At 38.4% G+C, this 521,878-nt stretch overlaps 1 protein-coding gene across 2 annotated transcripts; it reads left to right on the plus strand.

The window, feature by feature from the left end:
• Window positions 1-151,347: 151,347 nt before the first annotated feature.
• SLIT2 (slit guidance ligand 2) lies at window positions 151,348-487,184 on the plus strand. Of its 2 annotated transcripts, XM_051967476.1 has the most exons (37): window positions 151,348-151,629; window positions 154,611-154,682; window positions 155,893-155,964; window positions 168,536-168,607; window positions 336,554-336,625; window positions 351,914-351,985; window positions 358,903-358,974; window positions 362,110-362,273; window positions 364,400-364,538; window positions 379,481-379,552; window positions 380,102-380,173; window positions 384,581-384,652; window positions 389,741-389,884; window positions 390,032-390,195; window positions 391,803-391,826; window positions 395,812-395,962; window positions 397,586-397,660; window positions 400,738-400,881; window positions 403,663-403,806; window positions 405,612-405,778; window positions 407,877-408,009; window positions 414,257-414,325; window positions 417,133-417,204; window positions 417,420-417,491; window positions 417,773-417,844; window positions 420,258-420,421; window positions 432,604-432,728; window positions 432,968-433,065; window positions 434,338-434,477; window positions 455,115-455,208; window positions 464,333-464,470; window positions 464,570-464,810; window positions 467,516-467,646; window positions 478,936-479,090; window positions 483,792-484,080; window positions 484,171-484,382; window positions 485,429-487,184. In XM_051967476.1, the coding sequence occupies exons 1-37, from the start codon at window positions 151,463-151,465 to the stop codon at window positions 485,668-485,670; spliced, it is 4,578 nt and encodes a 1,525-aa protein (XP_051823436.1). In that variant the 5' UTR covers window positions 151,348-151,462; the 3' UTR covers window positions 485,671-487,184. The 2 variants fall into 2 exon arrangements, with proteins under 2 accessions (XP_051823436.1, XP_051823437.1); XM_051967477.1 differs by lacking the exon at window positions 391,803-391,826 and having other exon boundaries at window positions 151,349-151,629.
• The last annotated feature ends 34,694 nt before the right edge of the window (window positions 487,185-521,878 follow it).

The following is a 521,878-nucleotide window of genomic DNA, read 5'->3' on the forward strand; positions in this document are numbered from 1 at the left end:
GAAAAATGGGAAATTCCAGTTACCTCTCTAGTCATTATGTCATGAATTCAGAAAATTATCAATTTGATTAGTTTTGTATGAATTGCCCTTTTGCTTTTGATATTCTGCAGATACCATTTTGGGACATTAATCAGAATGTTATGTCTCATTAAATAAATATTATCTATAAAATCATTTACATGACATACGCTAATAATTCTCAAAAAATAGGTCTACATTACTTAATTATTCTGCCCCCCCCCCCGAAATCTAACACATTTCACTAGATTATAAAAAAGCTGGTGTCTCAACTACTTTTCTCCATGGCAATTCAAATTCTCTTATTTCAATAATTCAAATCATGTTTCACATTCATTGAAAAGAGATTTGTGATAGAGTTATTTCATTTCCATGAATCTCCATGAAATCCACTTATTTATTAATAACAACGTATATTTATGTAGGACTTTGCATGAACAAATAGCTTTCATATGTTAATGAGGGATATGAGGAATATACCACCATACCCATTTTGAAACTGAGGCTAAAAGATGTTAAATGATTTGTCTGAGTTCACATAGGTAGTAAATTAACATATTGAGAACTTATACACTAGTCTCCTAACACAAAATCGGGCTTTCTTTCCATTATAATCAAGATTGGTGAATGCATGTGCTTTTTAATCCAGGCAATATTTCTTCACCGAACCTCCTGAGAAATTCAAGAAGTCAAGTTAGAAAGTATGATTCATTAATGTTGTGCCTTTACTTTCATGCTTAAACTTCATGTCCTTGATGCTGAATACTATTTGGGGAAAATATTTGAAAATACTAAATCTCTAAGTCTCACATTATAAATGGCTTTATTTTTGCATTACTGAATTCTTCATAAATAAAAAGATGAATGATGATTACATTTAAAAGTTTAGGCAAACATGGAAAGACCTGAACTTATGAGGGAAGATGCTATCTACCTTCAGAGAAGTAGATGATAAGTGGAAATAAGCATTGTATGGTCTTCTATACATGTGTAGATATCTATGTCTTTGTGTGTACATATATGTGGCTATGTGTATACGTGTGGGTATATGTTTGTATCTATAGATAACTATTCATGCTTAATTTTAGCCTTCTTGCAAGGGAAGGAGAGAGGAAAATAAAGCAAAAACTTCAAAGCCAAAAACAAAAAACCTACAAGAAAGCAAAGCTGAACAGCTTTGAAAACAATATATAGTATTTACCATATAGGTTTTTGTGAAATGGAAATTTATTGTTTTTATTGAATCCTTTCTTATGTTCTTCTATGTACATGACAATATTTTCTCGCTTATTATCTATTTCTTATTTTAAAATAAATTTTAAAATTTACCACATTGCTGCAAATCAAAATATACAATACTTCAGTGGTAGGCCAATAGTAGCAGAAATCAAGGATCACTTCCTAGTTTTCTATGGCATTGTCCCACTAGCACTTTAAATTAATTTAATTTTAAATTAATTTTATATTTAAAATATTTAAATTAAATTAAATATCCAGAGTGTTTATTGTAATAATCTTTTCACTGGACCCCATCCCCCACATATAAACACACAAGCCATTTCTCTTGAGTCCGTATTCTGCTAATGGCAATGCCATTTTCTTCCTCACGCAGTCACCTTTGACTCATTCTCTTCCTAAGTCTCCAGATGTAATCAGTTGCTGAGTCCTATTAATGGCGCTTCTCTCATACTCCTTGTCTGAACCTATCTCACATGTACCTTACTAGTTAGCTGGACTCTTGTAATAACAAATAGCTTGTTCTCCTCACCCGTTTCCCCCTCTGCAAAAACTTCTTGCACAAAACAGATCAACTAGAAGATAAATCCCATTATGTCACTGACTGGATCAAAAACTTCAGTGCCTCCTTATTACTAGAGAACAAAGCTCAAAATTTGGTGAGAGGATACTGACTTCTCCCCCGTGACCTTCCTTTGCAGTAGGGACAGGAGCTGGAAATGTCCCTCCAGTGACAAAAGAATGGACCATAGATTTGTTTCCTCAGATCCTCAGGATCTGAAGCACTGAGATGACTGAGCTGCTCATTTCTAGGTTCTAGCGACAAATGACCCAGAGTGTCCACTCCAGAAAAGCCCTTTCCTATAAAGTAGGGAAGGGATAATGGCTGGCAGGATCCCCATCTTTACGATGACAGACTTGAAGCACCTGAAGAACAGTCTGTGGAAAATGAATTAGGCTTGTTCTGTATTGGTTTAGAAAGCAGAACTAGAACCTTGGGGAAAAGTTATAAAGACACAGATTTATGACTGGAATAAATAAGGGGAAAAAGCCTCCTCACAGTTAGAGTTGTCTCAAAGTAGAAGCTTCTGCCATTAACGAGTTCTTTACTAGAGGTCTTCAGAAAAGGTTGATTTCTCCCATTCTAGAGATGTTTTCACCAAGATTCATCTCCAAGTATGAGATAGGTGATTTGGCCTTCGAAGTCGCATCACTAAGATTCTGTAATCCTTATCTCCATATGTAACGAGGTTCTTCCCTTTCTCGAAACCCCTTACCACTACATTCTCATATTCCACATTTATCATGTTTGCATGTTTCCTTTATCTTTATATAACTCTGCCCAAAATGCAACTTTTAGGGACTGAGACCAAATGGACTACAAGAATGACATGTTATTCTGCTTAAGAGACAATTAATATACACACTTGGGTTAAGAAAAATGTCTCTGAGTTTTGTGAAAATGATCTGGAGGTTTTAGTGGACTCCAAACCAACTATATATATATATATATATATATATATATATATATATATATATATATATATATATATATATTATATATATATAAAAAATACTGTATGTTGTTGTTGAGTCATTTCAATCATGTCAAATTCTTTGTGACCCCACTTAAAATTTTCTTGGCAAAAACCTGGAGTGTTTTTTCTCTTTATTTCTCTAGCTCATTTTACAGAGGAGGAAACTGAGGCAAATGGGATCAAGTTACCTGCCCAAGGTCACGCAGCTAGTACTGTCTGAAATTCAATTTGATCTCAGGAAAAGGAGTCTTTCCAATTCCAGGCTCTCTATCCTCTTCATCCCCTAGCTGCCCAGTGCTAATTCTGTACTAGGCTAATTTAAAAGCAGCAATATATATTAAAAGCGGTTAGAGAATCATTCAGATTCGAATAGATGTGAGATTGTCGGCCATGGTCAACACAGCATTCGAAATACAATTTATTTATTTCTGAGCCCTGCATTTTGAAAGACGCAGTGGGTGTTTCTGCAGAAGAAGCAAGAGAACTATAGAACATAACATACAGGAATCAATTAAAAGAATCAAGCATGTTTAAATTGGAAAAGACAAAACACGGGGATTGTGACATTTCTTTGCTTCTTCCCCTTGCATAATACCTTGCAGAATGTAAGTGCTTAATTATACGTGTGTTAAATTAAATTCCTTAGTGATTTTTCTTCTCTAGTACCCTTAATTCATTCTTATATACATCAAGTGAACACAGGCCAAGGAAATCTTTTCTCTGTGTATCTACCAAGGTTTTTTTCCTGGGTGTTTAGATTATCTAGTTCTGAGAATCTCATACAGCCTTGATCCAGTTAGCTACTCTCTTTCTAAAAGCTTCATAGTGAAATCTACCATAAATATCAGCAGGTTTATCGACAAACACATTTATTGGAAAGAGATAAATTCAGCAAATATTGTGATGGATCCCTTTGAAGTGTAAATTCATTTGACAGGCTGTTCCTAAATGTACACAGAGGAGCCATCTTGAATATTTCAATGAGCAACCTACATTGAGGAAAAGCAGGTTTAATATACTCTAGTAAACTCTGATAAGTATTTGGGGTTTGTAAATCAGAAATATAGCCTTTTCTTTATTATTTGGATTTGATCTGGCAATGAAATGTTTATATTACTACAGATTCTTGAAGGTGGTAGATGATGGCCCACTGACCAAATCCAGCTTGTGTTTGTATATCTTTTAATCTAAGAATATTTTTTAACTTTAAAATAAAGTTTTATTGTACTTAAAAATTCAAAAACTACTCTTAATTATCTCAGGTCATATATCTGGAATTTGGTCTTTGGGCAATGTTTGGTGACCTCTGCACTGTATTAACCATTAGTGGAAGAGTTTATGTATCAATTACAATAAACTTTACAAAGTCCTTTCTTCATAATAATCCGTGGAATGAGTTGCACAACGACTATCTCCATTTTATAAATAAAGAAACTGAGGTTAATAAAAATGAATGATTTGCCTAAGATCACAAAGGGCTAGAATCGGATCTCTAATCCAGGCCACTTTTCATCAAACTATACCATCTTCCACATATACTAGTATATCAAAATAGCGGTGCACAAAATTCTATGATAATTATATGTAAATATATTCCCTGATTTAGATTAGGACTATTAATATAGAGTAAATCTATTCAACCAACTGTTGTAGAGTGATTTCATTGCAGTTAATCATCCATGTGTGAAAATTTGCATTAATCATTAAAATAAACAAAATAAGGATATTATCAATATATCACTCTAATCCTTTCCATTAGGTACAACCAATATCTGTGAATTTCCTCAATAAACAGAATACTTTTACCCGAACTGAAATTTAGCATAATAGCTACCATTCATGTATGTAAACATACATACAAGTTCATGTGAGTCATTGACAGGTGAGCTATTATTTCTTGCTATCCATTGTCAGTATGCCCACATCCAGCAGCTACAGTCCACCCTTCCAATTTGTTAGTTCTGGAAAGCAATGGATTTTGAAAATCAGAAAGTCAAGTCTGTTATTACTGGAGTTAAGAGTAAATAAGCTTTGTGTGAAGCTTGAATAGTCTAATATTCTAAGTTTTAGTGCAAGTCTCTTTGGCCTAAGGTGCTGATCTTTCTTTTTTTTTTAATTTTAAATTTTTATTTAATAATTACTTTATATTGACAGAATCCATGCCAGGGTAATTTTTTTTACAACATTATCCCTTGCACTCATTTCTGTTCCGATTTTTCCCCTCCCTCCCTCCACCCCAACCCCTAGATGGCAAGCAGTCCTATATATGTTGGATATGTTGCAGTATATCCTAGATACAATATATGTTTGCAGAACCGAATGGTTCTCTTGTTGCACAGGGAGAATTGGATTCAGAAGGTATAAATAACCCGGGAAGAAAAACAAAAATGCAGATAGTTCACATTCGTTTCCCAGTGTTCTTTCTTTGGGTGTAGCTGCTTCTGTCCGTCATTTATCAATTGAAACTCAGGTCTCTTTGTCAAAGAAATCCACTTCCATCAAAATATGTGCTCATACAATATCGTTGTCGAAGTGTATAATGATCTCCTAGTTCTGCTCATTTCACTTAGCATCAGTTCATGTAAGTCTCGCCAGTCCTCTTTGTATTCCTCCTGCTGGTCATTTCTTACAGAACAATAATATTCCATAACATTCATATACCACAATTTACCCAGCCATTCTCCAATTGATGGTGCTGATCTTTCGATCAAGGAGCCCTAGCAAACCAGAAATAGACCTTTTATAGAGGCCAAATCTCTCTTTTGAAGACCACCATCCCTCCTCATGTAAAGAATAGAAACCTTAAGCCCAGTGTTTGAAAGCCCAGTCAATTTTTTTTCTTTTTTAAAAACGTTAAATAGTACTTTATTTTTCTAAATACATGTAAAGATAGTTTTCAACATTCATTTTTGTAAAATTTGTATTCCAATTTTTCTCCCTTCCTCTCTTACCTCCTCTTTCCCCAAGATAGCAATCTGATATAGATTAAGTGTGTGCAATTTTTAAAAAGACATTTCCACATTTGTCATGTTGTACAAGAAAAATCAGATCAAAAGAGAAAAAAAAAAGCATGAGAAAGAAGAAAAACCAAACAAGCAACAAAGGTGAGAATGATATGCTTCAATCCATATTCAGTCTCCATGATTCTCTCTCTGGATGCAGATGGTATTTTCCATCCCAAATCTCTTGGAATTGTGAAGATCCACTCATTTATGGGACTTCAGATCGTCTGGAATGGACACATCATAGAGACAAAACACTTTAAAGTGTTTAGCACTTTAGTTCATTGTCAGAAACAGATAAAGTTTTGCCAATTGGAAATGACACTACAGGAGAAGCATTGTGATGTGCCTTCATAATGCATCCCAAGGATCAAGGGACCTTTCTATCAGAGAGTAGCTGAACTCTCCTATTAGATTATCTCTTTCCTGTCTAAATGTTTAATAAGGGCATTTTGGTTCATTCGTTCAAAATTGCAAAGTTCCCCTTAAAGTGCTATCAATGCAAAAAAATAAAATAAAATAAAAAAGGCACTATTTGTTCAAAGATTTCAATATGTATAATTGCATAATTACATATGAATACATAATTGAAAAAGGCAGAGTCAGGTAACTAAGGGTCCCAAAATAAGTGTATGGTTAAATAAATTGTGGTATATTAACATAATAGAATCCTAGGATTCCACTACATCCAACAAGTATGAATAGTATTGAGATAATTAGGAGACCTTTACGAAATATTGCAAAGTGAAAAAGCTGAATCACAATAAATACCATTACCACAGAAGGAAAAATTAAAATGACTGAGAATAACTAATAGAAATAATTGTATTAAAAGAGTCCTTCTAGAGACTTGATGAAAAGTTAAAATATTTAATGCATTGAATTAAATATAAATAGTTGCTAAGAAGGTTCATATTTAATATGAATTTCCTGTATTAATTTTTTAGTAAAATTTAATTTTGAAAATCAAGGGTTCATACTTTACTTTTTTTTGGAGAGCATTATCTGGGTAAATACACACTGAATAAGCTCTAAAAAAAAGAACAAAAGCACACTGCTTATTCCAATAAGCCTCTTCAGATATGGCTGTTCGGGCTCTGTACTTTAGATGGAACTGTTGTGCCCAGATCTGTTCTCCAAATTTACGTCTGCCCTGTCCCATTCAAACCAATTTTATTAAATGGTTAATCCAGTCCACCAGGTGTTTTGAACTCTCCATTGTTTTCCACAAATTGACTCACATAATCAATTCATATTTCTTTAACTTCTACATTTTCATAGAAACCTGTCTCATTTTTATTCTATATCCCATTCATCCCTCTTTATAGGAGTTCATCCTTTTCTGATTTCCCTTGAATTCCAGAACCAAAAAGAGGAGTGCATATATTCATTGTTCCTCACTTCTGCTTGCTGCCATTTTTCTACTCATCCTCAATGACCTCTCATTTGAGGTTCATTCATTCTGACTTTTGGCCATGTCATCCTTCTTGACATTATATCATTTCCCACAGGGATGATTCTTGTAATCTCCAATCCATCCTGGACCCTGTTAATTTTATAGGATATAACATAACCCCTTACCTTACTGAGGACATTGAGGTGCCTTAACATCAATTTCTCCTTAATTTCCAACCCAGATTCCTCATACATTTTCATCTCACCCTTCTTCTCGTTGTCCCTGCTGCTGACTAAAGCTGATGTCGCCACCTGAATGTTTGTCCCCACTCTTTCACACATCATCTAGCTCCTTGTTCCAACAGTTGTCCCCTTCCTGACAAATCTCCAACCTCATCTTGCTTACGATCTCATTTCCTCATCAGGTGTCCCTAATCCTGCCCAGATACCTTCTCCTCTCTCTTTCCTTGTGTAGTTAAACATCTCCATTTCATTATTTTACTTCCTCACTCTCTTCACCCCACTACTATCTTGTTTCTTTCCTACCCCAGGACTGGACCAGCTCTCCAAGGCTGTCTCCGATCTTGGAGTCAGCAAATCCTGCATCATTTTTGGTGTTCTCTCCTCCTGGAGCTCGACAACTGTACACTATGGACGATCTTTTCTCATCTCTTTGCTTTAGACATCACTTTCTCTAGATCTCCTTTTGCAAGGCTGTTTAGTTCTATTTTCTTATCATCACCCTCCTTGTAAATATATCCATTCTTGATCTTTTCAACTTTCACTTTCCTTAAAATAATTCTCCAGTGGAAACTTCCAACTCAGATGTGTTCTCAGTATCTCCTACTTGCAGGCTTGCACCTTCAGCTGCCTACAAGAGGATGCTCCCACTTAAATGATTCTCAGATAACTCAAATTAAGTATTTCCATAAAATAGCTCTTCATCTTTCCTTCTAAACCTAAGAATAAAGGATAGTCATCATAAAGATGCAGATTTAGGTCTCTATAAGGAGAAACTTCCTAATAATCAGTTATAAAAAGGAAAAATCTGCATTGAGTGGGCAATGAGACATAGGGAGTGTTTCTCATGCCCCAGTATGTCAAACGACAGGGGAGAAGTATCAGCTAAAATGGTCAGGGAGGCAGTATCATTAAGGAAAGGCTGGATGGCCATTTTTTCAAGGTTATTGTAGAGAATATTACTATTCAGAATCAGGTTAGATGAGATGGCCTTTGCTATTCCTTTTCAATATGAGATTCTGTAATTCTATAAAAGCTTGGTCAGCCTTCAGACTTCACTATTTCTAGCTATAATTCTACCATTTATCTGGTGTTTCATATTTGTAACCTTGGGGTTATCTTTACTTTCTCTTCTTTTTCATCTTTCATACCCCAAAATGTATGAGACTTTGTTTATTTCTCTGCACTACCAAATGCCGGGTAATTATTGTCTTCATCTTCCTGAAAATTTTTTATGGAAGCAGAAAGGCTGAGGACTGGGGAGAAGTCCACCCAACAAGCTTCCCTTTCTTATCCTATTGATAGCTTCCTAATCTTATTGTGGTTGTTATTGTTTTTCTATCATCGACCCTTTTGGGAGTCTGATAAAGGGGTAGGCCCTTCTCAGAATAATGCTGATAAATGAATTAAATAAAATATATAGGAATCCCAAGAAAATCAGCCATTTTGGAAGGCAAGGGGTTTTTTTGTTTGTTTGTTTTTGTTGTGTTTTTTTTTTAATGCATGGCTACTAGATTTAAAAAAAAATCTGTATTGAGCATCTCTTTCATAGAATTTCTCTAAATAAATCCATACTCACTCATAATCCAGTGCAGTATAGACCCACAGAAATAGTGGATGAAGAATGCCTATTTTCCATACTGTGATAACTACAGTGTAAGGACATCCTATTGTGCTAAACCATCGGTGTATATCATTTGAACAGGTGTGGTGGAATGGAACAGAAACAACAAACTGGTCTAGAAATTGTACAGCACTTTAAATATAACCCCAAGCTTCTTCTGGAAACAAAAGTCCACTGCAGTCAAGTGCTGTGACTTTACATGACAATTTTTTAAAGCTAATTTCTTAAACATCTCAATCAGAAAACACGCTGGCGTCAATGTAATCGAGATTCCCTAAAGATGTACAAATAGAGTTTGTCCGCATTATTTTCAGTTCATAGTCTCTTACACACAACCATCTCTCTAGGGTCTCCTTCAGGGCAGCGTACGATCGCAAAATGGCTAAGCTGGAAGAGACTCTAGAACCTAACCAGAGGTTCTTAACCTTCTGGGGAGCGAGCCATGTCACCCTTTGGCAGTCTGATGAAAGTTACTTCTTGAAATAATACTTTTAGATGCACAAAATTAAATAGAGGAGGTTTTTTAAGCAAATCAGGTATACTGGAATGCAGTTAACCAAATATTTTAAAATGAAAAAAATAAAAGTTCACAGATCTCAGATTGAGAAACTTCAAACTCACCCAAATCCTACATTTTGCAGCTAAAAAGGCCAAGATCCAGAAAGGTAAAATGCCAATTATGTGATTACATAACTAGCTAATGTTCAAATTCAGTCTCATGAGTTCCTGTTCATTGTTCTTTCCACCATAGTCCTGCCATTCTCTACTTGCAATCTAGAAAGGCCATTTGAATCCTAGAATGTTGATGGCCATCAACTAATGTTAGAACAGAAAAAGATGGGATCCAACCCAAGTCTCTGTGTATAGAAAACCAGTCTACAATAAGCCCCACAGTCGGTAAATGGCTTTTCCTTGAATACCTCCAAGAAGGAATAATGGTAATTTCATGATATTGTTGGGGCCCTTTCCCTGAGGAGACTGACACCTCTTCCCAGATTATCTGGAGGTTTTATATAGTTTCCTTGTAATCGGCCTGTGTCGATCTAGATATATGACATGGAATAGCTAGCATTTATACACAAATCACAAATATCATCTCATTTAATCCTCCCGACACTGGGAGGGATTGTGATTTCCATTTATGAATAAGGGAACCAAGGAGACGAAGGGCCTTGCACAGACTGCCACAGCCAAGATCCTTCTGCAGCTAAAATTGAATTCATGTCTTTCTTCCTCCAGATCCATCACTAACCACTGGGCCAGCTTGCTCCCCCCGACACCTTGATCTTATTTTCTTGGGCTAAGCCATATTTGGAAAACTCACTCTCCCTGCCCTATTCTTTGAGGGCCAGAGATTTGTTAAATTAATCTTTTAAAAGTATTTATTAGTTGGATTGTGATCGCTAAGTGCATTCAATTATCCAAGAGTGACCAAGTGATCAGAGAACATGTCATAGGAAGGGCAGTGCCCTCTGATAATTAGTACCCCTTTCCCATCAATGTGAGCAAAGGACCCACCGGGGGAATGGCTAAGCTAAATGATGGAGGAGAAATCATCCACATATTTACTGAGTCCATCCCTCACTTCTAGTTCTACCCAGATGTCCTGCCCAGTGCTCAGGGCCCCCTGCTACAATGGGGACATGTCCAGTGCCCTGGACTGTAGCCGGGCCTGCGATCTGACAGACCAGCCGGAGGGGAGACCAGGGGCTCAAAGGTGACATTTTGATACGGGGATACGTCATCATCATTGCTTACAGGAGCAATCTCTAGTCCAGTTCTCTCCTGGAGATTCTACCAACGGAACTTCCAAAGGAAAATAATCCAAGTGCAAAAGGGAGAACCCACCTCGGGATCAGAATTCCCAGCCCTGACTAGAAGGAAAGACCCGTGGCTTTCCTTCTCATCCTTAAGTCAGTTCTGCAGGGGCAAAAGGACCATGTTCTTAGCAGGACAGGGAGAAGAGAACCTGCTGGTCTGGTGAGAATTACTGGCCAAAGCTGATGCTTCCCCGACCCATGGATGAGGAGTCCTGGAGGTCTTCAAAATCAGGGAGTTATGTGTTCAAGCATGGGGACCCTTTCCAGTGGCTCCCGTGTCACAAAACTTTGTCTTTGAAGTAGCTAAGGCCTGGAGTAATGATGTTATGCTTGGGATGTCATGGACCTAAATGATTTGTTGATGTTTTTATATCTGCAATATTTTATTTTTTTTCTATTTCATTCCCTTAAAATCTTCTCTAAATTTTCAGTGTGAATAATGGTGGTGCTCATGATTAGATAATTATTACCTTCAATACATTACTCTTTAGTCAGCAGCATGAAAGAGTTTACAGCCTTGCTCATGGGGATAGTTAAGATAATTGGAAAATGGTCAGAGGTACAGAACATCGATGAACCTCAGGTGGGTGATGCTCATGAAAAAGCTAGAAAATGCGCACGAACATCCGAGGAAATGGCCTTGAACTTCCTTCATATTTTTAGTCTACATGTGTTTTGTGTGGTAATAATAATTTTAAAAAAACTTCATCTTTACATGGTCCTTTAAGATTATAAATTATTTTGTGCACATTATCTAATTTGATGTTTTTAGTGAATATCACTATTTTACACACACACACACACACACACACACACACACATACACACACATCCTGAGGCTTAGAATATTATACCATTAAAGAATGTAACTTTTGACTTGGAAAGAACTGAATAAAAATGGCAGCTAATGAGGAAATAGCCCAGAGAAGTTTCCACAGTTAATAGAGTGCTGGCCTTGGGACCAGAAATCAAAGAGGACCAAGCCTGGGCCATGAACAAGTAGAGAAGTCTTTTCGGGGCTCTCAGTGCTCTGGGTCACTCTCTAGGAGAACATTCCCCAAACTGTCAATATGAAGTGATACTGGGAGCTTCTATGCGACTATTTTTTCCATATAATTATAATCAATGATCGGGGCCAATACTTTATTTTAATTTTCACACTGTGTCACAATTTTAGAATTAGGAGGGACCTTAGAGTCAAGCCATCTAATCCAAGAGTTCCTAAAATAATAAAATAATAATCACAAAAATAAAAGCTAACATTATTATAATGATTCAAGTTTTTAAAAATGCTTTACAAAGGGGCAGCTAGGTGGTACAGTGGATAGAGCACCAGCCCTGAAGTCAGGAGGACCTGAGTTCAAATTTGACCTCAGACACTTAACGCTACCTACCTGTGTGACCCTAGGCAAGTTACTTAACCCCAACTGCCTCAGCAAAAAAAGAAAAGTGCTTCATACACATTATTGTAGGCAGGTACCACAGTAGAGTCTGGAATACCTGAGTCTAAATCTGTTCTTACACACTTTCTAGCTGTGTGACCAGTAACTATGTCATTTAACCTCCATGTGCCTTAGTTTCCTTCTCCGTAATATAGGAATAGTAACAGCAACTCACTCCCAGGATTGTTGTTTTAAATGTTATTTGTAAAAAAAAAAAAATAGTAAACATGCTATATAGATGTATTATTGTCTTTTTTCTCCCTCATAACAGACTGGTGGAGTAGGTACTATTTTTATACCCATTTTATAGATGAGGAAAATAAAGGTGAGAATAGTTAAGTGATTTGCCTGGGGGTGGTACAGCAATTAAGCATCTAAGGCAGAATTCAAATTCAAATCTTCCCAACTGCAAGACCAACTTCCATTCATCATATTACACCTAAAATCTCTCTATACTAATTTCCCATTAAGTACTAAATATGAAGTTCATTTCAATTAACAAGATTTAAACACATTTGTGTGATGACTACAGCAATTAATATCATAAATATGCTTATTCCAGCCAAATAACTTTATGAAGTCCTCACGACTACATAACACCCATAAAGCACAATTTGCTCCATTGACTAATGGCCCTAGGACTGTTAATTGGCAACAGTTTCCTGATGCTTCAATTTGATAATAGAGGGAGCTTATGGGAAAAGGGCTTTTGATAAATTTAATCCAGGAATGAAGAAAACTATCTTCAAAATCTGTTTCTAGAATTCATTCTATCCATAAAAACAAATAAACAAGACAATAAACATTAATTAAGCACCTATTATATGCAAGGCTTTTGGGTCTAGGGGCTCAAAGACTAATAGGGATGCAAATAACTATGTCCTATCACAGGAGATTACATAGGGGCAGCTAGGTGGTGCCGTAGTGCACAAAGCAATGGCCGTAGAGTCATGAGTTCAAATCCAGCTTCAGACACTTATTAAGTGTGTGAACCAGGGAAGTCACTTAATTTTATTTGTCTCAGTTTTCTCACCTGTAAAATGAGCTGGAAAAGTTAATGGCAAAACACTGGAATATTTCTGCCACGATAATTTCCAATGGAGTCAAGAACACTCAGACACAATGAACAGTAGCATAGACAGGTGCATACCAGCGTTTATAAGATAAATACAAATTATTTGGGGGCAAAGGCACCAGGAGGCAGGGGAAAGGTCACGGGGGGCTCTTGCCAAGCTTTGAAGGAAAGGAAGATCCCGAGCAGGCTTCTGAATAGGACTGTCACGCTGCAGCCAGGGGAGAGGGTGACAATAGTGACAGCCTGTGACAAGAGACTGATGAGACCGTGTGGAAGCCGACAGAGTCTAAGGCGCCGGGAATATTTGCAGTTGTGCCCCGGCTCGGATTTTCCACGATGGCCTTAAGAGCCTCTGTTGTGCCTTCCAATTCAGAAATACCATGAATGTTCATCAGGGTTAATAGGTTAGAAAAAAATAAATAAATCTATCTGAAGGATGCTCTATACTAATACTGTTTCTATAGGAACCACTTCTCGACAACTGAAATGAAATCACCTTGAAACAAATGAAGAATGCTTTCGGTGTGCAGCCAGGAGAGAAGCTGACAAGTGTACTATTTTATCATTAAATAAGACCAGAAAAAGAAAGACTTTTTTTTTTTTAGGTCACTTGGTGACCAAGGCTGTGGGTTGCTATAAAGAATCTTTATCTGTGTGTGTATACATTTATATACATACATATGCATATATACACATAATACATAGCTACATGGAGGATATATGTATACATAATACATGTTTTATACATATTTGTCTATTAAATTTTATTGTCTATTATACTCATCCATACGCAAACATAGAGACAGGTTATGTATGAGAAAGAACCAAAGGCTTCAGATGAATGGAATCCAGAGCAGGAAGTGATTCTCAGAATTCATTACCAGACCCCATTCTTCCAATAACAAAAACAACATGCAATAATAAATTTTAATTAAGCACCTACTATACACGAGATGTTTTGCTCTGGGAATACAAACAGGAAATAGCCCCTAACCTTAAAGAACTTACATTTTAGCAGAAAAGACAGTATCTATCTGAAAATAAACAGATGCAGATATTAGTCATTTGTGACTTCTGCCATTATGAATACATATATACATGTGTGTATGTATTATGTGTGTATGATCCTTATCATTATTCTCTCCAAGCACCTATTAATATAGGCCTTGTCCAATAAGAACTACACAAATTCAATTCTTTTGTTTTCTGCATTCTGGTGAACTGTGGGCACACGAGCAAGAATCTATAGACATCCAAATTAAATTAACGCAAAGAAGGAATCTTGTTATATGGAAGTCATTATAGGCCGGTGTTTTAAATGATGAGCTACCATTTATCTAGTAAAGTGTTCTGCATACATTCTCTCACTTGAGTCGCACACCAGTCCTCTGAGATAAGTCTTTGTCATCCTGATTTTCCAGCTAGGTAAACTGAGACAGAAAGAGAAGCAAAGTGACCTGGCCCAGATCATACAATCAGTAAGTTTCCAAATCTGGACTTATACTCCAGGACTTCCTAATTCCAAGTCTAAATCCTTGTGCTTTATAGCATTCTTCTTTCAAAAAAGTGAATGTTTTCCCCTCTTTCCAAACTCAGAAGATTCAAAATACATATTTTGACTTCTGTATATAAAAGCAAAAGATGTATAAAAGAAACAAAGGATGGCTTCCTCCATCGTTAGTGTTCCTACTTATGTATTTTCCCCATCATACTTGTGGGAGGCAAGCAGTGTTATCACTCCTGTTTTACAGATTATTAAACTAAAGAACACAATTTAAGTAACTTGCCCGAGGGCACCTTGTTAAACTTGAACCTAATGTTCTCAACAAAATCCCACTGGGCTTCTGTAAAACCCCTTTTCTGTTTCTATATCTGTGATCTACTAATTTTTTCATGGAGGGATTTGAAAACCACCCATTCACAATTCTCCCAGGGTGATGAGCCATGGCCGAGCTGCAGTATCACTGGGGCAAGAGAATCAAAGATTCTCTTTGCATCTCACCTGACAGATTGCCATTGAAAGTACTTCAATTGAAAGCCTCTGAAACTAATGACAAAAAAGTCAAAGTGGACTTGTTGCATTTTGTTTTAAATGTTTACGTACTTCTTTCATCAGCGTTATATTATTTATTAGCTGTTCCTGCCATTCTGGGGAAAACAGCAAATACACCCTTTAGATCGATAGTTATCCCTTCTGCATCGTGACTTTCCCCATTGCAGTTTTGATAAATCACGATCACTATAAGAAATTAAGTGGGAATTTGGGAAAAGTTTTGCAGAAACCTCAGATTACATGTGAAGACCAGCAGATAACACAGAAAAAAAGAAAGAAAGAAAGAAAATGGGAAGTGGGTTAAATATGGCATTGTATAATATTGATATATTTTATTTTTCAGTGCCATAATAATTCAGACTTCTTCTCCATTATGGTGGAAGGGCCAAATTTTACATGGATTTTCAGATCCCAGGGGTGCTATATCCCAAACCCCAAGAAGTAGAAGGGATAACTGGGTATCTGTTTGATGAGTCTCTCGGATTCTAAGTGTGTATTCTATATGTTTCACAGTATTTCTCAGAGCCTCCTTTTTAAAATGAGGATGGAAAAGTCAGAGATGTTGACCTCACAGGACTGGTGGAGATTCAAAGAAGATAACCGATCTCACACTTATACACAAAAAGATGCGTTTGAGACACGATCTTTCTTCATCCCCTCACCCTGAACTCCAGCAGTCAGTCAATAAACATCTATTGAGCACTTACAATGAATCAAGCATTGTGTTAAATGATGGAGGAACAAAGATAACAGTCTCTCAAGGAGCTCATGATCTAATGGGGATACTGTATAGAAAGAATGCTGCATAAAATCTATTAGAATAAATTGGAAATAATAAACAGAGGAAGGATGCGAGAATTCGAGAAAGAAGGAAAGAGGGGTAGAAAGAATAGGGAGAAAACAACCTTCTTATAGAAATAGGATTTTAGCAGGAACTTAGAGGAAGCCAAAAGAGTGAGATGAGGAAAGAAAGTTTCCAGGTTTGGGGAACAACTGGGGGAAAGGATCAGAAATCAAGAGGTGGAAGAAGAGCAGGAGAGTATTTGGGCAGCGGGAGGTTTAACAGCCCAGGCATGTCCAAGAGCTGACTCCTGGATTCTGAGACCAGGAAGGAACAGAGGGAAAGGGCCTTTGGCTCAGAAACCCTGGATTCTCACCCAAGTTCTATGTGGGATCTCAGGGCACAAGGAAGAGAACTGAGTTTGGAATGGCATCCGTCCCTGGTGTTCCTAGGAACGTGAGCCCAAGCAGGTCCGGTATCTCAGCCCTGTTCCCTCACATGTAAATTGTGGAGGCCTTTCTTGTCCTGAATCCATGCAGAAGCCACTTCTCCATTAAATTCAACTTGAATTCAGTACCTTTCATGGCCAAGAGCTGTTCTTGAGTTCTAGAGACTAAGCCCAGAAACACCAAAAGAAATCAGATCCTGCCCTGAGGGAGCTTGTAGTCTACTCAGGAGCTCATAGTCTACACAGGAAATTCAGGGTAATCTGGTGGTGAGGGTAAAAGAGAGCCCTGAACCCTGGAGGAAAATAATGATTTCTGATGGTGAAGTAATGTATTCCAGAGGTCATTTTGGTGCATCCACAGATGTCAAAGATGGCTGAAACATGACCTGAGTTACGGGGGAGGGCTGTGAAATCAAGCTGGAAAGGTAAGCTGAAGCCATGTTTAATAAAGCCAATATTCAGAGAAGACAGGCTGGGGTCTGCCAAATCTCACCCTGTTTTTGTGCTATGTTCCCACTACAAATCCATAGAAAAATCTATCGTGTTACTCTCACTCATTCTCTATTTTGCTTTTCTCCCATCCACATATATGTCCCAATTAAATAGGTTGTTATACATAATATACAAACATATATTCATATTATATATAGTATGACACAGCATATATATACACATATATATTTGTGTAATTGAATATATAATATTGACTACTATATAGAATATTTTCTATATAAATACATGCCTAGATATGTATGTCTGTGATATATTATACATACTATATGTATATGTATGTACATGTATGTATTAACATGTCAGAATGGGAAGTTTGTAGTTTTTTCCTAAAAGAAACAGAGAGCCATTGAAGATTTTTGAGCAAAAGAGTGATATTATCAGGACTGTTGTATGGAAAATATTTTGTCAGCTGAGAGGAAGATGGCTTAAAAAAGAGAAAGTAGAATCAAGAAGACCAGTTAGAAGGCTATGAAAAAGTTGGGTGAGAGTCTCAGTTTCCTTCTCTGTAAAATAAGGGGATGAGACTAGATGATCTGCAAAACACAGTATGACAGCAACGGTCTCCAAGCCTGGCAGGGATACCATTCACCTGGAAATGCAACTCAAAGTCCTGTCATTCTGGACTTTCTTTCTTCATGCTCTCATGGCCACCTTGGTTTGCTTGCTATCTTTGTAGCTTTACTCTCTGAAATCTTAACTCACCTGAAGCTTTTTCCATGTTCTCTCATGTTCACTTTCTGTGTCTCTGTGTCTGTCTCTCTTTGTCTCTCTGTCTCTATGTGTGTAGGTATAAGTACACAATTTGGCTAAACCTAAATGTGGTTCACAGGTTGATTTGTCTGTGATTCCTGCTGTACCCAACAGTTTCTCACAGCCCAATTTTCACTAGCAGCCCTCTTGGTATCCAGAAGTCTGTGAACTAAAACAAGCATTACTTCTCTCCACCCAAGAAGTCATTTCTTTTGTGCAATGTGATACTCCAAAATCTGACGCTCTGATATCTTATACTCCAATATCTGATGCTCCAATATCTGACGCTCCAATATCTTATACTCCAATATCTGACACTCCAAAATAGAAATGTATCTGTAATCTCCCTGATGTGCATATTCCCTCTTCCAACAATGTAAATCACCATCCATTCAGGCTGACCCATTTAACCAGAATTTTCCTAAATTGACAAGGAGAAATTGCCCCATGAGGTGGCTAGCTTTCTTTCATTCATCTGTATCATTGTGGAGGGCTCCAAATTGTTCCCATGGTTTTTTTTCCCTTCCCTAAGCCCCTTCACAATTTTTAAAAATCAGAACTGTGATTTCAGTGCTATAGGGAACTCTTGGGAAGGAAATTCTCTTTATCACTGTCAACTGAGACTTACTCTACAACTTTGAGACTTGAAGATTTTTGTTGTGGTTGTTATTGTTTTTTCTCATTGCCGAGTAATATTATGAGGATGCTCATGGTGGATGAATCCAAATGGACCATAGTGATCTCTAAGATCCCTTGGGCCTCTAAAAGTGTAGAATAGTGAGGAGAGCACGAGGTGGGAATCTGGGGACTTGAAATCTTGCCTCCATTCTGCCTCGCACTAGCTGTGTGGTCCTGGGATGTGCCTCAGTTTCCTTATCATAGAAATAACAGTCCTTAACCTCACAGCAAAGAAAAGGTATCGCCTCTATTTCATGACATTTAATAATGTTGACAGTCATTAGTTCACACGTAGTGGGAAATTACAGCATTCTACAGCAGATATGCTCTACCACAAGTGACTCCTATATTCCTTGAAGCCATATTTTGGTATCGTTTCTCCTACGACTTAATGCATTTCTATTTCTAACTGATGCATAATTCTACATTGTCCCTCTCGTGAACACCCACACACACACAACTCACACCCACATCACATCACTCACCAAAAGGAATCGATTCAGTCACATTTGATTGAAAGGTCCTGGTTCTGAAGATGTCCGTCACCTTTGGCTTTATACCTACAGATGCTTTTAAAATGCCTTTCTCTTCCAGTTACCATGACTACTGAACAAGGTTAGCCCTACTTAGAGACAAATGTGGACAACTGCCTGCTAGGAAATGTGTAGGGTCTCACAAAACCCCTTCTTGTGTATGGAAGTTTCTCTCCTTTGAAAACAGAAACAGTCTCGGTTACACTTGATAGAAGTGGTTCTACATCCAACTAGGCTGCACTTAGTAGGAGCCTCTTGAAGGACTGATATTTTTTTCAATTTCCTACTGCGTATTTCCATGGACTAGATCTAATGATCACATCTTATATAATTATAGCTTCAAATAGTGAGAATTCAAATGTGCATCTGAGTTTTTTTCAGAAAGCCATGTCAATTATAAAGCTCAAATTCTCCTTATTTGCCAACCACTGGCCCGGATAACCATTTAATTCTCAAGTACATTTCCAATAGCATTGAACAATCAATCTACAAATTTCAAATCAATCAATAAGTATATGAAGTTCTTAGTATGTGCCGGACATTCTGCCAAGTGCTAGAGGCTATAAAAAGAGACCCACTGCCTTCAAAAAGCTTACATTCTCTTAGGAGCTTAGAATTTATATATGGAGAATAATAATAATAAAGTTAATTTTGTCCAATTTTTCCTTTATAGTGTCTGGAAACTGAGACCCAGAAATGTTGTGACTTGTCCTGTGTCACAGAGCAAGTAAATAGGAGGGATTAAATTCAAACCCGATCCTCTGACTTCAAAGCCTGTGCTTGAAATGCCGCATTTCAATTTTCCAATATCACATAATAGGAGTCCATAGAAAGTCTGGGTAACTGCTAGAGCATACAAATTGCTTTTCAAATCTCTGAAGTGTTTTCATCTCTTGGAGAAAAAAAATAAAGATTAGTGGGTTCTTCACAGTTTCATATCTAAGGTCTACATAGAAGTTCAAATTTGGCTGCAGACACAAGCTCTGTGGGACCCTGGGCAAGTCACTTTAACCTGCTTGCCTCAGTTTCCTCATTTATAAAATGATCTGGAGAAGGAAATGGCAGACCACTCCGCTATCTCTGCTAAGAAAATCCCAAAAGCTATCATGAAGAATCAGACAAATGAGCAACAAAAGTACATTACATCTGTGGTATCTTAATAACTTCCATTTCCCTTTCGGAAAAACATACGTTCTTTTTACACACCCCATGGATGAGGACAATATGAACTCCCCTTTATAGTTTACCAAGAATTTTTCTAACAAAAACCCCAAAAGAGAGGTAATAGTATCGGCATGATGACATTTCAGAAATGGACAAACAGAAGCCCAGGGAGGTGAGATGACTCAAAGATTCGCCCAAAGATCAAGACCAATCAATGGAAAGCTGGGACTCACACACAGATTATCCCATGATCATTCTATAATTCTCCAGTTTCCCAAACCTGGGAATATTTACGTTATTTCATTTTTCCTTATTTATTTTTTGATTTGCTCCTATGAACCTGTTATTTCTTCATCTTCATTTTCAATGACTCATTTTGCCTGAGTTCTATGTGAGATTTTTTGGAGAACTATCTCCTTCCACTGTTTTTTTTTTTTTTTCTTTTCTTTTCCGGGCATTAGTGCTCCCTTTTCCTTTTCTTTTTAGTAACATTTTCTTATGTTAATTTCTCTAGGATTCGCCATTGCATAAGCTTCTCTTCTCTACACTCCTACTAGTTCCCTGATTTTGTTAAAAATTGATTTCCTTTATTTTGATGATGTCTCCATCCTTTCACAAATCCTCTTCATAATGAATTCATGTTTACTAGTGTTCCATTCATGCTTTAAATCCTTCTCTCAACCTCCTTACTTCCAAGTCAAGAAGGCTTCCAATAAAATAAACAAATAAGCCAAAGTTACAGATCAATGATTTCTGGTTTATGATATAAAAAGTTCTTGACTTTTTTTTCAACTGATGTTTAATATCTATTTTCTATAGTAAGACTTCTATTTTGGATATTTTGGTGTTTAAAGAACTTCTAACTTCTCTGTTTAAAGGTCAAGCATTATTTCTTATTCATCAATAATTCAATCATCATTAAACACCATTAATTGTAAAAATAAGTTTGTATTAAAAGTTATGTCTGACACATATTGAGATACAATATAAAATAGGGCTTTTAAAATTTTTCCCACTTACTAACTCTTTTTAGCCAATGAATATTTGAGACCCCAGGTATATGGGTATAGGAATCAAACATTTACTGATAATAAATCATAATTTCATGACTTCCATAAGTGATCCACATGGAGTCACAATTCACAGCTTAAGAAAACGAGGTATACAAGACATCATGGAAGACTCAGTTCCAGAAAAGGTGATAAGCTGGTCTTGCAGTGAGTGGATGGACAACAGATAGATAGTTTGATTGCTGCACTAATATTCATGAAATTCAAATAACAATATTATTAGCAAAAAGAAAATAAATCCTCCAGCTCATTGGGTGGACCCATCATTGAGAATTTGTGGGAAGATATGGGGAAAAATCATATTTATGGAGATATAAAGATAAAGAATCATTCTTCAGGATAAAAAAGATGGATAAAAACACAAGTTTCACATCATTTCTTGCTTTATCTTTTCTAATTTCATTTAACAGATAAACATGTATTTCAATGTATCCCTGCTCTCATCATTGTAGGCAGCCCAGAAAAAGAGGCAAGAGGAAGCATCTCCATAGATTCCACCCTAAGTAATATCACCGGTTGTTTCATTATTGTCTTTTATTTCCTTAGTATTTAGCAGAGCATCTGGCCCATATTGTTGTTACCGAGTCACTCTTTGTGATCCCATTGGAGGTTTCCAATGGCAAAGATACCACAGTGATTTGCCATTTTCTTCTCAGATCGTTTTATAGATGAGGAAACTGAGGGTAAAGTGACTTGTCCAGGGCCATGCAGCTCTTAGGATATGAGGCTGGATTTGTATCTTTTTGCCACCTGGCTACCACTATCTAGCACATGGTAAGCACTTTAAAATGCTCAGTGAATAAATGAATCAAGAACTGGTAAATGAGTAATGGCCGGATAAATGAAATGGTGAAGATTCAAAAAGAAATAAACACAGATTCTAATATCAGTTCACAGATGAACAAAGAAAAAACATTTCTACAAATAATTATGATACAAATAAGAGTATAAGGCAAATAAAGGAGAAGCTTAAGCAAGATAATTCAAAACACTTGGGGATGGCACAGACTTCTTTTAGTTGGAGGGCTTCTGCTTCCTTCGGTGTTCAGTATTCAAATTAATGTTTCCCTGGTACCCTTGAGGAATCCCAAAGAGAAAATGTGATATAAGGAACGAATGCTGGATTTTAAGTCAGAAAACATGGCTTCTTTGCCATTCACTACCAGTATAATCCTGGGCAAATCACTCAACCTTTTTGTGCCTCAGTTGCCTCATTAGTAAAATGCTGAGATTAGAATTGATGGCTTCTGGAGTCTCTTCCAGCTCTAAATTTATTATCTTTTAACCCTTAATATAATAGACATTCCCACTTCTTCTACTTCAGTCACAGTCCACTCCCAAAATGATCAATCTATGACTTAATATCATCACCCAAAGTTTCTATCACGCAAGTGTCACGTTAAGCTGTAACTGGATTTGTTAACCCAAACACCAAGTTAATGTTATTTATTCCTTCCATTTGTCTCCATGTTTCTCTTTGTGTCATCTTGATGTTTTCTCTATTTTTGGCCCCTTCTTTTCTGCCTTCTTGAAATGTATGATTGATGATTTGAAAATAACTTTTAGTTTTAAAATACTTGTTTGTGTTTTAACTGAGTGGAAGGTGAGTTTGGGGATGATCAGAGCTTCTGGAAAATGTCAAGGTTTATTTTTTTAGTAGAATTGCCACTACAAAATTCCTATTATATCTCTGGACCATAAAAAGGCACTTTCCAAGCCACTGCATGCCATGGTTTTATAGGGCAAAGATTTCCCTTTGCTGCATCCTTTGGATAATCACATTAGGTTTAATTCACAAAGGGGTTCTTTGATGCAACGAGTGTGGGAATGTGTTGATAACTTTAATGGACAGCTATGAAATTGAGCATAGACTTAAACAGTGATCTGTCCTGACTGTAAGCCCAATATGTAGTATGTTCCCCCCCCCTCAAAGAAAGGGACTCATTTCAAAAAGTGTGAGATTTTGTCATTGAGCAGAGATTCACTGACACAGCCCCCTCCCACACGACACCCAAGTCCAGGCTGTTTGACTTTATACACTAAGGGGTACAAGCCAAAAGAGCCCTGGGACTATGTTCCTACAGCAGGTGAGCCGGCCCGCAGGGCAGAAATCTTCTCAGAGGGACAGGGGAGAAGAGTCCAGCCCCAGGCCAACCTTGACCAGCTGTGCTGCCAGACATATCCCAGCTCTGGGGCCTGCTTGTATGTGAAGTGGCAAGATCAGCGCCTGCAACATCACAGAGTCCGGCCTGCTGGGATGGAGTCCCTCCTGTCAATGAGAGAGCGACACTATGGCAGCCCCCAGAATGGCAAGGGGACACAGCGGAGCTAAAAGGCAACTGGACAGATTGAGGTACAATTTGAGATCAGATTGATAGTTGGGAAAAGCAGCTAATTTCGAGCTGAAATTAGCCTTAGAGGTCATCCTTCCAGATGATTTTTATAGGTGAGGGAAGTGAGAAGGAATCATGGAGGGTTAAAGTCTCTTTCTCCGAGATCCCCGGGAGCACGTGGCAGGGATGGCCCTCTGACTCTAAATGCATCTTCTCTTTCCACTGGGCCACACTGCCTCCTTTTTTAAATAATTTATTGCAATCAAATAGGCAAATTCTCACAAGAGACGTTTTCAGCTACTTGGGCTAGCACTCGTGTCATTGAAGAGTCAGATATGAGTATGGTGTCGAGTCCAGCTCCACTTGGGAATCTCCATAGTGACCCCCTGAGATAGGTGGAAAGAACGTGCACATTTTACAGATGGGAAAATCAAGAGGCGGGAATATCAGCTCAAGGTCACACAAGGCTAAAAAGGAAAAACACCAGCATTGACAATCCAACCGGAGTGATTTTTGGTGAATTATGACTTGCCTCTAGTTGCCTCAGCTCAGTTCTCTTCCCAGTCATAAGAGGGTTTTTGCTGCCAAATGGCATTTCTAGCAGAAATAAAGGCTTATAAATCCATTTCCATTGAAACTTGAATTCAGTAAAGTCAATCTTATTTTAGAACATTTGTGCTCTCTCTACTCTTAAAAATCATTTAAAGTTCCACTTATCAAGATCATATTTCTTTTTTACTGCCACAAATGCCTACAAGGCAGAAAACTTCCTGTTGAACAAGGGAGATTAGCCGAGCCTTTCAAAAAAAGATTAATTCATCTATAGAAATACAGTTGGTATTGCTTAAGATGATGGTTTTCCTAGTGACCATGGCAATGAAAGCAAGATGACTTTTAATGAGGGAGCATTTCCATACTAGCAAATATGTTGGCCCCTTCTCCCCCAGTTGGATTTGACCAACTGCAATCACTTTCAAGTGACAAGGGAGAAGAATGACGATCGATAAAATAATATCACAAAAGAGGCAGACATGAAGAATTTAGAGTCTGCCGGATACATCTAAAGAAAAGCCCAGTTCTGAAGGGAAATCATTTGTAGGCATCTCGAAATGGCCGATAAGGATTGGGAATGTAATGTTATTTACAAAAGGGCAGTTAACCAAAACCACATGAAGAGAGAATCATTTGTCGTCAATTAGGAGGATACACAAACCCACAGAGTATTTTCTGGTAATAACCTTCAAACTTCTTTCCTTCACTTCAGCATATAGACCCCAAAATAAATGCTGACCATATAGGAGGAAATGTCCATTCTGACCCTGAAGAACAACTTTGAAAATTCGCAAAAGTGAAATTTTTGACATTTAGCACATCTATAGCTCTCTAAGGTACTGGCCTGAAATTCTCAGAGAATTTAATTGAAGGAGAAATTAATTGTAATTTATTTCAATTCTTTAAATGACTCAGTATCAGGGCAAGAGTGTAGGGGATGGGGTAAAGGTGGAAAAGCAACTCCAGATCCAGTAAACAACTATCTGTGTTAGTAATCCAAAACAATCGTTTACCACCAAATTAGGGAGACATCAAGCTGAGCCGTACCGGGGAAACATGCTGCTTTTAATAATTTCAAACCCTATATTTCTTTTTAATTTCAGGATAACTCCAAATTGTGAGATGGAATCACAGAATGGCTAAATGAATGGATGGTGGAATAATTGAATTCTAAAAAAATAAATCATTTATTAACCACTAATGATGTGCCAGGAACTTTGGGAAGTAGCGGGGATACAAACACAGGGAAGTATGACAGTTTTTGACCTCAAAGGGGGCATCCGAATGGGGGTAATCCATACAGGAAGGTGGAGTAGAGTGGAGAGAGGGGTGATGTAGTTGACTGATTCCAGGCAAGATAGCTCAAAGTTTCTCGATCATAGTCCAGAGTCCCACGGTCTTCTAGGATTCAGTGAGAGTAGAATGAGAAAAGCGAAGACGGCTCCAGTGTAGACATCATGATTTAGAAATGTCTAAAAAGCAGAATGGGGTCTTAGTTTATGGCAAGTTGGGATCAAATAGAGAGTTAATAGGACATCACAGAAGCTGGCCTACCAGGACTGAATCACACTGGCTGCCGTGTCCCTTTGCTGGGTTTTACATTAGTAAGCAAGAGAGAAGAGTATGGGAGCTATAGATCTCAATAGAAGGGTACACCGTACAACTGAAAGGAACCTAGAGAGATCTAGGTACAATCTGAAAGGATGTACTGCAGCTGTTGAATGTTGGGAAATGGGAGAAGAACAGACATTTTTGCATATGGCAAACAGAAATTGGGTGAACTCAGCGACCACCCAAGATCCAGCCCATTGTGCAGCTAAGAGGTCGTCCTACGCCTGTCCTTGAGGCATCCCGTTCCACTTTTCATTATTATTAGAAGTGGGGCATCTGGGAGGCACAGGGAATGGAATGCCTGGTCTAGAATCAAGAGTTCTGACTATAAATCTGACCTGACACTGACTGTGCGACCCTAGGCAAGTCCCTGAACTCCATTTGCCTCAGTTTCCCTTTCTCTAAAATGAATCTAAGAAGGAAAAAGTATCTTTACCAAGAAAACTTCCAATGGGGTCATGAAGAGTTAGATGTGACAAACAACTGAACAGCGATGAGAATTGTTAGAAAACTTTTTCTTGAAAGGAAACCCAAATTCATATCTTCATATCTTTACTTCTGAGAACAATACAATCTTGGAAAAATAAAAATTAGAAAGACCCAAAGGACCATGGAAAGCAGTACTGACAATGAAATCTGCATAAGAAGTGGTATCAAATATATACTCATGTTTGAACAAAATGGAAGATACTGTGGTCACGCAGCAAGAATTAAACCAAAGAAAGAGCCCAGCAGCACTTGTTACTCGTAAGATTTTGAAAGAAAAAGAGGAAGACCTCTTGTGTACCTAATAGTCTCTACACAGGATTTATAGGAAAACTTGGGCAAAAGTCACACATAAAGACAAGGCATGGAGGAATTTCTGGGAAGTAGTATCTCACACATAGATAAAAATCTCAGATTCCCTAAATATATAAAATGTGTACATACTTATGATAACAATGAAAAATGCTGACCCAGCAATAGAAATCAGATAAATCCACAAAATTAAGTGTATAAAGCTTCTCTGATTTATACAGAATATTTCAAGTGGGCTCTGCTAATTATCAAGGGGAGTAAGCAAAAACATCCCTTAGGAGATAAAAGATGTCCTTGGAGAGTCCAGGGTGCTGTTAGGACTGCTCCCTGAACATGATTTTAATAAATGATCAGGGAGGAGAAAAGGTGGATCTGCCAGGCTTTTATATACATATATATGTGTGTGTGTATTAAATTTTACAATATGTATGTTATATTATGTAATATAATATGTATTGTAATATATTATCAATATGTATTATAATTATTATATTATATTTGTTATATTGTATATCATTAATATATTTATTATATATGGTATAATTTAATCCATGTTATATGTTATAATTAAAATATAATTGTGATATATATGTGTAATCACATGATATATTATTATAGAGCATATTTATATACAATACATGTATGTATTATATGTGTGTAATGTGTATATCAATTACCCAGAAATCGTCTCTCATCATACCACCAGGAACTGCTACTTTCTCCCTTTGCTTCTATAGCACCTTTCTTCCCATGGGATCTTCCCCGAATTTTCATTTGAGGAAGAGCTCCAGTCAGCCATCTTTTATTCTCTAGACTTTACTTCTGTGCCCTCTCCAGGGTACCTTCCAGCTCAGCTTCACTTTTCAACTTTCATTTATCTGTAACCTTCCCCTCCTAGAATTTGCACTCTCCATAGGCAGACATTGTCTTTCTCTTTTATTGTATTAACCACCACCCCCCCACACACCAGATTATAGCATAATGTTTGGCATGGGTTTAAGTGCTTACTCAATGCCTGTTGACTTGACTCCACTTGAGTTTCATCGGCACTGAAGAATAGGACATTTATCCCTCCCCACTTCTGCCCTCCATCCCCAGGCTGTTGGCCATGCGGGGCTTTTTTCCTTTTCACATCCTCCTGGAATAAACATTTGAATTTTCCCCTGTATTGAAATGTGTTGTTTCTTAGGGGAGGGGTTTGAGGAGGAGGGAAAGGGGCACGACATGAAAAGCAGAGGAAGAATAACAAAAACTATGATTTTCCTTTTCCTTGGTGGAGATCTTGCACAAGTTTTTTTTGTTTTTTTTTTTTTCTTTTCTAAGAAACTAATGAGATACAAAAACACAAGAGCCAAAAATACATCCAGAGGGAAAAAAACTGATAAACAGAAGTATGGATGGAATAATTTTAAATATATATACTTATGTGTGTCTAGTGGTAGCATCTCTAGGGTGTGGATAATTGGGGGGGAAGAGATACAAGGTAGAGAAAAAAAGAAAAAAGAAATGTACATGATTTATTATATATTTAAAAGGAATAACAAATCGTAAATAATAAATTTGCAGTTTCATGCGCAATTATCTTTTTATGTCGTGGAAATGTTTAGTTTATTCCATAAATTAGAAAAAATGAGTTTTTATTTAAAAAAGCATTGTTAAATAATTGCAAATAGAAGTAGAATTAAGCAAAAGAGAGTTGTGAATCGGAGTTACTTAGAAGCATGGTGATAATTTCAGAGAAATAAGGATGTCAGGGATAGGGGGAGGTTTCAGGGAGAAAGCTAATGAGTTCTGTTTTGGACATGTTGAGTTTATAAAGTTCCTACGGAACATTTAATTAGAAAGGCCCACTATGCAATGAACAATACTAGAGCTCAGAATGTAGACTGGGATGAAAAGTGGAAATGGAAGGATCATGTGCATAAAGATGATCATTTAACGTCCCAGAGCTGCTAAGATCACCAAGGGAGCCGTCCAGGGTTTTTCCGTGTTTTCCATGAAGAAGAGGAGAAATGGTTTAATAATAACGTTGCTTTGATCTGGAAGTATGCTGGAGGCCAGCTCGCACTGGCTCCCCAGAGCCAGTTGTTAAATTTTCTGTGTGAGCATTTACATTTTGGAAATGGCAAACATTAACAAGCAGGGTTTGATTTATTGATTTGCCGAGACTTAGTGTGGTGATGGAGAAAATGTTCCTAATGCAAAATAAACTTTCAAGTATTTTTTAGAGAGCTGGTTAGTAAACATTTACTAATGCGCTTCAGACAATTGGAGGTGTTGGGGTTTTGTTTGTTTTTAGCACTATATGAGGCTTCAGGCAAAGACACATAAAGAAGAACAGGACCTTAAACTGGGAATCTGGAAACCTTTTTTCCGACCCTAACTCTCCCACTAATGAAGGGGATTGCCTCAGGCAAGTCAATCAATCTCCCTCCCAGTGTCAATCCCTCCCCCCCTAAAATGAATAGTACGATCTGGATGTTCAGCTCAGACGCTGCCCTCAAGATACTTGGAAGAGGTCATGTTCCCAGGGGCTTCCAGAACTGGAAAGAGCCTCCGACGTGCAGAGGAAAGACCGCTGCTGAGTGCCGGTGGATGCTTGAGCTGAACGAAAGGAAAGACAGACATTGCACAGCAGAGAGAAATGACAGTGCAGAGAGCAATTGAACTCGGGGGCTTACTGTCTCTCTGTGTGTGTCTCTGTCTCTCTGCTGTCTATCTCCTTCTGTCTCTGTCTCGCTGCTGTCTGTCTCTGTCTGTCTCTGTCTCTGTCTCTGTCTCTTGTCTGTCTCTGTCTCTGTCTGTCACTGTCTGTCTCTGTCTGTCTCTGTCTCTCTGCGATCTCTTTCTGTCTCTGTCTCGCTGCTGTCTGTCTCTGTCTCTGTCACTGTCTGTCTCTGTCTGTCTCTGTCTCTCTGCTCACTGTCTCTGTCTCTGTCTCTCCTTTGGATTTTTTCATTTTTTTAGAAAAAAGAAAGCTGTACTAGCGAACAGATTAAAACAATAAACGAGAGGGGAGAATTTACCATGTAACAAATTAGATTCTTCTCTTCCCCATGAGCAGGGTAAGTTCTTTCCAGTTGCTCACCTTCTATTCTTTGAATTTCCCCTTAGCACTGGATCCCGCTCAGGGGAAGCCCTTAATAGATGCTGTTGATTAATTGATTGATTGATCAGTTGTTTGTTTTGAGGGGATTGTTGATTCCCTCTTCCACATTATAGCCCTGAGGCTACTTGAAGAGACTTCCATATTCCCTAGAATCTGCCCTTGGCTGTATGTGCACCAGGACAGTATTTTCCCCTTTGAGCTTATCATGGCTCCGGTTTCCCCTGATTCAGTAATACATCACTGATGGCGGTTCAGCAGTAACATTTGTCAGTTCTAGCTCATCTGAACCAGAGGACTAGCACTGATCCGGGGCAGCAAGGTACCCTTAGATTACCCATCAGCCCTAGCTACAAAATCCCAGGTCTATGGAAAGTGCTCCTTTTTCTTTCCTTTCTTTCTTTTGTAATAGAAGCAGCTGATGAGTCAAATGGGAGATCGCAGAGAAAAGAATTTCTTTTTCTAGAAAGCTGTGGAACAAGGACAAATCTATAGTGGATGGTGATTGCAGCCTCGATGCCCACAATTCTCTGGGAAAAAAGACTCTTTCCTCTGTGATCTTCCCTGATTTTTCTGCTGGGCTGTTGGCAGCTAGGGGTTCTGCTGATTTTCACTTTGTCACTATATTGCCCCAGTAGGTACTGAGCTGGAGGCAGAAAGACCAGCCTCGGATGCCTCCTCAGGCAATTGCTTAACCTGTTTACTCAGTTTTTTTGAAGCATAAAGTAGGAATGATACCTTCCTCACAGAGCTATTATGGAGATCAAATTAGATAATATTTGTTTAAAATATATATATGTGTGTGTGTATATATATATGTATATATCTGGCACATAGTGCGTTGGGGATGCTTCTACCACTTCTTCCCTGGGTTATCTGCTCCTGGGCCAAAGGCTCTCTCCTGGGTCTACCCTCCCTGTCCCAATTAGTCATGCTAAACAAATTATAATGCTTTTCTAATAGCGTCTCTACTGGCTCCTCTTCGGAAACTCAAAGCCTGGACCATGAGGTTAAATCTTCATAGTCCCCTTCCTTAAGGACCAGGGACTTCCTTCTCTGCCCCTGGTTCTCCTGGTAGATTTGCTATTTCTCCTGCCTCATTGACAGAACTAAAGTGACCCAAAATGGCCCGGGGATCTCCAACCAGCCCCTTGCAAAAGGAAGTGCTCTGCTCAAATTCAAGTTCACCAGTGCCAAAGGCATCCATACACAATCCAATGAGCCCCATCACCAATAAGGGCCAGCCATATTGGGCACTTATGCCCATCTTTTACACTTGATTCCATAGCTAAAGAGCAGTTGCTTAAGGTAATTGAAGAAGATAAATGTGGGCTTGCTTTCTAAGGCAGCACTCATGATTACTTCTTTAAGTTTTTTTTTTTTTTCCTACTTGTTGCACCACTCAGAGAAACTCCTGTTCCCACAGACAGCTAATCTAAAGACTCCATGTCACTTTGTTTTCTTTCCCACGATCTCCAGAGCCGACCACTGCACTCCATCTTCAACCTTCTCCTATTTCGGTTCCTTTTTTGTCATTTCTTCCCTCTATCTGCCTTAACTGTCTTTCCTGCTGCCATCTGAACTATCTTATCACTGGGTAGTCTTGGTCTCTCTTTAGAGTAACAATTTTCACAGGAAGTATTCTGCTTCCCCCTCATCTTCTCAATGATAGTATTAGCCAAAAAAAAAAAAAAAAAAGTTAGCAGAGGGGGAAAAGAGAGAGTATTAGAATTTACATTTCTTATTTTTAAAATCTCATTAAAATATACAAAAATCACAAAAGTGTTAGTTATTAAGAGATAAATACTACAGGAAAAATCCCTCTTTTAGATCAGGAAACCCCAAACATACAGGCTCATTCTGCTCTAGTGTTATAGAATGTAGATTTCCTCCCCCTTATCTCAAATCTTTGACAGTCTTTCATTGTTATTTTTCCCAGGATTGAGTGAACTAGGATACCTTTTTCCCCCAGAAGAGTTACTTTAAAGGAGATATTCACACTTGAACCTAAATTTCAAGTTCTGCAATGAACAACATTCATTTTAAAATTCTTGAATTGATTTATTATAAATTTAAATGCAATTAAACCTGGTTCGGTGACTAGATGAATTTAAATAAATAAATAAAATGTCACTGCATAAAATCTCAGAGTGGAGAGAGTACCCAAACCTGGAGTCGGGAAGACCCAGATTCAAATCTCGCTTCCAACAGGACATCATGGACAATTCACTTAATATGTGAGTTCCTGTTTAATTACCTATAATATTTTGATATGACTAAAAAAGTGATATAGGTAACTTTATACCAAAACTACTACTACTGCTGCTGCTGCTGTTGCAGCTGCTGCCGTTACTGCTATTACTACTACTACCACCACTACTACTACAAACTTCTACTAATATGACTACTAATTACTACTACTACTAACTATTACTACTACTATTACTGGGGAAAGAAGAAGAGAAGAAAGAGGAGAAGGAGGGAAGAAGAAAAGGACAAAAAGGAGGAGGAGAGCAAGTAGGAAGAGAGGGGGTGGGGATTATTTCTTGTTTTATTTTTTAATTTCTTGATCAGTGTGTTGGAAAATAAGGTATAATGCGGTGAAGAAATTACAATTAACTTAGAGCCACTTCCTTCAATGAGACCTGGATTTCAGTCCCAGCTCTGCCACTTCCTAGTTATGTCAAATAATGCAATTCATGTAACTTTTCTAATTATTGATATTAAAAAGGAAAAATAACCTATTAAAAAAACTGATAGAGTTGTGAAGAAAATTTCTTCCCCTTAAATTCTACATAATTATTATAATCTATTCATTATCTATAATAGTCTTAAATAAAATAGACTATAAGCTCCTTGAAGTCGAGCCATGTCATGATCAACTTTGTTTTCTCCAGTACCTAGAATAGAACTTCACATGTAGAAGATATCTCTAAATTATTCCTATCTATATGTTTATATAACACAAATATATGTTTTAGATATAATACATATATGATATATATGTAAACACAAATACTGTTTACATGTGTCTGTGTATACCTATATATACATACATACACACACATATATTCCCTTGAGATGAATTGAACTGACATCAATTAGTATTCGTTTTTCAATTTCTAGATCCCTATTTTGCAAATGGAAAATATGACCTGGATTCAACTTCATCAGTACAAGGAGGGAGACAGCAGTTTGTCTGAAAAAGATGGGATGGGGGGAAGAGAGAAGATAGTGGTAGGTAGGGGTAATCGAATGCAAGCACAATATTAATTAATAATGATATGCTAACGCACATATGATTTGGGACTACTTAAGCAAAACATAGTTTCCAGAAATGGGAAAATGAGTGTATCACTGGACTCCGACCGCAGAATATTTACATTCAGTTCTGTTTGTAGTTATCTGTAAAATAAAGCGAACTAGATTGTCCTTGAATGTACTTCTAGTTCTAAATTCTCTGCTTCCCCAGTCCTGTGCTGTCTAAAGTCCCTTTTGATTTTACCCTTTCATGTTTATAAGGATTTTGGAATTTAACAAAATATTTTCCTTATATAACTCTCTCAGTTGATACAACACTGAGGGGCAAAGAAATTTAACCTTGTAGAATTGAAAAGACCAGACTAAAACCTAGTAAATGTCCCAATCTCAAACCTTGTCTCCTGACTCAAATGCAAGTGGTCTCTTCCCTGGGGTTCTTGAAATAGATAACTAAGAGTCCATAAAATGGGAACATTGCAACAGGCGTGTTCAGGCAAGGGGATTAGCATGAGGACAGGCTGAGGAAGAAAGGTCTTGGAGCAATCTGGCCTTCCACTCATTAAACAGACTCTGCTTGTCCCTACTCTGAGACAATATGCTGATGGTCAGCGGATGATCAGGGATGCCAGACTTAAACAGTTGGAGCCTATGCTGTGCAGACAACTGTGTGGGACGGTTTTGCTGAAGCATCAAGTGAAGAGAGAAAGAAAGCTCTGAACAGTACTAGGGAGGAAATGGTTCCCACAGAGCCTTAGCAATGGGTCTGAGCAGAGAGCAGAGAGCCGAGAGTCGCTTCCTTCAACGAGAGAATGCATGTGGGGCAAGAAGAAGCCCAGGACTCCAAGAGACCAGTCAGACTAGTAGCCCGAGTGCTCAAGGCTCTGGAAGGGAGATCCTGGACATCACGAGCTTATTCTGGAATATCCACCACCAGGGAAGGGACCGAGGTAAGGTCACTGGACTTCCCCAGTGTCCATCTGAGGAAGGAGCCAGAGGAGCTATTTTAACTATTCTTTCCCAAATGGGCTATGAAACCAATTGTTTCCACTTGATGAGAGATCACAAGCAGTATCATCAACCTCTAAATGTCAGCATCTTGGGACAACGCTCAAGCTGTTTCACCCTAGTTAAAACTCTGACATCTCAAGTTAGTCTTATTAAGGAAAAAAGATTCTGGGAGTGCTGATAAGAAAAAGGCTTCTGTAAAATTTTGCACACGATAGCATAGTTAAAGAGACAGATTAATATTAAATATTATACATAGTACTTCTATTGAAAACTACATTATAATGATGTGCTCTCTTTCTAAATCCTCTGTTCTATCCTCCTCCAGCACGCTGAGTAATGATTTTTCTTTCTTTTCTCCCTGGGGTATAGAGTTGGTGAGCTAACCTATAGCTACAAATCTCCATTATTAAAAGTCATTGCATGGTATTTGATTATAAATACAGAAGATAGAATATATCTTTGTAGCTAGGATCAGAATATGGAATTAGAATTCATATAGTCTATAAGTTATTGCCACATGGATTAAATTCCCCCATTTTTTCTTTCTTCTGGCATTATTTATGGGATTCAACTGTTATAAATATGTTCTTGCTTTATTATTCCTACACATATTAACTTATAAGAAGGACATTTTATATTCAAACCCTATTAGTGCATAATGTAAATTGGAAACAGAATCCAAATGACTAGTTACTAAAACATTTAAGAACCTGATAGGCCCATTGGAAGCAGACAGCTGCCGCAACTTTCCTTCCCTGAACAAAGAAAAAAAAAACTCCTCAGAAAAATGGATTGACTACCGGTTTGGTGTTCATACATAGCCAGATTTATTGACCTGCAAGAGAAGTCAGTGACTGCTTTGACCCAGTCAATATTAATTTCTGGGGTCAATAAATCTTGGTAATGACTGGAGAATATGAGTCAATATATGCTCATTAGATGTGTTCTCAAAATGTGCCACGTACAAAATAGGAAAAATATAATCAATCAGCTTTATCAATGTTTAAATATTATTTCTGACATCTTTTCAAAAGATTTTTTTTTCCTTCCTGAGATTCCTACAGACAGAAAAAAAAGCTTGGAAAATTAAAGCTGCCCAGGTGCCCCTCTCCTAAATGGTCACATCCATCTTCCCAGAGCTCTTTCTTCAACTTCAGCCCAGAAAGTCACCTCCCACCCTCCAGAATGGCTCGCTGTACCCCCACCCCCAGGGCAAGGGCTGGAAGCCATATGCGGAAACTACAGAAAACTGCTTCAAAAGGACTGCTCCATTTATCCTTTATTCCTTCCTTTATTCCGAGGGAGAAATCCTGATACAGGGAAGAAAAGGAAAATGTGCAAAATGGAGCCAGATGGGTAGTGAGCTAGGTAGGCAGGAGAGATGGAGATGGCGGTTTGGAGACGGCAATGGCACACTCATAACTGTACAAAACCCTTGGCTTCCTCGCCCCAAAGCGAAGACAATGTCCGCCGGATCCTCTTGACCACAACCATCCTAATGCACAAGCGTTCATCAAGTGTCCACCAGAGTTTTCTGCTGAAAGCTGAAGAATCAGACAAAGGCCTAATGCCCGTCCCTGTGCCCAGGATGCCTCCATTCTAACACAGGAGGTGGACAGACAAGTGGGAGATAAGTGCAGAGGGCTTGAAGGGAGCAGGGAAGTCAGTACTAAGACATTGGAAGTGGACACAGAGGGACCTGCGAGAATAAAGTCAGCAAGTGGGCGTTGTGGCAATAAAACTCCCAGTTCAACTTCATCCACTTGTTCTGGGGCTGAGAATCTAGAGTAACCGGGGACAGTTGTAGTATGAGGGTTAAAGCGATAGCCTAGACGATGGGCGTCCCAGTCGTCCCTCCCGCACATCCAGAGCCAAGTCTGCGCTAAATGGGCACAGGGGAGGCCGACCAGCTTTGATAAAGAAGCCACTCATTTGGCACCTTCCTTTATTAGTAAATCACATATCCAGTTTCCATCCTCCCTTTCCCTATTGCTATAGAATGTGTGCATATGTGCATCACGGATGCATGCTTATCTACACATACAAACACACATGTAGAAACACCAGAGCAAGTTGTCAGGACCTAAATGTTTTTGTTTTGTTTCAAATGACCTAAAACAGCACCGAATTTCCTAAAGGCTACCGAAAGTCTTGAAAAGTAATTGAAAGATATGGTTTGATTTTATACTGAGGTAAAATCCCTCTTCCAAGAGACAAGGAAGCTAACAATTCCCCCTAAATAATTAAATATGCTGGTGATAACTGAACCATTTCATGAGGTCTATTATTTTCTGAAAAATTCACCATTGCTGTCCCTGGGGAAATTTTCCTTTTGCCAGGGGGGAGGGAGAGTAGAAAACAGATCTGTGAATGACAGTCTTATTAAGGCCGACAAAAGAAAGCATTTTAAAATCTCGTGGATGTTTTCGGACTACATATGGTCATTTTGAATAGATCCAACAGAGGTTTGGGTTACATTTTCAAAATTGTTTTCAATAAGTACTCTGAAAGATGAGAACTTCTATTTCCCCAAAAAAGCTTTTACCCCAAAATAAAACATTTTTGTTGTATGTGTCTTGTTTAAAATGCACTCGTGTTCACTAATAAGCTTGGACACGTGAAATAATCCCCCAAAAAGAGGCCATCGTTGCAGGTGAAGGTGAATTGTCAAATCATCTCACTCCTGTGCTCTGCAAACCAGCTCAGATCACCCCTGTCCTATAAATTCTACCCAGTGTTCTCCAAACCTTCTTCATGAATTTTGTCACGTGACTCTCAATGAAGAGAAATGTGTTTGTGCTCTTCTGCAGTTGGGTAGCCCACCATTAGTCCTCCATTATCTTCTGAGCAAGTGATTTCCTTAAAAAACTGGGCACAAATCATGTGATAATAGATGTTGAGGAGAAAGATCATCGTCTAAGACCGTTATTTTATAAAGAAGAAAAACAAGTCACAGATAAATTAGATTTATGGAGATAAATTGGGAAATTATGAAGAAGAAAAACAAGTCACAGATAAACTGTCTGAGTGAACCAGAGAAAATAAGTGGCGGAGGCAGCGTCTGAACCCCAAAAGGCCCCACACCAAATCCACCCTTCCTTCTTCCCGCTGCCACTGCCCCGCCGGTATCCAAACAATGTCACTAAAATGGAAATGTTGGGAGAGATAACAAGGATGCTTCTTTCTGAAAGATCCCCAGAGTCCCGTACATCCTGCCAGCTCTGGCCCCAAAGGGAGTTCTGTGCAGGATGCTTCCCAACCTCCAACTGCTCAGGGAAATAAGCAGGGAGCCCCAGCGGGCCACGGGAGGACCCGTCCAGGTGTGACACATTTGCCTGTTGCGTTGGGAAAACTGTTTTCTCCATCAGCAGAACCTCCTGGGTGGCCTTCGGGGTATCTCTGACCGGATCACGTGGCTGGAATTCGGTCTCTTACTGTTTCTACTCTGGACCCAGTCCTGCTCCCCACCCCCAGCCCTTGTTTTTAAAGATAGTGGTGAGAAAACGCCAGCAACTCGTGGGCATGAATGGTCCGAAGCGAGGCGGCGAGGGCTTTTGATCCGCGTTGGTTTAGCAGCCTCTCATTCATATTCAGTTAGCTTTTCTGGATGCATTTATCTATAAATCTAAGTAACAAAGTACAAGCAGCCCCAGCACACACATGCAGAGGGTTAGTCATTGATCTGGATATTTACGGATACAGAAATGCACACTGATTAGGATCGGGATGCCAGAAAGGGCCGACATGTGCACACAATTACCCAACTCCCCTTCTCTGATTGCTGTAAGGAATAGTGTTCCCTTTGGCCCCTTCATCAGCCAAGTCAGCTGCGGCGGCCATTCCCGGGCAAGCCCCGCAGCTGCTGGGAGCTGGCCTTTCATCTCCGGCCTTGCCGTAGAGCGTCTCTCTTCCAGTCACCGAACGGTGGAGCCGGGAAGGACCTTCAAGAACAGCGGAGCGTCTCCTCCCTCTCCCTTCCTCCCAACATTTAACGAACGGGGAAACTGAGGCCGGCGGCGGAGACTGGACGCGCTGGGACCCCTCCCTTCTCTCTGCCCACCCGTGCTTCCTTGGTGCTGAACGCGGAGAGCCAGCTCCGTCCCCTTCCCAGAAGGCGCCCACAGGCCATTTCCCAGGGGGCCCTGGGGATGGAGTCGGCTCCTCGGCAGTCGCGTGTCCTGGATCCCTTTAGCAGTCCGGCGAAGTCCGCGCATCCCTTACCAAAGCCTCGGGTGGTCATTCTTAAAATAAAGTCCCGGTGATAAATTCAATTGCACCGAAACGCCGTCTTCAAACAAGCCAATGAATCTGGGTTTTCAGAGCAAGCCCATGGCCCCTCAGTTCAGAATCGCACTGACTACTCTGGGTCTTCTCCCTCTCCGGGCCTGGCTTTGACTCCCGTGGCCCCCAACGTGAAGGGGAGGACCGAGCATGAATCCTCCTCCCTGCCTTCTTCCTCAGGGCCGGCTTGTTGGGCCAGGGACTGAGGAGCAGCGGCAGGAGCCGCGGTTTGTCCTTGACCTTCTAGCACCCTGACCTGGAAACTCAGGGCGGGTGTTTAAAACTCAGAGACTGAAGACAAAGGCATCTGTGTTCCCATTTATCACTAGCTGAAAGCGACTGAAAATCAGAGGGTTGGACCAGTTGACCCGGGAATTTCCAGAAAATCCACCTATCGCTCCTTTCCCTATTTTCCAGATTTTACTTTCTCTTGAGCAAAAACCAAAGAAAGAACATTTTACATTAAACAACACCCCAGAGTGTTCTATGAGTAATGGCAATATTCGTTTAATATTCCAGAGTGCGTATTCAAATTAGCCTTCCGATAGGGGATGGCTCCTCGTGCCAGAAGTGGTTTTTCACACGTACAGGGAAGGGAAAGGGCTCCCGGGAGCAGCCTTCCGGGGCATAATCTGGGGGAGCCGAAGGCATCCACGTGGGGGCTGTGAGGACTCTGTCTGCAGGAATGGGGGGACCACTGTCCCTCGGATGGTGTCCTGCTGCACCCCGCAGACAAAACTGCACCGACTCAAGAGGTGAAAGGTAAGGGGGGGTGTGTGTGTGTGTGCGTGAGAGAGACAGAGACAGAGAGGAACACACAGAGACAGAGACAGAAAACACACACAAAGAGAAAGAGACAGAGAGACAGAAACGGAGACAGAGAGACACAGAGAGAGAGAGAGAAAGAGAAACACAGAGACAGAAATAGACACAGGGAGGGGAAGAGAGTCAGAGAGAGGAAGGGAGGAGGGAGACGAAGAGAGAGGAAAAAAGGGAGGGCGGTTCATAGGTTTGTCGGTCTGACTTTTGAAAGATAGACAATTTGTTTTTCTTGAAAGGTTAAGTGAATGTTTTGAAGTCGCATATAATCACTGTGACTCAGACATATTTTTTTCCTAATCACTCAAGTCAGGATCTGTACTAATGAATATTTTTCAGTCACTTCGCATAGCTGTCACTCCGCACTGCCTCAATCCTCCTAGGAAAGGTCTTACTATGTTGCATCTCCTAACCTGAGGCAAAAAGGAAGTAAGGAGGGAAAATCCCTCAAAATTCTTGTAGCCAAATAATGTTCAGTCTTCCTCTTCCTCTCCCTCTCTGTCCTCCAGCCCTCAGTTAATGTAATGCTCTAGTCTCCTTATCTTACATATTAAAAACTAAAAGCTTGGGTGATTTAGCTAAAAACTAGCCGGTGGTTCAGTTGAAGCAATACATAATTTTCCATCAATGGTTCACAAAAGACATGGCCTCTCAAACCCTAAAGGAAGACGAAGCCAGCCTAGCTCCAAAACCCGATTCATCAGAGAGAGTGAGGGTTGGAATGAGGGATCCTCAACATTTCTAGGATACATACATACACATACACACACACACATACATACCTACCTACACACACACACACACACACATAATATGGGCATATCATGAAGTCAGCTTGAAGAAAAAACTGATGGACAACTTACCAACCCTACTTGGGGTTTCTAGAGTAACTTAGATGGATTTCTTGAGTTGGATGAATAGAAGATTTGGGCAAGATTTGGACAGGATGGTAGGCAGAGGTAAGTTGTAACCCATGTTCCTGAGGAGTTCCCACATAAATGAGGTCATATCATTTGAAAGCTCAGAACAAGAAAGAAAAAAAAAAAAGCTTCCTCCATTTTATTGGGAATTCTGATCTAGCTTAGACTTTCTAGTGAACTCTAGTGAGTTCATCTTAAAACTATGGAAATCCAAGATCAGACCTGTTAACAACCACTATATAATTTTTGCCTTCCCTTGTCCCAATTCTCTATATCCTCGGGGTCCCAGCTAAAGCTCCATGATGCTTCTGCACAGACTGAAAACTCCCTCACCTCAGTAACTTTTTCTCCCCCAAAACAGCTTTTTTTGGAAGTTCTATTCAGGCTGGATCCATGTTTCTGAATTACCTCTAGTGAAGATTGCAGCCCTTGCCAGAGCAGGTGCTTGAATAGATAGGATTGGTGGACTCTGCTCTTTGAGAAGTCGATACAAAATTGTCTTGCCTGATCTCTCCTGATGCTGTTTCTGTTGATGGGCGCTTTCTATTTTAGGGCAAAAATTATAAATGTCACTTTCTGATGGTCCATATTATTTTTGTTCTCATATTTATCACACTTAAGAGTCTACTCTTCACCTTCCTACGTACTGTATTTCTGCTCATTTTTCTCATTATTTTTATTTTTTTGTCCTTTCCTTTATATTTAAAAAAGAAACTGTTGTGAGCCTCCAGATCCCAGTGTATGCATTCAATAGCAGACATTTAAATTTATTTCCTCCGAGTTATGTACTCGCCTACCTCAAGGTCATAGAACAAACCTAAGGTAGGAGGAAAACCTTTGAAAGGTAATGCATTTTCATATGTTTGCTTAATGCTGTGACAGGCTTGTCTTCGCAGGATTAAGAGATGAGGGTATTTATTTCACTCTCATGTCTGTAAATATTATAACCAACTACTCTGTATATATTACAGCTTGTATGCAGAAACATGATCATCCAAAAAGCCATACTTAGCTACAAACGGCTAGATCAGCTCTCCATCGTTTTCCATCCCTCAAAATCATTAAACCGTTAGCTTTGACATGAGATAAACAGAATGAACAAAGTCCTGCCTTTAAAAAAAGGCCCCAGAGCTGAAGTCTTTCAAATCTTGTCTCACAGATGCTTTCTCTGCTGCTTCTTATTCACAAAACAAGTCAGAAAGGTTGTGCATGAAAGGTGACTTACTCCTGAAGACCACTCCTCTACATGCATTTATTCTTTTTTTATTTGGGGGGGGTGTTTTCCACCTTTGGACAGTGTTCACTTGATTCTTTTCCTTCTTTTTAGGGGGTAGAGGGTAAGATGGGGGACGGGGATCTAATTCCGCTGGTAATGAACACAAAACTTTCACTTTCTCTATTTCTTACTTGGGTGGGTTAAAACCCACCTTCAGCTTCTCCGGATTCACTGTATTTGATGCCAGATTTATGGTGAACACTGACCTCTTGAGCTCTCCTACTGCCCAGAACTCCCATCTCCAACGTATCCTCCACCTCAAACTGCCTAGTAGCCTCAATCACGCTTGTCATTTGCCTACTAGGAAATAAAATTCCATTCTATAAGAGAATCAATTAAAGACAATGAAAAGATTTAGACTAAAGAATAAGAGTCTCAGGAGGGACATAATATCTGTCTTCAAGTATCTGAAGAACTGTCACAGGCGAGAAAGATTAACCTTGTTTTGTTTCACCCCAGAAGTCAGAACTAGGAGCAATGGCCAAACAGAAGTGGCGGAGGGATATTTTATGTTGGCTCTCAAGGAAAAATTGCCTAACAATTAGAACAGTTCCAAAGTACACTACCCTTACTAGAGTAACGATTAATGTCCAATAACTGGCTCTCCAAAAAAGGTACCACAGGACAGGCCTTTAAAAATAATCTCCATATGAACATTTTCTCATCAGCAAAAAAATAACAAATCCAGATCTCACCTGTAGGATCTGTTATTCTGTAGGTATTAACGTTTTAATTTTTAATTTTATTTATTTATATTAATATTATGTTAACATTTATATATTATTATTTATATTATATTATGGTATGGTATATTACATTATATTAATATAAATGTCATGTTTTATATAATTATAATATGTTGTGATTATTAATATAATTAATATTAATATATTATAATTATTTATAATTAATTTAACCTATGGGAATTAAACTGATTTCAGCACAAGCCTAACATGGGTAGTAGTGGGTTTCTCCTCCATAAAGATCTTCAAAAAGAGCTTAGAGGATCTCTTGTTGGCTGTATTGTATGGAGAATCCCTCTGGGCATAGTTTATACTAGATGGCCATTGAAGTTGCCTCCAATCTCAATTCTATGGCTCTATGACTTTGTGGCAAAACTTGAATCAATTCAAGTAAAGTAAATTTCAAAGTGAAAATATTACCCAAATAACTTAAGTACAAAAGTGGACTCTTGTCCACTTTTAGCTGATAAGAGACTTGACAGAAAAAGGAATTCACATATGGCTCTTCTCCTTTTTAATAAAAGTGTGTGAGAGACTATCATGTCACATCCAATCTATCGATCAGAGATATTGGACACTTGAGTACCTCAGTTTGGTTTTTGCATGAATGGGTTTTGGTTGCATACAGATTTGAAAGAAGAAACTTTTGAGTGGTTGTGTTAAAAATATATTGTGAACCAGGAAAATAATATATCTACTATGCTATAGAGAGAGTATATACAATATTGTATATAGTATAATTACACTGACTACATTAATGAAAACGAAAACAAAACTAAAATTACAATATAATGACCAATTGTGAAATATTGCAAACACTCTGAGATGATGTTTGGCTGACTGGTTTTTCTCTTTTATAAGGTGGTATAATTGGAGATAGAGTATCCTGGAAAATTATTGTGGTAGAAAAAAGGCAGCAATAAAAACTTTTGAAAATATTGGATCTTATCCCAAAGAGATTAAAAAAGAGGGGGGGAAATGTGCAAAAACGTTTGTGGCAGCCTTGTTTGTAATGGCAAGGAACTGGAAACTGAGTGAATGCCCATCAGTTGGGGAATGGCTGAATAACTTATGGCATATAAACGTTATAGGATATTATTGTTCAGTAAGAAATTATGAGCAGGGTGATTTCAGAAAAGCCTAAAAAGACTTAAATGAACTGATGCAGAGTGATGTGAACAGAACTGAGAGAATATTGAACATGGAAACAAGATTATATGATGATCAACTGTAATGAACTTGGTGCTTCTCAACAACATACTTAGAATGGAAAATATGATCTGCATCCAGAAGGGGAGCCGGGTTCTTAATGTGGATTAAAACAGAGTATTTTGCTGTTCACTTTTTTCTATCATGGTTTTTTTTTTTTTTCCCTTTTGGTCTGATTTTTTCTGCACAACATGACAAATATTTTCAAATTTTCTTTTAAAGGATTGCATATATTTAACCTAAAATAAAGTATTGTGATACACAATATAAAATCCATATCTAATGTTTCCAGAAAGACTCTTGCTAAGAACTAAACTACAAATCTGTACAGGCAGTAAAACTTATAATATGCTATTGTTTCATTATCTTTTACGTGGATCTCTATCAAGGCAGAATTTGTTCAGTAGAACAGATAAAGAAGAGCTGTGATACAAATCCAAATACTAATACAAAATTATTACTATTACTAATACTAAAAGTATGGGTATATACTAGGGTACAAATAGAACAGAGTGTCAGACCTGGAGTCAGAAAAACCCGAGTTCGAATCTGACCTCAGACACTTAGTCTGAGTGTTACCTTGGGGGTACCCTGTCCATTTGACTCAGATTTCTCATCTGTAAAATGAGCCAGAGAAGAAAATGACAAATCACTCCAATATCTTTGCCAAAAGCCTCTCTCCCAAAAAGGGGGTCACAAAGGGTGAGACATGATCACAAAAACAACCATGGCACCCGCATACGCTAGAATTTTCAGGAAAGCTCAGGTGCTCATTCTAAACTTTTATTTCATGGCACTATATAGTCCAGTTCCTAAAAAGTAAAGTTTGGTCCCAAAAGCTCATACAGAAAAATGTAACCCAGACTTGGATATTTTTCTGGGCCGAGGGGCTGTATCCATAGGACTGGATGAATTCTCAGTCACAGGAAATCCAGAGCTCTATCCCGCGGCTTCATTTTGGGTTTTGGAGGTACCTGCTGAGGGAAATGAAGGAAAGAGTGGAAGTGGAAATGGTTAACTTCCAAAAGGCAAAAGCAACGGAGGAAAGACCATCTGTCTCCCTTCAGGTTCTGGAAGCTCGGCCATGGTGACCTTTGGGTTCAGGATAGTAGAATAAAACTAATTGGGTTATTTTACATGAAATCCATAATCTGATCCTGATGATTTGTTACCTCATTACGGCAGCTAATTAACAGCCGGAGCTTTCTGACCAGGGCACCTCTACGCAATATCCTGCAAACTCAGGTGACAACGCTGATGATTTCATCTATTCGTTTCATTTTTCAGTTCATTGAAAAGAGCAAAAGGCAGATGTGAATTGCATATTCTGATGAGGGCCGACCCTTCACACACACTGAGCTTTTACTCTTTTATGGGCAGCCTCAAAACATGATAAAATAGAAACTGAGTGTGGGGCACTTAAAGGGAAATACAGGCTGGGGGTGAGATTATGTGGAAAATACCATTATATTCTACACGGCCCTGGCAGAGATGTGCAGAAACAGAACCAGCACAGAAGACTATACCAAGATTTCATGCATTTTGAATTATCCTTTTAGTGTTTCCTGAGAAACAACCCAAACTCACTATCACTTTGCACCTAATTTTCCTCACAACATTCTTCTGAGTTAAGCAGCACAAATAGTTTTTTCTCCATTTAATAGCTAGAAAAACCAAGGCTCAGAGAGGTAAAATGACCTCACCAAGAACATGCAGCTAATAAGTCATAGGATGAGAGACAATGGAGTGTAGTAAATAGGGGACTAGACTCGAAGACCAGAGAGTCTGGATTCAAATCTCAACTCATTTGCTTTCTAGCCATGTGACTTCACTTTCACTAGGGCTCAATTTCCTTACTTGGGAAATGGGAAATGTTAGATTCAATGACCTCCAAGGTTCCTCCCACACCTGCAGTTTTATAATCCTAGGAAGGAAATCTTGGAATGCTGGAGCCAGAATGGACCGAAAGGCAGAGCAAGGACTCCCCGGAGGACAAAGCACAAAAACAATTCCAAACCCAGTTAGCTTTGCCCTGTTAGAGCCCCCTTCTTGGTACTGAGTGTCTGAGCTACATTCAGAAGCACTTGCATCGAAATACTAGAAAATCCTTCGACAGCATGACCATTTAAAAAAATTCCCCCAATCCAGTAATGTGGGGAATTCTCATTCCAGAAACCTCTGTCCACTAGGTTAAACGTATCTCTAAATCAATCAATCACCTGAGAGAATGGCAGGTGGCAGGCCCTGGCCAATGTCCACAGCTAGGATTGGTCAGAAGCAGAGCTTGAATTCAGGTCCCTAACTCCAAGGAGAACTAAAACGTAAACTACCGCCTCTCACGGTAGCAGTCATGAGAACCAATGGATGACAATATTTTATTACCACAGATTGCAGTGTTCCTTAATACTAGGAATATTTGTCTGTGTAAAATAATAAAGCCTCGGAGATAATGGGTGACATTTATTCAAAAGGACATAGAAGAAGGAAAGGGATTAAAAACATCCAAGGCTACATACTTGGATTTTTTTTTAATATTTAATTTGCCTATATGCAGTGCCAATAAGATTCGATATTTCATTTTCAATCAAGAAAGGCCTAGCCCTTCTCCTCAGTTTAAAATCCACACAATATTTTTGTACTGTCAACAAGTTGATTTCTTGAAATTGTTTATATACGGTGCTAAGTGATGTGAGAGGTATACGAATGCTTACGTGATTGGATGTGACTGCTGAGCGAAGTCTTGAGGGATTATTCTTAGTTATTAAATAGCCAAGGAATTCATCTATCAATATTTTTGCATAGCTACGTTGGTCACATAATTTAAAGTTGTCCTTGGGCAGACTTAAATTATGCATCCATTTCTTATTATTTATTATATTTTTAGATCGGGCAAGCTAGAAATATGAGGTTTATTTCTTGAATCGAATCCTTTCTGCTCTGGCCCTGCTCTGAGACCCCGTTGTCACAGATTTTCACAAGTTGGATTTTAACCATGTGACGGCCAGCTTTACCTAAAAATCACTAATGCATTTACCACTCAAAGAATTGTCAGCATCCAAGCAATTGCTTGTTAATTATCCCCCTGCCATTAAAGGAACATGACTGCTTTTATGCCAGAGGCCTGACTCCACACCCAAGGGATGAGGAAGAGAAGAAAAAAGGAAATTCTGGAAAATAGATTTAGAGAAGTAAAGACCGCTTCAGCTTGGAAAGCAACAGAGCAAAGGAGAAGGAGCAGAGACCCCATCTTGGCTAAGACCTTCATAAACTCTGTGGCTTTGATTATAGGTAATGTGCTGACCCAGACAATAATCATCACCAAGCAGATCCTACGGGCCAGGAACTGTGCTAAGTGCCTCACAAACAGGAGCCCATTTAATCCTCACAATAAGGGGATCCTCACCCACCAAGGGGGAGATGCTGTTATCAGCCCCATTTCTGAAGTGGACAGATTAAGGGGCTTGCCCAGCCTGTGTCGAATCTGAACTCAAGGCCCAAGACTCTACCCACTGGGCTACCTCTAAGGCTCTTTAAGATTCTAAAAGTCTGTATACATGTACATAAACAGACCCATAAATGAATGATAAAAGTGATTTTTAAATGGGGGTAAGACATAATAAGCCCAATTCTTCATGTACCAAAGGCACCCCCAAACATGCAACTATGTAAGACTGGCTTTTATGGTCATTATTTGTGTCACATCCCTGAGTTAGAACATAAGCTCTCTGAAGATGAGAACTGAACATCTTGACAGGTTCCTGGAAAAGAGCTCGGAATACAATAGGTGCTTAATAAGTGTTGAATTGAAATAAATTTAATTGAGCTCTGCTTGAGGTTCTTTCAGCCATTTCCCTCCCACATCCCTATTCTGCCAACGACTCTTTTTCTATGAAAATCTTTATATTGAGATAGGAGGATTATTGCCCAGGCTCCGGCTGTGTTTGGAACACGAGCCCCCAGCTTCAAATCATGTATTTTCACCCAGAAGCTGTGTCTAAAGCACCTCACACATTCAGAAGCAGGTGAGAGGTTTCCCGGGGGGACATAGGGGCCCTCGCGGTCTGACTGGCTTCTCACTTCTGCTAACACTTTGTAGAAGGCTGCCTGAAAGTCAGAAAACTCCAGATTTGATTTTGAAGGTGGCAGTCTACCCCAAAGAAACTGCCTGTCTTGAGCATACACAGCTCAACTGGAGAAAGGCTAAGGAAAAAAAAAAAAAATCACGTTTCCCAGACAACCGCATACTACTTACAAACCACATGATTAATAATCCATTCTAGAATTTTGCCAGGGATCAAATTCAAGGTCGTCAGCATCAACCCTGATCCACTTTTGGAAAACAATGTATTGGATTTTGTACTATTATACAAGTAAGGAATCTACAAGTCACTTAATCTCAATGCTTCAGTTTCCTTGTTGGTAAAGTGCATAGAAAAAGTGCATTGTGGTAAGAATCAGATGAAGTAACATATATAAAGCCTTTGGAAAACTCCAAAATGGTTTATAAATATTACCTTTCTTTTTTGCCATTATTATTCACGGATTTCTTCTTAGTCTCTTTATCTTTAATTTGAAGTTGTTGAACATTTTCTTTTATCTAACATTTTGTAATTACATATTATTATTATTATAATATATGTAATATTAATGTTGTATATGTATCAATTATAAATATATTATATATAATTATAACATTCAAAAATGGGAAATGAAATATGGCTTCAGTTTTGAGGGAAAATCCTATTTTGTGAAAATGCTCATGGTGGCATAGATTTATATCTGTTTGGCATGGCATCCGTGAGTCATTTAGAATAAAACTTTAATTTCTGTCTTACCTTGATATAAAACTAGACTGTCCAAAAAGGACCAAACAAAAATCAGATGCTTCGAAAGATAATTCTTTTGTACTCCAGTGTTCTATATTGTCTTTACAGACAAGCTGGTTCTTTAATGGACCAGAATGCAAATATGTGTGTATACATTCATACACACGCATATGTACATATATCACCTTGAAATGTTTTGCAATAGAGAAATCTGTTTATTTTAATATTTATACTTTTTTTTAAATTTGTGAGTCTTTTTCATCTGGTCCTCTGAAAATAACCATGCAGGGACATTGAGAGGAAAAGAGTAAGGCAATGAATTTCTATGTGCTTTACTTGCTGCTTTTTCTTTGTTTCCAAATAAGCCACCATCTGCTGATTAAACATAAAACAGACTAGCGGTCATTAAAAATTCCAAAGGCCTTTGTGCATGTGTAATAGTAATGCGAACCCGCGTGTTCTAACTATGGTTCCGTTTGGATAATTACATTCCATTTCCTAAATTACTTTGTCATGAATCGTTTTTATGGCCGTTAAACAAGTCCTCCTTATTTCTCAAGGTGGGGAGGGTTTCAATGTCTATAGAATTACTGCTTTATAGGTAGTTTATAGGATTAATAAGAAGTATAAAATTCTTTCAATCCATTGGAATGAACTAAACCATAATAGCTAACATGTGAATATTTCTGAAGAGTGCGAATCTTTAGGATGTTAACTTCTGAATACGTTTTAGAAACTAACTTGTGACGTTCGCCCTGCTCTTCGGAGACAGAAAGCTGGACACTGATAAACAATGAGTCATTTCTGTTTCCATATGTGTGTGTGTATACATATATACACATATACACAGCACATATATGCACATGTATATATGCACATACACATGTTACGTGTGTCTATGCGTATAGGTATATTGTATGTATATCAATTATATATACTTATGTTTTTATATTTAAATTAATTTAAAATGTCACACTTTATTATATTGAATTATTCAAATATTTACATATATACATCAACTCAATATATACAATATACATATATATGCACATATATGTATATTTATTATATATTTTATATTATATATATAATTGATACATACACAATAAATATAGCTCTCTCATTTTCACTACATAGTTTGTAATCCCAAGTAATTGTACAAATATCCACCAGACCACTTTTTCCATCAGAAGTAAGGAAACCTAAGATACAATCCCACTTTACAGACTTGCTATCCATGTGACTTTGGCTTAGTCACTTGGGTTCTGTGAACTGCAGCTTTTCAGTTTACCTGGAGAAAGACTTCCTAGCTGTGTGATCCTGGGTAAGTCACTTAACCCCAATTACCTCAGGGGGAAAAAAAAAAGAATCGACACATTTTACCTGGAGATTAAGAAGAAAATAATACTTTATAGGGTTGTTGGGATAATCAAATAGGGATAAGGTATGCAAAGCATTTCCCATACATTAAGGAACCACATGAATGGGTATTATTATTATTGTCATTGCCTCCATTGGGAATTTATATTTATATATTAGAAACCGTTACTTGTTTATTCAGTTCGATTCAATTCTATAAACGTTCTTTAAGTACCTACAAAGCGCTGACCTAGGCACTGGGAACACAAAGACAAAATAAAATAAAATAAAATAAAAGTACCTACCAAAAGGGAGCCAGATCCGTGCCTGGCCCCGTCTCCCCACGAGTTTATGACAGGAGGCAAGAGCCAGAATTACGTTCGCCATTTCTATAAAAATCATGACCATGACTGATGGATAAGCCTGTGGACGAGATAAAGCCCCCAAACCTTCTCACACACCCCCAGTCACAGCCATGGGGACAAGAAACAGAGCTCTGAATGAGAGGCAGCTCAGCGTACGGCAAGAGAGCCGAACCAGGAGCAGCTCTGGCAGAAGCAAACCTAATGGGGAGACGTTTAGTAAAAGAAATAAAAATAGAATGGAGATAAGGCAATATGTGGTTCTCTTATGCATCCAGAAGGGATTGTCATGTGTGTTCAGTGACCCTGTTTGTGAATCTGAGGTCTCTGATATAAGGGATAAAGAACTGGAGAAAATCAGAAATAGACTCAAATTTCACTTCATAAACCTAGTAGCTGCGTGACCCTGGACAAGTCAGTTAACCCCTTGTGCTTTTTTCATTATCCCATAAAAAGGACAAGGTTGGACTCCAGGGCCTCCGAGGTCTCGTCCAGCTCTAAATCTATGATTCTATGATCCTTCTCGCGGTGACCTTGCCTCAGCTCATCCATCTTTCTAACCTCCATTGGGTAAATGGAATATGCTGTAATAAAGGCCTATTGTTTTATGCATTACTGACCTGCCTGTGTCTTTGCAAAAATCCCCGAGTACCTGAGCAAACTGGGGAATAACATGTAAGCCATATTTTATATTAAACCTGCTTTAGTCTCATATAATGGCTATAGAGACCAGTTCCCGAAAGGAGTATCAGATTCAGAAACTAAATTTATCCTCCAAATGTTCCCTAGGGCTTTTTAAAAGTTCTGCCCTTTGTTTTTTATTTCAAAACAGTTTTATTTTGTAGGGAATTTACATGTTGTCAGACATCATAATGAGTTACCAAGGACAGTTGGCCAAGTTTTTCCAAAGGATGGAGACGTAGTCTCTCTAAAAGCCCAAGAGTGAATGTGATGGCTTCCATTGGAGCTGTTATATTTATCAAAGTATGGCTGCTTCTCAGTTACATGTCCTCTCTTTGGGGATTTTGCTTGACTTTCTCACAATGACCTCGCTAAGATAATTTTCCAAGGGATTGCCAAGTGAACAGCGGGGGAAGAGAAGAGGGAGTTGGGGAGGCAGGGGAGATGAATACAAAGATGAACACACAGAAACATATCTGATGTTTTCTAGATCAAGGGCACGGAGGTAGAGGAGAGTGATGTGGGCGATGGTTCTATCGCCAGAGACCCCCGGCTCCGTATACTGGCTCTGACACTAGGAGCTTGGAATTGGGCAAGCCTTGTTACCTCCTCTGGTCTCATTTCTTTATCTGTAGAAAGAAGGGATTGGGCTAGAGCGTGGCTTCTCAAATTTTTTCCATTTGCCACCCCTTTTTACCCCCAAAACTTTCACGTAACCCTGGTATAGGGGTATAAAAAATAAGGACACAAACCAAACATTTACTGATGATCAATCATGATTTCCCAATCCCCACATTCAGTTACATGACCCCATATGAGCTCAAGAAGCTTTAAGTTAGGTGATTTCTGAAGCCCGCTTTGGTACCTGATCTCTGATCCCTATTAAAAGACTTTGTAGTTAGAAAGAGAAAAGATGAGAGTCCAGTACACCTTAACTTCCAATCAATTCAGAGAATATAGAAAAAAAAAGTCTACTATTAGCCCTTCTGGAAAACTCAGCCCACATATAAATTAATTGTATTTGTGTGTATGTGGGCGGCAGTAGGGGGGAGAGGGGGAGCAGCTCTCTCTCCTGAATTTTGAGAAATGATCAAATAATGAAAATTGAGAATGGAAATGCACAAGGAAAAGTTGCACCTGTTTTCAACTAATTTGGTTTTTCATGTAGTATTGCATATTTCATGTATTTAAATATTGGTCCTTCAGCTGTAGCCAAAAGGAGCCCCTCTGGAAATGACATAGTGCATCTCTATGGGATAGATTTCCTGCATTTAAAAATGCACAATAAAAAGTCATTCCATGATGTCTGTGTTACATCAATGAGAGCCCATGTTCTAATTACAAGACAACACAACCTCCTTCCCCTACCCCCACTGCACTTTTAGGTCGATTCTTTCTCTTTAAGTACCTTCCCATCGTTATTTTTACAATTTTTACCTAGTTCTTACTTTTTCTTTCAAATATGAAATGAGTACCTGTCATTTTCCTGAGCCATTGCGAAGCTTACAATGACCTATGAAAACAGGGTCTTTTTTAAGCTTATTTTTAACTGCAAAACATCCTTTTTTTCTTTTTTTTCCCCCAAAACTCAGGTTCACCGGGAAGACAAAACAGCTTATTTTTATCTTAAGTGTTCAAACTCCATTGCTCTGCATAGTATTTTCCATGGCGGGGCCGGGGTGGGGGGGAACCCAAGATGTATCATTGGTAATAATAAGTTAACTAAGCAAGCATGTTAAATTATTAAATTTGGAGAATACATTGTGCTTATTATGTTACTTACCCTTGCAGTGAACTAGAAAATGAATGTGGTCATTCCAGACTGGTTAAATTGGAAATATATTTTATACAGATGTGTCTAATGTAGTTTCCTGGCAGAGGAGAAGTGCACACAACTTATATTTATAAGTATACAAATCTGGTTTTATATTACAATGCAGTTCTATAAAATCAGGTTTCCCACTCTGCTTTTTGGTTTTCACTTTCAGAATACATTTACCTCCTTTTGTCATGTAAAGTATTTTTTATTAAAACATTGTTTCTCCCCCCAAATCCTGCAAGATTCATTTTATGTCGAGGATGGGGGGAAGGGGAAGTAAGGCTGGATGGAGCAGACAAAGTAAGACCCATTAAAAACCTGGAGACCCACCCTTTCTAATTGGCACTCGACTGATTATTACAAATTCTTATGTTGGCTTCCAGCTCATTTGAAATGACTCCTTCATTTTTTCCCCCTCAAAGCGTTAGCTAATTGAGCTTCCATCTGTTATGATAGCTTCACAACATTTCAGTATCCTTTCTGTTCCTTTGGCAATTTAAATAAGATCTAGTGACCGAAAAGGACAAGGGGGGAAATTTGTCTAGATTAGGAGGGATGGGGATGACGAACTCCACAAATGTTTAGGGCTTCAAAATATCCCATCTATTTCTCCTTCATGAAAACTCCTGGGTTTTTACAGCCCTTTCCTGAACTGGGTGTATCCTCCTGGCTTCAGTACAAGGCGCTCGGGTTCCTTTAGAGTGGCTGCTCCTTCTCCAATTGAAGATCAAAACGCCTCCATTCAAGGGATTCCTATTAAATCCTCATTGCGTACAAAGGCCCACGCTGGGTGTTGGAGCCATCAGGACAAAAACGAAAAGAGCCCCGCTCCTCAAAAGAGCATATATTTTCCAAGGAAGAAAAAAAAAAAGATGTATAGAGTTAAGTAAATATAGAATGTAAGAAAGTAAAGAGACTGTAATTTCCCTGGAGGAATCAAAAAATCTTTCAGGAGGAAGTGGTCCTCGGATCAAGCCTTGAATAGAGTTAAGAAATCCAAGAGGTTGAATCTATGACTTAGTAAGTGGTCTTTGAGGAGTTTTTGTGGCAACATATACATACCTACATATGTTTATATAAATATATATCTGGGGAGGAATTTCTCAAATCTTAACTGTTGAAAACAGAGATGGTTTCTCATCAGGCAGTTGGGCAGCAGAGTGAATAGAGGGCCAGATTTGGAATCAAGAAGTCCTGAATTCAAATTTGACCTCTGATACTTACTAGGTGAATAATCTTCGGCAAGTTGCTTAATTTTTCTTTGCCTCAATTTCCTCACCTTTAAAATGAGGAGGGAGTAGAACCCACCTTCCATGATCATCTTAAGGAACAATGGGATCTTTGTAAGGCATTTAGTACAGTGCCTGGAACATAGTAAGCACTATATAAATGTTAATTATTATTTACATCATCATCATCATCCTCCTCCTCCCCAAGCCTCTATACAAAGCCTTTTTTATTTTATTAAAGCTTTTTATTTACAAAACATATGCATGGGTAATTCTTCAACATTGACCCTTGCCAAACCTTCTGTTCCAAATTTTCCCCTCCTTCCCCCCTCCCCTGGATGGCAGGTAGTCCAATACATGTTAAAATATATTCTACAAAGCCTTTTAAATTGTTAAGTATCTCAGTATTTTTGCTCCACTACCATTTCCTTTGAGAATTGTGGGTCATCTCTCCACTACGGCAAAGCCCTTAGCAAACACGGGTACTTGTTGGGTGAGAATAAATAAACGAATACATAAATAGTAATATGAATATTATAAAAAATGTCTATCCGTGCCTTCCTAATCTTTTCACATTTTATTTTGAATGTATTAATACATTAATAAATTTATAAACATTATATTTCATTTAATGTTAATTAGTTGGATTTTGTGTTATGATGTTAGCTGTAGAAGAACGTCTCTGTCATCCTATCCAAATTAATTTAATTGCTTTATGTTTCTAAGCTGTTTTTCTGTTAAGAAAGACACAGCCTAGGTGTGAACAACTCTTAGATACATCTATTGAATTTCTGGCTCAAGAAAGAGTAACCAGTCACAATGTTCAGGAAATCCCTCTGATCTGGATGGAAGACCAGACAGGGATTATTCATGAAGCAACTTTCAAGGCTGGCGCAGATCAATAAGTGCCCTTTCATGTAGACCAGGAAATGTCACCATCTCTAAAAATTAAGAGTATAGGAAGGTCCCTTCGGCATGGTCCCATTACTTGCTACAAGTAGAAGCAATGGGCAGAACCACACGGAGGTAGATTTGGCAATGACATAAAAAGAAGAAAATAATTGAGATAGAATGAACAGCCTTAAGGGAAGGGGGGCTGAAATAATGGGGTTCCTATTTGATTCTTCAGTCTGTCAGAGCACTTGGCCAGCTCTCTCAGACTGCACGAATTCTCCCTGCCCTTAACAAGCATGGCATTTCAAGGGAGGCTATCTTACTATTTATTGTGATCTATCTGGAAGTGTAATTACTTATATTTAAGTCTTATTTTCCCAACGAGGCTATAAGGTCCGGTCTCATTATGTCCTTCACTCACCTAGTTTCAATGAACTGGTATGGAAACCAATTATGAACTTCTTACTAGGTGGCAGATACAGTTTGTAGTGTCAGGAACACACAGACATGTAAACAAGGCAGACTCTGACTTCAAGCAGTTTATATTCTAATAAAGATAAGCTAGACTTGGAAAAACTCTGAATTGGGGCCAGGGGAAAGCCTGCAGGATCATTTGGAGATGGCTCAACAGTGTTCTGAGAGCCCGAGTCCAGGCAAGAGAAGGTTAAACTTGCTTAGGAGAGTCGAGTCCCAGAAATGGAGTCCAAGTTAGAGGGGGTATGTTTTGGAAATGGTAATGAAGGGCGTGTACTGAATCAAGAAAAATGGGACTGAGTCTCACCTCTGGTATTCTACTAGCTATGAAACCTTTGTCCCTGGGCTTCAGAGTTATCACTTGTAAAATGGGGATAATAATACCTAGACTTGTTATTGTTGAGACATTTAAGTCATCTTTGGCCCTTCGTATCCCATTTGGGAATTTTCTTGGCAAATACTGGAATGATTTATCACTTCCTTCTACAATTCATTTTACATATAAAGAACGTGAGCCAAAGGGTCAAGGGACTTGACCAGGGTCCTAAAACTGGTCCGTGTCCGAGGCCTTCCTGACTCCCACCTAGCTTCCTTATGACACTGATAGTACGACTTCTTAAGGTTATTCTAAGACTAAGTATGATCACATGTGGAAAATACTTTGTAAACTTTAGAACACAATACCCATGTCACTGTTATTACTAGGTGGGTGCTAAGTCTTTGTTGAGTGAGCCATTTAGCTGATTTATGGAAGTGAGTCTCAATTACTGCTAACACAAGTGAATATTTTCTGCTCCAGATCAAAGGCAAAGGAAAGGGACTGGAAGACAAAATCTAGATTTGCAAAGTGACCTATTGCTTAAACTGGTCTCTGATAATAGGATTTGGATTTCTGGACCATGGTTTTTAATATAAAAATGCCTGGATATTGGACAGGGGTGATGAGAATATAATCATAAATAGTCTAGAAAGAGTCAATTTGTAACACCCCCTGACTATTTCTAAGCCCTGAAAGATTAGGGCAGATCCAGATCTACTCCTTTATGTATTTCCTTTACAAAATACCCAGTGATTTCAATCAATCAATCAGCATTTACTAAGCACCTACTATGTACTTGGTACTATCTAAGCAGAACATTCAAAATCCATCCAAAATTAAACAGTTATTCTGCTTTTTTATACACATGCATAAGAAGTGTGTATGCTGAATAAACATGTACCTGCAAATGTAATCCCAAGCAGCCAGAAAATACAGAAATTACTACATGTTCATTGAACATGAAGAATATTATCTGGCCAGGAATTATGTAATTCATAATTCTGGAATCAGGAAAAACTGAGTTCAAATCCACTCAGACACTTACTAGCTTGTGACCTTGAGCAAGTCATTTAACCCCATTTGCCTCAGTTTCTTCATCTGTAAAACGAATTGGCAAAGGAAATAACAAACTACTCCAATGTCTTTGCTAAGAAAATCCTAAATGGAATCACAAAGAAACACAAATGAACAAAATTACAACAAAACTGGGAACAGAGAATTATGTGACCATGAAGTTGCTTAACCTTTCAGTCATTGGCAGTTCTCTAAAGTGGCAAGGGTACTGGGAGAATCACAAAATCTAGGTTCAAAGTCTATCCCTCACTGAAATATGCTATGCTTTATGCTCCATCCATTAAGAGATAATATTTGGAAAATACTTAGCCCGGTTCCCGGTGTACAGTAGACTGGCCATAAATGCTTATTCTTTTCTCTTTCCTCTTCCTATCTATGATCCTTTAAGTTGCCAAGTTCCATAGGTTGATGGGCTTTCCACACTCATATTTCCTTGCTCTAAGGAAATCACAGATCTAAACCTAAATTAAAAATAACATTTAAAATAAAAATCAATCTATTTATAGAACTAGGAGACTATTGGACCATTCTTATTCCTGATGAGTCACATTTCAATCAGTTAATCAATAAGTAATATGTGCCAGATACTGGGAATACAAAGAATAAAATAATTCCCACTCTCACTGATTTTTTAAGATTAATTCCAAAATATTAACTTTTTCAGTTTCTGGCAAAAATATTTATTCCATCAGAAAAGGTTTGAATGATTGTTCCTGTCAAAATCATCATAATAATTGTCTATTTGTCCTTCATTCTCAAAGAGGGACATAACCTCATGGAGGTGAGATCATGGCACGCAAGTGAATTGCTTTTAAGTGAGGAGGGCTGTACAAAAGTACCAGCTTCATTTTCCCCCTCAGAGTCATCTGAGTCTAGCAGCCAGATGTAATCATGAGATTTTATTTATATATATATATATATATATATATATATATATATATATATATATATATATATATATATATTACACATATATGTGTATGTATACCTATATTACACACATATATGTGTATGTATACCTATATTACACACATATATGTGTATATGTACCTATATTACACACATATATGTGTGTGTGTTTATACATACATGTATGTGTGTGTGTATATCTACACACATATATGTGTATGTATATATGCAGGGGGGATGGTCCTGGTTGAGATCTTGGGGAACCAAGGGAGACTTTGCCCTGTTTTAGGCTAAGATCTGTAACAGGTTTTAGTTTAACAGAGTCATGCCCAATTAGTATTTAAGGCTAAATAAGAAATGAGACAGAGAATGTCCCTTTTACCTAGTGGGGAAAAAATAGAGCAACCAATCTGGTGGCTAGGAAGCTCCATGGATAGAGCAGTGAGCCTGGAGTCCTGAAGACTTGAATTCCCTCAGATACTTAGCTATATGACCCTAGGCGAGTCACTCAACCCTATTTGTATCAAATTGCTCATTTGTAAAATGAGCTGGAGATAGAAATGGCCAAACACTGCAGAAAAACCAGTGAATCTGATAATAAAGTAAAATAATAACTGAGTTTTGCTATTCACTTCCTCAATATAACTAATAATGAAGTACAGAACATATTTGTGAACTGTAATTGATATCCATTAGTGAAATTTTCTTCAGTTTATAAAGGAAGGGGTTAGGCAAGATCAAACAGATGTTTGTCATGGACCTTCCCAAAGTAAGATCTTTGTTTTCTAGAATTATTGAGTTTGGAGATAGTCTTAACATTTCAAGCATCTTCCTCTGGATTGTGGCAACTAAGTGACGTGGATAGAATCCTGAAACTGGACTCAGAAACTCATCTTCCGAAGTGTAAATCTGGCTTTAGATTTTTACTAGAGGTATGACTTTGGGCAAGTCATTTAACCCAGTTTCCTCATTTGTGAAAATGAACTAAAGAAGGAAATGACAAAAAACATTTCAGTATCCTTGCCAAGAAAAGCCCAAATGGCATCATGGCTAAATCAACACAATTGAATAATACTCTGGACTACAGAAATAAAAACAATTTACAATGCTTACAGAAGGTAAAGCGCAGAATAAGACATAAATGAAGATTGAATTAAATAGGTTTAGTTAGTTGAATTTAGGAATAGATATTAGAAGTTCACTGCTCTCAGTTTGGAATAAAAAAATAACAAGAATGAAATCATATTTTGCAATAAATTCATCTAAAGGGACCTAATCAGTTTTTGGAGTTTTCTTTCAAAAAATATATATAATTTTCTACATGATATTATCAGTGGGAGGAGGAACCATAAGGTACTGACTATAGAGAGAAGTAGGTTTTGCTCTATACATTTTTCTTTTTTAAAAAAGAAAAATATCTTTAAAAGTATTGAGCAATGTTAAAAATCCCTCCACTGACACTTAGCTTAGTTGATCTTTGCAAGTTATTGAACATCTTTTGGCATCCATTTTCTCACTATAAAACGGGGTCAGATTCAATCAGTGGTATGCTGGTAAATGCTGAACAATCATCTCTCTGAGGTGAGGGAAGGAAGGATACACAGGATACATTTTTAAGCTTATTCTTCATCATTAACATATTCCTCATCAAGCTGTTAAGTTTCAACAATCAACAGCACCAGAAATCAAGCCCTGATTTGTAACATTTCCAAATTGTAAATGATCATGCTGAAATCTGAACAATCAATTCTCCTGAGCACATTCTAGCTGGCTCTGGCACACTGCTGTTTCTCTAAAGGTCCATCGAGTCTTTAACGCTTTAATCTGATGAGCACAGGTAAATCATTTAAAATCTGTACTCCTCGGCATCTCTCTCAAGCTGTCAAGTCATAGAGGTAGCCCAAGCGCCCAGGGAATCCCAGAAGCCCCTCTCCTGGCCACAGCCCATGCCAGGACCAGCACTAGGACCTCAGCTCCACACTAGGAAGCTACCGGGTCCCTATTGCCTCCAGCAATGACAGCCACCCCCAGACCCCAGGACCCCCCAGGATCCTCAGGGCAACATCTGAGTAAAACCAGATAAGCAGGCAGGATCTGCAGCCACTAACAGAACCCTGGACAGTATTCCTCCCACCCTAAGAGCAGAGCTCAAATTTAAAATGGGAAAAAAAGGACCAAAACTGAGCAAAAAAGTAAGAGAAAAGAAATCTGACCCCAGAACATGTTTGTGGTGACTGGGAAAACCAAGACCCAAACTCAGAAGAGAACAATAATGTCCAAAAAATACCCAAGGGCAACACCCCCCAAAAAATGGGAAGTGGTCTCAAACCCAGAAAAAACTCAATGAAAGAACTCAAAAAGAATCTTATAAGAGATGTAGGGGAAAATTGCAGGAAAGAATGAGAGTGATACAAGAGAATTATGAAACAAAGAGTCAGCAATTTGGAAAATTGCTTAAAAATTGAATTGGACAAATGGAAAAAAGATATGAAAATCCACTGAAGAAAACCACCCTTTAAAGAATACAATTTACCAAATGGAACAGAAAATACAAGAGTTACTTGAGGAAAACAACTTCTTAAAAGTTAGAATTGGGCAAGTAATGACTCTATGAAATATCAAGAGTCAATTAAACAAATTCAAACGAATGAAAAAAATGGAAGAAAATGTAAAATGTCTCAGGGGAAAAACAAGTGAACTGGAAAATAGGTCTAAGACAGACAATGTCAAAATCATTAGGCTATCTGAAAGTCATAGTCCAAAAAAGCACATGAATAGCATCTTTCAAGAAATTTTCAAGAAAATGTTTTTGATGTCCTGAAGCCAGAGAGCAAAATAGGCATTAAAAGAACCTATCTATCACCTCAAGAAAGAGATCCCAAAATGGAAACTCCAAAAAACATTTTAAGCAAATTTCAGAATATAAGGTCAAGGAAAAATACTACAAAGTGGCCAAAAAGAAACAATTCACATATTAAGGAGTCATCATCAAGATTACATGGGACTTGAGTAGAGAAAATGGCATGTAAAAATAAGGGATGAGGAAAAGGAGTACACTAGGTACAGAAGGGAAGGAGAAGTAGAATGTTATAAATTATTTTACATGAAAAGGCATGAAAGACCTATTAGAGTGGAGAGTAAAATGGGAAGGTGGATGAAAAGCATCTTTGCTTGAACCTTACTCTCATAAGCACTGGTTCAAAGAAGGAATAATATACACAATCAGTTGAAGATAGAAATATATCTTACTCAACAGGAAACTATCAGGATGGGAGATTAAGTAAAGGGGGGCAGAAGGGGAAAGACTGACAGAAAGAAGGGCAGATCAGGGGAGATGGTAGACAAAAGCAAAACACTGGTGAGGAGGGAAAGGGTGAAAGGAGGGAAAGAAGAAACAGGAGGAAGAATAGGATGGAGGTACATACACAAATAAAAATATTAAACGTGAATGTGGACGTGATGATTCTCTCATAAAAAAGAAGCAGAGTGAATGGATCAAACACCAGAATCCCACATTATGATGTTTACAAGAAACATACCTGAAGCACACACACACAAACATTCACACTCACATGCACAGCCTAAAGTTTAAAAGAATTAGATCACAAAGTAAAAGCAAAAATAAATCTAAATAAAAGAGATAAGGAAGGAAACTATATCTTGCTAAAAGGTATCAGACAATGAAGCAACATTAGTGTGTGTGTGTATATATATATATAGATAGATAGATATAGATATATACGTATATATATACTGATATATATATACGTATATATATATGTATGTGTATATATATGTATATATATATGTATGTATGTATATATATATATACACACATATATATATACATATGTGTGTATGTATATATATATACATATATATATATACATATATATATATACACCAAGTGGTATGGCATCCAAATTCTTATAAGAAAAGTAAGGTACAGGAAGAAATAACAAAGTTATACAAATGGAAGAACTCAATTCCCTTCTTGTAACTTGATCAATCCAAGCAAAAAAAGAAAAAAGAAACTAAAGAGCTAAATAGGATGTCATAAGCAGATTGGAAGAGTACAGAATAATCAATCTGACAGATATATAAGGAGAAAATTTATGACCAAACAAGAGATAGTGAGCCTTACAAAATGTGAAATAGATCATTTTGATTATATTAAATTAAAAAGGTTTTGAATAAACAAAAACAATGTGACCAAGATTGGAAGGAAAGCAGAGAGCCCGGAAATTATTTTTTTTTTACTGCAAGGATCTCATTTCTCAAATATATAAAGAAATGAGTTAAATCTATTAGAATGCAAGCCATTTTTCAATTGATAACTGGTCAAATGATTTGAACAGGCAGCTTTCAGATGAAGAAATCAAAGCCATCTATAGGTATAATGAAAAAGTGCTTTAAATCACCACTGATTAGAGAAATGCAAATTAGAACAACTCTAAGGTACCACCTCACACCTGTTGACCAACATGATTTTTTAAAAAAGGGAGTGAAAACATTAAAGAGATTGTGGGAAAATTGGAACACTAATGCACTTTGCATAGAGTTGTGAACTGATCCAATTATTCTTGAGAGCCATTGGAAACTGCACCCCAAGGGCACTCAACCTCTGAATACCCTTTATATCCCAAAGAAACCATTGAAAAGGGAAAAGGACCTACTTGTACCAAAGCATTTATAGCAGCCCTTGTCATGGAGGCAAAATATTGAAAACTAGGGGATGCCTATCAATTGGGGAATGGCTAAATAAGCAGTGGTATATGAATGTAATGGAATACTATTCTGCGATAAGAAATGAACAGGCAGATTTCAGAAAAAACATGGATGAACTGATGCAAAGCAAAATGAACAGAACCAGGAAAACACTGTAGAAAGTATCAGCAGCATGTTTGACTCAGTTCTTCTCACCTGCACAAAGATCTCCAAGATCACAAAGGACTCGAAGGAAAGAATGCTCTCCATAACCAGATAAATAACTAATGGATTCAATGCAGATTCTTCACTTTATTCTTTCTTGTGTTTTTTTTTCTTTTGATCTGTTTCTTCTTTCACAATTGTGATTAATATAGAAATATGTTTTACATGATAACACACGTATGAACCATACCAAAATGCCAACCATCTTTGGAAGAGGGGAGGAGGAGTGAGGGAGAAAAATTTGGAACACAAAATCTTGTAAAAACAAATGCTAAAAATTTTCTTGACATATAACTGGGAAAAAAATAAAATACTATTAAAAATAAAAAAGTAACAAGTCAAAGAACTTAGAATTTTATGAATTTCAAAATGTGCAAAAGTAAGTGGCTTAGTAAAAATAAAATTATAAAATAAAAGATAATAACCAGAGAATTCATTTACTGCTGAGGACAAAAGTGACAAACTATATTAAGATTTTAATTTCTACATTACATCCTCACAAAAGTACCTTTTGGAGGGATCACTACAGCATGAAAGTTACTGTAGTTCTTGAAAATTTTGCCAATGGAGCTCACCCTTGGCAAATACAACAAGTTGGATGTTAATGCTAGTTAATGAACTTAATGGTTTTTTGGCCAAGGACAGCAAATTCAGACGGAGTCATCACCAGACCACTAGCCACTGGGGAGCTATTCTTGGACACACCGAATCATGAAGTCATCTACTAAACTTTATAGCAATCAGTCTGCATCAACAAGGAGCAAGTCCTCACATCCATGGAATCACAGACTCTCTGAGTGCTTTAACATGGTGATGCTTATTTTCGACTATGACTTATCTTGTGATTTTGAGTAGAAAATTACTTCCTACTTTATAAATAAATAGCTGGGCCATTTAAATGATTGATTTCCTTCATAAAATGCTTCAGCTAAGTTAAAGTTGTCAACGTTATCTGTCATCATAAAATTCAACAGAAAAGAACAAGCACTTGAGTTGACAAAGTTGAGTCCTGACAAATTTGAGGGCAATGTCATCAGAGTCAACAATGACTCTTTGTAATCACTCTTTTTTTCTTAGCTAAATATAATTTTTTTTCATGTAGTCTGTAAAAAATTGTGGGGCAAAAAAGTGAGGAAATAAATATAATCTTCTCTTTAGGGAACCTTTTGCATTTACAATAAACATTACCTTTGTTGTTGTTCAGATGCTTTAGTGGAATCTGATTCTTTCATATTTGGGGTTTCCTTTACAAAGATACTGGAACGATTTGCCATTTCCTTCTGCAGCTCATTTTACAGATAAAGAAACTGTGGCAAAAGGATTACATGGGTCAAATACCTAGTAATGTCTGTGAGAATAAATTTGATTCAGAAAAATGAGTCTTTCTGATTCCAGATCCTGCATTCTCCCCACTGTGCTACCTAGCTGCCCTAACATTAGGTAAGAACCTATTTATGTAACACAGGCAGTGGGTACCATGGGTAGACAAGGAAGACTTTTGACACATTCTGACCATGACTCTGGACAAGTCACCAAATCTTGTGGCTGTAGCCAATTTTAAGAATATGAAATTTCAGAGCAAATCGCACTTTGCCCTCAAGAGTTCATTAAAAATGGCTATAGAAGAAGTATCCAAAAGAGCTCAAAAACCTTGGTCAGTGGCCAACTAACTAATAAGTAAGTGGAGATTCAGACCTGGTCCTCCCAGGGGGACCACCACTCTGATTAAGATTGTGTAAGGACAACTAGGTGGTACGATGGATAGAGTCTGGATCTCAAGTCAATCTGGAGTCAAGAGGACCCGAGGATAAATTCCGTCTCAAACACCAGCTGTATGACACTAGGCAAGTCACTTAAGCCCTATTATTGCAAAAATAAATAACTGATTCTTAAGGGAAATGAGAAGACTTTTGTGGGATCATGGATCCTATTTACAGCTAGAAGGTACCTTGGAGTCTATCAAGTTATCACTTATTCATTTTTCCAGTGAAGATACTGAGAACCTGAGAGGCTAAATGACCATTCATCAAACTTTTAAAGTTGATATCAGGACAATTATTCCAGCCTTCCCAAAACATGCTTCCTGGGATCATTTTCAGAAATGCAAAAGTGGATGTCCCAGATCTCTGGCTCAGACCCAACCGTAGAAATTCTAATGTTCTTATGGGCTGTTTTCTTTCCATCTCTCCTGCCCCTTCCTTCTGGTAGGCATGGAAATAAGATGCTGGTTCCATGAACCAGCAAGATGAAATTTGCATTCTCCTTTTCTGGATTTAATTACCAACTTCTCCCACCAGCAGCAACTTTCAGCAGTGAGCTAATGCAAATCAGTAGAGACAGATATATTATACATTTGAAATTCAATTTTTTGCCTTCTACTCCATCTTGCAGAGTCCATCTTCATGTCAAGGATCTATAATTTCATGAATGCCAGTACTCAGTCCACATGTTCAGAGAATAAATCCCTCACGTTTGCTCTTTGGGGCAGTCTTTGAGAGTTGCTTTGGTCAAAGTAGCTATTACCTTTGTGATCAAATTGTTAATCTCTCCCCATGAAACTGTTCCAGACTAGTAGGTCTACCATAACCTGTGATCTTTTGGCATGGCCTTTGAGAATATTTGGTCATTTCCTTGCCAAAGGAGGCTAATGAAGGGGAGCCTTTTAACGAATGATTAGGGACCATAAAACAACACACTCTATCTTCATAATTTTCATTTTCTGCAGTAATTTAAAGTAAATCATTTTGGGAATTCCACAACTTCCTGCTGATTTTTTCATTAGAACACCAGAAAACATGGTTTTAGAAAATGTGTTGCTCTTAAATGTATTTTAAAGAACATTTTAAAATGTAGAAGTCTTTATAGAGCTTGCTTTTTTAAACGTTCAATGAGATTACAAAATCATGAGTGAGATTTTGTAAGGAAATGTAATGTCAGGGGAGGAAAAAGATCTGGGAGTTGGCAGCTGGGCAAGGATATATGCTGGGAAACTTGTGGGTGAGGGGGCAGAGTGTTCTGGAGAAAAAAATGGGGTAGCAAGAGATTAGTGATGAAGGGATATGAGAGGCCAAAATAGAGATGAAAGCAAAGGAGACAGAGATAATGGGACAAACATAGGATTGTTAAACCAAAATGCAGAACTCATGGGAACAATCTCATAGGGAAAGAATGAGAGAAGGCATGAAACAACCTAGATTTTTGTTAAAAGAGATATGGAGAAGAGTTTGTGGAATCGATTATAGAAGAGATATTGGGAAGAAAAGATTTCCTAATGGCAATACCAAGCCACAGAGGAGCAATGGATAGTTGCAGGGCTATCTTTTAAACTTCTGATCACAAATGTTTTACATAACCTCATACATATCACTGGCATTTTGTTTCTTATCACCAAATATGAAGAGGGATGAAGGGAGAAGAAAATTCAAAACTGAAAATAAAAATTAAAAATTTTACTTGCCCTAAAATTAACTTATTTTACCCAGGAAGAAATCAGTTCTCCATCACTGGAAGTTTTTTGAGCAAACAATTTTTCATTGGTACGTACTCTAAGAGGATTTCTGTTCAAATCCCAATTAAACTTGCTCACCTTTGGGTCAAGGCAGGTAGCCACAAAGTGACATCATCATATGCCCATTTCACTATGTGCATCCACGATTAAAGAGCTTCAATCACTCAGTCCTGATCCCTATTGTAGGGTGTACATACTAGGTCATTAAAAAGTACCACAGTGGCAAGATAAGAACTGTCTCTCTTGTTCACATATCCTGATGTCCTAGATATAAACCCTGTGCTATGGGGGAGAATGAAACTTACCTAATTATTAGCACTATGGAGATAGTGCTCTATCTCTACATATATGTGTATGTGTATATATTCTCTATCACTCATATGTTGTAGGCTGTGATATATGTGTGTATGTATGTATGTATATATATATATATATATATATAATATATATATATATATATATATTCTTTATCAGTCTATATGTTGTAGGCTGTGAGAATGGGTTGGAGCAACTACTACCCATGACCATGAATAAACCATTTATTAGCACATGCAAAGCACTGAGGACACTAGTAGAAAAGAAAGTCTCTGATATCTCAAGGAACTCTCCTTTTAATGGAGGAGTCTGTTGGAAAAGCCCAGTGGTCTTTGGCCTGAAAATCCCCAATTTACACAGTTGCAGTCTCCGACACAGAACCAAGCAGCAGGGCCAAAGAGCCTTCTCCCGGCTCTCGGTGGCTGTGGCTGGAACTGAAGAAGCCGCCATCGGCTGCATGTCCAGGGGACTCACTTTCCGGGATGGTGGCTGAGGCACTGGGCTGAAGGGTCACTCTCCCCAAGGCTCTCAAGCTCAAGGCTGCTTCCTCCCTCAGGACTTGGGGGAGATAGTGGTTAGTGTCCGGCACATCCCGTCTCCCTCGGCATGCTTGGGCCCAGCCTGTCCTGCGCACCAGGATGGGCTGGCCGTTGCCAGGGACACTGCTCCCAGAGATGATGGCACCGGGAACGGGGTCCAAAGGCAATGTTCACTCGAGGACCCCGTGTCCTACTGTTGGTCCAGTTGTCACTGGTGGTGAACAGTCAGTTCTCTCTTCCCATGATTTCTCCCTTCAATAACAGCTGAGGCTTGGACAGGAAACAGTACTTTTGGGGGGATATTACTACTTCCAGCTCTTAGACTCAAGGACCTCGCTAGTCCTATCAGGATCTGAGGGAAAGGGTGGCCAAGTCTTGCTATAACTAGCTGGGGGTGAAGCATACAAACATTTGTATGTTTAATTTAACAACTCCCTGATTTGGAACCCATTTCTTATGGGGATCATTGGGTCTGGATTCCGATTAGGAAATGCTTTATATCAGGGAAGCCTGCTTTCCGCCAAGAGGCACACGGTTATTTCCAACATCATTCGTGGTCCACACACAATTAACAACTTAGAGAGCACCAGAATGGAGGCTGTCGCACCTGATTTTCAGTCCATCATGGTCTGCCTCTGATCCCCCCCACCCCGAGCTGATCCCCTCTCCTCCCGTCATCCCTCCTCTGCCTCGTCCTTTCCCTATCCGAGGGCTTACCGCACACATAAGTCATCTGCATTGTACAGCATGACATGTTCAGACTGCCACATAGATCAGAGTTACCTGGAGAAGTTTGTCCATTTATCTTGTTTATTGCTCAAAATGGGCTTCAACAGACCTAGGTACTATGGCAACAGGCTTAAATAAATATCCAGATAAGAAATGTACTCTGCCTAAGCTTTTGTGATTAGACCTAAAAAAATGTTAAGAACAAGTATCTGTGTAACTAGGCAGCGCTTTTAAATAGATATTCCATATATTAAATCATGCTACTGCTGTTTGTAATGTCTTGTTGTGTATATAAAGAGCAGTTTTTGAGTTTCTTCATTTCTTGTAAGGAATTTCACAGAGTCATGAAAATTGAGCTAGAAGGAACTTCAGAGGTCAATCTGCAAAATGGGAATAATGACAGAACCTACCTCAGTTATAAGGACAAAAAAAGATACAATTCATGAAGCTACTTGCAAACTTTAGAGTCTTATATAAAAGCTAGTTATCAGATCATCCAATTATCACATTTTATGGTTAAGGAAATGATGTCTCAAGGGATCGAGTGATTTTCCCAAGATCACTCAGTAAGTTTCAAAAGTGTCCCTGAAATCATGTCCAAGGGAAGACAAATATTGTGTTGTGTCTTGAAACCATGACATGTGAGAAAACGACTGGAACTAGTAACATTTACCTGACTAAGAAGAGTACGTCCAGGCAAAACAGGAATGACAATTGTCTCAGGTTCGGAAGGGCTCTTGGGTAGAATGAGGAATAGACTATGTATGGTTATAGATAGAAAACAACACAAAATTAAAACCAACAGATAAACACTAGAGGGACGAAAGGTATTCTCTAAATATGAGAAAGGATTTTCCAATAATTTAAAATGAAATGGGCTGCCCAAGGAGATCGCCTATTTCTTATCAATGGAGAAATCAAATGGAGACAACTTGTAGGAGTACTGTAGAAGGAATTCCTACATCATGAAGCAAGTTGAACCATGAGGTCCCTTAGAACTTTATGATTATGTTAGAAGAGCAGACTACACAGTTGTGCTACCCCTCCCAAACCCCAATTAAACCTGTAGAAAGTTTCTCCACATGTATATGTGAGAAGGATTGTCAAACTCTAATATTTTTTGGATTATTTTAGTTTTTATTTCTTTGAATGATGTTCTCTCCATTAGCATAACGATGGACCATTTTTCGCCTTAGTCATTAATCATTCACAAGAATACATCGTAATTCCCAAAGTAGTCAATTGACTAGGTGACTCTTTTCAACTGACTCTTAAATAGTTCTTTTTGAGATTCAATCCACATTAATATCCTCTATCTTCAGAAGAAACTCTTTATTAGTGACATTTAAGATGAAATTGGCTATGTAATTTCTTGGGATGGTACCAATTGTGAGGTTATAATTATTTGGAAATGAATCAGAATTGTTAAATGACCAGAAAGCTTTTTCCCCTTCCAAGGAATGAAGGAAAGGGAAATTAAAATCACTTCCTGGGCAAGATTTTCATCCTGGGTAACACAATGGGCAAGTTACCAGAAAGTTATACATGATTTAAAAATAAAGTCTTATAAGATAAGAATCTCTTTCCTTATTTCCCAGGGGAATGGTTCGATATTAATATTTTAATCATCTCCTAAGCCTCCTTTTAATTTGAAGGAGTTCTTGACAAAAGGGAAAAGAAATATATAAGTAAAGTCCAAGTTTAGGGAAGGAAAAAACAGGTATATCCACTCTGCCACTTCAGATGGTTCCACATACAAAACTCCTATTGACTTTATGTGAGTACACACTGAAAGACTGGTTCTAGTAAATCCCCACCACCTACGATGTAAGAAGTGACAAAATATTTATTAAAGGGAAAAGGCATAAGTAGTTAGTTTGGCTGGCACATAACTTCTCAGTATTGAGTGGACCATTGATTCCAGGGGGAGACCCATGCTTGGAAAAGGAAATACTTACTGGGAGAATTGAGCTTTATACAAATCATATTACTCTGAGGTTCCTTTACATGAAAGTTTCCTTGGTTATAGGGAATGTTAACTGAACTTTGTATTTCAAAGAAATTCTGCTTACCCCAGAGAATGAGAAGGGCTAATGTCTCTTCTCTGAGACCATGAAAATAATCTACATTCAAACATATTAAGAACAGATGGAAAGAATTGTGAAATCAATTGACAAACACTCCAATACTTTCAGAGACTGGAAAGGTCAGCCAGGACTCTATCTCTCCTATGTGCTAGTACATCAGAGGGAATGATTGCATCAATTCTTTCTCCCTCCTCAACTTACTAACCCTAGAAGAGCCCCAGTTCAACTTATTTTTTCATGATTTCTCTTCAGGAGGCCATCAACATTTTTTGAAATTAAGGCAATAGAACTATTTCTTTCTGCCAACATTTTGCCCTTAGGAAATTAAAGTATATTGAAGATACCAGCTCTTCAGCCTTCTAAGCTTTTTGTTTCCTTTGGTTTCTTTTTTCTTCAGTCAGGAAATAGTCTAATAAGGCTACACATTCATATTTACAAATTCCAATTTTCTGTGTATGTTTCTCTTAAGCCCGAGTCTAAATCATGGGATAAAGGTACACAACGGGGAGTTTTCTAACACCCTTTGTTCAGCAACCTCATGATATTAGATAACAATTATCTGTATTTAGAAATGAGAAAACCAAAGTTCTACGTCAAAAACAAACCTTTTTTGGTTGCAGATACTTTTGGCAATGTGTTACCTATGGCCCCCATCTCAGAATAATGTTTTTGAATGCATACAACTAAAAAGAAAACCCTAGATTAGAAAAGAGACAGATATATTGAAAAGAGTTAAGCTAATGTCTTCAAAACACAAGTTCACAGATCCCATATTAAGAACCCTTGTTTTGATCAGTTAAGTGATTTGTCCAATAGCACTTAGCTAATAAGAATTATGACAGATGCCAATCTATATTTTTGACCCTGAAATCCACTGTTTTTCCTACTAAAGCACAGTAAAGATGTAAATCCATATCTAACCTGTTTCAGACATGTGAGGAACCCATTATTCTTTAGGAGACTTTCTTATTTTTGTTTTCTGTTTGACCCTCAGCAGAAAACCCAGGTGGATAGTGCTAAATGACATTGAGGTTGACTCTTCACTTGCAAGCATATGATTTATAATATTGCTCCAAAAAGTTTTATTAAAGAAAGAAAAAAAACGAGTTGAGTATCCCAAAATGAGTAGCCAGGCTTATAACTATCGCTCTCCAATGAAAGTCTCACAAATGAGTGTCCGTCTGAGAACGTCTCCTTCCCGAGCTCCTTCTTTGCCCAATGATTACAAGATGCTTGGATGAGGCAGTGATGCATTGTATGGCAGCTTCTACGCTCTCCCTCTCTACATCCCTCACTAACTGTCAGCCATTCCACATGGCTTTCCCCGTCCCAACCTACTCAACTCATAGATTTCTTATTCAAGAGGACAACTCTCAAAAATCAAAACAAATTATGAAAAAAGCTCTGGATTCTTATCCTGAGCTGCCATTACTCTCCTTCTCCCATGTTCTGACCCGGGGACTCCTAGGTACCTGAACGTCCCTGAGGACTGTTCTATTCCACAATTAACTACATTTTTTAGTGAATCAATATACATAATTTTGTGTTTCTCTTTCCATGGCAAAAATGACTAAATTAAAAGATGAGAGAATAAATCCTATGCACCTAAGTTCTCCATTAATTTTCCCTAAAGGTTATCATTTGAAATGACTGAGGTCTAACAATGCTGGCTTAGAAGTCAAATATTTACCTGTCAAATTCTAGCCCTTTAATCACATAGCTTACAAACTGCTATTGTTTCTCAGTTGCAATGTTATCTCACTTTTTTGGCAAAGGTTATGATTTTTGCCACTATCTCGAACATTCTCATCATCTGATCTCACTGATTTTCCACTTCGTTTTTTGCATTTTCACATTCGGCTCCATAAATATTTCTGTTGTTGTTCAGTCATCTCCAACTTTTCCTGATCCCATGACCCAGCATAGCCTGTCTACCCTCCACTCTCTCTCAAAGTCTGCCCAAGTTCAGGTTCGTTGTTTCCATGATGATATCCATGCTTCTCATCCTCTGCCTTCCCCTTTTCCTCTCTCCGTCAATCTTTCCCAACATCAGGATATTTTCCAATGGATCCTGTCTTCTCATTATGCGGCCAAAATAGTTAAGCTTCAGTACTTGACTTTTCAGAGAACAGCCTAAATTAATTTCATCAAGTATTAACTAATCTGATCTCTTTGATGTCCAGGGACCTCTCAAAAGCCTTCTCTAGCACCATATTCAAAATTGTTGATTATTGTAGAACATCAAAGAAGCTTTTATGAAAATCATATACAGTGAATGTGTTCAATATATGTTTAAATTCATTTTATTCCTAGTTTCTTGATTGTTTAATAATCCAAAATGAAAATTAGATGAAACTAAGCTTTTTATTTAATAGTGGGGTTTTTAGGAAAATAAATTCCTTTTTTTCAAGCAAGATATTCAGTAAGTACTTTTAAAACTCTATAAAATATTCCTGTATGATGTTATTTGTAGTATTCATCATCCCAAATCTGTAAAGGGGATGTGTGAGAGAATAGAGAAAGTCTTCTGAGAAGGGGATTATGGGAAACAGTATCACATCACCCAATCATGGTCCACTGCTTCCAAAGCCTCCTTCAACATGTAACTCAGTGAAATACTCTACAAGATATTGTGAGAGATGAATGCCGACACAGGGACAAAGGGGAAGATACCAAAAAGCCACTCAGCAACATCTCTGAGCAGCAGCCCAAGCCCAGTTTGGGATGGACCCGCCTCCTGTGAAGTTTCAAGGGGTCAGGGACAGAATCACTCATTGGGTCAAAATATGACATTTAAGGCTAATTGAGGAGGAAAGAGCATCCCAGCCTCCTGGATCCCATCAAAGGTTCACACCTTAACAAATGCTTTACAAGGCACCCCTTTATGACAAGTTGACTAGAAAATTAGATTAAAAAGTAAACAGAAAGTTTACGTAAACGGAAGGAAGTTTGTGGAAAATGAGGCTTTGGACAATCACTAAGTCAGTTAAGGAGACGATGCTTCCCTTTTCAGAAAGGGAGATTTCTCACCTGGCTCTGCCCCTTGCTTCCCCTTCCTTTTCATGTATTCAGCTCCCTTGCTAGGGGAGAAGAGCCAGCATCCTGCATCCTCCCCGACTTTATGAGCTATCTATGCTACCTAAGAGCCCAAGGGAGCCAAGTGCCCTCGTTAGGTCCATTGGCTGCAGCTGCTGCTCTTTTACAGCCCTGACTTTCAGACTGTGACAACACACATTTCTAAGCATTTCTAATCATTTACAATAGAATGTCATCATTTACAATTTTTGAAAAGTCCCATTTCAAATCTTGAATGCCAGTAAAAGAAATTTGGTCAATTTTTGCCTCCTGGTAGGTCTTTTAAATTATGTAAAATAATTAACAATAACAATAATAGCTATTTTCACATCTATTAGCCAGTTTTGTTACATTAACATGCTGTGTCCCTTTTTATATATTAGTATTTACTTCTGTACACATGTTGCCCCACCACCCCAGTGGGAGCTGCTTGAAGGCAAGAGCTGCTCATTTATCTGTATATCCTCCAATCCCAGGCACATGGGAAGTAAATCCCTAATAAATGGTTGTTGAATTTAATAAATTGAAGTCAATGCCAGCAGAGTATAAACTCTGGCAGCAACTACCAACCTAACAAGTCTTCGATCGAGGGCCCAGCGACAGATTGCATGTGAATCATCTGAGAAAAGACCAGTCTCATTAAGAGGGCGTAATCTAGCAAAAGGACGACCACCAGTTGTTGTGGACTTCTTGTTCTTGTTTTTTTAGTTTGGACTAAATTGTGGCCATTTGCCATTTGTGGCATTGAACAGAGTTCTCATGTAGGTAAAATCACTGATAAATGCTTCTTTTATCTCCATGAGAGCAGCTCTAGAGGTGATACAACTGAGAGCTGCTTTTTCACAAATGAGGGCAGGGAGCTTCTAGATAGTTAAATGATTTATAAAATAGCACACAATAGGCAGTAGCAGAGCCAGGCTCTAATCCCTAATTCTTAGCTTCCCATTTTGTGTTTTTTTTTTCTAACATAATTCTGATTCCTCTCCTGACTTTTCAAAATTCTCCACAATTTCATCCAAGAAAATGTCTCTTCCCAGTGGACATGAAAGATCCCTCCATCTTAGAGGAGAACCACCATCCTGCTCCCATGAGAGAGTTCTTCCCAGAACATCCATTGTGAGGAGTAGCAGGCCAGATGCTCCCTCTTTCACTCCTCTCCCATCTCTTCTGATGCAATGAAATTCTCCACCCCCTTCCCATGCAGTCCCTCTCACTTTTCACCACTCTTTTATGTGTTGTCTTTCTGGTTATTTTCTGATTAAAGACCTCAAACAATATAAATCATATACCTCATTAAATTTTTTCATTAAGGAAAATATATTTTCCTTTATATAAACAACTATTAGCTCCCCAAAAGGAAAAATTCAGTGAAAACTATCAAAACATACAAATTTGTTTAATTTAAAGCTGAATATAAGTGAATGAATGCATGATGAAAGGGAGGAAAGAAGGAAGGAAGGAAGGAAAGAAGGAAGGACGGAAGGAAGGAAGGAAGGATGGCTTTTTATTATAATCCAAAGTCCATATCCATTTTTATTAACATTTTATTGCATGTACAGATTTTTGTAGAGAGGAGACTTATTGGTGGCAGATTCACATGGAAGAAAGAATGTTTTTGGTAAAATTTTTTTTTACAAGAGTGACCAGGAAGCCATGTTTGGTTTTCATGTCATTGCCAGTCACTGTGAACATCCATTCTATTTAAGCTCCATGACTAAGAGACTCAAGGAAGGGAATGGTATTACTTCTGTTCAATGCACTCATTTCAAGTACATGTTATATAATTTTATATATGTATATATATATATTATATTAGTTATATATGTATATATATTAGTTATAAATAATTCAGTGAATTTTCAAAATTCTCCACAATTTCATCCAAGAAAATGTCTCTTCCCAGTGGACGTGGAAGATCCCTCCATCTTAGAGGAGAACCACCATCCTGCTCCCATGAGAGAGTTCTTCCCAGAACATCCCAGAACAATTTCTATTATATACAGTCTATTAAGTATACATTATAATTATATAATATATGGCCATCAAAAATGTGCAGTGCAATTCCAAATATTACTTCTTATGACCAATTCTTCACACCAATTGAGAGCTAACTATATAATACTTAGATGATCTCTCCATTTTCCTCTTGTTTTTGTTTCCTTCCCCTCATTCTTTCTTTCTCCTTTCATTCTCAATTTTCTCCTTCCCCATATTCTTTTTTCCTGTCTGATCCTCTTTCCTTTTTCTCTTTCATTCTTTCTATCTTTCCCCCTCCATGTTATTTTCTCTGTGGGTGCAGCTCCTGCATTTTATCTGTTTCTCTCTGTGTCTCTCTCCCTTCACTTCTACTTCTAACCTTTTCTCTAAGATTCTAGGAATCACGCACTGTCAATCAGCAAGCATTTATCAAGTTATCACTATGAGCCCATTGCCGAGTACTTATTTCCTTATTTGTTTCATTAAATGTTTCCCCATTCCCATCCTTGGTGAGCAAAGCCTAGAGACCAATTATTCCCATTTCATGTCTTTTCATCAAAGGCTGTTATCTCACCAAAGATCTGTAACATATCACAAATTTGAAGAAGTGGATAAACAAAAACAATGAGAATTAATATTTTCATTTAAGTAAATGTGGAAGATGTTTCATTCTTAAAGCTTTTTATAATCACCCTCTCTCCTTTTTTTCTGATATAAATGATATTTTCCTCCATCTAAAAAAGCACAATGATGCTAGTAGGAGAAATGAATGGACTTAAGTTCTCTTTCTCAGGCTACTCTGACTCAACTTTAATGTTTTAGGTGCACATATGCCCTTTGATCCAATTTGCTACATGGATATTAACTCTATGATTCAGTTTGCTGCATTTATGAGTAGAAACGAAGAATTTCTGAAAAAATGAATAAAAACATCTTACATTTATTGAACACAGCCAAGAAATGTATTTTTAATAACTATACTACAGATGGGATACCATCTGCCAGCATATGCCATTGGCTCCTAAAGTAGTGTTTACATCTGGGGGAATATGACTCTTTATTTGAGAGAACAAGAGGAATTATTGGATTAAAAATGAAGATGAGTGATGTTAAATTCATGAACATTATAAGTCTTTTAAGGATAGAATCAGCATGTTTATATTCAGACAGTTTTCATACATTTGAGTAGATAAAAAGAAAGAAAATCTGTGCATTGAAATTCTGCGATAATAGAAAATAATTAAGATTAAGAAATTAGTTTTTCTATAAAAAGCAAAAAATATTTATATTAAGCTTTCAGATAAACAGATTTGTATGTTTCAATAGTTTGCATTGAATTTTCCTTTTCAATAACTAGTGATTGTTTATATCAAGAGAAATATTGGCTGAGGTGAGTGCTGTAGATAGCTTGGGGCCTTTAACCAGAAAATAACAACCTCATATCCTTTTAGAATAAAAATAAAAGAAACCATACATTCATGTTTCAATCTTCAATATTCTTTAATTATTTTAATTTATCCTCATTTTTGATAATTCCTTTTGGAAATGGCTTCCTCCCAATATAAAAACAAAAGCCAAAGCCACTTAAATGTTATGGAATCAGGAGGTTAAAACTAAATAGTATTAAAATATATTGCAATAAATGAGTATATCTGTGATCACATTGCCATAAAAATTTCTTCCACCAGAATGGATCCTATATCTTTTTAAGTTATTTGGTCTGGATATTTTTGTCTTATACCTGCAATATATATAAAGGTGTGTCATTAAATCAAAATATTTCATTTTTAAACTACCGTATCTAATGCCTTTTAGGGTTATTGTTTGATAAATCCTTTTTAATTTAAAAAATCAAATAACTAAAATGAGCATTATTCAGAGTTTGGGAAATATACACAATGAAAAAGTAGATAGATTGAAATCTGTAATAGCAGAGGGAATTCCTACATTAATGAGATGAGGGTTCCATGGAAGTATTGAATTAAATGAAAGCAGATGAGTGCCAGCTAGTTCCTTCAGGTTCTACATCTTGGAAACCGACAAATGCTACAAATTGGGACATTGTTTATTGTTTTGTTGATTGTCTAGAGTTTTATAATACAAATGAAAATGTTTATAATACAAATGAAACTCAAAAGTGTGTCATATATTTGGGGGGAGTTGGTGATTAACATTTAACAGAACACTACTGAATGAATGTGAATGCTAAAGGAGACTCTATTTTAACTCTCTCATCCCATAGTATTTCTCTGATTTCTTTATTTGAAGAAAACCTTTTTTCCTTTTATTATTTACAGATTTCCAAACTATGAGTCTGTTTCAGTTGAGGGAACTCACCTTCAGAAGAATGCCAAAAAACCATTTTGAAGCCATTGACTGATACAATAGGATACGTGGGCTAGTTCACACTGATTTCATACTTCTGATTTATTCAGATTTATTATTATTATTGTTATTCAGATTAAGATGTGATCTCACTTAAACTAGTTCTTCATCAGCTTAGATGTCCTTGAAAGCCATTGTTTAAGGGAAAGGACATCGCAGAAGTAGTTTGTTGAGATTGCTTGAACGACTTAGATATATCATATGGTGCTTGTATAAAACTGCCAAGATAGTGTGGGATGGAGGATTCAAGTAGCCAGCAATAGAACTGGGAGAAACCTTTCCATCCAGTCTCTCAGTCCATGGGAGAAGACATGAGCCTCATCTCTGCTCTGAATGTCATTCCGCTTTCCTCCCTTGCAAGCTGGGGAGGATGGAAAGTGTAGTATTCCTCCTCATTATCGTAGCAGCACGAGAAGAACAGTTGGCTGGAGCTGAAGACAGATCGGACGTCTGGAGGAAAACCAGATTCAAGAGCTCGTCAGAGAAGCAATGGGAAACATTCCATCTGAAGAAGTCCTAGGAGCCTGCTAGCCCCTATGTTCTAAGGCCCTGGACTCTATGTACTGAGGGGAGAAGGTTTCACAGACTTGGGAAGATGCTTTGTACCAACTTCTTGCTGGAGCATCTTAGTAAGCACCTTCGTCCATTGATGTGGACTTCTAATTATGGACAGAAGCACAACAGTGCAGGCAGAAAGGTAGACAAACCCCAAAGCCTCTGTGTGAACCTTGGAAACTGGATGGGGGAGTATAGAGACTCGCTGTATAGTCCCAGACTTCCAGGGCAACTTGGGAAAATAGCCCCAGAACATGCAAGACAAAAACACAAAACAAAGACCAATATAATTCAATATAATCCCACACAAAAACTTATAGTACAGATGATAAGTATCTAAAGAGGAGTACTACACAAAAACTTAGAGCCATAAAACAGAATCCACAAGAAAATTAAAAGTCATCCAGTCTCAAATCCTCGTTTAGACCCTGAAAAAACATGCCTTCAACGTGGAAGAGATGGATGTTCTCCACCTCTTCCCAGGTTTTCTTTCTTTATCATGAATTTTGCTAGGTGAAAAAAAGTCATAGAATAAAAAAAAAAAAAACAAGAAGGGATCTTCTGGGTCACTTAGTCTAGCTGTATTTTAGAAATGGACAAGTTGAAGCTAGTTAGGATAATTTCTCAAAAAAAAAATACCTTCATGTTAGAGATGACCTTTGATCTAAGTTTTGATGGATGGGTATATTGTGGACAGAAGGGAAAAGGGAAGATATTTCAAGGAGGAAGGGGGATGAACAAAATAAAGAGCTTAATGACTGACTTGTATAGTTCTGATGAAGTTTTGAGATGTTTTAGGAATCTATGTCAAGTAAAAAAAGTCAGATAATTGAACTTAATTAGATTGTACAAAACAATCCATAAATGACTATAAATTATAGCCACAAAGAAGGAAGAGAGTGAACCAGAATACAGTTTAAGAATCACAGGTGTCTGAGGATCTTGCTCTAAGACAAATTAAAAAAAAAAAAAAAAGACTAATGATCTTCTCCTTGAATATATTGTGAGATGTCATGGCCTATTAATCCTATTTTCCCCTTAATGAATCAACTACTTGAAGAAGGTGATTTTCGAGTTAATTCAAAGACAATAAATTACAACTAGAAATGGTCTTTGTTGTTCAGTCATGTTCAACTCTTATCATGTGACCCCATGGCCCAATTGTTCATGGGGTTTTATAGGCAAAGATACTAGAGACATTTGCCATTTCTTTCTCCAGCTGATTTTACAGATGAGGAAATTGAAGCAAACAGAGCTAAGTGACTTGCCAGGGTCACCACACTAGGAGGTGTCTGAAACTGAATTTGAACTCAAGTTTTCTTGACTCCAGGACCAGGTGAATTCTATCCACCGAATCACTAAGTGCTTTTGGAAGTGGTCTTGGGGACCCTCTTGTCCAACTCTCTCAAAGCTAAGCCACAAAAAGCCTGAGTAACTTAGCCAATGAGTACCAGAACCAGGGTTTGGACCCAATTTTTCTGATGTCAAAGTGTGTGCTCTCGCCAAAAAGTGACATTGCTTTTAGAATGCTTTAGATTTCAAAGAAATAACAGACAGAATTAGCCAGATACCTCTGCAAAAAGACATTGTAGGGAGCCTTATCCCAGTGCCTGAGAAAAAGAAGGGAAAATCTGAACCCCACTCCCCTGCAAGGAAGCTGAGCCCCTGGTTAGCACATGACATGAATTCAACACGTTTTATGCAACAAAGGCAGGAAGCTACACCTGAGGAACCACACCATGTTGAGAGGGGGCCAGACGTGTTTCCCATCAAAAAACCTCACTCCATGAGAACACGAGTGGAAATCAGAAGCACCAACAATAGACTTCCATCAGAAGGAGGCAAATCAGCTAAGTGGAAAAGAGGCTTTTTAGTACTCTTGATGGAGAGTCGGGGAGAGAGATGACTTGTTTTTAGCTGTGAACCAATGAAATTCTCCACTGAGGGTACCAGGTGAAAGCAGGCCAAGCATAAGATTGTTTTAAGAACTCAGCAAATTTCCCACAGCTTTTAAAAAAGAATGCTTTGTGTCACAGAAAATGCTCACTAAATCCAACATATTTTTAACAGCTCCAAGATGCTGGATGGAACATGGGCTAGCTCCAATTCCTCCTTCTCCTGAGTTTTGCCAGTCATGTTTATTTTTTGAGTCTCCAGACCAACTGCATCTTGTTTTGTATTCCTTTGTACCTCCACAATGCCATCTCCACAACAGGTTATTGCTATAAATAGCAGCTCATCTGCTAAAAATTTTAATATGAAATATTTTATTTAAAAACAATAAATCAGCCCAAACAGCTGCATTGCTATTATTCACTCTAACTAACTTATGATGTAGCCAATTGGAAAAAATGCAATTTTCCTAAAGTGCCTCTTTGAATTATTCAAAGTTTCTGTTGCAGCTAATTAATTTAGAGCACATTACCAAAATGAGGCAATGAAAATAAACAAAATACTGAGTGGGAATAGGCATGCAGATGCTGAGTGCAGTGTTCTCTGTGATTTTCGGCTTTATTCATTCTGTGCAAAAATAAGCAGAAGTCTAATGAGGTAAATACATACACTTTTAATAGACTCTATTTATAACTAAAAGTGTATTAGGCAGGAGGTTTGAGTAGAAATCCCATTATGATTTTTTGGGTGTGTAACGTTGCGATTGTTGCTCGAAGGACTTTCTCTCATGGAGGAAGAATAAAAGGGAATGGTTCAGGGAGTGTGAATTAAGGTGAAGACTTTTTCACCTGTTTATTTTAGGCTGAAGGGACTAAGAGACTACTTCTATCTCATTTTTCTGATCAGACCTCATCTTAGGAGCATTGTTGGAAGAGAATTATGAAGCCTTATAAAGTCCCCCCAGACAGAATGGAAGACAAATACATTCTTTAAAGCATGACTCTTAAAGGGCTAAGCTGCTCTTTCATGCTCTTGTTGTAGGCTCTGACCATCCCCTGCTAGTTCCTGTCTTTTATCCACATTTTAAAGACTCAACTCAGCTTAATTTTTAAGAAAGCAGAGAATTGGGGGGGGGAGAGAAACAGACTAAAAATTCTAACCCCATCCCTACCAATAATATAGCCATAGGATTTCAGACAAGCTGCAATTCAGGACTTCATTTATGGAATCAGTGACAGCTTCCCTCACCAGGAAAAAGTAAGACCAGTGATTTCCAGAAATAGAACAAATTTGAAGTGTTGTGTAAAGGATTGCTCATGACATTGGGCCCTTTATGGCATGAAAAGATGCAAGGGTAAAAGGATAAATGTTACAGTGAGGATTGTGACTGTGTGGGAGCCCATTCGTTCTTGGACTCTTAGCATTTTATAAATAAAATGTCAGAAATGTTATTCTATTTGTATCAAAGTCTGCCAAACCAAAAACAATAAGGTCAAGGTTAGACACATGTCTATTGGGTCTGTCATTCATTCATTCATCAGCAAGATTTAGGTCAGGAATTCTCTGAACACATGAAATCCAAGTTTGCTTTGGCAAGTCACAGCTGTGTACAACCTGCCCTGCTGCATTGGAGCTTTGAGGATCGTGTCCTTTTATTTCCTGGGTTATGTGGACAAGAGGACAAGGTGGACATCACCTTCCTACCCATTTTTTCTTCTTTAAAATGACAGAGAGAGAGTGGAGACCTCTGGGTTCTTTTCCAGGTTATATCCTTGTTCCCATGTTTAGATCTGGGGTCCTAGGATCAGCCCTAAGTGATGGAATAATTGGTCACATGTTAAATTACCACACCTTAGAAATAAAAAAGGGTCACATTTCCAGTCACTTCCTCACATTGGAGATGGCCCATCTCCTACCTCCGTGCTTTCACACTGGCTATCTCCTGTGTCTGGGAAGCTCTCTCTCCTTACCTCTGCTCTGTAGGATCTCATATTCTACAGGATGCCTTTCCCAGTAGCCCCGTCCCTCCATCTACAAAATCCTTTCTTCTAAAATTAACTTATTTATTCTGCACAAAGCTTTCATGACCTATTTGTAAACAAGAAGTCTTCCTTGCTTTTGTAACCTCTGTTTTAGCACAATTTGGGAGCACAGAGTAACTGATTAATAAGTGCATTTTAACTGATGGCAGGCCATCGCTCATCTCAGTTGGTTTTCATGGGTTAGTTGTCTTCCATGTCTAGAAAGCAATCTCTCTTCACCCCTCCTTTTAGAAAACTCAGAATTTTGTTGTTGTTGTTGTTGTTGTTGTTGTTGTTGTTGTTGTTCTTTGGTTAGTTGATTTTTTCCCCCAGACTCAGCTCAAGAACCAGCTTTAAATGAAGCTTCTTCTGAGTCCCTCGGTGACTGGTGCCTTCCTTGAATCTATTGTGCATATACTTCCATATGAACATGTTCTCCCGGCTTGGCTGTAAGCCTCTTGAGGGCAAGGACTATTTTGCTTTTGCCTCACATAGCAGACTCTTACTTACAAGCTATTGTGAGATGCTGGGAAGCCAAGGCTGAGGACGCCCTATGCTCCTTACACTTTGCCACATTCAGAGAAACCTGCTCTGAGTAGTGTCTAATAATAATAACGATAACAATGAAGGCTCAGATTTCTGTAGACCTTTAAGACTTTCAGAAATTTTCCTTGCTCCTTAACATTGTATTTGATAAAAATAGGATCCATGCATAAAGACACAGGTCCCAGACCTAGAACTTCATTGCCATGGTGAATTCCCAAGGGAAGAAACTCCCTCTACCAATCCAGGTCGGCACCTTCTCTGTGACTTATAATAAGAAAGAGTTGCCTAGATCGGGCAGCTCAGTAAGAATTAGGGGGACCACTAAACCATCCATAAGGATCCCGGAGAATTAACTTAAAATGTACATATTTCTTCTTTTTATTAAAACATTCACACATTAAAATTATGTAAGAACTCCATTTCTGTCTCGTTTGAGTCACTTGGGAATGTCCCAGGCCTCATGTGGCCTGCAGGCTTCCTTTTTGACATCTGTGGCCTAAAGCAGAGAAAATCAGCCGAGTTGCCCAGAATAACATAGCCAGGATGGGTCAGAAACTGGATTTGAACCTAGATCTTCTTGATTTTGAAGCTGACTAGTCCTGCCTCTAATAAGTGCCTGAGAGAACTATAAAATCCAGCAAGAGAGGAATCATTTTCAGCTGGGAGCGATCACTGGAGGAGGTGACTGTGGACCAGGCTTTGAAGGAGGGAAAAAGAAGAAAAACAAAAAAAGGGGGCTTGAGTTCAGAGAGAATATTATTAACATAAGAACTAAGCCTCCCCACAGTACCAAATGGCAGGACGTGGCAGGTCTTTGCATGCCTATTAAGAATACACTGAATTATCTATTACTTGATATATAAAATAGGAGGAAACCTGCAAGGATTTTTTCTTCAACTTCAATCTCCCACCTTTTCTTTTAACGAGGAAGATTCCAAAATTCTAGCCAGAAAAAGCTAACTACCCGCCTACAAAACAAAACCACTGCCCCCACAACAATCCATAAGGAGGAAATTAAGAGGTGAGAGAGGTCTGCACTCAACACCAAACGTGTGTAAATCCTAGAAAAGGGAAATTCATGGTAACTGGCTGTTTAGGATCCTGTTTGCAAATCTTTTCTGAGAGATGGTCATCTTTCGTTTAAGTAAAGTTCCGTGAGTTGGGAGGAGTCTACTTAGGTCTGCTTCCCTCTGAGGAAATGTAAGAGAGACTATGTAATTTATGCTCACTTTTGAAATTCATGAGGATTCTTAATAGTTCAGATAGTAATGATGGTAATAAACTAAAGAGACCACAGATCAAATCAGCATGTGATTATAGTTAACAATAGAAGTGTGAAGATGACCCTAATTAATTAATTAGCTCCCATGTTTATAGGAAGATTAAGCTTTATTGCATAGGACACCTTTAGCTATTATTGGGTTCAAGGTATTTCTGAATATTTAATGAGTGATTGACTATGGAAAAGGAAGACATCAGTTAAAGTAATTTCACAGGGCCTCCGGATTCAAGTCCCACCCCCCACCCTTACTGGCCACATGACCTTAGTCCAGTAAGGTAAAATGGAATAATGTACCGCTTATAGCACGGAATTATTATGGAGACCAAGTGGGAGGGCTGTAAAATGCCTTGCAAACCTTGGTAAGGAAGTGCTTTGGAAACCCGGAAGCGCTATGGGAATTTTAGCTGCAGTGATTATTCCTTAGTTTTGACTGAATTTTTGGAATGTATCTATTCTGACCAATGGTCACCATAAACAAACAAACACAAAACAAAAGCTGTCTGTGTGTATATTTTGTCCAGTCACGGCAGTTTGCATGGTATCCCCCTCCTTAGATTGGGAGTTCCTTTTAATCCCAAAGCCAGTGACTGACTGACTGACAGGCCCTGATAGGAAGCAGGACACTGTACTAGGTGCACTGGCTTAGGCTCGGGGTAGCTTGGAATTCCGACTGTTGCTCATAGCCAGATGACCAGGATCAGGTCATCTCCTCTCTTTTAGGGCTGGTTTTCTCCCTGCAACATGGGAGAAGCTACCTCTCACAAGCTACCTCTCAGAGATGGGAAGAACAAACACAAAATCACGAAATAACAGAAATTTCGAAGTGGGAGGGATTTAGTGCTGATTTACTCCACCCCGTGTCCAAAACATCCCCACTCCAACATGCCTGACAGGTGGTCCTTCAAGCTTCACTTGAAGAGCTGAAAAAGGGAGAAATCTAGAACCTCTGGAAGCAACCCATTTAACTTGTAATTGCTCTTATTGTTGAAAGTTTTCATGGTATCAAGTGCAAAGGACTCTCTTTGTGAACCAGATAATCCTCTTCTATCCCATTGCCCTGGAGTCTACTTTCTGTCCCAATCATATTCCATTTCTTCAGCTGAGCCTTCTAGGGCCTAGACTCTCTCTTCAGCCTTCGATATCCCCCTGGATACTCATCACCTAATAATGTCCTTCTTGAACTTATACAACAAGTTCCGAGACTCTCGGTGTTTTCCAGTCATCTCAGACAACAGCAAGACTTCATAAATCTTGGAGCCTCAGTGGATGAATCACTGGGCCTTGAGTCAAGGAGAATGAATGAAAATCCAATCTCATTCACTTACCAGTAATGGGACCCTGGGCAAATGAGTTAATCCCTTCCTCAGTTTCCTCACAAATAAAATAGGGATAATAATAGCGCCCACTTCCCAAGATTGTTGAAAGGATCCAATGATAGAATATTTATATTTAGCACAGAGCCTGGCACATAGTAGGATTTAAATGTTCCTTTCCTTCTTGGTGTAGGCTAAGAGGCCATTAACTTTCTGGGCTTCAATATCAAATTATGACTCATGTTGAACTTGCAACCCATTAAATCTCCCCAAATCTTTCTCAGATTAGCTGGTATCTAACCATAGCTGACCTAATTTCTATTTGGGAAGGAAATTTATTGAACCCAAGTGTAAGACTTTACTTTTAACCCTATTAAGTTTCATTTTATTAGATTCAGCTCATTTTTTAGCCTAACAAGATTTTTTGGATTCTGATTGCCAGTTAGTATGTTGGCTCCCCTTCTCAGCTTTGTGTTATATTCAAATTCAATGTTTTTTTCAAATGCCACTTATGCTTTTATTCAAAGAGACAACATCTGCAAAGTGCTTGGTAGACCTTAAAGAGCCATAGAAATGTGAGTTATTATTATTGGAACAGCAGAAGCTATTTTCAGAACCTATCACTCTTTGATGTCCTTTATCTCAGATTCTTATTCTCAAAACATTTGCTCAAAAAAGGGGCTCTTTGATTCCCTTCACCCCAGGCCTGGCTAACTCTGCTGTTTCCCAGAATCCCACAGAGATTCTTCCTGAGATGAAGGTTATTACAATGGAAATGTACAGAATAAAGAGGATTGTTTTGTGTGTTGGGGGCCTTGACTTGCGTTTAAGCAAAAAGTGGAGGGCATTGTCACATGGAGGATGCGAGCAAAAATGAAAGTGGAAACTTTAACAAACAACCCAGTCAAAAACTCATCCAAGATGCAAGGAATAAAAAAAATCTTTTAATAATCCCTAAAGCTACTTATGTGATACAATGTTGAGTTTATGTCATTATAGCAATTTCCATGAAGTAGCTACTGCTCCTGCATTTCCTGTAAAAAACTGTCAACCCAGTTTTCATCAGCAAGAAAAAAAAAAAAACTTTATAAAAATGAAGCTTCTTTTAAATTATTTCATTCAAAACATGTCTTGTGAAATTACCAGACCCAACTTGAGAAGATGACTCATTTCAAAAATCCTACTAATCCCTTAACTGATTGATCAATTTAATAAAGCAATTCACTTAATATCTTTCTTTGATCATATAGAAATACTTTGCTTCTTTTCCTATGGAAAGTAGGGTTTGAGAACCAAAAAGTACTAGAATGGCTCTATTTTTAAAAATGCATTTGCTGATTTTTTCATCATATCCACACCAAAGTCAAATATTGAGCTCCCACTATTGATTGAACAATATGATGCAGAAAACTGAAGGCAGAAAAGGCTTTATGGTCAAGAATTTGCTTCACTAAGGAAGTATAATACTTCCTCTTGGAAGGCAAAATTCAAAATGGGCATTAAGCATTCATTTCATCAATATCCAGGAAATCAAGACAAATTGACAAGGGAGGGAGGAAGAAAGGGAGGAAGGAAGGAAGGAAGGAAGGAAGGAAGGAAGGAAGAAAGAAAGGAAGGAAGGAAGGAAGGAAGGAAGGAAGGAAGGAAGGGAAGGAGGGAGGTAGGAAGGAAGGGAAGAAGGGAAGGAGGGAGGCAAAGAGTGAGGGAGGAAAGGAGGAAGGTAGGAAGGGAAGGAGGAAGGAAGGAAGGAAGGAAGGAAGGAAGGAAGGAAGGAAGGAAGGAAGGAAGGAAGGAGGAAGGAAGGAAGGAAGGAAGGAAGGAAGGAAGGAAGGAAGGAAGGAAGATAGTGCAGCCCTCTCCTCGGACCTCATGAGCGGCCAGCAGGCTCACAGGAGCCGGGTCATGGGAGGCCTGGGTTTGGCCAATCCCTCCAGCTACAGCGGCCCCGCCACCAGCAGCATCAGGGGGACTGCCAGGGACCAAACAGCGGGAGCCAGGATCGCCAGGTTTTAGAGAAGACCCCGGTGATTTTCCACCAGACGTTGCATGGAAAGCCAGGGAGCTCCGAGCAAACAGGAGCAGAGGCCGCATGTCTGTGGGAACCAACAGTGGAAGGGAGGCCTGGCGTGTCCATTGTGAGTGATGGATGGGACACAATCTTAATCCCTGACTCCCCCTCCAACTTCTTTTAAAGAATAAAAAACAAATACACAAAGTTCAACAGTTCTGTTACACAATCTCGTGATTTATGCGTACTGTGATGAAGTCAGGATTGTTGAAAAAGCCTCAGCTCCAGTATTTATGAACATAAAAAGCAGTCATTTAGGACGCAATAACCGAGTGGAGTAAAGGCTCTGACTGTTCAGCACTTTGAGCTTTCCTCCAGGTACTTATGCTGTAGGAGTGTATTTAAGCAGTGAGCATATTTAGGTTAAAGCACTTTCAATTATGTTAAATGTTGCTTTCCTACCACATTATAGGAACACCACTTGAGATTCACATTGGGAGATGGGCTTTTTTTGTAAGACAAAATAGGAGCCATGTCTATGATTCAAAAGTGAAATATTTGGCGTCTGTTCTAGTTTATTTCATTTGCCATCCTAGAAGACACTTACATTTAAGTTTTTCTTTTAAAAAAATCTTAAAGGGGACAATTTGGAGATGCAATATGCATCCTTTAGCATTTTGGTCTTTGGTCTAGGACTTTAAAAGGAATTGTGCTTTATTATTCAAAACAATATCTAGATACATTCAAGAAATCATAATGTATGTGTACATGTCAGACATATCTAATCTGTATTAGATTTTGAGGCTTTGATTTAAATCTTTCATTGTATTGTATGAAAATCATTTCATTTCATTGTAAACCTATCATTGGATTAAATCTTTCATTTTAAGTGTAGTATGCGAAATGAAACTTATTAAATAAATCTTCCTTTCAAAAACGGCGGGAATAAGTTAATTTGCTAAAGTTCAGTAAGGAGCTGGAAACTGGAAATCAATATAATCTGCTAAGGAACAGCTATCAGTCCAGTGTAATTTGTCTCAGGGAATAGGTCAACATAAGAGAAAAAAGAAAGATTTGAATCATGTTCATTTTCATATGATTCATTAATTCTTTCAAGAATATCTAATTTCTTCTGCTGCAAGCACTTTCCAAACATAAAGAAGGCAACCCCTGTAGGCTTTAGTAAACTTTGTGAGTTGGTTTTATAACAGCTTCAGTCGTTTTTCAATCATTTTTTTTAGTAAAATAATAATAAAGCACAATTCATTTAAAAGTGTTAATAAATCCATAGTATTTTCTGAATCAACAATAACTAAAGATATAATCATTAACCAATATGAAGTGATTTTGCACATATACATACATTGACTTCTATTTATCAATTCTTTCTCTAGATGTAATAGCATCTCCCTTTGTAGGTCCTTTGTGGTGGATTTGGATATTTATAATATCCAAATATAATATAAGTGAAGATGATTTAATTGCTTTAAGTTGTTCTTAAAACAATATTGATGCTACTATGCACAAAATTTTCTTATTTCTGCTTGTTTCACTCATACAACTTATAGCAAAAAATGATCAGAGGGTTTTGAGATGAAAAAGATCAAGAAGTCTAGCAACTCCAGGCCTTCTCAAGGAGGAAGACCCCATTTTAACACACACACACACACACACAAAATTCTGAAGTCTACTATTATAGATTAGTGATTATATCTTTAGTTAGTTGTTGATTCAGAAAATACTATGAATTTATTAACACTTTTAAATGAAATGTGCTTTATTATTCAAAACAATATGGAGATACATTCAAGAAATCATAATGTATGTGTACATGTCAGACATGTTGTTTATTCAATTTCCAGAAGGTACTTTTGTTTTTTGATTGTAAAGAGTCCCACTGCATGTTTTGTCCTAGGTAAACCAAGGTCACAATGACAATACCAAGTTTTCATATGAATTCAAGGCCCCCTTATAACAACCCTATGCCCCACCCCCAGATCAGAAGCTAGGACTTTAAAATGACTAGTTGGAGTTTTCTCCTGTCCAATACCTGCTGAAATGGCAAGCTTCACAGTAGAGAAATATCCGACTAGAAGGCAGAGTATTCAATTGAAAAACTATTCATTATTAGTCAAATGGGCACAGTTCAATCTAGAGGATTGGAGGGTCAAAGGACCTGGGTTCAGATTTCAGTTACTTCCTGCTCTGTGCCTTTAGCAGATCATTCAGGGCTCCCCATCTGGACCTAATTTCATCCATAAAATGAGGACAAAGTGACCGTGTCTAAAGTCCCTTAGTCTCTGATCTAATGACTGGAGGGTCTGAAAAATTCCTTCTAGCATTGAATCTACGATCCTCTGCCTGGTGGACAACCAGGACTGAATGTTGCCATTTCTTGGAGTCAATCAGATAATAGCAATGATAACAATAATAATAATAATAATAATAACAATAAAGCACTGGATTAATAACTCAGGAGACCAACAAAAGAAAAAACAGCCCCTGCCCTCTAATGGGGGAAGGGGGACAGTAGGTAGCTCCCCTAGGTAAGAGAAGTCAGACAGGAAGACATCTGAAGGAGGAGGAGGACATTGTATGATCATATATTAGGTTATTGCCTCTCCAGGATAGGGAGTTTCCATTCTTTTAACTATCGTCTTGTAGCGTCACCTCTGGACATGCTCCAGTTGGCCATTATCTATCTCTTTTCCTATTACTTCTTTGTTGTGGAGGCACTTGGGGTTAAGTGACTTTACTGGTTAGTAAATGCTTGATGCCGGATTAGAACTGAGGTCCTTCTGATTCTTTATCCATCCATACTCCCCACATTATCCATCTTAAATAGGGTACCTCACATTTTTATCTTATTGAAGGACTCAAACGAAAAATACTATTTATTTCCAGAGAAAGGTCTGATGGAGTCTGAAGCCTACTTTTTTAAACTTTATTTTTCTTGTGGTTTTTTTTTATTGGTCTGTGTTTTCTTTCACAACATGACTAATATGGAAGTATGTTTTGCATGGCTGAACATGTTTAACCTATACCAAATTGCTCGCTCGCTCAGTGAAAGTGAAGGAGAAGGAGGGAGAATTTGGAACTCACACATTTTTTAAAGAATGTTAAAAACTAATTTTACATATAGTTGGGAAGAAATTTAAATCTATCCTAAAAGAATTTGGAGTTAAAACTGAATATTAATATTGAAGCTCCAGAAGAACCTCTCTGAGCCTCAGTTTCCTCATCTGCTATTCACTTGTTTTCAGTCATGTCCAACTCTCAGTGACCCCATTTGGGGTTTTTTCCCCAAGAATAATGGAGTGGTTTGCCATGTCCTTCTCCAGCTTATTTTACAGATGAGGAAACTGAGGCAAACAAGGTTCAGTGACTTTCTCAGAATAACGTGTCGGGAATCCCATTTGAACTCGGGTCTTCCTGACTCCAGGCCCAGGGCTGAGCCACCCAGCTGCCATTAAGGCTAATGGTACTGGTACTCACTATCTCCCACTATTATTCTCAGAAAAGCACTTCATAAACAGGAAAAGACCATAATAATAGTGATTGCCACTGTTTGTTTTATATCTAAAATATTTAATTGAATTCTATGACTGAACATATTGACATAAAGAAGTATTTTCTTTTCCCATGTAAAAAAGTTTTGTTTTTTGTTGTTTTTTCTTTTCTTTTTTTTTTTTGTCAGAAGGATGATTCCTTGAAATAAAGAATAAATGTTTCTAAACCTTTTGGCCCCAGATGCATAATATTATGACTGGCCATAAAGAGAAATTGTAAATAATACTTACTCGATTTAGGGAAAACATCTCAAGAGAAAACTTTAAGAACAAAAACAAAAACAAACCCTTAACCAGTCAAATGACTTCCAGTTATTATGGAAATGGGAACTAAATGAAGTTTGTCTTTGACATCTCCCAAATTCTCCTTTCTGCAGCTCGCTTCTCCCTTTGGGCCTTATCTACCCTTCCCTATCCCTAACTGTTGTGTCCTCCCATGTTGGGAAGGAAATGGAGTTAATAAACCCGCTCATGCTATGATTTGGGTAACTTAATGTGGGACCTCACTGAGGGGGGATTTGCAGTTTTAAGGAGAATATAATACTTAACCTGAAGGAAGAACTTTCTAATGGTAGAACAGGGACATCAATGGAGGGCCTATCTTTAGCTGAGGGACTTTTCTGATGATTCTCAAATCATATCCTAGGCTCCTGACTTATTTTCTTGTGTTTATATTGATTATAGAAATCATCAGGTCTTTAGTTTTTTGTTTGTGTGTTGTCTTCCCCATTCTACTCTGGGCCCCTCAAAAATAGGGGTTGTTTTTGTTTTTCTTAGTCCTTAGTGCTTAGTACACTTAGTGGTGCTTCGTACAGAGCCTGGTACATAGTGAGCACTTAATGCTTCTTGATCAATTATTTGATTATTGAAATAAATTATTTATGATGCATTGAGAAAGCCAATGTCTATCAGGGGGGAAATACAGTGACCAGGTTGTTCCACAAATTCTCAATGCAAGAGAAGTAGGATTTCTTCTGGCATCACAAGTGGTTCAGGTTGTTATTAGTTATCATTGATAGTGATGGCAATCTTAACAGATGTATAGCTTTCAAAGATATTTAAGACTTATAGAATCTCAATTTTACTAAATCCTGAGAAAATGGTGCTTGAATTTCTGTATAAATAAGCACCAATATGCCTATAAAAATAGCTTCTAAGGACTCTTAGACATCAAATGTTTTTCATGAAACACTTGGATGAGTTGAATGTAAAAGAATCAGAAACATACGGATTAAATTTCCCTTGACATACACTTGAGTTATAAAATTAAGAAACAGTGATTGGCAAAACACATTTGGTGATTTTGAAACATTTGAAAAGACATTCAAGATGTTTTGCTGAACTTAAAACAGGCCGGGTTCTTCTATTCTGAATGTAGTGCACATACACACATATGGGGTGACACATCATGACATCTCTGGGAAAGCATTTATTTCCTTACTTTTAAATTTTTAGCCAAAAGGTTTGCTCTTCCAAATTTCCCCCCTGTGACACCTCCACACAAACCACCAAATTATTTCTTAATTTTTCTGGGTTTTCTAAAATACTGTCAACAGAACTGTGAATTAATCTAGCTACACTGGAAAATATAAAATTTCCCTGAAAAATAGTTTGTAATTATACATAACTTCTGATCCATTGGTGCCATTCCTGGGAGGTCAAAGAAAGAGAGGAATGCCCCATTTATACAAAAACAAATTTATAGCATCACTTTTTTGAGGTAGGAAAAAAAATAGAAAATAACTGGGTGACACAACCAATTAAAAATTAATTGAACAAACATGTGGGATAGAATATTATTATTGTACATGAGAAAAGAATATTAAGAATTCAAAGAAAATCAAGAATCAAATAAACCAACATAGAGCAAAGCAAGCAAACATAAGAGAACAAGGACAATCAAAAAATTATGACAAAGGAAAAGAAGATTAAATTACTTTGCCTCAGAAGAACTATTAGATTTGGGTTTGAGTTCAAATTCCATCTCTTATTTACTGCCTATGTAATCTTTGGCAAACCCATTAACCTCTCTGGACCTCAGTTTCTTCTTCTGTAAAAATGAAAAAAAAAAAAATCTGTATAAATGAAGGTGCTGGACTACACGATCTCTGAGGTCCAGGTCTAAATCAATGATCCCATGAATCATAAATGATGTCCAGACCTATTTGGATTCCAGAAGATGATGAATTTTCTTCTTTCCTAAAAGTATTGAAATGTTACACTCTATGCAAGAAATGAGGCTTCCAATGACAGATGGAGATGATGTATTATGTTTTTTTTTTTTAAACTGTGCTTTGTAGTAAGGGCAGGGAGGTGATATCCGGTGAAGAAACATTTAAGGGTTGACAACTTTTTTTAAGGCATCAATAAAACATTTTATTTTGTTGCTGTTATTTTTATGAATTTAAAAAGCCCAATAACATTCCCATGTGAAAAAAAAAGATTTTTATAGGAAACCAAAGCACAAACCTCTGTTATGTAAACTTTGCTCTTTTTAAATTATATAATAATTCAAGATGTTAGATCCCAATTCTAATCTGACCACAGACACTCGCTCTGTGAGCCTGGGCAAGTTATTTAACTTGTTTGACTCACTTTCTGCATCTATAAAATAGCAGCCACCTCTCAGGGTTGTTAAGAGCATAAAATGAGATAATTTATTCGAATGCTTGGTAAAGCTTTAAGTGTTATGCAAAGCACAGATATTATTATTCCTTTATTTCAAAAAACACTTCCATTAAATTCTCAGACCCCAAGAAGTTACACACACACACACACACACACACACACACACACACACACACACACACACCCTCCTCTCTCACACACATATATTATAAACCACATCCATAGTTTTTGATCTCTGTTCTGAAAGGCCTGAAGTGTGTTTCATGATTAGTTCTCAGGAAATGAGATTAGTCATTGCAACTAACCAGAATTCAACTAGTTTCTAGTATTGTTTTCATTGACATTATTATAATTTGAATGTTGTTCTTCAGGATCTATTTAAATGGATTTGGATTGGTTCATTCAAGTTCCTTCCAATGTTCTATGAATCTTTCCTATTCACTCTTAATTTTGCTGAACTAATATTTCATCACATGGTGCCGAAGCTTTCCCCCAAGAGGAAAAAATAATTACATATAATCACTTGGGGGAAAATGACCAAGCTTACTAAGATTATACAAGTGAAAACAAGTTGGAGTTACCCCTTCGGACCCATGCAGGTATTTAAAAAAATGAAATGGAAGCAATGCAGAGCTGGCAGTATTGTGGGAAGATGGCTGCATTCATTCATTACTGATAGAAGTACAAATGTATGTGGTTTATTGATATTGTTTAGTAATCTTACAATTCTCAGTAAAATTAAAAAAAAAAAAACACATCTTTGGCCCAATAAATGCACAGTGGACAAAATAAAGGGAAGGTATTATGAAAACAAAGAATCTCCCACCACACTCCCAAAAGTCATCTGTTCAAAGATTGTCATTTCTGTCTTTTTGTAAATTAAAAATAAAATAGAAGACTGGATTATCAGCCATAATGAAATCATTAAACAAATTGGGGTATTTTGATGTAATCAAATACTATAATGTTTTCAAATTCATCAAGTATGAGGAATACAAGGAAAACTGTAAAGACCTTTTTGGTGTATTGCAAAGCAAGAAAAGAAGGAGAATAAAGTATTTATCACCATGGGGGACAGCAAATTGAACCTGGAATTTTACTGAGATAGACAAATTCCTCTACTTCTGCAATTTGGCAACATTAAGTCTTAGGGAGCTGCAGAGCGCTGAGAGGTTAAATAATTTATCCAAGGCATGATCCAATATGTGTCAGGGGCAGGATTTAAATGCAGGCCATCCTGAAACTGACATCAATACTCTATCCATTCAAGACCCCTCGTACCTCTCAACTATAATTATTTAAAAGGAAAATTAAATGAGAAAAAAAATGAGGAAAAGACATTGTTAAAGATCAGAAGTAGACTGCAAAGTTAATTTGTATAAAAGCAAATAGTTTAAAAGCAAGTTTGATTTATCAGTGTTTAATATTAAATTGATAATAAATCAACCAAAAGATAGCACTAAAGGAATGAATAAAACCACCCAGGATCTAATATAAGAAGGCTGGGTACAGTCAAAATAATGTAAAACAAATAAGATAGCTACAGGAAAATCCAATTGCTTCTTGTAGACAAAAATATCATCTTGCCTTGTTTAAAACAAAGGTCCAGTTTTGTATACATTTACACAAATATCGTGGTTAGTCATTTGTTTTGATTTAGAAAAGGAGTTTTCACCCCATGAATTGACTTTTTCAAACTAGCAAGTACCCCCCAAAGCTCTTAAAATATGACTTGCCTCAAATGAAATGCGTTCTAAATTGTTCAGGAGCACAGTGTTCCATAAATGAGCATAAATGAGTTTCTGCTCAGCCTTCTTTATATCTCATTTACTATAGTTAAGGTTAAAAACCCAAAGACCAATCTCATGGCAAACCAACGTCTAACATACCGAGTGCAGTCTTTGTGACAATTCATGACATTGCCCTGGATAAGGTAAGATAAAAAAAAAAAAGATGGGGAAAGTTGGGGAACATCCTTAGGTCAGGAGGACATTCCACAATGAAAAAGCCATGGTGGGTCCCTCCCCGTGAGAGAAGTCACTGGGAAAGCTTCATCCGGTGTTGTGAGGTCCACAGTCACAAAGCGCCAAAGGCCGAGGTCAACTTCCAGCTCCTGGGCATCTGCCATGGCAGGTTCTTAGAGAATGTCCAGGGATGGGGAGGGGGATGCAGGAACCTCGCCATATGGGCGCCTCCTCACGGGACATATGTTAGAGATGGCCTTGGGCTTCCAAGCCATTATCGGGCAATTGCAGTATAAATGGGATCTTCTCTGAAACCCTCGGGGCAGAAACTTTTCTTTTTGAAGGCAATTTTGTTCATTATACTATAAGAAAGAGTGGGAAAACTAATATATGGTGAAATATGATTGTAAATGGAAACAATATAATACTACAAGGTGGCTTTTATGTGCCTCTTTCTTCTATATGGCCTCACAAAGGTTTACAGGGAACAGGAAATGGAAACAGAATCCTTCAGAGTTTGGGACTGTGAGTTTAGCAATAAAAAACTGAGGAAATGATAGAACAATGGTTAAAAATCAATTCATAAAAGTGAGAGGTATGCTGTGACAGTACGTTGGCTGAAAGACTGACTAGAAATTTTGGGTGGGGAGAGGTATTATAGAAGGAGAAAACAGTGGAGAACTCATGTCATAGCATAGTAGTTATGGTTGTTTTATCAAGCTATTAAAAGCATTAAATGTTTATCAAAGTCGGTTCAAGTAACGGATATCTTAGAAATATGAATTAAGGAAAGGAAAATGATGAGGTGTTATTTATTCAATCAACTATCTTTTATTAAGAATCTACTATACATTTCTTTTCTTTCTTATTTTTTTTTCCCTTTTTGATCTGATAATATGTATACATGTATTGGATTTAACATACATTTTAACATGTTAACATGTATTGGATTATTTGCCATCTAGGGGAAGGGGTGGGGGAATACGGGGCAGGAGGGATTGGAATACAAAGTTTTACAAGGGGTAATGTTGAAAAATTATCCACGCATATGTTTTAAAAATAAAAAGCTTTAATAAAAAATAATTATTTTTTAAAAGAATCTACTATGCACCAAGCACTATAACAGACACTAGAGAAACAAGTGCAAAGAATGATGCAATTGCTTCTCACAGAAGAGTTTCAATTTAATGGGGGGATACAAGCATATCTATAATCTATGTATATTTCTCTTTTGTTATTGTTATCTGTCCTTTGTTCTCAAAGAGGGCCATGACATGCATGTGAGTGGGATTTAAGGGAGGAGGGCTGTGCAGGGTCACCTGCCTCACCTTCCCCTCCACAGCCACCTGGGTCCAATGGCCAGAGCTAGAGCAGGATGACTGGAGATGGCCCAGAATGCAATGGGAGACCAGGGCTCAACAAGTCACAGCTAGACTGAGGTCACACCCTTCAGTGATTTAGCCTGGGTAGCAACTCCTCTCTGTTCCTGGCCCACTATCCTGTCCCTCTACTTCCTTTAAGAAAGGCCTTTTAGGCTGAATCCCAGAGTACAGGAGGGGAAGTAATTGAGAATGAAGCTGGGAAGATCAGCTGAATCAGAATGGAAACGCTCTGAAAGTTCAAACTGGGGGTTTCTTTTTCCTCAGTGGAGTAGGGAGTCATTGGTTCGGGCTGAACTTGAGGAAAATGACCGGGGCAGCAGAATGTAGGGCAGCCTGGGCTGAGGAGAGATGAGGTAGAGATTGGACTCTATGATCTCACTAGGGACTTATAAATATATCAATACATACATAAATATTTAAATATGCGTGTATACATACGTGTGTGTTATATAAAGAGAAGAGAGAGAGAGTGACTTTAACCGAAGTCCATTCTGAATGCTGAATTTACCCATCCATAGACCCTGTGGCAAGGCTGGCACTCAAAGTAGCCTTTCTACTTTCCATTCACGATGATGGCTCCTTCTTCTCAATGTTCCCACGGGAGCTTATTCCTACTTACTTTAAGGACACATCAGATTTTTCTCACAGTGAAGCATTTCTTTCTTTCAAGAAATGGGGGGACAGAAACGTAGAGGGAGGAATGAGGAGAAAGGCGAGAGACAGAGCCATGAGGAGAGGAGAGAACCTCTGCTAGAGGCCCACGGTCAAGCCTGAACAGTCCAAAGTCTTCCCTTTGTCCTCCCCACTGCGCCGTCCGCTCATTTATGGCAAGGACTGGCTCAGAACGCACTCAAGGGCAGATGATCTTTAGCTAGATACAAAACCTATTATAAAAGCACAGACAGCAAATAAACAAGATTTAAGGGCACCATGCCCCTTCACCGGGCAGCAGTGAGCAGAGGAGGGGAGAAAGGGGAGACAGGATAAATTCACTTGGTCCCAGTGCAGAAGCCACTTGTCTCCAGTTGGAGAACCAGACTGGGCTCCAATTTTCACAATATTCAGTTTAGGGTAGAGTCCCCCCTGCAGTCGGCTGTCGACTGGCACTGACCCATTAGTCTCCTGGGTTCCTTCTCTCTTTATGGTGTTCCAAAGTTCTTGGCCCATCTCCTCCTTCAGTCCCTCCTTCAATCTGGGAAACCCCACAGCCCGCCTCATTCCCCCCTTGCCCTTTCTGGTAAGAAGCTATAATATAGAATAGTATCATTTTTTGTTCCTATGCACGGGATGACACTGAGTTATTTTTCATATTGTCTCCCATGGCAACTAGCATAGAGTTCGTCATAATGGAAGCAAAGGACAGCAGGGCACCGGGAGAAAGAGCACTGGACTCGGAACTAGGAAGAACTAGTTCAAATCTCTCCTCCAACCCTTACTGGCTGTCCAGCCACAGGCGAAGCATTGGCTGTCCCAGCAGCCCATTTCCTCATCTGTAATTTGAGGATAATAATACCTCTAGTTCTCACCTCAGTCATAAGTCCCAGATGAGACAATTAGGTAAAGCACCTTGTGTCGACCAAAGTGTGATGTAAATGTCAGTTTTCTTTCTCTTCTTCAGTGTTTATAACCCCCTTTCACCAGGGTGGGGAAGTCCGGGAGGCAGAAATTTCTCCACCAATAAAACCTGCGACTCTCCATTCACTCATAGTCTCAGAAAGCTGCCTGGGGAAGGTCATCATTCAGCTACCGTGTGGCAGGTGCGGCTTTGGGACCGGGAACTCCACAGTTAACTTTCTAGTTCTTCTTCTAAGATCTTCATTTGTTGCAGACAGACGGACCCTTGCTTTGGCCCTGGCTGGCCAGCTGACTCAGTATCAGCCATCCGAGGGTCAGCAAAAGCAGTCTGTTAGAGACTCATCATTCGGATGCCAGCAGGGTAATCAATGTTCTGGCCACACAACTGATGAAGACTTTCTACACGTTTAAAGAGTTCAAGCTCTGCATCAGCCGAGGGGGTAACCAAGCCAATGGGATCATGAGGGCCCCGAAGAACATCTTTTAGTACCAGAGGAGTAGAAAGTGCTCCAGAAGGATTTCTAAGCAGCACCTGCCCTATTAATAAGCAGTCAATCCAAGACCCTTAAATAAGTCTCTTTAAATTGCACATGTTTAACCTATATTGAATTATTTGCTGTCTAAGGGAAAGGGTGGAGAAATAAGGGAGCGAGACAAATTTGGAACACAAGGTTTTGTGAGGGTGAATGTTGAAAACTATCTTTGCAAGTATTTTTGAAAATTAAAAAAGAGGCAGCTAGGTGGCGCAATGGATAGAGCACCATCCTTGAAGTTAGGAGGACCCGAGTTCAAATCTGCCTTGAGATACTTAATACTTCCTGGCTGTGTGACCCCTGGGCAGGTCACTTAACCCCAATTGCCTTAGCAAAAATAAATAAATAAGTAGCTATTATTAAGATTTTTTTTTAAAGCCTCTTTAACCAAAAGAAAGTTGTTCTTTTTTTAGTTACCTTTAATCAGATCAGCGATTTTTAAACCTGAGGTTCGTGATTTATATATATATATATATATATATATATATATATATATATATATATATATATATATATACTGAAAGATATACTTCAATAAAATTGGTTTTCTTTGTGTTTCTATGTGTTTTAGTTTATAAATTTAAAAGACATTATTCCGAGAATAAGTCCTTAGGCTTCAACTGAATCTGAAAGTGATTCATGACACTTAAAAAGTTGAAAGTCCCTGATTTACATGAATGTGTAGAAGTCCTCAATTAAAATTAAAACTATAGAGAGGTATGAGAGTCATACATGAAGACAGTTATGGGTCACTATGTCTTAGTTCACATCAGTGTATTCAGTTGTGAATACGGAGCAGATCCCTGGGCAGATGGAACCCAAGTCAGCAGGCTTTGCATGGTCAGAACCACGATGCCTTGCCAGGTAGAGACTGCACAGTAGGGGATTCCAGATAGCCAGGGCATAGTTGGGCATTGAGAAGGAAGGTGGAGGGTAAGCAAAGGACAAAGTGAATAGATTACAGTTGTACTTGTGCAGGCCCTGCTCAGCCAGAAAGAAGGGTGTCAGATTGCCAGGAAGCCTCTCGTATAAGATCTGGGATCTACAACAGAAGAATGGAACATCAGGGTGGACTGGACAGGGTCCATGGGGGCGGGGGGGGGGGGGGGGAGAATGTGAAAAAGGCAGAGCCGCTCCAGGCTGGGAGCCCTTTCCCAGATGGGTCCACTGAAGAAAAGCATGATTTATTTAGCTTCTTACAGAGGGATCTGGCCAATGTCTTCCTCCAGAGAACCAGGCAGGATTAGGAAAGCATCCCTGACTGGCAAGACCAGAACTAGGGTGAGGAAATGGGAACTTTGCTCAGGGGGATGGCACCCCAAAGGCTACTTCCTCCCCACAGTGATTCTCCATTGGTCCATACAGGACCAAGTGGATTAATGTGGAGGATAGGAAGTAGAAAAGGAGGAGATATTCTGAAGAGAGTCTCCTTCTCCGGATGAGGTGGCTAGCCTGAGCAGAACAAAAATGTAGGTCTTGTGGTGGAGAGAGATGGCTCTGAAGGTGGGAGGGCAATGGAGAGCTCCGGATTACTTTCCACCCACTGAAAAAGGGTCCTTCCGAGACACTGTTTCTTCAGAAGAGAGATGAACTGGTTTTTTAACCGTGTTCCAGGCTAGAACACAGGGTCTCTTAAAAGGTTCCACTTGTGGAAAGCATCCACTTCAGCATCCTAGTCTTCTGCAGACAAGTCTGGCTTTATTTCCTACCAAGATAAATCCAGAGGGAGGGTCAGCAGAGGCAGGGGGAACCCTAGGACAGGGAGGACTCCTTGGTGGGATTCCTTGACCACAACTCTCCTTGTCCCCGCAAGTCCACAAATGGGCTCACCTGAATTCCCAGGTCTGGCTGCGGGTGCCTCTGCAAGTAGTTAGCCTGCCAACACTGCTCCAAAAAGACAGAACCTGTCATCCCGGCGAAGAAAACTGTCTTATTAGGATACAAGGAAGTTCATGGGAATGGGCCTGTTAAAAATCTGTTGAGCTCGGGCAGACAGCAGACGTGATAACTTTCAGCTGTTTTTCCAAATCAAAATCAAATTTTCACCCTTTTAAGTCTTTTTTACCTCATGCCTGTAAAGTGCATTTTGAGAAAGATGTCATAAAACATATTTTTGCGAGGAGGAAATTGTTATTTTCAGTATTAACATGGTCTAGTTTTAGGTCTTGAAATCTCAGAGGTGTAACCTCACATGGGCTTTGGGGGGAATACCCCTCCTAGGAACTACCAGGCCCAAACTGGAAGTTGCTTCCTGTTTCTTTACATTTTTATGTGCCCCATAACCATTTCTGGGGGTCCCCATAATACAAACTCCCTGTATGTGGCCCTATTATAGGCCTTTATTAGGCAAGAGTCAGAGGATATGCTCGAATGTGGCTCTTGCTATTTACTGCTAACTAGGTGACCCTGGCCAAATAACTTTGTCTCTCTCTGAGGTTCAGTTTCTTCATCTGTAAAATGAGCAAACTGAAGTCGGTGACCTCTCGGGTCCCCTCAAGATCTAAATCATGATACGCTAATAGAATCTTTAAGTCTGTTCTCATTACTCAGTACGGCAACGGTTCCCCCCATGTCCATAATGCTGTAAATGGAATTCAGAATATATTTATTTACAGACCATTGTATTCTGAAGACGGATATCAAAAGAATTTTCACATTACCTCACGTCTACTTTGATTTAGGTAGCTCTGATTTTCAATGGGCCAAGCAATTTTAGCTTTAAAAGGAATTTTATTATTAATTTCTCTAGACTTCTCTATAGCATAGAAATCCCATTAATCATAGCTATGACTAATTTATTTTTAATTACACAATGAAATTGCTTAACTTCCTCTGAATTTTGGCAAGTTTTCTCCTATTCAAAGCAGCAATCTTTTTCAGAGGAAAAAAAAGATTTATTCTAAACTAGAAGCAGGTTTCTCTGTGGGTGTTCTAATACATTTGTTAGTTTCCAGTTCTAGAATGTTTGGCTTCAGGTTCGGCATTTTGGCCTTTTATGGGTTTTTGAAATTGTTATCATATTTCAGAATTATTTCTCAACGTCTTTGAGTTTAACCCAAAGAACTGAAATATGTAACAACAACACTTAGCATAAAGTTCAAGTTGAAATAAATATTTGAGTCATGAGCATTTCATTACAAACACCTTTTTACTGTGTGCAACTATTTCTTGTTTATAGGAAAAAAGAGAATGAAAAGCCAGAATTTGAAGGAAAAATTTAGGCTTTCATGAAAATAATAACAATTCATAATGACAAAGAGTCGTGAATTCTGCAAAGTGTTTTCTGCACCAGAACCCAGGAAGGTGACTATTACTGGCCCAGTCAGTAATGAGGAAATTAGGACATCGTGGCATGATGAGTCAAGCCCTAGTCTTGGAGTTAGGATTCAAGTCTCAGCTCAGAACTTTGTGACTGTGGCCAGGTCACAACTTCTAAAAACTTTGGTCTCCTCCTCAGTAAAATGAGAGGCTTGGTCTCCACCGTCTCCATGGTCACTCCAGACCCAGGAGTCTAGGAAGGCCGAGAATTTCAATGACAGGCCCAGGCAACACAACTGGCGAATGTTTGGACCAAGATGTGAATCTGGGCCTCCTGAATTTGAAGGCAAGCCCTTTACTCGAGTTGACTAAAGATTATGGAAATGGACCAATGATGACCAAAGTCAGCCTTTGAAAACTTAAAACAACTCACATACCCTCTATTTTCTTTTTTTTTAATTAAAGCTTTTTTATTTTTCAAAACATGTATTTAACATTATTCTTCATTATTCAACATTAACTCTTGCAAAACCTTGTGTTCCAATTTCCCCTCTTCATCCATCCTTCCTCTAGGTGGCAAGTAGTCCAGTAGTCTTTAACTATTTTTAACTATTTAGCTAACTAAATAGCTAGTTAACTTTAACTGTTTTCAACTATTTACTTAAAGACTAAAATAGTTTTCTTGTTTCTTCTCACCCAGTTGTGAAACTCTGCAGAGAGATGAAAGCGTATTGGGGGCAATTTGGGGGCACAATGGAAGGGAACCCCATAAGGAGTAACAAAGATCTGGGTTCTAATGTGACCTCAGACTTTTACTAGCTGGGGAAATCATTTAACCCTGTCTGCCTCCATTTCCTGATCTGTAAAAATGAGCTGGGGGAGGAAATGGCAAATGTCTCCAGTACCTTTACCAACAAAATCCCAAATGGGGTCATGAAGAGTTGGACATGACTGAACAACAACAAAAATATATATTAAACTTTAGGCCACAAGGTTAAGATGTGTGCAAATCCCTTAAACTCTGAGCCTCAGTTTCCTGATCTGTAAAGTGGAAATGACAATATTTGATAATTAGATAAAATCTGATATTCCCCCCAGGGCTGGAAGCCAGGTTAGCTGTGTTTGATCCCTACCTCTGGTACGTCCTAGATCTGTGGTTTTGGACAACTCGGCCTTTTAGCACTCCGGCCTCCAAAACTAAAATGTTTTTAAAAGGGAAGGTGTGCATTTGCTTTGTCCTTACAACAAGGACATCGCGGCTCTGGTCTTTAACCAACATCCTTCCAGCCCAGCATCGCTTCCAAGGCAACCCGAGCTGCTGTTCTCATCAAGAGCTCCATCAAAAAGACAACCCCATTGTGAGAAAGCACATTCTGCAGTCTGCCCTGCTAGAACTGGAGGAAAAGGGATGGAAAGTGGCCATGGCCTCAGAACTCACAGAACAGCGCCCTTTGCCACGTGGGAGAATAGGGGGATTAAGGGAACCGGGAATTGTCTGTTCCCTGGCCATTCTTGATATGCTCGATTACTGATTGGTAGAGCCTGGCCTAAGTCAGCAAGACCAGAGAGCGTTCACTTTAAAATTGGTGACAATGGGCAAGCTACAATTTCTGCATTCCAGCTTATTTATAAATTAAGGGATTCGATACAATGGATTCAACTCTAGATTTTATGATGTCATTCAATTAATTCTTTGTTTCCTTTTGGGGGCAGACCTGCCATTTCATCCTACTACCTTCCCGTGGGCCATTTGGGACATCCCTCCACCTTTCAAAAATATATTTAGACATCTTCTACATCCAACTGCGCTCTCCTTGCCCCATCTGGAACCCTGCTGAGGACACTGGTATCCTCTGCAATGCTTTTCCTGGATGGGCCATCTCAGAGGGGCAGAGGAAGGATGGGCACACTCTGCTTTCCATTCTGTCGTGGCTGAAAGCAATCCCTCTGCTGATCCTCAATGACCTTTTCAGAGTCATCTCTCTCCTTCCAGTAGCTTCTCCCTGTCCTTGTTTTTATCAGTTCCAAACACCAGGTCATTCTTCCAACTTTCCAATGCCTTTCTTTAGTTCACGTGACTAACATTGTTCCTATCTCTGTCTTTGCCTTTTATCACCCTCAAGGACTTAATGTCTATGTGGATGATCCCTCTCATAAACTCACTGCACAATTTCCCAGCTCATAAAGCTCCTTTATCTGACCTCAAAACCAGGGAAAGAATAGTTTATATCCACCTGACCATCCCTTAGATTACACAATCTCTTAGAATTAAAGATGCGGAATATCCATACTGTACTCCTGAAGCCCAGCCCACCTCCTTTCCATTTCTTCTATTCTCATTACTGTATTCAATACCATGAGCTCCAGTGATTTCACCCATTTTCAGTCTTGGACAAATTGGATTTTATGCTTAAAGATGGAAGAGACCTCAGAGATCATCTAGTTACAAAATCAGAGAATTGATGATCCAGTCCAAACCATACAGAAAAATGGATCACTTACAGAACCAGGTCTGAGGCTCTGAGGTCTACTCAGGGGAACCGGCACCCCTAAGGCAGTCTGCCTGTCCAGTTCTAAGTGCTGGGAAGCATTTCTAAATTTTAAAAAATCAATTTGCCTCCTTGCACCTCCCAGACTCAGTCCAGATGATTCTCATTTTCCTTTTGAAAGTCCTTCTAATAAAAATAACTGAAACTCTTATGTTCTCTTTGAGCTTCTCTTCTCCCAGGCTAAATGGGACCTGTCCTTAAACTGAATCTCATGACAAAATCTTAAGACCTTCCTTCTCTGGACAGTCTTCATCTTATCAAGGTCCTTGTTTAACTTTGGCAATTGAAACCGCACCCGGACTACAGAGGAGGTTGGAAGAGACCTGAAGACAGTAGGAAAAAGGGCCTAAGTTTCTCTTAATATGACCCAGGACTGCATTATTTTGTCTGGCTTCCCCATTATAGTTCTTTTTCCCTCTAATTTAAAAAACAAACAAACTTTTATTTAGAATTGTTTGAGGCGATTAGACTTGCTCAGAGTCACATAGCTAGTTAAGTATTAAATGTCTGAGCCCAGATTTGAACTCAGGCTCTCCTGATAAGGGCCAGTAAGTATTAAATGTCTGAGCCCAGATTTGAACTCAGGCTCTCCTGATAAGGGCCAGTGCTCTACTACAACAATTAGCTATCCCTTTATTTGAAACTTTGAATTTCAAATTCTATCTCTGCCCCCTCAAGATGGTAAGAAATCAGATATAGGTTATACATGTGCAGGTGTGTATTTCCATTTTGGTCATTAAGTACAAGGAGGCTCAAATAAAAGGGGGAAAGTGAAAGAGAAAAAGTGAAAAATAGCATGCTTTCGTCTGTATTCAGTATCCATTCTGTCTCTGGAAGCAGATAGTAGACTTCGTCATTCATCCTTGGATGGTCTTGGATTATCGTACTGCTGAGAACAGCTTAGTCACATTTCTTCCATCCAACAATTTTATTCTTGCCCTGTACGATGTTGTCCTGCTTCTGTTCACTTCACTATGCATCAATTAATGTAATTTTACAGATTTTTCTGAAACCATCCTGTTTGTCATTTCTTATAACACAATATTCCACTATGATCATATATTAGAGCTTGTTTAGTGATTCACCAATTGATGAGGATCTCTTCAATTTCCAATTCTTTGCCCCCACAAAAAGAGCTGCTATAAATATTTTTGCACAGATAGGTTCCCCCTTTTATGGATGTATTCCTCATACTTCTGAGCCATATGGAACTTGTAGTTCTTGTAGTAAAATGCTGATTATTTTTAGACAAACTTTTTATCTATGTATCTTCCATCCTATAATTGCAAAGTTACTTTTTTGAACCCTAGAATGAGACTTTATATTTTTTCTTATTGAATTTCATCTTTTTAGATTCATCTCAGTGTTCTAGGCCAGAGCGCAGCAAACTACAGTCAGAGCTCATGAGATTAAAGAAAAAGGTTCTTATATTTTCCGTACTGTGTAAAATTCATTCTTAGCTTGCAGGGTAGCAAGACAGAACATTGGCCAGATATGGCCCCAAGTTATAATATGCTGACTTCTTCCCCCATTCCAGACAGTGGCTTAACTACCCTTCTCGTGTTTGTATCTTTTTAAAATTATAAGCATCCAATATATACCTCTATTCAAACAATTGATAAAAATGTTAAACAGCATCGGGCTAACCACAGATAATCTGAAATACTACACTGGAGAGCTTCCGTACTGAAATTTAACTTGTGTTTGAGACTGTTCATCCTACCAGATTGAAATCTATCTGATTGTCTTCTCATCTAGTTCACAGATTCCTATCTTCCCCATAAGAATACTATGTGAATTTTATTTTCTAATTTTTTTTGCTAAAATCTAGATAAGCAATATTTACCAGTATTCTTCCTATCTACTAGCTTAGTAATTCTGTCAAAAAAAGAGAAGATACTCTGGCAGGATGTGCTCTTAAAGAAGCCAAACTGGCTCTTTGTAATCACTGCTTCCCCCATAATCATCTCTTTAATTGTTTTTGGATGAATTTTCCTGTAATTGAAGTCAAGCTAACCATCCCATAGTTTTCAGACTTTGCTCTCTTTCCTTTTGTGAAAATCTCCCCCAAACTCGTGATGCTCTCCAGTTTTCTGCAATAATTCAAATATCCCTGATTACTCAGAATTCCCATCTGCCAGTTCTGCAACATCTCACCTCTGCCATCGCTAGAATGATGGAAACATGTGATGGGGGTCCAAGATAGCTGTACTTTATGAGATCCTCAGATAGAAAGTGAAGTAGTGACCTTAAAAGCACCTTAATCTTCTCAGAGCGATTTAATGGGTCATTTGGTGGTTTGTTTCCATGTGTGTTTGGGGACACTACAAGACTGGACTTTGGGGTACTTTTGTTTGTCTGTTTTGTCTTGTTTAGGTTGTGTGGCTGCCGGTGTGTCGCGTCAAACATTCATTAAGCTTTTACTTAAGTTGGGGACATAAAGTCTCGCCTGTAACAGTACCCAACATGTACATTGAGCGGCTCTGTTGGGGAGGCCGGGACGCACTCTCCACTAAGCTTCATTTGGGATACTTTTCTGAATGACTCCGGGCAAGGGCCGAAGCTCAAGAGAAGGCCAGACTTAAGGGTGGATGCTGCGATTTGTTGCTGAAACAACAAAGTGTGCCCACCAGGCCGCGAGGCAAAGGCTGGCTTCCAAAATCAGGCGTCCTGGGCGCACCGCCCGCGTCAGCCATTGTTACGGCATAAACACGTCACCACTGACATCCGTGAACATTCCGGGCCGGCTGAGCTGTTCAGCCCCACAAGGAGGAACTGAAACAATGGACACCCCAGCCTCTGAGGAGCTCCAAGGTGGTGGGGCAGGCAGGACACAGGGATGTTTGTGGATAAAGAATTACAAACTAATTTACACGAGATGCCCCACGCATAAAATAGGGGAAAATTCAGACCAGAGAAGTGTTCCTTGGCAGAGGTGTCTTTACAAGATTACAGGATGATCAATTCTGATGGACACGGCTCTTTCCAACAGTGAGGTGGTTCAGGCCTGTCCCAGTGGTCCTCTACACCAGAGAGAGGCTGTGGGAACTGAGGGCGGACCACAACATAGCATTTTCACATTTTGTTGTTGTTTGTTTGTTTGCATTTTGTTTTCTTTCTCATTTTTTTTTTTTTTTACTTTTTGATCTGATTTTTCTTGTGCAGCAAGATGATTGTGGAAATACATATACATACATTGGATTTAAGATATATTTTAACATGTTTTACATATATTAGTTTACTTCCCATCTAAGGAAGGAAGTGGAGGGAAGGAGGGGAAAATTTGGAACTTAAGGTTTTGCAAGGGTCAATGTCAGAGAATTATCCATGCATATGTTTTGAAAACAAAAAGCTTTAATACATTTTTTTTTTTTAAGAAGAGACGTGTTTGAAGTCAAGTTTTTAAGGAGGTGGAGAATGTGAAGATGCCCAACAGCAGGAAATTCCAGAGAGACAGAGAGAAAGAACCACCTCAAGCAAATTATTTTACCTCAACCAGAAAGTTTATAAAGCTGAATATTTCAAAAAATATTCAAGCTACTGAAATAACCATAAGCTCTATGAATACTAGATACATAAATACTAGGAAAAACTAGGATTTTAGGGAAGGAAAAACAAATTAAGGTAATATTTGCTGGACTTAGAAATGGATTAAGAAGCAACCTGGATTCAAACACTATCTCTGATGTTTAATAGTTATATGACTTTGGACAAGTCATTAAAGCTCTCTGAACCTCAGTTTCCTTATCTATAAAATGAGAATAATGATTTTCACTTCATTTATGTAGGGAATTTTCAGGTTAGGAAATTCCCACTATAAATACAGACTGGCAAGTCTGTAATTTACATTCTTGACATTTGCCCACAATGAAGATGAGGAGATTAGGTCATTTGCCCAGGGTTAATACCTAGTTTGTAGAAGAGGCGAGATTTGAGCCTGTCTTCCTGTATTTGAAGCCAATTCTCTATCTGCTACCCCACACAGCCTCTCTGATCCATAAAATGAGAATAATGATATCCCTGGTCCTTTCCTCACAGAGTTATTGTAAGGATCAAATGAGATGCAAAGTACTTAGCAAACCTTAATATGTTGAAGAATGGGGGGAGGGATGATGATGGTAATGATGGTGATGATAATGATGATGATGATAGAGCTGGAAGAATTGCAGAAATCACTCTGGAAAATCCTATTGTTTCAGAGATGAGGGAACCGACAACTAGACAAAGGTGATTTATCTAAGATCAGACAAATGGCAGGGGCTGAGCTGGGGCTTGGACTCGAAAGCAGCGAAATATTATTTGTCTTACTATATCATCTTGCCTCCTTATCATACAACATATTCTGGTTTTGATACAATAATCAATAGACAATGACTAAGTTTTTGGCACAGGAACACAATGAAAAGGAAGGATGCCTGGTATTGAGAAGGTAGACGACATAAAGTGAGGACTTGGAAGTTTACTAACTATGAAAAGGAAAGGAAGAACATGGCAGAAATCTCAGTGGGAAAGTCAAGAAGCCTTGGACTCAGCTTGGAGGAAGTAAATTGCAAGGTTATAAGTCTGGGAAAGTGGGAGGATTACATTTGGAAGTTCTGTCTTTCAAGAGAGAAAATGATAAACTTAAGTCATATCAAATAACAGATGTTTCTTTTAATATCTTTACTGAACACCAGCCCTATATATTCTTTAATCCAGCTTCTTTCATTTCAATAAGAATTAAATACCTATTAAAGTATCTGATAGTGTGCTATCTGCTGGTTCTCCCCTCACCCTCCAAACTTTTTAAAAAAACTTTTTTGAACACAGACCTAGTAGAGACATTGCTGGGACAAAGAGTATGAACACTTTTATCATAATTTCAGCATAGTTCCATATGCATGATGGTTGGGTCGATTCACAATTCTATCAACAATGCATTAATGTCCCAATTTTTCCCAGCTCCTCAACATGTCATTTTCCTTTTCTGTCCTATTAGCCAAACTGATAGGCACAAGTGGTATCTCAGAGCAGTTTTATTTTACATTTCTCTCTATATATCAGAGAGAGGAGGACCTGCTTGTTGAAAGCATTTCTGCTTGGTCCAGAAATATTTAACCTCGAGGGAAAAAAGACTGATTTGGGGTAGACATGGGAAGATAGTGAAGGAGAGTGATATGATAGCTTTTTGTGAATGCTTGCAGGTCAACCCTGTAGAAGATAAATTCAAATTACTCTGTTAAGCCCCAAAAGGAAGAAGTTGAAGAAATGGATAGAATAGGCGAAGAGGAAGATATCAATGCAATGTAAGAAAAAACTATTTTTAACCACATGAACTACTCTCAGAGCCTCTCCTACCCCCCAATAGAAAGAAATAATAAATTCTCTCTCCCTTCCTAGAGGTCTCTAAGGGAGAGGGTAGATGAATTTAGAGCAGAAATCTAGAACAGAATTAATCAAAGGAAAAATTCTGCTGTCCTTTCCATCTCTGACATTCTGTTCTTCTGTGGCTCATTTCTATGTCTTATAAAAGATGAGGATAGAAATTTAAGATTCATGTTTAATCACTGATAATTATTAATTTCAAGTTTTTGTTTTACTTTATAAGATCAATTTTAAAGATAAGGTCGAATGTCTACAGCCTAGAATTTTTCCTTCTGCATTTAGATCCATTAATATTTTGTTAGATTAATGATCAGAGATTATTTAAATTACATTAGTTTAGTGTAAATATTTGCTGATAAGTACATTTTGCTTTTACTTCATTAATCACCTGATGTAACTCTCACAGTTAAATATAAAATGTGCCCCATTTTCCCACAGATTTCCAATATAAATTTTACTGTCTTCCCAGTCGAAAAATACACAGTCTACCAAGTCAGAAATGCTATGGAATCTATTCTCCGGCATATCAAAAATGGAAGTGAATTATGAGGCTGATGATTATTAGTGGGCTCCCTCCTATTGGTTCATTTTGGCCATGCTGTAACTAACGCCTTGGTTTCCCTCCTCGTTGTAGGAACTTTCTCATTTCTTAGTCACAATTTCCACTGCTTTGGGCTGTGAATTCACACTGCAGCTATCAAGATGGTGTGCTTGGAGGGGAACATAAGGAGGCCTGAATTTGACTCCTGCCTCAGACACTAACTTCAGGATTTTGAGCAAGGTGCTTCTGCTTTCTAGCCTTGTTTCTACTTCTGTAAAAGTGAGGGTAGCAATAATAATAATAATATCTCACACATAGCTACGCAATGGACTCCACTATCTATGACCAGTCCATAGCTTTCTCCAGAGCTTCATTCTCATTGGTCTGTCTGCTGGACAGCTCTACCTAGATATCTATCTCACGGGGCTTACCTCGTACAAAACAAAAATCCATTCTTTCTCCTTTAAGCCCACTCTTCCCCTGAACATCCCTATGTTAAGGTACCTGGCCCGGGATTACCAACTAGGAACCATTAGAAAATAGTCCCTCTCACTCATTCCCCTCCTTATCTAAACAATTCTAACTCTCGTCCGTTTACTTCCTCAACATTTCTTACCTCCCTCCTTGTATCTCTACTAATAAAACCACCATCCTCATTAAGGCCTTCATTACCTTTTTTTGGATCACAGCTTTCAGGTCGTCCAATTATTCTAACATTTTTTTCTTCCTGATCTGTTCCCCAGGTCCGTTGTTTTTCTTGTATTTCCCTTCTCTTCTAGTTCTTCATTCTTTATATTTTGTTTTATTATTCTTGCTCTCTTAGGCTTCGCTGGCTTCCCCTCGCCCAGTTCTGGAATCGTTTTCCTCCTCAAGACTCTGGCTCTCCCTTTCCGGTTGGTTGACTTCCTTTTCCTACATTTCTTGATGTTCTCGGAGGGCTCCAATTTTGTTTTATTTTATTTAGTTTCTCCTCGATGTCTCATTTGCTTTGGGAAGTCTTTGATGAGTTCCTCTCGAAGTTCTCGCTGCAGTGTTATTCTTTGGGGTGGAAGCAGCTTTTTTCACTTCTCTGAGAAGGAACCCCTATTCCCACTGTAACTTTCTTTGGTTGGGGTCTTTCCTTCTTTATTATTATTATTATTATTATTATTATTATTATTATTTTAGTGAGAAGCATTAGTCTGAGTACGTGATGGTGGAATGGCGCCTCCCTTCAGCTCTCGCCTCGGACCCGGAGCCCCAAAGCCAAAGCTCGCGGCTCCCGCACGTGCCCGCAGCACTCACGCCCCCGCCCCCACCCTGCCAGGTGGGCCAGGCTCCTCGTGGAGGGCTGCCTCGCGCTGCCTCGCGCTGCCTCGCGCTGCCTCCCGCTGCCTCGCGCTGCCTGGCGCTGCCTCCCGCTGCCTGGCGCTGCCTCGCGCTGCCTCCCGCTGCCTGGCGCTGCCTCGCCTCGCGCTGCCTCGCGCTGCCTCGCGCTGCCTCGCGCTGCCTGGCGCTGCCTCGCGCTGCCTGGCGCTGCCTCGCGCTGCCTCGCGCTGCCTGGCGCTGCCTGGCGCTGCCTGGCGCTGCCTCGCGCTCCCTGGGCTGACTTTCCCTCAGTCCGCTCAGCTGGGGCGGTGACCACGTCCCCGTGCTTCGGGCTGAGCTTGCCCTGCGGGGTTCACCTTTCGCACCTGGCTTGGCGAGTTTGCACTCACACACCAACCCCCACCCGGGCCTTCTGGGTATTCTCGGACCGGAAGAACCCGCCTCTCCTCTACCTTCGTTCTTCTTCTCCGCGTTCGCCCTGAGGCACCATTTTGTTCAGTTTGTGGGGCAAACGTGAAGCCGGTGGGATTTTCCAGCCCGCGCCGCCATCTTCCCAGACTCCTCCGGGCCTCGGTCCCTCTTGCTTGGAGGGGGCAACAGCCTCCTGCTTGGTTTCTCGGAAGACTGGAAGAATGGCGAGGTAAGAGCAAATTGTGCAGCCAAGGGCCAATTTTTTTTTTAATTAAAGCTTTTTATTTTTAAAACATAGACATAGATAATTGTCCACAATTCACCTTTGCAAAACCTTGTGTTCCAGATTTTTACTCCCTCCCATCCCCAGACGGCAAGTAATCCAATATATGTTACACGTGCAATTCTTCTATAAATGCTTCCACAATTATGCTGCTGCACAAGAAAAAAAAAGATAGATCCAAAAAGAAAAAAGTGCAAACGACAACAAAAAGGGTGAAAAATCCCAACTTGTGATCCAGGCTCAGTCCCCAGAGCCCTCTCTCTATCTGTAAATGGCTCTCTTCATCACAAGACCATTGGAATGGCCTGAATCATCTCAATATTGAAGAGAACCGCGTGCATCAGAATTGGTCATTGTATAGTCTTGTTGCCGGGTATAATGTTCTCCTGGTTCTGCTCGTTTTACTCAGCATCAGTTCCTGCAAGTCTCTCCAGGCCTCTGAAATCGTCCTGCTGGTCATTTCTTACAGAACAATGATATCACATAACATTCTTATACCACAACTTCCTCAGCCGTTCTCCACCTGATGGGCATCCATTCAATTTCCAGTTTCACTGCCACAAACATTCTTGCACATACAGGTCCCCTTCCCTCCTTTAGGATCTCTTTGGGATATAACCCAGAAGAGACATTGCTGGAGCAAAGGGTATGCACAGTTTGATAGCCCTTTGGACAAAGTTCCAAATTTCTCTTCAGAATGTTCACACCTCCACCAGGGTCCCAGTTTCCCCACATCCCCTCCAAATTCGTCATTATCCTTCCCTGTCATTCTATCCAATCTGACATGTGTGAGGTGGTATCTCAGAGTTGTCTTAATTTGCATTTCTCTGATTAATAATGGAGCATCTTTTCTATCACTAGAAATTGTCTGTTCTTATCCTTTCACCATTTATCAATTGGAGAATGGCTTGAATTTTTTATAAATTTGAGTCAATTCTCTCTATATTTTAGAAATGAGGCCTTTATCAAAACTCTTGAACATAAATGTTTTCCCAGATTCGTTGCTTCCATTCTAATCTTGTCTGCATTGGTTTTGTTTACACAAAAACTTTTTAACGTAATATAATCAAAATTAGCTATTTTGTGATCAATAATGCTCTCTAGTTCTTTAGTTACAAATTCCTTCCTCCTCCACAGAAATGAGAGGTAAACCATCCTATGTTCTTCCAACTTATCACTCTTTATTGTCTAGATCCTGAACCCATTTTGACCTTTTCTTGCTATGGGGTGTCAGGTGTGGGTCAATGCCTAGTTTCTGCCATACTGGTTTCCAATTTTCCCAGCAGTTTTTGCTAAATGCTGAGTTCTTTCCCCAAAAGCTGGGGCCTCTGTGTGGTTGTCAAGCACTAGATTGCGTCTTGGCTGTTTTGTCCTGTGTAGCTAGCCTATTCCATTAATGGACTGCTCTGCTTCTTAGCTAGTACCAAATGATTTTGCCGACCACTGCTTTATGATGCAGTTTTAGGCTCAAGGGCCTCTTGCAACAACAAAAAATGAGAGAGACCCAACTTAGGAGTGGCTGAAACTGCGAGCGTGGTCGGTGGAAGAGCACACAGAGCAGTGGCCGGTGTGATCCGGGACAAGGTCATCAGCCATCCCTTGGGCCCGGCTTGGGGTGAGTCTCCATTGGTAACGGTTCTGGGATCCAGAAGCCTTTCCCAGTCATGGGGAGCCAGTTACAGCGTGGCTACACATGCTCCACCGTCTCTCCGAAGCCCTTCCCGAGTGCTTGGCTCTCTCCCAGAAAATGTTCCTTAGTTTTTCCACATGGAGAAGTTCCATCACTGATGGAGCTGATGAGGTCTACACCTGCACCAGACTCCCATCAAACAAGCACTGGAGGAACAACGAGAGGATGTTGGACCAGTTATGAATGCTCTAAGCTTCGCTTTACTCATCTCCAAAACAGAAATAATAACATCTGCATATCTTAATTTTTAAAGCTGTGGTTTAGAAAATGCTTTATGAATTTTAAAGTTACAGCATAAAATCATAGGATAAACATAAGCTGTTATGATTACCTTCAGATTTGGGATTCAAATGAATTAAGTCGGAGGGGCCCTAGAGATAAATTCTATTTCCTCGCATCGGTGTGGAATTTTAAAGGCATTCATCTATTCCCATGGATAAGACTATAAAGAAAGCTTAAATTGGGAGTACTCAGGTCCCAGACTAGACTACAGGGACTTGGACCCCATGACCCTAGAAAAGCTTTTAATTCATAGACCAACAAAGAGTAGATTAAAAGAAAAGTTTATGGTAGAAACTGTTTCCACTTTAGAGTGGTTTTGAAAGTGTTCTTTTGCTGACTTCCAATTTTATCACAATCCATTACTGAGACAAGGAAGTGTGCATGTTATTCTTGGGAACATGAGATCCATAAAAGTGGAAAGTTTGTCGATTTCTGAAGTGTAATCCTATCCTAATCGAAGCTGTTCCTCCCCTTCCTATTTGTTTGTTTCGAAGACTAAAAATAGATGCTGATTCACCAATGAGGTTAAAGCTTTTCAATTTTTATAAAAACAAAGCCCCATTCAAGCTGCCACTGAAACTGTAAGAAGAGACTACTATAATGATAGATATTGAAAACTATTCCAGTGTATCAGACTCAATTCTAAGAAAATAGGCATCGGTTGAAGCAAATGTTCATTGGCAAGGTACGCCAATCTCCCTTTCTAACCAAATATTCAAACGTCACTTTAGTTACTATTTAAAATGGAGTTAACATTACATTTTAATACAAATAATTGCTTTGAAAGGAATGTTACTTAAGGGGCTCAGACAGCCTAATTTCCAAACATGGTATCCAAAATTAGATGAGTGGATTCCACATTTGGGATGAATTTAGAATGCAGGCTCTTCCTAGAAAGGAAGGGCAGAGAGTCCATGTTCGTATACCTTATCCATCAGTCGGGTCAATGACTAACATATTGTACCAACTAAGTAATCAGTACAGGAAGATAATGATGATTCTGATGAGATTTGAGAACCCAGACTTTCTCTTAGATGTCCAGATTGCTAATAAATGCATTTATGCAATGCGGTGGGGCAAAAAGAGCACTTGCCCAAGAATCAGGAGTCAAAAGGCCCTAGTTCTGGCTTTCCATTAACAAACAATCCACAGCTGTTTGATAAATAATCACTTTCTGCTAGACCAGTGGTCCTCAAAGTGTAGTCCAAAGAATTGTTGGGGGTCTCTGAAACCCTTTCAGAGGGTCTACAAATTCAAAATTATTTTTTATTTCTGATATAGTAAATAGCTATAAATATAACCCATGTGAACAACTCATTGAACAGATCCTCGATAGTTTTTTAACAACATGAAGATACCGAGAACAAAAGTCTGAGAACCACTGTAGCTAGACAGTATGCTAGGTATCAGACCATGTCTTTGATTCACCCATTAGACTGGAACTTCTATGAGGGCAGAGATGTTTTTTTCTTTGTATATCCATTGGTTAGCGCAGTGATTGCCATATAGTAGGTACCTAATAAAGGCACTTTGATGATTAATGTCACTGGGGCAACTTTAAGTTTAAACCTGAATAATCATCAAACATTGGGGGTTTTTATGTGACAATTGTTGAAGTAGTCTAAGAAGGCTCCTAAAGCCAGTAGAAACCTGGCTTGGGAATCTGAGTTCATTAAACGGTAGCATATGGGGGTGAATAATCAGACCAAGATGACACTACAAGACATAGTGAAAAAACCTAGATTTGAGTGCATCAGTTCAGATTCCACTTTACACTTTACAACCATTGTAAACATGGGGAAGTCAGATAGTCTCTCTAGGATTCAGTCCTCATTTCTGAAAAATGACTGGGTTAAACTAGATAATCTCAAAAATTCCTGCTAATTTTGACATCCTGTAATATTTTACTTCCACAGTTACCTTTTCTAAGGAGTTGACATTTTGGAAATAAAGGGTGGCAAGTGGAAAAAGTCATATAACCTCACATTTGTATGTGGTAAAAGGGGATATGAAATATTATACATTTTTCTTAAAATACCAATTAATTATGACACTGGAAAGAACTATCTTTTCAAAAACATGACCATGGGAAGGCAAAAATAGTTCAGTAAAATGATCTCAGTGTTTATGGTTTGACTAAGAGATTTCAAGGTTGCTATCTAAATTTGAATCAGAACCATGATTCAATAGGAATATATTTACAAAAATGCTACCAAATGCTAGCTATAATTGATCTTTAACTTCTCCTTTGACTTCCCAGGAATGCTACCAAATTTTGTAATACAAAGTTGGTCCTGGAAAATTTGGCAAAGATAACATGGATCCTTTTGAAGATCATTTTGGAATTGGTGTTTTCTTACTCTGATTAAGAATCTATCCTTATAAGGATAAAATGCAGGAATTCTGAAGAGATTGTTGTAAACAACAGATAATACATTTCTTCCTCTTATCTTTATATATCCCTGACCCACCCCATCTGTTGTTGTTTTTTTTTTAAACAAATACAAATGATAAGATTAAACTGAACCAGACATTGGAGTCTTTAAAAGGTTCATTTATACATGCAATTTTCCTAATGCTGTGAATTTAACCACAAGGTACTAACATAGGATTCTAAACACCAAAAAGGACTTGGCTCTGGAAGGCCGTCTTAGTCACTTTGACCTTTAGGTCATTAAGGTTGAGTTCTAAAAGTGTTTAGTTTTCTATAATTCTCAGAGAATAAACAACCTTCTGACTCTCAGTCTGACTTTCTTTTAGTGGCCACCTTCATCTTCTAGGATTTAAGTCAGTATTCTTATCCTGGGGTTCAATGATTTCAATAGAGGGTCCATGAGGCTGGATGTTTAAAAAAAAAAAAAAAAACTTTATTTTTAATAATTTCTAATTCAAAGTAAGCGTTTCCTTTAATTATGTAAGACTTTATTCTGAGAAAAGGACAAGAAGCTTCACTAGTATTCCATAAATATCCACAACACAAAAATGGTCAAGAACTTCTATCTAAGGATTATGGCCATAATAATATAACCTGGAGAAAACCTCATCTCCCTTATAATTCTGCTTTTCAGTGAACCCGAGTAATATGAATAGCACAATAGAACTGGTTTCCAATGTGAAGTTGGGTATATTTTGTTATCATATACTATATTTTGCTATTTTTTAAATCATCATGAGAAATAAGATATATATGGTAAAAAAAAAAAAATCTGTCACTTAATTATGTTTCTTAGTCATAGGTCATCTCTGTGTAGCCTATAAACACTCCTAAAGTTCATTTGCTTAGTCTCCCCACTTTTGCTTCTCCTACAAACAAGCAAAGGAACAGAGCAAATACATGATATTTTCCAACTGATGTTCAACTCATAGCATCCAGAAGGAATAATCATTTGATGAAGCATCTAAGAACTCTATTGTCAGCTTATTTATTTAACTTATATGCAGAGAACATCTTGTAAAATGCCAGGCTGGATGAATCAAAAGCTGCAGTTAAGATTGCTGGGGAAAATAACCAACTATCCCAGAGAAGTAGAAGAAGTACACTCTGATGGCAGAAAGGAAACGGAAATCCCCACGCTTCTTGATAAGGGTAAAAGAAGAAAATGCAAAAGGGAGCTTGAAACAATGTTAGAAAAGGAAAAAGCTAAGATCTTGGCAACTGGTTATGACAAACAGAGTGAGAAGAAATGGAAGCATTTTATGTTCCTGGGCTCAGAGATCGCTCTAGATGGTGAGTACATCCACGAAGTTAAAAGAAGCTTGACCTTGGAAGGAGAGCAATGGCAAATCTGGACACCATACGGGAAAGCAGGCGTTCTCTTGCCGACAAAGAACCATACACTCAAAAGCAGGTTTTTCCCAGAGCAATGTGACTAAGCTTTGGCCCGCAAGGAAAGCTGAGCCCCACACAGGATCGATGCTTTGGAAGTGTTGGAAAAGACCTTGGGGGGTCCTTGGAGGACAAGGAGATCAGATCAGCCAAGATTAAAGAATCCAGGCTGTCCACTGGAAGGCCAAATATCAGAGCAGAAGCTGGAATACTATGGGCACAGAGTGAGATGGAGCATGGAAAAAGCCCCTGAGGCTGGGAACAGTGCAAGGCAAGGGGCCCCAGGGGATGGAATGGAAGAGCCTGTTCTGGAAACAATGAACATGAACTTGGACAGATGTTGAGAGATAAAGGGAACAGAAGGGCCGGCCTTGCTGTGGTTCATGGGGTCACAGAGTAGTGTGCAGCTGAGCAATGACCAACAGCTCAAGAACATCGGAGGCCCCTCCCTCTCACACAGAACATAGATACACAGGACACGGACTACCTCACACTTAACACAGGACACGGACTACCTCACCCTTAATACAGAACACAAACTACCTCACCCTTAACACAGGACACAGACTACCTCACCCTTAACACAGGACACGGACTACCTTACCCTTAATACAGAACACAAACTACCTCATTCTTAACACAGGACACAGACTACCTCACCCTTAACACAGGACACAGACTACCTCACCCTTAACACAGGACAGACTACCTCACCCTTAACACAGGACACGGACTACCTCACCCTTAATACAGAACACAAACTACCTCACTCTTAACACAGGACACAGACTACCTCACCCTTAACACAGGACACAGACTACCTCACCCTTAACACAGGACACGGACTACCTTACCCTTAATACAGAACACAAACTACCTCACTCTTAACACAGGACACAGACTACCTCACCCTTAACACAGGACATGGACTACCTCACCCTTAACACAGGACATGGACTACCTCACCCTTAACACAGAACACGGACTACCTCACCCTTAACACAGAACACAAACTACCTCACCCTTAACACAGGACACAGACTACCTCACCCTTAACACAGGACACAGACTACCTCACCCTTAACACAGGACACGGACTACCTCACCCTTAATACAGAACACAAAGTACCTCACTCTTAACACAGGACACGGACTACCTCACCCTTAATACAGAACACAAAGTACCTCACTCTTAACACAGGACACGGACTACCTCACTCTTAATACAGAACACAAACTACCTCACTCTTAACACAGGACACAGACTACCTCACCCTTAACACAGGACATGGATTACCTCACCCTTAACACAGGACCCGGACTTCCTCACCTTTAACACAGAACACGGACTATCTCACCCTTAACACAGGACATGGACTACTTCACACTTAATACAGAACACCTTACCCTTTACACAGAACACAGATTATCTCACCCTTAACACAGGACACAGACTACCTCACCCTTAACACAGGACATGGACTACCTCACCCTTAACACAGGACATGGACTACCTCACCCTTAATACAGGACATGGACTACCTCACACTTAGCACAGAACACCTCACCCTTAACACAGGACACAGACTCCCTCACCCTTAACACAGAACACAGATTATCTCACCCTTAACACAGGACATGGACTACCTCACACTTAACACAGAACACCTCACCCTTTACACAGGACACAGACTCCCTCACCCTTAACACAGAACACAGATTATCTCACCCTTAACACAGGACACAGACTACCTCACCCTTAACACAGGACATGGACTACCTCACACTTAACACAGAATACCTCACCCTTAACACAGAACATGGATTACCTCACTCTTAATACTGTTGGGGGACTTTCCCCTTTGGTCTGTGGTCATTGGTAAATGGAGCTCCAGTGTTTTCTCATCATAGCTACTTATCAGCATAGCTTGTAGGGGAGGAGAAGTAGACTGACAGAAACACCTGCATCCATTAACACCTGTGACATTATCTTCCTTTGGACTTTCCGCTAATTCCTTTTTCCCTAATGGATGAGAGAAATATCACAGTCCCTCTCTCCATTGGTGATTGTCAGACCATCACCATCCCTTCCCCTGAGACCCAGCTAGCGACAGCTTAGGCCACGAAGCCCAGAAGCCGTGAGAAGAGCAATGACCCCAGATCATTTTCTCGGCCTCCAAACCAACCCATAAAAACTACCCTCAAGAGGAGCAATGCTCACAGGAATATGGACTGAAAAGGGATTCTGTAAGTGCTCTATCCTTCCTCCACCAGAAAAAGTCTTCACCATCCCATCTTTGGAATTGCCAAATATCAGAAGCTAATGTGCTTTTTTAATGGAGATAATACTGCTGAAAACACATACAGATCTGCTTTTATCTCTGTATCTTAGGGACCAATGGTCCTTTCCCTCTGACTCACAGGTACTATCTTCCCCTAAGGAACCACCGTCTCCTTGAAAAAGGGGCTACCTTGTTTCTCCCTTTGCATTTCCAGTCTTTAGGATAGTAGTTTGCAAACACTTGGGGTTTCTTTCACTTTCCAGCTTTGTGGGAGGGGTCTACTAAAGGCATGTGGACTAAGATAACATACAGTTTCTCCTATCAGAGAGTTGTATGGTTTCCTAGAGGATCAAAGACAAACACATGGAAGATCTGAATCAACACTACATGACAATAGCTAAATGAATAAAGAGAGCTTTCCCACAAAGTCACTTCTTGAGGGATTTGGTGGGGTGATGACAGGAAAAAAAAATCATTATTGGGGCTCTGCTACAGAGCATGGAAACAGAAAACTGCTTAAAAACCATTTCTTCTCCATTGGATGACTTGGCCTTCCAACTTTCTGTAACACTTTTGAAGCATTCTGCAGCTATTTCTGAGGGTCGGGCAAAGTGACAAGTAATTAAAAGATGATACAACTCTGAGTCTCAGCTTCCTCATCTACTCTTTTAGTGACCTTTAGTAAACCTCTTAATATCCACAAGCCCCAATTATTTTTTTCCTCCATAAACTGGAGGTAATAAGGCTTACACTATTTCCCTCCTCCTGGGTTCCAATAAATTCTAGAAAGGATCCTGGATCATTGAGTATAGATACGATTGAGATAAATCTCAATCGTATCTATACTCAATGATCCTGGATCCAAAATCCTTTCTAGAATTCTCCTGCATATGGGCCCTTCAAAAATGATGTGAACATTTCCTCCTTTGGGTTTGGAATTGCTCTTTCAGGGCAAGGATGCTAGCAATTTAGAATGGACAAAAAGCTAGGTGCAGGAAGGTGAGCAAGAGGAAGGTGAGCTGGTTTACCTTTGGAAATTGCAGAAAGCTGTCAATGACTAAACTTCTTCCTGAAAAGAAGGGTTATTTTTTTTTTTTATCATCGATATTCTTCTGGTGATGGTGGATAGATATGAATCAACAGAATGCCATAATCTCTTCCGATGTCTCTGTGTGTCTCTAATCCCAAAAGCAAATGTGAGAGGAGATTATTGACTCTCTGGTAATACTCACACATTTCCCCCATTTTCTTTAGAATCCTAGGGACTAGACCTTTGATTTCATTCCTTCTGAAAGCAGATCAATATTTTTTCTGCAACTGATTGTCTTGAAGAGTTGCCTAGAACACTGAGAGGTTAATTGACCTGCGCAGCCAATATGTGTTGGAGTCAGGATTTGAAGCTAAGGGGTCTTAGTTTCAAAGGTCAGTACTCTACCCACTAAGAATGAGTTGACTATTTTATAATTCCTTTAAAAAGCAAAAAGCAATTAGAATGCTGTTGGGAAGATTAATATTCCTGCTTAGAGACTTCCATGACTGCTATTCTCTAGAAAAATTCACAATAGAACTTCTTGATCACATTGACAAAATAAACATCACTTTCTGTAAATGCAAATTTCACCATTCTCTGTGTAACCAGGTACATTTTATTGTCATTTGGTGAATTTGTATGCTCCCAAGCATTGTTTAGATCTATAAAAACCGATAGATTTCCTTTTAAAATTGGGATCACAAACTCTCAGGCTTTAAGTAAATGTTGTTGTGGTTGGAATTTGAAAACATTTAAAGACTGAGAAACTCCTAAGTATTTAAGAGGGCTGAAGCATCCAGTAACTTAATTATATTGTACCAGAAATAATTCCTCTCTAAGGGGCTTCTCCAAATATTTAACTAGACATACTGTTTTAAATTAATTTGGGCTATTATTCTTGAGGTAACTATTTGAAAATTAGGTAGTTTTAATATTTGTTAGTCAAGAAAACTCAGATTCAAGTTCCAAGTGGACTTAGGGGACTTTTGTTTCAAATGGACAAATGCATTTCAAAGAAGCCACCTCCCCATATGCTTTTACAAGCCCTTTTAATCTATTTCTAGTATATGGGTTTTTATTGGTAGCACAACTTGGTTTACTCGCCCTGTCTTGCATCTTTCCATTGTTCTGAGTACTGGGACACCTGTGTTTGGTGCAGTAAGTGTGGCTGTCTCCTGATTGACTCGCTCATCAAATATTTACTCCGAATAATATGAGCTAAATTTCACTGGGTGCTTTGCAATTTGGAGGATACTTTACAGTTACGATTTTATTCGATCCTTACAGCAGTCCCATGATGTAGGTGCTACTTTTATTCCCATTTTAGGCAAAGCTTCTGGGCCTTGCCTAAGGTGGTCAGCATGGGAACTTCGTTCTTTCTGATTCCAAGTCCAGCCCCTTTGAGTCACTGCACCCTCACCTGCCTCAGTGTCTATTCTGTGAAAAGAACTGGCTGGAACTCAGGAATCCTCACAACATTGGTATTTTTGAGTGATCTATGATTTTCTCAGTGTGGATCCATGGCACAGATTACAACCCATACACCCTTGCTTATTTTGTTCAATTGTTACTCTATTTCTCTCATATAAATCCCACCCAATGAGCTATAGGTCTGCCTTCTATTTTTTTTTTTAATTAATCTTAAAGGTGCCAGCCTACCATTGAGAATGTTTGCCACTCCCTTTTGATTGTTGTGTGTGAAAGGATTGAGCCAATTTGTCTCCAATTTCTCTATATGATATAAATGCATAATAATGATGACAATATTGAAGGAAAAGTGAATGAGAATGAAAGAACAAAGAAACTTGATAAATTGAATATGATTATTTGAAAAGCAGTTGTGGATTTTTATTTTGATGGGACTTGTGGTTTTATTAGCATAGGGATCTTCTGCAAAGGAAAACTCTTGGAGCATTGTGAGGGGCTGAGAGCCTAGGGTCAGTGTCTTTCAGAAGCTTTCCTGCTCTAAGACCAGGTTGTTACCTCCCATGTCACCCTTTTTAAGAAAGAATAATTTCTTATTATAATCCAATAGATCTATGGGGTCATAAATGTGGGAATTCTCCCCAGTGCAACAGATAGCAGCCCAAGCATCCAGTTTCATCTTGTACAATTCTTAACAATAGTCTCTCATAAATTCAGCACAGAGGATTGACTGGGATCCCCCCTCTCAGGCTCTCCTGACATTATTAAACACCACCAAAAACCAAACACCAAACCAAAACACCAAAACACCAAAAACACCAAAAAGTCCCTAACTCTGTCTAACAGTTCCCAACTTACTCTTACTCTCTGACTGGTCCATCTTCATTTCCATTCATTGAAACTGGTTTACTCAAATGCAGATAGCTGCAAAGCAAGGCTGTATTAAAGTTTTTGCCTCTACAATTTATTGATAAATTTGGTGATGACTGAACCTAACCATTTCTTTCCCCACCAAAGTACTGTACCTGAAAGCAAGCAAAGAGTGATTGTACCTAATTACTAACAGCCTCATACTTAAGTACTTAGTTTGTCATTTTTAACAGTGACAGCTTTATCAAGTCAGTGTGAATATTGTTCACTTATCTGAAATGAATTCTCTTCAATGTTGTAACAATTTACTTAGTTGTTTTCATCATAAATAAACATTCTTGCTCCTTTCTTCATTCTTATATTGATGTTTTTATTGGACTTATAATCATTTTAAATAAATTAACTAGCTGCCATCCTGAAGGGTATCTGGATCCCAGTGATTCTTGGGGCATATTCAAAGTATAACCAACTAGAATTATCGTACAAAAATCTTTAGACACAAAAAGGAGGAAAGTAGGTAGAGATTCTGGGGTTTCAGAGGCTGTTAATTATCCCACCATATATGGGAGTTCAAAACAAGGAAATCTTGGAGCCAAAATTAAAGGTGGAATAGTGCAGCCAACCAACCCAACATGAAGACCATAAAAACAGGACATGGGGCTGGACTTACAACAACTGGACTCTATGGGAACCTGAAGACAAAGAAGGCAGCTGCAAGAAACATAAAGGTCCAATTTTGGACTATTGTCTGGTGTCAAAAATAGAAGAAAACTAAAGGAACCAGAAAGTAGCCTTTAATATTAAACAATTTCAGTTACTATAAAAATAACAAATTTCTAATTTGAAGGTTTCCTGTAATGTCCACATAGAAGTACAAGGAATAAGCCTTATCCTTTTTCCAGGAGACAATTTTCCACATACTGGAAATCAGCCATGATGTACCTTCATTTTCTCTTGTGCACCTGGGATGACAGGCCTTGACTCCATCATCTTTGTCATTTCCCCTCAAATGTCAGTGCAGGGAAAGGGAAGACTGCAGAATAGGTCAGGACACAACAAGCTCTCCAAAGGTTCTCCACAAACAATACAAAATGGTGCCTTAGGGCCAACATGGAGCAGCAAAAAGAAGCACAAGTTGGAGCAGAGCAGGGTCCTCTGGGCCAGTACAGAAAATCTGAAGAAAGATCCGAGAACTGAGGCATAGCTCTGAAGTGTAAACACCTCCAGGTTTCTCTGCTGAGCTCCTGGGGAAGGTGGGCCATCTGGTGTCTGAGCAGGGTAGGGGGAGAGATGCCCTACTTCCAGGGGGCAAGAACCAGCTGCTCTGTTGAGAAGCTTCCCTGAGCCAAAAGGAGCCAGCACAGACCTGGAAAGGGCAGAAAGGAAAGGAGAGCCAAAAATAAGGGACTGAGGCTCCATCCCCCACAACCAGGGCTGGAGCTGCTCAAAGTGAGATCATCTTTAAAAATGAGCAGGCAAAGAAGGATGAACCCAACCATGAAGAGTTACTATGGGAACAGAGAACAGAGTTCATCTTCAGAAAAGGACACTGAAGGGGGAAAAGCCCTTCCTGCTCCAGAGTAGCATCAAATGGATACCTACCCAAAAAGAATTGATAGAAGCATTTGAAAAAGACTTTTAAAATAAAATAAGAGAGATTGAGGAAGAATTTTTAAAAGCAATAACAATCCCTCCTCCCCCCCCAAAAAAAAAAAATAAAAGATCATGACAAGAAAGCCAATCAACTGGAAAAGGAGATACAGAATCTTCAGTAAGAAAATTTCTCCTTGAAACTGCGGTGAGAGAAAGAGAGACCAAGAAATAATATAGCATTATAAAGAATGGAAAAAATAAGAAAATGTGAAACATCTCATAATGAAAACAACTGATTGGAGAACAAATCAAGAAAAGAAAACATAATAATCAAGCTACCTAAAAGCTACAATCAGCAAAAGACTCTTGATACACTAATACAGGTAGTAATTTTAAAAAATTGTCTCAAAGTATTAGAGCAAGAATGGAGGGGCAGAAAATTTTTCTTTCTTCCTGAACAGGCAAACCAATATTTAGGGATTCAGTTGTACGATGATTTGAGAAGAGGGAAATGAGGTTTAGATACCTCCATTACTCAGACTGGCAATGCAAATGGTTGGGATGATGTCTGGCCTCCAGACAGAATAATTAAAGAATATGGGCCAGCCACCTGGGCTCAAGATGGAAGTTGGGGATATAGAACCCCAATATATATGTTGAATAGGATAATTAGGCTTCAAGCAATTGTAGAGATTATCACCAATTAGATGGCTGAGGCACTAGATCTTTTGGCTGACCAAGCTACTCAAGCCAGAGAGGCTGTTTTATAAAGATTGACGATGGAAATCTAGTAAAAACTTGCTCATGTTCCTGTACAGACCTGGGCCTCACCTCAACTTCCTGGTGGTCCTGGTTTGGGGAAAGCTGGTGGCAGCAGCTCCTTTGGTTTGGCCTTATAGTGTTATATTACTCTCTATCTGCATATCTTGTTTGATCCGATTGATAACCAGAATAGTCCAGATCTCATTATCTAGAATGATTAGGATGGAAGAGAAAGCTGAAGGGTCTGTTAATTGATGGTGTTAAAAGGACAAGGGTGGGAGCTGGTGGTCCAAGAGGACCAACAGGAGCCAGAAGGGGATGAGGAATTCGATAGGGAATGTGAAGTTAGGTTACAAGAATTTAAAGAAATCTCACTGTACAAATAAGAGGGGGGACTGAACGAGATAAGGTGAGATCTTTCAAGACAGTTGTGAAAATCGAGTAAGGCCTCATCTACGTCAGAGTTTGAGTAGGCCTGAAGGACTTTAAGCATTGAGTCAAGGGCATACTTCCCGATATCCTCCCATGACATCAGTGTCTCCCCATTTCAGTCAAATATGGGCAACTATGAACTTATAGGCCAAGTTCAATTTCTTGGGTAGTTTCCGAGTTTAGAATGTAAGATCCTCAGCTAATAAGGATGAGGGTCAGTGGTGGGAGGGGGTATTTGCCTTAGGGATTAAAAGTGTTGACCCTGCCCCCAATGGTGCTTCCTCCCTTTGTCTGCTTGATGTGTGGGATGCCCAATTCTCTCAAGAACTTTTAATAAACTTTGCTTTACTCCTTAAAAAAAAAAAAAAAAGAATGGAGGGGCAGTGAAATGGTACAATGCATAGAGCACTGGCCCTGAAGTCAGGAGGGCCTGAACTCAAATCCAGCCTCAGATATGTAGTATTTCCTGGGCAAGTCACTTAATCCCAATTGCAAGAGAAGAGAAGACAAGAGAAGAGAAGAGAAGAGAAGAGAAGAGAAGAGAAGAGAAGAGAAGAGAAGACAAGAGAAGACAAGAGAAGACAAGAGAAGACAAGAGAAGAGAAGAGAAGAGAAGAAAAACAAGAACAAGATGGGAAAGCAGAAATACAAAAAATTCACTGATCACTACCTGAAAAAAGATCCTAGGAGGAAAACCTACTGGAATATCATAGCCAAATTCTAAAATCCACAGAGGTAAAAGAGAAATTATTACAAACAACAGGAAAAAAGAATTCAAAATGGAGAAACTACTAGTAGAATTACAGAAGCCTGCAACCCTGTCCTCCAAGTATTTAATCTTCCTCCTTTCTAATAGGCCTCTCTCAGCTTTTCCCTTAACCCTATCCCTTTGCACTTCATTTTTTTCTGAATTTTGTGATGCATATGTTGTTCCCTTTAACCCATTCCCAATGAGTAAAGTTTCAGTACTACTTGCCCTCCCCACTGTTTGCTTCATATATGCATATATATGTGTATACACACACACACATACTTACACACATACATATACAATACATACATACACATACATATGGATAGATGGATGGATAAGTATGGAGATATAGATATGGATGCCATATTTTGAATATGTGCTGGATGTCATATGATGAATTTTGCCTTAAGTTCTGGGATTTGGGGCCCAAATATCTGAAAGTTATTTAGCTAAATGTCCTTTTAAAAAAATTCAGGATTATATTTAACTTTTCTGGATAAATCACCCTTGGTTGTAACTCCAGCTCTTTTATCTTTGAATTATTATATTCTAAGACCTACGTCCTTCAACATAATCGCTGCTAGGTCTCGTGTAGTACTTATTGTAGCACCATATGTATTTTTTTCTTGTTGCTTCCAAGGGTTTCTCCATAACCTGAGAGCTTTGAAACTTGGTTCTGATATCCCATTAAGTTTCCCTCCTGGGATCTCTTTCCAGTGGTGTTGGTGGTTTTTTTTTTTTTTTTTTTTTTTTCTATTTCTTCTTTGTCTTCTTGTTCTAGAACTGCGGGTTAATTTTACATGATAGCTTCTTGTAAATATTGTATCAAACTTCTTTTCTTCTTCATACTTTCCAGGCCCTCTGACTATTGTTAGATGGTTTCCGTTCTCTGCACCCCAGCTGCCCCAGGCTATTGCTTGCTTATTCCTCAGAGCTGGCCTGGCTGAAGCTCCTGGAGTCTTCTTAGGTTGTCTTAGGAGGATAACGGCTTTACCCTGACTCAGTTATTTCCGCTGTTCTAAATTGTCTTCTGAGGCAGTGCTTTTGTCTCCTTGGGTGGAGGAAATTTGGAGAAACAAAAGTTTTCTGCCCCCCCCCCCCCTTCCCATAATCCTCTCTAATCCTCTCATTTTACAACAAGGGAGGACTGTGCTTTGCCCAAAGTCACATGTAGGTCACGAGCAGGGAGACATTTGAACCTAAATCTTTTATTCCAAAGCCAGGTTTTTCCCACCAGTGGAACAGCCTTGAATGAAGCCTTAGCAGCAGAAGACAATAACTAGGTAGCAGTTACACACGGCCTCACTGTTATTCTCAGCATAAAACTATCATACGCCGGCTGCCCGAAAAGCCCCCGGTCCTGTGCGGCACTTTCACCGCGGCGGCTCGTCAGCGTGGCGTGTTCCGCCATTCTGCCAGATGGCCTCATGAAGACAAGCATGGCATCAGGGTAAACCAGCACGTTCGCGGTAAGTTATTCGACTTGGAAAGGCCGGGAGCCGCAGAGAAAGTGGAGGGAGAGCGGGAGCCGCAGCTTTGTCTGCAGAGGGTCGTGCTCTCGGTGCAGCCTCGGAAGCCGAGAGGCACGAAGCCCGGATCGCTTCTCCGCCGCTCGGGCTGCTTTTGGCCAAACCATGAACGCGAGAAAACCCAGCCCTCCGCAGCCGGGAAGGCTGGGGGGCCGCTCCCTCCCCCGGCAGTGTAATTTCCGGTTGTTGCACACGATGGGGAGGAGGTTGGCGGACGCTGCCAGAGCGGGCTCCCTGTTTGGGCGGCTCCGCAGGAAAGCGGGAGGAGAGGGATCAGACCGACTCCCAGCTGGAGGTCCCCGGGCCATTAAGCTGCCCCCACTGTGGGCTCCCTGGGAGACGGACTCCTAGCGGCGCCAGGCCAGGAGCGGGCCGCTCCCGGGGGGAAGAGTCTGCAGGGCAGCCACCGGGCGCGGGCCTTTCTTGGGCTGAGCCGTGGAGCTGCCGGCGGCCACGTGTCCACCCGCACAAGGAGCATTTTGTGGAGAGCTCCCCCGGGCCGGAAAGGCGCCGCCAGGGCGCTCCAGGGCCCTCTCAGGAGCCTTAGGTGTGTGACGCGGGAGCCGCTGGCACAGGACGGCCCGGCACGTGCCCTCACCGGCCCTAGGAGCGAAGAGGGACCGAATTAGCGCAGAAGAAACGCGGGGGCGGGGGACAGAGCAGAGAAGCCCCCAAGCGTCCCTAGGGTCGGACCGTGGCAGAGCCCCCCGAGCCCTCGTGGGTCTGATCGGCCACAGTCTGACATCGCAACTCGACTCTAGCATAGATGCCACGGCCGGCCGGCCCCCACATCCCGGCTCATCAGCTGCCAGCAGAGTTCTTGTAAGAAGGGGGACCGAGTCCGCTAAAAGCGAGCGAGTGAGAATAGTTGGGAGGAAAAAGTGGGGTCTTCTGTGGCCACAGCCTCACTGAATCATCCCCAGATAGCGAGTGCTCACTGCAGCAAATGGACCTCAGAAGGAGGCAGGTAGGTAGGCAGGGCTGGCCGTAAGAGCAGCAGAAGGACTTCCAGCCAGCCGGGGAACAAGAAGAATCTGCAGCAGCTGCCTGGGGTTTGTGGCCTCTTCCTCTGAAAGGGAAGGTCCGAGGGGAGGTTGGGAGCCCGGAGCCTCTGTCTTCTCAGTAGACCGTTTCCCAGCCTGAAGGAAAGTCCTCCCCAAGGAGGAGAAGGAATTAAATATTGATTGGGGAGAAAAGGTGCAGAAAAACTTTAAAAGATAAAAGAAACAGAAAATTACCCAAGGGCTGAGGATTCTAAACTGACAGGGGGATCCTGTGTGGGCTTGGAGGCCAGAAGAGTGGAGAAGAAAGGGAAGCCGGGTTTCCAGCGTTTGTTACGTCATAGGCTTCCTGTAGATAAAAGAGCCGGACCCTTCCAAGGAGAAATGGAATCTCCAGCTCCAGGAAAGGCTGCCGTGGGTGCCCAGGGAGTGTCTGAAGAAATGGCTGCAGAAACAGATGGAGAAAGAAGGGGTCGGGCCCGGTGCTTGGGAGGACCAGAGCAGACATCAAAAATAGGCCGTGGTCCTCCCCACACGGCCGCAGATCCTCCCTACACGGCCGCAGATCCTCCCAAGACTCATCCTACGGTCAGCAAGCTCTTGCTCAGGGCTTGCTAGGGAGGGTCACTCACTGGGCGGGGCACAGGCTGGAAAAAAGACAATCCCAGGATCTCAAAGAGAGGAGGGGGCAGCAAGATGTCAAATTCAGGGGTGGAACACTAGGGGGAAGAAGTCTCTGAGGCGTGGGGGAGAAAGGCCAGAAGAGTCGGCGATAAAGGAGCCTGGAGAGGAACGGAAGTGTGTCTCCTCCTTTGAATGGAGGGCCTGGGGAGCACGCAGCCAACCAGAGGGAGCGGCAGCAAGGCCGCTGGGAACTTCCAGCGGGAAGTATCTCTCCGAGAGTGTCAAGAATTAATAATTAAGAAAAGCAAGACAGTCCCTGGTCTCCAGGAAGTCCCATTCTAGTGGGGAAGATGGCTACAAATCATGAAAACACTCAGAACAAAAACTAAGGGGGAGGAGTGTGCAAGGAAGCGCAGAGCCAAGGGTGGGCAAAGGGAATGTTCTGGATATGCGGGGGGAGGCAGCTGGAGTTCCGGGGTGAGGGACAGGAGGGGACCCAGCAAGGCGGGACCACCCAGCCGAGCAGGGAGAGGCAGGGAAGGGCAGAAAGCTTGGAGGGGGACCAGGCTGGGGGGTGGGCCGAGCTGCCAGCTTCTGTTGGTTCAGATAATAACACTGATAATGACAGGGACCGTGTGTCCTTAGGCACTGAGAGGCTCCCGCCGGACCTGAGGCCTTCAGAGGCGCGGGAAACGTTTCCATCCTTGCTGCCGACCCAAGGGAGACCATCTCAACAGAGAGCTTGGGGAGTCGGTGTCTGGGAAAGGATGGGAGTGATGGATCCCCCCGGGGAGGGAGTGCTCCCCTCAGGAGCTGGTCTAAAAAATGAGCCGCGGGCAGTCTGATACATTTCACCAAAGGGCTGGGACGTGACAGGTGAGAGGGAAGAAACAAAACTGCCCGTACATATCCGCCAAGGAAAAAGGAGAGCCGCGGGGGAAGGTATAATACAGGAAGAAGAATAGCAATCGAAATGACCAATATTTCACAGGAGGAAAAAACCGGAGAAAGCAGACAGCTATAAAGCCCACATCTGTACAGAGATTTACAGAGTATGGGTAATAAAGTAAAATAGAAATAGGAGAGCATGGAGACAAATTCAGCCTGGGTGATACTCGGGTATCACTGAGATTTCTTCCACGAGAATGATGGCCGGAATCTGTCTGAGAGTAAGCATTTAAGGTGTAGAGATGAATAAGGGAAAATCAGGGGAGACCCAGGGAGGAGCCTTGCTTCCACCCTAACTGCCTACATTATCCCAGGCAAGCCACACGTCCTCTAGGACATGTCGTATTCTCTTCTGTGAGAGAGGAACAGTAGTATCTCCCTAAGGCATTCTGAGGATCAAATGAGCCAATGGATATATAGTGTCTTGTAAACCTTAAAGTATTATGTTCATGATAGCTATTATTATACTTTATTTGAAAGAAACAGAGTATGTTCAAAGGTAGAGCACAGTAGAACAACATGGTTAGAATATTCATTTGAGGAAGCCAGGAAGCAAAAGAGAAGAGCATGATGGGAGTATTTTGATTAAAAAAAATTAAAACAAGAAGCCAATATTGTCACAGATATATGCTACAGACAACCTGGACGGAAGGAGGAAATAGATGAATTTAGGAAACAGGTCAAACCCTGACATGGAATCTTGATATTGTAATGGTAGGAGATTTCAGTTTTTCAGATCTCTTATTGGGTTTTCTCTGTGTCAAGAGCAAAGTAAGGCCTAATTTAACATCTCTTCTTGATTCTTTTCCTTCTTTCCTTTTTCCTTCCCTTTTCTTTCATTCCCTTCTTTATTTCCTCCCTTTCCCTCTTCTTTTCTTTTTCTTTTTTCCCTTCTTCTCTTCTCTACTCTCCCTTCATTTCTTCTTTCCTCCTTTATTTTGTAAATTCTTCCACTTGAAGGTAGAAAGGAACTAGGAAAGCAACTAGGGAAACAATTATTATTGAGCCAATGGAATGAACAATAATGAAAAACCATTTACTGAAGTAGCCTGTTGATAGAACCAGTAGAAACCAGTAACCTGAAGTATAGTCCACTGACTTGTCTTCCTTCCTCAGTTTTCCTTCCTACTCTCCCGGTGAGATGTCAAAATGAGCTTTCTAAAGAATAATTCAGACTACTCCATCCCTATGTCCATCTCCCAATCCAACAAATCCTAGTAGCTCCCTGTTTCCTCTAGGATCAAATATAAAACCTTCTATTTGGTCAGTTAAGCTCCTGATAGCCTTACTTCCTCCTATATTTCCAGCCTTTACTCTTTCCACTTCTTTGAATAAGGTCCTTTCTTGATGTTCCTCATCCAAGCCTCTCCCTCTTCAGACCCAACTCTAACCCCACTCCTGTGTTCTTGCTTCCCTGGATCCCTTCAGCTCCCAGCTAAAACTACATGTTCTACAAGAAGTGTTTCCCAACCCTTCTGATGCTGGTGACTTCCCTCTGTTGACCATCTCTAATTTTTCCTTTCTGTATTTTAATTGGGAAAGGTTGTTTGCATATTACACCCTTCTCACCACTGGACTGGGAGTTCTTTGAGAGCAGGAACTTTTTGGGGCTCTTGCATGTGCATGTGCATAAGTGTAAGTATTGGGGGTCCAATTCTTAATACACTGCCTGGTATGTAACAGATGATTCGAAAATAGACTTAAGGGCCAAACTTCTAAAATGGGTTATTAAAGGAATAGGTCCTGAACATTTAGGAAATAAGGCTTTAGAAACTGCTCCAGACTTAACACATATTCGTCGTGTGAATCTCTGTATTCTAGGCAGCTCCCTAAATTGCAGTGAAGGTGCCAGTCAATACATATCGGTAGGGAGAGTTTCTTCAGGAGGTCTCTATGGCAATGTAATTTTTTGGGGCTAGGTGAAAGAGAAGATTCTTTGTTTCAGTTGCTACTCATCCTTAATCATTGATCTGCTGAAGACCTTAGCTTAAAAGGCTGTGATCTCCCATTACAGCCAAAGCTATCCCTTTATCATCCTGATCTATCTCTGGTCACTGGACCCAGAGGCTCTGGAAGGGAAGGTGAGGCAGGTGACTTGGCCCATCCCTCCCTCACCACAATCCAATTCACTTCCCTGGTGTTAAATGGTCCTCTTCAAGAACAAAGAACAAGCAACAAGAGACCAGTGGAGCTACAAGTCCAGTGCCTTCCCCCAGAAACCAAAAGAGCAATAAAGGAGTCAAAAGGCTTCTCAGGAGTAGGATACATCAAGGAGGTGTCACTCACCTGGATTTCAGGCAAAAACTTTCTTTTTTTAAAAATTTTACCTTTTTATTGACAGAATATATGCCTGGGTAATTTTTTACAATTTTATCCCTTGCACTCACTTCTGTTCTGACTTTTCCCCTCCCTCCCTCCACCCCCTCCCCTAGATGGCAAGCAGTCCTATACATGTTAAATATGTTATAGTATATCCTATATCCTAGATACAATATATGTGTGCAGAACCAAACAGTTCTCTTGTTGCACAGGAAGAATTGAATTCAGAAGGTAAAAATAACCTGGGAAGAAAAACAAAAAATCAGGCAAAAGCTTTCATACTATCCTTATAAACAAAAGGGGGAGATGTAGATTAATTGAAAATAGATGTTGTGGAAATATAATTCTGGGTTTAAGGACCAGACCAAAGAGCAATGGGCTGATACCAATTTAGAAGTAGGTCTCTAGTGGAGTAGCATTTAACATTTGACATGTTTTTATAAAAAACTTGAAAGAAGTTATATAGAATATGCTTGTCAAATATACAGAAACCCAAAACTGCAAGTGATAGCTAACAAATTACATGACAGAATCAAAAATATCTTGGCAGGCCAGAATGATGGGCTAAATCTAATATAATGAAATTTAATCACTTTAACTATAAAGACCTACAATTGAATTTTTAAAAATGAACTTTGTAAGTATAGAATAAGAGAGTTATGTCTAGAAAAACCTTTGAGTGAAAGAGATCTGGGATTTTTTGAATTCCTAGGAAAAAAGGAAACCTTTCCAAGGAAAGAAAAAATTGAGCAAGAGTTCTCAATTTTTTTTTTTTAATATATATCAAGGACCATTTGGTCAGTGTGATAAAGTCTACAGATCCATTTAGCTCATCATTCTCAGAATAATGTCTTTAAATGCCTAGAAGAGAATATATGGGATTGCAAATGAAAGAAAATATACAAAAATATAATTATCCACATATTTTTGACATAAGGAAAAAGATGCTAGTTAGAGAAATGAGGTAAATTACAGAAAGACAGCCTCAGCCTAAAGAAAAATCTCTTAACAACTAGAACTATCCAAAGGTGAACCAGGTTATTCAGGAAACGTTGGGTTTCCCCAATTAATTTTCAAGTCAAGATGTGTTGGAGAAGGAAGACACTATTTAGACTATGTGGCCTTTGTGAATTTTCCCAACCTGGAGATTTTGTGATTCTGTCAACAAGGAGTGAGCCAACAGCTTGACCAACGGCCTAAACTTCTGCCATAGCCTCCATTTAAGGCAACAGGTCTTCTAACTCTCTCTAAGTTCTCTCTGGCCGATTTTAGCTGTCGATGTGTCAACTCACATCCAGCTTTTTTGGTTGTAAAGAATGCTCTATAGTCCCACTTAGTCCAAATGAAGAAGACATTAAAATGGATTTTATATGAATATAAATACACACACATATACCCATTCTCACTAGAAATATACAGCATGATGCCCTGTATAACAGAAGTGCTTAACGAATGTTTGCTGAATGAATCGATATTTGAAGGACCATGTGGAATGGACCACTTTCATATTTGATAATTTTGACATTCGAGATCATGTGCCATAAGCAGATAAGCAGTTTTCTCTATTAAATATGAAGTCTTCACTTTTGAATTTACTGAATCCTGGAAAGAGACATTTATTGATTCTCCAAGGATTCATATTGAGGGCCACTAGGTTGCACAGTGGATAGAACACAGGCACCGAAGTCAGGAGACCTGAGTTCAAATATAGCCTTAGACATTTAATACTTCCCAGATGTGTGACCCTGGGCAAGGCACTTAACCACAATTTCCTCAAAAGGAAAAAAGAAGAGAGGAAAAAAAAGAACTTATATTGATTATTAAATATCATCTCAGGAGGTAGAGCACACATAATTTAATAGATTTTATGATTAAATTCAGATTTAACGACAACAAGAAAAGTTCCGTAGAAAACAGGTTAAAGTTTTGAATTGCATTTTGTATTAGGAAATGCAGTAATTACACTGGTGACAATGATTTTCAAGTAATTAAAGCAAAAATAGCTTCTTGTCCTCAGCCTCTCCTCAGGATATTTGGCAACTCTTCTCAGTCTCTTGGTTGCTTTCCCAAAACAGCTGGAACTAAATTCTGAAAACAGAGAGAGATAGCATTGTCCTACTGCTTTTGATTGCAAATTCAGCAGATTTCAATTTGTGAATTCATTTCTTGAGTGATTGAGAAGTCTTCAAAATACAAAAGCATCAAATCATATGTGGAAAAATCCCTTTCATCTTCTAAAGTTAGGACTGATAGATTCTAATCTCTAGCTTTAAAATAAAAAGCTATGTTGTCACTTATAGGAGAGGAGGAGGGAAAAGGCCCAGGCATATCATCAATTTTAATGTTTTTAAAGGTCAAGTAAGCTACAAATTCAACTCAAATTGCTATACATATATTTGGATGATTAGCTATCATGGTCAAGATAATATTCCAACTGCGTGACAACATGCTTGTTGAATATAAATGCACAAATGTATAAATAGCCTATGTGCAGTTAAATAAAGAATATGTTGTTGATTATCATCCAAACTTAAATTAGCTTAAAAGAGTTATAATATACTGGCTTGCGTATGAGGGATAATTTGTTAAAGAATTTTTATTGAACCCTCCAAAGCCTGTAATATTCTGGTGCAATGGATAGTGTTGTTCTGAGAGTAAGAAATTAGTAGCTTCCAATCCAGTCTCGGACTCTTGATAACTACGTCACCGTGGGTATGACACTTATGCGCACACTCAGTTTCTTCATGTGTACTGTGAGGATAATGGCTGTGGCACCGACTTCATGGGATTTCTGGAAAGCTCAAAGGACTTAGCATGTAAAGGCCTTTGTAAACTTTAAGATACTCTCTAAGTGACAGTTGTTATAGGTTTAGAAAGTCAGTTAACTTGATGGCCTCAGTTTTCCCATTGCTTGTCTAACGGGTATAATTTCTATTTTATAACAAGAGCCTTTCTCAGGATGCAAACATCACATCGACGTGCATATTTTCTGCTTTCCCACAAAACCCTGGATCGTGGTTTGGGGGACCAGTCAGTTGTTTGTTTTTTCTTCACCTTGCTTGTTAGCCCTAATGAGGATTGTTTGGAAGGTCAGGCCAGAATATGAGGGGAAAAGACAAAGGCTGTTTCAAGTAAGAATACATAACAAAAGAGGACATTGGCTAACTCTCACCTGGCTGAGCTGTGAGATCAGGTCTAGGGGAGTGGGGCTTTGCCCTGGCAGCTGTGGGCTCCTATAAAAGTAAGCTGTGGCGGTGGGTCAGGATTGCTAACCTAGGCTCCTCCAGGAAAGGGAGCTTGCCATCATTCTCTCATGAGGACTCAACAACTCAGGACCAGAAATCATCCTTCCTTTGTACTGGGCTCCAACATCGTGGGGTGTTCTTGTCCTAAAGCACAAGGTGGGAAGGGGTCAGGGAGATGGGAAGTGTTTATCTGGAGGGGGAGGGCGGAGGGCCCTTGGAATTATTGCTTCTCTGAGTCCCAGGGAGACGTGTATGGAGAAGCTTGGATCGCCATCAGGATTCAGGCTATCGGGAAGGCTCATTTTATTAGAAGAGGAATGGGGAGATATGGGAGAGACTTGCTATCAGCCTTCCCCCAGATATAAAAAGGTTCCCCTCCTGATCTGGTGATTGCCCCGCTTTCTGCCTACTTTTCTAACTGACTACGTGGGCCTTGGAGCTGACATTTCTCCCACAGTTCTCTTTAGACAGGCTTTTGGAGAGGGCTGTTCTTCTGCTTCCAAAAACTTCATTTCAGAAAGCAGCATCCCATTCTTTTTCCATTCCTTGCTTGAGCAAAACCTTTTTCCAAAGAGGAGTTCGGTTAAGTGTGTCCGACTCTTGGAATCCTTGGGATGGCGATGGGCAAAGGGAGAAGAAGGATGAGGAAGGAGTTCAGGGCAAGGTCTTCTTCCCTCTTCCCCCTCCCCCCACCCCCTCCAGCATCTCAGACACATGAGATACAGCGAGTCACCAGTCACCAAGAGAAGTGAAAATCAGCTGCTATAAATGCACATCTCTTTCCCCCACGGAGCCAAGCTGGAACGAGCTACCTCCACTCCTTATTTTCATTTCCTTTTCTCCCACTCAGCCCTCTGGAATCCTGTTTTCTGCTTCACCACTCAGCCCTGTTCTCTCCAAAGTTGGCAAGCATCATGCTCACCCTAAATCTTGAGGTCTTTTCTTTGTTATCATCCTTGGACCTCTGGCTTCCAAGCTTTTTGGACACTCCCTGGGTTTTCTTAAAGCACAGGTCTGCATTCTATTTCACACACTCCAGTGCCCCCTCACCCCTGGGATCAAAGATCGTTGTTTGCCTTACTATCCCTCAAATGCTTTTGGATCCAGGAACACGGGGCTCCCCGATGTTCCCCAACAAGAGAGGTTATTTACTGTCACTGGCTGTTCTATTCCTTTGTTTATAAAGTTTATCCCCCACTTTCACACAAAAGAATGGATGCTTTTGGAGGGTGATGACTTTTGTGGGTTTTTTAAATCTTTGTAAAATCCCAGTGACTTATGTGTCCTGCACATATCAGGAATTAAAAAAAAAATACTTCCTGGATTGGATCATAAGCACATAAACCTAAAGCTAGAAAAGGTCTTAGAAGGATAACTGAAATCACCTCATTTTATGAATTGGGAAAAGTGGGGCCCAGAAGAGCTTAAGCAGCTTGTCCAGTCAGTCAGTGTCAGGGGAGGCATCTGAACCCCAAACTACCTGGCCTCTAATCCAGCACCCTAACAATATTCTGATTTCTTTTCCTTAGTATTCATATCCTGTTTTGAAGGAATTAACAGAGCACTCGAATGGCCAGGCTGTCTCCATGTCTCTCTAGTAGAGCCACGTGGCTGCACTGGGGTCTTGGGTTTGTTCTTGTTTGTTAACAGCTCAGTTCAGCCCTTGCCTCTTTTCACCTCCACTTTGGGCTTCCCGTGGACTCTGGCAATCAGTGAGATCCACCCCCCCCCCCCCAAAGCTGCCAATGTGAACTTCATTGAATCATCAGTGATTTTTAGGATAGACGCCTGTTTCTGATTGATCCCCTCAGAATGATGTCACCGGGAAATTTAGAGGTTCAAGAAGCCATAGAGATGGCAAATTGAAAGGCAGGAGGAATTTGTGAACCCCTAGTTCTAGTCCCGTGTAACAGGTGAGGCAGCCGGACTGGTCCAGAGTCACACAGGTAGTGAGGATGGCCAAGCCGGATGCACTTTGCAGGCCCCTCCTGCTGATCAGCTCCCCTTCTCTCCCCTCCATATCTCCTCTTGGACTTTCTCTCCCTCCATCAGACAGTTCCAGGATCCTCAGATCTTTGATCCCCGCCCCACATGTCAGGTATCCTCTCGCTGCCTCCAACCTTTCAGGGCAGCCTCTCCCAGGCTTTCCTCTCCCACCCTTTCCTTGGGAACTCCATTCTGGCCCCCTGCAGACTCCAGGGGACCCCCTCCTGCCAGGGCCCTCCCCTCTTATTCCTTAGGTTCCTCTGCCCTCACATCCTCCTTTCACACTCCAGCTCTGTTAGACTTTCTGTCGCCTTTGTGCCCAGTGGGAACACTAACCTAGTGGTCAGAGATTAAAGCACTTAATACCTAACATCGGATTCCAGCCTTATTTTGATAGGCTACGCGCATATGAAATTGGTTAAGCAGGAGAAAATGGGATCCAACAAAGGAACCAAGGAACACACACACACACACACACACACACATTTGGGGAATAGCTACAGAAATATTAAAATGAATTCTCTGAGTTGCTGTACTAATTCATAGCTAGAGTATTTGTATCAGAAAATATAGCAATTTGGAATTGTGAAACTTTTAAAGTGACTATTTTTTGTTATTTTCCTTTTTTTTTTTTAAGATACCATTAGAATTTAATTTGATTTTATATATTATTTTCATTCCATTTTATTTGAGGGATAATTCAGTGGCAGCATTTCTCAATTCAGTTCTACATAGTCAGAGGAAAAAGCATATGGTTTTGTGAGTTGATCTCCCAAAGACAAGAGGCAATTAAAAGTAGAAACAAATATTTCTGTTACTTAGGGTTCTATGCCATGTATATTTATTCAGTTGTTGGATTCATTGGTTTGTATCCTGAGATTCCTCTTTATAACCCTGTTTTCCCTAAATTCACATAGCCCATAAACTTTTCATCTTTCATCTCCTTTATGGCTCACATCACCTCCCCCTCCCAAAAAAAAAAAATTAACAGTTCTATTGCAGAATGTCTAGGCTGTTTGAAAGGAAAATATCTTTCTTTTGTTTGCCTAGAAAAGTAAAAGTTATCTTAAATCTTTAGGAAATATAGAGAAGACCTAAACACAATGGTAATGATATTATGCTAAAATTAAAAGTAGTTCTATTTTTATTGTTTATATAACGTGGCATAGAGACCTGGGCTGGAATCAAAGAACCTGAATTCAAATTCTGCCTCAGAAACCTCCTAGCTGAATGACAGGGCAAGTCATTTAACCTTATTTGACTGAGTTTCCTCATTTGCAAAATGAACTGGAGAAGGAAATGGCAAATCACTTCAGTATCTTTGCCAAGAAAACCCCAAGTAGGGTCATGAAGAGTCCATCTCAACAACAACAGCATAATAGTTTAGAATCACAAAGCCCATTATTCAGAGCTTGTACAATAGATGACCTAGATATCATTATCCCCATTTTGCAGATGAGAAAACTAAGATTCTGAAAAATTAAGTGATTTGTCTGTGGCCCTACAATTATGAAATGTCTTAGGAGGGATTCAAGTCCAGATCTCATTACTCCAAGGTCAGTATTCTCTTCACTACTCTCCTCTCCTCCACCCTAGGGATAGGGAGGAATCTTGAGCTGGGCCTGTAATTGTGATTCTCAATGTTTTGAGACTTGTGACAGCGAAGGTTTGTTTGATTACTTAATAGTTTTTGCCCTTCCTCCCAGAAAAGTGCCACGTGATCCATGCATTCACTGAACCTCTTGGATACTTCAGACATCCAAGTTCAGTGGCGAGACAAAGAGTATTGATGGGGAGGGAGCTGATTCCCACCACAAAACAACCAGGGCAGCTTCGTGGCTCTTAGGTTTGACCATCCCTCAGAATTTCCCTGTGGGGAATTCTTGCCCTCCTCCCATATAGAAAAACTTTGCCTTAAAATAGGCTACAAGGGGCTGTTCTTTCAGTAAGCGCAGAGTGAGCCCACCCTCAGGAGGCCCCGTTTGTAGGTTTGTTTTCCAGTTGTGGCCATCATCGACACTCCCGTGAGTCCACATTTGGTAACCAAAACCACGAATTTATGAGTCCTCTGAGAGGCAGTCAGCAGCCTAGATCATCCCTTACGAAGACTGGCAACTTTCACCCTATTGGTATTTGATTTCTGGTCCTTATCTCTCTTTTAAGACCGGGCTACAATTTAGATATTTCTTGAAACATATAAATGTGATTGAAGAAACGATGCAAGTTAATAATAATAAACATCTATATAGTGCTTTAAGGACTGCAAACATTTTATAAATATGATCTGCAATAGTAATCCTTACAATAACCCGGGGAGGTAGGTGGTATTTTTATTCCTGTTTTACAGATGGCAGACTGAGGCAGACAGAAATTAAGGGAATTGTCCAGGGATATAAAACTAGTAAGTGGTTGAGGCTGGAATTGAACTTAGCTATTCTTGACTCTAGGTCCAATACTCTATCTTTGAAACCACTTAACTTCTCTTAGTTGTTTTCCTATGGAATTCATGTGTTAATTTTTGGTGCAAATCTCGGTGGCTTTGCTAGCACTCATAGTATAATGTTTTATATTAGCCTTCTATTGTAGACTTCTCTTCAGTGGAATATTCACATCTCAGATTATAAGATGTATGCCATGTTTGTTTTATTTCCTTTCCAGCATTTTTTTCATTTTAAATTTCTTTGATTTGTCTGAGTGGCACTTGTCTAAATTTGCTCATTGGGCAGATATTTATAGAAAGCAGATATTCCATAACCCTGGGGTAGAAGTAGTTTAACTCTACTATCAGCTGAGTTTGGGAAAATTTTTGTAGTCTATCATTTCCTCCTTTAAAAACCATGAAGGAGTCTTGGCCAGCTTTCCTCAGTATCACAAAGGAGTTTGGGACTCACTCCTGTCTGCTTCAGCAATACTATATAAAGTCAATTAAAACAATGTGACTTTTCATTGGGTTATAGTATTTAGTGATAGAAGGGAACTTAAACGACCTTATAATGCATTTTTTTTTCATCTTACAAATGATTAAATTGAGGTTCACTGCGCATTTCTTAGTGGATAGCTCTCCTGATTTTTTTTCTTTCCTAAAAATAGGTTCATATATTTAGATAAATTTAATTTGAACCTTATTTTTTTAAAAAAAGTTATTACAGATATTACTTTGCAAAAAATAACTCTCATGCTTTTGATTATACCAGTATTATTCATTTTATTTTCAAATATATCTTCAATTTCACTTCCCTTCACCCAAGAGTTTTAATCAGAATTTTAAATTATTTATGAATAATCTTCTAAAAAATGGTTATGTTTTCTAACATTTTTGAAGAATTGACATAGTTTTAAGATCAATAAACTGTCCTCAGTCAACCTACTTGTCCACCTTTCACTAAACTCTCAGGTCAAGTGCATACTGAACTGGTCAAAGCATTTTGGGTTTTGCAGCATATAATTTTATAACTGGAAAGTATACCTTTATATTGAATGATTTCCCCCCTATAAGACAGCAATCTGAAACCTCATAGCTATAGAAAAATACATGGGTTTGTTTTCAATTCAACAAATATTTATCATTTTCTATAAGCAAAGTATCATGCTAGACACTGAAGATACAAAGAAAATAAATAGCTACATTTAAGGAACTTAACTTTTACCTGGGAGACACCATGCATGCAGAAATAAGTAGGGTACAAGAAAATTGAGGGGAGATGGGGAAAACAAAGGAAGGTTTTGCCATTGTAGCAGCCCTTGAGTTCAATCCTGAATGATCATCAATGGATGGGCATTGATCTTTCAGGGAATTCATGGGAACTCAACAATAGCTTGGGGAAGTGGTCAGCAATTGAGTTCATAAAAGGATGTAGTATGAAATGAGATTAGAAATGTTGGGGGGATCCTGACACTGAAGTCTCCTATGATTGCCTCCCTAACCACTGACCACCTTGCCACCTGCCTCTGCCCTTTCTAATACCTCCAGTTTGGAACAATGAACCATGATTAAGTAAGTTCTAAAATGTGTCACAACATTCAGTTGTGAGACCACATATAGGGTCATGATCTATAACTTTAGAAGGGGGGTCTTAAGGAATATAAAAGAAGGAATAATTCCCACTGAGTAAGATGGCCAAGGATGCAGTATTTTCTGGTGAAGGAAGAAGAAAGAGTTAAGGAACAAGAGAGAGAGAAGAAGGAAGAGATAGAGAGTGACAGATGAACAGAAAAAGAAAAAAATAGACACAAAGAGACACAGAGAGAGCATTTATAAGAGAGAACATGCAAAAGTGTTGAGAATATAAGTAGAAATATCCAAATAGTACTTTACTTCAAATACCTTATATTCTAATTGGGAAGACAATACATAAAAGGTAACTAGAGTGAATATGAGTACTGACCACATGAGAACATGTGTGCTTGGCTGAGAAATGGAAACCTGATTCCTAGTAAGATAAGGTAAAAGCTCACCTGTTCAAGCTGATGGACTCATAATCCATTGGAGGTTCCTCTCCATTTTTTTGCTGGGATAATCATAGAGCCAATTAGATGATTTTCTCTAGCATCTAGAGGATCCAATAGGCTAAAGAGAGATGAAGATGCTGCTTGGGATACAGAGACTGTGATGAGGAGAGAGACAGTTTCCTTAATCACTGAAAGATGGAATATAAAAAGAAGAGATTAAGAATAAAGGGAAGTTTGTTAATTGTGAGTAGGGCTTCAGAGGGCACAAGAAAAAGGGGATGCCAAGGAGGAAAGAGTCTGGTGAATAATGGAATTGATCTTAATGAGGGCAAGAGAATATAACAGGGAAAGGGGGTTTTTGTTGGGAAGACACTGATCCTGTACAACTGAAATTAGTGGAATAGAAGATATAAATATACTAGTCATAGGTTCTAGCTGGTTTTGTGATAATTAAGGTCCCTGAAACCCCGTTCTCTCTCCAAATTCTTAAATGCTGAAGTTGACAGTGAGTGTAGTTTGTTCAGCTCCCAGTTCTAGGTCAATGCGATCTAGGTCACACATGTTACCAACTCCGTGGCTACACACTGAGATGTCAGATGTGCAAAAATATGAATAGTATTTGGATCTGTGTTTGGCTGGTCCAATGCTGGTCACAGGACCAGACTTTTTGGTAGATTATTTTGTCTTTTCCATCTTTTGGTCTAGGGTTTGAGTGTCTGCCCTAGTTAGAGAAGGGAATTGCCTGAGGGTCCCAGTCTTTCCTGCACAGGTGTAGCGTCTGAGGCCCAACCACTTGGAAGTACTAAGAGTTTCCAGGCCTTTGTAAATATGATTTAAAAAAAAATGACTAGGGCCAGGTTCCCCTCCTTTTTTTGCTGGGTTAATCATGGGGCCAATCAGATGATTTTCTCTAGCATCTAGAGTATTAGAGATGTTCAGGACATCAGGGCATTGAGAATTTTCTACCTATAATAGAACTAGTATTTCCTCCTCACATCCTAAAACAACGAAAGATACTTAGGATAATTGGCTCGCTTAAAAATTATAACATTAACATAGCATCTCAGTTTTAAAATGCAAAACAAACCAGAGCATCCACATGCCCCATATAATTCACCCAATGCAATCTTAGAAAACCTAACGCAAAGTGTCCTTTCCATTCTGACTTGTTTTTTGGTGTAACATGGTAGAAAGAGCTGGATCTGGACTTAGAATGCTTGCCCAGGTTCACATCCCTGCTCGGCTACTATGAAGGGTTGAGGGTTTGGAATAAGGGGTCTGTGACATCTCTTCTCATTTCACATCTCCCGTCTGAGTCGTTGAGCCCTACTTGGCTCCATAAAAGGCTCTTCCCATCTCAGTCTATCCTAGAATATGCTCCACCATCATGGAGCTGCTTGGTAAAATATTTTGGTGCCCCCTAGAGGGTGTCTCAAAGGCTCAAAACTCCAGTGAAACGCAAAGTGCCAGGAGTCCAAAAATAGCAGAAAAATGCCTTTAACCCTTTAAGGCTTGGGACCCATTTTATGTGGAAGCCAGATTACCTGGTCGGGGTCTCCTCTCATCACATCTCCTGCAAATACCTGCTTGTTTCAGGAACTTCTTTACCAGTCTATCTGGCAAGATTCGAGGGAATCCTCCCCCAATAGATGAGTTTGGGGACTTGTAGGCATTTCCATCTTTATCAGACTAACATGATCTGGGATCTCTCCAACGTGGCCCTCTCACTTCCCAAAACTGATTAAAGTACGTCTGCTGGTGTTGGGTGGGGGTCGGGGACGGGCTGCAGGGGACGGGGTACAAGACAATGAGACTCGGGTCTTCCACCAAGCCGAGCAACATTGACAGCCTCTGGAGGATCCAAGGACAGCTGGAGCTCAGGCTTCCTCGGAGCTCTGAAGCTAACCTGGCCTTAGGAGACCTTGCTAGTCTCTATGTTGATGGGTACTGGGAAGGCAATCGAGATGTAAGAATGGCTTTGTGTGTGTGTGTGTGTATGTTCTTGTTTTGTTTTTACTCTTGAAGAGACAAGAATGTTTTGGTTTTAATTGAAAAATGTCATGATGCTTATTGATCCTGAAAAAAATAAAAAAGTTTATTTTTAAACAGCAACGCTTTCTGCTCTTAATCCCAGATCGCATTGTCAATTCCCTTAGTCCCATTTAAAAAAAAGTAAAAATGAAAAAAAATAGCTTTTTTAAAAAAAATTCTTTTTATCCTGAGGTGTGAGTTGTTGGGAGCTCTGTATTATTTTTTCAAATGTGACTGGATCCATTCCCAGAATAACAGAGAAGTCTTTAATGTCGACTACAGTTGATTCCATGTCGACTAATCCAGGTCAAGATTTATGGAGACCTCATGTGGTGACAATAGGCACCACAGACTGTGTTAGCCATGTTGGGTATTAGAGAATCAAATAGAAACACTGAGGTCTCACTTTGGTGGGGAGCTTAAACACACTGAATTAGAAGTTAGAAATTCATGTTACCTTAGATTCCATTACCTTCTCCATCTTCCAAGAACACTATAAATAATGAAATAATATTTGAAAAAAACAAAGTCACTTACATAAAAAATTTCTACTTAAAAGTTGATGACCCAAAACAATGAACACATCATGTCTCTCAAAGAATAGTTACAGTTTTGCTGTTTTCTTAATGAGCTTCTTTCAGACTTCCAACTATATATCTAACTATATATATGGAAAATTCACATCACACATACAAACACACATAAACCTTATACCTCTATAGGCATGTGACCATAGATTGTCACTTATTTAGTATCAGAAAAATAGAATACTTGACTTTTTGTCCGAGACCTTTCTTTGCATGAAAACTAAAATGATACCTGACAAGAGAGTATCATAAAATACAAATATGTGCAATGACAAGTAACATATTTGACACTGAAATTCTGTGACATTGATTAACTCTACTCCAAAGGTGGACAATCAGTATACTGAGAAAATTCAAAACCATACTGTATAGGGAATGATTGAAGGAGGTTTAACTAGGAAAAGATAAGAAGTGGGGGAGGAAACAGGTGGCTATCTCCAGATACCTGAAGGACTATTCCATGGATGGGAAGGTGACTTTATTGTGTGTTAATCCAGAAGGCAAAACAGGAGAATGTTTAAGATAGGATAAATTTCATTCAGTATAAGAATTTCCTTACAATGAGCGAAATCCCAAAAATGGAATGGCCTGTTTTATTACCTGTCTTTGAGTTCCCTACTGAATCACCTCTTCTCCCACCATTCCCTGTATTTAGGCTTCTTTTTATGTCTAGTCTTTCTAAATAAAGCTGTTTGAGGGCAGGAACTATGTTTTGTTTCGTTGTTTGTATTTCCAGGGCTTAGCATGGCTAAGTGCTTAATTAAAGTTTTATTGACTTTATTCTTAGATAGGTTCAAAAAAGAAGGCCTGTTGGGAGTGGGGGAGATTTAGAAAGAGGAAAATCATTAATTTGGATTGGATAATATTGACCTCAAAGGTGATTTTATGTGAATGTTTGAATCTACTTCTGTTTAGTGATCGACAAGGTTCACAGTTGTGAAATAAGCTGACAAGATAATATTTTAAATAATAATATATTTATTTTATTAGAGGGGTAGGTCATTCCCTCCTTCCCCCACAACAGAACTTCCTAGTGCCTATTCATTTTTCCTATGTAACCTTGGGTAAAACCATTTTTCTGCGTTCTCAATGTAAGTGTAGAAAGAGCAATGAATTTTCAGCAGAAGATCTTGGTCCCAATCAGAGTTTTCCTTACTACTGTGTGACTTCCGGGGAAGTTACTTCAAGTCTCTGGGTCTCATTTTCTTTTTCTCCAAAGTTAGGTGACTTCCACAGTTCTTGGCGACACTCCTGTGCCCCTGTGTGAGAAATGGATGTGATAACTGATTCTTCCTAATCCTCGAAGATCACACTTGGAAAACATCTTAAACACAAATTAGAGCGGACTCATGACATCATACATGTTGAACTCTTCAGAAGAATGGGGGCTCCAGACCTATGCGTCCAGAGCATGGGAAAAGGAAGAGGTACCCCAGTTATCCTGCCCATAACCACAGAGGGGATCAGAGAACACCAGAGTGGCAAGGGCCTGGCTGGGCCTGGCTTGCAGGGCAGGATGCTTTGCTAAATTTGAACAGGGGAGGCCTCTGGGGCAGTTTGGAAAGGTCCCGGTTGAGCATTTCTCTACAAGAGAAACCAACACATAGGTCTATGAAGTCATCTTAAGACAGCGGGATAAGATTTCCCTTTCTTGTGGAAGAAGTCAGGTCATTTCGTAGGGTTATATCGGAGCCAATCCCCTCGGAGGATCTTTAATAAGCACCTACTATGTGCAAGTCATTCTGCTGCTCTATGACTATGGTACAGACACCCTGAAGGAGCTTGCCTTCTACTAGTGGTGGCTGATTAGAGCTGGAAGAGATTTGCCAGATTATCCGAGCCAAGCCTTTGATTTTACTGCAGAGAAAAGTGAAGCTTGGAGTATTTACCACTAAAAACAGAGCCCAAAGGTGGTTTGCGAAGATTCACTGGCTCACTAGTTCATTGAGCTTCTGCAGGACGGAAAGCTTGTTCTGGGCAAACGGGGAAACCTTAAGGCTTTCTCAGCGAGATCTGCTTCTTCCTTGTCTGAGATTTACAGTCTGGAAGGTGGAGGGAGAGAGGTGGGCGACTACACACAGAAATTATGCAATAGTCACTCTACAGAAGCCCTGGGAAGAACAGAACGCCATCACAGAATGGAAGGGCCAAAGGGCTGCGCAAGGACGAGGCTGAATGCTGCCGTCCTTGGGCCCCACTGCAGGCTCGGGCACATTACAGAGAAAGGAAGGGGCAAGGAGGGAGGGGGACAGAGCTGCGCCCCGAGATCCAGGTGAACAGCGGGTTGGGTTTGTACATCTCCCCATATTTCAGGGCGTCCTTCAAAGGGGTCCCGTGAATCGCGTGGGCCTGGAGAATGGGGTTAAGCGGAAAAGGGGACCCTGGGGGGCGGGCATCGTTTGTGAACTTGTGGCAACCTTAAACTTTAAAGCTCTCCGCAAGCCCCACGTGCTCGCGTGTCCGTGGGTGTGCTCCCACAGATCCGCTTCGGTAGATTCGTGTGCATGTGTTGGCCAGCCCCGAGAGATCCCCTCCAGGAACATGTGCGCAGAGCCGCATCACTGCCCGCCCCGGCCCTTTCTTCGCAGCAGCTCGCTCAGGCTCGCTCCTGGGCTGGTAAAGCGGCGGCGATCTCCCCCGCCGCAGGGCAGCGGGTCACCTCGCGGAGGCCGGGGAGCCGGAGTGGGAGCGGCTCCCTCCGGCCCTAACTTGCTCTCCGTGGGTCTGTGCGCGCGCGTGTGTTCGTGCGTGCCCATCCCCGACCTTGCTCAGCCGCCCTCCCTCCGGCTCCCGTCCCTCTCTCCCCGGGGCTCGCACCTCTCTCCCAGCGAGGTAGCCGGGCTTCTCGAGCCGGCCAGCCAGTGAGCTCGGCGCCTGTGGCTCTGGGCGTGGCCGGAGGGGGTGGGGGCTCCGCGGCTGGTATATAAGCCCCGAGCGTGGTGAACTTCTCGCTCGGTGTTATTTATTTGAGAAGTGCCCGGACGGCGGAGGCGGCTGTTGTGGCGGCGGCGGCGACAGAGGCGGCGGCAGCCCAGCAGCAGCTGAACGTGGTCGAAAAGGGGAGGAGGCGGAGGCGGAGGCGGAGGAGGAGTGAAGGAGGAGGAGGAGGAGGAGGAGAAGGAGGAGGAGGAGGAGGAAGAAGAGGAGGAGGAGGAGGAGGAGGATGGCAGTGGCGATGATGATGCTGTTCCTGGGAGCAAGCAAAAACTGCTGCTCTTCCCGGGCAAAGCCTGGGTGCTGAGAGGGAAGGCGGGCTCGGAGCGGGCCAGCGGGCTCGATCGAGGAGCAGCTGCCAGGCTTTTTGTTGTCCTTCCGCGAGATACGCACGGCGCAGCGCCGGGCTGCCGGAGCGAACAACTGGTGCCCGATTCCTCCCCACCTTTGCCTCTTTGGGGAATCGGAGACTTAGCCGCCTGCCGTACGCCGCGTCCTATTGTTTAGACGTCGGCCGGGGGCTAGGGAAGCCGAAGAGCGAGCCCCCTCCCTTAATCCCCACGCCCCCCTGTGGACTCCCTCCTCCTCCCCAAATCCCTCTCGGGAGAGGGCGAAAGCGGACTGCGGCGCTGAAGGGGCTGGGACCCGTCGGGCTGCTCTTTATTGAAAGCCCAGAGGCAGGTGCACCGAGGGAATTGTGGACAGCTCATCCTCGTGGGGCATCTTCCCTATCGGGCCGTGCGGGGGCAAGAGCAAACGCAGGGAAAAGTTCTTGGACTTTACAAGGACCAGCTTGCTTTTTTTCCCAGGTGACCGCAAAGGGGTCGTCTCCGAGGGCCAGGGACCCCTCATCTGGCTCAGCTAGATTCAGTTGCCACCTTTCCCATCAGGTGTCTGCTGCAGTGCTACTGTATCCGGGAAACGCGCGGGGTGACACACACACACACACACACACACACACACACACACACACACTTGACATTCAGCTGCTGTCTTTTCCTCTCAGTTCAGTTCAGCCCCTCTTGCCGTACTCCCCGCAGCTGCGGATAATACCGCCACTGAAGACGCCAGGACTCCCGTGGCCGGATGCTCACCTCCTGACCACCGTGCCTGGCCGCCTCGCTGGAAATCCTCCCCAGAGCCCGCACCCATTCAATCGGGAATCTTTCCTGCGAAACTTGGCCTTCGCCTCCCCTTCCCAAGGAGCGGTGGCAGACCGGAGGAGCGCCCAGAAGCCTGCCTCGGGGAAATGCCTCGCGCTTCCTGTGGGCTTCTCGTTTGACAATTCCCCTGGCCTCGAGACCCGGGCTTGAAGAGCTTTGGGGGAGGGGGTTGCGGAGCCAGCTCTTCCCAGAAGTGCCTGTGCGTTTTGCCAAGCGCCCTCCTCGGCCGCCGAGACTGACCGCTGCGCTCGGCGCGGCCGCCGCGGCTCCTGCGGGTGCGGGGAGGGAGAGGAGGGCGCGAGAGGCGAGCTGCGGAGCCCGGGCGCCCGGCCCCGCCATCCCCCGGCTGCTCGTGCGCTGCTCCGCGGCCGCCGCTGGGCGCAATGCAGTTTCGCAGGAAGCGTGCAGTTGTGGGCGAACGCGGATCGGGCGGCTGCTAGCTCGGAGGACTCGAGTTTCTTTCGGGGGCGGGGGCATTTTGGCTCTCCCCCCCCCGTCCGAGCTGACCTCTGTCCGTCTCCCTGTTCTCCCCCTCCCCACTTCCCCATACCTTTCCTGTCTTTCAAAAACACGCCGCCAGAAATCGAGAAGGGGAGAGAGCCTCTGATTTGGAGGAGGTGAGCGTGTGTGCACAGATAAGACACACACACACACCACACACACACACAACACACACACACACACACTTGACATTCAGCTGCTGTCTTTTCCTCTCAGTTCAGTTCAGCCCCTCTTGCCGTACTCCCCGCAGCTGCGGATAATACCGCCACTGAAGACGCCAGGACTCCCGTGGCCGGATGCTCACCTCCTGACCACCGTGCCTGGCCGCCTCGCTGGAAATCCTCCCCAGAGCCCGCACCCATTCAATCGGGAATCTTTCCTGCGAAACTTGGCCTTCGCCTCCCCTTCCCAAGGAGCGGTGGCAGACCGGAGGAGCGCCCAGAAGCCTGCCTCGGGGAAATGCCTCGCGCTTCCTGTGGGCTTCTCGTTTGACAATTCCCCTGGCCTCGAGACCCGGGCTTGAAGAGCTTTGGGGGAGGGGGTTGCGGAGCCAGCTCTTCCCAGAAGTGCCTGTGCGTTTTGCCAAGCGCCCTCCTCGGCCGCCGAGACTGACCGCTGCGCTCGGCGCGGCCGCCGCGGCTCCTGCGGGTGCGGGGAGGGAGAGGAGGGCGCGAGAGGCGAGCTGCGGAGCCCGGGCGCCCGGCCCCGCCATCCCCCGGCTGCTCGTGCGCTGCTCCGCGGCCGCCGCTGGGCGCAATGCAGTTTCGCAGGAAGCGTGCAGTTGTGGGCGAACGCGGATCGGGCGGCTGCTAGCTCGGAGGACTCGAGTTTCTTTCGGGGGCGGGGGCATTTTGGCTCTCCCCCCCCCGTCCGAGCTGACCTCTGTCCGTCTCCCTGTTCTCCCCCTCCCCACTTCCCCATACCTTTCCTGTCTTTCAAAAACACGCCGCCAGAAATCGAGAAGGGGAGAGAGCCTCTGATTTGGAGGAGGTGAGCGTGTGTGCACAGATAAGACACACACACACACACACACACACACAGCCTCGTCCGGCAGCATCTGAAGGACAACGAGGAAGCGAGGCTGCTTTTACCGCCAAGTGGATCCTCGGCCAGAGGGGCCTCGAGAAGCCTCCGGACTCACAGCTGGCCCCGGTGCCCCGCGCGGCCGGCCACTGTCCTGCGTGGGGATCTCAGCAGCCCGAAACTTCCCGAAGTCGCGCCCGCCAGCAGGAGGCTGGAGAAAGCAGGGGGTGGGAGGCGCGTGTGCGAGCTGCGGTGCTCCGAGCCTCCTTTTTATCGCTATCCCATTTTTTCCTTTGGGGGAAACTGTCGCCTGGCTCGGCGCTTGGAACCTGCAGCTCCGGCTTTGGGGATTGGTGCCGGGGACCCGGGGGGCCTTGGCCCGAGGCGAGAGCGGAGGACGAAGATGTGTGGCTTCGGCTCCCTGACGTTGGCATTAGTGCTGCTGGTTCTGAGCAAGGTGGCGCCGCAGTCGTGCCCGGCGCAATGCTCCTGCTCCGGGAGCACCGTGGACTGTCACGGGCTGGCGCTGCGCAGCGTGCCCAGGAATATCCCTCGCAACACCGAGAGGCTGTGAGTAGCGCGCCCCTTCCCACTCCCCCGGCCCCGCCATCTCCCGATCACATCCCCCCCTCCCCCGCACCCTCCCCGGGGGCTGAAGCCAGACAGTCCCAGCGTAGCACACAGTAGGGGCAGAACTGGGGGTGGGGGGAATCCCCCCCTTTATTACAGATGAGGAAACTGAGGCCCGGGGCGGTTCCTTGGTTTGTCCAAGGTCAGTTCTTCGGAGTTCTCGGGCATGATGCAGGAGAAGGGATTGCACAGGAGAAAACGCGCCCCTCCACTCACTGGCATCGCCCCTTTCCTGCCCACCCCAACCCCGCCTTCCCTCCTCAAGGATGGGGAAGGAAGAGGGGGCGCAGGCCACGAGGATAGCCCTGGAAAAGGGAGCTGGCTGGGGGTTACGGGATACGGAATAGGCTGGCTTCGCTCCCCTCCCTCCACTACCTTCTCCCTCCTACTTTGAATCCCGGGCTGGCCCGCGGGCGGGGGCGGGGGGGGGGGACTCGGGAAGGGAAACGTGACATTTTCCCACCAACTCCCGTGGCCGTGTTGTTGTTGACACCCGCGTTTGCCCCCCGGTCCGCCTGCTGCTGTTCTCCTGGCGGGCTGGCGCAGCGTAATGTTAGGCGACGTGAAAGAAGTTAAAACCTGAGCCCCCGCTTTGTGTTTCCCACTAGAAAGAGGAGGGAGGGATCATAAGGGAGTAAGGAGCTCGCTGGTCTCGCTCGCTCGGCTGCTTATCAAAGGACGCGAGCAGGGAAAGGCGGAAAGTCTCGGATCGGGAGAAAGTAATCCCCCCTCGCCGCCCACCCCTCCCCTGCGGGTCCTGCTCAGGTCCGGGAGGAAGGTGCCGCCGGGCTCGGGCGCGCTGGGCCCGCAGGCTCGACCTGGAAAGGTCGCCGGCCAATTGGGGGGGCGGTCGCCTCGTGGCTCCCCGAAGTTTGCAGCCCGGAGAAAGCTGAGGCGGATTGGAAGTTCGGGTGGCAGGCAAGCGGTGGCCTCCCCCGCTCCAGGCTGCCCGCTCCTTCCCGACCTGCCTCCCTCCCCCTCCCCTGCCTTCGCCCTCCCTTTCAAGTGGCAGTTCGGGTTTTCTGCAGCCGTCCCTCCCCGGCTTCTCCCTCCTTCCGAACCCTCCAAGGCTGTAATAAAGAAATCCAGCCAGAAACCCTGGTCCACGAGATCAGCGTCTGGGTCTGCCCTGGTTCAGCCAAGTGCAGAATTGAGGCAATTATCTGTAATAAGCAATTAGGCGCCGCTCCCCCTTCTCCCCCCATCCCCCATCCTCTTTTTTGTCACATTATTATTTTTTCCAGGCCAAACTCTGGGCTTCGGGGATGGTGGTGGTGGCGGCGGTGGAGAGAATTACCTGAATTATGCAAGTAATTGCCCCACGCTCGCCTTCGGTGCTCTGTGTTCGGGGAGCAGATGGGAAATTGGCATTTACAACTGTTTATCTTTTCCCCAAATCTCTTTTATGACACGCAGAAATGGGCAGCGTTTTCCAGCACTTGCCAGGATGTCTGCAATGCACAGGACCCCATGTTTTTTCCCTGCATAGGAACGATTTTTCTCACGAATCACACATTATTTTCCGATTCACCCAAGCAGAGATGCCAAATTTTGGCCTCCCCTCCCCCCTTCTCCTTTGGAAATGGCTTCCCCCAGGACTGGCCATCTCCTTCCCAAACCCCTCCACACGACGTTCCCAGGCTTCGGTTATCTGGGCAAGTTGGGTCCTGATTTCGGATCTCGTCCGTCCGCGATCCTCCCAATTTGTCCCTGTGGGTTTCGTGTTAAAGCGCCAGCTGGGTCCACAGCCCCCAAAGACTGCCAGGGCTGGGCAGACAGTCCCCGGCTAACTTTGTGGGCAACGAGAGGGGAAGGGCGAAGGAGGAGGAGGAAAGCGAGCAGACTCAGGAGTCTTTCTTTAGCCCTTGCCATTTCATGCTGCTCAGAAGAGCTCAAAGATTTCAGGACAAACATGTCTTACTCACCCAAAAGGGACTGCACTGGTAGGAAAAATCCCAAGGAGGCGCCGGGCTTTGGTTTGGGGGGGGGGGGAGAGGGAAGGAAAGGGTAAAGTGGGACCCAGCCAGACTTAAAAGACTGGGATTGGCAGGCTTACACTTCGTACAGACAGAACCAAGTCAGAGGTAGGGCTCACTGCAATGGGGTTTTCTTCTATCAAGCAGCACATTCACAGCCTGGCAAAGCCTGGCTCTCCTTGCAGTGATTGGAACCAGGGAAAGTTTAGATTTTGACCTAAGATTCCAGAAAAGGAGCTTGTAACTCCAGAAGGAAAAGCGGTGCTGAAAACCGAACAAAAATGTCAGGGCCTGAATCCTATTTCCATTATTGCCTCTGCAAGGAGTTTTCACTTTACAGTCACAGTGGGGTTCCTTGGGCTGCAAATGAAGAGTTTAGTTTTCATACAAACATAGGATTGTTGGAAGGTAAATGCTTGTAAATGCAAATCTTTGAAGTTCATTCCTTTTGATGGCACTTTCTTGGACTTGCCCAGGGAAGTTTTTGCCACCAGGTGCTTGTGCTTTTTTAATGTATTTTTAAAGCTCTCCGAGGTCTGTTAGAACACATTACTGTTTTGACTTCTTGAAGAAACTTTCTTAGGAGATGGCTAACATTAACAAAGTTATATTATGGTTTTGATTTAAGCACGAAAATTACTTTGAAAAACTATTTAAAGGTATGAGAAGAACTTTGGGACAAAGAGTATTACTTGAGTGATATCAATTATACTTCATGTCACAGTCGAATCAAAATCAATTCACTTGATAAATTCTTCTCATTAAAAAGTTAGAAAATACTTGCCAAATTCTTTCCAGGTTACTTCTTCCCCCAATTAGTTTTTAAAATAAACAGAATTGGCATTGATAAACATGAAAATCCTTGCTTTTTTGGGGGGGAGAATTAAAGCTAAAATGAAGTAAAAGAAAATTGCATTTTGATCTCACTGCTCTTATTTCTCTTAGGGATTTGAATGGAAATAACATCACAAGAATCACAAAGACTGATTTTGCTGGTCTTAGACACCTCAGAGTCCTGTAAGTGTGAGTTTGATAACTTGTGAAGATTTGCTTTTGGAGTATATATTTTGTGGCAGCCTTTAAAAGCCTTCTCAATGCCACAAACAAACTTCAAGAGAGTTATGTTGCTTTTCTATCATTTCCTTTTTTGCTATCATGTAAACAATACAATTTCAAGATATTGTTATAAACGTTGGAAGATCACTATGGAAGAGTGAAGTATAATTTCTCATTATGAATATTTACCCAGGATAGGCAAATCTTGGGTTCTTAATGAACCAGAGAGAAAATAATTTGTGACTGCAGTTTATGAAGTTTAGGATTCCATGGAATCTCCTCAAGTATATAGATTTTGGCAATAGAAGAAATGCTGGTATGTACTTTGTTCCTCAACTTGAAAACAGTCACTTTTTAATCTCTTCAATAAAAACATAATTCTCTCTCAGTATTAAGGAAATAACCTTAAGAGTTCCTATTAGTCTTTAGCTGCTCCAGCAGTAATATTTATGAAATTTGGTGAAAAGTGACTTTGAAGATAAAATGTAGAAGAGTGAATACTTCTCTTATCCACTGGGCTTATTGGTTATGAGTGAACAGTAATTGCAGATTTATGTAACACAAGATTGTTCTTACCCACAGAAGAATTATAGCTATTTACATTATTTTGATTATATACTCTTCTTAAATATGTAACTATTTTCAGTGTTCATGTTTTAAGAGACAGACTTTTACCATATTTATGCATATGCTAAAGTTAAACTGTGAACTAAGAATTGTGGTATCTGTATGTTGATTTTTTAGTTAAGGAAACAGAATACATACATATTTACGTGTGTGTACACATTCACATATGTATACTTATCCATACACAAATGTATATAAACATATCTTTGCTTGTATGTATCTATATGTCGCCACACAGCAATCACAAGACAGTATTTTGATTTGTTGTTCTTTAGGACAAACATTATTCATAAAAGAAGCTTGAGTATTTGAACTGAGGAGATTTTGACCAATAGAAACTGTCATTAGTATTTTCCCTGAAATTTGTATGTGTTTCTCTTGTTTTAGACCCTCCTTCCTAAGTGCCATTATTAAGCTAGCCTGTAGGTCTTAAAACTAAGTAAATAAAAGCAAGAAGATTGTAAACTACTAGTTGCTTAAAATATAGCTTTGAGAATTCCTAGTGGAATTTAAATAAAAATTTACATTTTTTTATATCTTTCAGTCAGCTTATGGAGAACAGGATTAGTACTATTGAAAGAGGAGCATTTCAAGATCTTAAGGAACTGGAGAGACTGTAAGTACTTTCAATTTTACATTAATGACACTATAACTTGATATTCTTTCTTTTTTACTTGATTTGGATCCAAAGCACTCTGTAAAGACTTCAGTCTCTGACTTCTGGACTGTTTATCCTAAAGGGAGCAGAATATACTATTTTTAAGATAACTAGACAATAGGTGAAGATTTTGAATAAGTATTATTTAATAAACAGAAATATTCAAAATAGAGACTGATTTTCTTAAGAAGGATATTGACTTGGAGGTGCATAGTCCTATTTTCAATAGTCAGATGTATTTATATTTTCCTGTTATTGTCCACAATATTTCATAATACTTGTCTACCCTAGGATGGAAATTTACGTTTTTCTTCTCATCATAGTTGATGAAAACATGGTACAGGAATTAAAAAAAAATTCTTCATCATTATCTTACATGTCAGTTTGATACATTTTGTATTCCCATTAATTGAATTATAGATTATAAATTCCTGCTTTCTCCTAAAGTTTTTTTTTCCTGTGAAAATTAACTTTTCAAATAAAATATCAGAGAGTCCATCTTTATAATTTTCTTATACTCTTATTCAGCTTTTGATATTCCTAGTTGGTGGGAAAGGGCAAAAAAAAATTATATAAGTAGAAATGTAAATGAAATCTCTTGTGCTTGAGTACTAAATTTTAAGTAATTTTATGACAAGTAGACCAAAAACAGAATTCAGGCTTTAATATGATAAAGCACCACGTTCATATATTTATAATATCTAGATAAATATACTTTGAGTATAATATAGAGAACATTTCTTAATATTTATGGATACTTGGTCACATGCCTAACTGACTAGATCTTTAGCTTTAGTATTCTATACATTACTTTTTTAGAATGAAAGGATATATTTATTCTTTTTCCATTTGGAAATGATGTCATCAGTTCCCAAATTGGGAACTTGAGCTTTGAATTTAAAAAAAAAATGCCATTTCAATACTTCTGCTTTGACAGGAAAGTAATTTCAAATAGTTGGAAACATGAACAGAAACTTCTTACTGAATCAACATGAATGGGTTCATGTAAAAAGTTCCTGGGTGGGAGGAGTAAGACATGTTATTTACATAAGATACTAGTACACATTCAAGTTCACTGGGGGGCCCAAAGACAAATGTTATATTCCCATTATTACCCTAAAGTGAAAATGAATAATTTTGTCATTTAAAAAGTGTTGGTAAACTTATAGATTTTTTCCTGAATTTAGTAAAACAGAAAAAATATCTATTTTGGCACATTATGCATTTTTATATCTAAAAATTCATAATATTTTATGAAATATATTTTGAAGTATATTTGTATAGTTTGAAATTAATTTAATGATTACTACCTGAAGCTGATTTTCAGAAAAATAATAGTTAATTCACTTCACAAGTAACTCTAGTTATTACTTACAGAATGTTCCTGTGTCCCTGATTAAAGATTTCTAGAATATATGGTTCTAGATCAATCATCACTGGTCACCCAAAATCGTTTTCGATCCATTCTCTTCTTTTAAAATATTTTCTATCTGTATTTAACTTTAAGGATTTATTTAAAATAAGTAATCATTTTCCTTTGCAATGGGTAGTGTTTTGGATTCAATCATTTTAATAGTTGCTTATGACACTGAATTAATTTAAATTCAGACTCCAGATTAAAAAAGATTTAAAAGTGCTGGTAAAATCTTCATGCTTTAACTTGGTACACCTTGTTTTTGTTATTTTACATTTTAAAATCTAGACAAATCAATACAACAGCATGCATAAGTTGAATCTTTTTCCTATTCTTTTACAAGGAGAAGTTGTGTGATTTAATCATTTTAACTGCCTTTTTCTAAAAATAATAATAATAATAATAATTAGTTGATTTCCTCATGACCTGAAATTTGATTAGGGTTGTAAGTAGGTCCATTTTTTTAAACTTTTTTTTTTCCTCTTGGGAATTTCACTTCATCCCAGAACAATTTTCCATTATACTAAGACTCAGTCAGATGTTTCAGAGTGGGAGGAGGATTTGTAATTTTGAATGAAAACTAATATATATGCAGGACCTCTTTAAATCACCCCAGCTGTTGGCTAAGAGCAAATATTTCATATTTGTGAGGAAAAGCTGAGAAAATTCCTTTTGTTTACAACTGCCAAGTCCATCTGATGGAGGCACATTGTTATCTGACAGCCAATTCATCTCCTTGGGACTCTGGAATTCAAAACCATTTCTTAGGAAACTTGTGGATACACTTTTCAAATATTTCTCTTTTTGTATGCGAAATAGTAGTTTGTGAATGCACACATTTCTCCAAACTATGTAAGCTCCTTTGAAACCAACCATTTTGGGTTTAATGCAGGAGTTTCTATGTTCAACAAAGAGTCCAACAGCCCTGTGAGCACAATCTCTCCTATTCAATTTAATGTTTCATTTGGAGCCAGGAGCTTTTAAAAATTGTTCTTTAGAGACAAGCTTGAAAGATTTAAATGAAATCTTGAAAAATAGTATAATGAGTTAATTGCAATTATTACATGATCTTGTATCTTTTCTAAAAATCTTAAGGTGAATTTTCTAATTTGTAACATTCATTTTCCACAGATTAAGCTTTGGTTACTATAATTATGACCAATTTTACATTGTAATTATCATTCATATGTTTAAATAGTGCAGTGACTTGTTTGATTGTCAATGTTTGAAGAACAGATTTAAATAAAAACAGTAAAGGTGTTTGTATAAAGTATTCACTCTCAAATTGTCTTCATTTTTACAAATAGACGGGAAAAAATAATAACTATAAATGAATCCTTCTTACATGTATTTTAAAATGTTTTTTTTTCGTTTTTGCTCATAATTTTTGTTGCCTTAGTTACAACTTTTTCCAGGGAGAAAAATAGAAAAACAGAAAGGAAGCAACACATGATTTAAGGGATTTTGTGGGGATGGGGGTTTTACCTAGTATTTGGTTACTTTTTTCCTATTATTTTTGGAAGTGACAGTATCTGTAATTGAAATGAGGTGTCAATGTAAATCTCTGGTGTGTTTTCTCATTGAGAAGGGACAACAAAAATGGAAGAATTTCAGTAAAATTTGGGGTGAATAGCAGGATGAGGTTTAATATTTTATTAGTATCTATCCAGAATCAGGGGGCAAAGGTTTACCATTAATATAGGGAGTTATGAAAAAGGTGTAATTTTCCTGCATAACAAATATCCATGTCACTGGGTGCTCTAATAGTCTAATAAGAAAAATAATAGCAAGTAGTACTTACACAGTGCTTTAAAGTTTATAGAGAGTTTTATTGATGTTACCTCTTTTTGTCCTTATAACAACCTAGGAAAGGAGATATTATAATCATCCCTATTTATAGATGAAGAAAGGGAGGCAGACAGAAGTTCATTAACTTGTCCGGGGTCACATAGATAGTAAGGGCCTAAGACTAGATTTAAATTCAGATCTTTCTGACTCCAATACAATCTTTTATGCTTACAGACCAATTATTGTAGTAAAATTTTCAGAAAATGGAATGTAACCAATGATTATAATAACCTGCTTATTTGACATTAGAATAAAACCTTAAATAGATGCCACATGTGGATTATATTAGTAGATCTCATGTTGTTTAGTCAAAATGCTTAAAAACAATCAAATATATTTATATGATTAGATGAAACCTCATATTATTAACTTAAGAATAAATTGGGGAGGGAAATTTCCTAAAACATTAAAAATAAGGGCATTTTTTTTTGGCAGGGGGTAAGTGTGAATTTGTGTTTCTTAAAACTCACATAAGAACTGAAAATAACTTTTTAATCTGAATTAATTTTTAATGAAAAAGTATGAGACCTTTTTAATTTTACAGCTTATGCTCTTTATTGATCAAAAAATATTCTCTCTAGTCACACTGTACTTCACTAGAAATGCAGTGTTTTTCATTTGTGACTTAACGGGGTAGATTTTAGTATAGTCATGTAGTGAGTTTTATTTCATACTCTTTTAAGAGGTTTCTATCCCCTTCTGTTTCTTGGTACTGAAAATTAGGTTTTCTATTTCCAATTGAGTAGAACAGAAAATTCTCCAATAACAGCAAAGAGTATGGGAAAGTTTTGAGAATTTTTAGAATTATCTTTTTTTTTTTGACAACTCCATGATTTTTTTTTTCATTCATTCCTATGACAAATATGAAATGTGTATTACTGGGTCACATGAGTAAAAATTGATATCATGTTATGGAAAAATCATTAATACTAGACTTTGATGGGCTTAAATTGCTACCAATATATACTCTTTAAAAAGAATTAAAATGTGTATTAATAAGGGCTACATCTTTCTAGGTATTTTGTAAAAGATAACTTATTGATAGATGATGTTGATATAAATATACCTAATATAAAATCTCCAGGTTTCACAGCTTCATTTTTGCTATTTACAAGTTTTTGACTTTTAAATGATTTTTTTTTTTTTTGCTTAGAAAGAGAATCCTGAGAATTTTTATAGATATCTACTAGAAATAATTATGTAATCTAAGAAACTGGTGTTGCATTTTAAAGTGTTTCTTAAGATGACACATAAACTCACTTTTACCTTAAAAATCTAAATAAACATACATAGCATAATGTACAAGGTAATAGGCACTAAACATGCCATTTTTTTTTTTTTGAAAAATGGCATTAAAAAAGATTCTAACTATATGCACTCTTTTTCCCATGCCTGATGACTCAAAGTGCAGAACATAAATAACTACTTCTTTCTTGATTTTTTTGTTGAAAGCAATTCGGGGTATTTGGTGAGCTCAGGGGAAGAGTATGCTGTGGAACAGGTCTGAGGGAGAACACCAATTCCTCCTTGTTCACCAAGGATCTGGAGAATCCCTCTTCTCAGAGCTGATCTTCCATCACCTCACAGAACACTTTCATGTTCTTGGAGCAAGAATCAAAAGCTCAGAATGTTAATCTCCTTGCAAACAAACAAAAAAATCCGGTGCAAATTCTGTCTACAAAGAATTGTGCTTGCACACCTGCACATCTGGGTCTTAAAATGACTCGCCATTTTTAAAGGGGCTTCTTTAACAAATTAGTTAGCCCTCAAATAATGGCACAACTGTGGAAGATGGCAGGCGAAAGCCCTGGTGATCATCACCTGCATATCTCCACTTTGACACTTATGGGATATGGGAACAATTTTCACCATGGAAGTCTGAACTATATTGCAGTAACCTAAAAAGCTCCTTTCTTCTGGCTGACTTGTGGGCCTCTAAAGCTCATCCGTCCTCCATGTTACTTTAAGTAGTATATTTTATTCATCGATGAGAGTTTCTCGTGGGACCCTTTTATGGGCCTACAAGTTAAATTGTGGTGAGAAGGCCTGTTTGCTTTTTGCAGACCTTTTATAAATTCTAAAGCAGCAAGGCTGTTTATTTTTCCCACATCTGTTTTGTGCTCATCCTTTGTGAGGATCCAGTGTTTGCTGGATGCTCTCTTTTATACTTACTCTGAAACAAGTAGTTGAGTTTGCACTGTTACAATATATGTGGAGAGGCAGAGATTGTTTAATGTTATATGTCTGAGTGTATGTTTCACTAAGTGGGAGTAGCTTTAGATTAAAAATACTGTTGTTTCAATTCTACTCTCTTGACTTAGTTTCTCAACTTAAAAAAAACCATTGGGGAACTTTTCTGCTTGCTTTTATTTTAGTTTTACTATATTTTATATATAGCATTTCCTCTTCCTTTTTTCTTTTTTTGCTGAGCAACTCTGGCATAAATATTGCTAACCTAAAGTGAAAGAGCTGTAGCCTTTGTAGGAGAAAGCTGTGTACATGGAGCAATCTGTGTATAAGGCTCACTCAAAAACCTACCTGGTAAGTAGAGAACAGTGAAATAAGGGTCTTCTCTTTGTAGCACATTTAGTCAGTGCTGGCACAGCAGGCAGGAGGCTGTGCACTTATACCCAAACACACACAATCATCATGATGATGATGATTCTAGGTAAGCAAAAGTTTTCAACCTTCAGAGAGAAAATTAGGTGTCAGACTTCACTGAATCAATGAGATTACCTTCCAGGCCAGGAAAAATCAACTTTTCTTGTTGGGCGAAATATGATCTAAAATTATATGCACTTCATTGACTATCTCCCCATGCTGTTTCATAAGAATTGTAGCTCTTGAAAGTTCTTCAGAATTTTCTATAAGTTAAGTTACTAAAAAAGTAAAATTTGACCCTTAGATAGAGTTATATATGCATAAGATTTTTATTCTTTTTTTTTCCCTTTGAAGTAGTATGTGATCATTAGAAAGTGAATATAGTTTTCAAGGTTGCATTTCTTTTCTTGACAAAGGAAGAAGGAAGAACAAGAACCCAAATAGATTGACCATGATTGGGGCACATTAGAGAAGAAAAGAAAATAAGTGATATACTATAGCTATAGCAGGTAGAGTTAGCCTTGGAGTCAGGAAAGTCTGAGCTCACCTGCTGACTATCACCTATGAACAAGTTATTTAACATTTCAAAGTCTGGATCATCTCTCTAGGACTCTTATACCCATTTAGTCTTAAAAATGTTACTTGCTGATCTACATCAGTGGGATTAATTTCAGTATCAGCAGTTCCCCACCCTAATGAAGTCATAAGTCTGGACCAAGAAAGAAAATAAATAAAATTAAAACTTTTTTAAAAAACTTCTCCACCCTTGTTCTCCATCCAGTGCTAAAGAGATAAACTTTATCCAAGCCTGACTTGCTCAGAAATGCTTATGGATATTTCTTAACATTGTTAGACTTTAAAATGCCTAATAATAATCAAGCAGTCATTAAAATGGCTAGGGAAAATAAAGTAGTGAAAGCGGCTTTTTTCATATCAGTTATCTTAAAAAAGAAGTGAAAAATATGAATTGTGGGAGTGTAATAATTGTTTTAATTGTGTGTTTCAAGCAAGGGTGAGGTCAGGAAGGAAATATGTGTTAGAAGCCATTGGAATATGCATGTCTAAGTGGCAGGAGTAGTTGGCAAGGGACGGTTAAAAGACCAAGAGTCAGCATCTAGGAGGCTGCTCAGGAAGGTCTCTCCCAGTGAGTAACACTCAGGCATGGCACAGTGAAGATCAAGAAATTATTAGCGTTTCCTCATTTCTCCTTTTGGACCAGGCAGAGCGTTTCCTTCCTTCCTTGAGGGGGAGCAAGAGCTAGAAAATGCAGATTGCAGCCACTCTGGATAACCCAGGAGCTCAGTCATGTGCATGACATGGCAGGATGCTCAGGGAGTGGGAGGGAAATGCCGTGCATGGGGATGCGACTCCAGGCCATTTACTGAAGGGCCATGTCATTCTCCATCTTTGTCCATCCTGCCTCCCGCATCATCGAATGCGAGTGCTCTCAACAATGGATAATTGACCCACCTGGTTTGATTAAATGGAGCTCCTGTAGGTTCTATTTGTTAGCTACACCCCCTTACTGGTGCCCTCTGCTCATCCTGGGCCGGTTCATTGTTCTGTGGCAGTCAGTGCCATTTAAAACTTCATCGATTCATTTAGAGTGCAGGGCTCTTTGGGCACAGTCCTGCCTGGGATTCAGCGGAGATGTATTTACTGTTATAGATAATGTAGTTTTGTTGTCAGGCTAGGGCTTGGCTACTAAAATATTCACTATCTTGAAAGCCTGGGGGGATTTTTTTTTAAATGAACATCAGGGAATAGAAAATATCAAAAGGGAAGGGAAAACTACAAGCAATCAAGAGAACATCCAAAGTTATTGATCCCCCAAGTCTGCTTTTTACTCTTTATGGGCGTGTTCTGTGCCCATGTTCAGAATATCCTTGATGGATATGGGATTTCACAAGGGATTCTCTACCACTGTCTACATCTTTAGAAACGATTGACCAGAAGTAGCCAAGAATACAAAATGCCATTATGTTTCAGTGTTCATTGGTCACATAAAAATTATTTGATGAAGTAGATCAAAATGGGTCTCATATATATATACACACGCACATTTGTGTGTATATTTGAATGTATCTATATTTAATATACAGAGATGACTGTGTTTGATTATTAGTTATCAAGTGAGGATGAAAATGAGGAATTTGTGAAGACCCAAAGACCTAAGAACCAAAAGACAGAGAGATTACATATAGATAAGGAGATCCATCTGATGCTCCTTTTCATCCATGATATTGTACCTATTGCTTCAAACTTCAAATCAGATTTCCTACAAGAGATCCAAAATTCCATCAGGCAGAAATGTTGGATGGTGCTGGAAGGTCAATGAATGTATGGTTAATAATACCATTTTAAAGCCACCATATATATATATATATTATATGTATATGTATATATGTACATATATATAATAACTTAAGAGAGATTAAATGAATAATTGAGAGAGAGAAAAACTGATAAAAATATACTTGTTTTGCAGATTTTGAAAGAAGTTGTGTCCATCCAAATTTATATACTCAGTATTGAATATATCAATACTAATAAAGAGCAATTGTCCCCAGAATTGAAAAATATCAAGATATATGTTGGATTACATTTGGGAAATTATACAGTGTTTTCAATGATACTAAGTTGCTCCTCATTAAAAACAACAAAAATAGAACAAAAACATTCTCATGTTATATGTTTGATCATGGATTGCTTTGTTGATTAATAATAATAGCTAATATTTCTATAATTCTTTGAGTTTTGTAGAGTACTTGCTTTAAAAATACAAAGTCATTCTATTTCTTACAGCAACCAGGGGAGGCGGGTGCTATTATCATTATTCCCATTTAACAGATAAAGAAAAAGTGAGCTGCCGGAGATTAAATGACTAGCCCTGGCTCATATGGCTCCTGGGTGTCTGAGACAAAATTTCAATTCAGATCTTCTTGATTCCATATCCTCAATTGTCTCTGAAGAATCAAAGTTGCATTAGGTTCCAAAAGGCAATGGACAGAAGCCTGCTAGCTCTATAGAGTATTTTTTGTGTGTATAAGAAATGGAGAATTGGTGAGGGGAGAGTAAATTGATAGACTAAGTGCACATTTGGGTACCTACAGAAGGTTAAAACAAAATGGAGGAAGGTCTACCACATCTTGGAAGACTCCTCTGTGGAAGATTTGTTGGAGATCATGGCCTAGATGAGAACAGGATAAAAATCATGAATGGGTTGCCATTTGTACCAATGGATGAAGTAAATAGAAGAAATCACAGAACCCTTAAAATATAGTTAAGTAGGATCTCATGAGGATCAATTTCACAGATATTTTAGTTCTTGAAATGATGTTTTCTTCATTTCTTAGTTCTCCCTTGCTTTTAGGCTCTATGGTTAATACTTTACACATTACCAAATATTTAGTACCAAGTTTTCCAGTTTTACCTGAGTATTAGGTGCTTATACCTATAAACTTGCTCAATCAGGCAAGAGAAGGAGATCCACGATATGACAAAAGAACAATGTTTGTCATTGAGTATGTATCATGGCACCCATTGTCTCCTATCAGTTCCGAGTTTTGTTTTCTGACGAATCTTGATTCTGAAATGTGTAATACTTAACTTGAGGCAAGACATGGAAGATTTTTTTAAACCAAAGCTTAGTAATGCAATGTAACTATAATCTCCGCTGCCCAAGTGTGGAAGAACTCGTTTTAATGTTCACATCTCCCATTTCCTTTCTCTCTGGGATGGGTTCTAATTCTGCCTCGGATAATGTTTAGTTGGTGATGGAGGACAAGTCACTCAAGCTGTAAAAGGCCCTGAAAACCTCTGCTGTCTCTTTTCTCCTTCATTCTGGGATCCAATGAGCCTTCCATGTTAGGGAATTGGAATGGGAAAACTAAGTCTCTTAGGGCGTCGAGATTTTCTCTCCTCTTTAAATTATGCCTTTATGCTTAGAATAATGCACAGGGCTCCTAACACCTGAGATTCCTCCCTTAGTCACCCTAACATTTTATCAGTCAGAGAAGAATCCAGGCTAAAAAAGTCTCTGGGAAAAGTAAATCCTCCTGAAACCTGAAAAGGTTCAAGGGTGAGCATCAAGATAAATTGTATTTGTCAGATTGATTCCATCCCAGTGACCACCTGAGGGAAAACTGGGATCTCTCAACTTCAAGGAATGGAGCTGCGGGCTCCCAGACACTAGCAGGAGGAGGAGAGTGGGGCAGGTAGAGGGGAAAAGCTGCTTTGTGGCCAAAGAGGGGCAGAGAAAAGGAAATGGGAGACTCAGAAAGAAAGACTGTGCATCTTTGAAACTTATTCGGGTTATCTTTATATGGATTACATGTCTCTAGGACACAATTTTGCTAAATAAGGAAGAAACACAAAAGATTCTTTCTGAGTTCCCTTGAAAGTTTCTTCTTAATATTAGTGATTATTTGCATGTTTTGAGGAGAATCATGGATATCTTTAATGATTTATTAGAGATAAATTATACAGTGCCTCAGTGTGATATGGAGGTCACCCTGGATTCTTGAATGATAGAAAAATGAAAGGGGGGCTCCTCCCAGAAGTTTTGTGCTTCTTGCTAAATTAGGGAAGTTTCCTCTTTTGTGCTTAAAATTGTTAGATGCTACAGAGTCAAGTCCTACACACACACACACACACACACACACACACACACACACACAGATGAGATCCAGAATTATCAATTGTTGTACAACTTCTGTATTAGATCAATATCTGAAAAGGACCTCAGAAACTACTAAGTTTGAATAATCTAGATGAGGAAATTGAGCCCCATACAGGGTAAGTGATTTGCATGGTCTAAAGGCAGTAAACTTCAAAGTGGGGATTAGAACTCAGGTTCTCTTCACTGGATCACATCCCTCACACTAATTTCTTTTATGCTTTTCATCATCAAAAAACACCTTAAAAAGCATCTAGCATCTTTCCTGTGTGTGACTCTAATTTTGTAGTTAAGTTAAAATAGAATGAAAATCATAACTATTTTCTATTTCATCATAGAATCTAAAAGAGGAAAGTACCCTTCTATCTCCCACCTTATGCTATTTAAACTCTGTTATAATACTTTTGATAGATGATCACCTTGTTTTTTCTTGAATACATCCAGTGCTGGATGCATCATTGCCCTCCAAGGCTATTTTAAAATTTTCTTTCTTTTTTTTCCCCCCTTCCTACTGGGACTATTGCTGTTATTTGGAGCTATTTGGGACATGTCTAGTCCTTGTTTGATGACAAATTTCCAAATAATTGAAGACTATGATTGTGTTCTGTCAGTCTCCTTTCAAGTTAACCTCTTCACTTCCTTTATGTGATGATTTCTAGATACTTCACTTTCTAGATATTTCAGCTAGATATTCTAGATATTTCAATTTTCCTCTTCCCTTTTAAAATTTTTAGTTATCCTTATTTAAGAAAAGAACACTGACTTCATTGGCAGATATTTGTATATCAATGAAGTCAGTGTTCTTTAATGAAATGTTAAATTAAAGATTTGAAATTCACAAAATTTGTCAAGGTTTTCCAATTCTTTTGCAAATATATGTGGATGAACTGGGAGTAATTGTATTATTTCATAGCATTAGAACTTAAGTGGAACTGAATTTAAATGTATTTGAAAAAGTTTTAAAATATATTTCAGATCAAATTCTTTTAAATTTTTTCAATTTTATTATATTTTTCATTCAGTACCAAAAATCTATAGATTTGAGTTGAGGATCAAAATCAGAAATAAAAACTTGATTTATATTACTTATGGGAATAGTCTTCAAAATATGCTCCATAAAATGATGTGCATTATTTTATTACAGAAAAAAGAACTTTGTAAATAATCTTGTTTAGTATAAATTTACTTTTCCAGCATGTGTAGTATTCACAGAATAAAACAAAATTATATATTACACATAACGTTCTACCCTCAAAACATGTTAGACCTTGACCTTGCCAAGAACTCAACAAAACCAGCTGCTTGTTTTTAAATGAGACTTCCCAGGCTCCCTCTTCCCAGGTTCCTTAGGGTGCCCCTTGGCTGTTCCACGAGCCAGGATTCCTCATGACAAAGTATTTAGTGATATGAACTCCACTGCCTTCAATCTGAGAGCTGCTCATTTCGGAATCGGCCATTTGGGCCTGTTTTAAGTGCTCAGAGTGTTACTGTGTGGGTGTTAATGGGCTTCACCTGACCCCCATTCATTGTTTTCCTTCTCTTTCTCCCTTCCTCTTCTTCCTCCTGCCTCTCCCCTCCTCGCCCTTCCCCGCCTCCTCTGTCTTCATTTTCTTCTTGCTCTTCTTTTTATTCTTACATTAGGGAGACCTTGTTGGGAATCTGCTGTAGAGCAGCCCCTGTTTCTCTGCTCTTTTCCATAGACAGAGATTGTAAGCTTTAAAAATTAGTTCTCACTAATGGTTGCTTCATATAAACTGACTGTATGTTTGCATAATGGAAACATGTTTTGAAGTTACACAACAAAAGATGAATCAAACTTTTAACTTGTAGTAGATGACAATTAATGATAACATAATACTTAATTTTCTTGAAGGTCTTTCATGTCTTTCTTAAAATACAATAATAGTACAAAATCACTGTTTCATTGTTATATCTTATCTGTAATATGAGCTTTATTTTTATTTGTGTTTTTCTGTTTTTCTCAAAAGGCGTTTAAACAAAAATAACCTTCAGCTGTTTCCTGAGTTGCTGTTTCTTGGGACTTCGAAATTATACAGGCTGTGAGTAGACACAGTTAGTTATTGTTGCTTTGGGTAGTACCTTGCATTTTATTAAATGTACTTTTTGAGGCTGTTAACTTTGTTTTCTTGGAATCTGTCCATTGATATGTTTCTGCATTTTAAGGTTTGCTTTGTTTTTTCTTTCTTTGGGAGTTATATGACCTATCTTCATTGGTTTCAATTATTTTTAAAGTTAACCTACAATGGTTTATTTGTTATAATACAAGTGAACAAATTTAGTCATGTATCTACTGTTGAAGTTTCCTTAACACCTATGTCTCTTGAAGGCTTTTAATTGAGCTCTGATTGACAAGATAGCTAAGTTTTAGGTTCATGCTTGTTATTTTGAAAGGATTATAGAAAGCTTAAAAAGTGATTGGTGAAATTATTTTTCATAGTTGAGGGTCCATAATTTGGTTTGGTGATATTATTCTGTGCTCAAATAGTGATCCTTGTTGGTATAAAATGTTAATATATGTGAAAATGGATCTTAATCAAAAATTTATATTATGTTATATGGTGTTAATAGACTACACTAAAAGATGATTTCAGAAGAGCATGACTAGAGAAAACGATTGGAATTTTTACAGCATTTAAATAATTGTTAAAAGCACAAACTGCAAGAAAGGATTTGTTTGGGAATATCCCATAATTTGAGAATCAAGCAGAATATTTTTAGCTCTCCCTAGACAGCTTGTTTATTTTACCAAATAATTACCTGAGTTGTTAATTGATCTGTTATTGTTTCAGTATGGACATACTCTGTGCCAATGTTGTACTTTTCTGTGAGTTATTAGGGAATCTTGTGGCTAAAAAAATTCATTATCTTCCAGCTAACTTAGTGATAAGTTCCTCCATATTTATTTAGGATGGTCTTCAAACAATAGCTAGAGTCACTTTTAGGCCTATGGTCAATTCCTTTTCAGTTTAGTTCACTACACAGACTGTGCTGAGTAAAACTTTGATTCCAGAGAGTTACTTCCATGTCATAGTTGAGACATGAGAGGACTTTTGTTGAAGATGAAATAATAATAACCCTCTCAATATAAAAAAAAAACACTTGGAATTTTACACATGAGTTTTCTGGTTATTGGAGGATAGCATAAGAATATGGGGAAAGTTCATTCAAGGTATTAGAATTATGAATAATGAAATATTTTTCCTTTCAAATGTGAAAATACCTTTTGGGAATTCATGGGATGTTTCAATATTTGGCATGATTTCAGAGGAGCATTTGGATGAATAGCAAGCGGGCAAACATACAATTTCTTTGCAGATATGCAGAGGTAACCCCACTGTTTTAGGGTTACTTCAGCAATTCCAGAAGCAGGAGAGCTGAATCATTTGTTTACTTCCCCAGCCAAACTTGCTTCTTTACTATGTGTACTATATGCCTTAATTCATTGTGTTCCTATGGTTTAGAAAGAAGTTATATCCAGCTGGAATTCCTTGTCTTCATTCCAAATTCTGACATTTTTGCTACTGTTTAGGAAAGATGGTGAAACAAATTTAAAAGTGTTAGTCTTTTTTGGACTCTTCAGAACTAAATGCTTTTGCAGGTCAATTTGACTAATTTTTTAAATGAAGTTGACTTATTTTAAATTAGTCGAGAAAAAAAACTCTTGAAAATAAACTTTTATTTGTATGAAGCTCTTTGTTAGAGACCATTGAGAAATAAATAAGACTTTAGTCTTTTTTTTGTATTCAAATATATTTATAAAATCTGTGAAGAAAGGGTAGGCAAAAGTGGATTTGAATAAAATATCCTGTCAGCTGAGAATTTTAGGGACTTTAGAGATTTTGGAAATTTATCTTAATGTCTAGTTAATTTGCACTTGGATTCAATGTTAGCATATGATTTCACATAGGTTATTGATCTAAAATTAGTGTTGAAATTTGTGTAGTACATGAAAGGAAAAGACTGAAGTCTACAGGAGTTCTTTCCTGAGAAGGAAGGTAGGACCTAGACTGGGCCATAAAGAAAGTACAGGATTGAAGTGGTCAAAAAGAAGGAATGGGTAAGCATTTTCAAATAGACGAAACATCATAGACAAGGGCATGGTTTGGAGTGGTAACAATGAGATAGATCTTATCAAACCGTTTAACAACTATACAAATAATTCATATCATGTACATATAATTGCATTAAATACTGGAGAAGATAAAGTTTGTGGAGTAAGAGATAAATATATGTAAACCCCTTTGTCAATCTTAACTTGTCATATAAATGCTAGTTATTATTACTATTATTGTTGTAGTTGAAGAAATGATAATTGAAAGAAAGACTGGATTACTGCTATTTTATGAAATTATTTCCTTAAGTATTATTTTAGATATCTTGGCAATTTTTAACTTGGAATTTTACATCTGAGTTAGAGACCAAATTACTGGGAATTGTAGTATTCTCATTTCAAAAGCTGTTTCTGAACTTTAATGATAATTATGTCTTGCAAAATTTAGATAATTTAAATTGTTAGTAGTACATTTCATAAATAACGGTGAAAAGTGGAAACTTCTTTTTTCTATGTGATAAGAAGATACTTGGTATCTTAAAGATGAGGTTTTCTGGGTGATACACATTAAGAATCGGTTTGTCCTCATTATTAGCAAGAATTTATCAAAGGGGTTTCCTGCTTAGTATAATCCTTAGAAGTAGAAAAAGTAAAAAGGCAGTAGCAATTCATATTTTTATATTAAGTGTTTGAGAAATGACTAGGCCCCAGAAGTACCTGTGCAAAGATTCCTTCTCCAGAAATTCAAATTTAAAGCTATGAAAAATGTAGCCCAAAGTCCTATGAATTTGTCTTCATATTTTTTATTTTTTTAAATGCATATTTCTTCAAGTAGGATGGGAAGTGACAGTAAATATCAAAGAATCTCTGATAAAGAGCTTTTTCTGTAGTGTTATTTTATTCTGGCTAAAGATAACTGTTATCTGTGAAAGTATCTCTGCTTATTAGACATAGATACATAAAAAGCAAACTTATACATGAAATCTCTTGTCCAGGAGAGTCATTTAGGAAAATTTTGTCCGACTCAAAAAGTCCAAATGCTAATTTCTTTCATGTATAGTTTTATACAGTCAATTGGCATAATACTTTAATTACTTCTGGATTAATAGTTTTAATTTTGTAATATTTCATCAATTAAAAATGTTAATCCATTTTACATGTTTCAGAGACCAGGTTTGCAATTCTTTTATTGTAAGTTTAGCTGATTTTTTTTAAAGCTAATTGGATGGAGCACACTGTAAACTTTGTTTGAGCTTCTGTGAAGAATGATACCCATTTGAGTGAGTCCCAACTGTAAATGAGATGCCAGGTGAAGAAGCCCATATGCTCTTTGCATAGCCTAAATGCAATATAAAAGAAAAAGAGGGTACACTGTATATGAATTATGATTAGACATGGTTGGTTGCCGCCAGCGGCCAACTATGCTTTCCCTTTGCTGTCTGCTCCAATTTCTCTTTGGACGGGTTGAGAGAGCACTACATGTTCAGGTCAAGATGTTTGCTCAGAAATAGTAGTACAGTTGCAGCTGTGTTTGTTGGAGCAGGAGACTAGTTTAAATAGCATTACCATTTATCCAGTCCATTAACAGAACTCTGTAAAATAATACCAACTCTGCATAAACTACAGGACAGTGTAATAAAATTACAAGCACTTGTTGACAGATGGGAAGTGTAAGTAAAGGAAAGTAATAGGTTGAGGAGTTTAAAAGAGACAGTACATAATTTTCTCAGCTCAACTAGGTAGTCCACACCCTCCCTTACCTCCCACCCTAGCCCTAGAAAGCACCCACACTTATTTTTATTGTCTCCTTCTGAAGGGAGAAAATCATTTTCCAAGTAACCTGAAGATCATTGTAACCGAGATTGCCATTATGTTACCATTTCATCACAGATTGCAAGAGTTAGGTAGACTTTTTCCAATTTGATCATTGATTGTTAGATTCATCTGGTACCTGTGAGTTCTTGCATTTGGTAGACTCTGATTAAATATCTATTATATCGGGGGTGTAGGTTATATTCAAGGTACATAGCATATAAACACAGTTAAGTGCCCCTTCATGTAATTAGATGATTTGAAATTTGATTTGCTCATGAGCAATTCACACTTTCAAGTGGAGTTTTCAACTACAAACCCTGGCTTGTTAGGGAGGAATTTCATTTGGCGGTGCCGTGGTTAGCCTTTTGGGTTACACATATTTGTTTTGTGGTTTTTAGTTTATTTTTTTGAGTATTATTATATTTACCCAGTCTTCTAACATAAACTTAAATATTCAAAGCACTTCTTTGTAAGCCTTTTTCTCTCCACCGCTACAAAAAGGACTCAGGTGTCACATATAGCCAAGTGATTCACTCATTTAATTTTCTTCAACTCTTTTCGTGAAAACCTCCCTCCCCCCTTGCAAATGGAGTTCATCGTTTTCTAGTACTTAGATATTCACTACTTGGACTTTATGTATCATCAATAGGAACTATCTTTAAATATAAAGGCTTAACCGAAACAGATATTTTAAACCTTGATTTTTTTGGCTAAGATCATAGCTTTTTAGTTGCAAAGTAATTACAGCTATAAGAACTCATACTTTTTAATCTTTCTGATATAAATTATTGATCCCTCTATGGTAGTTGTATGTGTGAAAAAACAATGCGCTTTTTTCCTTGAGAAACTTTCAAAAAATAACTTGATAGGCATAGAAAGTCTAATAAAGAAAGCTTCATTTCTTAAATCTCTGTCACTTTCTGCATGTAAGTTGATTGAGCTAACGTTACACCCCAGAAATCATTCTTGATAATGGAAAACTTTTATTAGAAGGGGGAAAAAAAACTAGGTTGCTGTTTTTACTATCTTAGGGTTTTCAAAATGTTGAAGTGTTTTGAGAGATACAACAGGATGCACAAAATGTCAGTGAGGTTTTTTTCCACATTAAAAATATACCATTATTTAATCTAATTATATATTTAAAAAAAACCTCTAAGTCCCCAAAGAGTTCCTTCATGTCAGTTTAGTTACTTAAAATCCTTGTAGTATAGAATAAAGCAGAACACTGCATGGGGAGCCCTTGCAAAAATTCCTCTTGAATTAATTTCTGCCAGCTATGATTAAAGTGTGTGGTACTAGATGTGTCAGATACCATAGTTCCCTGCTTCATTTTACTCTTGGCCTGTTTGGCCCCTGCCACAATAAATCCAACAACGGTTCCGCAGGAATTGCAGGTTACAGTTGCTACGGTTACCGTTGTCCGGCCAGATCGACATCATTACTCATCTAGTGAGCTACCATGATAGCTACCGCTGATTTCCATTCCTGGGAATAGGGCAGATCTTTCATGCACTGGGGATGAAAGTTCTTCAGATTGCTGTCATATCTGTTTTAGGATTGTTAGAGAGAGCGAGGGCCCACCCTGTCTGCCCGGGGCCTTCAGCTGGCTTTGTGGGCGTCTGAAAACAAAGAGGGGAGAGGCTCAGAAAGGTGTGGAACCTGCCAGGGGCTGGAAGCACCAACTTCATGACTGCCGAGTTGGGGGCTGTTTTCCCTTTCCTCTTCCCGATTCTGTGCTGCCTTGGCAGAGAAAAGAATAAAACAAAGCCCCTCCTGCTTTGGAGGTTTAAACGTTAGTGCTTGACAAGCAGAGCTTTCTTTTTGAGCAGTCAGATAAAAGGGTGGACACAGCCTTATCTGAGCACCTCCCTCCCCACGGTGGGGCCTGAGGACTAGCTCAAGCTCCGAGTGTCCTTGGGATCAGAGCTCAGACTCAGGTGTGCAGGGCAGAGATCCAGTAAAGGGGAGACTGCGGTCCAGATTCTGCCGGGGAGCTGGTGGGTCTTCCCCTTCTGAGCCATGGTCCGGATGTGACTTGTGGCCCGGCTGCTGTCGGGGACCGGGCAGGAATGGTCAGGGTTCGGCTCCGAGAAAGGCCACCCCTCTCCAGGGCCTGCTCCGGGCCAAGCGAGAGTGACCTCCCCTAACAAAAGCATGTGCATTAATATCTTTCTGCGTGTGCATGTCAGCACTGAGTCCTGATGGTAGATGGGCGCGTGTGCTATGGAAAACAAACACTTAGTGAATTCTTTCTGTGTCGGGGCATTCTGCTGAGGGCTGTAACTGAAAAGTCATAAAATATGGGGCCTATTCTGGAAGGCCTTGCCTATTATTTATTACCCAATAGCCAATTAAATCTTTGAAACATCATACTTATTCAAAGCAAGTAAGTTAGTAAAAATCAGAACACTGGACATGTTGATGGGATTCTTTTGCCTGGAAAGCCTTAGAAAGACACACATACATATACCCCCACAAAGAAGAGTCAGAGGAGAGAACAGCCATCTTTTTTTGAAATACGAGGAAAGGGGTATATAAATATCAAAATTACAAATGTTAAATCACTATTTCCAAATTTTGGTAGTTTTAAAGTTAAATACTGAAATAAATTACAGGCAACTTAAAAAAATAGTGTTTGAATTATATGTAGAGAATGTGATGAAGTATGGAGAAAGATGGCCTCAGGGAGAAAACCAGGATTCAGTTCTTACAACTAAAGCAGTGTGACCCTGGGCACCCAGTTGTTCAGAGGCAGATTTTCATAAATTGTAGCCAAAGTGCTGAGGAGCATTTGTAGACAGTTCCCTAGAACATTTAAACCACAGATGCGGCCCTACTTCTTGTCCTCTTAGTTTATATTAAACACCTGGGAAAATAAGATGAATTTGTCCTACTAGAGAGTATCCTATAGAAAAAATAATATTAGGCTTGGGGTCAGGCAACTTCAGTTTCAATCCAGACTTTGCAACTAATTAACTGACTTTATTATCTTGGCTGTAATCTTAATTCCTTGTTTCCTTATCTGAAAAACTGGTGGTGGATAGGGCTTCGTTTTTAAGTACATTTTCCACTTTAAAATCATTCTATAATTCAACTAACTCCATAAAATGTCTTACAATGAATATAAAAATCTTTAGATTGTAAATTCTAGTTGTGAATTCTTCATTGACGACAATATTTTGTAATTCTTTTCACTATAAAGTACATCATTATGATCTCCTCACCCCTAAAATGTGCACTGATATTCCTCTCCCTTCCCCATTTTCCATTTATTAGAAAAGGGCAAAAATAAGTGGAATCAGGCCTGTTTACTTTTAACAAGCTGAGTCCTATCATTTTAAGAATTCTGGCATAAAATGAGTGGGAGTGGGAGCAAAATTGCACAAGAATTGTTTAGTTTAACAAATATCTTCAAAGAGTCATTTTGCAAATTTCTTTATGTTCAAAACCAAGTTTCAGACACAGTGACAGCATGAAATAAACCAGTATCTTAAAGGTGAAAGGTATTGATATGCAACTTTTCTTAGTAAAATATGAACACATTTTAAATGAAAACTTAAAATTATGCTTATTTTTAAATCGTGAATCGCCTTTTTTTGGGGGGGGTTGTTATGATTATGAGTTAGTATTAAGCAACCTATTTTTTTTAATCTCTTGTTCATAGTAAAAAGTTGGGAAGTCACAGGAACTCCAACAATGAATCGAAGTTAACTTGTTTATTATATTCTTCTTTCCTTATCATCTGCCTTGGTGTGCTCTTCTTGGGACCTTTTGTTAATTCTGTCAGATTTTAATTTTTACCATCATGCAGTTTTATCTGCCTTGAAATCATTAACAAATAATAGTGAACATTGGTGCAGGCTGAGGGAGTGTGACGGGGTATGGTGGCTTGAGATAGTTAGATGTCTTAATTGATTTCAGAATTCTTTTTAACTTGCTAATACTAAATTTATCATGAACTAATGACATAGTCATTCCAGCCCAACTTACTTTCCTTATTCTTTCCTCTATGCATGTTGTGAAATGTTTTTCTATATAGGAATTTAAGGGGGAAAAAGAAAAGTAAATTCTTATGCTTGAACTACAAACTAATCAGGGTTAGGAAGTTGAGCAGAATAGTCCACATCTTTATTTATTTATTTATTTATTGCCCAGCAACATGTGTAAGGAGGAGAGAACATATTTTGAACATTTTTCCTGAGTTACTCTACAAGAACCAATGTGATAAATTATAATTTGACCATTAAACTATGTACGTCTGCTTGCTGCATGGGAAGAATTTCTCAGCAATTCTGTTGTTTTCTCCTCTGAAATTGGTATGTTGTGAATGCAGTTCATTCCAGTAAACTATTTCTAAATTGCTGATATTATTTGCTTTCTGGGTTTTGTTTGTTTTTGTTATTGTTTGCTTCTTTTTTTTTTCCAAATTCATTTTAGGCAATAAGTGTCATTTTGCCTTTTTTAGTTGGTGTTCTGTAAAAACAGGATAAATTCATCTAATCCATCTGGGGAATTAACAAGGTTAACATGCTTGAATATGCAGATTATTTACACACAGGTGTGCATTGTGTTCTGAGGGCTTGGTGAACCTAGGTAAGAAATGATTCTTGTGTTTCTGGAGCTTATTGAATTGGTAGGGATATATGACACATTCAAATAGTACATTCAGATACAAAATAAAACCTACTAAGGACATAGGGTGAATAAAATGTTTGAGATCTCTGGGGAAAAGCCATTCATTACCTGCTAAGAGGGGTTAGGGCTTCCTGGAGGAGTTGCCTTCTGACTTCCCCTTTAAATAAGGGTTAGATGTTCCTCTGGGGAAAAGGAGGCACTAGGACTGGCAAATGAGGATGAGGATTAGCAAAAATAGATGAAAAAAGGGGCGCTTCTGTGATGACAGACAGGAAAATCTGGCTCTACTGAGAGGAGTTTAGTAAACTCCTTTAAATATGGCCGTGAGTGAACAGGATTATTCCTCAGTCTATACAGGGTCACCTAATGCTACTTATAAAAAATTGATAGCATTTTCTTTTTTTTTTTTTATCCAACTAATTCTGGTAGAGAAATGAGACTGAGGGAAAATTACTTTTAACGACATGTTAGGTTCCCATCGTGCAGGTATCAGTAATTGTTGTTTTAACTCTACTGGAGTGAAATATATAAAAATGTTCTGCTTCATTTCTTTTTCTCAGTATTTAAAATCAAATTAACTGTCAAGGCGGTTCCTTCATAGGGTTCTTCCTGTAGGAGTTAACCTTGAAAGCTTGGGTAAATTGTATGTGAGAAACCGTTTGGGCAGCAGTTTAAAAGGAAACAATGCTAGAAAAGGAAGTAATCAAAGTTAAAAAAAAAAAAAAAAAAGGTATTTCAGAGTTTATGTAGCTGGGCTGTGGTGTAAAAACATGGGGTGCAGGGGTATTCAGAGAACATCTGTGGCTCTTGACTCTTCCCCCAAGTGAATGTGTAAGTGTAAGTATGGTATCTTGATTTAAGTGTTTAAAAAAGGAGAGAGAAAAAAAAATAAAAGAAAGAAATAAGTCTGGAAAGAGAATAGGGAGAGAGAGCTTTTGCCCTATCATGATAGGTTTCTTCCAATAGTGAAAGATTAAAGCCTAAAGTAACTGACTAGCTGAGAAAAGCCCAGAGGAAGGTTGATTGCTTCCCCTCCAACAGTTCCAATTGATTGAAAAAAGACTAATTTAAAGTTCTGTTTGTTCTAAGTCTTAAACCATCAGAATTCTCTTTTGGAACTGAAGGAATGCTCTGGAGGAAAAAGAATCCAAGGATAAAAAGTCATTGCTGGCCAACAATTGTTCCTAATCCTCACAAAATGCTGGAGAAATTAAATTTATTCTTTATTGCTCCAAGTGTTACCTAGGTCACTGGGCGATGGGAAAATTGAACTGGAAGTTGAGCAGGCGCAATCTTTGTTTTGTGTCTAGATGCTTAACCTTAGACACGACAAGGCATCTTAGAGTGTTGTGGGAACTTGGTTCAGAGTATTAACACCAAGACTTTTATTGCCCTGGATTTATAATAGGCTATGTTGTCAGTAGATGAAAATGCAGTGTTTACATTGCAGTGTTAAATGATCATTTAATTAACACCTAAGGAAAAAAAAAACTTGTGAAATTCTTAGTGGCTTTTATTGTTGGTTTCCTTGGAGGTTTTAATATTCAAGTTTCACTGCAATTTCTTTTTAAAAGTATAGCTATAAAAGGCACTTACAAACTTTTTTTAGGAAGACAGTTTAACCCTGTTGACCTTTTATCTAAAATGCTAATTTATATAACATTTTAGATTAGACTAACACAGACTTCTTAATTGGAGACCTCACTTCTGTGTAAAGGGGATTGTTAATAAGTAGTTTAATTACAATTTTAGGAAATGATATTCATGTAGAAGATGTTTGTTATCTCTTTAATTAGTTGATTATGAAACTTCTGCAGCAAAGCACTAATTATATAATTTTTAGAAATAAAATATATATCATTTAAAAACATTTGTTTTTAAGGATGTTATCATTTCCATGGAATGTTCTGGGAACTATTCCTTTTGCTTGATGGAGAATCACTGTTATATATGACTTCATAAAATCTATCAAAGACTAATAGGAAAGTAATGAAATTATTTTTAAAAATTAAAATGAAGAGTAAGCCAATAGCCATTTTGTTTGTCACAGAGACCAAATTTCTTCACCTTCTCTTGCCCTTTTATGAAGCCATTCATTTAAAAAAATATTCTCCTAACAAAGGACTAATACTATATAGGATGTTACCAAGGAAAGCAGCTGCTCTGCTCTTTAAAGTACTTTATGAAAAGATAAATTAGAATTAGAATGGAGAATCCATTTAATCCACATTTTATCTGCTTGCCATTTCCTTTTTAATATATTAGAAAAAAATGAAAAATCCTAAAACATTTACAAATGCACCTGTTGGATGAAATCTCTGTGCATTTTTCAGAGCTGAATAAGTCACTGTATTGTGGCTTTCCTAAATTCTTTTACTTACCTTAACAATATCTTGTTCTGTTTTATATTCTTAGATTTAAATCCATATGTCATTTTTCCTCTCCATAGGCAGCTCTTTTATTAGTCATTGTAAAAGGGAATAAGGATGTAAAATAAAATATAATCCACAGATGAAGTAAAATACTCATTTTAACCCATAGTTAAAACTTTCCCATCACATCTTTAAAAAGAAAGATTGATGAGAAAAATTTTGATATGGTTTTATCTCCTTTATTTCTCCATTTACTCATCTGGTAACGATTGAGAAAAATAATAAAACATATCATTTAATATGGACAAACATTATCCAATCATATCATAAGGTATAATTTAGTCTTCACATGCAGTGATTATCAATAAGTTTTAATCTACAAAATAAAGTTTGTAGGATTAAGTTTGCGTAAGTCACAGAAGTCAGAGAAAAGTAAAACTATTCATAAATAAAAGAACTATGTTATAAACACTTTGCTGTGTTGTTAGACTACTATAAATTGTGTGCCATCTGTTGTAATTGCACATTATAATTCATAATGTCGTCAGCATCGAAATTCAGGCTTCCTATTGGCTTCCCAATTGTTTCCTAATTGCTATCTTAAACTTCTTTTTCTGACTTTCAGGGACCTCCAGAAATTGACCCTATCTTTCCCTTTTTATACTTCTCTCCAGTAAACAAAATCTGTTCAACTCACATAATCTGTTGCCTCGACATATTTTTGGATATGGGAAATATGAGAATTTGTTTTGATTGTATGTGCTTATTTGGCAGAAGTTATGCTTTTTTCAGTTGGAAGGTAAAAGCATGAAGAGAAAAATACATGCTTGATCATATAAAAATTCGTTTTATTTAAAAAATTCTATACTGTCACATTATTGTCTTCAGTGAGGTTTTAAACTATATTGTAAGCTCACTGGGAAGCAGACTCTATGGTCTTTTTTTTTTTTTTTTTTTTTTTTTTTAACCGTAAGTTTCTAAACTAGTACTAAGTTTATAATAGACTTTCAAGACATAGTATTTAACTGATTAAAGTTAAATTGAGAACATGAAAATGAAAATTCAGAAAGCATTTGAAACGGATATTACTGGAAATGGTCAGAAAAGCAGCAGGATTCAAAAAAGATAAATTCTCATTCAACTTTTGTGATTAACAATTTGTGTGACTGAAAGACTATCACCACCTCCACTGGGATCACCTACTTCACTTAGGCTATAAGGAAGTTCAAAATCAGATTATCTCTATTTTTTAATTTTATGGTTTTTGGAGGAGTCAAGACATGATTTTTATTGGTATAATATTATATGGAAACTCCCTCCACTGGAATATATTGGGATTCATCTGTAAATTATAGTCCTAGGCGTTTGCTTGGGGCCCTGAGAATCTATTTTTCTTCATGGTTGCATATGATTTGAGGTTAGTCCTTCAAGGCAGTATTTGTAGAACATAAAGTGCTAGTTGTGGAGAAAGACCTGGATTCAAATGCTGTCTCTAAACTTTGCTAGTTTGTGTGACTGCAGGCAACTCATTGAACCTTTCTGAGCCTATTCCCTCACCTCTGAAAGAGATAAGGAGAACTGCTACCTCATGGAGTTATTTATGTAAGATCCAATGTGATAATGGATACAAATTACCTGGCCATCTTTTAGGGTAAAATTTGTTTATTTACTACCCTCTGTCTACCCCTTTCTTATACTGTATTCAATTGAGTTTGGACAGGAACATTTTGGGGAGCAAGTGAGCATTCAACAAACACTTTTTATAATTGGATAAAAGGGTTAGGACATGAGCTCACCTTATGTAGTTTCACTGCAAACATTCTGTTGAAAACTCCAATAGCACGCAGGATAATGATGAGCAATGATTCCATGCTACCTTTCTATCACAAATATTAAATAGGAAATTCCTCACGGATGATGTTGTTGATGGCTGCGAGTCTTTTTCACTGCTTATTTTCTGCCTTGGAATGGAGATTTATACCACAAGATACAATCAACCTTTTTCATTCCTTTTAAAAAATAATAAATGGCTACTTGTTTGATATTTGCTTCTTGTTATATCTTGATGTAAAAGGAAACTTGTGTCTTTCAATATAGTGTTCTGACACAGAGAAACACCTTCCTCTAAATTTCATTTTGTGCTTGAATAATATGACTTAGTATCTGGTAAATTACCAGTTTAGTTGAAATAATTCATCTTTTGAGTGATTTGAAAAATATTTTTCATAGAACCAGCAAATTTGAATTGGAAATGAGAAATATAATTCATCGTAAACTTAAAAATTAGGCTAGCTAGTGGGGAACTCATTTGGATGAGTTCTCTGACTTATTAGAGGACATTTCTTAAAATTAAACTTTGGAGAACCAAAAGGATGATATAAATTATCTAGTTTTTTATTATTATTTTGATTTGCTTGCTACAAAATATGATTAGTTTAGAAGTAATACACAAAGTATTATTTAGAATATTTGGGGGAAGTATGAATGAACAGATATCCTAACACATAGTAGTATTCAAATTTTGGAAACTTGCACAAATGCATACCAGCAAATTAATGTCAAGATTACTTGAAAACCATATATATACACATACATACATACATATATGTATATATATATATACATTCATACACACATTTGTGTGTGTGTGTGTGTGTGTGTGTATGTAAGTAAAGCAAAAAAAATTAGGCTAAAAAGGCACAGAAAAAATTAACTTGGTTGTGTGAGTTAGAAGAGTCTTTATGCAATTTAGTCTTCACTCTTTTGCAGATAACAAAGAAAGGAAGCAAGGGTCTGTGGATCTTTTAGTATCATTCTAGCAAGTTAGGCCTCAGGACTGGAAGGAGAGTCCACATTTCCTCAACTTCAGATCAGTCATCTCCCCAATTACCAGTTTTATTAGTGGGTATAATTAAAGCTATTTAAAATATTAAAATAAAAGATAATTAAATATATAGAAATTAAATTTAAAATTTAAAAATATCAAAAGATCATAGTTTTCAAGGTGGGAGGGGCCTGGGAGGCCATTACATCCCCCCCCCCCCACTATATTTTATAGATAAGGAAACTAAGGGAAGCCTGAAAAAGTTTAATGGTTTGCCCAGTGACACACATAGATAGCTAAGTGTTCAGGATAGCTTCAAAGAATTGGGGTTTTACTTCAGATCTGTTGATATTTTCACTCTACAGTAGAAGTAAATAAGTGGGGAAGGATTTCAGAACTGTCACAAACATACTGAGGAAGACAAAGCGATTCAAATTTTCTCTGACCCAATTATATATACACAAAGTACTAAGCAAATTACCACTAGGGAAAATACAAACTATTTTGTTCTTATTAATAGTTCTCTAGGTACAATGTGTAAATTAGGTCATTAAATCAACAAAAATATGGGGGGGGTTTAGGGGCAGGCACTGTGCTGAGTTCTGGGGACCCAAAGGGAGGTAGGACAGTACCTGTCCCCAAGAGCTCCCAGAGTAATTCCAGTGTAGAGCAGCATCTCCGTAGCAGGGGAGACATTTTTGTCCTTGGACTTCCTGCTCCTAGTATAATGCTTTGGTCCTCTCACCTCCGGTTAAATGATGAGCTGCTGGAGGATACGATTAGTCATTTCATTTCGGTTCAATAAGTGTTTATAAGATAGCTATCGTAGTTATAAAATGGTTCCAAATTCTGACAGATTAGGTGCTTGAGATACTCTATAGCCCCTGAGGTCATATAGCAGTAGCCTAGTATAATATATAATAAATACATTTATAATCATGGTATGTATATACAATGCACAACGGATTCAACGGCTCAGGCAAAGTGTGTTGTGAGTTCTGAATAGGGAAAGGTCATCTTCAGCCCAATCTTCATGAGCTTAGGTAGTCTGGGAAGATTTTCTTGAAGCTGCAGAATTTTAGTTAAGGTTTAAAGGACAAGTAGGAGTTTGTGCCAAGAAAAAAACTTGGGAAAGAGGAGGAAATAGGAGTCAGAGAAAATAGTTTGATCAAAGGCAAGTGGCAAATATATATTTGGGACAGATAGTGGCTTAAAGTGTATGGGCAGACAGAAACCAAAGGGAAAAGATGTTTGGAGGTTCCTGACAGCAGGGATGACTGCCTGACCATGATTCCATAGAAGTCAGAAGGAGATGTGATCAAGGTTAGAACTAGAGATGAATTTAAGTGGTCCCCCTAATTATGAGGAGGGAGGGTGAAAGAGTATCCAGAACAAAGAAGGAGTTCACTTGTGTAATCTCTCTCCTGCTCTATCTGCATTATTATTTTCAATTATGACTGCCACATTTTCAGGAGGAAATCAAAAAGCAGGAAAGCTTGGGGCTGGAGGCCAACAAAAGGAACTAGATTCTTTAAAATGTTGAGATTATGTGATTGGGGAAAGGGAGTGGATGATGACACTGAAATTCTGAAGATAAATTGAGGGCAATGATGAGATCTCTGTTTTCCTGGTCTGAGTCTCTTTAGGGACTCTTTGGGGACTAAAGTAGTTTTGGACCTGGAGTATTTACAGAGCCAGCAGGAGCATTCTGATTACTCTTTGCCTGGGGAGGAAGAGGAAAGGCCCACGGAAATCACCCCAAGGGGTGTTTCTGGTTCTCTACCTGAAAGAGAAAATCTAAATTGCCTCAGTCCTCAGGTTTAGAGGGAGGTCTGGAAGTAGATCAGACTCTCCTTTGTATTCAGGTGGTAGTGGGATGCTTTAGCATCCTTTAGGGGAAAGGGAAAACGATAAGAATGCCATTTAGTGGCTTGTGCTAAAGTTAGAGCAGAAGGACCGCCACTCCTCAGTGAGCTGTGGATTCTGAGTCCTCAGGAAGTGAGATCAGTTCAGTTGTGAGATTTCCTCCAGCTGTTCTCGGAAGCCACTCGTGGCCACTGTTTCTTCTGTTTTGGCTCAGAGGCCCAGGGATGCCCAGGTTTCCAGGGGGATGGATGCAGGACTTTTAGAACATCAGTGGGCCAGGAGGCCAGAAGTCCTGAGGAGGAGGAGGGCAAGCGAGTTTGTTCTGAGTGGGGAGGGGGAAAGTAGGTGGTGTGAGCACAGGGGTGGGGGGCAGAAATAAGCAGCTTTTATAGAAGAGAAAGCTGAGGAACTCAGTGTGTGTGTGTGTGTGTGTGTGTGTGTGTGTGTGTGTGTGTGTAAGAGTGTGTGTGTATGTGTGTGTGTGTGTGTGTGTGTGTGTGTGTGTGTGTGTGTGTGTAAGAGTGAGTATGTGTGTTGCCTGAAGAAACTAAAATCAAGAATGAGATTTGAAAAGATTTTTTTTGTTTTGCTTTTTGGTCTTTTTGTGAAAACGAGTGAATTCCACACCTACTAAAGTCCTACAAAGGAGAGAGTTGTTCCTGAGGTCCTCCTGGTGACCACCCTGGAGTACTCTTTTATCACACAGAAATCTGATGGAACTGGAAGACAGCAAAGTTACAATTCATACAAAAGAGAGACTTTTTTCCCTCCCATTCCTCACCCACCATGTAATCCCTTGGAATTTAGTTGATAGAGGAAACTACTGAAACAAAGAGTCAACTGAGCTGTAGAAGTAGAGTACTTCTGTGAACAAGAATAGCACTTAGGTCTACAACAGCTAGGTTAAAAATTACAAGTCATTTCATTCATCATGCTTCAGGGCTTAAGCTTCTCGGCCATTGGTGGGGGGAGGGACTGGGAGTTCGTTTCAGAGTAATTTATTCCTTCCAAGTTTATAGTATGGCATTTCTTGTCTGAATCATCAAGTCTCAGTCGGCCCTGGCCAGCAGGGAGGCGGGGACCAGGTTTGCAGGTGGGAGAGGAATCAAGGGTTTGAGAGCCATGTCACATTGTAGGGGAAAAATGGAAACCTAAGGAATCGGAGAGATTCATAAAAATCTCATCTAAACAGAACTTTTGCGCTATGTAAAATATTGGAAGAACATTGTCTATTTGGAGTATTTATAGTTGTACCGGTGTAGGATTTAATATAAGGTCTAAATTGAAATCATGATATTAGAAGAAAAAGAGGGAATTCATTTGAATTTTAATAATGTGAATGGGATCAGAATGTGACCTTGAAATTAGAAGATGCTTTCTAGTTTAACTACAATCCATACAGAAGTTGTTATCTATCAATTTTAAAGTGAATAGCCCTTTAAAAAATTCTTTATGCTTCTTTATTAATGCATTTAACCAATCCAAATGATTATAGCAAGCATTTTCATTTTAAATTTTATTGATAACTTTCATTATTATACCACAGGCATCTCATATTATTTCCCCATCTTTCCAATCTTACCATCTAATAGAGAAAAAAATTAAGCTAATAAAGGAGAGGGACTGTTCTCTTTGTTGTTGTTATATATCTAGTGTCTAACATGCGGCAGGTATTTAATAACTCATGTTAACTGATTGACATTTATCAACATAAGTAATATTCCTCACAAAGATCCTTGATAAAGAGTAGATAATATATTTAATTATTTGTCTTTTGAATCCAACTTAAATCAAAAACTTTATTCTCAGCTCAATTGCCTTTCAGTGATATCTTAATTTATATTTTGGTAATTGTATATATTTTTCCTGTTTTTGTATCTTTGCTCACAATTAGTTTATATAAGTCTTCTTGGTTTTTAAAAATGTTTTATTTTATATGATAGGATCATAAATACCAACAGTGCATTAATGTGTCTCTCTATCTTTAGCACTGACATTGACTTTTATATGTCCAACAATAACTTTGTATAACTTCATCATATTTATATTAAAGTTATTTGATATATTTTTTCTACTTGACAATTTGGTTTGTATTTTATTCTAATTGTCTTAATTTTTCCCCTGCCAAAATATTTTAATTTCCTAATAATCGGCATTGTTTCAATTATCTTTCATAATATCTATCACTTGCTTGTTCATTCATATTTTCCCTAACTACAAATTTGTGTGATACCTTTTTTGGTCCTCTCTCCCTCCCTCCTTTCTTCCTCTCTTCCTTCCCTCCTCCCTTCATCTCTACTTCCTTCTTTCCCTCCCTTCCTCCTTTGATTCCTCTTTCTTTCCCTCTTTCCTCTGTTCCTTCCATCTCCCTTCTCTCCTTCCCTCTCTTCCATCCTCCTTCCCTCTCTTCACCCCCCCTTCCATCTCTTCACCCCCTTCCCTCTCTTCACCTCCCTTCCCTCTCTTCCACCCTCCTTCCCTCCCTTTCTTCTTTCCTTCCTTCCTTTCTTTCCTTATCCATGTAAAAGTTGTTGTGGCATCAGATACAAGACAGAGGCAATGCAAAAAGAAAAAAATGGGGAAAGATTTGTCCTGGGAGCAAGCTCTGGGCTCAGGTAGTGCTTTGGATAAGTGCTGGCTCAGGGACTCTTAGTTGCTCTTCCTCTTAAGTCTTTAAGTCCTTCTACTGAAAAGAAGATGGGGACCTCCATTATGAGGGGAAGTAAATTTCCTAATCTGGGAATTGCATATTCCAGTGAAGTCATGCACTAGGTCCTATTCCCATAGATTGCTCTAAACCAGTTTTCCAGCCAATTGCTTTCCAGTTTTCCATGTTTCTGTCATTGCCTTTTGAACAAATTTCATCTAACTAATAGACATTTTGAAAAAGGATGTGTCCTCTTCCCTTTCACAGTCGTGAAGCGGACCTTGCTCAAAGGACACGGAGAGTTTCTGTTTAAAAAAGAGAAACACTGTGCTCTGAATCCTAGCTCAAGATGAGGATCTAGAGATGAGCCCAGTCCTGGGAAGACTGCAGGAGGGCGGGGTGGGCTCCAGCAGATCCGATGGAGCCAGGGATTCCTCGGACTTGGGTCTACCCAGAGGCCTGTTTGTTGCCTAAGGTTCAGCCTCCAATAGATGTCTCACCAGGTAGCCAGTCCCCCATTCCATGAAAACTCATGTGGTGAAGTTGTGATCGGTGTTGACAGTGGGGCTTTTCCACACACAAAAAATCTTAAAGTCCTGAAGTTTTGAAATGTTTATATTGGCTAAGACTGATACTTTAAAAAACAACAACAAAAAAAAAAAAAAAAAAAAGGAAAAGAGAATAAACTTTAATTTTCCTTTTATGGTTCTTGCAATTTATGAGATTTCAATTGAGTATTACTGCTTTTTTTGTATCATGTGTATTTTCTAGTGAATTTCTTTGACAGCTGGATTTTGGGGCCTGCTATCTTTTAAAGCCAAAGAATAGCATTAGGTCACTGTTTTTGTTTTTGGTTTTTTTTTTTTTTTTTAGCAAATAGTGCACTCAGATATGTTACAAAAGTCTTAGAACCTCCATTTCCTGACTCTTTGTTTCTAAGTTCCAGTCCTATAGTTTCAGAAATGGCGTATACAAGGAGCATTTTCAGAGGAAGATAAAAATGAGAATTGTTGGCTTAACTTTTACCAATATCAACTATAATCCAAATATATTTAAAACGTGTGTATATGTATATATGTATATTTCATGTGTTCATATACATATACACATGGATGTCGTGTACACATGCATATTTAAGCTACACATAAATTTATAGATATATATATAATAAAATAATATGTAAATATAATAAATCTTTTATAGTATAATATGTTTTACCTATAAGTGTAGCTTAAGTATGTGTTATTTATTTGTATAGGCATTTGTACTGTATATTTCTGTGTGAGTGTGTATACACACACACACACACATACATATATATATATATATATATATATGCATAATACATAGAGAGGACTTTTACCCCAAGATCAGTCTTTTTAGGCTTACATGACCATAGTTTGACTTTTAGGATATGTCAGTAGTGACTCTGAAACCTGCTTTCACACATAATGTAACTAAGTCAAAAATGCAGAACCAATAAAAAAAATCAGCAGAATCTTTTTACTTGATTGCTATACTATAGAAAGAGCTGTCTCTATCAGTCTTCCTGTCCTGACCTTTGTTTTTCCTTGGTCATGTCTGCATTAAAATAGCACAGTAATCAATCTATATATTTCAGATAAGTAGTTGCAAAAATGTATTTTCTCACATTGACATTAAATATTCTTCCTGTTTTTAAAGTTCCACAGAAAATGAAATTCTAGAGCAGCCCTTAAATCTTTCCTCGATGTTTACTGTAGCATTTATATAAAAATGTTTCTTCTTAAAATTAAAATTCCTTCTCAAGAAAATAGTTTTGGCAAATGAATTAACCAAATCCCTTTGGGGATGGAAAGCTAGAGATGGATTTGAGTGAAAGTTGAGAGCTGGCTTTAAGTGGGATTGTTATATGGAAGTGGGAAGGGATTTGTTATTTGTATTCCTCTGGAAGGGAACACTAGAACCAGTGAATGCAAATTGTAGGGAGACACATTCAGCTTTATATACTTAAAAATAATTCTAACAGAGAATTCCCAAAGTGGAATGGACTGCATCAAGAGTTGTTAATTTCCTCTTCAGTGGAGGTTTTTAAGCAGTGTTTGAAAGACCATTTATTGTGGATGTTAGGGAAAGAATTCCTGTAAAGGTGTAGGCTGGGCTAGATGACTAATGATATTCTATGATTTAAAAAAAAAATTCACATTTAAAGCTAAGATAAATGTTTTGTGCAAGTTGACTAGGTGACCACACACAACAATTGTTGGGTAAGAGATCATTTATTGATCATTTTATCTTTAGGTTTTAAGCAGTGTTTTTATTACACTCTATCACTTTTGAACCTTGATATTCATGTTTCTACAATGATAAATTGGTCAATGCATTTTGCAGTGTTTAGGAGTTTTATTCACATGCATTAAGACTATAGCCTTTTTTTCTTTTCTCAATGTCAAAGACAACAAAATAAATGAAGGAAAAGGTTTTCTTCTCTAAGACTCAAATGCTATTAAGAAAGTTTCCTTTTAAGAATATTGATTCGTGAAGTCACTGGACTTCTTTATCCTTTTTGAAATTTTTACTTTATGAAGATTTTCATTGTTATGGGGAATGTTGATGGTAAAGCAAATGAATAGAAAACACTGAGTCCTACTTTCAGAAGTATTCCTGGTATTCTGTGTATCATGCTAAATGTTTAGCTCACTTGGTAGGAATATAACACTAATGAGGCTCAGTCTGGGCTCAAACCATTTAACTTCACACAGAGAAAACTGTGTTAGAAAAGTCTGACTATTACTTACAATTTGATGGCAGTGATCACAAACAGTATGCTGTTCTAACTGCATATGCCTTATTTTCCAAACACATATTAGTCTATTGTTGGAATTAAGATTTCCTAGATAAATTGGCTAGGTCAATAAGAAATACTCATTTTAATATAAGAAAGCATAACAGTCTGTAATCCAGTATAATAGTCAATTAATGAACCTAAAAAATCTCTCAAATATGAAATAATTGTAACAACATTGTCATATTTACTTGAGTTGTTTCTCTTATTTGTTCTTCATACATTGCAGGATACCCTCATTCACGGCACAAGCCATTTCCCAAAAAGATTGTATACAGAAGTAAGGTATATATGACATGGCGTTACTGATGCTACTTTGTAAATTTTTTTTATAATTATAAGTTAGCATTATCAGTCACTCAATAATGTCATCATTGCGATCACCATTTCTGCTAAAAGTAAGAACAAACAAACAAAAACAGTCTTCAGTTGTATTTTCCTAAGAAATTATGTTGGAGTCAGGACCTGTCAGTCTTTATAATGTATTCCCCCCTCCCCAGCAGGGCCTGGTGTGGTGTGTGCCGTTTGGGACTGCGTCATGGGGGCCGTAGTGTGTACCCTGGAGAACAGTGGGTGCCTTTCTGACTGTCCGCTGCCTGGAAGGCAAGGGGAAGGACTGAAAGTCATGGCCAGGAACGCACCGCAGCACTAGTTAGGCGGCCATGAAGGCTTTACTCTGGAGTTACTCTGTGCTAAGTGTCCCAGATACCCAGAAAGCCCCCTCCCTCCCCGATGAGAAAGGAACCGTTCGTGTCCCATGTCTGCAGGATCTCGTGGTGTAGCGGGCCTCCCTCGCAGCTCAGGGACCAGGGCGCTCCTCTTGGGAAGGTCCTTTTGAGCCAAGTCTTGAAGGAAGGCAGATTGTGACAGGCAGAGGAGAGAGGGAGGGCCTTCCAGACATGGGAAGGGCCAGGGAGCTTTGTGTGAGCAGTGTCCGCGTGGCTGGACCCCAGAGTGCATGGAGGGGACCGCTGGAGGGAGACTGGGCAGCCAGGAAGGGACCGCACTGTGAGGGGCGTGGGTTACCCCGGAGACAGTTGTGGGCTCCCCTGAACACATCTGGTCTGTGCAGCTTTTGTTTTGTCTCCTCCTGCAGAAGGGGAAATGCTTGAGGGCAGGGACTCTGCTTTTCTTTGTACTCCTCGAAGTTATCACAGAGCCTCTCATAAGTAGGTGCTTAATAAATGCTTTCTGGCTGCTGGACTCTAGGTTTAGCTATTTAATATACACAAGGAGAATTTATCAGCAACCATCTTTTATACCTTGTATATTTGAATTAAGTTTAGTGACCTTTATTATAAATTACCATGACAAAATGAGTAATTTAGCAAGTTTCACAATAATATGGCCATAATTTTATGTGAAAATTAGTGACACGAATGGCTATACAGGTTAAGAGTGTAAGAGTTCCACATATGAGCTTACTCTTCATGGATTTTAAAAATATATTTTTAAACAACTTTTATTTGAAATGTCGACAATAACTTTTTGGAATTGTCATTTATTCTTGTATTCCCCTAGTAAGGAGTTCTTTTGTTTGTCTTTAAATTTCCTACAGTTGAGCTCTCAACCATGTGTAAAATCAGTCCCATTGGATATTTCAGCATCATCTCAGACTAAATGTGTTCTTGAATAAACTAATCTTCTTACTCTAATTGGTACTTTTGTGTTGTTTCTTAATTCAGCAAATGATTTCAGACCTTTTCTGGCTACTAGAAATAATTATGCCTTAATATGTGGTCAGTACTTAACTTTGATCATTTTTACCAGTCTTCTTCAGCTGTCAATTTAATAGAGACTAAGTAGCCCAAAACCCCCCGGGGGCTCAGATGTTACACCACTTTTTGAGAGATGTGGAGAGAAGGGGAATGTACACTTAGATGGCATGAGATGATCTGGTTCGCCTAATGGAAGTGGGAGGGGGACTTTTAAAAGGTATAATCCTTGAGATCTTAGGAAATGGGTTGGAAGCTATTGATACCAGAGAGCCTTGACCCACTTACAAGAGACCTCTTCTTAACCTTTGCATCCCTAGAGTTGAAAGTTTTACACTTGTTTGACATTTGGGTAAGAAGGAGAGTTAGATTTCACAAAAAGAACGTTGAAAAGCACATTAAACACTCGATGTCCTAGACTTGCTTCTATTACTGAAGTCGTACAAGACCTTGTCACTTAGACTTCTTAGGATTCAATTTCCTAAATGACATTGGGAAGGCTGAGTAAAATAATATCTGGATTAACAGAAGCTGTCAAATCAAAGTGTTTTCTTTTTTAATCATTCAACATTGTATTTTTATGAGACATCAAATGAACTAGTATCAGGGAATTAATTTTTTAAAAGCTTGAGGCAGATCAAAAGATCAGTACATTTAGCCTAGTCTTTTATACTTTCTGCATGGTCTCATTAATTTATTTATTCATTCAATCAATATACAAATATTTATTGAACACTTGCTATGTGTAATTGGCAAGTGTTGGGCATTCTGAGGAATACAAAAGTGAATAAATATTGCATTTAGGGTGAAGAGAATAAACATGTGATATTGCCTACTATGTGTGTACTAGGCTTTGTGCTAATTGTTTAACAAATCTTATTTGATCCTCCCAACAACTATGTGAGGTAGGTGCTGTTAGTAAGGAAACTGAGGCGAGTGATATTAAATGACTTTCTCGAGATCATTCAGTAAGGGCCCACTAGACCACACATCTTCCGGACTCTGAGCCATCTAGTTGCCTCAAGGAGTTTACATTTTAGAAAGGAAAATGGCATGAGTATAAAGAAATGAAATGCAAGATAGGGTATGAGAATTTCAAGTATTTAGTACAGATTAAATGTCATTTGGTCAGGGAAGATACCAGAAAAGATGTGGCATCTGATGGCCTTAAAAATGGGTAATATTTTTATGAGGCGAGTTGAAGGATGAGATTGTCCATTCCAAAGACATTCACAGGTAGGAAGGTATTATTGTGGTCAGTCATTTCAGTCCCATGTGCGTCTCCATAATCCCATTTGGGGTTTTCATGGCAAAGATACTGGAATTCTTTACATTTACTTCTCCAGCTCGTGAGATTCTAAGAAAACTTATTATAAGAAAACAGTTCTAGGTGACTTGGCCAGGGTCACACAACCAGTAATTGTCTGATGCAGGATTTGAACTAATGAAGATGTCTTCCCTATTACAAGACCAGCGCTCTCTCCACTGTGCTACCTACTTGCCCATAGGTAATACAAAGGACTAATCAATGGTCCAGTTTATGAAGATTATAGTCTTTGGAAAAATCATGAGAGCTAAAACTAGAAAGGTATCAATTGGATAAATATTTTTAATTTTTAAAATCATTTGAAGTCAAATTATGGACTGCTTAGTTGTTTGGACTTTAATAGGCATGAGGAAACATTTAAAATTGTAAACAGTTAAGTGACAGGATTAGAACAATAATTTATAGACTAATATGATAGTGGTGTATAGTACAGATTATAAAGGAGATGTTCCTGTGAAGACCAGTTAAAAACCCATTACTATAGCCCATGCAGAACATAATCAAGTCTAGAATCAAGATAGTGGTATTTAAGGAGAATTCAACCCACCTAACCCAGGAGAATCCAATTTAAGGGTTCGACCCACAAGCCCCTTTACACTCTGTAACACAGCTTTCTTTTTAGATTCTTTCAATATTTAACTTTTTCTTTTCTTGATCCTTTCATACCTTTTGTATTTTACATATCCTATTACATGTTCATAATTGATGGAGCTCATGGTCACCAGCATGAATCGTCTTTCATAATTAGATGTAGGCTATGTTGTACTCGACAGAGGGACAACTAACCTGCTGTCGGACCCCAGAGGTTCGGAAGGAGAGGAGATTTTAGTGGTCATAGAGTCCAAACTGCTCATTTGCAAACCTGGAACTCAGGGAAGGGATGAGGGGCACAGGACTCGGGTGGGGGCTGACCCAGCACGAGAGGCTCTCCCTGCTCCGGCTGGTCTGCCACTCAGCCATCAAGGAGCAGCCTGAAGTGCAGGCTGCCTGGGGCAGGGAGACACACACACACACACACACACACACACACACTCACACACTCACACTCTTGCACTGCCCTCATTCCCATTCAGTTCTTCCTCCCCGGCTCTCTCTCCTTCTCCAGTCTTTCTGTGGCTCACTCTTTCCCGCGGACACTTGAATGTCCCTGACCTCCTGACGTGTCTTCTGGCCCAAGAATGTCCTGGCTCAGGGCTTTCTTATGGTCTGTTCCCTGCCCTTCCCTCTCAGCTAAAAGCCCACCTTCCTGAGCTCCCTGAAGGCGTTGGGAGAGTGTGTGTGTGTGTGTGTGTGTGTGTGTGTGCGTGTGTGTGTGTGTAAGCGTATGGGTGTGAGTGTGTGAGTGAGTGAGTGTGTGTAAGCATATGGGTGTGAGTCTCGTGGCTTGTGACAAGTTCATCCGGCCTGGTTAAAACACGTGATCAAAACCAAGTAAAACAGGGGAACAACGTCAGTGAAGATCCCCTGACAACAGGCAACGTGATGACCGATGGCCGCGGCTTTGAGGGGCAGGAGAATGTGAAACATTTGCAGGGTTTTAGGGGGTACAAGCACTCGAGGTTGTGGGTCCGTTGCCCAGGGACTCTCTTGCTGTTGCTCGTGCACCTCGGTCAGCTCCACCTCTCGGCAGGTTTTCTTCTCAAAGCTTCCGACTTGTTTTCCATTTCCTTCTCCAATCCGTTTTACAGTTGAGGAAATTGAGGCAAACAAGATTAAGTGCCTGCCTAGTCTAAGGCGGAAGATGAGTCTTTGACCCCTGACCCAGCCACCCCCACAACACCTACCCCCCCCCCCCCCCCCCCCCGTTCTGGAACTGTTCTAGCTCAACTGGAGGAGGTTTATCCCCAAGGAGCCACAAGTTGCTGTTTTGTTGTTGTTTAAATTGAAGGAAGTAAGCAACCAAGATATTCCGTGGTTCTTGAACAATTCGAAGCTTTACTCGGGTAGCCCAAAGAGAACTTTTAATTTTTCATCCTTAGGAATTCTGAAAAACAATTTTTCATTACTCATGGAAGAAAGTTCATGAAAACTGAAGCTGGGGAGAGAATTCAAGTTTATATAACCAAAGTCAAAATAGAAATGGTTCCAAAGAGTCTTTTTTTTGTTTGTTTTTGTTTTTTTTTTTTTTTACCTGATGTGGACAGTATATCTGGGGTCTGTGGAATAAAGTAGTAACCTGACTTTCCAGTGGTCATGGATGACGAAGGAAAAAAGTGTTTTGGGACCAGAAAGTAGGAAAGAAGGGCGCATTGGCAATTCGTACACTAGGTGCCTTCAGTGCTTCAAAACCCTTCATTTTATAGGTTACCCTAATAGTATTGTCCTCTAATAATACAAATAACAATTTAAGCAGTTTGAAGCCTCTGTTCTGTAATTGGTGAGATTGTTTCTGAGAGTTGCTGAGCACAGAATTACATCACCCTTTGGCCGAGCTGATAATGAGAGGCTATTGCTAGGCCATAATCAAAGCCTCTCCACATTAATAGGACATTCCAGCGTTCAGCCTCTGCTGCCATCAGCTAGTAAATGAGTGAGAAGCACCCAGACAGGAGTCTGTCCCGGGCCTCTCTCTGCCTTTATTAATCTGTGCATCTTCACTTCTCTCCCCCTCCAGTCTTGAGGAAGGGGGCCAGGACGCCTTCCTTCTTTGAGCTTTGTTCCCAGCCCGGTGCTCCCGGGATTTAAGGCTTTGCTGAATTGGATCATGAAATGACACGTGGAAATGGGCTTCCCAGCTGACGTCGTCCTTTGAATTTTATGGGCATCTTTGCCGAACGGTTTGGGTTGTATCCTGCCGTACTTGCTAATACCTGCACATCCTGTAATGCGGTCAGGGTGCTTCCAGATGTATATTTATATGACAGATACTGGTCCTGGAGGAGAGAAGCTTGCAGAGAAAGCCTATTTCTGTGATAAAGGGGTCCACTTAAATGTGACAAAAAGCTCACACTTGCCTATTTTGTTTCCAGTTTTCGTCCATTCTTCCTCCACGAGCACTCTATTTCCTTGAACTTTTGGTGGCTGAGACAGACTAGAGAGTCATTTAAAATGATTTAATTTTTTGGACTGTTTTGAAGTGTTTCAGGACAACTTGTCTTTAAAAAATATTCTTTCTTGCAAATCTGGACAAACTATGCATAAATAAATAGTGATGAGGAGAGATCAATAGGAGGATGAGAAGAGAAAGTTAAGAATTGATCTTTGATTCTTTTTATTGAGAAAGATATAAAGTTTCAAAAAAGTAAGGCTAATTTTAATTAATGAACTGTGAGTGGTAAATTTCACAGTACCCAGCATGGTTCTTGGAAGATAGTGGGCACTTAATGAATGTTTATTTATTGATTGATGACATATCAGTATGCTATTTTCCCCCTTAGTCTTTGCAGAAGACTTATTTAAACATTAGTATTTAGATGTCAGCCTATATATTATTTAAGTCATTTTTGGGTCAAAAGAAAAACATGTTTGAGCACTTTTTCTACTAACTATTCTCTTTTGATCTAATGTATTGATAAGCCAACAAAGTGTTTTATACATAGTTTTTACAAAGATGTCACCCAAATTTGACTTTGCATTTCTATGTATTTCTAGGAACTAGCATTAAAAGTATCCTACCAGGACAGCCAAACAGTAGCACAGAAATATCAGATTACTTAAGGAACTTATATCTGATTACTTTACTCACACAATTTGAAATGTAACAAAACACAGGTATGGAGATTTCTTGGATTTAAATAATCACAAAACGGTTGTATTGTAAAACAGAAGTCAGTATTAATTTGGGAATGTGTAATTTGCTCATTGAATAAAAGTAACCATGACACCTTTCTTTTTGTGTGTTAGTCGTTTTAATTTAGTAGTTTTGAAAAATGTGTCTACCTCAGTGTTTAAAAATTCTAATTACAGCAACTGGCAAAGGGGTCTTTAAATACAAGGGTTATTTGTAAAGAGCTGGGTAGAGTGACAAGTGATAGACAGGGTAAATAACCCCACTGTGTTCTGATATTCCATTCTGTGACGCAACCCTACAAGTACTAAGCCTCAGGAAGTAGCCACAATCCAATTTTTATTAAATGCTTAGTGCCAGTGGATGTAGACAATATTGTTTATTGGCTGACAACATGTGCCATTGTCTTTCCTGCTTCCCTGCCTCCCATTCGGTGGGGTAGAGTTTCTCCACAGTGGCCAAAGGGGCACATTACTTGTATTATTTTATTTAGAGTCTTTAAAATGAAAGGAGACGGTGTGTGGGGGTGGGGGGAGGGAGGGAAAGGAGTATTTAGAATCAAACATTTCAGGGAAATCAGGATGTGATTTTTAATTTGAGTTTTCCTGTTTTATATGACTTACTAGTATTACTGTAAAGTTCCATTTTATTTTCTACTAATGCAATGAGTGACAGCTCCACATGGCTATATTTTAGGAAATCAAAAACTGTTTTCTTTGCTCCTGTGAGAGGGTGGAGTTGTGTCACCTCCTGTGCTATTCCTTGTGCATAGTGTTATTATAGTGATGTTTTAATTTTTTTCATCTATAATCATTTCAGAAATAATTGACAAACATGATAAATTAAAGTGGGATATGAACATTTGTATGGACTAAGGTGATTCTCCTTGAAATGGGTCATGTCAGTTTATAAAATTAAAAATATTAGCAATAATAACTGACCTTTACGTAGCATCTTATGTGTTGCAGAGTTAATTTAAGCTTGTTATCTTATTCAGGCCTCCAATAAACCCATCAGGTAAATACTATAGAATTTAATGGGCTAAAATTCCTCACCAGGGTTGAGGATCAAAATTTTGAAAGTGGAATTTGCCCTGTTTTTATATCCTTGAATTCTTCTTCTGTTCTCAGAATTTAGAAGCAAACTTTGCTTAATGGGTATGCTTCAAAGCAGTTTCATAATGTATTCACCAAGTGCTTAGCTTTTTCAAACCATACTATTTATTAGTGAATGAAGCTTAAACTAAGCTATTTATTAGTGAATGAATTCCAAGTAAAATAAAAATTAAATGCCCGAAAGTATGTGTTTACTAATTGGCAGACTCAAGAACCAGCATTTCTAATATCCCTTAGGAAAAGTGATCCATCTAGGAACTGGCATAAGCTAACTGAAATCAAGTGTTCCAACTGTAATGGAATTAGGTTAAAGTTGTTAGAAATTTGTTATGTCTACTATTTTTGGAAGTCTCCTGGGGCTTTCACAAATAATGATCATTTACATTTGTAAATCACTACCCTTTCATCCACTGGTAGGTCCTGGAGGGGATGGTGAGGAAAGTGGTACAAGGGAGACCACCTGGAGGGAAGAAATTAACTCTTAGTTAACCACAATTGGCAACCCTATTTCCAAAAGACATTAAATAACAAAGATCTATGGCAGTCTCTAACTGACTCTATTTGTTTATTTGTAAGTAACTTTCTAGGAAAATAAGATTTTCCCCTTGAATATTCTTAAATTTAAAAGAACAGTTTTAGGAACATCGTTCTGAGTTCTGGGTACTTGCTCGTGTTCTGATGCAAGTTTTACTTGAGATGAAATTGTAGAACAGTCTCCCTCCTACCTTCCTTTAGATATACTTCTTCCTTTTGGTTTGCCTTTTCATATTATGAAGATGTCAGCATAACAAAACCATGAACATTGGGACCAAATTTATCCAAATCATACTTCTCCAGAAATATCTTCCCGGTGTCATCTCCCTAAACCACTAGGCAGAAAGCCCTTACTAATTGTGGCTTTCCTATTTATTTATTTGCTCATTTTGTGAGTTGTACTTTTCTTAGTCCGAGGCTTCCTGTATATAGAGAGGGACTGCTAGTGGGCTATAGTAGCAATATAAAAAGATCATCGGCTCTGGGGTCTGGTGCACAAACTCAGACCAGCATTAATCTTCCTGAGCCTCAGTTTCCCCTCATAAAGAGGTTGGACCCGATGATTCCTTCCAGCTCTGTGATCCTATGACCCTCAACCAATGAATATGGAACTCAAGAAGCACATCCTTTTCCTCTTCTATTTGTGATCTTTAGGCAAATTTAAACCAATTTGTAAGTAGGAATTATTGCATCTGGATTAAATTTAATGGAGGGGAATAAAGATCCATGAAGGCAGCGGTCTCTTGGCGAGGGATGCCATAGTCATGTGACTGAATCCTGAAGCTTGTATCCTTGGAGCATGAGCCACCCTGGAGCTTAGCCCACCGGTGGGCGCAATGAGGAGGTACACGCCCTGCGTGGTGGTCCTGCCAGGGAAGGACCGGAGCTAGTGCTCGTGAAATTTCGGAAAACAGATATATTAACTAAAAACACACTCAAAGTATTGGAGCACATTTGGAGCTCTAAGGGATCTGAATACCTCTTAGGCAGATGGAAGAAGAAAGGGGGGAAATGACAAAGATGGGCTCCAAGAATTTTGAAATTCGACCACAATCGATGCTCTAGAAACACTAATGGCCACAGTAACACAAAATAACAATTTCCCCATTTTTCTTTGTTTCTCCCATATGTGTGTGTGTACACATATACACACACACATATATATCTGTATATCTATATCTATATATAGATATATACACACACACTATATATATATATATATCACTTCAGATAAAAGTTGATTTGGATGACCTCTAGAGTTCCTTTTCTCTTTTGGATCATAGGATTAAGAGCTAGCAGAAACTTCAAAGATCCTCTGTCCCAATCCTCTCATTTTACTAAGTAGACTATTGGCTCCTAGACTCAGGGAGGCTCAGTAATTTATCTAAATTTATATAATTAGTTAGTGGCAGAGCCAGGATTAGAATGCAATTTTTTTTGATTTCTCATTTGGTGCTATTTCCTGTATGTCTTATCATTTCCCTATTTGAATTTACATTTTAAATATTAAATATGTACACAGAGAAGGGGGTTAGACCTGTGTTTTCATTGGCATAAAAGACCTGAACGTGAGGAAAAACTCCTTTTTAAAATGTAGATCAGTAGCGGGCCTATGGCTTATATTTTCAGAGATTTGTTTGAGGCCGAAGGAAAAATAGATGACATCTATCTGGTTATCACCTAGTATATGTCAGAGGCAGCACTTGGAAATAAGTCTTCTGACTCTAAGATTGTTCACCATTCACCATGCTGCACTATCCTACCATATTATTGAAAAAAAAAAATACATTTGCCAATAAAATAGTTGACATGAGGAAAAAGAACTAGAATGTTGATCTTTGTAGCTCATGGATACCCTCTGCTAAAGAAAACTTAGAGGAGCTGTGATCTTCACAGGAGGAAGGAATAATTAAACTAAAGACACGCATTCTTGAAATATTATAACAAATAATTTGAGTTTAGTTCTTAACCTAATACAAATAATCCGAATATTTTAAATCTCTGAAAAAAATGCTGAGTCATCAGTAGTTTCAGTTTTGTGGTGTCCAGCTGTTTGATATTTCATTTATTTTCCTGCCAGAGCAGCTTTAAAAAAAATTATTTATTTCTTGGATTGGAAAGGTTGGTTTGGAAGTGACCAGCCAAGTTAAATTAAGGTGAAAAGTTAAGGTGCAAGTCAAGAAAATCTTAAAAATTATCATTCCTTCTGATATCTCACCGTCTCAATGCTTGACAATTTTTTCTTAGGTCTTGAAGTTTGTGTTTGAGGAAAAAAATCTAGGGAGCAATGAATGAGTAAGATCTGACTGTAGACTAACTTCAACATCCTGCTTAACTCTTTTTTTTTTTTTTTGATTAAGAAAAGGGGGGAAACACTTTGGGGCACAAAAGTGATGAAAACAGAGTAACTCCAACCATTCAAGTAGTTCAACAAATTATATTGAAGATCATACATTTTGGCTCTTTCATTTTTATATTACTTCCTTTAAGCATAGTTATACAGTCTTTTCTAAGATATTTTAAACAAATTTATTGTGATTTTGGCTAAAGATATAATTCGTTAGACATATGGGTATAGAAATTTAAGATGTAAAAAATAATGTTCAACTAAATCCATTAATCCAAATTAGAGAATGAGATTTATTCTCAGAACATTTTCCCAAATAATTGTCTTCATGCAAGAGTTGCTTCAGCATTTTCAAATTCATTTTAGTTAAAAGTCATTTGAGACATTTGCATGTGAGAAAGAAGAGATGGTGCTCTTGGAGATTACTGACCACTGTTTATAGCTCTAGCTTTCAATGACATCATCAGTTAATTGCATATTTATACTTGAAAATCAATATATATTTTTTAAACTTCATTATTATTATTTTATTAAAAAGCATAAATTGAAGTGATGATAATAAGTGATAATAGTTTCAAACTACTTGCTGTAATTTTTTTTGTTTTTCTTTAGACAAGACATAGGTACATAGATTCCAGATTTCAAAGATCATAAACTTAACTAATAAAAAAAAGCCTTCCACATTTTTATTTTTATTAACCTTGAATTGTTAACTGTGTAATCGTTTATCTGTTACTTTTTAAGAAAATATGTTGATGACTACATTTCAATATTATTGTTTCCTTTTGTTATTTTGATAATTTTGCATGATTCTTTTCTCATAATCCTTTTTATTTTTATGCATTTAAAAACATTATAATGAGCAGCCTATAGGCTTAACCAGACTACCAAAGGGTTTTGTGGCCAAAAAGAAAAAAAAAATTGTTAAGAACCCTAGTTCCAATTGAAATTTAGGATCTCTTCAGTTACCTTAAAACATTGCCCTAAGGAATCCATGGTCTCCTTTAGATTTCCAGAGAAGTCAGTGACACCAAAAATTGTAAAGAAATCCTTGCTTTAGATATATCCCTGAAGCTTTTTAAAGGAGAGTTGTTGGGTGGTCAAGTGATATGGACATTTTCAGCCCAACAGGGGGAGCTAATTCCATATGATAAGGACCCTCTGCTGAGCTATTTTGGATTCCTTTCTGATCCCAGTCTCTCAGATGCTATAGAGCTCGTCTATTATTAGTTTGCTATTGGAGACAAAGGAAGACATAATATTTTGGGACAGATTTTTAGATCTTTAGATTTGATATGCTGGAATAATAATTTGTAATGGTGACATAAATAAAATTCTATAAAGGTTAGGAACAAATATTAAAGATACAACTACCTTCCCTCCCCCCATTTGTTTTAAGCAATTGTCTATTAGAAAGAAAATACAAAGACTTTTTTTAGAGCCCAAGTTAATCTTCTCAATAAGATGTTTCCTGACTACGTACAGAATACATATTGTATAATATGGTTTATGTTAAACTTGGGTAGTGATTCCTTTACATGAATTAAAAACAAAAATCCTTAGTAAACTACTAATCCCCTGAACATTTTTTTACTTCATTTAAAATAAAAAATTATGCCTAAATTTAAGATAATATACCAAGACTGCTACCAGCCCTCCATATCTTTTTACTTCTGTTTTATTCTGTTAAGTTTTCAAAGGGCAGTATGTAGACCCTTTTCTGTTAGTTTGGTTAAGGATAAATAGCTATCTCATTGAGCTAAAGAAGATTTCTTCCTCATATAATCTGAGATAAAAAGGTGTTAGAGACTGGTAAATCTTTTAATCCTCTAATCATGTGCATTAACCTTTTCACAGAACAGTAACTATTATTGAGCCAAGGAAATTGATTTGATTGATTTCAGAAGTTTAGAATAAAGCCTTCCTCTTCTTTCTCTCTCTGAATTTTAAAATAATCATCATGGTATGTTTTTAAAAACATTTGGATAATAGTACTCATTTATTACACGTTGACAGTTTCTCTCCTGAGAAACTAGCATATACCACGTACATGATATATGTTGGAAAAATATTTGATTATGTCCAATTTGGTGAGAAAAGATTCCTAACTCTTCATTTGAAAATAAAGCAAAAGATCTATGACCATTTAGATAAGCAATTATCGGTATCAAAATCTGAAAGTGAAAATTAATTCAGGGATTAGGGATTGGGAATCTATATTCATTTGCTGAACTTGGAAGAGTAGCAGGAATGAACTCAGAATAAAGAAAGTTCAGTTTACATTTTAATCTTGGTATTTATTTCCTCTTTGATCACATGAAATTCACCTAACTTCTCTGAATTTCAGTGCTTAAAATGAGCATAAAGAAATTTGGGCATAAAATAGATGTAAAGAAATTAATTTACTTTATAGGATTATTATGAGGAAAGCACTTTGCAAAGCTTATAGAGTTATTATAATTTATCTCTAATATCTGAAAGCAATCTTTAAATTCTCACAGTAAAACAAAAAAATGTAAAAAATATATTTTATTGTGGAAATATTTATTTTATTTCATGTCAAAAGTTAATTTTAAAAAAATTAAAAAGAAATAAAATAAGTATGGTGAACTTAAGTATGGTTTTAAAGTTATATTTGCTTTAGAAAGTTTTTACTGTCATATTTATGCATAACAATGTACTTTTGTATCCACTAAATTTAAATTTAAATGAGTAAGCTGAGTCAGTACTTCTATGGAGGTAGGCAATTTGTTAGCAATTTATTGTATATTCAGGAAGTTCAAGACTACAAATAGGATATGTCCTAAATTCTCATTTGTAAGTCTCTTAAATACTTCTTCACATGGATTTTCTCATAATTGTGCCCCAAGGCAATTCAATGTATTTAATTTCTATATAATGGAAAGAACATGACACTTGTAATCTGGAGGCCTGGACTTGAATTTTTGCCTTCGGTTGCTTTTCTTTGCAAACATGGGCAAGTTATTTTATCCTTCTGAGTCTTGTTTCCCTTAAGAAACCTTTTAAAGAGTTAAGAACATAAGCATTAGAGATTGAGAGAACTTTCCTTTTTTTTCTTTTTTAAGCCTATAATGTCATCGATGACAGGAACTCTAAAATCAAATGTGTGCAACTTGCCTGTAAGATATTTTTTGAGACATATTGAGAGATACTCATAGATCCAAAGTTTGTTAGAGGCAGGAACTGATCCCAGATTTTCCTGGCTCTATGGGCACTTCACTAAGGTGCGCTGCGACTTTTTTCTTATTCACTCCAAATTCACCTTAATGGTCTATAGACATTCAGATAAAAGGTAGAAATGGGAAAATAAAGATGACCAGAAACAACGTTTTATTTCCAGAGCGGGGGGCAGGAATAGGAATTTGATTGCACGGACCCCTGGGCCAAGCAGGTCCTTGTGTTGCCCCTTGGTGGGGGAGTTGGTCCAGGGCAGCTTGGTTGCGAAACCTTCAGGCCTTTGGGAAGGGCAGCGACATCCAACAGATCATTCGTGACTTTTCATTATTTGTTTGTTTGTTTGTTTGTTTATTTTGCTGAGGCAGTTGGGGTTAAGTGACTTGCCCAAGGTCACACAGCCAGGAAGTGTGAAGTGTCTGAGGACAGATTTGAACTCGAGTCCTTCTGACTTCAGGGCCGGTGCTCTATCCCCTGTAGCGCCACCTAGCAGCTCCTAGATCATTGATTTCTTTGCTAAGTTCGTAAATGTTCCGACTATTACAGGGATTCTTACCATTTTTTATATATATTGAACCTTTTGGGCATCCCGCTGAAATCTTTTCTCCCTCCTCCCTAATCCACCGTATAAACTCTCCCTGCCACTCCCGACAGCAGCTTTTCCGAATCCTTGTATTCCTCTTTGACCTCCTCGTCTCCGTCTCCGGACTTTTCTGACTTCCTCCCAGTTCCAGCTAAAACCCCCGTTTCCACAAGAAGCTTTGCGTGATTTCCTTGAGGCTCGAGCCTTCCCGCGGCGGGTTATCCCGGTTCATGCTGGGCAAGCGGCTTTCCCGAGCGCCGGCTCTGGAGCAGGAAGACCCGAATTCGAATCCCGCCCCAGAGGTTGGCTGGCGCTGGGAGCCCAGCCCCCCGTCCCGGAGCCCCCGTCCGGCCGAATCTCCGGCTCTCCGGCCCGGCAGGAGGCGTCCCGGAGCCCCCGTCCGGCCGAATCTCCCGGCTCTCCGGCCCGGCAGGAGGCGTCCCGGAGCCCCCGTCCCGGAGCCCCCGTCCGGCCGAATCTCCCGGCTCTCCGGCCCGGCAGGAGGCGTCCCGGAGCCCCCGTCCCGGAGCCCCAGTCCGGCCGAATCTCCCGGCTCTCCGGCCCGGCAGGAGGCGTGTGAGGCGCAGTCGGCGCTGGCCGAGGGCTCGCTCCGCATCTTGCGGCTCCTTGGTCCTCGGGCTCGCGTCGTCTCCTTCGTTAGGCTGTGGCTCCTCGGGGGCAGCGCCGGACCCCCGCGCTGCCCGGAATACGGCAGCCCCTCAAAGCTTGCTGACCGAAAACCACGTCGTGGCGTTTTAGTGACGTTTCTCCCAGTTTTCGGGGCAATCTCGTAAATGAGTCAGTGACCGTGGAATCAGAGTAGTTCGTCAGACTTGAGAAAACTCCATTTTTCCCGGGATTGGAAGCACTGTGCCCCACAGTAACCTCTTTCCGCCATTAAGTACTTTGCTTATTATTTATATTTTTTCTTTGTCATGGTATAAAATCCCATCTTTCTTTACTAGTTGGACATTAATGGGACGCAATAAATTTAATCATTGTTTCATATGCAAATTTGAATTATTTTTATTTAAATGAGACGTACAAAAACAATGCTAGTTTTCATATGCAAAACCATTTAATTGTATCCAATTAATAATTTAAAAATCAACACACTGCATTTATGTAGCTTTTCTAGCTGGGTAATTTTCCTAATCAACTTCCAGCTGTAGCCCAGTCATTGCGAGTGTGTGGGTGGGTCCCGTTGGAGAGGAAGCCAAGCTTTCACTAGCGCAGCTCTCGCGGCCAAACAGCCAGTTGCTTTTTCTCTTTCTGGAGCTTGCTCAGGGAAGCGCTCATCTTATTGTCAGGCATGGACTTCATTTCTGCCGAAGAAGTAAACATTCTCTGTGCCGGAGTTAAATAAAATTTTCACAACCATTTGAAAAGAGGCTGAATGAGACCCTTAATAGGAACAGTAGAGAAGGGATGGGTCATGTCTCAAACTAATTTCATCCCCCCCCCAAAAAAAAATTATTTTTAATTCAAACAATCTTCTGTTTATGATTTATGATTCTTGAAACATCATTATCTCTAAATGTTAAAGTTGGGAATAGCCCAAATGGCCCTGGAGAAACACAAAGCCTCTGAGAGGTTGCAACATACTTCCCAAAGTTTCCGTGTGGAAGAATGAGAGTAAGAGACAGCATCGAGGAAGTGTATGAATGGGAAAGGAGGCGGCTCAGTTGTGTCGTGAGAACGAGGGATAATAAATCGAGAACTCAAGGTTTGTATTGATATCAAGAAATGTATTAAAGTCTCCAAAGGACGTCTGCCGTGTGTTAAATAGATTCTCCATAAAACATGGACGAGAGAAAATTATTTTTAAAATTTTAAATTAAAAAAAAATCATCAGTGAGAGACAATCTAGATTGCACTCTATCCTGATGGAGGGGGAGATATTTATTTATATATGTGTGTGTGTGTGCATATATATATTGTGTATGCACACATATATATACACACACACACATATATATATTCTTATAGATCACATTTTATCTTACCTATTGGAATGTATAAAAATGAAGTGAAAGAAAAAATATTTCACTTAGTACCAAAAGGCTTGGATTCTAGTCTTCACTCTGCTATTTACTAGCTATGTGGTCTTGAGCTAATTTAAAAAATTATAAAATTATTTTAATAGTACATTTATAATATGTTATAATAATAGTATATTTATAATAGTATATTTACATAATAATATAATATAATAATAGTATTTTTTCCAATTATGTGCAAAGATGTTTTTCATTTTTATAAGATTTTAAGTTCCATTTTTTTTCTCCCTCTTTTTCACCTCTCCCCTCTCCATGCTAGCACACCATTTGATGTAGGTTACATTTGAACATTCATTTTTAACATATTTCCATGTAAGTCATGTTGGGAAAGAAAAATCAAAATAAAAGGGAAAAATCATGAGAAACAAAACAAAAGGCTAAAATAGTATTTTTTGATCCCTATTCTGTCCCTATAGCTCTCTCTCTGGTTGCAGGAGGCATTTTCCATTCAAAGTGAATTGGAATTGCCTTGGATCGCTAAATTGCTGAGCTAAGTTGATAGTAGTTGACCATCACACAACCTTAGTGTTGTGGTATACAGTATTTTCATGGTTCTGTTCACTTTACTTGGTATCGATTCATATCCAGCCTGTTCATATTATTTCATTATATCCATATACCATGATTTATACAGCTATTTATGGGCATCCACTCATTTTCCGATTCTTGGCCACCACAAAAAGAGCTGCTACAAACATTTTTGCTTATGTAGATCCTTTTCCTTCTGTTGTGATCTCTTTGGATTATAGATTGAGCTGATTATTTAGCTTCTCTCAATCCCAGTTTCCCCATTTATTAAATGTAGAGAATGATACTGTCTGTGATGAGGAACAATGACTATAACATAGATGGAAGTGATTTGTAAATTGCAAAGTATTATGGAATTATTATTTATATTATTCTTTGTACAGAAAAAGATTAATGTGACATACATTACATTTGTAGTATTCATTAGTACTTTCAATATTTAGTGAAGAAATTAAGCAGTTTTAGTTCTCATCTTTAGGAAAAGGAAATGCACCTACTACTTCCTATACTTAGGGTGTTTGAGTCCATAAAGCACATTAAAAGGTTCCCCTTTTTCTCAAAGAGATTATGATCTAGTAAAAGAGACAGGTGAGAAACAACATAGTAAGTACAGTGGAGAGTGGACCAAAATGTGACAGGTTTCGGGCCAAGTGCTATCCCTTTTGTCACATTGTGTCCCGGGTAAGTTGCTTTTCATTTAGATTGTGAGCAATTAGAAAGCAGAAACGTGTGGTTATTGTTGTTGCTTGTTCTTTTGTCTTATTTCCCATAGAACTTGGCATAGTGCCTGATACATAGGAGGTACTTCATGAATACTTGTAGACTGACACATTAACTTAATGTTTTAGTCTTCCCGGACCACTTTCTAAAACTATAAGTTACAGACAGTTGCTAATCTGAATTTCTAATAAAGTTTCCCTAATTTCCATAAAATTACAAAGCCACAGTTCTGGAAGAAGAAAAACAAAAGATAGCTCAGAGAGTTGGAGGATCAACATATACAAACATATCTATGTTACAAAAAAAAAAATAGAATATATGGTCGATGCTATAAGAGAAATCAAATATTTTAGAAATTCAGGTTAGGAAAAAATGGTTAAAGATATAAGGGAAGGCTTAATAAAAAAGTTGTATTTTAGCTGGTTACAATTTGACAGACAGGAAAGAAGAGAGGTATTTCAGATAGAGTAAAGCATAAGAGCAAAGATGATACAGATGTATAAATAATGTGTAGGGAAAGCCTATAATGTAAGGTTTATGAATATGAGTCAAATAATATTAAAAAGACTGGAAAATGATTTCAACATGTGCCTGACTTTTCTTCCTTTTTCAAACAAAATTTTAAAATGAGAATAATATTATCACAAACTGACATTTGCAATCAAAAATTAATTGGCTTATTGATTCAGCTATCTGTTAGCAACTACATGCTATTTAGACATTGTATATTATTATAAACCATAATAATTTTAGAGCTTTTAAGTTTATAGCATTTTCTTCTTATTTACAATAATATCCATATCATTAGCCTCATTTTATAAATAAAATGAGGATTACAAAAGCTGTGACTCATATATCTAGTGTCATCCAGCGAGTAAATGCTGAAGTGAGTATTCAAATATGATCTTTTGAATCCATGTCTGTAATGGATTTGTGTGACTTGGTTCAACATTTATTCTTATTCATTTGTTAACATTAAGTGACTGTATTGCTTTTACCATTCACTTTAAGAAATGATTTATAACTTTTACCTTTTGAAAAGTACAATGAAACTATTCTCATGAATAGTTTTGAAATAAAAAGTATTATTATAGTTAAACAATATAGTCTCATGACATGCAAATCTTACATTTAAAGCTAATTCACTGTTTTTATTCTAATAATAAAAGGGTAAAGTTTAATTCAAGATTTTCAGCTGCTGGATTTATTAAGAAGACTTTTTTCCTATGGCTGCTCTTGGAAGACAGCCATTTTGTTTATTACAAAGAAGCATTTGGCTTAAGGAGTTACTATCATTATGTTGTGCTCCAAAAAAAATAATATAAATGTACATTTTTTCATTGTACACAAGCTGCTTTGTTAGACCATGTTCTATTTCAGTGGGCTTATTGGGGTGAATGCTTGTGCTGGGATTACAGATCATAGCCTAAGCATATTCACACATCCTAGGTAATTCTTATTCATGATTTCCTATATATCTTCCATACATGGATCCACTTAATGTGCTAGAGACTGTCATTTGTTTCTTTTAATGTTTTGTGGAAATGTTGGGGACAGTAGGCGGATATCCATCCATTTTCACCCATTCTTGTTAAATCACTAATCCCTGTCCTTTTCTTAATGAGACACTTTGTGCATCTAAGAGAAGCAGTGTGCTCTAGGGTATGACTTTGTCATCTGACCTTGGAGCAGGGAAGAATTGCGTTCAAGTTCTGCCTGTGACAGAATAGAGCGCATCTGGGCCAACACTCCACTCTTCAGCACAGTGGACAAGAGTCGAAGTCTGCAACTGAAGAGAAGATGCTCACCTGTATTGGTGGTAGTTGTCACATCCAGAAATAAGGGATACCATGACATCACAAATCTGGTCACTATCCCTGTGTGCAAATAATGTTCAGTCATTTCCATAACAGAATAATTTATTTTAGAATCCTTTTTATTTTGAAGGCTCTCTCATGTGTTTCAAATTTTTTTAGTGGGGGGAGGAGCTAACTATCATTATATTTGTTGTGATTGAATAGTTAATAGCAACTCTGAGCTATATGAGGGGGGAAAGGTAGTTGTTTTTAACAAAGAATACAGACAGGAGGTGCTTGTGGGCTTTTTGTTTTGTTTTTGGTTGTTACTGATGCTGTTTGCTTTTGGAAAGGAAGCCAAGGAATCTTTAATTAAACTACCAAACTTAAAAAAGAACATACATTCTAGTTATACTTTTCTTAAGGATGCCAAATAGCATTGATATTTTATATGACTCAAACCTAGTTAGGCATGTTAAAGAAATAAATTTTGAGGATGTTGACTTCATCATGAAATAGTACTATTGAAATAAAATCATATGTTAGAGCTATTTGAATGTCCTCTTTAGTTCCTTTAATCTTTTTTTCTGTGAACTTTTAATTTAATCTTCATAGAAATATTTGTTTTGTGGGGAATCCTAGAAAGATCTCTATATAAAACTTTTTGGTTTCTTTATATTTTTCCTTCTCCAAGCCTTTGTCTCAAACACTTGGGTCCAAACATTTCTATTTGGCATAATTTTAGTGACAGCAATACAATGTTTCAATGGCAGATGATGGATGTTTTTGGTGGAGAATGTTAATGGGCTACATCTTTACTCTTACATCTGAGATTAGATGGATTGGAGTTACTGATATTGGGATTGTTTAAACATTTAGTTCAAGTATACTTTTTGCACATCTAAAATTCCTTCTATTCTATGATAATATTATATATTATGTTATAAACATTATATTTCATAATCACTTCCCAATAATTCTGATGATGTAAGACTTCCTTGGTTTGAGAGTTCCTTTGACACGAAGAGAACCCAAGATTCCATGAGTCATGTTTGATGGTGTTTTCTTGGAATTGCTGAATCCTACTTCTTTCAGATTATTATCTGACAAGTGAACAGTCTGTTGAAGAGCTTTTTTGCCTAAAGCTTGGCTGAACTATGGACAATGCACATAATTGGATAGAATATTAAGGGGAGCCTCATCAGTTTGGTAGATTACAGCTGTTAAAAATACTGCCATATTCCAAAATACTGAACTGTATTAAACTGTTTGAATAGTAAAGATATTGAGAGAGATTATGGAGGTAGAATTGACAAGATATGACAAATGATTGCATAGCATAAAAGGGAGGGGAGATGAATATATCATTGAGTAGATAGGGATTAAAAATATGAGAAATCAAGAGAAACAACAGATTGGGGGGAGTGTTTTGAGTTTGACATGTGATAACATAAATTTATGTGCTTAACTGAAGGATTCCTAAAGGTTTTAAGGCCTGCAATTTTAAGTTTATTTTTATTATTCCTTTAAAAACGATTCCAATCAAGATTATCCTATTTAGGATAAAAAAGTCATCATGTTTTTCAGATATGGAATTTTAAAGAAAATATACCCATTGGTACTTGTTGCTGGAAAAATATTTATTATAGATAATATTTATTTTTAAAACTTTTTTGAAACAACCTTCATTTTCCAAGGCTATGAAATTATCTAGCATGGGAAACCTCTCAACAAAGTCATTCTGTGGAACACAGATTTTTGGACCAGACCTTTGATTTCATTGGCACAGGGAGCTCCTGGTAAAAGACTTCCTCTATCAAAGCAGATCTGTACCTTTCTTCAAAATTCTGGTCCTTGAGAAATGCCTGGATTTTTGAGGGTTTGAGTGACTTGTCTAGTCCCAGAGCCAGTGTGTATCAAAGAAAAGATTTTAATCTAGATATTCTAGACTTTTTAACCAGCTCATTAGCTACCATGTCATGCTGCTTTTAAGGCAACATATTTTATTTATAGATAAAGAATTGAGGCTGCAAAATTTGTACTTTTTAAAGTCCAAGTCAAGTTACATTTTAGAAAAAATCAAAGATTTCTAAAAGATCATCAAGTTTGCTGAATTTATTTCTACTTCAGCAGCTAAATTGTGAAATGAGGAACATTTTTTTCAAGTTAAAAAAAATAAGCTTATTTTAAAAGTGTATTAATAAGATATTCCAGCCATAGTGCACATATATCCATAGGGTTAGAGGTAAAAATGTAACTCTTTACACTTAACATGCTGAACTTGCACAAACATTTACGTGGTACTTTTTTTGTTTGGATGTGCAATTTTCATCTACATAGGAAACTCTTGGGTATGACTTCTTCCTCTGAACATACAACACTTTGAGGGACAATCGGAGCCCTTCATAATCTAGTTGCCTCCTCCCTTTCCTATCTTTATCTCTTATTCCCTGCCATGTGTGGTATGGGTAAATCACTTAATCTCTCTGACTCCAGCTTCCTCAGCCAAGAAGGGTAGAGGGAGTTGCAGAATATCAATAGGCTCCTAGTCTCTACTTCAGAGCTTTCTTGTGAAGTTCAAATCAGATTGTATATGTACTTCACAAATCTGAAAACACAGTATTACTGTAAGCAATTAATCCTACAAACATTCCCAATGGAAACATTGCCAAGTATACATCTGTAATAACGCACATGGCAATGTATTAAATGTCTCACATTTCCAAGGAGCTTAATTTCTGTGACAATTTTCTACTTTCTCATGTGAGGAATGTGTTTACCATGAAAGGTCCCCGGTCATTTTCAGGTAGAATGGGATAATGGTGCTTAGTCATGCTGGCACATTTTAAAAGCTTGTCCCATATTTCAGGGCTAACATTCGCTTGGAGTCGGTCACTTTTTATGACCATGACAGTTTAGTTGGCAACTTGAGAACTTAGTATTTTCAGCCACAGTTTCTCAGGGTGTTATTTTAAAGAAAGTGAAACTCTTTCTTATAGGATTAGATATTGGGTTTCTACTAACTGTCTAAAATATATAGTTTCCAGTTACAGTAGGGAAAACTTGGGATTTTTAGGCATTCTAATGTGCATCAGTCAATTTTATCCATGCCATGTGGTACCCTAGTGAGAACACCAAAAACATTGGTCAGGTCTACAACATATCCAGGATCTGGGATATTTGTCACTACGGAAACTCCTCCAGGGCAGATCACCGTCTCTCTCTGCCTTAGGAGATGAGTGTGAAAGAGTTACCTGAGGCTCTTCAAGGTGAAGTCGCTGGCTAATTTTCATAGCTACCAGATATGGAATACAGGATCTGAAAACTGACTTTGGATTCAGCTTTCAAAATATCCACTACATGGAGCTGTCCCTCAAAAATGGAAATTATTAAATTAAACTTTAACTGCAAATTAACATTTTAAATGGATATGCCTTTGACAAATCTAGACTTTTTACAGAGGGTAGACCAGAACATTATCTGCATTTTTAAAAAATGGTAACTATCACTGCTTCGGTGTAGAAGTAATAATATGCCTTTTATTGAAATGCTGATACTCTTCAAATTCAGGATGAATTCAAGAGATATTTAAAACTTCACAGATAGAAGCATAAATTACATATACCAAAATATCCATAAGACTGTTGGAATTATCTCTAGGCAGTAAGTGCTACATACAGACTTAGTCATTTTCATGTTTTATTGAATTGGCACTAGTACATGAACATTAAAATGTAAGTGATTAAAATGTAACATTTAGATCAACTTGTGAGAAATTAGCTTATATTTTACAAGACTATTTTTTGTAAGATTAAATTATAATTTAATTATTTATCATTTTGATTGCTGAAATGCATTTCACATCGGGCTTCTACTGGACACAATAAAGCTGGTCCACATTACAAAATTATTATAAAGTTAATACAAATATATTTTGAAGATATATTTGTATTTCTTCCAAGATAAATGTCTATCCTTTAGTGAGTCACAGATTATTTTAAAATAATGTTATTCTTTTCATTTAGATTTTTATTTTCAAAACATGAGCATAGGTGGTTTTCAACACTCATCCTTGCAAAACCTTGTGTTCCAAAGTTTTTCCTCCCTTCCTTCCCCAACCCCCTCCTTTAGATAACAAATAATCCAATATATGTTAAACATGTACAATTCTATACATATTCCCCCAATAAAATATATTTTTAATTAAGCAAATTATCAAATGCTTTTGGGGTAGTTTTATATTTTATATGCAATAGAAATAGTCACTTCATGATTTTATTTATATATACTTAAGATTAACAATTTAATAAAAATTTATGTTTTTAATTAATGCAATGTTTCCATTTCTTTTCAAAATATCTAATTTTGTGTACCCTTTTTGGGATTTTTTTCTCAAATTTAATATTTTAATGCATATTTTAGCAACACTTTATTTGAAGGCCTCTGACTGTCATAAAATGAATAACAATGAACATTACATTTAAAAATGAAGAGTGTTATGATCCTTACAGAATTTACTCGGTCAAGGTTATTTCATCACCCTTAAACCAAGATTTCTGATCTTTTAAGAATATTCTTTCGCATAGAAGGTTTATTGACAAGGAATAGAAGAACTGAATTGTAACTCTGAATAAAGGAAAACACCAAAGGTTTTGAATTGCCACAGGAAAGTATGTGGCTGCTGGGTGGGAGGGCTTTTCATGTAATAGTGTTGTACAAGTGATTTTGTGACAATACTTGTATTATGGCAATGATTATATGGCAGTCTCTCATTATGAACTAACCCTGATAACTATTGGTATTTTTTACAGTAGTTCATTATATATGTGTCTATCTTTCCTTTATAAGTCTTTCCTAAGAGAATTTAACTTTGGTCATAAAATTTGGCAGTAGAACGAAACCATTAATTTTTAATGTTTTTTTAAAAAAAACTTTTAGAATGATATATTATAAACTTAATACAAATAGATCTTAAAATAGAAATCTGGGACAATCTGAGACTGCCGACTTTTTACCCTATTAATTTACCCCATCATATGTGTAGGAGGCATCATACTGTCTACTTCTTTTTTTTTTTTTTTTTTTTTTTTTTCTGTCAAAATGGGAGGTTTCTGTTTTAGGGCCAGAGGTAGACACTGAAATTTTTCTTTCATGAGCAAAATAATAACAATCATTATTTTCTCACAACAATTTTATTTTGCAAGTAACATGATTATTTTTTCTGTTTTCATGATGAAGAAAACTGAGGCTCTTAATACCTTGATGGTCTTGCATTCTGCCTCTTATTAAACTGAAGAGTGTTAGTCATGGCTTTGCAACTAGACTGCACAATGGATAGCTTATCTCCCTAGAGTCAGGGAGAAGTCTTCCTAAACTCAAATCTGGCCCCAGATATTACTAGCCGAGGAACTCTGGGCAAGTAATTTAGCTGTTTGCCTCAGTTTCCTCATCTGTAAAATGAACTGGAGGAAGAAATGGCCAACCATAATATCTTTTCAAGAAAATCCCAATGGGGTCACAGAGAATCAGACTAGATCTGCTTTTTTACTTACCTCCTGGTTCTAAGCTCTCTTTCAAATAGATGAGGTTGGATAATCAGTGGGTTTAGGATGAGCACAGTGTTAATGTAGTTAAAATGAACAGTATTATATATTTCTCTGCTATGCATTAAATGTATTGTATCAAAGTGTAATGTATCAAAGTCCTAGTCAGTTTGTACATTGTCCTCCACATGTTGTTCACTTCATCAGTGATTTCTTCAGCATTTAGTGTGTACAGAGGCCCATTCATCCACTCCTCTGATTTGGTGAAAAAGTTATAAGCTGTTGTCCAGAGCTGTTCAAAAGGCAACTTGTTCGTCATCACCACCTGCAGAAGGCGGAACTTACTCTTCTCCTTTTCTAAGAGCTCCTCTTCTTTGTTGATTGCCTCAAATTCCACTAGTGCCATTTCCAGATGTTTAGACAACTCATTAAGTTTTTCAACATTGTTCTTCATTTCCTCCATGTTTACCACTTCTTTTTTTTCTAAAGCTCTCCACTTCCTTGAAGTAATTCTCGAGTTTCCCCTCAAATTCGGCACACCTTGCTTCTATAGATTGCCTTCCATGACAAATAACTGTGACTTTGGGCCTCAATGAATCTTACAAATGCTGTCCAACATTACTAGACCCTGGGATAGCTGGTACCATCCATATGTGACTCCTGTTTTTGGAGTGTGGGCATTAACTGTTGGTGCTTCTTATTGTCATCCAGCACGGTGTTCATGTTTTCAATCCAAACAGCATCTACTGGGCCATCAAATATAATCCACTTCCGATCCTCAGTCAGTGATGATGCTTGCTCTCAAAAGGAGGTGGCAAGGACCCCATCAGTCCACTGATGACTCACTGGGTCAAAGCAACCATATAGCTGACCCATAAGCAAAATCTTTAACTTTTCAGTACTCTAAGTTTGTAATTTATATAGAGGCTGCTAATCTGCGTATGTTGAGTTTACTGAATTAACAGGTCCAGTGCCTGTCCCTGTGGATTTTAAGGCTTTCATTTAAAAGGTGAAATTTATGCTATTGTTTCCTTAAAGTCCATAATATTCTAAGAGAGTTCTTAATGATAAAAGTCTTTGGTGTAGTATGTATATGAGAAACTTTATGCTGAAGTGGATCCTTATTGACAAGTGAAATCCTATTCAAGAAAGTTTAGTTAAAACACACCAAAAGTCTTTCCTTAGATGTTGGTTCTGTGGCATGGACAGCATTATTGGGAAGCCTCAGGGAAGAGTAAACTGTAGTATTTTTATCCACAATATTTAAATAGAATCAGCTGAATCTTGTCTTAATATCAGGATAACATTTTCATGTTTCCCTTTTCTTCTTTCCTTCTTTCCTTCCTTCATTTTCTTCCTTCTTTCCTCCTTCCCTTCTTCCCTCCCTCCTTCCTTTCCTTCCTCCCTTTCTTTCTTCCTTCCTTCCTTCCATCCTTCCATCCATTCATCCATCCATCCATCGGCAAGTGGTTTGAAATTCATCTGGATTATATTATCAAAACACATTTTATATTTATTTAAAGCTGTATATGAAATCTAGTACCTAAAATTTGAAATTCTGCATATTGGAGAAATATCTGATGCCTTCCACTGTGATTTCATCTTCAGAGCATTGTTTTATATGAGGAAAAAGAAATGTAGACTGCAAAAGAAACTATTTTTAACATTGAGAGGCTTAAAATCATTGTGTGTTCAGCAGGCGTGAAAGGGAATTTTTCCCTTGTGACTTAGAGAAGCTTGTGAGTAACTCTCGAGTTTATTTTCTGTTGGGTCCATTCTCTTCCCTCTCCTCAGAAGTTCACCATGAGTTCTTTGAGGAGTCAGTGCGTTTTCATGTATGTACCGTCATGGTTCTAGAAATGTGACTGTATGAAAAGCATATAGTGTTTGCCTTGTTCTTACTTCAGAAGAATTTTTTCTTTTGTCCATTTTATGCTTGTTTCCAAAGGCTTAAAATGAAAGCTTTGTTTCTGCAATAATGGCTTAGTATAGGCTTACATTGTTGTACACTCAGTAGATGCAATGTAATCCTCTTTGGTAATGTGAATTTTTAAATGATCATCAGCCTCTGCCATTAACCCTTCTATACTAGCCGTGTACTTTATCCCCCAACCCCCCAAAATCCTGCAAAGACATTCAGTGCTCAGACTTCTCAGTAGACCTACAGACCCTCAAGTGAACCTGTATTTCTCATTTTAGTGGCAATGAATGGCTTCCCTCACACCAGGTGATTGAGAAACCCAGGCCCAAATAGCTGAACCTTAGGTGCCAACACTGGAAACCTGGGGCTGTCGATTCTCTCCCGTCCAAAATGCTCTCCAAGGGGCTCCTGCTGCTGTAGTTTTCTCATTCCCGCACTATTTTAAGTCGACCTGTTCCCACATTCGGCTCATTTTGATGCATGTCTCTGTTCAAGCTGTCCTTGAATTTTATTCCGAAGTTCAGAAACTTCAGAGTTCGAAGTTTCTGAACTCAGATATCAGAGCCTTCTATGGAGGCTGAACAGCCTCATTGAACACTTCACATGCTTCTTTAAAGCTGAGAAATTGGTAAATCACCGAAGTAATTTGACTTCTAGATGCCATATTTCCTAAGCAGCTGAGGAAAACATATTCAGCCTCTATATTGGGAGCTCTGAGAAGGTTCCATCTTTTCTCTTTCTTTTTTATTAATTTTTTAAAATGAGTTTTCTGGTACTACAAGTTCTTTGTGGATTCATAGACATTGAATTTTTGTAAGCTAAAGTCAGAAGAACTTAGTGAAACTCTGATTGCAGAATAGGGCTGAGTGCCTTCAGGCCTGTGGATTTAGTAAACAAAAGATGTGTAGCTGCTTTTGGTTCTCAGTAGGGGGTACTTGTAATTATATACTTTAAAAGGGAAATGACTGTTGTTAGTATTTTACATTTATTGAGTGCTAGGATTTTACTGTGTGCTGGAACTAACGTAGAATTAGACACAGTTCTTGCCCAGTGAACTATCTATCTCAATTAGAAGTAATCTAAATATTGCTATTAAGTTGTTCCTATTTTTTTTTTTTTCAGATTGGTCACAATGTATTGTAGTCATTATCATATATATGTATACATATACAAATATATGTATGTGTATAAACACACACACAAACACAATTTCACAATTTCTTACACTGAAAGCCACTTGAAAGCAAAATTGGGAAAATTGGGTCATTTTTCTTTGGGTTTTCAGCATCTAAGCACAGTTGTATAAAAAAAATATGCTTATGTATACATTCTGATTCATTTATATGTAAAAATATTATTTAAACTTGCCAAATAGCAAATGTAAATGACAAAATGGGATATGTGCATTATTAATCTATAAAGTTATTACTATATCATTGCTAATTTCAGCTTATCATATAGAGATATTAAATAGATGATCTAAAAAAACAACAATAACATCAACCCTGCTGTACTTGGAATTAGTTTTAGAAAACAGATGATAATTTTCACTGTGGAAAAAACAAAATTTAGAAAATCTCTGAGGTCTGGGATCCTATGACCTTGGCAAGAAACTCTCCTGCTAATGCAGATATGTGACTCATGCAAATAATAGTTTTAGAAAATGGCTTGAGGGTCCTTAAGAGAAAAAATGATCTGCTCTTGATCAGATAGCTAGTGTGGAATAAACATATGAGAGAAAGAGGGAAAGGAACAAACATTTATCAATTGTCTATTATAGCTTTTTGAAAGTTAGAATTATTTTTTGTTTGCGTTTTATTTTTACTATTTTGGTATTGCTTTCAGTGCCTAATAAACTCTATTGTATTCATTTGCATTTTATTTATTGCATCCATCTGAGGCAAGGACAGTCTTTCATTTTGCCTTTGTATTTGAACAAATGAATTCATATCTGAAAAATGAATTGTAGACATTTGTTATTTGTTGAATGAATGAAAAATAATTTTGTCCCATAAGGTAAGATATTGATGAAGTTCTCTCTATTCAAGATTCAGGCTTTAGATTTGGGATTATAGGTTTTGGAATATTCACTAAATTTTATATGATTAAGGAAAATATTTGAAGGAAATGTTTCTATCATATAATATGCAGTAACACATTTTCCTTAACTAGCCAGTCTTCACTGGTGAAATAAGCCATGAATATGTCATTCCAGTCTCCATATTGCAATAATCAGAGTCACTTAATAATAAAAAAGAAAAAGATAGAGGTTTGCATAATATAAAAAATGAAGCAACTTATTCCAGGGTTAGCCTGTGGGGGAGAGGGGAGATATAAAATATTGTAAAGGCTTTTTGTGGAAACAGAAAACACAGTTTATACATACTTAATAGGAAATGTTAAACAATTTGTGATGAATGGAAATATTAGATTATTACAATAGATTTGAAGAATTTAGAGAAACATTGGGGAAGTTTTTATGAACTGATGAGTGAAGTAAGCAGAACCAAGAAAACAACATATAGCTCTTTTATAGCGTCAAAGAATTGGAAAACGATTAGATGCCCATCAATTGAGGAATGGCTGAATAAGTTATGATACATGAAAACATGGAAATTTATTTTTCTATAAAAATGATGAACAAGCTGGTTTTAGAAATACTGGAAAGATTTACACTAACTGATGCTGAGTGAAATAAGCAGAATCTGGACTATCTTGTACACAGTAACAGCGAGATTGTTTGGTGATCAACTATGAAATACTTGGTTCCTCTCAGCAGTTCAGTAATCCAAAACAATCCCAGTAAACTTTATATAGAAAATGTCATCTTCATCCAGAAAGAGTACTGTGGAGATTGAATGTAAATCACACAAGCTGTGTTCATTTTTTTTTTTTCTCTTGTGGTTTTTCCCTTTTGTTCTGATTTTTCTCCTGGATATGATTCATAAAGAAATGTGTATTTTAAAATTTAATATACATGTGCAACCAGAAAAAAGAAAATAATACATACAATAATTAAAACAAATGAAAAGAACAAAAAATACACTCAAATCTGATCACTAGAGTTAATGACACTATATAAGCTAACCATTGACTAGGAAAAGGGTCAAAAGTTTTATCTCCTTTCATTAAAGAGATGGTTGTGGAATATTATTGCATATACTCTTAAATCGAAAGGTCATTGTGCTGGTTGGTTTTGCAAAACTACTTTTCTTCAAAAAGTCTTTGTTATTTGACAATATTGGCCATCCTTTTCCCTTGGATTCTCTCTCTTCTTGGGACAATAGTTCTTTCATAGTACTCTTGTCTAACTATTTTTTTTAAGTCTCTTGTGCTAGGTCATCATCCAGGCCCTCTCCCACTTGCCTCTAAGCAGGGCATATCATAAAGCTCATCCCGAGCGTTTTCTTCTCTTTTACACGACACTACAGTGAAAAGAGGTGTCCCACGTCTCTAGCTTCCGGCTGCTACTGAGCACCATGAACCATGGTTATTTTCCATCTTGCGGGTCAGTAGATATCTGTAATACAACATAGTCCAAATAGGAGTTGTTTTCTTTCTCCTGAGCCCCATACTTCATAACTTGGTCATTTCTTTTGAGAGAACCAATATCCTTCCATCCATTTGGATTTGTCACCCCAGAATCATTCTCAACTCTTAACGATCTAAGCTCATCTCATCTGTCCCTGCAGTATCCCATCAGTTCCTCTTAAATCTTTATTCTTTCCCCAAAGATAATGACATTTCTTGAATTGCAGTTAATTATTTAGAAGAGTCCAGTGATCATTTCCAGACACCAGCCAGACCTTGGTAGCTGGAAATCCTTTTACAGCAAGGAAAGGAGAAGAATCCATTCAATTCCCACTCTGCCACTTTACCCCATTCCATACACAGTTGAGTTATATTCATGATTGATCTAGTCTTGTGATAATTGGGGGAAACTAGGATTCTTCATATTCCCTGCAAAATTTCCAAGGAGCAGAGCCCTCCTCACGTCCTTTTGGTTACCGTGTGGACACTTCTCATGGGTGTTTAGAGAAGTGTCAAAGCTAGTGCCTAAAAGGCCACCAGCTGAGAAACGTGATCCCTCATTGAACTGTGTGGATCAGAAACTAGAGACATTACTGGTATTTTTTCCTTATGTTGTGCCTAGGGTCGCATCTGGTTGTATGCTGTTGGAAAAGAGAAAATATTTGGTGGATTTAATTAATCTGTCAATCTTTTTAAAACATCAGACAAATATTTATATTTCCTGTATAACTTAGTGCTTGGCTATTAAAAAATTCTCAGCACATGTATACCAGTCGTTTCCAAGCACGCAGGCTTCCGCTGTATCCTACCGCGCTGTTCCGTTTTCCACCGATTCCTTGTGACAAGGGGAGAAAAGTTACCCAGAAGCCACCACCAAGGAACGCGCCTGACGTGGTTGTAGGGAGCCGGTGGTGCAGTGGAAGTTGGGAAAAGCCCCGTGAAAGCCTGACTCCAGGAGGGCAGTAAGCCACCAGTTCTTCCACCTGCAGGCGTAAAGTGGGGACAATAACGACAACACCCGCTCCCCGATGTCGTGAGGACCAAATGCAACATTGGATTGATCAGCAGCCCGAGGCTCGTCTCCCTGGGCAGAAGTTCTTTCCTCCCTGAGTGAAGTGTTCGATCAGTGCCATCACGTGAGGGCCCTAGTGATGGGGAGCAGATGCGCTCAGATTTATGTGCCCGTTATAGCGCCACACGCCCATGGACGTGCCCAGGCCGCGCTGTCCGCGGCACGCACGCATGCATGTGACACACACGCACACACACATATACCCGGCATCGGGGAGGGGGCGCTGTAACAGTGACAGAGCCGTTGTTGCGCAAGGTCCCCAGACTTCCCTGTGGGCCGAGTCTCCGACACAACTCAGCAGTCCCACAGCACTTAGTCTCCCGCAGCGCGGAGGAGACGTGCAGGACAAGAAGGAACCTGAGGTTCGGGGGGCCGGGACCCTCACGGGGCCGCGCGCAGTCAGCCCAGACCGGAGGCAGGATTTGGCCCGGGGTCTTTCCCCCGCGAAACGCTCCTTCTGCCTCTCGTATCCCATATTATCTTGTAGTGGAGCTCGATCGCATCTCCCTGGGAAAACCGAAAGCCGCTCTCTCGCTCACATTTCTGCAGGCCACACAGCAGGCGCTCACACTAGGGCGTCGGGGAATATGGAAAAGTACGTCCACTTGACTAGTTGCGCCAGGGTGAGCCGTCCGCTCTCAAAGACAGGGCGCAAAATGGCTCACACCAGAGAAACTGGAGGGAAGAGCTGGGATGAGGGAACGGTGGGAGCCGAGGGAAAAAAGTGGCGCTGGAGCAGGGAAGAGAGCACGCGGCTTCTCATCTGCTAAAACAATTAGGAGCCAGCGAGCGCTGGTCAGGCTTCCTGGCGGAGACCAATCAGTCCCAGGGACTGCACGTGAGCGTCGCTACTCCCGGAGGGAAGTCCCCGGAGAGGGCCGGAGGTGCGCCGCAGGACTGCTATTTCTATTTCCTCGTCCCGGGGGTATCGGGGCCAGTTAGAGCAGCCTCCGAGCGGCGCAGAGCCCGGGTCTCGCCGTTCCTGCTGGCTCCACAGGCCGAGGATTCTCCTGGTCCAAGAACCTGCCATCCGAAGGACAGCGAGGGGAGCGGCCCCTGTAGCTTCCCGGGGACGAGGTGGGCCCTCTCCTCTGCTCTCAGCTTTGGTATGACTCCAGACAGGAAGAATCCATCGCTTTCTGGGAGGCCCAGAGTCAACAGCTCTGCGCCTGTTACATGCAGAGCGCTCCTCATTCTTTCCCTGGGGTTCATATAAACATAAGGACTCACACGTGTGTGTGCAGTATGGAATGTATGCATGTGTCGTATGTACACATATACAGAGCACATATGTATACATGCACATAGAGTATGTGTGTATGTACCGAATATATATATATATATGGCAAGCATGTATATAGAGGGTATGTGTGGTATATGCAGTGTATATATGTGTATATAGTGAATTTATGCGTATATGTGCGTGTAACAAATCTGTACATGATAGTATATTTATATGTGGCAAATACACATATATGTAGTGAACATACATGGTGTGTATGTGTACAACAAATATAAAAATATATAATACACGAGCACATGTATCTATATAGTCTATGTGTCCATGCATATATAGTACATATGCATATGATTGTGTATGTGTGTATACATGCAGACACTCCACACGGAGAAATTTGGGGGTGTTTGTATGTGATCATTAATGATAAAACATTTTGAAAAGCATTGCATTCAGAAATGGATTTTGACTTTGCTTTTCCTTTTAGATAATGAGATTATTATTCAGAATTGACATGAAAACAGTTTATCAACATTTTTGTCAATGTCTAGGACAGCATCCAGATTTCATGATGCTTTCATAATGCCAGACTTTTCTATGGTTATATAAATGATTTCTTTTCCATTTGAATTTTCCATCAATTTTTCTTTTTGTTGGAATGTTTAATTATGGGAGACCAAAATTTTAATCTATACTCCTTGACTTTTAGAAAGGCTTTTATTCTAGATTTTTCCAGTCCTTTGCCATCATTAGTCACTTGAAAGCCATGTATTTTAAAATTTTTATTTATTATTGTGTTGTGAAAATACATGTTCCTAATCTATTTTTAATAGCATTAAATATATTAAATAATAAAAATAACTGTTTTTTTCCTTTAACACTATTTTTATAAAGACATGAAGTTGCTTAAAACTCACATAAATGTCAGTTCTTGTTATTATTAATATTGTTGTTCTTATCTTTTTGAATGGAGTTCAGATAGAAACAGTCCTGGAGCAAGGTGCTACTTTGCTATTTTTCTTTCATATTTGATATTCTGCACAGGTGGACAAAACAGCTATTTTTACAACTGAATAAAAGTATTGAGATATAAACTCAGCAGTTGTAGATTTAGAAGATCTATCAGTCTTTCTCCCATTTGAAGAGGAAGTGCCTTTTCCTAAAAACAGTCTATATTTCTTTAATATTTTATGCTGTAATTTTTAATGTATTAATTTGCTGACTTTTTTCTTTTTTTTTTTTTTTTTTTCTTTTCATTTAAATTGTGTTTGTTATAAAACTTGAGTAGAAAGGGAAGAGAGGAGGACAGGACATAGGAGAAATTTGCATAGTATAAAAATAAAAAATATAATAAAAATCTAAAAACCAAAGCATCATATGGGTATTTCTTTGGACAACTTTTCTATCTACTGTTGTCAATATTGTGCTAAAACATACATGAAAACTGGTGGTGGTTTACTTTTGGTGCTATGGCTATATTGCATTTCAGATAGGGTATTGAAATTTCTGTTTTCTTCAGATTAATGTTACCTTCTTGGGCTACCAGAGTTAAAAAAAAGTGGCAACCTAATGATCATGACGGGTTGCAGTAGGGATGATATGGTCCCCAGATTCTTAGACTCCCTACATTCAGTGGTTGGATCAAATCTGTCCGGTCAGTGGTATAGCCAAAGCCTGTTTGGCCAGTAAGTAGTATTTCAGAGTTTCTGGATAATTGAAGTTTATCTTCTACATCATTCTGGTTGATTTTCTCTTGTTTTGTCTCACCCCTATCATATGAGCGATGGGTTGGGCTTAGAAAAGTTTATTATTGCTGTCATCTTAGTCTTCTCATCTTTTATTATTAGGGGGTTCAGAAAGAAACATTGTTGAGAGTTTACTATTTTTTGTACTGATAGTTTTATAAATGATTGCATGAGTGATAAAAACGACTATATTTAGTGGTTGAATGAGTTCATTAGGGTGTAAGCCCATTGTTTGAAGGTTCGCTGAAAGCATCCTAAATATAACGTTAGTATCAGATGAGAAAACAGGGTTAAGGTCCCTCATAATTTCATCTCCTTGACCAGGTTTTTATATTTTGGAACCTTTTTTATCCAATATAACCTAAAGACTGGGTATTTTAGATGACAGAATTTATTTTAAAATATTCTTCTTAAGTTTTTGTGTAGGAAATAAGCTGATGGTTTGATTTCCAACTGTTTACTGGTTAAGTTATTTAGGATATTTTGAGGTCTATATTTGCACTATGATGATTTCTTTTCTGTCAGGACATGAAGAATTGCACATTTCTGATGCGCAATTCAAGTCACAAGTCATGCCTTTCTACATATTTTGTGCTCAATTTTTGCAGCCTGAATTTATGTGTCAGAATGTTTCCACTCTCTCCTGTACAATCTACATTCTTCACCAAGTCCAGGACATTTAAGGGTACGCTCTCTGCAATTTTGGGAGGGTCAGTGAACACAACTCCCTTTCTACAAACAAACCCACATGTCTCAGTGCTTTGTCTGATGCTTTTTTGTTTACATATAGTCGACTAAGTCCAGGTGGCCGTTGCTCTTGTTTCCTCTTTACATGAAACAAATCCAAGGGCATATACCTGTGATCAGCCATGAATATTTCACTCCATAAGCAGAGCGACCAAGATGCTACGCCTTGGTCACAAGACCTGAATTCAAATGTGGCCTCAGACAAGTCACTTGATCCTTGCTCGCCTCAATTTGCTTAGCTATAAAATGGGGGCAATCATAGCACCCACCTCCCAGGGTTGTTGTGAGGATCCACTGAAATGATTTTGTTATGTGTTTAACATAGTTAACCCAGTGGGTGTTGAATAAATGTCTAGACCTTTGTTGTTGTTGTTTTAGCCTATTTGTCATGGGCTCTTAGAATGTCTATAACTACTCTTCCTCCTTTTTGACATGAAAGTGTTAGTGTTTCTGTGACTGCTGTGGGATGGGAGTCCCTCTGTTAGTATTGTACAGGTTTTTCTTGTTGCTGTTGACATTAATATGTAATGTTGCAGCAATGAGAAATTCTGAGTTTTATTTCATGGGTCTTCCATGCTTCTTTTCGGTACCTTTAAGACTAAGTCAATTTACCAAGATTATTGCTTGTCATTCCTCAGTGTGGACTCTCTATTCTAGCAAAGCAAGTCTGTCAGTTCATGTTCATTTATGTTTTGATAGATAACATTTTATCTGAGAAGAATTCATTCTGCTTTTAGCCATTCCCTTCAAAAACTGACTCAAAATGCTTTTGTTAAGTGATTTGCCTGACATGGGATTATTTTTTAAATTTAAGATTCCATCAATATTTCTGTATTTATTTTGCCCTTGGGATAATCATACAGCATTAGTGCTAGATGGGATCCTGGGAATCATAAACTTCCATAGTTCTATACCCAGAAGGAGCTTCATTTTTTCAGGTGAAAGAGGTTTGAGGAAGTTCACAAATTGTCCCAAGTGTATGAGTAGTCATGTCAGAAGTGAGTCTGGTCCCCTGAATCCAGTCTCACCATTGTCGGGTAATAACAAAATAGTCCCACTTGTATTTGAATAAAAATCCTCTTAACAATATCCAATATTTGGCTTTTTTTCTGGAGGACTCCAGAGAGGAAGCTTATGTAGCAGAAGCAGCAGCAATAATAACAGCAGCAAGAGCAGCAATAAATAATAACAATAACAACAATAATAGTTGGCATTTGGATAGTCTCAAAATGGCAAAGCTCTTCATAGATTATCTCTAACAACAAATTGGTTAACGGAAACTTCTTCTTGTCCCAAACGTACCTAAAATTTCCCCTTCTGTTGTTGAAATTTATTGGCACTTTCAACCTAGTCATCACTTAAGGATTGTTGATATTATTTTCACAATCTTTTGTCTATCCCCAGCTACTCCTTTATTTTCATGTTCAGTACATTTTAAAAATGGTTTTTAAAAAGTAAAGTTGGTGGGTTAAAACAGCGGACAATTTAATAAGAAGGAATTTCATAAGTATTATTATGAAACTTTAAAATGGAGCATCCAGCTCTGAAATGACCATCACCCCAAATAAACTGATTGAGGCAGGCTCTATCTCTTCTTTTTCTTCTTTATGCCCCTTATAACACATCTTTCAATGTTCTGCTTTGTCAGTGTTCATTAAACATAGTTGATAAAATTCACAGATTAAATCCTCTGAATCTAGAATATATCCACGATAATTACTGAATGTGGTAAAAATTCATTGATAGTTACCTTTTTGTTTTTGTAATTTCACTCTCAAATGTTAAAAAAAAAAAATACGATTAATGAAGTTACATAATCAGCCATCCATTTTCTGAATCAGCTTGTTTTTTTTTTTTCTTTTAAAATACTTATTCCTTCCAGATTGATTGCATCATATGGTTTTAATTATCAAGCACATGCTGATGACACATAGCGATGCAATAATTTCCTGACTTGTCCTAATGATGTTAGTACCTCACAGCTGCATTTACTAGATTATTTCATTGTTTTGATGGCATTAAACATGGACCCAGCAGAGATCTGGCTAATTGAGAATGATACCCAGAATTTGTGTGAGCTTTTTTAGCTACTCAGTTATTTTCCAGGAAACTCATTTTGCTCATTTATACAGTAAAACTTCACTGCTTCAATAGAAATGTGTTGTTAAAGGAGGGATAGACAGACGCTAGAATCATAATATTGTGTGATTTAGGTCTGAAAAGACTTTAGAGTCCAGATTTGAACCCTCCCCACCCCCCATATTGATTCCTTTCTGGCAAAATGACTTATCCAAAACACCTCAGGAAGTTTTTTACATACCAGGGCTTCTCTTCTAAATGTTTTGTTTTTCCCGTTTCAGAACCACATATCGGCACTCTTTGTCTTTAGTCATTTTAGAGATAGTAAGCAATCTGAAAAAAAATCAAATATGAAAGAGACGCTTTTTTAATAGAAAAAATGAATCTTAATTCTTATTATTTATATTTGTATCTTAATACTTATATATGTTATATAATACTTCTATTTATATCTTAATACTTTTACCTACTGTGTCGAGCAGCGTGTTTTACAAACATCATCCCATTTTATCCTTAAAACAACGCTGAGAAATAGAGGCCATTGTTGTCCTCATTTTAAAGCTGGGAAAACTAAGGCAGATGGAAGAAGGAGATACCCTTCTGGCCTCTTCTCCTTTCACTGGGCTGGGTATGGATAACAGGGAGAGTGTCCATTTCTCAGCCCAACCTTCCTGTCCTAGAGATTTCTTATCTGTCAGGGATTAACATCCCGCCTTCTTGGCCGTCAGAGATCTGGCTGTCTAGTAACATCTCAACGAGCGTGATTTCCTTTTGGGGACCCTTTGGTTGGAACCCCATTGCAGTCCATCATGAGTAACGTGATGTGTCAACATTTTACAGATCTGATATTCCTCAGGCTGTCTAAGTGCAAGGCTGTCCTGTTACCTTTCCAATCTGAACATAATCGTAATTAGTGGCCATCAGCATTTCAGAATCTCTTACGTTATTATCAGCCCTGTTTTAGAGATGGATCTACTGCATTTTAGACTTCTGAGTGACTTGCCCATGGTTTAACATCTGGTAAATGTGTGTCAGTGTGAGATTCCATCAGAGTTCAGGTCTTCTGAATCCAAGTCTTGTGTGTATGTGTGCTTCCATGACCTCGCCATAGGTAAGACATAATGAGCTTCCTAACTTCCCTTTGTTCTGATTATCATCATTATTGAAATGCAACTTTAGTGAGGAACCTATGGATAATCTTTACTATGATCTTATTTTGAATATTGCTTACCTAAGTGAAAGTTTTTACGAAAATCACATATTTCAATATAGAATCATTTAATTAATTATAAGTTAATCAATACTCCACTCTGATTACACTTTCTCTATTCTTAAACCTATTTTTATTAGGAATACTTCTTACAAGAACTTTAGGTTTTAGTTTTGTACTGATCCAGTTTTTAATCTGCCTTGTCTTTATTGCCAAGACTATGCAAATTTGCATAGTTTAAAGCAGTTTTACCCCATCTAACTTGTGACAAAGATGGTATATTTTTGGCAACCATAAATGAAAAATGATCAATATCTATCAGAGGAGATTGACCAGGAACATACTATAATTCTCTTGCTATTTGTCCCATCATTATTGATCTCCTCCGGACACTGCTTAATAATAGACCTTTTTCTTCCCTGCTTCAGTGGTTTTGCAATAGTTCAGTTGTTTGACTTTGTCCTTTTTTAAAACTCTCTGTCTTTTCTTTATTAAACTTCTTCAGTATTTTTAAGTTATCAATCTTATTCAACCATTTCCTTATGTCAGAGTATTTTCTTTCTTAAAATGTGAAATTTCTTTATGGCAAACCAAACAAAATTCAGAACAATCAGAAAAAAAGGGTCATAACATAAAAAACCAAGATAATGTAAGTTGTTTGAAGACCGGAATGTGTGATTCTGTATTTCCAGGATTTGAATAATTTTTGACACCTCGTAGATGCTTTCTGTTTTGCGCTCAATTGGATTTGGGCCATTAACCTCAGTGGATTATAAACTTCTTGAAAGCAGGGCCTCTGTCACATATAACAATTGTTACATGACGCAGAGTGTCATGTATGTTGTGGGAACTTAATGTTTGGGGAAGTGAAAATGATTATTTTCAAATTGTAGATTAAATCAATACTTAGCACAGATTATGCAGTATTTGTAGCTGGTTGGTCTATCACAGTATAAGACTATACAGAAACTGAAATTTTCGATGTACCTATCAAACAAATCGGGAGACAAACTCTAAAACTATGTTATGTGTTTAGTGATTGTTGTAAATACATTTTGTGATAGTAGAGCCTTCTCTGAATTCCATCCTACTCTGCATTATGCTATAATTTTCGGCATAGGTCATTCACTTTTTTTTCTTGATGGTGGAGGAGTTAACATGGTAAGATGGCTGATAGATGTCCTGATTCATAGCCTGTTCGACAGAGAAACCTAATTAATAGCTTTGAAGCATGCAGAAAGCATAAAATGTTTATATATAATGCTTACGTAATGCCCCCAGGATAACCATTTGTATTTCTGAATACAAATAGCCTGTGATTTCTTATTCTAGTTTGGTGTTTTCTTGCAACTTGACTTCTAAAGAAATCTCCTCAGTTTCCACAGAAAAGTTACACTGATATCTGGACAGATGAGGTGGCGTTGTGTTTTGGGGAGAATCTTCAGGGAAAGATTTCAGATTGTCCATAGTGTCCTGACATGTGCCTGGAGCAAAGTTGGGAGTATCCAAGGTCAGAGTGACAAGTCTGTTCTTCTAGACTTGAGCCAGCATTTGCAAGGTCAGAGAGATGGGAAGAGGGTACCGAGTCACAGAAATGGCGACTTTCCTAGAACATGGGAAGGAACTCTTCACATTATATAAATGTCAGCTATTAGGGCTCTTTTACAGGAGACCCAGTTGACACAGTGTAGTGTAGTAGGACAAGCATCCTTCAGTCATTGGTCGAACCTGGGTGACTGAACTTCCTTGAGGCACAGTTTCCTTAACTGTTTAATTTTGGTTCTCAGATGGGCTATCCAAGTGGAGAGTCTTGATTCTATGCTTTTCCTTATCTCAGAGGCAAAAGAAAGCCAGTCATTAAGGATTTTTGATTAGGAGAATGATATGGTCAGACTTCTGTCTGAGGAATATTCATTTGGCAGCTGTGTGAATGATGGATTGGAGAAGGAAGAGTTTGTAAGCATTGTCAAAACAATGAAGATCTGTTTAAAATTTCACAAGTATATTTTAATTTTGCATGAATTGCCTTTTTCAGCTGCTCCAGCAAATATTTTCACATACTTAATTTACATTTATATTCAAGACAAAGGTCTCAATTAACCTATGAAACGACTATCCTTTATGAAAGAATCACAGATAGAATCCTAGTTAATACATTAGTGACACTTTTGATATACATGAAGATATATAGTTCTGTAGTTATCATTATATCCTAATGTCATAAATTTCAAGTGTATTTTTTTTCTATTTTATTCATGGTTTGTACCATGATAATACTTTGCCAATGGAATATGTTTTTTAAAAAATCCATTTGGCATCTACTAACAAAAAAATCTAAAATTTAAATTCAAAGTTGAAGCTTTAAAAATGTAATAAGACTTTAATCTTGCAAGATATGTGTTGGAGAAATGGCTTCCCTGTCCAAAAACTTCTTCCCCAATAACATATTGTTTAAAAATCTGGTATAACGTGTTCCTTTGGGTTAAGAAACTGAAGGCCTTAGTAAGCATGTGTTATGGTAGAAAGGTGGAGAAGGGAGGGAACAGGCTCTTGAAAGGGCGATGGGAGAGAAGGGGGAAGAAGAAGAGGAGGAAGAGAAGGAGAGTGAGACATAAAGCCATGAGTACTTGAGTTCGAGTCAGTTCATTAACTTACGTACGATGATTGGACTGGGGCATAGAACAGATAATTTCTAATAATGGAATAGTCCTTGAAATTGGCTGAACTACCTAGAAAGCCTTGCCTCAGAGAAGGAACAATTAAGGAGCTGAGAGTAACTTTCCTTGAAAATATAATTTTGAATCTAAACTTTTAAAATACTGTTTCCCACTGAATTTTCAAACAAATTTGATTTGCATATTAAAATGTTTGCATTTATATAGTTATTAAATACTTTTCAGGCATGAAAGTGAAACAAGTATGTACTGAATGAAATTTCCCTTAGGCACAATAATTTACAGTGAAATATTTTATTGAGATTATACCATGTGCTGCTGCAACTTTCATGGAAAAAAATCCTTTCTGATGTGCATTGATGATAAGTATTTGTGCAATGAATTGTTTAAGATGCCTTTTGAGTTTTAGCATCTTAGTTAAAACTTAGGAAATATATCTGGTTAGCATTAGTCTTTGTTCTGTTCTGTTTTGTTTCTTTTAATGGAGTAAACTTAAAGGCTCAATTGGTTCTATCAAAATGGGCCTCTAAATCAATTAAACTGCTAAACACTTCTGCTTTTCAAGTGTTATGTGCTAACTTCTAGCAATTTTGCCTGCATGTTTTACACCTTTTTCCTCCCTACTGAGAGTAGATTGATTTTGGAATGGACCCAGCTTGCTTTGTCTATCAAATCGCATCTACTGGAGATAGTTCTTGATCTTTGTCCCATCTGCAGCTGATCCTAGTCAACTCTCCATAAATTTGAAAAAGTCAGGTCAGCGAGCTTGGTTAGCATAGTCCTGTAGCACAATGTCCAGCAGACATATCTTATTTTGTAGAATTCCCTCTTCCTGAAGAATCAGAAGTTGTTTTCAAGATTAAATGACATAATGAGTAAAAAGCTTAAAGGGTTATAAAAATAGTTGTTATTATTAGCAGCATAAACATTGTGTGTGTGTATATATATGTATATATATACACACATATATATATAGTATGTATGTATTATCAATATAGCAACAAAAAATATTTTATAACCAAAGTACACTGGAGAGATTTATTTTAATTTTTTTTTAACCTATAGAAAAAATAAAGCAATGTTAAGTGGGACTGATTACTCATACACATATAGATTGCCCTTTAAGTTTAACAAAGTACCTTCAGATAGATTGGGGCAGCTAAAAGGTGCAGTGGATAAGTCGCTCATTTCATCCTCTCAATGACCCTGTAAATAGATGCTCTCGTCATCCTTAATTTACAGGTGAAGAAACTGAGATTCAGATTTGTCCGGAGTTATATAGCTCATAAAGGTCTTCATGACCCAATCACAACTTGTTCTTCACTCACACCAGACTAGCTAATATCTATGCATGTATAATGCATGTATTATGATGCATGTGTAAATGATGGGTGTAGGATGTACATGTGTGGGATATATGTGTGTGCGATGTCTGTGTGTATGGATATCAGATGGGTAGAGGGATCTTTACTATGTAGGTTACTGATTATAGGTATTTAAAATTTCCAGAAATTAATTTAAGGGAAAAAGTATGAAAGAAGTATGTCCATTACATTCATATTGGAATATCCTCTGATTTATCATGAAAATGCAGCTCCAGCCAGGGTATTTAGCCAGCCAGTTGTGTATCAAGAAGTCTAAAACGATTGCTTCCAAGGTGAGCTTGGAAACTTAGAGATCGGAGCGTTATTGTTGTCTTTCAGCTGTCTCGGTCATGTCTGACTCTTTGCGACCCCATTTGGGATTTTCTTGGCAAAGACCCTGCGGTAGTTTGCTATTTCCTTTTCCAGCTCATTTTCCAGATGAGGAACTGAGACACACGGGGTTCAGTGACTTGCCCAGGACTGAATAGCTAGAGAGTCTCTAAGGCCATATTTGAACTCAGGTCAACACTCGATCCATTAGTCACTCAGCTTCCCGAAGATTGGGATAATATAGGTAAATTTGAAACTTGGAAGGTAGTATTTTTGATTGGTTTTGTTTGCCCAACAAACCCAGGGTCAAAACAGTCCTCAAGTCCATTTAGTCTAATGTTACCAGAACCAGCAGTTTATTCATATTTAATTTTCTTCTCTGAAAACAAGTCTAGAGATTTTGGGGATGGAGGGAGTGTATCAGCCTGAAAATATCTCAAAACACAGATCGTGTATAGAGTGCTGGGTCTGAAGGGAGGAAGCTCTGTGTTCAAATCCAAACTCAGATACTTCTAGATATGTGACCCTAAATAAGTCATTAATCTGTTTGTTGTTTGAGTTGAATAAGAAGTGGTCACTAAATCCATGACACAAAACCCATTTTCATTCTGACAACATGCATGATAAACTTTTTATCTTAATTCACTGCTAATTAGATGTTGGGGAAAGAAACATTTTTTTTTTTTTCCAACGCAGAATTCACTCCAGGATGTAGGTTCAAAGATATTATTTCATGGAATTGTTTTGTCACCTTTCCAAGAAAGAAATAGAATACTATTAAAGAGAAACAAAGTGTTAGTATTCGTGTTGACATGCCAATTCAGTCTTATTTTCATTTCTTAACTATAGAAGAACATTAAATTTAGTTGACTAACAGCCTCGTCCCTTTCTTCCATCCCCTAGTCATCATTGATTAAGCAAAGATACAAATCTCCAGTGTCATGGAAAAGGGAAGATCAGCTAGAAGTAATGGGGAAAGTTTTAGGTTTTGAGGCAGAAGACCTGAATTTGAATCCTGGCTCACTACTTATATTTGTAACCTCAAGGGTTTGGAGGAAGGCGGCAAACATACAACATCCTCCAGTGTGCTTAGAATCAGGTTAAAGGGCAACTGGAAAATATTTAATGCAATAAATAAATATACAATAAAACAGGAATAGCGACCTTTTAAAAGGAAGTCATTGTGCCACCTGCGGAGGTCCCATATTTCTCTCTGATTTTGACACTGGTGGTTTAAGCGATCTCTTAAGTCTCGTCAGCTCCGAGTCCTGAAGATTTTGATTGATTTCCTATTTGCCAATTGATTTAATCTGCCAATGAAACCGTTGTTGCACTTTATGAGCTCTTCAATTTCAAAATGTACAGAATGCTGAGTGTGGAGACGGTGTCTCAGAGGGATCATATTGTACATCAGACTGAATACTTTCTGGACATTTTAGTAAATATATTACTTTCTCTTTGATAGATTTAGACTTGGCAAAGAGGCACTGCTGGCATTCTGATGAAATCCATCAGTATCTGCAATAATTAACAGCAGTGTCCTGTCAAGATCAACAAGACTATTCCTAAATCAGCCAGGTGAGTAGCTGGAAGGTGGTGCTTGGTACTCTATTCCTTTGGGGAATTGTTTTTTGGAGATTTTTATTTGTATCCTCTTGTGATGAGACCGTTGGGTCCATTGAAACCATAGAATCCCAAAGTCACCACAGCATTATAATCAGCCACCCTAGGGTCTAAGAGCTTTGTGGTCCCAAGACTTGTGGAATTACAAGCTCTAAAGATACCTTAATATAAGGGACCTGTATCCATCTGTAACCCTGAATAGATTCTGAATCTCAAGGAGTCAAAGGATTCTTTAAAAAAAAATAGTATTTTATTTTCTCAGTTATATGTAAAGATAATTTTCAACATTCATTTTGGTAAGATTTTGAGTTCCATTTTTTCTCCTTCTTCTTTAATGCCCTCAACAAAAGAGCAAGCAATCTGATGTAGGTTAAATATATACAATCATTTTAAACATATTTCCATATTAGCCATGCTATGAAAGAAAAGTCAGAACTAAAGGGAAAAACCCACAAGAAGAAAAAAAAAGCAAACAAAAAGGTGAAAATAATAAACTTTGATTTGTATTCAGTCTTCATAGTTCTCTGGATGTGAATGACATTTTCTATCCAAGTCTATTGGGATTGCCTTGGACAACTATATTGCCGAGAAGAGCTAAGTCTACCATAGTGATGATCATCACACAATGTGGCTGTTATTGTGTATAGCGTTATTCTGATAGAGCAAGGGTTCTTCATAATTCTGTGTGTGCCATTGATCCCTTTGGCATTTTGATGAAGCCTATAGGCCTCTTTTTAGAACAATGTTTTTTTTTTTTTTTAATGTATGAAATAAAATATGTCAGATTACTGAAGAAACTCATTGTACTGAAATAGTTGTCACAATATTCAAAAATGTAAGTGTATAGATCTCAGGCTAAGAATCACTAGTGATGGTGTAAGTTTCCAAGGCCCGTTTTTCCTCCATGTACATGGAAGGTTATTTTTGGAAGGGCTTTTTCACTCCTGTGTGGAGTTGAGACTGCAGGACTGCTGTTCAGTGTGAGATCATGGAGCCCAGGGAGCCGGAGTCTGCTCAATCACTCAAGCAGCCCAGACTGAAGCTCTGTCACCTCTGCTTCCTGCCGCCATGTCCCATATTCCCTTGGTTAGAATTAGGACTGTTCCAGTGTCAGTGCTGGGATCAGTCATTAATATGTAAGCCTGGAGAAGTGATAAGATATAGTAGATCCATCCTCCTCCTGCCAGTCTCTCAATGTTCTTTATTGTTTCTATGGGGTAAAAGGAAACCAAAAGCTCAGGGGGTGGGTACCATCTACTTTCTAAGATGTGTTGCTAACTATGCTAATTTTTTCATCAGAATGAAGCCCTAAGTCCATAGTAATTGTTTTAAAATGTGTTTACATAGAAATGGGAAATATGTCGAATTTAACTGTTTGGGCTGGAAATTTTGATTCCGAGTAAATTATGAGGTAATTTATCAAATATCTTTCTCATAATCAAAGATTTTTTTTTATATATTTAAAGGGTTTGTTGTGAGTTTCTTCTTTTAAAAAATTCACTCATTCAAATTGTCACAGTTTAACAGGCTATTCATATGGCTGTTTCTTTACCTGTTTGAAAAAGTAAAGAATAACCAAAGGAGTAAGCTGCTATTTAACCTAAAACTAACATTTTTTACTCCACAAAAGTATTTATGGTCATTATGGCTTTAATTTTTTTGATAATACAAAAAGGTATCTTAGCAAAATTAATAGCTTGGGCCTTAAATCACAAGTAAATTTAGAAGATGATTTGGAATGCCTGCACTGAAGTAGCATGCTCCTTAGCATCCAGTCTGGGCAGAAATATAGAGGATACATGTAAGATGATTTACATGGCCCATTCATTGAGTAATATAGCAGTAAATAATAGAAATGGGCAAGAAGCCTAATGTCAGATGAAATTCACATTTTGCCTGATATACGTAAACAAGCATATTTTAGGGAAATGACCACATATGTACAGGAAAATGGAACACACAGGCCAATTGATTTCAGCGTCTTCCAGGAGAATGGATATCAAGCTTGAGATAGGAAGTAGTTAGAATTTTTAATGGAGTAAGTAAAGGCAAAACAGTATTCCTCCCCTTATTGACAGAGCTTCTTCTCATGAGACCAGACCTGGAATTAAACATTCAGTTATTTAACATGATCATGGAATGGAGGAAGAGGTCTTATTTAATCAGATAGATAGTGAGTGTTGATCATTTTTTAAAGATCTAAAATGCCTACAATAGCATACATATAGCTGTTAAATTGTTCAGAATAATTTAACATTCCTTCCATTAATCAGAAGGCACTTTAGGATATTCCAGCTTCCCTGGGTTATCATTATTAACAACAATGGTCATTAGACTACTGGTGTGTGGAAAACCAGTGAATACACATTCCAAGTGCTGCAGTGCTAGCAAATAGAGTTGCCTGTACCTTGAACTGACTGCAAGGCAAATTCACATTTTCAGATTAAAGGCTTCTTTTTTTCTGACTAATAGATAATATTATGGCACAGAGGTGAGAGATTGTTTAATCTTTACCTTTTAAAAATTATCTTTTTTTTTTTTTTTTTAATTCTGGAAGCCCGGAGACTCTTATTTACTAAATTTATTTACTTATTTACTAAACATGCTACTTCTGTGGCTAGATCATACACAGGATTGTGAAGCTTAAAGAAAATTGAGGAACTTCCAAGTCTCAATCTTAATTTTATAGAAGAGAAAGAAAAGTTAGAGGACTTGCTTGAAATCACATAGTCTGTTGAAGAAATGAAACTACAGTCTTGGTCTTCTGAGCAAAGTATTCCTCCCCCAAGAGTTCACGAATGCAAGAGGGAATACTCTGTGCTGAGGGCCAGTTCTCTTGCCTCTGACTTTCATATTAAGGTCAGCTTTGGCCCTGCTCTAGCATGGAAAGGATTTTGAAGTCAATTAATTTGCTCCATAGGCAACTCCAAAGGCAATTAATTTACTCCATAGGCAGTTCTGTTCTCTTTTGCTGGAAAATTATTGTCTTGATCTCATAAGATCCATTTTCCCATCTGATAACAACAGCTTATACTTACATAACACTTTATGGTTTGCAGACCATTTTACCCACATTATCTCATATGATCTTCACAAACAACCCTATGAGCTAAGTACTGTTGTTCTATTTTGTAAGTGAGGGAACTGAGTACAGAGATCCGATGACTCGCCCTGAACCAAGTACTAAGGGTTGGAGCGAGCTCCACCTCAGGCCTCCCTGAGGCAATGTCCAGCCCTGCTAATGACTGCGCCAGCTAGTTGTCCCTTATATTTTGAGGGGGATTTGATCCAGAGTGTTGATTAACTTTTTCCCCATGACCTAAAGATATAGAAGACTTGGCTGAGGATCGTTAGGAGGCTGCTGTTCATGCCCGTGATAGTTATGAATTTCTATATGGTTGACCCCAGAATCCTGATTTCTTAACCTAATAAATGGTTAGAATGTCCATTGACTTTTTTTGTGGGGTAAGGAGGAGTCAGGTAGGTTCTCCTTTCAGCTTTTCCATTTTGAGCCCCACAGAGACTATATTTCCTCATTCCCGTCTGTTCTTGCTATATTGGAGACGTTCAATTGGCTTGGGTGGAAACGTTGATTAATATTTCAGCCCAGATGCAGTTATAATGAAAAGAAAGTCATTTTGGAGATGAATTGTGTCAGTGAGAGGAGGCGATTTTGTTCCTCGTCAACTTATTTACTGGGCACAGTTATAGGGTCTGTGGTACCAGATAGGGAAGGGGGTTAATTAATCATAGACAAGAAGGCAAAAATAGTTTTTAAAAGCATGCTTTAGCAGGAAAGAATGGGTAATGCTTGATGGAAGAAAGTTTGGATACTCCAACTAGTCAGCTCATATGATTTGAATCTATCCATTCCCCTTGGCTCCATCCTTGTTTTAAAACATTCATCAATGTCCTATTTTGAACAAGATCAGCAAAAACACCCACAAAAAAAACCAAATCACTGCACACAACAGTATCTGACTTTGGTACTACCCACCACCCTGCTTTGTCTTCAGAGGCAAGACCAGAATTCTCAAATGAGCCATTTCTGTTTAAGGCTCCATCACTCTGTAGGACCCGAATCGCACTTTCCCATGTTGCCAGGATCCCAGACGAGAGCGATGGCGAGCCTGGGCACGGGAGAATGTCCTTCTTTAGCACTTTGTGCTGTTCAGGTCTGTGCACTTGTCACTGACCCAAGGAGCTGCCAAGCAAACTCCTCAGGAGCTTGAACTTGGATGGGCAGCTGGGTTAGCAATCTAGGCCAATGTACCGGCCTAGAGAGCACGGCCTGAAAGGGTCCTGGGGAGGGAGGGAGGGAGTGAGGAGGAAGGGGAGTTTGTGTCCTAGTGTGGAAGGGGGCTGTCTCTGAGCCAGGACATGCAGGATGTGGGCAGAGAACTTGGGTGTAGCCTGAGGGCCACTGCTAAGGGGACCAAAAAAGTCTCCTCGAAGAAAATGACCTTGGAGCCCAATCTTAAAGAAAGTCTGGAGAAGAGGCCAGGGGCTGATAATTCTGTAAATGGGTGCATCCATCACAGGATACAGGGATGGGCCAGGCAGGGCCCCTGCAAGCAGGAGCTGGTAGAGTCAGATGGCTGGATCCTCGCATTCAAGGAAGAAATGGAAGAGCAAGAGCCAGAAGAGGAACCCAGACCATGAAGTCACTTTTTCCAGGAAACCTTTCCTGACTTCTGATCTGATCCAGTGATCCATTTTTACTCAAAAATCTTAAAGTAGTTTGTTTTTATTCCTCCTATCAATTTTCATATTCTATGTTTTGTTTGGCTGATTGTGTAGACTGTACACGAGACTGTAAGCCACTTGAGAGAAAGGACAGTAACTTTTAGATCCGCAATACTGTTTCTTCATGGGGTTGATTACATGGATGTAAATATAAATAAATGAATGAAAGAATTAAAGACAGTTATCAGTGTTTTCCTAACAAGTCTGTGCAACGTTAGGGAAAGTAGCAGATGAAATGAATTTCTTTTTTCTCCCTGTGACTAGGGCAACATAGGTCTTTCATTGTGCGTGGAGAATTTAGATTATTTCATTAACTAAGATTTTGGCTTAAAATAAGCAAATCTTTCATATTGGCACTTGGTTCCAACCTAAAGCTGCTTAGGCTTTCCCATATTTTGTTACCTTTCATTATTATTATTTTTTTAATGCTGTGTAAACATTTTCAAATTTTTAATGGACTTGTTTTCAAACAGTATAAGAGAAAAAATTTCTTTTTTGGTATTTGGCATTCATTGCTTTGACACGAATCAGCAGTTACAGAGTAGTGAGGGGATAAAATGAACCTTTTTCATCCAGTCTGGGAGTTTAATCTAGCGGAACACCCCTGATTGCCTTCATTTGACAGGAGTAGTAATTATATTTAAGGGAGGCATATTGTTTTTTCTACTACCTTGCAACAATAGGCAACAGGCCTTTACTTTGTTACTGAAATCCTGCAATTGTAAAATTGAATGAGTTTTTTAAAATAAAGTGTAGCTTCTATTGGGAATTTAACATTTATTCAAGTAACCCTAGTATTTCAAGAGGTTGAACTCCAGAAGTCATTTAAATTGTTTGTATATGTTGCAATGATTTCAATAAAAATTGAAAAAACAAACCCAGGTTAGCTTAAAAAATTCCTGCAATTACATTTTAAAGATTTATGAGCCTACTGGTTATTGTAGGTAATATTTGCTAATTATAGCACCAAGTAATGTATCTTTTGGCTTGCCTCTTTCACTTTGTGGTGTCTATCCTTCTTCCCAGAAATCAAAACCCAAGAAGAATTCATCAGCCGTCAAAGCCCTCCAGAAAGAGCTGTCAATGTCAGGACCAACTCTGACATTTTCTGAGTGGCTGGTAATAGGACCTTGCTAGATTTTTTTTAAACACTGTCTAGTTAGGACATGAATCTTGAAAGTGTGAGAATTAGATCATCATTCAGGATTAATAGCTCTTCGAGAAATAATATCTCCCTTCCCATTTTTTTAACATCCTTACCACCAAAACACATTAACTGATTCTTCTTATATGTCAACCGTTGTGGATAATGATGCAGATTTGTAATACCATCTTTCCTAATTTGAAAAAAAATTAAGGAAACATATAAAGAAGGTAATGGCAAATGAAAGATAAGGCAAAGCATATTAAGAAATTTCAAGTAAAGGAAAATTTGATTTAATAGCTTAGTGAGTATGATAACAAATTAAAGCATGTATCCTGGATACCTCTTGAAATACTGGTCTTGGTAAACAAGCCTGAGACTCATTGTAGTTTTGTGATATCCAATTTGTAAGACAGATAATTATTTTGTTTTACAGTGCTTTATTTTCTACTTATGGTATATCCATATGTATATATTGGTATTAGCATCTGGAAAATTCATTATGAAATCTCAGTGTCACATGATCTATGATGAAATTTACACAGGTCCTTTAATTTATGTGTTTATAATTATTATATTCTTTTATTCCTACTATACTACAAATGGCAAAGATAGTTCACATTTGCTTAGTGCTTCAAATGAAGTTTCCTTCAAAATAAGCCTTTGAGGACTTTATGATATTACTATTTTAAAGATAAGGAATTTGAGTTCATATGACTTACATGTAGTAGGTAGGAAAGATAAAGACTTGGACACGAACTTTCCTTGTCTAATGTATTTTTAGTTATATAATGATCTGCAAAACTTTCTCTTTTGTTCATTTTTACTTAGCAATTCAAAATGTAGTATCACAAAGTAATTTTTGATATTTTTGCCAACAATGATAAAATTTGTTAAGTTTCCTTTATATTCCATTAGGAATCTGAAGTACTCTATACTTAAACACATTGACATCTTAGGCATGGAAATAATAATAAAGTCTCTAACCCTAAGACTTTATTCTTAACTTATTCTTAATTATTGGTGCTGTTCTTTTGTATATGTTACCCCTATTAGAATAGTTTTCATTCCTGGAATATTCTCAAAAATTCTTTTATTGCTTAATTCTTGAAAATTAACTATAGCTATCCTTTTCTGGAAAAAGATTTTCTATATTCTCTGGATCACCCTTTAAATTCTACAGATTAAAAATTTGAGGCCCAAAGAGCTTTGCCTAAGGGCAGATGGAGGTCACAATGGCAAAGCCCATCCTTAAGACTAGATCTCTTGGCTCCACATTGAAGGCTCCTTTCCCATTCACTGCTTCCCTGACTCTTCCTCCACGGAGTCCTTGAAGATAATTCATCGCACACCATTAACCCCTCTAACCAGAACCAGTCGCTTTAGTCTCGGGGCTATTTCCTGGCTTAGTTGATGGTGATGGTGCTGTTTCTACTCACAGGTCTGTAGAACATGAAGTTTTGCGAAGCTCTTTCCTCCCTCTAGCCATTTATCCTTTCCTCTTGACCCCTTGTATACTTTTTGAAACTCCTTTTTTTTTTTTTTTTTCCATTTCTGTGATGTAATAATCTGGTTCTCAGGTTTATAGGTTTTAAATGGGGATTTAGTGTCTATATCATCTCTGTTGGTGGTTTTCCCCACAAACTTGGGTATTCCAACTGTTGTTTCATTTCCCGGACGGATATTTGTGCAGTTCACTCTTTAGAGAATTTTACGTTACTTTCAAGGCTCCTTCCGGTACCATCTCTTATAAAAAGAGATCTCTGCATCATTTCCCCACCTCCAGTTGTTGATGCTCACCTTCCTTATATTATGTTGTATTTATTTCCATGTGCACACAGGCTCCTAGCAAGCTTCTCCATAGGAAGGCCTGGGTTTTGTTTGTTTCCTGACTCATAGTAAGTGCTTGATAACTATTTGTTGATTGCTTGGGCAAAGAACTGTGCTTAAGTCCCATTTTGAACTTTCATAACTATATAGCCTTGTAACATTAACTTAATTTCTATGAAATGGTTTCCTCATCTTTTAAATGGAAATAATTATATTTGCACTGCTTATCCCAAAGGAGTGTTATGAGCTCAAATAAAATAATGCAATAAACACATATTACATATTATTAATAAGATTATGGGACAAGTAATATTAACATATTTTACAGAAAACTATAAAACATGGTAAAGAAAAAATAGTAAACAAAAAAAAATAAGCAGAGTCACTTTCCAACAGCAATGACTTTAATAACAAAAAGATGAAATCAGATTTTATTTATCACAACTGTTATTATGTACGGCTTTATATTTATTTGAATGCTATACAATATTATTTGAATGTATATGTTATTACCCAGCACAGTGTAATTACATGGTGTAATTCCTCACTGGGTTTGGATTGAAATGGCCTAAACATAAATCCTTTCTCTTCTCCTAAGAATTTTTGAGACGTGGATAAGGCTAACTCCTCTGGGCTTCAGAGTGGAAAACTGCTATAGTCTATTTCTCTATTCCAATTCTAAATCCGGGAATCTGCTCTTGAGGTCTTACTAGATTATGGAGATCTTTGATAGTATCAACTTGTATGTGTGTGTTATGATGTTATATTGTGCTATATTACATTTCATCATATATTAGATGGTATATAATAAATATTCTGGATAAGCAACCCATTGTTTAGTTGCTTAGATATTGGTGAATGGATAGCAGGAATAACAAGTTCTATCTCTACTCTCTTTGAGTTATTTTCCCCTCTTCTTACTTATGTTTTAGGACAGAGAGAGATAAAATCAACAAATATTCATCAAATGTCTTCTACATCCAGAAAACTAAGTGAAAATACAAAGAAGCATAAGATAGATTTCCTGTCTTCCTTGACTTATTCCATTTCTCAGATGAAAAGAGCTCATAGGTTGAAAAGCCCATGAGACAATTTTTTTTATCCTTTCTTTAACTTTAACCCAATTTCCTTTTTCTTTCCTCATTTGAAAAGCATTTCTTTTTATATACCTTCTGCATGATATAGAGAACGTTCTCACCAGCCCACAAAGATTAAAGCTTAGCACAGCCTGTCCCTTCTATGGAAGACGACACTTTTAGGTGCTATGCTAAATTAGCCACATCAAATTTGATATTTTGTTTTAAATTCTGCTACTACTATTAGTTGATGTTTACATCATGTTTTAAGCTTTGCTAAGCACTTTACAGACATTAACTTATTAGATCAGCAAGCACAAGAGGGAAATAATCTTTCTGGTACAATAGTTTCCTTGCTCTCACTTCTTAATCTCTCTTCTTTTATTGTTGTTTAGTCAGTTAGTCCTCTCTGATTCTTCATGACCCCATTTGGGATTTTTTTGGGCAAAAATACTCCTTTTCCAGATCATTTTACAGATGAGGAAACTGGGGCAAATAGTGTCAAGAGACTTGCCTAGGATCATGCAACTAGCAAGTGTGGGAGGCTGAATGTGAATTCCTTCAGATCTTTCTGATTCCAGCCCCAGTCTATGAGAATGCTTTAAAATAATTGTAAGGATTTTATGTCACTCACTATTACCATGCATGTAAAGGATAAATTACAGAGACCTCGACTTAGGGTTGAATTCATTTAGTCTGAGTTTTTGTCACTGCTTTACTTGGCTGTGAGGTCACCCAGTGGATAAAGAGTCAGGGAGGCCCGAGTTTAAATTCTACTCAGACATGTATTAGTTGTGTGAGCCTTGAGCAAGTCAGTCATTCCGGGGGGTGGAGGGGGTGGGGGGGGGGGGGGAACTCCATTTTCTCATATGCAGGATAGGAGGCAATTATAGCACCTCTCTTGTCCTTCTATGGGGAACCAGTGAGCCAAAACAAGGAAAGTGCTTTTCAAGTATAAATGTGTTTTATAAATGTTATTACTACTACTTGTGAAGATGGAGTTAGCACCCTGGATACTTTAGAATCAGCCAGATTCAGGATAAGCAAAAGCCGAAGTGAGAGGAATGGACACAGGAATCTCCACACCTCTCTTCTTCCTCTCTCTGCAGCCAAAAGTGACTCTCTCTTGTCTTATTCCACCTTCTAATCCCTTATTACAATTCTCTGTATACACCAACAGATTGATCCAGCCTAGAATAATGGGGGGGAAAGGGAGGAGATTTTCCAATCATATGCTAATAGAGTATTGTCCAACAAGCAATTAGCTTTAAGTGCTTGGCTGTCTAAATGCAAATGCTCAGTTTTAGACCATTACAACCACTATTACTGCTGCTGCTGCTGCTACTGCTACTACTACTACCAGTAGTTTGCTACTACTACTTTACTACTAGTACTACTACTACCACCACTACTACCAGTAGTTTACTACTATTCCTTTACTCCTCCTGCTCCTCCTCCTCCTTTTACTGATTTACTACTACTACTACTACTATCACCATCATCATCACTGCTACCACCACCACCACTACTACTACTACTACTACTATTACTTTACTACTACTACTGCTTTACTAGTTTACTACTACTACTACTATTACTACCACTATTTCTTTAATACTGTTATTACTGCTTTACCACTTTACAACTATTATGATTACTATTTTATTACTACTATTACTATTACTTTATTACTACTACTGCTTTACTACTTTACTACTACTATTAATATTGCTTTATTACTTTATAATTACTATTATTACTATTACTACTACTTTACAACTACTATTACTACTAATTTATTACTACTTTTACTTTACTACTACTACTGTTTTACAATTTACTACTATTGCTATTATTTTACTACTACTACTTTACTATTTTACTGCTACTACTACTGTTTTACTATTTTACTACTATTACTATTACTTTATTACTACTACTGCTTTACTACTTTACTACTACTATTAATATTGCTTTACTACTTTATAATTACTATTATTACTATTACTACTACTTTACAACTACTATTACTACTAATTTATTACTACTTTTACTTTACTACTACTACTGTTTTACAATTTACTACTATTGCTATTATTTTACTACTACTACTTTACTATTTTACTGCTACTACTACTGTTTTACTATTTTACTACTATTACTATTACTTTATTACTACTACTGCTTTACTACTTTACTACTACTATTAATATTGCTTTACTACTTTATAATTACTATTATTACTATTACTACTACTTTACAACTACTATTACTACTAATTTATTACTACTTTTACTTTACTACTACTACTGTTTTACAATTTACTACTATTGCTATTATTTTACTACTACTACTTTACTATTTTACTGCTACTACTACTGTTTTACTATTTTACTACTATTACTACTGTTACTTTGTTGCTACTACTGCTTTACTATTTTACTATTACTTTGCTACTATGATTACTGTACTACTACTACTGCTTTACTATTTTACTATTACTTTGCTACTATGATTACTGTACTACTACTACTGCTTTACTAATTTACTACTACTACTACAACCACTACTACTACTGCTGCTACTGCTTACTACTACTACTACTACCACTACTACTACTACCACCACCACCACCACCATTGTTCCAGCAAAAATGTCCTTAGATGCTAAATAGCTCCATCAATTGCTGGGCAACTCATTATTATGAAGTTTTTTCTTAAATTAGGCTGAAATCTTCCCCCTTTTAATTTCCATCCAGTTTTCCCAGATTCCCCCTGAGGCCAAGCAGAATGTCTGTTTCCTTTTTCATCTGACAATCCTTCAGATATGTGAAGACCATAATTAGGTATTCCCTAAGCCTTATCTTTGTGCTCACTAAGTTCTCTCATTTATTACTACAGTTATCAGTAGTGTTAACTATAACAACAGACCACTGGCTTTTAAAAATTATGTATTCTGAAATATTTCTCAGTTTTTCTGTATTAATTTAATTATTTTTCATTTTCTATCATTCCCTGAAAAATTCCTTAAGTAATTGGTTTGGAAAGCAAATCCCAGTTTTTCCTTGTTTTCAAAATTTTGCAATAGCATTTTTTTAAATGACTACATTAGATAATCTATTCTTTTGCTCTTTTTCATTCATATGAATAATACAAGTTGACCACAATATAGTTTCAGTTTGCCATTTAGATTATAACCTCTTTTAAGGCAAGATTTTTTTTTTCACAATTAGAATGTTTAATATAACTTAATAAATATTGAACTGGAAATGCCTCAGAATTTCTTTAACATATTTATTCTTTATGATATTCTAAACCATATTTTTGTTTTTTTCTTAAGTTTTTGTATAATTAGCATATTGTTGGGAAGATATCTGGTGGTTGTCATCATTTCATTTTAATGCAAAAAACTGTAAGTTTTCAATTGTAATTATTTTATGAGTTATGAGTTAAGAAATGAAAGCTACTAATCATTCTAAAATTAAGAAATAAGTGCTTTAGCTTCCCCCTCCCCCTCAATAATTAAATGATATGATTCTTTGTATAATATATATCAAGACAGGAGCATGCTGGATTTAGATGATTTAAAAATACCTTGCAATGAATTTAAATCATGTGGATGAAATGAACTTTGATTATAAATCACTTTCCTTAAAATTCATACTACTTTTCAATGAATCCTTTAAAATAAAATGTTCCTATAGCATCTGTATCTATTTTTTTTCTTTTTTTTCTTTGAATATGGCAATTCTTTTGTGCCAGCTAAGATTTGAGGGTTAGGGCATCTTTGTAAAATAATATAAACATTGTTTGGCGATGACATGTAGCTTTGACTCTCATGTTTTGGAGCATACATTAACATTAAATGACTTCTTGAGCACCTCTCTCATTAAATAGACAATGGAACATTGATGAGGTGTTGAAAATATCTTTCCTGGTGCAGCTGAGTTTGCCTGTGATCACAGCTTCCAAAAGTTCCATAAATAATACTGCATTTTGTGTTGTGATTCTTATAGCTATTGGCTCTCCATTTATTAAAGATTGACAGCCAACAGTCAAATCCTTCAGTTCTGTTTGTGTTTTAAATCCTGCAGATCTTTCCATTTCTTTTATAAGATGGGAATGACATCACATCTGCTGCTTGTTGAATAGTTTCTCGGTTGATTCTGGCAAAGTGTCAATTCTGGGTCTCTGTATATGCAATTTTTCTTTTGTGCCATCATTTCTGCTCTTATTTGCTATTGATTGATTGAGCCATTCTGGTATAGCTGTACTTAAACGGGCCACTGACTGGACTTAAAATCATCACCATAGCTCATCTTATAACACTTCTCATCTTCTTGCTAACCTGTTATAATCCTGCTCACCCTGATGAATAAAAGCCACTCTTTTCCTCTTGTCTTTTCCCTAGAATAATAGATTTAATATATTATACAATCATTTTAGTTGACTTTTTTTGTTTTGTTCTTAACAGTTAATTTTTTTTATCCAGATAATGAAAAATGAAGAGGGCAGGCATTTATGTTGATGCAAAATGAAAATGAATAATGATGACCAGTGGTTTTGTTCATATAAATATGTCAAATTGGTTTTAAAAAAATTACTTCAGTTAAAATATGGTTATGGCCATATACGAAAACATGAATTTAGTCTATTTAAATTTTGTTATTTTTCAAAATATGGTATATTTACCTTATGTCAAACTTTAGAAACATTTTACTATTTCCAAAAAGGCCTCATCTGGAGAAGAAATCTTATCCCCTCCCCATATTGCTATAAATAAGATTAAAGTAAATTGCATTAACTGAATGTGCTTTTTGTATAATCTGGTTTTGTCATGTGACCTTTAGCAATACAACAGGGAAGTGTCAGATGAATTGTCAAGTTCCATCATCATATTACTTATTTTGTGATTAGGGAGTTTCTCCCCCATCCCCTTAGGATTTTTTTTTTTTGAAAGTTTGTTTTATTTAAAAAAGGGGGAGAGGTTATTTTCAAATTATAAGATACTTGGCAGTGGGTAAATACTTGGCAGAGGGGAACATTATGCCTTCAAGAAAGATAAAAATAAATCTAGTGGAAAGTATATATCTATTTCTCTTTAAACATAATAAAGTTGCAGAATCACATATTTTAATTACATTTGCCACAAATGATTGTGGAGGATCATATTTTACCCAGACACCAATGGCTCCAGTGATAATAGAATGCCGTTTGATTGAGATGTAAGAAACCGAACACTTATCTTTGGGCCTTTTCCTCGTCCCCTTTCATGCCTTGACAAATTACGAACAGTGAGAGTCATTACAGAGAAAGTAGAGCATTTTACCAAAAAGGAAATATCTCTTATTTAAAATGAACCGTCTCCCCTTTCCCTTGGCCATGTGGAGGGGTGCTAAAGCTTGCTTTGGGTTAAGCAGCAGCATTTTACCATGCTTGGAGAGCCTCAGGTAGACACTGTCTGGGACCAAAGGGCAGCTGCAAGTGTTGTTGCCCCCAAGCCAGGACGCAGCAGAGGAAAGCTAGAACCAGACTTCCTGGAGACCTTCAGATATTGTACATGGAACATTTTTCGTTAAGTTGTTAAGAAGCTTTAATCCCAATGTTTTCAAAGAATAAGACGGACAATACTGCAGTCGCAGGACTATTTGAAAGAGAAATTGAAATAAAACAAAGAAAAGCACATTTTATTTGAATTAATATTGATCAAAATCATCATATAGTCAGAACTGGTCAGCTTTTTTGTAAGGAGGTGAAACTGCCAACATCACTGGGAGACATACACTATCAATCTAACTGAAATTGTTTTTCAGGATTTTGAAGATTTTGTGATGATCATTTTATTTTTGTCATGAAGCTTTTAAGATAGATGATAATTAGCCATTTCGTTTAACCTTAAATTAGGGTGGGGAAAAAAGTACTTTTTGTCTAACATTTCTGGGAAAAAATTAAATATTTATCAACTGCTTTCTATTGTCCTTCTCTTCAGAAAGTAATTTGTGGTCAGTGGAACTCAGCAGGGAAGCTCCTTTTCCTCCAGATGGTTGTGACATTTGAGTAAACCTCAGAGGATTAAAGGCACTTGAGTGAACACTCACTGTAAAGTCCTGACGCAACCTGACAGTCCTAATCTGGATTTTGGACTGATTGGATGGCTGAGGGCACAGAAAACCTCACCCAACTGTGATTCACTAAGCACAAATTTTAGAGAAATCAGAAAAAGTTCTCAAGTAGAAATGATTTGTTTTCCCTGTCTAAAAACTTCTCTTCTGGCACATATTCAGATAGTCTCATTTGTATATCTCAGTATAGTTAATTTTTTAAAATAACAATCTTTTTGCATGAATGAGCACAGTGTGATAGAAATGTCTTTGCACTTTATTAAATACGGTTTGCAAACAATCTAAATGGTTAAATGGTGGAGGAAACTATAGAAAGTGATCTTAGTGAGCTAAGCCCACCAAATCTAATTATACATTATCACCATCTGCTGAAATATGATAACAGAATAAACATCAGCACTTTCAGCTTTTGAAAGGAAAAAAAAATTATACTTGTGGGATGCTTATAAGTATGTCTGAGAAACATACAGAAAGAAAAATTAAGGATGTGAAGAGCTGTATCTGAATTTAGCAGAGCTGATTTGTTTTTTCTGTATCCAGTTACAGCTCTGAAACACTGAATATTTAAAATGTCTTTTTCGGTCTCAAGTTGATTAAAGTTATATCAAGTTTTGGTTAAGGTGATTTGTTTGTGGCTAGAATTCTAATTCTGTCTGTTGCAACTTTCAAAATTACTATGGCAACAGGTGTGTAATTAACAACATTACATATGTCTCTATGTAATGAATTTCTTCTGGTTAAATAAATAAAAAAAAGCATACTGCTTTAATATCTCATCTACTGGTAAACAGGGAATCCTTCAATCTTGGCCTTTAGGTTGATCTAACTCTATAGGTGGCTTTTATTGACTGGGGATAATTTGTTTCTTTGAGTTTTTTCTTGCTTTCTCAGGGCATGATAGAAAATCTAGTTTTATTCCATTTAATGCAATACAAGAGTGATATGGTTAATTGCTACTCACATTTCTTCTCTTTCTTTTCTCCCCTAGAATTTCCTTCAAAAGAGTATGTTGCTTATTATCTTTGGTTTCTTCAATAAAATGTGTTCACAACAATTATCATTAAAAGCAATGAAAGACAGGATTCTAGATTTAAATTTTTATTACAAATATATAAGCATCTGAATATTGGGAGGCATTTCAGAAAAATATTAAAATTAAAACATATACACATTTAATGTTTTTTAGAGACATCACTTTTATAGCTCTTACTTAACATATAAGCTTTAAAGTGTTGCTATTGTTACTGTCTATTTTTTTTATAATGACATATTCTTTAGATATTTGTGTGTATTTAAAAGTCTACAAAGTTATAGGAAAATCACCAAATTTGAATCCTTAAATTTACATGAGTAATTCAAAGCTCCAGTTAGGCTTTAAACTAATGAAATGAGTAAGATTTAACAAAAAACATTTTAATTATCATTCATTGTCATTTACAAATATAATTACATCCTTTGCTTATTGAAGAAACAGGGTAAGGAATTTTTCAAGTGACTTTCCAGTTTTTAATACAACTATCTAAGAGTTGTGATTAAGAAAATTACATGTTCTTGCTGCTTTTGAAGGGAAGGGAGAATAATTTTATTCTGGTACTTAACATGAAGGATTGATTGAATTTACTAATAACCAAATATATAAGGTATGTCAGAGTGAAAACTTTCTTAAGAAACTAATCCTGAACCTTGGAGAATCTAATCATCATATACTTCTTGACTGAAGATTCAGCACAAGCTTTAAAAAAAGGCCACATCTGAACTTTCCCCAGCCTTTTGTTCATTTCATTTTTGCAGTAGTCTAAATTTTAGATTAGGAGCTCACTGCAAACCTGAAGCCATTACTAGAGGAAGACCAGATCACTGGTTTTCACATGACAGATCTTTACAAAATGAAGTCTACTGCTTTGAAATCCCCATGAAGGCTACAGTCTTAGCTGAGAATGCCCCTTAAAATGTGCATTAGTCAAGATCCCATTTTCCTACTCTTGGTTTCTCCTCCCTTTTTTCACATTTTATTTAGTCGTCTTTAATTGGTGACTAGGAAACACACACGTACACACGCTACTCAAAGAAAAAACAACAACAGTGTATTCCCTCAGACTTTCCTTTAATGGATCACTGCCAATGTTAGCCATTGTTTCAGTGGCTTGTGGCTGCTCAACTGTGTAAGGTTGCTTGGAAACCCTCCTCCTACTGAGTAAAGCTCTCCAATCACTTTCCATACCTCCCAGTCCAGTGCTTAAAGATTCCGTAAACCTCAGCTTAGGGGGGTTGTTCTTTCAGACCTCCTTAGGAAACTAATGATGTTTTAAATGTAGAAAACAGAAAATCACTCAGTGACCCATTCTGCTGGGAAGGGTAGTCAGAGGAGAAAAACAGACACATTTGAAATAAAGTGTTGATGTGGCGATTTAAAATAAGAAAATACATTAATAAACATCATCAATAATAAAAATGATAGAAATTTTGAGAAGTTTATATATGTTTAAAATGAGTGGCTCCTTCTTTGGAGATATATTTTTTCATGGACTTATTTTATAACTCTTGATTTTAATTTTTATTACTAATATATAAGCATCTGAATATTGGGAGGCATTTCAGAAAAACATTAAAATTAGAACATATACACATTTAATGTTTTTTAGAGAGACCACTTTTATAGATAGAGACATACAGCTTATAACCTTTAAAAGTTTTGACATGGAAATTTCCCAATGAAAGGAATACTTCAATATAATTCAAAATCTTTAATTTTAACAAAATAACCATTTGTATTTTAGGTTTTTTTATAATTGAATTTCAAATAGAGACTTTTTTGAAAATAAAATCGTTGCTTTATTCTTTTGGAGACAAAGTTGATGCAACTTATTTCTGAGAAGCTATGTGACTTTTCAGAATAATTAATATGCAGTTTTCTCAATGTTACTCAGGATTTCTTTCTTTTTAAAGTTTCATTGATGCCATTTGCTTTTATATTACAAGTTTTTTTCCCCAGACCTATTTCCCATAATCACTATGCCCTTTGAGTGAGCATTCCTTTATACTAAAAACAATTGACACAAATAGTTGTCAATTAATGACACTGGCAACATTCTAAACTCATATTCTTTCCAAAGAAAGAATGGAGACATATAATTTTTCTTTTTCTTTTACATCAAGATTGATCATCATATTCCAAAGTATTTGGCTTCCTTTAGTCTTCTTTATGTTTCTAGTCTTATAGTTATTGTATATATTCTTGTCCTGATTCTGTTTACCTTATTTGGTAATATTCATACTTTTTTTTAAAAGAATTTTTCTATTCATTGTTTCTTACAGGGAAGTAATAACCCATTCTATTCATAAACTCCAATTTATTCAGCCATTCCCCAAGTGATGGATCCTCATGTTGCATCCAGTTATATTTGTAGTATTTGCTACCCTAGAAAGAACTATTAGGAATATTTTCTTATATTTGTGATCCCTACTCTCTAAGGGCTCCTTGTTATATATACTCAGTGAGCCAAAAACTATGAACAGTTTAATTGCTTTTCTTGCATAATTTCATATTATTTTTAAGAGTGCTAAGGCCAGCTCAACCGCTCCATCAGCAGTGTGCCTGCCTTCTTATGGGCATTGACTAGTGCTGATTTTTTGGCATTTTTGTTGTTTCTTCAATATGATGTTCAATATCTCTCAACATTCAACAAACTTTTTAAAAATTGGATTTATAATTTAGCAATTATTTGAAGGTTGTACAAGTGAAATTCAATTTTAAAAACCACATGATATGGTCATTTCAGCAATAGATTTGATTTGGAGCCGATTTGTGTTTTAATGCTTATGCTTACATATTCAATGGCAATTCATAATTTATTTGACTTTTCTGGTTTTTAAAATTTTTCACTTGTAAAATAAAACAACACTTCTTAGGTGTGTGAGTTAAAGATAGAATACTACAACTACTTTTACTTTTATAAAGTATTTTTAAATATATTCAATTTTTAGTCTTTTTCACTGATTCTTCATTATAATACCTCAAAATGCTTGGTATGTAATCTGGGCCAGAAAAATTAGCAAACTCTCCAAGTATGACTGAGTCTGACATTTGTAAATATAAGTGGTACAGAGATGTATTATAATTTAAATTATAATGCAACTTTGCTCCAACATGTACCATTCTCTTCTGCTTAGTCTGCAACTCTAATTTCTCAAAAAGGTTAAATGCAATGATTTCTTACCCTTCACTTTGCATTATCAAATTCCATATAGGAAAAACACATGGGGCAGAACTAGCGCCTGAATATCCAAATTTCTCTATAAGTATAAACATCAAACCAAACATTTCTTTAGAAAACGGTTTCTTCACTTAAATAATTGATATTTTTCTCTTGCATTATGTAGACTTAAAAAGTGTCATGATGTTGAGTTTTAAATTTATGGATTTAATTAAAGGAACATTTACTTAATACTGAGTGAAACAAGGCACCCTGTTAGACATGGAAGATAAATTAAATAAGTAAGGTGCTAGTTCTACTTTCATGAAGTTTGCAACAAGTATTTTTGTATAAGTTTACTATTATTATAACTATTGATCACATACTAATTTTGTCAATAAAAACTTTGTCAATTCCCACCTCACAAAATGCTTTAGTGCGAATAGCTCAAGCGATACTGTGCTAATTAGATAGAAGATGAAATAGACTCGTGACTCAAAGCTCAGTTATGAAGCGGCAGGATCCGAACTTCAATTGGAAGCTTTCAACTCAAAGGTGGGTCAGGAAGTTTGAAATTCCAGTTGGATTTTGGAATCAGACGTATCCCATTAGGGACAAAAGAGGTGCAGAAGTAACCCTTAGATGATCTTGTTTTGATATGGGCGTGATCTCTGAATCATACGATTGTAGGATAATAGCTGGAAGGAACTTGGAAACTGTCAAATATGCCCCCTCATTATCTAGATGGAGGATTCGATGGGACTGCGGGAGGGCTTTTGTCTCGTTTTGTCTGGTCCCTGTTTTCCTAATTCCAACTAGAGCAGAGCAGTCTGACTTTCACTGTGTCCCCGGGACTGCCCCAAGGGCTGGACATACACAGTCCTGCCCTCAGGATACTTGGACACCGGTCCCCATAATCGGACCATGGATGTGGGTGCGCAGAGGGGCCTCCGAGGGGACGGGCCAAGGCCTCCTGGAAAACCGGGGTTTGAGCTTGGGACTGAGCAGGTGCATCAGCCCGGCCGCGCCCCCGTCAGATCCTCTCCGAACCCCCAGCTCCCCTAGAACGAGGGAATGTTTGGGGAACAAACCGAAACATGTCATGTAAACCCTTTCACGGGAATACGGAACCCTTGCGGCCTGAACTCTGGCCGGGCCTTCCCAGCGCAAGGCTGGGGTCGGTGACTGGAGCTCACTTAGACTTAAAACAATAGAGAAAGACCCGGGTGTCTCTTCCTGTCATCTCCCCTTCCGTCTCCTAAGCCTTGGTGATCGCCTTGGATGTCGGGCTAGGAAGGACAGACCGGACCGTAAGCCCTCTGAGGGCCAGGACGCTGTACGTCTTAGAGTGTTTTATCTAAACTTTGCACCCATCGGCGCACGGCCTGGGGGTTCTGTGTATTCTTACCTAATACTTACTTGTTACTTATTTAAGAGCTATTTGAATGAATGGACAAATGCTTCTGGGTGTGAAAACAAAAATACTGATTTTGGGGAACTTGTGGCTATCAAGTGGTAACACAGACATGTCGCAAAAATTTAGTCTGTATTGTAAGTATATGAGAAATGGTGGAACCTAATGAGCACATTTATGGAAGCTGGGAGAAATGGGGGGGGGGGGGGAAGAAGGTGTTTTTTTTTTTTTTTTTTTTCAGCACAAAATCAACCACATTATTTTTATTTTGTGAACAGATCTTCAAATGATCACTGTTAAGCTCTGTTATTTAAATGATAGCATAGTATGTATACGTGCACATATACACACACATATATGTTTTGCATATGTATAGTTCTCTGTGTACATACCCATCCACACACGTGTGTGTCTTCAGACTAAAAGTTTTTAATTAGAAAAAAGTTTGGGGAGTAAGCTGAGGGTTCTAAAATAATTTTTGGCCGTCCCAGTGTACCGAAATGCCTTGGGCTCGGGTAATTTTGGCTAAGTATGAGGAAAGATGAGTTATTTTGTATCATATTTCAGTACACAATTCCTTTGTCCTCTCTTCCTCTATAATGGATCCTAATATGCTGTGGTTTGTGAGGAAAGATATGGCAGAGAAATGGCTGGGGCCCCCATTTAAGAAGTATTTTCAAGTGTCAGCAGGACTCACGTAGGTTTCCCCCTCTCTCCCTCATTCCTGCTTCACCCAAACAAGACAATATCTTTGTTTAGGTAGGTGGGAGGGCATGAGACTATCCACAAAATGAGATCATTAGACCAGAACAAAGCATATATTGATTTCACTTGAAGATTAAAATGTGCTTTTTTAAAGGCTACCCTGCTTACTATAGGGAACTTTTTTTTAGGGGAATTAGGGAGAGGAAGAAACAGAAGAAAATGCCATAATAAGAAACTGAATACAAGTTGCAGTTCTGATAGTGCTGAGCAGAATCACAAGTGAAAATAATAAGGATGTTGGGTACTTGAGAAATGGTGGAACCTAATGAGCACATTTACGGATGCTGGGAGAAATGGGGGGGAAAAAGGAGCTTTTTTTTTTTTCAGCACAAAGTCAACCACATTATTTTTATTTTGTGAACAGATCTTCAAATTATCACTGTTAAGTTCTGTTATTAAAGTGATAATATAGAGTTTCTGTGATTTCTTTTAAGTTTTTCACAAGCTTTTTTAAAAAATCTATTTTGTTAGGTAAATAATTGTTGTGTCCTCTTTTGAACATCTTAAATTGAACTATTCATGTCATAGTAATAGGCACTATTTATATTTTGAAAATTGCTTTTGTATTATATGAATATGAAGTTTATATTTAAATATTCTTTCTAATTTAATCTTGTACATATTTATTATCCAGTTCAATTGGTATAGATAAAATTTTAATAAATTAATAGCTTAAATTAATAATCATTCATGGTAGTGCTGTCAGTTTAAAGACTTTTCCCTTTTCCTCAGGATAGTTTCTATTTGTTTTATTTTTATTTGAAAAACTAATTTTCTAAAAGTATCTCCAATGAGAAAGAGAAATGTTGGTACTTACTGTTATTTCTGGCTCTGTAACTCTGCCCATAATTGAGATGTACTTTCAGAAGTGAAAATCAATCTCAGCAGCATTGGTATATTCAATAAAAAATGCTGGAAAAAAAAAGAAAAAGAAGTTTAATTATTGGTTTCAGGCTCAAACTTTAGGTATTAACAATGGAAATATATATACTCATAAGGATTTTTACACTTCAAGAACAATTCTTTGATAATAAAAACAACAATTGAATTTGAATAAATCTAGTTTTCAGTTCATAAATTAAAGCAAAGAAGATGCTACTTAATAAAAAGACACATTGTTTGAAAATGAATAATCTTTAAAGTGAGGATGAAAAAGGGTTTGTATAGACTAAATCATGACATTAAAAAGAGAATCCAAATATATGTGATTTATGATTTTTTTCTGGTAATTTGAAACATGTGTGCTACTTGACATGCAATATAAATCACACAAACAAACCAGAAAACACATTTTATACACACACACACACACACACACACACACACAAGTAATTTAATATATATTATATGTAATGCAAACTGTTAATTGGCAGAAACCAGTTACACCAGCAATAATGTTCTTGCCTGACTATGATTATTTCTATGGATAAAAAAGAGTAAGATGAAGACTATTTACATTTATGTTCTATTAAACTTGCTTTTGTCCTTGAGTTTCAGTTACATCCCATAGTAATATGTAAAAGTAAGACCACCTGTTTTCCATTGGGTTTTCAGTTTGGGTAAATTCATAGCACACAAGTACTATATTAATATCAAAATTCTTTTGGAAATCTGGTATGAGTTAATATTAATAAGAAATTTCATTCAATAAAAGTGTTTTAATTGTATTCCAAGACGACAAAGCACAACAAACATTCTGGGCAGACTCAAATCTTTATGGTTTTTTAAGATAAATTTGTGAATAGGAGGAACCTGTTTATTCTCATTGAGGAACTGAAAGTAATGTTTCTAATTTTTTAAAGAAATTAATTGAATAATGATTCACATTTTAGCAGTATTTATTTCGTGGAACACAGTTTACATAGAGAACAAAAAGTTGTGCAATGCATTAATCTTTAATAGATGGAAATAAATTCCATATTCTAAACAAAATCTAAAAATATATGAATAGCATTTAAGGAACATGAACTGTTGACTTCTTTTGGAGAGTTTTAAGTAAAAATAAATGCTTTATATAAGTATTTCTTCTAGTAACTGCTGTCCAGTTTGTGTACTTAGCTGCTTTTTATAATAGTCTTTGGAAGTATTTTCATTTTCCCCTCAGTTTATATGACAGAAAATGTTATGCCAGAAAGTCCATCTTCCATTGATTTTCCCTCATTGAAAAGTGCTTGAAGTGAAAGTTGAATTTTACTGTGACTAGGCAGAGGATTACTTTTGTCAGCCTCAGTGCAAATGATCTATTCTCAAAGACAAGCTTTATACTTAGGGAATTACAGAGATATCAAGTCTATGCCACATGTAGGGTTCAAAAATGAAATTTTGTGTTTACAAAGACAATTGTACACATACTACACTGTATATTAGTAATTATGCAAATAGAGAAATCCATTTTTATAAGTTACTCAAATAATTCAAAGACATAAGATTTTAGTTTTCAGGATGAAGGGATAAGTTGTATATCATCTCACTCCCATGAAGAAGGGGAGAAAGCTTAAGTTCCTGGATGGAAAAACTTTGTAGCTATCAGATTAAGAAAGAGGAATATAAAATATATTCTTTTTTTAAAGCATTGTTCTATTACTTGGAAATCAAGAAATAATCAGTTTTTCTTTTAATTTACCTTCTAGCTTCCTTCTTCAACACCAGAGTATTCTTTTCCTCAAATTGACATTTTTAATGAGTTTAGCATCTATTTTCACAATTTGTTTTTCAGAATCATGGTAGGATCTTTTTATATATCATTCTGATTTTGTTTTGTTTTTGAAGCCTATTTTGAGTAAATCCTTATGTTGATTTCCTTCACATACATCTATTAGCAGGGACAAATTCTGGTACTTTAAGAATAACGAGATATCTACATTTTCCCGGAGAGCTGTTGCAAGATTTTTTATCCTCTAATCCAATTAACTTCAATTGCTTTAGGTTTTTTAAGTATGTCATCTCCAGTTTTTAATAAACAAGAGGATAGCTTTTGAGATAGAATACTATGCCTTATATAGGTATGGAAATCTATAGCCCTGCACATTTAGGTTTAAAAATTAATTTGAGGATTGTTCTATAAAATTTTAATTCAAAATCACAAATCTAGAATGGATCTTGTTATGGCAACATGATCTTCAGAAAATGGAAATATTATTTCCAGTAAGACTGCCACCAGATAACTTGGTTTAACCATTACTTGAAGCCATATTATTTTAGCTAAATTAGTTTTAATTTAAGGAAAGATAGTGTTCAGATTAAGGCAGTCTTTCAAATGACAAGATGAGGGTCCACCTAGGCCATTGCACCGAAAAGTTGACTCCTCTGAATTCTTGAAAACCCCATGACTAGTTGAGTCGATAAGTTAAAATGACAAGACCTGCGTAAATAACCTGTGTTCAAATCAGGCTTAGTCAAATTACTGTGGGATCAAATGATTATGACTCAATTATGTAAATGACAATTGACATCTGTGTTAAGGACTATCCTTTGAGTTATTCTAAAAGGTGCTGCCATCTATTGCTAGAGGAGAGTGGGAGCACCAAAAATTGTACTGATGAATGGAGAGGGAAGTTAAAGAACTCTCCAACTTCTTGTAAATTCAACATTATTTAAGCTAAGGAATGCTGTGGATTATTAGAACATTAGACATATTGCTATTCAAATAAAATTAGGCAAATTCATATTAAATATAGTCCAAATTAAAATATGCAATGTTAAGATTTTTCTTGCTCCCAAATTAGTGAAGATATTTTATTTAATTATATGTAGTTATTTTTAAAGATTAAGACAATGATACCCCAATTAAATGAAGAGGAAACGACTGTTAGAGACAGGTAAAATGTACTAGAGCCAACTGGAATACTACATCAGAATGGTTTTCAACATAGAAGTAATGAAGATTAATTCATGCATTTCAGCGAAATATACATGGAACTTCCAAGGAATGAAGATGTGGAAAGCACCATAATATTTCTCAGAGAGGATAGTTCTAAGCATTTATGACTTTATAGAAAGGTTGTTGACATTTGAATTACTTTAAACTTCTGTGTAGTTGATTAAATCACACAGCTTTAGGGGAGGGAGAGTTTTGTTTGATCTTCTAGAATGTCAATTTTTGTCTTTGTTTAGTATGGGTAAGTTCATTAAAATTTTCTGACTGGTTAACTGGTATTACCCATCAGTGTTTAAGGCTGTGAAGAGGATGGATTTTGGAGTACGGTTGACCTTTTCATTTCTGCTTCATCTAATCATTATCTTTTCACAAAACGGGTCAATTCTGTCAGTGAAAAAAGCTTACAGAGGAAAAAAAAAAGTTCTATTTGACTCATCCTTTTATACTTCCTGAAGTGGTAATAGGGCCAAGCTTATTTCAGAGGAGCCTGGGTTACAAAAATTTTCAGCTTCTTTAAATAGGGAGAAGAGGAAGAGGGAGAGAGAGAGAGGAAGAAAGAAGGAGGGAGGGAGAGATTGAAAGAGAGAATGTGCTAGACCTTTTAAAACTTCAGTTAATAGCCTTTTCTATACTATGATCATCCTTTCATAACTCTCTGGGCTAGAGAATTCTATGACTTCAGGGACATAAATACAAAGAGAAGGTCCAGAGCACAACACAAGAGCTTTCATAAGACAGAACCTTCAGAATATATCAATGGAAGATTGCATAAGGAAATTTTATTCTCTGATTTCTCGTGTTATCTTTTCATTTGGGAACTTCGATATTATTCTAGAGTGTCATGGTAAAACTCACCCTCTGGAGGTTCAGAACCAAACACGGCATCTACTAAGATTCATAATGTGTTTGCATTTTAGAAAGCTTTGCAAAGAGCTATGTGCCTGGCTTCCTTCACAATGTACATCAGATTAGACTCAGTTTGAGTAACTGGCCTAATAACTAAATAAACAATACTAAAAGTTTCTTTTTTTCTAACCTACTTTTGAGGATTATTTTATTCTAATTTGCTTTAATTATAATAACCTTAACATGTTTTACCCAATTCCCTGATTTGAATCTTATATTTACTTAAAATTTTTTCTTGTGAATCTTATTTTTAAAGCTTTTAAAAGTAAAATGAAGAATTTCATTTCGTAGAATTTCAGAATTCATAGTCATTTAAATTAACCCCATAAACATCATGGCAACAGCATGGACAAACAGTTATGTGGTTTCCCATCTGGACAGTATCAGGTGTCCATGCCCCTCGGAGCTAGTTCTACACTTATCTTTATATTGAATATGCTTCCTCATATTATTCCCAATTCTGTCCTTAGGGTTAGGATGAAAATACCAAATTCTCCTATAGACTGTCTGACTATGTGAATACAGCTGTCTAATCCCCAAATTCACCCCTTTTGGGGGTTTATAAAAAGCCACGTTTTTGAACAAAACATGCACCTTATACTTTCAACCTATCTGGAATGCTAGATAAAGTCTTTAAGCTGGAGGAAGGAAAATCCGAGTTCAAATTCTGTCTCAGACTAGATGTGTGACCCTGGACAAATCACTTAACTTTTCTTCCCTTCAATTTCTTCATCTGTAAAAAATGGAATGATATGGCTAATGTGAAAATGTCATGCATGACTTCACATATATAATGGGTATCATATTGCTTGCCTTCTCACTGGGTGGGAGAAAGGCTAGAGGAAAGGAGAGAATTTGGAGTTCATGATTTTAAAATGAATATAAAAAAATAAAAGGGGAAAGGGATGATATCAGCATCTACTTTACCTGACTATTGTGAAAATCGAAGAAAATAATATATGAAAAGTGCTTCACAAACCTTAAAATCCTTTATAAGTTCTATCATTAGAAGCTTTTGTTTTATTTCTTCTAGTCCTCCTTGCTTTCTTTTTTCTTTTCTGAATTGTCTGTTCATTATTTGCACCAAATTATGTATACAATTAAAATATAGATCCCTTTGAACTCTAAAAAGATTGTGTCCTTTTATCTTGATTTTCAAGGAAGATATATAGTATCTCTTTCTAGTATTTGACAAAATCAGTCAGTCTTATTATTAACTCGCTTATATTGTACAGATGTTTGCATTAATGTGTACATGTTAGCAGATAAGCTCAACAGAACAGAACGGGTGTTTTTGGACCAACTATAATATATTTTACTCAATTACCTTGTCAGACCCTTGTATGAAATAAGTGTTAGAGAAATGGTTGTTGATGAAAAATGTCATCACGTTCATACATGGAAAAATTTCACATCCAGGTACTTGTAACCCCAAGTTGTACCTTTCAACCAGTGTATCTGCCTCTGACCTGCTCTTCCCATGGGTTCTCGTGCCTATTAGGGATTTTATATGTAAAATTCCTTTGGCAGCTTGTGGAGATCTAGAGCCAAATGTTCTGCAATATAAAGAAGTGATTTTACTTCCTCTCTCTCTCGTCAAGCCCAAGAACCTGCTGCTTTGTTACTAGCCTTATCTAGATTCCTTTTACCTTAAGAATCTGTAAAAGTTTAACATTTTCTTTAATTTTGTATTCAATTTCTAGGAAACTAACTTAATAGGACGTGGCAATTAATGAAATGACTTATTTGAGACCTTTGGATGGAAAAGATTTAAGAAATTAAAGTAATTTTTTTTTTTTTTGCTTCTAAATTGTATTTTCATATCATCATTCCCTTAAGCCTTTCCCTCTTCAGTTCATCTGCTCAGTTCCCAAAGTACTTTTCCTAATTCTAAAGTCTGGCTATGTCACTTCATCCCTTTCTCAGTAAAGTCCAATGGGCTCCTGTTACTTTGAGGATCAAGTACAGAATCCTCCATTGGCGATGAAACAGTTTCCAACGTGACCCTTTCCTACCATCACAGACTTTCCTTTGCTCCCTGTGCTTCTCCAGAATAGTTAGGTAGATGACCTTGTAGAGAAAAGTCTGGTCCCTGAGTCAGAAAGGCTAGAATTCAAATGTGGCTCCAGTCTCTTACTGTCTTTGTGACCTTGGACAAATCATTTAAACTCTTTCTGCTCAGTTTTTTCAGCTGTAAAATAGGAATAATAATAATGATGATGATATCTCTCTCATGGGGTGGTTGTAATCAAAGGAAACAATATTTGTAAAGTTCCTTAGACAACATTGGGCATATAGTAGGAGGTTCATAAATACTTGTTCTTTGCCCTTACTTTCCATTGACATCAGTGTCCTTGCCGTTTCTTCCATGTGGCTCCCCACCCCCAGTTTGGTGCCTTTTTTAGTGGCAGTTGGAAATCTTGGCTCTTTTCCTCCCTTCCTTTTGCTCCCCAGTTTCCCTGTCTCCTTTGAAGGCTCAGCTGAGCACCCACGACTCACAGGAGTCCCGTCAGATGCCCCCGGCCTACGCCCTGCTCTGTGTGCCTCCGTTACTATCTTCTCTCTCTCCGTGGATGTTTTATAGTTGTAGTTGTTTGCCCGTGGCCTCTCTATCAGAACGTGAGTTCCTTGAGGGGAGATGCTGTGCCTTTTCCTTCCTCCCCAGCACTTTGCACGGTGTCTGGCCGATAGAAAGTGTTTTAAACGCTTGCTGACTGCCAAAAGGCCTCCTCCATATTTCCAATATTTCTTCTTTTCAATAGGAACATATAAAAGGTCTCAGCTTGAATTTTTCCCATGGGATTGTTATTAGATTGATTACAATTGGTTAAAAATTCAATAAAAATAAGTTTTTAAATCCCCTTCCAAATTTTGTGTTTCGGTTCCATGGAATGCCTCTTCTGCTGCCTTGTTCTGTGGAGATGATTCTTGGCTCCTGAAGCAGGAGTTATGGCGGTTTTCATCAAATTAGAAATACTTTCTGCATTATCCCAGCCCCAGAATGTGTCTCCCATCCAAGTACTAGCTTAGCTAAATATAGAGCTTCGAGCTCATTTAGACAGTTTTCCAGTCGTGGTGACCTCTTAGATAAAAAGGCAAAATGGCCCTCGGTCTTTTATGACCAACGAGCAGATGCACACTGCTGGGGGAACTAATTGACATCAGACGAATGAAACAACGGGAAGAAAAATGCAGCTAAATGGGAGGGCTGCGTGGTTTCTCCTCAGAGAAAAATGTAGAGAAGTTGGCAGACTTGGTTTCCTCACGCATCGGAAGGCGACCAAAAGAAACACCATGTTGCAGCCCTTATAATACAGAAGCAAGCTGACAGCAAGGAGGAGGATTGCAGCTTTTATGCTACCATGTGTGGTAGAGGAAGAAGTGGAGAAATCCTGCGTGGATCACAGAAATCTCCGAACCCCTCGGCACTTATTGATGACATTTGTGACTTCAGTGGGAAGGAGGGCACAAGGGATAAAACTGGAGAACATATCGAGGACTACAAATTATCAGTGATGAGAACAAAAATGGGAACATTTTGAGAGGTTGTGGGAAGACAGGAACTGATAATAGAACTAAAATGCCTTGTCTTTGGTGATGATTTGGAATTTTGAAATACAAATGATTAAACTGTCCATCCTTTTTGACCTAGCTATCAATCTAACCCGTTTGTTCCAAGGAGGTCAGAGAGAGACGTAAAATTTTACTCATACACACATTTATACTATCACATTTGTAGCAGCAAAGACCTGAGATTGGGATAATGAATGCCCATTATTGCTGAAAAAAATAATGGTATATTAATGTACCGGCATATTATGTACAGAAAGAAATGGGAGAGTCAAAGTAACGTGAGTAGATGTATGTGAACTGAGACAGTGCAGTAAGCAAAATCAAATGGGAAATTAACTCCAACAATGTGAAGAAAATAGAAGTAAAAGACAGTTCCTGAGTTACTGAAAAATGCCTCTTGATATGGGTAACAAGATAATGAAGCATAACTCTCAAACTGTGTCCATCTTGAATTGGCTTCTAAGAGACAATTGTTAATTATGAGTATTTATTACCTTGGAAATGTGCAAATACTACAAATCAGGGTTTGGTTTATTGTTTTGCTGATTATTGAAACTTAAGAAAGTATTAAAAATGCAGATTAAACTAAAACCGTGTCATGCATACATTTTTCTCCCAGAAAGGAGTTTGTTAAACTATATATACTAGCATATCAGTGACTCCTTCCTGAATCTGATGTTGAATAAATTATCAGATGGGGTGAATACTTTCTTCAAAAAGCAAGTTAGTAGGTACTAGCAGTGGTGAACACTAAATAACAACCCCCAAAATGAAACTGATGGTTATCTTATCAGGAAACACATTAAATATAAAGATAGTAAAGCTAGTGACTGATATTTTTCCCACTTGGAGAAATCTGAAAAATGTGATTCAGTTTCCAAAGTGAGATGTCCAAATGTGCCACAAAATCATCTCATCTGGCAAAAACTTGATTTTTTTTTCCAAGTAGAAACATAGTCACCCAGATGGCTTGCTGAATAGAATTTTAGTTTAGAAATCAAGCCATCACATAACCTCTGGATTAGGAAATGGCCAACATGGACAGTATAGTGTATTGTGGTCCATTGCATCATGAAGAGTCAAACAGGATGAACAGCAATAGAGAAATGTAGCAACTGGGAAGCTCACAGCAAAGAACTCTTCTTCCAACGTAAATTAGAACTTTCTCCTGAAATATTTTAGACCAATTATTTATAGTGAAAGCCATATATGTGCACATGTATACATATATACATAAACATTCATACATACAAGTATATGTGTACATACACACACATATATATGAATGTATATTTGGGAAAAAAAACCACTTATTTGGACAGAAAATATGAATAGTGGATCCATGTAATCTTAAGCAAATTAAGGAACCACTTGGGCACCAGCATCATTTGAATTATTCTTTTTAAAATTTATGTTTCTATACAATTTATATTGGAGGCAATTTTAAAATTCCTCAGGTGTCTGTCGATTTCCCAAAATTTTTTTTCCCTCAAAAAAAGATTTGAAGATTCCAAAAGAATGGATGATCTATATGGTATTAAAAAAGACATTGACATCCACTTCTTAATTTTTAGAAAAATATTATGTGCCTCCTTTTAGATTTTATAGGATAAAAATGTAAAAGAACCCTCTATTTCTACCAAGGATATGGCAGATGAAAATCTAAGAAGGGAATATGTAAATTTATAGAGATGGTTTTCCACAGAGAAGTACATCTTTACAGGCATATATAAACTTCCTCTTATTTTAAACTTTTTTCTTAATTCTATTTCCTTACCTTATAGGGACTTGGTGCTCTTGGTCTCTTAATAGTGTTTCCTCTCCCATCCCCCAATTAAATGGAAAGATAATGTTTAGCATTTATTTTTACAAGATTTTGAGTTTTAATTTTTCTACCCTCCCTTCCCCTCCTCCTAATACTGTAGGTAATTTGATCTCGGTTATACATATGCTATCATGTAAAACATATTTCTGTATTAGTAATAGTTGTGAAAGAAAATAAAAAATATGAAAAAGAATAAAGTGGAAAAATATGCTGTAGTCTGAATTCAGAGCCCATCTGGATGTGGATAATAGTTTCCTTCATGAATCCTTTGTACTGGTTTTGGGTCATTGTGTTGTTGAGAAGTGCTGAGCCATCCATAGTTTATAATTGTGTAACACCGCTGATATTGCGTATAGTGCTTTCCTGGTTCAACTCAATTCACTTTTCATCAGTTTGCCTTTCCAGATTTTTCTGAAATCTTCCTGTTCATCATTTCTTGTTGCACAATAGTATTCTATTATATTAATATACTACCCACTAGTTCATCCATTCCCCAATTGAAAGGTATTTCTCCAAACTCCAATATTTTGCCATCATGAAAAGGATTGCTATTAATATTTTTGCACATCTAGGTCCTTTTCCTTTTTTATGATCTCTTTGGAATATAGAGTTAATATAGAGGTATTACAAGATTACAAAAGGGTATGCAGAGTTTGGTTGCCCTTTGGGCATAGCTCTAAATTGCTCTCCAGAAAGTGTGTACGAATATCCCAATTTTCCCATATACTCTTCATTGTTTATCATTTTCTCTCTCTTTTTTGGTCATATTCACCATTCTGAGAAGTGGTACCTCAGAGTTGATTTACTAGGCATTTCTCTAATTAAAAGTGATTTAGAGCACTTCTTTACTTGCTTACGGATAGCTTTGATTTCTTTATCTGAAAACTGCCTGTTCATATCCTATGACCATTTATCAATTGGGAAATGGCTTGTATTTCTCTATATACTTAAGAAATGAAGCCTTTATTAGAGTCATGTGTTGCAAAGATTATTTCCCAGCTTTCTCCTTTCCTTATAATCTTGGTTGCATTGGTTTTGTTCATGAAAAAGTTTTAATTTAACAATCAAAATTCCCAGAAGACAATCTATATGTCTTCTTTGGTCATAAACTCTTTCCTTCTCCATAGATCTGACAGGTAGACTACTCCTTCCTCTTCAAATTTTCTTTTGGTATCACCCTTTGTGTAGTATTATTGACATTACTTCATTAGTTGTGGTACTTTTCAGCAAGACATGATTTCTTTCCTTATCTCTTTTAATTAGTTCTACTTTTGCTTTTATTTTGTCTACGATCTGGACAGCTCTTGTTTTGGTGTGTGTGTGTGTGTGTGTGTGTGTGTGTGTGTGTGTGTGTGTGTGTGTTTACTTCAACTGAAACCATAATAATTCTGTTTCAGCCATTTGTATTTACTCTGTGGGACTTTCTCTATTTTGTGTAAATAGAACAATATATTGTAGGATTCCATTTTTTGCTCCATTCTGCTACCTGCTTCCATTTTATCAGGAAATTCATCCCATACACATTCATAGTTATGATTACTAACTACTTCCCTTCATCCTATTTTCCCTCCTATTTGTTCTTTTTCTCCTTTCACTTTTCCCTCCTTGAGTGTTTTGCTTCTGTCTACCAGCTCCTTCAATTTTCCCTCTCTTCTTTCAGTCCTCCCAACCCTTTATTTATTTTCCTCCTCTAAAATTTCCCTGTCAGGTAAAGTAGATTTCTATATGTAACTGATTGTGTTTGTTATTCCTTCTTTGACTCAGTATGGATGATTATGATTCATATGATGTTCATCACCTACCCTTCCATCTTTCCTCCCACTGTCATAGGGTTTTTGGTGAAATAATTTACCCCAATTCTACTTTTCCCTTCCTTCTGCACCCAGTGTGCTCCTCTTTCTCTTCCCTTAATTACTATTTTATGTCATTCCCTCAAGTCTTCTCTCTATGTTTATTCCTTCTAACTGTATTATCAGTAGTACAGTTTTTAAGAATTGCAAGCATTATTTTCCAATACAAGGATGTAAACAGTTCAGCTCTGTTGAATTCCTGACATCCCCCCTTTTAAGTTTTTAGGCTTCTTTTGGGTCTGGCTGTGCTAAGGCCGGGGGTACCTTGCTGCTGGCATTTGCCTGCTCTGTACACTAGATCTCGGGGTCTCTTCCTACTTGCTGAGCGGGAGCTTTCTGCCCTGGACGCACTCCCCTTTACCCAAGTGAGACAGACCTTTCCTACCAATCTTCCAAATTTCTTGGGCTAAATGAGTTTTTACCGTGTCCTTTTGCCTTTTTTTGGTGCTCCAGGATTTGTTTTGGGGTGCTATTTTATGATTTTTTGGAGAGTTAGGGCAATTTACCATTTCCTCTATCTTCTTGGCTCCTGGGAAGTCCCCCCTCCTCACCCTCCCTGCCATGGTTCCCCCTTAATGGCACTACTTTCCTGGACACTTTCTCTCCCTATTACAGGAGTCACAATACATGTTTCCCGTTTCCATTTCCTACTCTCTATCTCCTATTTTCACTAAGCGAGTGTTCACACTATCCAAATGTTACGTGCAATCCAAATCCTGGGACTTACCTGTTGACCCCAGGACATCCATCTTCCTTACTCCTTGGCTTCAGTACCTGGCCTATGATGTTTTCTCCTCCCTATGCCCCGTTTCCTGCTTGAAGACTTTAATCTTTATATGGATCCTTCCTCAAAACCCTAACTTAATATTTAACCTAAATCATACTACTCCATTCCATTTCATGTTACCTTCACAAAATGGGTTATTCCCTTCTTCTTGCATTATCCATAAGTGTGCTTTCTTGTTTAGAAACTCTGAAGTTCTTTTTTTCTGACTTTAATCGTACCTCACTCTATCTTTCCCTCTCCTTTATGACTTGTCCTTGTTAATTCTCTTAGGCCTTCAGTTCTTTCCCAGACTTTCACCACTAGCTCTATTATCCTCCCATCCCTACCTCAACTCCCTGCTAAACCAACCAAATTATAACAGTCATTCATTCATCAGGTATTTACCAAATGCTTATTGGGCGCCAGATACAGTCTTAGGGCTGGAAATACACATACAGGCACAAAGAGAGGACAGCCTCTGCCCTGAGGAAGCTTAGATTTGAATAAGGAATAATAATGCAAAAGAGCTGAAAGGGATCCCGGAACCCAGTGACAGAATACAGAGTCACAAGCAGGGCTGAGAGAGCCTTCTTAAAGGGGAGGCTCTTGGTGAAACACAAATGGTAGGAGGCTGGTGGAAGAGTGGAGGGAGGGGGTAGACCACCACCACTGCAGGAAATTCTGGGGGGAGACAGCAGCAGAGTCTGAGAGCTGGAAGCTGAGGGATGGAAGAATTTCAGCGGAGAACCCAGGCAGAGAGCTCAGCCAGGCTCTGGTGACCAAAGACAATTTTGGTTCATAGCTGAAAGTCACAGAGCGGATTTAAAAGCCTTTAGGAAATGACAGCTGACATTCACTAAGCTGGTGTTGTGGGATGGCTGCAAATCACACCACACCTGATATCAATCTTCTGGCACGTAATAGTTGTACATTGTACCACAGCATAAATATGGAAAGATTTCCCACAACCCAAAAGATGACTGAAAGAAGCAGGGTGACTATAATAGGCTGCTATATCTCACAAATGATTACCCGCTTAAAGTGGCATTAAATAAAATTAATGGTAAATATGGTTGCAAAAGGGCCTGGTTATGTAGAAGGAACAGGTTAGAAAGAGATATCTTAAAGATTGAGGATATGGCATATAGTAAATGTTTAATGAATGCTCATTGATTCATTGACAGCTATGGACAAAATATGAGTAAAGCTAGAGGAAGACTTAGAGTGTTAGGTAGATCTTTTTACATGAGAAAATACGGGTAAGAATACTTAGGATGAGAAGGCCTGAAAGGTTTATAATCTGATATTATCATGGATCCATTGGATTAATAAAATATTGTAGTAGAGTTATTATGAAATGTTTTGGTTTGAATGTTTTTATTTGACAATGCTATGTAAAATATGAAGGAATAAAAATGATAAAAGTATAAAAAGACTCCGAGAATTTAGAGTGGAAAAGGATATTAGAGACTATCTAGCACTGACCTTTATTTTCCAAAATTTAGCAACTAAGGACCAGAATGGGAAGTCTATGGGTGCACAGGGAAGTAATTAGCAGAGCTGATATTTGAATCCCATCATTTGTCATTATGCTTCCTATTTCTTATACATAAAGGTAATTTAATTAGGAAGGTAGGATATTAAGATTGCATAATTCAGTGGAAATGTTCTTTTTTATAGATAATTTAAGTGAAAATTTTAACTTTTTTCAATTTATGTAATTTTCCTTTCCTTTGATTACATTTTTGTGTTTTTTTACTAACAATATTTTCCTTTTTACTACTACTAACTAGTTCAGCTCTCTGTTAGAGGATAATTATATCACATTTTCTAATTCTTGGACTTTTATAAATCCCATTTCCATCTCCTTAACAAACCACTATTATTTCTTTTATTCTTCCTTTTTATTCTTATCTTCCTTTTTTCTTTCCCCCCTTTTTTCTTCCTTCTTGTTCTTTTACTTTTCTCCTCATCCTACTCCCATTGGTTTTTATTTCCCAATCCTTCTGCTTGTAAGTAAATGGATGGAAATAAGGAGGGAAGGAATAGAGCCAAACATGAAGAAACTATAACTAGGAATTTTTTTTAATATGAAGAGGAGAAGACTTCTGGTGACATGATAACTGTCTTCAAGTATTTGAAAAGCTGTCATGTAGGAAAGGGATTAAACTTGTTCTTCTTGGCCCCAGAGGGCAGAGTAAGGAGCCAGGAAGGGAAGTTGGAGAGAAGCAGATTCCAGTTCTATATAAGGTAGAACTTGTTAACAATTAGAACTGTCTCAAAGAGGAATGGATTGCTCTGAAAAGAATTACTCAACTGACTCCAACTAGGCCTGTCAGCTATGACCTCACCTCCATAGCATCCATCTTACTTCCCCAGTTAACTCCTTGCTTTCCAGGTTTAGTTGAAAAATGACAAAAGAATATTGACAATCAAAAGGTTTTCCCCATTATATCTTCTAATTAAGTCCATCCTTCTAAAGTTCCACCCGTCACAAAATTGGCAAAATCTCAGCTCCCTTGCCATTGTCTACATCTGACTTTGCTAACTACAAAATAGAGGAGAATCACAGCCACCATTCTTCTGATCTTGTTTAAGTTAGTGCTGTTTATTTGAAATTTATTTATTGTTAAATAAGTGTATACTAATTAAAGGATTTATTTTCGGAGCTAAATTTAGATGGTCTCCATACTACCGTTATAATTCTACCCTTAGTTACCATCATCTAATGACTAGAGGGATATCTCTTATATAGCACTGAGTACTAAGTCATCTATGAATAGAATTCCTAAGTGAAATAGTGGCAGAGATTGGAACTTGATAAGGAAAGAAGTGAATAAATGTTGCTTATAATTGGGCTACATCACGGCCCACTATCTAATTCATCCTTTGAAAAAATATTTCGATTCACTGCTTGTTGCTGCAAGGATTTTTTAAAGGTGTAAAACATTGACACCTTCCCTCTGCAGAAGGTTCCAGAGATCTAGAGAGAAAACCTGGGAGACTGATAAGCTTGTATCTCTCCAGCGCTCCAGTGTTTGAGGAACACTTTGGTATTTCATTTTATCTGTAAAGTAGATGCTATAATCGTCTCCATTTTACAAATGATGAAACGGGGGCAGAGACGGGTTTGTGTCTAGTCCAGGGCCAGCCAGCGGAGAAAATGCCCGACGCGGGCTTCAAACTCGGCTTGCTCAGCTAGTTAACGATTATTAGCAGTATTTATGTGAATGTGTTTAGTCATATTTACTTATTGTGCACGTTAGCGTATGACAGGGGACTATAAATGTGTGCTCTGTATACGTAACCCAACGCAGTGCGCTGATCCTACTGCCCTCGGATAAACCGGCGGACAAATTCTACGTCCTGTCCCAAACAGCTGAGTGCACTTTGAAGGTGAGAACTCACGCGTCCCCCTGGTCCGAGGGGACCCCGGGCTCTCCAAGGCTGCCTTAGCCAAGGACAGACTTTGTCTCTGTTCTGAGCTAGGACGGGAGCTGGGGACGCGAGGATGCACTTACGGACCGGGACCAGTTCCGATAACCGGAGAGAAGTTTGGCCCCCAAGTGATTTTTACAATTATAATAAACCAGACGAATGGGATGGACAATAGCTTGAAAAAAACAAGAGGTTTGGTGACTGACAGTTGGGAGGAGGAGGAGGGAGGGATGAAGAAGACGGTCTAGCATCCCAGGGGACGGAAGTGTGACGTTCACGCGCTGGAGGAGGCAGGACGGTTAACTCGCTTTGGGATGCGCGGCCGAACTTCGGGTTTGGCGCCCGCCTGAGGCGACCGGAAGCAGCCCTTGGAGAGGGAAAGCTTTAGTGCCGAGTCCGAGGAGACGCTCACGGAGCAGAATTTTAGGAGTGGGAAGGGGCCGCCAAAGGGGCAAGTGCAGAAGTCATCCCGGAAAGGCGGAGGGACACCTCTTCCTTGGGCAGTGAGGCGGCCCAAGAACGGGCGCTACTGAAAAGAACCGAAGGGAAATTGGACTTGTCCACCGAGAGCCAAGGGCGAGTCAGGAAGAACCGTCAAACCAAGGAAGCTTGCCCGTCACGAAACGGGAACTCCGAGGGCGCTGCCGCGGTGTGAGTGGCCCCTGGCTTGTGACCTTCCGGCCCCTCCTGCTGCGTCTCCCAGGACCCAGTGTCGGTTCTCCAAGTGGCGGCTGGATCGCGGCTGGGGGGTTATTCTCTCCAACCTTCGGTGCGGGGCTGAGGAAGGGGCACGTGGGCAAAGGGGCGCCGTGAATCACCACCAGAGCACGTGACATCGTTCGGGCCCTGTGGCTCCGGGGCATCTGGGGGAAGATCCCAAATCAAATCTTGCCTCGTGTTTTCTGTAAGACGCTGGACGAGCCATTTAATTGCTCAGCCTCAGTTTCTCCATCTGTTAAATGGTACAGTCACACCCCCTACATTGGAGAGTCTTCTGACTATTCAATGAGATAATGTGTGTGAAGAAGTTAATTAAAACACCAGATGATTGCTAATGACTACCTCAGTAATAATGGAGTCCGATGCTTTGCGCTGCTTTTGTTATTGCATCCGAATTTGAAGGGAAGGCAAAGCGGGGGTCGACACACTTTAAAGTTTGATGCCCCCAAGTTTGAACTTCCCTCTTTTCTTATGGCAGGATTGGAATGGACAGGACTCGCGCCAAAAGGGCCGGTCTTTGTGGGGGAGAGGGAGGAGAGGAGACGGCAGGGACCAGCTTTCCTCCACTTGTAGACAAGGGAGAAAGGGGCGGAATCTTACTCTGAAAACCAGCGAGCTAGCTGACTCACAGCAGCGCCGAGGGAAGCTCTGCCCGTAGCGAATGGGAGACTTCTGAGGGAGTCTCGCCCCGCTTCTCTTGTGTGGGATCCACAGGTCTATCAGTGTACTGATGAGCGCCCTCTCCAGGCATGTGCAACTTCCTTATGTTCATAAGAAAAGTAAAGATGAATTAATATTTTAACATTTTTCTACTCCAGATAGATTCAGTTACTGCAATTAACCTGTCTGGGTCAGATGACAGACCAGCTTCTCATAAACTGTAGGGTGTTGTAGAAGGCAATGTGTTTCTAAGGAACTAAAATCTAAAACTGACGAGTATTTTTGGGAACAACCTTTCTATTCCATTTATTTAATGCCAACAGCATGCTCCATTTCCCTTTGAGGTTGTTCAGTGCCATTCAAAAATCTTACATCCATCCCCATTAATCCTCACGTTCTCTTTGGAACATTTCTTTACAACATACCATTCTACTCCTTTCAAAACTTTGATCCATTTATCATTTGAGGGTTATAATGCCTCCCTAGTATTACTCGTACTTGTATCTCTCCACATCCAATCAAGAGAACCCCAGTGTTTAAAATTTGAAAAAATAATTTCCTTGATTTTTTCCTCTCCTACATGTGTGCCTTCTCCCAGAAGACAAAAAGAAGCGTGGTAAATCTACAGTAGTTTCTGTCATCTATTTGCAATCTGGTTGCCATTTGCTACTCTCCTTCTATGCCTAGAGTGAAGCGGAAAGGGCTCAAGAGCCACTGTGTGGTCTGCTGTGATCTCTCTGTGGGGTCTAAAATTACATTTTTTTAAAAAAGACATTTTTGATTTGTCTACTTGTGCATTAGATACTGTTTACAAAGAGAAACGCTAATCCTTGACTACATACCTTTCAAGAGAAGAATTATTGTTTGTCTTTACCAAAATTTCTTACTTGACTAGGCTGACTTGTCAAAACAAAGCTGGTATCATGGAATTATGTGATCCTAGAATTGACTTTGAGGTCATTGAGTCCAGCTCCTCCTCGAAGAACAAATCTGTCGACTAGACATCTAGTTCCTGCTTGAAGATGTCAAACGTTGGCTCCATCAGTGATGGATCCTTGGAGGGTAATCCACTGCATTTGGGACGGATCAAATGAAGTTCTTCCTTATGTTGAGCTGAGAGATGCCTCCCTGGAACTTTCATCTAAGAGTCAACATCCCATTCTACAAGAGATTTGCATTTTATTGGACATAATGGTAGCATATTCTACTTAGGGTCAATGAAATCATTCAGCTCAAAAATAAGGAATTAAATGATTTCCCACAGTGTTTTAACAGCATGATTAATGGTTCAGTTAGAAAAACTACTGTAGTAGTAGAAATGTGGAGACCTGAGTTCTACCACTCCTCTCTGTGTGAATTTAGTCTTCATACCCCCTTTCTGTTATTACATTTCTTACCTTTAAAAAGAAAGGAACAGACAACATGATTTGTCCACTTTCTTCCAGCTCTGATAGTCTATGAATCTAGATATATTTAGAAAGCTTTGCTTTATAAAGAAACAGCCAATTTTTGGTTATATTCCCTTTACCTTTCAGGATCCATGCAAGGGATAATTTGTTATTCTAAATAGTCTGCAGTCTCTGTAAGACATTCCAAAAGAAGATACCACCTACACCACAGGGATTTAATTATTTAATGTTAAAATGAGTTCTCTTTGAAATCAAGTCACTAGATGTTTCTTTTTTATTGATTTTTTCTTTATTATTATTATTATTTCATTTTACTTTATTTTTTATTATTATAGCTTTTTATTTACAAAACATATGCATGGGTAATTTTTCAACATTGACCTTTGCAAAACCTTCTGTTCCAAATTTTCTCCTCCACACTAGATATTTCTTAATAAAACTTATCAAGAGATAGCATGCATTCTAAAATGAAGTACAGTAATGAGGCAGACATCATCAGTAAGGTGTTTAAGGCAATTATAATTTTAGATATTTTATTAAAATAAAATATATAGTAAAAGATTTTACTTCTCCAATTATCTTTAAATACTGTTAGATTAAACAAAGAAGATACACATACTTAGGGATATTTTGGCAAATAATTGTTGTAAAATATCTTTGATTAAATCCATCAAAACAAAATTTTAAATCCTACTTAACCAGATTATTGGATATTTCGTGATTTTTTTCTTTAAAGACCAAGCCTATGGCCCAAAGTTCATGTGTTTATCTAACAATATTGTCTGATTTTCTAGCATTTTTCAAGATATGAATTCATAGTTATCATTTCCCTTCTCAATGGTAAATGCTTTTATCTGCTCGTGAAATCACTTTGTATTTTTTCTATATATTTGCCTATACATGTGTTGTTCTGCCTAGTAGAATATTAGTTCTTTTATACACTATTCTCCAGGTCCCTTTGATGTATGTTATTCAGTGTTGTTTAAAAATGCTGTTGCTGAGGAGAGGTAGGTGGCTCGATGGATAGAGTGTCAGGTTTAGAGTCAAGAAGGCCTGAGTTCAAATTCAGTACTTACACACTTCTGTGATCCTGGACAACTCAATTAACCATGCTTGCCTTAATCCTTCTTCTGTAAAATGGGCTGCAGAAGGAAATGACATCATTCTGGCATCTGCCAAGAAAGCCCCAAATGGGATTACAAAGAGTCAGACATGACTGAAATGGCAATTGATCTCTGATAACCAATAGCTATAGGATCATCGGCAGACCTTTCTACCTTTTGGAGCCTCACCTTCATCTGAAAAGGGGGGATAATTGCAGAAACCTTCTTCAAACTCACAGGGTCATTGCAAGGCTCAATGAAATAGCATATGTAAGATTTTTTCAAATAGTAAGGTATTATATCAGTGTCAGTTATCCTAACCATGGTGATGGTAAAGTTAATGACATTCCTCTGACATAAATGGATTAATGACTTCTGAATTCTACTAATTAAAAATGTACTGTTTTTGAATTAAAAAAAAAAAAAACTACTGAAAAACTCCAAAGTTTCTGTCCATATTTTCCAGGTTTTCTAAAGTCCAGTTCCTTCCAGTCTTTTGGATCTTATATTTCTCTCTTCAGTGAAAAGTCTATCTCTTTGTTATATAGAGCATTTTCTAGTCCTCATTTTCCTGCTTTGGGCTCCTGAAAGTCATAGATGATTCCTTATTTCATAATATCCTAGTGATGAATACAATGATTTTACTATAAAAAGTATTCAATAAATGATCAAAAAATGAAACCTGAAATTCTCTAGTAATTATTTCAATGGCAGGAATGAGTTTTAGACACTTGCAGGATATGAAAGGGCAGCTAGGAGTTCTTCCTTCACGGATCAGAGAGCATACTCGGTGTTTGAAACAGTCCCCAAATCTGAGATTTTTCTCCTTGGATCTGGTTCTGGTTCTTAATAATTTTTATTCTCAGTATAACTTACCCAACTGAAATGATTTGCCATAGGCAAGACTGTGCCAATTGTGGCTTTTATATTGCTACTTACCGACCTTGTGTGTTAAAAACCTGATCCCTGTCAGCTTCCTGATCACATTTGATACTTAGGATACCTATTGCCTCTAGGTTAAGATGCACATTTTATTTCAGCAGCTGAAACTCTGATAAATTAAGGATTATATGTCCTATTATTAGTATTTCTGTCCTATTAGTAGTAATTAGTATTATTAGTATATATAATTAGTATTATTAGCATTTCCACAGTAGAATACTGTAACATAGCTAATTAGCAGAATTGTAGTGTTTTTGTGTGAACCATAAAAATTATTAACATTGAATTTGATATTTTGACTTTTAGTTGTAAGGCTGGGATTTTATAAAGCTACATATAGAACTTTTCACAGATTTGTACATGAAGTAGAGAATTCAATAAATTAACATAACATATGTAAAACACTTTGCAGAACTTGGAGTGACATATAAATGTCAGCTATTATTATTTATTGATAGAATTAATTATAAAAATGCAAATTCCATTCTGAAAGAACGTGTCTATAGCTGAGACTGCCTCATCTGTCTTAATGAAAAACATGCTGCATTTTAAGGGATGCATATAGTAGGTACTGAACAAAGTGAAATTGAATTGAATAAAAAGGCAAGAAGCGTTTATTAAACACAAACTACATGCTAGCCATTGTTCTAAGCACTGGGAATACAAATAAAAGCAAAAAGATAGTGCTTGCCCTCAAAGAGCTTATATTTTAATGGAGGAAGACACATAAAAGGAGAGCATCATGGTGGTTTGGATCATGGTGGCTGAGTCTAGAAAATGAAGGATAGTTGTTTAGGTCTTTTCCCTAAAATGGAGGTTCTGGAGCGAGTTCACCAGTAGGAGTAGAAGCATAGGCATATTCCTAGGTCGCAGATGAGCATGATGGCTAAAGACAGAGAATGAGGGATGTCTCTCTGGGACTCCTTCCCAAAAGGGAGATTCTGGGAAGAACCTATCAATGGGAAAGGAGGAATGAATGGAGTTCCTAAGACAGTGATAAGAATAGTGATGTCTTGTTTGACAGTTTTGTTGATTAAATATGGAATCCTGTGTGTTAAAGGTTTTAATTTTTTTTGATAGCCAGTTTTACTCTCAGATTCTTTTTAAAGTAAGAACTTTAGATAACTGAAGCATGTCATCTCTCAGAATGGATCGTCAGATTTAGAGCTGGTAGGGACACAGGGATTGTTCAAGAGCTTTATTTCCCATGAGAAAACTGAGGTCCACAGTAGGGTCTCACAGATAACAGGTAAGAAGGATGCTCTTTCCACTCTTCTGACAGTAAATCCATCGTTCTTTCCACTTTGCCAACCTGTGTTTTCTGCTATCAATACTTGCTCTTCATAGAGCCCACCTTTGTGTCTTGGTTCATTTTCTTCCCTTTGGCATCGTATGGCTCTCTCTCCCTCTTTTTCTTTTAAAGTTTAACCCATTGTTATTTTTACCTTCTGAATCCAATTCTCCCTGTGTAACAAGAGAACTGTTCAGTTCTGCAAACATATTGTATCTAGGATATACTGCAACATATCTAACATGTAAAGGACTGCTTGCCATTTAGGGGAGGGGGTGGAGGGAGGGAGGGGAAAAATCAGAACAGAAGCCAGTGCAAGGGATAATGTTGTAAAAAAATTACCCTGGCATGGGTTCTGTCAATAAAAAGTTGTTATAAAATAAAATAAAAATAAAGTAAAGTAAAAATTGATCTTTTAAAGGTAATTCATGTTTTCTTTCTCTATAAAGCTATCCTACCCTCTTCCCTCCTCCTCCCCCCCCCTCCGCTTCCAATAAGCAATGTTTTTTTCACCCATAGACCTCACATAGACACCTTGTTTTTAAACCTCTCTTCACAGACTGACACGCACCTTTCTCTACCACCCACTAAATTAGGAATTTCCTATGGGAATGGGACTATTTTATCTAAACTTTTTATCTCCCCTACTACACAAAGCCCTTAAGCTGTGCCAAGTAGATACTCATTAAATATTGGTTAAATTTAACTAATCAACAAAAATCTGCTTCATTCCCAATCTCTATCCCTCTATCCCAACATATCTCCAGACTATTTTTGAGACCTTTGGTTCTCTTTTTTAACCTTACAAACAGTAAGTAATTCTCGAATAACAACCTCTTCTGTCATTCTTGGCTAAGTCCAGTTTAGTTCCTTCACTTCTCTGTGCTGCCCCACCTGAATTTTGCTGGAACTTCTGTTAATTTATTATGCCCTATGGAACTCTTTTTCTGGTGCCAGCAAAATCTACTGGATTCATGATTTGTTTCCTTAAATATCTCTTATACACTTTCCCTTCCCCTTCCCAGCCCCTATCAAACATCCAGATACTTAGAAGAAAAATTGAGCTGAAATCAATTGATCTGTTTGGACAATCAAAATTTGAAAATAAAAAAAAGGGCAAGTTTTTTTTTTTCATAATAAAAACAGAACTTTTAAAAAATGTATTTCAAGAAAATCATCTTAACAATCTCTAAAGCATAAAGTGATAACCTTTGGGAAACTCAGACCATACTACATTTTGTTTGACCAGAAGAAAAAAATAAATAATGGATTCAAATAAAATATTTTAAAAGGTAACTGCATCTTTCTGAACAAATCCTCAAATCTGCCTTAGAATAAAATGTATGATATTCTAAGTAGCTTCTCTTAACATAATGAAATTGTATGTTACTCTTGGAGAACATTTTTAAAATGCTATAATAGGTGAAATAAGCTATTTAACTGGATTTTAAAGTTCCCTTTCTCAAAGTATATTATAAACACAGAATGGAATGATAGAGAAAATCAAAATATACTGTTGCAATATTAGGATGCAAGCTGCGTATCCTTTGATATCTGCTGACAGAGGGGTTCCAGGACATGGATTACGTTCCTAAAACCACCTGGTAGGTTGAGTTGAAAGGCTTTTTGAAAAATACATCACAAAGTTACTATGGCACTGCAGGGCAGCTTCTGCATTGCAGAAAAGAACTAGTTCAGAGTTCTGTTCTGCAGTTCTTCACCCACAAGTATTAGTGTATTAGAAGGACATTTTTGATACTCCTAAGATGCTGCTATTAAAACAGTTAACTCAAAAAAGTACCAAATCTGACATTTTTTAGACTTGTCTATAGGGGTAAGAAAATGAAGTAGTGTGTAGACTTTGTAACTATTCTAAAAGCTTAAAAAATTGTATAATTTTTTTTACATACCCAGTTACCCTTATAATTTCTTAAAAAGTGTTAAATATGTTTTGCATTATATTGATATCTTAGTGTCATATTTATCATATGTCAATTATTTCATGATTGAGAAGAACTTGGTTGCTTTTGATCTAGATTTGAACTGAACCTGGAAAAAAGATAGATCTTTTAAATGTATTATTGTTTTTTTCTATTTCTGCTCCTCGGCCACGCTAAATTTTACATAAACATGTGTGTGTGTGTGTGTGTGTGTATATATATATATATATATATATATATATATATATATATATATATATATATATACACGTGTGTGTGTGTGTGTATTCCATTGCAATGTGGTTAAAAATGGAAATCAGGAATAGGCCAAATATCTTTCCCTCATTCATATCAATCTATTTGCTTTAGGACTCAAATCTTCTTTAGAAAAAAGCGTGTTCCTTTTTTTAAAAAAATCATCAAAATTTAATTTTTAAAAAGAATATTATATCAGTTAATATGTTTCCCTTTGGATGATGATAAAAGTAGTTATCTGAAGTATCTTCTACAATGGATTTGACTCAAGTGTCATCTCACTATTCCTGATTCATGTGATGACAGATTAGAACAATGGGCATAGAGTATGAGATGGAGATGTGACTGGCAGGAAATACGTATGATCTGAAGCCATCAAGAAAATTGCCAGAGACATTATCATATCTGATTTTTTGTATGAAATTAATCGTATTCAAGACAGAATGCTTTTACAAACTTATTGAACTATTCAGAACCCAAAAATCCAGGGACTGTGTCTTAAATTGCAGAGGAGCTTTTCACAAGTTTTATTTATCTAATCTGTTGTAGCTTTATTAACTAAGGGTCTTGAAAGCCTTCATAACAATACCCTCTTTACTCAAAGCTCCTAATTTTCATGGGCTCCTGGTTAATAAGGTGTTTAGTAACAAAAGCAGACATTATTACTTCATATGGTTGGAAGCTATCTCTGTACCTATTTGGGTTCAGCAAAATAACAAACCAAACCAAAACAAAAGTTTGTTGTCCTGACTATCTTGGCACTTGTAATATAAGATAAATCAGTTGTTAAGAATCTAAACATTTTTCCTTCAGTATTTTTGGAAGTCATTGATTTTTCTAAAGTTAAACAAATAAATTGATAGCAAGCAGGTGGAAGTTGTGGTGGAATTTGTTAACAACCCACTATTCCAGAGCAAAACAAGTAATAGATGATATCACGGATCAGTATGAGATCAATGAATAACTTAGAATGTTTTATGTTGTTGTTTAAACATGTGGGATATTAAAGATTTATAGAGTAATTTTAGTGCAAGCGGTAGCATTTGCAGCAGGGATGGATTCAGGAGGAGACACTTATAAGCTTTGAAGAAAGCTAAGGATTCTAAGAGGTGGGGATAATTAGGAAATACATCCCTAAGTATGGATGACAGCCAGCCGAGGAAAAAGCATGGCAGTTCTGAGGGATGGTGAAAGCAGAAGAAAGCCATTTGGTTGTAGCATGGAGTTTGTGAAAGAGAGTCATATACAAGATCCTGGGAAGGTAAATTGAAGTTGTGAAGAACCAAAGAGAGGAATTTGTGTTTGATCTTAGACTCAGTCACATAAAGGATATAAAATCTTATACAAACAGTCCAACAACTGTGCTCTGTATGTCAAACTGAGATGATCTGGGGTTTCTTAATGCCTAGAGTACTTAGATGGAGCATTGCAAGAGACACTTGTTTTCCCTAAATGTTTAACGTTTTGAGTTCCAAATTCGATCCCTCTTTCCTTTCCCCCTTTCCTGAGAGAGTAAGCAATCAGATATAGGTTTGTATGTGAAGTTATATAAAACATTTCCATTTTGTGCAAGAAGACTCGAATAAAGGGCTAAAAAAGAGAGAAAGTGAGTATATTCACTCCCTATCAGTTCTTTCTCGAGAGGCAGATAGTATACTTCATCATGAGCCCTTTGGGATTGTCTTGCATCATCGTATTGCTGAGAACAGCTAAGACACTCACATTTTTTGATTGAGCAACATCGTTGTTACCCTTAACATTGTTGTGATTCTGCTCGCTTCACCATGCAACAGTTCATACAAATCTTCCTAGGTTTTTCTGAAATCACCCTGCTTGTCATTTCTTATAGCACAATAATATTCCATCACAGTCATAGTCCACAGCTTGTTTATTCCACAGTTGAGAAACATCCCTTTAATTTCCAGTTCTTAGCCACCACAAACAGAGATGCAATCAACATTTTTGGACAACTAGGTCCTTTTCCTATTTTTGGATGAAGAGATACTCGTAAATATTTTCTTGGCAAGATCTTTTAAGTTGACCTCATTTCTCCTATCGCTTTTCAGAAAGCCAAAAGGTGAGGCTGAAAATAGGCCATTCAGTTTGTTTCATTAATGGTATTTTCCCCTGAGGGTTGGAAAAAGCATCTTCCAAATCCAGAAATTCAATAAATTCCTTGAGTTCTGGATATCCCCCATCTAGGCCAGAGCCCATCCCTGGGGATGAGATCGGTGAACAATGAGTAACTGTGGACCTCGTGTGGTAGGTTCTTTGTCTTCCAGCATGAATTATCTTTATCACCTGCTGTTAGCAAGATGTTTTCCATGGGTTGCTATAGCACTGACTTTACTTTTGTTATGGGATCTGGAAGAAAAAACATACAACTTCAGGAACTTGGTTATTTGGCTTTATTATATTGTCCGCTTGCTCTCGGTTGATTCACAAAAGGGGATCCTGGCTGGTTCCAGTCCCATCGGACCCTCCTGCTCACAGCTGACAATAGTGCAGGGTCCTGGGGAATGTAGGTTGAATTGTTAAGCCACGTAAGCTCTGGACTAACTTTGCATTATAATTCAGGTTCCCTTCCTATCTCTCAGCCTGTTTATTCTCTTCTACCCTCCATTCTTCCAACAAGAATGCCTTCCTAAGACAGTGAAGTCATCCCAGTTTTGTACTTTGTGAGTTCAGACTTGTTACAGACAATTAATGTCTTGTCAGGCTGAAAGTAGATTAGGGATTTTTTAAGGCGTCTGCATTAAAATTAGTTATATTGGTTATCTCGGGGATTTCAGATACGACTTTTGAATGGGAACAGCCAGTGGTGTCCAATAAATCACATCTGTAAGATGGGGCTCCCATGGTGTTTAGATCTATATGCAAATTTGCCCTGCACAGCATGGTTTAATAAAAGATGATGTTTCTGATATTATTTTATTATACTGAATTTGATGACTTTTCTTTGGTGATACTTGGTCATAGCCTGACAATAAAAACATTCATGATAGCTGCCAGTGGGGAGTATGGAGAGCTGGCATCTCGTGGCTCTTTCGGATAATGTTCCCGACTCACGGGTTAAAATCAGACAAATGTTACGGGTTTATTTTGTGACACCATGAAGAAAGAATTAGGCTTTAAAACGTGGTGAAAAATAATGGCCGAGAATAGTGCGGCTTTGCAGATCTCTCCAATGCTATCCACATATCATAATGACATGGGAGATTGTGTTTTACTAATGTTTCGGATGCACAGCTTTGTTCCTTGTCTAGAACTGGGCTGAGAACTTTATTAAGTTTTCCCTTCGAGGAGGAGAAAGTTGAAGTGGTACATCTCATTGCTGGGAGCTGCGGGGGATTAGTGTTTCAAACTAATGAAGTTTTAACCGTATAGACAAGATGTTCTGTAGCATTACTCATGTCCTAGGAAACTACTAATCTCCTATCTATTCAGACTGGAAAATAAAAAAAAAATACAACCGGACTATGTTCTCTTGTAAATAGAAAAGCTACTGTACACATATCCTACCATTCTTCAAACTGTAGGACCACATGGAGAGAGAAAGAGAGATCCAAACCATTGGAAAATACTTAAGCTGCAGCTTTTTTCATGCTACTCAGGACTGAATCCATTAGAAGCCAAACAAAGCACATCTGTGTTATTGTCCCTTCTGACTGTCAGCATACAGTACATTCAAGTGTTGCAGCCAGAAGGCATTTTTTAAAAACAGCTTTCAAGATCTACTCTTGAAAATGAATTTGTGTACTCATTATGCAGTGCTATCTTTTATCAGTAGGAGACTTGGTAAATAAAATACTGAGGTCTAATATTTTAGGAGCTGATGGCAGTAAACTAGGACAGAATAATCCCCATTTCTTTATATATCTTGATAGTGTACAGCTGTGACCAACCCTTGGAGGGGGAGGCAAAGAATCTCTTCCTTTCTCTCTTCCTTTCTTTTTTTTTTCTGCCTCTCAAGAAAAAAGATGATAACAATATTCAGAGACATTTTGGTGGAAAATGTAGGTTCCCCTTCTGCAAATAGGCTATATTTCTAATATACCCAGTAATGTATCTAACATTTATGTTAAAATAAACAAAGGAATCTCTTTATCTTTGATATGTGTGACTTATATATGAAACCTTTTTAAATCATCTAAACTTGAATTTTATAGAAAGTCTAAATCTTGATTAGAAGATATTTTGTGGTAGTGTACCTTTCTATGTATAATGTTTTACTGTCTTATGAAGAGTCAAAATTAATAAAAGACAAATGTGGCTTTCCTCCAGGTACTAATACCTAGGAGGGCACATTTCCTCCCAAGAGGAATCCCTTCCTTCCCTGAAAGCTGGATTTCCTTCCTGCACTGACTGTTGCTTCTAGCTCAAACTCCAGGATCCCATTACTGTGGCACCCACCTTGTCTCCTACATTTTGTTTGAGTGATTTGAGTCTCAGGGTGGGAGAAAACGGGAGGAGGAGGAGTCCTGCCTCTTTTTCCTGAAAGACTCTGCCCATAGTTAGATTGTACTCTAAGCTGCCACCGTACCCATCTCCCCTTCTCCTCAACTGGATGTGCATCAGGCACAGTAATTCTTGCTTAAAATAGTCATAAATGTGATGTTATTGCATCTTCCCATATGTCACTGTCACTCATTAGGAGATGTAAACCATTTTAGGGAGATTTTTGTTCATCTATCAGTCTACTACCAAATTCCTACTCTTTTATATATGAAAGATCTGAATTTGATTATAGGCTGGGCAGATCTAATAACCTTAGATCTTCTTGCATATGCAAGGAATAGGGGGAAGAGAGAAGGAAAGGAAAGAAGAAAAAAAGAGGAAATTGAAAAAAAAAAATAGCCATACAGTAAAATAGAGAACAATTCTACTCCACCCCCACAAAAAAGTGACATTGTTAAAAACTGTCAGTATAACAATTCTCACAGCAAGAGAAGACTCTTATTGGAATCACTAATTATTAGTATTTTCCCCATCTCAAAATTATTTGGTGTATATGTGCACTTATTTTAATAGACATCATCTCTCTCTATAGGTGACAATATCCATCACACCTGGGTATGGTTTGTTTGACGCTGTGTTTATCCCCCCAATAGTGCCTTTAAAATAGCGTACCCCTAATAAAGATTTTTAAAATAAACTTTCAGTGTCCCTCGTGTCATTGATAGTTTCGTTAGAGATTTTTTCATAGATATGGCAGGTATACTCTGAATCTTATAGGAGCTATTGGCTAAAATGACATTTTACGGTGGTTTTCATTGGGACCGGGTTTATTTATTCCTTCCCTTTCTCTACCTCTGTTTATTCTCCCCCACTCATCTCCTCCGTGTCCTTCACTTTTCCACCTCTTTAAATCTTAACTCTCAGAAAGCTGAGAAAGGGCGGGGGATTGTGGTGGCCGTCGCTCTGTGCTAAGTCCTGGGCGGCGGGACAGACACCAGCGAGACGTCCCTCGCTGTCACGGAGCCACCTGCGCGATGGGGGGAGCACAGTCCGCGCGGAAGGGACGGGGTCCGGCTGAGGGAGAAGCTGGGGCACAGCCTCAGCCGTCCCAGCTCGGGACGCTTCGGGGGCCTGCGGCTCCGACGGACGGAGCGAGGGTCCGGGCGGCCCCGAGCGGACACGTGCCGGTGGGAGCAGCCCGAAAGCTGGGGACGTCAGCAGTCACCTGGCGCATCCCGCTCTGGAGGATGCTCCCGCTGCGAAGTCCCTGCCGAACGTCCGGCTCTGAGCACTGGGGCTCACGCCCCCCACCGGGGCTCACGCCCCCCACGGAGGCTCACGCCCCCCACCGGGGCTCACGCCCCCCACGGAGGCTCACGCCCCCCACCGGGGCTCACGCCCCCCACGGAGGCTCACGCCCCCCACGGAGGCTCACGCCCCCCACCGGGGCTCACGCCCCCCACCGGGGCTCACGCCCCCCACGGAGGCGTTGTGGACCCGGTGCTCCTTTTGGAGAAGTTCGGGCGCTGCTTTTGAAATCCTACCTTTCCCGCGACTCCGCATCCTTCCTCTAGGAGGCTGTTCCCAAGCTCCCCATCCCCGCCAGACGCAACATCCCCTCCGCTCGCCTAGCGCTCTGTGCTGCTCTTTCGTTCTGACCGTACTTCGTTCTGTTTTGCTTATTTAGCGCCTTTTAACAATCCACCAAATTATAAATCCTCAAGGGTAGTTTTGTCTTATTTGGAGTATAAAAGCTTCCTTAGTTCCTAATACTTTTAGGTACTTTGTAAGGGTCGAATTTTGTTCTATGTGTATTCTTTCTGCCAAGAAAGAATAAGTTTTAGGTTATAAATTTCCAGAATGCATGGGAGTAAGTATGAGGAGATCGAACTCGTTTAGTATACGCTGATAATCATGCATACTTTTAACAAGTAGCATTCACCTTGAATCATTTTTATATCATAAAATAATTAGAAATTTTACTTAGTGAATAAATTAAGATTATTAATCGATCAAAATTGACTTAATACTTTTACTAAAGAACAATTTTGTTATAATTAATTCTGATCTTTATTTAATACCAACATAATTGTGGCGTATTAATAATGTTTTAATTAAATGCCTAGTTTCTTACTCTGAAAATGACCATATACAAAAATAAAATCCAGTCAAAATAAAGACCCTATCTCAGCATGTTCCACTAATAGGAAAATTAAGTTTTAGTTCACTATTCTTTTCATTATGCATTGCCAGAATTTTTAAAAGAGAGTAGCGTGCTGTGAATATTCAATGTTTTCTCTTTTAAAGAAAATTATTTTGTCACTGTGATAGAAGATAAATATTAGCAGGAATAATGCTATAAGCGTTCCTATACTATCAGCAACATAATTTTCTGTCACTGTTTTACTGCATTATGTTTGAATAGTATCCTATTTATCATTCAAGTCAAGTCAGACAGAATTTATTATGTGCTTACTATGTACCATGTATTTTATTAAGCTTTGGTAAATCACTGCTACTAAACTATAGCTCTTCCAAAAAAATACTTTTAGATAAGGAAAAAGAAATCAACTTTCTTTCCATATCTTTCCCATGATATCATTTAAGAAACAGGACACAGAAAGATGAATCATCTTATGCTATGATTGATTTAAATCAAGAGAATAGATTTGATGACTTTCATAAAATCTAAGTTTTTTTTCCATTTTCCATTTGCATCTATAACAAAGAAAACAGGTTAAAGTTAAAAAATGTGAGGCAAATATATACAATCAAAACATATTCCCATTTCTCTGGAAACCGGGATCATATCAATATTAACATTATATGTATATGTGTATCTCTCTGTCATTTATATTTATATATCCATGGCTATACACACACACACACACACACACACACACACACACACATTCATACATACACACTCTGTTTTTTGCTTACTGGGTCCTGGTAACCACTTACTTTTATGTATGAGCTCTCCCTTTCTGAATGTTATTTACTGAAGGGCAGAGTTTATAACTTGCTTCTATATTTGTATTTCCCAAAATTGATTAATTAATTTATTTGTCCAAAGAAACTTAGTGTTCTCATAAGAAAAGAAGGGGCTATTCATTGAAGTAATAACTACATTGCCTTATTCATTTTCTAATATTCCCTTATTAATATCCTTTACTCCCTAAACACAATTTAATTAATGGTGATTGATAAAATTTTGTGCTATTATCTCTTAGTTGTCTAAATAGCAAATCAGAACCTTGAATCCAGAGTGTTTATTTCAGGCTTTATGAATCACAGATAATCATCCCATTATGTCTCAAAACTCTAGTACCTTCAGAAAAATAAGAACAATTATATAGGCCAAAGACTGTCATTTTCATTATTATTGTTTTCTCATCCTTCTTGTCTTTTTCCGTTGGACTCACATGGAAAGGGCAAAGGCTAAGTCACTATCCTGCTATTATTATTATTCATTCAATTTTCTTGGGGTTATTATATAGAGGGGTAAAAAAAAGTGTTTTTTTTTTTCTTTTTAAATTGAATAAGAATATTAAGGTCAGCTAATAATAACCACAATGACCTTGGTTCAGCATTGTTATTTTCGTGTTCATTTCTATTCTTAATCATTCCTGTTTATAAATATAGGAATGTTTAAACATTGTATAAACACATATTATTTCCAAAGTCTTAGTGTTCTTTTATGCTATTAAAGCTAAATCTGCTTTAAGGGTTTTGAAAATGTGTAGAATCGGTTGTATTTTTTTAAATTTTTAATTTAAGAAATCATGTATGAAAAATGAAAGATCTTAAGATGTATTAAATGTTATGTATTCATTTTAAGATTAAAATGTTAATTTATACTACATCAATAAAGCCCCTGAGAGAAATAAATTTTCAATTGCTTTTAAAAATACAATTTTCCCAAAGTTCCACACTAGATTAATTAACCGCATGTAAAAACCACCATAGATACACAGACACTCATTAAGAGAAGACTTAAAATGGAACACCCCCAAAAAGCTATAATTTAAATGTGTGATATTTTAAAAGACTAATAGTTCAAGTAAAACACATAGTGCTTATCTCTGACAAATAGTGCTGTCATGGTAACAGTGAAAAATTGCCCATTTTAGATGGGGAGGGGGAGAGTATACCATTCAGTAAAGATCATGCAATCTCATAAAATTGCAGCCACTAAGTTGATGTAGGTACAAAATAATTGTCCATTTGATTTTTCTGGATCCTGTTGCTGTTCCTGTACTTTGCAATGAGACAGCGCTAACCTGTGGGCCAGTTTTGAGTGAGACCTTCTCCTGAAAACTGCATTAGCTCCGACAGGCCTCTGCAGCCCCCTTTCTGGACCCTTTGTCACCGGGGTAGGGGTTTCTGGATTGCTGTTCTGTGAACATGATGAACTAATTGACCTAGCAGGCTTCCCCACAGAATAGCAGCTTCTGCTTAGATCATCAGGGGCATGTCTTGTTGTTTCATTTCCTCTTCTGGGCCCGTTGGGGAAATTGAATTGTGAGAAGACTACCTACTGGGAGCATTCAGTCCTCCTGACTGAATAAGGAACTTTATTTTTTGTCCTGTGTCTTAATTAACAAAAAAGAGGGACTTTATTAGGAAGGAGTCTGCTGTGATTCTGATACAAAGACTAACTGCTGCTAAAGAAGGACTCGATCTGTGTGACCCTCGAAAGTCAGGGCTGCGTGCAGGTGCAACATTTCCACATAATTTCATCTAGCTGTGGAGGGGGGGCAGTGATGGTTAATGATGAGCCTTTGTCATTATTAGTTGAGCTGCTGAAATGAAAAGAAATCCAGAGACAGTGACTGAGTTTAAAAAAAAAAAATCCCACTGCTTGGGAAAAATCTTTTGATTGACGTAGAAAAATGAGTTTCTCTTTCATATCAGAGATTCTTAGTCTGGGATCCATTTTTTTTTTTTTTTTTGTTTTAAAATATTTTGATACCTGTATGTTTTTTTTGAAATCATATGTCATGCATTTTATGTGTTAAAATATGATGATAAGAAAGGATCCACAGATTTAACAAGATTATTAAAGATGGCTATGAAACATTTTAAAAAGGATATTTGTTTGTTTATAAAGGAAGGTAAATTATGTGTTGAGGTCAGTACTCAGAATCGGGGCTTTAATGGCCAGTGTGAGCTATATGATTGGGCTTCTTTTTTTTCAGTTCATTGGTCCTTAGTAGCTTGATGTTGTATGTCCGGTTTACTCAGAATCAACAAGGACATCACCATCTGATGATGTTACTTTAAAGCTTTAGATTCGACACTGTCTTCAAGAGCAATCATGTCCATCTCTTGAGAAAAGACTAAAAAACAGATTTTGCCTCAGAGTGATTTTTGAGGAAACGGAAGATTTCAAATGTAGCAGGAAGTACAGCAGAGTGGGGACTGGGAATTGGATCTCACAGCTAGAAGGAAAAGAAGTGATTAATTCTAAACTTCTTATGTTACAGATAAGAAACTGGAGGCCCACAGATTTTTGAAACTAACTTACCCACTGTCACACAGAGAGTAAAAGGGGCATAACTAGAATTCAAAATCCTGGGCTTTCTGGCTCCAAATTTATTACTTTCTATTTATTACATCTATTTGCTGTGGAAGGTGGCGAGATTTTTGTCTCTGCTTCTTACTGGTTGTTTGATCTCACATAGTTTCAACTCCTAGCCCTTAAATTCCTCATGTGTAAAATAAAGGAGTGGAATTGGGATCTCCAAGATTCATTCTGCTACTAAATCTATAATCTACAACTGGATTCAGATGCAAAAATTACTTCTAAAGAGCAATCTTATGTGAACAAGTAAAATTGTACACCAGAAATTAGGACTTGTCCATATATTTGATTTATATAAGGTAAAATAAAAATGGTAAATAAACCAAAGAGGTAGTTTTGAAGGATTAGATGTGTGTTATTAGCTCTGAAATTTTTAGTTATATTCCATTAGTTTGAATAATGAATCCTGTGAAGTGGAAATATTTGAATTCACACTTTATTTCTATTGATCTACTAAGATTGAAGCTTCATTTTCTGTCTTTCCTTGGTGTATATTCAGAACTTTATATTTATCAAATCTAAATAATATTTTGAAGTCACCGGACAAATATTCCATGATATAAAAGAACTATTTAATGTGGTTTTTCAATAAAACCATATAAGTAGGTTCAATCCATGTATCCAATATGTATTCATGTAATCCAATAAGTGATTAATAAGATATTTTTAACTCTTTAAATTGGAAGCCCTACTTTGTTCTATTTATGACAGGTGTTCGTGGATTTAGGGCTAAGCAATATTATAACGGACCAAAACAGTGTTCTTGGAAACATGTCATGTTTTATAGCAGTAGTTCTTGATATTATAGTATCATATTGGTGGTATTTTATAGAGACTTATTATGTCATGTGGATAGCAAATATTTTAGTGCTGTTATCATAAGTGGGTCTATTTTATATATCTGCAGTACATGAGTAAGCCATGAGTGCAGAACTGAGCCAATAGTTTTGCCATTACACATTGTATAAATGTTGATGTGTTTTTAAGGAGCTTGTATGATAATTACTGAATTAATACTAAATTAGTCTTTCTATTCCTGGGACCTTTTTCAATACTCAAAGAATAGGTTGTATTCTTATGAATGTTTGTGCACTTTTCTGTAATAAGAGCTGTAAAGGCTTTGGATAAAGTACATAAACATACAATTGTTTAGCATTTGTAGGAGTTACTGGTGTTGAAATCTTTGAGTTATAGCTATATGAAGGTGGGATCAATCCTGGACTTCAAAGGAAGCTGGTTAAATATTTGCTAATAATTCATACATTCCTTTGAAACACTTAGAGAATTATAGGAATTAAAGGTTTTTATCTGTCCCTAACAATCTGTAGCTTTTTAAATGAGGTAAGAATCTGTCGCCTCATTTAATGTAACTCTTGTCATTTATTATAGTAACAATGCATGAACTTTTTTGTCCCTTGCTTGATATATTTTCTTAATATTTTCATTGTATTGGACTTCTTTAAATCATATAGAGAACCATATTCTCCCACATACTCCTAAAAAAGACTCTTGCTTCTGATTTCTTTTTTCCTCAAACCTTTAAAGTTAATTTTTATTGATGCTGAATTATTTATTTTAAACTTTGTCCAGGGGATCATGAAGACACAGCTGAATGATTCAACAATTATTTTATTATTATTTTTAATGTGATTTTTTTTTTCTCTTGAGAATTTCTTCTCTCTCTCTCTCTCTCTTTTTTTTTTTTTGTATTTTTTTTCTATCATTATTCCTCTTTCCAGATGTCCTAAATGGCATTCCTTTATTTTCCATATAATTTCTTCCTCTGCTGGAACATTTTTCAAAGGATTACATTCTGGGTTCTTGTACAGGGATGGTATTCCCTTTGCCCAGGAAATAATCCCTAGTAGCTCTATATAATCTCTTTCAATTGCTTGAAGGGCAGCTTTGTGGCCTCTGTGGATTAAAACAACAGATTTCCAGATTTTCCATTGTATTTCCTCCCTTCTTAAAGTTCCCTAAAGAGGTTTCTTAATGTTGTCCTTTAAAGTAACTAAGTAAAAGAATGCTAAGTATTCCTAACAGGTGCAATTTTTGAAGTTTACCTCGGAGTTCAAGTAGCTGTGTTATTCTCAGGGTTTTAACATGCTCTGTAATCAGCAAAACCATTCCGTCTAAACAAATTTTTAAGCCACCTATTAAATAATCTTACTTTGGTCATTATGATGAAAACCATAAACTTCTCTATCAACTTAAGTATCTTGAAATATTTAAGAAATGAATTGGGAGGGATTAAATTAAATATACTAGATAGTTTCCCAGGCTGCCTTTCTGGGCACATGATGCTGCTTTAGGAAATGTTAAAATATTTCAAAGAGTAGTGTGTCTACAATGAAAACTGGCAGTTCATTTTGGAGAAATTTGGCTTTTAAGGACATAGAGCCTTTTCCTGCTCATTCTTTTTCTTTTCATTGCTTCCCTTTCTTTCATTCACTTTTATAAATTAAGGTTTCATCTTTTTGCAAAAAAGAAGGAATTCATTTGGAAGAAAATTAATGGGCATACATGGTTAAGTATGGTATCTTTGAATGCTGGTCATTATAATTTAGGATTGTCTTTTTTTTTTTTTTTTTTTTTTTTCAAATTGTGAAAAAACTTCCATGGATAGAAAATCTTTTTGACTTTTCTGCCCTTTGTTATTCTTTTTGACTCAAGCCAAATGATATCCTTCTCCGACTTCTCCTGCGGTCTCCCCACCTGCCCTAATTCAGCATTGCTTTTTGGCAACCACTTACTTCTCAATTGTTCTAGGTTAGTGTAACATAAGGGCTCCCAGGGTCACCATGATCCTCAGTTGGTTAGAGAACTTACATAGAGCCAGGTGTCATAATTCATTAGCGATTTCTTTGTGCCATCGTTCTGTTGTTTAGCTAAATCAAAATGAATAATAACTATGAGAACTTCCTGAGAAGTACTTTAGTAAATTATAATATAATGTAGTGAAGATGAATAGATCCATTCCTAAATCTCCAGCTCTTTGGAACCTGCTCTCTCTAACATCCAGACATCTAGAATGGCTCCAGATTTGGAAATAACTATTTAATAAGGAAATAAACAATAAAAATATGTAGCTGTGAAGAAATAATTGCATTGCAATTGAATAGTACCAAATAATAATTACTCTTATTTTTTTCACATTAGTACATGTGTTTTATGACAGGGATATTAGATCACAGGAGAGATGTAGGGGAATCAAGTATAAAAAGATTGGAAAGTAGGTAGGTTGTGAAGGGCTTTAAAAGGCAAATAAAAAATTTATATCTAATCCAAAAGAAAATAGGAATGAACATAACTAACTTTTTTGAACCAAAAAAGTTCAATTTCAAGATTTGAACTTTTCAAAGATGCATTTCCATTTTCGATTGGAGTCAACAGCAGGGATCAGAACACAGGACGGGGCTCATGACGCTATTCATTGTGGATGGTTTTTCAGTTGGTGACTCCATTGGGAGTTTTCTGGGCAAAGATGCTGAAATGGTTGGCCATTTCCTTCTCGTCCTCATTTTACAGATGAGGAAACTGAGGCAGACAGGATGGAGAGACCTGTCCAGAGTCTCTCAGAGCGCAGATCTGAACTCTCCATTAAAAGGCTCTTCCCAAAGCCTCACAGAAGCGAGGTTTGGACTTTATGGAAACTGGTGCTTGCAAGTATGGAAGGAAGGTTTGTCCCAGGATACGAGAAAATTGGCCGGAGGAGGGGGAGAACCTAGGGAAGAGTTTACCCCAGAAACTCTGGAGAGACATTTAAAGTCTCACCTGAGGGAAAACACCATTTGCAGAGCCAGTAGTCAGGCCCTTCCCCCCACCCCCCTTAGTAAGAACTCAGCCCTAGGGAATGGGAAGAGACAAGATGTTTATCATAACATTGAGAGAAATCTCTGCCATTGTGACTGTCATTGGAACAGGCTCCTTGCTGGAGTTTCCCTCAGATAATTAATCTGCTATTCTAAGGGGACACTTGCTATTAAAATGTAAACAGATAGGAGGAAAAAACCAAACAGAGCACATTCCATCAGAATTTCTAGTTAGCATTTCCTCAGCTGACATTGCTGAGTGGCTCATCACAGGCCCTGGTGGTGAGTCAGCTTGTCTCTTTGGCAAACCTAAATTGTCCTTGAGGATGCGAAATCAAAATTGTGGCTGTTTCTAAAGCAAAATTACTGTAATGATTAAAAATCTGTGTTAAGTATTGGAGGTAGTTTCAGCATTGAGAGCAATGGCAGCAGGAGGACGGGCCTGAGACACTGACCCCTGCCATCCTGAGCAAGGATCTTTATCTCTAGTTCCTCAACAGTATTAGAAACTAAAATGGTAGCTACATCCCAGTATTGTTGGGAGGATCGAATGATAGACTAATTTTTAAAATCTGTAGCACAATAGCTGACATGTCAGTGCTATATAAATGCTTATTTTAAATCATCTTCTGTGAGAATTCTCTTTCGATAACTTTCACTTGGAACATGCCCTTTAGTAAATTATAGATCTTGTCTGCTTGAAGATTAGCTTTAGAACAGATTTAAAAATCAAGTAAGAGCTGAAAAATTCATAAAAAGGCCTTCATGAATGTATTATTGCATCATAAATCATCGGTGCTTTATACCTAGGAAGGTTTAGGGTTAAATCCCAACTTTGGCACTTACTGGTTTTGTGACTCTGGGCAAAGGACTTATCTTGGTTAGTTTGTTTATTTACCTCCCTAGGTCCTTGGGAACAAAAAGTAAGATCATGTTTATCTCAGTGAACTTACGTTATAAAATTGTATATGAATACTGTAGTATCAATTTCACATAGTTTTTGTGAGGTAATCCCTGTGAAGCACTTTGCAGAGCTTAAAGTTATTTTCATTATTATTTCATATAAGAATTGTTTGGAAATTTTCTCCCCTTTTAGGTTAAAAAAAAAAAGTCAAACTAAACAGTCTATTTAAATTGGTTTCCATTTTGTTTATTTATTTAATTTATTTTTTTACTTCTTGCTACAAATTCCTGATTCCCTACCAATTATTCAAATATTTACTAAAATGATTTTGTTTTAATTTCCAGGTAAAGTAGTTTTGCGACTGACCATTTACTGTCTAAATTATGTATATATTATTGGGTTGTTCCCTCCTATGGTTAATTGTTTTGAAAAATTATGTGGTAGAATTTCAGGGGAGAGCTATAATTGGAAGGTCCATAGATGGTCTCTTATCCCTCATCTTTTCTTCTCCATCACATAACATATATTGGGAGTGTGGATTATATAAGGAGAAGCTTGGAGAAGATTCATGACTAATCATTGTCAGTTGATCTAATTTTGATTGTAAAAAATTTAGGACATTGTGATTGTAATCATTTGCATTTCAATGAAGAATCTTTTCCCAGAAGTAATAATTCTAGCCAGCATATAATAAATCTAAATAAAGGGAGTTATATTAATTGGAATTTGTAGGTTGGAAAAGATTATTCTTCCTTTTGACATTTTTATACCCTGATAGTTTTATAGATAATAATTTTATCTTTCATTTGGTTAACAAATTACTCTTTTCAAAATACTTTATTCATGTGATCTTTGAATTTTGTTAACATTTTTAGAGAACATATTTTGTTTCCATTTTACAGATGTAGAAACTGAAGCAGCTTCTACTTGTAAAGTGGATTGTGACTTATCCAAAATCTAAATTACACTGGAAATATGTGTTGGACCATATTGTGAACATTAAGTGTCACACTGAGGAATTTGAATTTTATTTTGTAGGCAGTGGGGAGACATTGAAGGGTTTTGAGCATGGCAGTAATTTGATCAGAGGTTTAAAAAACTAACTCAGTGTCTAAAGGTTCTAAATATATATTGGGACAGCTCGATAGTACAGTGTATAAAGCACCAGGGCTTGAGTCAGGAAGACTTATTTTTATGAGTTCAATTTTGGCTTCAGATATTTACCACTTGAGGGATCCTGGGCAAGTCACTTAACCCTGTTCCCTCCCAGTCTTTGAACTGGAGAAAGAAATGGTAAAATACTCTGCCTGGAAAATTCCAAATGGAACACAACTGAACAGATGCTTGAGTTGTGCATAAAATATGCAGATATGTGTACACACACACACATATATTTGTATTTGTACACACACACATATATTTCCATCTCAGTACCATTCTTGCATTGAGTAAATGAAAACTTATAGGGTATCAAGTTGGCCCAAATTGGATAGAGTGTTGGACTTAGAATCATGAAGATCATTTTAAATCCAACCTCAGATCAGCTATAAGATCCTGGGCATGTCATCATACCTGCTATCTACCTCAGTTTCCTTACCTGTGAAATGGAGATAATATAGCACCTACCTTCCCAGATTCTTATGAGTATAAAAACAAGATAATATTTGTAAAATAATTTGAAAATCCCAAAGCTCTATAAAAATACTAATGATTAATATTATAATTATTTCTAATTATTTCCCATAGTACTCATATAAATTAATATAGATAATTATGAATTCAATTATGCATAGTAATGGGTAGGAACACCTATTTTAAGTACCCATAGTAATGGTAGGAGAATAAAACATGATAATTTATTTCAAAATCACTTGTAATTGGCTTTGAATTTCTCTAGTGTATTTTTCTTACCCAAATATTGGTTTGCTTTCCTGAAAACACAGTAACCTAAGGTACTTATATTATAAAGTGTATAAAACAGTATGAAGTGATGGGAGAAGTCAGATTGTGGTTATTAATATTACATGACTCCCCCTTGTAGTAAGCTATAAACGCATATGGATACATATATTCAAAGATAATTGGAACTTTGTTCCTAATCTATTGGCGGGGGGTGGGATGGGAGAGTGATGAATAATTTTCCTATGGAAAATTTGGAAACTGGACCAATGATCCATCATGTCTACTCTCAGACCCAGTTATACACTAAAGGTAATGATCAGATTCATTATAAATAGAAATGAATATTGGGTTTCGTTCCTGTGAGATTTTCTACTATTCTCATATGAATCTTTAACAGATGGCAATGTAAGCAAGTTTTAGGATTATTTCACCAATTCCAATTGAATATTACATGAATCAAGAAACCAAAGCAAAGCTATTATGTTTCCAGGGATCAATGCTGCATTTTAGCTACAAAAACACTTGTAGGGACCAGTCAGAGATTCTTTAATCATGTGGTCTGGTTTGGGACCCAAGGAATGAGGATAAATAGGGGATAGGGTAGACCTGCTGGAGGGAAAGAAATAAAAGAGAAAGATTATAAATAAGGAGAAAACATGACTAATTCCCAAGATCCCTTATACTTTTAAAAATTTATAGCCATGTCAATGTATATACGGATATATGTATATGTGTAACATATGTATTATACACACATATGTATGTATGTAGTGCATACATGCATACATATATGTGTTACATATACATGGAAGGTGTGCTGGAAATTATTAAATACTAAGAGACTAATTTTACCAATAAATACAAACCAATGCAAAACACCCAAAACAAAACAAAAAGCCAAAATGGAAACGGCCCTACTTCCAACACCTTCCTCCCCCCAAATCCTTCTCTGTCCAGGAGACATTCACTGATCTAGCATTGCCGATTTGCTGTCCTGCAGCACATTGTAGTCGCTGTCTTTAACAATCTGATGGAATCTTCCCAGTAGATGGCACTGGTGTTGCTAAAACGGTTGCTTGGCAATGGTAAGTGAAGTAGCTGCAAAATTATTGTAGTTAGGAATAATTTCGAAATAGTGTCTGTCTTTAAAAAAAAAAAAAAAAGGGCTGTGCAATTTCAAAAAAAGATGTTGACAGTCTGAGATTTCACTCTGGCATCCGTGAATTATAATGCAGCACAAACCCTAGAATGGGTTTTATTGCATAATTCATAATCTAGCCTAGAAAGAAGTACCTACACTGATGAGTTCCTGAATCCATTGAAGTATAAATTCATAATTTACATTAATTTTAAATCATTTCTAGATGTGATCTTCAGCTTTTAATGTTCTGAATTCTCTATTCCCTCCTTTCTGCTTTCTGCCCCCAAATGCACTTGGGAAAGATCTGTGATTTCTCAGTTGGCAACGCCCCACTTCTGTTACTGGCTTGTTGTTGCTGTGTGTCCTTTGTTCTCAGAGAAGACCAGGGCCTCTGGGAGGTGACGCCATGACATGCAAGTGAATGGGATTTAAATTTTTTTTTTTAATATAATTTGTAGTTTTCTGTATGTGCATGACTAGACACTCATCTAAGCACATGGGCCTGATAGAGTGGAAGCACTCTGTGGGCAGCACAGTTGCATTTTTGCATTTACATCCTCAGTACCTTCTGTGCTACTTGTACAAATTAAGCAATTAATGAATGCTTATTGATTGATATGAAAGCTTTTTGTTTGTTTGTTTTTGTTTTTTGGTAACTGTTAAGAATCATACAAATGGAAGTATTAGTAAAATGCAATCTGGAAAGATCAGATAGGGAAACTTCAAGTTTCCAGTCTTCTGGCCAGTAATCTTAACTCAGTCGATTTTAATTGTGCATGTCTGAATCATCATCATCATCATTGTCATCATCATCATTAGCATTTAAGATACACAAAGGGCTTTGTAAATATTATCTTCTTTGGGATCTCCCACAACCCTATCATTCCCTTCTGCAGATGAGAAAACTGAGGCAGACAGCTAGGTGGCTGGGACACTTAGTAAGTGGCTGAGGCTGGATCTCCACACGGGTCTTTCTTCATCCAAGTTCCACATGCTTTTCACAGGGGAGGATGCGTCAGGATTCTTTTTAATCCCACACTTTCACGTCAGCATAGTATAGTGCCAAGGGGTGGGTAACACTCCCAAATATAGACCAGACCAGATTAAAATGTAACTGGAGAATATTTAACAAGATAAATAAAAATACAGTAGGACATAGATAATGGTAATGTGGGGTATTCTGTTACTATGTATCCCGTAGGAATCCTTACATGTGGACCCTGAATCTATTTAAATTTAATTCTCCTAGTGAAATAACTGGTCTCAGAGTTCAAAACCCGTGTTCAAGAAGCACTTCTGAGACATGCTGACCGGGAAACCCTGGGGGATTGTTTGACTGCTCTTGCCCTGGCTACTTTGGGAAGCTTCTAAGTGGCAGGGTACCACTGGTAAAGGGATGTTCCTTACTGGAAGCCCTCTGTGCTGTGCTAATGAAGTCAGGGATCCTTCCAAAAATAGCAACCAAAGATGTGATGGGATCCACTTTACTTTCTGCCCCCTACCTTCCCGAAAGCCCATCACGGCAGATTTTGCCAGACAGCTGAAGACAGTTCCCAAACTCTGTGTTTTAAAAGTTAATTTAAAAGGTAGTTGTTTGAGCCCTGGAACATATGTTCTCATGAAAACAGTATCATAAATGATGCTTGGATTCCCAGGGAAGGCAACAAAAGGCTCTTCAAGTCACAGAACCATGGTAAAAGCAGCATCCCCAAGTGCACAGCTCTCTCTGATCCCCCTGGGCTTCTGAGCTTTTGGAGACATCAGCCCTACTATGGGGGGTTCAGAGAGGGAGAAGGGGAGACTTGTGGCAGGGAGATTTTTCATGCAAGGACACTTTCCTTCCCCTGACCTCTGAGCTCATGCAGTTGTTGAGTTTTGGGAGCAGGCTGCTGTGCTGCTCCGGCTCTTTCAACTACCATCTACTTCATACCAGTTTCAGGAAGATTCTACAGTTTTAGATTCAGTTGTAGATAAATCTACAAATTTAGATTTAGATAGATACAAAATGTGCATTATCAGAGCTGGAGTTTCAACATGAAGGCTTCTCATCAGATCTCTTACTTTTCCCCTAGCAGTGGAAAGGACCCAACAAGGCACTCTCCAGATTAATGCATAAAAGTACTACCTTCCTCCATTAAAAAAATCACTTTAAGCCAATAGCCAAACTAAAAAAAAAAAAAAAAAAACGGGTATTATGATGAAACACTCGGCTATGGGAATATGGGAGGGGGTTTCGAATGATTTTTATCCACTTTGTGTGAAGTGGTCAATACAATTCCCCGTGAAGAACAAAGCTTGAAATAGTTTGAAGTTATCCCTTTGGATTGCAATTGAAGAAGCATTACTATAAAATTTTTTAGTCAATAGAAAGAAATAAGGTTCTCATAAAATAATTCTTGATAGGAAAGAAAGAATTGAACATGCAAAAACATGGCTGAATGGAACAAATTAGCCATGTGATATTCTGAGATGCTTCTTCAATGTCAGACATCTTGCAGTAGGTAAATACATTTGAAGGTCTGATGGAGGACCCTGGTTTTATAAAGAATCCGTAGCTCAGAATCCTGACCTCAAAGGGTCAGATGCTCTTCCTTGGTCCATTGGCCCTCATCTAGTTAATTTAATAAAAGTGTCCAAGGTAAAGATTAGGTGGAGCTTTTTTATATAGGATGTCCTAAATATATGTCGGAGGTGCTCAAATCCTGCAGAGGCACTCCATGTATAATGTAAGGCAAATTGATAGAACACAGCAAGTAATTTATTTGAGCAATCTAAGAGGGGAATGAGAGAGAACAGTTGAACACTTTTAAACAATGAAGTCAGTAGGAAGAGCAGATTTTAAGGGAAGAGGTCAAGTTTTTTGTGTTTGTGTTTTTGTGTTTTTTAGAAATTCTGCGTGCAGATTCTTGCACTTTGTGGCAACTGGTAAGGCAGTTTTGCAATCCAAATAATAAAATGAATTTGTTGTATAAAGTATTTGAATGATTTTATTCACCTTTCTCTGCAAACCCGAGTCCTGTTGTTGACATTTTAGCAACATTTTACATTTAAAGCTATTTTTTTCCTAAGATAAGGACCGTTGTTTCAAACTTAATCTCACTATTAATCTATTCATCATATGTCTTCTCTTCCTTGTTGATATCAAGAAGAGTAATGTAAGTGGAAGAGATAAAGGAATATCTGAAACTTGGCTGTGGTCATTGGTATTCAAGGTAGTTCACATTCTGACTTCAATTACTTAAAAAAAAAAAAAAAAAGGAAAAATCCTTCCTTTAATATAAGAAATAAGCATAATTAAAGTGGTCATTGTTTTAGGGCCATTTTACATATGTATGCAAAAAAACAGGAGATTAATTTTTACTCTGTTGACAAGCTGTTTTAAGCAGATGAGTGCCTTGGGATGGCACAAACAACATATCCAAGTCTTCCTAGGGACTCCATGGGGCTTAAGTATCCCCCAGATCTGCGATGTCCCCCAAGCTGGGATTCTATCAGAATGTGTCCGGCCCCACCTGCTGGGCTTCTACAGGAGATAGATTTCAAACTGTTTTTAGTGCTTGGTATATAAATTTGCTTTCTTTTCTTGCCTTCTCCTCCTGGCAGATTTCTGTTGTAAGGATTTGTTTGTTTACAAGAGGATGCATTCAGTAGCCCTCTTAGCTTCCAAAGGAAATGTTGATTTTGCTCCTTCTTTAATCTCTTTCAAATGTATATATCTGCATACTCAGATTGCTTCAAGATAGGGTATTTTTAAGTGGTATGTATATATATAAAATGAAGATATATACATAATGTTAATAAAGATGTGGTGTGTGTGTGTGTGTGTGTGTGTGTGTATTTCAGTTGTTAAGATATAGATATGTAAAGGTCAGACATCATCAAATTTTGCTCCACGTCTGAGATTTCATTTGCAAAGAAATGATCATATTTGAATTTGTCCTGAAGATCCATTTTTCTTTCTGCACGTGGATGGAAATTGGATGCAATGTTCAACTTTAAAAATGGTTTTCAGTCAGCGTGTGGTTTTTGAGAGATGGCTGATGTTGATGGTATTTGGGGTTTGCTTTGGCCAGTGGGGGGACCTTAAGAACCAAGCGGGTCAGCATGGCCTTGGAGACTTGATTGGACGTCTAATTATAGTGTAATCCCAAGCAAATTAGGTGAGTGAACACAGCTGGTCCTTGAAAGTTCAGGATTCTGAGCAGTAGAGAATATGACCTGGTTTGTGGGTCTGCAGAAAGGTGAGAGGCTAGAATGGAATAGCAGGGACAGCTACTCAGGTATTTCTGATAGAATGCAGAATTTGTGAAGGACAAAGGCATCAGATTAATTTAGAAAGCTGATTAAGCAAGGATATGGAATACTTGGAATCCTCAGCTAAAGAGTTTATATTCTCTCCTAGAAGAAAAAGGAAACACTAAAAGTTTGTCTGTTTTGTTTTGTTTAATCCGAGGAGTGACATAATTGATGCCTTTCAGGAAGTTATTTTGGCTGCTTTGTGATGGAGTAAAGTGGAGAAGGGAGAAACTGGGGAAAAGGAGACTAATTAGGAAGTTATTAGTGACACAAGGCCTGGGTGGTGGCTCGGTGAGCTGACAAAGGCTCCAAAATGTCAAAGAATATATTAAAATATATTCTAATTGGTTCTACAAGCAAAATGAGATGCTGAATCTTCATGCCATCAAGTGTGCCTCCTTTTAGAAGCACCCACCAATAATCAAAAAGCATCCAGATATTCCTGATCAATGATTTTTAGGGCTCCAAATTATAGATGTGTATATTTTGCCCTCTCCTGAAAGTACATTTTATAAGCCTGCTTATCTTACTTCCATTACATAATGTGTAATTAGACTATATGAAATATAATATTTCTTTCATGATTTTATTGTAATTATGTGTGATAAGGAAATACTAGTTTCTCTATATGTAGATTTATACATCTATAGCAGCTAAATATCTTTTGAAAAATATTAACATTGTTGCTTTAAAAAGTTGAAAGCATATGGTAGTAATTTTTTAACCTCTCTACATGAGGTACTTGTGTGTCTAGTTCCAAGCCTTGATGACTAGGTAATAGCAGCTTGCAGGCCAGTGCTCCGAGGTTTTCTATGGCTTTAAACAAGTGTAATCAGCCACAAGAGAAATCAGTAGGTTTGCATCCTACTTTTGAAATGAACTTTTTTAAATGGCAAAGTCTTAACATTCATACAATAAAATTCGGGGTCAGCCAGTCAGTCAGTCAAACATTTATGAAGCGCCCACTGTGTGCCAGGCTCTATATTAACCTTGGGAATCCAGAAAGAGGCAAAACATAGTTAGTCCCTGCTCTCAAGGAATTCACCATTTAATGGAAGAGACAACAAGGAAACAAATATGCTCAAATAGGCCGGATGAAAGATGGATATGAAATTATTCAAAGGAGGGTATTAGAGTTCCAAGAGGTTGGAAAAAATTTCCTGTTGAAGGTGGGATTTTAGTTGGGATTAAAGGAAACCAGAGGAGCTAGTGTACAAAAATGAGGGAGGGCATTCCTGGCCTGGAAGGACCTCCAGAGAAAATGGCCGGAGTCGAGAGACGGAGAGCCTTTTGTGGAACAAGAGGAAATCAGAGAAGGGCTTGACAGCAAGAAGGGTGGGAGCAGACCAGGTGGGATCAGAGGCAGTGGGCACTGGGGGTTCTGGACGCTAAACAGAGATGAATAAACTGGAGTTAATGAGTAGAGGCAGAACCTGCCCTTCAGGAAAACCCCACTGGTGGCTCCTGGAGGGGCTTGGGACACGAGTAGCTGTTCCAGGTATGAAGTGAGGAGGGCCCAAAGGCCAGGAAGGAGGAGAGAAGGGGGTATTCACGAGGTAACATTCTATAATCCTTAAAGCCCTATGGAAAGGGGAGACCTCAGTGGGTATTACCCCTCTATTTGTTTTTGCATTTCTTTCTTGTGATTTACAACCATTTCTGGGGAAATACTGAGGAAAGACTTTCAGATTTATTTATAAACTATATGCTTGGTTTTTTTTATGATAATACACTCCCCAAAGTTGGCTAAAAATAACCAATGTCAAAGAAAAAAAAAAAGCGACAGCAGCCACAAAGCATAATCCTAGATTGTTATTATATATTGCCATAACAATTTTTATTTAGGGAAGGTTTTGTATGGCAAATCATTTGAAGACGTAGAACTTGGGCCTGCCCCATCAGAGAGAGTGGTTGTTTAAAAATATGGAATGGAAAAGTTGTTTCCAAGCCTTTGAGTGCCCCTCGGTGGCCATAACTAAAAAGACAGCGTCGTCCAGCTTGGAGGGGAGCTCCCTTCACTTGTCCGAGGCCTTTCTGTTAAACAGGATCTTCTTTCTGGCTACAAGTCTCGCTGGACAGAATCGGGAATTTGCCGGCAGACTGAGTGGCGGCCCACCATTCCTCCGCCTCCGGCCTCCAGCTCAGCCCGCCATGACTGCTGTGGGCAGCACTGGCGACCAGCTTGGGTCACGGCCTGGGGAGCCTGTCTGGATCGGTTCTGAGCGCTCCGTGGTCTTGGGGGGTGGGTCCTTTTGCTGGAGCTGGGGGTACCCCTGTCAGATCTAATGGTGCAGATGGAAAGGCCGACTTTTGCTGTCTTCAAGGCTTCTTGGTGGGGTCCCGCTGCTTGGGAGCAGATGGCACGAGTTCTCTCATAATAAGATGGAAGTGGATACCCCTGGTAACCCCCACTTTGTCTAGGAAGTGTGCTCCAAATGGGACTTTGTGGTTCTTGCCCTAATTTAGTCCTTGAGGCAGACTTTTCTCAGGTACATGTGCACTCTGTTTTCGTGTTCTTAGGGTTAAAAAAATGTTCTTATTAATATAATCACTATCTTCAGTAAAAATGAAGTCCTATTTCGGAGGGTAAAATATTAAAGTTATAGATTGATTTTCAAATCAGTTTTTAAATAAGATTCTCTAAACGAAAAACAAAATTGTTCAATGGCAAATACATATAATGAACTTTGCTCATTCCTTACTTAGTACATTTTAGGTGATCTGCATGCGTTTTGGTGGGAGGAGGAGGGTGAATGGATGGATGGGAAACCTGGAAGGCACTGGGGAAAGTATTGGAAGCCTGGATCTAGCGACTATTTTTCTTGCCTTGGTGTAGCTGATTAAACTCCCTCCTGCCTGCAGAGTAACTTTGTCCCCTAGAGACCCCCTTGGCTCACGATCTAAAAGCTCATCACCCCAAGCTCCAAAAACATCCGCCAGCTTTATTCCCCAGGAGCATGCAGGTCATTCAGCAAGCTCTACAAGGAATGACAACTCCCCAATAGCACCCACCTGTGCATTAAGTACCTGCTTTATGTGTGTTCTAAGTCTTGTTATTGGCCAGTGAGTGGTCAACCAGCTTATTCCATTCTTCCTCCATCCCCAACTCTGAAGTATTATAATGAGCACTAAAACGAGTCTGTTTTTCCATCTTCCTGACCAAGTTCTCTTTATGCTCTGCTGAAGTTAGCTCATCCTCCTTCCTCTTTCCATTAAGAGTCCCCCATTCCCTCAAGCTCATCACTGGAACCCCTGTGGATCCACCCTACGGTCCAGCAATTCCAAATATTGGAAAGTAGAGCCATTGCTTCTTTCTTGAAATTGTCTTGAAATTAAAAAAAAAAATACATACAAACTGATGACAAATATTTAACATTTTCTATAGTTCTTTATGGCTTTTCCACTGGTGAGTCTAAAAACATGATACAAGTTACTCTTTTACCTAAAAAAAAATACCCCTTACCCCCTCTTCCTTCCCCAGCACCAACAAAGAAAGCTGACTGTTACCTATCTCTTGAGAAGACTGTTGCTTTCCTAGGATTGAGACATCCCTAATATCTCATTCCAGGAAGGAAGGAATTGTCAATTCATTTTTTATATCCTTCAATGCTTAGCATAATGTCACCCTACAGAAGGACATGAAATAATGCTTGTTAAAAGAACTTTGACTTAGTGCTCACAATATGCTCCATTATTTATTGATGTTGAGCAGACAAGTCATATTTTAATTGCTTAATTTTCCTCCTTTAACACCATGATTTTTTGCATATTTCCTCCTAGTCCCCAGAAGAGTTCAAGAGGGACTTTTCACATATTGCTTCCTATTTGATAGAATTTCTAGAGCAGTCTTCCTTCCTTCGTATTTGTCACTTCAAAGATATAATTGCTTGCATTTTAGTATGATTCCTTATAAAATAGTGATGTCTATATTAAAAGATAAAGTTAAATATCTTTTCTAAGACCACAAATAATCTTCCTAATACTATTTCCTAGAAAAAGTCAAATATGTAAAACTTATTGTACAATCATTAAGGAGGAGAATGGTGGATGGATGGATAGAGACTAAGTGGAGGATGCTTCGGGGCAGCTTCCTCTATCCACATTAAAAGCAAATATTTGTTTTGAGAAGAGAAAATAGCTATCCGCAAAGCAGCCAGCTTAGCAAAAGGAGGAATGGAAAGGCCAGCTCATCTTTTTTGAAAGTCAGATGAATTTCATGCTTCTTAACATCCACTTCGACTGCAGACTTTTCACTGGATCCTGCCTCCTTCCCCAGTGTGAACAAAATAGGAAAAGTGATTAAAGTTCGCTCAGTATTGGACAGCGGGAGGCAACAGCCTTCCCATCTTCAGCAGAACGAGAGCCCTTTAATAAGACTTAGGAGGATTCTTTGAAGAAAAGAAGCAGGACTCATAGGACCCATAGAGCTCTCTACTGACACTTCCTCATTTCCTGTACTTCATATGCCTTCTTTGACACGTTGTAATATTGTCGCCCTCTTCATTAAAATGTTCATTATGAAAGGAGAAATAAGTTGAGCTGTTATTTGGGGCCAGGGTTCATTCAGCAAGATCTACTGTGAATAACAGAATTCAGAAAACTTCATTTTTACCAGGAATGTCTTGCATTTAAACAACAGCTGAATTCATTTCTGAGATGCTGAGAATTTTTCCCTTCTCAGCATGTGGATGTCTTCGCTGCAGACTGGTTTGAAATTTAGGAGTTTACTTTATCAGCCCAATGACTAAACTACTTCTAAATCATGTCACTTGGATCTTTCTCTGTGTCTCTGTCTTTCCCTCTGCCATTCTGTCTCTGTCTTTCCCTCTGTCTCTCTTCTTTCCCTCTGTCTCTATCTCTCCATCTCTCTGTTTCTTTCTGTATGGGTCTTTCTCTGATTCTCTCTGTCCTTTCTCTTTCTCTCCCCTTTTTTCTCTGTCTCTCTTTCACTCTGTGTGTCTCTTTATCTGTCTCTCCCCCCAGCCCTCTCTCTATCTCTCTTTCTCAATCTCCCCCTTAAAAAAGTTGTGCAATCCTTATTCAGACATTCTTATTACTAATAGGATTAGGGGCGTTACAAAGGGATTTGAACAAGATAATTAGTTTACTGCTTAGCCCACAGTAGAGTCTGCAAAATCCTTCTGAGAAAAGGCAGACAAAATAGGTCAGAGAATGTGTGGGAAATGAGGTAAGACCTCTCAAATAGGGCCTCAATCAACTCTAATGTTATGAAAGAGTCCTAGAGTGTTCATTCATTACTTGGGACTTTTTGACTTTTCTTGACTTTACCACCAGAAGTGTGAAAGAAAGTGCCTTAGTTAATTTAACAGTTAAGGCTGTTCCTGTGTTCTGTTTCAAGTACATAAATGCTGACTTCAAAGTCTTTGTTAACAAGCGATATAAAAAGACTGGGAAAATCTGAAGTGCCCATATATTTTATGAATTGCAAAAATAATACAATTAGAACAACTGTTTAAAAATTCAACACTGATTTCTCGAACAGATTCATGACTTTAATTGCAGAGAATGTGCAAACAGAAGTGAAGGGGGGAGGTACTTTTAATTTTTAAGTCTTGCTATTCTTGTTTGAACAATCTTAACTTCAGCAGATTGTTTTAGAAGTTCATATACATTGAACTTTTTAAAACAGTAAATTGCTTCCCTTCATATTCTTTCATTCCTTCCTTATCTTTCCTTTGATAACTATACCAAATAGGTTCAGCATTCTCGAAGGTCCTATTATATTGTATGGTTTAGAGTAAGTGTAGTTCCTGAAAGACTGGCAGGAAAATATTTCAAAAGTTCCTTCCTATTTATTTATTTTTTGTTTTACTTGGGTTACCTATTTTACTTACTTTAAAACTTGATCAGAATGGCCACTTGACTTTGGCCTTTTAGTGACTTAAATTTAGGCATCTTGGGATGAACCTGGGGCCTTACTATCTAAAGAAATGAAATGTCCAACCATTGAGCTCTTCATTGTACAGCCAAGCCAAAGTCAAAGAAAGCTAATCCAAAGCCTCTTGGACCTCCTCACCATGTCCGTCTCCATCTGCTTCCTCTGTCCAGACTAGAAGCCCTCATTCAACCCTCATCCTTTTGCCTGGGCTATTGTAAGGACCGTCTAATTGCTTTCTAGGCTTCCAGACTCTTCCCACAGCTGATAAAACAATCACCCCAAGTGTAACTCCATAACCCCCACAGAACAAAATAGACTTCTCAGTTTGGTGATCAACACCATCGCCAGCTTTCCAGGCTTCCCTCACTCTCCCACCTTCCTAGCACTTTGCACTGAGCCAAATGGGTCCGGAAGTCTTTTCCTGACATTCCCCCACAATTCTCTGCCTTCACAGCAGACTTCCTCAGTGTCTGGACAGCCCGCTCCCTCCCCATTACAGCCTTCAGACAGAACTCCTCCCCCTTCCCCTTTTCAGGGTTCTCCCTCTCCTCTAATTACCACTTTGTTTGATACCTTTTTAAAAACCATGCCCCAGAATGAGAGCATCACAGCTCCTTTGTGTACCTGACTTCCCAGCACAGTTCATCGCACAGATTGGGAATTTAGCATTTAATCCTGGTTGGAAAATCCCAGTGTAATTCCCCCAAATCAGAGGGCTGGGGCAGAGGTCCAGACTCAGAGCTCAGAATCAGGGGCTGGGTCCCTTTGTTTGCTTGAGAACGTGGTTCTCATGATTCACCCAACACCAAGCCTGGCACACATAGTAGGAGCTTACTGTCTTGAAGACTCATTGTGTGACCCTAAACGAATCAGGAAGCCCCAGGCAGGTCTTAATTTGTAGAATAAAAGCTGATCAGCATTGTTTCTCCACAAATTTGTGACTGAAACATTTCTTTCACTTTCACAAAAAATGTGCATTTTGAAGTTGGATTAAAAGTTAAAGAACATTTTATTTCAATTTTCAGAATTTTATTTCTTGACTTTTTCATGTTCTTGTCCAGAATGGTTATTAGAGTAACTATATAAAATAACATTGTATTGATTTGAATATAGCTCACTTTTCCCTCTAAATCTTTCTCGTGTAAAATCTTGGTGCGCCTTGTCATTATGTTTTTAGCACCAGAGCCAAAGCTTAGCCCTCCCTGGTGTCCTCCAGACCAGCAGAAGCAGTAGCGATATCCTTGCCACTGAGCCGTCAGCTTGCTGAGCAATCTCCGGGACTCTCAAGTTCATTGCCAGGGAAGTCCCCCCTGCTGTTTCTCGTCTGGGTCTGGCCCCTTAGAGGACCAGACTTCCTTGCAAGGCTGACCAGCTCTTCCTCCTTCCCTGCTCTGCAGGTGGTGGGAGGAGAGCTCAGGGGTTTGCAATTTGTCCCTCCATTGGGGCTCCGCTTCCCACTTGCAGATAGATGACCCAGGCCTGCAGCTGTACGGGCTGCTCCGTGGAGCACAGAATCCTGGGGTGGGAAACTGGGGACTGTTCTAAGAGCAGTGGAGGGAAAGAGGAACAGAAGAGCTGGGGATCTGATGAACTTGCTCTTTAGTCATTACAAAATCCTGTGGAAGTGGTGGGACTCGGTAGTCTTTTCTCAAAAGGGAGGGTCGTGGGGATTCATTTTATATACAGGATGTTGCAAAAGTTTTAGTGCAGTCTTAAGCTATTAAACATCTAGATTTACATTGGACATCTAGATCTCTACGCGTAGCTATAGCTATACACAGCTTTCAAAGAGGTCTCGTTTCAGAGATGGCTCATATTTTGGTGAGAGCCCCTGTTCTCATTTTGCTGTCAGTATGTGATTAATTGCCTTGAGAATGGGAAGGAATGGTGGAAAGACATACTTCAAAGGGATATTTGCCATATTAGAATCTAGCAGAATAACTAGTTACTTAAAAATATTTGATTATTTTAAACCAATGTTTATCAAGCACTTATTTTTGGACTTGAGAATAACATTTCCCCTCAGCCCCTACCAAAAACAAAGTTTGTGTTTTGTGAATAAAAGCATGATCTTTATGTGGTAATATAATAAGTAACACATTGAAAAATGATCATGGTACTTGAGAAAATAATAGTGTTACCTTCATGATATTAACTATCTTCATAATGATCAATATTTATCACCATGAATAATTTCATTGACCTTCATAAGGGTCTGGGTAAAAGCAAAGCTTGACTGGTGACTAGTGAATGGAGGAAAATGGAATTGATTTTAATTTAATTTAACTTAAGTTAATCAAATTAATTAATTACCAAATTTATTTAACTGATTTAGGCTCATTTCGATATTTCCATGTATCTGTGTTCTTCTCGATGCAGACCCTCTCTCCGGTGATCTTCCATAGCTTTCTATCATTCATCACATTGTCCCGTGTCCATCCACATGTCCAATGATGGAGGCCCACCCAATAGCCTTGGGGTCATTTTTAATTCCAGATTTTCTTTCCCCCCCAACTCTTGGGATCTGCCTTTTATCACAGCAGAGTTTAGGGGCCACCTTATATACTAGGCTTTTTCTTCTCTAGTCTACCCTTCCTTGTAATTCTTTTGAAGGCAACGTGGTTATGAGTGCAGATGGTTTCCTTGTGCAATAGTAAATGTTTGTAAAATTTGTTGAATAAACTAACACCAATTAAAAAAAAAGTTAATTTAACCACACATATACTAAATATCTCTCAGTGCTCTGAGCTCACAAATTTGGGTTTCTTGATTCTTGGTCTTCATCGCATAACTTTTCTTTCTGGGAAAACTCCTGAGTAACACCCTGTGTCTGTTTCCCAAATGGAGCCAAGGGAACTATCTCCAACATAGGATTCCATGTGCAGTGTGGATGGCAGGTATGAGGAAGCTGTTACTTCATCTTTCAGAAATAATGTATAAAATATGAAGGCCTCAGAGGAACCCACATGTACAGAAACATAAGGAATTCAAATAGTCAATCACACTCGTTAGATTTTTCTCCCCTCATCTCCTGCAGTAAATCCATTTTCTCCAAATTGCCAAACCAATAATTCTCCTATATGTCAAACTGCACACGCACTCATGGCATCCAAGGGGCTGGTTCTTGTCAGTTCTGGGTCTCTTGTTCTCCATACATACACCCCTTCCCCATTTTGTAGCTTCAGTATTTCATTAACCAATTATTGAGAAAATATTGGAAAAGTCTATTGTCTAAACATTAAAACTCAAGAATTGCCAATAAAATGACCTCCAAGACTGATGAGTTCTTTTTAAAGACCTACAATCTCTTCCCTGTGGTCAGAATTGGAGCCCTAAGAACTGTTCTCCCAGTATAAATTTGGTTTGGGGGCAAGAGAGCAAAAAGGGAAATTACCTTTCTTCTTTCCCATCTTTGCTCAATTCAGATCCAGAAGTCAAAGAGCAAGAGCATGAGCAGGGAAAGAGGCCATGTTGTTTTAGCTTTTATGTGCCATGAAAGGAAGGTAGGGGCCTCTCTCATTGGTCGTCACCAAGATAGCCAGAGGATGTTAGGGTGCATACCTGGCTCCTTGCAAAATGACTCCTGAAAAACACCATCTTAAATCTTGAAATAAAACTACCCGAGGGAACTCATCAAAGTGACCAGTGGTATATAGGAAGGGGGTACAACAAATGGACTGTAGGGTCTGGAGTCCGAGTGCAGATTTGTGACCTGTGTGATGTGCTTCTAGAGTCTGAATTAATTTCCTCCTCATCTTTCCATCTCACCTGGGATAAAGGATAATAAATAATAAATAAATAATAAACCTTCCAGGATTGTGAGGATAAAATGAAATAATATTTGTAAAATTTCTTGCAAACTAAAGTACCATATAAAGGCTAATTATCATAATTAGCTATCGATCGATAAACCCTCATTTATGCCAAAATTTCTGCAGTGTATTATACAAATTAATATTTTCTTGGCCACTGTAGCCTTTTTTTGACCTTTGTGAAGAAAACTCAGCATTCCTAATAATAACTATAATTTTAAAAACTTTTCTGGGTATGCAACATAATGAAAAGATTTAAGTATGATGTATTTTGCAAAAACTTATTTGGCAGATAAAATTTATTAAAAAAATCCAGAAAGCATCACATCTGTCAATTTTCATTACATAAAACTTTATATTAGATTTATTCTGCCAAATCATTCTAATGAAAAAGTTCCAGTATCTAATTTACTTTTCAATGAGTTTGCCAGAAGTTCAATTAATTGTTAAAATTTCCAACTATTAAGTTTTTGCTTTGGAAAGCAGTCTGTCAAATCTATATATGCCATTAAATCTGATCATATTCTTGACTTCCTGATAGAATATTTTGATATGCTTGAAATAAAGTAGGAAATTATGGAAATGTTGTGAACACCACCTTTTCAGGTTTATAAATAAAAATGTTCACATGATTGGGTTGTTCCTATTCTTCATTAGAGTATCTCTCCAGAAGTAGAAAGATGTCCAAGCTTGGCAAGATTGTGTTATCACCTAACCATGTGGGATCCATGTGTCAGTCTCCCAACAAAGATATATAGTCTTATGTAGAAATTGGATTGGATATGCTTATGTTGCAGACTTTAAATCAATTTCTGGAACATTTTCTACAGATGTTGGCTGCTATCTGTCCATAAAATAGCATGCTATCTTGTGAATTTCATCAGACATATGTTGCCTAAAATATCAGGAAACATGTGGCAATATGAAAAATCAAAAATGACGATAAAGCCTCTCCATGGCCATTCTCATATCTTTATATATTTTGTAATATTACCAACTTACAGTATAAAGTTTATTCTCAGCTAAATTGTTAAATCTTTCAAGAGTTCTAAATTTTATTTTCAGAGAGAAACTTGTTAAATTGCTTTCAATTTCTTGGGTTAAAATGATGCATACAAATGTGAAAACATCATTTTTTCTTTTTAAATGCTAATTTAAAAAAAAGCTAAACATCATTTAACTGTAGTCTAATTTTCAAGGGAGTCATTTAAGAACTTTAAGCAGATTATAGTATACGGAGCAAAACACAGAGTTTTCTCATACTGTATGTGATTTATCTTGGGAGCTAAGAGGAAAGATTAAGTTGTCTTAGTATATTGCCAAGAAATTCAGCAAAATTTTAAAGGCAGCTGAAGCGATCTCTAAAAAGTTTCATTTCTCTATATATTTTTAGGTAATGATTAGTGTGAGGTTGAGATCCTGTCTTAGATGAAGCAGAAGATAAACTAAGGAAAAGAAATGGAGATAAAAAATTTTTGATAGAAGATTCTGTAGTATGAAAGACTACTTCCCTTTGCACGGGTAGCTTTTAAATGGCAAGGATAAATAATAAAAAGATCTTTTAATGCAAAAAGAATTTATTTTAACATAGATCACATCATTCTCGACAAAATCCCATGCTCTTCTTAGTTAAAATGTACCGAGATGTTAAAGTACTGTATTTTTCCCATTACATATACATATACATTACATACATATAAATAAAAGTGGAGATGTAAAAAACAAACAAACAACTTTTATTTAGAGGAAAAACTTAAGGTACAAAGGATCCCTCCCACCCCCTCCACTTTTTCATGAAAATTATGTAAGTTTTGACTTAAATTTCCGTGGTGAATAGAGATAGTTTTGTTTTTCTCAAACAGGGGTATACAACTTCTTTAAAGAAAAATGGGCAACTACGTGGGAATAGAACTTTGAGCACTCATTTTTTTCAAGATAGATAAGGTTGATGGCGGAGCAAGACATGGAAATAATACTCTCATAGAATTTATACTCATTTGAGTTTAAATAATTCTTTGTGTTAATTAGCATAGATAAATGTATTTACATATGCTATTCTTAATCATCAAAAGGGTTTCATTTTGGCTATAACTGGAGAAACTCCATTTTCTTTAGCAAATATAGTTGTCCCTTCTCAATTTTATTTGAAATCTGGACATCTGGATGTCCCCTATGTGAATTTTTAAAATCCATTTTATTTAACAATTGTATAGGGAAAGGATATAAAGTACAAATTCTTCAACCCTAGTTTTCAGTCACAAGACTCCATAAAAGTCACCAAAGGATAAGGCATTTATGACCTAATGCAGCTTCTCCTGTCCTACTCTAATACAGTCCAGGAAATCTTAGCTACTCTTGAAAGTTTGGCAAAGATTATATACCAAAATCATTATAATTGTAAGCATACTAACAAAATTATGGTTTCCCAGTTTTGCAATTCCAATGTGGAGAGAATTGGTTGCATTCCTGAATGACTATTTCAGGATAACATGGACATCTTTAATTTTTATAATTTAATTATAATTTTTATCTTTAACATTTTAATTTTTGTATTAATTTTTAATTTAAATTTTAATTTTTAAATCTAAATTTTATATTTTCATCTTTAACTTTTATCTTAATTTTGTTTTTAATTTAAATTTTTATATTAAATTTTTAGTTTTTAACTTTTAATTTGCATAAGTTTGAGGATGCCAATGGAGGACATAGAGCTAAATAATGTGTGCTCTGCTTATGAAATCTTGGAAGTGGAGAAGAGGCAGAAAAAAGGTCGGGGGGAAGCAGAAGTTCAAGATTCTCCTTTCAATTTCTATTTTGAATATTTTATTTGGAAGTCTTGTGATGAAAACTTTCATTTTTGACCTAAACCTGACACATACCAGCTGTGCGACCAGGGTAAAGTTATTTTTACCTTCAAACTGGCCCAAGCAACTCTTTTACACCTTAGGTTGCAGACTAGTTCTTTAAGTACTAGTTTCCCCAAGGAATTCCCTACATTAATGAAAGCACAGATCAGGGTAATCTTCCTCCTCCCCTCCCAAAAAACCGAGGATATTGTGTGCCACGATTTCTGAAAACCCGTCAAGGTGTGAAGCTACTCCAGCCTCAGGGTCAGGAAAGTGTCTTGCTTACAGTTTCTGTCCTTGAGAGGTCAGATGTAGGAGGAGAATGGTCCTGGGCGCTTCCAAAGTCCCCTTTGGCCCTGGGCTTCCTGCTTTTGTCTGTGATCTGAAAGGGCCTTAAGTGGACCCAGGCAGGTATATCCGCCCATATTTAATGAGAGGAGTTAGCCCCAATAAGCTGAAAACCTTCTCACAGACTTCCAACTTTTGACTTTTCGCTGTCTGTAAAGGTCGCCAAGCGCCAGAAGAAAGAGATTGCGGATACTTAGACAACGTATGACTCCATCTTGTGGAAACGCGCTCCCAAAAGGGAAACTGGACTTTTCCGCACCACATCCTGTGTGTTTTTGTCTGTCCAACTTTAGTCCGTGGAGAATCCCCTCAAGAGGCCTTCCTCTGCATCTTGTATACTGTCCGAAGGGACCTGGGCCCCCCTCCCCGTGGCTGGGCCGGCTCCTTTTCCCGACGGCCTCGATGGCGTTTCTTTCCCGACTTTTCCCTGGAAGTCACTCTCTGTAACGCGTCCGGCCTCCTGGTGCAGCCGTTTGTCTTTCCGTTGCCCTTTGGGTTCCGTGCCGTTGGGTCTCGTCAGAGACCGTGCGTCCCATCGGTCACCATCGCGTAGCTTCTCCGGAAAAATATTGTTGAAGAAATGGCCTGGGTGCGTTTTGGAGTCTTTGGGATCACTGCAAGTGGGCTACCCGGCTCTAAGCCACCAAGCCCCACGCCCCCAGCGTCCGAATGTACCGACTCCTAATGGCGCCATCTGGGCTTGCGGCCGTTACCGGCGCTTCTGGTTTCTAACGGAAGTCAGGCTCCAGGGTAAGCAGTGGCTCCCGGATGTGGGGGGAGGGGTTAAAACGTTCTGACTGAAGACTAAGACTCGGGAACAGGCGGATGCCCTTCTACCCACCAAAAACTCGCCAGGACAAACTCAGAACGAGGCCCATTAGCTTCATTTGTGAGCACAGCCACAGGCTGCGGAGGAGCCCTGGGAGAGGAAGATCTAAGGGCCGGGGCCTGGGCAGGTCACTCCCTCACCCAGAACTGCCCCCCTCCCCCCTTAAGTGTGTGTCCTCGTGCCTACCATCTGCAGACTCTGGCGCTGAAACCTCTCCGAAGGGTGGCGCTGTCTCTGCTCACTGACCAATGGCCGACACTCCCGCTCAGCGCCAAACTCTGTGATTGGTGTTGGGATAACGGCGGGGTCTGGGCGGGTCCTCTCGCATGGGTTATGTTCCTGCAGAGGCCTGGGGCTTGCCCAGGGCTCGCCGCCATCACGGATGAAGGAGGCCCAAGGCTCACCAAGTGAGAGACTCAGCATGTGGCGACTTCTGCTGCAAACGGGATGAGATCCTGGCCTGTGGTGGTCCAGATACCCGGAGAGATGGGTTTCAGCCAAGAGTCACTTAGCCTGTGAAGTTTAGGATAATCCTGAAAGAGGAAAAATGCATCTTTCATATAATAGAGCTTCAAGTATTTTTTTTTTTTTCCCAATGAAAAGACCTGAGCTGAACAGGAACTTTGAAATACCAGAGTCTAGAGAAACACATTGGAGCAATTACAAGATATAACGTTCATGGATTTAGTAGCATTATTAATAGGGGAAGAAGAAAGAAGGATCTCTTCCGAGGCTATTGAAAGGGTTTAATAAAAAAGGAGGCTCTTTTCTAAAGGCTTGAAGAGGAAAAAGAGAAGATAGGATAAAAGAAATACATTTATATAGAAAAAAGGAAGAAAGGAGTGGGTCTAGCTATCTCATAATTGGAATGTGAAGTGTGTACAGATGTGGGGAGAGGGAAAATTGGAACTCATCTCTGAGATGGAAAATAGCAAATTGCAGAGGGAAACAAGTGGGGATGGACAGGAACATTACAAAGGAGGAGGCACTCAGAGCAGCGCCAGCTGCAAGCAAAAGAAAGAATCTCATCCTTGAGAATAGAGTAAAATGGCAGGGAAAGGATTAAAAAGTAAAGGACTAGAATCTAAAAGGATGCTTTAGTTGGCCTCATTAGACATTGGGAAAAATTGCCAAACAAATTGTAGTATATAAATATACTGCAGTATTATTGCATTGTAGAATCTTCCGTAGCATGAGCTCATCCAGAAGCAAACAGTAACGAGAGCAATTCATACAAAAGCAGCAACAGAGTAAAGAAAAAAGCAACAACTTTGAAAGATGCAGTAACTCTTAACAATGGCAGCCACATGTCCAGGGGCCCATGATAAAGCATGTTACCCACCTCCTGATGGAGAGGTGAGAGACACAGATGCAGAAAGGGGCACGGCCACTCTGTGGATTCCATTTGCTTGACTATGTGTATATGTACAGGAACGCTCCCCCCTTTTCTCAGGGTAATGCTTAAGGATGAGGGAGTAATAATAGAGATTCCCCCAAAAAAAGAAAAAAGAGAGGGAAAAGTGGCATCGTCTTCACTCCGAGTCTATCAGTTTACATCTGGCGATAGATGGTAATTTTCATCAGGAGTCCTTTGGAATTATGGTGCAGAATTGTGTTGATCAGTTCAGTCTTTCATATGATTATATAGTTTTGCTGTTGCTCTTCTCTCAGTTCTGTTCACCTTACCCTGTATCATTTCGTTTAGGTCCTCCAAGATTTTCCTGAAATCACACCCTTTTCTTACTGCATAAAATTATTCCATCACATTTCTGTACCATAATTTTTCAGCCAGACCCCACTTCTTGGACATTCTCTCAGTTCTTAATTCTTTACTCTGACTAAAGGAGCTGCCATGAATATTTCTGGGTGTGGGGCAATTGGGATTAACTGACTTTCCCAAGATCACACAGCAGAAATCTAGGGTTGAATTGCAATCCAGATTCTCCTGACTCCAGTGCTCTATCCACTGTGGCACTTGGCTGCTCCTCATAAATATTTTGTACAAATGGATCCTTTTTATTTTATCTCTTTCATCAATAGACTTAGTGATAGTGTCAGGTCAGAGGGTATGAATAATTTTATAGCTATTGGAGCATAATTTCAAATTGTTCTATTGAATGATTAAACTATTCAATTTAATGATTTATTAAACATTTATTAAGTTCCTACAACGTACTGAGCACTGGGGATACAAAAAGAAGCAAAAGACAGTCCCTGCCCTCAAGGACCTTACAATCCAGTTCCCAGCACTATCAATAGTATATAAAGTATAGTTACTTTTCCTGTATTTGTAATTTTTTTTCTTAGTAAACCTGGTGGGCATGAAGTGCTACTTAAAAGTAATTTAAATTTTATTTCTCCAATAATTAGTGATTTTAGGATAATTTTTCATCCAATTACAAATTGCTTTGTCTATTCAATCCGTTGTCCTTGAACATTTATTAATCAGGGAATGACTCTTATTCTTATAAATTTGTTGCAGTTTCTCATATATTGAGAAAAGAGAGTTGTATCAGAAAATTTCTGCAGGTATTTTTTTGTTTCTCTCTCTTTTTTTTCTACTTCTAGATCCATTGATTTTGTTTGCACAAAAACAAATTTAATTCTATGTAATCATTTGTCATATACTTTTAAAAAGAATAGAATATGATTTCATTTCATAGAGGAACTTTTGTGTTCTGTGTATAGAAATACTCAAATTTTGGTATTTACAAAAAAGAAAAAGTTTGACTACCTTATAAATGTACTTATCCAAGTATTATGTTTTAAAACTTTCTACATTATCTTTACTATTTTGTAATGACAATGACAATTTATAGACTTTTAGACACACAGAATCAAAAAGCTGAAAAAGGACGTGAGCAATTTTCTTGTCTTCCAGGCACTTCTGCATGTAATAAAGTAGCTATTTCCTCTAGAGAAGAATCATTTATTCTGAAGGTAACCTATTCCAGTACTTAATAGCTCTCCCCATCAAAAAAAGTTCTTCCTCTTCGTAAACCTCATTATTCCTATGATAGAGTAACTCCATTTCCTCTTGTTCTTTCTCCATTGGAGATTGAAAACAGCTGGGCATTATTCTCAGAATAATAGCCATGTGTGCTTACAGAACATACTTATGGCAGCCTTTACCTTCTTAAGTTAAGGTTAATTCTTTTGACCCTTCATATATAGGATTAAATGATTCTAAATGGTTGGGGAGGTTTGAGACCTTCGAGACAAGTCAGATCATAGAGTGAGAGGTTTGTCTCTCAGACTTGCTCCCTTCCCTAGATCCTTCTCTTTTCTCAAGTGAACTATGAGAAAGGTGTCACAGTACTATGGAGGCGATACAAACCCAGGATTTCTTGAGTCATATAGTGAAGGATGTAAAGGAATGGCAGCTTCCCCAATTATGTAAAGGCTAAACAAATTGTGATTCATAAATGTAATGGAATAATTCTGTGTGTTACACAAAATCATGTGTAGAGAAGTGTAAAGGAACTTAAAAGAAATTATGTAAACTAAGAAAATAAGATTTGCAATAACTAAAACATAAATGTAAAAATATGTTGACTTTTTTTTTAAAGGATGACACAAATATTAAGGAGAATTGTCTGGAACTCCAAAATTAATTGACATAAATTCAATGAGTAGCAGAGATATTACTATAACCCAAGTTTTTCTATCTCTCAGGTCAGCCCTCTGTCTGTTATGCAAAATTGCTAGTATTTTGTGGGTCAAATGTTAGAACTAGAAAACAAAAGTTGTAGTTCTAACTAGAAAACAAAAACTTCATTTTCAATACCACCTTTAAGATTCAACAATGAAATATATGTTAAGCTAGAAGTTACTGCTGTGAATCCTTTTGTTAGTCTTCATGGAAAGTTTGTTTTTGTTGTTTCAAATTCAGAGGGCTTTATAACTACCTGGAAAAAGCCAGTCTTCCAAGGGTGTGACTATATACTATTAACACAAAGAATATAAAATGGTTTCAGTTCTCTGAATTGAAAAAAAGTATCTTTAATAAATCTTAGCTAATTGATGCCAAAATAAATGTCAAGAATCCTGAATCTTCCTTTATTTGGATGCTGACTTTCTGATCTCTGGAAAACGGCTCGCCAAACTGTGCTGTTCCTTAATTTCTTTATGTCAAGTGGACAAAGGTTAATTGTCAGCTCCAGCATGGTGCTATAAGAACTAATCAATGTTTGCTATTTTTAAGGCACATTCAAAATAATAAATCTTAAATTCTTTGTTAGAGTTAACAAAGTATATTCAATCAGCAGGACACTTGTTTTTTGTTTGCTTTCATTTTTTTCCGGATCATTAAGAAACATCTTTAATAAGTATTTTTGAATCAGCATTAATTATAAAGCATTTCAGTCCAAATTCTGTTCCATGTAGCTTCTAAATTAACATCAGGAAAAAGATTATTGAAACTTTCAATCATCAGATAGATGGGACTTTGGTGACAGCATGATGGGTTTTTGGACTGGTTGTAGTCACATCTCCTTTTCTTATAGGTAGAATAGAGCTGATACTTTCTAGACAGTTGAAAAGAGCATTATTTTTATTGACACATTTTTAAAGGACTTCATGTAGTTTTGTTTTAGATTTAACCAATAAGCACTTATTATGCAGAGTACAAGTCATTGTACTGAGAAAAATATCAATTAACTGGACCCCCCCAAAATAAATGGCTATTTCTAAAGCTTCTTTGTGAAAGAATGATTTCTACACTCCAGTTTTAATCACTTGCCTGGCACAGTATAGACATCACCTTGTTTATTCTGGTCTAACTTTATTGTTTGTTGGGTTTAAATAAAGTGTGAATTTGATTCAATATTCTATCCCAGGTAGTAATGTGTAATTAATATTTTACCCTTGCAACAACTGATTTAGTAGTGGTATCTAAAATTAGATTTAGGAGAAAAATGGTTAACTTTTATTTTAAAAAAAAGAAAAAGATAGGCTCTTAAATAGAACTTCAAATAATTTCTTACAGAAGAACATTAATTCAAATTCAGCTGCATTAAAAGAATGGCAATGAGCCAAACAGGAGCCTTTAAAACTTTAAAACATACGTATTTAAATGTATTGCTTTATTTGAAGCCGAATGGAAAGGTCTCTCTTTATACAGTTAAATGTCCCCTTCTGGTAGGAGAGCTCTCACTAAGGGTGTAGGTCAGTAATGTCCTTAGACTTCCCAGCTGGGCCGTTATCTCACCAAACATCAAGGGAGCTGCACTCCCATTACAAACGCTTCACAACAAACTGTCAATAGCTGTCACTCAGCTTCCTCTGTTGGGTGACCAATGTGACTTTCTCTGCTCGGGAAGAAATAAGAAGTCTAATTTCCGCCTCGATCTTAAGAATTTCAGGTTCTATTTTCTGCAGAACTAATGCATTGACATTCTGTCTGAATCTGTCTAATTGCTGTTTCCTTTGCAGATGGTTAGAGGTTGCTCCTTTTGTTTTCTGCTAACCCAGCAAAAAGAGATAATGTAATCAAGAAACGGATGCATTTAATTTTGTAGTAGTTGAGTTAAATTTGTAATGGAGTATTCTTTTTTTTTTTATTGTAATTTCTGCCCTAATGCCAAAATGCATATATCTCGATTCTGCTGGGGAGGGGTTTCCCTCCTGAAGTATTTTAATTTCATAATTACTGTATGTCACCCTGAGACACTTGAGGGTCCTGAAGTATGAGCAATTAATCTGCTTAGTTAATTGTTTGCATATAGTAACAAAGTATACTTTGCATTTATAAAAATTTTATGCAAAGCCTTTGTAACAAATTGATTTAAGTGCTCTTTTGGAACGATTGTAAGATGGAATTGATTCTGGGGTCGATACATTGACTTTTAAAGCAAGAATGAGGTTTGTTTTATTCTGACATCTAAATACAGTTTTAAATAAATGGCAAAGGTTGAAAATTCTGCAGTGCAGTTTTCTGCCTGACCTAGAGGGCTACAGAGGAAAGGATGTCCGCAGAATTCTAGCAATAGAAATTAAGTCTGAGAATTTTCGCTAGAAATGTTAAGACAAATCTGTCTGCAGTTGTAGGGGTAAACGTCTCAGAAAACTTAGTATGGATAGAGTAATTGTCTGAGGCCGGCATCCTTTGCTATGAGTGAAAGGGAGGGGACGAGGGGGACAGTGGACTCAGAAGAACACGCTTCTTCCGGGCACTTTCACAACTCTTCTATCCTGTTCCCTACTTTCATTACTTCTGTAGCCCAGATAAGCACTACGACAGTATTTATTCGCAAAGGATAGTATATTATTTAGGATATTATAGACACAAAAACATTCATCCCCAAGTTTCCAGTGGAAACCTTCAGAAACTCATGTGTACATGCATACACACACACACACATCCTGCACAAGATGGGAGCTCAAGGTTCCCTGATAACCCTGATACATCAGTGACCTCCTCTCACTCAGTCTCAGACCCCTCCTACACAGACTGCTCTCTCTGTTGCACATTTTGATTTTACAGAGTGCTGGTGGCCTGATTCCAAATGACTGTTATCCCATATCAATACGTGATGGATAATCACCACACCCTTTACTAAAGCAAAACCTTCCAGATAGTCTCTGCTAAAATTGGCACTAACTTGTTGCTTAATTCTTCTCTTATTCTATGGTGGGATAGGAGCGCCGGTGTTTGCATAGTGCTGATGATAGTTGGATAGTTTAAATTTAAAAATGATAAAAATAGATAGGAAGATCTATAGGTCATGATGCATTAGATCTAAAGGGATGAAATATGTTTCAGAAGAACAGCTAGTTGGTCCCTATTGCCTCTGACATGAAATATAAGGTCCTCAAAAGTCTTAAGGAATTTTGAGCTATCAAAATGTAAAACTGCTCTCAGACTTTGGGGAGGCCCTAGATGGGTTTCTCTGTGTGACACTTAAAGCAGTTCTGGTTTTAGCCATTTGTTTAGGTTATCGCACATTACTCCCTTAAATGCCGGCCAACCTGCCCCCTTTGATGTTTCCTGTACTTAGTATTCCATCTCCAGTGTGTGCTTTGGGAGAGAGTGTTCACAGTATCTCTTGCTATGCTGGCTGCCTAGTATGCCCAGCTCCATTCTAGGTCAATGGTCTTTCTCCTCCTCTCAAGACTCAGTTTACATATGACTTAGCGTTTCTTTTACAATGACTACACTGTGTACCCCAGTACAGGACTGAGTGTTTTGTTTGTTGTTTTTCCTGTGCTTACTATATAGGACTTGAGCTCCTAACAGAAGCTTTATACATGCTTATTAAGAGAATGAATCAATATCCAGAGATTAAAGAAGTGAAGGGCTTGTCGATTACTTAGCTTCACACGTGTATGTCATGCGTGTCATTTCTCCAAGAAGAGACCCAGAAGATTTGGTGAGTGCCAGATGACACCACAATGACAATCATTCAAAAACCAGAAAATCATCCTAAGAGGTAGAGTAGTCACTTCAGAAATAACTGTCAGCGTGGAGTTAAATCCCTTCTCAATCTAAAATTCTGTCTTCTGTGATTTAAGAACTAGAATTAGAGAAAAGAGAGCATTAGAACAAAGAAGAAAGGTGAAGGAATATTCTCAACCAGACTAGAGCAGCTACCAACCAATACGTTGATAGGGGAAAAAAAATACCTGAGGGAAGAGATGGATTCTTTCAGCAGTTCTTGGGCAAGGTGAACCTGTTCAAAAGGTCACCACAAGGAGCTGGAGTGAGCCCACAAACGGTGCAGACTCCATCTCCTTGTTACCCAGCGGGACGGGTCCATAAAGGATGAGATTAGGTACGAGTTCTAGCTGACGTGGTAAAGGACTGTGGGAAACGGTTAACGGTGTTGCTTTTTTCAGTAGTTTTTTAAAAGCTGAGTAGAAGAATTTACACAAAGCTTGACATCAAGGCCAGCTAAAGTAAAATGTTATAAAAGCATATGGAGATGCAACATAGAGGAGGGTGACGAGCAACTTTAAAAGGAAAGAGATCTTTCAGTGATTTGTAGAGATGTAGTTTAATTGTGATAGTGTAATCATCACAGTTAGACTTTCCCCTTTCAACTACACAGTCTGTTCTGGGAGGATGTACCAATATCACTTGGAAAAGTGAAGTCAAAAAGAATGATTCAACCTGATGAAATGTACATAAAACTTAAGAGAATGCTGGAGACAACAATGCTTTTTAAAAGCATGTTTTGTGATGGATCTTAAAGAGATATCAAAGTGGTAAAGACCCCCTCCCCTAAATGGGAAAAATCAAAGATGTCGCTTTTACCAGGAAAAAAGCAACTTGAAAGACAGCAGCAATTAATTGCTCTTATACCTGCTTTCTTGTCTCCCTAAAATATGTAAGCTTGCATTAGCAAACGAAAAGAAGGGAACAGGCAGTTTTTCACAAAGATTTTTCTATAATTCACATCTCAACAGTCACATATTTGATTAAAAGGTATAGGCAATATGATATCCTGTTTATATTTTGTTTTTGTTAAAAGCATTTTATTCAGAACAATATATAGTCTTAAATGCTTCCCTCAAACTACTGTCTTCCATGAATACATTAAAATTATATAACATTTTGTTGAAGATGTACCTACGTAAATAATTTTAATTATATTGTGATTGTTAACATTCAATTGGGTATAAAATAATTACATCTCAGAAGATGTCCTGAATAGAGTTCAGAGAAAGAGTGTCTATCGTTTGTGAAGTCCTTCAACTCTTCCTCTCAGATGTTCATTTTAAAATAATTATCAAGACCCTAGAAATTCTGATAAATTCTGATAATATAATGATCAAAGAAAGTTCCACAGTACTTGTGATGAAAAGTGTTATCCACCTCCAAAGAAAGAACTGGAGTCTAAATACAGTTGGGTTTTCTTTGTTTTTCTTGTTTTTGCAACATGGAAATATGTCTTGGATTCTTTTAGATGTATAATTATAATTACATTTCTTGCCTTTACAATAGATGGGAGAGGAAGGGCATGAATTTGTAACTCAAAATAATTTTAAATATTAATTTTAAATTAATTAATTATTAATAAAAGCAATATGAATAAAGAACATAATCTAAAATAAAAAATAAGCAAGTAGCTTAAATTAGTGTATATAACATACTCAGGAATCCACCCATATTTGTGTATATATTACATAGAAGTGTATAGTATATATTACATATATGTATACACAATGTTGGGCAGTCATTTAAAAGGACAGTGAATAGTATAGGATCGGTAGACCAAATTATCGCATTTGAGAAATTCCATAGTATGTTCACTATTTCAACCTGTATCATGTTGCCAAAGCCCATCTCTTCAGCACCAGCATTCTCTCAGGAACATTATTTGGCTGTGAATCAAGATGCACAGTGATTTCAGCCCAGTTAAAATTATAAGTAACCCTAACGATAATCAAGAGACTCATAGTGGGTGGAAAAACACATGGAAATAGATTATGACATATTACGTACAATGACTTGAGAATAAGAAATTGCATAGGAAAAAAATAATTTTAGCCATGTTTGACTGGAAAAGGAGGTGGGCTGGTCACAGAGTGAGAAAAAGAGTTGGCATTTGGCCAGCACAAGTGCTACACTGCTACTTCCAATATATTTAAAGATTCAGAGAAGACATATAGCCAAGTATGAAATGTGTATATTAGGAAAATCGCACCATGAAGTAATGTCAGCAATATTTACTGATTATAGCACAACATATTAGAACTTGAAGTGGGGACAACAGAGAGATGCAATGTCCCTGTCTTTAAGAGGCTTAGTGCAAAATTACATACATACATACATATATAAGATAAAATATTATAATTCTTTCCATTTCTAATCCTAAGAAGCCTATGAAGACATATATAGATATAGATATAGATATATAAAATAACTATATATATATATATAATGTATGCCTATGAAGATATTATATATATATATAATATTCTGGAAGCCTATAAAGTCATTATATATGTTATATATGTAATATAACATGATATAATATATATGTATGTATATATACATACACACATATACACACACACACATATATTAGAAATGGAAAGAATCGTAATGATACAACATATAATATATAATTAATACAACATATTAGACACTTGGAGTGGGGACAACAGAGAGATGCAACCCCTGTTTTTGAGAAGCTTAGTACAAAATTAATAACAAAATGTATATCATCATGATTCTTTCCATTTCTAATCCTGGAAGCCTATGAAGACGTGTGTGTGTGTGTGTGTATATATATATATATATATATATATATATATGTGTATATATATATATATGAAATGGAAAGAATCATAATGATAATTTAGTTCCATTCTTTAATTTTGCAGATCAGGAGACTGTTCCTGAGTAGTCAAACATCCCTCGTGTAATTAACAGAAAAACCAAGATTTTAATCACCGGGACTTTAACCTAGCACTACATCTTATATTTATTCTGCTGTGCTATGTTGTGTTACAGGAAGTGCTGGTTATTTTATCAGCATTTGCATATCGTGTCCTTTTTATGCTATTATCTAAAACATCTTACGTTTAAAGGGCATTTTATTCTGCTCTTCACTACTTTTTCAGACAGCATAGCTTAGTGAATAAAGTCGGCAAAAGTTGCATTCAAATCCTGCCTCAGACACTTTGTAGCTTTGTCACTGAGGGTAAACCATTTTTCTCCTTTGGATATCAAGCATATTTTCCCAAGACAAATTATAGTTGAAGTTTTCTTTATTGATGAGATGGGTTTTTCAAGCCAGAGGATCCTTATCTTCTCCTTCTCCTGCAGATGGGATGCTTTTCAAAAGCTATGGCCAGAAGGAAGAACCCAGGGGCCACAATTCAGGTTCATTGGAACATATGGTTAAGTGGGTGCTGTGGGAGTCCCCAGTGGTTCTATTAATTCATTTAGAAGTAATTATGGAAATATTGTGATGTACGAATAATTGAGAGAATGTCACTGTGGAAAGAACACAGATCTTGAATTTACCTGTTAATTGAAAGGCGAAATTTCACCTTATAAAGTTATGGGTTTATGTGAGTTGCTACACTTAACAGAGATTTAGATTAATTATCTGTAAAATGGGGATAGTTAAATTTATACCAATCACCTAATTTATTATAAGGGAAGCACTTTTAAAACAGTCTGGGTAGTAATTATTTGTATATTTGTATATATCCACGGTCCAATTAGTTCTCCAATTTTTTCTCTGACATTGGTCAGGGAATTATATGTTATGTATATGCTGATTCCTTTTCATTTTTTTTTTTAACAATCTCATACATATCTTCCACCATGAATTTATCTAAATCTCATGGAAGCTTGAAGTAATAAATAATATGGTCCAAGTCAGTGAATTTGGCCCATGTGGTCTCCTCTGCAATCTGGTACCCATGTAACTTTCTCAGTATCATTGCATAGTGCTTTCTTACATGCACTCTCCATTTGACTGTCTGGTTACTGTTCTATGTACATTTCATCCTCTCTTCCTTTCCTTTGACAAGTGAGACATATACAATTTAAGTAAGTTTGTCATCAAACAGGTAATAAGGACTTACTCTGTAATTGTCTCTTGGTATTTTAGTTTGCAGTTCATTTATTTCTCAACAGAAATCAGAATCCACATAGTTAGAAACACAAAATTTTATACATCTCCTGATTATGTATTTGGTTTTGTTGGTTACTGTAAAACGAGGATGGTCACTTAGTTTTGTGACTTTGTTATGCTATTTGCTTTTTTATTATTCTATAGCTTCAGAGTGATATTTAGAACATTTTGCACTGTTAAGAATTGAGTTATACATCTCTTGCATTCTTTTTAACTGGGGAATCATCTTATAGCTTTTCCAACTTAGTTGTTTGTTGCAATTATTTCTCCGTATTGTTCCTGAACTTAAAAGTTAAAAAAAAAAAACTTCAATATAAGTAATTATCATCTGATTAAATATTTTGCCCTTCCTTAGTGATGACAATGATTATGACAACTATTAAAGGAAGATACATGCTAATAGAATAGATAGCATGTTGGATTTTGTTGTTGTTTCATTTAAGTGGAGGCAAATTCTGGCATAATGAGTAGGGAACTAGGCTAGAAACTATGAAGACTTGATTCATATCCTGCTTCTGACCCATACTGCACATATGACCCTAGAAAAGTCACAACTTTTAAATCTCCAAATAATTTTCTAAGGCCTTTTTAAGGTTTTAAAAAAGTCCTGTCTTCCATTGGTAGAAGGACCTTCATAACTCAGAAGTTCCCTAATATTAATGAAATCACTGATCATGTTCTTATCCTTAACATCATCTGAATGATAAAAAATTAACAATTCAAGCCCAATACTTTACATGAATATTTTCACTAATTTAAGTGTTTGATTATTGTCATTTGTATACAAACTGACGATGGCAAAGATACAGAATGTTATTGGAGGTGACTTGATCATAGAATCCTCATTTTGTATAAACTGTTTTTTTAATTACAAAGTATTAGCCAGAAAATTTTAAAGAAATGTTTTCTGCATAAAAGAAAATTCAAATCTCATTAATTATATTATGCATCTCCATATCTCTAATGCACTGTTAAGATATGTAGTCATTTGATGTTGAAGCAAATGACAAGATTTTGTCAGTTTCTATTTAGTACTATTCCCAAAGAGGAATTTGAGATCATTTTTACCTCATATACTTCAGATTTAATTAACATGAAAATATGCTACCTGCCAGGTTCTATAAATCTATTTCTTCTTTTATCTGTAAAATGACCACTTTTTGGTTTAAAAGAATCTTCAAGAAAGGAAAAGAAACAGGACTCCTTATCTGCACTTTCTCTCACTTCCTAATATTCCATCCCAGTCCTTCATTGAAATCCAGAAATAGCTCTCTGATTCTGTTTCTCTGCTAAGATCCTGTAACTCTGCTGAATAATTGTATATGTTATAATAATAATAAGTCATTCTTTATTTGAAATTGACCCTTGCATCTCTCTATTATATGAACCCCAAAGTTGTTTCAGTCCCTAAATGCAGCTCTTATGAGTTCAGATCCTTAAAAGCAATTATTCCAATAAAGATTTATTCTCCATTTACATATCTATAGAGAGGTTTAATAAATGAAAATTTATAAGGCAAAACTGCACATCATATCATAATGGGAAATAATAGCTTTTACAGTCTGCCTCAAATTTTCCATCTACATTCACATTTCTACTTTTTTTTCCTTTCTTTTTAAAACCAGGGCACATTACTCATTACCCATTACTCAGTACTTTCCTCAGTAGTTTCTGAAGTAGTCAATGGCAGTATAGATTTATGGTATTCCTGGTCAGACTCTGAGGGAGGTTAAACCATGGAGGAAAATAAAATTACCAGTAATTAAATTTACAAGCAGGTTTGCCATCTAAAACAAATTTATTACCTCAAAGTGAAAGATAGTTTATATTCTCACACAGAAAGAGCAGATCCATCCTTAGATGATATAGGTATTATACATTGCTATTTCAATTTATATAATTAAAATGATATCATTATGCTGTAAGGTTAATGGTATACTCAACTGGAAACCATACGTAGTGGGTAATAAAATAGCCGCATTGCAGTATTGGCTCCTTTTGTTAAGAGCTGCTGCCAACTATCAGAAGCTTTTCTAATAAGTTCTGCTGCTTCTTTTTCTTTAAACCAAGTATGAAACTAAGAAAGGGACAATGAAAGTCATTTTGCTGGTCAACATAAAATGTAGAGACTATCTGTAGGAGAAACCTAATTGATAATTATTCCCCTTTCCTTAATTTCTTGATTGTTCTGCTGTATTTAAAACATTTGAGGAAATGAATATTTATGTTTGGACTTCTAAGAGGATTAATACATCTTGAAACTATTAAATCAGATTGTTTTCTTTTAGTTTTCCAAAGGCAAATGAATATATCTTGTATCATAGTCTTTTTTTAAAAGATATATGTGATTGTATACATATATGGTGTTAAATATGGTGTTGATTACATTATTTGTATATTAGATTAAAATACGCCATCTTATTTTTATTCTTTTGTACCATGTTCAAGCTAAAGCTGTTCCTCTGGTTCTTGTATCAGTCCTGATATTCTGTATTGTATAAGGATTGCAGGCCTATGGAGGAACTAATATTATGGTGGGGTTACACAATTGAGGAACGGATGGATTTTGATCCAAAACAGTCTCAGTAACTTCAGAGGGTGTTGTATTTTAGGAGGTCAGAATCTGCTTAGACCACTGGGTCTTGGTGATGGTGGTCTGATCATTTGGCTTCTGCAGTATTATATGGCCAATGAGTCACAAGGGGACCTTAGGGCACGTTGAATCAACTCCACATTAGATCAGCTTTTCATGGATTTGGAGATGGACAAATCAACCTATGGTAAAAGCAGTTTTCTATTTGGATTCCTTTACATGGAGTTTCCCTGCAGAAGAAATAACAATTTGTGGAGATGCTTATGGGACAGACAAAAGACAGAGGACAAAGCATGAGGCTGGGTTAAGGACGGACTGGGTCCGCCATGATAGAGGTCACGGCAGTGGGAGCCAACACTGGGCCGGAAGACCTGAAGGTGAAAAACGAACACGCTGGGCCTCGGAGTTCGCATTCGGACAGGACATAATGGAAACAAAGGGACTGTGTTTTACGTATTCACTCTTTGGTCTGCCACTTCTCACATGAGTGTTTTTTCTATTAAACACTTTGAGGCATTTCTCAAAAATAATTTTCTAGTTGAAGATCATATTGTTCCATTAGGAATTCTTGATCTCTTCAAATAAGGTAATGAATAGATGAATGGGGAAAACCATTGTTTGAGTATTTTCCTATGTGCCAAATACAATGCTACGTACTGGGAATACAGACAGAAAAAGGGTAGGGCAAACAGGGCTCCTCCGTTTTCTCTATGGTGGCTTTAGGGGTAAGATCTTACCTATTTCTGCAGCCAGATGCCGAGGAACTTTGTGGCAAGGAGGTTCTTCTCTGGTCTTCAGGAGCTGAGAGGCAGAATTCCTCCAGAGTCACCTGCCAACCTGGCTCTGTCTATACAGAGACTAGTCTCAGCCTGGAAGGGGGCGAGCTCCCCGCTCAATAAGGAGCGAGAAGAGATGGCGCGATCAAAGTGGGTGGTAGCCATGGTGGGGAGCACTCCCACAGCCCTCCTCCTTTGCTGCCCATGAGTGACAACTGGGTGTTGGTAGTGCTACCAAATGGAGGGAACAGTGCACCACACGAGTGACTGCCCTGCATGCTGCTTTAATATCCATTTATATTTGTATTTATGTATATGATTACGTTCATGTGCTGCCATTATTATTTTTCTTGATAAACTACATGAAAAATAACTGGAGAGATAAGTGAGTGAAGCTGCTTCCTTTTAGTAAAGCAGGAGATAAGGATGGAGGGTTGGATGCAAAATATGGTAGAGCTGTGGGCACTGGGCCAGAGCTTCTCTCTGTAATAGGAATGGTCTCATGGAAGAATATGTTTGGGCTCCAAGGGCTTTGTCCCCTCCCTAAGAGACAGGACTCATTATATTCCCAGTGTCTATCCCCTTAAAAATACCGCCCCCCAAATAGGCTTCCTGAAAGTCATTTGCCCTTGTTATGGTATTCTGAAGTGGAAATGATAGTGTCTCAGTTCTGATTTCCATTTTATGACACTGGTCATACTAGCAAGAAGAGACCTCTATTACCTCCTGGAAGAGCTAGATCCGTTCCCACCTGGTTGGAGCAATATAAAATTGCCATTTTCCATCAATCCTTGGCATTGCCATGTCTTTTATACAGAGATGTGAAACTATCATCTTGAAAAGAAGTTGGGAAAATCATTTGCCTTTAATCTGACTTTTCTTCCCTTTTTTGCTCTGGTATAGTATTAACTTTTGGGGGGGAGTATTGTCTTTCTTTTTTTATACTTGTAGCTTTTTATTTTTTGAAATGCATGCAAAGATAATTTTCAACATTCACCCGTACAAAACCTTTTGTTACAAATTTTTGCCCTCCCTCCCCTTTCCTAGACAGCAAGCAATCCAATATAGGTTAAACATGTGTAATTCTTCTAAGCATGTTTTCTGCAATACAAGAAAAATCAGATCAAAAGAAGGAAAAAAACTTGCAAGCAAAAAACAACAAAAAAAAGTAAAAATGCTGTGTGGTGATCCACACTCAGTTCCACAGTCTTCTCTCTGGATGCAGAGGGCTCTCTCCATCACCAGTCTACTAGAATTGGCTTGAATTATCTCATTGTTGAAAAGAGCCAAGTCCATCACAGCGATGTTATTTTCTTAAGTGACTTCTCATCAAAATTTTGAGTAGAATATTAGGCAGGCTTAAGGGTGTTCAGTGTAGGCTTGCTTTTTTTAAATCATGTAATTTATTTTAAAAATTTAATTTTACATAAATTGTTTTTAAATTAAATTAAATTTTAAAAATAATTTAAAATAAATTAATTATGTAATTTTTATTTTCTGATTGCTATTCATGATCTATTGGTTTGACATAATTCAGAATTTGAAAACCACACATTAATAGACCCATCCTCTTCAAACCATATTTAAATATTGACAAAGTATATGTACTGACCCAAAGGCCTAATTTTCTTCACTGGCTAGTTAAGAAATAAGAATGAATCTTTAAGATATGACAAAGCTAGAAAAAACTAAGATAATCATAGATAAATTTTATTGTCTTGTTCAGACTCAGGAAAACACAATTAGGAAGTACTAACAACTCCTGAACAAGAGATTTGATTATATTCCAACCCTTTTCAAATGATCTGTACGCATTGTCCCTCCAGAAGAACGTGGGCTCTTTGAGGACAGGAGCCATTTTGTTTTTGTCATTGTATCTCTGGTCCCTAGTACAAAGCTTTGGATAGATTATGCATTTAGTAAGTGTTTGTTGAATACAGCAATTATCAATTCAGGAAATAAGCCATGAGATTGAAAAGTCAATGTCAATCAACTTATCCTGACAATTTGAGGATCATTGGTAGGTAGGGAAAAGATGGTAGTTCATTCATCTTTTTCAATTACAGAATGACAGAATTTAAAGTCTTGCCATCCTTTCCATATCCAAAAAGAAGCCCAACTCCAGCATCTCTGAGAAATGTCGGTCTGGCTTCTGAATAAAGAATTCCAGAGAGGAAGAACTTGCTCTTCCCAAGAGACCCTTCCAGGCTAGAAGAGGTCCACTTGTTAGTAGTTGTTTCCTTAGACTGAGCTGAAATTGGTTTCTTTAAAATGTCTCCTTGTTGTTCCCAGTTCAGCACAGAAATATTGCGAGGAGCAGTCCTTCTCTATGACAGCCCTTCAAAGACTTGAAGTGAGCTCTCATGTCTCCCCTGACATGTCTCTTCTTCAAGCTACACAACTCTAGTAACTCATTCTCTTGTAGACTCTGATCCTTTTATCATCTTGACCCAAAATCTCTAGATGTGTTTTAGTCTAGAAGAATGTACTTGTTTGCTCGATTAAAATGTAAATTATTTGGATGTAAGGATTCATTCATTTTATTTGTACCACCAGGATTACCTCAGTCTTTGACTGATAATAATAAAAGATTAATGTATATATTCATTGATTACTATTTGTAACTCTATGGATAAGATAGAATAAGATGGTACTACTGATAGCTTGTTTTGGGTACAAGTCAAGAGTTTGTGTTATCCAAACTATCCACAAGTGAAAGTTGTATTTTAATTTCTGACCACAGATAGAGCTTGCAATTTGTCATTTTCTGTCAATCTAAATAAAAATAGTTTCCTTTTCAGTTCTATTATTTTTCAATTCTTTCTGACTCTATATGTCCCCTTTTTGGAGTTTTCTTGGCAAAGATACTAGAGTGATGTGCCATCTCCTTCTCCAAGTATTGTCTATAAACAACCAGAAATGTGAGTTTAAGTTACATAGAAAGATTGATGACTGTGAGTTTGCCAATTCTGAAATAACGCCATGATTGACATGATCTGAAGCACAAAATACATCCTATCTAATAATAAAGAGACTTCATAAATCATTCTCTATTGTTTCTAGATTGGAATAACTAATCAGGAGGCATTGTATCATAAAATGCTTGAAGTGGCATAAATTTTGACAACTTTCTGGGTAATCTGGACAATTATAGTTTTCTCATCTTTTTGATTGAACAGGTGAATTTTTTTACATTTACCCCGTAATCACTACGAGCTTGGATGCGCTTGTGTACACAAAGTCCTTTCTAGTGACGTGGCTGTGTAGCAGTGGTACTAACCATGGCAGAGACTGGCTCCTTCATGTTACAGCCCATTAATCTTTCACAAATGACTTTTACACACTTCCAAAATATCTGGTGGCAGGAACAATTTCCAAAGAAATTCCTGGAAGCTCATCCCTCCAACAAGTGTTAACTATGAACCAATCATGCTCAGAGCACTTCATAGAAAAATAAAGCCTGAAGAGGATTGTCCTTAGCTTAGAAATAGTCATCCTCTGAGCTAGCAGCCAATGGGATTGGATAACTAAGGAAATGTGTTTTTTTTTAAGTAAATAAATAATTTTCTTTACATTTTAATTTAATTTTAGCTAAATTAAATAAAAATAATAATAAATGAATGAATAAATAAAGTAAGAATGCTAAGTTTAATATGGGGAAATGAGATGGCACTAGGACTCAGGATGTCTGGATCTCTTTGCTATTTGCCTTCTCTGCCATGCTGACAAGTCACTCATTCCTCTGGTCTCGACTTCATCTGCAAAACTGTTCACATGGCTTCCTTCGTGCTTTTGCTCAGGCCCATCCAAACTTTAGAGTTCCCCTGAATTCCTGTATCCTCCGGAGACTACCCATTTAAAAATGAATAGTCTCCAAAATTCTATTACAGGGCCCTCCATATATAAATATTATCTCATGTTGTAAGCAGTATGGTCATGGACACTTACACGCATGAACCACTGGACTTGGGGTGGAGTCTCAGTTCTACCTTAGGCAAATTACTTAATCTTGGGGAGCCTCCTTTGTTTTGGGCAGAATGAAAGGATATTTACGAACGCATTTGTAATTATAGATCCTTTACAAGAATGGAAAGTTCTTCTTTTATCCTTTGGTCACCAAATCTTTCAATTATTCCTCTATTTTATTTTTGCAATCCATCCCTTACTTACAATTACAACTCCGCCACCTAGACTTCTTGTCAGATTCTTCCTGCTACTAGAAGACAAAAATAAAGTCTAGAAATGACATAAAGAAATGAGGAAATGGTCTCTATGAGGGTAAAGTACTTGGCTTGAGAGTCATAGGACTCATCAATGACCATGGCCCAATATTTCCTCTTTTATGCTATTATGATATACTGGGTTCCTTAACTAAACAATTGTGGCTTTTATTTTGTTTTTGATGTTGTTTGTTTAGTCGTTTCATTCACGTCCCACTCTTCATGACCCTGCTTGGGCTTTTCTTGGCAAAGATACTTTGCCATTACCTTCTGTAGCTCATTTTACAGATGAGGAAACTGAGGCACACAGAATTAAGTGAACTCTCCAGGGTCACAAAACTAGTGTCTGAGGCCAGATTTGAACTCAAAAAATGATTCTTTCTGACTCCAAGCCCAACAATCTACCCACTATCTCATCTTATCACCTATCTTTCTCCAGCATGTTACTCAACTATATAATTATATAACTTCATATAAAGATTGGGAAAGTTTAGATGAGCTCATGTAGAAACATGTGCCGTGATAATAATGATCTACTTCATAGGATAAGAATGATTTTTACTGATCTCTCATTGTATCTAGAAGAGCTATTTTGCTTTACTCAAATGGAATTTATTTCTCAATTAGAATAAAATGTAAATATAGGTATTCTGTGTTTATAGTTATAACAGAATTTTTAAAAGGAAGGTTTTAAATCAGCTCATTGTTAATATTTCATGCATAGGCATTGGGTTTATTGTCAGCTAGTGCTGTCATGTTCCATTTCCAAGATTACTTAAAGTTCTATGAAAATTTAATCACACCGCATAGGTTTAATCTGTTTTTCCCCTTCTTCCAAGATTAGTTCAACTGAATTGTGCATGTGTGTGTGTGTGTGTGTGTGTGTGTGTGTGTGTGTAGTCTGATAGATAGCTCAATGAAAATGGAGAAATACCAAAACTCTAAGCCTCAGAATAACTTGAAATTGAGTTCTTTTGTCCTTAGAATTTTTTTTAAAGGAATCATTTTGTTACACTGCCCCAGATAAAAAGGAACTATATCTTTTACTGAATTATGGAATTAGAGAATTAGAAAATACTTCAAGAGGCCATCTAAATATACATTTCTTTTGCTCTTCTTTTTAAAATCTATATTATGTAACTAGATTTTCTACTTCTTGCGGAAGTGTGATAGTTTGTCATCCTGACTATCTATAATATGATGATAGTTGCATGTGAAGGTATTATGTCTTTGTTAAATTGAGTATTTAATACTAGACTTTGTCGAATTTTCTGTGGTCTGATGTTTCTGACATTTTTATTTCATAAAATTCTAAAATGTCTAGTAAAGCTCCTTCTTACATTGTTCTTTTTTTGTTGTTTTTTAGTGATCTCAGTGAAAATCAGATTCAGGCAATCCCAAGGAAGGCTTTTCGTGGTGCTGTTGATATTAAAAACCTGTAAGTACATTCCTAAAGAATTTTGTTCTGGGTTATCTATTTTTATCCATAAAGTAGATTGAACCATATTGTCACCAATGCATTTTAAAACTGTCCAAAAAAAAAAAAAAACTACTCCATTCTGATATTTTGGGGAAATGGTAATGAGGATTCTCTTTAATATAGTTCTGCAAGTTCTTGGAAGTGATGCTGTTCATAAAAGAGGAGGTACTCAAGTTATTGTCAAAATGATGTGCTTAGTCTTAGAAAGAGTGTCATGAAAATCCTAGCGTAACTTTGATTAAAAGATGTTGCTAACGTTGAATTTACTTCCTTTTTTTTTAGCCAAATTTAGTATTTACTTGGCCAGTTGGTATAGGTATTTATTAGAAAGGGAGAGTATAAAATATTCTTTCTGCTCAGAGTGGATAACAATTTTCTTTTAAAGATCTATGTTGCCTGGAGCTTTCAGTAATCATTTTCATTAAATTCTATAGGTTTGAGGAAGGGTCCATCTCAGGAAATTTACATTTTTGTGAGAATAGTTTTTCATACACTATTTTTCTTTTTATCTTTCAAGGAAAAGTGAATTTTTGCCATAGCTTTTTAAAGGCCCATGTCAGTCTTTTTCTTTGACTTGATAAATATTTAATCCAACATCTCATGTATAAGTGTTCTCTTTAAGTGCTTGGAGTTCCTGAAGTGTGTACTTTTTTATGATTTAAGATAACTCAGTGACAAACCAAGTATTTCTAAATGGATATCTTTTTAAAAATTTAAAGACTTTATTATGCTATAAAAATGATTTTGTTTGATCTCTAGCGGATGGTAGGAAGTAAAAGAAATATATTTCTAGATTTGAACAGTAGTTGGGAGAATAAGTGGAAAATAAATTTTAAAATTCTTCTCTGAAAATAACATCAGGACTATATTTTTTTCTTAACTGGTTATAAAGTTACCTGATACTTGTAATCTATTTTAAAGGGTTAAGTAATAAGAAAATTTTCTATGAAGCATAATTTTCCTCTTTTTTCTTCAATTAGGAAAATGAGTTTTTTCTAAGCCAAATAAGATAACTGTCAATCTGCTATTAAAAAAAACCACATTTACCTAAATTTCAATGTTTGCAAAACACGTTTTTTTACTACAACCTTATTAAGTAGATAATGAGAGATTAATCACCTTCTACAGAAAAGGAATTGATGCTCTGAGAGAACAAGTGACTCACTTTTGATTATTTATCATGGAGGTGTTTGAGATGAGCATTAAGTTCTTTTTCTGCATCAGAGAACCTTCATTTGGCCTGGGAGGGTCATCCATGTGTAACACTGCCTCCCACTTGTTTTTGTGAGCACCTTAGTTCCCAGGTTTCTTTCTTAAAATGGGCCTGACTTATACTTTGTAATATTTTTAAAAGATCAAAACCATGGACTTTTAAGTATATTGAAGATGTTTAGAATTTTGGCCCTGTCCTCTATTAGGGCTCCCTTGTAACACTGATCACATCTTCCTGGATCATTTAGCCATTTCTGTGTTTTTCTAATCCTCCTCCCTCTTGTAAACTCTTTAAGGACAACTGCTATATCTTAATATGTCAGTATCTCCTATAGCACCCAACAGAATGTCTTGCCCAATAAATATCTCTTGAATTGAATTATGTTGAATATTAAAAGGAGAAGATATTCTATGTAGTAGTATATTCCCAAATATCACAAGGACACAGTCCTAGGCCTGGAAGGAGACTTGGAGGTCATCTAGTCTAACTCTTTTGGTCTTATACATCCAGAAATTGAGGGCCAGTGATGGTAAAAAGACGTCAGAGAAGATATAGGGAAAGAACATCTACTCCCCTTCCTTTATCTTAATCTTAAATTGTCATCTTTTCAGTTTCTACACTCTGCTTCTAATTCTACCCTCTGGCCCAAATAGAATCAATATATTTCATCTTCCATCTGACAACATTTTAATGCTTAAAGAAATCAGATAGCTTCAAAATCTTCTCTTCCTTAGAGGATGTCCAGTTCTTTCAGTCTTTTTTTTTTTGACATTTAAACATTTTTGATGATTTTATTCTGAACTTGAGAAATAAAGCAAGCATTTCTATAACATTTTAGAATAGTTTTTAAAAATTGTGCATGAAACTGAACATCTATTGCATACAATTTACTATTTCTTTTTAATATATAATAAAATTATCATGTAACTTAATTTTTTTCCTTCTCACTTGAAATGCTTACCATTAGACATAAATCAGTGTGTATATGTGTGTGTGTGTGTGTGTGTATAATATATGTGTGTATGTGTGTGTGTGTGTGTGTGTGTGTGTGTGTGATAAAACACCATTCTGTATATACTTCCATACTTCTATTTATTACTTCTTTATCTGGAAACAGATAACATCTTCCTTCATTTGTCGTTTGTAGTTAATTTGGATATTTATAATAATCAATCTTCAAATGGCCTGAATTCAAGGTCATTCATTACCCTGGTTATCCTAATTCAAATGTTGCTCAACTTATCAATGCACTTTTTTAAATGCAGCAGATAAAACTGAATATGATTATCCAGTTATGGTCCATAGCAAGGCTTACATCCCTTATCAGGAAACACTATGTAGGTTTAAGTAAAATTCAAGTTTACATTAACATTTTCAGCTTTTTTGGTTCATGTTGAGATTGTCATTCAGTAAAACCCCAGCTATTTTTACAGATAAACTGCTCTCCAGCCATACCTTCTACTTACAAATTTGATTTTTTTTTTTTAAATGAAGTGCATGTTTTGGGTTTCACTCTATTATGTTTCATTGTATTATGTTCTACCTCAGCATTCTGGGTTTTTCAGATGGACATATTTGTAAATGAATAGGAAAGGGGGCATTTATTAAGTGATTATTATATGCAAATCTCTAGGGTACAAACAAAAATAAGAATTCATGCGCTTAAAGAACTTACATTTTAATAAAGGGAAACAAGATTCAAAGGACGTTTCAACTATAAATCAGATGAAAAGGCTCAGTGGACCTTAGAGTGCAACAGGAAATCAGATGATAATGCATTTTTTTCTGTATTATTTTAATTAATAAAACCAAATCCACCTCTATTTTTGAGCCTCTATTTGGAGAACTTTTTTCTAGTCTTGAGGAGTGAAGGCTCCTGAGGAGTTGAGTGATGTGGCATCTATACAGACAATTGGTTGGTCATATATCTGCAGTGAAGGTTGACTTATGGAAGGTTCCTTCCTTGGATGATGTTTGTAGGAGTGACTTAAAGGTAGGCAAAATATTTAAGTTCACTATCACAAATTTCACTGATATTATTATTTGTTTACACTAAGCAATGATCCCATATCTTTTTTGCTCTTGTTCTTTCTTCAACAATTATATTGTGTTATTTTTCTTCAAGAAACTGAAAAAGTTGATCTATATTACAAAGTATATAATCAAATTGATTTCATTTATTTGGCTATCAATAAATATACAAACCAAAGTTTGCTCTCAACATGAAGATTTTTTCCTCTAGCTTCATAAATGAAATACATAAAAACAATATCTTAAACTAGACTGCACTTTTTATTTCATTTCTTATTCCTTGTCTTGAGGAAAATGAACATGCAGAAAATAATTTCAGAGCAGAAAAATTAATAAGATGTTTCAAATTATCAACTCATTATTTGTTTTATAATAACATTTACTTCCAGTTCTTTTAATTAATTAGGCCATTATGGTTATTTAAAGTCATGGAATTATTTAAAAATAATGTAGACATTACATAAAGTGAGAGATATGTTTATTTAAGATTATTTAAGCTCTCATATGCTTCTGACTAAAGTAATAATGGATACCTCTTAAACAGTACTTGACAGCAGTTTAATCATACTCCTATGCACATAGTTACTTTTTTCATGAAATCCATCCATTCAGATGTCATTTGGTAAACTATCTATAGACTCTCCACCCAAAGCACAGAAAGTCTTTTACTCTTACTCTTTCACAGATGTTTCTTCAATATCTGGCTATTATTTCTTGATGATGTCTTATTTTTTATTATTAACTACCCAGAGTTCATTATTAGTAATATGCTATAGACTGATTAACCATCTAATTGTTTCTTAAATTATGGATTTTTATGATTCCCAGTTTTTTAATGCTACTGGAGCACATTGAAGTTTAAAAATTATATTTATAATATGTTGAATTTGTTATACACTTAAAGACTAACTTTATATAGCTTGATATAAAATATTTTTTATTCTTTGTGAACATTCTCATATTTATTAGTAATGGTCAAGTTTAGAATTAAAAAAATTAATTTAAAAATAAAATTTAAGATATACTTGATTGTTGAAAGCAAAATGATTTTCCTTAATATGAGTCAGCCAGGTCTTCTGAACCAAATTCATTATCCATCTGCAATTCCTATCTCTCTCTGTATATATACTAATTAATTAAGTAAATACTTTGACCATCCATCTTTCATAATTTAGATAATAATAATTATTTTTTCCACTTCTTTTTGTGCTATGTGAGTTATTCAGCCAGTATCTTTTGAATGATCCTGGATTTCATACTAGAGAGTCTATAACAATCCAAGACTCAACCCAATCAGTATAATATCCCTTAGAGAGCTATCTTACAGGTAACTTTGTTCCGGTTGGCCTTTTTCCAGGACATCTTCCATGACTATGGGACATAATTTTCAGGAGCATTTGCCTCCTTATTATATGCTTTGTTTGGTGTTGATAATCAGAGAATCATTAGATAAAGATATTTCAATGGTTAAACTGATTAATGGGCTATGTCAGTTTAGTAGGTAATTTAAATCGGGATGCCTTTTTTGAAGAGAAAGGCTTTGTTTTGTTCTAGTTAGTCAGAATATTTCTTTGTTTTTTCCATAATTAATAAGTAATGAACACAATGCAATCATAAACATACATTGCAAGTGTACCTGCACACCATGGGAAGAGAATTACCATTGATTTTTTTCTTTAGGAGAAAGTGATGAGTGTGCCCACTTAATCTTATATGTGTTGGTGAACAGCACCTTTTGTTCTTGAAATATTTTAAACAACTGTGTGCCTGTGGATATTTATTAAAAGTGAATCATCTAGGTTATGTGTCATTTTTTGAGAATATTTTCCTATGTCTGTCTTATAAAATTTTCATAAGGATGAGAAACTAGATAAAATGTAGGTCAGTTGTTTTGTCTTCTTGTTTAGCTTTTTGGAGTAATACCATCATCCTATCCTTTCTTTTGAAATTTTTTTAAAAATCAGTCTCTTTTGTTGAAACTGTTCATTGCTTGAACTATTCAAAAATAATTTGAAATTATGGAGATAGGGAAAATTTATAAAATGTCCATACACTGTGATCCAAAGATTCCACTGTTAAGTAGTAGCATGTTATTTCCAAGAAGGTTAAAAATAGGAACAAGTTTCATGTACATCAAAATATTCATAGAGGTACATTTTTGGGGAAGAAGATAACTAAAAAACAAGTAGAAGCGTTTTGATTGGGAAATATATTGGGAAAAAATAAGTTATTTTGCACAAATATAATATATTATCACTATATTTTAAGAAACAATGAATGAAAGCATTCAAAGAAACATGAAATGATTGAGTGAACTGATGCAAAATAAAGTAAGTAGAACTATAAATAAATACAACTATGTGAAGTGGAAAGAGCAAGAAAAACAAAATTGAATAATGTATAATTAAAATGATAAGACTTAGAGCTACATAGATAAGAAAATGTACTTATTTCTTTGAAGAAATGGGAAAATGAGAGTTTGAATTGTTGATTAGTTTTGCTTAATTGCTTTTTTTTTGCTTCTAAACAATTCTTTGCTATGAAGGATAGTTTTCTGAAGATGAGAAGGAAGGAAACACATGGAAATAAAAATTATGTAAAAATGAAAGATCTCAATAAAATTAAACAAACAAGTAAATAAAACATCAATGAACAAAACTAAAAAAAGAAATTTATGAGTAAAGTGGTGTATTCCATTTGGTCTCTATCTCCAATATTTACCAAAATCAAACCACTCACCATACCACCCTAACCGGGATTTTTCCTTATACATCAATGGAGATAATGCAAGATTCAGAGTCAGAGTCCCTGGAAAAACAGTGCCTTCTAGACTACCGAGTCTAAAACCACTGCCAGTACAGGGCCCATAGTCATTAGAGCAAAAGCGACCCTTCTGGAGTTGGGACCTGAAAACTGTTTCTGTAGGTGCTACAACCTTAATGCTTCAGAAGCTAAAAATGCTAAAGGCCTAGAAAAGTCATCACCAAAGTTCTTGGTACCAGAAGGTAGTTTAGTGTTAGAAACATGTGATTTAATCAATGGAAATTAAATTAATAAAATGTAAGCCCATTTGCTTTATTCCTGCATTCAGCCCTTCCATGTGACTTGCAGGTAGAAGTGTGTATATGTGTGTATAAAACATATCGTGTCCATATACTCATATGCCTGACTACATACACACAATGTCTATACAAGATAAACAGGTAAATGATAGATTGATAGTCTTCCCCTACTAAATGTGAGCTTCTTGAGAGCAGAGGCTGTCTGTTTTTTTGTTGTTTCTATCTCCAATATTTACCAAAATCTTTGTACCTAGTAAGTGCTTGATAATTGCTTCTTCAATCAATTTTTATTCATTTAAAGATATATTGTCTAATGTTCTCATGTAGTTTTGTGACTAGCTCGCTCTTTTCTGACATCAGAAATATGAAAATATCTTTTCCCTAATCGAATGTGAATAGGTCAGTGCCCCCCCATACTTCTGATAGATTCTTGGTTCCTGTGTAAGTGTATGTTTGGCTTCCTGATTGAGGGCAGTAGGTGAGAGGAGAGAACAAACTCCAGTAAAGAGACTGATCTGAATATAACATGACCCCCAAAGATTTCTGATGATATAAAAATCTTGGATGGATCTGAACCTTATCTGGAAACTGTGCTTCTGATTGTGAACACTTTCTATCAAAGTTATAAATGGCTTCCCTAAACTTATACAAATGACACAAATAACATTTTGTTAGAAGTATTATTCCTTATACCAAGAAGGTCAGAGCTACATAAGGCTCTTTTAATATCCAGAAAATTTTGCTTAGGGGTTAGAATGAATCTGAGTATCCTTCGTAGCAAAGGATAAAAAGGCTTCAGAAATCATGCAGCTTTCAGAAGAGTAATATTTCATATGGGGAGCTATCCATGGTCCTGTGTTGCCTTACCGACTACTTTTAACTTTTTCCTCATCTCCCCCTCCTTTTTTAAGTTTTCATGACCCAGTCCATCCAGATTTCTGTATTTTCAGATCTGTTAAATGTCTGAGTATAAGTTCAGATTTTTCTTTCTTGAAAAAAGTAGTTTTATAAAATTATTACCAAGATTTTGAGCAGGGTCCTCAAACTATTGCCCGCGGGCCAGATGCAGCAGTTAAGGATTTTATCCCCCTCACCCAAGGCTATGAAGTTTCTTTATTTAAAGGCCCACAAAACAAAGTTTTTGTTTTTACAATAGTTCGGCCCTCCAACAGTCTGAAGGACAGTGAACTGGCCCCCTATTTAAAAAGTTTGAGGACCCCTGAGTGTGCTGAGTTAGAATGTGGAGCCTTAAAAAAATCTAACCCCATATTCTTGTAGGAAACATTCACTGTCAGACTCCTTGACCGGTATTTTCTACATTTTGTAAACATACTTTAGCAAACCCCTTTAAAAGGTATGGGAATTTCATATATATGTCTTATTAACTCTCATGTTATCTCTGAGATGCCGGTATATGAGAATTATAGAAATATAAGTCACCAATAATTTGAAGTTAATTGTTTTAAGAAATAAGTACTGTTTGCTTCTGAGAAACAAGCTTATCCACTGATTATTAAATTAATTAAAAATTTAAATCTGAATTAATTCTGCCTATAATATCTATTGCACATACTACTTTCTTTCCCTTTCTTCAATCAATCTAATAAATTTTTGAACCTCCTAATTTTAATGATCACAGGCCAGCTGAAAATATTTGAGCAGAGCTGGGAGTTTGAAATCATCTATAAATTGGAAAAAGCAAAGAAGGACTTCTTTAAAAGAATACTTCCAAAATATCAAAAAAAAGAAAGGTCAACGGCATATTTTAAGGTGTATGGGAATAGGGGTGGTGAAGAAATATAAAGGGATTCATTGGAAAAAAAGTTTAATCTCTAGAATTTGAGAACCTAAATTTAGATCTAATCTCAGTTATTATCCACGTGAACTGGTCAAGTCACTTAATTTCTACTTGCAACTTGAGGCAATGGATGTCCGTCCCCTAAAGTACCTTCTAATTTTATATGTTTGAGAGATTATCCTTGGTTGTCCTAACTCCTGGTTCTGCTTTTCTGCTTTCTCTTCCTCAACCTTCCACAACTGTTAAGGGATAACAACTATATAGCTTATAACCTGAGCCATTTTGGGACACATGGGGCAGGTTCAGAGGAGAGATCCCCCTCTATCTAAAGTCAAGTATGCTTGAAGACCAGAGTCCTTCCTAGTCCCAAATCTGGTTTAATGCCAGATTTTCTGGGTGGACAGAGGATAAGAGCAGCAGTGGTCTTTGTTTTTTGACTAACCCTCTCCCTACAATCTACATAAATTCCCTCTAGTAGGGAACTGCATCTCATATAACCAAACTATTGAAAAATCCTTATAATTTTTCCTTCAGCCTTAGTCTTTCATTTACTTGTAGTAGATTGCCATTGGACTAATAATTGAGATACTGCTTTCATCATGTCATTCCATTGCATGAAAACCTACAGTGATTTTCTCTTAATTATAGAATAAAGTCAAAATTCCCTATTTAACTTCGCAATCAAGGTCTTCCACAATCTGAACCACAACTATCTTTAGCAACCTCTTGTAATGACTGTACACTCTAGCTGACTGAGTTACTCACTCTCCCCCAAACATGTTGTATATTCTTCCCTTTCATCCTCACAACTCTCTATTTGCATTGCCTTTTTCTCTTAACCTATATAAATGCTACTTATCCTGCAAAAAACAACTCAAATCTGACCTCCTATATAAGGCCTCCATGACACTTCAATAGATGATAATCTTTTTTTCTAAAAGCCTTTCACACCTATCATCTGTTGACTTTGAGTCTTCATTTGGACCTTTATCCAGATTGGCCAGGACATACTTTTAGGGATTTAGGGGGAGAAAATTTCCTCAAACATTCTTTGCATCCATCTCTGAGTGTAGGGTCCCAGTTGGGATGTTCCCATACATTTGGGCAGCTCATCTGAGACTTGACTAGACTCTTCTATAAAATTGTCTTTATATTATTACCTGTTTACTTTTCCTTTTTTTCTAATTCATTCTGGCAAGACCTTATAAACATGTATAAAAGTTATAGGAAATCTGAGAAGCTTTCTAATTGAGTTTGTAAATAATCACCCATCATACCAGCTATGAGGTTTCTGGACAAAACATCAATTTAGGGAGTATATAAGAATGTGAGTCATGGATATTTTGGAGGCACAAGACATTGAATAATACAACTGATATAGTCCAAGTCACCAGAGAGCTATCCAGCGCTAGCTATGTGGAACAATGTGCCTCCAAAGCATCGAATTTCATTTGCTCTGACTACAAATATTGAGGTGGAGCAAGAACGTAAGGAAGGTTGATTGGGAGAATTCTTTATTCAGGATGGGGGCCTTTGTTTAGTGTCACTTTGTCTGGAGGCACTTTTGTAAGCAGGCCTCTTGGTAATTTATTGACAGATTATAGGAAAACTGAACAATTGTCTAAGTAGAATTTAGGATGACATTTTTGTTGCATGAACTATTAAAGTAAATTTACAGGCCCCATCTAGGATATTTTGTTTTTTAGGATTGGCTTTGCCTTTTCTCTCTTGCAGCTTCTGTGTAGAAAGTGCAGAAAGGCACTATGTGGGATCATGTCTCTGAAGTTAGAATAGACTTAGGGCCCATCCAGTCCAACCCTCTTGTTTTCAAGATCGCATAGATTGTAAGCATCAGAACCTGATACTCCATAGGATCCAGTGGCTTCCTTTGAACCTCCCTTGGGTTCTCAATCAAAAGAAGGTTTGTCAGATTCAACAAGTTTGGAAATGATGTCAGCTACAGAGATTCCAGATTAACCATGATTCTCCTCCATATCTCATAGTAAACTCTTGCTAATTTGTAAAATGAGAATGACAATACTTACACTAGCTTGAACCTTTAAGGATGATCAGTGGGAAATATTCTGTGTGCCGCAAAAGCACTCTGGAGAACCATATTCTCAGTTAAAATTTTAGAAAAAAGGACAGGTAGAAAGGGTGAATATGTAAGAGTGCCTGCCTTGTCCTTATGTGTACAGATAAATCTTAAAGGTCATGGTCTAAACTGGGAGTTTTTAAAAAAATATTTTGTGTGTCCCGGACCTCTTGGACAATTAGGTGAGACCTATGGATCTCTTCTCAGAATGTTTTTAAATGCAGAAACTAAAATACTTATCATTTCAAAGGAAATTAATTATATGATGATTGCTGATAAGAACAATAGCTAGTAGCTAACATTTTAAGGTTTGCAAATCTTTTACATGTTATCTCATTTATTGAAATAAAGTGTATTTTTTAATTCAAATTTATAGACCCTTTGAAATCTGTAGACCCCAAGTTAAGAAACTCATATCTCAGTCTTTCATTTGAAATATAAAAAAAATGAAGGCTAGAGTAGTGAGTGGGCTTGTCCATTGTTGTGCAGCTATTTGGACTCACGATTCTCCGGCCATAGTCCTTTTGGGTCCTTTGACTTCTCTTAATAATTTGAACCTTGAACATGCGTGGAAGGTAACCATCTCAGTCTGCTTTATCCTTTGCTGCTTTTAGTGGCTGTCACTTTCTTTATTGAACTGTTACCAAGGTCTTGCACATGGTATATGCTCAATAAATTCTTTTTGGTAATTAAAAATGCATGAATGACCAAATATTGTTAAGGTAGATAATTTCTTAGAATGTCCATGAAGAGTTTGAAAATTTTATCTCACTGTTACCAGGAAATTTATAGAAAATGACTATTTCTAGCTTATCATTGTGATTAAGTGGCGAAAATCTATTTGGTCACTTATGACTTCATTTCTGCAAGTCATTCCTGTTACGAGAGCATTCTTTTTCAGGTTTGGAGTTGATCAGTTTCCTTGAATCTAACTCAATATTCCTTCTTTTTTCACTATTTCAGTAGGTTTTTTTTTTAAATTGTGAAAAGCACTAAAGCATTAGAACATCTATGTCAGTGAATAATAAGCAAGGTAGTACGCCGACTCTAAGTAATTTTAAATTTTAAAGATCTGTGATTTTGCTAATGATATAAATTCCTCAAGAGAGTAACTCCAACTTCTTTACAGCATACTGGATTACTTTGAAGACAGATAATTTATTCCTCCAAATTCATCATCCAGCAGTTTACCTGGTGATGAGCTTCCAATCTTAATTAGGCTGATTCCTAGATGATAGTTACGTGGTGTATCAGTGGATTGACTGCTATATAGTCTAACTCCTCATTTTAAGGCAAAGCTAAACCTGAATCGTTGAAGAATTTTCCAGTAGAGTGTAGTCTCCGGGAGGGCCTATCAAATAAAAAATGTTTTATTATTTATTAGAAACAATGGAATTCTCAGAGCACATGGTTTATGTAGAATTCATCAGATCTGTAAGTAGGACTCAGCTAAACTACTCTCTTTGGAAAAAGATCTTCCTCAGCTTTAAAAATCTCTAGGAAATAAGATGCCATAATCTCACTAAGGGAAGAGGGAAAATGTGGAAGTGAGAGGAGAATGGAATCAAAAGATTGCTAATTGATATTAAAAATGGACTCTTGTTGCTGTAATCTGTGGACCTCTGGGTCACTTTTTGGCTCCTCCAGCCATTTAATAGCTGATGTAGCATATTTTTTTCCTACATTGGTACATTCAGGCTTTCTAGTTCTTCTTTTGTCACTACTCTATGTCTACCACAAATGGGAAATGTCAGGCCCTAGGACCACCATACAACACTTTTCTCTTCCCACACCCAGGGCATTCGGCTGAATGTGCCCCAGGTGGCAGAGTGCCAGATCCTCAGCACTGCCCCCTTTGTCCCATGAAAGCTTTAATTTGCTATTGGGAGTTGAAAAGCAGGAGGACGTTGGCTGTTTGAAGCTGCTGGACTGAGGGAAGAGCATGCCCTCTGGGTTACCCATAACACCAAAGGGTAGAGACGAAGGAGTGCTTTCAGATATCCGTGTCGTAGATACGCAGAAATATGGGAGTTTATGGGGCTGGGCTTTGAGCTGCATGTTGAATCCTAATCCTGAGTGACTGATTGATGAAGTTTGGATGAGTTTGTTTTGACATTTCCAAAATGGTTGAAAGGAACTTTATTCCTAGTGATTAAACATAGACCTTATTAAAAACAATAACAGCAAAGTTTTTTTGGTTGTTGTTGATATTTTGGGTTTTTGTTTTGTTTTGTTTTTTTCAATTGTCTCAACCAGTGCCCATTGAGTAGGAGTCATCTGCCTTTCAGTTATTTCTTGTAGGACAAGATTCGCTTCAGTGCTTTCCTTCTGTCTATGGGCTGGATGATTTAAAAGAAACTGTGTCAGGGCTGATTTATACATTGACAGCTAAGGATAATAAGATATGGGCAAACACAAGGCTCACCCCTTTACAGGTTAACCTGCAGGCTGACTGCATTAGGCAAATTTGATGGCATTAAAAGATTTTGCCAATTTGTCTGGAAACAATTTCTCTTTTGTACTGTGTCAAGGGTAACATTTCATGCCATTGTACTAATTTAAATGGCTTTGATAAATTGTGCTAGGGGTTAGAGAATGGTACTCTGGATATATTTTAGCACTCTAAAAAAAGGCTATTAACTTAATTGTTAAATGAGATTAATCTATTAAAAAACATAACAAGAGAACTCAGAAATGCAAACTTTATCTTTTGATGTTGGAACTCCAAAATCATATCAAGTTGCTTTAAAAAATGCCTTAGAAAATGAAACTATTCTGCTTCATGAATTCCCCTTAAGGAAAAATGTTGGTACTCTAGATCATAATAAATGGTAGGTCTCATTTTGGATCTCTTTTCCTGTAAAACAAGCAAAAAATATCTTCTGAACCTCCCAACCCTGTATTAATGACATAGATTGCACCATTTTCATCAAGAAAAAATGTGCCAATATGTGATGACTGCCACTCCGGATACCTTTCCCAATGAGATGTATAATGATGTCATAAAATATATACATATATGTATATAATATATATGTAGATGGGTGGGTATGAATACAATGAATATATATGAATTCATGTGTATGTTTACATACATATAGTTATATATAGACAAAGTATATGTTACACATGCATATGTATGTATAGATATCTGTGTGTACATGTATAATATATACATATGATATATGCAGAGGCATCCAACTCATGGTCCACAGGCTACAAGTATTGTGCTCCAGACTTCAAGCACATTAAATATAATTGGGAAACAATTAAGAACAAAAAAAAAATAATAAAAATAATTAATATTATATATTAAACCAGGTTAGTATGTGGCTCACAGGGATCCTTATGTACAACTTAGTGGTCCCTGTTACTATTTGAGCTTCAAATAGATGTTTGCATATGTGGATAGAGATCTGTGTATGTGTGAATGTAAGGCCCGTCTGCTTCCCCTATCGGTGTATATGGACTGTACTTACACATACACAAATATGCTTATACATACATATATAGTCAAGATATTGAAAGCCACCTTCTGAGGAGTCACTAGCTTAAATTATAATGTTGGTATGTAGGGTTTTAATGAGGAAAGCACTTAACTGCAGTCATCCGCTTAACAATGCTTTAAGAGTAGCTCTCAAGTAGGTGCATTAGTCCCCTTGGCTAATACAGAATTAGAACCTGGAAGGGCAAATGTACTTGTATAATGGTCCTGGACAATAGCATTTACTCATCTTTGCGTCTGAACCTGGTGCTTTTTTTTTTTTTTCTTTTTTCTTGTTCTTTTCTTTTCTTTCTTTTCTTTTCTTTTTTTGATATTAGTTTGGTAATATTTTGTTACTCTTTAAGTGAAGTACTGAAATACCTGCTTTGCTGGGATAATAATAATCTCAAGTATATCACCACCTTCTTTAAGCAACAATTTCTTAGGCTATCCTCCTGAAAAGTGATTATTCACAGTAAAGATCATGATAGTTCTGTAACTGGCAATTTATCTCAACAAAGTAGATTCCTATATATGTACAAGGAAATCTTAATTCAAAAAGTAAAAAAAAAAAAAAAAGCAGGAAAAGGATACTTCAAAATGACTAGATTTGGATTACTCTTGGATTTTGTATTCAGGACAGACAATTTAGTTCTCCTTTCAGTAGTGGAAAAGCAGTTACTTTGAAATATGTGCTATTTTCTAAAGTTAATACTTTAATATTTAATATTTAAGTTTTCACCGTGCTGAAGTGTGTGGACATAAAATGTGTTTTCGCCATCCAAATGCAGAATATACTACATGATATGTGAGTTGGTAAATGAAGTCATTTCATCCATGGTGGAAATTCTTTTTCAAAATGTAATCATGGGAAGATTAGTAAGGCGTGCTCTAGATTATCTGTATTCCACACTTTTAAGTTACAAGATCCAACAGTAGCCACGTTCACAATGCAGGTAATTTGAAGGGTCGCTTCAGGAAAGAAACAAGTTGGATGTAAAATAAGTACACACATCCTAAAACATATTGCCGGGGGGAGGGAGAGCATATATGAAAGATGCTTCTGTTTCTGGATCCGGAGTTCTAGAAGGAAAGAGCTTCTGAAAGAGAAAACTCGGCGTCTTCTTGCCTTTTCTTGCCAAGGATAGTGGAATTAACATGCAGCTGGGCTTCTCTGATAAATGGATTCTGTTAGGTCACTGAGGGGATGCATGTGACATTAAGTGATTTACAATCCTTTACCTTAATGAAATTGTTTCAGCAAGATGACGCTGAGAGCTTTTAATGGATAGCTTTTCTTGATGTAATGAAATTGCATTCCTATGGCATTTAATATAAGGTGGAGTTATTATTTACTGGAGCCTTCCCAAGGCTGCTGTTTGCCCAGACAGTTCAGAACAAAAAGAGATCTCAGTGGCGGCATCAAGGCCGGAATGGCGTGTGACAGTCTTAAGCAGATGAGTTTGTGGGGGGAAGCCTTTCCGCCCGGGAAGCCCAGCTCCAGAGATCCCCCCGGCTTTCCCCTCCTTCCTTTCACCCATATCCTCCTAATCTGTTTAACAGGCAACTGGATTACAACCACATCAGCTGTATTGAAGATGGGGCGTTTAGGGCTCTGCGGGACCTGGAAGTGCTGTAAGTACTGCTTGTATCTCTTACTCTTCAAAGACGCTTTACCTAGGGACTCGTGTGCAGGAGCCTGTCTCCTGGCAGGGGTCCTGGTGCCAAAATGGCCCGGGAGCGCCTGGAAATCACCCATGTCGTTCAGTCGTTGGTGTGTCTGCCACGAACGGGTCCTTAGCAAGGGAGATGGTTTACAGAGTTATTCCATCTGGTCAGAACTGGTAAAGACTGAGATGGACACAATTAACCCCAAGTGGGGGGGATGACAAGCGATGCCATTTTATACCAAAGTGCACTGTTTTAGATGATATGATGTTGTTGATACTGCACAGTATTGTAGCTCATGATAACTTTTTCTTCCCAGAAAAAAAATGCCATTTTTCAACAAGGTAATGTTTTGAAAACTTAATTGTTTAGATCAACTCTATTATTCTCTAACCTAACCAATAAGTTTGTTTTTAGGGGCTATGTAACTAGTATTGAAATGAAAACACACACACATACACACACATGAATTGATCTTCCAATGCTATCTTTACTTATTTATTCTTTTGAAATGTCTGGCAAAAGAGTAAAGGTAACATAATAAGCTACACTCGCAACCCTTCACTTCAAAATGGTGACTTCCACGAAAATAAAAATATCATGACCAAGGATTTGAAGCCTCTCCTACATTCCAGGGATATTTTTTTTCCTGCCAGCCTTACAATCCTGCTTATTTTTTTACATTCAAGAAAGGCAAAAGAATTTTGCTCTCTTCCAGCAAAGCATTCCCCTGGGTTTTAAATCATTCTCAGCCCAAACAAAATAGTCTGAAAATCAAAGAGAGCCTTTGAATTTTCAGTCTTTTCATTGGAATTTATCCAGAATTCAGAAAATCCATCTGACTGGTTTATAAATTGAGTTTAGGGAGCAGAATGTGGTCAATCAAATAAATTGATTCAGCAGCATTTATATAGCAACAGTGAATTTCTGTTCGGTTTCAATGCCTTAGTTAGAATATATTTTCCAATTTCCACAGTATTCGTTTCAACTCTTTATGTGCAATGAAATTATGAATTGCTAATAGATTTAAAAAATCGATTTGTAAGAATGTGTAAATTGGTGTTAAGGAAATTTTTAATGATTGAGATATTTAATATTTCTTTGTCACTTAAGTTGTTCTATATACTTCCATTGTTTTTAGAAACTTTTTTAAAAATCCAAAGTAACACTGTAACTTTTCCTCCAAGAAACAGAACCGAACCAAAGGAGTTAGGATTTAAATTTCATTGAGTACACTATTATTGTGGCACAACCTCTGAATTAAATTTTACAGTAAAACTATTTGACAATAATACCAAAAACAATATTATTTCTGGTGATACTGCAAAATCAACATGCTTGAAGTTCAAGCCTCATCTCATAGTGATAGCATTGTATCAAAAAAGCAGACAAACTAACCAAACTTATATGGGTTTTATTCAGTTAAATGTAGCCTTCTTTTCATTCCCTCCCCAGTTTATAATGAGATCCCTGAAAGAGAATCAAAATTATCTCAAGGTAATTTTCATGCAAATATTCTAAGTGGCAAGCTAAATTAAATCCTATTAAAAACATATATATATGTTTATATGCAAAATATAAATGTATTTGCAATCTTAAGTAACACTTTGCACGTAATTATTGTAATCATGAAGTTTTCTTTATTAAATATACCTAAATTTACTAAAATTTGGGAATTGAATTTTGAAAAGTCAATTATTGGAAGCACATTCATTTAGTATGTTTTCTTTGGCATGATAGTGATTCTATCTAGAAAAAATGGCATAAAGCATAAGATAAAATGTTTAGTATATGTTCTGGAAAAGATAGCTGATTAATGGAATCAAAGAGAAAAAGTTTGGTTAACAAAATGAACTTTCAACATATCAATAATATAAACACACACACACACAATCACACACTCACACATACATACACATGGATCTCTATATAAAGCTTGGGTCAATCTGTGCAATCTTCAATTTGAGGCTCCCTTCTAATAGCACATATTGCCACCCATTCATCCCATCTTCTGATATGTGACTTTTGTCTATTTCCTCCCAAAGATTTCACAATTTAAATATAAAATTCTTCACCTACACACAAAGGATTCAAAATCATGTACACTGTGAAATTTAATTTATCGTGATATCTTCCTTTTACATTGAGCTTCATAAATTTCTCCTTAATTTAGTAACAATCCTTGTGTAAACTTCTCATTGCAAGTAAATAATATGCTGGAAATTCTATATTCTCTAACTCAAATCTAGTGTATTTTGTGTATTTAAGTGAATCATATGGGGGATACTTGTCAGTAACTCTGTGAATGATACTATATAGATAAACCCCTACTTTCCTTTAAACTTTAATGTAGACTTGAATTCTCACAAATAATAATAAGAAATGCAAAAGAAGAAAAATAAATGTATGATATCAGCAAGACGAAATCTTTAACCAAAATTTCATGCCTATAATCATTTTATATTGTGATTCATCTTGTTGCTATCCATTTACCTGCAGTAAAAACACCCCCAAAAGTTGATATTATTGAATGGAATGGCACAGTGCAAAGATCAGGGGCTCTAAAAACAGAGAGCTTGGGTTCAGACCTGACTTCTGTCACTTCAAACTGCCTTTTGCAAATTATTTCTCTTCCTTGGGAGTCAGTTTCCTCACCTAGAAAATGAGAAGCTTGGCCCAGATGGGCCTCTTACTTTCCTTCAAGCTTGCATGTAGGATCTTATGACCCTATGAAATAGAAACTGGAATAATTAAAAGAATAGAGAGTATTTGTAACAATTGTCTGAAATAAGTCAAAACCTGGTCAATGAGATTCCTAAGGAAGGAGAACTCTTGGGTTCTGTTGGAGAATTCGTAGCCACTGACCTTCACACAAGAATTACCAGAGGTGGGTGTTATTTCTCCCCCTTCCTCTCTCATAACTGTAGAAAATACGTTATCATGTACCCAATAAGCAAGTTCTTCAAGGTAATGTTTTGAACTTTTTTTTTGATTTCTTTTTCAACTTGAAAATTTGTTTTGGCAAACTATGAGACGATAAGAAGAAGAAGGGTGTGATTGTTTGGATCACGAGCCCTTGATGGTGAGTGATACAGTGGACCGTGCATTGAAGCAGATCCATATTATGAAAAGAGGAGAAATTTCTCAAGAGAGAATGTGAATACTTCACTGCATAGTGATTCTTGGGGTACCATGGGTGGGAAAGAAACATGGTTGTAAAGATGGAGCAAAACATCTTTATACAATAATTTTTTTTTCCATAAATGACTGTCATCTCAGAAATATCATTATGAAGAGATTGGAAACCAACATGTTAAAAAGAAAACTACCTTAGAAAGTAAAATATACAGATGAGAAAATCTGATGAATTAGAACTACGTTGACAAAAAACTTTTGAGAATTCAGTATCAAAATCCCAACTTACTCATCACGAATATTTTGCTTAGGAATTGTTTCTCTACCTCGAGTCTCTACGAGTCATCCATATTTCTTATTCAAGCATATTGTAGATAGTTGAGATCTCAGATTTTCTAAAATAGTCTAGATTTCAAAAAAAATTACATACTTTTCATGATATTTGTGGTCAGTGCCTTTCTAAGGTGTCCACATATGGAAGACATCATAGGAACAGTTTGCCAGATTGTCTATCTTTATCTTAAAAAATAAAGACATGGTCACCAGACTATATGCATTGTTGCAGATGATATCTTTCCAAGAAAATTATTATCAAAGTAAACATTATGCATGTATAATTTTGCTTCTGATCTAATGTTTTCTTGTTTTCTTATTACCTTAATCTAAACATCGAAAGCATTGTTAAGGTATATTTTATATAGCTTCTCAAACATTAACCATTGTAAGAGGAAAATAAAAGTAATATCACCTTAATTTCTATTTAGAATATATGAGGATTAAGCTTATTGTTGAATCAAATACAGAACATGCATAAAGTCTCTTCCATATTGGATATTTCCCTGGGCATTTTGGGTAGAGAACTAGCGCATTGTTTCAAATTACATAATTTTGTGATATAGTCTGAGAAGATATATGAACTTTGTCATGTTATTCAACTTTTTTGAAACTCTCCTCATCTTCAAAATATCGATAATAATAATGGTAATTGCATTACCTAACATGCAGATTATTGTAAGAAGAGAGATTTGAAAATAATAAATGACTATGTCAATGTGAGCTGGATTATTAATAATTATTACTTTCAATGATTAGGTATAATATTAAGTTTATTAATTATTAGCACAAACATAATTTTATAAAATATCAGCATAATTGTATCCTCCAAAACAATGTATATCTTGCTTTTCTTCTTTGACTAAAACAGAAAATTTAAGGAGTGTCTTCAAATTGATGTTCCTCAGCCTTCATCATTAAAAAACATATTTCCTTGTAATAAGAGAACAGTCACGGCTGATCAAAATCATGTCTAATCTGTACCAATTTATCAATTTCATTTCCAAATTTTTTTTATTTTATATTTTAATGTTAACTACTCTTAAAATGTTGTTAGATTATTTTAAATTTTCATAGTGGAAAAGAAGTTATTTATACAACTCAGTTCCTTTTTAATTTCACATGGAAACCTCCCTAATAGATGATAGAAGAGACAAAATTATATAGTTTCTAGAGAGTCGGTCTCAGAGTCAGAATACACTATGTGAACCTGGGCAGATGTCTTCTATGCCTAGAAGCCCAGGTAACTCTTAATGACTTTAAGCTGGAGAGAAGTTATTAATCTGCATTTGAGGGAAAAAAGGTCTTTATTGTAAGGTTCCTGACAGAAGGTGTTTAACATGCATTGGTTCAAATCAAGTCATTAAAAAAAATTACCCCTCTTATATGTCACTATATTAAACATGAGTTAGACAAATATTTTTTTAAGAAACTATACATTATGTCGTTAGAGGGCTCCTAAGCTACTAGGGATACAGGCCATTTATAAATCAGATTCATCGATGAAACAAACAACAGTCTGAGAAACGAATATCTGATATATAGACACACGTATAAGAATATACAGCAAACACGGGAGAAATGGCACCAGGCGGCCAGAAATTGCATGAATAGAGCCCCAGCTGACCTGCATTCTAGCACAGTAACTGATGGCCCAGCCTTCTTGTGTTTGGTGCTGGCCACTATGGCATCATCATCTCCATCACCCCGGCAGCAACCGGATCATAGAGAAAATAAAGTAGATTAGGAATTGGCAAAGCAACTGCAACCTTTAGCAAAGATTTGTAAGAATATAATTTCATTTTGTCCCCTGTAACTCAAACCTTTTGCCACAATTATTGATGTGGTAAGTCAAGATTGAATAGTGCCCAATTTCCTCAGCAAGGAAGCAAACAGGATCCTTTTGTATTCCCATTGTTTGAATCACAAACATTTAAGTTTAAAGCCATAGGACTTAATTATAGTAGCCAATATATGGGTATTGATTGAAATTTCACATTTTGTGGGAAGTGTTTTGTTGCAAATCAAGAATATTATGATTTACTGCTGTATATCAGTAGCTTTAAGTAATCTGCCACACCTTTCTTTGGACAAAAAAAATTAGTAGTTCTTTGAAAAGAAAATGTAAATTGTGATTGATTTAATTGATGCTTTTCGTTCATTTTAATTTTATTTACTTTAATCCACATTTAATTAAAAAAACATTTTATTGATGATCTTTTAAAAAATGCCGTCACTCCGCAATAATTCTAATTCCAAGTCCCACCCAATCTTACTATCACCTGCTTTGTAACAAAGACGTGCATTTAAGCAAAGCAAATTAATGACACTTTAGCTTGGATTGACAATGCATTCCTTATTTCCCACCTGTATTCAATTCTTTGGCCAAGAGTCAGGAGACATACTTTATAATGGTTCTTTGAAATTCTTGACTGATCTCTGCATTGATGAGAGTGGAGAAGTCTTTCATGATTGAGTTTCTTTACAATGTTGTAGTCATTATGTGAATTATTTTCCTGATTCTTTTTTCTTGTCTCTGTAGCATTTCATGTAAGTCTTGCCAACTTTTTCTGAAGTCTTCCTATTTGTCATTTTGTATGGTAAAAATGAAATACTTCACTGCATTCATATATCATGGCATTCAACCATTCCGTAACCCATTCATGGATATTAACTGTCCTTTTCATGCTTTTGCAACTATACAAAATGCAGCAACATGTGTATATATATGGTACACACACATGAAGTATGTACATATGTATGCACACAGACTAATTTCTCTGGTACCTGTATATGCACAGATATATATATATATATGTATATTTATACATATATGTATGTATATATATGTATATTTATACATATATACCAGTTTATAAACATGCATGCACATATACATGTATATTCTTTTATCTATATTTATGTATAACCTTTTCCTCTCCTTGACCTGGATAAATATCTGGCAGGAATATTGCTGAGTCAAATATTTTATGCATTTTATTGGCCTTTCTGATATAATTCCAAATTGTTTTCCAGAAAGCATCTACAAATGCACATTCTCCCTTCAGTACTTCCACAGTCTCACATTTACCATCATCTTCATCATCTTTGTCACCCAAAATGAAACTCAATTGAGTAAAATATACATATGCACATATTGAGATACTTGTGTGTTCATACACACTATATCCATGCAAGTGTGAAAGTTTAATTGAAATAAGTATTTAAAACTTTGAAGTATAAAGTGATGAGCTATTTTCAAAATTGATCAATTTTCTGTTAATATAACATAGTCTATGTCTCTTCAGCAAAATTGGCCATCAAATTTTTTGTTTTGTTTTTCTATAATTGGAAATATATGAATACATATATCTTTATTTCTGAAATTGTCTAATTTATTTCTTCATATTTTACAGCACTCTCAACAATAACAACATTACTAGACTATCAGTGGCAAGTTTCAACCATATGCCCAAACTTAGGACATTGTAAGTAGTCACTGTAAAATTATATGCTAGTCTGATCTATTAAAAAGAAAATTCTGGTGTTAATGTACTAATATAAAGGTGTGTGTGTGTGTGTGTGTTTAATGGAAGAAAAGGTAATGAAATAAGTGCTAAATTGCTTCTCTCAATTTAAAAGTTTTATTTTAAAATATTGGTTTTGAGGATGATGAGAAAAATGGTTTACTTTAAATTCTTATATAGGTTACATTTCATTAAGAAATAGAAGACTTTTTGAATGGCTATCATAAATGATGAATGAGAAATCTTTATGATTTTATTACTATCCTGCAAGCAGACCTAATCAAACCTAACTAGCACTGCAACATTCTTTGTTCCATAAAATTACTCTAGTGCTATTTGCTATAAGTAAGTTTATTTTGGAATACACACATATGTATATAATACTGCCCCACATATATAATTTTTTTTAAAAAAAACTTCTTTAGGAGTTACAACATAGACATTAAAATGCCTTCCTGGTTAATTGAAAGATATGGTTGGTCTTTATTACATATCACTGAGACCTGTCCCCTAAAACTAGGCATTGGCTATTTGATGAACTTATTTGATAGAGTACCATGTGTGAGATCAGAGTATCCAGCTTTGAATTCTAGCTCTGCTATTTGGAGAGTTACCTTTACAAGTCACTGAATTTCTAAGGCTTCAGTTACCTCATCAGTAAATTTAAGCAGTTGAACTAGATTAGTTCTAAGATTCTCTTCTATTACTAGATTTAATATCTTAGATGTCTCAAAATTACCTCAACCTAAAAAAAGCAATAATTTCAAAAGAAAATAGTTGCACAAAAGCATTGCCAGAAGCTTTTTGTTTCATTTTTGTCAAATGTAATTGTATATCTCCCAGAGGGATATTTTAATTTCCTATCAGCATACATTTAGAGAGAAGAAAGAGAGTATGTACTTAAAAGGTTTGCACAAATGTATCATATATTGAATTAGGTACCTTTTTGATTTATTAGTATCAATTTGAGTGTTTTTAATGAGATTATTTTTAAATTCAGGAACAACTTTTCTAATAGTGGATGCTATTATAATCTCCCAGAGGTGTGATCCTTCATCTTTGTAGATAGAACTTTGAAAATAAGCTAATATGGTTAACCTGGAGTAATCTATGAGAAGCTAACGGATCTACTACTAACTGACCAATTCATCTTGATGACATATTTTTATAGAATTAGTGTTTTGTTTCACTTATTTAATCTAATACAGTTTAATAAAAAGAATATTGCAATTTCAAACAAAAAATCATATTTAAAAATTAGTTGGGTCATATACTAGCCATTTAACATCTTTGAGTCTCAGTATCGTCATCTGTAAGCGGAAAAGATTTGGTTAAATGAAATGAATGGCAACAAAGTATGGTCAAAGAATTGGGGACTTGTGGCTAGGAGAGACTGAAGGTTGAATATTGCCTCATGGTGTCTGACAGTGGAAAAATTATTTATTTATCCACTTTATCTCTCAGCCTGTTTCCTCATCTTAAAAAGTAGGGTTCCATTACCCATAGTTCCTTTCATAGAATATTGATGTGAGGATCGAATACAATCACTGGAAAGTGCTTTGTGAACTATAAAGTACTGTATGTAAATGCCAACTGTTATTACTTCTAAGATCTCTCTGAGTTCTGTAATTAAGAGATCCTAAATGAGACCTAAATTTTGATGGTGAGTGAACATAGTAGTCATGGCTTTTAAAAAATCTAGCCTAAAAAATTCTTTGAAAGTTTATTTTTTTGGTGCAATGAGAAAATGGTTGGAATTTAGCTTACCAGTTTTTAAAAATACATTGTGTACTCATTTAAAATTCCTTTGTGCATTGTTAAGTCATTTTAATTTATTTGGTTTTCTGCAAGAACACTTCTCAACATAAAGATTTCTCAACATAGAGAACAGATTTTTGAGTTTCAAAAATGTGTCAATGAGAATTAAAATTTGACATCTTGGAGTGCCCTTCTCTTTAGTAGAAGGTTCAGCTTCTACCTTCCTTAATTCCTAAATCATATTTAGCGAGAATGGAAATAATCTTCCTTAATTTAAATTTCTCTGCTCTGGTTGGTTTATCATTCTATAGAATTAATGTCATTTTAAAATGCCATTTTAGGGTTGAATTAACTTTCTGGACTGAGTTCCATGTTTTAAAATGCATCACTATTATTCAGTTAGGACTGAACACATCAGCAAAAAAAGTTCTAATATGACATTGCTCTGTCGTGGATGATTCTGGAAACAAGGCCTTGATTTATAACTTGAGACATCTTTTTCTTAAGTTTGAGAAAACATAAAAGCCAGTTTGAAGTAATTTACCTAATTTAATGAATACATTTGTCTTATATTTTATTAATGGTGGAGTGCTTTTTGCCACTTGGAAAGGGGCCATGGTGTTGGTAGCTCTCTGCCAACAGAGAAGCAACTTACTTAATTCCCTCACTGGCTGCCATTCGTGTCTTTGAATTTCAGGCACTGCTTTGAGTATGGGTTCCCAAGAGCCAAGAGCAGCTAATCCCCTTTTCTATGATTAAACAAAAAGGAAGGAAATCAGAAAAGGGACGTGAAAGAAGTGTTTCATATTGAATTATTATTCTGTCTTGTTCAGCAGAAAATGCATGTGACCTGCTAAAAGGATTTTGTAAGCAGTTTCTATAGAGACTAATAATGGCAAGACTCCCTGATATTTCTAATTGGAAGCCAAATCTTTTATTAACCTTTTTTCCCCCTCACTGTCAGTATGTCACCATTGGATAGCAATTTATTTTAGACTTTTGTCTCCTCACTTCTTTATACAAAGGTCCAAGCTAGACTTCTATAGCTGTCTTCGAGTTCTTGTATATTGTTTAGTTTAAAATGAAGGAAAAGAAAAGAAACTATAGAAAATTAATATTGTGTTAGTAAATGTTTTCTTTTAAACTAATTAGATTTTGATTTCTTCATCTTTATACACTGACATGTTAATAAATAACTTCAACCAGGCAAGGTCTCTGATTAAAATTTTGAAAAATTGATTGTTGTTAAAAGTTTATTATTAATAAATCTTCAGTGTCATTGAAACAGTCATCTTTTGTTTTCTTTATAATTTAAACATATTGACTTGTTTCCTTTAGTCGACTCCATTCCAACAACCTCTTCTGTGATTGCCATCTGGCCTGGCTCTCTGATTGGCTCCGGCAACGACCTCGCGTGGGTCTCTACACTCAGTGCATGGGTCCCAACCACCTGAAAGGCCACAATGTGGCTGAAGTTCAGAAGCGCGAGTTTGTCTGCAGTGGTAAGGGAGGAAAATGCCGTGCTATTGTAGGTGGTTCTGGAACAAAGTCTGTCTCTCAGGAATCCTTTAAAAAAAGAATGTAATGGATATCACCAATGGGCACTTGTGCACTACTCTGATTTTTAGATGCATTTTCTTGGATGACATTAGTGACTTTTAAGAAATTTTATGACGTTTTGCCAGTACAAATACTCAAATGATTCACGCTTATATTTATGTTTTAAAATAGTCTATAGCTAGTTTCCAGAATGGGGGCAAGGAGAATGAGTTAATTTCTAGATTAGGATTATGTTTGCATTTCAGCTGCTGAGCCACTTGTTAGTTTAAGTAATCCCTGATGTGGGCCTAATGGGTATTACATAATAAATATATTGGCTAATCCTAGAACACTACCATACAATGCAAGGACTATGGAAATTCAAACACAGTCGGAAAAGCAAAACTAATTTTCATTTCCCTTGAAGACAAACTGTCTAGGTCAAGATGGAATATCTCTCTTAAAACAAATGATGAGGCAATAACAAGTTTTAAATTTATATATATTACCCAGATTCAACTACCTAATATATATACACAAATATATGTGAAAAAAGAGATAGATACATATATCTTATAATTCTTATCATTCTAAGGCATATCTAAGAATATTTAAAAATATTTTTAAAATAATTATTACTGTAGATGTTATTTGATATACCAAAGGATTTATCTTGTAGAAAGTATAATTTGAATCCCTTTTCTATTTTCATAAATTCATAGATTCCAAGTTCCTTAGAGGTCCTCAAGTTCAATGCCCTCATTGTACAGATGAGGAAATGGGAGACCAAAGTGAATAACGGTCTTAGTCTAGTTTACCTAGCCAGTAAGTGTCTGAGACAGAGTAAAATTCAAGTTGCTGCCTTCTACTATACTTACAATACAGGGATTGTCACATGCTTTAAAGAAAACCCTCCAACAATACCTTTGGTCTATTTTAATTTACCTGAATATTAATTGTAACTAAATAATGAAATGACTAACCACTCATTACTAACCACTTTTTCTTTCCTTCTTTTCTTTCTGCTCATTTCTCTTCCCTTTATTCTAGATGAGGAAGAAGGCAAGTTCTATTTCTTTCTTGCAAAAAGCACTTAGAATACATATACCTGTATGTATTGTTTGTGAAAATTGGTAGATTGTTTAAAATGATAGGCAATAGTAAATGTCCAGTAGTCACTACCCAGTGCTTCATCATGGCAATGGTCATTTTCATTGTAGGTAGCCATGATGATTGTCTTTGCTGTTCATCAATAATCATCTCTATCTCTTATCTCTATTTGAGGGATCCTAATACACAATTTAAAAAATGGGTATAAAAGAATTATCCATAATTTTGTTAGTAATGTAAATTACATCATATCTGCTAAATAAAATGAGTTTTCATGTATATATATACATATATATATATATATGTATATATATACACACACACATAAATAAAATGAGAAGAGGAAATAATAGTGTTCCATAATGACAAGTACTTTTTTGTTCTCTTCCAACAAAGCAGCAGGATTAAAATTAGATTGCTAATAACAATGGATTAAATCCCTGTGTTATCAAAAATTTTGAGTGGTAAAACTTGTAGCTATAGTTGGTTGCCTGTTGATGTTTGAAAAGTAGCATGATGAAATTTACTAATATAATTTTTATATTCATATTTATGAAGTAATCATTAAGTAAGGTTTTTCTACCCATATTGCTGTTATATAAGTGGAACACTATTATGTCCATTACTGTATCCATTTTTATTCCTATAAAATTTTAAAATATTACTTTTTGAGCAAAATAATTGCAAATCATACTTTGCACAAAACTTCAGTACAATACAATAAAATACAGTAAAACAAACAAACATTTCAAATCAAATATTGTCTTATTCCCTCTTGTTGTGGGGGAATTGGAAATAGAACATTTAAATGAGATGCTGTCCCTGCACCTCAAAAATGGAGTAATGTGGTGAAGTACTTAGGAGGCAAAGGAGAACTTTGTTTTCTAGCTGCTATCATTATTCGGTTAAGCTGACGTCTCTAAGAATTTTATACTACTGGAATTGGACGGTAAAACAATTACTGTCATTTTTTTTTCAGGTCATCAGTCGTTTATGGCTGCTTCTTGCAGTGTGTTACATTGCCCAGCTGCATGTACGTGTAGTAACAATATAGTGGATTGTCGTGGAAAAGGGCTTCCTGAGATACCTACCAATCTCCCAGAAACCATCACCGAAATGTATGTCATTTGATCTTTTTTATTGTTTATTTCATTTATTCATCAAGTTTCCAGGATGTATCCATCTTGATTATTTGTGGGAAACCTGGGGCATTATCAAAAGGGAACCTGAGGGATCAGCCAAAGGAAATTTTCTAGATTTTCATTGACACGTTGTTGACAGGAAGGAGATTCTTGTTTACTGTGGTCCAGGAAGAATTAGAAGATGTTTGTTTAGAGAAAAGAATTCCCTCTGGTCCCTGGGGAAAGGTGTTACACCCCTCTCTAGAAAAGGAGGAAGATACTTTATAGGTATTTAACCTGAGGGAATGTGCTTGATGGATTAGCTATGAAGGAAACTGAGCAAGCTCACCCAAAGCTTAGTGGTTTTCAGTCTTTTCCTGAATAATAATTTTACAATACAGTTTTATTATTTGAGAGTTGTGCATTTTCACAAGCTATTACCATCCAAGCAATACATTATATGTTGCATCGCTGTAGGTAAATTTTATTATTAAATTAGTTTTTTCTTGTCTTTTTTTTTACATTACCCTAATTTCTCCTAGTATCCATCTTCCTTCTCACAGAGATATCCTATATAATAAAGGCAAAAAAAAAAAAAAAAAAAAAAAAAAAAAGAAAGAAAAGGGAAAAATCAGCGTATCTTATTATAATATTGAAAATGTCTAAAAATAAGGCTAGTGTGCAAGGGAAATAGGTCAGCTACAACATGCATTTCCCACATCTGCAAAGGGGTGGAATGATGGTCCCATATCTCTGCTTTTGAGCCAGGCTTTTAAAATATTTTTTTGATATTCATCTTTTTTTAAAAAATGTAGTTGTTCTTTCCATTTACTTGGACACATTCATTGTGTATACTGCTATTTTGGCTCTACTTAATTCTACATTACTTATGTAGATTTTTTTTATGCTTTTCTGTACTTGTCATATTTTCCATTTCTTACAAGGGAAATATTCAGTTACATTCAGGCATCATGGTTTATTCAGAAGTCCTCCAATTAATGGTCATTTACTTCATTTCTAGTACTTTGTTATCAGAGAAATACTAAATACTTGGGATCTATGCCGACTTCCTTCTTATTAATAACCTCTTTAGGATTGAAACCTAGTGATGGAATCACTAGGTACATTTTGGTCAATTGATTTGCATAATTTCCATCAAGGTCGTACTCTATCTCTTCATAATCTCTCCAAAATTGACTATTCCCATCTTTTCTCATCTATGCAAAGGCACATTTTACAATCAATAAGACCACTCAAAAAGACTTTGATATCATAGTGATAAAATCAGATAGCTAGAGAAGAATAAAGAACCTTTCTGAAAATTCTATGATGCTTAAAACTTCCAAAAACTAAAGCAGTCATCTATCTTCAAAATACCACACCCAGCTCTTATTAAAAATTAAAAATTTCACTAGCAAGATTGCTTTCGATATGGAATAACTCATTTCACCAAGTTTTTTCACAAATGGATTTTTTTTACTAAATTAATTTTGATAACTCAAGTAAAACATATTGCTTAATACATCCCATCATTAAATCGGTTAAAATATGAATATCACCAAACTTCATACAGCATTAAAATTAATTTAAATGACAAAAATCCTAGATTCTGCTTTGGAAAATATAATCTGTCCATATGAAACAATCAATGAACCAAATGGTACTCTGCATATTTTAGGTTATATACATAATGTAATAAAGTGCTTTATGTTGTAGTGCCTTTTAAAAATGTAGCAGTATATAATTATTTTGAATAATAAAAACTAAAAGAGCATAGAAGTAGTGCATGAATAAAATTCTGAAATGGGAATAAGATTGATATTGGTAGAGAAATACAGGAAGCATTCTAAGTGTGAAAACAGCATGAGGCAAAGACATCAAGGAGAGTGAACATGTTTCTTGATGGATCCATAAAGGATCATGAATGGACAAGAGTGAAAATGGAGTTCAGAAGCTAAAACGCAATTGGGAGAACCTTGACATTTAGATCGAGTATTTTAGCTTTAATATATCAACTAGTAAAACAACTAGGAATTGTCCTTAGGCAGGGAAATACCGTGATAATGTCGATTTTTGAATGTGATGATGGCTTGGAGAAAGCAGACACAACAATCATGATTCAGAATTGATAAAGGCTAGCGTGTTATGATGAGGAGCTGGCCACGTGTAATGGCAGTGGGGATTCTCAAAGACAGTTTGAAATGGGAATTGATAAAAAGGTAAAGGAAAGTGATGGAACATGACCGGAGAATTAATAGAAGTAAGGATGGAGAGAGAGAACATTTTAGCCAATAGATCCGAATTTAGACAAAGAGCCATAAGACTGAAGTAAGAGTGGACATCCCTTAGAAATGCTTTGGAGGGAATGACATAATCTCGAGTGGGAGTGAGTGATCCAGATGGGACATCCGGAGATGGGAGTCATTACAATATATCCCTGCAGGCTATACTAGCTTTCCCTCTGTTCCTTTGATGTCCTTCCTTTTTACAGGACTAGTTCTTCCCAGATATACCATTACTTATTTTTCCTTTCATATAATATAATATTTCCCTTCTTAAAACGTTATTTTTCATTCTTTTTCCCTGTCCTGACCCACATGATCTTCATTCATTTATCTTTAGGAATGAAATATTGTGATGGCCATATGTAAGTCAGATTTAATAATCTTCATTTCTGATGATCCCCATTTTTCACTGAGTATTCTGAATAATTATACCTACTTTCAGAGTAAGACATCACTTTTCCGTTTACCACGTATGAACTCAAAAGTATCTTAGCAGTTAGTAAAGATGCATTTTCCCAGAAAAATTAGTAGGCTTTGAATTTACATCACAGTGTTTGCATTCTTCAAATATATTCCATTTATTTGTTACTTCACAGTGAATTTTTATATAACAAATTTAGATTCCATCCTAAATATTCAAACAAGATGCTAGCTAGCACAGCTATGGAAACCAAATATTTTTTTTTTCTTTTCCTTAAATTTATCTTGCTATGAAGGATATTTTCAGTGAATGTTCAGACTCTAGTCTCAATTTGCCTTTGGCATTTAAGCACATTTGATGAAAACTTCTGAAAGAATACATTCAGCTTGGTGATTTATGGATTCTAATAGAAACTAGACATGATTAAACAAGTCATTTTAGAAGTTGAAAATTGCAACAATTCACCAAATTGGCCATGTTTTGCATTAATTCGTTACTTTTAATAAAAGGATTTAAGAATATGATACCATACTAAAAATTTCTAATACTTTGGTTATAATGTGATCCTTTTTATATCAAAGATATTAGGCTCAAGCCTCCTACACATACATTGAAAACAGTTTAAAATTTTAATTGGGTATTATTTTTTAAAAATATAGCACAATGTACATAAATATTTTTTTAAAGAAAGGTCATATGAATGCTGTATTCTTAAGGAATTCTAACAAGATTTTTGAAATTTAAAAAAAATTCTATAGTGCAATCTTGTTATTTTTAGCAGTAATTACTAGAAGAAAATGTATGAGGTAAAAGCTATACATTAAAAGTGATACAAATCAAAATTATTTTTTTCTCAATTATTTTAAATCCTACTTTCTAAGTTACTGAAGAAACTTAGTCAGATTTAATAATCTTCACTTCTGATGATCCCCATTTTTCGTTGAGTATTCTGAATAATTATACCTACTTTCAGAGTAAGACATCACTTTTCCATTTACCACATATGAACTCAAAAGTATCTTAGCAGTTAGTAAAGATGCAGTTTCATAGTAATGTCCAAGGGAACAAGCATTGATCAAAAGGCCTTTGGAGTTGAAGATTAGGAGGCCACTGATAAGTTAAAGGCAATCTTTCATAAAGTTATGGAGACACAAGTGAGAAACAATCATATTGTGTGGTAAGGAAGGGCAGGCATCCAAATTATTATTTCTTTAGCATGATGATTGGTCATCCAACTTATTTACTCCACCAAATAAAATCAGGTTTTCTACATGCACAGGAAAACCATAAAAGAATTTAAGAAAATCTTATAAGAATGAATGTTGAAAATTATCTTTATATGTAATTGGAAATAAATAAAATATTATTAAGAGTGGGAAAAACAAAACTAAGAAATAATGAATTTCTAGTTTTACAATTTGAGTCTCTTATTAAACATATAATAAATTTAATAGATCAGCATCAGACCTGCCACCATGATCTCTAATTCTTTCTGGGCTTCACTTTTGTTCTGTTATGTATGTATGTATAGGTGTAATATGGATGGATGGATGGATGGATAGATGGATGAATGCATAAAAACAGTATTGATCATTTATTTTGGGGGGAAGAGCTCCTCTTCCTAAAATTTTGAATTAGTTCCTTATCTTTATTAAAAATAAAACATTTAGCAAAGGAACTTGTTTTAAAAAAAAAGACTTTCTACAGTTAACTATTTCCTTTCTAAATTTCATTGCATTATTTTTGTTTGTGTAATCAAAAATAGCCATTTAGCCTTTCTTTATCTCATTCTTATGTGGTCACAAATTCTCTCCTTGTCCTTAGCCACAAAAGGTAATTTTTACTTGTTCATCTAATTTGTGACAGGACTTTTGTAACTGAGCCACATATCCATTTGGAGTTTATCTCAGAATATGGTATGAGGTGTTAGTCTATGTCTACTAGACTCCAAGATTATTTTCCATACATCTGGTTTATACATATCATTTACATATTATCTACTTGAGATACTACTTGAGAATAAGGATTGTTTTGGCCTTTCTGTTTATCCCCAATTCTTAATACAGCAAGGTTAGTAAAATCTGAGTCAATATTCTTTGACTTCTTGGTTTTAATATCTACCGGCTTCCCACCACTCTCCTTTGTAAAGGAGTTTTATCTTGCATTCTTTCTTCTAACTTACCTCTCATTTCCAGTCAGTACCCAGATCCTGTCATCCTTTGCATCATCTCATTTCATTCACTAACATATAATAAAGTCAAGGAGAAAGGTGATGAGAGCCTGAACGAAGGGGATAGCTAGGGGAGCCTGAAAGAGGAGACTTCCAAAAGCTTTGCTGAGGTAGAGTGAACGGCACTGAGCAACTGATGTGAGATGAGGATACGGGTTTAAGGGATCCTTAATAAAGGAAGATCTTTCCTAAGTTGGGAAGCAGGCACTGGATGAACGCTGGCAGGAGTTTAGCAGCAATGAGCCTTAGGCTTCTGACAGAATCTTTGGGAGGGAGGTGTGGGAGGAACAAGGAGCTGAGTTGGGGATTTCCTGAGAATACCTAGAATGGAATGCACTGCAAGCTGCTATGACAGTCCAAAGAGGGAAGTCACATCCTTGCAAAGTGAGGCTGTTGGAATACTGAAATAGGAATGACCCCTGCAGCGACAGTCAGATGTAGAAAACCATATATTCATATTATCTATGCTTCGTTCTATTTTCATTTGCTTATCTTGGGTTCTTAATTACATTTAGGGGGTGGGTAGGGGGCCCCATAGCACACAGAGCAACTGGACTAGAGAGAAGACTCATCTTCTTGAGTTCAAATTTGGCCTCAGACATTTACCAGCTGAGTGATCCCAGACAAATCATTTAATCCTGTTTGCCTCAGTTTCCTCATCTGTGAAATGGCCCAGAGAAGGAAATGGCAAACAGCTATGATAGCTTTTGCAAGAAAACCCCAATGGGATCACAAAGATTGAGACATGACTCAAACAGCTGAACAACTGACAACAATTACATTTCCATATGGCTCTGGTACCACGGGAGGTTTTACTGAAGCTGTAGATGACTAGTTTGACATCTCTGGACTAAATGACCTCTAAGTTTCCTTCTAGTTCTAAATCCCAGTATCTTGGATAATCTTCTTAACAAGCAAAAGAGTATTGATTGTACTCATCCAAACAAAGAATGTGAAAAACAAATTAAGATTGGAGTATAGACAAGAACATAATTAAAAATAACCTTTCTAAAATTCGTGTAGAGGAATGAATGTATATACATGCATTCATTCAGTAAATATCCCCAAACCCAATGTTAAGTTTCATGAAGGTTGGGACCAGATCTTATTATTACTTACGTTCCCCAGATTGCCTAAATTCATTTATTCATTCATTCAATAACTAAGTGCCTTTTTTTCTATTCTAAGCTATGTTTAGGAGAAAATATAAATGTAATTAAGACATCATCCTTGCCTTTGGGAATCCTACAATCTCTTAAAACCTTGTAGACTTACAAGATAATAAATCTGTTGAATGTTGAATGATTTAAGCAATTGTTGTGGTTGTTTAAAATAGGCTGAAAGCCTTCTTTTTAAAAGCAGACGTCTTAATAATCATTCCAAGAGAGTAGAGGTAGAAGTGATTTCTAGGACCCAAGTATGGAAATACAGCCATAAAGGAATGAAGGAAGTGTTTCACTATTGAGAAGTGGAACAATCAATTGAATTGAATAAATTGAATTTCTAAATTCGGAGTTGAAATCAGGATGAGATAGTAGAAATAGCACCACACTTAGATTAGGAGATCCAGATTGTGTCCCATCACTTAATTCTTGAGAGATATGTAAGCAATTCAGTTGGTCTGATTTATATCTAAGATATAAAATAGAGCTAATGCTCCTTCAAAGTACCTCAAAGTTTTAAGAAATTCTTACTGAAACAACCCATATTTGAACTAGCAATCTCATAAAACTGTTGAAAAAAGTATGTTTTGTTAGCTATAAAGCACCACAGAAATGTCCATAATTATTAAATTAGCAAAGCATTTATTCAATACCTATTATACACACACACAAAAGATAAAAAGATGTTTAAAATGCCTACTGAGTCAAGATGGCACAGTAGATAGAATACTATATCTAGAATCAGGAGGACATGAGTTTCAATGGTACTAGCTGTGTGACTCTGGGCAATTCACTTATCCTGTTTGCCTCAGTGTCCTTATCTGTAAAATAATCTGGAGAAATTGCAAACCACTCTAGTACTTTTGCCAAAAAAACCCCAAATGGGATCACAGATAACCAGATGCATATGAATGACAATAACAATAAGCACAACACCATGTTCCCTGCCCTCAGAGAGCTTATATTCCACCGGAAAAAATCTATGACCTTCAAAATATTTTTATATTGAATTTGTTCAATATGTTATTGAATGTGACTTATAAATATAACCAGGATATGGTTTAACAAATAATAATAGCTTGGTTATTCAAAATAAGAGGTATACTTTTGTTTTTGAAAAATGAGAGAGGGCAAATGTTTAAATCATTAAGGAACTCTTCTTGTAACTCAATCTAGGAAAATATTTTCTGTGGAAAACCAAGGAGAATAACTCTGGTAATTAATTAAAGATCTGTCTGTGACTATTATTCTTTGTTTAACAAGCAACTTTTTCTAAAATGCTGTGTATTCATAAATGTGTTAATTTATTCAACAGATCATTATTAAATATATATGATTTGGGAAAGAAGAAAAATCATTAAGATATGACCCCTGATTTTATTGAGCTCATAACGAGACTTAACAATCTAGTAAAGATTCATGGCATACAGAAATAGCAATACCATAAAATACAAAGATGCTGAATAAGAATATGAGAGGTATAAAGAAAGGTTAGAAATAGCATAGAGCAGGGGACTTTCTTAATAAAGGAAAGAACACAGAATTTAAAGAGGCATTAAATTCTATTGCTTCAGTCAATTCAATCAAGAAATTGGTCAAAAGGATCTACCTAATTTACTGGTTGATTTAAGAAATGTATTATTTAATTCAATAGTCTTATATAAATGTAGTATTTTTAAAAGTCTAATAAGACAATCTTTAGTAGTTTTTTAATTGATATCAGATTTTAATCAAATTGTTTCATTTTTAAAGATGTTCTATGAATCTCATATGTTACTAATAACTTAGAGAACCCCCAAACTCAGCATCTGCAGGTGTGAGTTACATTATTTCCCACTAACGAGTTATGTGATGTTGGACATATTATTTCATCTTCTTGGATCTATGTTTCTTTACCTAACAAATAAGTTGAACTAGGTGATCTTTAAAGCTTTCAGTATTAATAGTTAAAAATTATGAGTATAAGACATATGTGTTTATGTAGATCTATATATGAATATTTTAACCATGTTAGTATATGTATAAACAGAGAAAATTTATGAACATAATTATATAACTGACCTATAAATGACAATAAGAGCTACTTTATTCCATCATTTATTTTCACACATAAGAAAACTGAAAATTTATCTAGTTTGCTCCAAATTCTACAGGTGATATACTGACAAAGTTTCAATTCAGGGCCAGATGCTCTTGACTTCAAATCTTGAGCTCTGGTCTCTTCTAGAAAGGGCTGATCCCCCAAAGCACTCTATTTCTGGGGCAAGAACAATGGTAAAGATACCATTTTATTGCTAGATTATATGCTTCCATTTCTAACGGATACTGCTTATTACGCTTTGGGAAATAGAAATCAATTTAAATAAGTATGTTCACTTTTTAAGTTTAAGAAATCAAGAATAAGAAAACTGATTTAAAAAAGAACTAGCCATCTCAGCAAAGGACTTGATTTTTTTTTTTTTTTAAATCAAAATACAAAGATAATGTTATAATGGCAATTCAGGGTGCAAATGTTCACTCCATTGTCAAGAGTGTTTATGATGTCCACAATCAACCAAAGACTTAAAATTTCAAAAGTGTTATACTTTAAAATACATTTGGTTATGTTATATCCATTCTTCATCCCAGATTTCACTGGAGTTCTTTTGTCGTTAAAATTAGAAGCAACATTCCTTAAGAGTAAGTACTTCAGAGATAGTTGTCTAATAGCCTGGAGATTCCCTGAAGCAAAAGGAACATTGCAATCCCTTTTCTTTCAAAGGACTGGCAGATGTTACCTATGATGAGAAATGTGTTGGCTACACAGAGACGTTCCTGAGATTCAGAAGCTGGAGAGAATCCCCCCGCAGAAATCTATTTTCTGCTCTCTGACAGCTGTTTTTGCCATTGACTTTAAAGGCAGATGGAGAAACTGCAGAGAAGAACTGTGAGCTTTATTGCCATGCATAATCAGCATCTGTGCAGTGTGTTACACACACATCACAGAGCTCACACTTTTTTGTCTGTGTTGTGAAAACTCTTCCAAGCTTCCAAAACGGTCTCGAAAATAAGCAAATAGCACATTTCTAGCAATTATAGGTCACTTAAATTAAATTCCATCTTCACAGTATGCTTGTGGACATATAGCTTCATAATCTCCATCGCTCAGTCTTGAGTAAAATAAATTGAAACTGTATATGAAAATACTGCCTGCTGCATAAATGTTTAGTTTCTAATTTAGAGTTTCAATTGATTCTTATTTTGAGATTTACTTCTTTATCAGAACGCATATTAACAGAAATGTAATATGCAGAATGTTTAAATATATTTTATTTAACTACTTCAGATCTGGCACATGGAAGTGATTTTATGCAGTATGTCGGTACAATTTAATTAGAAAGATATTGACTATCATTCATAAGAATTGAAAGCTAGTGAACTGAAAATCATTAAAAATGAATGGGAATTGTCTAATGTCTTGGAAATTTGTCAAATGCTAGTCAGCATCTTTAGTTACCAAATTATGTCCTAAGTTGTAAACTTAAAGGACATAAGTTATCACAGATAACTACTGGGAAATTTCATACACACACATATCACAGTGCTTTTCTACTAGAAAAAAACATATTCAAATATATTCAAAGGGAATTTTAATATAATAGGCTCTAGAAGTTAGTGATGATGTGTTAATAAAAGTGTATAGACAAGCAAGAAACACCACTGGTCACTTGGATGGAAGGGGAAAGAATAATTTATGTTCAGTAAGTAACTATAGAGGGTTCCTTAGATCGAACGTTATCTGTGAGAGGACCATGTGAATTGGCATATTCATTTTATTTCATTATTTTAAAAGATGATTGAAGTTAGTAACAAGTGCAATAAAAAAAATTGGGGGAAATGGCTAGAAAGTATGTGTGACAGTGAGACAGAGGCAGAGGGAGCTGGGGATGGGGGGAGGAAAAATGGGGGCGGGGGAATGCACATGAAGTTTCTTGAGACTTGAAGGAAAAATTCTTTGATGATTTATTTACTAAACTGTTGGAGTTAGTAAATGTTAGTCCATGTTACTAAACATGGAGACATAATCATATTTCATATTTTAAACCTAAACAATTTTTAGACATTTTAAGAAGAAACTGAATCCATTTCTTTGTTGTTGTGATGGAACAGTTTTTGAAACTCACCTGAATGTCAGGAAGCCAATCTCCTTACCACGGTCACATCAGATGGCCTTTCCAAAAATGGTTTATGAGCATCTTTCCTTTTCCTCCCTCTGCTCAGTTGACTAAATTCACGTTCATCTTAAAATTCAAAATATTGAATCTTCCATGAAGGAAAAGCACACACAATGCTTTTAATTATGGCAGATTTTGTCAGAAGCATGCAAATTTATTTTAGACATTACTCTATCGGTTTTAGTGACCCTGGCATGGATTTAATTAGATTCTTCACGGAAGGGTGGCTACAAATTTGCACTCTGAAATTCAGCAGATTCTAGGCAGATAAGGCAGAAGATTAGAGGATAACAGAGCTGGAAAACACGAATTTGCTTTGCTTCCTTTGTTTTCAGAGTGGAATACCCAATGGTTTTTCTTCTATATTTATATAAATTGATCCACCATTACCAGCCCCATTTTATGGCACACTCTCTTATAAAATGCGATGTTTACCTTGGCATTAGTTAATCATCAAGTAGATATTTATACTCTTCTACTTTTAGTAAACCCTTTATACAGCAGCCCTTAAAGGTTTATCCCAGAATTGTACGTTTGTTTTTGAACTGGGTCCTAAAAGGAAGAAATTAATTCTCTTAATACTCTTCAGAATATTTTGCTTAATAGCTGTTGATGATCACATATTTTTTCCCCTTTGAAAATGTTCCTGCCTTGAACAAAAGATCTGCTCCATGTATTGTAACTCTCTCCTGGCCAAGACTGCTGTATTTCCTCTCAAGGTTCTAGGGTACCCTGAGGAATTGGGCTTTCTCTTTACTCTCACCATTGGACCAGATTGAGCACAGAAGTAGTGAGAGTACCTCACTTGGTACTTGTGACTTGTTGCCTGCCCTCATCTCAATGTTCTGTCAAATTGAATGGGAAATATAACAGAGGTCATTGTAATCTCATTGCACTATAAAGGAAGAAAAAGGGGGAAGGTCTAGCAAACCACTGCTTTATTTGAAAGATTAATGGAAGTTGTCAGTGATGTAGGACGACTAAATCCTTCAGCTTTTTAAGCCTTTTGACAAGAAATCATTCTGACTACAGTCTGGTCCATTGTTGTTCTGTTTAATTTTTTATAATGAACTAAAGAGATGAACATAACCCTTAAAAATGATTGCAGGCATGCACAAGCTAAAAACCATATGCCCCCATGAATTCCATTTATTCTAGCAAAATATGAAATGGTAAAATGATCCAAATCTCAGTACTGTATGTAATTAGAGCTTTAGAAGTCTTTTTTTTTTTTTTTTTTTTTTTTTTTTCTGTTTTATAAGACATACATAAATAATCCAGGTGCATAAGTCCAGATTTTCACATTATTAAGTCAAACTTCTTGTCTCCCAGGATAATTTCAGAATTCTTAGGTACCTTTATAATCATGGGAAAATTTCCAATGGCTCATGAAATTAGCATTTTACAACCTGTTTCTCATGGACAAGATTTCACCAGAAACAAAACAAATATCCTGAAAAGAGAATTCCTTTTGTCTGGAATTTTTATGCTACATATCATAATTAGCCACCTGAAGAAGACTAAATAGAGCCATAAACTTCCCAAATATCCTCTTATAATAACTATTGCAAATGCATAGTCCTTCTTTGCCCAGAAAATCCCTGAAATTCTGCTTAATTTGACATCTTTTAAGATTATCTTAATTTTGTTATTTTTGTTGGGATGTAATAGGAAAAGAAAATGAATGTGATCAGTCATACTGCGTATATAGGGCAATAAAGTGTACCCTCAGTGGAATGGTAGAGAGGAGTCATTCGAGAATTCCATCTAAGAACTAACTTTTAGCTAATCATTAGTTAAATAAAGCCAACAGGATACAAAGCTGTGTCATTTCTGCTCTATTGAAGGAATGTGAGTGTTATCAATGTTCTCCATATTCATCACTATGAGCCAAAATACCCAATCTCTGTTCCTGATTATTGTATCCCTCTTTAATTCCTTTCTGACTCATTCAGGTTCATTGTATCCTGCAGATAACTTTTGGTAGATATTTTAGGTAATATTCGTTAAACCAGATTTCTTTGCATTCTATTGGTAATAAATATTAGTGTTGCTTTTAATTTTAAAGAAATCCATCCAGAATTCCTTCAAAGAAGATTTTGGCTTTTTCTATTAAATGTTTCTAAGAGATCAGTGACAAAAGGATTGAGTTGAGAGTTTTTTTTTTTTTTTTAATTTTTGATGGATCAATTAATCAGAAATCACGAAACATTCATTAAGTTTTTGTTGGTCTGGGTGGGATAGTCTACAGTCATATAGTCCCTGCCATATGTTCCAGTGAGAAGCCTATGACATGTGTTCATGATGAAAATGAGCGTGCGGTCAAATAAATGTGAGATTTTGACAGGGTAAGTTCAGGAAAATTTAAGGTGGAAGAGATCGTTTTCATGTAATGTAATCAAGCAAAGCTTCATAGCAAAGGTAGCACAGGAATTAGGCCTTGTTGAAGGAAGGAATTTCAATAAGCAAAGATAAAAACAACATGTATTCCTCACAGGGTAGATCATGTATAAAAGCTCTTGGTATGTGGAAGAGTGCCGGACAAGATCAAGAAGCAGTTCTCTGATTTGTCTTGAATGTAGAATATTTGAAAAGTAGCATGTATAAGAGTGGACAAGCATATGAAAGCTCGGTTGTAAATGGTCTAGATGCAAGACTAAGCTGTGATTTAATTGGATGCTGTAACTTCCTAAGCCTGGAAGTGACCAGTCTTTAAACACGGCGGTGACCCGGCCAGTCCTATGAGATTATTTTGGGAGCTGTGTAAAGGGGAAAGGCTGCCGGCTGGTAAAGTTTGTTACAACATTCCATAATTACTGGGTGAACTCAGGGTATCTCTGTAGGAGTGGAGAGAATGGGATCGAGGTGAGAGAATCGGGGGGAGCAGAGCCAATGGGATTTGGCAACACTGGGAGACAGCCCATTTCAGTCATCAGGCTGTCCAAAAACACCAGACTGGCCGAGCCGTGGTCCATTCCGCATCTGTGCCCTTCTCTCCGTCCTCCTGGCTCAAGCCCCCAGCGGCTCTCACCTGAATGACTGAAATAGCTTCCTAATTGGTCTCCCCACTGTTCCTTAACCTGGGCCTTTCACCTGCTACCTCCTCAGGCCTGGAACAGACCCTTTCCCTACCTGTGCCTCTGATTCTCAGCTTCCTTCAGCCCTCAGCTCGGATCCTTTTCCGGGCTCTTCTAGTTTATGATGCTTCCTCTCTCCTCAAATGCTATAATGTGCATTTATCTTGTATGTCATGCCCTCTTAGTAGTTTTGTTTTGTTTTTCATTCCCAGGACTAATGCAGTGACTTGCAAATTGAAGATACTCAATAAATGTTTGTTTGATTGAATTAAATTAATAGTATACTTAGATACTCTATATGATCGTGCACTTGAACTTTAAAAATCAAGTCAATCAAACAAGTGTTTATTGAACCCTTAAGTATAATATCTATCCTATCAGGAATTAACATATAAAATAGATAATAATTAAATATTAAATTGCATAATTTTGACTATAAGTGCTGCAGGAAATTAGAGACAGGCTTTTCTTTAGGGCTAAAACCGTCAAGTAAAACCTGGAAAAAATAAGATCTAAGGAAAAATTAGCCATGAAGAGACTAGAGGGGTGATTACTACAAATTCATGGGCCAGAATGGAGAAATTCTGCACTATTAAGATGTATCGAAGATGTCAAGCTCTTATGAAGAGGCAGCTTGGCGTGGGAGGAGGAGCTCTGACTCTGGAGAGAAGGGACCTCAGTCCAAGTTTCGTCCCTGACACTGCCAAGTTATCACTTGCCTCTCTGGCCCTGAGTTTCTTCATCTGTGAAATGGGATCTGTCTTACAGCTCTTAACTGATTATTCTTTGATGCTCTTACAATACCTACTTAGGAGAAAGGGAAACAGGCTAAAATCTCAGGCAAATCTTCCCCAAGAGATTCCAACCCAATGAAGAGAAGCGACTAGTTTCCTACCTCCAGTGTATTTCTGGGATAAATAATGTAGGTGGGCCTCTGACCTCCTGGAGGGGAAGGACAATGCTCAAGATGACATCTCCTAATCACTTTTAGCGACTTCACTTTTGGTGGCTTCAGTTGATAAATCTTTCTCAAGCTAAGGCATCAAGGAATCATCAAAAAAGTGACATATTGTGGAAGGATGGGGGAAAAAAATCAAGATACAAGTCAGAGAATTAGGGAGGATCTTCTCAGATTTTTAGAAGCCTTTACATAAAATTGTGCATGTGTGCCAATTGTTTTTAAAAAATTCAATAGCATAAAAAGGAAATTTGAGTGTAGAATTAAATAATGAATTCTAAGGTTAACCTTTCTAGATGGAGAGGGACAGAGATTATTTCTATAATTTTCTATCCCATCCTCCCATTCTAACTCTTACTCCAGACCCTTCAGGTTCTATAGTCTTATCTGATCATCCTGCCCTCAAAATCATTGCCTAAATAAAGTTAGACCCTATGTTCTCTAAAGGTTTTTTAGGAAAGAAGTATGAGAGCATTTATAGTGATCATAAATTTGGCTTCTTCTTAGGAATCTGGACATGAGTTATACATAATTAAAACTCTCCTGTTCCACTTTAACATTGTTTTCTTTTTCTTTTTCCCTCCACTCTAGACGTTTAGAACAAAATTCGATCAAGGTCATCCCTCCTGGAGCCTTTTCACCATATAAAAAGCTTCGAAGAATGTGAGTTAAAAAACACTCTGGAATTTTATGCAATTTAAATGTATTTTTTAAAAAAATAGTTCATGTTTGTATAAAGGAACCCATCTGAGTACGGATATTTCAGAGAGTTTGGCGGCTTCATTATTCACTAACATAACAGATTGCCAGTTAGCTCTTTGGTAATTCCTGGTTCATTAATAGTAGCATTGTCTCATTTAACATGGAGTTTCATTAATTCATGATTAATGAATGATTTTTCATTAAAGTGAACCTTTGAAGTAAAAATTTCTGAGGTTTTCTCTTTTTGAAAGCAGACTCTGAGTACATTCTTTCTTTAATTTCTGAATACAAGCTTCATATAATTTGTTTTTAATTTTTGTGGTCATATGACTCTTTTTCACTCAAAATAGTGTTTCATGGAACAAATTTCAGCTTTCATACATAGGTGTCAAACAAATATTTCATAGGGAAATTTTTGGGTTTGTCCCATGCTAAATCATTCTATTTTACTTGTTACTTTTAAGAGAATCGGGCTGAATTAATATAACATAAATTGATGTCTCATTTTAGTGATCTGAGCAATAACCAAATCTCAGAAATTGCACCAGATGCTTTCCATGGCCTGCGATCACTGAATTCACTGTAAGTATTCTCATATCAAATATTTAATAATATTAAGGAGTGACTAAATACTGATTGAATCTATGTTTATTTTCTTTGTGCCTTTTGTACAAGGATGCAAAATTTTGTATTAAGAAATCTCAAGAGTCTAGTATTTTAAGTGGGAGTTAAGAACATAACACCCTTTCACATCTACCCCTAGTATTTAAAGTGGGAGTTTAAGAACATAGCACCCATTCCTGTTTTCTCCCAAGAAATTTTACTTCTGCAATAGAGGAAAGAAGCATCCTCCATTGAAAGTGCCCTAATAGCCATGAACCTAATAATGACTATCACAGAGAGACATCTATTTGTGGAAAAACCATTTTAATAAAAGTGGAGGTGGAGTGGTGAAATGTAACAGAGCCATATATTGTTAAAGTGCTTTATCACTGACTTCATAACTTTAAGACATTTCTGAAAGAGGTCACTCATCTCTCAAAGACTAAATCCAAAGTGGCAGCTTTTGGGTAACAAAGAAACTTCCTGATGATAAATGATGACATTTCCAAAGGATGTTTAGTATCCACAAATCATTCCTTTTCTTCTTGCAGGACCCTCCAAAGTATACATACACATACAAATATACAACTAAATATTTGAAAGCAATTTTTAAACTAAATTTTAAAGTTTGAAAACAAAATTAGGTCCAATTAAGTTAAACATTAAAGAATATATTAAAATTGTTTTAGTGATGATCCTCCTGGGAGAGGGCAGAAGAGGATTTACATTGAGTAATTTAGGTGATGTAAAGACAAGTATGTCAACTAAAATATATTTGAAAAAAAGGCTGTATGGAAAGATGGCTGTAGAATTAATTAGAATTTCAAAGGGTATTATTATTAACAATTATAACAGCTGTTAATAATATGACTAAAAATAACTTACCTGCATGCCTCAGGGCCCTAATAAACACCATCTACTGCCAATGGAACAGTTTAGCTCAGACTAATATTCTCACAGTAGAGATTATTGTGGCATTTTGGGAAAGTTATTTTCATTTCTAGAGCAAAGGGGAAAATAATTATTTTCAGGTGTTCACATGAGTATGCAGGAATACTAAACCAAGCTGACCTGATGATCTGGTCTCAGGAAAGCAGAGAGTAGTCACTTCAAATTTACTATTTGGCTTATTGCTGTTGACAGTGGCAGTTCAGGGAGAGAAAGAATTTGGAAAAGGAAAATGTCATATTTCCAACTCAAAATTTAGTGTGTATCTGGGGTAGAGAGAAAGGTCAAGTGGAAAGTGGAGAAGGGAAGTTTGTATGTTATTAAAAATCTGTGTGTTGCATAAAGGAAACACTGCAGAATCAAGTAGTTTGTAGTTTTAGGCAGGCTAGATTTTTTGAAGTGTTCTGTGTTCTTTGGAGAAAAGCCATTTGTGAACTCTAAATAGCACAGTGGGGATGATCTCAGCCAATATTGGAATCTTCATTTACGCCACCTTAAGGATTCAGTGATTCACTTTATCTTCTAATCTTCCATTTGGATTGAAGTCATTTCTTAAATGCTATAAAAATATTTAGTAAATTTCTAAAATGTCTCTATCCTTTCCTAGTAAATGTCAATATCAGCATGGAGGTAAGAACTGGAATACTAGAGTTTTGTAGCAAATTTTATATTTTAAAGTCTTATTTTCTAGGAACCTATTTGATGCTTGACTTGGAAATGTAGTGATTTGTTTTGGTAGTTTAATTTAGGGGACTAAAGGGCCAGAAAGGTGGGGAAAGGACAAAATCCCTCCTGAAGGGGAGGAGCAAGGAGGTGGCAAAAGCCATCATTCTTTTCCCTTGGGAACTGCTAGACTTGGAAGGAAGGAAGGAAGGAAGGAAGGAAGGAAGGAAGGAAAGAAGGAAGGAAGGAAGGAAGGAAGGAAGGAAGGAAGGAAGGAGGAAGGAAGGAAGGAAGGAAGGAAGGAAGGAAGGAAGGAAGGAAGGAAGGAAGGAAGGAAAAAAAAACTAACTCCATTTGTAAATGGAATTTTTTATTCCAACTTTAATATATTTTTCTTTTCCTTTTGTACCTGATGGCTGAAGATGTTCAGACACAAACTGAACATAAACAATAAGCTGGGCCCTAAATTTGATAAGGAGAAAGAAAAGTGCTAGGAAACATTTGGGAAATTGTGCAAAGCATTTAATGATCTCTCCAGCCCATCTTCCATATTTTTATCTTTAACACTACCATATTTCTGTTTCCCCGGTTATTTTGTTTTGGTTTTTGTTGAGCTGACTTTTGCTCCAGCTTTGTTAATATACTCATTATGTTCTCTTACTGCCAACATGATACAGCATGATGGCATTTCTGTGAGTAAAGACTGGGGGATATACTGCAATTTCACAGTTTCTTTTGAATCTTTAATATCGACTTCTCTTAAATCGAGCATATATTTCCTTATGGGTGTCCAGACCATTTTAGAGCCCTAGCTCCCCTCCAGTTCTTACCTGCCCACCAAGGTTGCTAATAACCTAAAGACTATTTACATATTCCTTTTCCGTGTTCCTCTGGGTCTCCTTCTGTTGCCCAGGGGATGTTGGAGCACCAAAGATTATGCCAGCCCAGGAAGCCCCTAGCAGGACCCTCAGCTAGAAAAGCTTGGAGTGTGGATCGGGCAGCCGAGATAGCCAAGAACCAGTCCTTGGGATAGAAAGTGTATAAGAAGACAAATGCCTCCCTCCAGGTGGTTGGATAATGGGAGAGGAAGGCAGAGGCCAGAGTGTAAAATACTTACTGCCCTGGTTTCTAGTAGAGAAATTACTATAGTGAGGCCCCCAAAGATTTCCTTCCCCTCCTCCAAGGTCAGCGTGTTCTCTTGCTGTTCTAGACCCAGGCGTGTTTACAGTCCAGAAGTTGAATAGCCTCTCACAGATCTTCCTAGGCATGGGGGGAGGGGAGGGCTTCTTTAGTTTTATCACTATGTCTTCTGTCAGGTAAGAGGAAACTGTTAAGTTTTACGAGGGATTTTTATATATTTCGTTGTTTAGTCTTTTTTCAGTCGTGTGTGACTCTTAGTGACCCCTTTTGACGTTTTCTTGGCAAAGATACGGGAGTTAGTCTGGCTGGTCCTTTAGCTCATTTTACAGATAAGGAGACTGAGGCAAACAGGTCCAGGGGTTTGTCCAGCATCATATAGTCAGTAAGTGTCTGAGGCCGCGTTTGAACAAAATTCTTCCTGACTCCAGATCAGCTAGCTTTTTTTTTTTTTTTTTTTTTTTTTTACATTTTTACATAAAGAATCCAGCTTAATTAAAAAAAAAAAAAAAAAAACACCAATCTAGAAGCCTCGAGTCATTTTTCAGGAAAGGATCGCAGGAACAGGGACATGACCAGAGTTTCGTTCGCCCTGTGGATGCAGGTTGATCCCTCTCTGCCAGCTTTTGTCCCCGAGAGCCGCGGGACTTAAAGGGACTTGTCCAGCTTCCCCCAGTGAAGCTCGGAGGCGGACAGGGGCCCCAGGCCTGCGCGCTGCTCCACGCTGGCTCTCTGTAAGGCCATTCACGTGTGAGCCACGTGTCCGGAAGTCCGGAGGCATGCTCCCGCCTGCGGGCTGCGGCGCCGCCTGTCGGTCTAAAACAAACTAGAAATGCCGCAGATGGCGCCTGCAGGGGCGCTCTGTGCCGCAGACATGCGCACCCTTGTGTCACGCCCACATCCGGGACCCCCTCGGCGCCCGGACGGGCCGATCCAGTCCCTCTGGCGCCGCCTCTGGCGCAGTCAGTCTCTCCTACGTCGCCGGAAGGCATGAAACCTGTCCTCGGACAGTGAGGCGGCCTGGTCCGAGCAGAAAAGGCGCTTGGGCCGGCCCACGGCAAACTGGGGCCGGGACGTAAGCTCCGAGGCGCTTCCATTTCTCTTTTTCGGTCCCTTGTAGGGGCTCTCCTGAGGATGGTTTTGAGAAAATGAGGCGCATTTCCTGAAATATACTCATAGCCTGCTTTAGCCTGGGAACGGGTAGCACTGAGAGTGATCAGGTCTCTACAAAATTTGCAGATTGTCTTCAAGCATATAGGATGCTGATATTTTGTTAGTTGACATGCTTTGAAATATTCTTATTCGAATAGTTTTCAACCTATTTTCAAATATAGTATCTTATCTCCACAACAACCCTGCGAGGCAAATAAGTAAATAAATAAATGAACAAATAAATAAATAGAGCTAAAAAAACCAATAAAAAACATTATCGGCCTTATTTTGCAAATGAAAACTGATAAAGAAAGGTTATCTGACTTGTTTATGAGCAAGAAAGCCAGAATTAGGAATAAGCTTTTCTTAGTGTTGTGTTATGTCTTAATGTGTTAGGGCAGCACAGATTCCAATATGATGTGCACATACTCAATAGTTATATTTGGCATTTTCTGATTTTCCTAATCATTAACTTTTTTTTAATAGTGTCCTCTATGGAAATAAAATTACAGAACTTCCAAAAAGTCTATTTGAAGGACTATTTTCTTTACAGCTTCTGTGAGTATTTGGTATTTTTTTTTTTTTATTTTTAGAATTCTAAACTTAATCACTATACTTTGTCAATCTAAAAATGCATATTTCCATTTAGAATTCAATAAAAATGGGCCAATATAGACACATTTTAACAAAAAAATTTAAAATAATGGTAAAGGATAGTATTGTTTAAGATCATTTGTTTGGAGAAGTAAGAGTTACTTTTAGCTTTAAAACTTGTTTCAGTCCACTGTCACAAATTTATGAGTTCCAGCTGTTCTACCACTTTTCACTTGTGCAATCCTTGCTCTTGGTATTGTGAAACATTTCTATTTTGATTTAACAGTGGCTGAAAAGGGGAAAAAATATGATGGCATGTTTATCAATCTTTGTTGAAAGAATCAGTGGGACTAGCAGTGTTGAAATAATGCTGTCCACCAACAGTGACAACAAAATAGATATGCATTAGATCATCAAAGAAACAATGCTGACCTAAGGAAGATTAGCTAGAAATCACTAGATTGCAGTAGGAAAAAAATCTACTCATTTGATTAAAAGCATTAGTTTTCCAAACTTTATGAAGTTAAGATTGGACACTATATGGAAGTATTTGGAAACATCATACCTGAAAGCCAGAAGGTACTTTGTAGGACAGGTAATGTCCTATCTAATAGATACATCCCTTTACATACATCCCTTGTCTAACATTCTTAATAAGCAGCACGCCTATTTGAAAATTTGTAATTACACAAAATTTCTGTTTTACGAGGCCTTCAGATTCATTGTTGCCAGTTAAATTATTAAAAATTCTTAATATTAAAGCAAAATATGTCTCCTTATAATCTCTAGTTTTTCCTCATAATTCTGTCCTCTTAAATAGCCAGAATAAATCTAATCCCTTTTCCTTATGGCAACTTTTCAAATATTTGAAGATATTTATCTTTCCCTCCCTATATAACGTATTAATTATATGTAAATATCTCCAGTTCACTTATTCCAGGAATTCTTAACCTCAGAGAAATTAATTTTTTTTTACTAATTTGAATTATATTTTAAAAATCATTAGTTTCCATTGAAATTCTATGAATTTTATGATATGCATTCAAAAACATTTTGGAGAAGGGATCCAATGGTTTTACCAGATGGCCAAAGGGCACAAAAAGTTTAAGCCACACCCTTAATTATCACTGGTTTGATTTCCAGTCCCATCTGTATTATGTGACATCAATTTTCATGTCTCTACCTGTGCATTCTAAAGTGAGTTTCTTTCATCCTTTACATATGTATATATGTATATATACATATATATACATATATATACATATATATATATATATATATATTTGACTCTGTGGTGTCATTGCTTTGGGTATTTCCTCCCATTGGTTCAAGGTGTAAGCATTCTCCACTTATACATCTCATGCAATTCTAGCGATCTTGCCTAGAGACCCACCCACTATGATAAACAGTTCCTCTGATACTTTTTATATGTAAAAGCCACAGATATAAAACTTCTCTATTGTTACCACCTTAGAATTGTAAAATATTGAAAGATTTTCTGTCTTTTTAAGATTTTTGCTCTATTGGGGTTTTTCCCCAAAAGTAATATGTTATGTTAAGAAGCAATCATGTAAGCATTGTTTACATTTGGAAGTCTGGCTAAAATAGTCAAAAGAGCCCTAAACTAGGATTTCCAGGAATAGAGGTTCAATTTGTGCTACCTAGTATCCATGGCAGCTTGGATGACTTACTTAAGCGCTCTAGACCTTGCTTTATATACAAAACTGTGAGAGTAAATTATCTTAGTCCCTTTAGATGTAGAAATTATTGATTAAACAATGGCTGTCTGCTAGGGCCTGTGCTGAGTGCCATGTTTCTAAATCCAAACAAGTAAGACAATCCTTCCCCTCAGAGAGTTTCCCTTCTAATGAAGGAAAATACTTTATTAAGGGGACTGGAAAGAAGGATGGCGTGAAGATGCTAGGGAACAAGCTAAGACCAATTAGTTATCATCATCCAGATTAGCTCTAGGGTTGGAATCCAAGGTTCAGATAGAGAAATGAAGGTCACGATAATGGCCGGAAAGGAAAAGGGATGATGGGATATAAATGTGAAGTGATCCTGCAGTCACAATTTTTTCTATGTTATAATACTCTGTAGAAATGAATTATATTGTGATATAGTAAAAATATGCAAAAATAGAAGCCGGAAGACTTGAGTTTGAATCCAAGAATTTCATTTTTTCACAGTGGCCACAGTCACATGTTCTGGGTCTCAATTTACTTACTTATAACACGAGGGCATAAAACCAGATGGAACCTGAGGGTCCTTCTAACTTTAAATCTAGGTTTCTATGTATATTTCTTCTGATTTCTGGAAACATCATGTGACATAAATTCATCTTCTCTTGTTTGATGGTTATGTCTATCCATAATTTTGCCCCATTAATCAAAGCTTACTTAAGACTTAAAATCACTTAAATTACTGATATTTATTAGGATATCTCTAGAGTGAATAAATCTAAGCTAGGTGGTGCAGTGGATGGAGTGATGGACCGGGAGTCAGGAAGACATCTTTCTGAATTCAGATGTATGACACTGGGCAAGTCACTTACTGTTTGCCTCAGTTTCTTGTAAAATAAGCTGGAGAAAGAAATAGCAATGTTGTTCCAGTGACTGTCACAAAAGCCCCAAATGGGTCACAGAGAGTCAGACTTACTGAAGTGACTAACCACAAAAAACGTCCCGGTCAATGTCTGCCACCCTTGTCCTTGTCTTGTTTTGTCTGCCATCCACCCTCCTTTTTTCTAGGATATTCCTTTTGCCCTTTTTTCCCCCATCCTGTTATGTCCAGGTCCTAAAGTCAACTTAACAGCCACTGCTTGATGAGTCTACTGCCCCACCACTCCCACCTATTGTCTGCTTTATGTTTGTTTTGTTTTGTGGACGTAGGGTAAGTTTTATTTTTATAGAAAAAGCAGATGAGGCAAAGAATTAGAGGATCCCATAAATAAATATAGAAAACCTTTAAGCTCCTCACAGTACGCAGAGGCTTGCTCATAAACATTTTATATAAAACATGCACAACTGTCATGTAGCACATCCATTCCCCTAAAGGCAATCATCAGGGGACAGAGGCAGAGGAAATACTCCTTCCCATCTGAATCATACCCTGTAGAACAGAAGAGCAGCAGAGCCCAGGTCCCCTTCACTTCTTTAGCCTTAGGAAACATTTCTGGGAGCCTCTTCTTTCCCCAGGAAGTATATACTATTTAGCAAAGTTCTTCCCCCCCACCCCAGAAGGCTGTATATCCAAACTCTTAAGCCTTGAAATTTTCACACTCAAAGTCACCTCCAAGTCCACTGCTAAGGAAGTGCATCACGTTGCTATCCAGGAAATAATAATTATACCCGCAGTAAAAATGGCTCACCATTCATAGAATTTATCATGGGCTAAGCATGTTATAATTATCTCATTTGATCCCAACAACAAGCTTGGGAGATAGGTGCTGTGATTATCCCTGTTTTCTAGAGGAGAAAAACTGAGGTCCATGGAAATTAAGTCACTTGGTCAGGCCTCTAGCTAGTGAGTCTGGGGCTGGATTTCCACTCAGTCTTTCTGACTCTAGGCCTAGGGATTTCCCCACTGCCCATGGATCACCTAGCCAGATCAATGTCCCTTAGTACACACTGTCCATGGGACACGTGGCTGAGCATTTGTCCAAGCTAGCACGTGTCTGGTAAGTTCGGGAGCTTTGCCTGTTACTGGTTCCTTGGAAGGGGAATGCGCATTTATTAGCTTGAGCCCCACCCCATACCCGGGTCCCAGACTGACCAGGGAAAAAGCTCAAAACCTTGTTCGTTGATTGTTTATATGGCAAGTAGTTCATTTATAGCCCAGGAAGAGCAGACCCTCATCCTTGGAATGTCTTGGAGTCTGTTCTCACACCTGCCAAAACTAAAAACAAATCAGACCATGGCTGGTTCTTCAGTAGGCCGGAGATCACTGGGTTTGACCTTTGGTTAGTTCTTGAAGGGGCAGGGATGACTGTTATGGACCAGAACTTGAAACAAGGTGCTAAGTCAGTGGAATTGATAGAGACAATAGTTACCTAATTTGGCCTGGTGCTTAACAGTTCTCTAGTTCAGTACATGTACTGGCAGAAGCAGAGAAGACAAAGGACTGACGGCAGGAGCTTATCAAGGCCCAGCCTCCCTATGTTTAGCCTTATTTCACCTAACTCCCTATAGGTACAGTGTCCTAACCAAATTAGCTATTTTCTAATTCTCGATTCCTTTTGTGCCTTTGTGAAAATGTCCCCCGCATCTAAAACATGCCTTTGTCATCCATTGCCATTATGATCCTTCTCTTCCTTCAAGGCTGAACTCGGGTGTCTTCTCAGCTATGAACCTTTCCCAGAAGGAAAGATTTGCCTCGTTAATTAAATATTCTTAGAATACTTTATATATCTCCCATGCCTCTATCTAAATTGCTTTTTAAGGAGTCTTATTTATGTAATAATTATTGTGACTGAGATTTAGCATCTCAAGATGGCAAAGAACTCTATATGTATAATCTTATTTTAATGTCCATTTTTATCTATTCCTCCATGGAATGTGGGCTCCTCGAGGCCAGAAACTGTATCCCTTTGTTTTCTTTTCCATATCCAGAACCTACCATAGTGCTTGCAATTAAAATTTAATACTTAGATTGAGCTGAAGGAGAGATCAGGGCACACCGACATGGTAGAAGACAGTTTCATGGAAGAAATAGGACCTGAGTCGGGCTCAAAGACTATTAAGATTTTGAATCAGTGTAGAGGAATGGGGAGTTAATGGGAAGGCAGGGAGGGGCAGCAGTTCGCCATTTAGGAAAAATACAAGCAAAGTCATGGAAATGGTACCAGATTATAGTTACTAAGTGATCTGTGATGCTGAATGACACTAGAATCCGGTAGCATCTCATAGCTCCTAAATACTTCCAATTAAAATTTCATGATTATACTCAAAAGAAACAGGTATTTGGATTAAAGTTGCAAAGAACAGACAGTTCCAAGCAGCTGATTTACAAGCGAATTTAACGAATGGATTCCTGCTATCTTTGATCCATCAGACTCCTGAATGCCAACAAGATCAACTGCCTGCGCGTGGACGCTTTTCAGGACCTGCACAACCTGAACCTGCTGTCCCTGTACGACAACAAGCTGCAGACCATTGCCAAGGGCACCTTCGCACCCCTGCGAGCCATTCAGACTTTGTATGTATGCCTGGGGTTTCCTGTGGTGGGCCTGAGCCCTTGGCAGTTTTCTTGCCACTAGTCTGCTCTGTCTTTAGACCCGCTGAGTCAGTTTTCAATAATGTGTAAAATTGTTTGTGTGTGTGTGTGTACGTGTGTTTCTGAAAGGCATTTGGCTCAGAACCCATTTATTTGTGACTGTCATCTGAAGTGGCTAGCGGATTACCTTCACACAAACCCTATCGAGACCAGCGGTGCCCGCTGCACCAGCCCCCGGCGGCTGGCCAACAAAAGGATCGGCCAGATCAAAAGCAAGAAGTTCCGCTGCTCAGGTAATTGGCCGAGTGCATCGGGGATTTTCGGGGGCTTGGCCCGGAGCAGTGGGGCCGGAAATTGTTGTTGGAAGTGGTAAAGGGTGGGGGGTTGTGCTGTCCCACCCAACAAAAGCCCCCCCAAGCTGACCTCAGACTTTGGGATGTTGCTGGAGTAGTTTGGGTATTTTATCCAGCAGGAGAGAGACAGCCGCTGACCCATGTTGTGCTTTACCCTTATCCCGAGCTGCCCAGAAAATACCTTCAATACCTCTTTCTCCCCTTAGTTCTCTATTGAACGATGTCAGTATTATCAGCCTTCATTTCATTTCCCCCCAAAATGAATTGAATGAGGAAAACTATTTGCCCAAATTCAGACTGCTCAGATGAAACAAATGATCTCCGATATCCTAGATCGTCCGATGTCACTCTCTCAAATCGGTTCTCCCTGCATTTGACCAGAGACATCAAGCTACATAAATATACATATATATATATATATTTAAAGACACCATCTTTAGAAAACTTAGCAATATTCAAAATTATCATAAATATGTGTGTGTATATATATGTATATATATATATATATATTTTTTTTTTTTTTTTTAAGACACCATTTTTATGACACCATGTTAAACATTTTAATGTTTCAATGTGTCTGTCATCTGTCAACTAGGTTTCCACTCCTTTGGGGCTGGAAGTCCTGAATCATTTTGTGACTAGAAACATCCATCATTGTTGTTGATGTTTTTCATTGTTAGAAAACTTAGCAATATTCAAATTTATTGTAAATTTATATATACATTTATTTATATATATTTAAAGACACCATCTTTAGAAAATTTACCACTATTCAAATTATCATCCATATGTGTGTGTATATATATACATATATATATCACACCATCTTTAGAAAACTTAGCAATATTCAAATTATCATAAATATATATACATGTATATATTTTAAAAGACACCATCTTAAACATTTTAAAGTTTCAATGAGTCTGTCATCTATCAACTAGGTTTCCACTTCTTTGGGGTTGGAAGTCCTGAATCATTTTGTGATTAGAAACATCCATCATTGTTTTCAATGTTTTTCATTGTTAAAAACTTAGCAATATTCAAATTTATCATAAATATATGTATACGTTAAAAGACACCATCTTTAGAAAACTTAGTAATATTCAAATTATCATAAATATATATTAAAAGACACTATCTTTAGAAAACAGCAATATTCAAATCATCATGAACTATTTTGCTAAATAAGGATATTATTTTCATCCAAATTCTGAGTTGATTTCATGGTAAATGTTTTTTCTATTGTAAAATCTCGTAAGTAATTGGTTTAAATCTTTGATAGATGTTACTTTGATAGTTGTTACAGGTACAATTTATTTTTAGCAGTTAATTAATGATAAAATTAAAAGATTATTATATTTTGTCCATGATCCAAGATACATTTGCAATTCATTCTACATTGTTATATTATAACTCCTGCTACAAATATACATTTTCACTTAATTATCTGTAAAGACTTCAGTCCACTCTTGATCTAATATATTTCATATCTTTGCTTGCTGACATTCAGGTGCCTCTTCTATTTTTTCTCTTTTTTTTTTATTTAGCTAAAGAACAGTATTTCATTCCAGGTAGGTTTTTGCTCTGTAGTAGGACTAACTGCAGACACTCTTTTCTCACTCTGAAACACCAAGTTTTCTCCAAACTGATTAGATTTTGATGCATGTCTTTGAAAATGGAGTGTCTTTTAGATAGGTTGACTTTTCCTACGTAGATGACTAGTAGTTCTTTCCTGAAGATGTGGCCTTTGCATGCAGCTTCTGATCTCAAATAAAATCTCACTCTATTTTTTTCTCACTCACCTGTTGGCACATTTGTCTAAAATTACTCACACTAGATAGAACCTGCTGCCTTCTTTTATTCCGATCACTTTTACTGCTTACCTTTTATATCTTCTCTTTTGTTCTGTTTTTAAAATATAGCTTTCTGAGCTGGTTTTAAAGACAGATCTTGCCACGGTCAAAGAGCTAGTTCTATTTGGTCAATCTAAATCATTTAAGGTTTGGTGGGGTTTAAGGGTCATTTGCCCCCTTCTTTGCCTTCTTATGCTGAAATGCTGAAATAGTAGTTTCCTGCTCACTGTCTGCAACTATTACTTGTTCCCGTACGACCTCACAATCCCTGCATTTCTGGGACTACAGTAGAATTCCAGGAAAAGAATATTGGCGTCTTTCACAAAGGCATGGGAAGTTCACACGGATCCCCGTATGCTATGAATAACTTAAGCAGATGGATATGTAGGTTTAAAAGAATAAACAATAAAACTTGACTCCTTCAGATTTTTTTAATATCACTGAGGGAAATGCTGATTTTGGTCCTAGCTCTTTGAAATGTGTTTCTTCTTTTTTCCTTGCCTGCAAAATGTGTGTAATGTGTTCTTGATTTGTTGTTTTGCTTTTAAAAAAGAAAGCAATGTATATACATACATATTTCATTAATTGATTAGCAATGTATATGTATCCTCTGACTATCAAGTGTTTCTCAGATATTAGTATGAAGGAATTGCCACAGGGTCGGCTATGAAAGCAATAATTGTACTTTTGAGTAATGCTAGGTATATGCTCGCTCCCTAGCTTAAAGAATTAAGAACTGTTGATTGCAAGTCTTTGCGCAGAACTTGGTGCATTTAAGACATTCATTTGCATTCTATTGCATATGGTACATTTATTTTGAACTGGAATAATCATGGGATTTTTCTATGTTCTCACATTCACATATCGACTGAATATGGGAAAATTAACAATGGTAGAGGCACATGATTTGCTATCTTGGCAGCTGTGAAAACTCATTATTTTAAAGCAGAAATAAACTGGAAGGTTTTGGGATATCTTATGCTTACTCAAAGTACAGACCATTTGAGATTAATAATAGTTGGAACAGCTGTATCCTTGTCACTAGAAAGCCTATAAAATAGTCACTATGATTTGCATTCTCAGATGCTAAGATTTCTTCACTGTCTGTCTAATCAGTACCAAGCTGTTCAGGCTTTTTACTTTTACTTGCTTTTATTATTCTTTGATAACAGAGAAGGAAATAAAATAAAGTGTGGTGCCCTTCATTTGGGGGAGAGAGGAAATTCCAAGTGTTCACCTAAAACTTGAACTATGGTTTATGTGTATGCGCTCTTTTACTGAAAATAAATATAATATAAAAAGTCTTCAAACGAAATACAAAAGATCATGGCAGATATAGTCCCATATCTATTTGCTTGAATCATTAAGAAAATTGATTAGTCAAAGATAGATCTCATGAAGATATATCAGGTCCCCATTTTATTCAAGTGCTTTATTATATGTTGAATCTGAGTAATCATCATTACAGCAACACTGTCAGTGGATTGAATATGTACGTTTGTGTAGCTGAGCAGTCTAGCATTCCTGATATTTAAACTATGTTTGTGACTGCCTTTTGTGCCTATGTTCAGAAACTAAGGACTTTTCTGTCACTGAAACATATCATTCAACTCTGTTTATTCATAAAAGCAACAAAATAGTTATCCTGTCCTACGATGTCTAAGCAGCAAGATATTTATTATATTATATTTATCATGTGATATTATATTATATATTATATATGTAAAATTGTAACATTGAATGTTATAATTAGAATATACCATGTTATGTCACATCTGAAAGTTTAATTTAAAAGCACTGGCTATAATCTGTCCATGTCTGTTGGACTCTTTTAAAAAACTGGTTTAAATGTTCACGTGTACAGTAGCACTTTAGGATTTTACATTGCCAAATTTATTTTATAAAAAGTTCACAAACAGGCAGCATGGCAGATTTAATAGATGGTCATTCATAAAGACTAGAAACCATGGATCTAAGTCACTCAGTCAGTGCCCTGGCATTTCTCTGTGACAGTAGATCGTAAAATTGCTTATCAGCAGAAGTTTCCATTCTGAAAACTCACACAGACCAATCATCAAATTTTAGGTATGGGTCATCAAAATAGAAAGGTATACAAAAAAAAAAAATCTGCAATGTGCATGTTATACAATTAGACTTAAAAAAAGTAAAGTTATATGAGCATTGAATGATTCTCTCTCAAGGTCCAAGCACTGTGACAAGTGCCCAGGATACAAAGATAGCTCCTGCCCTCAAGGAGCTTACTTTCTAAGGGGGACAATCATTCTGTTCCTTGCTGCTATTCAGCAGAGACACCAGAATTCATGATTCTGTGATTTCAGTTCAGAACTGTAGTCTTTCTACTATCCCTGTAGGAATGATAAATTAAAAACAAATAGAAGATGTGGTCTTATTTTAAGTGAAATTGTCATCGCGCAGGAAAAAATAATAAGTATTGCACACGAGAACCCCCAAATGCATACATTTGTCCTCTATAAATGAGGGGGGAACCCGTTAAGTCGCATGTCTCGATTACATCCAGATAGGATTACTCTTTCCTTCTTGGCTGTCTTTACTTTTGCAGGAGTTCACCATTTGGGCCGTAAGTAAAAGCGTAGCGTCTGAATAAATCATGACGGCCTTTCCCATCCTGACGCACCTCCTACTGCGTTAGTCTTAGTCTTCACACCTTTGTTTGAAAAGCCAAAGGTGTTCTGAGCTTCTTCTGTCCTCCCTGGAATTTCTTCCTGGATGTGTTCTGGAAAAAGGGAAAGGGGCTGCTTGCATTCTGTAGATTGTGGGCAAAGGCGAGAGGACTCGCGGCCGCCTTTCCTTCTCCTGCCCGTAAAGAGACCGCCCTAACCCTCTGAACTCTGGCGGCAAAGCGTCTGCAAGGAGAATGCATGTCCTTCCTGTCCTGGGCCTCCCACTGCCAGTGTCTGTTGCTTCCCCCCTAATTCCTTGTCTTTCCTCTTGGTCTGATCCTTGGCCTAGTGGATGCCGTAATGATCATGTGGCGAGATTTTCTGTTGTGCTTGATCTAACCATGTGGTTGTGAGGTATGAGTAAAACATGGTTCTGTCAAGCACCATGGAACGTCACGCAGCTTTCTACAGCATGACAAGCTGCTGAGGCTTAAATCAGGATGATACATTTCTAAAACAAAATTCTTAAAAAGAGGGTTCGGTGTATTTTGGAGATTCTGTGTAAGGTAGGGAGCCATAACTGAGTCTTGAAGACTGAATAAAGTCCAATCGACATAGAAGGGGACTTAAAAAAACCCTAAACAAAAAGATGACATACCAAGATACACGGATGTCAGTGAAAATCTTCACTCAGAGGAATAATGAACTCTGGGAGAATAAAGAGCAATAATTGTGTGATTAGCTGCGAAGCAGGCTAGATTGGCTCATAGCAGGATCAGCAGGAAATACAGCTGTGAAAAGCTCAACTTATTAATGTTATCCTATCATGTGAATCTGGTCACATTTTTCCCCCTAGTGAATTTCAAGCCCTCGCATTAACCCTCTCCTGATACCCTCGTTTCTGTGTCGTATCACAGTACTGACCACATACTGCCCAAGCTATACACTTGCTCTTGAACTGGAGACTTCTTTTTTCTTTCTTTTTTCCTTCCTTCAAAAAAAATAATAAGTATTCCAAACTTTTCGCTCAGTCTCTGTGTCTCGGTTTGACTCCTCAATAGGCACGGAAGACTATCGATCAAAATTAAGTGGAGACTGCTTTGCAGATCTGGCTTGCCCCGAAAAGTGCCGCTGTGAAGGGACTACAGTGGATTGCTCCAATCAAAAACTCACCAAGATTCCAGACCACATCCCTCAGTACACTGCAGAACTGTGAGTCCATCTCACCCTACCCAGCACCCCTCCTGAAGAACGTCCCTCCATGTCTTCATGGTGCTATATATGCCATATACTAAAAAAGTACATCTGTGTATATTACTAATAAGATTACATTACAGTAATAAGGATAAAAGGCATTAGTTCAGATGCTAAACTCCCCATGACAGTTTTTCACCAGACCATAAGAATATCCAAATAGTAGAATACTGCAGTACAGATAATTCTTAAGCAAGTACTACATATAGTTGAAAAAAAAACTGGGGATCAGACAGCTCCATCTTTTAATGAGATTTTCCTATCCTTCATGAAAATTTTCAATTTATTATTTCTATATGAATGGGTTTTTTAAAATTTGTGTCATATTTATTGGATACATGCTATACCCACATGCCCCATGATATAACCCATGTACATGGACTTTTCACATGCATTATTCCATAGGATGGACCTAACAATACTACTTGCTAATAGGAAGAAGATGAATGGGATCATAAAAGCACCTCGAAAACTAGAAATCTCCCTAAAGATAATCATGGTCCAGCTCTTTTAGGGAAAACAGACCCAGGGTGTTGGGGTACCTTGCCCAGGTTACATAGTTAGCAATTTTCAGAGTCAACCCATGAACTAGTGTCTTTTGACTCCAGATGAAAGAATTAATTTAATGGAAATTACAATGTTCTTGTTGTATTCTCAATAATTAAAATTTCTTCAAATTGATACACTTTATTATAACCATTGTTCTATGTAAATTAGTATTTTAGAGAGCATCGCAGTTCATCCCTCTGCCCCTGGGGAGAACTCAAGAAATCAGTTTTCAGTTCATTGTACAGTTAGCACTAGCAGTGCTAATGGGAGTCACTATTTGGAAATTTCTGTTAATTATGAGAGTTTAATTAGGGGAGGCTAATATGATTTTTTTAATTAACTCTTGCTTTGAGTTCAAGGGATAAAAGGCATTATGTGAATTTCAAACACTAAACTCTCAATGACAGTTTTCACCAGACCATAAGAATATCCAAATAGTAGAATATTTCAGTACAGATAAAAAATTGACAACTCATATACAAGTACTATATATAGCTAAGAAAAATGAGGATTGACAGCCCAATCTTTTAATTAGATTTTCCTATCTTTCATAAAATTTTTAAATGTATTATTTCTAATATGAATTTTTTTAAAATTTGTGTCATTTATTGGATACTGATATTTAGTTTAATCACATAACAAAGAGTGTTTCTGTTTTTAGACTCTTCCATCACTTATCTATATCACTCATTTGACATTTTATCATATATAGCCCTGTATTATCAGTTATCTCTCTATATGTGTGCTTTGTCTTTAAAACAAGACTGTAATCCCTGAAGGAAAGAACGTATACTGCTTTGACTCTCTTATGGCTCCAAGCATAAGGCCTTGTATACAGGTACTTGTTAACTGAGTTATCCTTGAGCACATTTGTACCTATATGGGTGAAGTGATTTGCACAGTCACACAGGTAATTAGTGGCAGGGGGCGGGGTGCTATTTGAACCCAGATCCTCTGCTTCCAAGTCCATTGCTAATCAGTAGCAATAGGAATCCTCACTTTGTAACTCGTTGTTTGTTTGTTTTTTCCTAGCCGTCTCAATAATAATGAATTTACCGTCCTGGAAGCGACAGGGATCTTTAAGAAGCTCCCTCAGCTACGTAAAATGTAAGCTTATTTTTTTCATGTTCTTTCCACACTATGTGCATTTCTCCTTAGCGTCTTTGAAAATTATCAAAGTGAAAAGTGCTCTCCCAGCAGATGATCACACCCTCATGAGCCAGCTCTTGCATGGAGGTCAGAGCTGACTGCTCCTGTCTCTAAGTCTAGACACGAGCAAAGGCAAGACCGATCATGGCTTCTTTGGGCATCTCCTTTTAGACTTAGACAGCTGGTCGGTTATGAAGACACAGCAGGAATGGGGCAATCTAAGCTCATCAGAAATGCACCCAGCAATGTTCTGTAACTTCCTTTACTGCTCCCCAAATCATACTGATAATGCCTCTTTTAGCACATTCAGGAAAAACATTTGACTTTTTTGGTTCATTAAACTTTCATCAGAAAATAATCAAAATCAAATGATTGGAAAACTGACTTGTTAGCTCATCTATGTCACATCATGTCCACAATTCATATCGTAAAATCATTTAACTCAGCAATTTCCAGATTAAAAAAAATCTTACTCTAGCTTTCAGCCTAAATGCTTAGGGAATAGTTCATATATTGGTTAGATGGAATGAAATTGGACATGTTCTTTTTTTAGAAATGTTAAATATTAATTTTTTTATTCCTATCTCATAACTATACATTAATTCTAAGTTAAAGGGGATATTCAGTTTCTTTTGTAGCACAATTGTTAATTTCTGAGTTAATTACTATATTGCTAATTAATATGAATTGATGGAATGAAAAGCATTCTTCTCTATTCTCTTTCACTTGGGGAAATGGGGTAGAGAGTTGGAAGAAAGACATCTCGGAAGAGGTATTGACTTACATTATTCATTCATTCATTCTCAATCAAAAGGGTCCTAAGGACCTGCTGTCCATAGAACACTCTGTGAAAGAGTAGAAAAGATGCAGAGTTTAGAAGAGATTATCCTTATGAAGCTTTATATCATAGTAACAGGATATAACCTAATCACAAATCATTATACTGTCCAAGGATATTTAGTATAACATATTTTATATTTATATGAACTCAGTCTTGGAAGGTTATTATTGACTTGGGACATCACGGTAGGCTTCCCAGTAGAGCCATCATTTAAGTTGGATCAATAAGTATTAACAAGCAAAGGGGGAGAGAGAGCAAAGGAAACAGGGTGGGCAAAAATGTGAAGGTAAAGAATTTATGGTATATTTAAGGACCGTTAAGAGTCCCCAGTATGATTGGAGCAGAGAATGTACAGACGAAAGTAACACAAAGTAATTGTGAAAGACAAAATGCTACTAAATAATGTGGGGACTTGGATATAGATGAAAAAGTGTGCTCTTACAGAAAAACACAATACTGAAAGGCCTTGACCAGAGGTTTGACATATACATATCAATACAGAAGGAAATTTGTTGTGACAGTAGGAGGGATTCAGTAAACTTTCTCTAATTCAATACAAGAAACATTTATTAACATTTCTATGTTTAAGGTACCTAGTAAGTGCTAATATTGGGAATGTTAAAGCAAGAAGAAAATAGCCCCTTTCCCTGAGGAACCTACATTATATTGGAGGGAAATGGCAAAGAATCGGATGTGTATCAGGAGGGAAAGTATGGACGATGATCCTGTGGTTTGTGCTTGAAGAATCGGTGGAATTATAGTTAAAATAGAAGTCTGGAAATTTGTCAGGTCTAACATAGAATAGGATGAATTCACTTTTAGACATTGTATTCAAGGGGGATAGAGCTATTCAATTGGCAGCCGGATATGAAGAACAAATATTCAGGAAAGAGATATGAGACGAGATAAAAAGATTTAGGAGTCATCTTAGAGTTAATTGAACCCATGGAAAATGATGAAATTACCCAGATATAAACCAAAGGTCATGGATGGAGGGATCAAGAGAGGTTACATGGTTTAAGTAAAAGAGCATTGAGTTCCGAATCCAGGGAAGAATAGGTTTGAATTCTATCTCAGGGCTTACTAGCTATGTGACCCATGGTCGCCATACTTTAGCTCTTTCTGTTTCTTCATCTATAATATATAAATAATATTGCCCATAGTATCTATCTTAACATTTTTTAGTCAAGAAGCATTTGATAAGGATTTACTATGCTAAGTCACACAAATATAACAAAAAAAAGAGGCAATCTCTGCTCAAGGATCTTATATTCTAACATAACACATGAAGGGAAACTGAAAAGTGGAGGGAGAAGAGGAGGAAGATACCCAGCAGGGTACAAGGTAGCAAATCCAGAATCAGAAGCTAAAAGAATGAAGGAAGGCCGGTCTGAGCCCTTCCTCAGCTTGAAGGTTCTAGGAGGAACTCACCCATGAAGAAAGGGCTTCTAAGGATAGAGGAACCTTCCCGAATGAAAAAACAGCTCAGGCATGGTGGCAAGTATGGAAAGTCAGATGTGGAGCCAGGAGGGAAATGAAAAATAACTTGCTTCTTAGGTCCTTAAAAGTAAATTTTCACATAGACGATTATATAAAAATACATATATGCATGTGTAAACCAACATATTTATATAAAATATAACATAAATATTGATTTAAACATATATGTGCATTTTATATGTATGCATATGTGTGTGTCACCCATTATTACGCCTCGTGAATATTTCTTTTTGTTCAACAAAGATTTCCTGATCATTTACCAATTTTATTGTGGTGACTATAAAGGTATAAAAGATAGGCCTTGTCTTTGAATAAAAAAAATCTTACATGCCATGTTGGAAACAAAGTGTAATCAAGATTTTTGTTATTTTTGTTTTGACCATTTTTTCTCTTGTCTTTTCTCATGTAGGATAACATAACTCTTTGAAGTCCAGTTTTGGCAATTTTATTCAGAGTTAGGAGGGTGGAACAAAGCAATCCTGAAAAGTTTTGTGACGTTTCTAGAGTGGGGGGAGAGAGGGAAGGCAAGAAGGAGGGAGAGAGAGAGATACATATAGACATACATACATGGATAGGTGAATATAGAAATATAGATAAAGTATGAATTAACTCTTCAGTGTTATTTCTGACGCCCGTTAATAATCATGAAGGAAATCCTCAACTGTTTCTCTTTGTCACGTTGATCTTCATTTAGAAACTTCAGCAACAATAAGATCACAGATATCGAAGAAGGAGCATTTGAAGGAGCCTCTGGCGTAAATGAAATTCTTCTCACTAGTAATCGATTGGAAAATGTTCGCCATAAGATGTTCAGGGGATTAGAAAGCCTGAAAACTCTGTAAGCATCCTTGTTTTCACTCTTAACTTTTTTGGGGAATAATTGTTTTTCTCACAAATGGTGCTGACTTAAAACAAGCAAACATTCATTCAGCAGCTACTTATTACACACCTACTGTGTCCTGGAAGAGGTACAAAAATTGATGGGTAATTTAGCAAGAATTTGTTAATCTTGTAATACCTGTGCTAGGTACTAAGGAGACAAAGATGGAAATTAATGTAATCCCTATTTTCAATGAGCTCATAATTTAGTAGGAGAATAAAACATTATCTTGCTGAGTTGTTGTCATGAAATCACATGATTATGTGGAGATATTCTTGAAGTCTATGCCCAGTAGATCGCAACTTAAAACAGTCCTACCAAGTGCAAGAGTATTTAAATATGTGCCTGCTGATGAACGGTAGGTTTCTTATTTTTAGAGAGAGAGGGAGAGAGAGGGAGGGAGGGAGAGGTGGATAGATAAAGAAATAGAGATAGATAAATAGATAGATAGATGATATATAAACAGCCAAACCATTTATTAAGCACATATTGTATTCCTGGTACGGTGATAAATAGTGCTGGGTGTACAAATATAACCAGGAAAGATAGTCCCTGATTTCAGGGAGCCTACATACTAATGTAGAAACAGCACATAAAAGGGAAGATAGAAAGGGGTGAGATATGGATGGATGGCATGGTATAGAGATGGCCAGGAAGTGAATTGATAGCCTGTTTCCTGGCAAGATAAGGACCAGGCTGGCTAAATTCAGAAATGCCCATCCTAAGGTAAGCTAGAGCATGATTAATTTGTCAGCCACAGAAATCATAGAGGACCATTTATCAAGGCCAGTGGTCTGATCAGCACTTCTTTTTTACAGGACCTCTGATTAATTCGTGTTGGAAACGTCTGTTTCCTGAATGTGATCTAGGCCACTGCTCTCCTCCTCATCAGTCCTGTGTGTAGCTCATTTGCACCAATGGTACCGGTCCATGAGGCGTGGGAAGCAGACCTATAAGGCTGCTTCCTTCTCGCTTCCCTCTCTCCTTCCTGATGAGTGCAGTGTTTTTGAAGATTCCCCATCTAATTTAAGGACTGAGGCAGGGTATCAAATCACAATGAGACTTTGAGAGCACCTCCTAGCCTAGGTCTGATACGTCCAGCCTTTAGCTGGCCTCCTTACTCGTGTTAAATATCAGGAAAGTCCTGGTCCCCATAAGTATGGGTTTCTTGGTCCTGGCCTCCTTTAAGCCGGGCCAGGTAGCTGGGACCATGATGGCTGATGGACGCTTCATAAAACAGACTGGCCTAAACTTCCACGCCCATGTTAACTGGGGGGAGGCTTTCCCGTTATTCCAGTTCATCTGAGCAGACATGATCATACCTGATCTGATGCCTGGGTGCTTACTGTGAGACCCATTGTTTCCCACTGAGCCTGGGCATTCCAGGGAGGAGCCCAGCACACGGTTTCCATGGCAGCACCATCTGCCGCAGGTGCATTAGGAGTTGAAGGTGCTTCTGGAATCTAGCCACCAGGTAGAGCGATGTGTACGCATTAAAATTCATTCTAGGCCCTAACCAAAGGCAAACGAGGTGGCTGGGTGTGCAGTGGCTCTGGAGTCCAGAGTACCAGAGCCTAAACCCCCTTCTGCCTCAGTTTCCTCATCTGCAAAACAGGGATGGTAATTGCATCTGTGATTTGGGGGAAAAAAGTCCCCAAACTGAACCATGATGACATAATTCCTTTCTGGGTACAGTTTCCACTAAGATGGCTTCTGAAGTCCCTTCCAGCCCAGAGATTCTTTGATTCTAGATGGCAACCTTTTCAGAAGACTGAAGATAAATTTTAAGCTACAACGCCTCCTTATTTCAGAGACAGGGAACAGCCAAACTAGGTCCACCCACTAGTACTTGCTTTTAACAATATCTATTCAAAATGGCAGAGCGAATAAATTCCCAGGCATCAGATCTGGAAGAATCATATGGAATACTCTGCCTTTGTGACTACAGACAAACCATCAAGTTCCAAGCGCCTTGGGTGTCCTCCCAAGACTTACCTATTAAAACACATGGGACTTGCTGCTGATAAAATCTCATCCATTTTATGTATTGTATAATGATATAAAGACATTTGACCCTTTACTGTGTTTACTTCAATCCCCATGAAGTCAGGATCCCAGTTCATTTCACTAGTTGAGATGGATTCTCTAGGTACGGGAATGTTCTAAATGCATCTCAAAGAAGTGCAATCATCCCTTTGTTAAAATATTTTACTGTATTATATCATTTTTTTAGTGGCATGAACAGGAAAATTGGTTTTTTTTTAATGGTGCAGGAATATATGAAGAATATCACAAATAATCAGCCAAAATTTTGCCTCTTAAAAGATTTCTCAGTCAAGAGATAAACAATTCAGCTGCTTTATGGGCAGAATCACTTTTGTTGCACTGTTATAAAAAGCTCATTATAAGAAATCATGATTGCAGAAGCATAGTAATAGTAATATATGGTAATAAACATTGGAATTCTAATAATGAAATTCTTATAATCAAGTATAATTCTTTTTATGACAGCAGACCTGGAAATAAGAGTGTGGTTATGACTGTATTAAACTCAGGCATAGTACCATTTTTTGCAGTTTTTCACTAATAAGCACCTAGCTAGTTGCTAATAAATATACTTCTCATTAATAAATTATACAGATTATCATAATGAAATGCTATAGCTTGGACTTGCTCTTTATTTCTATTAGATATTATGTCAATATGATTATTTCTGTAACAATGTCCATTCCTTTCCAGGATGTTGAGAAGTAATCGCATAACCTGCGTAGGAAATGATAGTTTCATCGGACTCAGTTCTGTACGTTTGCTTTCTCTGTATGACAATCAGATTACGACAATTGCTCCAGGAGCCTTTGATACCCTCCATTCCTTATCCACATTGTGAGTATCGATGGTAACGTCTTGGTTGAACTAGACAATTAAATATTTACTTGCATATTTTCAATAATGTCTCAGTAGCAATATGAAAGCCTTATGAGACATTGATAATAATTTAAAAAAAAAGAATGATGGAAAATTTAGTATCTTAGATACTACTTATGCATTTTTCTTTCAAAGTGACAAACTGATGAATTTTGCTTATTTTCACTCTAAAACTTGTCTTCCATATAAAAATATAGATCATTTCTTTTAATCAAGTAGAAATGTAACAATATTGATGAATAATTCAGTCTAACCAATGGAACTATTTCTACATCTTATAAACATGATGCTACTGAAATGGAGGCAGTCTTGAGATATTCCCCACCCCCAGAATATGACCTTGACTAAGGTATTTGAAATGTAAATAATACTGATTAAGTTGGTCATAAAAGTAGTTCCCAATGCAGAGGTATACTAAAAAAGGAATCTTAAAAGCAGGGGAAGCCATGTTGGATTTAGGGTTGCAGGACTTGTTTCCTAATCCCAGCTCTGGTATTGACCAAAGATGTCACCTAGAGAATGGGACTCTTTTCTCTCTCATTCTTGGGCACCTGACTCTTAAAATAAGGAAGTAGAGCAAAAAACCCTCAAAGATCTCTATCAACTCTAAAATCTATGGTCCTAAGTCATCTGATAGTAGGCTTGGGAAGCAAATCATTAGTGAAATATTTCCTAGAGTTTAGTGAAGAAAAAAACTTTTTATAACCTTAGGAAAAACAACTGGGGATGAAAGTGTTATTGATGCTCAGAGAATATTTGTGTATATTGTACTTCTGACTTAATTCATACCTTGCATGGTCCACATGTTAGTGTTAGAAATGATTAATTTCCAAGCAGTGGTTTGCATCTAAATATATAGTTATAATTTAATGGGTGGGAAATAAAGGTTACTGGAGAAGATGGAAAAGAAAAAAAAAAAAAAAAAACCTTGTTTCTCATAGCTCAAGTCACTAACAGAATTATTTCCGAGGGGAGCATCCATCAGTAAAGCACTTAATCCTCTTTCCACATAAAATGTGACATTTTACACCTAGTGACTAATTTGTGCATATTAAAGATGGCATGTTTATAAATAATGGAATTGTCAATAGGTTTGTGTTCAAGTGGTGAGATGCCAAAAGTATTGGGATTTGTAGAAGTAAATTCATTTTTATAACTGGCATGTAATCAACTCAGCTGTCACTTTAGATGGGAAACCTATTCTCTGGAGCAAATAAGAGATGGAAATCTTGAGATGACAAATTAATGAAATAGCTGTTGTCAGGTTAAACCCAATAATATAAAGTAATCAGCCTTCATCTTTATATTGAATTACCGCATTATCAGTGCAGGATAGTTTGACAGCAAGTCAGATCTCAGACAAGTTTAAATTACTTCTAAATGAGATATATCAAGATACATTGCATAAATCCAAAATTGCTGCCTTCAACTTTATTTTTTTGTATAGAATCACTTGAAGGATTTTCTTCTGGGATTTTTTTTCTCCCCCAAGTATAAATGGAATGTTTGAGTCAGGGAAAATAAATCTAGTATGTGGTATATACCTATGTATAAATGAGAGAGGGGAAGAATATCAAAACAGAGAGAAGCAGTTCAAAAGATTTTTCCTCAATTCTCTTCCTTGCTTTCTATAGTTTTCCTTTCACAGGAACTAAAACAATGGGCTCTGGGAAAGTCTTTCCTCTTTATATTAATATGCTGTGCTTTGTGAGAAAATAAAGTTGTCCTAACTAAACTCTGTCTTGTTTACATATGGTTCTCAGAAACCTCTTGGCCAACCCTTTTAACTGTAACTGCTACTTGGCTTGGTTGGGAGATTGGCTTAGGAAGAAACGCATTGTAACAGGAAATCCTCGATGTCAGAAACCTTACTTCCTAAAAGAGATTCCCATCCAGGACGTTGCAATTCAGGATTTTACTTGTGATGATGGTAAGAAATACAGATGTTCCTTCATGCATTTTCATTCGTTGGATGTTCATGTGGTCTCATTTATCATGAGCACTTTTGTATCATAATTATTTGCTTCTATATCCTGTCCCATACTAAACTGAAATTCTGGGAGATCAGGAACAGTGTCTTAGCTAAACCATTTCTCTAAAGCCTAGTCCTTGGTACGATGCTAGAAACAATGGTTGAATAGAATTGATTCAGGGAGTGTTTTTCAGGGCCTACTATGTAGACCACATATTTGGTCAATGAAACTTTCACATGGCTGGATCCTTCGCTTTCATGTCGACAAAATCATGCAAGGTAATATTCAATTCAGCAAATATTCCCTTCCAGTGATAAGGTCACATATCTAAGCAGCTAAAGTATATATCCAGAATTGCTGGCTCTTTTAAAACTCCGCGGGCTATATTTTTACATATGATTTGGCTTGATTTGGCTTCTGAATATTTAAGAGATCACTTTTTAATATTTATACTGCTGTATTGGCAGTGTGGCCTAGAACTCTTGCAAAACAGATTCACATCTAAGTCCCAGCTCTCTGCCAATAACGATGTCAACTTAAACAGGTCTTCAGACCTCGGTTTCTGCTGTGATACTTCCAAATTTCAGTGGGTCCACCACCTCCTGAATACAGTTAATTTGATCAAGATGGCAGTACATCCAGGACATCTCATCTTAGGAGCCTTTTAGTTTCTTGATGTGAAAGGAAGATAGGATACCACAAAATTCTTCCAGCTTTCAGAAATTTCCTGATTCTACCGTGGTGATTATCTATGTAATTAACATAGATTCAAAACTACTTTATTGTCCCAGTGATTTGAAATGATTTTTTGAGCTATTCCTTTGGGGCACCTTCAGCAAATCATCATACTTTGTAAAGCAGGAACAATAATAATAATTGAATTGCTTGACTCGTAAGGTTACTGTGAAGAAACCATTTTGTAAATCTGTAGGAATCGTACACATGTGAGCTGCTGTAGCTGTTACTGAAGCTTCTTTATCAAAGGATTTTTTAAAAAGGAAAATGTTGATTAAGCTAACAATATATGTATCTATGTATAGTGAAAATTAAATCATAACCATGTTTCTAACAACTAAGATGTTAATCCATGTAAGATGTAAGTTCATGGTTCTGATCTTGGCTCTATCATGATGTGACCTTTGGAAGATTAATTAAACTCTCCACCTTAGGGGCATCACTTGCAAAATAGAGATAAATATACTTGCCCTACCTATTTCATTTAGTTGTTACAAAGAGAAAATGAGATATATAATATGTGTGACAACATGTTACAGGCTATCTAGTATAAATGGAAAATTATCATTAGTAGTAACACTGTCATTATTGGCAAATTAAACACCAGTTGTTGATTCTTTCATCTAGTTATTTTTGAAAATTCAGCATAGAATAATGCACATAGAGAAAGTAGTTGACATTATGTTCCTGCCAGGTCCTAATTAGTGTAAAAAATGAAGCCAATGAAATGGTCAGATAATTTGAATTCACAGTGAAATTTTATTGGGCTAGAAATAATTTCCATATTTTATTTTGGAGTAGTTTAGATTTGAATATTGGGATTCACTAGTTTTACTAACTGGAATCTAGCTATACTTTTCTTCTTCCTGATCTTTTTTTTTTAGTTTGTATAATTTTCTATAAATCCTAGTTCTACTTTTCTCCTTCCTGATCTTTTTAAAAATTTAATTCGTATAGTTTTCTATAAATCTTTTTCTTACAATTCTTACCAAAAAAAATCTCTTTTACCTCTTATAAGTAGCTAAATAAACAAATTATCACATTGGAATCTATTATAGATATTTTTGGTCTCTTTAGAGTTTTGCTTTAAAAGGTTATAAACAAAAAGATTATGTAAAATACCTGGTGTCTTTTGAAATGTAATATATGTAAATAGCATAAGTGTTCCTTGGTATTTAATGATCTGTGTCTTTGGAGATCCTGTGGTGCAAAATGGTAGTGTTTGTTAAATAGAATTAAATAAATTAAGTCCCTGTTGGCTCTAAAGCCATTTTTAAAGATATAAAACTGAGCATATTTGTGTTTCCTCTGGCAAATCAGGGAATGATGACAACAGCTGTTCGCCACTGTCCCGCTGCCCAGCAGAATGTACTTGCCTCGATACCGTGGTCCGATGTAGTAACAAGGGCCTGAAAGCCTTGCCTAAAGGAATCCCAAAAGATGTCACCGAACTGTAAGTGAGCCCCATGCTTTCCTTTCCTTAAGTCTACGGGGACATTCTCCCAGGTTTTTGTCATATTTGTGTTGAACACAGAGGGCTCGTGAACCAACCAAATGGAATTCCTTGGGTTCCACCTGGAAATAGTAAAGGAAAATAACGAGAGGATGGAGGGGCAGAAGAAAAACACATTGTCCACCGCGTGTCCCTTCATGTTAGAGCAATCAGCTGTGTGTAATGGAGAGTTGCCATGGTTCAGTTTTTTGGTTGTGTCTGGCTCTTCATGACCCCTTTAGGGTTTTCTTGGCAGAGATTCTGGAATGGTTTGTCATTTCCCTCTCCAGCCCATTTTACAGATGAGGAAACAGAGGCAGACAGGGTTAAGGGAATTGCTCAGGGTCACATGGCTAGGAAGTGTAGAGTCCAGATTTAAACTTTGAACTGTGAGTTTTCTTGATTCTGGCCTGGTGCTCTGGGTACCATGTCAACTAGCATCCCTGTAAGGGAAGACCCACAGGCCAAGTAAGCTGATTTAAGTCTTGGCTGTGGAAGCCATATTCTAGTTCTGTGACAGTAGTAAGTAATTTAGCTTCTTTTTTTAGTAGTAAAAAGAGAGGATGATTTCCAAGCCTCCTTTCACTTTAAACATTCCATGTATTTGTTTTCAAAATGGGAAAAGAGCAGCTGGTTAAGAAGATGGTATCTGAGAAGAGAATTTGGGAGGAAAGGTTCCCAGATGGGGCTGCTAAGAAGGCATCCCCTGAGGTCTTTAAAATGCTATCAAAAGGTCCTTAAACTGAAGTTGGGGGGGGGAGAGGGAAGAAAACTTCCTAATTACAGCTTCAAAGCTACATGGTATTGAATAGCAACAATGGAGAACGAAGGCCCGCAGGAGAGAAGAGCCTGGGAAACAGAAAGACCCAATAATAAAACGCATGACCTCAAATTTCTGAATACAACTGCACAGAATATGGTCAACAAGACTGATGTGTCTGGAGTTAGAGGGCCTTAATTGGCCATCAGTTAGTCAATCAGCATTTATCAAGCAGCTGTTGTGCATTAGGCATTGTGCTGACTGCTGGGATACAAAGAAAGGCCAAAAACAGTGTCCAGTCTAAGAATGTTGCTCTACCCGCGGCAGCTAGATGGCATAGTGGACAGAACCTCCTGAAGTCAGATGAGAACTTGAGTTCAAATCCAGTGTCAGACACTTAAGGCATTCTAGTTGACTTAACCCCAACTGCCTAAGGGAAAAAAAAAAAAAAAGAAAAGAAAGAAAGAATATTGCTCTGCGATGTAATGGGAGAGACAATGTCCCCATTATCCCTTATGGGAGTAATTAGATTAGATTAAATAAATTTATTGTGTAAATATACATATATACTTATAAAATAGATTAAATTAGAGATAATCAACAGAGAGTAGAGGCTAGCAGTACTAGCTAGGTTTATGGCTGTTCAGTTGTTTTTCAGTCAGGTCTGACATCTGTGGCTCCATTTGGGGTTTTCTTGGCAAAAATGGGAGAGTGGTTTGCCATTGCCTTCTGCAGCAGATTTAGGCAAAAAGAGGTCAGGTGACCTTCCCAGCTGCTCAGCTAGTACTGAGCTATTCAGGAAAACGAGTCACTTTGGGCAAACTATTTCACTTTTTTAGGCCTCTGTTTCTCTCCCTGTAGAATGAGGGAGTCACACTAAATATTTACAAGAATGCTTAGCCATAGATCTAAGACCTGTGATCCTTAAGTAAGTATGAGGGAGAGAAATCAAGAGAGAGCCTAACCAAAGGAAGCCAGTCTGGGAGTAAAGGCCTCACTGATGGCGAGAAGGTGGGTTTTGTAGGTGCGTTTTCCCCGTGGCCCGTGCGTTTTTCCCGTGGCCCATGCGTGAGGGCTGTATTTTGCAGGGCAGTTCCAGATCTGCGCCGGTAAAGGGAGTTTTCTCATTGAGATTTCCTTGTCTCCCACTCGGTGCCACCCAAATATTCACGTGAGCATCTGGTAACCAGAGTGGAAGCAGAAACAGAAGGGATCTTGTCAGTTGGCTAAATTAAAGGAATAGTATAGATAGTTTTCCTAGATGTTAGCTAAGCGTTCGATAAAGTCTCTCCTGACAGCTTGTGGAAAAGATGAAGGGCCGCCGGCTGAGTGATAGCCTGGAGCCCAGTGAAGGACCGAGCCAAAAGAGCCCTTAATCAGTCGCCGGCAGTTGGAAGGGTTCCAGTGGATTGCCCCCGAGATCTGCAGTTGGCTCTGTGCTGTTTAAAACTTTTATCAGGGATTTAGATGAAAGTACGAGTGGCGGGCCTGTCACATTTGCAGGTGAATCAAGGCTAAGAGCTGTAGCTCACATGCCGGATGACAGCGGCAGAATTCAAAAGGATCTTGACAGCCTAGCATCTTGGGTCAAAAATCAAATCAAATCAGATTGAGTCAGCATTAGTGGCGTGTTACAGTTAATTCACAAATTCAGCTCTGCAAGAGAAGACAGAGAAAGGAAAAGACTGGATAGCACTTTATCTGAAAAAGAGCTAAAAGAGTTAGTGGACTGCAAGAGTTCTATGTGGGTTCCTAATGGTCCGGGAAGCCAGTGGAGTCAGGCTTTATTAAAGAAGGTAGAAATACTCTGAAAAAGAATGGATAATCCCCTTTGTGTCCCCTTCCCTCCTCGATCCCTTCAGATCACTGGCATTGCTGCAGACAGAATATAAAGCAAGTCTCTCCTTGTTTGGACCTCTATTTTCTTATCTGTAAAATGGAGGGACTTAAGAAAAATAGTACATGCAAAGAATACAAAAAAAAAATGGAAATGAAAAGAACATGAATACTAAAATTTTGTGTAACCATAGTGATTAAGCTTAGAAATGAACTGAGAATGATCCTAACTTCTTCCTCCTCCTGTCCATGAAGAAATGGAAGGCAATAGATGGGGGATGTTCCATGTGGTCATATGTGGTCCGTTTATGGTGGGTTTTGCTGAACTATTTTATTTTTTTATTCTTGTTACAAGGGAGGGTTTAACTTATAGAGAAAGGGGAAAGTTGTGTGTTAGAAAACAACTTAATGTTATGAAAAAAGCAAAAAGCACCAAGAAGCTAAGTGCAAAAGAAGATGATAAAAGAGTCAGTTTGGAGTAGCAGCTAGAGCCAGCCTGGGAATCAGAGCAGTCTGAGTTCTGCATGCGTGACTCTAATCCCTGAATAACTTTCTAAAACCACTAAAACAAAACTAAGTTTCTAAAAACTAGTGGTTTTAGATTCAGCAAGTTGCAAATCTCCATTGGTAGAGAAGGTTTTCTCAGGGAGGGCTCCCAGTGAAATCACAAAGTCAAGCAAAAAATAACACAAAATGAGGTGGTTAATCCTTAAAGTTCCTCTGAACTCTCACGTTTTCACCCTATTCACTTTTCCCCTTATAGATCCTATTTTTTCATTCATAACACCATGGCTTAGATCACTTAAGATAAAATACAGTGATCCAAAAGTCACTTCATTATTGGATGCCATTTTGTTTCACTTATAATTCTGCAGATTTTGCATTTGACCTTTCCTTAGTTTCCTAGGATCATAGAGCTAATGAAGGAAAGGACCTCAGAGACCATCTAGTTCAAACTCCTCATTTTAGAGATTAAGAAACAGAGGCCCAAGGAACTTAAGTCATCGGCCCAAGGTCCCAGAAGCTGCAATCATCAAAAGGAGGGTTGGCGATCAGGCCTTCTAACTCCAGAGTCAATATCTTTGCTCTACTGCCTTGATTTGTACCTGATTATGAAATAGCAGCTGGAAATGCCTTAACTGTCTTGCATTTCCATTCCTTTAAAGTTTTCTTGACTTCTTCCTGTTTACTAATTGCAACAATGAATAATTCCCCAAATAATTATGCTTTAGAATATCTTCCTATCCCCCCAAATAATGATTTGATAGCTTCAGTGCACATGCATTTCTTCTCAAATGTATCTTCCTGAATTTTATAATAGAATTTATGTCTACAAGCAGTGACCTATTCTAACCAGAGCTTCAGTGGGCCCTTCATTGTACATCCCTCTCTCCCAGATGGTCCCTGTCCTTTTACTTTTTCTCAAAAGTACAGGAATCAGCTTCAGAAACATTAACTCATTCATTCATTCAACAACTATTACTGAAGACATATATATGAAATCATAAATGATTTAAATCTATTCATCATGCCCTTCTTTTGATTGTCATATACACTAATAATATTTCTGCACAAAGGAAACAATGTTTTCTATTAGAATATTTCTGAGATTAATGGCAATGTGAAGTTACATATATTGATGTGAATTTTTATACTCAGGCTATTTATTCCTGTAGCAGAATCAAACTCCACTGACAAGATCCTTTATGGGAGTGACACATAAGCATAAATAATTTCAAATTGTTAGTATATATATGTGTGTGTGTGTGTGTGTGTGTGTGTGTGTGTGTGTATATATATATATACACATATATATATGAATATATATGGATATGGATGATAGATATGTAGATCAATAGATAGATTTAGATAGAGATGTTTCTGAACAAGTCTGGACGAATGCTTTCAATTATTTTTAATCATTGTCATATAATTTCCCAGTAATATTATTTAACATTTAGATCTTAATACCACAGACTGAACATTTCTGACTTTCCAGTAAGGCTCTTTATTAGAATAAAAATACCTCTCTTTCTCAAGTACATGTGATCCTGTCTCCCTCTAGTGGCCCCAATGCACAGAGAGATGGGGAAAGAACAGAAGAAAAGGGAAAAAAAAAAGGTCAAAGAACAGAAAATCTGAGTGGAGCTAAGGAGGAATCATGACTGCTGTCCCCTTTGTTACAAATATCTATTCTGGGTTACAACATCTTATATATTGTTTTTATAACAGTTTTCATTTTTACGTTCTGGGATCAAATTTTTATCCTGAGAATATTCTCATATTTACTCCTCCATTTATTAAGAAAAACAAAAAAAAAATCCTAAGCTCAGCTTTTGCTCTGCAGCTTTTCCCCAACAGAGAAATAGGAGCTGTGACATGTCCAGCAAGAAAAATCTGTTTGTAGACACGTTCACATGCAGATGGCTCGTGTTGTCCAAAGATATCTGCGTCATTCAGCTTCCATGTCTAAGAAAGAACAGATTGTGGGGGAAGATGATCGGCCTTTGGACCAAGATGTAGAACTGAAGTTTCTTTTATCTTTATTCATTTTTCTATTCTGAAGGATAGGACAAGAACTAAACTAGCTATGTGTCAGTAGCTTCAGAATTTCCCGGATGAAGATTAGGCTAAATTTCCAACAATATTTCCTTTGGTTATTACAAATATTACATCATAGGCTCACAGCTTTAAAGGCGTAGCAAGTGCAAATGTACTTGTTTATGTAGCTATTTGCTCTCATGTATAGGCTTTCTTTGTCTATTTAACAAATTTAAGGTTGCATTGTTGAATGTTTAACTACAGTGATTGCCTTCTCCTATTAAAATGGCTAATAATTAAGCAGGTATTTGTAAAAATTTATATCCTGAACAAAATTAAATCAAATTATATTAAAATAAAAATATTATATTAATTTTTTTAATCTATCAGTACTAACGAGCATTGGTTTGGAGCCATAATGCTAGCTCTACTATTTCCTCTGTATATGACATTGGACAAGCCACTCACTCTCTCTAAGCCTGTTTTCTTATCTTTAAGATGAGGGATGAAAGGAACCTTAGAAGCCTTGTGTTTACATCTAGACATCTCTAAATGAGATACTCTCTGATATAAGTCACAGTGACTCAGTCCCGGGGATGATCAGTGGATATGCATATGAGAATAGTGTCATCAATCTTGTTTCCATTGGTAAGCTTCTATTAATAGTCACCGTGTCCTTGGAATCAGACTATGTGACCACAGGCAATAGGAATGATGAGCAAAACATTTGCTTGACTAAATTCACTGGGACTATTTTACTGTCATGTGAATACATAGGTCCTTGACTCTATTAAGTTAACCATGGGGAAATGAACCAACTAATCTGTCTGCAGCTGGATAAATTTGACCAAAGTTTAACACACACACACACACACACACACACACACACACAACCTGATTAACAGATGTAATCTTTCTTCACCTTTAAGTAATGGATCCCCACTGAAGCACATGTCATGAAGTTAAATTGTGTAATCCCTGGCCTCAATTAAGAATGAAATATCATTAAGCTAATATATTTTGACACTGCTGTTATTTTAACATGAATAATGTATTTTTCTTTGCATTTAGGTATTTGGATGGGAACCAGTTTATCCTGGTTCCCAAGGAACTTTCTAACTACAAACATTTAACACTTATGTGAGTACCTTTTCCCCCTGATATTTTTCTTCTTTAGACTTTCTAGTCTATTTAATGAAACTGTGGCAAGTGGGGGGGTGGAGGGGTGGGGTGATAGAGAGACAAGGAGAAAATTGTAGAAAATATCATGAACCTTTCAGATAATGTAATTCCTTCACAGACAGATGCCTCCAGCTTCTTCCATTTAAGTTCTGGATCATGAGCCACATCTTGCAACATGTACTGTATATCAGAATATGATAGTCCTAGAGCACAGTTTCTCCTTCAGTTCATGGGGAAACACAAACAGTGATGTCTTATTGGCTAAAGGTAGAATTGTATATATGATCATGAAAATATATAACTTCACTGCTTAAGAATATAGACTTTTTGTAAGCTCTCTTTTTAAAAAAAAAAAAAAAGAGCAAGAAGAAACTTTATTCTTGATTCTTGATCTCATGTCAAATATTGTAGAAGATGACCTTTCATAATGAAAAATGATGACCATCCGGGAAAGTGGTAAAAGAGCACGATGGCTTTGGAGCCAGAGAAAAAGGTCAAAATTCTGTCTCTGTCCCTTATTGTCTGTGCAACTCTGGGCAAATCATTTAAATTCTCAGAGCTTATATTTCTTCATTTGTAAAACGAGGGCTGTAATTAATAGCCTCAAAGATCCTTTCACCTTTAAATCTGGGAGCCTATGTAATACTCACAGTTGGATTATCTCCCACAATCCTCATAGCAGTTTGAGTATTACCATTGTTGCCGGTATTACTGTACTCTACTTTACAGATGATGAGACCAATATTCACAGAAGCTAATTGACTTATCCACAATCATGTCCTTAGGAAGACTCTCTGGACAAAGCTGATTATGTCTACTGACTCTATTATTGATTTCATTTATAGGTTTTTAACTTTATAGAAATTTTTCTCATGTCAGTTAAAAGATTCCAGTGTTAATCTGGTCTTCAAATAAATATCACAATTATATCATGGATTGCAAAAAATAACTCCATTTGGCCTCCTATGATGGCAAAGTCCTCCTGATGTATCATTTACTCTGTTTAATTTTAGACAACATAATCAACACATTATTAAGTCAAACAGAGTCTTGTAATATTTTTACTCTATTTGATATATGCATCATTTATTATTTGTACTTTAAAATAAAATGCCTAAATTTAAAAACCCAGTAAGTTTATATATATATATGTATATCTATCTATCTATCTATCTATATATATATATATAAAGATGAAATAGGTTTTCACCATTTTGATCACCACAGCTTTAGAGTAATAAGGATGGTAGATGTAAAGGCACTAAGCTGGTAGCATAACATTTTTTCCATTGTAATTTATTTCTATAGAATTCTACAAGGATTTGGGAGATTTATGATAGGTCAGTGTGTTTATATGAAAGTACAAGCCAGATGGCGAGGTAACAGGAAATATGTTTCATAGTTAAGTACAAATTCACTCTTCAGGATGAGGCGGGTGAAATTATTGCAGACCAGTCAATGTGTTGAAATCATTTTCAAGGATAGAGCAATTGATAGTCATCTTGGAGTAACTTAAGGGCTTCTACATGAAAGAGAAATTGGACTTTTCAAACTTGGTCCTAAAAGGAAGAATCAAGACAAGATAGAAATTGCAAAGAAAATGTCAATTCTATTCAGGGACACCTTCCTAACAATTAGAGTTCAAAATGAGAATGGGCTGCTATGGGAGGGAGAGAAGAATTCTCCATTCCAAGAATTCATCAAGTATATACAGGCTGTGAAGGAGTATAAAGAACAGATCCTCATTCTAAGAGTTCTTAAGGATAAACCAAATGAGCTTTTGTAATGGATGGCATTCGAATCAAAAGGTACCTCAGATATTGACCTAATTTAAAACAGAACCAAATAGGAAGTCCATATTTGGTTCTGCTTTAAATTAGGTCAGTATCTGAGGTACTTTTTAATTTGAAAAACCAGTAATTCCAGAATTAAAAATAACATTTTGGAGAAATATGAACAGATCTGTTTGAATGGAGGAAAATTTAATTATAATTAAGTAACAGAAAGTCAAAAATTTGTGGAACATATAGAAAACAATAGGAATTGATTAGTTGGAGTTTTTTGGTCTCATCATGTTGGCCATAAGAACTAGGCCTGAGTCATAAGGCTACCACTTTATCTCCTTTTGACCTTGAGCAAATCAATTCACTTTTTTTGAAGTTCAGTTTCTTCATTTTAAAAAAGGAATTGTACTCGATGAGCTCAAAGACTTTTTCCTGTGAACCCTATGTTGCAAGTAAGAGACTTATTTGTTTTTAGAAAAATAACATCAAAGGCAGCAAATATAAAGTACATTTGGACCCCAGATGATAGCCACAACAGTCAGAACCCAGAAGAAATTGTCTTTGTGTGTGTGTGTGTGTGTGTGTGTGTGTGTGTGTGTGTGTGTATGTATGTGTGTGTGTGTGTTGTTTATTTATTTTTAGCTACTACTCTCCCTTAGATGCACATTTCGTTAGGAGGATATATGAAAAAATCAATATTTATATCAAAGTCTTTATTTTGGATGTGATTATAAATTTAGCTACAATATGCCTTACAATTATGTTTTAAGATAACAAAGTAATCAGTTCAAATGACCCCTTTATTAAATTGAATGTACTTTCATTTATTAAATTTAGGCTTTAAAAATTTTTTCAGACAGTCTGGAGTAATAATTTGACTAGTCTTACTAATAAAACCAATATTTTCTTCCAACTATTTCTAACATTTTCAGATTTTTACTTTGTTCCAAATGACTAGGATTCTGCATTTTTTTTTTGTAGAGATCTAAGTAACAACCGAATCAGCACACTTTCTAATCAGAGCTTCAGCAACATGACACAGCTTCTGACCTTGTAAGTTTAAACTTGTAATACTGAGTGTTAAAAATGTTCAAGTCATGCTGAATAAAATGCAAAATAAGTAATAGGAGAAAAGTATTAAAATCTTATTTGATTTGAAAGCCTGGAAAATGCTTCTTTGACTAACTTCTTTGGACACAGGAACTGCATTTGATTATTTTCTATTTCTCATATTTTATTACCATAAAAATTATTATGTATATTTTCAGAATTCTTAGTTATAACCGTCTCCGATGTATACCTTCTCGGACCTTTGATGGATTAAAGTCTCTTCGTTTGCTGTAAGAATCTTTCATTTAATAAAATGTCATCTTACATAAGCAGCCCATTTTACTAATAATTTGTAATTTGTTTTATTAATTCCTTTCCTGATTGGTTGGAGGTTGAAAAGGCAGACAATTAATCTCCCTCTGGAAGGGGATGGGGGTGAGCATGAATGTCTTAGCATGCCATAGAATAAGAAACTCTAATTTGGTCAATTAAGATTCATTTTGTTGGATTATGTATCATACATAAAACATGTTATTTTTAATGATGCCTTTTTGGCATTTCTCACCTTTAGGTCTTTACATGGAAATGACATTTCTGTTGTACCTGAAGGAGCTTTCAATGATCTTTCCTCCTTATCACATCTGTGAGTAGTTCTTCCATAAAGAATATTAAGTCTGCTTAAGTACATTAAAGTCTCTTTTTTATTTATGTTTGGAAAAAACCATAATTTGTCTGCCCAAAATCTTAGCATATTAGACTTTTTCAAAAAATGTAAAGCACTCAAATGACTTGAAATGATATATCTGGCTGTTTTGGTATAAAATGCATTTTCCAGTCTGCCAATCACAAGGGAACACAAGGTTGATAAATTAGCTATTCAAGAAAAATGGGGAAAGACTAAGTAGATTTTACAGCACTACAAATTAAAATACAGGAGAATATGTTGTATAGATTATCTCATATTAAGTAAGATGAACCTTGTTTTTTTCTCTTCCGTAGACATGGAAATATTACCCCAAATGTGAAAAAAAAACCATTATTCAAAATTTTCATATTCTTTTTTTATTCTGATAGAGTATAAATCTTCTGAATACAGAATCAACTTGCCTGTGATCAGTTTCCAAATAGGAGACTGAATATTCCATGGGATCCCACAGGCTGGGCAGGGGGCACGGTCAGAACCTTGGTTTGGGATTTTTGTTTATTTGTGTGTCAGTATTATTGCTTTGGCATCTATAGAAGATGAATAGTCAAGAAGAGAGACTGCTCAGGAGAGCTCGGCCATCACAGTGAAGGAGATTCAGATTAGGCCATAGGAGGTTGAAGAAAATATTATGCTTGGGCTGAAGGAGAGAAGATATTAAGGAGAACAGGATATTGTCTTTGAGTATTTAAAGGGCCATCAGATTGGAAACGAGATTAGACTTTTTGGGCTTCATCTAAGGTAGGAGTATGTAGCAGAAACTGCAAAAAGGAAAAATTTAAGCTTGATAGAAGGAAAAACTGCTCAAGAGCTCTACAAAAGAAGAACGAGCTGCCTCAGGAAGTACTAAGTTCCATCTCTTAGGTATTTTGTAAATAAAGGAAATTTTTGTTTTGGTGTAAATCGAAGTAGCTGGTCTCTGGTGTATATCTTTTAAATCTTCGATTCAATGACAAACAGTCCAGCCAGCCTTGGTCACCATTTTGAGCACTCAACAACTTATAGTAAAAGATTTTATCTTTTAAATTTAATTTTAATTCTTAGGATTAAAGCTAGCTTATATGTGGCATGTGTTATGGTAGTCTAGAAAATAGAGATTCCATTTGATCTCTCTAGATCTCTTTCTATGAGAATTATAAGTCTATAGGACTATAAAACAGCTATGCATATTTTTCCTGAAATAGTTGAAAGTCTTAATGAAACTTTACTTAGTTGAGTCACTAAAAACTGAAAGACTGGAGAAAACCTATTTTTTAGAATACTGAAAGTTATTCATTTCTGTGTCGTAAGAAGTAAATGGTTTCAGAGTTCTTATCTTTCTTGGGTCCCCTATTACCCACTGGCCTAGATTATAATCATAGAGATACTGAGGAATTAATATTTATTTAAAATGTTTTTGCATTTATTTATATCCTGCCTGTTGAGAAAGAATTATTATGACTAAAGTTAGGAGGGACAATAGAGACTCTACGCTGATTTTCCTCATTCTGTAGAGGTAAATCATGTTCCAGAGAATGAAATGATTGGGCCCTATTCAGTCAGATAACTAATGGATAATCCAGAATTGTGACTAATATTTCCTGTCTCCCCAGCCTGTTTTTCACCACACTGAGCAGCCTCTTTTTTGTATTGATTTTATGTCAGCCACATTAGCTGAAATGTTCCAAGCTAAAAGTTCCAAGCATATCAGTACTATCTCTAAATGTCATAAATGTAGAAATCAAATCTTTACTACTTGCATGAGGCAATGTGGCTCAGCAGTTAGAATTAGCCTTGGAGCTGGAAAACCAGCATTCAAGATCTGCTTTGACACATACTGGCTGTGAGACCCTGGACGAGTCACTCTACAGAAAGATGCTCTAGGCAGCTCTCTTATGACTCTTAATTTGCAGAAAAGGCAAAATCTGTATTGATACAAAGCTTTCCCCGACATGGGATTTCCTTATGCTAATGAAATCACAAGTCTAGCGTTTATTCCTATGAGACATGGCTAGACTCGGAGTTGAGATTTGCAAAAATACCCCAACTTTGACATAATAGTGGGCAAGTTACTTAGGCTTTTAGAGGTTACTATCCAGTAATTTCTGTCTTCTCCTTATCAAATTTAATTAGCTTCACCATCTAGGAAATGTCAATAAAAGTGCTGATACTACCTCCACAAAGTGCTTTGTAAATATTAGTTGTATAAAAATATGTTATTATTGCCTTTGTGGAAATATAACCTAATCTTGAGTATTGATTGCCATAAACTATGGAGATATTCTTCAAAGTTATCACTTGGATTGACTTGATGTAATGAAAAACCCAAGGTCAATATATTTTGTCTCGTTCTCGTTTTTGTGTTCTTCCCCAGAGCCATCGGTTCAAACCCTCTGTACTGTGACTGTAACATGCAGTGGTTATCGGACTGGGTCAAATCCGAGTACAAAGAACCCGGAATCGCTCGGTGTGCCGGGCCTGGGGAGATGGCGGACAAGCTGCTGCTCACGACGCCGTCCAAAAAATTTACATGCCAAGGTGCGTTTTTATTGATTGCTTGTTATACAGAAACGGATAAAAAGATGACTCCACAAGATATTACCATTCTGTTGTAAATTTTGTGTAACCTGGCAGGTTGACACATCGTGGCTAGCAATTTCTTCCATGCTTTACTGGGCCCACAGCCTGGCCTTTTCAATAACCATAGCAACTGTCTGCTGGGATCTCATTTTGTAAGGAAAAAAACTAAGTTATTCAAATATGATTCATTTTAATTAAAGAAGCAATCCCGTTGTTCTTTGGCAACTACTAAGCTGCCCTCTGAAATTGGGGGAGGGAAAGGGAACCTACAAAACGATCCTGGTTTCTTTTTAACATAAAATATTTCCTCCCTGATCAAAAAAAAAAAAAAGTCTTTGTTCATCTCACAAACTCTTACTCTTCTACTTTCACCTTCTACCACTTGTGCCCTGTTTGTAGAGATCCCAGGGCCCTGTCATTTTCTGATACCAGGTAAGGTAATAAATGATACTCCATGTGTTGAAATTGATCCTTCGGATTTCCCTAATGTGATCCAGACTTTCCATTTTCAGCCTCTTCTCTCCCTTTGGTATATGTTTTTATGAATTCCAGGCATTCTTCCATGTTTAATTTTGTTTTGTGTTGAGACAGAGAAAGACTCAAAGAGACAGAGACAGAGAAAGACAGAGAGATGGAAAGCCACTGAGTACTTAAAAAATGAAAAAAAAAAAAAAAACCAAAGCTGAAGTGCAGACAATTCTTGGGCACTAGAAAAGGTCAATCAGTAAGTAGTGATGGAACACCTCGCTGTCCACAAGCACTAGGCTGACCACTGGAGGGAACAGCAGGAGATGTCATGAGTAGTTGCTGCCTTGCGAGAGCTTTCAAATGGCCAGTGAGGAGGAGAGGAGGATCCCAGGCCATAGTTTCTAAGGTCTGAGTTGGAGCACCTGCTTCCCTGCCTATTGGCTGTTTGCCCTTCAGCTCATAGACCATCTCTCTGCCTTTGTCGTTCCTCATCTTTAAAGCGAAGGAGTTTTGTGACATGGTCTTACAAGGCTTTCTAACCCTAAAAGTCCACGAATCCATAAAATGTGGAAGAAACTTTGGAGATCATCTGACTGAAGCCCTTTGTTTTACAGTCAGTGAAGTTAGAGATGCCCATAGAGTCACATAGGGAGTGAGTAGGGGAGCCAGAACAGGAAAGCAGGTCTTCTGGTGCCAGATAGACAACAGAAAAGGGAAAAAGGCAAAACCAGAGGAGGAAAGATGGAAAGGTCCAAAAATTATCTCAGAGAGACAAATGAGGAAATAACCAGGGCTTGTGCAGACAGCTTCTGTAGGAAAGTAAAGATGGGAAAAGCGTGTTGGGACCAGGGTCTACAGAGCCTTAAATGCCTGAGGAACAATGTCTACTTTAAAAGGAACAAGAAGAAAGACCCAAGATAGATCAGTTTAAATTTGATTCTGGTTATCTTCCACAATAGCAAATCATTGACTTTCATTTGTCTTGTGTCCAGTCATTTTTCAATCATGTCTGATTCTCTGTGACCCCATTTGGGATTTTCTTGACAGATACTGGAGGGCTTTACTATTTCCTTCTCCAGCTCATTTACAGATGAGGAAACAGAGACAAACAGGGTTAAGTAACTGGACCAGAGTCGTACAACTGTTAACTAGTCTGAAGCTAGATTTGAACTCAGGAAGATGTTTTTCTGTTCTAAGCCCAGTCTCTATGCACTATGGCATCCCCTAGTGTCTTCATTCACCTTGAATGATAACAAATAATATCTAGTAATCAATCAACAAAGCTGCAGAATGAATTGATTTAAAGCCTTCTTTGATAAAGTTGTGGAGTCATGATGAAAGAAATATAACCTAGTTTGATCGGGCTTTTTATTCTATCCAGATTTCTAATCCCCTAATGCCTTTTTTAGAGTCATAGAAAGTTAGAGCTGAAAGGTTTCTTAAAGGTCATCTGAGAATCTTAGGGTCCAGAGCTGAAAATAGTCCAGAGGTTACCTCGTTCAAATGCCTCATTTTATAGATGAGAAACCGTCTCCAACTAATAGCTTCTCCTGCATGTGAGACAAGGGAAATTATGATGCCCCTAGGAACTACCTTATAAGTCATTTTCTTAGTATTTTTCAAAAACTTGCAAGTAAATGCAGGGAAATCTCATAATTCAGACCTGAAATTTCAGATTATTCCAAAAGGAATAGGCTCCAAATGAATTTTTATAACCTCTGTAAAGAAAAACTTTTCAAACAAATGAATAATCTAAACAAGATTACTTAAAAATAGTGTTTAAACTATTTTAAAAAAAAAAACCTTTAAGTATCTTCAAACATTTTGAAAAATTATCAACTTATAAACTAGACAAATCACTCTTATCTATTAGCCGAGACATTCTCTCTGTCACTGTCTTTTGATCTCTCTCTCTGTCCATCTGTCTGTCTCTGTGTCTCTGTCTTTCTCCATCTCTTTCTCTATATCTCTCTCTCCCTCCTTCCCAGGGCTTTTTAGCTGATCCGTCTTGTCTTCAAAGAGCTGTCAGAGCACTGGATTTATAGTCAAGTCAGAAATAACTCAATTTGAATCCTACCTTATGTCCTCCTCAGCTATATAAACCTAAGTTTCCTCTGTAAAATGGAGCAGAAAATAATAGGAGATATTTATTTCACAGGGTTGTAGTAAGGATCAAATGAGATAATATTTGTCAGACATTTTACAAATCTTAAACTGGTATAAAAAGAAATGTTAGCTACTATTATTATAAAGCGAACAATGAATAGAGTGAAACACCTGGAGTCAGGCAGACCCAAGTTCAAATTTGGTCTAAGATACTTAGAGGATAAGTACAGATTTGTTTGCTTCAGTTTCTTCAGCTATAAAATGGAGCTAATGATGGCACTTACTATCTTAAAATGGACAAAATGTAGTTCAGAAACAAAAGATTGTAACATTCTGGATAGCATTGAGACTTGGTGGGAGGGGATTCATGAGTGTAGAGTACAGTTTTTGAAGAATATATTTTATTCAAATGGAACTCAGTAGATAAATCAGACCGTGGAGTAGTACTCTATATTTCAAAGATTTATTTATGCAAAGAAATTCAGGAAAACATAGCAGGGGAAACAGTGATGAGCAGTTGCGTAAGATTCAGTGGAAAAAGAAATAGAAGTGATGTGATGGTAGGAGTCAGCTACAAGTTACTTGACCAACCAGTTACAAAGCTGGCTTGACCATGCAATGTCCAAAGTGATTCGGAAGGTCCATTATTTGGACTTCTGCAGGAGCTCTTTGTCAGCAAAAAGTGGAAGAGTTAACATGTTTTTAATTTGTATGAATATCAATTTCATTTTTAAAAGCAATGAGAGAAACTGTTATTCTGGACTTGATAGTGACTAATATAAAGGAACTGGTTATTGAATTAGAAATGACAGATTTGGGAAAAAATGAACATTCTGTTTTAAAACGTATGAGGAAAAAGAGTCAAATGTAACCTGATGTGCATCCTAGATTTTGGAGAAGACTTTTTTTTTTAAAGTCCATCAGAAGAATAAGTAAGACTTCATGGCTTATTGTTCTTTAGGAAAAGTCAGAGCTGAAGAAAAGACTCTCATTAGCCCTTCAGTGATTAGGAAAAGATTTGCATCCAAGACCAAAAAATAATAGTTATGCTGTATTTCACCCTTCTCCATCTTCTGCATTCAGTTCTAAATATCACATTTTAGAAAGAAGCTTGACAAATCTAGAGTCCTTCCAGAAGGGAATGAGGATGATGAGTTGACTAGAAACTATGCCATCCAGAAATTGTTTTTAAAATATTTATTTCATTAAATTTTAATCAGTTACATGTAAAAATATTTTAACATTTTTTAATTTTGAATTTTAAATTGTTTCCCTTTCACTAATCTTCCATCACTTGAGAAGGCAAGTAATATTATTATTATTATTATTATTATACATGTGAAGTCATATAAAATATATTTTCACATTACCATATTGCAAAAAACAAAAACAAAACACAGGAACCCCTCCCTCCAAAAAAGAAAAAAAAGCGTGTGTGTGTGTGTGTGTGTGTGTGTGTGTGTGTGTGTGTGTGTGTGTGTGTGTGTTTTAATCTTCATTCAGAGTTCATTGATTTTCTCTTTGGAGATAAATAGCATTTTTCATCATGGGTCCTTAGGAATTATTTTGTATCACTGTCTTTATGTGAGTAGCTAAGTGTTTCACAGTTCTTCATCCATACAATGTTGCTATTACTGTGTACAATGTTCTCTTTCTTCTGCTCACTTCACTTTGCTTCAATTCATACAAGTCTTTCAGGTTTTTTCTGAAATCAGTCTGCTTATCACTTCTTAATAGCATTATACTATTCCATCACAATCAGTCATTCCCTGGTTGTTGGGCATCCCCTCAATTTCCCCTTTTTTGCCAGTACAAAAAACTGCAATAAATATTTTTGTACAAATAGGTTTTTTTTTCCCTTTTCTTCGATTCATTTGGGATATAGACTTGGTAATGCTATGGCTGGGTCAAAGAGCTGACCTGTTTTCTATGTCAAAAGGAAAATTGGTCCCTGAGGGAGAGTCTAGACCATGTCCTTTGCACTCGTTCTGCCTCTGAGATTTTGGTAATTCTATAATTTTAGTTGACAGACTTAAAATTCCCACTGTTACTATTTTTCATGTATACTTACAGTACAAAAAGAAAATATATTTGAAGACGAACTGCTATATTTAGATCAAATTTTAGACTTCTGTTCAGCTAGAAGAAGTCTGTTATTCCGTTAATCAACTGATACTTTTTTATATCCTTGCAAAGGAGTATTTCTTTAGGTTGTTTTTATTTTTTGTGGAAAATTGAATTTTAGAGAAGATTAGGAAATTCAATTTTGTGCAATGTAATTGTTAGAAATGTTATCAATGATTTTCTGTACAGATCATTGTTGAATTTTGCAACAACTCTTCCTTCATTTCCCCAAATACCAAAAATAAATAAAACAAAAAGATTCTTGAAATCAGATATTGTACAAAGATCTCAGACTATGAGTCTCAAATCATAGAAAACATTCTTAAAAGGAAATTAATATAAAAAATAGAATGTGTACCATTGTTATACACATAATCCTTTTATTGACAATGAACTAGCAAAACATAAGGATGTAGTGAATAACAAAATTTGACATGCAGAATACTAAATACCAAAAACAAATAATATCTTCCAGAACTCTGTGAGTTTTGAGGTTATGTGCAGAGAATATCCATTATGGAAATAAATCAAAAAAGAAAGGGCTGCATCAGGACACAGTGATGGGAACCAAAAATCTGGATCATGTGTCAACATAAAAGATTCCTCCTTTTCCTCCAGGCCTTGATGACTCCAGGGATGATAGCATTCTGGATACTTTGTTGAGTCGTGAAAAAAAGAATAGCTTACAGCAGAATAATAGATTCATAGAATGTTAGTGTGAGAAGGGACTTTAGAGAGAGAACAAAGAGAAAGCTCAATCACCTTATTTTAGAAATGAGAGATCGGCCCAGAAATATTCAGGGACTGCTCCAAAGTCATGAAGTTAGTTTGTGACAGTTCTAGTGCTACAGCCTAGTACTCTTAATACTCAGTTTTGCACTCTTTGCTGATAATAGCATGTAGTCTTTCTCCCATTGACTCAACTATTAAACTCTTGCCATATTATTAGAGTCCTCTTTTAGCCAAAAATGATGAATCCATTGTTTGTGATTTAGTCATTAAAAGGCCTCCTGGAATTTCTATTAAAAATTCTAAATCACTCGGCTTTAAATTTATGACATCATAGTTTTGATAAACAATGACAGTAAGTTTAATTCTCAGCTCTTTGTAAGAGCCTGGAATATTTAAGTCTTTTATTAATTTTGAATTTTATAGTGAAAATATGAATGTGGTTAAATCAGTTGGCTCAAATTAGAATTAACTAAAAACTCATTAGAAATTCTTTAACCTTCCAAGATATTTAGCCCAATTTAGAAACAAAAAGCTGGTAAATGTTTGGTTTCTTAGCCAAGATTTCTAACATTTGAGGCTTATTTTCTTTGGTACTCAGATCAGACTAGGAGACAATCAGGATTTATGCCAAGAGGTAGTTTAGAAGAAATAACTCATGAAAATATTTAGACATATCCATTATTAGTAGCCAAGAGTAACATCTCTATAAAGCTTTGTCAATTTTTCATTTGAAAAAAGATATATATTGAGAGCAAAACCCCAGGTAAAATTTAGAACAGATTTTTTTACATATTGGAAAAGTATATCCTTGTAAAAATTTCTAGTCTTTCCATTGTGACTTTATAGAATGGAAATTTACTATGTTTTGATTGAAAATTAAATATGATATCAAAGTTCTTGATAGGCAAAAGTGGTCTTGGGAATATGTGTAGTTTAAAACCCTTGCTTTTAAATGGAAATCTCCTTTTAAGTAATTACGGTTCGACATAAAATTCTTCCGGAGTATTTCCTGAGTTGTCTTTGATTCAGCTCTGACTTCTATACAAGGGCAGTGATAAAATATTTTATTATTTGATTCATGTTTCTGAGGGATGCTTGAGTGAGGACAGACTTCAGGTTACAGTTAGAAAATTTTGGCTGGAGCTTTTGGTAATAAATCAAAATGAGATCCTATTCTCTGTGGATGGCAATATTGGTATCAGGTGCATAGCTAGTCATTTGAGTCAAATAAGCAAGCCAGCATATAAGCTGTAATGGTTTTTAAGGCCTGACAGGACTTCCATTAAAGATGAAAAGAAATGGCAAAGACAAATTGTTCATCAAAACTTTGTGCCCTTTGCATTATTAAGCCAAACCCATCTCTGTCTGTGGACGATGGAAGAACTTGTGCTGTCAGGCTTTCTTAGTGATACTAAATCAGAGTAGTGGGTATAGATTGGGTGCTTTCATTTCAAGAGCAATGGAAACAATCTGTGTTTTCAAGTAGAGTTTTCCTTTCTCTTCTGGATATGTTACCATGTAATAGTATATGGAAAGCATTATTTTAATGTGTTTTGAAATCCATTGCAGTTTAAGTAGAAAAGAAGGTAAATTGCATGAAAATATATCATTAAAGAGAAATCTTTAATGGGAAGATGAATTAAGTATCTACATTTTCCCAAAGTTGGCCACAAATAGTTTTTTTTTTTTTCCTTGTAGGCAGCATATTCAAATCAGAACTGGTAAAACTCAAAATCATAAAGGTCACTCAGTGCAGACACACTTAACAAAAGATTTGTTGAACCCAGTTCTGTTCACCGTTGGCCTGATAAAGCTTGCCTTGTTGTGTTTCATGAAGATCAAAATCATTTTATTACTTGAAGGCTAAGAAGGAGATAGCCAATGGTTTCAAAAATCCCTGAAAAAAATTACAAATGTCCTAATATTCCTAAAATTTTCTGACTCCCTTTCTTCAGAAAGTTTCTCCATTATATATCTTGAATGGCTTTACCCTATACTTCTGGCCCAAATTTGGATCCTTGTCTTCCCTAATCTGTTAAATGATCTTAAGACAACTTCATGTTTTCATTTCTAGCACTATCTTCATGAGCCTAACTGGTTACTTAGAAATACGTTACAGCATCGCATTGTGTCGTGACAAATTTTGATTCACTGCCAATTCTCACTTTAATTCTCACTGGGATTACAAAACATTGCATGTAGATTGTTGAAAAAGAACTTTGATTTTTTTTTTTTTTGACATTGTCCCAGAATGAATGTGTGGTGGTCTCCCAGCCACACTGATGCCTGAAAAACTGGACTTTCCCTTGTACCACAGTCAGGAGTGGGGATAAGTAAGAAGAATATTTATTCCTAAATTCACCTTTCTTCTTTAGAGTTGATTTGATCAGGAAGTTTGCATTAAGGAGTGATAGCCCTTGTTACCCATATCCAAGCGATATTTAGTAAATGCTCATTTTGCACCAGACAAGGTGTAGTATATTCTGGAGCTAATAAGAGTCACCACAGAGACCTATTCTCAAGGAATTGTTAAATATCTAATGGGAGTTTAGAGAAGAAAGACAAGTCCATGAATAACTGGCCACCAATAATGACCCAAAAAGTATAAAGAACTTCAGGCCAATTGACACAAGAAATCTGAAGAAAAAGAAAAGGCCTTTTCAGCAATAGTAGTTTTGAGAAGGAAGTGCCACTTGGAAAAGAAAAGGGAAATTTTAATAGAGATCAGGAAAAAGGCTCGTTCCGGTACTTGTGTTGGGGAAGATACGAACATAGATAGAATGATAGGAAAGGAAAGAACAAGAAAAGGAGAAGAAAGTAATTCACTATGATGGGAAAATAAAGTGTAGAAAGGGGAATACTCAGGAAAGGCATTCATGTATCTCTCCTCCACTCTCCCTAGTCTACCAGTTACTTCCAGGTAGTTAAGAAAAAGAAGGAGTTGTATATTACCTGCCAAAAAAGAAATGTTAACCTACTCACTGGTATACATGTAGGTGGTTCCTTTGTCATAGAAGTGTCCAGGGATGTAGAACTAAATTCTTTCCTACAACTTAGTGGATTGTGCCTTGCAAAAAATAAAAGGGTTTTCTGAAATTTGTCAGGGCAAGGGGACCATTGAACATATATTACTTTTGTGGAGAGAAAAATTGATTTAGATTTTCAATTATAACTGAATATCTATAAACCCGGTGTTTCTGTACACATAAACCTATGGGAAGTACAAATAAAAGCAGCTTGTAATTAATAATGATGGTGAAAATAACTATCTGGCTATAAAATTTTAAACAGAAATAACAGCAATAATGTGAGAAGACAGCATAGAGTTAAATCATAAAAGCTTCCTAAGTATTGCTCAAGATATGTTGAGCTATGGAAGCTTCCTTATCATCTATCTTTCTACTGTATCTGCTTCTTTTCCAGTTTTCCCCTTTTATCTTCCTAATCAGTAGAAAAGCCAGCACAAACCTAGAATCCATGGTCCTAAGGAGCCGGAGGATGCTGGATTGCTTGATTTCTGTGATCTGAGATACAGTTGAGCTAAGGCTGAGTGTTTGTCTACACTATAACATTCGCTAATATGATGAACCCTCAAGGATAATAAGGTTACCAGCTCACCTAAAGAGGGGCAAACCAGTCAAATTCAGAAAAATTGATCTGGTTAAAGTTTCAGTACTAATCAGCATTGGGATCAGTCCATGAATGCCCAATGTAATTGCAGGCCTGTGAAAATAAGGAGACTGCAGCGCAAAACCACCGCAACAAAAAATACATAGAAATCTTTCTTTACATTTATCTGGGGTTATTAAGTACAAAGCAGTTTGGTAGGTATGAAGTGAGATACCAAGATAATTAGCTCTTGTTCTCATGAGGCTTACAGTCACGCAAGAGAAGTTATAATATATACACAACTATGCAACACTGTACAATAATTGTAAAGTGAAAGAAAGCAACATGAAAATAGAAGAATTCTCCAGTGTGGGCTGTATGATAATGGCAGGGGGTGCTGAGGATGGAAAGATCATTCCTTAAAGTATATAGAATCATGAAAGACTTTCTTGAGAAAGGCATATTAGAAATGGATGGTAGGACCTCAAAATGGATGGACAGATAGAATGGACAGAAAGATGGAAAGAGGCAGGGATATAGAACAGAATGAGTTATCTTGCCATAGAGTTATAGAACCAGTTAAGGCAACAACAGTCCAAGCAAAGGAATAGAAGATGTATAATCCTGAAACTTTTAAAGAGATGAATGTGATCTAATGCTCACAAAGGGAAGCAGTCTGAGATAAGGAAAGGAAGCTAGATGTATTTCACGATTAAGGGACATCAGATCCCAATGCTCTATCTTAGGATATGTATGTTTAATATAGATTAATATAGTTTAATATAGCTGTCCCTGTTAAAAAAAAAGTAAATAAATACTACTTATTTAGCTATGGTTCTCTAACTAAATTCTAGTGCCTTCGTAGCTGTTCTTCTGTTGTTTCATTCATATCTTGACTGCCTCCATTAAGGGTTTTCTTAGTAAATATACTAGAGTGGTGTGCTGTTTTCCAGCTCATTTCACAGATGCGGAAAGAGAGGCAGACCAGATTGAGTGACTTGCCCAGAGTTACGAAGTTAGTAAGTGTCCGAGGCTGGATTTGAACTTGTGAAGATGAGTTTTCCTGACTTTGGGCTTTTCCCACTGTGCCACCCGGCTTCTCCCTTCTTGGAGCAAAAACAGCAGAATTAGAAGCCCATTGTTCTGTTACAACTTCATGTACCAGGATATATACATATACTCTAATGGTACCATATACAGTTTTTGGCTGTAATAGCAGCTTCTAGAGGGAGGAGGCTGTGAGACACCTCTGCACCTGGCCCACACTTTCCCTTTTTGCATGTTGTCAGTGACTCCTACCATAAAGTCCTTCAGAGCCCAGACTGGCCTTAGAGGGGACCCCGTAAGTTCGTTAGGTCTTAAGTTCTGGGAGCTGCTACCCACTGAGCCTTCGAGCAGGGAGCAGGGAGGGCTGCTTGTTGCTGCAAGAAGCCTGGCTGACTTTGAAGGGCTCTGCCCTCCAGGATCAAGCAGCCCAGGGATAAAGTCCCTGACCGTGGGAAGGCACAGAGAAGTGGCCCCTCGCTTTGGTGGAGAGAGCATTCTCCCCAGTGAGACAATCACACACATACACACACACACACACACACACACACACACACATTTATATGTCAAAATACATTTTAAAGTAACAATAATTGAATGTGTATATAAGTATGTGATACATATGGAATACACATATGTGTATATATATGAGAAATCTTACTGGGGTGGGCACTCTCTCCATTGAAGCCATATTTTATATGTGTATATATTTACAAACACACGTATATTCTCCTAAAAAAGAAAGAAAACATGTTTCTTTGACATATTTAAAAGTGGCTATACAGTTTATTCTTTGAAAAGAAAACCCCTTCCGTCACTTGTTTCACTTCTAAGAAATCTGCAGTCTCTGGGAGCCCTGTGAAGAGCTTGATTGCTTGCTTTCCCCAAGCAGGGGACAGAAAGTGAATCTGGTGAGGGCCGCACAGGTTTGCCCCCACCACTCCCATGACAGTAAACAAGGGCACTGTCCACCCGTGTTTCCTGCGCAGAGATAATTCTGCTTAGCTGCTCTACAATTAGCATGGGGTGCGAGTTGTTTTCCCGTGGAGGTGATGAATTCGCACTGACTCATCTCCTCTCCAGCCCCTTTTCCAGGCCCCTTGGAACCAATGGCATATATTTCCAAGACAGCTGGCCAGGGTTAAGGGTGCAGTCTGTGGTCATGGAACTCAGCCATGAAAGCAAACTGGCTCTTAAGGGGATTGAACCAGTGACCTTGGCCCCATTAGCACCAGGCATCAACCAACTAAACTAACAATGCCGAGCCTTACTTTGACATCAAAACTCCCTGCAGTTGTTCCCATAAGGAAGCTACCCAACAGAAGAGTTATTTCCTTTGTTATTGTCCTCCCACAATCCTTTGCTCCTAGGTCCCCGCTTTACAAATAATAAAAATAGCAGGAAAGAAAAATTTTAAACTGTTTCTTTAGGAGAAGTATGTCTTTCTGAGGAAAAACATTAACTAGAAGCCAGGAAACTGGAGTTTTTGTCTTTATTTTATCACTAGCTAATTATATGAACTCGGGTAATCACTTTAATTCTCTATTCCTTCATTTCTCTATCTCACAGGATTATTAAAAATATAGTGCAGCAAAATGGCTCACTGAATGCATCTGAATTCCAGTTTTACTACTTACTACTTATATGACTTTGGGCAAATAACTACATTTCTCTGTGCCTTGCTGTAAAATGATTCAAGATTTCTGAAGTCTTTCAGATCTAAATCTATCCAAGTATAATAAAATTCACTCATTGATTTAAGAACCCTTTAGAAAAAAATTCTTATGAAAATGAAAAATATTATTGCTTGCTTGTGCCTGTTTTATATATTTATGATAGAATATAATCCCCAAAGGGTAAATATTTCCATGATACTATGTCAGGAATCACCTTATTAACCAATTTTAATTGTTATAGCACAAAGAAAAACCTTTAACTATATCTTGAGATTTAACTGTATAAATAATGAAGATAATTCACTGATTCTTTAAAGAATTGTGAAAATTCATAGCAATGAATGAAGGTCTAGGTAATACAGATTCTGAAACTATTTTTAGGTCCTGTGGATGTTAACATCCTCGCGAAATGTAGTCCATGCTTATCTAACCCATGTAAAAATGATGGCACCTGTAACAATGATCCTGTCGACTTCTATCGATGCACTTGTCCATATGGTTTCAAGGTAAGTAGAGGGGAAAGTTTGGGAAAAAGACAACCTAAGAAAAGTGTGTGTTTGTGTGTGTGTGTGTGTGTGTGTGTGTGTGTGTGTGTGTGTGAAAGAGAGAGAGAGAGAGAAACAAAATGGTGGGGGAAGGGAAGAAGAAAGGGAAGGAGAACATTTTTCCCTCTTTGCCTTTATGTACTAAAAGCTCTTCTTTGTTGATGTTCAACTTTTGCTTTCTTGGATCATTTGGTTTCCAGGGTCAGGATTGTGATGTTCCTATCCACTCCTGCATCAGTAACCCATGCAAACATGGTGGAACTTGTCATTTAAAAGAAGGAGAAAAAGATGGATTCTGGTAGGTTGATATCATGGGTAAAAACTCTTCTGAAACTGAAACTCTGGAAGAGGAAAAGTGAATCCAAAAAACGGCTTTGACTTTCACATGCCAGATATTAAAAGGGAGAGAACTTGAGAATCTTTTGAAAAAGTTACTATCATTTTGGTTCCTCCTTGTGGCATTGAAACATTAAGAAGCTATAGTGTCCTCGGAAATCTCAGTGTGCTTTTTAAATGAGAATTACCAAAAAACACATTATGATTAGTCGAGGCAGATCAGGGAGAGACACAGTATTGGTTCCATTATGCTAATTAATAGCTGGCTAGCCCCCTGCTGAAAGCCTCATATTCAGCTGTTGTTTTGTATATTGCCTTAACAGACAGCATGTAAATGATAAGATGTAAATCCCACTGAAACAGAAAATTAATGATTCATTTCCAAGCTACTATGCCAGTAGATAAACATGCTGTGAGCATTTTTAATCTGGAGTTATTTAATCATACAGTACAATTACTCCAGATGTACTTCATGAATTATGAAATACAGTTCTTTATTAAAGGACTCTAATAATTTCACATAAGAATGCTAATCTACTGCTCAAGCTTGTTAGAAATGCCACTCTTAAAAGAAACATTCTTCATTCCTGCAATTCATTAAGAAATTATCCCTATATTTTCCATCTAGACCGTACCCAAAGATTATCTGGCCACTTAATCAAGCTTAAATTGTAAACATTTTATACCACGTCAAAGTTGTGTTTTAATGAGGACTTGAAGGTGCATACACACACTTTGTCAAAACACCAAAAACCAACTTTTTCCGTCTCCCCCCACTTCCAGGTCAAGGGCATCCGAGAGAGGATAATAGGTTTCTACTTAAAATCCAAACCAGCTGTTCATCAGTCACGAGCAACCTTACAATAGAATCACAAATTATGTCACGGCAGCCCAACTAGGTATTTGAAAACATCTGGGACATTAGAATACACTTTGCCTGGGTTTCTGACTTGCAAATCTACTCACACTTTTGACTTTCAAGGACGCGGAACCATTTGCCATCATAAAAAACAAGCATGATTTTCCCTTTTCCAAAGAGGCTTTTTAGTTTCTGGCTTTCAGGGCATTATTTTAAATTGGTACTTGCAACATGTCATTTAAAGTCATTTAAAACTCAATTTCTCCACATTTAAAGGCTCTGTAATTGGTGAATCCGTAATTTTCAGAACACGAACTCTGAATGTTCAGAAATATAGTGGGAAATGTTTGTTCTTTCCTCCACTCTGGACTGCAGGTGTACTTGTGCTGACGGATTTGAAGGAGAAAATTGTGAAGTGAACGTTGATGATTGTGAAGACAATGATTGTGAAAATAACTCCACCTGTGTCGACGGAATTAACAACTACACGTGCCTTTGCCCACCTGAGTACACAGGTAGGCCATCCTCAGGCTCACTCACGGGGTGACAGCGGCAGACCAGGGGTCTGCTTAAATCTCAGGAGACTAGACCGGGCCTGGGGAATGAGACGTACTGGGGCTTGGAGAGGGAGGGCTGGGTATTGTCAGAAATCTGAGAGGAGGCAAAGAAAGAAATGGCTTTTGGCTGGTTTGGGGGCGAGCTGATTGAGAAAGGGCCCAGAGCCCAAGAGACGGAGCCAGAGAGCCTGGAGGAACTTTTATTCCCACTCATGAAAGGTATTAGCGGACAGAGAAGGCTCTGGTACAAACCAGCCCATTTGTGTACATGTAATAAAGGGGAGTTGTATTTCCTTGGCTAGATCCTAGTGACTCTGAAAGAACTTACACACGTCTGTATGAGTTTCTTCATTTATGATTTGCTGTCATAGTAGCTTCATAAAGTATTATTGATGGCCCAATAAGATTAGGGAAATGACACCAAAATCGAACAGGAAGTGTTAGTTTGCCCAAGATTCTCCATACTGCTCAATAGCTTTCTCCTAAGAATTTTTATGGATATGACCGTGCTTTTGTCCTGAAAAAAAAAGCCTAGTTTGACATAAAATCGGCATCAGGTTCATGATGTGCCCTTTCATGTTAGCTTTAACCATTCCTGTTGACTTGCTTGGTAATTAACATGAACAGTCATCTCCTTTCCCCAAAATCAGCATTACTTTTTAATAACCTTATTCCTTAATCCAGTACATAGAGACACTGATATTTACGAGCCAAGGTTGCGCATCGTTTTTTAGAGAAAAAAATGGGAAAAATAGGTTATATCGGACTTTATTATATGAATGATTCCCCAATTACCTGGGATTTTTTTTCAAGAATATTTGCTTGAATAACCATCAATGTATAATTAAATATTTCACTTAGTAAAATGACAACCACAGGAAACCAAGGTTCACTTCTTTAATTGTACAAATTGGAAGCAGTTTAATTTGTGCCTGTTCATGTGTGTGTGTGTGTGTGTGTGTGTGTGTGTGTGTGTGTGTGTGTGTGTGTTTCTGATAAGCTCCTGGACAAGCAGAAGTAATGACTTGGCAGACTTTGATTTTCAAGTTATTCTCCTTTTTTTCTCATTTGTGGGATAATTTACATAAGATATTACATGAGGAGTTGGATTCTATTCTCTTTAACCAACCCTCCCCTTTTTTTTTTACATTAGCATAGTCATTGCTTGCTGGTTTTTCATCTCTTCTGCCTTTCTTTTGAGCCTTCTTCCTGTGTGTGCACCTATGTTCTCCAAGCTGTTTTCCTGACACTCCTATCAGCTCCTTCTGCCATCTGCTGTACTCAGAACTGCCTTAAGGATTCTTTATGGCACAGTGGGAACTGTTTACCAATTCCTCTGGTTTATGCTACGAAACATTATCAGTCACCTGGCTTTTACTGACAGCAACTGTTTGCAACCTGTTTCTAAAATATATAGAGCACTGCCAAATCACTTTTTAAACAAATAACAGCATATGTTTCTCCAAAAAAAAATATGAGGGAAACCGAATGCGGCAGCTTGTCCATTTGCCATTCACATTGGCCATTGCTTATTTCAAATAATCACTTAGGTTCAGCACCTGTGTATAGAAGAACTCTTAAACCTGGTCTAAAAACAAACCATTTCGATTATTATTGCTATACTTTGAAGCATATTTGGTAGATTATAAGTATAATGTTTTTTCAAAGATAAAAAATAAACAAGATGATGACTCTTCAGCAGATCATACAAAAAATGGAATTTTAAAAATCATTTTGACTTTGGCCTGGGTCTCTCTTGCCCTTGCCCGGGTAGTTAGTTAACCACTGCAGAGCATGAAAGCTTCTGAATACGAGTTGCAATATGTATGGAAGTTTTCTGAAAATGAGCTGAAGCATCCATGGCGTTCTTGTCCATATGTGAAATGAGCTCATTTACAAAATATCAAACAGCCATCTGCAAAGACTGAAATCAGTGGCACATAGATGCGCATTTAATTATAGGAAAGTATAAATTGGGCCTGAGGGTTTCCATATCCTGCTTCATCCAAGCCTGCAGTCAGGGAGGACTGTTTTTTAATGTGGCTGTATTGTTTTAAATTTAACTTTGGAATGCTGATTAACGAGCATGAGACCTGGAAACAGAAACACTGTTTTGTTCGGGGAATAAAATAATGTTGCCTTTGTTTAAAAATCACTCAAGTCACAAATTGCTTTTTCTTTGAAGGTTTTGCATTTTTCCCCAATGTCCCTCAAAGCCTTACAGTGAGAGATAAGTGAACTCCATTAAGGAGGAGCAAATAAAACAGCAAGAAAAACCTTGTAAATTCATATTGCAAAGGCAATTACTTAACTATTTTAAGAGCACAAGTAAAGATGTTAATATAATTAGCGAGACAAAATTCTTAAATAACAGAGAATGAAAAGCAAACTAACAGGGAACCCATTAGGTACATAAAAGAAAATCAAAAGGATGGGCAGTGAAAATGGACATATTCACAACAAAATGAAATATTAGAGAGGAAGATTTTCATTAGTCATTAAGTTCTAATGATCATTTTCCAAAGCTTCAAGTGACTAAAACAATATAGTGTCTAATATTAGATTTGTTATATAGAATGAAGTGTTTTTCTTTCCCTTCCCAGGAAAAACAGAATGAGACATAAAGAAGTAGACAGATAGATATTTAGATGGATAGAGGAATAATTTTACATATATGTGTAACATTTTTCCCACTTTCCTTCATCAAAGATTTTCTTCTCTATCTATATAGTTCAAATCATTATCTGTTCTAATAGTTATATAGACCATTGAAAATAATGATTCTGTACAACTCAGAGTTTAAATCCGGTTCTGAAAGAGGACAATTAGTTGCCATGAAGAATATGATCTTGAAACTGTCAAAGTGATATTTAAATCAGGCACTTTGGAATTTAATTCTGGCTGAATAAGATAATTGGAATCAATCTCAAATGAATTCTCAACAACCAAGATGTCCATTGGAGGTAAATCTTCAAAGCATTTCTTAAACAAGATGAATCAAAAACCAGGAAAAAAATAAAATTGGGGGTGTGTAGTTCCTTTTTATTTATGTTTCGAAAATTGACACTGTTTCCTAATAGCTGCTGTCAACTTTGGTGTTGAATTGAAATAAAAAATTCTGGTTTTCCATATTTTCTAATAGTCCTGTGTTGGATCTACAGTGACAAGATTATGCTTCTTAATTAACACTAGAATCTCAATGCTATGTACAAAGATGCCCTAGAACTTAGCAATAAATATAAACATAAAAATGAAGAATAAAGGCAAATCAGAAATTGGCAAAACCCTAAAACAGATTCCATAATTATACCAAGTATACTTTAATTATTTTTATAACATCACATTCGCTTAAAAAATCAAGGTGCTTAAATATTTGCCATTAATCATCCATCTTCCAAATCAATCAGTTTTTTTTTTTTTTTGCACGATACCATCAGCTGTGCAGACTGAGCCACCCAGATGGATGAGTTTTCCACGGCCAGGGAGGGCACATCCTTTTTAAACTTCGTTTCTGTGTGTTTCTGTGGGGGTTTATGTGTTGCTGCCCTGCCGTAGTTTTTTAATGAAACTTGCTTCACTTTGTTATGTCGACCTTGCATCTCCCTGCGGTAGCTGTGCATTGGCTTGATGTGCTGTGCTGTTGTATTAGAATGTAAAAGTCTCTTGTCTCTTCTGTCTTTGTTGCTGCCAGCTGCTAATCTGAATGAGGTGGAAAAAGGTTAGTCGTATTTTCAGCCTATTTTTCTTTGTGGTGTCTTGCTTTCCTTTCCCTGTAAAGATGCATGGATTCTACTGTGTGAACATCGTAAAAGAAATAATGGGAAAACCCCAATTGAGGTGTCAGATCAGAATGTATATCCTTGATGTGTTGTGGGGATCTATATGTTTGTGTACATATGTAGATATAATTAGAGTTACCTACCCACATTTAAAATGATTGGAAAATACCAACAAGAAACATGTGCTCCAAGATGGCGAATGTCCTGCAATTATCCTAGTTCTGTTCATGGAAGGAGGAAAAGCCCTGCCACTCTCAAATACCTAATAATGTTGCTATAAATTGAGTAAACAGAGGCAGCGTGGTGTGATGAATATCTGGCTTCCAGGACAGAAGGAGCTGGGCTCCAGCCACAGCTCTGATTCGTCCTGACTGTGGGACGGTCTCTATGACCTGGACACTGAAGCAGAGGACTGCCTGAATTGGTAGGGAAAGTCTTGTAATCTGAGAATCCCCACACTAGTGAAATCTCAGATCTCTTCCAAGTCTTCACAGATTGGGGTACAAGTTTCATAGATATAATATCGCTTGGTATATTCCATAAAATAAATGCTATGAAGCTCACCATACAGGCTTTCGGTCACGTTCAAACAATCTACTACACAGGATTAAGCAACACTCCCCTCCAAAAAAAATGTGCAGAAAGTCACTGCAATAAGAAGCATGGCTATACTGGGGGGAGGAAAGGAGAAGGGGAAGGTTCTCATGTAAAAAAGATACTGCATAATTTTGACCAGAGCTAAGAATTTTAAACAGAAGCCCCAATGCATGCTATTCTGTAACTGTTAAATGATTAGACCTTCATTTTTTTTTTTCCACTAATCCACAAGATGTTTTTAGGTTTTGCTGCTGTTCAGTCATTTTTCAATTGCATCTGACTCTGTGATTCAGGGGTTCTCTAAGCAAAGATACTGGAATAGTTTGCCATTTCTTTCTCTAGATCATTTTACAGATGAGGAAACAAAGACAAAAAGAGCCAAGTGACTTGCCCCATAGCTAGTAAATGTCTGAGGGCAGATTTGAACTTAGGAAGGTGAGTTTTCCTGACTTTAGGCTCTGTGCACTGTGATGTTCCTTAGGCATCCTGTTTTTAAGTACTATATTCATATTCAGGCTGAAATAAAAGAATTCAGTCTTGAAGAAAAGAGTTAAAATTCCATTTAGACTCCAGCACATACTTAGCAATCAAATGGTCTTAGACATTACGAAGTGGAATGTGAAATGAATAAAGAAATATAGTATTTAGCAGCTTGCTACATTTTATTTTGATAATGGAAAATTAAGGTTATTCTTTTGGAGTGGTTTAGCCATTAACTCGTATCATTTATTTGTATGAAGGTAATTTAAAACACTTATATTGTCTATACAAATATAGATTTATGTTCTTTTAAGAGTTAAAACAATATATCTAGTTCTTGAGTAAATTAATGTACCAGTTGTATCTTGTTTAGACAAATATTAATTCTTTTAACAGCTATGAATGCTATTAATGGAATTTATTTTAAGATATGATGAGAACCAATATGCTATAGTAGGGAAAGCAGAGCACTTGGGATCAGATAAAGTTTGGGTTTGAAGGCTACCTGCTGTAAATTATTTATTAAATGTATAACCATAGGCAATGGGCATGAAGGCTTTTTAAATCTTCATTTTTTCATCTATAAATCTGAGGTAATTATATATTTCACTGTTTTTTTCTGAGGATCAAATTAAATAGGGTATAAAAAGCACATTAAAGGATCTGTGATTTTCCTCTTCATAAATATGTTTCTATCCACTCAAACCTTCTTGTCAGGCATGATTTTTTCCATGTCCTATAAATTTTTATTAAAAAATTGATTGCATTTCCTCTTGTCATTTAGTATTTTACCATTTGCACTGTTCATCTGTTATATTTCCCTCTCACTCCTTGACCAGCTTTGTGGCTCACAAGGGTCACCGAAGATGTCTTTTCCATCACATCACATACAAATCTTCGCGGGCCACATGTTGCTTGTGCATCCCTGCCATTCCCTCTTCATCATCTTTTGTGCAATTTACTATGGCGATTCTTTCGAGCTCTCTGTGTTTCATAATTCACAGCCGTATAACATCAGTAGGAGAATATTGATATTAGAAATCTTGGGGAAAAACTTAGGCTCCTTGGAAGTACCGTGGGGTTTCCTAAATGGAATTCATATCTTTCCTCCTAAAAACACAGCAGGGTTTTACTATTTTAAATCATTGAAATAGTTCAATCTTCCAGCCTTTGGAAGATCTTGTTTCTTCCCAAAGGTTGCCTTACTAACTGAAATTTCTCATTAGGAATTTCTTTTCTCTAACCTTTTCTTTTAACAATGTTAAAATCAACTTAAACTTGGAAAAAACAAATGCTTTCTAAACAGGGAATCCTTGTTGTTGTTTTTTCCATAAGCAAAATAGTTCCATAGTAGCATCAGAGTTACATAATAATAGTTCTGTGATTAGAGAATCTCAGAAGAAAGCCCTCTTATTACCTGCCCCATGTAGCAAAATATGGCTCCCTTAACAAACTGTAAAGATCCTGAGTCACTTTGAGCATTCAGCTTTCATAAAGAAGGCAGCAATAATAATAATAACAACTTAGATTTGCATGGCACGTTAATGGTTTAAAAATGCAGCTTCCCATTGAATTCTCCCCCACAACATTGCAGGCACAACAAGTGCCACTGATAATGTTATATCCATTTTACAAATGTGGAAACCAACTGCCCAAGACCACATGGCTAGTAAGTAGCAAAACTCGGGGACTGGAACTCTTAAGATCTATGCTCTGCCATGATGTCTTTCTAACAAATATGAGTGAAGTAGACATCATCCTTCTTATCCCTGATGCTTAAGAAATCACAGGGCTATCCAAATAATGTGTAACATGCAGAAGTGCTCTGTGTTGGAGGACAACCTAAGCCCCTGGCTTTTCAGCTATGTGGCGATGGGCGAGTCTACGTCCGTCTAAGACTGTGAGATCTGACTCTGGGGAACTTCCCACACTGATGAATTCTTGACATGTGGACTCAAAATCATGCCTAAAAAGTCCCTCTCCTTTGCTGCTTCCAATGGCCAGTGGAAGTGTGACCGAATTGGAGAAAGAACAGCATTTTAAGATTAAAGAGCTATTTTGAAAATATTTTCAAAGGCAGTAAGCTGGGCTCTAAACACTTGAATTAATTTGCGTATTGCCAGCTCGCTGGTGTGGGTAGAGTGAGCCTGGGTTTGGAATCAGGAAGACGTCATTCTGAGTTCAGATCTGGCCTCAGACACTTACTAACTGTGTGATCCTGGGCAAGCCACTTTAACCCTGCCTCCGTTTTCTCATCGCTAAAAAGGAGCTGGAGGAGAAAATGGCAAATCGCTCCAATATCTCTGCCAAAAAAACCCCAAATGAAGTCACACAGAGTTGGATACAACTGAACCACAGCCACATATTTTAATATGATTGATTCTTTCATAATCCTATGTATTTTACTGTCAGATTTAAAACCATCGTTCTGAGAAAGGAGCCATTAATTTTATCAGACTCCCACACATCCATGAAACACCAAAAATTTTAGGAATCTTTGAAATAAAGGGTTTCTCTATGAAAGCAGTGGAAATAAGCCTGTGTTCCTGAAGAATTATTAAACAGACTTTAATTTCACCCAGAAAACAAAAGCCAAGCTATCATAAAGGTATATTTCATATATAATGTGTAATTGGTTTTTGTTCTTTAGAGTTTTATAATAAATTAGTTACTTCGAATTTATGACCGAAGGACATAGGTATTAGCTGGAAGAAATATCGGAGTCTTTCTAGCCCAGAGTTGACAAACACATTTATACCCAAACATACATCCCCTAGGGCCCTGGGCCCCCCCCCCCAATGCTCCTGAACACTGCCTGAACCATATTAAAATAAAATTAACAAAATAAATAAAAATATAATGAAATACAGATTCTGTTCATTTAGGATTTCTAAATCAATATGGAGCCTACAGGGATTCTTACATGGGTTTTATTTAGTAGTCCTACTGAGCTACCCAATCGGCTCATTTCACAGATGACCTGAGGTGTGAAGACATTAAGTTTCTGGTCCACGATCCCCCAGATAGTGAGTAGTGAGCCAGTGTTCCAACCAAGACCCTTGGAACCCAAACCCAGCACGCTTTCAGGGCCAGAATGTTTGTGTATTTTCTTAGATGGGCAAGTCAATGAGTTCCTAATTTCCTTTTCTTCCCCTACTGGAAAAACCAACAGGTTGGCCCCGGCAGCCTCTAGGATCTTTTCCAGCTCCAATTTCCCTTGGTGATCCCTCCGTGATAGGAGTCCTTCCCCACCCCCTTCACTTATCAGAAGATAGTGTCAGGAATTGTGCCCCACAGAATCCGTCCGTGGTTGTCCCCGCTCTGGTGATAACTTTTCTTAGGCCTGCCTTCTGACAGCGGGCTGTTTGGTTCCCTGCTCAGCAAGGGACACCAGGTTCTCCAGCTTGGTAATACGAACTCTGAGAACCGAGTAGGAGAATATGGGGACCAGCCATCCTTCCCATGCTAAAATGAGATGGCAGCAGAGAGCTATCATGGAGGAACAAATAAAAGATATCCTCAAAGAAATGCATTAATTGGAGACCTGGCTGGGGTCAGGGAGGGAGACAGGAGGGTCCAGTGGGAAGAGAACATCTCTCCAGGGAGGCTCTGGACTCCGGCCCTGCCCCAGACACGAGTCATCTGAACTCCACAGGTCTAAGTGTCATCTGGAAAGTGCAAGTTTTGAGCTCTGGCTTCTGAGTTCTCTGCCAACTGGAAAGCCAAAGAGTGGAATAAATCACAGACAGCCTGATGCTCCATTGTCATTTTTTAAACGTAAAGACAAAATGAGGCAAATCCCCCTATTGAGGCAAACTTCCAAGAGATAGTAGACAGGATAGACAATCAGAGCTTGGTTGTAATAAGGGAAAATCCACAGAAATCCTGAATTTAGTTTAAATATTAAAAAATGATAAGTAGGGAGAGCAATATTAACAATATACTTTTATTCCCATATATTTATAACTTTTAGAATATCCTTTATCAGTCTTTTTTCCCCTATGTTCTTGATAGCATGAATGATGAGTAAATTTGCTTCTCTGATTATTATGGGACATAAGTGTCACGAGCTAGAATCTAGTCATATTTTACGAGTGTTTATAATTCTTCCATCCCGCATACTCTTGGAGAGTAAGATTTATACACTGTTAAAATTAAGGGGAAATTGAGCATCGTCTTATTTAATCCACAAAAGGCCAATACCAAAAATTCACTTATAATGAAGTAGATCAAAAGGCTGTGCTTAAGTTAGGTTTAAGGGGCTTTAATGATAATGAGTTTTGTCCTGCTGGGGAATAAACTATTTCTAGGGAATTTATTACTCCTATTTTGAAGGTGAATTAATTATTCCATAGTAATAGGATGCATTTCAGAGCACTGCATACAAATTATAGCAACATCCATTTATTAAACTGATGTAGGCTGTGGCATAGTAAAAATGGCATTGAACTGGGAATCGGGAGACTGTTAAATTGTGCTTCTGCCATGTTTTTGCTCTGTAATCATAAATTTATCATGTCATTTTCAAAATGTTAATTTCCTCATCTGTAAAATGGGAACAAAAACCCATATATTACATATTCTAGGGGGGAAAAGAACATTCTATGTAAAAGTTATAAAATATTTTGAAAATGTTAAGTTTTTACTTAATGGAATAAAATCCCATTCTGGAAGAAAAAAGGAACACATCAAACGCAAGAAATGGCTTACTGGCAGGTCAGAGTCACTTCATTCAGAGATAGTTACTAATAATTCACTGTTTCCAATGAATTTCCAGAGTCTTATTTTTGTGGTCTACCTATGTTTATAAATTTTAATGACTTTTAGTTTAATGTTGAACAGACCAGGAAAAAGAAATGAATAACTTAAGCCAATAGAAATCACAAAAATTTTGTTTTGGGAATTCCTAGATTTCCTTTATCTAAAAAATTCTTAAACCTCAATTCAACAAACCTTAACCCACGTACTATGTGCAAGGAGTTGTTCTGGACTCTGGGATACAAAAATAAAATGGTTTTTCTTTTCCTTATTTATTTATTTTGACCTTTAAAGAGCCTCTATTTTCCTGGCAAGATCCAATCTTGACAAGTCAGTAAATAATCAGGAGATATGAAGATCCAAGTGAGTTAGTAGACAGTCGATACAAAGTGATGTAAAGAAGAAAGAACTAATAATACCGGGAGAATGAAGAATGGCCTCTTGTAGTAGGTCAGCATTTCCCCTACCCATTTCCTCCATTTCTGAGCTCACTTTGCCCATCCAACATATGGAAAAATATGTGGACATAAAATTGAAAATATGGTGTCATTCCACTCTCTCACTAACATCATCGAACAGCAATTGCTCACCCCTTTCCAGGGATTTTGAGCAGGGATCTCACTTGTGTGCCCTTTTGATTTCAGTTGCTTCCTGGAACATGGTTCTGGTCCCTATGTGATTGAGGAGATTTTTTAAAATGTTGTCATCTAGTAGGTTTGCTTTACTGTGATCAAAAGCACTTCTGAAGTATCCCTTACATGAATTAGTAGAACAAGGACCATCCTTGATCACTAAGCAAATCTTTTCTCTCTGCCCAAATTGCTATATCCCTCTTTCCATCCCCATATTTACACAGAGCAATACTGTATTCTAATTAGGTTTGTTAAGGTGTTTTCTGGGCATAAGCAGTAGCAAAGGATAAATACATTAAAAGAACAATCTGAGTCTCCAATATCTGCATTGTGCCCTGGGGATTCTTCAGACCAGCCAAACTTTCATGCCGCTCCTGAAACTGGATTTTAAAATGTCCCGTATAATAAAGTTCAGTGAGAGCAGTCTGGTTGATAGTTGCCGTAAGTTATGTCCCTTTAGTTATCAAAATTAACTTTCCTTTCTGTTTGAAAAATAACTAAGCTCTGCCACAGGCACGTCTTAAATAGGAAAACTAGTGTGAGTGGACCCACAGATTGTTAGAAGCTCCAGAGATTTGCTAGTGGGTCTTCTTTGACGGATGAGCGAGAGATTGAAATACTGGATCAAGATCACTCAGCAATGTCACAAGGAGGAGAGTCCGCCGTTGTAGCTAAATGGAGAACATTGTGTTTTATTGTTTTCCTAAAGTTTCCTCTCAGGTCCCTGAGTTCCCCTAAAACTAGGGCTTGGGGAAGAGATTATTTATTTTGTTTGGTCTTGTGTTGCCTCAGTGCTGTAGAAGGAAGGGCATTCTCTGGCAGAAGGAGAGATTGGAGAAAGGCAAGTCTTTCATCCAATTCTACCCCTCACTGAGAGCTCAAGCTCCTAAAAGATTTATCTGTTATGGACAATACTCGGATCCAAAAAGATGCCTTTGGAAAAATAGCTGAGACCCATCCATGTTTTCCTATTCCATCTAGTTTAAATGTGCTGGAAATATAATGAAAGTTCTCATAGGGAAAATGAGGAAATTATAAATCCTAGTCAGTTTTACTTATAAAGTAACATTTTAAAATCAGTCATAGATATTTGTTAATTCCTTTCCCCTCCCAAAGTAACTTTAGCAACATGTGTAGACTTACTCTTTTCTTAAAACAGCTTTAGCAGAAAGGAAGATTATCTGAAAAATATCTTTCAGAACTTTCCCAACTTGGATCAAATAATTATGTTTTTAAATCTATGGTCCTATGACTATATATCTTCAGGGTGTTCATATACCTCTAAAAACTATATAAATCAAGATTATTATTATGATCCCTCTCCTTTTTACAGCTAAATTTAAGCAACATTATAATGTTATTATATGGACACCCTAAGATAGATAGTCATAGAATCATAGATTTAAAAACATAAGGGACACAGAGACCAGATGATGCAACCCTACATTTTTCAGATTAGGAAAGGGAAGCTTTAGGGAGACTTCCCATTGAACTTTGCTCTCAGCCCCCAATTGAAAACTGAACATTTCTTTGATCCATTTATTGGTCTATTCACCCTGATTTTAAATGTGATTGTACCAGGTGATTGTCACTTTATTGTTTTTGATGTAATTTTTTTTTCAGTTAACAAGCATTTGTTTTTCCCTTGCCCATTGAATGGAACAAAAAGAGAGAAACATGAATGATTTAGTCAACCACGGAGAATTCCCAAATTGCCGATGTCCAAAAGCGTGTGTTGCGTTGAGCATTTTGGGTCCGTCATTTCTCTCTCGGCAGGTGGGAGGGGGCAGGATTCATCTTTGGCCAACATGGCCAACAAACTACCGACATCTTGCTTCAGGTTAAGAAGACCCCCCTGAGAGATTGCTGCAGGGAGATTCTAATTGGCAGCTTCCCGTTGATAAATTATAGCCAGTCTTTCTATAAATGAATCATGTTTTGCAGAGCTCTTTGTGTATTGCATCTCATGATAGTTTTGAGAATCAATGAAATCCTAGAATGTTGGAGCTCCATATTGGACCTTTGACCTATCCATCAGTCAATGAAGACATCCTCCTGCAGAGTGGGTGAATGAGAATAGTTTGTCCCACAGGCCATGAGGGCAGCCGAAGCGGGCAGGTGCTGGGAGCTGGGCAGTCTGGTCAGATGTGGTCTGCATCCCAGCCATGTCAATCATCGTGACTGATGGCTTGCCACTAGACCATTACTTTAGAAGGGAGCATGAGGCTGACAACTTGGTGCAACTCTGCTCCCCTTAAATCCAATTTATGCCAAATTATCATCTTGGGATGTCTTTGGTCCTCTCTCAAATGAAGGACAAACAATGTGAATTTTAGATGTGGGGATGGACACCAGACATCATCCCGACCCCTTCATTTTACAGAGAACAGCTGGACTATTCCCTCTGGGCCATTAGCTTTTCACTGTTGTCGTTGAACCATTTTAATTAAATCTGACTCTGTGATCCCGTTTGAGGTTTTCTTGGCAAACATACTAGAGTTATTTGTCATTTCCTTCTCTAGCTCATTTTACAAATGAGGACACTGAGGCAAACAGGATTGAGTGATATGTGTAGGGTCATACAGCTAGGATCTGAAGTCAGATTTGAGCTTATACATTTGAGTTTTCTTGATTCTGAGCCCAGGGCTCTCTAAATCGCATCATCTAGCTGTAACAATATTAGCTCTTCAGGATCGTTTCACATTTCCCAAGATGCTCTACAATTATCCCCCTGATATTAGTAGAAAATAAAACTCCTATACAATTAGCTTCTAACATCTTTAAGGAGTTCCTGTGTTCTACAGTCCCCTTTGCATAACTAGCCCGCTTCAGAGGGAACAAAAATTAGAATCTGCAAGCTTGGAAGCAGGAGTATTTTCTTGTTGTTAAAAGTAATTTTTCTTTCTTTAACTATAAACTACCCGTGAGTTGGGGCACAGTGATAGAATGATGGAATGGTAATCAAGAATGCTGGAGTTTGAATCCTCCTGCCTCAGACACAAGCTGTCTCCCTTTGGACAAGTCACTTTTCTTGCCTCAGCTTCTTTATGTGTGTGTATGTGTGTGTGTGTGTGTGTGTGTGTGTGTGTGTGTGTGTGTGTGTATGTATGTGTAATATATATATAAAAGTAACAGCACCTATCATCCAGGGGCATTGTGAAGACCAAATGAGAGGCTGCATGTAAAGCACACTGCAGATAGTTAAGTGTTGTGTAAATGTTGGCTGTGATTCATCTCGGTGTGGCTAGGGCGAACCTGACCAGAGAGAACGGCTCTGTATTACTAATAATCAATCATCTGCTTCTTTATGATTTTCAGAACGCTTTCACTTGCATTTTTCCTCTTACACATATACATACACAAATATCACAATCCTGTGATATTTCCATTTTACAAATGAGGAAACCCAGAATCTCAAAGAACCCATCATTGGCCCAAGAGTCCAAGTTGAATGGCCAGTTAGTGGGAGAACCCAATGCTTGATCCCTTAAGTTTTTTTCTTCCCACTGAATTATGGTCCCACCAAGAAGAATTTTAGAACAAGAGCTTTGTGGTTCTCTAGCATGGAAAACGCCATTTAAAATCTTAATTTTGACATTTTTTCTGGTTTATTTCAGGCATGATATACCCTTAACTCACAATGGGCTTGGCAGGGATGGAATAGAGTGAGGGAGTGGCCAGAATAATGCTCTTCCTGCAAAGCCATTCTTTCTTTTGATCTACAGAGAAACTTATGAATAACCAATGAATTAAATCCACTGTATTCAGTCTTCCACAAAGGGACACTCATTTAATCTGTGCTTTGATGAGCCCAAGTCTAAGATCGCTGTCAGCCTTTACCTTGGCAGACAGCTTTCCGTAGCTCTGTCCTGGAACGTGACACTTACTGAAGTCATGTGGGGTTCATTACAAAGGAACCGACTGATATGATTTGCTTTTGATATTCTTTTTTTGACTGGACCTCAACAGGAATAATCAGCGTTTTTGGAACCGTTTACTTTCCAGACTCAAAATTCAGCTTCCCAGTGACCGTAGGGCTAGTTTAGTGGTTGATATAAGGAGACAGGCTACTTTGTTTGGCTTTAGGAGGCCTTGGAACCAAATAGCAGACCAGCTACTTTCTCTTCCCTCTGTGGGTGGCTTTTAGAAATCCCACTGAGGTACGGTCCCAGGCCAGTGTTTGGAAACATTTCAAATGAAGTATTCTGTGAACAACTCTTCTTTGATATTAGTCTCTGAACTTCTCAGTGTTTCTCTACTTTAGTCTTCAACTAAATTGCTATAGGCGGGAATACTGTGAGCTCACAGAAGTTCAAGCATGAGTACTTCAAAACTAGGGAAAAAATAATGTATAATGGGAAAGTAGGGTTTACTGGAAAATCATTTGATTTAATCCAAAGACTTAGTATCCTAAGAGAAATAAAATTGGAAATTTGAGCAATTATATAACTCAGATTCATATATCATGAACTTACTAAATTTTATTAAAAATAAATGTTATTATAAAATTCTCTTTAAACAATAACAAAGCTCATAAACTTAACATTTTCAACTACTTAAACTTTTAAAGTGACTCCCCTTTAACATTCAGGTCACCATAATGTGTGTTACTCTTACTCTGTATCATATCACATGGTCCATATGCTACAGTATTTACCTTTTCTATATCTGTTTACATTTCAAGTTTTTCAGTATTTCTTTATATTTCTAATCTTTGTCATTCCTAATTACATGATAATATTTAATTACATTGATTACATATCAGCATTTTGGTCAGATAGATAGGCAAATCTGAAGCTAAGGCAATAAAATGCCTTGCTAAAAGTGAAGACAATCACTTGCAGTGCAGCAAATATTTATTAAGCTGCGATTCAGGAAGTAAAACAGTCTCTGTGAGCCAGTGAGTTATAATATCCTTCGGGTCATTATTTGTTTAAGTTGAGCAAGTCATTGGATAAGAGATAGAAGCCAATAGGTATCAACAAAAGGATATTGGGAGCCAAAAAGTGTAGAGTGTTTTTGTTTTTGTTTTTATTTAGTCTAGATGTCAGATTTCAGAGAAGATTGGATTGTCTTATTGGAGAATATACTTTTTTTTTTAATTTAGGGCTTACAAGTTAAAAAAAAAATCCAAAGAATTCATTTGGGACTTTACCTAACACATGGAAAGATTCATTTGGATTGATAAAATAATTACCATGATAACAGAACAAAGAGCAGCACTTTCATATTCTTATCTATCGCATCAGAGAAAGGCATCCCTGAGTGTTTTGCCTCTGTTTAGTCAGTCCCACTTTGTAAATTCAAATTAAGACCACTTTGATTTCCATAATTAAATTTCATTAAACTTCACTGAGACCCTATGATGTACGTAGCAGCCTTTAAGTCCTAAAATAGTGAATATGATGTCTTTTTCTCCTAAAGGATCTTACAAATGGTGAGAGATAAAACAAAGAAATAAATATTAGTTTAAAAAAAAGTTAAGATGTTTAAAAAAAAACAAAAACAAAATCTGTGGGGTTCAGAAGAAAGAGAAAGCGTGGGCAGTCATTCAGAGAGATCTGGGGAACAATTGGGGAAGGACATGGGATGTGAAAAGAAGGGTGACTGTGAAAGCAGGATTGCAGAGGCAGAAGCAGGGTCATTGCCGGCAGAGAACATCCGAACAAGAAGGGGAGTTTAGAGCAAGAACAGCCAGTGGCAGAGGAATGGTAGGGTAGGGTCGAGTGGCCACTGCACGTAGGGAAGCCTTGAAACATGAAAGATGGATGGCGGCTGTTGGGGTGAGTCTCAATGGCCACGTTGAAGGTTGTAGATTCCGCTCAGTGGGACACCATGCAGGGAGTGTTCAGGGGAGTTTAGCATCATTTGTCCCATCCCAAAAGGACCTGACCCTCCTGCCTCAATTGACATTTACTCAATTGGCTCAGTTTCTATAAGAAGAGGGGGTTGAACCTGAACTCTAAAACCCCTTTCATGGGTGTGCATGTGCAGATTCCCACTTGGACCCCTGGTGCCCACAGTTTTCCCAGTGGGGGCTCGATAGTTAGAGACTTGAGTCAGAAAGAACTGACTTCAGATGCTGTGTCAGGCACCGACTGTGTGGTCCTGAGCCTATCCCCAGGTAAAAAGGCTGGACTCGAGAGCCTTTCAGAACTCCTCCAGGTCTCAGTCTGAGATAGTCCAGAGCTCGTGCACCAGGAAGGCCTGTGGCTGATGTCTCAGTGAACTGAGAAATTACTACAATATGGAGCAGTGCAAAGGGAGAAGCTGGTGTAGGGAACATAATGCTCAGTCTGAGGGCATTTTCCTCTGGAAGTCAGAAGGATCTCCAAAGTGGCCTGTGGGAAAGAGGAAGGAGGGAAGCCTTCCCTCCAAATGTTGCAAGCAGCTGGGTAGTGCAGTGGCTAGAACAGCCAGGGTCATCGTCCTGAGTTCTAATTTGGCCTCGGACACCAGTGGGATGATTCTGGATAACTTGCCTCCATTTGCCTCGTGTCCCTCATCTGTAAACGAGTTAGAGAAGGAAATGGCAAATCCCTCCAGTATTTCTGTCAGGAAACCCCCAAATAAGGCACAAAGTTGTACTGAAATGACTGAACACGAGCAGCACAAATATAGTTACATACAGATACATGTATATAAAACTTCAATTTGCATTCAAGTTGTTTTCCACACAAAAGATTCTAAGTTCTCGGAGAACATGGAATGCCTCGCTTGACATGTATCTCAGCACCGAGCACGATGCCGGGTATATAATAAATGTTTAACATGAAAGTTTGTTGCATTGAAGATTATTCAATCCGAAAACTTACTTTAGGAATAACAAACTTAGAAAATTGAACTCCAAGAAATATGCCAAAGGTAACAAATATATATTAAAGAATCCCTCATGATCAAATCACAGGTTTATACAACGGGTGGAGACCAAAGAACTGATTAAGAAACTTTAGACCAGTTAGATTTTTTTCTCAGCTGTTAAATTGATATATACATACATGTACACACACACACACACACACACATACATTTTTGTGCATGTCTATATGAATGCCTATAAATAAATTTGCATATAGTCTCTATATATGTAGTAATATAGTCTACAATTAATATTAGGTAAGATCTAATGTAACATCTATTTCTGTTCCTGTGTTCTGAGTCTCCTGGACTACCAGAAGCTTTTAGGCTGAGGGAACCACCTTTTGTTTTCCCAGACTCTTCCCTTGAAGAGTTTCCTCTCTTGTTTCTCACCTCAGCCTTCCTGCCCTTCGTTCTGTTTTATAAAAATAGGAAAAGTAAATAAGCAAACCATACAGTTGTATTTCTTTGCCTTTATATGGAATCAACTTCATAAAATCACAGACTTAAAACTAGTCCAGACCTGAAGAGTTCATATAGTCCTGTTGTATAGATCTTCCTGCCCATGTCACTCTTGAAGAGAGAGGAAAGCATCTCTTTTTCCCCATTAGCCCTTTGTCTTCCTCAGCTGCCTCTAGCCTGATATTCACATACAATGCGATATGTTAGTAAAGAAAATTACTCCCCACCAACATGAAGCTTCTAAAATTTTCCTTAGAGAAAGATTTAACAAAAGAGATCATGAGAACTGATTTCTAAAGTATCCTTTCAAAATTTTTTTTCCCTCAAATAACTTAAAATAGAAATAAGGAAGAATTGGTCAATGGGAACCCAGGCTTGATGAGGGGAGAGTGTATTCAGGATGAAGCAATTCCCCCAGGGGAACTCTAGGGGCAAGACTGGGTTTTCTGTGGCTGTTTCTGCTCCTCGGTATTCTGATGGCTTCCAAGCCAAAAGTGAGCATGCATACAGAAGACTAGGAGCCTTGGCTTTTAGATCCAGGACTTCTTGGTCCCCTCCTGACCTTTGGAAGCTCATTGGGTCACAGCTTAGTCCATTAGTCTCTAGTACTTTTTCATAAATATTCCAGAGACAGAAGTAAGAGCAAGGCAATGATGGCTTTATCTAACCCTCCATGAGATGAATGGGCCACCGGTGCTTTCCTTACCTAGAGGTTATTTGCTCCTCACTGGGACACAGCAGGATGGGAAAGAGAGCAAGGTGGGCCTTTTTTATATACATGCTCAAGCTGCCTCAGCAACCAGTGGAAAAGCCTTTCCTCTCCAGGTGGACAGGAAACATTCACAGAAGCCCTGAACATGCTCCCAAGTTGGTCCGTCGTGAGAGATTGCATCAGGCTGAGCTCTCAAACAAAAATGAGAGATACCTCTGAGTCGTCCCCTTCACAGTGATTATCTCTTTTTTATTAAAGCTTTTTATTTTCAGAACATAGACATGGATAATTTTTCAACATTAACCCTTGTCAAAGTGATTCTCAATGGACATGTTGCTGTCTTAAGCGAGACTTGTTTTTTTAAATGGTTTGTGATGAAGATCCCTTTTTTGGAATGCTCCTTTTCCAGATAAATCCAAGGTTATTCTAGAAAGAATAACTATATTAAAGCTGGTTTCTACATTGGTATATTTCAAGCAAGATGATATGGCCTGAAATATATCCAAAGTCATGTATCAGTTGGCTATGTATGTTTTTTAATTGCTAAAGAAGTTTCCAAAAGTAAGTTCAATTCAATAAGTATTTGTAAAGTATCTACTTTCTACAAAGAAATGTTCCAGCGACTGAGGGGAAAATACATAAATCAACAAGACATGTTCTTTTAATTGAATAGGGAAAGAGTTAGACACAATTAACCATTATTAAATAAAGAAGGTGAAAGCATAAAAATATGCAAAATGGGGGTCATGGAAGATTTATGGAAAAGCTGCTCATTGAGTCAGATGATCGTGAAGAATAGCTGGGGTGAGAGAGGTAGTATATTGAAAGCAGTACAGAGGCCAGAAAGCATGTTATTGATGAAGGAGTGATGGCTGGTCCCTTTTCACTACAGCAAGAAATGTACAGTGAGAAGTGAGGTGATGGAAAGGCTGACGAAGCAGGGGATAGATAGATAGAACTATGGTTCCCTGATTGGAAATCCCCAGATAAAGGAGCTACTTCTTTCTCTGCATCTCACATAGTCTTCAAGAGAAATATCTCCACCACTGAGATATTAAGGGCTTGCCCAGGTGACACATAAGCTGTGGACAGTGGGACTTGAGCCTTGGGCATCCCAGCCTTGAGGCTTGGTCATGCTGAATTCTCAACAACTCGGGATGAGCTCTGACTGCCATTCTGAATTGTTCAGACTAGATCTGGTAAGCACTAGAGAACCACTGGAACTACATCTCCTCACTAACACATGTTTATTTTTAAGTACACATTTCTTACAAAGAAATTCCACTTAAAGCACCGAACGTAGTTAAATGTTAATGTAATTAATGATATTCAATCCCCAGCTTGAAGTACATGAAAGTCCATGTTGTTCTTTGGAAAATGACCAGTGGTTTATTTGATCAAGCCATTTGGGATTCATTTGTTACGTAAAAACAACCAGAAATTAATTTAAAGATATAATAATAACTAACATTTATATATCACTTTATGGTTTGCAAAGTGTTATAGAAGTAACATAACAATTGATTAGCTGAAAAAAACCTTTGTTTGCCACATGGTAAACGGACCAAGAAAAAGGCCCAGAATACTTGGGCATGCTCTGAAGTCCACATAGAGTCAAGAAGTGAGGCAGAACAAGGAAACAGGACTTGCTGTTAAGGTAGTTTGCTCCTTTCTGGTCGACTTGATAGATTATGGAAGGAACTGGTAAGTCCCATGTTCCATGGAAATCACAGAATCATGCAAAGTAGTCTTAGATCAGGAAAGTGAACTCATATCGCTACTTCTACTTTAGGGATCTTTCTAAGAGAAGCCTAAATGTGGCAGTAAATATAAATAGTCCAGATGGACATGCATATCTGAGCTGCTGCATGATAGCAAATGCTTGCATTTATGAAATCATGGCTTTGTTCATAAGCTTCTTGCAGCCCCTATGCTGATGAATGACTTGTCTCATTTGACCCTCCTTTCCACATGCCGTTCCTGGTAATTTGGATGAGTGAGTCGGAAACATCACTGTTTAAAATTGTTGATATTATTCTAAAGGTAGGATATTCTCAGAATGTTCTTACCCGGTCATTTCTCTCATCACCTGAAAAGACCTAGGAACATGTGATGTAATTCTGAGTCACTCTTTTCTAGTGGAAAAAAAAAAGTTAAAAAGACAGAAAACAACCGATGTAATTCCATCTGAGTTAGTTATAGAAAGGTCACCTTTTGGCCAACTGGAATTATTTTGTTGCCAGAGGGAAACTGTTGAAATCTCATTTTCTTTTCATAACAACCTCCCCACTAAACTAATGCCGTTTGCTGTTTGCAGGTGAGTTGTGTGAAGAGAAACTCGATTTTTGCGCCCAGGACCTTAACCCCTGCCAGCATGACTCCAAGTGCATCCTGACACCAAAGGGATACAAGTATGTGGAAACATTTTCTTATTTCATTTTTGGATGATCTTGGGATTTCCTTCCTTAAAGGAGTCCTCAGTTGGGATAAAGAAGGCTTTTGCTCACTGGTCTCAGTGGCATTTTTAGCAGTAGAAATGACATTGGAACAGCCACCCTCTTTTTAGCATTGGAGAAGAAAAATAATGAGTTTCATTTCAATCTCTGTTGAAGGCCTTTGGGGCATTGTATACTATAAGGGAGGAGGAGAACCAGTTATAGAGTCTACTTAGAAAGAACCCTTTAGAGACCATTTAGTCCAGTTTTCTTTTTTATTTTAAGCCTGAAGACACCAAGACCCAGGAAACTTAAGTCTTTTGTCTAAGACATAGCCTACTAACTGGTCTTTCTCCTTCTGTTCTGATCCTGTTCTAAAGCAGCCTTCAAAATGCTATGTGAACAGTCTCCCCAATACACTGTTCCAATCAAGTCACTGCTCCACTTAAAAGCTTTCCATGTATGGCCATGATTCCTACCAGGACCCTGACATTGAAGACCTTCTCAAATCAAATCCCAACTGCAGTTAAATTGAATTACTCTCTGTCCCGTCCTTGTGCTTCTGTTTATATCCCCATACCTCAATGAATCCCCCTCCTCTGAGCTCCATTTCTTGATGTTTCTCCCTTTGTTCGAGCATCACCCCCTTCGTGTAGTCTTCCTTCGTTATCCTCCCCACTAGGTGAAAGTAATTTCTGCCGTGTTATATTTCTCATAGAACAATACTCATACTATATTCCCCTCTCCTTTATTGGGCTTATTTCTCCATGTATCCCAGGGGACTTTGCCTGAAAACTGGTTATGTGTCATATTTTCTTTTGTCTTCCTTGTTCCCAGCACAGTGCCTTGAACATAATAGACACTTTGATGTTTGTGGAATTAAATCTAACTGAATTACTGGCAGATCTAGAACTAGTTTTTCTGACCTGAAATTAACTGATTTTTCCACTACTTAGTCCCGAATGTCTTTTGAGGAGCTCTTCCTGTGGTAAGTAATTTGGAGATACAAAAAGAAAATAAGCCAACCTCTCCTCAGATGGCTTATACTTTCCTTAGTGAGGCAAGATATACCATAAAGCAGGGGTCCTCAAACTACAGCCCGCAGGCCAGATGCGGCAGCTGAGGACGATTATCCCCCTCACCCAGGGCTATGAAGTTTTTGTTTTTACTATAGTCTGGCCCGCCAACAGTCAACTGGCCCCCTATTTAAAAAAGTTTGAGGACCCCTGCCATAAAGGAACCACAGAGAAAAGAATAATGGTTCCTGGGTGTATAGAGGTTTACAAAGCCCTTTCTTGGTTAAACCCCTGACAGATCAGGAATAAGTGTATGGATATTTGCATATTCTAGGTAAGGAAACTGAGCCTCAGAGACATTTTGTGACTTGCTAAGTTGAATCTGCTAATAAGAGTTAAAGCTTTTTCCCAACCCCATATCCCATGCTTGCTGAGTGGCCACAATTGTAAAGTCCAAAAACAATAAATAAAGTGAGTATATACTACATTTCCTTACGTTTATATACCGCTTCAAGGTTTTCCTAATGCTTTCTCATACTTCCTACATTATGGCGCGTAGCTTATAAATGTTAAAAATAGTTGGATAAGGGTAATCATGAAAGACTCTATGGGGAAGAGAGTACTTGAGTTGGATTTTGAACAAAATGCTACATTTTGATTGATGGAAAATTGGAAAGCAAGTATTTCGGGGGAGGGAAAAGCTGTTCTATCTTTTACAAGTATAGGGAATTAAAGAATGTTAGAGTTTGAAGGGACCCTAGACATCTAGAAAAAGGCTTTTATTTATAGGCTTGTGTCTATGAATGAGACCTAAGTGAAAAACTTTTTTAATATTGTGATCCCTTGATTACAACATGGCTTCCCTTTGTAATCCTATATATTTTATACACTTAAAAATATTACCCTGACAAGAGGTCCATCAACTTCAGCAGACTTCCAAAAGTGTTTATGACACCAATAAGTCAAGCAAGTAATATTCATTAAGCACCTACTTGAGAGAGGGAATTGGAAACGGAGAGCCAGAGAGGAGAGAGAAAGAGAGTTGAAGAAGAGAAAAAGAAAAATGAAGGAAGAGAGGGAGAGAGAAACTGTGAACTAGTTCAACTTTTTAATATCCTGGATGAGGGAAAGGAGACCCAGAATGGCTCCCCCCAAATCACAGAGCTAGTAAATGGCAGGTAGATCTTCTAATTTCAGACAATTTCCTTTTCCCAGGTTATTTAATTTTAGTAAACAAAGTATTGGTTCCATCAGGTTTGTACTGGAAACACCTTTTATGTACTAGTTAGAAGCATCTGGATTCTTTTCTGGCGCATAACATTTCTGCAGATGTTTTTGTTGTGTTTTTGATGTTGCTATAACATAATTTGGGGTGTGCTTCATTATATATTTTGGTTTATCTTTTGAATTCAGTTCAAATTCCTGCTGAAGGGTAAACACGCTTATTAATGGTTTTATTTCTGAATTTGAAAAAAAAAAAAACTACACATGATTTTTATGAGGAGATCATTTCCTCCTAGAACCTTGGTGAGCTCCCTGGCTGTATATCCCAGGTGATCATTAAATTCTGGCCTCAGAATGTATCGCACATATAAAGAATATAATCATTTCTCCGAAGAGTTAGCGTGGAGGCAGGTGGTCTTCACACACAGGTTGTTTTCTTGAACAGACTTCACTGCAATTAACATTAGAGCAGGATTACTGCGGTGCTTTTTAAGCTGTAATTACAAGATAGGTTATTAGTAAGACTCACTGAAAATCATTTGAAAATAAAGGAGTTCATCTGCCGAAAGACTAATCTACAATTAAATAAGTCCCTTATTACCATCAATTAAGATGCATAAGTTAAAAGGTAGTTATTACTAAGCCATGAATTAGCAGATTTGGAAAACCTGCTATTTCTTTCAGTAATGTAGGAACACTGGCTTTCTTTCTGTTGCTAGTTTGGGTTAAAAACAAGTTAATAAGGCAACGTGTTGGCTTCCACTAGCCTCCTTGCATATGTCAGTGACATATGTTCTTTGGGAAAAATGAAAGGAAATAGAAGTCAAAAGACACCACAAAACGGATTTGAAATGGCTAAAGATGGTCTTCTGGGCGGCGAGTTGACGTGTTCCAGATCCCGGTTTCTGTTTCGGCCGTGTCCACTGATAATGAGCGGACCTTGTCCAAGGCAGCTTGGTACGGTGGCCAGAGTTGGACTCTCATCTCCGATCCTTGGTCTGTGTATCCCAGGGCGGATCACTGCCTTGCTAGCTGGACCTCAGTTTTCTTGGCTGTAAAAGGAGAACTTGAGTGAATTCCATGAGTGCTAAATCCTCTACCAGGTCTAGTGATCCATGACTCTTGTTTGGTCACTGCCCCACGGGTTGTTGGCCAGACACTAACCAGCTGTGTGACACTGGGCACAATAATTCCCTTTTCTCATTGTGAGGCTGTTTGAAAGGAAATCTAAGCCCCAGCTCTTGTGTTCTGGGCTCTGAGCTGGACTGGTACTTCATTTTTAACTCCCCCACACCAGTAGAAGTAATTTTTACCCTTCTTGCTTTATTCTATCGCATAAATCTTTTATATTGCTCTTTGACATTTGTGTACCAGAATGCCATCCACAGTACTTTGAAGCGTGCATCTCACTCAGTCAGCTTTTTACCTTCTTAATCATGTAGTTTATATTTTTGGTTTTCTTTACTTAACCATCAGTCTTTGCCACAAAAGTGACTTGAGAGCATAGGATGTATATTTTGACATTTCTGGTGCTAGGAGTCTTTTATTTAAATTTATACAATGTGTTGTAAAATCCATTTTAGTGAGTAAAAGGTTGACAGAAATATTGGACCTCTCAGAATGATTTCAAGTTATAATGGACTTGAGGAAAAAAAAATCGTATAGAAGAGAATACAAAATTAGCTCTTAGCTTCTGCACTGTACATATGGTTCTCGTATCTCTTCCTTTGATTTTTTTTCCCAGATAAATAATTCAAAGTGTTTTTTTTTTTTCCATCATCTTAATGCTTAGAAGCTTCAAGTACACTATTCCCATTAACACTGGTAGAAGATCTCTGACTCCTACCTACCCACCGAGTTGAGAATGCAGAGAGGCACTTAAATGACCATCTTCCTTCAATCGAATTGTTTACTTAGCTTTTGTGATAATTACAACAAACACACACACGGCCATACTGCCATCACTCTTCGCCAAATGTTGCTTTTTACATGTGGTATTCAGAACTGAAACTCAGTTACATCACACCTGACCATTTTGAACTACATACCCCACCATTGTTTGCATCCATTGACTTTCAGCTATCTTTAAAAGAAAATTTTATTTTTCAATTACATATAAAAACAGGCTTTAACATTTTTTTTTAAAATTTGAGTTCCAAATTCCTTCCTTCCTTTTCTCTCTTCCCCTCTCATTTAGAAGGCAAATAATTTGATGTAGGTTATACCTATGCTGTCATGCAAAATATATTTCTTCCATATTCATCATGTTGTGAAAGAAAATGCAGACAAAAAATCCCCAAGAAAAATAAAGTTTTGGGGACAGCTAGGTGGGGCAGTGTTAGAGCACCAGCCCTTAAGTCAGGAGGACCTAAGTTCAAATCTGGCCTTAGCTGTGTGACTCTGGGTAAGTCACTTAACCCCAATTGCCTCAAAATAAAAAAGGAAGTAGAAAAATAAAGCTTTTGTTTGTTTGTTTGAAGCATGCTTCACTATGCCTTCAGTCTCCAGCAGTTCTTTCTCTGGAGATGAATAGCATTTTTCCATCAAAAATGCTTTAAAATTGTCTTGTAGCATAGCAGTGCTGCTAGGTCACTCAAAATAGACTATCATACCAATCTCTATTGCCATGTATGGTATTCTCCTGGTTCGTGTAAGTCTTCCCAGGTTTTTCTGAAAGTATCCTGCTTGTCATTTCTCATAGCACAAAAATATTCCATTTTAATCATATACCGCAGCTCATGTAGCCATCCTATCATTGATGGATATCCCTTCAATTTCCAGTTCTTTGCCACCAAAAAAGAGCTGCTATAAATATAGGACTTTTTACCTTTAAATAAAAATCTGTTTGGGATACAGTTGTAGCAATGATCATAAATAAAGGACAGTTTTATAACCCTTTGGACATAGTTCCAGGTTATTCTGCAGAATGGTTGCATCAGTTCACAACTCCAGAAATAATGCATTAGTATCCTAATTTCCCCACATCCCTCCAATGTTTATCATTTTCCTATGTCATATCAATCAGTCTGGTAGGGATGAGGTAATACTCAGAATTGTTTTAGTTTGCATTTTGCTAATCAATAGTGATTTTGAGCATTTCTTTCATATGATTATAGATAACTTTGATTTGTCTGAAAAATGCCCGCTCATATTGTTTGACCATTTATTATTTGGGGAATTTTATTTTTTTACATATTGTTTCATCATAATCAGTTCCTACACCTTTCTTTCTACCTTTCTCTGTTCCGTTATACTACTTCTAACTACCCTAATAATGAGACATTTTTTAGAAGTTAAAAGTGTCATCTTCTCATGTAGGAATATAAACAGCTTAGCCTTATTAAATCCCTTGTATCTTTCTTTTCTATTTACCTCGCTGTGCTTTTCTTGAGTCTTGATTTTGAAAGTCAAATTTTCTATTCAGCTTTGATCTTTTCAATAGGAATGCTTGAAAGTTCTCTATTCCATCAAATATCCATTTTTCTTCTAAAGGAGTATACTCAGTTTTGCTTGGTTGGTTATTTTTGGTTGTAATCCTAGCTCCATTGACCTCTGCAGTATCACATGCAATATCACCATCCTTGAAAGTAGGAGTTGCTCAATTTTGTGTTATTCTGACTATGGTCCCATATTTGAATTTTTATTTCTGGCTACTTGCAATATTTTCTCTTTTATTTGGAGGCTCTAGAATTTGGCTATATTATGCAAGGGAGTTTTGCTTTTGGATATCTTTTAGGAGGTGATTAATAGATTCTTACATTTCTATTTTATCCTCAGGCCAGTTTTCTTTAAAATAATTTATTGAAGTATGATGTCAGGGTTCATTTGTTAATCATGGCTTTCAGATAGTCCAATAATTTTTTAAGTTATCTTTCTCTGATCTATTTTCTAAGTCAATTGTTTGTTCAGTAAAATATTGTACATTTTCTTCTATTTTTTTTAACCTTTTGTTTTATTGTTTCTTGTTGCTTTATGAAGTTTTCAGCTTCACTTGCCCAATATATTTGTTAAGAAATTATTTTCTTCCTTGAGCTTTTATATCTCCTTTTCATTTGGCTAAATCTTCTGCTTAAAGATTTTTTCTCTTCAGTGGATTTTTGTACTTCCCTTTTTTATCATTTTACCTATTCTGTTTTTAAAGTATTATTTTCCTTAGCATTTTTTGCATCTCCTTTATCAAGTGTTAACTTCTCCCCTTCACAATTTTCTTACATCACTATCATTTTTTTTTGTCTTTCTTATTTATTTTTAATGCTCTTTGAGCTCTTCCAGGAATTCTTTTTAGGCTTGAGACCAATTCAATTTTTTTTTTTTTTTTTGGAGATTTTGCATGTAGATGTTTTGACTTTTTTTTGTCTTCTGTATTTATGTTTTGACTTTTCCTATCATGTTAGTAAGTTTCTAGGGTTTTAGTTTGTTCATTTTCTCAGCCAATTCCTTGACTTGTAACTTAATTTGGAGTGTGTGTGTGTGTGTGTGTGTGTGTGTGTGTGTGTGTGCATGTGCATGCATGTGTGCTACTGTTTTCACAACTAATTTGGGGAATCTCTAAGTTTTCAGTTCCTCCAAGGTAGTGTGATCTAAGGAGAAGCATGCTTACTGTTCTCCTGGACTGTGAGTGACTAGGAACATTCTTTTCCACCTTGGAACTGTGACCAGGACCCAAGTCTCTTGTGGCCACCTGCAAACTCTAAAGGGCTGGGATTGGAACTGGGAACCCAGAGGGACGATGCAGCAGAGCCTTGTTCCTAGTGCCAGCAAACAGGCTTTGGTCATCTCCTTTTGACTAGTTATCCAAGCCCTCCTACTGACTGTGTGTGAAAACTCCCTTGTGGCCTACTATTGGCTAGCCTGGGAACTACCCATGGTGGACGACATTTTACTCCTACTCCAGTGAAACTGGATTTTCCAGATTTTTCCTGTCAACCTTCTAAGTTGATTTGGGTGAAAATTTATCTGATCCAGCCCTTTGTTGGTTCTGCTGCTCCAGAACTTGTTTTGAGGCATTATGTCACTGTTGTTTGAAGAGGCAGCTGGCAGAGCCCTGCCATTGCTCCACCATCTTTGAGGTATTTTCTTAATCTAGAATTTGGATTCTGAGTTGGAGTTTTCTGATTAAGATAATGATGTAATTCACTCAAAACTTAGAGTGAGGAGAGCTTTTAAATACCATCTATATAACTCTTCATTTTAAAGACAAGTAAACTGAAGACGTAAGCAGTTAAGTGACTTCCTGGGACACATGAGAAGTTAACTAGCAAAACTGAGATTTGAAAACAGACTCCAAACCCAAAGTTCTCTGCATCAAATAACTCATCTGAAGATAGCTGAGGCTGCTGAAGCTTACAGGGGGCATGCATTTAAAATGGGAATGATGATAATCATTAAGATGAATTCCACATGTTTGTGATGGTTTGTAAAATCACAAACTACAGGGCATTAGAACAACTGATAATAATAATAATCCTAACAATAGATTAATGGAATGGAATGACCCCAAAGATATTGGCTAACTCAGAGCATCATCTTTATCATCATTTAAGTTTCTTTCAGAGTTATTAGAATTAAGTCCATTCTTAGCCTCATACATTTAAAAGTGGCTCTAACTTATCAGGGAAATAAAACATATTAAGCAGATTTTTAAGATATATGCTTAACATTGAAAATTAGATGTTAGAATTGCCACTACCTATATACAAAACTCAAGGAAAAGAAGCAGTGCTTGAAAAATATGCTTCAGGGACATAAAAATGGAATAAAAGTGAAGAAAGACAAGTTAGGAGACTTACAATGGCCTTTTCTTAAATCGTTGCTGTTTGTTGTTGCTAAACGAGTCAGTATCCCATTGACAATAAGTAGGAGAACCAGCGTGAATGAATGAAAGCATGTCTTCATTTACTAAAACATCTAAAGTTTGATCGAAGCTGTTGTCAGGAGCATAAACGTTCATTTCCATTGGATTTGATGGACAGAGACCCCAGGATGAAGATAGAAAACCAGTCACTTGAACGAGGACGGGTCTTTGCTAGGGCAGAGTCTGCTTGGGCACTTCTTGGGCCGTCCCTCACATTTCTTCTTTTCTGCTCTTTGATGACTAAACCAGGATTTCACCTGATTTGGAGTCAAGCTTCTTCCGCAGGAAAGGCCTCCTTGACTTGGTCATGGTGGATCTGTGGATTTCTATTAAAATGCTCTTTGAGGATTTTCAGTGGGTGTTCCGAGAATTCATTTTTTTCTTTTTGCATCTAAATGCCATCACATTGCCTTTCTTTCTCTTTTATTCCCCATTTGGTGGTTTCTCCAAAGTAGTCGTTGGAAAGAAGGATCCAGAATGGAGAAGAGAGACATTTACGGTACAAATGACTACATTAAGTTCTGAGAATGTAAATAGAAAAGGGAAACTGTCCCTACTAAGGAAGTCTGATGGATTGGGATTTAGAAGACCTCATTTTGAATCTTGCCTTTCTTATTTTATGTCCCTTGGATAGACTTTCTTGCTTTTCTGCCTCAATTTCATTACCTGTAAAATAGGGACAATAGCCTTGTGTTATGGGGGCAGCGAGGTAGTTTAGTGGACAGACTGCCAGGCCTGGAATCAGGAGCACGTGTGTTTAAATTCAGTCTCAGTCACTTATTAGCTATATGATCCTAGGCAAGTCACTCAACCCCATTTGCCTCATTTTTTCTCATCTGTAAAGTAAGCTGGAGAAGGAAACGGCAAAACCACCCTGTGACCCTCTGGGCCAAGAAAACCCCCACAGATCCCGGACAGTCAGACACGCCTGAAATGGCTCACTAACAACCCTTGTGCTGTCGACTTTCGCTCACCAAAGATTCACCCGACTCATTTATCCCAACAGATGCGACTGCACCCCCGGGTACGTTGGTGAGCACTGCGATATCGATTACGACGACTGCCAAGACAACAAGTGTAAGAACGGGGCCCACTGCACCGATGCCGTCAATGGCTACACTTGCATCTGCCCCGAAGGTTACAGGTAAGAAGAGACTTAGAAACAGGTTTTGTAAACTGTTCTCTTTCCTTCATTCCAGACTAGCAGAGAAGTAAGAGACTATTTTCTCTGTTTCCTACCTAGTGGCCTGTTTTGTGAGTTTTCCCCGCCCATGGTTCTGCCTCGCACCAGCCCTTGTGATAACTTTGAGTGCCAGAACGGAGCCCAGTGTATCATCAAGACCAACGAGCCAATCTGCCAGTGTCTGCCTGGCTACCAGGGGGAAAAGTGTGAAAAGCTGGTCAGCGTCAACTTTGTCAACAAGGAATCTTACCTTCAGATACCTTCGGCCAAGGTTCAACCTCAGACAAACATCACTCTGCAGGTAAGAGGCCTGCTCTCTGGCCAACGCTTGACTTGTTTGTTTGATTGTTTGCTGCTGTTGTCTTTGTTTTCTGTTTGGAAAGACAGACATCGGGGGTAGTTATAGATCTTACTTTTCTGACAGAGAAGATAATAAAAGTTGCCAAAGAGGATCTCTTGCCTTTATGAGAACTTGAAGAAATGGGAGAAAGTTAAAACAAAATTCAGGTGGGAAAAGCTTCAGTAATTTTTCTTCCCAAAACATAATATATTTAAAATTAAATAGAAATTATTTAATTGTATTAACTGACTTGATATAATGATAAAATACAGAAGAAAAAAAAAAGGTGAGCCCTCTTGAGTTCTGTTTTCTGAGAAATTGTTGGTTCTGTTATTGTGGTCTTAGTCATAGCTGAAGACAGCCATATAATTTCACAATCCTGACTGCAACTATTACCAAAAGCACAAACTTAAAGGTTCTTTGAGGGGGTCCCTTGTGCTCCCTCTTGACTGTTTCTTAAAATTTCTGAACTTTCTAAAGTTTTCAGCTCAGATGTCACCTCCTACTTGAAATCTTTCCAGACCCCCTAGTTTGGTGAGTTCCAGGGAGTCAATGAATGTGGACCGAAAAAAATTGCATCTTTATTTTAATACAATTATTGAGTGTTCTATAAAGTACCAATTATTTTATTTTATGCATTTAAAACATCATTCTCAGAAAGACCCCACATACTTTACCAGATTGCACAAGGGGTCCATGATGAAAAAAAGTTATGAAGGCCAGGCACCTTCTTCATATTCTGTCCCTCTGCAAATCACTTCATATTTATTTCTGTGTTTACAAGCTATATCAATCACATATTCTATTACTATTTTTAAAAATCACTTAAAGACTGGAGCTTTTTTGTTGTCATTCACGCTAATTTGCATGTAATCATTTGTACCAGGCTGTAAGCTCATTGAGGGAGAATCCGTGGTTCTTCTCTTTTCTCTCTCCTCCAGCATGGGCAGAGTGCTTTGCACATAGTGGGTGCACTTGTTCCACTCAGGCCCACAATAGTACCTAGCACACTAATAAATATATTGCATGGGGAAAATAAATGTGAAGAAGTTGCACATATTCTTCTAAGCATAGAATGAACTTAATTAAAATATGCATATTCCCTCTTTTTTTTCACTTTTACATTTCAAAAAGAGTAATCACCTAATGATTCCAATTTTCTTCCTGTACAGAAAAGGAACAGGCAGCATTGAAATTCATTCATTCATTTATTCATTCAACAAATGATAGACTCTGAAGGTTGCAGAAAATGAGAAACATTCTTTTTTGTTTCCTGGTCACATCATTTTGTAAACAAGATTACTGGGACTGCCATTTTAAAACCCACAAGAGGCCACATAATATTTTCTTATGTTTCATTCTAAATAGAGAGGAAGAAAAAGCAAACCTTATTTTGGCCCTCCTTGGAAGGGAACATGGCTTGGCCGTGTAGAACTGTTCTTTACATATCCCGGGGGTCCCTAAGTGTGTGTGTGTGGGAGGGGCACAGAGCCTTTGAGAGGTGGAGGGAAGAGCCCTGGGCTACCATGAACTCAGCAGAGGAGTCCTGGCACCCATTTTTTGGAACGGCCGTGGCTTTTCTGCCATTGCCATCGAGGTGGAAAAAATTCAGGGGTTCACCTCGGCCGTTCCAGGAGCCTCTGGGTCGTTTCTGAGGCCCCAAGGGAATAAAAGAACCAAATCGGGCTTTGAGGCGTTACCTGCGTAACCGGATTCTAAAGCCCGGATTAATTTTGTGTAAGGGCGGCTCATGAAAAGCAGCCTCCTCGCTCCATGTGAGTCTCTGCAGGAGACGGCCTCCCAATACAAACCATGAGAGTCTCTGCCGGAGACGGCCTCCCAATACAAACCATGATAGGCGCTGCCGGAGACGGCCTCCCAATACAAACCATGAGAGTCTCTGCCGGAGACGGCCTCCAATACAAACCATGATAGGCGCTGTCGGAGACGGCCTCCCAATACAAACCATGAGAGTCTCTGCCGGAGACGGCCTCCCAATACAAACCATGATAGGCGCTGCCGGAGACGGCCTCCCAATACAAACCATGAGAGTCTCTGCTGGAGACGGCTTCCCAATACAAACCATGAGAGTCTCTGGTGGAGACGGCCTCCCAATACAAACCATGATAGGCGCTGCCGGAGACGGCCTCCCAATACAAACCATGAGAGTCTCTGCCGGAGACGGCCTCCCAATACAAACCATGATAGGCGCTGCCGGAGACGGCCTCCCAATACAAACCATGAGAGTCTCTGCCGGAGACGGCCTCCCAATACAAACCATGATAGGCACTGCCGGAGACGGCCTTGCAATACAAAACCCGGGCCACAGTTAGAACCGGGCCGGCCTTCAGCAAGCCCCGATGCGCCCTCGGCCCAGAGCTCCGCAAGGCCCCGAGCCTCACGGCAGACGTCTCGTTGCTGACGGGAGCCCAGGAGATGAGCCAGAGAGCCATCGGTTAAGCACGCGTCCCTCCCGGCGGCGCCTGTCCCCTCCTCGCAGCACGTTGCCTTCTTTCTTTCCCTTACAGCAGTGATTGTGGCCGCATCCATAGCGCCCCCACGCGGAGCCAGCAGACTTTCCCCTCGGACTCCTGGGGGAGGGCGGGGGTGTTACCCTGGGAGGCGACTCCTTTTTCCCGCGTGATTCAGTGGTGACTTTTCCGCAGATCGCCACAGACGAGGACAGCGGCATCCTCCTGTACAAAGGAGACAGGGATCACATCGCCGTGGAGCTGTATCGCGGGCGCGTGCGGGCCAGCTACGACACCGGATCCTACCCCACCTCCGCCATTTACAGGTGACGGCCATGTTTACTGACGCAATTAGCTTCCGGTTGGGCCTTCTCTGAGGGTGAGGCCGGAGTAAGAAAATGCTTAACCCCGTAACCGACGCCAGCAGTGGGACGGTTCAGTGTCCGGGAGTGAGGCTGTCAGTGGAACACTGGGTCTCTGCTCCGCTCGCCATAATGTTACAATTAGATATAATCTGAGTTCTTTTCACGAGAAGTGGATAAGCTCCCACATAGCGAACACACCAGTTCTGCCGATGGTCGGGGCAAGATCCTCCAATTCTCAGTTTCCAAATAAAGTATTTTCATTTTATCTCAAGGAATAAAATCGATAGCAGCTTTAATAACATTAATTAACGCCTTGTCTTTTTCTGGGCCTATATTTCAAAGACTTGAATAGTATCACTTAACAATCCCTACGCAAGTGTTTGCCATTTATTTCTAATGAATAAGATACAGCAGACACTAAATTGTATGCAAATAACAAAGTCACAGAGTTAATGAGTTTCAAAAATGAGATGTCGCTTCTAATAGTCCATTGTTGTACTGTCAAATTACATCATCCAGGGTATTGATTCCTATTTTTATGCGAATTCCGATAATAGAAGACTTAGAACTAAGATAATCATTGCCAATGACAGCGTATTAAATGCAGAGTTTGATAGTCCTTAATGCTTTAATATTCCAAGGACTCGTGGGTTTGTTGTGGTAGGTGCACCAGTCAGACTGCAACTCGTCCAGAGCTAGAAATCCGTTTTCTAAGAGTTCTCTAGATGAGAAAAAGTTCCTTAACTTATGATCAACGTGGGGTTAAATCTCACTGATCTCGCTTAACCAGATCTTCAGACAACAAACGAGCCATTAAATGTGATTTCATATTGTCATGTCCTTTTTCAGGCTTGGATTGTAGATAGCAGATGATTATGTGAAGATATGAGATTTAAATGAGAGCTCCTTTTATGTGAAAACTGCCCATTACTCCTTTGTGTCAAACACACTAGCAACTTTTATATCAGTTTTACTTCTCTTAAAGAATCTATTTTGATTAGCTATTTTTAACTCATCAGTCAACAAATATGACTATAGTGTTACCCAGATAGGGTATCCATCTCAAACCAATCCTAGTAGAATCATAATCTTGTTGCTGTGGGTGTTCTTTAAGCCAGATAATAAAGGTGAGCAATAATAAATGAGAAGAGTCTAAACTTATGGAAGTTAAATTTTTAAAAAGTATATGAAGTGTTGTTGAAATAAATACAGTCTTTAAACCAGCCACATTTATTAGAAATATTAGGTATGTTAAAAGTCATCAGGCATCTTGGTAGGAGAATTGCTGATGGGTACGGATTCTCACTTGCCAAAGATCCTCACTTCAAAAGGTCTGAGGATCATTCCATCATTGTAAAGAGTTTCCAGTAATTCTAAATCCTAAACACCTAAATATGTTTTACATCAAAGTCTCAAATAAAATGTAGAATTTTTGAAACAAGGAAAGAAAACAAGTCAAAGATTCATTTGTGTTCAAATCAATAACACATAACTTCAAAGACTAGGATGTGGAGTTGGATGTTGCAAATTAAAGAGAACCAAACTAATGCAAAATTCAGTCAGCCTTTGTCTATAATAGTTCTAGAATATGTTAGCATATTCTAATCAACCGGCACGTAAATAGTTGATCTTGATTCTATAGCTATTGACTTTAAGGTTTTAGTCCACTTATAACTTTCTACTATATATTTGTGACTTAAATATTCTGCTTATTCAGCATGCTGGAATGCTAGGTCAGTATTGATTAAAATAATGGTCATTCAATTAGAAGCTTTCTACCATAGCATTAGTGGTTGGTTTTCCTGGAGGTATCTGCATGTAGTGATCCAGAATCCTAATCCAGACTGAATAGCATCTGATTGATTCCATCAGTTTTGTTTTTGAAATTCAAATACATTTTGTCAGAGAGATTTCTTTGATGTAGCAGACAGTTTTCCTAGGTGAATGATAATATAGCCCCATGTTTATATTTACTACCCTGGAAAATATAAGCTTTGTCTTGCAATATTGGCCCGCTGTGTCAACTCTCTACAAATACATATTACAATTTATTAGGAAGTTTCTTTTTTTATTTTATTCCTTTGCCACACTACAACATATCATGGTATAAGCTCTGGGAAAGGAGGTCCCCTGATCGTGTGGCATTTGCTTTGATGCATGGATAGATCCATGATCTTGAAATGGCTTTTCCGTTCCATTAATAGATTACAGTCCCTCTATGCCTCGTCTCTATGGCTGTGGAACAGCTTTAAAGGAAAGAAAGTATGAGGTATGATCTCTCCATTCAGAGGTTGTTTATCTAATAAACCCAAAAGATAGCTTTTTTTCTATTTAAATTTTTATTCTTAGAAGGTATAAGAATATGTCAATTCTTCAAGGATTTACTGTTTTTATTGATTCAACAATAATTTCAAACATGATATAGTAGTAGACCTGTGATCTTCTCAATGGTAGGGGCTTTTTCTGATAACGCATACCTCAAACCAGCCGTTTCTTCATCTTCTCTATGTTTTCCCATAAATTCTCCATAGATATCTATGCAGAATCTATTCTAAATTCCAAAGTCATTCCTCCTGCTCTTTTAGTATAATGGCAGTGCCATTGTCCTATCTGGGTTGTCCATCTATTGCCCTTCATGATTGATAAATGACTGGCTCATCTTGTTTTCCGAGTGTATATAGTCTCAATAACATGGTGGGTTATTTTTTTATCCTATGTATTCTATTTGAGTAACATGGAACACCCTCTTATGGCCATCTTGGTCTTTCCATTGCCATTTGGCTATTTGTAATCATTAACTCTTCCAACATCATGGTGTTTCATGATTTTTAGCAGTAGAGTATCACTAAGAGAATACTTGTCTTAAAAAGATTGATTTTCATAGCAGCATGCAATTTGAGAGCATTAAATGTGCTACATAATTTCTAAAACGTAATTTTGGCTAATATCTTCCCATTTTTGCTTAGTTTATCCATTTTTGTAACTTTTCTAAGATTCAAACAATTTGTATTGTCATAATCTGGCAAAGGTGTAATTTTGTCCACTTTGTTTTTCTACCGTGAATGTTTAGACCAACTGTTCTTTCACACTGTCTTTGGAGTTCTCTAAACCATATACGGTTAGTGCAGTTATTTCAGAGTCTTTCAATATGTGCCCTTAGAGCAACTCACTATCACTAAGTTGTATCAATAATACATTCAATTTTACTTACAATTTTTGATTATCAACTCAAATACATTTTAAAATCTATACTAATATCATGTTGGAGAAAACTTTAAATGCCTTGGACAGCAAGATCAAATCAATCAATAATAAAGAAATTAATTCAGACTATTCATTGGAAGGCCAATACTGAAACTGAGGCTTAAATATGTTGGCCATGTAATGAAAATACATTGGAAAAGAACCTGATGTTCGTAGAGATTGAAAGCAGAAGGGAAAGGGGTCAGCAGAAGATGAGATAGTGTCATGGAAACCATGAATATAAAATTGATTTTGAGAGAGCGTGGAGGATAGAAGAGGCTGAATAGTCCATGGAGTAATAAGGTATCAGACATGATTGAATGACTGAACAACAACATCTCTACATAATATGCAATTGAGTAATTGCATAAGTAATATAATGGATATTGACAAAATCAGTAAGTTAACACATAATATGCACCTGTGTCTAATAAAATGTACTTAAAATCAATCATTTACTTAACTTTGTCATTCCATACCAATCTCTTACTCTTGAGTGTCAGTGACTGTTTCATTATGCAGTGTAGGCAGGAAAGATCACAGGCTCAGAGTTTTATAGGATTTAACAAGCTTCTTTGTCAAAACACATTTTCATTTTATAGATAAGGAAACTGAGGCACAGAGAGGTTAAGTAACTAGTCCAACGTAACTAGTAACTGAGGTGGAATTGGAACTGGATTTTCCTGATTCTAAGCCAAGTGCCCTATTTCCTATATCATGATGTTCTTCTAAGATATGTGGTGTTATTTTAAATTCCCCTGACATAACCACAGACTCACAATTTTTGTCTTTGTAGCTTTTTTCCTTATTCCTAAAATCCTACAAATTCTTTTGGGATCATAAGGCCTTTTATTTTCTATTTTCAGGAATTCCCTAACAAAATTCATATCCTTTGAGTAAGTAGTACAATGTCACTTGAAATCTGTTGATCTCTAGCTAAGGACTTAACATAATATATAATATTCTTATAAGTGCTTACTGATCTAAGGCACTCAGCAGGCAGACTGGAGAACTCTGGAGGAAGAGAGGGAAGGTGGCAATATGTCCGCAGAGAATTCTGCCTTTTCTTACAATGTTCTTCATCTCTCACCCCTGATGAGGCTTCTGTCTTCCTTCCTTAGAGTTTCTGAGACTTTTCCCTCCCAACACACAGGTTTGGCTCAAGTTTAAGTCTGACTTGACTGTCGATTCACTGACTCACATTTAATCAGGGATTCCGAGGCGAGGAAGGGGGTTATGCTGTCAGGTGAGTAGATGGCAGTTTGAGGGAGAGCTAATGGGCTACGTGACAAGATATAAACATCCCCATAGACGGAAGCCATGGCAGACCTCCTAAGAGAAAACTGACCAGGGATAAATGCAAAATTCTCCAGTCACATTAAAAAATCCCCAAATTAAACATGGGAAAGACAGTGCTAAGTGACCTGAATACTTCAGTGGATGTTAAATCTGGTATGGATTAAGAGTTTGGATAATAACCTGAAACTCGGGTGATCTTTGATTACCTTAACAGAACTGTGGAGTCTACCAGAAGGAGACAAGAGATGTCACTCCATCTTAGGTCAATCACAAGGGACTGTTTTGTTGAGTCTGGGATGATGTGCATTTTAGGAAGGATCCCAGAAAAGCTGGAGTTTGTTGATGCAAAAGATGGTGATCGGTATATTTGGGGAAGGGAATATCAGGGTAAAGGAGAAGCAGTGAAAAGAATTTTGGTGATTTAGCCTGGAGAAGTGATGAGCCACGGGGAAATGGTTCTACTTTGGAGTCTGAAAAGCCAGCTTGGGGAGGAGATTTGTTATTCTCTGCCTCACAGGGCAGAAGGAGGAGCTTTAGGGAAGTGTCAAAGGCTGATTTGGGTGGGTGTGGTCATGAGAGATAGCAAATGGTAGAGCATATTAAATGTTACTTTTCACTGTAGGTCAATAGGGGATGGCTGGATAGTCATTTGTTGAGTATTGTAAATGGGGATTCCTATTTAAGTATAGAATGTCCTAGGTGAATTTGGAGGTGAGCCTCTTGAGAGAAAGAATTGTTTTATTCTTTGTAGCCCTTGAATCTATCACAATATCCTAGAACTTAGTAGGTACTTAATAAATGCTTGTTTATTGATGGATTAACATTTATATGGATTTTGATATTTTTAAACTTAGAACATAATAATGTAATTTCCACTGAAATCCTGCCTTTTTTTACATTTTTAATTAAATTTTGATTTGCTTAATTTATATTTTCATATTTTTAATATTTAAAGAAATCATTTTATACTTACAATGTATTTTAAACATATAATAATTTATAATGTACATGACTTTTTCATTATTTGACTCATCTTTAAGCACAATAAGAAAAAAATGCTTTATTTTCTTTTCACACTGTTCAGAAAGAATTCTATTTATCCTTATCCTGAGTCCCTGCCCCCTCACACTGAAGTACCAATGACTTAATGTCATTGATTGTCCCTTAGATGTGATGTTCTACCTCTTCAAATCTAGCAATCCCATTTTAATTTTTTGTTTACTTTCTTCTGGGATCTGTGGAATTTTATTGATATGCTTTGTAAAAATTTGACCTTAAAAGATGAGTTAATATTTAATTTATAAAAAAAAAAGGCAAAACCTCCAATTTTATTTCTGAAAGGCTTGTATCCTATGAACACATCTACAATTTCATTTGTCTTCCCAGTCCTTTAACATATAAGGGATGGAGAGATAGAAATGACGAGTTCCATTGGTAGCTTCATGATATGAGGGAAAGAGCAGAGAAGACTGTGGGCATTGAACTGAATTTTGGGGAGAATATGAACAAAAATCAGACAAGATGGGCAGGCATGGGTGAAGCAAGTCTGCATTGTGGAGAGATGGTGGAGATTACAGATCCACGGAAGCGTTCAAATATAGATAGGAAACTTAGGTCTGGAAGGTTACATAATATGTCCTTAATTTTTCTTCTCATTCCCAAACCAAAACTCTTTGAAATTAGACATTTCTCTCAGATTTTTAAAAAACTTTAATAGCAAGTCCTGATTTTTCATGAAACAAAACCTAATCAACTCTTTCCATTTTTTAAACCATTTGTAAATTTTCAGCTTTCTGATTAAAATGAAATATAGATTTTAGTCTTTATACTGTATCCTGGCACAAGGGCAGCAGAAAAAGAAACCCAGATATTTTCAAGTTAAGATCTTGTTCTCTCTTTTTTAAGACTTGACTTTTTTAACAACAACAACAAAAGCCTTCTTCTATTAACAGACCCTCCAGGCACAGTTTGGTAATTGCTTTGCTTTCATACATCCATTACACAGTCCAGATATAGAAGAAATAAAGTTTCAGGTAATAGATAGGTGCAGTAAAGCTAAATTACATAATAATGGTTATCAATGCAATTTATGCTCTCAGTATAAAGGCTCAGCACAAAATGGTTCACTCAAGACTCTTGTGAGTCATCCAACTTACTCTTCCCCAAGAGAGCAGTGACAGAAGGCTGGTGGGGTCCTATCATGAGCTGAAAGGATTGCAGTGTACTGCTGGTGCGGAGATAAAGATGGGGCAGGGGGGCCACGTGCTGATTTACCCCAGGCCCTCCTTTATTGGGTTCTATTAGGATGCCTAATTAACACTTGTCCTTTTAAAGCTATATATGCAAATGGCTGATGGACACTGTCCAGTGCTTCTCATGTTTTTGCTTTGAAAGGGAAGGAGGGGAGAGGGGAGAGGGGGAGGGAGGGAACCTCTGCAAAATGCATGGAGAGGACTCTGGGTTCTCATTTGTTCTTTTCAGTCATAGCCACCCACATAAATCAGGGCACTGTCTTTAAAAATAAAGGAGAACAATAAATTTCATGTCAGATACTTCACTATTTGTCAAGTGTCCAAAGGCAAGCCCATAGTCTTTAATTAGCCCCTTTTTCTTTAAGTCCTGTGAGGTTCCTCAAAGCTCTCTGCAGCATTGCCCAAAAGGTGTTTTTAAGCTTCTCCCTTTTGTCTTTTCCTTTTTCATAGACTCAAGGACACTCAGGACTTTACTGATGAATAGAATTTCAAAGATCCCCTAGTCCAAGCTCTCTGTGTTATGGATGGGGACTCTGGACCCAGAATGGGGGAGGGACTGGCTCGAAGTCACCCTCCAGTTCAGGAATATCATCCTCCCATCCCCCAGGCCAGCAGGCTTTCCTTTATAGCTTGGGAGAAATGGGTGGGCCAGTGTTCTTCATGAAGATCTGGAATATCCAGGCTTGATTTTGAGAAGGGGTGTGTGTGTGTGTGTGTGTGTGTGTGTGTGTGTGTGTGTGTGTATGACACACACACACACACACACACAGAAGGGTGGGGTGGGGGCGGTTTCCAGGGATCATTCAACCTGGCTTTAACAACTCTACAATTATTCTGGGATTTATTCTCCTACAAGCCGAAAATCCACACCAGTTTACAAATTAAAGTCTTTTGTGTGGTTATTTCTAGGTTTCAGGCAGGGTCTTCATTATTGACAAGTTATTTTTATTAGAGCCTCATAGCAATACCTTTTAAATAAATGCTTACTGGATGATTGATTTTTTAAAAGGAATACTGAATAGCTTTATTAGTGATAATAGTAGTCTGCATTATATATAGCAACTGTTCTTTTTCAAAGTGCTTTTACAAACATGGTTTTTCTTCATTCTCACAACAGTTCCTTGAGGTAGACAAGCCAGGTATCATCCTCACTTTGCAGATAGAAAATAGAGCTAATAGGTAATGACTCATGGCAGAACTAGGATTCCAGGTCTCTAGAATCTTGGACCAATATCGCCTCCATTACGTTATACTGTCTCCCTAGTGTTTGCCATAATATCCGGTTACAAAGAACTAGGTGGTGTCAGGGTAGTTTTCCATGATCAGTTTTATATTATCCTTTTTAGAATACATTTATGCAGCATTTCTGGATCTTCTCAGTTTGCTTCAGGGATCGACCACCCTTCATAGTCAGTTCTGAGTAAGCATTGAACACCAACAATAAATCAGTGAACCTACAAATGTTGGTTAAGTCCCAACCAAATCAGCCCTATTAGGCAGAGGAGCCAATTTTACCTCGTAAAAATCAGCAAGTCAATCTACAGATCAAGACTTTTCCCCTCACTCAGGATCTCAGGGGTAACTCTGAGAAGTCATGAAGTTTTCTGGCACTATAGTTCAGAAGCTTTTCCAATTGTTTTTGCTGTTGGGTCATTTTTCATTCATGTCTGATTCTTCATGTTCTCAGGAAAGATTTTCTTGGCAAAGATCCTGGAGTAGTTGGCCATTTCCTTCTCCAGGTCATTTTACACATCAGGAAACTGAGGCAAATGGAGTTAAGTGATTTGCACAGGGTCACACAGCTAGTAAGTGTCTGATACCAACTTTAAAGTCATAAGATGAGTCTTCCTGGACTGGCAAACTATTTAGTCATCACCTCACCATCCCCCTAATATCAGTCACCAAGTAATGTCTTCCCCAAATCACTTTGACTTATACAGGACCTCTCCCATCTCCATCCCTGGCTTGGAGGCTGACTCTGCCCCCTTCTCACTCTGTCTCCCTGGTTTCTTCCACATCTCAGCTCAGATTACTGGCTTTTCTCAGTCCCCTTAGCTGCTAAGGGGACTTTCTCTTAATTATCTCACTTCTTTTCTGCATCTTTTTGGTGTGAACCTAGTTATTGTGACATCTCCATTTGAATGTAAGCTCTTTGAGGACAGGGACTGTTTTATATACCCTCGGTACAGTGACAGATACACATGAAGTGCTTAATAAATTATTTTTTATTGAAGAAGCAGATTTCTTCTGTACTCTGAGTCTTATCTTCCTCATCTATAAAGAGATGGTGGTAATACATTGCTTACCTAATAGGACTTTTAGAAGAAAAGCCTTTGGTTTGTCTTAAATGTACTACAGAATGTGAATTATAATAATAATAATTAAATAGTATCTATATATTAACAATAAAGATTAAGATATTAAGATTAGGGAAATTTAAAAGATCAAAGATTAACACTATTTAATCACCTCCCAATAAAATTTCACAATAATATTTGGCTCTTTAGTAGTGCTTAGAAAAGGCAAAGTCTTTAAGCCCACTAATGACTCACATTAAAAATTAATTTAAAAGACAGTCCCCCACTCTGTCCATTATATCTTCCCCTACTGTGTTTTAAACAGTGTTAAGTGCTGCAGTAATTACATTTGTAAAAGTAAAACATCCCTGCGTAATGCCGATAATTACTTTTTTCTTAAATTGTCACCAAACAAACAAGAGGGGAAGTCCGATTGCCTAACTAATCCAGCTGTCTTCTTGAGTGCGCAGGAGTTTACAGATGAGTACACATGCTTTTCCGATCCCACACTGCTTCCTTTCCAATTAGGAAATAACTGAGTGTCATAAACATCTGGGAATAGCAAGGATTAAGAACCTTATTGAAATCTCAGTACTATTTGTCTTTCTTTCTTTTGCAAACCTTAAGGGTTTTTTTGACCTTACCTAGGTCATTTATTTTCAGAAACACATTTTTTATTTTGTGTCTCACATTTTCTAATTTTTGAGTCAATGACAAGATAAGTTTCCATTGTAAAGCTTCCAAAATTAGGTAAGATGTAATATTTTAAAATAATAACACAAAGATAGATGGGAGATAAGCTATTTCACCAAAAGTTACAAGTATTTTGCACATTAGTTAGTCTTCTCTTTTAGACCTAGTGCTTTTTATGTCAATCAGAGTGAATTCCTCTTCCAGATATTCCCCAAAGGAGTTGGGTAGTATTTTCTAGCTTCCCCCCTCCCCCATATTTCTTTCAAATGCTTATTTTCTGTTATTATTTAAAACATAGGATTCAAAACTGGAAAGGAGTTAAAAGGCTATTTAGTTGAATCCCCTCATTTAATATATGAGTAATTAATTTTATAATGAGTAATTATATATGAGTAATAGAGGTTACTTTTCTATGGTCACCCAAGTAGTGGTGAATGAGGTAGAATTTGAATTCAAGTCCTGTGATTTCAAAGTCATTGTTCTTTCCACTGTACCATACAGCAGTTTAATATTATTAATTACATTACTGTTATACCAAGAAAAATTCTTTGTTCTCTTTATTGCAAAATCCCATTAGTCCATGTTCTTTATATGCTTTCATTTTCTGTTATGAAAGATTAATGTATTCTTGAACAACTTCACCACTTGAACTTTTAATAGAACAAAAAAGAAACTTCCCATCCATTATCTATGACTTTTCTGAAGCAGAAGCATAAATAATGATCATTACAATGGGTAACAATATTTTAATGGGAATATTTTTGTACTTAATTATTGTAGCCTGTTTATTTTCAGTTCTCCGTTGAATAATGCTTCCTTTGTGATCATTTATTTATACTTCTTGTCTCATAGAATTCCTTATAGAAGGAAAGCATTTTTATAAATGCTATTTATGACTAGCTATTGTCATCATCATCCCATAGAAAAGACTTGGAAAACAAAAGTCTTAGGTAACAGTTCTGTGAAAGAATTCTCAGCAAAAAAGTTTGAAAAAGAATGGGTTAGAGATTCATTTGTAGAAATTGAAGCAAAGTGAACATTTATCAAACATAAATTATCCCCTTTTATAGAAGGCCCTACTTAGGCATTTTAGATCTAGAATACCATATGTTAAAGTAGAACAGTAATTTACTAAATGAAATCCCAGTCATCTTTAAAAGCAAACATAATTTATTCTTTCCTTAACTTGATAGACATCAAGAAAGTCTGACTAAAGTATGATAAAACTTATTCATTTCTACTCTTCTAATGGGGAAAAAAACCTTTATAAATCTATATTGAGAGCTAGAATGCCGAGTTATCATATATCCGAGATGTCTTTTTGTTAGTTCTTTTTTGCCATAAAAAAGTATTTATTGAAATTCTTATTATAATCTTTAAATTTTTTTAAAACAAAAATAATCAAAGAATTTCAGGACAAAAGTCAACTACCTAAAATAAATGCTGTTATTTTTTTTCTCTTGCAGCGTGGAGACAATTAATGATGGAAACTTTCACATAGTAGAATTGATCGCGATGGGTCAGAGTCTGTCGCTGTCCATCGATGGCGGAAGCCCCAAAACCATTACCAACTTATCAAAGCAATCCACTCTGAATTTCGACTCCCCACTTTATGTCGGAGGTAAGGCACAGTCTAGACCCGAACATTTCCTGATAGGAGGCAATCCTATTAAAAGATGGTTAGGCAAGAGGAGTTCAAAGATGTGATTTCCCCCTTTGTTACTTAGGGGACATTAAGTACTGACTGATGGCTAAGGAGACACACAGGTAATAGGGAACTGCTGTGGTACTTGAGACAAGATTCTAGCCCAGGCCCCTCAATGGAGGAGATGGATGATGGTGAACAGTTCTAGTTTCCTAAGCTATAAAATAAGCAAATTGGATGGCGTGATCTTTGAAGTCTAAAATCCCATGACTTATTCTCCTTTAGTGTGAAATAGGCTTCTTCTACCAGTGTTATTTATACTGGGCATCTTTTCTCCATGTGATTCATAATTAGATTTTTCAAAAGAAGCCAAACTAGACATTTTATATTTTATTCTCGAGACGGTACGGAACTCCTGGAGTTGTTAATGATGGAGGGTGACACGATCAAACCTGTTCTTACTTTGGTAGGTGAGGGAAAGCTGGGCAGAAGTCAGGGAGAAAGGGGAATTTGAGATCCACCAGAAATTGCAGTAGTTTGGGAGTGAGAGCAGGAGGACAGGCCCTGTGAGTTGGAAAAAGGCTGCATATATGAGAGATTCTGTGAAAAGAAAAACAGTAAGATTTGGCAAAATTTGATATATGGGGTGACTGTAAGGAGTTAAGAATAAGACAGAGAGTGAGCCTAAATGACTGGCAACGTGGGGGTTTTCTTAACAATAATAGCGTTGAGAAGAGAATTTAGGAGAAGAGATAATAAGTTCTACTTCAAATATGTTAAGTTTGAAATGCTTGTGGGACCAACTAAAAGGAAGTAAGCCTGGTTATCTGGAATGAGATTTGAGCTATATAAATGGGAGGAGGAATCATCTGCATAAGAACGATAATTGATCTCCCGGGGATTGTTGAGGTTCTAGCAAGATAGAATAGAAAAAGAGGAGAGGATCCCAGACAGAACCCTGGGAGAAGGAACAAGGGAAATGAAAAGAGAACTCAGAATAAGGAGGTGAGCCAAGAGAACAGGGTGATGAAAAACCCAGAGGAAAGAGTAGTGTTCAACTCTATCAAAGGTTGCTAAAAGTTCAAGGAGGAACTTTAAAAGGGGACATAAGATTCAGCAATTAAGATATCATCGATAACTTTCGAGTGAGCATTGAGGTCAAAGATATGTTTCAGAGAACTGGCAAGAAAAAACAGAGGAGCTTTTGTTTCAAGTACCGATAGAAGCCTCTCTCTCTACCCAATCTTTACCCAATACATTCATAGCCTCTAAATTCTACAAAACTGATTATTTCTAAAATAGGCATTGTAATGATCATATTGGATGGTTGGTTACAGGCTTTTGGGGAAAAACAGCCTGTCATGCCTCGTAGCAATGGACACAAACAAGTGCACATAAAATAAGTAGACAATAAACAGCTAGCAATTGAGCACATGCTCATATGTGTCTTAAGACACTGAATGAGTTTCATTTGTTTATAGTCATACCTCTTATACTGCCAAAAAAAAATAGCAAACAAACAAAAAACATCAAGAGCCGTATAAATATCGGAATGTATGCCTCAGCCCCAAAATTTAGAAAAAGTCTGATTTGGGAGATTGTCTCATCACCGCAAGTCTCCACTAATGGAATAAATTTGAGTATATTCTCCTTGAGAGATTATATCTTCTACTTTCTCATCCTGTAAGACCTCATTCCTCCATCAAAGAGCTTCAAGCAAAGGCTGGGTGACCAGTTCTCAAGAATATTGTAGTTAGGAGTGAAGGAGGGGGACTAGATGTTTTCTGAGATCCCTTGAAATTTGAATTGTGTCCATGTCTTTCTATAAACCTATTTTCAAGTATTTACTCTAAAATATTTTATCCTAGATCCCTTCCTTTATTTATTTAATGTTTTAGCAAGAAGTATGTTGATATCTACGGTGCTCCACGATTTCCCTAATTCAGTCCAACCCAGTCTCCTCTTCCTCCTATCGGACTTCAGGGTAGAGCTGTAGCACTTGTCCAAGAGCTGTTAGCCTCAGTGTCACATTACACGTGGGCTTTTCATCTGCTTGCCTTTCCTTTCACTGTAAGAGCCGACCACCTCCTGCTCCAATCCAGCGTGCCATATGCGATGTCCCTTCTATGTCTCCCCACAGCCGAGCCATCATTGGTCATGTTCTAGTCATCAGCCTGGTGGATTAAGCACTAGACTCAGAACTCAAACAGTTCAAATCCTACCGTAGACACGCCAAGCCTTAGGCAAGATATCTAACCTTTCCAAGCCTCAGCTTTCTCATCTGTAAATTGAGTATGAAAATAATATTATTTTTGCAGTCCTCACATGAAATTTTATGTATATATATGTATATTTATATTTACACATATATAATACATTTATATTTATAAGTGTTAGCTTTTGATAATAGGACCATTGTTTGTAACTTGCCTAGTATCACCTTTTGTTGCTAAGAAATCATGGCATTCTATGAGTTGATACCCCCAAAGATTAAATGTCCAAAAATAGAGTTTTATTTCAGGGAAAGCTGTAAGAGTACTTTGTACTTTCAGAAATGCAATTCTTTCTTCTTTGGGCCCTAGAAAGCTAGGTGGTTCAGTCCGTGGAGCCTCAGCTAAATCCCACCTTAGACACTTTCTAGCTTTGTGATCCTTGGGTTGGGTCTGCCAATAGTAGAGAAGAGTCATCTCGTCATCCTCGCCTTCCCTCCATCCCTGACTCATGTCTATAGTAAGGAAAGGTGGCTAAAGCTGTTGCTGAATGTTAGGGGAGTAACTAAGCCCCTTACTAAGGTTAGACTGTAGAAACAAGCACAGTGCGAAGGGAGAAGTTCAGGCCACCGCTAGGTTCTGTGGCCTTCCCCCAAAGGCCCCAGAAAGAATGATCATCCTTTTACAGACTGTACTTCAAAACTTGAGTGCTCACAGCAGATCCAGCCCTAAGCTGCACTGGGAGAGCAGGGTCACCAAGCCGCCTTCAGGGGCTCAGCTTAAGGAATGAAGCAGAGCTCTCTGAATCTACAGTCATAGCCTGGAATAATGTAAGGATCTCTGTCACTGAAGTCAATAAATCAGCTTCCTGGTCCCTTCTTAGTCCTTTGCCCTAGAACAAAGTCAGCCTCAATTTCCTTAGTGGGAGGGTAGCCATAAAGAAAGTGCTTTGCATCAATTATGTACTTTCCTTTGAACTTGATTGTTAGATTTTAATTAAAAACTTCTCTCAAATTATTCGAATTGCCATGGAAAGGGAGGGTGAAGAGGTCATAGGATGAACAGTAACACAGGGAGGTTATAATCTCGAATAGAAAAGTCACTTTGAAATAATGACTGAAGAGTTTGGGTTGTTTTTTTTCAAATTGATTTAAAAAGAAGAAAAATTCATTTAAGGCAAAGACATTTTAATTTTTTCCATTCCTAATTTTTCCTTCCTTCTCTTCAATCCCAATGAGAACGAAAGAAAAACAAAATCTATTTCATTAACTTGTTCCAATTTTTGTAAAAAGAAAGAGAAAAACTCTTCTTCAGTCCTGAGTCTTCAGTCTGGAGGTGGCTAATAGCTCAGTCTCCTGGTAGGCCTTTGGAGAAGTGCTCACATCAGTCTCAGATACTGACGGTATACAGAAACCCATCGCATCCCCGTACATAACTCGGCCATTCCCTCCGTTTCCACTTCTTTGCCGCCACAGAAAGAACGCTACAAGTACATTTAGTCCCTTTCCTTCTTTCTTTAATCTCTTTTACCTGAAGAGCTGCTACCAATAGTTTTGTGCATGGAGTCACTTAACTTCTCTTTAAAAGTCTCCTTAGGGCATAGCAGGGCTTTGCCGAAGCAATAATTATACTCAGTTTAATAAACAGATAATGGGGCTTTGTGGGCCCGAGAGGACCTTAGAATCAGGGTACGGTATTAGACTTAACACTGATAAAAGCTGTGTCCCTCGGAACCCTCGGGTTTGTTGGGAGGAAATGAGGACCTGCCTGGGTTCGGAGCCTCAGAGTCCACTGTAGGTCTGTCCTGGCCCACTGAGATTCCTAGGATTGAATTATGATGCCCCCCCCCCAGCAGAATATGCAGCCCTTCCTTAGGCAGGGAGGGATGTGTGCAAAAGGAAAGGGGGGCGTTGGGGGAGAAAGAAGGCAATCGGCTTGCGCGATGCAGCCAGACTTTCTCTTGACGCCGAAATGAACTCGTGGACCCCTGCGTCCGCAGCGCAGCCAGGGGTTTTTCTCTCTTCCTTGGACAAATTGCTCCCTCCTGCCAATATGGGGATTACCAGATAACTGTCCCTCGTGGACGCGCGCACACACACAGACACACCCGTTATATTTTCCTCGGCGGTTGTGAATCGCTTGCCGAGCAATCCCATTTTGGGTTCCTGCCGGCCGGGTGGAAGACTCCTTCTTTTAGGGGCCGAGACGTTGGTGAGCGAATCCCGCCCTTCCGCCCTTCGTGCTTTCTCGCCAATAACCATTTCTGAGCCCTGACCGCCATCCCCGCGGAGTTGCGTCAGACGGGTCAGAGCCCCAAAACAGCTCGGGCCGTGGTCGAGGGCCCAAAGGACGGGCCGCAGGCCGCTTCTCCATGAGCAGGGGCCAGCGGTGGGGTCCCACCACGATCTCCGCCTCCCGTGGGCCAGGAAAGGGAGCCGCTGTCTAAAGGTGCGTTTTCTCGCCCCAGGGATGCCCGGGAAGAGCAACGTGGCCGCCCTGCGCCAGGCCCCGGGCCGGAACGGCACCAGTTTCCACGGCTGCATCCGCCACCTGTACATCAACAGCGAGCTGCAGGACTTCCGGAAGGTGCCCATGCAGACGGGCATCCTGCCCGGCTGCGAGCCCTGCCACAAGAAGGTGTGCGCCCACGGCTCGTGCCGGGCCTCGGGCCAGGCCGGCTTCGCCTGCGACTGTGACGAGGGCTGGGCCGGCCCGCTGTGCGACCAGCGCACCAACGACCCCTGCCTCGGAAACAAGTACGTGCGAATGGCAGAGGGGGCGCGGGGGGCGCCGCCCTCTCCCCTCGGCCCCCTTTAACCGCTCCTGCTCTTTTCCTCCTCTGCCAGGTGCATGCACGGAACCTGCTTGCCCATCAACGCCTTCTCCTACAGCTGCAAGTGTCTGCAAGGCTACGGGGGCGTCTTGTGCGACGAGGAGGAACAGCCCTTCAACCCCTGCCAGGCCATTCGCTGCAAGCACGGAAAATGCCGCCTTTCGGGGCTCCGACAGGCCTATTGTGAATGCAACGGGGGCTTCACGGGGGAGAGCTGCGACCGAGGTAAACCAAGCCGCTTGTTGCTGCCGCTCGGGGCTGGGCCGCAGAAAGGTTTCAGAAGCCAGGGGGAAAAAAATAGGACATCAGTTTTTCACCATAACCAGGCTTTTTTTTTTCTTCCTTTCAAATGACTCGGTAGAGGCCCTGGGTGAGAAACACTTAAGGTGTGTGCTAGCATTGAGTAGAGAGACGGAATTCTTTCCCTATCATTTGTTCTCTATAAAAATCTAATTTTGTTTCTTTCATCAGAAGGATTTTTAATTTTTTTTTTCTTTTGCTCTACTCAGCGTCTCTTTTACTTTGTACTTTTCAATATTGATTATTTCTCTACTTTCTCCAACGTGAGAAGCCAGATCTTATATCCCCGCTTCTGGTTTTGTCACAAATTTCTGTCTCTGACCTCTCAGCTCAGACTGATTTATCAGTGAGGCAGGTGAGAGGGAGGAAAACAGAGTAACTTTTCCAACTCACCTTTCTTTCTCCCTTTGCCTTTGCCTATCAGACCTTGCCCTCCCTCTCCACCCCAGCTGGCATTTATTTATTTTGTTTTGTGTATCGGTGCGACCAGATTGGAGGAACGTGCCCGTGGAAGCTTTTAGCAGATGTCTCCTTTGGAGCCCGTTTATACTTGGGTAATTTATGAAGTTAGTGGAATGTAACTTGTATTAAGTAACAGATTGAATAATATTAAACTCCAGGTCTAATAAATTAAGTGGGATGCGCTCTGAAACAGTTCCCCCTGGTAAACAAAGCCAGCTGTTAGCCATGTCAAAAAGTAAAGATGTGTATTTTTGGAGTAGAGGGAAAGATTTAAGAATCCAATTTTCCTGTCATTGCAATAATATCGTGTTTATAGGCAGCGTACACAACATCCGTTTTGCCGAGAATAAGAACAAAAAGAAGCTTTTTAAAATAGTTTTTTTAAACGGTAACGGTACCAGCTAATAAGAGGCCTACTGAACCCTAGCACCAGAAACGGCCATCCCGTTTTAAAAATGGCGCGTCCTAAATTAAACCGGGGATCCCTCCGTTTCTCTGCTCTCTCCCAGAAGTCTCTTGTCGAGGAGAACGCGTCCGCGATTACTACCAAAAGCAGCAGGGCTACGCCGCCTGCCAGACCACCAGGAAGGTCTCGCGCCTGGAGTGTAAGGGCGGCTGCGCCGGCGGCCAGTGCTGCGGCCCTCTGAGGAGCAAGAGGCGGAAATACTCCTTCGAATGCACTGACGGCTCGTCCTTCGTGGACGAGGTAGAGAAGGTGGTCAAGTGCGGCTGCACGCGGTGCCCCGCCTGAGCGGCCTCGGGCTCGGGCAAGGCCCCGTCGGACTCGTTCATGCTTCATAGTGGAAATATTTGAAATATATTGTAAAATACAGAACGGACTTATTTTTATTATGAGAATAAAGATTTTTTTTCTGCATTTGCAAAACGATTGAAGTGCTTGAACTCAGACTTCTCCTAGGCCAGGGGAGCTCGACGACAGACGCTACCGAGAGCGTTGCAGCAGCGAAGGGAAGAAGCGGAGCTGCTGTGACCCGGATCCTCCTTTAGCACATGCCGAAGACGAAGGGAGGCGATACCGAGGGACGCCGGCGGCCTACAGAGCATCCGGGAACACGGAGCAGGAGGCCTGGGGCCTGTGCGCTCACTCCCGGCGGAAGTGTCCCGTCCCATCGGGGCCTACCGCGGCCGAGGGGGATCCACGGGTCACGGGCCTTCCTTTGGGGAGGGGGTGCCGGCAGCGGGAAAGGGGCGTGGTCTAAGACGAGAGAGGAATGAGGGCTCTTAAAATATTCTCAAAATCTATTCTTCATGTCAAGCATGTTAGCAAAAGAAGCACACACAAGTGTTCATCTACCTTTTTCCAGTATTAATTTTTTGTAATGTAAATGTTAAAGGGGACACAGAACCAATAGGTTATTGATGGATAAATTAGTAAGGATGTTTTTTGTTTCTCTGAGTTTAAGCAGCCCTATACAGTATTCAGTTTCATTGAGAAATATTTATTATATAAAAGTACTTTGTACTTAACATTTTTAGGCCATCCCTTTTACGGTTTTTCAATGGTTTAATATATATTAATTTATATTTGTCCTGATATTTTTGTATTTTGGATTTTTTAAGAATTAAAATCAGGATTTATTATTATTATTATTATTATTTTTGCAATAGGACTAACATAGCCTGTTGTCTTGGGGTAAATATTTTTGGTCTGGTTGTTTCTTAGCATCTGCCCTCTGGTATTATTAAAAAAAAAACAAAAACCCTTAAACCAAAAGTGACCATTTGACCTTTGGTTATAAATGTTGTCAACATTCAGGACGCCTCCCAAAAACCAGTAAAGTATGAGAGAAAAATTTCACCGTGTTAAGTGGCAATGTCGAGAAGGGAATGTTCCCGGCTCAACACATACATCCCCCAAATAAGGTGGTGTAGAGGAAAAACGACACTAGGAAATAGACCTTTTTACAAATTAATATTTCCCCAGAGTTCTTTACCCTTAAAAAACTGTAATATCAAGAACTGTGATTTTTTTTCCAAATAATAAAACTACTTTATTACCCTGTTCCCTATGTTAACATGTTTGCTGCTAAATGACAAGGTAGAATTGGTAATGATTTATAGTCGGTTGTGCTCTTCTTTCTTTAAAATCCCAGGGTACCCTGTAAAAATGCAGATGTTTCTTTCCATTTTTTTAAACCAAGAAAATTAGATGTACATGTATAATGCAGTGTGCTTTGTTTTATCTGGACTAATATCAGTAATGCTACTGATGTTTGTAAATTAAACAGATATTTACTTCATTAACAGCTTGGTGGCATTCTTAGAGACTGGGGAGATTTTTAGGGGGTTCTCCTTAATTAGATGTTACTCAAAGTTCTGCTGGGCACAGAGAGAAAACTTGGGCCTTTTTATTGCACGTTTAACATGATTCTGCATCACAAACCTGGGAACGGCCACATGAAAACAGTGTTAAATAAGAAAGTGGTGCGTTTTGTAAACTAAGTTCTAATGTGAAGTTATTCCGTGCGGCATTTTCAGGTGAATCCTATCTGAGCCACAAACATTTCTCTCTAAATGGCGAAGGTACATTAGTGAATTTTAGTGTGATCCCTTTGGACCGCCATTAGGAATCCCAGTGGAATTGGATTCATTAAGAGAACCATTGGATTCGATTATCCATAAAGGCCCTTCCAATCCTAAATCCTAGTGTCTGACTTTGCTTTTTCATTTTTGAAATCTAAACACACGTATTCCTCATTTCTATTAAACTCGGAGCACGCCATCAAGGACAGAGAGGAGTTGAGTTGGTCCCGGTGGATAATCCCCATCTCTCCAGACAAAGTCTTTACTGTACCTTCCTTTACTTGTTTGTTCATTCGTTTACTTTGTAGTCATTGAAATCTTGTCTCTTGGGTGCAATGTTGAGTGATGTTTATTATTGAATCTGATGTTTATGAAGATCAAGCGATATTTACTTTAGATTTGTTTGCTATTTTTCTTGGACCCATGTTTCTTGCCTTCAAATATATTAATGTAAAGAGTGTTTACCTTAAGGACCGGTGGAGATGAAACATCAGACGGAGAAGGACTGATTCTGGTATAATGTAAAACCTTTCCTATTGATCAGAATGAAGATGTGGTGTATGCTAAGTGGTGTTATTGCAAAGGGATACCACCGTGAGTACTCGCTGTTTGATTCTTTTTTATTTGAGAAAAATGCCGACTGTGAGCCCAAAGTGGAGTCTGAGTAGTTTTCAGATTGTATTTTTCTCCTCCTTGCTGCTGAATGTGCAAAATAAACAAAAAAACGTAGCCGCTGTTGAACTTGGAATTGATTAAATGGTTCACAGACAGTTATTTGCTTAAACACAAGCTCTTTGGGGCCAGTGGACCTCATTGGAAGAACAGGATCTTACAAAACTTTGACCTTACCTAACGATCAAATCAAGAGAGGATTGTTCATTTTGTCAAATATTTTTCATTATATGACGTTTGCCACAAAGATCTTTGAAATTCATAAAAGTTTGGTCTATTTACAAACGTAAAAGATGCATCTACTTCTTTGTCCTCACCCCTTCAAAAAAAATTGAACCAAAATATTTTGAAGAACATTTTTATTGTGTAAAGTGAGTTGTTTGTATGGAATCTTTTGAAATACTTTACCTATCGTTAAGTTCTTTAAAATAATTTTTTTAAAAAATAATTAAGGATCATGAAGAAACTTCTGGGATTCCACATTAATAAATAATAATATGAATCTGGAACGTTTTTAAGCTCAACATTCTCAAAAGTGTTTTGTATCTTAGAGAAGATGACTTTTCTCTCCTAGATGAGATCAAAACATTGGAGCTTTCACAAGCGAGGCCCTCACGGCATCTGGGAAATGAATACCTTTTAGCTACTAACTTGAATCTTGTTTTAAACTGTTGATGAAAAGTGATAAACAGAGATAGGAGCTCTTTGAAAAGCTCCAGAAATCAATAACAGGCACTATGGCTTTTCTGTCATCATTGAGCTTCATGTAGACAGACATCTTCAAATTCCATTAGCATACCTAGAAAGAGCTTTGTTACTTTGAACTCGCTGGACTCCAGCTTCTCATCGTTACATGAAGGATTTGAATGATTTTTTTCCTCTCTAACCTTCCTAAAATCGATTCCTTTTATCTACGTGTACACACACATACACACACACACACACAGAGTTTTTTAGTATTTAAATATTTCACTCATTAAAGAGTTACCATAAATGCCTAAATAGTGCTCTCATATACACTCACTAGCCATGGGTAGAGAAAAAATACATCATTAAAAGGTATAGTCTGCACAGATCTAGGCCTCTTGCTTACCTGTGACTTAGAAATACAAGAAATGATTTGACAACCAAAAATTAACTTCACAACCAATTTTTTTTAGATTATTAACAACCTCTTCTCTAGCTTTCCCACTTAGATTTGATGGGGTCCATATTTCACTTACAGTACCAGCTTTGATGTTCAATAAAAGGGAAGATTATCTCTTCAATATAATTGATTCTACCATCAAAAGGACTGGTTGGACATATCTGGTATGCATTTTTACATAAGATTTTAGTGCTTAAAAAAAAGGTATCAGAGGCCTTCACAATTCCACATTTTACTCCCTTTCATCTGAGGGTACACGTTGTGCCCCCCTCTCCAATAATGGTCCAACAGATAGTTCTACAACAGAGAAGTAACCATCCACTTGAGCAACTCGGAAGTCACTTCACCAAATTCACTTTTGGACAACACTAATGGAGAGGAAGCGTTGCTGACTGTAGAGGGGCAGATTCATTTCTACATCTGACAACATTTGCCTTTTAGGGACAAGTAAATTTCCTTCTTTCATTTGACAGTCTTCCAGAAACTCTTTTTACTGAGTCTTTTCTTCTTTAGATCAAAGATCTCTATTTCCTTTAATTTTCTCCTCATTTGTTATCTTCAAATCTCTTGTATTTGTTACCTTCCCCTGAACAGGATCTTTGTGCAGTTATTTGATCACATTTAGTTACTTGGGTCAATTTCTAGCTTCCCATCCCTTATCCTTTTATCCTATGTTTTTGCTCTCTCAATCTAGACTGAGACTTTACATTTATCACCATTTCATCTCACCTCAGATTAAATATACGAGCAGATATTAATATTTTGTGCGCCTGTTTTGTGGCTCAATACTGCTTTGTATTATCTGCAGATCTGATAAACGTGAAAATAATTGAAAGACAAAACACTGGATGCAGTAGAACCAAGGACAGATCCCTGACTTGATGCTAGAAATCACCCCAGTGCGGGGATGAGTCTGTCCACGCCCTAAGGCTACAAATAGCTACGGGTTTCAGAGGGCAGGATAGTGAGGGGGAATCTTCAGAATATGTTTAGAATCTTGACTAACTGCAGTTGAATTCTTGACAAAATTCTGAAAATTTTTAATGGTTAGTGTGTGGACACTAGAAATCAGCTTGGGTTTGTACTTATACATTTGACTTAGTTTGAATTCTGGCACTGCTCCTTTCTACCCGTTTGACCTATAGCTGGGAATTTCCTCCTCAGAAAAATGTAAATGTTGGAAGGTTTCTAATACCAAGTCTTCTTATCCTGAGAATTTGTTTCATCCAAGTTGATAGTTATCTATCAATCACTACAAATCATTCAACTACTTTTGCATGAATCTAAATTATATTTAGTTAAATCTTTAGTAAACACCTAAGGCCCCAGGTACCTAGGATGCAAAGAAAAACAAAATAACCCCTTGTCTTAAAGAGCTTTGAGGCCAGAAGCAAGATGGGAAAACGGGAGTAACATGAAACATTTTGTTAAGTGTGTTTTTCTGAAATCTAAGTATAATGGAATTCTTCTGAAATGCTAGTTTATTTTTTGATAAAATGGAAATTAATTTAGTCTAGAAAAATCTGTTTCTTAAACCCATGCCTACGCTTAGTGATCACTGTTTCCTTAAGGATTCAAATACTAGCCATTTAAATAACATATTACAAAATTTTGCCAGGAATTGAAATCAAGAGAGTCAAACTTTGGATTATAGTATGAAGAATCTACCCTCTCTCCTTTTTTGCAAATTGCAACATTGCTTCTAGTGTGTGGCAAAGTTTCCGTTCCTGTGGATTTTCAGAGATTAACAATATTAGCTCAACAATAAAGGTATGTATTTGTTTTTGTTGCTCATATGTAATTTTTTTTCAGTTGAGAACTCCCTGCTGTGGGAACTTTTTCCATCAGAACATATCAACAACAACTCTATAATTTAATGTTGGATAGTAACTCGGGGCAGTGAAAGGTAGGTTAAGCAACTTGTCCAAGGCCACACAGCTAATGTTTAAAGGTGGTTCTTGAACCCACATCATGGAATCCAAGGCAGCCGGATCCACTAAGCTTATGTATCTCTTTAGCTTCATATAATAGAAGCATAACTGAAATTTGTATAAATGGGATCGTTTAAATTGCACTGACAAAAAATCCCACTTAATACATATTAAGTAACTGATATAAGGTTCCTTTAAGTTCTTATTGTGTATAAGGCTTTGTGCCTTAGGCTCCCGAGGGGAAAGCCTTGCTTTGCCTCTGTGTCCCTATCTTTAAATCTGATTATAACGTACAGAGAATTTTATTGTTAGATGAATTATTACACATCAATAGATCAACTCATTAACACTATTATGGCAATCTAAGCTCTTCTTTATGTTGTATAGACTTGTCTCAATAACTAAGACAAAAATCTGTATTTTTTCTGTCATTTTGGCAATATTACCTCATGAAATACAGCAATATTAAATATTATAGATGTTCAGTTCATTTAAAAGGACCTTAAGATCCCAGAAAGTGAACCAGTCAGTCAGTCAACTGATATCTTTTTAATACATATGTCTTCTTAATGAATAAGTAGGAGGTTAGGTCACTGAGCTCGGGGGTCATTTTGCTTTTGTCTCCTTATTTCTAGGAAGGACTTAAAACTACATGGAGTACAGCCAGGATAGCACGGCCCTGCTTGCACATAGACATTTAATAAATGCTGAACTGAATAGGACATCAGGTAGCCATGCCAAAAGGAGGTGAAAATGGAAATTCTGGCCAGTTTAAGAGGTTGTTTTCCCCATTTACTCCCTAGAAAGGGTTACCATTTGCTTACCAAACCTCAAATGCTTCCTCTGCTTTGTTCTTTTCCCAAGTCCAGGTGCCCAGGGTGACCCTGAGAGACCGAATTCAAAGCTGCTGAGAACCCCAGGAGTACAGGGAGTTACTGAGTGCTGAATGGCAGTAGACTGACCTCAGCTGCTGCCCTTGTCAGAGAGGGGTGACCACTGCCAGAAGGATCCCCATCTTAGAAAACATGGACCTCACATTGTGGCCCTAACAAGGCCCACTGAAGTGAGAAAAGATTCTTGTCCTCTATTCGGCATTTAAGTGCCAAACTGAAATACTTAACTGGATAAATGCTGTGAGAAATGATTAAGAATAACAGTATCTTGGGGAGATTCACATTTCCCCCTTCTCCCAAAGTCCCAATGGTTTTTTTTTAAGAAATTACTGATGAAGAAACTGCATCAACTCTTCCCAAATCTTAGTCAGATCTCACCCAAGCGTGCAATGATTTTAATCTAAGGTAAGTACTCTTTGAATTGATAGCCTAAAAATATGAGTAGTCTGGTAAAATGAAGGCCTGTATTCCTCTTGGATAAGGAAAGTATCTTTTTAATAGTCTTCTTCCAGTCATGTTAAACAATGAGATCTGATCGTTTGATGGCTCACCTACTGTTTTGAAGGGTATGTATTCCGTTGTCTGCCAACATGAATCCTTGGTCTAAAAGAAAACCAAATGGCCATCCCATCCCTTTATTAATCATCTGCTGACCTTATTCATAAAATGATGAAGTTACTCAGTAACTCAAATATTTTTAAATGTCACAATGATATCAAATTTCCATATTTATTTGATAGATGTTTTCAAAGGCATTTTCCCTCAATAACTGGAATGAATAACTAGTGGGTATTGATCCAAGATGTCCAGAGCTATTGAATTGGATTTCATCTGCCTCGACTTTGAAATCGCTCATTTTGATGTGAAATGTTGCTGCAGGATACGTCCCGGCTCCGCTCACACGGGGTCCCCACCCAGCTGCTGCCCCGTTGAGACGTTTCCCTAAGAATCCTGGCTTCTGTGTGCAAGTGGGGCCGGAAGGGAGCTTGGCTGCTTCAGACAGGGAACACTTACCTTTATCTGGCAGATACTTCCTCCATGGACCTCATTCAGTCTGGAAAAATCTAGTCAAAAAGATAAAAGGGCGGAGAGAGAAGGAGCTATAGAAATCAAGCTCACTACCCCATTCATCGTCTGGGCCCGGAGACCACCTCGCTTCTCCCCAAACGCCGAGATTTATTTCCTAATCAAGCCGTGTATTGTGTGTGTCATTCACAGATGCGTTCCTTCTCATTTAACAGCTTCTAAAATGGAGTTGACAAGCATCAGAGGAGAACTATTGTAGCTCAAGCAGGAATAATGGGCAGGAAAAAAATCAATATCGAGTTGTAATTGAAGGTAAGGACTGGTGATTGAGGCTATTGAATAGTAATATTGTGAGGGGAACCAGGTGCCTGCAAGACTGGCGAGATTCAGAGATTTAAATCTTTCCTCTTTTCTTTAGAATCTCAATTTAGGAGATTGTGGATAAGTGAGATCACCAGACATCCTCCTTCCCAGAGAAGCTCCTCTGCTAGGTATTTCTATGTCTTTTTTTCTTGGAAAAAGTGCTTTGTATCTTGCTAATAACTCAGGTTGTGGCTACGTAAGCTGAAAACTGGATTACACTATGTTCAATTATTGCTCTAAGAACAGAATTTGATTGCTGCGCGGTAACGCCTCCCAGTCAAAGCTTCATAGCAAAGGTCAGAGATGGCCAAGCGAGCACACACTACAGCCAGCTGCATCGTCCCGGCCCAAACTTCTGGGAGGAAGAGCCTACCATCTCTGGCTATCCATTGCTGTCTTTGGAAAACACGGATGTGTCCTTGGGACACAGGAAGTTATTTAGAAGCCAAGAGGTCCCCCAAGAAACATCTCCCCGATTTGGTTGCATGTAGTTGTTTAAGAACCTCATCAAATCCCTGTGAAAGGCAGGTTGAATCCCGGCAGCTGAAAGCAGAGGCTCTACATTCTGGGGCACTGGGCAAGTTCTTTCATTCCATTGCTCATTTTTTCCCAAAGATGGAAGGAAGAGCATTCTCCCTACTTCAAGATAAAGAAGCTACGAGTCATCTGAAATCTAAGTTCCAGAGCACTCTAAATGATTGATTTGATATAAACAATATTTAGATTGAATTAGCTTAAGAGAATATAGTTTTCAAGATGCTGACTGTTGCTGGTCTCTCCCCGAGGCTCTTTGGTCCCTGGAGATGCGCCCACAAGGTTGGCTGGGGTAGTTCCCTTAACAGTGAGGAGCCCGGTGTCACGGGGATATTCAAAATAAGCATGTGACAAATTCGCAATGGCCCTTCTTGGACAAAAGGTAAATTTCTTTAGGGGAAAAGGTTAGACAAATGGAAGGGACATAACCGACATCAGGAACAGTAAATCTAGAGCTGGGAGAGCATGTAGTTAAGTTCCAAGAGAACTTAAGCAGGAAAAAGGAAATACTCCATGAGCGGGGTACGTGCCTGGCAGATTAAAGTAAGGACAATGGCGCCATTGGAAGGAAGCTATGAGGGAGAGAAAGTACCTCCTGGTGGGCTTAGTCCTGAAGAGAACTTGGCAAAGATCATCACAGGCAGATGTTTTGGAGGGGAAAATACCCTTGGAGGTTTTCCCTAGGAGGAAAGGCTCAAACTGAAGGGGTTGGTGGGGGGAATCTAGAGTGGATGCCAGGGAGTTCAAAGGAGCCAGAGTGAAAGCACCCATATCTCAACAAGTTGTTTGAGGATACCCAAGTGGGGGGGTGGCCAATGGCGACTGCAAGAGAGTTCCTTCCTAGAATTATCTGATAACTTCTTTCTGACAGAAGAGTGTAACTGCCATCACTCCCCATTCTGGACTCATTTTTGAAAGATTTCTTTTACAAGTCATCTCTAAATAGGATGGAGTTTAGGAGACAGCACAGTAGGGAGTGTTAGAGAAATTTGGGCCAAAGGAGGATACAAGTTGGTTACCAGGGTCCAGTAGTGGAGATGAACCGACCTCTCACTGGGGGCCCATTCACACACTGGGTCCATTCACCCCAACAATGTTTCCTTTCCCAAAATTGGGGCTCACAGTCCTTTGGTGATTGGGGTGATCTTCTAAAATGACTCTCTAGTTTCTTCCCAGTAGGATCATCCTAAAGGTCCCAGAGTAGCATCCAGTGGGATTCCGAGTGGATCCCTGAAGCAGACAGAGATGCCTGGTGCTGATCATCTAAAAACCTACAAAGCAGAGGTAGCAGCTTTGCAAACAGCAAAGGGTCCCTCGGGTAGCCAAGGACACACGTACCAAAGCGTTCAGAGGACTCGGGCGTCAGGTAGAGGGAGAACGGGCCGAGATCAGGCTTCGTCCCAGGTCAACAGGTTCTTGTGGACGGGAGCCCACGAGGAGGGGCGGGGATGGCTTGAGAGCCAAGGGCTTTTCTTGAGAAGTGTAAAGGGGCAGAAAACATGGCTCAAGAATCGTGAGAGAAAACAATTCACCTGCAGACGGTATGATCAGTCTTTCCTCCTTTAGAGATTATTTTCTCTACTCTGCCTGGCATCTTCAGTTTTCAGTGTTGTAGGCACAGTCTGGGTTATTTGTGACATGAAAGCCGTCGTTCTGTAAGGAGCTGGGCAGACCAAAACCAAGCTCGTTCTTTTTCGTAGAGACTTTGCTGTTCTTACGCAGGCCTGGCTCTTCCTTCTGAGGAATTCTCTGCACCGGGAGTAAAAACTGTGTCCTGAATTTAGGTCGAACTTAAAAGGTAATTTTTAACAAAGGCCATCCTACGAGGCTGAGCCATCCAACCCTTCTCAACAGGAATCTTAGAATAATCCCCTGGAAAAAACCATGATGTTGAGATAGAGATTGACCCAAACTTGGCTATGTGTAAAACCTGTCCGGGTTTTCCTGGTTTTCCAGGTTTTAGGAGAGGAAGGTGGGCCTTAATGGTACTTTCAGGAGTCACCTGGGTGCAAAATATCAGCCCTTAGTCAGATCTGAAGATCCTGCCCAGCAGTCTCTCCCAGTCTGAGCAGTGCAAAGGCCCTGAAGGACAGTCTTTGTAGCCTGGTACAGACCTGAAAAAAGTTTCCACGGCTTGCCTGAGATTAGAAGGGCACCCGAGGGTGTTCAAAACCACTCGGAGCAGAGGAGGAGGCATTCTAATCTTTCTGCCAGGATCCAATGCAGGAATAAGAAGGCCCATGCACTAGCCGCTGGCTGTATCAGAAAACCATTTTCCTGTGGTTCACTTTGTGCATATCAGATCAATTATTGGTAAGTGCTCGTGCCACAGACGCACGGGACAAACAGCTGCCATTCCCCATTAGCTTTAATGGAATGGACTTGTTGCGTGGGTATAACAAAAGCCTAAGCTACATTTCTTTAAAAATGGCACTAGACTTCTCTGCTTTAAACCACACTGTGCAAGAATAGCAGCTGGGTCTCACAGTTGCATCCGGAGCTAAATGTTCTTATGTGTGTGTAAGGTCTCTAATCTTTTTCAAGATATATTTCTAATAACCTCTCTCTAATAACAGGCAGACGAGTGAGCCAAGGGTTCACCTACCGAAGAAAAACACATTTACCTAATGACTGCACATTTGATAGAGGAGAGGGAGATCTTAGACTTGCATTTTTGCGTCCGGTTTTTAAGCTGACCACTTGCTCTGAATATAGAGATCTGGTACAAGAGGGGAGAAAAAAGCACAGACTCGATGGTAGCACAGAGCATCCTTAGCTATTTGAATTCCGGTATTAAGTCTGTCACCAACCAGTCATGCAGTAAAAATTCCACCTCACAGCCAGACCTATGAGAACCCATGAGCTCAATTAATATCAAATAAGATCCAGATAATAATCAGCTTTTTGTTAAAGGCAAACCATTCTAAAATTCAGAACATAGGTAAAATTATTTAATTCTTAAGCTGAATTTTACAGATCGCATGCTCATAGGGGCTGACGATTTTTAAGCGGGTCATAACATTTTACAATTGTATAATATACACATTTTGAAAGCAGTGTAACCAGCTTAACCATTTCATCTAATTAGATACAAACATGTGACCTCGGAGTAAGCTACAGTTCCCAAGTAACTTAGATTTTGCTTTAAATCAGATTTGATTTTTGTTTTCCAGTAGTTCAAGATGTTAAGAATGTGTGCAAATATTGAAGTGTTATTCTGGGAATAAGTTCACTTTTTTTTTTTTTGCATTTTTAGAATTTTAAAATCAGGATTTAAAGTTAAACACAGTCCCCAAATTTTAAGGCAGGAGTAAATTGCCCTTTGAAGCCCTTGGGGTTGAAGGCAAAGGCTTCTCACGGCATACATGATTTCTGCATGTTCCTCTCCTGTGTGTAGCCCAAGTAGAGTTCCCATGTCGGAAGGACTATAAGAAGGGCTTCGGGACCCTGGAAATGTTGGACCTAGGTGTCACGCTGATATCATTGCATCTGGTGGGAGGTGTTACTGCAGGATTAGGCTCACAGCATCTACTAAAAGTGTATTTAAAGCTGTGGCACTGTTAATTAGTTAACTTTTTCTCTAGAGCCAAATGGGCCAGTTCTAGATTTACAGAAAAATGTCAGGTTTTTCTTTTGAACATTCTAAGAAAGGCAACGTTTTCTAGTGGTAAGTTAAATGCATGGACCACAACTCTGATTGAAGCTGGAGGAGAGGTTCCCAATCGGTGTTTCCATCTTCAGCCCTGCCTCTTTCAGAAGAAAAGAGCTTGCTAGGAGCTATTAGCAAGAAATATTTCCTTCTACAAAGGAGACCTTTTGTGTTCCCTTTTCCAGCCTTTCCTCAGCAAGGAACAGGGATACAAACGTGGCAGAGAAGGATTTTTGTTAGTTTTGGGGGGTTTTGTGGGGGTCTACTCCTTATCTCACCACATCTGCTTCCACAATCAGCCTCCTGAAGGCTTGAGGAGACCAAGAGGGAAGCCCTGCTTGAAAGCCCGGGTTTGCCTTCCCGAAAGTGTCCTTCCCAACTATGCCACGTCTGCGGTCCAGCTGCCCAGGTCCTGAAAGCACCGAGTTAGGGGTTTGGTGATTGCAATACAAGGCATTTGTCTTATGTGACTCAAAGCGGATCCAGATCCTCCAAAAGGAAACCCCCCATGCACCAAAATATGCAGGCTAGCAACAACCTGGCTCACACGGTGGTTTAATTTGGGCTTTTAGCTCCCGGTCAGCCTACAAAGAGGTAAAAGATGAACTGGATTGGGACTCTGGTAAACCTCCCTTCCTGAACAAGTGCCGCAGAAAAAAGGCTGCATTGCTCCACATTACTTACCTAGACAGGACATCCTGGGCTGTGACATCAACTCCTCCTTTGGGGAGGGGACACAATTTGGGGGGAAGCAAAATGTCAGGGACAAGGGCTGGAAGCCTCTTTTCGAAAGGAAAAGCAGCTGATTCAAGTTCAAAGGGAACAGAGGGGAACAAGTGACTCAAGTGTTACGTAGTGACCTATATACTGCTACAACCCTAGGGGGTCAAGAGGAGGCCAGGCGAAGGCAGAGGCCTTGCTCTCAGTGGAGGAGAGAAACCTGCAGCCCACGAAGACAGAAAGTTGGTGTGTGTCCACTCCCCTGAGCCCCAAATTACCTTAAAAACATTACATCATCCTAGAAGGCTGGGCAAGAACCAGGAAAAAATACACACCTGGGTAACTGCCAGCAAGAAGAACACTATACTGACTAGCTAAGTGCCAGCTAGAGTACCGTTACACGGCCTAAGTCAGCGCCAGCTAGAGTAGCATTATACATCCTAAGTCAGCGCCAGCCAGAGTAGCATTACACGGCCTAAGTCAGCGCCAGCTAGAGTAGCATTATACATCCTAAGTCAGCGCCAGCCAGAGTAGCATTACACGGCCTAAGTCAGCGCCAGCTAGAGTAGCATTACACGGGCTAAGTCATCGCCACCTAGAGTAGCATTATTCGGCCTAGGGAAGCGCCTGCTAAAGTAGCATTACAGGGCCTAGGGAAGCGCCAGCTAGAGTAGCATTACACGGGCTAAGTCAGCGCCACCTAGAGTAGCATTACACGGCCTAAGTCAGCGCCAGCTAGAGTAGCATTACACGGCCTAAGTCAGCGCCAGCTAGAGTAGCATTACACGGCCTAGGGAAGCGCCAGCTAGCGTAGTAGCATTACACGGGCTAAGTCAGCGCCAGCTAGAATAGCATTACACGACCTAAGTCAGCGCCAGCTAGAGTAGCATTACACGGCCTAGGGAAGCGCCAGCTAGAGTAGCATTACACGGCCTAGGCAGGCGCCAGCTAGAGTAGCATTACACGGCCTAGGGAAGCGCCAGCTACAGTAGCATTACACGGCCTAAGTCAGCGCCAGCTAGAGTAGCATTACACGGCCTTAATCAGCGCCAGCTAGAGTAGCATTACACGGCCTAGGGAAGCGCCTGCTAAAGTAGCATTACAGGGCCTAGGGAAGCGCCAGCTAGAGTAGCATTACACGGGCTAAGTCAGCGCCACCTAGAGTAGCATTACAAGGCCTAAGTCAGCGCCAGCTAGAGTAGCATTACACGGCCTAAGTCAGCGCCAGCTAGAGTAGCATTGCACGGCCTAGGGAAGCGCCAGCTAGAGTAGCATTACACGGCCTAGGCAGGCGCCAGCTAGCGTAGTAGCATTACACGGCCTAAGTCAGCGCCAGCTAGAGTAGCATTACACGGGCTAAGTCAGCGCCAGCTAGAGTAGCATTACACGGGCTAAGTCAGCGCCAGCTAGAGTAGCATTACACGGCCTAGGCAGGCGCCAGCTAGAGTAGCATTACACGGCCTAGGAAAGCGCCAGCTAGCGTAGTAGCATTACACGGCCTAAGTCAGCGCCAGCTAGAGTAGCATTACACGGCCTAGGGAAGCGCCTGCTAAAGTAGCATTACAGGGCCTAGGGAAACGCCTGCTAAAGTAGCATTACAGGGCCTAGGGAAGCGCCAGCTAGAGTAGCATTGCACGGCCTAGGGAAGCGCCAGCTAGAGTAGCATTACACGGCCTCGGGAAGCGGCAGCTAGAGTAGCATTATACTGTCTAGGGAAGCGCCAGCTAGAGTAGCATTACACGGCCTAAGTCAGCGCCAGCTAGAGCAGCATTACACGGCCTAACCAAGCGCCAGCTAGAGTAGCATTACACGGCCTAGGGAAGCGCCAGCTAGAGTAGCATTACAAGGCCTAGGGAAGCGCCAGCTAGAGTAGCATTACACGGCCTAGGGAAGCGCCAGCTAGAGTAGCATTACACGGCCTAAGTCAGCGCCAGCTAGAGTAGCATTACAAGGCCTAGGGAAGCGCCAGCTAGAGTGCATTACAAGGCCTAGGGAAGCGCCAGCTAGAGTAGCATTACACGGCCTAAGTCAGCGCCAGCTAGAGTAGCATTACAAGGCCTAGGGAAGCGCCAGCTAGAGTAGCATTACACGGCCTTGGGAAGCGCCAGCTAGAGTAGCATTACACGGCCTAGGCAAGCGCCAGCTAGAGTAGCATTACACGGCCTAGGCAGGCGCCAGCTAGAGTAGCATTACACGGCCTAGGCAGGCGCCAGCTAGAGTAGCATTACACGGCCTAGGAAAGCGCCAGCTAGCGTAGTAGCATTACACGGCCTAAGTCAGCGCCAGCTAGAGTAGCATTACAGGGCCTAGGGAAGCGCCAGCTAGAGTAGCATTACACGGCCTAGGCAAGCGCCAGCTAGAGTAGCATTACACGGCCTAGGCAGGCGCCAGCTAGAGTAGCATTACACGGCCTAGGAAAGCGCCAGCTAGCGTAGTAGCATTACACGGCCTAAGTCAGCGCCAGCTAGAGTAGCATTACACGGCCTAGGAAAGCGCCAGCTAGCGTAGTAGCATTACACGGCCTAAGTCAGCGCCAGCTAGAGTAGCATTACTCGGCCTAGGGAAGCGCCTGCTAAAGTAGCATTACAGGGCCTAGGGAAGCGCCAGCTAGAGTAGCATTACACGGGCTAAGTCAGCGCCAGCTAGAGCAGCATTACACGGCCTCGGGAAGCGGCAGCTAGAGTAGCATTGCACGGCCTAGGGAAGCGCCAGCTAGAGTAGCATTACACGGCCTAGGGAAGCGCCAGCTAGAGTAGCATTATACTGTCTAGGGAAGCGCCAGCTAGAGTAGCATTACACGGCCTAAGTCAGCGCCAGCTAGAGCAGCATTACACGGCCTAACCAAGCGCCAGCTAGAGTAGCATTACTCGGCCTAGGGAAGCGCCAGCTAGAGTAGCATTACACGGCCTAGGGAAGCGCCAGCTAGAGTAGCATTACACGGCCTAGGGAAGCGCCAGCTAGAGTAGCATTACACGGCCTAGGGAAGCGCCAGCTAGCGTAGTAGCATTACATGGCCCAAGTCAGCGCCAGCTAGAGTAGCATTACACGGCCTTGAGAAGCGCCAGCTAGAGTAGCATTACACGGCCTTGGGAAGCGCCAGCTAGAGTAGCATTACAGGGCCTAGGAAAGCGCCAGCTAGAGTAGCATTACACGGCCTAAGTCAGCGCCAGCTAGAGTAGCATTACTCGGCCTAGGGAAGCGCCAGCTAGAGCAGCATTACACGGCCTAACCAAGCGCCAGCTAGAGTAGCATTACACGGCCTAGGGAAGCGACAGCTAGAGTAGCATTACAAGGCCTAGGGAAGCGCCAGCTAGAGTAGCATTATACTGTCTAGGGAAGCGCCAGCTAGAGTAGCATTACACGGCCTAGGGAAGCGCCAGCTAGAGTAGCATTACACAGCCTAAGTAAGCGCCAGCTAGAGTAGCATTACACGGCCTAGGGAAGCGCCAGCTAGAGTAGCATTACACGGCCTAGGCAGGCGCCAGCTAGAGTAGCATTACACGGCCTAGGAAAGCGCCAGCTAGCGTAGTAGCATTACACGGCCTAAGTCAGCGCCAGCTAGAGTAGCATTACACGGCCTAGGAAAGCGCCAGCTAGCGTAGTAGCATTACACGGCCTAAGTCAGCGCCAGCTAGAGTAGCATTACTCGGCCTAGGGAAGCGCCTGCTAAAGTAGCATTACAGGGCCTAGGGAAGCGCCAGCTAGAGTAGCATTACACGGGCTAAGTCAGCGCCAGCTAGAGCAGCATTACATGGCCTCGGGAAGCGGCAGCTAGAGTAGCATTGCACGGCCTAGGGAAGCGCCAGCAAGAGTAGCATTACACGGCCTAGGGAAGCGCCAGCTAGAGTAGCATTATACTGTCTAGGGAAGCGCCAGCTAGAGTAGCATTACACGGCCTAAGTCAGCGCCAGCTAGAGCAGCATTACACGGCCTAACCAAGCGCCAGCTAGAGTAGCATTACTCGGCCTAGGGAAGCGCCAGCTAGCGTAGTAGCATTACACGGCCTAAGTCAGCGCCAGCTAGAGTAGCATTACACATCCTAAGTCAGCGCCAGCTAGAGCAGCATTACACGGCCTAGGGAAGCGCCAGCTAGCGTAGTAGCATTACATGGCCCAAGTCAGCGCCAGCTAGAGTAGCATTACACGGCCTTGGGAAGCGCCAGCTAGAGTAGCATTACAGGGCCTAGGAAAGCGCCAGCTAGAGTAGCATTACACGGCCTAAGTCAGCGCCAGCTAGAGTAGCATTATACATCCTAAGTCAGCGCCAGCTAGAGTAGCATTACTCGGCCTAGGGAAGCGCCAGCTAGAGCAGCATTACACACGGCCTAAGGAAGCGCCAGCTAGAGTAGCATTACACGGCCTAGGGAAGCGCCAGCTAGAGTAGCATTACACGGCCTAGGGAAGCGACAGCTAGAGTAGCATTACAAGGCCTACGGAAGCGCCAGCTAGAGTAGCATTACAAGGCCTAGGGAAGCGCCAGCTAGAGTAGCATTACACGGCCTAAGTCAGCGCCAGCTAGAGTAGCATTACACGGCCTAGGCAGGCGCCAGCTAGAATAGCATTACACGGCCTAGGAAAGCGCCAGCTAGCGTAGTAGCATTACACGGCCTAAGTCAGCGCCAGCTAGAGTAGCATTACTCGGCCTAGGGAAGCGCCTGCTAAAGTAGCATTACAGGGCCTAGGGAAGCGCCAGCTAGAGTAGCATTACACGGGCTAAGTCAGCGCCAGCTAGAGTAGCATTACACGGCCTCGGGAAGCGGCAGCTAGAGTAGCATTGCACGGCCTCGGGAAGCGCCAGCTAGAGTAGCATTACACGGCCTAGGGAAGCGCCAGCTAGAGTAGCATTATACTGACTAGGGAAGCGCCAGCTAGAGTAGCATTACACGGCCTAAGTCAGCGCCAGGTAGAGCAGCATTACACGGCCTAACCAAGCGCCAGCTAGAGTAGCATTATACTGTCTAGGGAAGCTCCAGCTAGAGTAGCATTACACGGCCTAGGGAAGCGCCAGCTAGAGTAGCATTACACGGCCTAATTCAGCGCCAGGTAGAGTAGCATTACACGGACTAAGTCAGCGCCAGCGAGAGTAGCATTACACATCCTAAGTCAGCGCCAGCTAGAGTAGCATTACACGGCCTAAGTCAGCGCCAGCTAGAGTAGCATTACACGGCCTAAGTCAGCGCCAGCTAGAGTAGCATTACACGGCCTAGGGAAGCGCCAGCTAGAGTAGCATTACACGGCCTAGGGAAGCGCCAGCGAGAGTAGCATTACACGGCCTAGGCAGGCGCCAGCTAGAGTAGCATTACACGGCCTAGGGAGGCGCCAGCTAGAGTAACATTACACGGCCTAAGTCAGCGCCAGCTAGAGTAGCATTACACGGCCTAAGTCAGCGCCAGGTAGAGTAGCATTACACGGCCTTGGGAAGCACCAGCTAGAGTAGCATTACACGGCCTAAGTCAGCGCCAGCTAGAGTAGCATTATACGGCCTAGGGAAGCGCCAGCTAGAGTAGCATTACACGGCCTAGGGAAGCGCCAGCTAGAGTAGCATTACACAGCCTAAGTAAGCGCCAGCTAGAGTAGCATTACACGGCCTAGGGAAGCGCCAGCTAGAGTAGCATTACACAGCCTAAGTAAGCGCCAGCTAGAGTAGCATTATACTGTCTAGGGAAGCTCCAGCTAGAGTAGCATTACACGGCCTAGGGAAGCGCCAGCTAGAGTAGCATTACACGGCCTAATTCAGCGCCAGGTAGAGTAGCATTACACGGATTAGGGAAGCGCCAGCTAGAGTAGCATTACACATCCTAAGTCAGCGCCAGCTAGAGTAGCATTACACGGCCTAAGTCAGCGCCAGCTAGAGTAGCATTACACGGCCTAGGGAAGCGCCAGCTAGAGTAGCATTACACGGCCTTGGGAAGCGCCAGCTAGAGTAGCATTACACGGTCTAAGTCAGCGCCAGCTAGAGTAGCATTACACGGCCTAAGTCAGCGCCAGCTAGAGTAGCATTACACGGCCTAAGTCAGCGCCAGCTAGAATAGCATTACACGGCCTAAGTCAGCGCCAGCTAGAGTAGCATTACACGGCCTAGGGAAGCGCCAGCTAGAGTAGCATTACACGGCCTAGGGAAGCGCCAGCTAGAGTAGCATTACACGGCCTAGGGAAGCGCCAGCGAGAGTAGCATTACACGGCCTAGTCAGCGCCAGCTAGAGTAGCATTACACGGCCTAGGGAGGCGCCAGCTAGAGTAACATTACACGGCCTAAGTCAGCGCCAGCTAGAGTAGCATTACACGGCCTAAGTCAGCGCCAGGTAGAGTAGCATTACACGGCCTTGGGAAGCGCCAGCTAGAGTAGCATTACACGGCCTAAGTCAGCGCCAGCTAGAGTAGCATTACACGGCCTAAGTCAGCGCCAGCTAGAGTAGCATTACACGGCCTAGGGAAGCGCCAGCTAGAGTAGCATTATACATCCTAAGTCAGCGCCAGCTAGAATAGCATTACACGGCCTAGGGAAGCGCCAGCTAGAGTAGCATTACACGGCCTAAGTCAGCGCCAGCTAGAGTAGCATTACACGGCCTAAGTCAGCGCCAGCTAGAGTAGCATTACACGGCCTAGGGAAGCGCCAGCGAGAGTAGCATTACACGGCCTAGGCAGGCGCCAGCTAGAGTAGCATTACACGGCCTAGGGAGGCGCCAGCTAGAGTAACATTACACGGCCTAAGTCAGCGCCAGCTAGAGTACCATTACACGGCCTTGGGAAGTGCCAGCTAGAGTAGCATTACACGGTCTCAGTCAGCGCCAGCGAGAGCAGCATTACACGGCCTTGGGAAGCGCCAACTAGAGTAGCATTACACGGCCTAAGTCAGCGCCAGCTAGAGTAGCATTACACGGCCTAGGGAAGCGCCAGCTAGAGTAGCATTACACGGCCTAGGGAAGCGCCAGCTAGAGTAGCATTACACGGCCTAAGTCAGCGCCAGGTAGAGTAGCATTAAACGGCCTAAGTCATCGCCAGCTAGAGTAGCATTACACAGCCTAGCGAAGCGCCAGCTAGAGTAGCATTACACGGTCTAAGTCAGCGCCAGCTAGAGTAGCATTACACGGCCTAAGTCAGCGCCAGCTAGAATAGCATTACACGGCCTAAGTCAGCGCCAGCTAGAGTAGCATTACACGGCCTAGGAAGCGCCAGCTAGAGTAGCATTACACGGCCTTGGGAAGCGCCAGCTAGAGTTGCATTACACGGCCTTGGGAAGTGCCAGCTAGAGTAGCATTACACATCCTAAGTCAGCGCCAGCTAGAGTAGCATTATACTGTCTAGGGAAGCTCCAGCTAGAGTAGCATTACACGGCCTAGGGAAGCGCCAGCTAGAGTAGCATTATACATCCTAAGTCAGCGCCAGCTAGAGTAGCATTACACGGCCTAAGTCAGCGCCAGATAGAGTAGCATTACACGGCCTTGGGAAGCGCCAACTAGAGTAGCATTACACGGCCTAAGTCAACGCCAGCTAGAGTAGCATTACACGGCCTAGGGAAGCGCCAGCTAGAGTAGCATTATACATCCTAAGTCAGCGCCAGCTAGAGTAGCATTACACGGCCTTGGGAAGCGCCAGCTAGAGTACCATTACACGGCCTTGGGAAGTGCCAGCTAGAGTAGCATTACACGGTCTAAGTCAGCGCCAGCGAGAGCAGCATTACACGGCCTTGGGAAGCGCCAACTAGAGTAGCATTACACGGCCTAAGTCAGCGCCAGCTAGAGTAGCATTACACGGCCTAGGGAAGCGCCAGCTAGAGTAGCATTACACGGCCTAGGGAAGCGCCAGCTAGAGTAGCATTAAACGGCCTAAGTCATCGCCAGCTAGAGTAGCATTACACAGCCTAGCGAAGCGCCAGCTAGAGTAGCATTACACGGGCTAAGTCAGCGCCACCTAGAGTAGCATTACACGGCCTAAGTCAGCGCCAGCTAGAATAGCATTACACGGCCTAAGTCAGCGCCAGCTAGAGTAGCATTACACGGCCTAGGAAGCGCCAGCTAGAGTAGCATTACACGGCCTTGGGAAGCGCCAGCTAGAGTTGCATTACACGGCCTTGGGAAGTGCCAGCTAGAGTAGCATTACACATCCTAAGTCAGCGCCAGCTAGAGTAGCATTATACTGTCTAGGGAAGCTCCAGCTAGAGTAGCATTACACGGCCTAGGGAAGCGCCAGCTAGAGTAGCATTACACGGCCTAATTCAGCGCCAGGTAGAGTAGCATTACACGGATTAGGGAAGCGCCAGCTAGAGTAGCATTACACATCCTAAGTCAGCGCCAGCTAGAGTAGCATTACACGGCCTAAGTCAGCGCCAGCTAGAGTAGCATTACACGGCCTAAGTCAGCGCCAGCTAGAGTAGCATTACACGGCCTAGGGAAGCGCCAGCTAGAGTAGCATTACACGGCCTAGGGAAGCGCCAGCTAGAGTAGCATTACACGGCCTAGGGAAGCGCCAGCGAGAGTAGCATTACACGGCCTAGGCAGGCGCCAGCTAGAGTAGCATTACACGGCCTAGGGAGGCGCCAGCTAGAGTAACATTACACGGCCTAAGTCAGCGCCAGCTAGAGTAGCATTACACGGCCTAAGTCAGCGCCAGGTAGAGTAGCATTACACGGCCTTGGGAAGCGCCAGCTAGAGTAGCATTACACGGCCTAAGTCAGCGCCAGCTAGAGTAGCATTATACGGCCTAGGGAAGCGCCAGCTAGAGTAGCATTACACGGCCTTGGGAAGCGCCAGCTAGAGTAGCATTACACGGCCTAAGTCAGCGCCAGCTAGAGTAGCATTATACGGCCTAGGGAAGCGCCAGCTAGAGTAGCATTACACGGCCTAAGTCAGCGCCAGCTAGAGTAGCATTACACGGCCTAAGTCAGCGCCAGCTAGAGTAGCATTACACGGCCTAAGTCAGCGCCAGCTAGAGTAGCATTACACGGCCTAGGGAAGCGCCAGCTAGAGTAGCATTACACGGCCTAGGCAGGCGCCAGCTAGAGTAGCATTACACGGCCTAGGAAAGCGCCAGCTAGCGTAGTAGCATTACACGGCCTAAGTCAGCGCCAGCTAGAGTAGCATTACACGGCCTAGGGAAGCGCCAGCTAGAGTAGCATTACACGGCCTAGGCAAGCGCCAGCTAGAGTAGCATTACACGGCCTAGGCAGGCGCCAGCTAGAGTAGCATTACACGGCCTAGGAAAGCGCCAGCTAGCGTAGTAGCATTACACGGCCTAAGTCAGCGCCAGCTAGAGTAGCATTACACGGCCTAGCAAGCGCCAGCTAGCGTAGTAGCATTACACGGCCTAAGTCAGCGCCAGCTAGAGTAGCATTACTCGGCCTAGGGAAGCGCCAGCTAAAGTAGCATTACAGGCCTAGGGAAGCGCCAGCTAGAGTAGCATTACACGGCTAAGTCAGCGCCAGCTAGAGCAGCATTACACGGCCTAGGGAAGCGCCAGCTAGAGTAGCATTACACGGCCTAGGGAAGCGCCAGCTAGAGTAGCATTACACGGCCTAGGGAAGCGCCAGCTAGAGTAGCATTATACTGTCTAGGGAAGCGCCAGCTAGAGTAGCATTACACGGCCTAGGCAGCGCCAGCTAGAGTAGCATTACAGGCCTAGGGAAGCGCCACCTAGAGTAGCATTACACGGCCTAACCAAGCGCCAGCTAGAGTAGCATTACTCGGCCTAGGGAAGCGCCAGCTAGAGTAGCATTACACGGCCTAGGGAAGCGCCAGCTAGAGTAGCATTACACGGCCTAGGGAAGCGCCAGCTAGAGTAGCATTACACGGCCTAGGAAGCGCCAGCTAGCGTAGTAGCATTACACGGCCTAAGTCAGCGCCAGCTAGAGTAGCATTACACGGCCTTTGGGAAGCGCCAGCTAGAGTAGCATTACACGGCCTTGGGAAGCGCCAGCTAGAGTAGCATTACACGGCCTAGGGAAGCGCCAGCTAGAGTAGCATTACACGGCCTAAGTCAGCGCCAGCTAGAGTAGCATTACTCGGCCTAGGGAAGCGCCAGCTAGAGCAGCATTACACGGCCTAACCAAGCGCCAGCTAGAGTAGCATTACACGGCCTAGGGAAGCGCCAGCTAGAGTAGCATTACACGGCCTAAGGAAGCGCCAGCTAGAGTAGCATTACAAGGCCTAGGGAAGCGCCAGCTAGAGTAGCATTACACGGCCTAAGTCAGCGCCAGCTAGAGTAGCATTACACGGCCTAGGCAGGCGCCAGCTAGAATAGCATTACACGGCCTAGGAAAGCGCCAGCTAGAGTAGCATTACTCGGCCTAGGGAAGCGCCTGCTAAAGTAGCATTACAGGGCCTAGGGAAGCGCCAGCTAGAGTAGCATTACACGGGCTAAGTCAGCGCCAGCTAGAGTAGCATTACACGGCCTCGGGAAGCGGCAGCTAGAGTAGCATTGCACGGCCTCGGGAAGCGCCAGCTAGAGTAGCATTACACGGCCTAGGGAAGCGCCAGCTAGAGTAGCATTACACGGCCTAAGTCAGCGCCAGCTAGAGCAGCATTACACGGCCTAACCAAGCGCCAGCTAGAGTAGCATTACACGGCCTAGGGAAGCGCCAGCTAGAGTAGCATTATACGGCCTAGGGAAGCGCCAGCTAGAGTAGCATTAAACATCCTAAGTCAGCGCCAGCTAGAGTAGCATTACACGGACTAAGTCAGCGCCAGCGAGAGTAGCATTACACATCCTAAGTCAGCGCCACCTAGAGTAGCATTACTCGGCCTAGGGAAGCGCCAGCTAGAGTAGCATTAAACATCCTAAGTCAGCGCCAGCTAGAGTAGCATTACACGGACTAAGTCAGCGCCAGCTAGAGTAGCATTACACGGGCTAAGTCAGCGCCACCTAGAGTAGCATTACACGGCCTAAGTCAGCGCCAGCTAGAGTAGCATTACACGGCCTAGGGAAGCGCCAGCTAGAGTAGCATTACACGGCCTAGGCAAGCGCCAGCTAGAGTAGCATTACACGGCCTAGGGAAGCGCCAGCTAGCGTAGTAGCATTACACGGCCTAGGGAAGCGCCAGCTAGAGTAGCATTACACGGCCTAGGCAGGCGCCAGCTAGAGTAGCATTACACGGCCTAGGGAAGCGCCAGCTAGCGTAGTAGCATTACACGGCCTAGGGAAGCGCCAGCTAGAGTAGCATTACACGGCCTAGGCAAGCGCCAGCTAGAATAGCATTACACGGCCTAAGTCAGCACCAGCGAGAGTAGCATTACACAGCCTAAGTCAGCGCCAGATAGAGTAGCATTACACGGCCTTGGGAAGCGCCAACTAGAGTAGCATTACACGGCCTAAGTCAACGCCAGCTAGAGTAGCATTACACGGCCTAGGGAAGCGCCACCTAGAGTAGCATTATACATCCTAAGTCAGCGCCAGCTAGAGTAGCATTACACGGCCTAGGCAAGTGTCAGCTAGAGCAGCATTACACGGCCTAGGGAAGCGCCACCTAGAGTAGCATTACACAGCCTAGGGAAGCGCCAAGTAGAGTAGCATTACACGGTCTAAGTCAGCACCAACTAGAGTAGCATTACACGGCCTTAGTCAGCGCCAGCTAGAGTAGCATTACACGGCCTAGGGAAGCGCCAGCTAGAGTAGCATTACAACGTCTAAGTCAGCGCCAGCTAGAGTAGCATTACACGGCCTTAGTCAGCGCCAGCTAGAGTAGCATTACTCGGCCTAGGGAAGCGCCAGCTAGAGTAGCATTACACGGTCTAAGTCAGCACCAACTAGAGTAGTATTACACGGCCTAGGGAAGCGCCAGCTAGAATAGCATTACACGGCCTAAGTCAGCACCAACTAGAGTAGTATTACACGGCCTAAGTCAGCACCAACTAGAGTAGTATTACACGGCCTAAGTCAGCACCAACTAGAGTAGCATTACACGGCCTAGGGAAGCGCCAGCTAGAATAGCATTACACGGCCTAAGTCAGCACCAGCGAGAGTAGCATTACACGGCCTAAGTCAGCGCCAGCTAGAGTAGCATTACACATCCTAAGTCAGCGCCTGCTAGAGTAGCATTACACGGCCTAAGTCAGTGCCAGCTAGAGTAGCATTACACGGCCTAGGGAAGCGCCAGGTAGAGTAGGATTACACGGCCTAGGCAAGCGCCAGCTAGAGTAGCATTACACGGCCTAGGGAAGCGCCAGCTAGAGTAGCATTACAAGGCCTAGGGAAGCGCCAGCTAGAGTAGCATTACACGGCCTTGGGAAGCGCCACCTAGAGTAGCATTACACGGCCTAAGTCAGCGCCAGCTGTGTAGCATTACACATCCTAAGTCAGCGCCTGCTAGAGTAGCATTACTCGGCCTAGGGAAGCGCCTGCTAAAGTAGCATTACACGGCCTAGGGAAGCGCCAGCTAGAGTAGCATTACACGGGCTAAGTCAGCGCCACGTAGAGTAGCATTACAAGGCCTAAGTCAGCGCCAGCTAGAGTAGCATTACACGGCCTAAGTCAGCGCCAGCTAGAGTAGCATTACACGGCCTAGGGAAGCGCCAGCTAGCGTAGTAGCATTACACGGGCTAAGTCAGCGCCAGCTAGAATAGCATTACACGACCTAAGTCAGCGCCAGCTAGAGTAGCATTACACGGCCTAGGGAAGCGCCAGCTAGAGTAGCATTACACGGCCTAGGCAGGCGCCAGCTAGAGTAGCATTACACGGCCTAGGGAAGCGCCAGCTAGAGTAGCATTACACGGCCTAGGGAAGCACCTGCTAGAGTAGCATTACACGGCCTAGGGAAGCGCCAGCTAGAGTAGCATTATACTGACTAGGGAAGCGCCAGCTAGAGTAGCATTACACGGCCTAAGTCAGCGCCAGCTAGAGCAGCATTACACGGCCTAACCAAGCGCCAGCTAGAGTAGCATTACACGGCCTTAATCAGCGCCAGCTAGAGTAGCATTACACGGCCTAGGGAAGCGCCTGCTAAAGTAGCATTACAGGGCCTAGGGAAGCGCCAGCTAGAGTAGCATTACACGGGCTAAGTCAGCGCCAGCTAGAGTAGCATTACACGGCCTAAGTCAGCGCCAGCTAGAGTAGCATTACACGGCCTAAGTCAGCGCCAGCTAGAGTAGCATTACACGGCCTAGGGAAGCGCCAGCTAGAGTAGCATTACACGGCCTAGGGAAGCGCCAGCTAGAGTAGCATTACACGGCCTAGGGAAGCGCCAGCTAGAGTAGCATTACACGGCCTAGGGAGGCGCCAGCTAGAGTAGCATTACACGGCCTAGGGAGGCGCCAGCTAGAGTAGCATTACACGGCCTAAGTCAGCGCCAGCTAGAGTAGCATTACACGGCCTAAGTCAGCGCCAGGTAGAGTAGCATTACACGGCCTAGGGAAGCGCCAGCTAGAGTAGCATTACAAGGCCTAGGGAAGCGCCAGCTAGAGTAGCATTAACGGCCTAAGTCAGCGCCAGCTAGAGTAGCATTACACGGCCTAGCGAAGCGCCAGCTAGAGTAGCATTATACATCCTAAGTCAGCGCCAGCTAGAGTAGCATTACACGGCCTAGGGAAGCGCCAGCTAGAGTAGCATTACACGGCCTAGGGAAGCGCCAGCTAGAGTAGCATTAAACGGCCTAAGTCAGCGCCAGCTAGAGTAGCATTACACGGCCTAGCGAAGCGCCAGCTAGAGTAGCATTATACATCCTAAGTCAGCGCCAGCTAGAGTAGCATTACACGGGCTAAGTCAGCGCCAGCTAGAGTAGCATTACACGGGCTAAGTCAGCGCCAGCTAGAGTAGCATTACACGGGCTAAGTCAGCGCCAGCTAGAGTAGCATTACACGGCCTTTGGAAGCGCCAGCTAGAGTAGCATTACACGGCCTAAGTCAGCGCCAGTTAGAGTAGCATTACACAGCCTAGGCAAGCGCCAGCTAGAGTAGCATTACACCGCCTAGGGAAGCGCCAGCTAGAGTAGCATTACACGGCCTAGGGAAGCGCCAGCTAGAGTAGCATTACACGGCCTAGGGAAGCGCCAGCTAGAGTAGCATTACACGGCCTAGGGAAGCGCCAGCTAGAGTAGCATTACACGGCCTAGGGAAGCGCCAGCTAGAGTAGCATTACACGGCCTAGGGAAGCGCCAGCTAGAGTAGCATTACACGGCCTAGGGAAGCGCCAGCTAGAGTAGCATTACACGGCCTAGGGAAGCGCCAGCTAGAGTAGCATTATACATCCTAAGTCAGCGCCAGCTAGATTAGCATTACACGGCCTAGGGAAGCGCCAGCTAGAGTAGCATTACACGGCCCAAGTCAGCGCCAGCTAGAGTAGCATTACACGGCCCAAGTCAGCGCCAGCTAGAGTAGCATTACACGGCCTAAGTCAGCGCCAGCTAGAGTAGCATTACACGGCCTTGGGAAGCGCCAGCTAGAGTAGCATTACACGGCCTAAGTCAGCGCCAGCTAGAGTAGCATTACACGGCCTTGGAAGCGCCAGCTAGAGTAGCATTACACGGCCTAAGTCAGCGCCAGCTAGAGTAGCATTACACGGCCTAAGTCAGCGCCAGCTAGAGTAGCATTACACGGCCTAAGTCAGCGCCAGGTAGAGTAGCATTACACGGCCTTGGGAAGCGCCAGCTAGAGTAGCATTACACGGCCTAAGTCAGCGCCAGCTAGAGTAGCATTATACGGCCTAGGGAAGCGCCAGCTAGAGTAGCATTACACGGCCTAGGGAAGCGCCAGCTAGAGTAGCATTAAACATCCTAAGTCAGCGCCAGCTAGAGTAGCATTCCACGGCCTAGGGAAGCGCCAGCTAGAGTAGCATTCCACGGCCTTGGGAAGCGCCAGCTAGAGTAGCATTACACGGCCTAAGTCAGCGCCAGCTAGAATAGCATTACACGGCCTAAGTCAGCGCCAGCTAGAGTAGCATTACACGGCCTGGGAAGCGCCAACTAGAGTAGCATTACACGGCCTAAGTCAGCGCCAGCTAGAGTAGCATTACACGGCCTAGGGAAGCGCCAGCTAGAGTAGCATTACACGGCCTTGGAAGCGCCAGCTAGAGTAGCATTACAAGGCCTAGGGAAGCGCCAGCTAGAGTAGCATTAAACGGCCTAAGTCAGCGCCAGCTAGAGTAGCATTACACGGCCTAGGGAAGCGCCAGCTAGAGTAGCATTATACATCCTAAGTCAGCGCCAGCTAGAGTAGCATTACACGGCCTAAGTCAGCGCCAGCTAGAGTAGCATTACACGGCCTAGGGAAACGCCAGCTAGAGTAGCATTACACGGCGTAGGGAAGCGCCAGCTAGAGTAGCATTACACGGCCTAGGGAAGCGCCAGCTAGAGTAGCATTACACGGCCTTGGGAAGCGCCAGCTAGAGTAGCATTACACGGCCTAAGTCAGCGCCAGCTAGAATAGCATTACACGGCCTAAGTCAGCGCCAGCTAGAGTAGCATTACACGGCCTTGGGAAGCGCCAACTAGAGTAGCATTACACGGCCTAAGTCAGCGCCAGCTAGAGTAGCATTACACGGCCTAGTTAAGCGCCAGCTAGAGTAGCATTACAAGGCCTAGGGAAGCGCCAGCTAGAGTAGCATTAAACGGCCTAAGTCAGCGCCAGCTAGAGTAGCATTACACGGCCTAGGAAAGCGCCAGCTAGAGTAGCATTACACGGCCTAAGTCAGCGCCAGATAGAGTAGCATTACACGGCCTTGGGAAGCGCCAACTAGAGTAGCATTACACGGCCTAAGTCAACGCCAGCTAGAGTAGCATTACACGGCCTAGGGAAGCGCCAGCTAGAGTAGCATTACACGGCCTAGGGAAGCGCCAGCTAGAGTAGCATTATACATCCTAAGTCAGCGCCAGCTAGAGTAGCATTACACGGCCTAAGTCAGCGCCAGCTAGAGTAGCATTACACGGCCTTGGAAGCGCCAGCTAGAGTAGCATTACACGGCCTAAGTCAACGCCAGCTAGAGTAGCATTACACGGCCTAGGGAAGCGCCAGCTAGAGTAGCATTATACATCCTAAGTCAGCGCCAGCTAGAGTAGCATTACACGGCCTAGGGAAACGCCAGCTAGAGTAGCATTACACGGGCTAAGTCAGCGCCAGCTAGAGTAGCATTACACGGGCTAAGTCAGCGCCAGCTAGAGTAGCATTACACGGGCTAAGTCAGCGCCAGCTAGAGTAGCATTACACGGCCTAGGGAAGCGCCAGCTAGAGTAGCATTACACGGCCTAGGGAAGCGCCAGCTAGAGTAGCATTACACGGCCTAGGGAAGCGCCAGCTAGAGTAGCATTAAACATCCTAAGTCAGCGCCAGCTAGAGTAGCATTACACGGCCTAAGTCAGCGCCAGCTAGAGTAGCATTACACGGCCTAGGCAAGCGCCAGCTAGAGTAGCATTACACGGCCTAAGTCAGCGCCAGCTAGAGTAGCATTATACATCCTAAGTCAGCGCCAGCTAGAGCAGCATTACACGGCCTAGGGAAGCGCCAGCTAGAGCAGCATTACACGTCCTAGGCAATCGCCAGCTAGAGTAGCATTACACGGCCTAAGTCAGCGCCAGCTAGAGTAGCATTACACGGCCTTGGGAAGCGCCAGCTAGAGTAGCATTACACGGCCTTGGGAAGCGCCAGCTAGAGTAGCATTACACGGCCTAGGGAAGCGCCAGCTAGAGTAGCATTACACGGCCTAAGTCAGCGCCAGCTAGAGTAGCATTACACGGCCTAGGGAAGCGCCAGCTAGAGCAGCATTACACGGCCTAAGTCAGCGCCAGCTAGAGTAGCATTACACGGCCTAGGGAAGCGCCAGCTAGAGTAGCATTACACGGCCTAGGGAAGCGCCAGCTAGAGTAGCATTACAGGGCCTAGGGAAGCGCCAGCTAGAGTAGCATTACAGGGCCTAGGGAAGCGCCAGCTAGAGTAGCATTACACGGCCTAAGTCAGCGCCAGCTAGAGTAGCATTACACGGCCTAGGAAGGCGCCAGCTAGAGTAGCATTACACGGCCTAGGAAGCGCCAGCTAGAGTAGCATTACACGGCCTAGTCAGCGCCAGCTAGAGTAGCATTACACGGCCTAGGGAAGCGCCAGCTAGAGTAGCATTACACGGCCTAGGGAAGCGCCAGCTAGAGTAGCATTACACGGCCTAAGTCAGCGCCAGCTAGAGTAGCATTACACGGCCTAGGGAAGCGCCAGCTAGAGTAGCATTACACGGCCTAGGGAAGCGCCAGCTAGAGCAGCATTACACGGCCTAGGGAAGCGCCAGCTAGAGTAGCATTACACGGCCTAGGGAAGCGCCAGCTAGAGTAGCATTACACGGCCTAAGTCAGCGCCAGCTAGAGCAGCATTACACGGCCTAAGTCAGCGCCAGCTAGAGTAGCATTACACGGCCTAGGGAAGCGCCAGCTAGAGTAGCATTACACGGCCTAGGGAAGCGCCAGCTAGAGTAGCATTATACATCCTAAGTCAGCGCCAGCTAGAGTAGCATTACACATCCTAAGTCAGCGCCAGCTAGAGTAGCATTACACATCCTAAGTCAGCGCCAGCTAGAGTAGCATTACACGGCCTAGGGAAGCGCCAGCTAGAGTAGCATTAAACGGCCTAAGTCAGCGCCAGCTAGAGTAGCATTACACGGCCTAAGTCAGCGCCAGCTAGAGCAGCATTACACGGCCTAAGTCAGCGCCAGCTAGAGTAGCATTACACGGCCTAGGGAAGCGCCAGCTAGAGTAGCATTACACGGCCTAGGCAAGCGCCAGCTAGAGTAGCATTACACGGCCTAGGCAAGCGCCAGCTAGAGTAGCATTACACGGCCTAGGGAAGCGCCAGCTAGAGTAGCATTACACGGCCTAGGAAGCGCCAGCTAGAGTAGCATTACACGGCCTAAGTCAGCGCCAGCTAGAGTAGCATTACACAGCCTAAGTCAGCGCCAGGTAGAGTAGCATTACACGGCCTAGGGAAGCGCCACCTAGAGTAGCATTATACATCCTAAGTCAGCGCCAGCTAGAGTAGCATTACACGGCCTAGGGAAGCGTCAGCTAGAGCAGCATTACACCGCCTAGGGAAGCGCCACCTAGAGTAGCATTACACAGCCTAGGGAAGCGCCAAGTAGAGTAGCATTACACGGTCTAAGTCAGCGCCAGCTAGAGTAGCATTACACGGCCTAAGTCAGCGCCAGCTAGAGTAGCATTACACGGCCTAGGGAAGCGCCAGCTAGAGTAGCATTACACGGCCTAAGTCAGCGCCAGCTAGAGTAGCATTACACGGCCTAAGTCAGCGCCAGCTAGAGTAGCATTACACGGCCTTGGGAAGCGCCAGCTAGAATAGCATTACACGGCTAAGTCAGCGCCAGCTAGGGTAGCATTACACGTCCTAAGTCAGCGCCAGCTAGAGTAGCATTACACGGCCTAGGGAAGCGCCACCTAGAGTAGCATTACACGGCCTAAGTCAGCGCCAGCTAGAGTAGCATTACACGGCCTAGGGAAGCGCCAGCTAGAGTAGCATTACACGGCCTAGGGAAGCGCCAGGTAGAGTAGCATTACACGGCCTAAGTCAGCGCCAGCTAGAGTAGCATTACACGGCCTAGGGAAGCGCCAGCTAGAGTAGCATTAAACGGCCTACGTCAGCGCCAAGTAGAGTAGCATTACACGGTCTAAGTCAGCACCAACTAGAGTAGTATTACACGGCCTAGGGAAGCGCCAGCTAGAATAGCATTACACGGCCTAAGTCAGCGCCACCTAGAGTAGCATTACACGGCCTAAGTCAGCGCCAGCTAGAGTAGCATTACACGGCCTAAGTCAGCGCCAGCTAGAGTAGCATTACACGGCCTAGGGAAGCGCCAGCTAGAGTAGCATTACACGGCCTAAGTCAGCGCCAGCTAGAGTAGCATTACACGGCCTAAGTCAGCGCCAGCTAGAGTAGCATTACACATCCTAAGTCAGCGCCAGCTAGAGTAGCATTACACGGCCTAAGTCAGCGCCAGCTAGAGTAGCATTACACGGCCTAGGCAAGCGCCAGCTAGAGTAGCATTACACGGCCTAGGCAAGCGCCAGCTAGAGTAGCATTACACGGCCTAGGGAAGCGCCAGCTAGAGTAGCATTACACGCCTAGGGAAGCGCCAGCTAGAGTAGCATTACACGGCCTTGGGAAGCGCCAGCTAGAGTAGCATTACACGGCCTAAGTCAGCGCCAGCTAGAGTAGCATTACACATCCTAAGTCAGCGCCAGCTAGAGTAGCATTACACGCCTAGGGAAGCGCCAGCTAGAGTAGCATTACACGGCCTAGGGAAGCGCCAGCTAGAGTAGCATTACACGGCCTAGGGAAGCGCCAGCTAGAGTAGCATTACACGGCCTAAGTCAGCGCCAGCTAGAGTAGCATTACACACGGCCTAAGGAAGCGCCAGCTAGAGTAGCATTACACGGCCTAGGGAAGCGCCAGCTAGAGTAGCATTACACGGCCTAGGGAAGCGCCAGCTAGAGTAGCATTACACGGCCTAGGGAAGCGCCAGCTAGAGTAGCATTACACATCCTAAGTCAGCGCCAGCTAGAGTAGCATTACACGGCCTAGGGAAGCGCCAGCTAGAGTAGCATTACACGGCCTAGGCAAGCGCCAGCTAGAGTAGCATTACACGGCCTAAGTCAGCGCCAGCTAGAGTAGCATTACACGGCCTAAGTCAGCGCCAGCTAGAGTAGCATTACACGGCCTAGGCAAGCGCCAGCTAGAGTAGCATTACACGGCCTAGGGAAGCGCCAGCTAGAGTAGCATTACACGGCCTAGGCAAGCGCCAGCTAGAGTAGCATTACACGGCCTAGGGAAGCGCCAGCTAGCGTAGTAGCATTACACGGCCTAAGTCAGCGCCAGCTAGAGTAGCATTACACGGCCTAGGAAGCGCCAGCTAGCGTAGTAGCATTACACACGGCCTAAGTCAGAGCGCCAGCTAGAGTAGCATTACACGGCCTAGGGAAGCGCCAGCTAAGTAGCATTACACGGCCTAGGGAAGCGCCAGCTAGAGTAGCATTACACGGCCTAAGGAAGCGCCAGCTAGAGTAGCATTACACGGCCTAGGGAAGCGCCAGCTAGAGTAGCATTACACGGCCTAGGGAAGCGCCAGCTAGAGTAGCATTACACGCCTAGGAAGCGCCAGCTAGAGTAGCATTAGACGGCCTAGGCAAGCGCCAGCTAGAGCAGCATTACAGGGCCTAAGTCAGCGCCAGCTAGAGCAGCATTACACGGCTTAGGCAAGCGCCAGCTAGAGTAGCATTACACACGGCCTAAGTCAGCGCCAGCTAGCGTAGTAGCATTACACGCCTAAGTCAGCGCCAGCTAGAGTAGCATTACACGGCCTAAGTCAGCGCCAGCTAGAGCAGCATTACACGGCCTAGGGAAGCGCCAGCTAGCGTAGTAGCATTACACGGCCTAAGTCAGAGCGCCAGCTAGAGTAGCATTAACACGGCCTAGGGAAGCGCCAGCTAGAGTAGCATTACACGGCCTAGGCAAGCGCCAGCTAGAGTAGCATTACACCGCCTAGGGAAGCGCCAGCTAGAGTAGCATTACACGGCCTAGGGAAGCGCCAGCTAGAGTAGCATTACACGGCCTAGGAAAGCGCCAGCTAGAGTAGCATTACACGGCCTAGGGAAGCGCCAGCTAGAGTAGCATTAACACGGCCTAGGGAAGCGCCAGCTAGAGTAGCATTACACGGCCTAGGGAAGCGCCAGCTAGAGTAGCATTACACGGCCTAGGGAAGCGCCAGCTAGAGTAGCATTACACGGCCTAGGGAAGCGCCAGCTAGAGTAGCATTATACATCCTAAGTCAGCGCCAGCTAGATTAGCATTACACGGCCTAGGGAAGCGCCAGCTAGAGTAGCATTACACGGCCTAAGTCAGCGCCAGCTAGAGTAGCATTACACGGCCTAAGTCAGCGCCAGCTAGAGTAGCATTACACGGCCTAAGTCAGCGCCAGCTAGAGTAGCATTACACGGCCTAAGTCAGCGCCAGCTAGAGTAGCATTAAACATCCTAAGTCAGCGCCAGCTAGAATAGCATTCCACGGCCTAGGCAAGCGCCAGCTAGAGTAGCATTACACGGCCTAAGTCAGCGCCAGCTAGAATAGCATTACACGGCCTAAGTCAGCGCCAGCTAGAGTAGCATTACACGGCCTTGGGAAGCGCCAACTAGAGTAGCATTACGCGGCCTAGGGAAGAGCCAGGTAGAGTAGCATTACACAGCCTAGGGAAGCGCCAGCTAGAGTAGCATTACACGGCCTAAGTCAGCGCCAGCTAGAGTAGCATTACACGGCCTAGGGAAGCGCCAGCTAGAGTAGCATTACACGGCCTTGGGAAGCGCCAGCTAGAGTAGCATTACACGGCCTAAGTCAGCGCCAGCTAGAATAGCATTACACGGCCTAAGTCAGCGCCAGCTAGAGTAGCATTACACGGCCTTGGAAGCGCCAGCTAGAGTAGCATTACACGGCCTAGGGAAGCGCCAGCTAGAGTAGCATTACACAGCCTAGGGAAGCGCCAGCTAGAGTAGCATTACACGGCCTAAGTCAGCGCCAGCTAGAGTAGCATTACACGGCCTAGGGAAGCGCCAGCTAGAGTAGCATTAAACATCCTAAGTCAGCGCCAGCTAGAATAGCATTACACGGCCTAAGTCAGCGCCAGCTAGAGTAGCATTACACGGCCTCAGTCAGCGCCAGCTAGAGTAGCATTACACGGCCTCAGTCAGCGCCAGCTAGAGTAGCATTACACATCCTAAGTCAGCGCCAGCTAGAGTAGCATTACACGGCTAGGGAAGCGCCAGCTAGAGTAGCATTACACGGCCTAAGTCAGCGCCAGCTAGAGTAGCATTACACATCCTAAGTCAGCGCCAGCTAGAGTAGCATTACACGGCCTAGGGAAGCGCCAGCTAGAGTAGCATTACACGGCCTAAGTCAGCGCCAGCTAGAGTAGCATTACACGGCCTAGGGAAGCGCCAGCTAGAGTAGCATTACACGGCCTAGGGAAGCGCCAGCTAGAGTAGCATTACACGGCCTAGGGAAGCGCCAGCTAGAGTAGCATTACACGGCCTAAGTCAGCGCCAGCTAGAGTAGCATTACACACGGCCTAAGGAAGCGCCAGCTAGAGTAGCATTACACGGCCTAGGGAAGCGCCAGCTAGAGTAGCATTACACGGCCTAGGGAAGCGCCAGCTAGAGTAGCATTACACGGCCTAGGGAGGCGCCAGCTAGAGTAGCATTACACATCCTAAGTCAGCGCCAGCTAGAGTAGCATTACACGGCCTAGGGAAGCGCCAGCTAGAGTAGCATTACACAGCCTAAGTCAGCGCCAGCTAGAGTAGCATTACACGGCCTAAGTCAGCGCCAGCTAGAGTAGCATTACACGGCCTAAGTCAGCGCCAGCTAGAGCAGCATTACACGGCCTAGGCAAGCGCCAGCTAGAGTAGCATTACACGCCTAGGGAAGCGCCAGCTAGAGTAGCATTACACGGCCTAGGCAAGCGCCAGCTAGAGTAGCATTACACGGCCTAGGAAGCGCCAGCTAGCGTAGTAGCATTACACGGCCTAAGGAGGCGCCAGCTAGAGTAGCATTACACGGCCTAGGAGGCGCCAGCTAGAGCAGCATTACACGGCCTAGGAGGCGCCAGCTAGAGCAGCATTACACGGCCTAGGAGGCGCCAGCTAGAGTAGCATTACACGGCCTAGGGAGGCGCCAGCTAGAGCAGCATTACACGGCCTAGGGAGGCGCCAGCTAGAGTAGCATTACACGGCCTAGGAGGCGCCAGCTAGAGTAGCATTACACGGCCTAGGAGGCGCCAGCTAGAGTAGCATTACACGGCCTAGGAGGCGCCAGCTAGAGTAGCATTACACGGCTAGGGAAGCGCCAGCTAGAGTAGCATTACACGGCCTAGGAGGCGCCAGCTAGAGTAGCATTACACGGCCTAGGAGGCGCCAGCTAGAGCAGCATTACACGGCCTAGGAGGCGCCAGCTAGAGTAGCATTACACGGCCTAGGAGGCGCCAGCTAGAGCAGCATTACACGGCCTAGGTCAGCGCCAGCTAGCGTAGTAGCATTACACGGCCTAAGGAGGCGCCAGCTAGAGTAGCATTACACGGCCTAGGAGGCGCCAGCTAGAGTAGCATTACACGGCCTAGGAGGCGCCAGCTAGAGTAGCATTACACGGCCTTGGGAAGCGCCAGCTAGAGCAGCATTACACGGCCTAGGAGGCGCCAGCTAGAGTAGCATTACACGGCCTAGGAGGCGCCAGCTAGAGTAGCATTACACGGCCTAGGGAGGCGCCAGCTAGAGTAGCATTACACGGCCTAGGAGGCGCCAGCTAGAGCAGCATTACACGGCCTAGGAGCGCCAGCTAGAATAGCATTACACGGCCTTGGGAAGCGCCAGCTAGAGTAGCATTATACATCCTAAGTCAGCGCCACCTAGAGTAGCATTACACATCCTAAGTCAGCGCCACCTAGAGTAGCATTACACATCCTAAGTCAGCGCCACCTAGAGTAGCATTACACATCCTAAGTCAGCGCCACCTAGAGTAGCATTACACATCCT

Source organism: Antechinus flavipes, chromosome 6 (genome assembly GCF_016432865.1).
Source record: "Antechinus flavipes isolate AdamAnt ecotype Samford, QLD, Australia chromosome 6, AdamAnt_v2, whole genome shotgun sequence".
NCBI lineage: Eukaryota > Metazoa > Chordata > Mammalia > Dasyuromorphia > Dasyuridae > Antechinus > Antechinus flavipes.

Bases quoted from the DNA above. Each gene is read 5' to 3' on its own strand.
- SLIT2 (XM_051967476.1), top strand. From the start codon at position 151,463: ATGTGTGGCTTCGGCTCCCTGACGTTGGCATTAGTGCTGCTGGTTCTG. The intron at 380,174-384,580 runs GTAAGTATTCTC...TTTTTTTAATAG, and splicing joins CTGCGATCACTGAATTCACT to TGTCCTCTATGGAAATAAAA. The intron at 484,383-485,428 runs GTAAACCAAGCC...GCTCTCTCCCAG, and splicing joins GGGGGAGAGCTGCGACCGAG to AAGTCTCTTGTCGAGGAGAA.